Source organism: Mauremys mutica, chromosome 4 (assembly GCF_020497125.1).
Source record: "Mauremys mutica isolate MM-2020 ecotype Southern chromosome 4, ASM2049712v1, whole genome shotgun sequence".
Classification (NCBI taxonomy): domain Eukaryota; kingdom Metazoa; phylum Chordata; order Testudines; family Geoemydidae; genus Mauremys; species Mauremys mutica.
The window spans coordinates 29,376,329-29,940,542 of record NC_059075.1 but is presented as its reverse complement, the minus strand read 5'-3'; the positions used below and the strand labels follow the sequence as shown (position 1 = coordinate 29,940,542).

Here is a 564,214-nt window from a genome sequence, read left to right as displayed (position 1 = left end):
AACAATATTTTTTTTTTACAAATCTATAATCAGACATGATTTCAGAAACTCCCCCATACATAATCACTTAGGAGATTCATCACCCAGCAACCGCATCAGGTAATGATGATAAAAACAATAACCCCCAAATCAAACCCACTGTAATTTGTTCTTACATTAGATTGTGTTCCTCCATTTATTAATCCTTCATTCATTACTCAAGACTGAGTAATGAAAAAACGATTAAGGAAATTTGTCAGATACGCCTACTCCGGTGATTATGTTCATTCCATTTGAACATAGACTAAACGTGATAAGTCCTGGCTGGCTGGCACCATCTCAATGGTGATATTACAGCTACAACTAACTCCTGGAGACAGCCTATTGGGATGAAAGGAGATCAGCTAAGGGGTGTTTAAATACATAACATGATTTTGCAAGTGTGGGGTTTTTTTTTTTCCCTCTGTAAAATTTGTAAAGCTGTGTAATGAGCCAGCCACCCCCACGCGCCTTCTGGTGGCCAGAGGTTGCTCTGCAGCACTCGTTTCCCTTTTTCAGGGCCTCTTAAGGACTCCATACGCAAGGTTTTCTATAGTTCAGCAACACCCCACCTTAGGGTTGGACTTTATTTGGAAATGATTTTGTTGTTGTAATAAAGTACTGAAATCCATATCAAGTCCATGCTCTGTCTTCCCTCCAGGGGTCTCCCTAAACCTCTCTGCCTGGAGCTCATTTGCTCTCTCTAGTCTTTTTCAATTCCCTCCACCGCCAATGCCTCCGGGTTCCCTGCTGGAGTCTGCTTGCGCCCAGCAGCCATTCCCTGACTTGCCAGGTCTCTGCTGAAGTCTTTCTCCAGTTTCCCTTTGGTTGTCTCTTCCCTGAGCATCACCCCCACTCTGCAGCTTCTTCCTGCTCTTTATAGTGGAATCAGTTGGTCCCTGCTTAGGGGTGCTTCCTCAATAACCAGGGTCAGCTGGCCCCAGGCCTCTAACTCTGAGTGGGTAAGATTCTCTGTTACAAACTGCAAAACTTCAACATCTATTTCAAGAACCCCATTTGTCTGTTCCTTGTGTATTAAGTCTGAGGAACAGATCCTCAGCAGGTGGAAATTGTCATAGGTTCATTGAAGATGATGGATTACACCAGCCAAGGACCCTGCCCACCCCCATTCTCTGCTCTCCTTTTATTCCTATGATTTGTGCTGGGGCATCTGTATATCCTTTTATTCTATGTTGTTTACAAAGAACACCACAGCAGTATTTATATCCTTATACTCTAGCATACTTTTTAACCCCTTACGTTATTCAGCAAAACTCAAATTCTTATGCCAGAAACGTTACATACTGTGTGCCCGATCTAACATTCATTGAAGTGGATAGAAAGACTTCAATTATCTGCAGTGGTCATCTGATCAGGCTCCTAGACCCTAACCCTGCATTAGAATCCACTGTCACTAGGGTGACTGGCTAGGGACAGTCCCATATTTAAGCCTTCCTGCAGGGTGTCCTGACTTTTTCTTAAAAACAGGCAAATTGTCCTGTATTTTCTGTCTCCCTCCCATCAGTACTGGCAGGTCCTGCTGCTGGCCAGATCCCTGCTCGCCAGCCGTCCAACCAGCAGTGGTGAGTGAGGGAGTCCAGTGGCCGATCATGGGGGGACAGGAGGCAGCTGGGTTATGTCGGTGGCCAGCAGCAGCCTGGAGGTGTTAGCTGCCTTTCAATGCTGTGGGCAGGAAGGGACAAGCCGCTTCCAGTGACAGGCGATGGGGGAGTAAGAGATGAGCTCTGCAAAGACACAGGCCAGGTCATCCCTTCCCCTCCTTCTCCTTGCCTGTGGTTGAAAGCAGCTCCCATCCCTTCCCTCCCACACAGTGCCAAAAGGCTGCTGCTGACCACATTCTGGTGTGAACCCTGGCAGAAATCTGGGGAGGGAGAGTATGTGACTCTGCGTGCCCCCTGCCCATGTGTTGCCTCGGGAAGATGCGGTGCCAGGTACGGGGAGAGGCAGGTCTATCCCAGGGGCCCAGCCAGGCATAGAGTGTGGAGAACGCCGGGTGGGCAGGGAGGGTGGGGTTGGTCAGTCACCCCACCAGTCCCGTGTGAGAGAGTTGTATGGGAATGTCTCACCTCTCCCTGTATGTGGGGGTGGGAGTAGGGGTGTGTCATCTCTCCCTGTGTGAACCCTAAAGCCTTAAAGATAAGAAGGTAAATAAGAATCCAACTACACAGTATATCTTTTTAATGTGGGCTCAGTCAGCTTAATGTTAATTTGAATGTTTGTACTGCATAGTTCTGATTGATTGCTGTTGAACTCCCTTAATATGAGTAATTTTACCAGGTGTCTCGTATTCAGCATAGGGAAATATGGTCACCCTATCTATCAATGACCCATGCATAGTCTCTTTGACTTCAGTGTGATTCCACATGGGAACAGGGATCCGTGGTAGTGGATCCCAATGCAGACTCAGGGCCATATGCTTTAATCTTCCCCTACAATATACAGACATAGTTGCATGTATCTGGTCAAAATAGCAGCTGGTCTTTTTGTTGCTGAACTGACTTTTTCCAGTGATACACAACGATATCCCTCCTTTCATCTTCAGTTGCTATCTTTATCTTCCTAATAATTCTTCCTTTCAGATACATCTCTCCTGCTGGTGAGAAGGGCGGCAGCAGCCAGCATAAGAGGACAGTCCAGGGAGGCTCAGACTTGATTTAAAAATAAAAAGTTGCAAATTAATCTTATCATTCTGTGCAAAAGCCTAGAAGCACGTAGGCAGTGCAGTGGGTGGGAAATGTTCTAGAGACAAGGGATTATTCATTGTGCAGAATTAAGACTACCAAGTGTGCTTGGTATTAGGAAACAAAATGCTCGATTTCCTCTTCTAATATGTCATTTTTTGTCCTGTTAAGTTTATATTATATTCTACATAAACCTATTTACAGTCACTTTTAAAGCAACTTTGGAGTCTATATTAAACAATATGGAAATTTTTGGAAAGCAACTGTCCATTCCAAAGCTGGTTGCCTATGCAAATGAAAAATTAAGGGTCACTGTCAAAGTTTTATAGACTTCCTAGTTGTGCTTCTTTTGTTTCCCTACAGCATTGTGCCAGTGCCCGGGAAAGCTAGGTTCCTAAATCCACATTTGGGCACCTAAATAAGTGGCCTGTTGAGCAATCGCAACTTCTGTGGGATGTGAAGAGGAGTTGTAAGTGCTCAGCACCTCTGAAAATCAGGCCACTTAGGTGAAAAAATATGGATTTAGGAGCCTAATTTCAGGCACCAAAAGTTTGAAAATTGGGGCCTACATAGAGATGATGTGCGACAAAAGCTTGCCGCCTCCGCTTGTGGGCATGGAGGGCTCTGACTGCAGAGGGGCTAATGTGGGAGGGGAGTTATGAGGATCTAAGTCTCCAAGCCTTGCAGGGCAGAGCGTGAGTTTGGGGCTAGAGACAGGCTGGTGAATTCATGACTAAATGGATTCACCAGTCATTACCCTGCAGAGTGTGTGAGCAGCAGTAACAGTGAAGTCCTCTTCCACCCTGAGGTCTGTAACCTAGAGAGGGAAGGATCCCTTCCTCCGAGTCTGAATTGTGCTTAAAGCATAGCCCAGTTATTTGGGCTGTGTGCTGAAAACTGAATTTAGGCCTATGTGAATATGGGCTTTGTGTGAATATTGTTTTTTCTACCTGATATGGCATCCTGTGCTAGTCATGGGCCCTAGTGTTCTAACAATGTCCCCTCCCTTGCAGCCTTGCTTTGCTAACATCTTGATTTGCAGTATATCACTGTAATACATGAGGCCAGCTATATGTGCATTGAGACGCTGAGTACAAAGGAAGTGGTTTCTTTGAATAACTCTTCAAATATCAACTAATCAGTGGGAAAAATCCAGATTTACAAAATAATTAGTATATTCATTGCTTATCTGAGTGGCTGCAGCAGCTGTTGCTTTACTATAGGTATCAAGTTTGTTTGCTTCCCGTGTTCCCTCCTAAAGGATCAGCTGCTACCAGGTCTGAAATGTGCCTTAAACAAGTCAGATAAAAGGCTTGAGAGACAAAAATCCAAGGGTAATTTTTTAAAAAAGGCTCTGCAAATACAGAGAATAAACTGGCATTTGAAATGCTTTATCTGTCTGTAAATTACCACTAGTGCAACATGACTCAATGTCCTTGTATCTCTGGCTAAAGAGCACTTTTTGTGGTCTGTTCATGTATATCAAGTTAAAAATGTGACAAAAAATGTTGGTGGAGAGATAGTATAAAGATATCTGAGGGTATTTTTAACAATAGCAGCAGAAAGGAGGAATTAAAGAAAAAAACAGACACATGTTTTTTTTTAATCAGTAGTCAAAATCTGTTGCAATTGTTAATTGCAGTCATTACATCTCTCTCAAAGAAACATGACATCCTGGGGCAAAAAAATTTATTGACCATATGAAAATGTGTCAACTTCTGTAAATATCACTTGAATTCAAATGCTTAGGGCGCAGAGAATAAGTGGTACTGGAGTAAGCAGTTGAGCTGTTTGTGGTCATAGCTGCTTTCTACAATCAGTCTTTCAGCCTTCAGATGGAGATGGGGAATGACGTCCCAAAGAAAAGACCCAAGACACAGATGGAAGTTTGGGAAGGATGGCTAAGGCTGCACAGGTGTGACTTCAGGGTTCGGTACAATACACGAAAGGAAAGTAGACGTACTCTTTCGGGGTTACATTTTCAAAAGTTTGCACAGGGTCACTTTTGGAAAGCGATATAAGATCTGTGGGTGAAAAGGGCTGTGGAAGTACCAGCTATTGTTATTAACAGGGGAGAAGATTGGCTTGAACAGTGCAATGAATTAGTATTGCAATGAAGGAAAACCTTATAAGGCTGGGGTCACGCAAATGATAGCTGATAACGTCATTAGAGCTGGTCGGGGGAAAAAAATTCTTGGAAAAAAATCAAGTTTTTGTTTTAAAAAACATTTTTTAAATTGGTTTTTGAATTGTTTTGACAAAAACAAATATTTTTGTTGAAAATGAACATTTAAATGAAGAAAATTATTTTTGACCAACCCCCATTTTTTTTACACAAATTTTGACCAGCTCTAATCATGGACATATTTATAAGTCAGTTGATTGTTGGACAAAAATGTGGGGGGGGGGAGTTTGTCATGTTTGTAATTGTTAACAGACTCTGCTGCTCAAGTGGTTCAAATTCTGAATGAGCAACTCTCGTGTGTGAGTAGGGGAGCTTTTAATTAGAAGTCTGATAATAGAAAAGGCAGGATCTTTTATGTTGTGATTTAAGTTTCTTTAATCAAGGAAAAGGAAGTACAAACAGTTGTTTTGTGTATGAATCTCAAACATTATCACCTACAATTTCATTTCGATCTTAAAATTAAATTCTTATTCAACAGAAGGTAAAATGCTACTTGGTGGCTTAAAATCAAATTGGTCTTGTAAACTCTTTGTTTACAGCCAAGTTCATTCACAACAAAGTGGTGCATGGCATTAATAGCATTCTGGATTCCATTATGTCCCCTAAATGGGTTCAGCTGACCCCCCCAACTGACAGATTTTCTGATGGATTTTGATTTGAGTTTTGCAGCCAGGGATCTAATAAGACTTCCACCTTGCTCTTGCCACCCAAACAGGCATTTAATACAGGTCTCCAACGGCACACAGGGACTGAAAAAAAGCCTCAAAATGGAGAGAGGTGGGAAGGAAAATTGAGCTAATTCGGGGTCTGTTATGCCAAGGTTAAATCCAGAGTAACTCTAGTGAAATTAACAATTTCTGCTGCTTTATGTATATAGCTGATACCAGCATGTGACCTATTATTCAATATCCCATCAAGAAAAAGAAAATATCAGCTTAAAATTAGATTTCTGTGCAACTTGGATAACTCTGTACCATATAGATTACTATTTATGTGCCACTTCAAAGGGATAATTAAATCCTAAAGTGCCCTATTTAGAAAATGAAGAAGCTTGTTGTGAGCATTTGTGTTCCTGTCTTCTGTGGTTACAGAGTATAATGATTCCCAATTAGTGTATAATTTGTAATTAGAAAACATAGTCTGCTGGAAGAGAGACAGGAAATGCCAGCTTTTCTGGCAAAACTAACAGGTGTCTTGGGATATCCCCCCAGGGAGTATGCCATCATTATTGTATCATACCCTGGCAAGCAGTGTGGAATTGCACCAGATAGCCTCTGTGATTTACCATTGCTGCTGGGAATCAGCAGGCTTTCCTCCTCACTGAAACAGGAGATGAAACAAACAGCAGGAATTCGTATTTCCCCAGTTGATCACACAGTGATGTTTAAAGATAAATTACACACTAAACAAAAAAGCCAAGACACACCCCAAATTGCCTATTTGTATCTATCAGTAAGTGAAAGATACATAGGGGAAGATTTTTCCAAAATGGACACAGGATGTTAAACTCTTCAATCCATATATAGATATTCAAATAAGAGGTCTGATTTTCAAAACTCTTGACCTGCAACTCCTATTGACTATTGACAAGGTAGTTGGCACTTTTAAAAATCAGGCCATTGATGTAGCTATTTAAATATGACCTTCTGCGACCTGTGTTCCAGTCTGTCGCAAGGCATGGATCAATCTCAGGATTATGACCTGCTCCAGCAGTTGGCATTTTGGGAACAGCAGGAGAAGGCAGAGCTTGAAATGCAGTGGAGGATGTGAAAGAAATTGCAATCACATGCAGTATTTTTAGGGGACTATTCTGCATTAAGGTTATGCATGGTTTATGCAGCACTGTGAGCCAGGGATTGTATGCCACTCCAGGAGGAGAGGGTTGCTTTAGCACAGAGGTGGGCAAACTATGGCCCGCGGGCCGGACCCTCCTGCCTGACCCCTGAGCTCCTGCCCCGGGAGGTTAGCCCCCAGCCCCTTCCCTGCTGTTCCCTCCTACCCCACACCCTCAGTTCGCTGTGCCGGCCGCGCAATGCTCTGGACAGCGGGGCTGCAATGTCTTGCCGGGCAGCGCAGTTGCAGAGCCGGGGCCAGACCTGATGCTCTGTGCTGCGCAGTGGTGTGGCTGGCTCCAGCCAGGCGGCATGGCTGCCTGTCCTGGTGTTCTGGGTGGCGCGGCTGCAGCGCTGCCAGCCACAGGTGCTCCAGGCAGCGCGGTAAGAGGGCAGGGAGCAGGGGAGGTTGGATAGAGAGCAGGGGAGTTTGGGGAGGTGCTCAGGGGGTGGGGGTGTGGGTAGGGGTTGGGGTGGTCAGAGGGTGGGGAACAGGGGGTTGAATGGGGGAAGTCAGGAAGGAGAGGGGGGGTTGGATGGGGTGGCGGGGGGCAGTCAGGGGCAGAGGTTCCAGGGGTGGTCAGGGGACAGGGAGGAAGGGGTGATTGGATGGGGCAAGGGTCCCAGGGGGCAGTCAAGAAGGAGAGGGGGGTTGGATGGGGCGGTGGAGGGTCTGGGGGCTGTCAGAGGACAGGGAATGTGAGGTTCAAATAGGGGGGCAGGGCTGGGCCATGCCTGGCTGTTTGGGAAGGCACAGCCTCCCCTAACCAGCCCTCCATACAATTTTGGAAACCGGATGCGGCCCTCAGGCCAAAAAGTTTGTCCGCCCCTTCTTTAGCATCTTCAAGAACTAAGAATGGTGTGTGTGTGTGTGTGGGGGGGTGATTAAGGTAAATCACTCAAGTTGTTAACACCTCCAGAGAGGTACCACAAAGGGCTTCTGGCATAAAAAGGCTGGATTTAAACTGACGAGGGTTCTTCTTTCTGATCCAGCAAATAGACTGGACCTTCTGTTCAAAGGGGGCACCAACCGTGTGGAAGGATTGGAAAAGACTGCGGCCTACAAAGGCCCCATAATACAAATAGGTGACCTCTGCTAAGCTTTTAGCATGCTTCTAGGGATTTGTGTTGGTTTTATATGTTTTCTCTGTAATGCTTTTATCTTAAGAATACATGTCCTTGTTTAGCGAGTGCTCTGTGACAGCTTGTAACTGCTGGCAATATACTGTTCATAGCCCTCAGAGGGAGAAAGCAAAGTGCGGGCACTGGCTTTTAGGCAGACTGGCTTGCTAGGGATATCTCAGTATAAGGCAGGGAGCTGTGCAGCCTTAAAACCGCAGTCAGGAGCAGGAGAGACACAGGTCTCTATGCAAAAGAGGTAATGTCTGGGAGCCAGAATCCTTAAGAGGATGCCCTCACGGGACATGGGGGGAATACAGTGCAGTTACTCTGAAGCTGTGACAATGGGCATTTCAGCTTTGGCTTATCACTCTGAAGAGGCAGTGGCGTGCTTTGAGGAGATGTAGCAGGCTGCCTGCAGACATGGTGGAATGGAGACAGCTGATGCATGTTAATAGCTGTGGAATCCCCTTAAGCTGATCAGTGGTTCTGAAACAGGACCACACGCACAGAGTGGGACTACATGGTCATGCACATTTGGGATGGCAGCAGTGGCTCCAGAACATCCACATGAAGGACACCTTCATGAAGCTGTGTGAGGAGCTTGCCTGTCCCTTCAGCACCAGGACATGCAAATGAGGGTGGCCATACCAGCCCACAAGCATGTAGCTATAGTCATCTGGGAGCTAGCTACCCCAGACTGCTACGGATCAGTAGCTAACCAGTCTGGTGTTGGCAAATTAACTGTTGGTGCTGCAGTGGTGGAGTTTATGAAGCACTTACTGCTCTAGTTTACCCCACAGGTGGTGAAGATTGCTTATGTCACCAGAATAATTGCTGCTTTTGAGAGAATGAGATTCCCAAACTTCAATGGTGTCATTGATGGAACACACTGTCCCTTGCCTGCCCTCCACAAGGTGCATGTGAATATGTCAAATAGGATACTCCTCATTCATTATGCAGGCCTTGGTCAACCATGGAGGAAGGCTCATGAATACCAGTGTGGGATGCACCAACAGGGTACCTAATGTCAAGATATGCTGGAGATCTGTCATTTGCATATTTGGACAGTGAGTGACTTTAATGGCTCCCAATATAGATATCAACGGGGTGTCTGTACTCTCTGATATTTTAGAGGACCCCCAGTGTACCCTATACTGCCCTGTCTCAGAAATCTCAGATGTTTAATTACACCTAGAGCAGTTGGAAGGTGATGGTAGAATGTGCATTTGGTGGACTGAAGGTGAGAGGGTATTACCTACAAACTCGTTTGGATGCCATGTACATAATGCCGTTCATGTTCCTGGGGCATGCTCAGCACTGCCCACCATATATGAGAACAGGGTGGAGAATTTTCACCAAGAGTGGGTCAAATACAGTGCCAGTTTACAGACCCAGTATTAGCAACTGGAAAGCACACTTCTGGTGACTGGGGCCAGGTCTGGGACAGTGAGGGAAGAATGGGCTGCCTTGCGTGCCCACATCTGTTTGTATTACAAGGGGAAGTGCCTGTGAAAATGCGCTAATGTGGTATTATCGGATTCAGCTGTGCTATGCCTATCAATTATACATATCAATTTATCTATTGTTAATCTCACTTTATTAAAAGCTTTGGTTTGAACTTCCTATTGCTTTATTGTTTCCCAAACACACAGACATTGATTGTGCAGCCAAATATTTTATTAAAAACAACACAAGCAGCCCAGCTGCCACTGCATTATGCAAAGTGCAATGTGCAGTCAAAATCTATATTGAGCTGTAAATGGAGCAGACAATAAAGCTCATTGGCGCAATGTCATAGAAAAATGAATTGCACATTGCCAATGTACCTCTTATCCTTCCCCCGTGGATGTGCTGGCATTGATTGAACAGGGTACATCTGCCCATACACGCTTCCACCACCCCTGTGCAGCAGTTGGGTCATTCCACAGCCAGAATTCTCCAATGGCTGCAAAATGTGGTACCAGGGAGAGGAGTCCATGGGAGATTGATGTACCAGGGAAGCCTGCGCAGGGGCAGGCACTGTTGTTTGTATCTGCTGCCTGTTGGCCATCATGCTAAGTAGCTGCTCAAACAGTTCCCTCTGCTGTTGACAGTCCTGCTCCATCATACTCTCTCACCACTTCCTGCTCCCTCTCCTATGCTGACCTGTAGGCAACGTCTCCATGCATGTCCTGGGGCAGGTCATCCCTGACCCTTCCTTCTTTCCCCCTGCTCATTCAAGGTTCTTGCCCAAGGGGTCTGGGAATGTGCCTTACTTCAGCTGAGGTGGAAGGCTCTGCAAAAGCAAAGAAAGCTCTTTTTGTGGGGTGGGGGGGTAAAAGCAAACGGGATGGAAGAGAAGTTCCACCCTTTCAATGTGGTGTATCACATCAAGGCCATGAGTCAATACATCTGTCTCCTTGGTGTGCCTTTATTCCAGCTCCCTTCATTTTCCTTCTCAGAAGCAGCTGAATTCCAAGTCCTCAGCCCACCAAGACAATGGCAAATATTTTCATATTTATTTTATTTTCAAAAAATTCAAGCAATGTTTTTTGTCCTTGGGGGAGGACGGCACAGACCATGGACGATTTTACCAGTGATGGTCCTGACACTTTCAGGCAGTAGTGGCACAGGAAGATGTAAATTTGCTGGTGATTCCAGAATGGAAGAGGGCACGACTTTTCCTGGTCTCTGATGGCCCTCTATCTATGCCAAGGAGATATTTTTTCCCGTGGTGGCTGATCAGAAAATTAATGACTGGAGATGTCTAGTATAGGGTGGGGAGGGGGGTGTGGAAAGTTTGCCCTGCCCAGGAGTCTCACAGACCACCTTGAGTTTCTCGTCTATGAAAAGTTCCCAAACATCACTAAAATTCAGATGAATGTGAAGAGGATGCTGAATTGGGATGCAGACCCTTGCTTGCAATAGATTTGCCTTTGAAGCCCCCCACCCCTTTGCGATTCCACCCACAGCAAACAGGCAGTGGACCAGCAGAACCGAGAAACTTTTGAAGTGCTCTGGTCTTTATACAGCCTCCAAGTTGTACAGTAGGAATTAAAATCTGAGGATGGGAACCTCACTATGGTATATAACAAAAATACCTAGCTCTTATATAGAACTTTTTGTCCGTAAATCTGATGAAAGTAATAGTTGCATGTTTACATTTTCCCCCTGCTCGGAATCCATCTGTGATCTCACGTGTCTGGGGAGGGAAAGAAGGGGGAGTAGGGAAATGGCATTGCTTTTGCTCTCAACTGAAACAAAACCCACCTCACTGCATAAAACATATCCCCTAACAATAATTAGATTGGTCATAAACCAGCAAACCCATCCCACCGATTTTGTAATGTCCCCCTTAACAATAACAGATGGCACTGGCATCTTACCAGCCTGGTGTGACACTGCTTCCTCCAATCCCAGTTCCCTGGGCTCCTCCCAAACATGCCCTGGGACTGTCCCCCAAAGGACTCTGTTCATGCTCTTCCTTTTCCTCTGCCCCTGGCGTCTGTTCAGACTTCTCCAGCCCTTTTTCCCCTGGTCAAGTAATAATTCGTTTCACTCTCCAAAGCATGTGCAGCCCAGCAGTGGGTTCTGCGCTTGGGGCAGTGCTGAGAACCTGGCCAAACTCATCAGAGTAGGGGCAGGTTGATAGTGATCTACCAGGCTTGCCGTTGCAGTCTGGGATCTTCAGGGTGTTTTTTATTCTCTCCGTGTGCTGAACTGACATCTGCCTAGTTGCTTCTTTGCATGCTGTGAAGAAATGAAGCAGGCCATGTGGAATGTGGAATTTAAAAGCTGACCAGGTGTATATAAACTTGTAGGTGATTTCCGATGCAGAGGAAGGGAGTAGGCGGAAGGGCAGGAAAATAGGGCTTCAAAGGAATTGTGGGAAGGCATTGGAGGACTATCAGAACCGATTCAGTAGCCTGGTTTTACAGCTTGTGTCCACACTGTGAAGAGGGTTAGGTTAGAGCTTGACTTAAAATGAAAGCCAGGCTCTAACCTATACCCCCAGCTGGGTAAGCAAGCCTGACTTCAAAGCACATATAAACTCAGGTAAAAGGTTTGTGTACGTGTACTCAGTTGGAGGGAGCAGGGGCTTTGGCTCATATCCAGGTAAGAGCCCAGGTAAACTCTGCTCTGAAGACATACCCGAAGATGGATGTGAATTTTCATTCACTGGCAACAGAGTGTGAGCTTAATTATTTTATTTTATTGCTGCAGCTGATGAACAATGAAATAGAATTGTGGGTTTATTAAAGGAGCATAGTTTATGAAGTCGTGTTTCCTTAAATGATCACATTATTTATTTGAATTGAGTAATGCCTAGAAACCCCAGTCATGGATTGTACTAAGCATTATACACAGATAAAATTTAAAGACAGTCCCTGCCCCAGGGATCTTACAACTGAAGTATGTTGGTGCCATTTTCCCTGAGTAAGTATTTAAGAGTTTACTTTTTATACCTTTTGACAAACAATTATTGGAACTTAGCAAAGGCCAGATGAAGCAGTTTTTTACAACACATTGAACAAATTTATATAGCCAATTATTTACTGTACCTGGTACCTAATTAATCATCTTTTATTTCTATTACTTCTGCCCAAACCTCAAAAAAGATAACACTGGTACTTTGAAGGTCACTACAAGTTTAACACACCTTCACTTCTTTCTCATGATCTCATTTTTTTGGTCATATGCTTTGGGCCTATTGCTCATGCTACTGCCAACTCCGTTTAAAACCATAGTTTACCCAGGGCTAATGTGGGCTTATATTCCTACACTGATTCTATCCAACAGAGCCATCTTGTTTTAACTTAAAAGACTACATAGTAATTTGTCTTTAACCTAAACACTTGTAGCATAAGGGCACAATTCCAATTTTTATCATGTGGTGTCATTCTAGATGAGCCAAGAAATATAGCAATCTTGTGTATTTGGTGTTTCACTGATAATTATTCTAGATCAGTAGCAGTGCAAAATATTAGTTTATATTTCTAAATAATTTTGTTCTGAAATCATTCAGACAAGGCCATGAGAAAATATAAATGTAAACATCTACAAGTAGTGTAATCTACCTCTCTATGTTGGACCTGATTGGCTAATGCACTGTATGCCAAATGCCTCCACAATACAGGTTGTGCTCTGATTTCATGATGTGTGGAGCTGCATGTGTAAATTCCCAGTCCTCAAGCTGAGGATATACTTTTGAATATACCTTACTCTGCATACTACTTCCTTGTCCTTTGTGAGGGTTGCCCTTAGTAGAAGCCAGATCTTGTAGGTGTTGGGTTCTGAACAATTCTGGAAAGCTGGTCATCTATTTAAGTGCCTAAATGGGAGATGATATTGCTTGCTGAGCTCTTTTGAACATCGGACCCTCGTATTTTAAATCCAAGTTTAGCTCTTCTCCATCACACAAACCTTTGTTTTGAAAGTCTACTTCATAAATACAACATCGTGAAATAGAGGTTATAGCAACTCTTGTTTATATGCAGGCAACAAATGGCATGTCATTTAAAAATAACCCCAGTATTGTTTAGTTTGGTTTCCGGGTCTGAGCCTAGGGACTGTGAGGTTAAGGAGTATATGCCCCTGGGTCTCTCCTGTCTGAGCTCGTGTCACGTCTGTGTAATGCTTGATATGTTGGCTTGCCACAGGCAGTATAGTTGTCATTGAATGGGGGTGGACTTAATCATAGGTCTTATCTGGAACTAACTATGATGAGTCCTTCACAAAACAAATGAGACTCACGGTTTCATTCACACCAGTGTTTTTTGCTTTGCAACAGAAAGTGCTCTCAGTACACAGCTCTGAAACTTTCCCTATAGGAACAAAGGATCACCTGAGATGTGGCAGAGGGATCATACAAAGACTATAACAGGGTTAAAAAAGAACTAGATAAGTTCATGAAGGATAGGTCCATTAATCAGGGGCGGCTCTAGGTTTTTGGCCGCCCCAAGCAGTCATGCCCGGGAGGCGCCCCCGAGCCGCGGGAGCAGCGGACCTCCCGCGGGCATGACTGCAGAGGGTCCACTGGTCGCGCGGCTCGGCTGGACCTCCCGCAGCTGCGGGCGGTTCGCAGGTCCGGCGGCTCCGGTTGAGCTGCCGCAGGCATTCCTGCGGGAGGTCCAGCCGAGCCGCGGGACCAGCGAACCGTCCGCAGTCATGCCTGCGGGAGGTCCACTGGAGCCGCCGGCCGAGCGTCCCCTCCGCAGTCATGCCTGCGGCAGGTCCGCTGCTCCCGGGGCTCCGGTGGACCTCCCGCAGGCATGACTGCGGCAGGTCCGCCGGCCCAGCCTGCCGCCCCCCCGGGAAAGGGCCGCCCCAGGCAGGTGCTTGCCCCGCTGGGCTCTGGAGCCGGCCCTGCCATTAATGGTTACTAGCCAGGACGGGTGGATGGTGTCCCTAGCCTCTGTTTGCCCAAAGCTGGGAGTGGATGACAGGGAATGGATCACTTGACGATTACCTGTTCTGTTCATTCCCTCTGGGGCACCTGGCATTGGCCACTGTGGGAAGACAGGATACTGGACTAGATGGACCATTGGTCTGACCGTGTATGGCCGTTCTTGTGTTCTTATGTAGGACAGCTGATCTAGCTGAGAGGCTCTGGACTGGACTCAGGAGACCTGGGTTCACTTCCTGCTTGTCACAGACTCACTGTGTGACCTTGAATAAATCACACACTCTCCCCTGTGCCTCAGATCTAACTTTTGCAGATGAGGAAAATACTTCCCTGCTCTGCAGGGTGTTATGAGTATAAAATCTATTCATGACTCTCAGGTGGTGCTCAGATACTACAGCCCGGGCAGCGGGACTCGAGCAGGCCCCCTCCTGGGGTAGTGTAGTAATTTTTGTTGTCAGATGTGGGTCACAATGCAATGAAGTTTGAGAACCCCTGATCTAGCTTCAAGAACTGACAGAAAACGAGACAGAAATGTATATTAGGAAATGGGCAACTTGTAATCAGTCCTTTGGAGTATTTTGCTGGTTTAATCTCTCCAGCTAGTTAAGACCACAGTCAGGCCATGGCTTTTAACAATAGGGTGTTGTCCTAAATTAACGGTAGGTAAATGCTGTTTTCCTGTCTAGCATAAGGTAAATGCACGTTTTATCTAGCTAATTTATCTGGGAGATAAAGTTAACTTGCTTACTGTGTTCTTCTTTCCCTTGCTCCCTGTCAATAGGGCCATGTGGCATGAGCCTTTATTAAAATGGCCTATTTGCTAGCAATCAAGCTAGGAATATTAGAAGGAAGTGGATGATCATTTCAAACTAGTGCCTTTATAGTGCTGCTAACAAGCAGGGAGCTGGCACGCTGCCCTCTTACTGGCTGCCTCACTATGTAAACTTTCTTTCATTTAAAAAATAAAGCTCTTAAATAAGCAATGAGGAAGGGGGCGGGGGCTAGAGAATTCTATAGAATCCAAGGTGCTGATGTGTTTTCTTTCTGTGTAAGAGCAAACACCTCTAGGCCCCTCTGTCCTTCATGCTAAACCCTTTTATTAATATGTCAGGAAACATGACTCAATCTGTGCCTTTGTCAAGGCACAGACAGGAAATTTAGGTGCTTGCGTTACCAACTGCCACTGTTTGTTAATTTTATTTTCCCTTTGATCTCAATAGCTCTTTGCCGTGGCACAGTGTGTTTCTTTGAATATAGTGACTAAGAAAAGAAAACAGTCAAACCTGCCTTGCCCTTAATGCTTATTTCATACAGAGATGATTTCTGGATGAACAAAATAATGGTAACTTGATGGTACTGAATGCTGAGGAAAATGAGATAATGGAACCTCTTACCTGTAGATCACAGATTCAAATCCTGCCCAGATCAGTACTAGTGATCAAATGTCATTATCTAATGATGTCTGTTTCAATCCTGTTTGATGATCTCAGGCCTGTTCCCAATGGAGTTGTCACATTGGAGTGGCTCACGACTGTGAGTGCCTACCTCAGGCAGACTGTCAGAAAACCGGGAAGACACCCCAAGCTTGTGGTGGGCTCTATAATTAGATTTCACCAAGCCAGTGACAAATGTTAAGTCCCAGATCACTGTACTAGTCTTACCATGGAGCCACAGGAAGTCCCCTTAGACTCTCCAGTCTATCTTGCCACCCAGACAAACTGGACTTTGTGATAAAAAGACTGAAACCAAAAATCACACCACATCAGGTTGCTCCCAGTCCCAAGTGACCAGACACTTACCCCAGATCAACTGGCCTCTGGATCTCACACCAAAGACAACGCTGGTAGCCAATTCTATAGTAAACTAACTAAAGGTTTATTAGCTAAGAAAGGGAAGTGAGAGATATTGAGAGGTTAAAGCAGGTAAAATATATGTACAGGTGAGTCAAAGTCTATAATTCCAAATGGTAGCAGTGGTGTAATACACTGCCAGTTTCCCAAAAGTCTCTCCGGGCTATTTAGAATAACTCTGGGGAGCTCTGGCTTATCATTCAGTTATTCTGCCCTGTTAGCATCCAAACAGTCCAGAGATGAAGGATCTTTCCTTGAATCCATTCGTATAGATTCTTCTCCCAGAAAACAAGCTGACAGTGTCACTACCCACGTGGGCTTTTCCTTTGAGGACAGAGCGTGAGGAATGCATTTAGAGTCTTTGACCTCTGATCATCACAATGACCACTTGCTTTAAAATTAGCACTTCTCTGTTTGAGTTCTTAATTTGCATTCCACAAGGCTTCTTTCTGTTTGGTAGGTTATTGAGTTACAGGGGTATTTACAATATAAATGTTTGCTATTACATTTTAACAGGATACAGGTAAGTGAAAACAATGTAAGGAACATCCCATTAACTTTCATGAAGTTTAAACACCAAAGTCTCTCTTATCCATTTAACAGTTACTTTGATCTATACTACTACACAAGTAAATTGACCTGAGGCTTCAGCATGAGTTGGCACCTGCTCTGCCAGTGTCACAGGAGTACCGTCTACATTACAGAATCTTCCCAATGTCCACCATAGTTGCCCTCAGTCTTAGAAGAGGAGCTGAGATATAAATAAACATGGTGGCTGAATACTCTTGTGCCCCAAAGGCGGGTTTAAGTCCACTGGAAGGAAAGGATGGGGAAACTTGCACTGACACATAGCCTGTGCTGTCCCTTTTCTGTAGGAAAATAACAGATGTAAGGCACAAGTACAGTATTGTCAGTCTGGTCACTTAGAAAAGTACTAACCGTGCTTTTTTCAAACAACAGTCTCACTGAAACATTGTGCTCTTCTATCTTTATTTTCTAAAGTGAGTTTTGTAAAGACCTGGACTCAAATTGGATAATGGACCAAATCTGAAGACAGAATACAAACACCCTTCAACTGGGGAAAGTCCGTATTGCCAATGACGAGCAAAAATCATGAGATTGGCTCAAATATCATGAGATCTAAATATGTATTTTGGGTTCTTTTTCTCCTGATTTCTGGGCCTTTAGGATACACTTACCTCACATTTTCAAACTTTTCTGTACAACTATGAGGTCTAGAAACTTTTTTTAATGAAAGCTGGGGGTCTCTCATAATTGCATAGTGCCGGGACCTGAAACTTTAAGACAAACGCCAAGACTTACAATAAAATCATCAGAATTGGCAATGCCAGAAAGTTCAAAATCATATCCGGGGTTTGAAAGCTCCCCCCACCCATGGCCCCTCCAAGCCTCATCCCAATTTGAGGAATGTTGAACTCCAGGGTTTTGTTTGCACCCTTATTATTAAGATGTGAGGTCAGATTCCTGGCTCTGGCTCAAGCTGCTTTGTGCTACTGAGGCAGCACAGAAAAGCTGCCATAAAGGATCAGCTAAGGATTGCCCCAGAGTGAATATTTGGGTGGCATAGAGCTGATGGAGGGAGCTCAGAGGGGAGGGGAGACAACTGGAGAGGAGAAAATACCAGAGGAGCAGTGAAGCACGTGGCAATCTGCCGTATCCTTAGCTGGCACAGTGGTCCCTATGGGACTGCTGCAGCCAATGTAATTTTGAGCAGCAGTTGTTCTGGTCCCTGCCCAGCCCAAGAGTGAGGGAGTAGAAAGTTAGATAGGCTAAATCTACACAACAAGCTGTGTGATTCCTAGCTTGCCTAGATATACTCTCACTGAGCTAGCTCACTAAAAATCGTGCATAGCCACAGTAGCAAAGGCCACAGCAAGGGCTGACATGGGCTAACCACCTCGAGTACAAACCCACTTGGACCTGTGGATGTATGTTTGGGTAGCTCACCTGTGTCACCGCTGCCCATGCTACTTCAGCCACTCTGCTATTTCTAGCACACTAGCTCCATGAGACCTAGCGCGAGTACCTCTACATGAGCTGGGAATCACCACCCCAGCTCCAAGTATATCTGTCGCCTTACAGCCCTCTTCCCCCTCTCGCTCTCCTCAGCTGGCCTGAATGTAAATATGAAGGTCAGATTCACAGCTGAGGTTTTGGTATGAACTCATACCCAGGTTCTAACATGCTTTTAGCTCAGAGTGGAAGGAGCCCAGCTCAGTTTTAACTGTTCAAAAATGACACAAACTAATTTTAATATCAGATGGGGGTGGGGAAATGATAATATTGCACCGAGCTGGCAGCATTTCAGGGGTGAGTGAAGTGAGCCTGATCCAATACCGGCCATAATTAAGGCTGGTCACTAGTCTTGCTGCCATGGCTTCCACAATTTTTCTAAAAAGTCACAGATGCTCAGTGCTCCTCTGCAGAACTCCTTCAGATTTCAGTTTTGTTTTAAAAGCGAGTGTCTAGTTGTTTTGGTTGCGAAGACATTCTCAAATGTGAACTGAATGTAAATGACACAAATGCTGACTTCCTACATTTTACCAACAAATAGATCTACAAAACCATATATTTCATTAGGTATTAGATAACATGCTTTAGTTAAACAAGTCAGAATATCATTGCCGTTAGAATCTGGTTCTTATTTTGTGCATTGTGGATTTTTTCTATTTGAACAAATGTCACGTTTAATATATTTTTACATTTAAAAAATTAACATAGTTGAGGTGGTGGTGAGCAAAAGTGATTCATTTACATTTTTGACATGACAAAGCAATGATTTTTCCCATTTTTAGCCATGACAAGCAACCAGCCTCTGCTCTAATGTACAGCACCTTGACACGTGAAAGAAGGCATTGTGTTAATCAATTGTACATAGCACAGTGGGCAAGAGAGGCGAGTGTATTATTATTTATTTGTATTAGGATAGACCGTAGATGCCCCAATCAGATCAGAGCCCTATTGTGCTAGGCGCTGAATACACATATAAGGTGGTATTTGCCTCAAACAGTTTACAATCTAAGTATAAAATGAGAGACAACAGGTAGATGTAACAAACAGGGAGCTCAAGGTAACAGTGCGACAATTATGATTAGTGTGATAAGCAGCAGTCAGGGCACACCAACTGCCTAACCATGTAGCATGTAGTAATCCAGTCTGCCTGCCCCAAGGTGTAACATAGGAAGAGTATCTTTTTGGATCCATTGCAGCACTTTAATCCCATTTGATGTCTAAAATTAGAAACCCTAGGGATTAAAGGAGAGGTTAATCAAGGGCTACTTTGCAGAGCTAAGACTCCTTCCTAGTTCTACTTAAGCATTATCCACTGTAGGTCTTGGAAAGAAGGTGTCTGTCTTCCATGGACCAGGGCCTAATTTTTAGTGGGCAGGTTCTATGCCCTCTGAAAGTCAGGCCCTTGCAAGTTTGGTCTGAGGCACCCAACTCCTTGGTTACTTTTTCAAGCCTTGGCTTTAGGCTGCAAATGTCAGTTTTGTTTAAAGAAAAATGTGACCAACTGTCATATGAATAGAAACGATTTCTTAAGTGTCAATGACTTAAAATTTTCAACATTCCCCTGCCGTGCTGGAAACCCAGACACAGCCAAATACTGCTCTTGCAGTAGAATCAGAAGGTGCAAAACTACAGCTGACTATAAATGAAAAAGAGAAGCCACTCAGGCTTCTTCCTACAAATTAAAACCTGCGGCTGGTCTGTGCCAGCCAACTGGGGCTGGAGCCTGAGCCCTGGGACCCTCCGACTCCACAGGGTCCTAGAGCTCAGGCTCCAGCTGAGCCTGGAAGTCTACACAGCAATGAAATAGCTCCACAGCCCGAGCCCTGCGAGCCTGAGTCGGCGAGCATGGGCCAGCCGCAGGTGTCTAGTTGCTGTGTAGCCACACCGGTTTCACTGTGCAAGCGGTGACGTGAAACAGCTAAACACAGAATGAAAACTTACTGTGCGGCGAGGCTTTTTTTCTTTCAACCCCCTCCCACCCCACCCCACCCCCCAAAGTATTTCAATGTAATAATCCAGGTGGTTGTAACACAGCTAAGGAAAATGATCACGTTTGATGGGTTTTTTAGCCTGATAATAAACATCTATATAGTGTTACATCCTTTCAGTTAGGATAGTAACCAGATCAGCAGTATTTAGGAAAAGAATAAGACTGAACAACAGCTTTTGGAGAGAAAGTGTGCCGCAGACTACCTGCATAGCCTTGGACAAGGCATTTCAGCTCTCTGTGCTCCCATGTGTAAAGTGGAGGTAATTATACTTCCTTTCTCTCTCCCTTTGCCTATTTCAATGGTAAGTGCTTTGGCCTAGGGATTTTCTTTTTACTGTATAGCTGCACAGCAGCTAGCCCAGCAGGCCCTGATCTCAGTGGAAGCCTCAAAGTACTGTTATAATACAAGCATTAAATTTCTGGTCATTTCCTCACCAAAGGTTTCACCTTTTATGTTTCAGATCATATCATCTGCTTGGCAAATTGATTAGTTTAGGTGTTGCACAGCCTGGGCTTTGACAGGAGAAAAGAGACAGAGACGTGCACATGATTGTCTATGGTTTTAATGGTACTAACTCGATATATAACTTCCCGACCTCCCCTCTCCTTTTGTATTTCAGTACAAGAAATCTCTTTTTCAAATAACCAATTACCTTGAAATCATAAAAAACTAACACAGACCTCAGGCTCTGTCTCATGTTCGTCTGACAGGTAAAAGTGGTATGGCTGGCATTCCAGACCTCTGCTTTCCTGAGGATGTCAGTCTTAATATCCTTCTGAAAGATTGGCAGGTAGGTCTGATCGGTGATTGCAACTCTAGAACTCATTTGAAACGAGACTGAAAAGAGCTTCATTTAATGCAAGCAAGTGGTTTGTACTGAATAGGAGAGAGGCTGCCACTGCTGTGGAAACCTGAGTATGGCTGGATAATTCTGGCTTTAGTATTTCATATTTTCATTTAAATACATGTAGCAGGAATGACTTAACTGGTTGGTTACAACTCAGCCTCTTTGGAAAGCTGATTTTTACTAGGTGATTAATTGGAATCACAAGGAAAGAAGGGGGCCAGTTTATGAGGAGGATGCTTACATTGAATTTTCATTAATACAGAGTCACAGCAATAGCTGTGAGTCCATATGAATGGGGTGCAGATTTAAAAAGTAAAAATGCTGTGATGCCCTATAACCCCCTAGCCATGCTTTACCCCCCCCCAATATTCCCCCTACATCCAGTGTTGGCTCAAATGCCCCCACCCCAGCTTTTTTTTTTAAAAATCAGCATGTATCCAAACAAAGGAAAAGCAATGAAGGTTGGACCCAGGCCCCCAGTCACTCAGTCGATCAGTTATGGAGGCAAGCATTACAGTCAGTCTCAGGATTTAGGGCCCAACTCTGTGAGGTCTGGACCATCGTCAACCCCCATTGGATTGGGCCCTTATATGGAAGTATTTGATTCTCCTGATTCAGCAGGAGAATGCCCAGTTGATGCAGAAAGGAGGGATAGAAGAGCAGCTGGGTCAAAAGGAAAAGCAATTGGAACTAGTCAAACCAAACTGTGAAGGGAATGATAATGATTGTTAGCAGATGGTGTCATCGTGAACCAAGATGTGGTGATTCCAGCTCTGAATGTTTGTGTATTATGTATCTCCAGCTTTGTGTGGAGAGGGAATTGTCTTACACCTGGCATTCTAGATCTGTGAAAACAAGAAAAATGATCCCAAAGGTGAGGCATGGTTTCCTTAGCCTGCTTGCGCTTTCTGGTCCATGTCATTAAATTGTAGTCCCATTTATTTACAGCCACAGAAGTGGCACCAATCTCTCACAACTGGACACTATTTTACTGGTCCAAACAACCCAGCAAATGGCTTGGCAGTGTTGGGATTAGTGTGATGTTCTTAATGTTTAACTTGTAATATTCCAGCCAGGGAGTACTAAGTTCCTAAATGCCCCTTTGTTTCCTGCTCCCCAGAATGGCAGGGATGCTAGGGAGCAGTGCAGTGCAGATAGGCAGAGTCAACACACACTGCTTTTCACACACCTCCCACTGGCTGGACGGAATAGCTGCAGAATGTGTAGCAGAGAGGGATGAGAATTTGTGAGCATTTTAAAGAAGATTTTAAAGCCAACTGGCTGGGGTTGGTGGGCTGAAAACATTGCCACTCAGTCTGTTCCCTCCTTTTGGCCTTGACTAGAGTGGAAAAATGTAGAAGCCTGTTTCAGCTCTGGTCCAGATGTTCCAGCTGGAGCACCGACTGTGCAGGTGTTTTGACCACGATGATATTGGACCTAACAGCCTGACAAAGGAGAGGGGCAGTCAGTGTCAAACAATCCTCCTCAGGTGTAAATGACATGATGAAAAGGCCTGCACTAGGGCTTACCCCATTGGTAACAATAGTGGAGCCACACCAGCGCTGACTCAGTTTCCAGTTGTAGAAAAGGCCAAAGAGAGGTTACAAATAGCTCAGACTGGACCCTCCCGAACACAGCCCATTTGGCTTTAAATGTGTCCTTTCTTTCCTCAAAGCCAGAAAGGGCAGAGCAATATTTCTGGACTTAAGAGCAGAGTTCTCTTCCCACCTCTGCTGGTCCCTGGCTGGGTGACCTTGTGAAAGTCACTTATCCATTTTGTGCCTCTAGGTTTTTTTATCTGTCAGATACAGAAGAGATGGGGCAGGCGCAGTATCAGGGAGCCAAAGAGCACGGAGTAAAATGTTGGAGTTGCCGTGAGTTGTGTGGGAGCTGTGTGAAATTAGGCTGGGAGCTGTGTGAAAGTAACTACATTGCTCTTTGCCAGGCTGCTGGCTCTGGCTCTGGCTCTGAGAAAGAATACAGCAATGAAGCAGGTTGGCAGGCTTCCAGAATGCTGTGAGTATCACTTATTACAGCTGTAGCAAGCTGTTAACTGAGGATGCAGCACCTGTGCCTATGCGAGAGAACCAAACCATCCCCACCCGAGCCACTGGTATTGCATGCAGCTGAGCACAAACAGTTAATCGCATCCACTCTGACAAAGCTGAGTCGTGTTCTGTGCTCTTGCAGGTTTGCTCTGCATTTGCTCTCCTGGATGTATAAAGGACTTCAGTGACAATGCCCTCTGAGTACTTACCCTACATTTCCTGGCCCAGCTCCCAGAAGCTGGGGTTCTGAGAGACATTACAAGGCCACTGGTGCACTGTGGGATAGAGGAGGGGGAGGTAAGTACTACCAACCAGGCTCCAGATCCATGGCTTATCAAAACACATCCATCTTTCAGCTGATGGGGACACATTTTTGAGCTTCTGAAGTGAGAGGCAAAGTAAAGTATTGAAGCGAGGAAGACAATTCTTCAGCATAAGCATGAGCTCCTTAGCAGCTTACTGCTAAATACCTTCGCCAGCCATGGAAGGAAGGTCAATGACCCTAATGTGGCTTTAAAGGGACTCAAATGGCACACAGATCTTGTCTGAAAGATTGAGTCCTCGCTCCCCCCAATAAAACCATGCTGTGATTTAAGTTCACCATGCCTCATTCCTGCTCTCGTGGCTCACACCAGGCATCTCACCAAAGTCAACACGGCGACTTACGCGAAGAAGGTGAGTGGGATTCGGTCCTAAATGTGTGTCACTCTGCACTGACCAGAGTTCAGCATCGTCAGTGAAATGATCACAGCAGCGCCTATGCCAGAGGTCATTAGATGGTCAGAGATCTGGATTTAAACCATTATAATCACAACAGAGCCCGTTACAATGTTACTTCAACGTGTTTTGTTTTAAATTGTGGGATTGCAATAGACACTTTATGCCTTAGCTGATAGGGCTGGAGTGAGAGGGCTGATACTGTCAATGAATTGCCACCTGCGAGGCATCATGGTCTAGAGGACCGAACATAAGATTGGGAGCTAAAATACCTGACCTCTGCACCTGACTCTGTCTTTGACTTCCTATGTCCTTGGGCAAAGCACATAGGGCAAACGCAGTTATTGATATTGGGTGCTGTACTTGAGAAATCCATACCCTGACTTTTGTTAAGCACCTGCAGCTCCCTGTGACTTCATCTGGAGTTGTGGGGATTTGCCTCTTCTTAAAATCAGGCTCAACAGGTCCCCAAGGTAAGCACCCAAAAATGGATCCATCCAGAATCAGCATCAGCTTCTGAAAATGTAGGTCTTAGTCTCTTGGGGTATGTCTACACTACCCGCTGGATCGGCGGGCAGCGATCAATCCAGCGGGAATTGATTTATCGTGATAAATCGACCCTCAAGCGCTCTCCCATTGACTCCTGTACTCCAGCTCGGCGAGAGATGCAGGCAGAGTCAATGGGGAAGCAGCAGCAGTTGACTCACCACAGTGAAGACACCACGGTAAGTCAATCTAAGTACATTGACTTCAGCTATGTTATTCACATAGCTGAAGTTGCGTAACTTAGATTGACTCCCCCCTCCTCCAGTGTAGACAAGGCCTCTGTGCCACAGTTTCCCCATCTGTAAAATGATGGTGATGCTTGCTTGCCTACCAGCCATGTTGTGATTTGTTTAATTTTGTCGTCCTTTTGACTCAAGTGATTTGTGATCTTGTGCATTTCCTTGTTTCCATTGGGGGAAAAGTGGACGATCTGAGGCAGGTATTTCTTTGATGCCATCCTGTTTGTTTATAAAGAATGTACCAAAAGTCCTGTTTCCCTGCACACAGTAGGAGACAGTTTCTTTGCCCACAGTTCCATGCCCCTTTCCAGCCAGCCCTTAGTCCAAAAGCTCTCTCAGCTTTATTCAGGATTATGCTCCAATTGTTTCTCTGGTGCTTTCTTGCTGCCTCCTGTGTGTGCTTCTGTGGTGCTTTCTGCTCCTCTCTCACACACACGCTATCCAACAATACCCAGCCCTACATTTGCATACCTCCCCCAGTGAAATCCCTCTGCCCACAGAGCTCAGATTCATGTACGGGATCTGAGGTTTGAGCAGGGGCTCCTATTGCTTCAAGTATCTGTTACATAAAGGAGCTTAATTGCTTACTATATTTACCCCGGGTGAAAGGTGGCAGTGAAAGCCACCAGTTTCAAAGAGGTTTTCACCCAACCCCAGCATAACAATATTAAGGACAACTTGAAAACCTAAAGTACTAAATGTTATTTGTTCCATCCTCCACCTTTTACAGTCTCCCTTACCTGCTGCTACAGGAACCCATCACAGAAAATAATCTCAGCTAACAAGAAATAGGCAAAACAAAAATTATGTGGTCTGCTCTTTGCTGAAAACTAGATCACGAGGAGAATTTCCTTCCTGTTGTTTGTTATTGTCTCCCTGCTCATCCCTCTTTCCTGACCATATCAGCAACACATGCAAGAGCATGTGGCGCTAGCACCCTACAAATAGCAGTGTGGACTTTGCAGCCTGGACAGCGGCATGGGTTACCCACCTGAGTACAGACCCAGGGACTCGGATGGGCTTGTGCCTGGGCAGCTAATAGAGGCGGCTGCTGCTCAGATAACATCCTTACTGCTATTTTTAGCACTCTAGCTCTGCTTGAGCTAGCATGTTTGTCTACCCAGGCGGGAAGGCACGCTCCCAGCTGCCACGTAGACATACCCCTAGTCTCTTGTTTCTGTGAAGGTATTTATTTATGGCTATAGAAATAAAATGTTACGGACTACTTGAAAGTTAGATCAAAGTTGTGGCTTCTTTCCCCTGAAAGAATTTGTTCAAATCGATTATTGTATCAAGTTTATCAGGAGTGACTTTCCAGATCTCAGCGTTGGTTCTAAAGGAAGAAAACAATGGGAAAAAATTGCAGGGATGTTTGCCATTTTTAAAAGCGAAAAAAAAAGGATGCTGAATGCTTTAATTCAAAAGAACCATGTGAAGCTAGAATTGTGCAAGAGTGATGGTGTCTCCCACTCCCCTGCCATGGGACCTCCACCCTCAGTCCCAAAGAAATATTTGTTTTTAGTTCCCATACTGTGCCTGTAAGTGGGCTTTGGAGGAAACCCTTCACTGAAATAAATGGTGGGGGTGGGGAGTACTTTTGTTCCTTTAACCAATTACATCAGCATCTTCATGGGGAAATTACTACAACTCCTCATACCTATTGGCCAATATGCAATGTCCCTGATTTGCTTTGTTTAATGTAGTTTCCTTTCTTCAGGGCTTCTGGATCCCCATGCAATCTCTTTGGGTTGAATAGTGTGTGCGCTCCGCACTCTACCTCTCCCTAAAACAATAAGTTTAAGGTGTTAAAAAAAAGAGAGAGTTTAGAATCTGCAGGATCAGTAATGACATTTTCCAAGTAAATTTTAGGCCCAGTCTTGAAGCAAACTACTCTCTTGAGAAAGGGCTTTAGAATACCTCAATTCTTCAGCTCTTCAAAGGGCTTTGTATAGTGCAGGCTGGCCTAGTGTGAATTCCCCATAATCCTCTGCCCGTGCATTTGAATGCTGACCTAGATGGCTTTTCTAGCTGCATCATACAGATATTGACTTCTGCAAAGGTCAATATTAAAAATGACTTAATGGGACAAGATATCAAGATATTGACAGAAAACAAAAGTCATTGTCCTTGTTAACATGTGCACCTCATTACCCAAGTCAATTGATGGAATGCTCTGTAAATTTCATTGTGAAACAATGCTGTAATTAAGTTCCCTGGGCTTTTTGGAGGAAGGAGGCAATAAAGGAATTGCATTGTTGAAAGGAACTAGAGTCTTGCTTTGTGTGGAAAGGCATGGACATTTTATTTATTTGGAAAGCTAAAATATTACTTTTCCAAACATTTCATTGATTGTTTGAAATAAGTTACATACACAGGGACAGATCCTCAGCTGGTGTGAAGGGGCATTGACTTCAATGGAGCAGCACCAATTAATTCTAGCTGAGGATTTGGTGCATTTTTTTAATGCCTTGTTGGTTTCTCTGGTTTCATAAACAGCTCACACTCACCTCAGTTATATTTTGTGATTTGTATCAAGTAGCACCCAGAGAGCCCAACTGAGAGAGGGGCACCATTGTATTAGGTGCTGTACATACATGTACTAAGAGCCAGTCGTGGCAGAGAGCTTGTAGTCTAAGTAGACAGAGTGGGAGAAAGTAGTAGTATTATAAATCTTGTTAGTCCAGACCATACACACTCAACACTGCTCTAAAGCAGGGGCCACTTTTGAAAGAGTGGAAGCTGACTAAAATTTAATCTACATTTGACACTCTGGAATTTGCCCTAAGAAGTTATCTCACCTAGAGACTCTTAAATGGGTTATTCGCTGTTCCGTTGGCAAGTCTTAATTTCCTCTGCCACCTGGCTAATACAAGCACATCTCTGTTTGTCCTGCACCATTGTACCCACTGGCATTTTTGCAATATCTTGGACTCAGGGTGGGACATTCAAAAGCCCCATTGCCTTCAAGGGGCTCGGAGTTAGGCCAATATGGAATGTGTTTAAAAAGCCCACCCTGTATTTATTTAACCAATAGCAGAGCTCCTCAGTTATCACACATCAGGCAATGTTTAGCTGGCGGGGCTGGAGCTGGAGGCTGGCGATGAGAGCCTTTGTGTCAGCTGTTTGTAGCAAGGCCCAGTTAGCAACAGACCAGAAACCATTTCACTCTGATGTGTGCTCGGTGGTTTATTTGGAGTGAGTTTCTGCTCTGTCCTTTTTCTATTGGCGGTGTGTCCAATTAGAGCTGAGTAGGAGCTGTTTCCCCATCCTGTGAACATTTTTGAGATTTCAAATATTTTCCATTCTACCTTGGGACAAAACCAAGACATTTAAAAAAAAGTGAAAAACAAGGGACTTTCCCACCCCACCAATAGCTGAGCTGTTGGGGCATTCACCTGAGATGTGGAAGACTCAGATTCAAATCCCTGCTCAACTGAACCTGGGTTTCCCACATCTCAGGTGAGTGCCCCAACCACTGGGCTATTGTTTATGCAAAAGGTCTTGGCTCTGGTTTGGACTGGAAATTCCATTCTGGACCGAATGCTTAAAGACGAAAGTCTCATTGAAACTGATCTGTTCCCACAGAAAGTTTTGGCTTCAATGAATCAGAAATTTTTCTTCAAAAAATTCCCAAACTTCATATCCAATATACACCATCCTACTGCTTGCACCCCTGTGCTGTTTTCTTTCACATTTCTGATATAGAAAGCTATATATTTACATTTAATAAAAAACATTGCTTGAGCCTAGTAATAGGGTAAATGCCGAATTACATATTACAATAATTAACACAACTTTGCACTCTGTCTGAACCAGTAGAAATGATGGCTATTGTGTGATAGATAAGGCAGTGTGCTGAACAGGTATATTTACGGTGCTCCTCTAACCATGCATGCTAGGTAGACGCTGTCGTTCGTTTCTCTCTACACAAATGCAGTTATATCAGTCTTCTCACCCCATCAGTGGCAGTGAGGCTGGGGCTAGGGCAGGATTTTATTCTGTGATGATAGATTGCCTTATAACAGCAGTCATAGAACTATCTTGAACTTGCTCAGCATAAGGATAGCTTTGTGTCTTACAGAGCAGCTGCAGATTTAGGCAAGAAGGGAAAAAATTGATTTCATTTCCCTACAGATTTGAGGTGTTCAGCATAAAAAAAAGAAATTAAGAGCTTCCCATAAAGAGTGAAGTGGTGCCTTGGCAGGAATTTTTCAGAGCTCCTAGCACTGCCCTGCAACAGATAATCCCCTGACACTATTACAAGTAATGCCATTATGGCTGTCAGCTTTAATTAAACACACTCCCATTTACTGTGTTATTGCTCAAGGGCCAGCACTAATTCATCATGCAGTTGAGTTTCATCAAAAGGGTTCTCTAGATTTCTAAAAACAGTTTTTAATGAGTTGGTCACAGGAAGGTTAGATCCATATTTTAATTTTTGTAATGGAAGAAGACCTGCTTCAATAAGGGAGTGTATACAGCTTTTACTGGCATAACTAGGCAAGAAAAACCACACCTCTTACTGACATAGTTATGTCGGTAACTTTAAGTATAGTCGGGCCCTCAGTTATTTTTGACAATGGGATTAAGGCTCCTAAATCACTTAGATGCTTTTGAAACTTTTACCCAACTATTGAGGGGGAAGCAAGGTCCAGTGGTCTGAGCGCAAGACTGTGAGCTAAGAACTAATGAGTTCTGTAAAATATTTTGCACTTCTACAGCACCTTCCATCTGAGCATCTCAGTGCCATATCTGTCACCAAGAGAAATCTCCTGTAATATCTTTGAGCAATCTTATTGAATTAAGGTTAACCAAGTTTGGAGTTTATTGTATTATAAATGCAAACTATATTTATTATTGTGGGATTATATGGAGTGGCAGATTAGCCACTGGGCCAATGGTGCCCGTCCCTAGGGGCCCCAGCCAATTCGGGGTCCTAGAAAAATGGACACTCCCACACCCCAACCCGCTCTGCCTGGCGCTCCAGCCATGGAGCGGGGTCAGAGTGCGGCCCAGGGGCTTTTCCCACTCCGCCTGCCTGCCTGGCACTCCTGCCTGGGAGTGGGGCAAGCCCCCACACTCCAACCCCGCTTCGCAGCAGGAGTGTTGGGCATGGGGGGTGGGGCAAACCCCCATGCCCCAGGCCCATTTCCCTGACAGGAGCTCTGGGGATGGGGGACAGGGGAGACTGCAGGCAGAAGGGGTGGGGAAGGGCCCCCACTTACTCTGGCCCAGGGCCCCACACAACCCTAATCCATCTCTGATTATATGTAATGTCTCTATGGGGAGACATGGCCAATGTAAATCCTGGGAAGTGTTATGATCTTCAAAGACTATTTTAAACATTGTGATGGATAAGAAGGAACTTTTGGGATAAGCAATGTTAAGTGGGCTTGCGAGGAAATACCTGAGAAAGGTGGTGGGAGGGAGAGATGCAAATTCCCACCTCCATACCCAGCCTTTTGAAGCTACTCCCTGAGGAGAGAAATATTGTCTGACTGATTATCTATTCACAGTCTCTGTGCTTACAAGTTCATAACAGAAAACCCCTTTGGTGAGATCTGAAGGACTGATCATCTGCCAGAGCCCTTGCTGGAGCTGGAGGGGTGATCGCTAGTGACCTCATTAGCATGCATGTAGGCTCTTATATTGATGTAATATGTTTTCTCTGTAATGCCTTTCTAAGCAAGTACATTTATTCTTGAGGTAGAGAGCTGTGTGCAACTTCTAAATGTGGGCGATTACGGTGTTTATAGTCCTAAGGAAAAAGCAAAATGTAGGCACTGGCGTCTGGTTTGCTGGAGGAACTCACAATGGAGCAGGGAACTGTGCAGCCTGGAAAACCCTCGTCAGGAGGGAGAGCAATGTGGGTAACTGCCCAAGAGAGGTGAGAAGCCGGGAGCCTAGAGTGGGTGCTGTTGCTAGATCACAAGGGGGAAATACCAGTGCAGTTGACCTTAACGGTGACATTCTTTATAGGTGTTAGTGAATTAAGCCCTAGTACTTCTTTGAGGTATGTCAACTGTATTATCCCTGTTTTCTAGTTGGGAAAACTTATTATAAGAAGTCTACGGCAGAACCAGGAAGAGAATCCAGATCTCCTCATTCCCAGTCCTGTGTTTTAACCTAGACAATATTTCCTTCAATTCCAACATTGACTTTTGGGCAAATCACTTAGACCCAGAATCTGCAACCCTCACTCATGTTCAGAAACATCTTCCTAGACAAGTGGTCCCACTGAAATCAATGGGGACTACATATGGTTTAAGGTAATCCTTCATTGGGCTTGATTCTCCTCCCTCTTAGTCCAGTTTTACATTGATATAATTCAGGGTTGGTCGTAAGCTTATTCTTACCATTAAACAACTGTATGCCAAGGCCAGCAGTGCAGTTCTCATCAATGGCACAATAGGAGAGTGGTTTCTCACCACTGTTGGAGTCCGGCAAGGCTGCCTTCTTTCGCCCACATTGTACAACATCTACTTGGAGTGCATAATGACTGATGCCCTAGAACAGGGGTCCCCAACCCCCGGTCCGCGGCCCGGTACCGGTCCGCGGCCTCTTACAAACCGGGCCGCGAACCGACCCAGTGGACCTCCTGCAGGCGTGCCTGCGGGAGGTCTACCCGAGCCGCGGGACGAGCGCTCCCTCCGCAGTCATGCCTGCGGGAGGTCCGCTGCTCCCGGGGCTCCGGTGAACCTCCCGCAGGCATGACTGTGGACGGTTCGCTGGTCGCGCGGCTCAGCTGGACCGCCCGCAGGCACGCCTGCGGGAGGTCCACCGGCTCCGGTTGAGCTGCCCAGGCATGCCTGCGGGCGGTTCAGCTGAGCCGCGTGACCAGCAAACCGTCCGCAGTCATGCCTGCGGCAGCTCAACCGGAGCCGGTGGACCTCCCGCAGGCCATGCCTGCGGGAGGTCTACCCGAGCCGTGGGACGAGCGCTCCCTCCGCAGGCATGACCGGTCCCTGGTCCTGAAAAGGTTGGGGACCCCTGCCCTAGAAGATCACATGTGCACAGTCAGCACTGGAGGGCGAACAATCTCAAATCTTCGGTTCACTGATGACACTGATGGCCGGGAAGGCAGTGAGGATGATCTTGCCAACCTTATGAAACGATTGGCTGAAACCTCCACAAAATACAGCATGGAAATCAGTGCAGAGAAAACCCAGCTGATGACAAACAAACATGACAGGATCAGCTCACATATCATTGTCAGTGGACAAGAGCTGGCAACAATGAAACAGTTCAAATATTTGGGGGCAATCATCACTGAAGAAGGATCAAAGGCAGAAATTCTGGCAAGAACTGTGCAAACAAGAGCAGCAGTGGCAAAGCCAAAGCCAATTTGGAGGAATAAGAACATCTCCCTGGAATCCAAACTGAAACTGCTGCACGCATTGGTCATCTCCATTTTTCTGTATGCGTGCGAGACATAGACCCTTATGGCAGAACTTGAATGGAAAATACAGGTAGTAGAGCTGAGATACTTCCATAAAATCCTGAGCATCTCCGATTTTGACCACGTCACTAATGAAGAGGTCTGCAACATCATCACCCAATGCACTGGGTCATATGAAGATCTCCTGATGACCGTGAAGAAGCGCAAGCTGAAGTGGTACGGCCATGTAACCACATCATCTGCCCTATCCAAGATCATCCTCCAAGGGACAGTACAGGGGAAGAGAAGAAGAGGTAGACGGAAGAATAGATGGATTGACAACATAAAAGAGTGGACAGGAATGGACTTCGCGGAGACTCAAGCACTGACAGCGGTTGACACAATCATCAGGGGTGGAGACAATTGGGTTGATTGCTCATCAGTGATGGTGCCCCAACAACCAGTGCGATTCTGGGAGTGATGATGATGATGGTGAATTCATGGTAAGTCAATGGAATAAAATTGGCATAGTAGACTGGAGAACTGGGCCTAATATAAGGAAGGGAAGCAGAAACTGGTCCTTAAGCCCTGTCTGTTTCCCTGTCTGTGAGGTGAAGACAATGACATTTTCTACTACCCAACAAGAGGAAGGTGCAAATTAACTAATTCACATTTGTAAAATGAGTTGAAGATGCAAAGCCCTGTATACGGATGAAGAATTATTATTGTATTGTATTACTGTGTTGAGATGCTGGGATCTGTTCCATCAGCAAAAGTCCTCAGGAGACACAAGGCTATTTCAACTTGAAAGAAATTAGATAAGAAAATGTCAGGGAAATAAATCTAAGATATGACCTACATCTCTTTTGCATGCATATTGTATTGTGAGAGCCCATTTCATGTTGCCTGAGGAATACAGCCTCTAACTCTGCAGGGAATAGCACACACGGATAATCTTCAAAAATATGGAGTGATTTGTTTTTTAGTACTGCCTTGGCAGTCATGACATTGAGGCTTGAGTGAAGTATCCAGGCAACAAGCCAGCCTTTGTGATCAGGAGTATGGTACCTGACTAAACAAATATTTCACACAAAGATCTAATGCAGGCTGGTGCCAGGGAAAATGCACATTTTAAAATTTAAATAGGATACGCTTTTAAAATGCATTATTCCTTATCAATCCTGATGTATCAGCCAAAGCACCGCACATGATTCATGGGAGGCTATAGCCTGATATAGTTATAAAACATCTGCTTAAGAGCAAAGGGTGAACGTGATCAATGTAACTGTTGCACTGGGTCAAAAGAGGGCTTCATGCAACTGAAATATCCCTTACACACTCCTTATGTGAAATGAATCCTGCATAAAAGTGCATAGGACATTGGAGAATAACAACCTAGGAGCTGGTATTGGTAGCGAAGGGTGCTCAGAACTCAGAATCAAGCCTGTTTAAGCCACTTCTGTGGGAGCTCCATTTTTAAGCAAATGGAAATAGTGTACAATTTTGAGTTTTTGCCCTCAGAGAGGTGCACAAATGAGCAGAATTTGTCTCATACTGCATAGAGATTACATTTCCACTGAGATCTACTATAGATGACTTCCCTCCAATAGAATTCCATGTGAGTGAACTGGAGACATACACTTAGAAGGGATAGTGTTGTATAGTCAAATCCTACTTGAGTCAACCACAGATTTAATGGAATACATCCACCAGTGCTAACTTCCATATACTGGAATCCCATCTGATCCAATAAGATACAAAAGTTCACTGTTTAGCTAGTTGTTTAAAATTGCAGCAGGTCTTTCTCTTTCTCTCACCCCCATTTTGCCTCAGAAGAAACTATGCAATAATAATTCACTATATCTGGTATACTGAAAGGAGAGAATTTACTCCAAGCCACGGAGGTAAATTTATCTATAGGGACGTATATAGCAGTTGGCAGGGGTGGCTCTAGACACCAGCAAAGCAAGCAGGTGCTTGGTTAGCCCATTTGCAGGGGCGGCACCCAGCAGGGATCCAGCCTGGGAGCTGAGAACCAACAGGGGCCCTGGGAGCGGTAGTTCCTTGGTTAGCTCCCTGCTTATAGAGCCAGCCCTGGTGCAGGGAAAGAACTACATTTCCCAGCATTCCCTTGGCTGCTATCAACAGGAAAGGGAGGGGGAGGGAGTATGGTAGCTGAAACCTCAGGCTGCAGCTTGCTGTGAATGGAGAGCTCACTGCTAGAGCGGGGTGGCACTGTGAATGGGGAACAAGTGTGCCCAAGGAGTAGAAGGCTTTGGCCCAGAGGTCCCCTTCAGAAGACATCCCCAGACTGGATTAGGGATACTGGTGTGACCTCACTTTGCAGCCCCCAAAGAAAGAATTGGGTGGACTAAATGGACAGTGCCCCTCTCTTTCTGAAGCCTAGCAAGGGAGGTATGTGGATCCCACTAGAATTTAAAATGAAAAGTAAGGGAGGGGAGGCTCTACTGGAGCTGGGCAGCTTTAGGGTAGGTCTATACTTACCGCGCGGGTCAACGCGGAGAGTTCGACTTCTCGGAGTTCAAACTATCGCGTCTAATCAAGACGCGATAGTTCGAACTCCCCACGCACTCCAGTCGACTCCGGAACTCCACCACCGCAAACGGCGGTGGCGGAGTCGACCTTGGAGCCACGGACTTTGTTCCCGCGGCGTCTGGACTGGTGAGTAGCCCGAACTAAGGTAGTTCGACTTCAGCTACGCTATTCGCGTAGCTGAAGTCGCGTACCTTAGTTCGACCCCGCCCCTTAGTGTAGACCAGGCCTTAGATACAGTACCAGGCACGTAGGAGGATTTCCACTTCTGAGCCATGGAAGCAGAAATTGACTTTTCCTTTCCAGATTTAGCTAATATTCAGAAAGGGAATCTAGCACCTGCCTTCCAGATTTGAATACCTCAAAATTCAGGAGTGCTCAAGCTTAATTTTGGCAGCTGTTACTTCATTTCTCCCAAATCAAATAATCCACTGTAATTTGCTGTAGAAAAAGTAGGATAAAATTGAGCAAGAAATGCTTCCCAGTGGTTTTTAGGACTGGAATTGCTATTTTCAACAGCCATTGCCTTTTTTTTTTGTTTTGTTTTATTTGTTTAAAAGGAAGACAGTGATATTGCATTGGCAAATTCCCCATAGAAACAAAGAGTGGAACCAAAGAATAATAAAGGCACCTCAACTTTTCCTCATTTATGGAGGACAGTCTTATAATATACATCCAGATATCCTCCAATCACACAAGCTGAAAATTGTTCCACTTTACTGCAGTTCTGTAACCATATGGGAACCAATTCTGTCTGTGTTCTGTGCACATCCAAAATTCCTGCTCAATGACCCGCCCTGGGAGCAAGTTACCAGTGACCAAGGGCTGGGGCGGAAGAAGGGTGTGGGGGGGAAAGAGCCCAGGGCTGGGGTGGCAGGGGGTGTGGGGAGAAAGGAGGGGCACTGGTGGAGGGGAAGGAGGAAGCCCAGGGCTGGGGCAGCAGGAGGGTGTGGGTGGGGGGAGTCCCAGAGCTGGGACGGCAGGGGTGCAGGTCGGGGCGGGGAGAGCCCAGGGCTGGGGCATCAGGGAGGGTGCGGGGGGAGCCCAGGGCTGGGGTGGGGGCAGCCAAAATATTTTTTGCTTGGGGCAGCAAAAAACCTAGAGCCGGCCCTGGCAGTTGGAAGCATTGTTTGTGTTGGAAATATTTGTCTGATCGTTTTTTTGGTGGGAGCTTCTGGTTTGCATTCAAATGCAGTAATTCTGTGAACTGATTTCTGCCTCTCGATTTCTTTTAAAAAAAAATTCCGAAACTAAAATGCAGCATTATATATTTAGCCATACAATAGTTACAGTAATTATTTCATTTGAAAAGCTTGTTGAGCAAACACACCTTTATTAAAGCTGTACCAACAGCACAAGGTTGCTGACCTCAGGTTACTTTGCTTATGAAAACCAATAAAGTCCCTATGTAACTTTGCACTCTCTCAGTTAATTTCATGGATGTTTATAAAGCAAGAAAAACATGAGATTAAATTAGATGTTCCTTTTGTTTCCTCAACGTATCTAATTTATATGCACTGACAGGGTAATGATAAGCATGTGCTCTGACAAGGTCTTGCTTAATATTTCTGCTAAAAAAACAGAGGTATTCAGCCATATTTATTGGAGGGTAATTCTACTGATTTAAATGGAGTTCCACCAGGAATGAATATGGGCCATTGGGTTTTAAATCTTAAAACATGAAAGGATTCCTTTTCAAATTATATAGAAAATGTTCCATTCAATAATATATAATATGGTGCAAATTTTCAAAAGTGGACTTGAACACTGTGCTGGCTATTTTGCATGCATAAGCTATTTTTCCATGTAAGTATTGGCAATTGTAAAAAATTTATCTCCCTATCCATCTTTCATGCACAAGTGGAGTTGGCACTCAAAATACAAGTTTTACACAAAAATACAGAAGCATCCAGTGTGGTGGTTGCAATTTCAGAGGTCAAGTGGAGGCAATTTTAGAGATACACTTCTAATATACACTGTGTGTGTGAGTTAATGAGTAATGTTCCCGAATGCTTTAAAATAGGCAACAATTTACTCAGAGGTGAGCCCAAATCAAAATGCCAGATCTGGGAGTGTGTCAATATGGGAGAGTGTCAGATACCCAAATCAGATCTGAATTTTGTGGTTATTTTCTGTCTATAGAATGGGCTGATTTAAAATCTTGGCTCCAAACATCTCTAAACGTTTGAGCTTTCAAAAAAACAGATTTATTTTTGTTTCCATCCATCTAAAATATTATATTGTAACCAAAGAAGTATGGAAAGGAAATCAATAACTTAACTGAAATAAATATCTGAGATGACACTCCAGGGAAGGCATTAAATGCCTCTGCATATCCACCTACCTCCTTATCAATTGGCTGCATTGGCTGACCCAGAAGACACCGAGCCATCTTTTCACCCATAGGTTTGGATTCTCCAGACAGGGCTGAGGAGCAATAGTGCATCAGTGTGCAGATACTCAGGCTGTCTCTGCTCACGCTGTACCAATTGTGTGGATAAAACAGTGGGCTTTCCATTGCAGGTTGTCAACCTTTCCTGAGCAGTGAAAGGGGCCGGGGGGAAAGAACACATGAAATTGATGAACTGCCCATCCACCAACAGAGAGAAAATAGGCTAGAAAAAGGATAACATTTGGGGGAGCTAATGAGCCATTCACTCTAAAACGAGCGTGCAGCTGACTGTAGATAATATGGATAAATACTCTTGATGTTTCAAATATGAGAAACCTTGGTAAACAGCATGCTGTAGTGAACCAGATGACGGTTGCACCTCCCTATTATCCCCAAAGCAGCAGTCAATATTCCCCCGAAACTCACGCCCACATTAAAACGTTCAATAAAAATAAAGTGCTGTCAGCTGTGCAGTTTCTTGGGAGTCTCAGTCCCAAGCCACAGTAACATGCAGTTTACTCTTGATGTTTTTCAGTTCTTAAAGAAAAAAGCTTAAAGAAATCTTTTAAAACTTTGACATGTAACCGTCTGAACCTCTCCCTCGCAACCCTGCAACACTGTAGTGTTTCTGTTCAGTTTGGATCCAAAAGCCTCTGTAAGATTAATGATGGTGGGCATTGAAATGAGAGTAAAAGATGTGGCTTGTGTGAGTCGGGAGAGAATCAGCAGGTGTGCTCTGCAGCAGCAGCATTGTCCCAGTAGCTCAGAGTAAGATGGATCCCTCAGAGAGCATGGGCTCAGGAGGGGAAATTACAGTCCAGTATCCATTTAAAAATTACTGATGTCAGAATCAAAACAACATTTTACCAGATGGAAACTGCTGTGGTTGCCAACGCCAGACGTTGTGGTTTTATAGTCTCTGCTCACCCAATAAACAATTCTCTTAAATTAGTCCACATTGTGTAACAACTCAGACCTGATGGAGCATTTGAATGGGCTGATGAATATTCTTTAAAAATAACTAATGCATGTAACCTCACCGCTAGGCTAAAACTGTTGTTCATCTCACTCTAAACACAGCTTCATCCTCTTCCAGAGCATTGTTTGTCCTGCAGTGTTTCTAGTGGAGCATTTAAAAATGTACCAGGGGATTCATTATGAGAAGGTACTGACTGGAGGGCAAAGAAGTGGCTGCCTCTTGTGTTTGCTTTCCTGTATGCTACAAGAATGTTATCATCCGATGATAAGCACAATCTTTTCTTCCAATAACATTTAATCATTTAACAGTGCTCAAAAGAAAGCATTCAGCTCTGGAGGACACATTCTGTTCAGGAACTAACATATGTTATTTGCCTTTTAACCAAATGTGTTTTTAGTAACCACAACATAACAAGAAGTTTCTTCCACCTTCCCTAGCCACGAATCACATTCTAAAATAAAAAGGCAAAACTATGCACAAAATTGTGCATGTAAATAACAAAAAGTATCTTGATAGCTTTTGTACTTGTTGCCCTATTTGTATGTGCAAGCTCAGTAACTGCCTGTGCAAATATTGATGCATGGGCATTTTCACCTGAAGAACTTTAGTTCTTCTTCTCACTAAATTAATCTCAAGGGGAAGTAGGTAAGAGTAGATTAACAGACCCTTGTGGTGCTGAGATGGTGTTGTGATGCTGTTTAAAGGGGAAAGTGACTGTCTACATGAATATGGTCACCACTTTTACAAAAATATGATAAATATTGTACAAAGTATGCCTTGTGATGTATCATTTAAAAAGTTATAATCTGCAGTGTATTATTATCTCATTATAATGTGTGTATTGACATTGTGTACAGAGTTATGAAATGTTGCTATGGGGTTGTAACTCTAACATGTTGTGACTCTGAGAAATGCCCATAGATCAGCTCTTCAGGAATAACAAAGGAACTGTAAACGAAAGCCTCTGCATGTCATTCCTGAAGACACCTCACACAGAAGGTGCAAGCAAGAATTCGCAATTCATCTGGCAGAGCACGTGCACCATGGAATTGCCTGACCCCATGACACAGCAAGGATATTTCCAGCAAGAAGGGTCAAGACATAAAAGGGGAGAACAAAGGCCCCTGGACACCTCTGTCCTCCCCCATCTCTGAAATGGTGAATTCTAACTGGGGAAATTTTAAACAAAAGGACTGAACTCCCCAGATCTATCTGGGCAACTCAGAGAGACTTATAGAAAACTAGCAGATTTAATGTCCCTGCTAACATTTTGGACTTACATTACAGGTGAATTAGAAGTTGTATTTTACCTGCTTTAACCTCTGAATAACTCTCATTTCTTTTTCTTAGTTAATAAATCTTTAGTCAATTTACTGAGGATATTGTCTTCATCACTGTTTTTGGTGAGATCTGTAGTACACCTTGACTTGCGGTAAGTGACTGGCTGTTTGGGGCTGGAAGAACCTAATGTATGGTGATTTTTGGTTTTAATAACCTTTGATCACAGAAGTCCAGTTTGTCTGAGTTGTAATATAGGCTGGAGTGCCTAAGGGGATGGCTCCTTGGAAAGCTAGCTAGCACAGTGATCCAGAAGCACACATTTATTGCTGGTTTGATTTAATCTAATTATAGAACATACTACCAGTTTGGGAATGTCTGTCCAGTTTTTTGACTGTTTGACCTGAAACTGTTTGACCTCTTAGTTGTGACCCATACCAGACACAATGACAGGTGCGACCCTGGAAGCCCCTCAATCCCAAATGGCAGAGGTCTCTCTTACTGTAACTCACATCAGGCCTGACACACTCATTGCCCCAACAGACTGTTGTCATAATATGTATCTCAAAGGCTTCATGTAAGCTGTCATCAGTAAACTGGTGACATATTAGTCCCAAAAATCATTGCATGATGTATGAGAGGTTGTGTAAAAAGAGTTATAGATGTGTGCTGGAAATATGTTCTTAAAATGTGTTTGGGAGGCAATAGATAAGCCCAGCCTGCCCTAGACAAAGGAATATGTATTAATCTGTCTGACCGGTTTGGTTACAGGTGGAGGAAAATGAAAGTACATTTATATATAAGGTAAACAAAGCCATCAAGCTAAACAAGCAAGGGAGACGACTGGTTACCAATCATGCCAGGGACAAAACCTGCAACCCAGGAAGCATTCTTGGCTCTTGAGGCAGACAAAGTGGACTGGGGGGCAATATAAGAAGGGCAAAACTTCAACAGAAAGCCAGAAGAAAGTGAGAGAAGCACTTGTGTGTGTGGCCATGGGAGGAAGCCAGACAAAGCTTCTTTTGGCTCAGTACATGCTTCAAAGACAGAGCTGGATTTCTGATCAAGGAAACTGTTGCTGCTGTTTGTTTCTATTGTGTTCAGAGAAGCGGGACTTTGTGTACATTATTTGCAAACAAACAGGATTGTGCCACAGAATCATCTGATGTGTATAATCCATTTCTCCTCCTAATGGAAACAGCCTAGCAAAGCCCCAAGTATTGCTCAGATCACAGGGGCACTAAACTTAGCCAGGCAGCTTGCTAAATTCAGAGACAAAGGGCCTGGACTAGTACTTGTCATCACTTGGATCTCCCCCATCCCCTGCTGCTTCATGACACTGCTGTTCCACAGCAGTGGAGCCCCAACAATAGATCTGTGGATCTAAGGTCTGTTGTACCTTGGATCCCTGCCTACCAAGACATGGATCCACAGATCAATGGACCTGTGCTTAGCCTCCAGTTATGAGGAGATGTCTGAGGAGAGTGAGTCAGTTTCCTAGGCAACATCTATGCACACCAGTCCAGGCCTGAATCTTGAATTGAAATATTGACTTCTATCAATAGGTATGTAATCATGATGAGGGGAGGGTTATGTGTCACCAGATCATAGTTAGTGTCCTAGAGTGATACCCTACCCTGACTAAATAATGATAACAAAGAGGATGGAGATACTATTCTATAGCACAGGTAGATTAGAGGGCTATCGGAAGGGTCAAAACATTTTATATATAGAAAGAAACTAAGCATCACAATTGCCTTGTGAGGGAGGTAAGAAATGTATCATCGAAATGCGGCCACCTCTTGCATAAAGCACAGCAGTTGTTTAAGAGCACATAGCACCACTGCACAACAATAAAAGGGAGGAAGGAAAGGATACCAAAGCCAAGTTGAACTTCTTGGGGAAGATCATTCAAATTGCCTCCACAACTTTCCTTGGGGGTTGTTCTGATTGCTGTAATGGGGGAATGATGTCAGTTGCAGTTCGGCACAAGAAGTCACTTGGTTGTTTCCCTGAATGCTGCCCTGATAACCCCTCAGAGGCAGGTCTAAATGAATATACTTCCTCTGAAAAGTTAGATGAACACTGCACTGTGCGTGTCCACACATAGAGGCTCATTATCTTCCTCTTTATCATCTCATCTCTTCTTTTAGGCACCCAGTGAGAATATCTCAGCTGGCTATGATGAGTCATAGGACATCAGCACATTCAAGCTGCGATTCCCACTGCTGTTGCTGAAATTTACCATGTGGGGCAAGGAAATCAATTGCAATTGATGTGAGGCCACCAAAACCTCATGAGCCTTTGCCATTTGCTGTTGAATAGTACACTAACATGATATGACCTCTCCTTAGCTGTCTGAATCATTGCAAATGTCCATCCCCAGTCAAATTTGATAGCACTGAACCCCTCACTTTTGCAGATGAGGCTGCTGGTTGCCATTTTACAAGTCAATAACAAATCAAGAGGCCATAATCCATGTCCTTTCCATCCTTGGTGTAACCCCTCTGCTGAATCCAACGGAATTACACCAAGAGAGAATTTGATATGGCTTACTCTTGCTGTATCCTGTCACATGATTCTTTTTTTTTTTTTTTGGTTTTCATACCCTGGTGCAAATTGAAAAACCCCCATTGTGTATGTAGGGAGAGATTTTCAGAGGCACAAAGGGGAGCTGGGCTTTGCCTGTGTGTATAAAAACTCTGCTAAACAAAGGGTCTGGCTCTACACTGCCTTCTGCTCAACTCAATCACTAGTTAATTTGATCCTCCACTGAATTTGACCAGAAACTCGGGTACTAAGTCATCTCTGTTAAAGATAATACATCCCCTGCCTCTCATTGGGAACAAAGCTGATAGTTTTAAACAGGTATTAGTAGATAAGTTGATCACCAGCTATAGAAAGCTGGCATTTAATTAATAAGGCAGGAAAAATTCTGAATATGAGAGAAGAAATAAGATACCAATGAAGACACTTGATAGTAAAAACATGAGTACAAGTAATGGTTGTTTTATTCAGATATTGTCAGTAACTTTAAGCCAAGCGAAGTGGAGTGAGACAAGTTTATATGGCAAGGAGTAAAAAAAAAAAACCTCTCTTCTAAACTTATCTCAAGTTTTTTAAGCTATTTATATCTATACACTTATCTGTTGCAGAAGAGTAAAATTCATACATTTTAGCATGCATGGTATGATATGAGCTTTAATGATTCCTTAAATTACTAGGGCTTTCTATTATTCGTTTTTGTGCTGTAATGGTCTATCACAGATAAAACTTTTGGGGTGAAATCTTAGCCCTATTTAAGTCAATGGCAAAACTCCCATTGACTTCCACGGGACCAGGATTTCATCCCTTATGTCTAAAACTTCGTTGAAGAGAAGCCAGCTTAAATTGCCTTTTCCTGGAAAGACATTCTATCTCAATTTTAAGATATCCGAGCTTGCTTTTAAGATGTCAGGTGGAAAATCTACCATATCCTTTTGGTAATCTCCAAGGATTAATTACCCTCTCTGTTAAAACTTTGCATCTGAGTTTCAGTTTGTATTTTCCTAGCTTCACCTTCCAGCCATTGGATCTTGTTATCCCTTTGTCTATAAGATTAATGAGCCATTTAGTATTGGCTATATGATTGACTTGACTGTGATCAAGGTGCCTCTGTGATATGCTAAATGGATCCAGAGCCTTAAGTATAAGGCAGGTTTTCCAAACCTTACATCTTCTCTGAACCTTCTACAACTTTTTACTTTTTTAAAGTGAGGCACAAAAGTGGACACTATTCCAGTAATTGTCTCACCAATGCTGTATATCAAGGTAATACCACCCATAAGAGAGGTAATATCACCTCTGTTTCTCCTGTTTGATATTCCCCTGTTAATACATCCAAGGATTGCTTTAACCCTTTTAGCCACAGCATAGCACTGGTTGCTCATGTTCTCAGTTGATTATCCACTATGACCTCTAGGTCCTTTTCAGAGGCACTGCTTTCCAGGATATTATTCCCTCTCATGTAAGTGTGACCTATGTTCTTTGTTCCTATATGTATGATCTTTCATTTAGCTGTTTTAAAATGCATGCTTGTTTGTTCCTACTTTACCAAGTGATCCAGATATCTCTGTAACAGTGACCAGCCCTTCTAGTTTATTTACCACCTCTCCAGTTTGTGTCATCCTCAATGTCAGGCTTTATCAGCAATAATTGTATATTGTAATAATTGTACTGATCTTTGCAGTAGAAACACCCACCCACCGATGATTCCCCACTATCACAATTTGAGATCTATCAGTTAGCCAGCTTTTAATCCTTTTAATGTGTACTATTTTGATTTTGCACAGTACTAGTTTTTTTTTTATCAGAATGTTGTGTGGTACTAAATCAACTTCCTTACAGAAATATACATAGTATATTGTGTCAGCACAGTTACCTTTATTAAACAAACTTATAATCTTGTCAAAGTTTTACAAGACTTATTTTACAGGAAACCATGTTGACTGTTACTAATTATATTTCCATCTTTGAGTTCCAGGTCATCCATTACCTTATTTTGCCTTGGATCAATATCAGGCTAACCAGCCCATAATTACCCAGATAATCCCATTTACCCCTTTTCTGTAATTTTACTCTTGCAATTTTATTTAAATTGTTTTCATATAATTTAAGAATGTACAAGACAAGAATTCTTAGCCTCACTAATAGAAAGAAAAATAAAATCAATCACTTGCTCAAAGAAGAATTAGGGCTTAGAAGATGTGTTATTTAAGAGACAGTGATTGTTTTGGTTTAGTAACAAATGAATGACAAGGGTTTCAGATGAAAACATATTGACCTGTTGCACTGACAGAATGAAATCATGATGGATGTAGCGGTTTTGTTTGAAAACCAGGCCTGTCAAAAGCCATCCATCCAAAAAAAAATGGAATGACTGCACTTTCTCTCCACTTTCCAGATGTTCCAGATGACTATTTTTCTTATTATGATGAGAGGTGATTTGAAAAATGACATTAAATTGTAAAAAAAAATGGCTTGAACATATGTCCAGGAAATAGAAGGAAAGCAGCAGAATATCCATGAGGAAAAGGCTTCTATTTCACTCATCCAATAACAATAGCTGTCCTGATGGATAAAGCCTTAATCCCCAAGTACACGAAATGTGCTCTTTCTTTTATACTACACATAAGTGAAGGCTCAGGTTACACAGTAAAGCTGTGCAGTTAAGGTTTAGCTAGATAGGAATTTAATCCATGTCACTGTCCCCACAGTCAGGTGTCCTCTAAATTACCAATCTCAGTGGACTAACTAATGTTTTTGGTGGAATAAATGCAACCGTTCTCTATAAATACACATGCAATTGTATTGGATCTTGGAGGAAATATGTTTTCCATCATGGCAAATGATTGTCAGTGCTTTTTCACCCTCAGTCAGTAATCACTGGGTTCCTATTGTAGGTAGGTTTTATAGTGTTGCACTCTTCAAAATAATTTCATGATAAAACCATTTCAGCCTCAAATGTGTTAATGGCATTTTAAAACAGACATGCGGTTTCTCATCTCTTATTTGGTACTGAGCTCTTGGATCCGCCCACTCTGCTCCACTTCTATTGCCCATCAGTCAAATTTATCAACAAATAGGTTTTTGCTTTCTTCCACGCTGCCCCATGTGGATGGGAGGAGCTTCCTGAAAAAAAGGCCACAAAGCCATTACTTTGTCATCCTTCAAATCTCTCTTCAAAGCTCACATCTGCCATGATACCGACAAAACACTCAACAAGGGCTAGGCAGCTGGTGTCCAGTGACCACAGCTTATTACTCATATCATTAGCTCACTGTTACCTTGTGCTTCCCACACCTGTTTGTTATATTCACCTGCTATCTCGCATCATACAGTTAGATTGTAAACCCATTGGGGCAGGGACTGGGGTATTAGTTAATATTTAGAGCCACTATTTAGAGTGGCCACCAGGGGGCTTATAGTGAGGCAGTAAGAGTCTGTGGACACAGGAAATAAAGCCATTTCCTGCACGTGAGGGGTCTTGCTAGACAAAGCCGTTTGCCACTCCATGGTCATTCTTTCATGAGCTGTTGTATTTCTTTTCTTTTCTCCATTTTACTATAGCCCTCTCTGGATCCCTTTGTGCTTGTACTGGCGTGGGCAGGATTTTTTTCTGGGCAGCCTGGAGTATTTTCTTCCCAATGTCTGTGGCTTCCTCCTTAAAGTGATTCCTCAGAAGAGTCTGTTGGTTCTTTACATAGTGACTTTGGAGGACTATGTTTTTGGATGCCTCTAGTGTGAGATTAGGATAATTTTGGACTCTTTATTCAATTTCTGACATCATTATTCTGGGGGAACCAGGGTCTGGATGTGCTATGAGAGAATCTACAGGTATCTTCAAGCTCTTAAAGGGCTCAGAGGAGAACTGGGGACCATTGTCAGAAATGACTTGCTCTGGAATCCTAAAACTGGCGAAGATGGTGTTTTATTCTCTCCATAACTGCGCTTGATTTGGTGTTGAGCCACCTGGCAACATCAGTGAATCTTGAGAAATAATCAGTTATCATAAGGTAGATTGTATTGTCCCAAAAGTTAAAAAACAACCAGTCTCAACTTCCTGCCAGGGCTGTCTGGTAGAGCAGATGATAGGAATGCTTTCAGTGGGTTGGTTCTTATGTGAACACAAATACCACAATAGGCCCTGTCTGACAATCCTAATATGACCCCACATGCTCAGAGGTCCGAAGGCCATAATGGGGCAACTCAAACTGAATTCAATAGGTAGGAAACCTACACCCAGATTTTTGTCCCTCCTAAAAGGCCTGATTCTGCAAAGTTCTGAATGATAGGTGAAAGCTACTGAGCACACTCAGTTCCCACTGACATCATTAGGCTCACACACACAAGCTGCTCAGCACCCACCCCCCCCAGGATGTGGCCCACCACCTCCAGGCCTTTTGCAGTGGTTTACTCCATTTTATAGACTGTGGCCTGATCCTAGAGAGGAGGCAGAAGGGAGAGGCAAGACCAAAAGGGAAATCTAGCTAACCAGGAAGACTATACTCCTGATTCCCCTCTCACTTACCTGGGGCATAAATCAGAAGTGACGTTACTGAAGAGAAGGGGATAGCAGGACCAGGTCCAAAATAATTAAAATAATAATTTCAAGGATTATTAAACAAGAAAGGTACTGTGCTCCTGGAGAGAAGCTCAGAGCAAGTATAACAAGATCCAGAGCTTTTCATCTACCTCTCGGCCACTAGTTCAGTATAGATGGCTCAGGTCAATGGTAACTGAAAGCTATTATCATACACTGGGTGTTTTATGGCCTTGTCAAATCCAGGTAGTGAGCTTAGTGGGTGTGTGCGGATATTATATAAAACAAGCAAGCCCTGGCTGGGATGATTTAGTTGGGGTTGGTCCTGCTTTGAGCAGGGGGTTGGACTAGGTGACCTCCTGAGGTCTCTTCCCCCCCTAATCTTCTAAGATTCTGTGATATGACTGCCACCATAGATAAGAGTCTCAATAGAGAGGCCAAGGACTATAGAAGCTTGAAGACTAAATTATCTCTTGCTCCTTGATTTTGTCTTTCCAGAAGCCAGGTCTGAGGGTCAGGCCAATAGCCCAAGCAGGGCAATGTTATGCCTGTGGGCAGAGGGGACACTTGAAAAGAGGGTGCCCCTATCAGGAAGAGAAGTCTATCCCCAAGGGGAAGAGAGCAGGGAAACCCTAAGGTCCACAACCTGGGAAGAGAACAGGAAGGGGGAATGTTTGTTTCGCCCGTGGGGAACCAGAGCATGTGAAGAGGTTGTACCCCCACAGACAGCCCAGGAGCCCAGGGAAGGGCAGCATCCCAACTGAGGATGAGAAAGGGGCCCGAGCCAGGAGAAGGGCAAGGGGCACAGAAAGGAACAGAAAGAGATGTCAGATACCCCGAGGGGGTGCACCAAAACGGTGGAGAAGGCCAAAGAGGTCGAGCAGGAGAGAAAGGAGAAACGGGAGAGAAAGAAGGGTCCCTTAAACATCCAGGTGAAGGATGTGGGGACTTATAAGGAGAGCCCATTGAAGGGAGCTGGGAACTCAGACTCTGGGAGAAGAGGTACTGGGAGAGCCAGCAAAGCAAAGGCCGGGGCTATGGGAGAGGCTGAGAGGCTGAAAGCCACCGAACGGGCCTTCCTAATAGCACAAGATGCTGAAGAGGCACAGACAGGGAAAAATAGGAATACCAGGGAGGAGAAGGACAACTTACTCCTCCTAGTGGAGAATCTAAGACAGGAGAGGGACACCCTGCGCTCACAGCTGCGGGGAAAGCAAGGGAGGCCACACACACCACCAGGCATTCAGTCTTAAGGGGGAGGGTGTGTAATGGGGCATCAGCCCCACACTAGCCCATAAAGGGTTAATAGGACCCTAGGGAGGCTGTGCAACAGGCAGCCAATTGGAGAAAACCATAGGGAGGCTGCGCTGGAGACAGCCAATCATAGGCCTGCTTGACCCTATAAGAAGAGCCACAGGGCAGAGCAGGGCAGTCAATCCCTGGATCTTGGGGAGGGAGGACTGGGACTGACTCTGACTGCCTTCCTTCCTTGCAGGCAGAAGGCAGCTAGCACCTTGGACAGAGCAGTGCTGGGTGGGATCAGGGAGCAAGAGTGCACTCCAGGCTGACTGCTAACATGCTGAGGCCCTGAGACAAGGCCAGAGAAGGTTCTGGGGCTGTGGGGAAGTGGCCCAGGGAAGTAGACTGCAGGATGGAGGGGATGCAGCACATGGCTGCCATCTACAGGGTCCCTGGGCTGGGACCCAGAGTAGTGGGCAGGCTGGGTCCCCCCCTCTGCCCCCAATCGCCATTGAGGAAGTGGCTGGACAGTGGACTGCTGGTCCCCCTGAAAGGGGGGAGAACTGCGTGTGACACAGCCAGAGGGCTGTGTCCTGAAGAGGATGCTGCCGTCCTTGGGGTGACATGGGGCCAGAAGCAGAGGTGATGGCGGATGAGACGCCGCTAGAAGAGGGTGCACTGGCTAGTAGAGCTGATCCCTGGGAGATCTAGCCGGAGGCGCTGCAGTGGTGAGTCCCACTCTGTCACATATGGTCTTTCCAGAAGAGGATAGAGGCACTCTGGAGGGGTGCTATAGAAATACTTGTACGGTCACTGCCCATTCCATACCTGTTCCGATCAGGGACTTCAGTTTCCAGAGCTCACTTCCAGTCTGGCATCTTCCGCGGGTACTAAATTCTCTTTAAAAAAGCACTTGTCAGTTTCCATTCGCATCACTGTCTGTTATTGATATTGTTGATGTTACTTTACATAGTTCACTACACTGAGCTTGAATAAGGGCAATTCTTCTGATCATACAGTGATCAACCCTTATGTGTTGTAAGGGCTTAGTTAAAAGGGAATCATAGAAGTACCATTTGTCCTTCCATAGTTACTATTGTGTGAACATTCTGGTTCATAACTCAGGTGCAATGATTAGTTGCAGACAGAATCTTGGCACCCTGGAACTGCAACCCAAGAACATATTTACCTTACAAAATTTGACAGAGAACATTAGACCTTGAGAGAGAACTGAAAATAAAAATAGAAGCCAGGACAGCACTGCTGCCTTGTTGTGGGAGCTCATAACAGAGGTTGGTTTTCAAACGTCAGACTTATCAATTGGCTTGTGAACTAGTTCCCTTGCAAACTCTGGGAACAAAGGGCCTGATCCTGAGCACCTACCACTCCCACCAAGGCCAGCCTCAGGGTGCAAACCCAGTGGCAGTCTGGGGCTGTACAAGGAAGGCAAAGTCAGGCCCTGTGATGAAGGGACATGTAATCAGTCTGGCATGGAGGAGACTAATGAGCTCTTCTGGGCCTATTCAGCCCTAATGAGGTACATCTGCAAGGCTTGTTCAGCTGGGAGCAGGAGGGGCTTAAAAAGGGAAACCTGCCTCAGAAGGGGGCAGAGAACAGAAAGAAGGCTGCTTCACTGTGACTCTGCTGACAGCAGAGTCAGGTCAGCCAAGAAGTAGGCAGCCACAGGCTGCAAGAAGCTGTACTGACTGGTGGCAAAGCAGGCACACCCCATGCCCCACTGGGCAGAAGGTAGCCCCGCTAAGGGGAACGGACTCTGAAAGACTGAGCTCATAGAGCTGAATTCCACAAGACTGCCTGAGAGCCAGGCCACCTGTGCCTTTATTTGTTTTCACCCACATTCTCCTTTTTTCCAAGGGGAGGAAAAGGGGGGAAGCCTTTCTTTTGCCTGTGTATTTGTCTCTGAGAATCCCCACATGTGCCCCCAACTTGGAGGAAGAGAGTATAAATGATGGATGGGGGTCCAGGGAGCCCCTGTCCCCTACTCACTCCCAAATGTTTGAAGCCCATTTTGGGGAATCTTGCCCCTGTCTCCACAGGTGCAGAGGGTCCCATATGTAGAAGAAGTGGTGTGAGTTGACTGTCCCAGGGCAGAGAGTGCTCCCTGCAAGATGCCCTAGGGAGCTCCCTGTGAGCTAGGTTAGACCAAGAGAAGGTTGGAAGATGGCAATCTATTGCTGTGGAGATCCATTGCTCCAGCACAAAGACTACTGTGCTCCTATTCCAGAGACAGCAGATCTCCCCATCAGCAGCACCCTTTGCATTTCACTTGGGCTGATCTCCAGACAGAGGATTTCTGCTGAAGGTGTAGGTACTTCAGCATGCACGTAAGGAGTTCCATGGGGGCAGCATAGGTGGCTGTATGCCACTGTTGTTTGGATTCCATGGATGAGGGTCCCTGGCCGAGTTAAGCACCCCTGGAGGTGACTCTAACTTACAACTACTTGGGCTCCTACAGGCAGTTGTTGCTGCCCAGAATAGCTGGATGTGAGAGTACTTCAGCCACACCCAGTGCAAGTCTAGCTGAGGAAGGATGGTTGTGTGGTTAAGGCAGTAGACCAGGAGTTAGGAAACCTAGATTCAATTCCTGACTCTACGATAGACTTGGATCCTAATCCTGATCGACGTCATGGGGCGAGTGTGATGATGGATTCATTCAGGTTTGTGTCTTGCTCAAGTACCACAGTGATGGAAGCTATAAACAAAATCCCCTAAACGTATGGGATTTGATGAGGGCACAAACAACTCTGGTGCCTCTATCTTTGACTTGTGGGCTATTGCAGTATTTTTGTAGTATAATTGTCAGTGACTAAGGCTAGTGATTGAGTGTCAGTCTAGGCCTTGGATTTCTGGGGTTTTGCTGTCACAACGTGAGGATAAAAATGAGTGTGATGTTGCATGGGGGGTTGGGAGCAAAACTGGATTAGCTACGTGGTGGGTGCTGGAACAGTCCTGAGAGAAGAGGTTCAAAGGGGCCAGGTGAGATGTGGAACAGTGGGGAGGTGAACCTTACTGTCCTCCTACAAAGAGTTGCATGTGCTCCCTCCAGTCATGTGAGGTGCCTGAGGCTTAGATAACCAAACGCCCATGAGCCCACAGAATACCAGCAGGCATGCAGGCCATCTCCCCCACCTAATGCCCCAGGGGATAACAGACCTAGATACTGCTCCGTTCCTGAACAGGAGTGCTAGTGAGGTGCTCCAGGGGTAACGGATCTAGATACTGCTCCGTTCCTGAATGGGAATGCTAGTGAGGAAGAGGCTCCCTGCATGCCCCCACCCCACCCGTGCACTTGACCAGAGGCCGCGTTTTGTCCTCAGTGCTCCCACCTTAGGGCCATTTTAATAAACCTTTGTGTTTCTGAATGGCATGTGCAAAGTGTTTGCAATGAAACCTGAACCCACCTGAAATTTGCCTGGTTTCAGGTTTAATTACAAAGGCCCTGTAACTCTCACCAGGATTGTTGAAAGGTTTGGTCTTTCAAGGGATCTTGGGCTGACTTACGGTTTTTACATCCAAACCACATGAAATTCACCATGTCACATGACTGGTTACCTAGGGAGGTGGTGGAATCTCCTTCCTTAGAAGTTTTTAAGGTCAGGCTTGACAAAGCCCTGGCTGGGATGATTTAGTTGGGTTTGGTCCTGCTTTGAGCAAGGGGTTGGACTAGATGACCTCCTGAGGTCCCTTCCAACCCTGATATTCTTTGATTCTATGATGCAAAGTCAGTTGAAATTCAGCTGCTTCAATTGTGTTTCACACAAATTTAGGGTTCAAACCCCTAACACAAAGCAAAACTATGGAGGTACAACTGCATCCAAACAAATAGTTAGTACAAGCCTCCATGAACTAGCCCCACTGAGGGTATATATACAGTGCAAGTAAAAGCTCACAGCTGGCCTGTGCTAGTTGACTGGAGCTTGGGCTAAGGGGCTGGTATAGAAGCTACTTGTGCTAAATTGTTCTTATATAGATCGATCTATATATAGGCTATTTAATGGTATTAGCATTATATGAACTCCCAAACACAGAAAAAGCATTTAACTGTGTAGCCTTACAGCAAAGTGTGTTTTGCTTCATTAAAAAAGGAGGCTGGATGGGATTTCAGTGAGGATTTGAATGTAAATGCATTAGCAGATGCTGCCTGATCCTCCCAACAGAATACATCAGTTATAATAAACTAAGACCAGATGGCTGGCTACAGTGGAGGGAAATATGATAGACATCAAAAATGCCTTTTACTCCCCTTCTATCTATCTTTGTCCTCAAATCCTAAAACTCTTACAGCCGGGTCTTTGGCTGGTGTAAATTGACAATACACTGATCTAAACCAGCTGAGGAGCTGGCACATAGATTTTTGTGGCCCTTAAATTATAAGGGGGAATATGTCTTGTAATGTAGAGCCTCATACTGAGTCAATTAATTAGATTAATTAGGCTGCACCAAAAGAAGCAAGAGTTAAAATCCAAATCAATAAAAGGTTTTCCCCAGTCAGGGCTGCTGTTTTTATGCAGGCAAAACTCATGCCCATTTCAAAGAATTCTGCTGTCTGCAACTGAACTGCAGGATTGGGGTTACCTTTCACTGAATCTTTTGTTGTAATGAAATTGTCACTTAAACAATTTACATGATCATCTTACCTCATGACCAAAAGATAGGATGTGGATTAAAATAGGGGATGTTGTAAGAACACTAATTCAGCCACATTTTTATCATAGTAGTAAATAATACTTTAGTGTTAATATAGGGCTTTCAATTCATAGACCTCAGTGCACTTTACAAAGGTGGCTAAATATCATTATCCCAATTTTAGTGATGGGGAAATGAGGCATGGTGCAGTTAAATGACTTGCAATGGTCACATGCCAAGCAAATGTGGGAGTGGAACTCCTCTTTAGACTCCATTCCGCTGGGCTGTCCCCTGGATCACACTGTCTCTCATTATGAATTGCAATGGTTTTCCATATTAAACATCAGTGAAAATAGCTTTTTAATTACAAAGTTTTCTTGCAGTGGTGGACACAAGCCCAACAGCATTGTGCTAATCTAGTGAAAGTGAAACACGTGTGACACTGGCAGATCTAGCTTCATGAGCAAAGAGCACAGGAACAATGTTAATGCTGAAAAATAAGTGAATTTCAAAATGAGATTTTAGCTTTCATCTGACTGAGCATTAGTACCAACAGGATTTAAAAAATGACTTGTTTCTCTTGAGTGTCCCTTTTAAGAAAAAAATCTTACTCCCACAAGTGGCAATACCCTATTCTGACAATAACTGAAAATGTTGGTCTTTGCGCTCCTGGGTGGGTGTGCATGTGTGTGGTCTTCCTTCTTATTGCTTCCTGCTCCCAGTTACTGTTTGTTGCTGGTTGGGGTGTGTGCAGGTACTTGGGGCCTGCAGCTACGTACCTGCCATTTGGACAGTAATTATGTATTTTTCAGACTGTTGCAGACTTAAGCGGTTCCTGGTTATTACAGGTTCCTGGCCTGCCTACATGTCTGGCTTTGATGTCCTTGTGCTTTGGGATGGCTGCTCTGGGTGCATCAGAGTGTAACATTCCCTCTCTGAAGGAGGAGAGAGGAAACTCTCTATTTTGTAATATCTATATCTCTGATAGGTCAAAATAGACCAACTACACTTAAAAAGGGGTTCAGATGCCTAGCATAAGAACTGCTAGAAAGGTGCAGTTTGGGTGCAGCAGGAAAAGAAACTAACAGGAGGGTGTTAAATAAGCAGGCAGACCTATTAGTTGCTTCTCTTGCTCCCTGTAGGCCACACTCATTTCCCATACGTATGGAAGTTATACTGCCTATCATTACATCCATTTTCTGACCACCATCGCTGCTCCAGGAACTGGAGGCAGGCAGGTTAGCTATGTACAATACAGTGAGTTTAGTGAAAGGAAACTATGAACTCTGATTCACTAGTAAACATACAATAGGAAACAATCTTGGTATGGCAGAGAGATGAGCTCGGTCGTTTGCTTTTTTGCCATCTCTACGTTTTATAATTAGGAAGACAGACTCTGTCTTGAGTGGTTTAATAGCTCAGGTGTTGCCTAGAATAATAACTGTTGTAGAGATTACAGAGGGAATCATGCTAGCTGAGTCACTTTAAGATTGCTTTACCATCTGCAGCTTCAGTACCATAACGCAGACCCAGTTCTGTAAAATGAATTGAGTACAAGGCTGAAATTAGGGCACATCCACGATCTAGTCACCAAATTACTATCGCATCTGAAATGCTTGGGAAGCTAAGTACTGGAACCAGTAAACAACAAATGTCTTTCCTGGTAAAAATTGATCTGTGGAGCATTGTGAAATGCCCCAGAGGGAAGTTATATTGACAAAGGCAATGGGAAAACTGGGATCTACAATGGAAAGAGAAAAGGCTGCAATTGGAATAAATCTTAGTAGCCAAAATAGGGAGAAGGACAATGAAATGAACCAAAATTCAATCTGTTCCCCACTTGGACGGTTGGTAACAGAGGAGGGAGGAAGGATGGCAAAGGGTTAGGGAGCTAGCTTGGGATTCAGGAGACCCTGATTTCATATGTGACTTTGAACAAGTCACTTAGGGCCAGATTTTTAAAGGGATTTAGGTGCTGACACAGGCAGGCAGGCACGAGCATTTAGACAACAGTTTCAAAAGCACCACTCAGCAGTCACCTCCCCTCCTGAGGTGCCTCAGGGCCCTAAGCTCTTAGGCTGCTTTGAAGATGCCAGCTAAGTGCTGCTGGCCCCCCCTCCACACACACCACTCACGAGCTGCTCAGAGCCCTAGCTCTAGCTGACGCCCCAGAGGCCCTGAAGCGGGATTCTCCAATGAGGCAAGGGAACACCTGTCTCGCCGTTGGGGGCCCTATCCTGTCAGCATGTGCTGAACATGCCTAAGACTTGATACCTGCACAAGACAGCCAGGGCAGAAGGGAAACTGAGGGTGAGGGTGAGCTGAGAAGTAAGGAACATGAGCAGGAGACAGAGACAGCCAACACTGTAGGAGCTGAAACCATCTATCTAAGCAACTGACCTGGCTTAGAGGCCTAAGAAGAGGGTTCACAGTTGAAGACCCCAAGTGAAGGGAGATGCCTATCTCTGGCTCATCAGTCAGATGCTCCAGGTCAGCCACTTAGCACCTAAGCCCCTCTCCTTGGCTTTTCTCTCATGGCTAATTTACGTGGCCCCCTGCTCAGCTGGCTGGCTTCTGAAAAATCCCTTTCTTAGGTGCTTGTCTATTCCCGTTCACTCTAAAGGGAGCCTCGGTGGCACAGAGTCACTTAACTTGGAAAACTCCACCAGGGCAGGCAACCTAGGGCTTAGGCATTGCTTACTCAGCCAAGCAACACCATAACAAATGTGCCCCTAAAATGGGGATTACAACACTCCCCTATCTCACAGCAGGGTTAAGACATTGCAAAGACTGGACCAGGGACCATATAAATACCTCAGACCAATAGAAAAATCAATGGCTCTGGGGAACGGTGTAGAAAATACAAGCACTTTGGGCAGAGACTTTCAAAGGCATGAAAGACAGCTAGGTAGGCAAGTCTCATTGAAAGTCTGTAGCGACTGGGTGTCTAACTACCTTTTAAGCCTTTGAAAAGCTCCTCCTTTGTTGTTTTATTAAAGAGAAACAGAATTGTTGACTGTACAAGTTGTTCTCTTACATAAGTATTAAAGAAGAGGGTGACCAACATAAAGAAGTCAGAAAGCACAGCAGAGATGAGGCAGATGAAAAGGTCACATGGGATATGCGGGGAGGGGAAGCAGAATCAAATTAAAAAGAGTAGTAGGACAAAAGGATCACAGGAGATTTTCATATTCTTGGTATCGCTCATAGCCTGAATTTGGTCAGCTAGGTGGCCAATGCCATATCTACATTTCCTTGGTTCTTATCCCAGAGGGTGACATTTCATAAGTGATATGAGTCATAAGTCCTTAAGGGTAGGATGTTTTGGGCCTCCCTCATCAGCCTTGACCCTGCTTCTGTGAAAGTCAATGGTAAAAGTAAACTACATCAGAGCTTGATGGTCTGCAAATTAAGGCCAATTGTAATGTGATTGACTTTCCTGTGTTCAAAATGCTTCATAGAACTTTCTGTACAGGCAAGATGGAGATTTTGCTTGTAGGCATGTGTCCCCTCTTGGGAAGCTCCCTGTTTTAAGCATCTATTGATTGATATAGACGTGACCATACATTATAAGCTTCTAGGGAGTATGTAGTGAACTTTTCCATCATTGTAAATTTCTTTGTAAGGATGCAAAGAAGGGATGTCCAAATGATCCTTCTGAGAGAAGTAGCAATATTATCCATGGTATGTGAACATGATATTACATAGTTTTAATGTAATTTAGATGGAATGTGAGGATGTGACTTTCTGCTTCTTGGCTCATGGCTGCTGCTCTCCTAATATGACTGAAGAAAAAGAACTCAGACCTTACAGTATGGCTACAGGAAAAGGCCTAATCCTTACATAACCACTAGGTAATAGTCTCTTCCTTTTTGGTGGTTGTCTCTCTGAGGATTTGACTTCTCCAATTGTCTTTTGTAAACAAGAGATACATAAAGATTTCCCTTTTGCATCCCAGTCTAAATAAAAGCTAACAGCCTCATTAGACAATGAGTATTGTTGCTATCAAACAACAATACACTATGCCCTGGGAGCTTTCTTTAACTGCAGCATGCACTATCTATTCTAATTAAACTGAGCTTTAGGCCCATTGCAAGGGCACTCAAGGTTGCTGTTTTTTTCTGATAATGTCTTCATAGTACACCAGGAGCTCTGTATTTAGGTTAAGTGTATTACAATATCAATTTTCTATAAGCCACTGCACTTATCCACCTGGCTTAATCAATGGTGTTGCTCTCAGAATTTTAAATAAACATTTCTTTGCTTGAGTCAAGAAATAAACCCAAGCGGATTGAAGATTTGAGGCATTCAGATTGTAAATCAATATGTAAATATCCCCAAATCCTGCCGTTTGTAATGGTGATCAGTACTAGATTTGTCAAGGATGACTGTCTGTTTTGTACATGAGACCATCTACTGACTTAAGATATCTTCTCCAACAACAATGGAAACTTGGTCACAGTTTATATTAAAAGTGCATTTATAAATAGTTTACAAAGGGTTAATATGTTATGGACTGGAGTAGTATGTGAACCACAGATATTATAAGCACATCAATATCGATCTATTTTAAGGCACCAAGTTTAAAGTATTTTTTGTGGGGTCCAGGAGGCAAAGTCGTCTATACTTGGGAGTCTGGGGGCTGAAGACTCCCAAGTAGGAGAGAGACAACTGGCATACCTCAATCATACCTGTTGCATAGGGTTGCAATGCCACTCAAATTTGGCCCAGCCACTCCTACGATTCTATGACCATGCCAGACAGAGGACTGGAAGGGACCTTAAGAGGTCATCTAGTCCAGTCCCCTGCACTCATAGCAGGACCAAGTATTATCTAGACCATCCCTGACAGGTGTTTGTCTAACCTGCTCTTAATCTCCAATGATGGAGATTCCACAACCTCCCTAGGCAATTTATTCTGGTGCTTAACCACCCCTGACATTCAGGAAGCTTTTCCTAATGTCCAATCTTAACCTCCCTTGCTGCAATTTAAGCCCATTGCTTCTTGTCCTATCCTCAGAGGTTAAGAAGAACAATTTTTCTCCCTCCTCTTTCTCCTCTCAGTCTTCTCTTTTCCAGAATAAACAAACCCAATTTTTGTCTAGACCTTTAATCATTTTTGTTGCTCTTCTCTGGGCTTTCTCCAATTTTTCCACATCTTTCCCAAAGCATGGTGCCCAGAACCGGACACAATACTCCAGTTGAGGCCTAATCAGCATGGAGTAGAGCGGAAGAATTACTTCTCATGTCTTGCTTACAACACTCCTGCTAATACATCCCAGAATGATGTTTGCTTTTTTTGCAATAGTGTTACACTGTTTACTTATATTTAGCTTGTGGTCCACTATGACCCCCAGATCCCTTTCCGCAGTACTCCTTCCTAGGTAGTCATTTCCCATTTTATATGTGTGCAACTGATTCTTCCTTCCTAAGTGGAGTACTTTACATTTGTCCTTATTGAATTTAATCCTATTTAATTCAGACCATTTCTCCAGTTTGTCCAGATCATTTTGAATTATAATCCTATCCTTCAAAGCACTTGTAACTCCTCCCAGCTTGGTATCATCCACAAACTTTAAGTGTACCCTCTGCCATTATTTAAATCATTGATGAAGATATTGAACAGAACTGATCCCTGCAGGGCCCCACTCTTTATGCCCTTCCAGCATGACACTGAACCACTGATAACTATTCTCTGGGAATGGTTTTCCAACCAGTTATGCACTCACTTTATAGTGGTTCCACCTAGGATGCATTTCCCTAGTTTGTTTATGAGAAGGTCATGCAAGACAGTATCAAAAGCTTTACTAAATTCAAGATATGCCACATCTACCATTTACCCCTCCCCCCATCCACAAGGCTTGTCACCCTGTCAAAGACAGCGATCAGGTTGGTTTGACATGATTTGTTCTTGACAAATCCATGCTGATTGTTATGTATATCCTTATTATCTTCTAGATGTTCGCAAATTGATTGCTTAATTATTTGCGCCATTATCTTTCCGGATAAGAAGTTAAGCTAACTGGTCTGTAATTCCCCAGCTTGTCTTTATTTCCCTTTTTATAAATTGGCACTATATTTGCCCTTTTCCAGTCTTCTGGAATCTCTCCAGTCTTCCATGACTTTTAAAAAATAATTGCTAATGGTTCAGATATCTCCTTAGTCAGCTTCTTGAGTATTCTAGGATGCATTTCATCAGGCCCTGGTGACTTGAAGACATCTAACTTGTCTAAGTAATTTTTAACTTGTTGTTTCACTATATTAGCCTCTGATCCTATCTCATTTTCACTGGCATTCACCATGTTAAACGTCCAATCACCACCAACCTTCTTGGTGAAAACCGAAACAAAGAAGTCTTGAAGCACTTCTGCCATTTCCACATTTTCTGTTGTTCCCCCTCCCCCTCATTGAGTAATGGGCCTAACCTGTCCTTGGTCTTCCTCTTGCTTCTAATGTATTTGTAGAATGTTTTCTTGTTATCCTTTATGTCTCTAGCTGGTTTGATCTTGTTTTGTGGCTTGGCCTTTCTAATTTTGTCCCTACATACTTGTGTTATTTGTTTGTTTATATTCATCCTTTGTAATTTGACCTAGTTTCCACTTTTTGTAGGACTTATTTTATTTTATTTTATTTTTAGATCATTGAAGATCTCCTGGTTAAGCCAGGGTGGTCTCTTGCAATACTTTCTATCTTTCGTATGCAGTGGGATAGTTTGCCCTTAATAACATCTCTTTGGAAAAACTGCCATTTGTCTTCAATATTTTCCCCCTTATGCTTGCTTCCCAGGGGATCTTACCTAAAAACTCCCTGAGTTTGCTAAAGTCTGTCTTCTTGAAATCCTTGAAATGATGCAGGGATGGGAAGGGTAAACAAGGCCAAATTTGAGTGGCGATGAGACCCTGTATGCCAGGGTACGATGCCACTCAAATTTAGGGCAGCCAGGAAGCTAACCTGGGCTCGCCATTCTGGTTGTACCTCTGGCTCAAAAACTGAGCCTGGGCCACACATCCTACATAACCCAGGGCCTAAGTTGCCCCCCATATTGTCTGAGTACCTCATAATCTCTAATGTATACGTCCTCACAACACCCCATTTTACACATTGGGAACTGAAGCACAAAGCAGCTAAGTGACTTGCCCATGGTCACATAGGAAGTCCGTGGTAAAACGAGGACTTGAACTCAGGTTTTCCCAGTCCTAGATTAGTGCCCTAACCACTAAACAAGACTTCTTCTCTATAGAGGGTATTATAGTTGGCTATTACCCATGGTTCTAAGGCGACCTGGTCAAAGAATAAAAACTTAATTCTGCAAAAGATTTCAGTATTTCAAAGTTGTTTTCATTTAGAAAGGTTTGAAACTGACCCACTTTCATTTTTCAAAATATCTGACAAACTTGTTAGCAATTTCCTCCCCAAAATTCCTTTTGGAAATGTTATTAAAAATGTCATCTGAATGGATGTTGACATTTTAAATTTGCCAGAAGCCTCATTTTTGATAAATGAAAAATATTGTTGATGTTTTTGACAAACACTTCAGTGAAAAAGGTGGCAACATTTTTCACTAAAAAGAAGTATTGCCAATGTTTGTGGCAAATTTTCCTTTTTTATCAAAAAACACATGTCTTCAAATATTTTCAATCAGCATTAGTTATTTGTAGTGCTGGGTGAATAACTACCTTTTTCCTTTTTTTTTTTTTATGGCAGCTCCTAATAATAAAAAAAATTGGTTTGCGTCAAACCAAATCTGAATTTTTTTTGGAATTTTTCAGAATCGAAAGTCTCTTTTGGGTCTGTTCTAGGCAAACAATTCAAACCTGGGTCTTCCAGTTCTTCGGTGAATTCTCTAACCATTGGGCTAAACCTTGGTGGGGGTGAAGGCAGCAGCACCATCACCTCCTCTGCCGCCTCCTCTGACTTTTTGGTGAGTGGCTGAAACGATCTGTATCAAATTTGCTAATAGTTTGGAGTGAAACTGCATTTTTTTTGTCAAACTATTAGTCAAAAAATTTTCACCCACCTCTAGTTGTATGTATCTTATGACCTCTATGACAATTGAGTGACCATTTTAAACAACATCTGTTAGTAATTTATTTCCCTTTTATTTATAAATGTTCCTTGACTAGAAAGTGTGTCCAGAAACCCCATTAACATATTTTATGTTGCACTTTCTCAAACAATGGTCTTATGACTTCCAGGGACCTTTATTGTTTAAAATGTTTGCTGACTGGAAATAGACTATTTGGCTCTATAGCAGGCGAAATGTCATTGGAACTATCTGTACAGTATGACAGAGGCAAGGCTAGCACTACACATTTCCTTTGGCTCCCTGAGAACCAGCATGTTTAGATTAACATTTTCTGAGGAAAAGTTTAATTTAAGTGGGGTTTTGTCAGTAAAGTGAATTGATAATTTGGCTCCAACGTACATATAGCTCCTTTCCTGTGCTACTGAATTATTATTGTGATGGAGCAGTAGCTCCATCATACTTAAGGGCATGTTATAGACTTCAGTTTAATAGGAGCTGTGAGCCTTTATTTTGTAAAGTTTTTATTGGAATGGCAGAAACTAAAACATAAATATAAACTCCAACACCATGAAAAATAGTGCTCAGAAACATGGATTGAGACAGAACAAGGAGAGTTCAAAGATCACCCCCTTTTGGTAGCTTTTCCCCGTCTTGTCTCACTTTTTCTTTTCATCCCTTTTGAAAGAAATCTAAATCCAACTCCAGGATCTGTCCTCTGCCCATATCAGTGCCGCTCACATGCTGATTCCTTGAATAGCGTTTTAGACATTGGTAGTGTTTGCCTATTGAACACTTCAGAACTTTGGAACCATAATGGCAAACTTGTGCAACAAGCCAAACCCACCAAACCTGACAATGTGTCTGCTGCAGTATGAACATGTTAGTCACACTGTACAACAGGTGAAATCCTGGCTCCACTGAAGTTACTCGTGTCTGGGGGTGCCAATGGGTGGGGAGTAGAAGAGACCCTGAAAATAGGTACCGTATATATTCGTTCATTAGCCTGTTTGTTTATAAGACGACCCCCACCCCAAGATGCATAGGTAAAAATAGCAAAAACTGTATGACCCTTTCATAAGCTGACCCTATATTTCAGGGGTTGGCAAACTTTGGCTCCTGGCCCATTAGGGTAAGATGCTAGCAGGCCTGGACGTTTTGTTTACCTAGAGCGTTCACACAGCTCCCATTGGCTGGGAACAGCAAACCATGACCACTGGGAGCTGAGTGGCTCTGTGCCTGCAGATGCTCCAAGTAAACAAAACATCCTGACCCACCAGCAGCTTACCCTGACAGGCCAGGAGCCAAAGTGTTCCAACCTCTGCTATATTTTAAAAGCTGGCATCACAAGAAACACTCAAAAGTTTTGCTAGAATTATTTGAATGTAATCTAATGAGAAAACCTGTTATAATTGAACAAATATGTATTCACCTTCAAAATTACAGTCCATATTTAAAATCAGTAAATGGGTATTTAAAACAAGTAACAGAACAATATGAGACTTTAAAAAGTCTTAAAATCCTTCAAAGTCTGAATCAGTCTCTGATTCACCAAGCAGTTCATTAAACTCAGCTTCAGTCACAGCTGCACCTGCATTGTCATCATAGATGTCGGCAGTGTCGTCTTCAGACTCAGATTCCTTCTCATCAGCCTCTGTTGTGTCATCATCAAATATAGCATCATCTTCTGACCCATTGAGAGCATTGCTGATACAGCATTTCCTAAATGATTTTTCTATCAATCCCGAGGGAATGGACACCCACGCGTCCTTGATCCACTGGGCAACCAGATTGATTTCAGGTTTCATAAGATTCCCGCCTTTTGTCAACTTCACCATGCCTGAGCATGTGTAACTTTATGTTCCAGCTGTTGCGGTACCAGTGCACTGTGAGTATCTGTCCCATAATTTTCATACCGGTTTCAGAAATAGGGCTTTGAATTAACTGTGGATTACTACTCCCACAATCTATCTACCTAGCTAGCTAGCTAGCTTCTTTTTTAAGTGAAGCATATTAATTAATTTTCCTTGCATAAAACAGCCTTATTTTGTAAAATTAAATGGATTGGATTGCATAAAAATCATCTTTACATTTTAAAACAAGAGAACCCTACAGATTATGCAGATGACGTTTCTGTTTAATAAGCGGCAGTGCAGCAATGTTATACAATTTGCAGTAGCTCAAAACAAAGTAAATTGGGAGTAGAGGAGACCGTGATCTCTGAAGAGGATACAGAAGCACTGAGGCATTGTGCCCGGTGGACAAACGTTGTGAGCCTACACTGCTACTGCAATGGTGCAGTGACCCCCTCCAGGGTACCCTGGTGATGAACATTGCTCTGATAAAGTGCAACTGTAATGCTGCCGACTGAACGTGGGCACTGTTACAAACATTTTTGTGTATGGACACAAGAATAGAAATCCTGGCTCCATTGAAGTCAATAGCAAAATTCCCACTGACTTCAGCGGAGCCAGGATTTCACCTGTTGTACAGTGTGTGCAACTCCTAAAGGTTCTGTCATGGCTCAGTAATGACAGCAAAAAGAAAGAGGTTCTGTGATGAGTTCAGAACCTTGTCTCCAATTGTCAGTTGCATGGATCTTAGAAGTGATCTGCCTCCTCCACATGCTGTTCTGTCAGGTACACAGAGAAATACTTCTCTTCCCCCACTGTCCTTTCAAAACACCGCTGTCTATGAGTAGTTATTCTTACTCTACAGTCCTTAAAGGAACATTAACTCATGGGAACCTGGAGAGGGTCTGGGGTTTAAAGCCATTCCCAGATGATACAAAATTACTCGAGACAGTTAAATCCAAAGCAGAGTGTGAAGAATTACAAAGGGATCTTAAAAAACTGGGTGACTGGGCAACAAAATGGCAGATGAAATTAACTGTTGATAAAGCAATGCACATTGGAAAACAATCCCAACTATACATACAAAATCATGGGATCTAAATTAGCTGTTATCACTCAACAAAGGGATCTTGGCGTCATTGTGGATAATTCTCTGAAAACATCTACTCCATGTGCAGCAGCAGTCAAAAAAGTGAACAGAACGTTAGGAATCATTAGGAAAGAGACGGATAATAAGACAGAAAATATCATAATGCCACTATTTAAATCCCTGGTACACCCACACCTTGAATACTGTGTGCAGTTCTGGTCACCCCATCTCAAAAAAAAGATATACTGGAATTTGAAAAGGTATAGAGACGGGCAACAAAAATTATGACAGGTGTGTTGTCAGTTGTTGGCTGCATGTGTGTTCTCTCTGTCTGCTGTGCCAGTGCTGTGCAGATAGCTGGCCCAGCAGAAGGTGATCAAACTGCCCAAAGACACCACAGACTCAGTTCACTTGACCAAGTTTATAGTCAACAAAGCACAGTCCTAGCTCCTCAGATCAATGTTTACAGTTACTCTAGCACATGTATGCCTGTTACAATGGACTCTGACCAGAGAGCAATAGGACCTTCCACACACACACCCTCTGCAGGCCAGAGAAAGACACCCCCTTCGCAACCTCTCTTAGAATCATAGGACTGCAAGGGACCTTGAGAGGTCATCTAGTCCATTCCTCTCCACTCAGGGCAGGACCAAGTATTACCTAGACCAGGGGTCAGCAACCTTTCAGAACTGCTGTGCCGAGTCTTCATTTATTCACTCTAATTTAAGGTTTCGCGTGCCAGTAATACATTTTAATGTTTTTAGAAGGTCTCTTTCTATAGGTCTATAATATATAACTAAACTATTGTATGTAAAGTAAATAAGGTTTTTTTAAATGTTTAAGAAGCTTCATTTAAAATTAAATTAAAATGCAGAGCCCCCCCGGCTCTACCCCTGACCTAGACCATCCCTTACAAGTGTTTGGATATTTTTAAGAGCAGGTTAGACAATGAGGGAGATTCCACAACCTCCTTAAGCAACAATCACCCTGACAGTTAAGATTTTTTTCCTAATGTCCAACCTGAACTGCCCTTGCTGCAATTTAAGCCCATTGCTTCTTGTCCTATCCTCAGAAGTCAAGGAGAACAAGTTTTCTCCCTTCTTCTTGTAACACCCTCTTATATGCTTGAAAGCTGTTATGTCTCCTCTGTCTTCTCTTCTCCAGACTAAACAAACCCAATTTTTTTCAATCTTCCCTCAGAGGTCATGTTTTCTAGACATTTAATAATTTTTGTTGCTCTTCTCTGGACTTTCTCCAATTTGTCCATATCTTTTTCTAAAATGTGGTGCCCAGAACTGTACACAATACTCCAGTTGAGACCTAATCAGCATGGAGTAGAGCGGAAGAATTACTTCTCATGTCTTGCTTACAACACTCCTACTAATACAGTTACACTGTTCATTCATATTTAGTTTGTGATCCACTATGATCCCCAGATCCCTTTCCGCAGTACTCCTTCCGAGGCAGTCCTTTCCCATTTTGTAAGTGTGCAACTGATTGTTTCTTCCTAAGTCGAGTACTTTGCAGTTGTCCTTATTGAATTTCATCCTATTTACTTCAGATCATTTCTCCAGTTTGTCCAGATCATTTGGAGGATAGGATTAAAATCCCTCCCAGCTTGACATCATCTGCAAACTTTATAAGTGTACTCTATGCCATTATCTAAATAATTGATGAAGATATTGAACAGAACCATACCCAGAACTGATCCCTGCAGGACCCCACTTGATATGCCCTTTCAGCTTGACTGTGAACCACTGATAACTACTCTCTGGGAATGGTTTTCCAACCAGGTATGCACCCACCTTATAGTAGCTCCATCTAGATTGTATTTCCCTAGTTTGTTTATGAGAAGGTCATGCGAGACCGTATCAAAAGCCTTACTAAAGTCCAGATGTACCACATCTACTGCTTCTTTGCTGCCACTGCAGGTACTCCCAACACTGCCTGTCTGAATGCAGACTTTGTTTTTGCACTCAGCAGCTCTTTCTTGGACCCTTTTACTGTCAAAGAAAACTTTTTTAATAGCATGTGAGGCTTAGGTTTACATAACTCCTCTATTTGACAAAGCAAACTTGTTGGCATCTAACTTAATATGAGGTCTAGAAAGTGTTTGACATCTGTTGTTAGGTTTACCATGGTGCAACAGGATTACCATTTTATTTGGCAAGGTATAGAATTTAATTACATGCATTTTTTCCAAAACTTTCTTCCTCTTTACAGCAATTATTACATTCTGCTGTGTTCATCCTAACTGTTGCCCTCCTTGCTCACCTGTAATTGACATGAGTTCCCATTATGTGGAAATGCTTCCTTAACACCAGCTGCTTGTAAAACTCTGGATGGGCAAAATTTATCAGGTACCAAATGACAGAGCACAAAACTGGGCACGTGAGACCACACAGGCAAGCTCAGAAATACCAGTTTTAGAGCCTGATCCAAAGTCCACTGAAATCAACAGGAGTCTGTCCATTCACTTCTGTGGGTTTGGAATCAGGCCATGAATGATTTACAAATGCAAGCTGCAATTTATATGTGAACCTTCCAGTTGCTATGCTGAGCAAAATAGGTGCAATTTTCTATTAACAACTTCTAAATATAACAATCATGTTTAATACAACTTTAAATGCCACGTAATATCTCTGTGTGTGTGTATATAATATATATACATACACACCTACACTATCCCTTTTATCCTTTGAAACTCAGAGCTTACCCTTATGTATTTACTCCACTGGGGTTGGACATGACAGAAACAAGCCCTTGTTTGGAAGGAAGCTTGTGAAAAGATTTCACTGCTGTTTTCTGTTACCTAGATACATATGCATTAAAGAGACACTGTCAGGTGACTTAAACGCCTGATTTAGGCTTTGTAAAAAACAGAACAAAACACAAGATGTTTTTGGGAAAAATCTAACAATAGAAATGTTGTCAGGCTTTTTTTGTTCAGTTTGGGTTTTTTGCATTTCAATGAAAAGTGTTATTTGTGCCTAAAAATTCCTATATAAGGTTGGCAAACCTAAGCTGAGTGAAATGCAAAAAGGAAAGAATAACTTCTAAGATCAAAATGGTGACATGTAAATTAGATTTCTAAATCTTTCAGTTTTGCAGAGTTACAATGTTGGCAGTGACAGCTAGAATGAGCATCTTGGAAGGAAACGTTTAAATTGTTCATATACCTTAGTGTTCTAAATTAACGTGCATCAACTCAGGAAAAGAATATGAGCATCATTATGGACAGCAATGAAGGCCTCTACTCAATGTGCAGTGGTGGTCAAAAAAGCAAACCAGATATTATCATATAAACCAATGGTGCAGTCTCACTCAGAATATTGTGTGTAGTATTGGTCACCCCATCTCAAATATGATACAGCAGAATTAGAGAGGGTTCAGAGAAGGACAACAAGAATGACCTATGGCCAGGGAGAGAACTCATAAAGAGAGACTGAAGGGATTGTTCACCTTAGAAAGGAGACAAATAAGTGAGGACATGATAAATGTATATGGAACATCCTAACGAAGATAGATCAGGAACGTCTGTTCTCTCTGCCTTATAACACAAGAAGAAGGAGGAGACATTCAATTAAATTAAAAGGGAGTAAATTTAAAACTGTATAAAAAATTTCCTTTTATAATGCACAATTAAACTGTGGAACTCATTGTCACTTGAAATCACTAAGGCCACAAACTTTGCAAGATTCATAAAGGGACTGGACATTACTATTGGATAACAGGTCAGTCTCTAGGTTTTATCCTGGTCTCTAATAGTTAATGTCGGCGGTGGGGCAGATTACCCCACATCTGCCTACTCCTCTGAAACATCTGGTACTGTTGGAGGCTGTATACTGGACTAGATGGACTGTGGGTCCAATCCAGTCTGGCAATTCTTATGGTCCTATGCACCATATCATTAAGTAAATTGTTCCAATGACTGATTACCCTTACTGTTAAAATGTGCATTCCCAGGTGAGCCAATGACCCAGTCTAGTCCGTACAAAAAAACTCTGCTGGCCATTGGGGGTTAGGAAAGAGAAGACAGTTCCTGGCGTTCTCCCATCCCACTCTTCCCTTCTCCCTACAGTGCAGGGGAACGAGGCAGAGCTTAGTCTTTGAGCTGCTCCAAGTGGAGCTTTTACAATACAGGCAGAACAGATCAAAGAAAAGAATCAGAATGGGAAGCTCTTGAGCATTTCACAACCGGGCAAAATATTGCTACAAAAGTGGCTGGTGTTTTTATTTTATTTTGAAAATCTGGTCCCGTTATCTGTGGGCATCAACTCAGTATAAAGAAGAGTCAGTAGAAGGGGATTGCTCACTTTAGAAAGGAGCCAATAAGAGGGAACTTAAATTACACAAGTAGGAGAGTAAATTACACAACACCTCTGAGTCTGGCCCAAAGGGTCTACTCCTGTAGACCTGGACTCAGTGTGTCCTCCCAGGCAAGCCTATGCTGTGAATTTCATTTTACAATGGATTGCTTTATACAATAACATACTAGATCTACCACAGGGATAAACATACACCACTAACTCTGTATTCCTGAGGCAACCAAAGCTCACTTCGAACTGAATGGGAGTTTTGGATGCCCAAGGAATACGGGATTCGACTCTTAATGGAAGTAGATGGAGTATAAGAGTCATCCAAGTGGAAAAACTTCAGTCAGTCCTTGTACATAAATTACACTCCAATTTGAGCTAACTGGGGAGCTACATCTCCGCAATGATCTTAGGACGTACAAAGGCTGTCGTGTGAGCTCAGGCGCTTCATGATGCTTGTGCCTGTCTAAAGCTTTCAGTTATTACACTGACATCACTAACCTTTTTTTTATGCTTGTATCATAGGAAAAGATCTGCTATGTCCAGGTGATACATCTGTGTGTAATTTTCCATTGAAAGTCTGGTAGTTTATTTAGGCTATAACTCTGCCTATTAGGTTTAAATAAACATTTCCTCATTTGAAGAAAAAAAAAACCTAATTAAAAACTCCAGAGCTTGTTTGCCATCACTAACGCCCAGCCATAAAACATGCTGGCGTCTGTAGTGTAATGAAATAAGACTTTATATACCTGTATCTTTGAAGGTGTGTAAATGTTGTGCAATATGAATGTTCTAACCTGTTTGATCATTTGCTTTAGGCCAATGTAGATCTGGAAAAATTGTTTCATGCTACTTTTAATTTTTTTTTAAATGTGACAAAAACTTTACCACCACAATCAAATAAATCATCGTTTTCCACAGGAATGATCAATTTACAGTGGATAATGCAGAAAGTTCCAGTCAGACTGATAGATAATATTCGTCTTTATGGGTTTGTCTCCTCAACCCTTACACATGTCAGGTAGCCTTTAATAACATGAGTCAATGGGACCAATATGCCTGAATTAGTGCTACTGCGCCGAGTTAGGGTTACAGAATCAGTCTTTGCATGTGTGTAAATTTTCAGATTTTAATGCAATTTGATCATTAATGGACTTTGGAAACCAATATGTTCATAATAGCAACCTCTTGCTACACCTTGACCAACTTCTGAGACCTAATGGTCTGTTCTCCCATCAATTCACCAGTCCCATTGACATTGCCCAGAAGAATGCAGGTACATCGAGGAGAGAATGGAGATAGATACCTAGAGCCGTAGCAGGATTTGGCACTACATTAGACATTTTTGACAGTTTGCAAGCAAAGACCTGAACAGTATGATTGATTAATTTCAGATTAGTGTAAATGCAGTCTAGACTAAGAAAATCAAAGCAAGTCAACAGCAGTTTGCTGCTGACCTACAAAGGAAAAGAATGAAAAAATGCCATTTAATAGTGTGCACGGATGATCGCAGCAGCAGTCTGACCTTTGATAGCCTGGTCTGTTTAGGGACACAATACATGGAAATATTCTTGGCTTGTACTAGAAAAATGGCAATGCTCATAGGAAGATGTGAGTATAGAAGTGATTAAAGCATGGGCCTGGCAGTTGAGTGATGTCTGTCCTGTAACTGACTCTGCCATGTACTTGACATGTGACCACAGCTATCTTACTTAGAGCCAGACTTTCAAAAAACAGAGAGCCAGATGTCTGTGTGCAGTCTTATGAATGAATCAGGGTGACAGTTACAACTTGTATGCACAGGTTAATTCCACATGCACTCATGGCAATTGTAAGTAAAAATACAGATGGACAGTTGTGCATGGACCTTGCACTTCTTTACATTTTTTCTGAGAACTTGGCTTTAAATCTCTCTGCCTCAGTTTTCCTACCTATAAAATCACAAGGTGGTTCTGTGGTTTAATAAAGCATTTTGCATACCCAGGTGGCAAGCACTGCTGAAGTGCAAAGCTCTATTTCCAAATTGAATGCAATGAATTTGGAATGGATAACTTGCCACATAAATATACCCATTAAGCATGGCACTGTGCCTGAGCTCCTCCAGTTACACAACCAGACCTTTTTTCATTTTGTATCTTCTGAATATAGCAACTCATCTCTCCTCATCTCACGGTTTTAGTGGGCTCATCACCATGTTTGTATATAACTAACTTGGGGTGGATTATGGAAGAGGGGACTTTTTATTATATCAGTAGCCAGGCTTTGGGGGCAGTGTTCATTGGCCTTTTCTTAGCACACTGTTGCATATTTATATCTATCTACCATCACCATGTTAGTGATCACAGTAGGTATAATGGAAAATTATTTATTATTCATATTCTGGTCATGCCCCCAAATGGATCAAGACATTATAGTCCTAGATGTGTACAACCATATAAAAGAAACAATCCCTACTCCAGTGAGCAGGCTATCCATTGGAAGCATGCCGTGAACAGGGATGGAGCAGCTAGTGGATGTCTAAAATGTCAATTTGCTAGCTACTAACAGGCCATTTCTGTCCTCCACTTAGTCTCAGACTCTTTGAGAGACTCTCAACCTCCCTCATCCCTTGAAGTCTGTTTTTCAGCCTCTCTCTGACTAGCTATCTCTTACATTCAGCTTTGATCACTTTTGTACTGCCTTTTGACATAATTCTTATCCTGATATGCTTTACTTCTGCAGTTCCTAATATAGCTGTGCCTAATGAGACAAAAATCAGATAGGCAAAGGAAAAGACTGATTTGCTGAGTTAACAATTTCATATCCATTCATCTTCAGTTAGAAATAAAAAAATCAACAGGACATAGGCAACAGGGCTGGTGAGCCCAAAGGGATCATTCATGCTATAGTGCAGTGTAACATTTAGGGCCCAGTCTTACTATTGACTTCAGTGGAAGCATTGTTAGACCCTCACAGGAGAGGGAAAAAGTCATTTTAGTGGGAATTGCAGGTGCTGCCAAACCTCACAGCGGCAGGCCCCAAGGGAGGAACTGGGTAATAAGCAACTGGGTAAGGGCTGAACTAATTTATAGCCCTAATACAGTCATATTTATATGGAAGGATGAGTGAATGTTAACAATAACATGTTTGGTCAATCTGTTTTTTACTGTATGAAGAATATATAGGAAATAACCAATTCAGTACTGTTAAATGTGCCAGATGAAGAGTGACCAGATGTCCCGATTTTATAGGGACAGTCCTGATTTTTTGGGTCTTTTTCTTATATAGGCTCCTATTACTCCCCACCGCCTGTCCTGATTTTTCACATTTGCTGTCTGGTCACCCTAAGCAGATGCATACTCCAAAATGCACCTCCCGGCCACACATCAAAAAGCTATTTGAAGGGAGGGGGAGGACAATGGTATATGAAAAGAGGCGAAAGATCATCTACTTGAGGGTACAGATTTCCTTAGACAGCAAAGCTGTCATTGGTGTTCATTTCATGGTCTCATAAACACTTAATCAATATAATGCATAAAACACTTTTAAAATGACCAATTCACCACCGTCTCTTCAGTATAATTTAATGAAAAATAGGTAAGCAAGTGGAACTCTACTTCATATATTTGGTACGAGTGGGCTTCTGTAACCCAACCCTACGTTTAGGGACATGCCCTTAAACGAGAGAGATACTGGTGGACAATGCAGAAGCCACATGAAAATGTAAGTAGGAAACCTGCTATGGAATCTGAACCCTTAGTTAAATCAGTCCCACAGTAAAGATCTGGTAATCTTAGATCTATATTACACTCTAGCACTGTGCTCCAGGGGCTAGACCAATGCAGTGGGACTGTGGAGGCCTAGGGTCTGTTCCTGTCTCAGGTTTGCTAAGTGATCTTGGGTAAGTCTCTGTGCCTCATTTTCTCCCCATCTGTCAAGTGGGGATAATGGTACTTAACTCCTAAAGTGCTTTGAGAGCTATGGATAAAAACCACTTTACAGCTGAATGCTTTCTTCAGGCGTGGTGGTGGTATTGAACATTAGCTGTACGTATTGGAAAGGAGCAAAACGATTGCTGAATGTGTCCTAAAGAAACAGTGTGTTTGCCTAGAAAAGGAAGTTTAACTGGCTAACCTGACTGATCCCATAATCTAAAGATTAGGTCAAGACTCTTAGCAGCTGCATCTTAATGTCAGCTTGTCTGTTATGAAAAGGTCTGGAGTATGTAAATAATCCTGGTAGAGACGTGGCAGATTGCAGTGCCAGGGAGGGGGCACGGGCACTAGTGCCAAAATCAATCCATAGATTCCAAGGCCAGAAGGGCCCATCCTGATCATCTGGTCTGACCTTCTGTATAACACAGGCCAGAGAATGTCTCCAAATTTTATGTAGCAGAGCTTTTAGAGAAACAGCCAGTCAATTTTAAAATTGCCTGTGATGGAGAATCCAGCATGACTTTTGGGAAATTGTTCCAATGGATAATTACCTTCACTGTTTAAAAACTTACACCTTATTTCTTGTCTGAATTTGTCCAGTTTCAACTTTCAGCCATTGGCTAATGTTACATTTTCGTCTGCTATATTGAAGAGTTCATTTTCAAATACCCATTCCTCATGTAGGTACTTATAAACTGTGATCAACCTTAACCTTCTCTTTCAACTAAATCTGTTGAGTTCCTTGAGTCTATCATTCTAAGGGCATATCTACACTTACCTCCGGAGCGATCGATCCATTTATGTCTAGTGAAGATGCGATAAGTCAACCGCCGAGTGCTCTCTCATCAACTCTGGTACTCCACCGGAGCGAGAAGCGTACGAGGAGTCGATGGGAGAGCATCAGCAGCCAACCTACCGCAGTGAAGACACCGCAGTAAGTACCTCTAAGTACATCGACTTCAGCTGAAGTTGCGTAACTTAGACCAACTTAGCTTGTGCTCCCCTCCCCTCGTGTAGACCAGGCCTAAGGCATGTTTTCTAATCCTTTATTCTTGTGGCTCTTCTCTGAACCCTCTCCAATTTATCAACATCCTTTTTGAATTGTGGATACCAGATCGGGACACTTGTACCAATGCCAAATACAGAGGTAAAATAACCTCTCTACTCCTATTCAACATTCTCCTGTTTTTACATCCCAGGATCACATTAGCCCTTTTGACCATGGCATCAAACTCAGTTTGTGTTCAGCTGAATATCCACCATAACCCCCAATCTTCTTTTTATTAGTCACCGCTTCCCAGGATAGAGTTCCCCATCCTCTAAGTGTGGCCAACTGTCTTTGTTTTTAAATGTATACATTTACATTTAGCCATATTAAGACACATATTGTTTGCTTGTGCCCAGTTTTCCAAGCAATACAGATTGCATTGTATCAGAGCTCTATCCTCTTCATTATTTACCACTCCCACAGTTTTTGTGTCAGCTGCAAACTTTATCCGTGATCATTTTGTTTTCATCTAGGTCATTGACAAAGATGTTAAATAGCAGAGGACCAAGAACCAATCTGTGCAAGACCCCACGAGAAACACACTCACTCAATGCCACACTTGCAATTACATTTTGAGACCTAGAAGTTAGCATGGTACACATTACATGGATTAAAAACTGGCTAACTTCATAGCATTCTAATTTTTTAATCAAAATGTTGTGTGGCACCATATCAAAACCTTACAGAAATCTATTGTGTCAACAATATTACTATTAATCAACCAAACTTGTAATCATCAGCTAGGCTTACTTGCTCCAATTTTGGAATCAAGTTAGCAAGGGGGATAATACTATATTTTGTTAGGCTGGGGGCTGTGCTGAGCAAAGCATAGCTAGATGGCATGTCTTCTTGCACAATCACAATCCTGACAGCCTTTGTCTGCCCAGACTGGCTGTTTGGCGCCCAAAGGCCAAGAGTGCATGCTGTGTGACGTGTCTTCCAGCACAAGAAGTGACCTGTCAGCTCCACTGGAAAGATGGCTGTAACTCTGAATCATTCCTCTGGGCCAGGGGTTCTCAAACTGGGGGTCATGACCCCTGATGTGGTTACAAAGGGGTTGCCAGCTGTCAACCCGCTGGGGCTAGCAGACCCAGGGCGTGCTTGGGGCGGCATGCCGCAGGGGGCGCTCTGCCGGTCGCCGGGAAGGTGGCAGGCGGCTCCGGTGGACCTCCCACAGGCGTGCCAGAGCACCCCCCGCGGCGTGCCACTGTGCTTGGGGCGGCGAAATGGCTAGAGCCGCCCCTGGGCAGACCTGAGCCCCTGTTAAATTAAATTACTCCCCCCATTTTTAATTTCCAAGGGAGGGTCGCACTCAGAGGCTTTCTGTGTCAAAGGGGTCACCAAGACAAAAAAGCCCCAGTCCACTAGTCCTTGAATAACCGGCTCTAGGTATTTTGCTGCCCCAAGCACTGCAGGCAGGCTGTCCTCAGCGGCTTACCTGCGGAAGGTCCCCGGTCCTGCGGATTCGGCGGCCCACCTGCGGGAGGTCCGCCGAAGCTGCAGGACCAGCGGACCCTCCGCAGGCAGACAGCAGAAGGCAACCTGCCTGCCGCCCTCGCAGCGACCGGCAGAGCACGCCCCCATGGCTTGCCGCCCCAAGCACGCGCTTGGCATGCTGGTGCCTGGAGCCGCCCCTGCTCCCTCAACCCCACTAATTGGCCCTGTTCAGTGGGTGACGTTGATCCAGCTCTTCTATGCTTGTTACCCAAAATGAAAGGTGTGACCCGCTCACTGGCTCCCTTCCTGCCTGAGCCAGCCGCGTGGGCGGCGAGGGGGGCCCGAGCTTTGCTGAACAGCAGCTGCCAGCGGAGCGTGTGCGAGCCGCAGGGCGCGGCGGGCCTGGGCGCCCCGCGAAGCAGGGGCTGGCGGTGGGCGGGCGAGGGGGAGGCGGCTTTCTCCTGACGCCATTTCCGAGGGCCGGGGTATATAAGGGAGGGGGCCGCTGCTGCAGTGCCCTGTCGGGAGCTTCAGCACAGGCGGCGGGGACGCGAGGTGCTGTGGGGAGAGGCGGCCACACACGAGCTAATCCCGCCAGCGGATCGGCCGCGCCCCGCCCCGCCCCGGCTCAGAGCCCCGCGTTCCCTGCTCGCCCTCAGCCGATCGCCAGCGCCGCAGGGGGAGGAGCGCATCATCCCGCACCCGGCCAGCCTTCACCCCGGCCTGCCGGCGCCATGGGCTGCAGAGGAGGCTTCGCTGTCCTGCTGCTGGCGGTGCACGGTAGGCGAGGGGCGGGGGGGCGCCCAGGGCTCGGGTCGGGACCTTGGCTGGCCCCGGACGCTCTTCCGCAGTGACTGTCCTTTCAGCACCAAGGACAGCGCCTCTCCGCTTGCGGCGGCTGGGGCATCGAGAGCCGCTGGGATCGCAAAGGTGTTTCTAGCCAGCGCTTCCCCACAGCCTTGCCTGGTCGCAGGCATCCAGGGCTGTCTGCTTGGCGCAGGGTGGGGGGGGGCTGAGACAAGCCTCTGCGTGGGGGGGAATGAAAGTGCCCCGAATACACCCCGCGATGCACTGAGTTACTGAGCACACTTGCAAGGTCATCTCCGCCCGCGGGCACTTTTTAAAGCCCGATCTGGCCACCAGCTCGCCCCTCCATTGCTCTGCAGAGGCAACCATCGCCCGTCTCTCTGTAGCTAGCAGCCGTATGATCGGTCTCTAGCCCCTAGCTCAGAGCTAGCGGGAGCCGGACGGGTACTGGCTACCGGGAAGGGCTTGATTTCATGAGCCTTGGCGTTGGAAGAATTCGGCACATGAGGCTGATCCTTGCAAAACGTCTGGCCAGATAAAATCTCGCCTGCAGTCCCGTCTGCTTCACTTTGGGGGCCTGTTTAAGTCAACCTCTAAGGGAGAAGCCCAAGCCCTATGGTTAGAGTCCGCCCGATTACTGCTGATTGGTGAAGCCCATAGTTAATAAGCTGGTGTCGTTTATGGTCGAAAATCAAGCCCAAGATTCCACCTTCCTGCTAACATTCTGGCCACAGCTGGAGCGCTCAGCCTGCGTTTCCCCAGCCGTGCCCCGGGTCGCTGGAAATGTGCCAGGAAAGGGAGACTAACCAGGTATCCTTTCCTTCTTTTGATTACAGTCATTTCCCTCCCGGTCACCAATCCAATGAATAAAGGGGATGCTAAGGTAAGCTCTGAGACTGTGTTGTTAAAAATTGGAGTGCTGATGTCTCTCTTGCTGGTAATTCAAGAAACCTCAGGGACCTCGGACTCTTTTATCTGGAAATAATACTTGAAATGTTAATAGGGAAGCATGAATCATTTCTTATTAGGGCAAAGATTTTCCAGCTGCATTATCTGCTCCTCTTTCTGGATTTACATTTTATGCATAATTCAAACTGTTTTTGTTTGTTTTTGTTTTTGTCAACCTCCTGATAAGTTCAGCAACAGACAAAGGAGAGTGTGAATGGTCAAGGTTACATTGTATTTGACTGATTATAAACGCATCTGGAGCCATCTTTGTTGAAAATGTAAAGACTTTATGCACGTGCACACATGCATGTGGACTCACTTTTTTTTCTGTCAATCTTTCTTAAGCTATCTTGATTTGCTTAGCAAGATCTTTCTATATGCACACCCACATGTATGTATGTGTGCATAACAGAGATACATATGTACGTATTTGCACATATATATGCATGTATACTTATACATGTGTATAATAACCTACTTATTTATCTACATACATCTACCTATCAACCTACCTAGCTGTGAGAGAGGTGCAGTCAAAAATTCTCTAACATTATTCTTTCAGGTATGTACCTTTTCAAATTAACTTCTCTCTCAAACTAGCTAATTACACTTCTCTAATATTTGCGAAAAGAGCAGAAATGCCAGTCCTCATCCCCTGCCTGTTGAACGTGTTTGTTAATCAAAATCTTCTCTCAAGGATAAGCCACCAAAGGCGCTTTCCCTTTTCCTTACGGGGGGGGGGGGAAGCTCCTGTCAATCTCCATGCTCGCTCCCTTGCACTCCACCATTCATCATCACTGTTACTTACAGTGTAAGTACTACAAGAAAACACTCCCCCTCCTTTGTCTACAGACTGGAACCCGAACAGCTGTTGCAGCTGCTTTGTTTAGAACTCCTAGCCTGCTGGCAGTGCTGTGAGCTAAGTTGATGGCTCATGAATGCAGCAAGGCATTTGCTATTGTCTCAGTCTTTTTTGCTGGTTCAAATGACTGTAATTGTAAAAGGCTACATGGGTAGGTAAGGAGCAGAAACACTTTCTGCTCTGTGCAGACTGCTTCAGTGGTTGCCATCTGAGGAAGCCTTTTAAACCCATCATTTTCCCTCTACTGTAACTGGTGATTTTCTGAGTCAGCTTTGTGATATGTCTTCCCCAAAGTTAAGTGCACCATCTGTGTGAAGAACCCCTTTTCCAATCCTTTAAGATTAAAGGACTAAATCCAGCCTTTGTATAAGTAGGTGTAACGAGGTGGAAGTAAGTGGGGTTACGCCAAATCTGAATTATTCCCCAAGAGCTCTGTTTGTTCATGATCCCAACTCCTGTAATGGGACCTGGTCCAGCTCCCAATGATTTCAGTGGGGGTCTTCTATTAACTTTAGAAGGAATTGGATCAAGCCCCTGATGAGTAATTAGGCTACCAACACACTAGTGTGAGACCTGCAAAATTATATTTTAAGTTACAGAGTAAATAGAAACTCATCAACCTGCCCATAGTGCAAGACTTTGAGGTTTCAGCCCAAAGCATCCATTGTAGGATTCTGCCTGCCATGTTGACCTGTGTTCCTAGTTCTTGATGTTGGCTGAGAGGTGGAGTAAAATTTACGCATGTGCAGGTGGGGGCAATGGAAGTTTGAGCACTGAAAGCTGTTCCTCCATAGCTAGGCATATTTTCTTAACACAAAATTACTTCCACTGAGAGTTTGACCATAACTTCTTAAAGCATTTGAAATACTCTTGGTCCTTCATCAGTTCCAGGGCCCCAGAAGGCCAGTATTTCCCACTTAAAGGCCTTTATTGTTGCTGAAAATATTTCAGCGGGTCTTATCTTTTGTTTCACTCCTTTTAAGGGCCTGAACCCTTCAATGGGATTTTCTTCTGTGTAGATACAGCAGGATGGGACCTTTTCAGCATTTAATTCCACAATCTTACTTAGAACAGATCTATGGAGAACGTAATGTCACAGTGGAGTATTAGAGCCTGAACCTGGAGACCTTACTCAGGGAAAACAATCAGCGGAATCAAAGCGAGTTTTGCCTGAGTGGGGACTACACAATTGTCATATTAATAGCTGCCAAGTTCCACCCAGACGTGGCAGCATTTCTGTGGTGAGTGAAGGGAATCTCAGGCATGTGTACAAGTATAAAATGTGTGGGTGTAAATCAGCATGTAAAGAATGTTAGGTTCCTTTGGGACATAAAATATAAGTCAGACATGGTAGAAAATGATCATATAGAACCACAAAATGTTTGTTTATAGCATTTCTTTGGGCCAGATTCTGATATTTTTACTTATATTGAGAAACACCTTACTCCACAAGTCCTATTGATTTAAATGGGACTACTCATAGAGTAAGGTGCTACTCAGCATGAGAAAGGGTATCAGAATCTGTCTCTTTGTCTTGTTTGGTGGATGCGCGGTGTGTTTTAGCACACGTAAAACTAATATTAATGGGTTGCTTGTCGTATAGGAGAGTGATACCAAAGGGAGCATAGGCGTTTTTATTTTCATTATGTTAATGCTTCTAGTCTACCAAGCAATCCTTATAAACAGTGAAAGTATTTACAAGAAGATATTTCATTTTATTATCCCTTTCTGAAATCCCTTTAATCTGCAAAATCAAATGGTTGAAAGAAATTCGCTATTTACAAATTGTGAACAGTTGAATTATTTTAGCTGATAAATGAATACATCTGATTGCTTAACAAGCAACATTGTTGGCACCTGGAAATTGCTGACTAGTGTTAATTTACTGTGCAGCCACAATGTTCTGAATCTCTTGTGAGTAGTACAGTTTAGGAGGTTAAGACTCTTAGAAGGCCAGCCTGCTGAAATTGAAAAGAAGTTCAGGCTATAAAGAGATGAGCATTCATTTAGAACATTAGGACATGAGGAGTTTGGGGTGCAGGAGGGTGCTCTGGGCTGGGATCAGGGCTGGTGAAGGGGGTTGGGGCATGGGGTGGGGGGAGTGAGAGCTCCAGCTGGGGTGCAGGATCTGGGGTGGGGCTGGGGATGAGGGGTTTGGGGTGCAGAAGGGTGCTCCAGGCTGGGATTGAGGGGTTTGGAAGGTGGGAGTGGGATTAGGGCTGGGGGAGGGGGGTGGAGCACAAGAGGGGCTCAGGGGTGCAGGCTCTGGGCAGTGCTTACCTCAAAGAGTGGCATATCCCCTCTCTGGGTCCTATGGGGAGGCGCGGCCAGGTGGCTCTATGCACTCCCCTATCGGCAGGCGCTGCCTCTGGCTGCCCCTAAATGTAGGAGCTGGAGGGGAGACATGCTGCTGCTTCTGGGAGCTGCATGGAGCAGACGCCGACTCCACTCCCTGGCTGGAGTACAGGAGCAGGGCAAGCCCCAGACCTCGCCCCCCAGCGGGACCTCGAGGGCTGGATTAAATCAGCTGGTGGGTTGGATGCAGCTCACGCGCCGTCGTTTTCCCACCCCTGATCTAGACCAATATTTCTAAAATGTGGCTGCCAAGGGCTTTTCTTGTGGCCGTAGCCTCCTGGGTGGTGGTTTTGGGGAAGCAGAGGTCCCACCCCCAGGGCTGCCAGCAGGGGTTGGGCCTGCCCCACTTTGGAGACGCAAACACTGGAGGAGCAGGCAGCCAGTGAGTACCCCCCCTTCCCAGGGGCAGTGAGATCAGACTTTAGCCCTGGGGTGGGAGGTGGCAGGCTCCAGCCACGGGGCTTTGGGGTATAGCTGCTGAGCTTCAGGCTCCATCTCCAGGCCCTGGGCTCTGTCCCAGGACTCCATCCCCTGGCCAGGTGGTGACCGGTTCCAGCCCCAGGCTCAAGTCTGCTTCCCTCCACCCTGGCCCCTGCCTCTGGCCCTGGCCATGTGGCACGGGCTCTGGCCCCAGGCTCACCACCCCTCCCGCATTACTAGGGCCCTACCAAAGTCAGTCCATTTTGGTCAATTTCACAGTCATAGGATTTTAAAAATAATAAATTTCATGATTTCAGCTATTTAAATCTGAAATTTCATGGTATTGTAATTGTAGGTGAGACAAAGTTATTGAGGAGGGGATGTGATATTGCTACCCTTACTTCTGCACTGCTGCTGGCGGTGGTGCTGCCTTCAGAGCGGGGCAGCTGGAGAGCGGTGGCTGCTGACCAGGAGCCCAGCTCTGAAGGCAGAGTAGCCGTCAGCAGCAGCAGCATGGGAGTCAGGATGGCCTAGTATGGTATTGCCACCCTGACTTCTGTGCTGCTGCCTGCAGAGCTGGGCCCTCGGTCAGCAGACACCACTCTCTGGATGCCCAGCTCTGAAGGCAGCAGCGCAGAAGGCCTAGTATGGTATTGCCACCCTGACATCTTGACTTCCGCGCTGCTGCTGGCGGCGACTCTGCCTTCAGAGCTGGGCTCCCGGCCAGCAGTCCCGCTTATGCACTGCTGCTGGCAGGGCACTGCCTTTAGAGCTGGGTGCCCAGCTAACAGCTGCAGCTCTCCAGCCACCTAGCTCTGAAGGCAGTGCAGAAATAAGGGTGGCAATACCATGACACCTTAAAATAACCTTGTAACCTCCCTGCAACATTCTTTTTGGGTCAGGACCCCCAGCTTGAGAAACACTGGTCAACCCCGTGAACTCTGTATAATATTGGGTAAAAGCACACAAGACCAGATTTCACAGGGGGAGACCAGATTTCACGGTCCGTGACACGTTTTTCTTGGCTGTGAATTTGGTCAGGCCCTACCCATTACCCCCAGCCCCCACTGGCTTCTCCAGATCCTGGCTTCAGCTGCGCAGTGGCAGGAGCCAGCCACAGGAATCCGGCTCGGGCTCTGGTATCTGGCCACAGGGCTTTGAGCTCGGGCTGCCAGTAGTGTGGTGACAGAAGCCAGCCTCGGGGTCACCCCCCCTCCCATTGCTCTGGGCCCCTGGTGCCTCCCTCAGCTCCCCATCCAGGGCTTAATTTGTCCCTGAGCTTGCTGGGGCTGAGTAAGTTTGCTGTGAAAAGTGATATTTGTATGTTTATTAATCACTTTTCACAACAGACTTAGTAGCTAGCTGTGAGGCTGTGAAAAGTGATATTAACATACAAGTATCACTTTTCACAGAAGAAGACTTACTAGTTAGCAAGTCTATATTAAAAAAAAAACCCACAAAAGAAACAACAACAAAAAAAGACAAGAACATGCAAAGCACCTTATTTGTTTTTCTATTCTGTTTAGGTCCAGTAAAGAATAGACACAACTGTACATTATTTTATTATTGAGTCTTCAAAAAAACCCTACATAAATAAATTACACTAATTTGGACATGTATATATGTATATTTCTTTGTTTTTTTCCTAAAGTTAAGTATTTTAGGAAAAATTGTCAGAATGGCCACCAGCAAGAGTTGGTGACTGCACTCTGAGGCCACCAAAAACTTTTTTGTGGGAACCCAGGGCCGGCGCTTCCATTAGGTGACCCTAGGCGGTCGCCTAGGGCGCCAGGATTCGGGGGTGGGGGGGGCGGCATTTTGTGCACTCCCCACGGGGCGCACGGGAGCTTCCGGTTCCGCTCCCATCACACCGCCAAAGAAGGACCTTCTGCCGATGTGCCGTGGAAAACAGCAGCAGGCAATTGAGCAGCTCAATGACTGCCGCTGTCCCCTGCGGCATTTCGGCAGAGGGTCCTTCGGTGGCGCAATGGGAGCGGAACCAGAAGCTCCCGTGCGCCCCATGGGGAGCACTCAAAATGCCGCCCCTCGAATTCTGCCTAGGGTGCCAGACACCTGGGAAAGAATTCTCTCTAGTAACTCAGTCTTCCCATCTAGTGCCTCTTTATGGTGTTTAGGGATATTGGCTACTAGCAGTCGCAAATGGACCACATCCCATTGTAGGCAATCTTATCATGCCATCCCCTCCATTAATTTATCAAGCTCAGTCTTGACGCCAGTTAGGGTTTTTTGCCCCACACTGTGGCCAAGGAAGGCTGTTCCAGAACTTCACTCCTCTGATGGTTAGAAACCTTCACTTAATTTCAAGCCTACACTTACTGATGGCCATTTTATATCCATTTATTCTCATGTTAACATTAGCCTTGATTTGGTTAGGTTAAACAAGTCAAGCCCCTTGTGTCTCCCTCATAAGTTAGGTTTTTCCATTCCTCTGATCATCCTAGTAGCCCTTCTCTGCACCAGTTCCAGTTTGAATTAATCTTTCTTAAACATGGGAAACAGAACTGTACACAGTATTCCAGCTGAGGTCTTACCAGTGTCGTGTATAATGGCAATAACACTTCCCTATTTCTACTGAAAATACCTTGCCTGATGTATCCCTGGACTGCATTAGCCTTTTTCACTGCCGCATCACATTGGCGGCTCATAGTCATCCTGTGATCAACCAGTACACTCAGGTCATTCTCCATTTCTGTCGCTTCCGACTGATGTGTCACCAGCTTATAGCAAAAGGTCTTATTGTTAGTCCCTAGGTGCATGACCTTGCACTTTGCACTATTACATTTCATTCCATTTCTATAATTTCTCTAATTCCAGTTTTCAAGGTCCTCCAGATCTTCTTGAATGATATTCCACTTCTCCTCTGTCCTCGCAGTACCTCCCAACTTTGTGTCATCCACACTTTTTATTAGCACACTCTCACTTTTTGTGCCAAGGTCATTAATGAAAATCTTAAATAAGATTGGTACCAAGACCGATCCCTGAGGAACTCCACTAGTAACCTCTCTCCAGCCTGCTAATTCATCTTTCAATATGGCCTGTTGTAATCTCCCCTTTAACTAGTTCCTTACCTTTCAATTCTCTCATTCCCCACCTCTCCAGTTTAACTAATAATTTCCCATGTGGAACTGTATCAGATGCCTTACTGAAATCCAGGTAGATGAGATCTACTGCAGTTCCTTTAACTGATTTTTTAGACAACTTCTCAAAGAGAGCAGGTTGGTCTGGCACAATCTGCCTTTTGTAAAACCATGTTGGATTTTATCCCAATGTACCCCTATGTCCTTAACTACTTTCTCTTTCAAATTTTGTTCCAAGATCTGGCATACAATTGAGATCAAGTTAATGGGCCTGTAATTTTCCAGATCACCTTTTTTTCCCTTTCTTAAGAATAGGTACTATACTAGCTATTTTCCAGTCATAGGGTATGAACCCCAAGTTTACAGGTTCATTAAAAATCCTTGCTATTGGGTTTGCAATTTCATGTGCCACTCCTTTAATATTCTTGGATGGAGATTGTCATCCAATCTATATCTGGGAAATTAAAGGAATAGGAAATTTTCACAAGTAAAGACTACAGGTCTGCACACTAGTGTAAACACTGCTGGAGTCAAACCAATGCTATCATCCCTCACTTTCCCAATCACTTAATTCAAACACAAACACACTGCTGTGTACTCAGATGTTGGGTTTTCCATGTGCAATGGACTCACAGGCACATGACACATTTGTTGCACTTGTTTTGAAATCTTTGGCCTTGTGTCACCTCTCATCAATATTAATCAGCTGTAACTCCAGAGACACCAGTGGAGTTACTCTTATGTGAGATGAGAATCAAGCCCATTGTCTCATTTCTGTTCAACAAATCAGTGAGACAAATGGTGCAAAATTCTCTTCTCATTTACACTGATGTAAATGGGAACATAGAAACACAGGAATGGCCAGACAGGATCGAACCAAATCATCTATTAGCAGTAGTATTACAGTAGCAGCTAAGAGTCTTAGTCCAGTATCCTGTCTCTGACAGTGCCCAACACCAGATGCTTCATATGAAAGTGTAAGAACGCCACAGTAGGCAATTGAGGGACAAGCTGCTCCCCACACAGGTCTCATCCTGGACTCTAATAGTTAGTAATTGGCTTAGGTCCTGGAGTACAAGTTTTAATAGTCCTTCCTAAAGTTATTAATTATAACTTTGGATATTCTTGATATTCATATAAATGTCCAATCCCTTTTTAGAATATTGCTAAATTATTGGCCTCAAAGACTTCCTGTGGCTATGAGTTCCTCAGGTTATTCACATGTTGTGTTCAAAAGAATCTACTTTTATTTATTTAATTTCACACCTTTTAATTCCATTGATAGCCCCCTTGTATTCTGAGCCAGGGAGAACAGAAACTCCCACTCTACCTATTGTGGAACTAATGTATGTATATATGTATGTGGAATGTAAATATTTGTAGGATTTGCCCTATGATCTTTTTCATTTAGCTTGGGTAAGAAATAAAGCCAAGATGAGAGAGACTTTAATCTGTATGTTTGTATCTTTCTAGGTGATGAAGTGCATTGTAGAAGTCATTTCTGATACTCTGTCAAAGCCAAGCCCGCTGCCAATCAGCCAGGAATGCCTAGAAACTCTCAGAGGAGGTATAGACAGACACTTTTCCATGGTCTCATGAAATACTGAGTATTTGTTAGTTATGAAAAAATCTATTTACCAATTCAGAGACTTTAACCTTTGGCAATGAAGCTCTTGTGCTGCAGTCATAGCATTGATTGTCCCAAAGCTGAAGTCCGGGGTCACTTGCATGAAATAAAAAACCTAAGTCATAATTTTTTAATTGAATTGATTTTTGATGGGTCTGCAATTAAGAGCAAATTCAGTAAATAAACTGACTGGCTAAAGGAGCATGTGAATAGAATGTTTGCGTTGCTGTACCTATAATAAGAATCTTCTGTTGCAGATGAAAGGATCATTTCAATCCTTCGTCATCAAAATTTACTGAAGGAGCTTCAAGAACTTGCGGTTCAAGGTACAGTTCTGCTACAATTAAAGTGGCAGGAAGGTGTTAAGTTATTCGAGTCCCTGGCAATTTTTTAAATTCAATGTACATTATTTGAGTCGTATAAATGTTCTGCAGATAACTTTATAAAACTTTTCTATCAGGGTTTCCAACAAATAAGACCATAAACTCAGAAGGTCATTTTCTGCCCTCGGTTACACCTGTGTACATCCAGATGGACTCCACTGAAGCCAATTAAGTTACTTCAGGTTTACATCAGTGTAACTGACCGTATAACTTACCCAAGAGAGCCTACTCTTTTATGGATAGCAGATACCTAAGGAAAACACTATGGCTTAATTAAACTAAACAATCTTTAAAGTTAGAAATACGATTGAACTTTGCCCAAATCAATGTCTGCTGATTATGAAGTATAAGATCCAGAGCCAAAGCTCATAGAAGTCAGTGCGAGTCTTTTCCACTGTTAAATGCTGTATTTCAGTCATAGTTTAGACTGGAGGACTTCAGAGCATTAAATATTAATTCTTACCCCTCTTAATAGCAGGTAGGGAGAAATGAGGCTCTGCTGCAGAGAGCCCAAAGCACTTGGGTAATCTGCCGGTGTACAAGTGTTGAAATCCATCAGCCCCAACCTGGGGCCATGCTGGAGGCTTGTAATGCTGTTCCCTCTGTGGAGCTTCATGTCTTCTGCACCGGTTGCTTGGAATGTTGGGGGCCAGTGGATTCTGTGACCTCTCCCCCAAACCACCTGCATCATTGTCCTCTGGAACCAGGCTCAACCACAGAGAGCCAGAGCATCTGGGTAATTTGTGTTCTGCTCCTGGTTCCGTCTGTGTGACCTTGGACACACACACTCTGAGTAATGCAAAGCAGGCACAGCTGTCACTCTGCCTCTGTCCTCCCATGCAGCCACAAAGCAGAATTTAAGTCATGCACATAGGGCTGACCAGTTCTCCCTTCTCAGCACATTACCTGTGTGGATGAAAAGATGCTACCTGCTTCTACTAGTAGATACAAGTGTTGTACCACATTTGGGTCTGAGCTCAAGTCAACATAGCAGGAACAGAAGCAACATCTAATTCTTGTATTCTTTCATTCATTCACTGTCAGGGATATTGAATGTTGAGGCTCTGGAATTTCATTGCCAGTGTTTCCCACAGCCCTGGTAAGAAGTAGCCATGTGGCCTGCTTTGGATGACCAGGAATAACATGGATTAATCTCAGAAGAGAAACCAGGAAGTCAACAGACAGGGCGAGAATAAATGAAAAGGAGAGTGGAAGGGCAAGAGATTAGGAAAAGTATCTGGTGCATTAAAGAGCCTCAGTTACATTCAAACACAAACCACCCCCAAGGGGGCCTCAAAGCAGCTTAAAAGCAAAGTGAAAACTGTGCAGAGGGGGCAAAAGCAGCATTGACCTGCCCATCCTGCCTACCACGGAGGTCTCAGCCAGAGCTCACCAAAGAGAGGTGGGATGTGGGTGAGCCAGGAGCATGACCAATGGGTCCCTACAAAATGCTGATCCACTGGCCCAGATCCCTACTTGTGAAGAGGAGTAATGGGCTACCTCTACTGATTGCCCAGTAGCAGCAGCAGCAATAGTCCAGCTGCACGGACACCCTGACCAGAGGGGCTAGGTGACTCAGTCCCACTGGCCCTCATTTACCCTACACAGAGCTTTTAGCCCATGGGGTGCCATTCCCCATGGTTTGACCAAACCCCTATTAACAGCTCCACAGAGTGCATGAGCATTTGTACAGGGTGAACCGCTGTTATGCTCTCAACTAGAGCTACCCCTGCACAGTGACACTGAGCACGCGTTCTCCACTGGGGTCTTTCCTTTCACTCACAAAATTAGGCCATGTTTAAAATAATGCAAGTTAAGCTAGCTAAAGGCACGTCCTTTCTTCCCCTCCCCCACACCTTGTAATTATTCCATCACATGCCTCCTTCCTCCCCGCCCCCAACTACTGGGCTCAGCTCAAAATGTAGCTCATAGCTCGCTAGTGGAAAATGGTTCTTGCAGAATAGGGAAACAACAGGAGGAAGTGGAAGGGAAGCAGTGGCCCTGGAAAGCTCGCTCCTCCCTCCCTCCCTCTTCCACACATCTGGCTGGGGCTGAGGTAAATTGGTCTGGAAGAGGCCACACCTTAAATTATATTTTGCCTGTTCATAGATGTGGGGAAGGATTGAGGTGGCCTGTTTCCCTCTACACAGATTTGGAGGCAGGGGTTAATTTGGGATCGGAGAGGCTATGCCTGGAGAAAAAGGTGGTTGTTCTGATGAACCGCACTATAGAAGAGCTGGGTGTTATGATTTGTGACTCAGGCACTGGCTGGGCCTCAAGAATTCTGGGATCAGTTCCTGGGTTTGCCTCAGCCTTCCTGACTGCTCTTCCTCCAGTGGGCAAGTCACATCATGTCTCTGAGTCTCACATCCCCATCTGATGAGAATAAGACTTCTTTCTCCCTCCCTTTGTCCGCCTTGTCTATATGGCTTGGAATTTCTTTGGGGTAAGGACTAAGTGTTTGTATGGCTCCTTGCACAAGGGGACTGGGCTCTTGGTAAGGCTGGGACTTCTGGGCACTATGTAATACAAAGGATAGGTCATAATAAATGCCTGTCCCCGCTGCTCTTCTTCAGTGGCATGAGTTGTAAAACACCCTGTGTGAAGGAATCCCTATTTATCTTCTCACGGGGGGTGGGGGTGGGAAATCGGGCATACAGGGCCTCTGGTGGCAGCTGATACATCAAAGGGGAGAGGAGCATGCATGGGAGAGGGGCAAGTGTGTAGCACAGTGGGGCCAGCAAGCACTGAAAAGGGAACAGGTGCGCATATGCTGGGTGCTTTTGTATGATGGTAGAAGTGGGTAATTCACAGAAGGAGAAGGGCGAGGCTTCTGTGGGACCATTCAGATGCTTAAAATAAGCACCCGCCTAAGTACTTTGCTAGAAAGAGACCTCACTGCAATTCAACAGCTACTTTTCTGTCCTCTTTCACCCCTAAGTCTCCTTCAGCATTACTGTTTTCCAAGTGTCTCTTCCCATTAAATGCCTGTTTGCTTAGGGGCTATCTGACTCCAGCTGCGCTGGCTTGCACATGATGTACTTTGCTGAAGCATGGTTAATGCAGTTGGTTCACGTAGCGCCTAATTAAGCTGGAATGAGAAAAATGCATTCTTATTGTCAGAGTTTAGTATTAAAAATGTACTGAAACAGTTTTCCTGACACAATTCTTTAAAATATAGTGGGGAATGTTGCTTTCTGACCCCCCTCCCTATTTGACACAGGGGCTAATGAAAGAACCTGGCAGCAGAAGAAAAACGGTGGCTTTGAAGATGAACTTTCAGAAGTCCTTGAAAGCCAGAATGACAAGAACATGCAAAGAGGTTAGTGTCAGCCTAACCCCCAGGAAATCCACCTAGAAAGAACATCCCTGTTTACTGTACTACCAGCCTTGATGCACACAACCTGCTTCACATTTTAGCCCTGTTTTTGTTGCTGAAATAGACTAGCGACCTTGGGTTTGCTTTGGAATAGTTAATGGCTTAAACATTTCATTTTGCAGCCATAATTACTGGAAAAATTCTAAATCATAACAGATACTGATTTGCCATCCTGCTGCCATTTTCAGTATTAAAATGAGTAACAGGTGAGTCCTACGATGAAAGATGTGACAAATTCCCATCCTCTTTAATAGTCCATCTTCTTAGCTTTATGTGTTGGACTAGGTTTTCATGCGACACCAATCACCATTGTATCTGAGCACCTACAGCATTAATGGCCAGCTCATGTATCGCTTGAAGTCAATGGGAGTTTTGGATGCACAACAAATGTAGGGTCCTAAAACAGACCAAATTCAGCTGTGATTATTTTCCCCCAGGCCAATCCTGTTGGTTAACTGGAGTTGCCCCAGTGGAAGTAAAAGGAGACTTTAGGCCATTCTCTCTGGCTCAGCCTTCTCTTTTTTCCATATCAGAAGAAGGTAGTGCCTGTGTGGGATTAGTTTGCTGCAAATATAGTTCAATACAGAATGGATTCCGAAGTAAAATCATGTCACTATCTAACTTAGTGAGTATGATTTCTGGAAGAACTACTTGTTTTAAGCAAAATAAACCATCATAGGATAAGAGGGAAGGTTCTCTCATGGATTGGTAACTGGTTAAAAGGTAGGAAACAAAGGGTAGGAATAAATGGTCCGTTCTCAGAATGGAGAGAGGTAAGTAGTGGTGTCCCCCAGGGATCTGTCCTGGGCCCAGTCCTATTTAACATATTCATAAATGATCTGGAAAAGGGGTAAACAGTGAGGTGGCAAAATTTGCAGATACAAAACCACTCAAGATAGTTAAGTCCCAGGCAGACTGCAAAGAGCTACAAAAGGATCTCACAAAACTGGGTGACTGCGTAACAAAATGGCAGATGAAATTCAATGTTGATAAATGCAAAGTAATGCACACTGGAAAACTTAATCCTAGCTATACGTACACAATGATGGGGTCTAAATTAGCTGTTACTAATCAAGAAAGAACTTGGAGTCATTGTGGATAGTTCTCTGAACTCATCCACTCAATGTGCAGTGGCAGTCAAAAATGTTGGGAATCATCAAGAAAGGGATAGATCATAAGACAAATATCATATTGCCTCTCTATAAATCCATGGTATGCCCACACCTTGAATATTGCGTGCAACTGTAGTTGCCCCATCTCAAAAAAGATGTATTGGAATTGGAAAAGGTTCAGAAAAGGGCAACAAAAATGATTGGGGCATAGAACAGCTTCCATATGAGGAGAGATTAATAAAACTGGGACTTTTCAGCTTAGAAAAGAGGCGACTAAGGGGGGATATGATAGAGGTCTATAAAATCATGAGTGGTGTAGAGAAAGTGAATAAGGAAGTGTTATTTACTCCTCCTCATAATACAAGAACAAAGGGCCACCAAATGAAATTAATAGGTAGCAGGTTTAAAACAAACACAAGAAAGTATTTTTTTCACGCAACCTCATGCAAGCATTTTTTCATGCCAACCTCTGGAACTCCTTGTCAGAGTGTGTTGTGAAGGCCAATACTATAACCGGGTTCAAAAGGGAGCTAGATAGATTCGTGGAGGATAGGTCCATCAATGGCTATTAGCCAGGCTGGGCAGGAATGGTGTCCCTAGCCTCTGTTTGCCAGAAGCTGGGATTGGGTGACAGGGCATGGATCACTTGATAACCTGTCTGTTCATTCCCTCTGGGGCACCTGGCATTGGCCACTGTCAGAGGACAGGATACTGGGCTTGATGGACCTTTGGTCTGACCCGGTATGGCTGTTCTTATGTACTTACCATGCTTTGTTATTCCATACTGTGCAGTGTTCTGAGCTGTTGCATTCAGCAGTGGAGCACCCATGGCCATCTCAGTTGATTAAGTTGTGAGAGTCTAATATATTCAAACAAAACTGAGGGGACAGGAAGCTCCCCGTCATCAAGGCTTGCTCCTGCTTCCACTGAGTTCAGTGGGAGCAGGATCCAGCCATCAGCCTTTCATTTAAACCAAATTGAAAAAATTAAACTGCTGGCATGTGCACTCTTCCAGCCCCCAGGGGAGTATCGGTCTGAAGATTCTTGGCCCTGACACTCTCACCCGCTGGGATAGTAGCCAGTCATTTCAATGCCACTTTTCTGCCAGGAATATAAGCTATAATCCAGAAGCTTGAATACATTAATGACATTTACTCATCTTAAGCTTTTTTTAGCACTGCTTTATTCCATTTTCTCTCTTTATGCCCATTTACTTTTACCTCTTTTCTAGTTTTCTCGCCTCTTCCCTTTCTTTTGCTCTTAAAATGACTGACTTTTTTGTATTCGAGTACTGCCTACGCCCCTCTGAGATCAGGCCCCATTGTGAACAATAATAAATAAATAAATAAAACCCTTTGGCCAACAGTAGCTGCCCGTGACTGTCTGAGCAGCCTTGGCCTAGTCATACTAATCCCATCTGTATCAAGTGGGAATAACACTTCCCTTTCTCTTAGGGTTGTTGTGAGTAGGAATTAGCCAGTCTTTGCACAGGACTTTGAGCATGTACAGTGCTATCTAAATGTAAAGCATAATTATTATTCTAAGAGATTTTCTATTTAATCTCAAAGGCAGTGGTAGTTTATCATCGGAGACAAGGTAGTAATATAGACTCTGCTTCAGCAAAGCACTTATGCACATACTTAACTTTAAGGCCTAGTCTACACTTGGGGGACGGGGGGGATCAATCTAAGATACGCAACTTCAGCTACAAGAATACGTCTACTTCAGCTACGCTATCTTGGATTGACTTACCTCCAGTCCTCACGGCGCGGGATCGATGGCTGCGGCTCCCCCATCAACTCCACTTCCGCCTCTTGCCCTGGTGGAGTTCCAGAGTTGACAGGAGCATGTTCGGGGGTCAATTTATCGTGTCTAGATGAGACACAATAAATCGATCCTTGATAGATCGATCGCTACCCACCGATCCGGGTACCCTAAGTCTACTATAGTGAATAGTGGGTCGGCTTAAGCACATGTTTATCTTTAATTTCACCCATGATTCAGTATAGTAGACATCAATGGGCCTACTCACATGGTTAAAGTTCAACATATATTTAAATGCAGTGTTAACAGGATGGACTTACTCATGTGCTTAAAGTGAAACATAGGTTTAATTAAGTGATTTTTTTTCCCGGAGTTGAGCCATAGATCAGTAAGAAGCCTCCTCATTTGTGAAATAGACTTCTAAAGAGAGGTTCTGGTTTTGCCATGTTGCCACTACAGATAACTCAAGGGAAATTGCTGCGGAGGAGCCCACAGCCTCATTTGCTGAGCTAGCAGCAGAGAGAAGCCAGCAGAACAGTGATAGGGAGGAGTCCAAGGAGGATGAGAAAAACAGCCTGGAAGAGAGGGAGCTAAGACTGCATGAAGCTGGCCCTGAAGACGACAAGGAGAATGCAGAGGAATCTGACAGCAGCGAGGTCAGTGAGGCTGAAGAATCGCCAAGAGAAGATGCTTTAGACAACCACATCAATGACGACCTCCGAGAGGATGAGCTGGCCGAGCACAAGCTCCAAGAGGCTGAAGAGGAGCAGCCTGAAGAGACCAACAGAAGCCAGGAGCTTCAGGGAGAGAAGAAGCATATTTCCAAACAGGGCCAGGAAGAGAGCCAAGAAGCAGGAGAGGAGACCCTACAAGAGCATACTGAGGAAGAGGATGCTGGGAGAAGCACCCTGGAAGATGAGCAGCCTACAGAAGCAGACAGGATACTTGGCTCAGCTGAGGATGAGACAGAGGAGACTCCAAGCGGTATGTATCCCATATGTATCCCATCTTATTCATTTTGTGCTGTTTGACATAAGGAGAGCTCTGGGCCAGTTTCACAAAGGTATTTAGAGGCCTAAAAGTGCAGCCAGGTGCTTAGTGGGATTTCCAAGTGCACCTAAGCATGTTAGAAGCATAACTCCAACCAGCAGTTATACACAAATCCCCCTAGGCCCATCTGCATCTTTAGACACCAAAATACTGTTGTAAATCTGCCCATCAGTTACTTCACTCTGAGCCTTATGATGGGTCTGGTCAGTTTTCAAAGAGCTTTTACATCATTTATTGAAGCCTCTCAGGCTTTTTAAAAGCTTCTTGACTACTAGCTCCAGTGTCTTTGTCATCAGTGTTGCAGTGCATATGTGTCTTCTCCTCCTGCACGTCTAGCTGTATTTTCATGTGACCTGTGTTGTATACAAGGGGTCAGACTTAACATTCATAATGGTCCCTTCTGGCCTTAAAATCCATGAATCTGTTGCTTCAGCATGTCTGTCAGTTCACATAGAGCAATTCAGTAAGAAATAAGGCTTGGTGCAAAGACTGGGTCTAACTAATCTAAACACCATTTCATTGTCATTCTGTTCAATAGATGCTTCAGATAACAAAGATGCTTTGGGCTTTGGCCAAGGTTTGAAGAACTCGGAAGAGGAAGAGAAATCCCATGGACTAAAAGGAGGAAGGCATCGGTCAGAGGATGAAGCAATGCAGGCACAGGACACCTTCCACCCTAGGGATGTCAAAAGCAAGGAAGTGGAGGAGGAGCCCTCCAGAGAGTGGGAAGACTCCAAGAGATGGAACAAAATGGATGAGCTGGCCAAGCAGCTGACATCCAAGAAGCGCATGGAGGAAAACGACAGCAGCGAAGAACCAGATAGGTCCATGAAAATGTCCTTCAGGTCCCACAAGTATGACTTCCATAACCCAGAAGAGGATATGAGAAGGTCATGGAAACATCACGCTAAGGAGGACAGCAGCGACGCAGGGTTTCCGCTTGCTGCCATGCCTGAAGAAAAGAAGGATGAAGAAGGAAGCGCTAACAGAAGAACAGAGGTTGGTGTGACACCTGTGCATGCACTTTATAAAAAAAAAAAAATCCAGTCATTTGCAGGGTATCAAAAGTGCACTGAGAGGTTTAGGAAGGTGCCATATTTTTTTAAATATCTGACACCGTTACTTTATTATGCCCAGTGTTAGGCAGGTAGGTGTGTTTTGTTAGTCTGTGATCCTCTCTCAGTTCAGGGTTGGTTTTTATTTGATTGCTCTGGAGTTTATAAGACTCTGGAACTAATTTACACATTGTCCTTCAGACCCTCTGAAATCCAGGCAGACTAGTCACTCTGCGCACCAGGTTTGCACACAGAACCAAGAGCAATGCCTTTGTACTCCCAGGAAACTGCAGGGAGCCTAATCTGCTCCTGTTTTTGAACCAGTCTTAGAAACAACCAAACCCCCTTCACACTAGCCTGGCTCATAGGCCTGAGACCAGCAGTAGAATTTCTCTTTTTGCACGCTGGCTGTCTCAGAATGGGGCATCTTAGTTTGGAAATCACCCCACTGACTACGTGGGGCTGGGGGTAGGACTAGACCTCTCTTGTGAGAGGCAACAAGCCACCAGTACCAACCTTCACCAAGCCACCAGTAAATGAGGGAAGAGAAGCCATTGAGTTCAGTTCAACAAGGGAGGGGCTACACCCCCTGTGCCCTGCTCAGTTACAGCAAACATTATAGGTGTAGTTTAACCTCAATACATGGGAAGAGGAGCAGGGAGCTTAATACTAATACTCACAGAGACAGGTCAGACTTTAGGATTTACTGACTGACAGACCACCTCACAGCCCAGACCCTGTCCCCCTGCCCAGGGGGGGACTAACAGCCCACCCCCCCTGATCACCGTACTCCAGAGGGTGCCACCTGCATCCCAGCTGGGGGAGGGATCAACAGTCCTCCCTGCACTCCTAAGGGATACCCTATACCCCTGCCCCGGAGAGGGACTGACAGACCCCTGGAACCTACCCCCACCTCCAAGGAGGCACTGACAGATCATACCACATGCCCAGCGCTAACCGCTACAGATCTCCCCCCCCTCCTCCCAAGTGGGACACCCCCCCTGCACCTCACCATAGGGAACCTGCCAGATCCTACACCCCTGTGAACCCTCCCCTTGATCTTCCACACTGAGCCCCCCGCCCCACACACACACACTCTGCGACTTGGGGGAGGGAGTGACACCCCCCCGGCACACCTCCTGGGGACCTCCCCTCCCCCACAACTCCCATAGGTAACCCTTAAGGCATCCAAGTCCCCTGCACTGGGAAGAGCCCAATGGCCACACACATGCCTGCCCAACCCCTCCCCGAGGACACCGTCGCTGTACTTCTCCCCCCCACACACACACACTCTTGCCATAGGGGACCCTCTCCTGAAACCACATGTGCCCAATCCTGGCACACTCTACTTTGGCGGCCTGCCCCTTTCCTGGTGACCAGTGTAAGTGCCCCCAAACTCAGATTTCCTCCACCTGCTCCCCGCAACCTGGGGGGATGCTCCCTACCAGGCACCAGGAAGGTGTGCAGAGCTGGTGGTGAGGATGAGGAGCTGGTACAGAGCTGGGGGTGGGAAGAGCCTTGCAGGAGCCCCTCCGTGGTATTTCTTATTGCAGGTCATTTTTACCATAGGTCAGTGGGTCTCAAACTGTGGGTCAGGACCCCATTTTAATGGGGTCACCAGGTGTGGCATTAGACTTGCTAGGGCAGAAACTGAAGCCTGAGCCCCAGGGCCAAAGCCATAGTACAGGGCTTCAGTCCTGGGTGGAGGAGGCTTAGTTTACAGAACCACCCCCACCTGGGGCTGAAGCCCTTGACCTTTGGTCCTCCTGCCCAAGGTGGTGGGGCTTAGGCTTTGGCAGGCTCAGGCTTCGGTTCCCCTCTGCTGGGGTCATGTAGTAATTTTTTATCATCGGAAGGGGGTTGTGGTGCAATGAAGTTTGAGAACTGAGGCCATAGGTTAAGCTGTAGGGGGGAGGGATAGCTCAATAGTTTGAGCATTAGTCTACTAAACCCAGAGTTATGAGTTCAATCCTTGAGGGGGCCACTTAGGCAAAAATCAGTACTTGGTCCTGCTAGTGAAGGCAGGGGGCTGGACTCTATGACCTGTCAAGGTCCCTTCCCATTCTAGGAGATAGGTATATCTTATTATAGCAGTGGTGACCAGAGTGCAGTGAATTAGGTTTCATAACATCTTTGTCCTGGGGCCAACGCCTGGAGAAGTAGGACCTACCCACCAGCTACCCGGAGGAACAGCCAAGGAAAAGCTATACATGTTGGCTTGGGCAGGATGCAGTACTTGTTCTTTTGTGTGAAGTGGATTTGAATTCAATAATCATAATGGAAGTTACCCCTACTGTCCCCTAGGGAGCCACTGCTGTTCACATAATGCTGAAAACAAGAGCTAGGGTAAGCTTGACTTTTTAATGGCAGAGGTTTGACATGCTCTTTACCTGCTGCAGCAGGAATGCAGCCCCAACCAAAGCCGGAGCATCAGCCATTTTCATGACCATGTATAAATATGTCACTGACACACACTCTCACTCTCTCTCTAGCAAGGACAAGACCTTTCTACTTAGCAGAGACCTTTCTTTACCTGAGTTGGTGCAGAGTTGTGGTTTGGTGTTGCTTAATGCTTAGTTCACTTTTTGCAGATGATCAGTGTCTGTGCTTATGCAGCCACAGTCAGTGACACATGTACCAAATTAGCCTGCTGATTTGAGTCCCTGTTGTTGAAATACATTTACATTTTTGTAGTAAAAAATAGGATTTCAGGACAGACTGGAATTTGGACCAGCACCATACAGTTATGGAGGCTTAATCTGTATCTTTAAATTACTAACAAAAATATGCTCAGGTAAAGTAGCAGCTGTGAATACACAAGAGCAACTTTAGAAAAATCATCAATTTTAGAGCACATTTTCAAAAGAGTTGCTCATGTTGTACACTGAGTTCTTCCCTATGATCTCTCAACTTCTTGTACACAGGTCCTAAATGCACAACTAGGCATGGCAACTGCTCTGCTTCTACAAACACAGGTAATTAGGCAGATACATTTTGCAGGTATTTAGGCACTTTGATTTCAATGGAAGTTAGGTGCCTTTGTGAATCCCAGCCTCTGTTTCTCAGGTTCCGTCTCTCAAAGTAGGGGCACTACTTACCTGGCTCACAAAGGTGTTGTGAAGACTGATTAATGTATAGTACATACTTTGAAAATATAAAACATCACAAAAGTATCCAGAATGATTAAACCCAGATTATTCTACACATGCGTCTAGATTGGGGTTACGCTTCAGAATGAGAGAAATGTGCTGGCATGTACAGCACATGAATATTAACAATATCCAGTTTGTTTATAGCTTCTCTGAACAACCCAGCTCTATTTTAAAGAAATTAACCCCCCCCAAACAACAGCTTCTGATCTCCTCTCTGCTCAGCTGGATGCCTCAGAACTCCTACATCAATGTATTGTAAATACCTTCCTTTTCTTAAATCTCAAGAGCAGTGAGGCACTCCCACAGCACCGATGTAGGTGCGAAGAGCATGACACACCTGATTCTTAATTGAAATACTTTATTTTCAGAAAAAAAGGGAATAGGTGGGATGATTTGCACTTGCCTGAAACCACAGCCAAAAATAGTTTATGCAAAATTCAGCTAAAGGGCTTGTGGAGGTGTCCAATGGGTAGATGTCCACACCACCAAAAAATCCCCCGAATACATACTGATATTTATATTACAGTAGCACTTAGAGCAGTGGTCCCCAAACTTTTTACCTTGTGCCCCCCCCAGTGACCCCGGAGCCAGGGCCAGGAGCTCTGGGAAGGGGGGAGATGCGGACATGGGTAAGGGGGCCGTGGTTGGAGCCATAGCTGGGGACAGGGGCGGGAGCACTGAAATAGGTTATCTATGGAGGTGGTGGAATCTCCATCCTTAGAGGTTTTTAAGGCCCAGCTTGACAAAGCCCTAGCTGGGATGATTTAGTTGGTGTTGGTCCTGCTTTGAGCAGGGGGTTGGACTAGATGACCTCCTGAGGTCTCTTCCAACCCTAATATTCTATGATTCCATGAGTGGTGCCGGAGGCCGGCAGCCACGGCTGGAAGCAGAGCCTCAGGAGAGGAGGCAGCAACTGGGGCCCTGGGTGCGGGGCCCTAGGAATGGAACAGGGTGGTGCTCCCTCCCTGCCCAACACGGGGTCTAGGCTAGGCCCCTGCCGCACGCCTCCAAAGGGGCATGCCCCACAGATTGGGGACCTCTGACCAAGAGTTTCTGGCCAAAAGTCAGGCCTTAACATGCTATGTCAGGCCCCACATTGTAGGAGACTGTCTCTGCCCTGGCAAGCTCATAGTCTAAATAGAGGCACAAAGGGGTGATAATGACTTGACCAAGATCACACAGTAGGCCACTGGCTGAACTGGGAACAGAACCCTTATCTCTTGACTTCCAATGTGTTATCCACTAGATAACACTGTCTCTGCCCCTGCTTCGCCTGTCGGGCCCAGATAAATACCATAAACTCTTTGATTGGTCAACGCAAAGAAAGGGACTTAGGGATGACGTTATGCTGTGTAATTATCTCTCATTTTTACTTCTGATGTTTTAGGATCAGGAGTTGGAAAGCCTGGCAGCAATAGAAGCCGAACTGGAGAAAGTCGCCCACAAGCTCCATGAATTGAGGCGGGGCTGAAGTTCCCCCTACGCATAAAACATGAGCAAAAGCCAGAAATTAACTCATCCTTTTACACTGCATCTTAAGTTACTGATTCAAAAAGTAAAAAAAAAAATAAAGACGGAGCAGAAGCATTTCATCCAGGAAGCCAAAATTGCTAGGAAATGACAGGCTTGCCCTCTTTGCAGTAATATTACACTCATCGTCGGCTTCTTCCTTGATTTTGTGCTCCCTTAGCCACTATGGTTCTCTCTTGTACCCTTTGGATAATTGTATCCCGAGCAGTGTGACTTACTCATGTACTTTGTTTGTTTGGGTTTTTCTTTTTCTCTTTTTTAAAGACAGCTTTCTAGAATGTTTTACTTCTACCGTTAGATTCACTGGATAAAATTGCAATAACTTCTCTTTTGATTAAAAGCTGAGAACTCTGACTGTAATATATTCTATATAAAAATTTATCTAAGGAAAAATAAAACTGTGATGGGTTCCTTTCTTTGCCTTTCGAGCTCCAGCCTCAATCCTCAGCACTGAACACAGCAAGAGTTTCTCTTTATATGGTGCCAAGTAGAGGAAGTGTTGAAGTCTCCACTAGTACCATGAAAAGAGTTCAGTGTAACCTCCAGGTTTTGCATAGGCTTCCATTAGCATGAAACAACAGAACACATCAAGACGGCCACAGGGCATAGAGTAATTCAGCTCCACCACTCACAAGCTGCACAGAGGTCAGGAAGTATGGTGATAGGCAACAGTACAAACCCCGAAGATAAATGGAAAAAGGCCATTCACGCTAAGAAAAGCACAGGGCCCAATCCAATTGATAGACTTCAGTAGGTGATACAGAGCAAGGCCCAGGATCTATAGACCTACAACACGAAGTTAAGCAACGTGAATATAGTTTAGACATTTAAGGAATTGGTCAGCCTGGGGATTAAAAGGAAGTCATCTGGGGAGCATGTGACACTCCTGTAAGTGAATTTTTAAACCCTAGTAAATATGAGAATGTGAGTTTTGTATTTGCAGAGAATTAAACTATTGAAAGTCTTCCAGCAACAGTAAAAGGCCCAGCCTTAAGGAATCTAATTCTGGTTTCAGTCACTCTGATCCCCAGGAAGCTGGACAACTTTAATTATAACTAAGAGCAGAATTTAGGCCAAGAAGATCACAGAATTCTCTCACATTCTGTGGGCCAAATTCTAGCCTCAAGACAAACATGTACAACTTCAAACATTTCAGAGAGCATCCAAGGAGTGTAACTGAGGACCTATTTTGTCCTCTAAGGGTCCCACTACACAACAATACACCCATGCAGGGTCAAACAAAGCTAATGACAGGGTGGTACATCATGCCAGCACTTATACCCTAGCCACATCAGATTCTATAAAATAAACTTTTACCTTACAGCCACAAAGGCAACCTCTCAAACATGACTTGAGGAAGCAGTGTCTTACTGAGTCTACAATACGGCAGTCAAACTACAGCTCTAAAAGGGTTGAACTGTCCCATTCATCTCAATGGGTGTTAACTCTGAAACTTAATGACATTAAAAGGCCACAGCTACCACTGTATCATAAATGCCTAGACAGATATGGCACCAGGGTTACATAGTTAATTGATGTCAAGTATCAGAGGGGTAGCCGTGTTAGTCTGGATCTGTAAAAAGGAAAAAGGAGTCCTGTGGCACCTTATAGACTAACAGATGTATTGGAGCATGAGCTTTCGTGGGTGAATATCCACTTCATCAGACACCTGACGAAGTGAGTATTCACTCATGAAAGCTTATGTCTGTTAGTCTGTAAGGTGCCACAGGACTCCTTGTTGCTTTTTATAGTTAATTGATTAACATCGTTTTAGCAGATGCATCAAGGTAATCTGGGATTGTGGAGAGAGTTTAGGAAAAGTTCTCTCTTTTTTTTTTTTAAAGACACCCCCACGCCATCTGACCCCAACCCCATATTACAATAACCGGAAGAGCTGGCTAAAACAACGTTCCAATCTGTGGCAGACACCTCTTTGGCTGTGTGTCACACCCAGATAGAGTCTTGCATGTGCCTTAGACTGGTTAGGGAACACTGTCATGGAGCTTTTACTCAAATCAAGGTACAGTTTTCTTGTAGTCAGATACCCTCATTCAGTTGTTCCTAGTATAGAGAAAGCTAATTTTCCCACTGCCCCAATTGCAGTGCAATAATTTTTTTTAAAAAGATACATCTGGTACAACCAGTAGGTTTTGGTTTTTTGTGATATACCATCTGTGACTCTTTAACAATAAAATCCCTTAGCCTATTAATTTTATTTTTTGTATATGGATTTTTACCCCACGATCTGGATTGCATTGCAGTTAACCTCGCTGGTTAAATTCCATGCTTTGTTTGGGTAAAACGAGCCTCATTGTTATTAATTATGTGGTACCAGTGCCTAGTGTCTCTATCCAAGACCAAGGCCCCACTGCATTAGGTCCTATACATGCACATCATGGGAAAGCCTGAAGAACTTACATTATAGACAGGCAAAGCAGACAAAGGAGAGAGAGGAAAGAGCAACACAGGGAGGGTAAGTGACTCGCTTAAGGTCATACACAGGTCAGTGGCTGACCTGGAAATAGACCCCAAGACTCCTGACCCCTAGTCCAGTGTTCTGTTAGCTCACAGGGCCATATCCGTTATGAAAATGATTTTAGAGAAGAAATCAGTGGGGTTCCATAGAAATTATTCTAAAATGCTACTGACTATTAGAGGGTTATAGCTTTCATGTAGGATTTTTGTTTTAAACCATCCTATGAAGTTCTTAGCAGAGACTGTAAATTCTTTGGGGCAAGGACTATGTGGACAGTGCCTTCAACAATGCAGGTGCTATTAGAATATAACTATAATAACAATTTCTATAGAATGGCTCAAAAAAACCACAGAAAGGTGGCTATTTTCTATTAAATTCTACAGGACCTTTCCATAATGGTAGCTCAGCAGAGATCATTAGTTTATTGGGGTATCAATGGAAGGAAGAACAAATGTTGTTTTAAGGGAACCCTACAAGATACAGAGGCTTGGGAGAATTTGATTTTCATTTTAAAAATAATTTCGATAGATGTCAATGTGTACTTTTAAGCATTTGTTCAATTTTTATCAATTTCAATTTTCACAATTGTGGGAAATTATGGGAGGAGCCAGACATTAATAATTAACACCAGTAGTTGTTGAGGCTCAAAAATTAAAAGTTTTATAACCATTAAAACACAAAATTGTCAATATCACATTTCAAAATATACAAAATAAAGATCCTTAAACCAAACCCTAAATTCTCAAGCAGCATTTTTCCTACTTTGCCTATCAGTACATTTTGATCATCATCAATGGAAATTTTTTTGAGGGGGTCAGTTTGTGTATGAACAGTGAATTTGACATTTAAAGATAAAAATCAAATCCTTCCAAGCCTAAAGGTACATATCTTTTTTAACCAAGTAAAAAGCAATAAAAGGTATTTAGAATTCAGAGAACTTCCCCCATCCGAATAAAACTATTTTAAGCTATACTAGAAAACAAAAAAAGTTATTATTTGCTGACTGTTGCCACAGACGAGTTAAGAATACCCAGTGTTAAGGAGAAGAAGAAATGGAGGTAAACTCAGACACCAGTATGGGGCTGTTGGTAAACGCTCAGTTGTACTGGACAGTATCCCATTAATTCACCAATTAAGGAGCCCATGCTTATAGAATAAAGTACACAAGGAAATAAGACACGCATTTTATTTCAGGCAGGGCCTGTTCATGCTTGTAACAAGACTGTGTTTAAACAATGTTTGCTACTTAGCAATGTTGTAACATCCCTGCCAGCATGGACAGGGATTTTTTTCTGCTGGCCAAATTGTGCTATTCATTACTTAATACCCAGCAGAATTTAACAACAGGCTTCTCAGACCACAAATTTCATCTCTATTACAATCAAGGGAAAACCACACTAAAGCACTACCAATCACCAACCATAAACAAAGTTGTAGCTAACATGGCTCCGACTGTATTGAGGGCCAAACCTCAGTGAAGTTTGATGCATATCCTACTTTCCCACCAGTCTTACTGGGGGGGGAGTGGGGAACCTCCCTCATTAGCAATGACAATACAAGTAGGCCTGCAATTATCAATCAAAATAACTGGAAGTTTGGAAAGGAAAGAGGACAATATTAGATGTGGAATCCAAAATCCTGCAGGTGAGTTTCCCATAACCACCTTACCCCCTTCCCACTCATTAACAGAATGCAAAATAAGAGATGTTGTAAGGCATTTATTTCATTATGTGTTGGAAAGGGACAGTTGTGTCTCCAAAACAGTTACAGAAATAACAATACAATATGTACTGCATATTATTCTACTGTTAAAATCAAAATAGTGTCCATCACAGGTGCTTGGCAAATGAGGAAAAGGGGTAAGTTGCCACTGAAATAAATGGTACCAGAGAGAACAAAGCACCATCTTCATTGTCATCATCACATGTATTCAGTCATGCAGTATAAGTAAAAACCAAAGAGTAAATACTTTTGGCTTTTACAGTAAGCCATGGATTTTTCTCTTTTATATATTTTATATACAAATTAAGTACAAAACTGGTTTTATTTTTCATGTCATTTGTGAACAGGACTGAAGCAAATCACAAAAACATACTTGTTAACACTATAAAGCGGGTTCATGTGTGGACATTACTGTACTTGTGAAACTCCGCACCAAAAAAAAAAAAAAATGGTCCCAAAAACTGGTGGCTTTGGACTGGAGACACTGAATTTTAAACATGCCTAAGAGCACAACAAAGGGGGTATACAACTCCGTTCACACATGAAGGGATATTTCTTTAAAGCTGTAGGATTTTACGAGATTATTTGCAAAGAGAATGACTGCATTTCAGTGGGACGTGTGGTTCTCACAGGGATATGCAGGAGGAGCCATGTAAAATACCAAATAAATGATCCAAAGAAATAAATAATTACAAAAAATACATCTAATACATTTTCTTTTTTTAACAGCACTGACTTTTTACAAGAGATAAACAACTCTCTCATTCTTTTGGGCTGCTAATATCTCAAACATAGGAGTCACTATTTTATACTTACATAGATGCGCCCTTTTATCATTTTAATATATGTTTAGATATATATGCCTTTTCACATACAATATTGTTAAATTAATTTATATCTGAAAACTACTGTAGAAGGAATGGAAGATAAAGAAAATACAATATGGATTTCCTTAAAAGGATTAACAGGAAGACCTGATTTCTATGAGCTCTATCATTAGCAATTATGGCTGATTCTGGAGTTTTCCAGGGCACCAATGAAACAGCCCATCAGGAGCTCCAAGCCAGCAAAGGGATTTGGATTCTTGTTATTCACCATCCCTCCCTGTGCAAATGATAAATTGGCTCAAGCCACAGTTCCAAGTACACATGACACCGTCAGACTATCTCTGTCTCTCTCTCTCTCTCTCTCACACGCGCACACACACACACACACAATCTTCTTATAGTGACGTCATTGTCTTCCCACTACAGAAAAGCTTCACAGCAAGCAGAGGTTCAGTATAAATCGAACAGCAACCAAAACATTGCTATGTGCTGGAATATTCCATAACGTTCACTCTACTTTACTATAGATTTCACTGCACCATTTAGAACCAGATTCACTTAAATATATTTTAAAACTCTAACCACATGAGAGCTTGTTGAATCTAGTAGAGATATAAACAGACACATGCAGTCATGAGTTTAGCTTTCGGTGGCCTAGATCCATAGAGTGAGTGGGGAAACGAAGGTGCAAAAGGATCTATTCTGGTAAGTACATCCTTATGATCCTGGTATTAAAGCAGCAGGTACAAATAAAATCAACAAGCTGATCTGGAAGAGAGAGAAAGTGTGAGTGTGTGTAAAAGGAGATTATATTAAAGGAAACATTTTAATCTACACAATGTTTTCGTCAATTTCTAATTTTTAAAAAGTATTGCAATACTGTGCATAATTTACATGTAAAGGCTATAAAACAATACAGCAGTTACTAAAAAGGGAGGGAAAAAAGAAAAGAAAATTAGCAAAGGTAATGCAAGTAAATTGCTGCAAGTGGGCACAGGGTAACTGTGACAAACTACGTACTAGAGTTCATTCATTTAAAAAAAAAAACAAAAACAAAAAAAAAACCCCAACACCAAGATTTTCTGCACAACTGTGCAGGCTCAGAGCTGCTAGCTAGTTTGAAAAATAAACAAACAGATCCACTTGACACTACTACCACTCACACAATTTGTGAAGCAAATGTTTGCCTGAAAACTGAGAAATCTGGAAAGGATCAAAGATTATTTTTTCCAGAGACATCTAAAGTTTTTGGCCAGTTTTACTCTCTTGCCTTTTGGCTGTATCCTGATACTGATTTCTGTGCAAAACGCCAATTGCATGTTTCATGATACAGTCCTAAATTATCTGAAGAATTTTGGGGTTCACCTTGGGAGATCCTTAGCCCCTGCAACTCACTGAAGTCTCAGGGCTTATCTACACTGGCACTTTACAGCGCTGCAACTTTCTCGCTCAGGGGTATGAAAACACACACACACACACACCCCGGAGCGCAGCAAGTTTCAGCGCTGTGAAGCGCCAGTGTAGACGGAGGCCAGCGCTGGGAGATGTGCTCCCAGTGCTGGTAGCTACACCTCTTGTGGAGGTGGTTTTCACGTTGCCAGTGTAGACTAGCCCTTAGGGTCAGGCTCTTAATGTGTATTCACCTACCTAAAAGAAAATGAAACAAACGGAAAAAAACCTTATCAGTGGTTTTGTTTCTGCAACCTGCTGCAGATTACACCAAAATCTAACAGATCTCCTACATACAAGTGCACATGCATTTAGAACTGGGATCTTTGAACCACTTTGCCATTCAGGTTTTTAAAAAGCCTAGATTTACAAATCAACAGTCTATAAGCTACAAGAGGCATCCTATAAGCCAGCCAGCCCAGTCAGTCAGGGCTGGTCTACACTAAGGGGAAAAATCGATATAAGATACGCAACTTCAGCTACGTGAATAACGTAGCTGAAGTCGAAGTATCTTATATCGATAACTTACCCGTCCTCACGGCGCGAGATCGATGTCCGGGGCTCTCCATGTCGACGCCGCCACCGCCGTTCGCGGCGGTGGAGTTCCGGAATCGATAGAAGCGCGTTCGGGGATCGATATATCGCGTCTAGATGAGACGCGATATATCGATCCCTGAAAAATCGATCGCTACCCGCCGATACGGCGGGTAGTGTAGACGTAGCCTCAGCATCTAAAGCACATAGGTTTTGTATCCCCAGACATGTGGATAAAACAAAAGGAAAAATGCCATAGTCCAAGTGTATGTTCTATTTCACTACCCATAACCACTGATCATCATCACAGTTAGGTTGCATTTTAAAACTGCACTTTGAATAAAGCAGTATGTAACTTCTGAATGATTTACCATTACAAATCAAAGCATAATTTGGCAAAGCAAGCCGGTCGGGTGGATAGATGGATAAATGGTAACGGTTTTCCATTACAGGCTACTCTAATACCATGCAAGTATTCGCTACATAAAGGCAAATCTTGGATCTTTCAATTGTGAAACTATAATTGGATTCAATAGGATCAAGACTTTGACCTTCACAGTCAATTCTGCTCCATTTAAACAAGAGTAAATGTGGAGAAAGGCCAACGAAGTTAATAGTGTCACTGCAGATTTACAACAGTGAACAGGACAGAATTTGGCCCACTTTGGGTAACGGTTGACCATTCTAATTACCGTGGAAATCATATCAATCCATACAATGATAAGTATGTAAACATCTGAAACCACAGCAGAATCTCACTAATTCACACCCCCTATAATTCACATACACAAAACAGTGGTCTCTCCCTAATTCTCAGGAAAGTTTTAATAGCAAGGACACTATAGTGAGGTCTAATATTACTAAAACTTCATTACTTTAATAAAATACACTATAGAATATTAACTAGTTTACTATGAAGCATCATCGTAACTAAAGCTAGTCTACACTTGCCAAATAAGGCACCGATTCAGCAAAGCACTTAAGCACTTGTTTAAAGTTATGCGTGTGTTTAAGTGTTTTCCAGAATAGGGATGGACTTAAATACATGCTTAAAGTTGAGCACATGCTTGAATGTCTTTACAGTGAAGTAACCTTGGATGGTTTGTTTTGTTCCTTTTGTTGCTGCATTTGTTCGTGTACTTGATACATGAACACAAATTTCAATAGTTCATCATTGGTCTCCCAGCTGTTCATGTGAATTAAAAATTCTACTGTGTGAGTCAATCTGAAGAAACATATCACGATTGTAGCTACTTGAAATTGTAGCTACATGCAGCTATCTGGAAATCCCATTGTAATGCTATGCCATTAAAGAATAGTTGCATGATATTTGTGCCTAGTAAATTAAAGCGATACCAATAAACTAGATAAATAAAAATAAATTATAGAATTTTGGAAAGACCCTGTCAGGGATCATGCTAGTGAACTAAGCTTATTTTCTAATTATTGCCAAGGTCTGGATTATACTTAAATAGGTAAAGTATCTTGTAAGGCTTCAGAGAACTACAAAATAAACTTTTTAACAATCATTTGTAAACAAGTGTAAAATGCACAATTGTATTTCAGTAGTTTATTTTGGAGAAATAAAGCAGTGCAAAATAGGCCAACCAAAATTCAGAAGGTAGCCAGGGAAAATAAATTCTTATTCAATGTTATAACTAGGAAACAGCATACAGACATTTTTAACTGGATCCAACACACTGATTCACGTAAACACAGTTAGTTTGAAAGGTCTCGTGTTACTAAACCATATTAAGCATCGCCTCTTTTCCTCCCACCACCACCCATTAAATTTTTTCCATTTTAATAAAGGAAGCAAATGGCAAATCTATAAACATTCCACCCACCAGTTACACAAGAGTACCATACAAAAATACACACTGGTGGGTTCCTTCCTGAGGGCATCTTTGTTTTACTTGAAACAAAAAGAGATCTCAAAAAAAAAATCTTTAGATGTCTATTTTATTTCAGTCTTGGCTCTAGGAAAGGTTTGGTCAATCATGAACATTGTTTTAAGTCCATAACTACGGTTGTCCTCCTCACTCCCACCCCTGCCTCCTGGGACCTACAACATGCAATAAGTGATGGGATTCAGCAATTATTCAGCAGCCTCAATGCATACTAGGGTTAGGACAGGTGCCCAATTCAGAATGGATTTGCACACAAATCCAGGAACTTTGCTGTATTCGTGTTTCATACAAATCTGACTCCGAAATCCCAAAGACAAATGACATTCCTTATGGAACAGTCTTGTAGAATTTAACAGAAATGGATAGCCCCTCCCCCAATAAAACCCTATAGAAAGGTTAAGAGTGATTTTTACAGGACCCTATAGAACTTCTCCATGAGGGATGGCCACCATCATATGGCAGTGAGCATTTTTCAAATGGTTTGGCTCACTCCTCCCTCCCGTCTTCCTGCTCTGGCTACCTCCACTATCCTAAGGTTGTGTTACATCCCCTACCCGCTCCTTCCCTCCACACTGGCTATCAGCTACTAGAATAGCTGACACTACGGTGTTATGGTGATGCATGCTCTATAAATGCTGAACAGAGAAAAACATGGAATTGTCACATCCCAGAGCTTAACTAAGGTGAAGCTTTCGTAATAGCATCTCTGTGAACATATTTTAGGGATTTCTTAAAGATGGAAAGGCCATGAGCCCCACAAAAATAATGTGTATGCTTGAAACCTGCTTTTACAGCACTGACTGATTCAGTTACTTCCGATTTAGTGTTCACGATTGACAAAAGCTGCAGGAAATTTAAAAGGACAGAAGATGCTGCCATGTTGCAGGAAAAGAACATACATTTTAGTTTTGCTACGGTATCTCTACTTTAATGTATGATCAGACTGTGCTATAGTTCACAAACGAGTACACCCACTACTCTTGTAATTTACCCGCCTAGCCTCCTCTGGCAGTCCCAGATAGTAACAGTCTCTATATCAGAAAAACTGTCACAAATCACTAACTTACACAAAACCCTGCTCACTCCAATTTTGCTCCTGTTCAATCACTGTTGAGAGCAATGATTTATGCATAGCCATGTATTAATGGAGAATAGTGGCTACAAATGTGAATTACACATGTATTTACAGGATGTGCAAGGCTGGTGTACTACTCTGTGAAAGTAAAAGTGGATCCGTTTGCTAGCCCTCTAGCAAAGCGTTCCTACACTTTGCCTGAGTGAAATGGAAGGACAATTATTTTCTCGGCTAAAGAATAAGCTTTAGGGTCTTATGGGCAGCCAAAAGTACAAAGAGCAGTGTTTTATCTACCAAGACACCCAACTCCCACTAGTAGTATGCACCCTTTGCTTTTAAAACTCAAGCCTTGCTGGATCAGAAAAGATTCTTTACTGCCATGGTAGCATTCTTGTGGCGAAATACAATTTGAAGCTTCCTTTATCTTAAACAACTCGGTTCAAGGAAGAGAACCCCAGAGTTGGAACTGCAGTCTCCACCTCAGTTTTGAACAGGAGGGCAGCTGCAATATGTTTTGATCCATCAAATAAGGTGCAGCCCTACTGCCCTCAGCAAGTTGCCAATGAAGCTCTGGCCATACCTGTTCTGCTGATATTGAAGCTTTTTTAAATGTTCTTTTCAAGGGTCCAGCTGGAAAGAGGGAATGGGAAGTACTCTGGAAAGGTGAAAATCTCTAGCACTGTCAAGCACGCCACGTCAACTATAATTCTTTCTGGTTCCATGAGGTCTGATTTTAAAATGCTGGTCACTGGTGATTACAAATAAAATCTAAAACAAAACGCAAAAGCAACCCTCCCACATTAAGGTCTAGTGTTAAAAACACAAGCATGTGCAAGCTCACTACAGATTTGCAACTGGAATCTGATGAAATGTATCCAGATAATTTCATCAACAAATCGTGTTAAATCAATAGAAATTTGTTACAGCCTGCTCTGATTCTAGGACCGTGATTTGACTCCCCACGGCTTTTCCTCAGTCCACGGTGTTGTCTGGCTATTGAGAGGAAGCTTTTGTTGCCAACGTGGCAACGCAGTGCTGCTGAAAGCTGGGGGACACTGCAGAGTTGCAGCCTAGTCTCTGGTGCTGCAGCTTTACTGAGCTGTTGGTCTCACTTTCCACAATCCAGGAGGAGTCTTTTCCCACCACGCTTCGGCAGCCTGTACTAGCACAGCACGTCCGCTCCCCTACTATGCCGCCGGTCTGCTCAGCCAGGAGTTTGCTGAGGTTTAGCTGGGTCACCTCTGGGGTCTGGCCCTGCAGGACAGCAGCTATGTGGTTCAGGAGGTCTGTGAAGAACTCTGCAACACCCTCATAACCTGAGAGAGAGAGAAAAGCAATGCCATCAGTTCCATCTTTCCATTTCACCGGCCTTGTGTACAAGTCTCCCTTCTCTGACCCCTTTCCCCCCATCACACACACCATAAAAAGTGGCCTTTATTTTTCTGGGCACCATTTGGTGCACACAACTAATTGCATAAGACAGACACCTGACTGCACCCTCGAATAAGCTAGTTAAACATCTACATGCTAAGTAACTGCAGAAGCCAAACTCCACCTCCCACACCCCGCAAATAGATATTGGGTTCATGCTCTTAAAAAATGGCTCCCCTCATTACTTTATTTCTAGTTATGTTGCTGCTAAGGAAAAATTATTCAGCAACCAGAGAAAATCTGGTCTGGTTGATCGTAAAGCCTCATGAGGGACTAAAACAACAAGGTGTTTGTAAAAGTTGTAGCAAAGAAACTGCACTAAGTTCCCCTTACTTCGCTGTAGAAATTAAATTAACTTTTGTTTAAATATTTTGATGAGGTGACTTGTGTTCTCTCTCAATTCAAGCTCTGGTTTCCACTTCTCCCAAGTTGTTTGTTTTTATAGCTTATCATCTGTCTTCAATTCCACTTTTACCCCTAAATTACAGACTATTTGGGACAACCTTAACTAACTCGTCACCCGATTTCCAAATCTTCTTCTGACAACTCCTTCTAAAGTACAATTGCCCTGAGAGGCTGATCCAAGGCACCCTCCAGAAATTCCTCACGCGAACCCCAACTGCGGATATTTCACAGAGCAATTGGCCTGGCCTTACAAACTACAGAAAATGCACTTTCTGAACTTTCCATTCATGCTTGTCTAACCTAATCTAATGAGGCATTTATATCATGCACCCCTCTGCGATACTGTGTGCCAATGTTAGGGCAACGCTAAAGCCAAATCAACAGGGCAATATTATTTAGAAACAAATCGTTCATTTCAATCCTGAAACCTGGCAAGCAATTACTCAAACCAATATTGGTCTAATGGTTGAGGGTGAGAGGAGGCAAAATACTGAAATTTAAGAATTGTCTGTGCATGGGAATGATTCCTTTGTTCTGAAAGATGCCAAAAGATTTACATTACCCAGTTTAACAGAAACACCATTATGGTTTTCTGAGTAAATAAAATGGGCCAAAACCCTGGGGGATTACTTTGATTATAAACTCTTTGGGAAAGGGTCTGTTCTTTTTGTTCTGTGTTTGTACAGCACCTAGCACAATCAGGTCCTGGTTCATGACTGTTTCTTTATATTATATAAAAGAAGAAAAAGAAAAATAGCACTGAACACTTAATATCTTGAATGTCAGCTGCAGGTGGTCAGAACCTTTATTTCAATTGAAGGGTCTTGGGAGCAGGGTTTATGTATGTTTGTACAATGCCTAGCACAGAGTCAGTAGGTGGTACTGTAACATTATTATTATAATAAGATCAAGGATTTGGACTAATTATGTGAGAAGTATATCTATCAAATACATGACACATTTTAAAAAGGCTATATTACATATTTTAATGATCACTAGGCTACTGTGTAAATAACTAATATTTTATAAAATTTCATTTGAAACTCATTCCCAGGCCACTGTGAAATCAGAGCAAAGAGAACATGAACGAAGTAAATATATATTTAAAAAATCTATAATCATGTGGGCACAAGGTAGAGCAGGACAAGGAGGGAAAACTCCAATATTTATATTTTTAATCTCCTTCCCCTTTAAAAAACACCCTATCAGAATAAAAATACTACTACGGACTGAAAAATGTATGCTAAAATCAGAATCTAAAGAGCGGTATTTTGGTGATTTTAAGGTGTATTTATAAACAATGGGTGAATCAATTAACTGTTACTTATATAGTGCCTTTTTTAAATTTTAGTGACAGCTACAGGTATACATTTTTGTATGCTCCTTTGATAATGCAACTAGTGTGCTGTTCATGGTCGAAGATGGTAGCTTTTAAAATTCAGTTTTCTTAGCAACTTGGAGACCATTAAAAAAAAAATTCAACCCACTTAAAAATGACAAAGTGCCAGGCCACCAACACTAACCATCACTATCTATTCATCAGCCAGGGTCTAGCTAAGACTTAGAATCACAGGAGTCATGGAATCCCAATCTCTCTCACAAAGAGTTGGCCTTCTAAGATTTCTTGCTTATGTAAACCCTTCCCCCAGGATTAGCCTTTAAATCTACTCTGTGTGCTTCAAACGCCCTGGGAATAAGCCATCTCCATAGTAACAGCTTTAATGTGCAGAGAACAGATCCACAGTTCCTTGGGGTGTTTTGGACATGCTCAGTGAGAACAAAATCAGACCTATTAGGATTGCACAAGGGAAACTCACAATGAAGTTGCTCTTAATGCTTTATGGCCATAGGACAGAGACAGTGATTAACTCCTGGTACCAGCATATGAGAACCCTGCACATGGTCACAGTCAGGTTGTTGGATGCTGTTCACTGACACTGCTGCTGCAGCTATTTTGACAAGACAACTAGGGGAAAAGATTGCACATTTACATTCAGGAGATCAAGTGGAAGGATGATTTCATTAAGTTTGAAGAAATTTTAAGCAGCTGGGATGGGGTTTGCATTGCATCAAGGCATAGTGGCAGGACATACTTTTCATAAACCTCTAAGTGGGTGCCACTCCCTTGAAATCCATTCCAATCAGTGTAGTTGCATCTGCTTACATGAAGTCTGAATTTGGCCCTGTGTGGGAATGGAATGAAAATACTGGGTGTAAGTGGATAATATCAGTGTCACCTCATTGAACTGAGTATAAAAGGAAGTCCACGCAGAACTAGAGATGGGGCTGAACCAGGAATTCAAGTCCCCGGTCCTGAACCTTGGGGGCATTCAGATTCAGATCTAGATTTGGAGACCGAGGCTCGTCTCCGCACAGCTCTGGGAAATGATTAATATTCCCAAGCTAATACTGCAAATGCTGTGGGCCTGCTTTTTAAAAGGGCACCTTCACTCATGCAAATTCAGTTGAATACCCATTTTTTGTGTGCGGTCACCTAAGCACACAGGAGAGGATAGTCACTGCCTTGTACACACACACACAAAACATACGTATCCAGATAGAACTGACACACTCAACCCCTGCCTAATGCACATGGAATCTATACCTTGCATGTGCAGGTGGTAATGCACAAGAAGAGTATACAGACAATTCCACAGAGGCAAACAGAAGCCAGGTTAAGGCAACATGGAAAATCAAGCCTTATGAAACCTTTTACACCTTACCAGCTGCCCAGATCAGGAGCCCATAAAAACCACATGCTACCTGACTATTGGCTAGTATTAAAGATCTCCATGTGTAACCACAGCCAAGTCCAATCCAACCAGTTTTCTGCAGCACAGGACAGACAGTAGGCAACATTCATCTTTTAAATATGTTGAGAGAGGGACTGTTACTAAGTGAAGCAGGTGACAAATGAGGTCCCTCTACGGATACATCTTCTCCCAGCTGGTTATGTTGAGGAACCGACAGATTTAAATGAACTTTGAATCTGGTTGCAGCAGCAGCAGGAACCAGGTCTGGGGATGGACTGACACAGGCTTTGGCCTGGCCTATCACATCCTGCCATCTGTGATTATATTGAGGAGGGTTTGCGCCCTTCTTAAAAGAACCCCACACACCTCCATTGAGTATAACAAACAGATGGCCAGGTTTGGAAGCCACTACACTTGCATGGATCTTGCCTAGCCAAACTTGCATCCCCCACCAGCAAGTCAGGTAGATGGGACAGAAACTGTATCATAGAATCATAGGACTGGAAGGGACCGTGAGAGGTCATCTAGCAGGGTGGATAAAATTAAATTAAAAAATTGGATTTTTTTGATAAAATGCTTTTTGAGGAAAAAACCTATCCAAAGATAGTTTTAATTAACATACATTATGGCTCAAATATGTCTCATCATGGAATATATTCATGTAATGTTTAAGAAAAGTTTTGTAAATTAGTTCCAATGGTTTAGGGACCCAATCTTATGGGGTTCCAGGGGCTTCTGTATAGATTATTTAGGTTCATCTTTCTATCTACCCAATGGGACTCAGAGCTCAGTCTAGAAGATACTATCAGATATGGCCTAATTTTGGCAATTAATTGATCTTTGACTATTAGCAGTAAATACGCCCAATGGCCTATGATGGGACACTAGACAGGGTGGGATCTGAGTTACTACAGAGAATTATTTCCTGGGTGTCTGGCTGGTGAGTCTTGCCTACATGCTCAGGGTTTAGCTGATCACCATATTTGGGGTCGGGAAGGAATTTTCTTCCAGGGAAGATTGACAGAGGCCCTGGGGGTTTTTCACCTTCCTCTGCAGCAGGGGGCACGGGTCACTTGCTGGAGGATTCTCTGCACCTTGAAGTCTTTAAATCACAAGTTGAGAACTTCAATAACTCAGACATAGGTCAGGGGTTTGTTACAGGAGTAAGTGGGTGAGATTCTGTGGTCTGCATTGTGCAGGAGCTCAGACTAGAAGATCATAATGGTCCCTTCTGACCTTAAAGTCTATGAGTCTATATGCTTAGTTCTGCAGTTCTCAAACTGTGGATTTGTGTCTCCAGAGATAACATGCATGTTAACAGCAAAAATGTTTTAAAATAAATAATATATAGGTGAGAATCAACAGACCTCACCCTATTGTCCCTCTGCAAATTTGTGTACACAGAGTCAATCCCTTACCTCTCTCTAAAAGTGAAAAGTTTCAAAAAGTTCAACGAATAGAAGATTGTTGGGGGTGGAATAGATCTGGACAAGGAGAAGTCGTCTGGAGATAAATGTGAGAAGGGAGGGACAGGCAGTAGAAACAAAAGTGAAACTATTCGAGCAGCAAATTCCAGAAGTCTTGAGGTCTTTCTGAGTGTAGCCTTCATTGATTTGAGACCTACCATCCCATTCTCTCGCTAGAAGGGAAAACCTATAATGGCAGCAGGCCGTAAAAGAGACCCAGTTTGGGAATAAGAATCATTCAAGAAATATATGTTTGCTGCTGATGTTCTAAAGAAAGTCAAACCAGTGAACTGGTGGAAGTCACTTAAGCACTTGGATTCAGAGACTGTTGAAGTGATTAATCTCACTTAACAGCAGTAGCTTCTTCTGCTGGAGTAGAAAGAATATTTTCTTCCTTTAGACTAATTCATTCCAAATTGAGAAATCATTTGGGACCTGAAAAAGCAGGAAAGCTTGTTTTTCTTTTCCAGATTATGAACAAACAGGAAAATGAAGGTGAAGATGACTGAGTTAGCTGCAGAAGCCAATATTTTAAGTTTCTCATGTTGACCTGGCTGACATAGTTGATTTAATTTCTGTTTTTTAAAAAAAAACAAATGTTTCATTTAACTATTTTAATTAAAAACAATTTTAACAAAAACAAACCTGATTTTAAAAAACTTGAATGTTTAACTAAATTCAAAAAAACATATGCTTGTTTTGTTAAAATATTATACGTTTGCCGCTGAAGAAAAAAAAATCCAGAATACATAACATTGTTGTTTTAGTTAAATAAAACAAATTTAAATGTCTGTCTGGTGATGTTCTCCTTCTAATACAACATGGCAAGAAAATCCTCCAAATATTAATGATTAACCTGTTGAATTGGAGATAGTTCACCTCCCAATGACTTCATAAATATCTGCTTCAATTACCTTTGGTAAATGGAATAACCAAACAATCATTCATCTTCTGATATAGCTGTAAAACTAATCTGAAAAGTTTTCAGAATAAATTAATTACTTTAAAATGTATAGTGTGTACCTTCTACGAATGAAATCTACATCTATCTCTGAGTTACGAAGAATATGTATCAAGGTTAAACCAACCAACAAGAATGTACTTTTATGTAGAAACCCATCATTAAATTGAGTTTTCCTGACTAGTCATTTAAATCAAATCCACCCTGTCATCTAGTCCAGTCCCCTGCACTCATGGACTAAGTATTATCTAGACCATCACCTGATAAGGTGTTTGTCTAACCTGCCCTTAAAAATCTCCAATGATGGAGATTCTACAACCTCTCTAGGCAATTTATTCCAGTGCTTAACCACTGGTGGCATGAGGGGCTGATCTCCATGAAACAGCTGAAGATTGGTGTCCAGCTTGACACTGTGAGATCCATCAGCTTCCTTCAATAATATTGACCAGGGGGTGTTGCTGACTCACTTGCAGACTGCAGTGCGGAGGAGTAAAACAGTTCTGAATGGCTCAATTCCTTCCTCAATGAGCACTCCCAGAAGGTAGAGCTGGGCAGTTGCTCTTCAACCCCAGGGGCATTGTCCAGTGGAAGTTCCATAGGGCTCCATAGGGCTCAAAGTGTATAAAAGGCTAATGGCTGGGCTGTGGGGCTCTCTATATTCTGAAGAGGCCATGCTACAAGACTCCAGCTCACCTGAACAGCCAGTGCAGTCAAATGCCTGTTTCAGTGGCTAGGTGAGAGCGGGGCATGGATGAGAGCTAGCTGGCTAAATCAGGATAAGACTGGAGCGACATTGGTAGATTGGGGAAAGCAAATGGCAGGTGAGGATAATATCTGCCCTACCATGTGTGTCTGCCATTTGTGACTTAGGCTCACAATCTGGGGGTACTGTTGGATCCCCAGTTTGGTTAAATGATCCTAGTGCAGCAGTGCCCAGGAGGCTTTCCCCCTCCCACCCCAGCTACATCTGACCAGGAGACTGTGCCAGTTTGTTACCATTATCTATGCCTTTGGCATTCCCAGGTTTGGATGACTGCAGCGCATTCTATATGGGACTGCAACTTAAATCCACCTGGAAACTAAAGCTGCTGCTGAATGTGGCAGCCCAATTGTTTTTAAGAGAGATGAGCACACTACACCAGTGCTCCAGGATCTACACTGGCTGCCTGTAGGTTAAAGGCTGGAGTATTTTATCTTTCTTTCTTTCTTTTTTTTTTAAAACATAAGGCCCTAAATGGGTTGGATCCTGCCTACCTACAAGACTGTCTCTCTCTCCTTGTAATACTGCCACCACTCTAGTGCAGTCAGCAGAGCTGCTTGAGAGCTGTACTGAAAGGGATCCAACAGAAAGGGCTGCTAGAAAGATGTCCTCTCTACGTGGTCTTAAACTTGGGCCTTCTTGGCTTGAAGTAATACCTTCAGGGCACTCTGCAAGGCCCATCTCTCTCTACCCAACCATTTGGGGAGGAAGCAGCAAGCTAAGGGTTGACGTCTGTGGGGAAAGAGTATTGTTTGAATTTGTTTTTATCGTGGTTGGCCATTTTCTTTAGCTCAGGGAAGTTTTTGAATTTACCACATTTTTGACAAAGACCCCTAGAGATCAGGACAGGTGTACAATTTCTTACAAATCTAAAATAAATACATGTTCTAATACCAATGGTCAACTGCACCTCCATACTGTCTGTAATGCTTGATAACAAATTTAAGATAATGAAACGAAAAAAAAAACGAGATAAAAAGTTACACAGCTTCTCTGCTCTTTCAAAAGGGCAAGAAATTTACTCGCATTTTTGTCCAAAACACCTATTTACAGAGAATAGACTATTGATCCAAACCACCTTCAAAGCACAAGCTATCATGCAGCTCAAAATGCATGACACAAAGTGAATTTCTAATGCATAGCTCAAGATGCAACCTCATCCTGGAAGCACAACAAAGGAGAAATGGTGGGGTGCAGAGTGATTCCACGTGCTCCATGGATGTTTCTGCCCCAGTGAGGAAGCACTCCCCTCTTTAAACAGTTAGCTTGCATCTAGCCAGGATGCTCAGCATTTTGGGAGGGGAGAGAGATTGAAGTTTAGTTACTTAAAAGCACCACTGAAAATCCTAAAAAGAACAGGAGTACTTGTGGCACCTTAGAGACTAACAAATTTATTTCAGCATGTGCATCCGAAGAAGTGAGCTGTAGCTCACGAAAGCTCATGCTGAAATAAATTTGTTAGTCTCTAAGGTGCCACAAGTACTCCTGTTCTTTTTGCGGATACAGACTAACACGGCTGCTACTCTGAAACCTGAAAATCCTAAGTGATTCTTCGCACTCCGCCTTTTGCAAATCTTTTGTCATTTGTTTACAGATCACACAAACACCAGGAGGGGTGGCAAACACAGAGAAGGGAAAAACTAAGTTGTAAAATGTCCTGGGGAATAGCAGATAACGCGGGGAAAGTAGGTGTTTTTAAAGGAAGTCCTGTATCTATGGAGAGGAAAGACAACACAGATTCAATGGGAGGGGATCAAATCCAATAGTGATATTTATCACGTTAAAGTGAGTTTATTTTCATCTAGACGCCTTAGTTCTACCTACTTCTCAGGGAGGTGAGGAAACAGGACTGAAAGATTAGGAAGGAGATGGTTTATGACAGGAACTCTATCTTAAAAATTGCTCTACAACACAAAAAATGTGAGACCCACTGTAGTGGAACTACACCATGATAACAGTCTTGCATGTGTCACTTGAAACCAACACCACTATTTGCTAACGGGATAAATATGTCAAATGAAAAGCAAACACAAGGAAATAGCTCCTGAACCTTGGACAATACATTCATTAGCCTGACTCCAGAAATGTAATGCTGATTCAGACGTTCCAAAGATTGAAATGCCTTTTTTTGTTTCTGGGCTGAATCCTGCACTAATAGGACAAGGGGGAAAATATCAAATTAAACCTGATTATTTTTATTGTTATATTTCAGGGTTCAGCTCTAGCAACTTGCCAGGATACTGAACTAGATGGAATGCTGGTCGATCCGCTCTGGCAATTTCGGTGCTCCTAGGATTCCAGCATCTTTCCCGAATCAATTACTCTCAGTTGTGACTCCTAATTCCCCACAAAAAAGGTATCTTTTAAATGTATTGCATAGGGACAGATTTTAAATGAGAATGTAGCTGACTGAGGGTTGGAAGTTTCCTAACAAGCAATGCCTTAGGAGCAGGGAGCCCAAAAGAGAGCCATCTTGGGAACCTGCTTAAAATGGAACACATTGTTGAAGGAAAAAGACCAGGTAGAGACCATTGAATTGTGGAGGTAAATGCGTGGTTATGCAGGTGGTGTCGGAGAGAAGGCTTTGGATTCTTCAACCATGGGACGTTGTTCCAGGAAGAAGGATTGCTAGGAAGAAATGGAATCCACCTAACGAAGAGAGGGAAGAGCATCTTCGCAGGCAGGCTTGCTAACCTAGTGAGGAGGGCTTTAAACTGTCTCTCTCTCCTTGTAATACTGCCACCACTCTAGTGCAGTCAGCAGAGCTGCTTGAGAGCTGTACTGAAAGGGATCCAACAGAAAGGGCTGCTAGAAAGATGTCCTCTCTACGTGGTCTTAAACTTGGGCCTTCTTGGCTTGAAGTAATACCTTCAGGGCACTAGGTTCGCTGGGGGAACCTAGGTTCGCTGGGGGATGGTGACCTAAGCCTGAAGGTAAGTGGGGAAGTGGGATACTGGGATGAAACACAATGAAGAAGGTGCAACTGGGGAGGCCTCCTGATTCATACTGAGAAAGCAGGGCAATCGGCTAGTTATCTTAGGTGCCTGTACTCGAACGCAAGAAGCCTGGGAAACAAGCAGGAAGAATGGCACAATCAAGGACCTATGAGGTGATTGGAACAACAGAGACTTGGTGGGGTAACTCATATGACTGGAGCACTGTCATGGTATAAACTGTTCAGGAAGGACAGACAGGGGAGAAAAGGTGGGGGAGTTGCACTGTATGCAAGGGCGGTATGATTGCTCAGAGCTCCAATATGAAACTGGAGAAAAGCCTGTTGAGAGTCTTTGAGTTAAGTTTAGAGGCGAGAGCAACAAGGGTGATGTCATGCTGGGCGTCTGCTATAGACCACCAGACCAGGAGGATGAGGTAGACAAGGCTTTCTTCAGACAACTAACAGAAGTTTTCAGATCACAGGCCCTGGTTCTCATGGGGGACTTCAATCACCCTGACCTCTGCTGGGAGATCAATACAGGAGTGCACAGACAATCCAGGAAGTTTTTGGAGAGTGTTGGAGACACCTTCCCATTGCAAGTGCTGCAGAAACCAGCTAGGGGCTGTGCTCCTCTTGACCTGCTGCTCACAAACAGGGAAGAATTGGTAGGGGAAATAGAAGTGGGTGGCAACCTGGGCAGCAGTGACCATGAGATGGTTGAGTTCAGGATCCTGACAAAAGGAAGAAAGGAGAGCAGCAGAATATGGACCCTGGACTTCACAAAATCAGATTTTGACTCCCTCAGGGAACTGATGGGATCCCCTGGGAGGCTAATATGAGAGGAAAAGGAGTCCAGGAGAGCTGGCTGTATTTTAAAGAAGCCTTATTGAGGGCGCAGGAACAAACCATCCCGATGTGCAGAAAGAAATCTTCGGTGAGCTTAAACACAAAAAGGAAGCTTACAAGAAGTGGAAACTTGGACAGATGATTAGGGAGGAGTATAATAATATTGCATGAGTATACAGAGGTGTAATCAGGAAGGCCAGACAAAGCACAAGTGGAGCTGCAGTTAGCAAGGGATGTGAAGGGTAACAAGACGGGTTTCTACAGGTGTGTTAGCAACAAGAAGGTGATCAGGGAAAGTGTGGGACCCTTACTAAATCGGGGAGGCAACCTAGTGACAGATGATGTGGAAAAAGCTGAAGTACTCAATGCTTTTTTTGCCTTGGTCTTCACAGACAAGGTGAGCTCCCAGACTGCTGCACTGGGCAGCACAGTATGGGGAGGAGGTGAGTAGCCCTCAGTGGTGAAAGAACAGGTTAAGGACTATTTAGAAAAGCTGGACATGCACAAGTCCAGGGAGCTGGATGCAATGCATGCGAGGTACTGAGGGAGTTGGCTAATGTGACTGCAAAACCATTGGCCATTATCTTTGAAAACTCGATTGGGGAGGTTCTGGATGACTGGAAAAAGGCAAATATAGTGCCCATCTTTAAAAAAGGGAAGGACGACAATCCGGGGAACTACAGACCAGTCAGCCTCATTTCAGTCCCTGGAAAAATCATGGAGCAGTTCTTCAAGGAATCCATTTTGAAGCACTTGGAGGAGAGGAAGGTGATCAGGAAAAGTCAACATGGATTCACCAAGGGCAAGTCATGCCTGACCAACCTGATTGCCTTCTATGATGAGATAACTGGCTCTGTGGATATGGGGAAAGCGGTGGATGTGATATATCTCAACTTTAGCAAAGCTTTTGATACAGTCTTCCACAATATTCTTGCCAGCACGTTAAAAAAAGATGGATTGGATGAATGGACTATAAGGTGGCTAGAAAGCTGGCTAGACTGTCAGGCTCAACGGGTAGTGATCAACGGCTCAATGTCTAGTTGGCAGCCAGTATCAAGCGGAGCGCTTCAGAGGTCTGTCCTGTGGCCGGTTTTGTTCAACATCTTCATTAATGATCTGGATGATGGGATGGATCGCACCCTCAGCAAGTTTGCAGATGACACTAAGATGGGCGGAGAGATAGTTATGCTGGAGGGTAGGGATAGGGTCCAGAGTGACCTAGATAAATTGGAGGATTGGGCTAAAAGTAGTCTGATAAGGTTCAACAAGGACAAGTGCAGAGTCTTGCACTTAGGACAGAAAAATCCCATGCACTGCTACCGGCTGGGGACTGACTGGCTAAGTGGCAGTTCTGCAGAAAAGAACCTGGGGATTACAGTGGACAAGAAGCTGGATATGAATCAACGGTGTGCCTTTGTTGCCAAGAAGGCTAAAGGCAGACTGGGGTGCATTAGTAGGAGCATTGCCAGCAGATTGAGGGAAGTGATTATTCCCCTTTATTCGGCACTGATGAGGCCACATCTGGAGTATTGCGTCCAGTTTTGGGTCCCCCACTACAGAAAGGATGTGGACAAATTGGAAAGAGTCCAGAGGAGGGCTACGAAAATGATTAGGAGCTGGGGCACATGTTTTGTGAAGAGAGGCTGAGGGAACTGGGCTTATTTAGTCTGCAGAAGAGAAGAGTGGGCGGGGGGTTGATAGCAGCCTTCAGCTACTTGAAGGGGGGTTCCAAAGAGGATGGAGCTAGGTTGTTCTCAGTGGTGGCAGATGACAGAACAAGGAGCAATGGTCTCAAGTTGCAGTGGGGGGAAGTCTAGGTTGGATATTAGGAAATACTATTTCACTAGGAGGCTGGTGAAGCACTGGAATGGGTTACCTAGGGAGGTGGTGGAATCTCCATCCTTATAAGTTTTTAAGGCCTGGGTTGGTCCTGCTTTGAGCAGGGGATTGGACTAGATGACCTCCTGAGGTCTCTTCCAACCCTAATCTTCTATGATTCTATGAACAGCAATACTAATTCTCACTAAACACACACGGTCTGGTATCCACACAGTTTAGTGAAAGCTGAAAGGTCTCTCTTACCTGGGAATGCATTGATATCAATGACTGCATGCTGGCCGGTCTGATTGTTAATGATAATGTCAATCCCAAAGAGGGAAACCCCCAGAGCCTGTCTCAGTGCCTTGGAGATCTCCCGGATGACGTCGTCATTTGGCCGTTCAAACACACCTTCGATTTTATCAAGCTACAGTGAAAAAGACAAAGAGAAACAACTGAGGGGTTCTGAACTGGGCTCTCTCTTTAGTATACATGTTGATTTACAGAGCTTCCCCATTCTATATCCTGTAGGATCCAACAAGAGCCGCAAGAGCTTTTCTTGATTCTGCATCCTATATACATTAAAAGTTAGGTTCTTCTATTGTACTCAGTGGGCCTGATTCTCTATTTGTTACACTGGTGTAACTCCATGGAAATCAGTGGATAAACACACCAGCACCAAACTAAATGGAGAATTGGGCCCAGTATCTTAAATATTAGACACATTTTAAAATCAAAAGAAAACTGCAGCCTCTACTCCAGCACTGCAGATATTCTGCCTCTCATCATGTACGTTCGATAAGCCAATCTAAAATTAAACCTGCCTTACGGGACTGATTAAGGGGCTGACAAGACTGAGTTACTTAACAGACAGTGTTTAGGTGCATCACTGCTGCGCTCAGTGTTTTGGGGCATTTGTTTAATAAGGGAGGTCTGGGTTTGAAGTCTGGGTTATTTTAGAACCGTTTATTATTAAGAGTGACTCGGGGTATGGCTACACTTGCAGCTGTACAGCGCTGGGAGTTAAACCTGTCTTCATACAGCTGAGTAGGGAAAGCACTGCAGTCTGGCCACACTGACAGCTACCAGCGCACTGTCGTGGCCACATGTGCAGCATCTGCAGCGGCATTGGGAGCGGTGCATTATGGGCAGCTATCCCAGCGTTCAAGTGGCTGCAACGTGCTTTTCAAAAGAGGAGGGTGGGATGGAGTGTGACAAGGAGCGTGGGGGAGAGAGAGAGTGGATTTTTGAAGCCAAGACTCTGTCAGCAGCTGCCTTGCAAGTTCCGACCCATTCACTGAAAACAAATAGCCCTCTGTTTTTTTCCTCACAGACCAGATAAGCAGCCTCCCCAAAACGGACCCCACCCCTCCCTCCCACACGCCGCGCTGCTTCTCTCCTCAAACCCCTTCCTTCCCCTCTCTTCAAGCAAACACTAGCTGTGGGCGTTCCAAAGGGAGCTCATTCACAGCAAACAGTAGCTGTGTTTGTTTTTTTGATAAGCAGCTCCGGGAGCCCTGAGTTCACAACAAAACAAACAGGCATCACAACAAAACAAAGAGAGTTATCGTTACTTAAAAGCATTATGGGAACCGTCGGGAGGTCAGTTACAGCGTAGTAAGATTATTCCCTGTTTACACTGGCACCCCAGTGCTGCAGCAGAAGCGCTATTCTCTTTATTCCTCTCATTGAGGTGGAGTACAGGCAACGCTGTAGCCAGGGAGATACGGCGCTGTATGTGCCTTGCCAGTGTGGACGGGGAGTGAGTTACAGCGCTATAAAGCCACCACCAGCGCTGCAACTCTCAAGTGTAGCCAAGGCCTCGGGTCACTTGTGAATGTGAAATTTAATCACACTCATTTCTTAGCCAAGAAGTTGAGCAATACAAGTACCGTTTTGTGTATAGAACAGCTGTGTATATATCCAAAAACATGCATAAACATACAGTCATCACAAAATTTAGCCACTGGAAGGGATTTGTAATTAGTTCAGTGACATGAATAATATTTAGCATGTCAATTAGTGGGACATTGCAATTCGACATCTGGTCACTGTATTAAACTTTTGACTACAAACCAACTAGACCACATGAACCAGAGAAGAATCAGGAGACACACTATGGGCTCAATCCTGCAAGATTACTTTAGTGGGAGTTGAGAGTGCTCAGCACCTTGCAGGAGCCACCTTTACCTTGGCTATTAACAGGGCTAGTCATAAACACAATAAAGGTGTGCTTGGAGTGAATGTACTCGGAGGATATAAATAAAGAGGTGTGGCCTACTGGTCAGAGCTCAGGAATGCTTACGTTCTAGGTGCATATCTTCATGGTCTTGGACAACTCGCTTAACTTCTCTGCTTTGGGTTTTCAAATGGGGATACCACTCCCTTACCTCCAGGAGTGCTGTAAGGATTCATTAAGGCTTATAAAATTCTCTGGAGAGGAAAGGTACTAGAAATTACTACTCAGGACATTTCCTTTCCCCATCTGGACTGGCTTTCAGTTAAGGCAAAGCACAGCAAAGCAGCAGACAGACATGTAAGGGCAATCAAATGAACAAGGAAACAGCTTTAAATTGTGCTGGTTCTAAGTAGCAAACAGATCTCGGTTTGGTATCTGGGAGCTGACAGGGCACAATTCATGTACAAGAGTCACACTATTCATTAATAGCTTCATAAGAAAAAGAGATTCGTTTTCTATCAATGTTTAAAAAAGAGGTGGATTACTTACTGCTGTTAAGACAGAGGAGGATTCTGGCTTCGACACATTGTGGCTGTTGAAAAATATTGATTCTCTCTCTGAAATTAAAAGAAAAAGTTATAAATGAATTGATCGTTGGATTTGAATATTAAAAGGATTGGTTTATACTGTATGTAACACTAGGTGGCAGTGCAACCCCGGGGAATCTAATCCAGCTCAATGGCTGATGATGTCCTCCACTCCGTCATGGGGGGCATAGATCGGCGTTCATGTTGCACTTCCTGTCAGTATCTGGCCCAAGCTGGGGAAGCTAATGATCCAACCAGTGGACCAAATTTGGTGATGAATCCTGATCACGTGCCATCTGAGGCACATTGTGCATGTACTAAGATGACTCTGTCATGCAAAGCTTCCTCTTGCACAAAGGCACCGGCCCATGGCAGAAAACCTAGCCCAAGACCCACACAGCTTCAAGATTTCAGGACGCAGATAAGGTAAATAAAACATGGGTGTGTGTATATTATATAGAACTGGTTTCATTTCTTCAGTCAAATAAATCCCACTCATTAAAGAATGTTTTCTGTAAGTTAATGAAATAATTCCTAGGAAATTGTTAGGAATTAAAGTGACCATTCAACTGGAAACGTACAAGATTTCATTTACATGACAGATGAAAAAAGCAGATGATTTCACAGTTGGCACTAGATGCACCCAAGCAAGTGCAGGGGAGGTGTAAATTATACCGCCCTGTACCCAAGGTGGACCTCCGTGGCCAGGAGAGCAAAATTCACCCCAGTGGGGGGTAGGCAGGAAGGATCTTTAATTTGAAGACACCACAGCAGCCCTGCCGTGGAGGCTGCTCAGGGAATTGTATTACCACATTCTCCGGCCATGCACCCTCCCAGGCCAATTTATCCTCCTACAGGACCCTCCTCCAAGGGGGTGAGAGGGGTGATGGTGGGGAAAAATGTTGTGGCAGCTTTCCATTATGACAACCTGTCCTCTTGGGTTTACCAGAGGACACTGCCATGGTATACATAAACCCAGACATGAATCTTGGACAGCATCAAAGCAAACATAATGTTGAATGTGCAGGGGTATCACACACTTGCAGAATGATGTAGGATGTGTTTCTACTAGGCTGCTCCCTTCGCAGACTGGATCACAGCAGCTAATCACAGCCACAGGCTCACTGCGCTTTATTATGGGAAAGATGCAGGAATCATGGGAGGCAAAATCAGAACAATCTGTGACCTCTGGTAACATGTTAGAGAGCAGTAGCCAAGATCTGAGGCAGGTGGCCAGCCCTAGATTTTTAAGTGATCTGTGGCCTGATTTTCAGAGGTGCTCAGCAGCTGCATCTCCCACAGAGATGGGATGCTCAGTAGCTCTGAAAACCAGCCAGCGTGTACTTCGCTGTCCATAACTATGCACGTTCCTGAGAAGCATGGGCAGGTTAGAGTTGGACTTGGGCAAAGTTGGTGGGACATAAATACAAATCTGACTTAGCGGAGGCCGAATATCCCACGTTGGCTTTTTAAATAAAAGGAATGTCAAGATAAGTCCCGAGATATTGTTTCAAAAGGGACTGAACCCCTTCTAGCACTCCAGGCCAACCAGAGGAGCCAGGGAGCATGAAGAAGGGCAGGAGCAAAGAAGCAGCCCCAGAAGGAAAAGACGCCCATTTGTTAAAAATCCTCATGACACAAATGACAAACATCCCACAGGCTTTCTACTGAGGATGCTGCCAGGCCAGCTTTATTCATCCTGTTCCAGTGCTAATCACTGAAGGAGGAAGTGCTGCTCAGGAGGCAGAGCCAAGGGGCAGAAATTCAAATACCCTGTCTATGCTCCTACTTTGTAAGACTTCACATTTCTGCAACCAGCTACTGTAGACTCTTGAAACAGTCAGACCTGCTTGATCCCTTGCTCATAACATGTCCCTTGCCAGCAGCAGATTTTAGGCCAAGAAATCCAGACTTGGAATCCAGGGATTCACTGAAACCAGTCTGCAAATTTCATTTTTACATGGGATTCAAAATAACATTAAAACTTTAGACTAACAAGCTAATGGCTGCATCTAAGGCACTGTCTTTCATAAAGATGCCTTAAAATTAGTTGATACTTCAGTACATTTCCCTAATGCTAATTTCTCACACTAGCTGATAAACATATCACTATTTCACTCATACTAGTCCCACTAAAGATTTTCTGCTTCCTATAGTCCACTGAATGTAGTTTCTCAATTCCTCAGGCTTCACAACAGAAAGCTGTTCTTCTTCCAAAAAGGAAATTGCAGCAGGCTCAATGAATACCCTTCAAATGGTCTCTGTAGATCTATAACTGTACCTGTTGATAACTACAGGAGGACCATTAGCCCAGCAGCTCCACTCTGCTTATCCCCAAAATAGTTGCCAGCTAGAACCAAATGAAAATGATCAACTGTATTTCCCCTGAGAATGTCAAGAACTGGCCTTTACATGAACAAACCAAGAGGCTCCTGCATGGGAGAACTCAACTGCTCTTACTTTAAACACAAACAAAAAATGAACACGGTAAAGACAGGGACAGGAAGTTCCAAAATGATGGAATCCAGGAATTTCCCTCTATCTTGGGATTATAACTCAAGAGCAAATGACAAATGAACCTACTGAGTGTTTAGAGAGTTTCTAGTAAAGGAGGTTTCTCCACTTCCACAATGACATAAAACACAGCTTTTAACAGGTAAGATTCAAGTTAATTTCACATAAACATTTACTATAAGAACCCTATTCACATGTATTCCAGAGCAGATGAGTTATCTCCCTTCCTGTTGAAATAACACAGAGGAGGAAATACAGCATGTAAAAAAGCAGATGTTTTAATTTTAGCAGCCTATTCAAAACCATTTTTCATTCAGGATCTCTGCTGCCAAGGGCCTCTGAGCTCATGCTAGCAGTTAAGCTGGCGCACATGGGCACTTTACCTGAAATGCCTGCCGAGAAGTTCTTTAAAGATGGTCTTTTTACCACAGTGTAGGATTCCCCGACCACAAACACTTTATACAGCACAGCGTTGTGATTGATGAAGCTCTGAATCACGCAGGGGGGCTGGATGGCCTTCAGGCCTTCCTGGTTGAATATGATTGCCATCTGAAACACAAAATGCAAACAGTTCTCCACAAGGATTTGGGCTTTCATTTATTTCACATTTTTCTGTTGTCTGGCTGAAATATGTGATCTGGGAAAAATCTATCCAGGGATAATAACCAAGTGCAAATCCCTTCTCAGCAGCTAGCTTCTCTTTATTACATTTACTGCTGCAAACCAAGTGCAAATCCCTTCTCGGCAGCAAGCTTCTCTTTTATTACATTTACTGCTGCAATAAGCCTAAGTCCCTGAGGGTGTTATCAGCATGGCTTTCAATTGCACACATCATCATTTTAAATTAAGATTCTTTTTAACATGTACAATGGCATTTTATCTTTGTTAGTTATGTAACAATCCCAATTTCATTTTTAATTTAAAATCAATAAAATATCTGAGTGACAGAACCTGGAAAATACCCATCAGATTGTACAGGGAATCAGAGATATGAAGAAATAGATGTATTAGGTCATCCTGACCCTCTTTGCCAATGAAAGTTGTTCCCTACAGGGTTTTTTTTGGTTCCGTCCAGCTTTAAATCTCACAAGCAACTGGGGTTTCTGCCACTTCACTGAGAGATTCTTTCAGAGTCTAACCGCCCTCTCTGCTAGGCAATGCTCAGCCAACATTTGCCTTGGCTCAGTTTCATCCCATTACCCACAGCGTAGAGCCCCCTTAAATGAATGACACAGAGACTGGAAGAAATATGCCACAGAGAAAGTCATTTAGGGGCTCAACGATGAACAGCGGCTGGCTCAAACCTAGCCCATATAAGATGGAAGGGATGCTGATGGGTAAAAGGAAACACTTTGAAGAGCCAGCAGAATCCACATCACATGATACACAGTTCCACGCTTGGGCACCCTGATTAAGTCACTGGCCAGAAGTGTTTATTCACACTTTTAATTAGGTTGAAGACTATGCCCTCTCTTTGAGGGCAAAGACCCGGCTGCAGTGACCCATGATCTTGTCACTTTGAAGAGGGACTACTAGTTTTCCTATTGAGTTCAAATTGGTCCAGAATAATGCCCAGAGAGTTTAAGTGATTTGTCCTGGGTCACAATGGCAGAGTTCAGGACACAGCTTATGAGCCCTGACTCTGAATCCCTCTCAAAGATAGACATTTCTCTCCATAAACTCTGCCTCTTTTCTTGCTTTCTACAATTAACTGGATCTCAGCAAAGTCAGGCTAGCCGGAGGGATTTTACAAATTGCATACCATGGAACACTTTCTATCTCCTCTATGTGTACCTGTCAATTTGATTTATGTTGTACTCTTAGTTTGCAGAGCTTTTTCTGAATTCATGTTAGGTTTCTAGTTTGTTCCTGTATAATAAGATGATAAATATTTCAACAAAAAGTAATACTTTTAGTCAAATAAGCAATGGGATGACTATATATTTATGACTAAAGGTCTCTAGCTAGCTGCTTATTATTCTGTTCTCTTCTATATCTGGCAGACCATATGAGATCACAATTTTCTGCATGTATACACAATCAGGAGATTCTCTAATGTTTTCTGAGTGCAAGTTAGTGCATGTAGCCAATGCCTATTTGCAACTGATTTTTTTTACTCTCTCATTATTCTACTAGATGCTATCTATTTGGCAGCACATATCCAATATGCACATGTTAATAACCTGTGCAAGCCGGCTTCTGTAACTAGGCTGGATGGGGCCTCTAGACACAACCCCAATACTGTACACAGAGGTTAAGCATCTTGCCTAAGGCCACAGAGAGGACAACTGAACTACAGTTACTTGCTTCCAGTCCTGTGCTCAAGTCACTGGACATGCTGCTTTCACATCAGGAGCTTTCAACAAACACAACATTCCATGTTTCTCAAGCAGCCATTCTCCACATGTGGCTATTACAGGATAGACTGCCGTCTGAGCCCTAATACTACCCCTGGGGGAAGATGGCAACTTCAACAATGGTTCTGCTCCAAAGGGACTGAAGTGTCATGCAGGACCTCAGGCATCGCTGAGGACACCAACCTGTGCAGTAATAATCAGCTCCCATGAAAAGCCACAGAAGTACAACTCTATTTGAGCATCACATCTTGCAGATGTTGGGGTTCAAGCAGAAAACTTAAATAAGTCAGTACTTTTCATAAGAACTGCAAGGAGGGGCCCATCACGGTAATGAAAGTCCATGCTAACTCATTAGGCACTGAAAGCTTTGTGCATTTCAGGTGGGAGTTACAGGAGAACCAGCAGCAGGGTCACAGGATTCTGACCTCCAAAAGAACAGTACCTGGAAAATTGAGTGGCCAGCAGCTATCAGTCAATCCCTTAATTAAACTCCCAAGGGACCTATGTGCCTTCTCTTTATAAAAGAGGGTGCATGGTCCAACTGAAAAATAATGATTTCTTTAACAGTGAATATTGGTCACTCCTCATTTTACCAACGGGTACCCTGTTCCTTTAGATCTACATTTCACTCCTGGGCCCTTCATTCTTGAAGGTGCTGCAGGAACACACAGATTTTAGAAGGAGTTGGGAAACTTGGATGTGGCCATAGATAAGTTGTGAATGAAATAACGAAAGAGCGAATGAAAGAAAATATTTATTTACAGGGAGTAGGGTCTGGATTCTCACACTGGGATTTGAGGAGGAGGGAGGCAAAAAAGCTATAGGAGAATGAGCTGAAATAGGGTTTCTCGACCTCTGCTCACAAGATTCTGGAAAAGGTGGAGGTGCTTCACCTCAGGTTCCCTATATTTATGGTCAGCTAAATACACAGGAGAGTCACTTACATCAGGAATAGTCATTTCAGTTATGGCCACCTCCCTGAAAGGGCAGGGAAGGAGATGCTTCTCCCAGCCCAATCCTTTACACTCTTACTTCCCACCTCATGAAGAGAACTGGGCCTATGTGTGGTTCTGTCCCTACGTACTTCTCCCTTCTCCTTCTCCCTGCCATGAAGAGGAGTACGAGAGGGCTGCTCCTCCTCACCCATCTTTTCTCCATGCCCATCTCACTGAAGAGAGGAAACTGGGCAGCCCTTCTACCTGGAAACGGAGGATCAAAGGCTCAACATTTCAGAACCAATTCTCACCATCAGCACCACACAATGGAGCTGAGAGATAGCGGGTGAGGGAGCAGAAGACCCAATTGGCCTGATCTCCCACCAAAGGGCAGATTGAAGAAGGAAGGCCTCACAAGCGCAGCTCTTGCCTCACTCTGTTGCTAGAGACGGAACTTCTGCTCAAGGGCGATAAGCCCTGTTTAAACTGAGCCCTAGTAATCTTAGAAAAGGTATCTGAAGTAAGGACATGTAAGGGGGGAGGGGAAGTAGTTTGGGGGATAACAATCATTCTATTATTGCACAGTAGAGCTCCCAACCAACCCATAAGCAGTCAGGAGGGGATAAAGCTGACTAAAGCCCCAGAGGTCTTTTACTCACCTCATGAGAGTTGGTTCCATGGGCCACTCTGGTTTTACAAACTGTGTAAATGAAGAAAAAAAAAAAAGAGAGTGAATGAGTGAAATGGGCCACACACAAAACTCTTTGTACCACCTGTTCCCAACCCATCTAGCAGTTCACCAGGGTAAGACCTCAATGGTACCAGCTAGACTTGCTAGAGCTCGCCATCTCAGCCCTATGTGTTGTCCATTGCCATGGAGTTTGGATTGCTCCAGACCCATGTCTCTTAACTGCTATTCTGGAACTGGAGTGATACGCACTGGGTTAGAGCACACAGGACACAGGAGAAGGAGGCAGCACTAGCACCAAGGGCTCAGCACAGAAGCTGATCTTTCAGGTGGGAAGGTAGCACAAGGCACCAGTTACGAATGCCTGAAATAGTAGTGCCAGTGTTCATAACTCGCGTGATTTCTTTGTGAGTCACTTGATTTCAGCCAGGGCTCAAGTCAGCCTGGCAATCATGTGAACAGCTCCAGTCCTCTTGTGCAAACCCGCTCTGCATGGCTGCCTTCCCTGCTACCTTCTGGGGAAGAGCAGCCAGGCAGGACTGTGCATAAAGCAGGAAGAGCTCTGTCTCCCTCTCTTCACCAGCCCACTCCATTCTCACACAAGGGAGCAGAAAGTGCTCTCGGCAGTTCAGAGCAGCTCCACTCCCTTCTTCCCTCTGCCCAGCTGTGAACAGTGGGTCAGCCTGCTCTCTGCTCCCCCTCTCCATCCCTACAACACCAGGCTTGACTAGGGGAAAGGGGAGGAACCGGCTGCAGTTACCCCCCAGACCTGGAAGAGCAGGGTGAAGAACCCAGGAGCTGCAGGAGCAGCAGAGGTTAGGCTAGAAGGGCGGAATTGATGTGATAGGCAGCTGCGAGGGCAGAACTGATGTGGGAGCTGTGGGGGGGGCAGGACTGATTTGAGGGATGGGGCAGAATTAATTGGTGGCCAGGGTGGGAGCTCCTACAGAGAGGATTCTCCTTAGTACAATTGAGAGAGTGGACAACACTAAGCATCATCACACATACACACTGGGGATGGGCAGGTGGAGATAAAAATAATAATCAAAAGACAGACAACCACCACCCCCACAAAATAATCTCTCTCTAAAAAAAAATCTCATGTTCTTTTTGGCGGGGTGGGGAGGGGAAGGTCTGACTTCTGGCTGTTGAACCTTAGGGTTGGCAAAATTGCAGTCCAAGTGGCTGGGAACCACTGCTGTGCAGTTTGACCACCTCTGTGCTGCAGAACCAGACTGCTGCTAGCCAGTCTATAATGTGAATGACCTGGGGAGTCAAAATCATTCAGTTGGCTATAGGGTGTTGCTTCATTTTTCGGTGAGAAGAGGGCAGCCAGGCAATACAACAATTGTTTTACCTCAGTAACTTACTAAGGACTGCAGCTTAAGGGTTTGTCTACACTGGCACTTCATCAGCAAAACTTCTATCGTTCAGGGGTGTTAAAAGAACACACACTTCTGAACAACAACATTTGTTACCAACGAAAAGCGCCAGTGTGAACAGTGCTTTGTCGGTAGCAGCGCTCTCCTGCTGACAAAGCCGCTGCCACTCGTGGGGGGTGGAAGTTTTTTGTTGGCAGGTGAGCTCTCTCTCCGCCGACAAACAGCAGCTATGCTGCATGCCTTTTAGCGGCACGGTTGTAGTGGCACAGCTGTGTCGCTAAAAGCCTCGTAATGTAGCCATAGCCTAATACAGGAGGCTAAGACACACAGCAGACACCACTTCTGTTCATTTTACACTGACGGGATCAAATGAGGAAAGGAATAAAAAAAGTCTCAGTGTGGATGTCTGTTGCAATTGAACAATCAGCTTACTGCAGCTGCAGCCCTCAAACCTGCCTTACACAGGTTTAAAATTTTAAAATTTCCTGGCATTTAAAAGGCACATTTTCCATCTGGATTTTGGGGTAGGGGAAAAAATGATTCTCTTGAGGAAAAATAGCGAGCATGGCTGGTGGGAGCAACCTCCTGAGGAGGTTCGAGACAACAGTATAAATGTTAGAACTATGAGCATTTCCCAGGAACGTGGCTTTGTTTATTGCAGTGCAGTGTTTGAGGCAGAGAACATCTATAGGGAGCTCTTCAGAAGCTTGTGGGGAGAGAGATTATTCTACATACCAACTGTTCAGTTTAACGGTGCTAATTATAGAAAGGTTCTAGTGTCCCTGATGAAGAAACATGCAGTTCTACATTGGTTACAGTGCTCTTAAAGGACGAAAATTCAGAATATGTGATAAAAAGCCTGTTTACATACTGAATGGGAATGTTAGTCCATTCTTCTCTATGACCTGCAAGGTGTCTTCTCCACAGGCGCTTGTCAGCTCCATAAAGGGTGGTGAACAGATCCTCTCATCTGCAAGACAAAAAGAAGAGTCAAATGGAAATCTGGGGCTTTTGCCTCCCAGTTCAGGTCATTACCGGCTCTCTCCACAGTAGCTGTTTTCTTTCCTAGTTATTCCACTAAGAGATTAAAGCAAAGCACTTGTAAGATCTTTCGCCAAACATGGATTTGGGACTCTGGGATCATTAGAGTGGATAAAGGCCCCAATTTACAGACCCTCTTTGAAGGAAACAGAAATGAAAGAACAAAATGTTCACAAGTAGCCAAACAAAATCACTGCCCACTTTTGAAAATTTAGCTGCATATTACTCACCCAAGGACACAGCACAGATTAGAGCCTAAATCTTGCCTCACAATCTATTGTTTTAAGGTAAAATTCTCAAGAGTCTAAGTGATTGCATATCTTCACTCCAGGTGATAAGAACCCACGTTAGCCTAGCCAACATATGAGCAGCCACACTGCAAAGCCAGACTTTAGTATGCTGTAGGACTTCTGTGGTCATATCCCATGGTTACTAGCATTGCAGTAAGCCGAGCCTCTCTAGGATTCTTTCCTAGTGAATTGTGTGAGAACTTGTCTATCCTTCTGGGAACATGGGGGTGGGAGTTGGGGTAGTGAGGGTTCGGGGAAGGCAAGGACTAGCAGTGGCAGAATTGATTAGCCTGCATCCACACTGCAACGTGGGGGGTTACCAGCCCATGTGTAAGCAGCACGCAGGCTTTAGCCTATAGCCCCAGATGAGACAGCTAGCTTGGGTTGAAAGCAGAGCGACCATCTTTTCAAAAGGCAAAAGTGAGACACCTGCAGGAGCCTCGCTGCCTCCAAGGCCCACCCCTGTTCCTCCTCTTCCCCCCGAGCCTGGGTGGCTCTTTCTACTGCTCGGCTCCAGATTATGGCCAGGCGGCAGTGCCTCAGTGGGAGGGGATGAACAGGGTTCAGGCCTTGTGGTGTTGGGGGGGGCACTAAGGTCCACCTCAGCCCTCCTCCCACCACTGGCAAGAGGCTGGCACTGCCCCTGAGCTTTGGGCATGCACTGAGCAGTGCTGCAGGGAATCCAGGATAAAATATGTCCCAGAATCATTCAGCCTGGGATCGGGACTTGAACTCTGTATTTCAGGGCTGTTCTACCCAATTCACATCACCCTACTTGAAAGGGCCACCACACTCAGGTAAGAGGGTTGCGTGTGTGGATAGGAGCTAGGGACAATATGGAAGTAAGAGCCTGGGTTAAGTCTGCAGTGAAGATCGACCCTTTGAGTTAAAGGTTTTGTGTGTGGATAGAAGTTGACTTAGGTGCAACACGCAAGTTATAACTTGTTAACTTTGCAGTAAAGACAAGCCCGAAGTTAAGTACTGCTAATTAGGAGGGTTAAAAAACAAAAACAAACCACAGCCAAACAAAAAGTGACAATAAAGAGTAGAGTTCAACAGCAATAATGAAGGCTTCACTTGCCTCTAAATATCAGCTGAAGACCAACACAGGAGGAGGAGGAGAAAGATAATTGTTACCAGTACGTCTGTCAGAAATAATTTACATTTTTGGATCAACCAGAAATTTGGCTTGGCAGTAAGTGAAACTAACATGTAATCATTACTATTTATCTTTGTTATTGTGATAGCTCAGAGCTATGTTGAGGTCTCTGTCATAGGCCCTGTACAAACAGAATAAAAGGACATTGTCTGTCCTCAGGAATGTATAGTCTTTAAAAAGGGTGTGGTAATTCTTAGTATTTATATCGTGCTTTACATCTTTACAAACATTGACTAAATTAATCCTCCTACTCCTTTGAGGACAGGTATAACATTGCCACCAGCTTATAAATGGGAAAAATTAAGCATTAAAGCCGACAGAGACAGTGGGCATTGGAGCTGGGATTATACTTCAGGAGTTCCTGGTTTATAGTTCTCACCATTAAACCATGCTGTTATCATAAAAAGTTTTTGCCTGCAAAAATCAAGGGTCTATTTTCATGTAGCCTGAAAGGAGCAGATGTATAAGAAGATTGATGCTTTGAGGTCAATTTCTAAAAGTCAAAACAAAACTTCCCACACTTCAAAGCTTTCAGCTCATTGCTATGAAAACAGAAAATAGCATCCAAGAGTGACAGGTACTGTAATATTTACAAGCTTCTGCCAGAGCAAAGTTTCTTAACTTGGATTAATTTGAGGAATCAATTTAGTTTATGGAGATGTGGGAACAACTTTGTCTTAGGCGGTTTTCCCACCCATATGCTTGAAGCTCACAAATAACTCTTGCCTTCAGTGAGTATATTCAAAAGGACAAAGGATTCCATCTCACTTCCTTCTATTTATTTCCCATGCTAACTAACAATTGATACTGGTACACTGCAGTATTCTTGCCAGTCACATGACATGTGGGGAGGGGGCAAGAGAGAAGTCCTTATAATTTCTTTGACTTCAGTGTTTAAAAGAACTGGCTGGATCAACACAGAATGAAAGAGGAAATGAAAACTGTTGGAACTTCAGAGTAGTCCTGATGCTTCTGAGTTGCTGACTTGGATGACAGTAAACCCTTAACCCTACCCACACCACCATCAAGGGCAGGATTCTTGCCTGCTGAATTCATTGGAGCAGACCTATAACTCAGTGGGAAAGCACTTTCCCCCACAAGCTTAAGATCTCAGCCTGGCCTCAAGCACAGAAACCTGCTTCTCAGAATTAACTGCACACATTGCAGATTCTAAAAGTGCTTGTTTTCTTCCCAAAAACACAGCTGCTAGTCACCAATTACTGTCCTTTCTAGGGCTGCACAAATGCGCCGCATCTTTCTGATGAAAGCATCCTGCTTTCTCCACTAGGCCTCCGTTATCAGAGGGAAAGCAGGCTCCACACAGCTGCTCAGCATCAGAACCCATGTGAGACAGTATGCAAATTTAGTGTTTGATGGCTGATTTCGATCCAGGTTCTCATCATCTTGAAACTGAGAGACCCAGTTATGTCATATAAGCCAAACCCTGTGTAAACAAGCATCCCAAGGTGGATTTAACCCATCGTGGCAATGCATTCCAGAATCAGGCATTATTGGATGCTGCCACTGTTTCTCAGTCAAAAAATGGTTTCTGGTTGCCATAGGAAACCACCATCAAGAAGGACAACAATGGCAATAACAAGAACTGGTCTAGAGATTAGAGCAGAAGAATGAGAGTCAGGAATCCTGTGTTCTATTCCTGGCCCTGCCACGGAGTCACTCTGCGACACTGGGGCCTTATTTGCTCCTATCTGTAAACAAGGGGATAATATTTATTTGCATTACTCACAGAGATCTACTGAGGACTAAGTAATTATGTTTTTAAAGTGCTTTGAGATCTTCTAATAGAAGATGCCACCTCCCCAGTACACACACCTACCTCACCTCTTCTAGAGCAGTGTTAGAAGTAAAAAGTAGTTATGTTACATTTATTTTTGTCAGGAAAGGAGTAGATATAACTCAGTACACACAGATAACAGGAGATGGTGCCACTTTTACACAGTCACTTTTCAGATTAGAGCTTCACTTTAAAATGTGATTGCCAAAGAATGTTTTTCAATGGCAGATCTGGGGAGGATTCCATGTTCACCCTTTCCCAATGGCTAAATACAAGGGATTTTTCTGAATGCTAGCCCTGAGTACTCAGCTTGGGATTTTAAAGTCAAAGTGGGATCCTTCTGCCTCCGATCATGCATAAAGATTCAATTATCAGAACTATGGCTGGTCAGGAAATGATAAGTATTTGCTGAACGTTTTAAAAAAAAATCAAAATTTTCCATTTTTTCCCCAACAAAAACCATTTGTTCTGGTGGTTTTCAAAAGCCAAACAATTTTCAGTTTTATATTTTCATCTGCACTCTGAAAATTTTAAAAGAAATGAAAATGTTTATGGAAAAAAGGGCCATTTTTCATCAAAAGAAATATTGCAAGGAAAAATGTCAACCAGCTCTGATCAGACCATAAGGAAGAGCATTGGTCATCCAACAGAAATACTGATGGTTTTGAAGGACAGTATAATTTTTTGTCCTCTGCTACTGAACAAATGGCAGGGTCCCAGAGCTCAGGCTCCAGCCCAAGCATGGAAGTCTATACAGCAATGAAACAGCCCCGCAGCCCAAGCCTTGAAAGCCCAAGTCGGCTGGCACAGCCCAGCCCTGGGTGTCTAATTATTGTGTACACATATGTCCCGTTTCCCAGCTCCATCCATGCACATCACCGTGGTTTATGGATGACTTACAATAACTGAAGCAAGAGGGAGCAGAGCTGTTAAATAAGGAGGGAGCATTTTTAAATGTTCATTTTTCTTACTACAAAACCTAAACAATATTTACTAGCTTCAATATCTACAGAATATTGTTAAGCACTAACCACTGACTGCCGGGGAACTACAATCTAGCATTCTTTTCTCCTGGAAATCCTCAGGGCTAATTTATTTATAATAATGATCAAAGAAAAAGGTAATTAATTCAATCCCTGATAAACATAAATTGTTAACAATATCTTTCCCTAGCATTTACTAAAGCAAGGAAATCAGTGAAGAGATCTCTTTAAAAATCTAAGGAATGCCATGATGCAAGAGACTCATTAAGTTCTTAAGCCCTATTTTTACTCACTCTGAACTGGACATTACAGAAGGCTCTTTTGTTTGTTTTTAGTACAATGGCAGCCTATGGCAGAGACCTGAATTTGGAAACACAACCAGGATACCACTTGGCCAGATCAGAGACCCCAGGTGTGTATCTGTCAACTTAAAACAAACAAAGAAAAACAAACAAAGCACGAAAAAGAATACTAACGTGGATCGAACTTGAGAGGCTCACCTGCACTACATCTAAAGGGGGAGATGGATAGTCTTGCATCCAATCCAGTGCTGGAAATAGTTTTAGAATGTTTGTCGTTGCTATTTGAAACAGCACCACCATTAAATCAGAGCTGAAATGTCAATGTGCCTGCTTGTACTCTCCCCCCTTTGTTCTTATTTTTCATTTTATGTCTTGATGTGTTTTCTGCAGCATCTGCTTTCGCTCAGACTGTATTTTCTCTACCCCCTCCCCCCCTTCCTCTTTCTCTTCAAGACTCTGCTCTGACAGGGCTGCTTCCCTCCCCCGCCCCATTTTTTTTATTTTGTTCTCTCTCTCCCTCCTTCCCCTCCTTCTTTCCCTTCTCTGTCCCAGTCTCTTTTCATCCTTCCATTGCTTTACCCAAAGGGTTCTCAACCTGCGGCCCATGTGACAGCACACAGCTTCGGTCCACGTGACATCGTCAGGGCCAGGCAGGTAGTATATATATTGTGTGGATGCAACCCACAACACACAGAGAGCTGCATATGCGGCCCACAATGGTAAATAGGTTGAGAACCAATGCTTGACCCCACCTTTCCCACTTTGGATGCAGGCCAGACTCAAGGTTATGCTCACCCAAATGTAGGTGATAAGTGTGTTTGCAAAAGCGGGCGGCATATACGAACAGTCACTAAGTGACGATGTAGCACTCTATGGCACTGCTGCACCTGGAATCTGACATTCAGTTCTGGGCATCACTTTCTCAGAAAGATAGAAAAAATGGAAGTAGTTTGCGCAGAAGCCAAAAAATGATCAGGGAGCTGGAGAAACTGACCTATGAAGAAAGAGTAAAAGAATAACTTGGCCAAGCAACAAATAAGAGGAGTGGAGGGGAGATAGAGAACAGGAGGGGTATAAACACCAAGAAGGGAATTATTCTGGGTGACATGCAAGGATCCTGCTACAAGCAATTAAATGCAATTAATAAAAAAGAAAAATTTAGATTGAATATTGGTCAGGAAATTTTTTTTTTCTGGCAGTGAGATGTGGTGGAAGTCTCAACGCTTGGGACTATAAAAATTAAACTGGACAAAGCACCAGATGATATATTGTAGAGAACAGGGTTGGCAGAGAGAAGGTAACAGATGAACTAATAAGTCATTTCCCTCTCTAACTTCTATGATCCTTAAGATTTGTGAAGCAAAGTATCAACACGTAAAAAAAAAAAAATTCAGCAGAATCCAAATACTGCAGACGCAGGATGATGGCAATGTGGATACAGACACACGCTTTTCCAGAGAAGAATTCTGCTCTGAAGTTCTTACTACCCATTCTCTCCATTCGTGTGGAGCAACTTTCTGGAAGCAACATGAGTCCCGCCCATCAATCACGTCTAGAAAAGTCAAGCTAGGATGAGAACAATTAACATCCCTCAGGCCATGGCTGTAGAGCCTTCTGAAGCTTTCAGCAAAGTATCTTTTAAAAGAGAAGAATAGCTTTCTACCAGGGGGAGCCTCCACCAAACACACTGAAAGCTTCATCATGGCCATACAAGGTGCAACCAACTGGCTTTATTTATCCCAATCCAAGTACAAAAAAGGATTAGTTTCCCTTCTAAAGCCCAGGGATTTCCTATCAAGGTACTGCAAAGCCTGTGACTGGAAATAACACACTGGGACACCACCACCACCAATGCTCAGGACTCCAGCATCCAGACCCACAGTCACAACAGCCTCCCTTAAATCTTCACTGCCGAGTGATTAAAGAATAGAATAGAGAACCAGGAGACCTGTGTTCTAGTCCCAGCAACACGACTGCTTCACTGTGCGACTGGCTAAATAACTTCATTTAGCTGTGCCTCAGATTTCCCATCTGCACAATGAGGAGAATACTAACCTCACATGGGTGTTGTGAAGCTTAACTAAAAAGGGCTCCTGAAACTCTGAGCTACTTAGATCAAAGGCACTATGGAAATGCAAATTATTATTAAGGTTATTATAGCAAATGAACACACTGCCCATAGACAGTTTTAATCTGTGAATTTTAGCTGCCAAAAACTAACCCCTACAGATCCATCAGAAAGACTAAATCTGTAACACAACTCTGAGAGCCAAACTGTTTATTTACAGAATCCACCTTTCTGGAAGAGCTAGGTGCTGCTTATTTACCATCTTTTCTTCTAGCTAGTTATCTAGATGGCAACAGCTTCCCTGTGAGACTCTACGTTTGGCTGTAGAAGCTGTGAGGACTGCTTTGAAGAAATAGGGTGGGTTACTTCTGTATGATAAAATACACACAATATACAATAAAGAGAATGCTCCTGAAGTCTTGGCTTTCTTTGTAAACAATCATTACAATAAATAGGCAATTTCCATAACTCAATACCACTGGTTCAGTTTATCCACTCTCAAAGGCTCCCAAAGCAAAAGTAACAATCACAAGAGATTTGTTAGAAGGAACAACAGTTCTGAATCCTCAATCTTTACCAGAAAAAAGCCCTTCTTTAAATTGACGGAATATTTGGCCTTGTGACTTCAATAAGTTTAAACCTGGAGTTTTCCAGTAAGCTGCATTTCATTATCACTTTCACAGACTGGCACAACTGTACTCCTCTCCCCCGGGGCTATGAAGGACGTGCAGCTATTGATCTAGTCAGTGCCACGTATCATTGTCCAAATGCACCACATGGAGGAAACATGAACTTCAACAAACTCTTCCACCTCCCCTGAAGTTCACTTTCAACTGGAAAAAAAATATCTAGCAGATTTCCTTTGTTAGTAGCCAGTTTACTTTTAGGTTGAGGGTTTCTCATTTTAAACCACCAAGGGTATGTCTACACGGCAATTAAATACCTGTGGCTGGCCCATCTCAGGGGGAGTTGGGCTGTGAAATTGCGGTGTAGATGTTCAGGCTGGGTGGGATACTGGGCTCTAGAATTCTCCCCTTCCCGAGGTCTCAGAGCTTGGGCTCCCGCCCGAGCCCGAACATCTAAACTGCAATTTTACAGCCCTGTAGCCTGAGCGCCACAGCAGGTGTTTAATTACAGTGTAGACATAGGCTATATGATAGTGTCTTCCTCATTCAGAATACCTGGAATAATTATATATTTACTATAGTGACAGCCATAGTTAAATTTGAAAACCAGCTTTCATCAGAACACCCCCTTTTGCAGTTGCTCACAGCTTTCTCAAATGGAATTTTTCATGTAAATTTTTTTGAATACTAAGAAAGGGAGAAATCACTTCAACAACAGTCAAAGTAAAACTCAAAATTAAGATATCAAAATTAGTAAAACAGACAGGAGGAAGGAGAAGAAAATCTTAATATTGTGTAGAGTTTTGATACAGCAACTAATAAACATGTTACACATCTAAATGCAAGAAAAAATAGAAGCTTGGATCTCAACATGAGATGAAAGATGTTAATTGACACTATCAACTAAAAAGACAGAAGGAGAAGACGAAAAGCATCAACCATAATATGTAGTCAATATCACAAAGAAGAAAGACTGGTGACAGGTCTTGTTAATGTAGCTTTAAGGCCTTCCATAGGTCAATTTATAATTGTGTTTCTGTATAATAGGAATTTTATCTCTTAAGTTGTAAAACATGTTTTATAAGATTTCTGCTATAAAAATGGACCTGAAAATAAATAAAATTTAAAAAGTCACACCTAAGCCAAGAGGCATTTATTTATTTTTATTTTTAAAGTTTCAGAAAAATCTATTCAGCCATTTTTGAGCAGTGTTAAAAAAAATACTCCAAAAATCTCATATTTGTTCCATAAATTCCATTCAATATTTCTGTGCATGCACAACAACATCAGAACAGATTTTGTTCAAACATACCTTGGTTTGTAATAGTACTGAGGCATAAAAATCAAGTCAAGTCTTAAGATCGGTATGGTCAGCACCTTACTGCAAGGCTACATAAGAAATTCCAGATTATATTATAGATAAATTATTAATTAATACAATGAATCAAAGAGGTTATTGGCTGAATTCATTCTATGGTGCAACTCCACTGAAGGCAAGAGAGTTACACTAAGGCTGAATTTGGTGCCATAATTCAGAGACACAAGAGGGCAGAGTGATACTTAGCTTTGTGAGTAGGATTCCCCAACTTTCGAACTATTACTGCTACAATTTTGCATGGAGTATCTACACGTATCTGAAAACCCACATAAGCATGAGTCTCTACCTATAATGAATGGGCATTATTTGGATCCTCTGAATAATAGTGGGAAAGCTAAAACCCAAACCTGAAAGTAAAGACAACAGGATTATAAACTCATAATAATATATAAACCTACTATAACTATCACAGTTCAGGACTGTCAAAAATGGTTTTAGAACACGGCAAATTCAAGTTAAGCTTGGGGGCTGGAGTAGGAGACACTTAAGGGGAAACAGAGGTGGCGAGAAAGGGAAGTCAGCACTACCACCCCTTGGTACAACTTTCCCTGTCATCACTGCCTGCTGACTTCTCCAATACTGAAGATACAACTCTCTCAAAAAACTGTGGTCTGTTTACTGCCAACACATCCATAAAAATGTTTAGCCCACCCTGCAGCCCACAATGACCAAATAGCTCTTTTTTAGGGCATTTCCCACTGTTACAGAGCAGAAATACAGGTTTCTACCCTTGTACATCTTGTTGAAGGCAACTTCCCCCGCCCCCCTTCTCCTGCCTGGCTAGAATGATTAGATTCCAAGATGTCAAAAGTTTCATGCAATTCTGTTTTGGAAATTTGCTCCTGATTAAAAATGAGCATGTCTATCTCACATATAAACACTCCCGTTTAAAACAGATAAAAGTTCTGCAAACAAACTTTCTGCTTACTCACTGTGATTCAGCTTCACGAGTATTGGAATTGGACCAGTACTGCCATAGACATGTCTGGAATTAAGATATGCCATGGGGCGAACACACATTGGTCACTAGAACCTGATAGAGCAATCCCACAGAAACATAAAAAGGTGAGAGGTGCTCTGTCTCATTCAGGAGACAGATCACAGGAAATGCTGAGAGAAGCATTAGTGTCAGACATCGGGCAGACTTATTTTTCCAGTGATGAAAGGGAACAGAATGGCAACACACCACCTCACACATGTGAAAGAGAGCAGAATGATAGGGGGGTTTATAGTTTAAAAAAAAAAGTTATATTAAAGTGGAATCTTCAAAATATCTCAGTATTTTTGGGGTAAGTTTACATTTTTCTGATGATTTCCCAAATCAGCTCTGATTATTAGGCAAATCCAAGGGAGTTTGGTCACATGACCAAGCTACTGAAAACTCCATGCCATTTTTCTCAACTGTGTTTTACAAGTCTTATGGTGGCATAGGGTTGCCAGGTGTCCAGTATTCGACTGGAATGCCCGGTCAAAAAGGGACCCTGACAGCTCTGGTCAGCACAGCTGACCGGGCCATTAAAATTGGAAAAAGTCCAGCAGAGGGCAACAAAAATGATTAGGGGGCTGGAGCACATGACTTATGAGGAGAGGCTGAGAAAACCGGGATTGTTTAGTCTGCAGAAGAGATGGGGCAGGGCTAGGGTGTTCGGTTTTGTGCACTGAGAAAGTTGGCAACCCTTTGGTGGCACTGCATGTAACAGAGAATGAAGGCCCACAGTGGGGCTGTGTAATAATAACCGGAACCAGAGTAACCTGACCAGTTCTCCAGAGGAAGGTGTGTATTCAGGGGGTTTTCAGACACTGCATGGAGGAGCTGGGCCTCTTATAAAATGCTCCACCTTCAAAAAAAAAGGAGGGAGCCCGGAAACAGAAGGCGGAAACAGTTTCTGCTGAAATCGCCAGAATTTCCATAGACCAGTGAAACTGTATGAAAGTTAAGGGAATTATTCTCACGGATTGGAACATTTCCAGTTTGCCAAAAGAAAAAAGCTTAGATAAGAGCCTTTTTCCAGGAAAAACAAAAGACCTAGTTGGTGAGTTCAAAGGAGCCTCTGTCTACATGTTTATACCTTTAATGATATGGTCATTGCAATGGCATTGTAAGTACTGACATCCATGGCATGCAAGAGGGAGTTCCAGAAGGGAGGCAATGCAAAAATCTACTTCTCTGGTTGTCTTCTATATTCAGGTATGGCTGTAGGGTTGAGTGTGAATATCTGAGGCCCAATGGTTATTCTGCCTTTTCAAAGTTAATTAACTGTCTCGATAAACATGCCAGTAACTCATCCCTACTGCATTTGGCACATTTTCCCACCAGTTTTTTTTGTTTTTAAATAGTGTATCAGACACAGAACTAGAACTTAGCACTGCACTTCTGAGATAATTAAAGTCTTTCAGCCTATTGGCTTTTTACATAACCCAAGGTATGTTCTAATTATACAAATGCACTGCCTATCAGGCTTGATCACTTATGACATGTAATCTCCTATTATATTGTATAGTCTGTGATGTACTAATAAGCTGTAATAGCGATACTTAGCAATTTTATATTTCCAGCCTCATATCTTTGAAGTGCTTTGCCAACACTGGCTAATTAATACTTAAAAGATGCCAGTGAGGTAGGCAGGCTGGTAAGCATTATCGCCAAGTTACAGATAGGCAAGTAGGTATGACGAGGTTCAGTGATCAGCCTAAGAACAACAAATACTGTAGTGTGTCAGTAACAGTGGAAATGAGGCATTTCTGGCTTCCTGTTTCCTGCCCAGATCACTCAACTATGCAGCCACTCTAATAAATAAGATTATTATTATTTATATAGTGCCAAGCTTGCTATGCATAAACTCTCTGCCTGAGGAACTTACAGTCCAAATACTACATTATTAAAAAACGGGAGAATTTCCTACAGAAAACTATATGTACCTTTCTAGCAACAACAGCATGTGAATCATTTTTTAGTAGTTTTTAAATATAACACTACTTTGCTGCTGGGCCTCCATTGCAACCAATGTGCTGCTGCCTGTTAAGTTAACATTCTGTTGGAGACAATAAAATATTAGACTACCTAATAAATTCAGCAGCACAACAGCTATCTTCTGCCTCCACATGTCTGGCAAATTCAGCCGCAGTCAAGTAGATGATTATTACCTTCAGTTTGCACTCAAGTAAAGTATTTACTGTTTCCCATCACAGCCCATTTCTATACTTATTTCTTAGGTTCGTCTTCAGAGAACAGCATTTTCTATAAGAGCAGCACGGTGGAAATAAAGGCCAAGCTAGGAGATTAGAAGATCAAATCTGGCCTGTGGAGAAAAACGGGACAGGCATCCCCTTTGATGCAAGGGCTATAGCAGCATGTCGTTCCCCACTAAGAATTCCTGCCTGCCACTGAATGGAAGAGATTATTCAATACCTGCTTCATGCTGAGAGGATTCATATACGCATGCACGCAACCCCTCCCTCCAAAAAACTGTTCATAACCATTTGGTGGAGACCATCTGTACCAATAGAGAAATAATTAGTAGTTAGGGCGACAGACTATTCAATACCAGTTTGAGAGAGACAGGCCCCAGTCCTGCAATAAGCTCTGATGTCCACTGACTCCAAAAAACAGTTTAAAAACTGGCAGAATGTGCCAGACTGTTGCCTAAGGATTTTGTGCCAACTATGTTCCCACTCACCAATGAAAGCCCAGTATGAGAAGTTTTACTTTACACTAGGATAGCTCTTCCTACATATTAGGATACTAATCATCCAGATTAACCTTGAAGGATCAGGGGCTGATTCTCCTTTCTTGCTTGTTTTACATCAAGTCGTTTTGACTTCAATAGAGTTAACACCTCATTTAGACCAGTATGACTGGAGAATCAGACCTTCCGTTTCTCACATAGATTACACTGTCTAACAAGAAAAGAGGTTGGGGAGAAAGAACATTGGTGGTAATATCCATGAAAAGATAGGCTGCTGCTTCTTGCACGTAAACAGAACAGCTCACTTTCAAACGCTAAGGGAGTATCCAAAAAGAACAGATACTCTCATAAAGCTCTTTATAGCTTTAATCTAAGAGGGCTGATGGCCCTTAACTAGATCAATTTAATGAGATTTCTGCAGCTAAGGGCTGGTCTACACTGGGGAGGGGGAAGGGAAAATCGAACTAAGATACGCAACTTCACGGCGGCGAGTTGACTGCCACAGCTCCCTCGTCTACGCTGCTTACTCCTTCTGCCGAGGTGGAGTATGGGTGTCGATTTGTGAATCGATTTATCACGTCTAGACAAGATGCGATAAATCAATCCCCGATAGCTCGATTAATACCCGCTGATCCTGTGGGTAGTATAGATGTACCCTAAGTCTTGAAAGAGACTACAGAATGCACAGCCCATAGTCCCTATAAATATCACTTTCATTCTACACAGTGCATGCCCACATACTGCATATTTAAGGCAGAAGCAAGGAAGTGGCCCATGGCAGTGCTGAAGAGTGGGTTTTTTTAAACCTTTTTAAAACAGAGAAGCAGCTCAGTGGTATCTCCATCTAGTTCCTATACGGTGCCCATTATCATGCTGCCTGAGTGCCTACAACCATAGCATTTCCAAAAGGATTGTGCTCGACTGATTAGAGCACAGAAACAGCAGTCGGGACTGGTGTACCATCCTGACCCTGTCACTGACTCCCTGTGAAAACTTGACTAGTAATTTAACCTCTAGGCCTCCATTTACTCCTCTGTAAATGAATGTGCACTAAGATCTGAGAGGGTTAATACATAGTTGTACTGTACGTTTAGATCCTTGGATGAAAGACAATATTACGAAACGTTAATTATTCTTGTTGAATTACCAAGAAGGACCCAAAGCAAAATCCCACATCAGAACATCCCTGAGCTTTGCGGTATCTCAGATCCAGCCCCACATTAGTGCACTGCATGCCTATTTCTACTCTGCTATAGCCTTAGGCTTTCCCACATTTGGGGACTAGTGTTTTCATATGGGTATGTCTTTGTTATGCAATCCAGCTTCCAAGAAACACATTGTGATATTAATGCATTTCACACTGCATCACAAGGAGTGAAATATAAGAACACAATGGAAAAATAAGACCACAATGGAGAGAGAGAAATGTTCAGACATATGTTTAAAAGATGTAAATAAATAGGGATGGAGGGGGGAATTTAAGCAGAAATCTAAAAATCAAGCCAGCAACATATGCAGATGGAAATCGGACCATGGCTTTCAGGTAACCTGCATTAGCTGAAAGCAGAGATCCTCTCTTCCTACTGCCCTTAACAAGAAGAGTCATCAGTATGGCTAGTGAACTCTAACGTATGTGGGACTTCCTTTTATACTTAACAAGTCAGAACTAGCACAGGGGCTTGTGTTCTGTGATGGTGAAGTAATGGCTAGATTTACATTGTGCTTATTAGTGAACCTTCTCAGATTTCCGATTAAGACTAGAATAGATCTTTAGATGCCTAGAGAAGTGGATTACATGGGTCAAAATGGAAGCTCAGACAAGCCAAGGATTCTATTCTGCACTTATTTACAAGGCGTATTTTTTAGTGTATACAAGAAGCGATGCTATCCATCACCATTACTCAGATTACCCAGACTGTTGCAATCTGGAGAATATCTGAGTAGGAAGGAATGCAGTCCACTTAAAAAAAGGAAAAGGGCAGAAACTTGCCCAAGTCAAGCACGTAAAATGTGCTTTTTTTTTTAAATGGTGTTGAATAAAGTATGAAGTCTTGTCATCAGAAACCAAGGTGAGGATGGTCAAGTCTTGAGGTCAGAACAATGGCAGTTGGGATCAGTGGTTGGACCAGTGGCAATCAAGCTTAGCAGTCAAAGCCAAGGATCAGAGCAGGAATCAGGAGCCAAGAGCGGGGTTGGGACAAAGCAAGAGTAGGGCTGAAAGCAAAGCTGGAGCTAGTGCAGGATGAGGCCTGTGGAGTTTGTCACCATTATCAGGTAGAGGAGAATTCCAAGCCATGAGGCAACGTTGAGCAGACTGAGACACTGTTTCGCCTCTGAGGCTTAAATACCTATTCAAAGTCATCAGACCACCTTGTGGATTGCCTAGAGCCTAACACAGGAATGAATCATCCCTGGATGTGTCTTAATCAGGCTCTAGTTCAGGGATGACTCATCACCTCACAAGTAGCTACATGGGACAATTTTGTCAGCATATATTTTTCCACTATAACTACACAGGTATAACTATACCGGAAGAATGTGCTCATACTACTTTGTTTATGACGTCTTAAGCTCCTGCCTTTGTGAGTTATTGCATCCAGACACCTCTGCACTCTCTCAAAATAACAGCACAGCTTTCTGGGCAGATATCCCATGGTGTGATGTTCCATAGCTAGACTCTATGCATTCTGGGATTTCTTGCATCACATTGTGGGATGCCTACTGGAAACTAATGGAATTCTGGGATTTGAGGGGTCAAACTCCTGTGACTCCTTACCTGATATCCCAGAATTAATCTGGTTTCGGCCAGCCACTATCTACTGGGCAGGAGAGGGAGCCTTATACAGCAAGGGAAGGAGAGCGGGGGCTGGCACGCTTAGTCCAGCATCTGTCGGGATCGAGGGATTTGGTATATCACTGAGCGTAAACTTTCCAGCACAGATGCCCTTTTGATCACTCAATGGAGATGGGGGATGTATTAAAAGCTAAGGAAGGAAAGAACTAAGGTGCATGTCTAGCTTTCTAATTAGCGATATCTGGCCAACATGGCAGCTCCCAGGTGGTCCCAGGAACAAAGGTATTTAACTCCCCTGATACAGTCAGTACCGGGACAGTTTACTCTAATACAGGACATAGTATTCACTGGTTGAGGTTCCCTCTGCAACACTGTCAGGCTGGCTATCCACCTGGGTCTCAGGAGTCATTTGCAGTGCTGTCTCTGACTCCATCTTAAGCTCAAGGTTGGGTTGTCTGGAGGAATGTCTCTTCATTGGGGTATGGGGTAGGGTGGGTGCCTTCAAACTGTCCACAACACACTGGGATTCCAGAGTGGCATTTCTGGTAAAAATCCAGTCCCACTGCTTATGGTAAGTGCATGCACTGGGAGCACTGTCAACAGTCTTGGTTTTGTCTTTAGCATTTTTATAATTCTATAGGAGCATCCTGGCTTTGGCATGGCAGTGGATCCTATGCTGGGAGTACCCCTTCTCCCAAATTTGTTCCACTAGTAGCTTGTAGAGCTTTGTTTTCCAGTGACTCCTGTTAAGAAAGGAGTGGTCATGCTCCTCTCCCCCCACAGCAAGTAAGTCCAGGAACTCCAGATGGGATCACATGGGCATAGCTGCTGTAATGGACTCCAGCTATGTGAACTTACCACAAGCTGCAATGGCAAAGGGGCACACCTGTGTGCCTGCCCGAATTTAAAAGGGGAGATGACATCTGGTCAAGACAATCCTGTAGCAGTGGAGGGCACACAAGTCAGAACAGGCTGATTCGGGTCTGAAGAAATGCAGTGTGGGATAGCGGCACATGATGTGTCTGAAGCAGTAATGTTAATTTAAAACAGGAGTGTATTCACATAAGTCTTAAAGTGGTAAAACTCATCCTGGAATAGAGTTATGTAGCTTTCAAAGCAGATTAATTAAAGCGGGATAAAATGCTTGATAACTCACAAAACCCCACTACTTTTGGGTGCAGACACAACACAGTTTATTCTGAAAAAAATAAAGTTATAGTGGAGGGCAGGCAACAAATCCCCTTCCCATGCAGAGAAGCCTTAAGTCAATTTTTTCCCCAGGCAAATTTAAACTGAGCAATTATCACTTACTAAGCAGATCAGGCCTGGTTTCTGACCTTGGCAAGACTGCTCTTTTAAAAAACTGATCTTTAATGAATCCATCATATCAGGCAGCATCACACTGTTTCAACATGAGGCATGAATACGCCCTTTCTGCCTATTCAAATTCCTTCCACATGTATCTTGTGTCCACAGCAAGGAAAACCCCACATGCCCCTCCTAGTTCATTTCCCCTTATATGACTCAACGAGTTGACTAATTACAACAGCCTGACCCATGTTCATGCTGGTCTTTAGGAAGAGTCCCCTTGAAAATCCCAGGTGTAGTGTTTATTGCTCTTTCAATCAAGTGCAGGTGGGACTGATGTGGAGGAGATGGGCAGAAACAGGGAGAAGGATTGAGACCATCCAGCCTAATCTTGGCCTGTGTAAATCTAGAGTGAGAACCTTGTCCTGCCTCCCAAGCATGTGCACTGATGACAGCAGCACAGTGTGTGAAGGCAGCAACTTTCTGGGTCTGAGCCTTAGCTCCAGGGTGCTGCTTTTTGGTGGAGGTTGGGTCTTTGTGGCAGAGAAATACTCTTTCTATGCTATTACTGCATTCAGTCAGAGGACAGGAATCCCCCACATTCAGATGAAATTTGCACTGAAATATTACACCTATCCCCACCCAAAGCAGAGTATGTGGCTGTATGTCCTGGATGCTCTTAAAGAAATACATTCAGTATTTGACTTCTGAGACCATTCTGACTACTAATATATGCAACTGCACCTGTCTTTACTGTTACCTTGTCCTCCTACCTTTTCTTTGCCTGTTTAGTCACCTACTGAATATTGTCTACACCCTAAAGCTGTGAGATGTCTGGGGCAGATACTGTCTTTTGTTATTTGTTTGTACAGTTTCTAGTACCATGGGGCTCTGATCTTTGACTTGGGGTCCTTAAGTGCCACTGCAATAGAAAAAAACAATGATGTGGTCAGAACTCCCACTTCCTGGAAAGAAGATCTTTGGGGCTGGGAAGGAGAGGCACAGAAGATATACACACATAAATAAGCATCCCAAACTAAATCCCTAAGGAAGCAGTGGGCTTTTCGCCAGTTGTTTTACTACACACTTACCAATGTTAAGCCAAGGCAATTATTCCCCTGCATCATTCTTTCCATTTTAGCAAAGATTAAATCTCAAGAAATTTTGCTAATGGCATTTTATTTGTTTGAAGGGAGCAAAAAGTATTGTATTCTTCCATGTGAATGCAGGCACAGTATTTACAGACACGTTGCCACTTACTGAATCTTTCATCTGTAGTACAATAAACCAAGATTACATCACCCTTTCTTGCATAACCAGCTGCCATAGGCTCTTCCGGTGACTGGAAACTTGTTTCTTTGTATTCCTTTACATTGCATTATCTGGAGGGGCTTTTACAGTCCTTGGTGAGTAGTTCCAGACTGCTGATAGAGACACAACATGTACTGAAATTTACCAATTTATTTTCTTAATTGGAGTATCCATCAGAGGGGATTTTATAGCACGTATCAGTGTAGTATCTAAAATCAGGCAGTCAGGATTCATGAGGTACAGAACATGTTCTCCTAAAAATGAAAGTTGAGTTTTGCAAATTATTAAGCCTTTTTTAATGCACTAAAAGAGATAGCAACGCTTAAAAAAAGGCACTAATGACATATTCCTTTCCAAGTCTATGGGTCATTTCTCCATAACTATTTCCCCTAAATCTCCCTGCTACCTTAAACACAGCAATCTATTCACTGCTCCTCCAGACACTCTCATCCTAGGGGTTCTGTGACTGACTGCTCCTGGTTCTCATCCCACCTTGCTAACTGCTCCTTCAACATAACTTCCTGTTCTCCAAGGTTGTGTCTTGGTCCTCCTCTTCCCCACTGTCTCTCTACATTCACAAGCATTAATAGTACCGACACATTCAGCTCCCAGCTCTGCAGTCACCCTCCTTAGTTCTTATTCTAGAATTGGAATCAAACCACAATATTCAGATCCAGACCCAAGATTTCTCCGAAGTTCCCTGGTGACCAGATCTAGGGTTTTGATTTGGCCCATAAGACAGGTTAGGGTAGACATGTAACATTTGGATCTAGATCTTAACTACAGAGGAGGAGAGAATATTTGGACTGGAGTTTTTGCTCAGTGTAAATCTCCATTTTATTCAGCAGGAGCCAAAGAGAAATGATACAGCTGCAATTGTTTCTAATTGTATGACTTAAATCACAACTACTCCCTTTCCACTGAGGCCAAATCCCAAAATGAAGTTGACCTTCACTGACCCTGAAGTTACTGCTTAACGTTCTGCCGCTGATAGTGGCTAAAACTAACGTCTCAGGTAACGTTAAAAGAGTGGAGGGAGTCAAACTGCAAACAAGCACCAAGGCAACTGAGCTATAATATATTCGCAAACTACAATGTTAATGCAAAGAACACACAAGGCCATTTATCTGAAGCGCATCATTGCATACAGCAATTCCCTCAGAGCCCTTTAAACATAATGTGACTATTCTGCGGTGCAAGGTGGGACACAGACTATGCATTTTAACAACAGAAGGATGGAACATAGGTATTTATGAGCAAAGTCAATCCATGTGGGACTGGATGGTTCGGGAGATGGTTCGGGAGACTGGTAACGTAATAAGGAACTTTTCACCCCTAAGGGGCAGCACTTCCAATCTGTAGAAGCAGCAAAGAATCCTGTGGCACCTTATAGACTAACAGACGTTTTGCAGCAACCCACTTCTTCGGATGCAAGTCTCTTGCATCCGAAGAAGTGGGTATTCACCCACGAAAGCTCATGCTGCAAAACGTCTGTTAGTCTATAAGGTGCCACAGGATTCTTTGCTGCTTCTACAGAACCAGACTAACACGGCTACCCCTCTGATACTTCCAATCTGGTCCATGTTATTAAATGACCTAGAGGAAGACCATCAAGAAGAGGATTGAGGATCACTGGCAAGCCAGTTTGGCAAAGTTTGCCTTCCTTCTGCCTTGCACAGTATCTGATCTTGCAGAGAAGTGTTCGAGTTTCAATCAGCTTCAGCTGGCATCTTTCACCAGATCCTTCTTCAGAGAAAAAAAAAGAACATCCCCTCTTAATGAAGAATGTACAGTTCCTTTGGGAAGCACAGATAGTGGCAAAATTAATGTCTGGTCACATTCCACTATCACAACAGCACCTGCTGATTCTCAATCGCATCAACATTTGAATTGGAGACATCACTGGATACTTCTTAGAGTGGAAACTCAGTTCCTCAGCAGCATATTAGACATTCTGCACAAGCAGTTTTAGCTTATTCTATATTATCTTTAATAGTTAATTTAAGTCATTCATTAGTTAAATGTGCACAGCCACAGAGCTAAGCACAACCTCAGTTACACTGGAGTAAAGCTGGAGTTAACTCCACTACAGTCAGTAGATGTGCACATGGAAAGAGCTAAAGTTTTGGCTAATTTTCAGGAGAGAAACACTGCTAAACACAGCAAGCTAGACAGTTCTTGGCATGACCCATCATGACTTGTATAAAATATATCTTTTGATTTACTAGACAATGCTATTTCCTTTTTGCCTGATTTATTTAATGACCTTTTAAAGTCTTGTGGATTCAAGGCAGTTATTTTCCTTCTGCCTGTTCACAGACTCAGAATTTAGTAACAAAATTAGAGCCAGATAATAGACATGAACATTTTTAACATTACCAGAATGGGGAAGTTGCCTATAGTTCTGGGAAATACAGATTAACCTCAAAAAGCAATTAGTGGATTTCAAAAGATATTTAGGGTCATTTCTTTCATTGAACCGCTAGCATATTAATTTTCTTCCTTTTAGAAAAACAGAATTAGGGAATGGAAATTTTTCTTTACCCCGAGGATTGTGGTTAAACTCTTAATTGGCCAAAATACAAATACTGGGTATAGGACAACTATAGATAATCTGAAAATGGCTACTTATATAGCACTTGTACACTTGTTTTTGTCTTCAAAGAGCTTCACAGACACTAACAAATCCTCAGCACCACTGCAATATATGAAGTTATGATCCCCCTTTTACAGATGAGGCACAGGGAAAATGACTTGCACGAGGTCACCCAGAAAATTAGTGGTAGACCCAGAAACAGAACCCAGGTTTCCTGAGTCTCAGTCCAGTGCTCTACCCGTTAGGGAAAACTACTCCCAATTCAGGAGTCTGCCTCCCAGCTTAGTACTGTGACCATATCTATCTCTGGGAATCAATCACAATTTGACAACTAAGCAAGATTTTGTCCTATATCCACGCATTTAAGTCACACACTAAGTATAGGAAGGGAAACCAATACTGAAATAACAATGGCAAATGAACAGTTTTTACAGTGATGACCATTGTATGCACAGTGCCAGAATACAAATATTGTATCTATACCTTCCGTACACAATATTTGATGATAAACAATAACCACCCTGGGGTTTTCAAAAGGTTGTAAGGGCAATTCACTCATTACTGTGACTTGGGTGCTTCATTCCCTTTGGTTTCTTTGAAAATGCCACCCTAAAAGCACAGAGCTCTATGACCGCGGTTTTCAAACTTTTTGAGCTTATAATTTTTGATTGCATCATAGAATATCAGGGTGGGAAGGGAGGAGGTCATCTAGTCCAACCCCCTGCTCAAAGAAGGACCAATTCCCAACTAAATCATCCCAGCCAGGGCTTTGTCAAGCCTGACCTTAAAAACCTCTGAGGAGATTCCACCACCTCCCTAGGTAACCCATTCCAGTGCTTCACCACCCTCCTAGTGAAAAAGTTTTTCCTAATATCCAACCTAAACCTCCCCCACTACAACTTGAGACCATTACTCCTTGTTCTGTCATCCCCCAACCCAGACAAAAATAGACATATGCAAAAGTATGTTTGATGGCCTACTCATATACCTAACAGAGACCGTAACAAACCCTAAGTAAATTACCTACACCTGTCAGTTTCAAATACACAGATACTTTAATGTGAAGGATGTGCCTTTTTCTCTGCAGACAGTTTATCAATTTGTGGTGAGATTTTTGAAACTGACATTCTGAGGTTATCCTCTACTTCCAGTCTCGAATGGTACTTTGTCTTTAGCACAGCCAGAATCTGATCTCATACAAATAAAATGAACCTAATGGTAAAAGAGTTTGACAAAGCTGGATATTCTGAGCCAACTTTCAACCAAAAATCCCCCAAAGACTGGTTTTTTTTTAAATCGAATGGCCAGTGTCCTCTCACTCTGAAGTTCCAACAGCTTCTCCTGAATGTCATTTGAGAGATGAGACAAGGTCACTGCCTCAGCTACAAAAGGTTGAATAATCCAGTTATTCAAGGAAGGATGCATTTCCTTCAGGAAAATATTTATCCAGACTGGCTCAGAGAAGTCAACTGATTCTTGATTGGCTCCACAACACTCAATAGTTCAGATTCTGTTTCATCAATAGCATGCGTTAACAATGGGAATGGAACTCTTAAACCAGTTTTGATCTTTGTTTTCCAGAGAGCTCGCTTTCTCTTGAACGCTAATATCTTGTTGTGCAGGTCAAAAATAATATTTTTTACCAAACCAGAAAACAGTACCAGAAAGTATTACCAAGGTAAGCCAAAAGCACAAGCCCGTGGGAATATCACAGTGTCTCTGCAAATTCAAATCCACTAGAAAAAGTCAAACTTTGTTTCTAAGTTCATAAATGCTCTTCAATACTTTCTCCCTGGATAGTCACCTGACTTCCATGTGAAACAACAAAGCCTTGTGCTCCACTCCCATTTCTGCACAAAGCATTGTAAAGACATGTCTTTGTGGGCTGCATCTTGATAAAGTTCACAATTTTAATAGCAGAACTCTGAACATCAGTAAGCTCCTGATCCATGTTTTGAGTTTTAAGGGCTTCATGGTGCATCATATATGATATATGTGGAGCAATCAAACACTTTGGCTTTCAAGCCTGCCCTATTTCTAGACATAGAAGGGGTTCCATCCATGCAGATTCTGATGCAGGCTTCCCACTTCAACTCGTGAGAAGTTAGGAAGTCATTTAATATGTTAGTTCAGATCCAGTTCCATGCATCTTAATTGGCTTGCAGAACAAAAAAACCTTCCAATATCAATGTTTCATGAGAGTACCAAACATAAGCAATTAAACAAGCTTCTTTCGACATATCCGTTGCTTCATCCAACTGGATTGCAATAAACTAGATTGCAGCCAAGAGATCAGCTATGCCTTGATATTTTCTGACATGTCACACACTCAATGGCTGACCGTGTTGTCTGACAGCAGAATCATTTTTTACTTCTCTGCTGCACGGTCACCAAGCATTGTTCTGTGAATGTCAATTGCTGCTGGGAGAATCAGTTTTTCTCCAGTTGCGTAAGGCTTTTTATTCTTCGCCATGCGGTATACAACTTGATGTGATGCTTTTAAAGCACTTGCAGGGGTAGATACCACATTTGTCCTTGTGTTTTTCTGTTTGTTAATATCTTGTAGCTTTCGTTAAAAAAAAATCTCCATTCTTTCCTATCAGATCATCATGTTTTGTTTCTAGACGGCATCTTCATTTTGTTGGCTTCAGGCTATCATCTGATAAAGTTACTGCATATACTACACACTGAGGTCCAATTTCTCCATTAACTGCAATGTAATGAAACCAAAATCCAAATATGCATCAGCATATTTTCTTGTTTTTGCAGGTTTTTACCCTATCGAATTTAGCCATTTCAGCCTTTCATTTTGGAACACTACAATCTTTTGGCAGTAAGTACAGATCCATTTTTCACCACAATGATATGAAAAAATATCAAACTCACCAGCACAATAAGCAATACACAACAGCTTGTTGGAACAACAGGATAGGCTATACTAAACAGGAAGGCGGGAAAGGTAGTTGTTGCTATAGAAATGACATCGCCTTATAATTAAACACAGTGTAACACATTCCTGCGTAGTGAATCAGTAGCACTGTATTGGTCAAATGCTACTTAATTCATATTACAGAAATTGCAAATTCTGCAATATTAGGCTTGCACCACAATTTTGTCAGCCAGGTAGCTGACAGCAGGAACCCCAGCCGCTGACAGCTGGGGTATTGCGGGACCTGCAATTTCTGCAATATTGCAAATTAAGTAGGGCCTTAGTAATAATTAAAAAAAAAAAGTAAAAAATGCCTTGCGCATCACACCCTCCCCCCAAGAACGTTCCTCCACGTCCCCCTCCCCCTAGTTGGAAAACCTTTGCTCTGTGGTGTATTTGTTTGTTTTTTCCAACTTACTTTATAACCATATATAACTGCGCTGTTTTGACTATTATGAGTCTGTTTACTTTGCAGGATCATGTCTGTGCATCTCATTTAACAGCAACCCTGCCACCAAACGGGTGATAGTGCCCAAAATGTGTGAGATGCTGTATAAACACATCTAGAATAAAAGGATGTATATTTAGATGTTCACACGCTTCATGGATCAGTACAACATATGCTGCACAAACCCACAGGAAGATGCAATCCCAGCCCCCAAATGCCTACACTCTAATTTCCTCTATATTTACAGATGAGCTTAGATAACGTAGGACATCTGAGACCAGATCACCTTTGTCTATACAGCATTTTGGAGGCCATGGGAGCAACCCTCCCAGCCCAGGTCGATAGACTCGGGCTCACAGGACTTGCACAAACACTCTGAAAGCAGATGTAGACAGTGCTCTGAAGTTGTGGCTTGGGCTGGAGATCAACCTCTGAACCCCCTCCTCCACCAGGTTTCAGAGCCTGAGCTCCAGCCCAAGCTGCAACTCCAAAGCACTGTCTATGCTGCTATGTTTAGCACATAGGTGTAGTTTGACTGCTATATTAGGGGGGGAAAAGCAGGGGGTGGATGGGGGAGGAGGGGACAGCTCCAGCTAGGCCAATAGAGTTGCTTGTATGGGGCAAACTCCGCACCTGCCTGAGGCTTGCAGTGCTAGGCCCGCTGTGGGGTTACTGCTGCCCCAGTGTTTGTTCGGGACTCGCACACGGACCCTGAGGGCTCAGTGTCCATTCCTCTTTGGTTATGTGGGTGTGGCTTGTCATGCCAAGACAGGCTGAGTGAGTGGACCAGTGTGTGTGTGTCTACACATGTGTGCCTGTGTTTGTGTGTCCCCCTGAGGGCGTGAGAAATGCAGAGTGTGAGAGGGGCTGACCCAGCAACATGTATGTCTGAGTGTGTATACACACCCACACACACATGCTAAAGCCAGTTCCTCTGGCTCTCCCTGTCTGGAGTGGCAGGCACTCCTGAAGCAGCGGCGGGCTGCGCATTACCAAGGTCGGCGTAGTGGGGGAGCCCCAGCTGCTGAGGTGAACTTAGTGCAGGAGCTGCGGAAGCTCCGGCACCGGCTGCTGCAAGTAGCTGGACTTGATGCCAATGCTGTTCTGGTGCCTCCCAGTGCTGCTGCGGGCGCCTTCCTGCTATTTCATGGTGCAAGTGGATGCCACATGCCAGGCTCGCACTTCCCTGCCGCACTGCACAGAGACACAGAGACACGCAGCAGCGCAGGCTGCACCAGGACTGCCAAACAGCGAGCTCCCCAGGCTGCTTGGGGGTGAGGAGGAGGAAGTCAGGGATGAGAGGGGCTGCTGGCAGGGGCCCATCCTGGTGCATTAAGTTAAATACACTGACCTAGCCCCTCTGACCACAGGCGCCCCCCTGACCACAGCGCTATGGGTGGTCTCCCTGTTGGGGGGGGGACACCCCTTCTCCCCCCCCCCAAACGACACCGATGGTTTAGAGTGCTAACACAAGCCCCGCTAGCCTGAGTCTATTGATCCAGGCAGGGAGGCTTGCTTCCACGGGATCCAAAATGCTGCGTAAATGTACCCTAAGAAGAGTCACTGACATGGCCACAGGCTCATCCGGATAGCAGCAGATTAACTTTCCCCCTCCTCCCATAGGCCAGCCCTGGGAGCATCTGACTAAGGTCATGTCAGTACTAGAGAGCTTTCAGCAGCACCACTGTACTGACGCAGCAGTGCAGCTGCTCCATGCCGACGGGAGAGTCCTCTGCCTTCGACATAAGCTCTCCCACCGACACAGCACTGTCCACACTGGCACTTCTGTCAGTGTAACTTGGGGGGAGGGATAGCTCAGTGGTTTGAGCATTGGCCTGCTAAACCCAGGGTTGTGAGTTCAATCCTTGAGGGATCTGGGGCAAAAATCTGTCAGGGACGGTACTTAGTCCTGCTGTGAAGGCAGGGGACTGGACTCAAGGACCTTTCAAGGTCTCTTCCAGCTCTATGAGATATACCTATCTCCATATCATGTCACTCAGGGTGTTTTTTTTTCCACACCCGAGTGACAAAAGTGGTAGTGTAAACATAGCAGAAGAAAAAGTCAGACATTGCTATTCTAAGCAGTAAATTGGAGGGCCTGTGTCAGACCACTATTCTGGGTAGTTTCTGTTTTTTTTAAAGTCATCACCGAAAAGGACAGTGTGAAGCCACGAGAATGTTGCAGACTGGTACTATACAATGTAATGCTGCATGAAAACAGGCCAAATGTAACCCATGAGCTGGAAGATACATCACCCAACGATTGACGACAGCAGCTTTCCTCTAAAGATTCAACACAGAACAGGGGAATGCTATTCATTGGTGCCGAAATTAGCTTAGCAGTGTATGCAAGGATGGAAAAGCATCAAGAAAGGAGTTGTATGGGTTCTAAACAAGGATATATTTGACTCCTATGGGGATTCAAGGCAGGCAATACCAAAGTTTATTTCAACTCAATAAATCTGACTATTATTCACATCTATGCACTGATTGCATCAGCCAAAAGATGAGGAAACTGAAGGGCTGTACAGACAACTCAGGAACTCATTCATACTTTGCCAAAACACAACATGCTGGCAATTACAGGGGGGTTGTCATTGCTAACAGAGAGAAAGATGGTTATCAGAATGTAACAGGAGACATGCACTAGGAGAGAGAAATTAACAAGGACACCAGCTCATTGAGGTCCACTCAGAATCTGCTAATCTCTTGTAAACATTTGGTTTTAGCACTACAACAAGAGGAGGAAATGCACTGGGAGCTCCTCAGAACATCTCCACGGGAAGAGAAATTGATTGCATCATAGTGCAGAGAAAATGGAAAAATCACTGTTGAGAACTAGACAATCACAACAGGTGCCAATATCAACTTGGTCAGCAAAAACTTTTGAAGAAAGTACAAGCTTCCCCCACCCACATTTAACAATATCCACCTTATAATACTCAGGAATAGTCTGGACAACATAAAGGAGCAGTACAAAATAAGGAGGCTGTCAGAGGATTTGGTGCATTGCTAAAAGGTAAGGCAGAAAAACTTAAGTTATCTGTGAAAGGAGATGACTGTACATTCAATAGTAATGCAAAGAACATAAATGGGATACGCACCATGGTAGAAACAGAAACCACTGCTGAATAGTACAGCTTTTGAACAGTACACCAAACTGAAAGCGAGACGACACTGAACTAGGGCACCAGGAGGGAATATGCAACCATGAGCTTAGAGTGTTGACAAGCAATGGATTCTTCATTAAAACAGCTTTTTTCCTTAGACCTCCTCCACAGCAATCTAGAGATAAAGCATTCATCCATCTGCCTCAATCAAAATGGACCAACCTTTTGGGGTGCTGTGACAGTCTGTACCCCTGTATTTACCCCTTGCACACTATTGTAATATTATTTGCACAAAGTACGTCTTGTGAGGTATCATTTGAAAACTCATAATTTGCTGATCAGTATCATCCTAACAACATCCATGTGGCAACATTGTATGTAAAGTTCTAAGATTCCCACTGTTTGGTGTTACTAACACATGTTCCAAGTCTGGGGAGTAGCCAAACCAGTTCTTCAGAGACAAAGGGCAAACTGACGCCTCAGCCAGGTGTAAACAAGGTCAAATGGGCTACCATCTGCTAAGTAGCTATTCATTGGCAGGAAAAAGGACAAGGGCAAAAATCTACATCTTCGCAAAGAAAGAGTATACAGTTCTTGTGCAGGGAGACTGCCTGGCGCCCTGCTCCCATCTGGAGAAGCTTCTTAAAGGAGGGAGAGAACTATAAATAGAAAGGGGGGATGCCCCAAATGATCTCTCCCTTCTTCTCTGTCCACTGCATTTACGACATCTGAAGAACAAAGGAAACAACAATGGACTGGGGGAGGGATCCTGACTGGTAGAAGTTCAGCCAGTAAGACTGCTGAAACATGGTGAGAGATTTTGCTTTGGATTTACTTTACTGTGTTAAGTGAGGCATTAGTTGCATTTTACCTTTATTTTTCTTGTAACCAATTCTGACTTTTATGTCTCATTACTTGTGTTCATTTAAAATCTCTCTTTGTAGTTAATAAACTTGTTTTATCTAAAGCAATGTGTCTGAGAAACTCCATTTGGGATAACAGGATTTGTGCATATAATATCTATTAAGAGAATGACAAACTTTATATGAGCTCTGGGGAAAATCTGGGACTAGGAATATGCTGGTGTCACCCTGCAGAATAATTCAAGAATGACTGGCTGTAGCACTCACACAATATAACTGGCAGTGATTTACATGCGGCAGGTTGTGTGTGAGCAGACCAGGAGTGGTAGCTACAGCAGCAAAGCAGTGAGAAGGGCACCCCAAGTAAGAGGGCTGAGGTGACATAGCTGTTCATCAGTCTACATTGTATCCCAGATATGTCACAGCGCTGCCTAGGAACAGAAGTTCCATGGAATCACTAGAGAGGATGTGATGGAGTTTTGTGGGCTCTGCCTTTGAATCACATGGTCCTGTTGCATCTAACAGAGAGATCAAAGAGATGATCCTCAGAATGGAGAGCTTAACACAGATGTATCAAGACTTTGGTGGTGTTAACAAAAGAAATTTACCCTCTAGAGATAACTCTCTAATTTCCTTACTACAGTCTGTCTGGGGCTAAAAAGAGACAGACATGACATTCCACCACACTAATCAAGAGGTAAAGTATTAACCATCTGATTCCACCAAAAATAATTGGAAAAAACCCTCTTCCACACTATAAACTAGTGTTTTCCTTCCTCATCAGTCCAGATGCTACCTGCAAATATATAAAAAGGGAAAAGGATGATTATGACCCTTTCACATCTCACCCTCAGTGATTTAGATCATAAATCATCTGTGGAAATAGATCAAAATTAATATATAGTGGTGATTCCTTTATCAGCAGAAATTACTGTAGCTATGTTACTGGAAACCAGGGGGCCGAATCTCTTAGGATGCTTGGATTGAATCTAAATGCAAATGAAAGTTGAAGATGGTAACATTTGGAGAAGAAGCCTACCCCCATTGCTATAAAAGGTAGCTCTGAAGAGAATGAGCCAAAGGAACTGAGAATCTTCTGCAGGCATCTGTAGAAGGTGGACTCTAACATGGTCTCCAGCTGTGGAAACTGACAAATATCTTAAATTAAAAAAAGGGGAGGGTATTAGGCTGGTGACAAAGTTAAGCCATATTAATGACAAGTGAGGGTTGTAAGTGCATTCAGGGCAGCTGATGAGGAACTGATCACATATTCTGAATATACATACAATATATACCTAGTAGGATTTTTCTGCCAAAGGACAATTAGTTTGTTACTGAAATAAGAACATCCTGTTCCCAACACCTGTTCTTAAGCCTATAGGAATCCTTTGCAAATATCTGTGTCAGCTGGCCAATATGCGTAAGTAGTTTTCAATAAAATACCTAAAACTCTTCCTGCATAAAGCAAACTTCTCCTGTGTGTGCTTTGTACTTCTGTTTAAGACCAGGATCAGAGATTTGTTTTCTGTATGAAAAGCTACTTATTGTGTGGATGAACATTCACACAGAGCACTATGAAAAATAAAACATTTCAAACCTGTATCCACTAATTGTGCAGTTATCTTTTGTTCACCGGCAACACTGTTAGAGATCTAGGTCTGAACAAAATAACTCTCCCTTGCTAGCGCCTCTTCCTGTTTATTACACAGAACACAATGCGCCAGAATCCTTAAAACCCACCTCTAATGAGATATTTTTCCAGAAACCAACTTGAGATAACACAAGGATGGACACAGATGAGGAAATTAGAATGTACATAGATATTTTTGTTTGTTATAAGTCACAACGTTATATTTAAGACAGTGCTCATTTCACAACTCACTTGGCTGGATTAGAAAGCTACTGGGATTTTTTACTTTTAATCTTTGTATCTGTTTTCAAAAGCATCAAATTCTGCCGCAACTATCCAAACTTCCTACTTTGTGTTACATAAAGCTGTCTGGATCTCCAGGTTAAACTACAGCCAGCGAAATTTAAGAACAATGACTTATGCAAGTCTTGTGAATAAAATCCAGAAATTTTACCACAGCTTCTCACTGAATATTGCTCTTCTGGAGAGTTTGGAGTCCTTTATAAAGAAAGCTACAAATCCTCCATGATGATCATTTCATTTCCTTAATTAATTTGCAAGCAGCATCCATAAGATGTAACCTGAAGGCATCACTTTTAAAAAAAATAATGTCATGTATATTGCTTTACGATAATCATGCAAAATTGGAAAATCCTTAACTGCTTTAGATTTTAATACCTAGCTTAATACAGTTTACTTGAAAGGTAACCTTCAAAACTCCACTGCAGAAGGGGGTGAATTTAGACAAATATTCCAAAAACAAAACAAAATTTAAAAACCCAGCCCTACTATTTGGATTTCTTTGTCAGTTACTAGCTTTCCTTAAAACTGCAAAGTAACTACTAAGTTCACACTAAACGCAGGACACACATGTGCATACTTATACTTAGTATATGTCACACTGATGGGAAGTTTAGGGTTCCAACCCGCTGTTTGTAAATACTCCAACTCAAATATTTTAATCAAAATCTCTGCCTACTGTGAAAGGGAGAGGAAAGCGACTGGTCAGTAGAGCATTGTGTAATATGTGACTGCTCCCAGGAGTTAAGGTGCTCCAACCCTGCAGAGAATTATGCAGGGTCTGTAAGATCTATAGGGATTCCTGCAGTAATTAATACTTTACAAGATCAACAGGAGGGTCTTGTGATTACAACACAAGATTGGAAACAAAGTCACGGCTCTTCTTTAAGCTTCCCACGTGACATTGGACAAGCTGATTATACTCCGTGCCTCAGTTTCCTCACCTGTAAAATGAGAGTATGATCTACCTTGCAGTGAGGTTGTAAAACTAAAATGATTATCATCTGAAATGCTCCAAAATGCTGATGGAAGATGATAAAGTAGTGCAAAAAATAATTATTTCACTCGTAAAGGCAGGTCACATTTTAAGCAAAAACTAGTGGCTAGCATCCTTATACATATTTCTCATAGAAGAAAGCACAAGTTTATAACTAGCATCCGAAGAAGTGGGTATTCACCCACGAAAGCTCATGCTGCAAAACGTCTGTTAGTCTATAAGGTGCCACAGGATTCTTTGCTACTTCTACAGAACCAGACTAACACGGCTACCCCTCTGATACTTAACTAGCATCAAGTTACTGGAAATACAAAAGGCCAACAAAATGGCCAGAAACTAGTTAAAAACCATTCCTTGCAGACATCCACTTGATTTACAGAGGCCAAAAATGTATCACATTTATAGCCAAGATTAACAGCTAGTTTATATCTATCCAGATCCAATGAGTTAAATAAGACATCATTCCTTTCCTGTGATTTAGGAAAGTAATCAGACTCCATCAATGGGCTGCTCCTGAGGTATTCATTCAGAATATGGATTACTTGGAGGTTGCTGTGAATCCTTCCAAACTGGCTTTAGAAAAGAAAAATTCCTCATGTTCAAAGATGATGATGCATAGATCCTGGCCAAAGCAGAACTCCAGCAGCTCTGCCAAGCGCTGGCTCTGACTAGTGACTGTTTTATCCCGGAATTTTCAAAGTGATGTGCAGAGGTGGGGAAGGAGTGACAGTGCAGTGTGGTTCCTGCTGGGAAGCAGGCTGCTTAAAAAGAAAAAAAAATTACTTGCTTCATTTAAAATTACAATGTGCTTCCTCTGATGCTATAACTTATGTTAACGTTCTGTCACCAATCCTCATTGCAACTCCTACTCAGGAACACATTTCCAGACGTGGCCTCTAATTTGCCCTTGCCAAATTATACATGCACCTGTTAACACAGTAGATTAAATTTGCCTTCGTCTGTGTTAAGTCTCATCTGATTGGCACATACAAGTGCCTGGAGGTTCATATGAAAGTAGATCTTATGTGCATAAATTTGAAGGTCATTTGAAAACCTGGCTCCAAAGGTTCATGTTCTAACCTGCTTTAAATCAAACTTCTTTTGTTTTGTAGCTGGTGGCTCTAAAATAGTGGAGGTGGCTCAGGAGGAAAAAAAAAAAACCTGATGCACTCAAATAGCTTCTGGTATGAAGCCTGGTCTGAATCCTGGTTCTGAGTCTAAACATGCCAGGTTCTGAGTCTACACATGCCACGCAATGAGAGCTGCCTTCTTCCAAGAAGAAGAAAAAATCACAATCTGGAATGAGATTATTCTTCCAATCTTATCTAACACAATGTTAGCGAAAGGTACCAGATTGACAGTGGAACAAAACTGAAATCTTCTGTCTACAAATACTTGAATATACTTTCATTTACCAGAGACTTTTAAAAAAAAATTCATTTGCTGGATGATGGCAAGGACTTGGAAAATAGGGAATTTTCCAAACAGGAAAGCCTTGCATTACAGGGCACTGTTATTCTGCGCTAGAAGCGTTCACACTAGGGGAGAAGATTATGGGAAGCCAAATGACAGAAAACGGAACTGTCACATTATCTTGTCCAGCCATCAGCCATACTAGAGACATCAGCTAGAGATGTAATGATCTGATAAATACATCAGAAAACATACAATTTTGAAAACAAACAAACCCTGCTTTGGAAATGGACTGGCAGCTCTGTGATCATATGAGCTACCCAAGTGTTTAGCCGCTTGCTCTACTAAAAATTTCACATATTTAAAAAAATTAAAGCTTAAAAGATCACAGAATCTAGATTGAAAAAAAAACAAACAAACAAAAAACCCAGACTATATATTAGCATCCCCCCCTACTTCTCCTCCCATCCATCCCCACCCAACCCCAGAAATTTGACTTTACCAGATGTAGGATTTTACTCTCTCAAAAAACAGTTTTCCTACAGGAACAAGTTTGTTACATTATGCAAAAGTCTGAAGCCAATATGATATTACCCAGCACTCAAGCTACTTTTTGTTTTAGGAAATGCATATCTTGAACTGCATAAAAGTGTCTCCCTGGGTTATTTTTTAAAACCACAGCATACTTAGTTTAGCCAATTTACTCCTGTTGAGAGTCATGCTAAAGATAAAAGCCAAATCACAGTACTGAAAATTTAGACATCAAGTTTCCAACCGCGCTAATCTCCTCCTGATCCCCTCTTCCGAGAGACTGCTCGTTCCGATCTGATCAAACTTGAAAGCCAACATGAACTTCCAAAGATTAGCTGATGAGGTGGAAAAAGCAGCGAATTGTGGGGGGGGGGGATGTGGTGGGGGGGGAAGGAACATTTCACTGAACAAATGCGTTCCTGGTTGAACACCGTGGCTCTTCTAACTAAATAAGTTTTCAAGTGTTTGAATTACTATCTGCACTGAATTTACACAGCCTCTCTTCTGTCATTAGTCAGCAAATACCAGTGCTGTCACACAGGCCCCTCAAATTAACACTGAAAAATCAGGGAAAGATGCACGGGCCAGGGTGGAAGAGAGATCCCAAGGCAACACTAAGGTGGTCTCTCACTCTGCACACACAGAGATTTACTTGAACCGAACTGTTCAGTGGCAGGATTTCAGGATCTCAATTCTCTAGCACTAACAAGAGGCTTCAAGTTTGTCAGTCTTGATTGATCAGGAGGAGGAAAAGATTGCTTCAGTTTTCAGCTACTGTTCAGGCACGTCAGGATTTGAAATCATACTCTAACTGCTCTTCAAATTGATCCGGCTAACAAGGAGCAATAGGAAATCAGAAAACATTTTTAATCACATTTGTTTAAATGGCTTGTGGCAAAGCAACAACAAAATATCTTGAAAGATAAGTTAAAAAATACAATCTAAGGACCAACAGCCTAGAGAGATCAGGTGGTGGGACCAGACTCAAACTCTCAGTATAGCTCATGCTCGCACAGAAGTCTAGGTCTCAGATTCTAAGATAATATAAAGAGAGCTACCTTAATTGACACCAGCTGAGGGTCTAACTGTAAGTGGGGGTTTGAGAGGTGAAAGAGCTAACACCACGGGATACAGTATTCACTAAACCTAGAGAGTCACACAGGAAATCCCTCATTAACCTTTAGAGAAAGAGGTTCACTGCCATCACTCAGAGAGAGGTAACTTTAGACAACCAAATGCCATTGTTCTTTCCTGGCTCAATGGCAACTTCAGTTGTTGCCAGAAATTCAAACTCATCATAGACTGAACTTGTAACTTCTGAAACAGGTCAAAAGTGCACATGTAAGAATCCACCAAACCCTCTGATTTCCCAATGGACATTCAAAAACCTAGGAGATACTATCCAATGGGCAGGGAGCCTTGCACAAACATTTCAAGATACATTCCTAGAAGTTAGCTGAACTGTGTCCACTACCACGAAAAGCTCCCTGGCTAGATTCATAAGGTGGGTAAAGTATGTGTATTAACATTTTAAAATAAGTTATCTGTTATTGCTTTAAAAACTTAAGCAGCTTCTACAGAATTAATTCTAGGCTTTATAAACATTGTGACAGGGTCGGGCCAGATGGCTACAGGAGAGTGATCCTTTTGAGCACCGGGCTACAGGACAGTGATAGACGGCAGATATATTAGCCCCAGATTAAGCAGGTCCCTTTTCCCTGGGTAAGGTAACAGGGGCATTTCCAGAACAATCAGGAACTTGCTGGAACCAATTAAGGCAAGCAGGCTAATTAGGACACCTGGAGCCAATTAAGAAGCTACTAGAATCAATTAAGACAGGCAGGCTAATCAGGGCACCTGGTTTAAAAACTTCAGTCAGTGAGGGGTATGCTGTTGCTGGAGGACTGAGGAGTACAAACGCTATCTGGCATCAGGAGGAAGGTCCTGTGGTGAGGATAAAGAAGGTGTTGGGAGAAGGCCATGGGGAAGTAGTCCAGGGCATTGTAGCTGTCACAAGAAACACTGTAGACAGCTGTGATCCACAGGGCCCTGGGCTGGAACCTGGAGTAGAGTGTGAGCCCGGGTTCCACCCTCTCCCCGATTGGATATAAGAGGAGTTGACCTGGACTATGTGGGTCCCACCAGAGGAGAAAGTTCCTGGCCTGTCCCCTAACACACTCGGTGCGTCAGCAGAGACTGCGGAGATTGTTCTCCTTCCTTGTCCCCATGCTGGCCAGTGATGAGGTAAGCTGAGTGAACGGCAGGTTTGAGCCACAAGCAAAAGTGGCCAAACTGAGGGCTGCCGTGAATCTCTGAGGCGAGCAAATCCGCCAATAAGTGCAGGACCCACCAAGGCAGAGGAGGAACTTCGTCATAACATATATAGATCATAATTAGGTGCAGGGCAGCCCAGGTTCTCTTGCAAATGTATGTGCCAAGTGATGACTGAACAAGTAACTTCTGTTAATGTTTAACAATCTGTTTCATTATTGCTAAGATACAGTGAAAGGAGGCTCATTACCTGTGTGAGAAACATCTGAGACTTAAAAAAAAATCTTTAAGTATCTACTTTATTTTTCAGTTTTTGCTTTTTGTTTACTTTTTGCACTTCAGTAGGTTTGGACAGTGAAACCAGATGAGTCATTTTTACTTTATTCCTATCATTTCCACTTTTTTGTTCTCATAGACCAAATACTTTGGTCATGGATTCACAATACTGTAGGAGGATATTCCGATGTAAATACCCATCCCCCCACCTCCATGTGATCAATTCATTTTGTAAAAAAGTTTCATCAAAATATTTGTATTATAATTGGGTTTTATAAAACTTCACAAATGCAAAAACTTTGTCTTTAAGCTTACTTGCCAGTGTCTCTTTAATAATAATTTCTAGGATTAACATCCTGTTAACATAACTATTAATGCAAACTGGATCAGCAGCCTTGATTTGCCATGCCATTTAACTTCAGCATTTCCAGATGCTTCCGTGTCCCCATTCCTTCCCCCTCCCTTTTATGGGGGGGGATGGGGCGGGTGGGGGAAGATGATACGTACAAAAGAACCAAAAAAAACAACCTCTTCTCAACCTAACTTCCATAAGATACCAACCTAGGAAGGAGGAGAAAAAAAGATACAGGAGGGGAACGAAAGGTCACCATTCTTCAACATCATCATTCCGCATCAAAAGGCAGTGAACTCTCGGATACAGCCCACAAATGTTACTTTAAATGTAATCAACTGGACGAGAATAGCTACAGGTAAAATAGAGAATGCTTTCATTTGTTTCTCATGACACACTCCTTGTACCGTAATGACAGCTCAAGGCAGTGACTGGCTTATCTAAGCATGCATACTGCACAGTTCTTACCTGACTCGTGACTCCGATTGGGCATCAGAACCCCACAAGGATAAAGGGCTGTATTCAGATCGGCGCCCATAATCCTCCTGCCTTTAGAGAGCCGTACATTTTGTTGCTCACGCAGGACCAGTCAGCCCCCTACCGTGACTAAGGCTTTGTAAGAGTTCAAGTTAGAATACAGGCTGGCATTATAAAAAGAGACTAAGAGTTAAAAGCCCAGTTCTCACACTCCAAACTCCATTAGCACCCTTTGAATATCGCAACCAAACTATTGTGTGTGCAATTGTTCTCTCCCCTGGAAACATGTATTGTAAGTAGGGTGACCAGATGTCCCGATTTTATAGGGACAGTCCTGATTTTTGGGTCTTTTCTTATATAAGCTCCTATTACCCCTACCCGATTTTTCACACTTGCTGTCTGGTCACCCTAATTGTAGGTTTGAATGTGGCTTAGCCTCAAACCTTGGCCACATGTCCTCCTGCTGGGGATGGAACCCCACTCAATAGCAGAAGCCGGGCATCATAGTTAGCGCTATAGCATTATAGCTGCACAAGGCACTTCACAAAAATAAAAACCACACAGGTCCCTGCCACAAGGAGTTTATGATCTCCGGAACTGAACTTGCAGCTGCACGTGGAGAGAGCCACTTGTGCACAGGAAGTTGTTGGATCAGGGCCTAAAGGCTAAGGACATCCTGTAAGGTGCTGAGAGCCTACAGTTCTCGCTCAAATCAGTGGGAGTTGGGGTTGCTCATTTCCTTGGAAGAGGATGCTTGGCATCTTGCAGGACAGGGTCCTAAATTAGACTAAGGAGAGAATGGGACAAGGACTTTAGTAAAAGATTCTGAGATACACTTTTGCTATATACATATCTGGCTGATTTCAGGTTCATTTGTTTAATAAAAATGTGTGATTACATCAGCCTTTTATGTATATTGCTTCACTGATGTTTGCAAGTTATATTTAATGTTGTAGGAATGAGATCAATCCAGGATTCAGTTAAATACACTTTATGCTTGTGCAACTTCCAGAAAACACCCTACCCAGTTCTGATTTATTTTTTTAAATGTAGAATTTTAGTAAGTCCATTCTGTGGTCAAATCTTTGCTGGTCTGGGGGAGGATTTCTTTTTAAATAGTTACAATACCTAAGCTTTGGGAAGTCCCAATGACAGTAAAATACCACAGGAATTCTGCCTCATATGCCAACATGCGTTCTAAATACTTTTCCTACCCCCAATTATGCAATTCACCCTATATTGGTACAATAATCAGTACTTTTACACAACAGACCCTACTACAGGCATTCATTTCTCAGATGTCAGCCCTCAAGCACATCTACAAAAGGATTTTTTAACACCATAAACCAAAAGGTTTACAAGTTTATGCAGTGTTAACATTATGACACAAACCAATTATGACATTTAAGCTTAAACCTTTTTCACACATCCAGATTTCAGAGTATGACATCTATTCTCACCATTTCATTGTTTGTCCAGGAATTAAGTGAGACTCTCCTCAGCATTCTTCTGATTTGCCTAAATATTACAGGGATCTCATACCAGTGTGGAAGTTAGAAAGGCCACATGATCAGAGTGCAGTGAAAACAGAAAAGAGCCAGGAACTCCTGCACTCTACTCTGTGCTCTGTGTGACCCTGGGACAATCATTTAACCTCTCTGGGGCTAGTGGTTTGTATAAGCACCTGTTAAATAGGTATTACCTATGGTAAGCTTTATATAACCGTTTGAAAATGCAAAGCACTGCAAGAGCAGTTATTTTTACTGTCAGATACTGTAGGATTCAATATGAAGGGCTAAAGATGAACATGTAAAGAAATACCAGTCCTAACTCAGAATGTCCCTGTTTTCATTAGCTACATGGTTTTTTGTTGTTTTTTTTTTTAAACAATGCATTTTTGTGTATGACCATGATTAATCTGCTACCTGGATTTTTCTGCAGGTTGACTGTCTTCCCTTGACTTTACACTATTATATTTGTATTATAGTAGCACTGATAGTCTCCAACCCAGATCAGGTGCCCATTTTCTTAAGCAATGTACCTCCTGATAGCAAGAGGCAGTCTCTGCCTCAAAGAGCCCCCCATCTAAATAGACAGGCCCAACAAAGAGTTGCAGAGAAAACAGGTGCACAGAGAAGGGAAATGACATGCTCAAGCATCCACACAAAAACTATTGATGAGGCTGTGGAGAGACTCATGGTTTCCAAGTTCCAGTCCAGTAAGATTTTGCTATAGGTTTACTGCTTTCCCTTAACATTTTAAAATCCCTTTTATTCCCCTCCCTTTCCTGAATAAGACACACACACTCTACTGGAGAGAGCTCTAATCAGCCTGGCCCTATGTAGTTTTAATACTATGTGCCCTGAAGCAAGTAAGACCTGGATCAATACCCTTTAGATGTTACACTATGGGCATATGCAGTGGGAAGAAAAATCCATAAGACTAAACCAAAAAACAGAAGTACCTCAACAACAGTCTTCTGAAAAGACCAGTGATTTTCTAAGATGAAGAAAAGGCTACTTATACTTCAACCTAGGTAAGCCCTTGAATCCTCTATACAAACGCAATACACATGGATTTAGTGTTACCAGCTGAAAAAATAATCACTTTCCCATAAGGGCTCAATAAGCTTGGAAAGCTATTAAAAAATAGTGCCCTTGGACAAACTGAAATGAAAAACAAAAATTGCACAAGACCCAAAAAGGGAGGGTGAGAGAAAGCAGACCAAAAACCAACAGCACGAGACCAGACATGCTGATTTCAACGGAGCTGTTTTGCTGTGAAATTCTGAGCAGGCTTTTTAATTTACCTTGTACTACTTGTTAGGTTTTCTACATGTTAATGTCTTTATATTATTTATTTACTTATTCTACAGAGTGAAAATATCATCAAAAAAAAGTTTTAAAAACCCCAAGAATGATAAAGGTTGAGACACAGGTTATTTTAACATTCTTTGATAAAGCCCTAAAGAAAAAGAGCAAACATAATGGTTAAGGTTAAAGATCAACAAGCAAAATATCAAAAGTTTCTCTTCTAAACAAAGTTCCCGGATAAATCAGGGATGCATATGCTGAGAGAAGTTCTGTCGGTATCATTCCAGGCATACGTGTGCTAAACATGCAATTCTGATCCTGTACACACAGCATACACCTATTTGACTCTGGACTGCAGTTCCCAATAATCCTCTTTTTAAAACCAAGGCTGAGCTCAAAGAATAAGTCGACATCACATTCTGATGCCTTCAGTGCAGTGATTTAAAGGATAAGAAGAAAGTGATGAATTGCACCATACTGCAATTTACGCACTGAACCTATTGTAATTTTAAGATATTCAATTTTTAGTTTGTAAAACAGGGATTTCTACTGTAGGGAAAACGGTATAACTTTCTGGTGTCAACAAGCCCCAGACAGAGCAGCAGACTGGTTTACAGGTGACTCAAACTCTTCTTACCAAAAAGAGCCCATTGTCTGCCTCCTTGTGTGTCTGTGGATGTAAGTAACAGTTTTACAGTAATCTGAAGTTCTGATGTTTGAGTTCAGAACGAATGGGCATCACAAACACTTTTTGACAGTGGCTAAATTTCAGTGGCAGGTAAAGATCTCTTCAGTGTCAGCCTATAGCAGCAGTAGGCAACCTATGGCACGCGTGCCAAAGGCAGCATGCGAGCTGATTTTCAGTGGCACTCACACTGCCCAGGTCCTGGCCACAGGTCTGGGGGGCTCTGCATTTTAATTTAATTTTAAATGAAGCTTCTTAAACATTTTAAAATCCTTATTTACTTTACATACAACAATAGTTTAATTATATATTATAGACTTATAGAAAGATCTTCTAAAAATGTTAAAATGTGTTACTGGCATGCGAAACCTTAAATTAGAGTGAATAAATGAAGACTCGGCACACCACTTCTGAAAGGTTGCTGACCCCTGGCCTATAGTATAGCTCTTTGATCAGTGGCTCCCTTTCCTTTTTTCCCTTTGGTATCTTCCCCCTCCCCTCCATTTATGAGCAAATGTCAAAATGGTGATTCACCTTTTCCCTTCATTCCATTAGGTCAGCAGGAACTGGAAGTATGGAAATATAGCTGGGTCGGGTATAAAAATGGGAGAAGGGAACTGATCCCCCCCCCCTTTTTTCCCCCCAAAAACTGAAATTTCAGAATTGTGAAATATTTTCAATCAGCTTTAGAGATGGTTGAAAAATGGGAACCAGCTTTTAACAATGAAATTCCATTGAACGTTTTCCTGATTTTTTTTATTTAAAATTTCAAAATATTGAAAATTTGAAAAATTCTGACCAGCTCTTCAGATGAGATCCCCTGAGTTACCTAGTGATTACCCCATCCCCATGCTGGAGATGTCCATAAAGATAGGTTTGTAGAAGATTATAATTTAGAGATGCTCCCTCATAAGGGACAGTATTATGAATATAGAATTAGGAGATGTGCCCTGGAGACGCGGTTGGGAACACCACATGGCTGCGTGCAGCAGTTCACCACAGCAGCTCTCCAGTTTGTTTTATTAAAGTTTTATTCCTTTCTCATTTATCTGGTTTGTTGTTTAATGAACTCCAAGATCGTGACATGGTGTCAGAAGTGCTGCATGAGAAGGAAACTGCAGTCATTTTGAAGTTAACTCCTGTGTTTGCAACTGAAAGCGGAGACAAAGAGAGGCATGTGGAGTACCAGGCACTGAGGCTTCTGCATGTATTTGGTGAGCACAATAGTAGCTTGACTAGCTTAAGAAAGTGGGGAGGGAAGCCAAAAAGGGATGTGTTGCAACCTCCATCCAGTCTGCAATTGGTAGGCAATGTTGCAGAGAACTGGAAAAAATTCTGACAGATTTGAATTGTATTCAGCAGCCAGAGGGGCAGAGGAGAAAAATGACAAAGTGAAATCAGCGATCTTTTCGCATGTTGTTGGGGAGGAAGCATTGGATATTTATAACAACTTTAAATTTGAAGGAGGTGAAAGCATGGAGTTAAGTAAAACACTGACTACATTTGAGAATTATTACTTACCAAAAAGGAATGAAACCTTTAAGAGAGAATTTTTTTGCATGCATGCAAAACACTGATGACACCATAGGACATGTCACAGAATTAAGGAAACTCCTAGCACCTCCATCTAGGAGCAACTGGGATAGGCCACTTGTGGGGAGCTGCCTGAGGTGACCGCCCCCGGATCCACCACCCCAATACACCTCCTATGCCCCAACCCCCTGTCCCGAGCCTCCTCCCACACCCAAACTCCCTCCCAGAGCCCAGGCCTCACCACCACCACCCCGGCGCCCAACTCCTAGTCCCATGTCCTCTCCCACACCCAAACTCCCTCCCTCTTAGTTAACCAGCATTTGTCACTTACCGGCACCCCCCATTCCGCCAACATGCTGGATAAAAAAGCTTTTACTGTATATAGCTATAGTCCCTGTATTGCAGACATGGCCACAGATTTAAATGTCTTAGTGGAAGCGCCCTTCCTGAGCTGCATTCACTCCTTGCCAAAAAATTAGCTGCTTATCCTAGTATGTTCAATAACCTGATTTGCATAAAGGAAATGAAAAGACTCTCCCTTGGAGTAACAATTGTGTCAGCAAAGTACACACTGCTGAGATCTGTTGAGAGGACAGACTTCTCATACTTCTCTTAGAAAACCAACATTCAACTGAAGTTATTTCAGTACAGCAGCAATTCTGTCCTAGCATGCTCCTGCTGGCAGCCCCAAATCAGCAATTAACATTTGGCTCATCATGCTTCTCCAGCTAACATATTATACAAATTATTTATAGATTTAGTCTCAATCTGCAGTTACCTAAGCTATGCCATGGTGTGACACGCACCTGTTGCTTCAGGAAAGCAGGCTTCAACCGCCTCACCCTCCTGCAGCAGGCAACACATTCATTCAATAACTTTCCCCATCAGGAGACAGATATTTGTTTCTCTCCCTCTGAAGCATGTGCTGCTAATACACTTAGGTCGCCCACTGGTGAGCATCTGTTACAGGTCCCCAGCTGTGCCTGATTCACAGAGGATACGAGTCTGTTACAGTCCCAGCAAGAGAGCTCTAGTGCAAGCTGTAGAAACTAAGCTCTGAAGATCCCCAGTTCAATCCCCGGTATGTCAGCCAAAATAGCCCTCATCACACCTGGTACTTTCGAAGGCCTGTACGAATATTAGTTAATCCTCACAATTCCCCCTAGGAGGTAGGCAAGTTTCATCCTCATTTTACAGATAAGGAAAATGAGGCAGGACAATGAAGAGTCTTATTCCAAGCCACAAAGTCCAGGTTAGAACTCAGAAGTGCCCGGCTCCCTGCCCCATGCTCAATCCACCATACTACTTCACAGCATCAAGGCAAATCAAGCTTGACTGTCAGGGATTAAACAATACAGCTGTTCCTGCTTTACAGTCTCCGACAGTGGGGCCCGCACAACACTGGCGCCACATTTCAACCCAGGGACCATGCCATGGGCTCACAAATTCCCAGGTTGTATTTTGAAAAACATCTGAACCTTCATGCTAAATACAGACCAAACCCCATTGTGCAACAGGATCATCTCCAGTTCACTTGTAATGAGAACTGCCTCGCCTCTGTGCACTGGTGACTGTACAAAGAGGGATGCGGGGGGGGGTGTGTGGCAGTTTTCTTTAAGAGGTGTAATACTTATTTAGTGTGTCAGCTGTTAGGGGTAGGAACTCTCTCTTACCGTGTCTTTACCCAGTGCCTAACACAATGGGGCCCAGATCTCAATTGGCTCTAGATGGTATCATAATACAGAGTACTACGACTACTACTAATTTTACTGGATGAATGGAGCCAACTCTTCGTGAGTTGTAGCTTTGAGAGCTGCCTCCTTGCTGAGGGTGTGTCTGCACTGCACTCAGGGGTGTAACTGCAGTGCCAGTAGACACACCTGAGTTAGCTTTGACCCAGCTAGCTCAACCCACAATGCAGTAAAGCTGTAAGACCCTGCCCAGGACCCTGGATCATTATTCGAGTGCATAGCTGGTGCTGATGCAGCTTCACGAGTATTATTATTCAAGCTAGCTAGTCACACCTCTGATTGCAGCGTAGACATCCCGAGTGGTGCCAAGAAAGGCCTTTTGCCGCCTTCAAAACCTTGAGGAGTTAAAATATTCCAGGCCTCATCACTAGCATGGAACCCGGTTTATCACTAACGGCAGCCTAGTGTACACTGTCACCTGGTCACCGCCCACACGGATGCTGACATTTTGTCACTAGGTAGTATGGATTTCACTGATAGCTGTTGGTTGGCAGTAAGAGGACCAGCTGGAACAAATGCCCAGATTGCATCCTCAAGCTGCATATGAAAGGAGCTGGAATAGCAACATTCCCTTCTGCAGGAATGCTGCTGCCGTGTCTAAAGTTAACTGTCCTTAGTAACAGCTGAATTCTGAGCTCTACCCTCCTTGTCCCGGGAGATGCAAGAGAAGCTTGCAGCTGTCAAAGCAGAGCTTCTGAAAAAAACAACAATCCTCATTGTGGACCATTTGTGTGGGGCATGCAAAATATCCATTTTTTCATCCTCCTCACGTTAATGTAGGAGAACAGATTTTGTGGTGAGGCTAGTACATCATCATCATGATATTGCCAGGCTGTTGGAGAGGAAATTAAAGGGAGAGTTTAAAAAGTCACTCCAATGTCCAGAAGTTCCAAGTAAAGCCCTGTCTAAAACAACGAAGTAGCATAACCTGGGTCTGATCCCTCTAATAGAGCTAAAACTCAAGCTCACTCAAGCACAGGACCCTGTCCCACATTATTAATATCCGTCCAAAGGGCGACAGTCCTGGCCCTGCACAAAGCCTTGCTTTCTGGCATATATTTCATGTTTTATTCAACTCATTAGCCCCAAGTAAAGCTGTTAAAAAGAAAAAATCAAACAGGTGCATTATGGAAGAGATAAAATGGCTTACAGGTTTTCCAGCTTTGATGCTGTTATAGACTGTATTTGGCATTTCCCTTTAACTTACAGATTGCTAATAATAAAGTAGTAAAATGAAAAACAAATCCCATGACACTTTTCAAAGTATAGAGGTGTCAGTCGTGGAGTCCTGTGTATACTTCAAATCTGATACAAGTAATCATATTCTGGCTACCTAAATCTTCCTTACAGCTTTAAGCATTATTATTTTATGGGAAAAGTACTGAGAACACAGGAATTATACCAAATGAGAGCAGTGGTCCATCTAGCCCAGTATTCTGCCTTCAACAGCAGCCAGTACCAGATATGTCAGAGGAAGTGCCTCTCAATCCCTGACTCCCTTCATTTAATTAATAGCCTCTTTCAGGGACTTTTCTCAAAGTCCAAATAAAAATTGCCAACTGGTTCTCCTCTAACGACTCCTTTTTTATCTGTGGAAAAATAAAGTAGTAGTAGTAGTAGATTAGAAAAGGCTGGACACCACCAGAACAATGTCACTAAACGGTGATATTTAGAATGTGTCCTATTAGTTCTACAATTTGGGAGTTTATTTTTTTAAAATGGGGTAAAAGTTGTCATTTGTTAACGCACAATGCTTCACACAAAAAAGCTTTGCACCTTCTTTCTCTGAATCAATACACCCTGAAACATGCTCAAAGGGTACACTGGGTACTGCTACTCTTTGTTCTTTGTGCAGCATCTTGCCGCTTTCATTTAGTTAAACCACATCCTGCATGGGTTGTGTTTTGTTTCCATCACACAAATACAGTAGGCTGACCTGAGCTGTGGGAGGACAGAAGTGCAGAGAAGGGCAATCTCCACACAGCTGTGCATGTGCGAGCATCTACATGTACATACAATTTCTCTGTTTTCAAAAAAAATAAATCAGCATTTCTGTCACTGCTACAAAGGGTATCCAAGGCACTGCATTCTCCCCTACCCTGAGAGTAGGGCAACAACTGTGGTATCTCAGATAACATCAAAATATGCCATTTTATTGGTGACTTCTGTTTAGGGATATTAGAATGTCTAAATTATATCCAAAAGGATCTTGCTGGGACAAAAGAAACCAACCTGAAGGTTTTGTTCAGTCACCCAGTCATAAGCCATAGAAGCCTTGATGAGCATCTGACCCATCATCTGTGAAACTGCCCCTCACCCATCCTGTTTCAGCAGCTGCCCTATAAACTGAAGTAGTTCCGCCAATTTTGAAGAGGCCTATGCATGAGACTGATCTTGCATAGCATCCAGCCTCTCCATTTTCCTGGCAAGGTCATGAAGAAGGTGGTGGATGCCCCAGCAGCACCTGCCCTCCCAGATCCTTCATAATCAGATTTCAAACCAGGATGCAATCCTACCGGACAACCTTCTTTAGCCCTGCAGAGACAACAAGCCTATATGCGCTGCTGCTATACTCAGAGCTCTCTGTGGCCCTCAGCACTATTGAGCACACAGGGCAGAGAACACATTTATATGATACTTGGAAGTAAATGTGGCAACATTTCCCTGCAGAATGGATTAATTTAAATCACTGGTTTGAATCATGCTTTAAATCAGCAAACAGGAAATCTGGATTTAACTCACTGATTTTAATCTTGTGCTGCATTTGTACCTTTTAGTTATTTTTCTAAAGAAAGGTTGATTTTCACTGGCTGGCTAGCATTAAAAAATGTTAATTTGAAACTAAATATAGATCTTACACTACATGTGGTCTTTTCGTTAAGCAGGAGGATGCATTACAGCTATACATATTCATTTAAGCAATTATATAGTTTAACTTACGTTTATTCAGATTCTTAATTTTTACATTTTTTATTCTGTTAGAAAATGGTGAAAGATGCATTTCTTAAATGGAAATTAAAATTAAATTAAAAATGCATAAAACAGCATTTTAATTAGCTAAATAAAAACTCTCTTAACCATCCTGGATACATAAGAAAAGAAGTTTACCAAATCATGCCTTGCATTTAAGACTAACTGATTTATTAAAGGAAGTATAATCTGTAGTTAGTGAACTGAACTAATTGGTTCAAATCACCATATCCTTCAAGATTTTACAACTAGTACACTTCATCCTCTCATACCTATTTTTTTCCCATAGGTTGGAAGAGGAAAGCCAGCTTTCCTGCTTTTTCAACCCCCAACTGGTTTCTTAACTACAATGACTAGTTCACTCAAACTGAACTAGCTGAATAAACTGAAATGAAAACAAAATATTTTCTTTGCGCCTGTGGACGGGGCTGCTGCTGGCCAAAGTTGGTTTAGTACTTCAACAAACTGGTTCCCGTCTACATAGTGACTTCCACGAGGTTCAATGGTATGACTTTCTTTAAAACATGCCAGCAAACATGCACTGCTTAATATTATTTGTCAATGATTTTGATAGATTATATACATTTAGGCTTTAAAATAGGTTGTGAATTTCAAATTTATTTTAGATAGGTTTATATCTTTTAAAAACTAAATCTGTATTTAATTAAAAGTCCAATTTTTTAAAATAATTTTTATCCACCTTGCTGCCCAGGATCCACTTGCTCCTCTCAGACAGATCCCAGCAAGCTGCAATGCGCACCCCTCTTCCTCAACTAGCCCGCTATTATGCAAGGTCCTACAAGACTCAGCACTCTCCCCTCTCCTTTTATCTATTCAAGACTGCTTGAAGAATTCATAAGACATAACACTTCCCAGTGCCATCAAAATGCAAATAGCACTCAACCATATCTCCCCCCCAATGATGCAGCTTCCACTGTCACCAAGATGTTAAAATTTCCACAAGAAGCAAGCAGATGATCAAAAGGAGCTGGTGCACACTCAGTCCAGGAAAAACGGAAAGGAACTTCAGGGAACTCACAAAAACCTCTAACCTCACCTGACCACAAATCATCAAAATGGGTCAAATACTTAAGGTCATGCTGGACTCAGTCTTGCACACAGAATGCTACAACTTCAGCTAGCCAGAGACTTCACACTTTCATCTCAGACAATGACCTAGTCACCTTGATCCCTGGTATGTTTTTCCCCCTAGGCCAAATTATTGCAACTCACTTTGCAGCAATGGACTTCCCCTTAAGCAACAAACGAGATGCAGTCACACCACACCAGCACTGCACAAATTACACTGGCTCTCTACTGGTTTACAATCAAAATTCAAAGTCCTGGTCTGAATCTCAAAGGCCCTTAACAAATTAAAGCCTAGCAACGTCTGAGACTGCCTCATTACCCTGACCCGCCAAGATGGCTGCACTCCACAAGAAGGGACACAACCAGGATAAGGCACTCAATAGACCTCATCAAAAATTTCCATATTTCCAGTTTTCAATTAAACTTTTCATTGAAATTTTAACCAGATGTTTGTTTTCTTCCCCTCTCCACCCCCAATATCCCTTCCTCATGTTTCAATTAGTTCTAGCACCAGACATTTGGAGCAGACCATTCTCACTAGCTCAGGGCTGGGCAAACTTTTTGGCCTGAGGGCCACATCTGGGTGGGGAAACTGCATGCAGGGCCATGAATGTAGGGCTGAGGCAGGGGGTTGGGGTGCAGGAGGGAGTGCGGGGTGCAGGAAGGGGCTATTAGCAAGGGGTTGGGGTGCAGGAGGGATGCCGCGGGGGCTCAGGGCAGGGGGTTGGGGTGCAAGAGGGATGCAGGGGGTGGCAGAGGGCTCAGGGCAGGGGTACATCCTAAATATTCGGGTTCTCAATCCATTGTTGAAAGCTCTTTTGTTAGAAATCATAGTCAAGAGATGTGGAAGAGGAAAGAGGTAAGTAATGTCACAGATTCCACGTTTATACCCTCAGCCCATGTGCATGGAAAGTTACCCCAACATGGAGTCAGGGATCACATGTTCTACGAGCCCTGCTGAGTCACTGGGCCTTCTGAGACATCCTCAAGAGGGGCTCACTGAAGAGTCGATTCTCCTTAACGGGCCATCAACACAAAGCTGAGTAGCCTTGATGCAAATCTGTCTTGTGGGTGTCACCCAGGAACACAACGAACTTGAGATACAAACTCATAGCAAATATTCATAACTTTAGATACAATGATGATCAATTGGATTTAAACAGGATAACATTGTTCAACAGATTACAAATTTTCCAATGAGAAGGCATATTTTGCATAAGATTTATCACAACTGTTCAACACTAGTGATATCTTAGTGTACACATGGTCATCACTCTCTCTATATAGCATCACAGCTACCAGTTACATTTTCATCATCTTATTCATGTTTTCAGTTTTATCCAAATGGATACAAACCCTTTGAAATGATACGTATAGATGTAAAATGAATGTTTCCAACACTACTATATGATGGATGAAGAGCCTCAACTTGGTTTCTTTGTAGATGCTGCCAAGTGAAGGAGCTTGACAGTGGGGAAAGATTTCTACACATTTGGCGAGCAAGGCATACAGATTAAATAGAAAACCTCAGTGTATCCAAAAGCAACATCCAAACCTTACAGTTTATTCTCAGAGCTCCGCCACCATCAATACTGCGGGGAGACAGGAGCAGGATTGGCTGATGGTTCACCGATTACTAGTCTGAGAACTTTAGGAACCAAAAGTGTAGAACCTTTCCCATGTTTAGCCGCCTGACCTTTACTGTATTTGGACTGTTACTCTACTGCCAGCTTCAGCAGCACCAGTGCCACCATGTAGGTGCTGGTAGGGCAAAACAGCTACCTAGCTGAACCCTACTCTTGTCTGAAAGCTACTTGTGGATCTGTACGGAACAGCACCTGTGATGTTAGAAGCCTGCTCCTTTGCATGCCAGTACCCAGAATGCTCTTCAGTTCATGGCTGGCAGCTGAAACCAAAGGAAGCTTTGGGAGGAATATGCTAATTTTTTCTCTAAGAGTTCTGAGACTGAGACCTTCTTCACACAGGAAATAAAATTTTTTATAACCATAAATAAAATAGCTCATGCGTTAGTGTAATGGAGGAGACTTGAGTTCAAGACTGACCTTGGGATCTCTGCACCTCCTGCCCCTCAGTAATTTGGAGCATTCTACCCATGACACACTCTGGCAAAATGAAGTGAAAGGAGAAAGGTGAAGTCCATATCACTATTGTGGCACCTCCCTCCTTATCCTCACTATCTGCTAGAGCAGCATTTCTCAAACTGGGGTCTATGAGGGCACTCAAGGGGGTCCGCAGGCCCTGCTGATAAACTCCTCCCCCTCAACTCCTTCCCCTCCTTCCCAGTGCCTCCTGCACGCCGCGGAACAGCTGTTCCCTTTCACATGGGAGGGAGGGAGGAGTGGGGACGGGGCGTGCTCAGAGTAGGGGCCAGAAAGAGGCAGGGAAGAGGAGCGGAAAGGATGGAATGGGGGTGGGAAGAGGTGGGGTGGGGCCTTGGGGGAAGGGGTGGAGTGGGGGCAGGGTCGGGGGTTGAGCAGGGGATTTGCGGGGGGGTCCGGAAAAAATTAAAATTAAAATGGGGTTCCTCAGGTTGCTAAAGTTTGAGAGCTGATGTGCTAGAGAGTCTCATTACTGCTAGAAAGAGACTGCCAGCTCACAGGTGCAGAGCTAGGGCAAAGCTGACAGCTGCTGGGAATATATAATAGACAAGACTAAAAGACAATGGTAAGTAACAGCCATTTTGGACCAGCTCATGGGGTAAGAGACACTTTGTCACATGTGTTTGGCAGAAACAGTGGGTGCACTTGGTGGCTTAGATTTTAATGTTCTAACACCTAGTGTCCAAAAGCACAAAAGAAAAATAGGACATGTAATAGAATGGACAAAATTTTTAATGGTAGGTGCATCTAAATCCATATTGTGAGGAAATGCAGCCCTGTATTCACATCCTACACACTACTGTAATAATCTTTGTACAAAATACGCCTTGTGAGGCATCATCTGAAAAAACTAATAATGTGCTGGTCAATAATATCATGGTGAAATGTATTACAACAATATATGTAAAGTTAAGACCATAAGCTGAAATCATGACAATTGTGACAGGTTTCAGAGTGGTAGCCATGTTAGTCTGTATCAGCAAAAAGAACAAGGAGTACTTGTGGCACCTTAGAGACTAACTAATTTATTTGGGCATAAGCTTTCCTGGGCTAAAACCCACTTCATCAGATGAGTTTGGGAAGTGGGTAAACCTGTTTCTCAAAGACAAAGGACAAATTCACGCCCCTAGCCAGGTGTTATCAAAGCTGATGGACTATCATCTATCAAGTGGCCAGTCTTTGTCATGGAAGGGAGAGAAGGGAAGAGAAAAACAGATCTGCATCATAGCAAACAGAGCTAAAAAGCAGATAGCATAACACCTCTTCCCTACTAGACTCCAAGTCTCCTTGCTTTCAGCTGGAAATAACTTTATCTAGGGGTCACTCTCAGGAAAGTGCATTTCAAAGGGTGACTGAACTAGAAAAGTGAGGGGCAAAACCACCCCAAGTTCTCTCTCCCTAACCATCTCTCTTTTCCACCTAAGATGGCAAAAGAAAAATAGCCTGTGGATTTTGGGAGCAGATTCCGACATGAAACATGGTTAGCAATGACACTGGGGACCTGTGGAAAAAATTTCACTTTGAACCAAGTCTAGTTTGTTAAATTTAGTACTAGGAAGCATTGCATATTTATTTTTCTTGTAACCATTTCTGACTTTAATGCCTCATTACTTGTACACACTTGCATCTCTTTGTAGTTAAAAAAACAACCCTTGTTTTATTCTTCAATCAAAACTAATTCAGTGTTGTGAACTGCATGGGTAACTCCATTTAAAGTGTTAAATTGTTGCATATTGACTCCTTAGAGGGGCCATGGGTGTAATATATCTGGACTGACCAGCATGCACGTTTTGGGGGGGGGAAAGCCAGGACTGAGAGTGTGTTGGGGTTACCCTGGATATGATAACCAAGGCTAACGGAAGCAAGAGTGACTGGAGTGTGCTTACAGGCTGCAGCTATACACAGACACTTGAGGTGTGACCTGCATGCGGTTTGTGAGTGACCCAGGTGCAAGCTACAACAGCAAAGCACTGTGAGGCACTCCAAGGCTGCAGGGCAAGTGTGACTTAGCCCCTCACTGATCTAGATTGCACGCCAAAATGGCACACATATTTAGGGACTTAAAATAGTTGGCCTGCTTTTCAGAAGTGCTGAGCGCACACAGCTCCAGAGGTGTAGGTGCTCTGCACTAAAAAAAAATAAAAAAATAATAAAAAAAAAAAAATCAGGCCACCTATTTAGCTATCTAATTTTAGGCACCCACTTTTGAAAACACTGGACTTACTGTCCAACCTCGTCTTCCCTCCAGCAATTGGTCTATTAGCTGTATTACAGCAACCCCTAGAAACCCTAACTGAGCTCTGAGCCCCATTGTGCCAGGCAGCGTGTGTATACACACACACACACACACACACACACACACACACACAGGCTATGTCTACTCTAGGTTATACCAGTATAGCTATACCGGCAAAGCGCTGCTGGCAGGGATACAGCTATACTGGCAAGACTGCACTTTAGCCAGTACAGCTCGCTTCAGCTCCCCCAAACTACTGTGTGTACTAGTAGGGGCTTTCGCTGGCACAGCTCTGTCAGTAAAAATCACATCTCATAACACATAGCTATGCAAGCAAAAGTCTTCCAGCTTAGACACAGCCAAAATAATAAACAGAACTTACCAGCAGACAAAAACACTGAGCAGTAAAGTTATTTGTCCACTGTCCCAGAGCCAGAGCACTGTAGAGCAGCGTTTCTCAAACTCCCCTGATCAACTCAACTCCTCCCCCTCCCTCCCAGCGCCTCCTGCATGCTGGGCAACACCTGTTCAGTGGCGTGCAGGAGGCGCTGGGAGGGAGGAAGAGGAGCGAAGACGGGGCGTACTTGGGGGAGGGGGCGGAATCATGTCCAGGGCTGCCGGTCCCGCTGATCAACTCGTCCCTCTCCCTCCCAGCACCTCCTGCATGCCTCAGAACAGCTGTTCCCTGGCGTGCAAGAGGCACTGGGAGGGAGGGGGAGGAGTGGGGATGGGGCATGGTCGGGGGAGGGGTGGAGTGGGGGGCAGGCTGGGCCTTGGGAGAAGGGGTGGAGTGGGAATGGGGCCTGGGGATTAGCAGGGTCCCAAAAGATTTTAAATCAAAATGGGGGTCCTCGGGTTACTAAAGTCTGAGACCTGCTGCTGTAGAGAATCCAGGCTTCCTGAGCCCCCATCTTGTATTATATCTGCTTGATCACACTGTCCCGCTCTCTTTTGGCCATACACGAAACATATGACTCTGCAACAGGAATTTCTTTAAAGGAAGATCTGGTTTAAAAAGTTTTAGTGGGGAAAAAATAATGGTCCGCAGTACAATTTCCTAATCTTCCTAAACATGCAGAAAGCAGCACTCAAAGCAGCAGCATCTCATAACACAAAAACAACAGCACTTAAATGGTTTCAATTACATATTAGGGCGGAAATGTCACAGTTAAATGGCTTTATATTGTTTACAGTATCCTCAGGAAGTGGCTCCTGTACTTCAAAAATGTACAAAGGAGTGAGAGAAACTTAAGAACCACAGTTTTCTTCACATATGAACTCTTTCAAAGGGGCATCATCGGGACAAATTCACCCCAAATTTAATGTTTTCAAAAAACAAAATGATGAGAAAAACCTAAGGTCAATAAGAATTTTTATTTTTTTTCCTAAATCATATGGAAACCGTTTAAAAGAACAACAACATGTGTCCTGTACTATTTGCAACCCAAACATTGCCCAAGAGAAACTAAAAGTGAAACTGACTAGTACATTTCCATTGTCCACCCTAAGCAAAATAGAAAAAAGTAAAACAACATAAACAGAGAATGGCATGTTTTTGTCCTTTTTAAAATTCCTTCAGTTTTAATAACCTAAGGTATTATTGGAACACAGGTAAGGGTTTATTTTTCCAAATATGATTTTTAGCCTTTAAAAGAAGCTTCCCTGGAAAGGAAAGTTACAACATAATGAAGAATTCTGATTACTAAATCTAATCACAAGAGCAGCAAATCATTACAAATATTTGTTAACATCTTAACTTTCTTTTTTATTATGGTTAAGTCTTGAAAGTCTGACGCTGTGAAGGTCAGAGCTTCTCAATATACCTCCATGAATCCAAAAGTATTTTTCATTAGGTCAACAACTGAAAGAGCAGACACATCTTAGATCACACACAGCCCTGCTGAAAATGCATTTTTCATTAAAACACGCAGTTAGTTTTCCCAAACATTGCTATCATGTGGAGAAACTCCCGTCAAGCTCATATTTGCACCAAGTAGTAATCTCTCACTGATAAGTAAAAAACCACAGCAATGGCATTGCTGAGAGAACTGAACTGCTAAACCAACAGAACTTTTCAGCGATTTATTTCACAGTGATCTGCCGGCTACATGGAGCACATGTGGGGAATGCAAACTTTTATTTTTAAAGGACTTTGAAAAAGGTAGGAATGAGGGTTTCAAAATGAGTCAATCATTCAGTGTTTGCACTGTGAAAACAAAAAAGGAACAGGAAAGAGCTCAGCCTCTGATCTATTTCTAATAAAAAACCATCTCATAGTAATGAGAATTATTAGAAATGTTTCCTGCTTCAGAGAGAAACATTTCCTGTTGAAACTGGAATCAGATCAATCTCTATACTTCATCCAGCAGGTTAAATCATTAATTACCTGCTAGTACATCAAGTAAAATAGGAATTTTAGGGTCTCAACAAGGAAAGATGTTCCAGTGGTTAGAGTATTAGCCTGGGACTAGAGGGACTGGTTCAATTCCCTATTCTGCCACAAGCCTCCTGTGTGACCTTGGGCAATTTACTTCATCTCTTTATGGCTAAGTTCCCCCATCTAAAAAATGGAGATAACAGTATTTCTAAAACATCTGTGAGACAGGGAAGAATAAACACATTAAAGATTGTGGAGGGCAGATCTGCTATGGTAATGAAGGTCAAAAAAGTATCTTAGATAAATAGAAATCTTTTCAACCAGGACCCAGGAGTTAATTAATCAAACAGTTCAACTTAAAAATCTTTTGCTAGACACAGTCCAAGTGACTATTGATTTTGGGTGCCCAACTTGAGATACTTTAAAAAAGAGACCTGATTTTCAGCAGGTGCTGAGCATTGTCTTAAGTTGGACACCCAAAATCACATCACTTTTGAAAATTTTGACCCTATGTTGCAGAGCAAAGTGACCCAGCAACGTAAGCTACTTTTACAGAACGGTATAATACATCAAGAATGTGTTTACTGAGCCAGGCAGAGGCAGTTGCATAGCTAAAGAGGGTTTATTTGGGAATCAACAAAGCACAACATGTTCATCTTGTGTTAGACACACATCAGAGTGGTGATGGACAGAGTATGTGGTGAGAAAAATAAACCCAAAGCAAGAATTTAGCCTTTAGCCTAAATGGTGCCATTCCTCAGTTATCAACTCCCTAAATGTCTGGAGAGTTGAAATGAAATGCAAACTGAAGGGGGCAAACACTGTATTTCACTTTTAGTTACACTAAAAGGGAGCACAGCAATTCACACAAGAAAGGAATTTTTATCTATAGCTAAAACACAGGTATAATAACTACTAATGTACATAGATTCTATAGCTCATGGGCCTCCATAAAAACAACGACATTTCTACCTTCACGGATGTTCAACTCTTTACATTTCTTTTTACATCCACTTCTCAGGAGGCGATGCAGCCCAATACTGTGTACATCACACAGCTACCTCGGGATGCAACTGGACATCTCTAGCTGTGGCAATACCTAGCTGCAGCTTGATAGTAAGACAGTCTTCTTGCAATGGATTTCCACTCTGAAGAACCCAAATGCAGCTGATGCAACTGTTAAAATCTCCGTGTTATTTACAGCTGTATCACCCTTGCCTTAAACTTTCTAAACTCTAGGGCACAGCACAATAGACAACAAAAGAATATAGTGAGAATGTTGAGTCTGAACTTTTTATGAGTTTAAACTTAACCCAGACTTGATGTCTCTATCTGAAACTTTTAATCAAAGCTCTGACCTGCGAACTACTCATGACATCCCCCTCCCCTTAAGTAGCCATCTCCCCCTTTGTCTTTTCTAATTTACATTTTAACCTGTTTTATCCTGTAGAATCTTGTTTGATTATGCATGACCATTATGATCTGTTAATCACTTTGTTTACTTCTGTGTATAAATATTGATGCTCAACCCTAATAAACTTGCCACACTTACTCCGAAGGCTTTTAAGCTAAGGATAGTGTGAGCCCGTTGATCAACGAAGTGTTGTCTGGTCTCTGACAGATTTGTGAGCCCCATACCAACTCCGCACGAACTCGGGTGCTGGAGAGGTGAGTAAGGACTTGCTTTTTACCTAACAATTTGGGGGCTCGTCCGGGATATCCTTCTGGTGCGGTGCCTCTGTCCAGTGGTCAGACCACTCATATACGAATTGGCAGGCGCCACGGGAGATTTCTCCCAGCCAATTCAATATTGAGGGGTCGTGTACTGGACAGCAGGATAAACGCCAGTTGGAGGGCTCCTGTCAGACACCATGGGTCAAGGGACTAGCGTGCCTCTTGAGAGTCTGCTGGGGATTGTAAATAAGTTATGGAACGAAGGGAAACTCCCAGTACAGACAGGAATGTCTAGGAGGAAGTTGTACACACTGTGTGTAAGAAATTGGACTGGGTATACCGCGGTATTGGCCGACCCGGAGATGAGGTGGCCTTCGTATGGCTCTTTCGAACAGGCTGCCTTAAGAGGAGTAAGGAGCCAGATCGAAAAAGACCATCCGGGACAGTTATGTTACTGGTTTTGTTGGGACACAGCAGCAGAGCTGTGGAAATCTTTAAAAATTATGACAGTCAGGTATTCTCCCGAGAGTGAATCCCCTCCATGTTATTTCGATGAAGGGTGTAAACCATGGCGTGTTTTAACTCGTCAGTTGGTCCCCACTGCACCTGCCCCTATTCCTCCACAGGGGGACTCTCTCCAGAGCGCAGAGGGGAATCTGCAGGACTCCAGATTGGAATCTCTGCAGAGGGATAAGGAGGAATTGGAGGGGCACACCTCGGGAGGAGTTTTGCATGGGAGAAAGAAAGGGAAAGTAGTAAAAAGAAAGAGAAAAAGGAAGAATATAAGTTGATGGCTTTAGCTTTTCGCGGTGGTATTCGAGGCAGAAGCCGTGGCCGTGGCAGGGGATTTCAGGGTGCTCGGGGAAGAGGGTCCTGGCAACCCCAGCCACCAGGAAATTGTTTTCAGTGCGGACAGCCCGGTCACTTTAAACGTGAATGCCCCTGGGGACGCCCAGAGGGTCCGGTCGCATCTGCAGATACTTACACCAGGGACGAATACACCCCTGCACCACCAGCTCAGCCCGTTCCTCAGGCCTGGATCAACTACGGGCAACAGCAGCAGCTGCAGCAAACTCAGCCTTCTCAATGACGGTACCCCGGGGGCGAAGGCAAACAATATGATGGTCTTATTTCCTTAATGTCTTTAGCCGGCTCCTTCCTCACTTTCTCCCCTCCCAGCAAAGAGCCTCATCTAACCCTTTCAGTCCAAGGACTGCCTGTCTCTTTCCTCATTGATACTGGAGCTACTTTCTCTCTTTTAAATCATGCCCCCTCTCCCTGGCTATCCTCTGAGGTTAAAACTGCAACTGGGGTGGAGGGCAACCCACAGTCTCTGGGACTCACTTTGCCTCTAAATGTTATTTATGCTGATAAATGTTTTTCTCACCGTTTTCTTTTTTCCCCAGCTTGTCCGATCCCTTTGATGGGCCGGGATTTACTCTGTAAGCTTGAGGCTACTTTAACCTGCACTCCTGAAGGGGTAGGATTATTGATGACAGTGTTAGGAGATTCGGCCCCAACTCAGGGTAATTGGGAACCCCCCCCCTCTCTCCCCTGACCTCACTGACTTGCCTTCAACCCTCTGGGGAATTTCTGACACTGATGTTGGCCTGCTCCTTTCGGCAGAGCCAATAAGGATTCAAGTGAAGCCCTCCTTAGCCCCCCTGTCAGTCCCTCAATACCCCCTGTCGCTGGAAGCCCGGGAGGGCATCCGCCCCATTATCGAGGGATTCATTGCACAAAAGTTAGTCCGCCCTCAGTGCACTCCCTGTAACACCCCTATATTGCCTGTCAAAAAGCCTCCTAAAAAGGACGGAGACCCTATTCGTTGGCGCTTTGTACAGGATCTACGGGTTATTAATCAGTATGTGGTCCCTCTTCATGCAGTAGTTCCTGATCCAGCTACTATCATCAGCCAAATCCCCTGGGATGCTGAGTGGTTCACTGTTATTGACTTAAAATCAGCTTTTTTCAGCATTCCTGTGCACCCAGACTCTCAATATCTCTTTGGTTTCACCTGGGAGGGACAAAGTTATGTCTGGCAACGACTTCCTCAAGGCTACAGAGACAGCCCCCACGATTTTCAGCCAATGCCTCCGCCACGACTTGGAAGGCTTCACCAGTCCGCAGGGATCCACGTTAGTCCTATACGTAGATGACATCCTACTAGGTAACCGCGAAGAAGCCGCCCTCCGCATCGATGGTAAGGCACTTTTATTATACCTACACACCAGAGGCCACAAGGTAGACCCTAACAAGATTCAGTGGGTCTCACAGAAGGTCCGATATCTGGGCTTCCTGTTAACCCCAGAGGGGAGACAAATGGACCCAGTCCGCATAAAGACTATCCAAAACTGCCCTCTGCCAAACATCAAGAAACAACTTCGAGGTTTCTTAGGATTAATTGGCTTCTGTCGCCCCTGGTTGCCGTCCTGCGGGGAGTTGAGCAAACCGCTCCACCGACTCACTGCTAACCTTGCTCCTGACCCTTTGCAGTGGTCCCCAGACACGATCCAAGCCTTTCAGTTACTCAAGGACAGTGTGGCCTCCTCCATGTCTCTCCGCCCCCCCAATTACAACAAAACCTTTCACCTTTTTGTCCACGAGAGGGGCGGAATTGCTAGTGGCGTCCTTACCCAACTGAGCGGGCCCCACCATTTCCCGCTTGCTTTTTACTCCCAGCAGATCGACCCTGTCGCTCAGGGAACCCCATCCTGCACCCGGACTCTGGCAGCAGCTGCCCTGCTGATCACAAAGGCAAAGAGCCTGACCCTGGGTCATTTTACCACGGTTTGGACCTCTCATGCCTTGTCAGCCCTTCTGCGTAGGGGCACAACCCAGGTCTTTTCGGCCCATCATCAGCAACAGCTAGAGGCCGAACTCTTAGAAGACACTAACCTAATTTTTGAAAGGTGTGGGCCCCTTAATCCAGCTACCTTGCTTCCTGACCTGCCAGTCCTCCAGGATCAGCACGACTGTGTGGAAGTAGTTTATAGCATCTTACAGATAAGGAACAACCTGTTTGACGTGCCACTGGACAACCCTGATTGCATCCTCTTCTCGGACGGAAGCTCCTTCTATGTTGATGGCAAGCGTTTCACCGGTTATGCAGTCACCTCTGAATGGGACATTCAAGAGGCCGCCTCACTGCCAGGCAACTGGGGAGCCCAGGCCGCCGAACTCTATGCCCTGGCCCGAGCTTGCCAGTTGGCCGCTGGTAAGACCGTTACCATTTTTACTGATAGCAAGTATGCTTTTACCCTGTACCGGTACCTGCTGCTGAACTACAGTCGTGGGAGAGCCTCGGAGCCACTCTGGTCAAAGGGACCTGGCTTATGCCGGATGGCCGAGCCTGCCTCCCTCGCTCCACATACCCCGTGGCAGTTCGCTGGCACCATGATAAGGGGGGTCACTACGGCACGCACGCCCTTGTGGACACCATCGCTCGCTTTTGGTATGCTCCAGGCATTCAACCCTACTGCCTGTCAATAGTGAAAGCATGCAGCACATGTCAGCGTAATGGACCTGCTCCGCCTCTTAACAAAATTAAGGGTGGAAGACCTCCGCCTGCTGCTCCATTTCAACATCTTCAAATTGACTTTGCAGATATGCCAAAGGCTTTTGGGAAAAAGCACCTCCTTGTTTTGGTTTGCCCTCTGACTTCATGGGTCGAAGCTTTTCCTACTGCTAATTGTACTGCTGCCACAGTGGCGAAGATCCTCCTTAGAGACATTGTACCCCGTTTTGGCATCCCTCTCATACTTGACTCAGATCGCGGACCCCACTTTACTGGTAATGTCCTTGGCCGTTTAGAACAAGGACTGGGCATTTCACACTCCTTTCATACACCCTACCACCCCCAGTCTAGCGGGAAAGTTGAGCGTATTAATAGGGAGCTTAAGCTTACATTGGCTAAATACTGTCAGGAAACAGGGTTAAAGTGGCCTCAGGTACTTCCCTTGGTCCTGTTTCACCTTCGTACTCGCCCAACCCGTGTATTGGGATTATCCCCCTTTGAACTGCTCTATGGACACCCCCCTTTCAAAGGCGGGGCGCTACCACGTGCTGATGTTTCACTATTGGGAGGGGATCATATGACCGTGTGCCAGTTTCTCTCCCTACAGGCTCGCCTCCATACCCTTTGGAAAGCCTCGCAGTTTTCCCAGACCGTGCCACTAGAAGAACAGATCCACCCGTTCCAACCAGGGGACTTCGTCTGGGCCAAAAAGTTCGTTTGTGGCGACACCCTCCAGCCGAGGTTTACTGGACCCCACCAGGTTCTTTTAACAACCCAGACTGCAGTGTTCCTGGAAGGACGCAAATCCTGGATCCACCACTCCCACGTCAAGCCAGCCGTAGTGGACCACAGTGACGGACCAGCAGCTCTTGCCACCACTGAGGACACTGCCTCTGACCAGTGGACCAGCTTACCTCTTTCAGACATCAGACTTAAATTGACTCGAAAAAAATGAGAGGACCTTTTATTCTGACAACTGTATGTTTTTTATTATGCCTTTTTAGTTTATTTTCTGCTTATGAAGATAATGCTTTTATTAGATATTCCCACGAGGTTAAAACTCGTATTTTAGGAAATAGAAGTAATTGCTGGGTATGTACTCAATTTCCAGTAAATGCAGAACAGGGACTCCCCTTCACACCCATTCCCCTGACCACTGCTAATATGACTTGGATGCCACTGGCTAGAGTAAAAGATCCAGTCCAACACAATCTTACATGGGACAAAACAGGAGTGCCAATTAATAGATATCTCAGGGTACCCAATCAGACAGGATCACTGTGTTTTGTTAAAGAAAAGGGGTCAACTTTTGTGGGAACCAGTAAATGCAACATGTATTTTAATGGCACCGCCTTTAGTAAAAATCTTGGCTTCAAGCCTTGCGCATCCCACTTATCCCATATGTGGATCCCTCACCCCGATCCAACTTTTTCATGGGTGGGCAAGCCTTCAGAGTCAGCTTTTAAGAAGCCCTGCTCAGATCACGAGGGTGTCCAACTAATTGTTAAGGGATATACGATTGCCTTCTACAACTGCTCAAGCAGTACTACACTGCACTTTGAAAACACCACTACCAAATTGTGCCTCTGCGGTTCGCACAACGACCCCTCTGCGTTACCAGGGGAACAGTGGTCCAACGGGTGGTGGGTTACCTCCTACTTTGAGAAATGGAATACCCGAAACGCAATGTATGGAACATACTGGGTGTGCGGGCCCAAAGCTTATTACTTTCTCTCCCCTGATTGGGCAGGGTCATGTTATTTAGCGTGGCTCACACCGCCTTCTCGCATCTCCCTCACCCCCCCCCATTTTCCCCACGTTCGTAACATTCGTGAAACCTTCAGAGATATTAATATCCGTGATGGTTTGTCGTGGCAGCGGTGGGCTGGTCTTATTAGCTTGAGGGGTGGTGTCATCCGTCTACAGGGACTACTAGAATCTTTAACCAATGAAACTGCGACTCTATTTGAGAATCAGGCCGGGGAAATGTCCCAGCTGCGCCAGTTAGCTTTGCAAAACCGAATGGCTTTAGACATAATGTTAGCAGCCCAAGGAGGAACTTGCGCCCTCATAAATGAAGAATGCTGTGTTTTTGTAAACGACACCTACCCTGACACTTTTCAACGTACCAAACATCTAAGGGAAATGGCTAAGAACTACTCCTCTGGCCAGCCACCTTATGATTGGTGGGGAGCCTTATGGAATTGGCTGCCTGGATTTGGGTGGGTTAAAAAACTCTTGGTGGGTATTGTTGGGGCCATAGTAATCCTTATAATACTGTGTTGCTGTATTCAGTGTGTCCCCTCCCTCATAAACTCATGTAGGTCAGTTTATTCTTTTCCTACTTCAGCCAAAGGCCTTACTCTCTTCGAGTTGGCCCAGGCTGAAATTGCCAAGCGGCCCTTGGCTCCTTAAAATGGGGTGTAGCTTTTGGTAAATAGTTATCCCAAAGCTACAAATGGAGGAATGTTGAGTCTGAACTTTTTATGAGTTTAAACTTAACCCAGACTTGATGTCTCTATCTGAAACTTTTAATCAAAGCTCTGACCTGCGAACTACTCATGACATCCCCCTCCCCTTAAGTAGCCATCTCCCCCTTTGTCTTTTCTAATTTACATTTTAACCTGTTTTATCCTGTAGAATCTTGTTTGATTATGCATGACCATTATGATCTGTTAATCACTTTGTTTACTTCTGTGTATAAATATTGATGCTCAACCCTAATAAACTTGCCACACTTACTCCGAAGGCTTTTAAGCTAAGGATAGTGTGAGCCCGTTGATCAACGAAGTGTTGTCTGGTCTCTGACAGATTTGTGAGCCCCATACCAACTCCGCACGAACTCGGGTGCTGGAGAGGTGAGTAAGGACTTGCTTTTTACCTAACAAGGGCATAACAGATTAGACAACCTGATTAAAGAGGAGGGGGGAAAAAAGTTTTTCTGATACAGACCTTTAGTGATCCACAGATTTGTGGCTCCCTGACTCAATTATTGCTAGTTATTACACCTAGGAATAAAGCTACATACATGTCCTAAAAAAGCTCCTCTTGGAACAAAATGCAGCAGCCCATCTGCTTAGCAAAGACCACCAGGACCATATCACCCGGTGCTCAGCTCTCAGCGCTGGGTCCCCACTCAATAGAGAGTGCAGTTAAAGGTTCCGGTCATGATATTCAAAGCCATCCATGAGATAAGCTGAGAAACAGTCATAGACAAAGGGAAGGGGCTCTGCCCACATGTGGCAGCTACACTCCACTGGAGAGCTCAAACTGTCAACCAGGGCCAGTCAGACATTTTTAAAAATCAACAATTTAAATGAAAATTTTCTTCAACATTTCTTGACTGAAAAGTGGATCAATGTGTTTGTGAACAATGGATCCCATTTTTCTACCAGTTCTGCTGTTCATTCCCACAAGAGATAAAAATACTACCTCTCCCCGCTTTCAGAACAAACTACAACTCACACACACACTTGAAAACTAATTCAGCTATTTCTCCAACAGACTGGAAAAGAAGAGAGTGTGTTGGAGACTGTGATTCATATTTCTATTTGTACATACTTGGGACGATTTCAGACACCATGATGATGGCCAGACAAAGTGGATACAAACTGTATGAATATAAATCCCAAATCATAAAAATACAAAAGATGGCAATAGGGTAAGTTTCTGACCTGAGAACTGGGATAGCAATAGAACGACGCAAACATTAACCAGTCAAATGTCACATTGGAACACAGTTTACAGAAGCAACTTCTCAACACCATAAACAACTGGCTCTTGGAACAGCTACTTCTACAGCACTCAGAAGGAGAGGCTACTCTTGACTTAATCCTAACACACAGGAGTTGGCTCAAGAGCTAACTGTAGGCTTTAGTCTTCCCATGACAAGCAGTTAGATTGTACAATAATTTCAATTTACCAGTGTGTATGAAAAGACAGCATTTCTGCTGCTGCTCAGAGTAATAAATATGCTCCCCATCAAACACACACCTTGTTTAACTTAGATCAAACCCCTATTCTCATGCTTTCAAAAACAAAAGCCTAGATTCTGCTATGAAGGACTGTGTCTGCAGCCTCTGCCCATTACTAACACTCACATACCTAACTCCAGGAACCAGCTGTTCCTTCTGCTACAAACCCACTGTGACGCATGGCTAGAGAGGGTTAAAAATCCTGCAAAATAAACAACACTCAAAAGACATGTGGGTAGATAATGTCTGTGTTTTTGTGTATTTACATATGTATGAGCAGGGTCCGACAGTGTAATCAACAGTCCCTGTCTATGCTGTATTCTGGTAATTCAGAGGTCAAAAGAACATCCTAGCATTCATTTAAATGAATTGTATACACAGGATATCTCTGTATTCATCTCTCTTTGAAATGTATAGCAAATAATCTGAGAATGGTGGAGGAACAAGCAAATTGCCTTATGTTAATTCTATAGCTAAGTACCAGTGATGGATCTCCTTCAGAGTCATGCTAATTACCTTTTGAACTCCAACTTGTCAAAAGACAAGAAATTGTATATAAAGATCCTTGGGTCTTGAGTCTGTCATCTCAGATCTGCTTAGGCTTCATCAGGGGGAGTTTGAGTCACAAGATTAAGGTCCCAGTTATGTTGGTATACCCTGAATATGATATTTGGACATTGGACTTATAACCTATGAAATACTTCTAAAAGAACACTTTGCAATTACAAAGCTCACCATCTCTGCTATGAATCTGTACCTAAACGAACTGAATCATGTCTGTATGTATACTGATCTTTTAACCATATTCTCGCTCTTATTTTTTAATAAATTTTAGTTTAGTTTAACAAGAATTGGCTGTAGTGTGTATTTGGGTAAGATCTGGAATATTCAATAACCTGGGAGGTAATGTGTCCGATCCTTTGGGATTGGTAGAACCTTTTCTTTTATATGATGAAATAAGATTTTCAGAAATCATCATATTTGACTTAGGTACCTGGATGGAGGCCTGAGGCTGGGTCACTTCAAGGGAACAGTGTTGTTTGGACTTGAGTAACCAGTGAGGTAATAAAGAAGCTGTTTTACGCTGGCTTGGTAAATCTAAGTACTGGAATATCCACCAGCTTTTGTGAGATTGTCTGCCCCATTCTTTCCAGTTCACCCTAATTGAGTGACCACAGCTGGCTCCCCACCTAGAACTCCAGTCACACCCACAATGCAAGGAACATGCTTTTCTGAAATGAAAAGTCACTGGCCTACCTTGCATATAGGCCTCTATTCGCCGAATAAGCTCATAAGACTTGGATCGGTCCAGCAGTGTCCGGATAGCAGGAAGGGGGTCCAGGATGATAGTCTCAGGGTGAGCATCGATATACTCCTGCAGAACAAACACGGAGCAAAGGCTACTGTTAGATTTGCTGGACAGCATAAAAAGCACCAAAGCATGGCGAAATAAACAGGAGAAGGTTAAGGACCCAATCAATCTACAACTCCTCCTCCAAATGAGGCTGGCACTTCGTAAATAGAATTGCAGGGCATGTCTAGACTTTCTCATGATTGGCACTGTAAACTGGAATCCTGCTGAATACAAATATGATGCCAGACAGTGTTTAAGACAGTGATATTCAACTGTGGACTCATCAGCCCTGCAACCTGCTCTGCAGCCACATCAGTTCAGAGCAGAGCCAGTGGCGAAGACTCACAATAGCAGCATTAGGAGAAAAAGGACACAGTGCTATTGGGGTCAACCTTGTAATTACACTGATGAGCTTAAACAGCACATGGGCATCAGTCCACTTCAGAGTGCAGATCAGAACTACATCTGCATTCTTTTACATTAATATTACTGTCCCCTACCTGTACTGACTGCCAACTGAAGAGCTAGATGATAAGGACTGAAAAAAGGTGGCAGGGCCAGGGATGTTGTTACTTCATTGAAACACAATGCAGTTTTCAAAGCAACAGCACTATGTATCCATCTTGCCACCTCCCTAAGCAAATGCTCCCCTGCCCGTTAGCTCCGAGAACACAGCAACTCCCCTAGTGAGCTTCATATTGGAGCTATTGCAAAAGACGACCTGCAGCAGCGAGTCTCAGAACCTGGGTCGACCGACGTGAGCTTGCAGGGCTTGTGCCAAAGGGCTAAAAACTGCATTGTAGAATTTGGGCTGGAGCCTGGGTTCTGAGACCCTCCCTCCTAGCCGGGTCTCCAGCCTAAGTTGGAACGCCCAGGCTCCAGCTCCAGCCTAAGTTGGAACGCCTACACTGCTATTTTTAGCCCAGCAGTGAGAGCCTGAGTCAGCTGACCTATGCTCTGAGACTCCCTGCCATGTGTTGTTTTTTTGTAGTGAAAAACTCCGAGCACCAAATTCCCATTTCTGACATCATGACCGCTGCCTCGTTACTATGAGGGAAATTTTATATATACCCCACTAGCTCTTGTCAATGTTTACTGTGATCTGAGATGCTCAAGGTATTTCTCTTTCATGCCCACATATGTACATGCATACAAGAGGCCATGTGCCTGCCCACACTGGTTCCATACAGTCAAAGTGATTAATGAGAGTGTTCAGAGTTGGACAAGTAATTCCGAGCTAAAATCTGTCTTTATTCTTTAATGAGATTTCCTAATCAGCCTCCATTAACCTCCATTCATTTCTTCACATCTATTTACGTGATGCATGGTAAATGTTTCCATTAATAACTGGCTTAATTAAGTACCTAAACAGGATATTCTTCAAAGAAAAAAAATAATACTCCAAATTATGCTCAGGAGTACCACAGGGCAGCACTGAGAGACACACTTCACTGGCTACTGAAATACAGCAAAAGGAATGGAGACATCTGATCCCAACACAGACTCTACTCCCAATTCTAAGCAGGAGAGAGTGAGTTATTTGTTCAACATCAACAAGTCTTTGCTTGCTGCTGAACGAATGCATTTAATTCACTGCTTGCTGCAGACGGATTATTCTTTAGACTTTAAGAGGAGCCAGTGCTGGGTTAGCGGCCCCGTCACATTGCTCGGATCACGCAAATGGATTTCCTTCAGAGCCCCTTGGCACATGCTATGTGACACCACACACTTCTTACATATTTAATACGTCTCCTAGAAATATCATACAAATTGCTCTGAGACGTGTGCATGGCACTGTACAATATTTTACCACCACCTGGAAAGAGAAAGGAGCTGAGCTATCTTCATAGCATATCACAAACATTCTCATTTAGTCAGCTGCCATGTGCGCTATCCTTGCAAACGCTGGCCCTGGCTACAAAACTCCTCTCTGCCTCCCCAAATGGAAGCCTGGTTCCATGCCTTTGTTTTGAGTCGATAGCATAAAACATGTAAAGGGGCATTTTTAAATTATCTCCCGACCACAGTAATCCCAGAGTCTCTATCTGAGACCCAGGTCCCTTCCTAATCTAGTGCCCTAAGCACTGGCCCATCCTCCTCTCTAAGATGCCTGTTGGGTGCCTATATGTGCCATTATGTTCACACACAAGCATACACATTGATTTGAAAAATTGTGAGAAACATTTTAAGATAACACAAACTATTTTACCTTAATTTAAAAAAACAACCCCTACAAAAAAAACTTTTCTCTCTCTGCTGAATTCCGGAGCAGCACCAACCAAGAAGGAGACACTAGGCAGTTCTCTAACTTAACGAATAATTTCCCATGTGGTACCATGTCAAATGCTTTACTGAAGTCCAGATTGACTTTTTTAGACAAGAAAACTAAATCTGTTATCTTATCAAAGATAGATATCAAGGTACGCTGGCATTATCTACCTTTAGTGAATCCATGTTGCATTTTATCCCATTTTCTGTTTCCTTCCATGTCTAATTATTCTTTCCTTCAATATTTGTTTTAAAGTCTTACATCTTTTTAAGGTCAGACTAACAGGTCTGTAGTTGTCTGGATCATTTTTTCGCTCCCCTTTCTTAAAGATAGGTATGTCATTAGCTATTCTCCAGTCACAAAATGCCACCTCCGATTTGATAGATTTATTAAAAATCCTTGCTACCAGACTTGAGGTTTCACGTGTCAGTTCTTTCAGTATTCTGGGATGGAGATTATCCAGGCACACTGTCTTGAGCACATTAAACCCTGAGTTTTGCTTCCACCTCAAATGTAGGTTTCAAATGTAGTAATTTCTATTTCTATACACTCATTTCATTAGACATCCTGCCTTTGCCCCCATGTTGTACATTATCATCCTTTTTGAAAAGTAAGGCAAACTATTCATTTAGTTTTTGGGCCATACCTACATTATCCTTAATCTCTACCCCCACCCCACATCCTCGCTGCATAGCAACCCCATTTTTTCTCTTGTTCTCTTTTGGTTTACATGGCTCAAGAACCTTTTACTATTTGCTTTAATTTCCTTTGCAAGGTCTAACTCAGCTTGACTTTTGACAATTCTCATTTTATCCCTGCACTTCCTGACCATCAAGACGTAGCTTTCTCCGCTGATCAACCCCTTTTTCCATTCCTCATAAGCTCTCTGTGTACTCCTAATTCCTTTTGGAGGTGTTTCTTCATCCAGTTAACCTGGAACCTTTCTCCCTACAAGTTTTTTCCCTTGAATACAAATTTCAGATCGTTTTTGTACCTTTGACTTAAAGAAATTCCAAAACTCCTACACATTTAAGTCCCTGAGCTCTTCAGTTCAGTAGACTAATTCCCTTCATTTCTCAGTCTTCCCATTTGAACTTTAAAACCTTAGTTACCAACCTGTTGTTGATTAATACTTAGTCCTGCCTTGAGTGCAGGGGACTGGACTAGATGACCTCTCAAAGTCCCTTCCAGTTCTATGATTCTATCCTTCCATTTAATTTAAAATAAATCAGCTTGTGCTCACTCACAATCCAAGGTTATTTTCCATAACCAGCTCCTCTATAACGTCATCACTACTTATCAACACCAAGTCTAAAACAGCATCACCTCTTGTTGATACAGTGACCTTTTGATGAAGAAATCTGTTGGCTATCACAAACAGGAATAACTGAGTCCTTCCTAGTTGCATTTGTTCTCCAATCCATATTTGGGAATTTAAAGTCTCCTATAATGACAATTCCTGCTGGTATGTATCTCTCTAATAATATTACACAGATCTCTGTCTATATCCAAATCTGACCCTGGAGGTCTATAGCAAACCCCTCACACCTACTCCCAATCGAACCTCTGGAACAATCCATTCTCGGTGATTTTGACCCAAACTGATTCTGTTTGATACATGATATCACTTCTGATTTCTTTACAGTCTTTCTTTATCATTGGATGTACAATGCTAGCCCACTACCTTTGCCTCTCTATCTTCCCAGAATAGCCCATGTGTCACTAATCATCAACCCCTTCCACATCCATTTCCCTTTCCTACTGCCCTTTTCACCATATTCTACCAGGATTCTGCTGTGTAGTCATCATTTCTGGAGCTTAATCTTGGTCCCATTGAAGTCATTGACAAAACTCCCATTGACTTCACTGTGAATAGATTCAGAATCCTCAGGGTTTGTCTACACTGCAATTAAAAACCTGTGGCTAGCCCGTGCCAGCTGACTCAGGTTCGCAGGGCTCAGGCTGGGGGGCTGTTTAATTGCACTGTAGACTTCCAGGCTCTGGGACCCTTCCACCTTGCAGGGTCCTAGAGCCCGGGCTCCAGCCCGAGCCCAAACGTCTACACCGCAATTAAACAGTCCTGCAGCCCAAGTCCAATTCAGCTGACATGGTCCAGCCGTGGGTGTCTAATTGCAGTGTACATACCTTCTGGCTGTAAGCTCCACAGTGCAGAGACCTTGTTATTTTTCTGACACCTGACAAGCTCCATGAACACTCCTGTTGCACTGTGAAATGATATTCTCTAGCCTAAGCATCAGCAACTTTGCATCTCTGATGGATAGAATATAGAGGGGCAGGAGTGAGTATGTATAAGAAAAGCAAAGACATACCAGTCATCTTCTGATACTAGCAAGAGGGAAAGTATTGTGGCAAATGCACCTCTGCATGCTGGTTTTCCCTTGATAACAACACTAGGTTCAAGGATAGTTAATTTCCTATCAAAACCAGAGGAGATAGATTTTAAAATAAAGTCAGAATGCAGGCTAGACAAAGGGGGTCTAATCAAAAAGATCCCTCTCCCCCCAACCACCCACCTGACATGCTCTACAGATCTGAGAGCCAACTGTCCAGACTGGCAGAGACGAGGCATCAGAAAGAGTCCTTGAATGGAGTAGAATTCAAAGTGAACACCAGGACTCCATGCCAGTAAGATGATATTTTAAAGCAATTTTACTGCAACAGCAAAAAGCTTGTCCCGAGTGCAACCATCCTCAGCATTTTATGTCTGCTAAAGGAGACTGCGGGGCCTTTCATAAGCCCAAAGGGAGCTACTAGAAGAGTTTCACAGGAGTTTATTAAAAATAACCAAACTGGATCATGTGTGTCATTAGAGCCATGCTGCAATGGTTTGCAATCTGGTTTGGTGTCAACAGGCTCAATCCTGAAGACAATGGGAGTTTTGTTTAAGGACTTCAGGACCAGGCCCAATAAATTTGTTTAGAAAAAATGAGTTTAGCTCCAGTAACCTTGTTATTTAAACCTAACATTTTGCCTATTGGTCAAAGAGCACCTCAAAGAAGTACAACAGAATCTCCCATCTATTTACCTTCTTTATTTGGAATATTTTTAGCTGTCCCAACCTTGGCTCTGCCCTCCTTCTCCTCCTATCAAACCTCATCTGGCTTGGCATCTTCAGAAGAATTCAACAATACCTTCCAGCAATGTTTTTTCTCTCCGCCCAGCCACAGGAGGCTCTCAGACATGTGAAGGCACAGAGCTCTGATCACAGATTGCAAGAGGGAATGGCTCGCAAGAGGGAATGGCTCATTTAACCAAGGGCTTGTCTACACACCCAATGAGACCTTGACAAACAAGGTGTGACTACCCTGCACTAGCTTGCTACAGTTTTAACTGTCTGTTTACACCTTGATGATGCACAATAACAGTTCCTTGAGGCGCTTTGAGCCAGTCTGATCAAAGTGCTCTAACAAACTGTTAGCGCACATTAGCAGGGTACACATGGACAGTTAGATCTCAGCAGGCTAACATGGTGTAGGTTCACATCCCAACTTACCCACAGTCTAAATGTACATGTAGACAAGCCTTTAGATGAGTTGACAGTCCTGAGTTTGTGTAAATAAAGTAAAGAACAAAAAAAAGACCTCTGTTACCTAACAAGAATCATCATGGCCATGATTTAAGGAAGCATCGTTAGTCACAAAAGCACTTACACATGTGTTTATGTCCTATTGAAGTAAACAGGACGCAAGCACATGCTGAAGAGCTTTTATGAATCTGGATTTACATGGTTAATATACAAACACTGGTAAGGGCAGGCACAATGACCACCACAGAAAAGTAAAAAAAAAAAGGGGGGGGGGGAGAGAGGGGTACCACAGGTGTTCCCATATATTTAGAATGGGGAAAAAAAATCTTCATAACTATTTCACCATCTGAATATATAGGAACAGCTATTTAGCGGATGCTGTCCTCTTAATGGGGATCACTGTATGTACGGACAGGGGGACAACTAAGCAGTATATTCTACCATATACTGAAGCAAGGGAGTATCCAATAAAGAGGTTGAAACTTGATGCGATGAAAGTGGTAAGTCCTTAGAGTTTGAAGGAGCAGCCCTGTCCTCATGCCATGAACTTTGGTTCCCCTGCTTATGAAAAAACGACAAATAAATCTATTCACGATTACCAGGTGAGGAGAGTGGAAGAATGCCAGGAGTGCAGGCTACTAACACACGAGCTTCACAAGAGGGAACAGAGGAGGAGATGGGAAAGGAACTAACAAAGACAGATCACGACTCCCAACAAATCAAAAGCTTGTGGAGTCCAACTGGTCTCAGCTCGTCTACATTCATCTCTACAAAATGACCTTGCACTTTCCTTCTCTGTGCTTTACCAAAAGTTTATTGCCAACTGCAGACTAGCGGCCAGGCGACAATCTGGAGGAGATTTAGGTTTCCCGACAATATTTTGAAAGGGCTCCATCCCTAGGCTGGAATTCAGCCTGATCCAGACAACGTGTATGTTTTTCTCCTTCCAATCGTTGACAAAACAAAAACAAACAAGAAGAAACAAGGACTTCTGAGCCGATCCTCCTCTGTGTACATTTCAGGCCTGGCATTTAGTTATGCTCTGCACTAAGCTTGCCGCTGGCAGGAGACCAACAAGGAAACTGGAATTCAAAGAGAGACCCACTATTTCCAGTTCTATATCAGAGGGCTCTGGATGAAATGCTTATTCTGGTTCATGTGTGTGGGTGGGAGGAGGGGGAACAGGCAGGCTAGGATTGCTTGACATCTTATCTGAAAAGGTATCGGGGGGAGGATTAGCCACTACAATTCTGTTTTAAAAGACCTGAGGTACAGTGAATTGACCCATCCATACCTGTAAATATCAGCTGTTAGATGTGAAGAGATGGCAGATGAGCCATTTACTTCATCTGGAGAACTTTTTGATTTTTACAAAATTATATACATTAACCATGGCAGCAATAATACTTAGTGTTTTACCATTTTCACGAGCTTTATTCTTCACTACAGCCTTGTGAAGTAGATCAGCATTTTACAAAAGGGGGAATGGATGTAAAGAGATGCTTAGTAACTTGTCTAAAGCCACAGAAAAAGTTAACAGCAGACTCAGGACTAAAATACAAGGAGTTCCTGGCTCCCTGCCTTATGCTCAGACTCTCTTCCTCTGATGTACTTCCTTCAGTCTTCACACTCACACACTGTGTTTTTGCTTTTTAAGGAGACACAATCAACCTTAACATCTGGATTGTTTTTTTAAACATACTGTGATTATAAGGAATATCTGAGATAACTAGAAACTCAAAGAAAAATATATTCCTCTGTGGTTTTCTAGTTCACTGTGCATTGGACAGCAACCTTGTGAGTAATCAGTTTCATTGTTTTTCCCAGAATAGCAAGTCAAGGCAAGATTTGTAAAAGATATTTTAGGTGCCTGCCTAAAGATACAGTTAAGAACCTATTGAAATTTTCAAAAATGTAGGTGCCAAATTCTCATTGGATCTGCATCTTCAGGCACTTAAATACATAGGTGCCGAGTTTCTAATTTTCCAGGGGGATGCTCCGCCCAAGTCTCTCCTGAGCACGCTGCGCCCTCACTCCCTCCCACCCCCAGTGTCTCCTGACACAGTGAAACAGCTGTTTTGCAGCGGGCAGTAGGTGCTGGGAGGGAGGGAGAGGTGCTGATTGGTGGGGTCAGCGCCTATGCTTAAATATCTTCAAAAATCTGGTGCTCGGTGTCTAATCCTGCAAACACTTATGCATGTGAGATACTCATGCACATACGTGTTTGCAAGATTGACCCCTAAGTTAATTTCACCTGAGGGTGGGTGAGTGTCTTTCACATACGACGTGAGAGAGAAAATGGGAAAAAGTGTCTGTAAAACCACAAACGTTGGTAGGTGGACTCAGAAGCAGGTGTAGTATTTTAAACTATTTTTAGCTCAACTTTTTAAAAAATTACTAGACTACAAATTGGTTGTTTCCCTCTAATTCCTCAATAACTCTTATTTTCCGGTGTTACACAAAAGCCAAGACAGAAGATCACTTTTGCCTTTCAAAGAGTTTGCTGCCTTGCAACTTTGAAGGCACAGGCTGGAGATTGGGAGTGTGCAGAAGAGTGATGGGTTGGTATGTAAAGAAGGGATACATTTCATCCTGCCCATTCATTAGCAGAGAAAGCCACTGGCATTATCACCCAAAGGAAGTCCCAAACCTGCCGTTCCACTACAAGTGAGGACTTCTGATGAAAGCAACTGCTCCAGCAGGAACAGAAGTCTGAAAAACACAAGAAAATTTTCTAGCTAGGTCCCATTGTCTAGGAATATAGGGAAACAAGGGCACCAGCTCCTCCTGGCAAAGTTTAGGTGAGAGGATTCAGAAGGAGAGACAGTAGAAACTATAAAAACCAAACCAGAAGTAAAGTTTATACACTGAAAATGCTCACTGATAACAGAAACCTGCATGTAGGGAGGGGAGGTGATTTAGCTTTTCACAAGGCTGATCTAACAGAATCTGCTAACAAAAAGCAGCTCTGGACGACAAATTAAACAAGCCTGTGGATCTTCCACCATATGCACTATTGTCTTGAATCTGTCAAACTAGAATGGAGTTCCAGTGAATAAATTTGCGCAAGTCCCTGTATAGTCAAGACAGGCATCTGGTCAGTATTCTCTTCTAATCAGAACATAATGAGGTTTCCCTAGTCACAGCCTTTTACACACGATAAAACAGACACACTGGTTTGTCAGAGTCATAAACTTTGCTTGGAACATAGAAGCAGGGGAACGTGAGGATTTTTTGCTAGCAAAAAACATTCACTGGAGCATCAGCATTTAAATTGCAGTAGCATTCAGAGAGCCTATGTATTCTCAGCCTGACCTGGTAGGGGTGCTTGGTTTCTCTCTCTTGCTCCTGGCTTCCATCAGTCAGACAGGAACCACAAACGACTGTGGACAATTCAGACAACACTCCCTCCACATTAGATCAATCTCTGCAGCAGACCTGAAATGGTCCTACTCTGTCTAGGAAAAACTCTAGGGCCTAAAATTACTCCAGATGCAGTGTCTTGCTCCTTTAACTCCTCTGATGAGGCACTATGGTAGCAGGACCAGGCATCCTGGAACTGCTCTCCCCAATAAGTAATTCAATTAGTAACCCACCAAAACGTAGGGCCTCTGAGGTCAGCTGAACAGTTTTTAGCTCTCACTCACATCTTTGCCCTAAAACTTGAATGCAACGTTAATCAGGGGTGACAACTCACTAGTGATCTCTACCCTCCCAGAATGAAGGAACTGATACAAAGCCTAGTCAATGGAAAGACTTCCGTGCCCAAGATGTTCACTTCCACTGATGTCACTGGACCCTGGATCAGGTCCCTTTTTTAGGATGGGTAGAGATCATTAGGTAGTCATCCCTCATCACTAACACACTGGAGGGCAATTTGCAGCACGGGACCCATCTGCACAGCACACCTTTACAGACTCAAACGAGGCAGGCAGAAGTCTAGCTGTGACACAGGGCCAAAAAGGGTTACACTACTAGCAGGCGTATTGACCCAGATTCAACCTTTAAAGACATATGTAGATAATGATTGTGGGTTTTTTGTGTGTTTACACATATATTGTTAGGGGTTGACAATGAAACCAAACAGTTCCTGTCTATCCATGTATTATGTTAATTCAGAGATCAAAAGAAGATGTTAACATTTAAATGAACTGTGACTGTAGCAAAATCACTGTCTTAATTTCTCTTTGAAGTATATAGCAAACTACCTGTAAATGGTGGGAGATAGGCAATTGCTTTATGTTAATCCATGTGGCTAATTACCAGTAATGATTAGGAAATAGGAGGTTACTTCAAAAACACCCAAGGAACACCTGCTGACAAGAGGCTATCATAGCATGCCAGTGATCAATATAAAGAAATCTTGGGCCTTGATCCTTTCATCTCACATCTGCTTACGCTTCATCATGGGAAGTTTAAGTAACATGCCTGAGGTGTCCAGTTCCATTCTGGATCACTCTGATATTAAATATTTGAACATTGGACTATAACCTAATGAACTAATTCTGAAAAAGACTTTTTGCAATTCTAAAGCTCACCATCTCTACTATGAACTGACCCAAGAACTCTAGTCATGTCTTTATGTATAATGATTTTTTAACCAATACTCTTTTTTTAATAAATTTTAGTTTAGTTAATAACTGTTTGTAAGCGTGCATTTGGGTAAAATCTAAAATATTTATTATCTGGGGGGTAATGTGTCTGATCCTTTTGAACTGGTAGAACTTTTATACGATAAACAAGATTTTCAATCATCTTCGGCATATTTGCCTTGGCCGTCTGGGTGGGAGCTCAACACTGGGTTGCTTTAAGGAAACTGTATTTTTGACTTCTGGGTAACCAGTAAGGTGTTGCAGAAGCTGTTTTGTTGCTGGCTTGGTAAATCTAGGTATTAAAATAACCACCAGTTTTGAGGGATTGTCTGCCCATTCTTTGCAGTTTGCCCTAATTAAAGCAATCTCAGCGTGCTCCCCCTGGGATCCCGGTCACACCATCTCTCAGGTGTAGGAGATCTGTAGGAGAACACATCTAGCAGATGTGGAAAGTCAGTTGTCGATGTCTTTTTCTTCAGCTACAAGCCCCTCAGAGGCAAGCGAATAGTCCTCACCATTTTCAGTCAGTTTAAATGGCCATGTTTTAAGAGGAGAAGTGAGAGCACACCTTAGAGGTAGTCCGAGGGAAAGGCAGAGGGGTTTCCAAGTCCATCAGCAGTGTGCACCCACTGGGCTGGAGTAGTTTAATCACTGGGACCACAGACACACCTAGTGTGGTAAACCAAAGGTTGGCCCTTTCTCTTTTCAGAGATAAGGGTGTTGATGCTATAAGCTTTTCAAGAGCCGTAACAAATTTAGACTATCCAATTTCTTCTCATAACACCATAAAGGATGCACTGTTCTCCAGTTCATTGTATCCAGTTTGTTAGAACAGCAGTAACAGTTTCTACCCTGAAAATTATATTCAAGAGCAGTGTCATAAACAATTAGTTAAGGGTTAAGGTCTCTTTTACCTGTAAAGGGTTAACAAGCAGTACCTGAGGAACACCTGACCAGAGGACCAATCAGGGACAAGATAATTTCAAATCTCTGTGGAGGGAAGTTTTTTTTTCTGTGTTCTTTGTTTTGAGTTGAGTCTCTCTTGGGAGTTAAGGGAGTCCAGACATCTTAATCAAGTCCTCCCAGGTTTCTGCAATACTTTTCATCTATTCAGTCTAGTGAGTATTAGAAAGGCGTACTAGTATTATAAGTTTATTTCTACATTTGCAATTGTGTGTTTTGCTGAAGGAATCTCTTTATTTCTATTGCTGTTACTTTGCTTTTACTGAGAAAGAAAGGGGGAGGGGGAATTCTCTCCAGGTTTATAGGTTAGACTCTGTGTATTGTTCCATCCTGGTATTACAGAGATAGTGTACTTTCTTTTTGTTCTTTTAATAAATTCTTTTCTTTCTTTGGACTTGGTTAATTCCTTCTCGTGTGGAAATTCAGGGGAAGGGGAGGGGGGAAGAGTGAGTTCCTCCTGGGTTTGATTCACGGAGTTGAATCGGTGTGTATCTCTCCGGAGTAGGCTAGGAGAGAGAGGGAGGGGGGAAGTGGGCTGCTTCCCTTTGGGTTGAGATTCAGGGAGATTGAATCTGTGTTCCCCAGGGAGAGTTTTAGGGGGAACAGGCAGTGTGTTATCCACTTTAAACGTAACTGGTGGCAGCAGGACCAGATCTAGACTAGGATTAGTTTAGAGGAGCTCATGCAGGTCCCCATCTTGGAACCCAAAAGCTCCAAGTGGGGGAGAAAACCTATGACAAGCAGGACAACTGGCTAGCTGGAAAGTATATATATCAAGCACTGCAAACACCTGACTGACTGGTCTGCTCAGGATCATCAGAGTTTCTTCCCCCATGTTACTGAACAAAAAGGGAATGAAACTAGTTCCCATTTTGAATGCAATAGCGAGGAGGTCACAAATACCACAATCACGTATGCTCAGTCACATACACTCAAATAGCTCAGCTGTGGGGTTCATCAGTGTACATATTTAAATTTGTTCATTGATTTCTTTTTAAACTGACTCTCTCTATAAACTGACTCTTAAGAGTTATTACTCCCTGGGAACATAATTCTCTGTCCATTTTCAACGGCTTGCAATAGATTTAGAGATATTTATCACTCTGCTTCCCTCCTATGCTCCCTCCCCTAAACTCTCCTCTGTCTCTGTGAGAACACGAGAGCACTTTCTCTAAACAGTCTCTCTGGCACGCTATTCAGCACTGGCAGCACTATCCTCTGCCCTGCCAAGCATTGTGTATGTATTTTAATACAGTGAGCAGCATACAAATGGTGCCATCAGCCATGGTGAGATCTTCCTACATGCAAGTGATAAGAGGGTGTGTCTAAGTCAGCAATATTTACTTATTGCTTACTTATTTCACATTCCAGAGGTTCCTGTGCCTGGTTTATAAAGGGATGGACTACCATTCAGAACTTTGCTAAGATGCATTTCCACTCTCTGTATCTCATTCACCAGAAAAAAACAAACCACCCTGACTTGGGTTTTTTTTTTATTAATAGAACCACAAGCAGGAAGCAGCACAGTCCAGTGGATACAACACTAGACAAGAAGTCAGGAAACAAGCTGATCCTGGCTCTGCTAACTTATTTGCTCACAGGCACGTCACATCACTTCTCTGTGCCTCAGTTTCTACATCTGAGAAGTGCTCTGAGTTCAATTAATCAAAAGCATTTCAGTATTACTATTGTAACTTGCCTCTATGTGCCCATTCCAGTCAGAGCTACTGCAAACTCATAGTAGAGTTATCGTCAGAGATGAGGGAAAGAACCAAGCGCATCCCCTTATAATAAACAATTCAACTTAGATTTTATATAGATTGTCTATAGATCTCAAAGTGCTTTACAAAAGAGGTCTGTATCCTTATTCCCATTTTACAGATGTGAAACGAGGCATGGGGAGGGAAGCAATTAAAGGATTAGAAAACATGCCTTATGACAGACTCAAGGAGGTCAATCTGTTTAGTTCAACAGAGAGAAGGATAAGGAGTGACCTGATCACAGTCTATAAATGTACCTACCTGGGAAACAGAAATTTGATAACAGACAGTTCTTCAATTCAACAGAAAAAAAAAGATAAGATGCAAGCTGAAGCTAGACAAATTCCAACTAAAAACAAGGTGCAAACTTTACCAGTGGGGGTAATTAACCACTGGAACACTTTACCAAGGGTTTTGGTGGAGTCTCCATCACTGATAATTTTTCTCTCAAGATCAGATGTTTTTCTAAAGGACAGGATCCAGTTCAAACTGGAATTAATTCAGGGCAGCCCTATGGCCTACATCATACAGGAGGTCAGACTAGATGATCACAGTGGCCCCTTCCAGCCCTATGATTAGGGCTAAGATTATGTCACGGAGGTTGCGGAAGTCACAGAATCTGTGACTTACAGTGACCTCCGTGACATTGGGGACTCACAGCAGCCCAGTCACCACGAGCAGCCAGGCTGCGCCGGGCTGCCACCTCAACCCTGCAGCTCCCAGCTGCCGCCACTGGCGGCAGAGGGACCCCAGAGCTGCTCAGCAGCCATGGGCAGGGGGAGCCCCCAGCAGCTCCCAGCCAACGGCGGCAGAGGGACCCTGGAGCTGCTCAGCACTGGCAGGGGGTCCCCCCACAGCTCCCTGCCACCACAGGTGGCAGGCCCCCCACCCCTCCCGAGGCTCCCAGCTCTGCAGGGTGGTAGGGGAACCCTGCCCCCAGCTCCAGCCCCACAGGGCAGCAGGGGGACCCCTCCCAGGCACTGGGTAATGGGGTCCCTGAAGCTCCCAGCCGCTGCGAGGGGGGAGGGGGCAGGGTGCTGGACCCTCCTCCCTCCCCACTTTGTCAGGGATGTTTTTAGTAAAAGTCAGGGATAGGTCATGGCTTCCGTGACTTTTTGTTTATGGCCTGTGACTAGTCCATGACTTTTACTAAAAATATCCATGACAAAATTGTAGCCTCACCTATGATCTATGAAAAGTGACTCACCCAAGGTCACCCAGCAAAGCACTGGCCAAGCCGGGAACTGAACCCAGGTATCTGGAGTCTCAGTCCAGTGCCATAATCATGAGGTCACACTGCTTTGCAAGAAGCAGAAGAGAAGCTATATCAAAAAGAGAAGCTATATTAGATATTAACTTCACTGAATGACCAAGAAACAATGGCATGGGAAGAGGAGAGCACAGCGAGTTCCTTTTATGCATTTTTTGATTTTCCACTATTATTTTTAATTTTAATACTACTAAAAATGAAGGCCTCAAAGGCAGTAACTGGAGACAAACATTTAGCAAGTTTCCACACATAGCTGGGTCAATGCTCCTCAGTCCTGGCCTGCAGAAGCCCTCCGGAAACACTTTCAGAGACGGTTAATCATTGTGAATAGAGCAAACCTGTATGGTAGTTAGGTGAAGTGCACAAATAGAGGACTAGGATAGTCCAGTGACATTATCTAGGATTTAAACTCTAGAGATGCTAGTCTAGTGCACTAATTGACTAACATCCCCTGACTCCTCACTTCTGCAGGTCTGGTTTTACACAATATGAGGATATTCAACATTCATACTGTGCTTTTCATCCAATGTATAAGGCTCCTAGCAAAGTAGCTCATTCAGCTAATCTTATACATTAAATCCCAATACAGGGAGATAGCAGTTTGTGGATTTATACTTTATCTGACCTAAGGAGGTGCTCACTGACACTCCCCTCAGTCTCCAATATCTGGTCTGGAAAACTAATACAAAATGCATTTTCTAACCACACGTAGCCTGGATGAACAAGTCTTGTTATAGGTTAATATGTCAGCTGGCAAGCAAAGGGCATTATTTACAGTTATGTTGGCATATTCCTCAGATACAGGAGTAAGTAGCAGATTTCTTTCAATAGCACTTGACACAATCCTAATTCAGACTATTATGGTAAATTACTTCAGACTTATTATTGGACTATTTTAAATTAACTTAATAAAGATCGTAATACTGTTTTGTTGTTCTATAGTGCTGCTTATAAGAAGATTTCAAAGCACTTTACAATTAATTAAACCTCAACAGCAATGGTGTAAATATTAAATCCATTTTACAGAGGGTTAAACTGAGGCATAGCGAGACAGTGACAGCAACACCACACAGCAAGACATAAGCAGATCTAGAAATAGAACCCATGAGCCCTAACATCTAGTTATGTTATCTAATCTCTGGGCTATGTTTTGTCCTGGTCCACATAAACATATTGAAGTTAGATAAAGAAAACCAAGTTGACAGGCTGTCAATTTGCTCTCTGCCCTGTCAGAAGAATGCAGTGTTGTTGGAGACAGGCAGCTCTGTGAAAATAACTAATGGAACTGAATAGCAGAGGTCGATCCAGCACAAGAGCAATTCATTATGATGCAAGTTCCACAAATAAGAACCTGATGTTAAGTTATACATTCCTCAGCCAGTGCTTCATTGGTACTTTGCATACAACTTGCAATGATCACTGACTGTGTCCTCACATCTATACATTAATAATCATGATTCAAACGGATCTTCAGTTACAGTCACTGATTTGATGGGTGGCCCATTACTTTACATTGTGCATGAGGTTAAGACCAAGTCAATAAGAGACACTGCAAACTCCAAAGAAATGCTTAGGAGCACGTATCAGGCTGAGGGGAAGCTGGGGGAGATGTAAACCAACAAACAACAAAGGTCTCTCCTGTTTGTTCAAACCTCTAGACAGATGTTTGAGATCATGTGGTCCACCAAGGAGAAGTAAAATGCTGGGTGACCAGCATCCCACACGTACAGATATCAAGTGCTGTAGAATAACCTCAGGGACCAATACCCCTTGTTCATGGGATTCATTTGAACAGTTCAGAGAGAGTTGCTCCCAGGTTTTACAAAGAGGGACTTAACTAGGCTATGAGATATTTAATACTGAGTACATTGGGGTGATCACAGGTCCTGGATAATTAATGGTTCAAACACAGCCCGGAGAAGGGGAGTCAAAGGAGAGGGAGAAAGAAATCTCCCTCACACAGATGCACAGTTCTGAGCTGACAACTTTGCTCAAGAATGTAATTTGACAATTTAGCAATTTAGGAATGAAATAAAGAGACCATATGGCATTCACATGTATAATAGGCAGCTGATTGCAGATATATAAATGGAAGGCCCCAGTAGCATACATCAGCAGAACACAGGCTCTGAATGCAACCATCACTTAGCTACTACATAGCTGAAGTCAGGCAGTTCTGCAAACAGATCTGACACTACCGAGTATATATATCCCCACTTACCATACTAAGACAGGAGCATTATACCTATTGGTTCTTAGCTGTACCATGAATAAACATTAAATTATTTAAAACAGTATGCTGAGTCCTAATTTGTTAAACTATCTACAATAACCTAGCTTGTATATACAGACGGTTGTCAGCACAGCAAAGGCTGTAGTGTAGTCTGAGCAACATGTAAATCAGTCATTAAAATATAAACCAAAAAGCCATTTAGCTCCAACACCAGGAGTCAGGTTTCCAGCCTAATGTGCTTTAACACAGTAATAGGTGATGACTGTTCAGCCCACCCACTGGAGGTCCGCAAAGTGCACTATCTTCTTTAGCAAAGTGGGCATTGGAAAGGATGGCAAACAAGGGAGTAGAGAACTCACAGAGCAGGATAACTGAGGAGCTGCGATCAAGTAATGAGATCAAGAGGTAGCAAGGAACTGGTCATGGAGCTAAAGTATGAACCCACAGTTTATATTCTGGAAATGACCAGAGATTAAATGTATTCTCAACAGATGAGTCGTATCACTTCCCCTGACACTTTCTTAACAAAACATTTATACGGTCAATGGCAGCAGGGGCTGGAGAGGGATTTTCTTTTTTTTTAATTATTCCAGTGGTAAAAAAAAGGTAATAAGATACAATAGAATGATGTTAAAAATACCACAAAGCATATAACAAATCAACTAAAGCAAGGGCTTTAACTTGAGGATGTCACTTCATCCCAACCCCAGCTCTGCAACACACAAGCCACATATACAAGATAGCACCCCATTAACTTCTCAGTCTCCACATTAAGGACAGAGTGCATATTCCTTTGCTTTGTTTATTTGATACTGGATCCTTCATCTTGGTATTTAGACGCCAGCTTTAAGAAAAGATTCCCCCATATTTATACTCATGGTGCCCTTCCTTCCAAAACCCAACAATTAGAAACTGTCTTATTTATTTAAGATCTGTTAAATACACGGAGCTCACTGAACAAAGAGAACAACCTTCTTGTGCACAAGAACACCAATTAAGAGTTCTGGTTTAGGAATAAAAAAAACTTGGATTTCCCTTATTTAACTGACTTTCATCTGGGTGGTCCCCAAAAAGAATAGTTTGTATTAGTGATACAGTCTCAGCAGCAGCAATGTGGGGACCAGGAGCTGCAAGACAGTAACTCAGTTTAATATCATGGTCAAGCGCTACTTTTCTCCACAGGAAATTAGGTATTAATCTAAACTACAGTATTTGTTATATATGTTAAAAAAAAATCAGTGAAGCAAACAAATAATGCATCGAAATCTCTCCATATTTTATATACATACATACACTCGTGCAAATGTATAAATAAAAACTGCTTAGTTTCACGTATTTTCTCTTTCCTGTGGATTCCACAGCAGCTGATGAAGATCTCTGCTAGTATCTGATGCTGGAAACCCTTTCTGATCTTCCCTTTCCCTTAGGAATTACAAAGGTACACATGCTCCATCTTTTCTAACAGCTCGAATTTTCTACAATTAATTAGTTATCTTCGGGCAATTGTCTTTTGCCTGAACTTCTGGGTCTGCAATTTGAGGTTGCCTGTGTATATGCTGAGGAGGAAGAGAAACCCAAACCCTGTATTTTGTAACTCCCTAATCTCAGCAACGGATTGCCGAGTCCATCATCAACCTGCTGAATCCCTAGCATGCTCCACCTTGAGCATAAGCTTTCGTCCAGTGATATGGCTAGGCCTCAGTTTCCCCATCTGCAGAGTGGGGATAATACTTCCCTCACACAAAAGTGTTGTGAGGATTAATTAGTTAGCTGATGTTTGAGAAAGTCAAGTGCTGTATGGGTGCCAGGGAGAGGCATTTGAAATCTCGCCCACCTCCAAATCTTCTCAGTAACTCCCACAATTTCCAAGCGCAAAAAGTAATGGACATCTCTCTTAGTCTGTGATAAATATTTGTCTTCTCCTCAACAAATCAGAACTAGAGGGGCTATCCCTGCAAATCAAACTTGTTATTTTGCGTAATAGTTTGTCCAAAGCAGGAGAAGCAGGAAGATTTTGTAACTCATTAAGCAGAGCAGAAAGAACACCCTTTCCTAGGAGTGTAAAGCTGCCAAAGCTTTGTGGTTTTTAAAACTGATATCAACAGCATACACAGCAATTTCTTGTGATGCTGTGTTGAATGTTGCCTCTCTCTTTGAAAGAGAAACATGCATCATTGCTCAAAGTCACCAGCTAGAAACAATTCCTTTTAAAGCTGTGAACTCATCAGCATTCTCATTACTGATGAGAGGAGGTCTTTGGAAAAACCTGCTCTCTGGATACTATTTTCATCACTAACGTGTCTGCATGGCTTTCCTGCATATCTGACCTATACTGTAAACTTCCCGGGGAGAAATAAATAAAAGTCTCCTCAACCGGAGACAGAACACTACAGAAAAATTCACAATGCCTCTGCTTTGCATGAATCATACATCTAGGGGGGATAGAGAAAGCAAGGGCTTCCTCAATAGGGAAAGCTTGGGGACAAGCCAAGTAAGAATTTCTATGCACCCCTCCGAAGTGGGAGAAATCTGGCACAAGAAAAAAACATTTTCAATTGTTTAGTTATGTATCTTTGGCCCAAGGCTGTCTTTGGGGATCTGGGGAAAACCCTACAGACACCTACTCCTCTTTGGAGATAGTAGCAATGTTTCTAGGATGATGAAAGGAGGACGCCAGGGGTGAACTGGGCATTGCAGTGCTTACCTCCACAATGTAAAATCTACCCAGAGCTATGGCATCCAGTGTAGCTCAATAAAGCCACCTTTCCCGGAGCTCTCAGTAGGTGAGCAGCAGTGCACAGGGAGCTGGTTTAGTCAAGTGTCCCTACTCCATGGAAAAGGATTAAACTGGCAACACTAAGAGCCGAGCCTCCTGCTCTGCTTTTTGCCTCCACCTTAAGTGCACAAGGGCTGTGAAAAATGACACTCACCTGGAACCTGTAAACCAATTCCAACGACTGGCTGTCATTTTGGTCTGCTTCAAGGATGACATCTGTCAGTTTATGTATGATCACGTCCAACGGGCCCTGATCTTCGATTGGTTTGGTAAGGTCAAGCTGGAGGAAGCCATACAAAAGAAAAACTTATTACGACAGCCATAATCAAATTCTTTATCCCCCCCACCATTCCCTTTTCAGTTCTCAGTGTCAACAGTATTTCCCTGAAGTGTGATGTGTTGCTCTGGGCATCACTCTTGGCACTGAACTCCAAATGTACTGAGGTGTTGCTTTAATCTCATCCATGAGAAATGCATGGAAAGTACCTATTCCCTGGGCAGCTGAACAGTCGAACTTTGCACAGAGGTTTCTGTAGTAACAGGTTCTATCCAATATCAAGCATCAGCACCCAAACCACTACGAGGCACCTTTCGTCCAAAGATCTCGAAGAGCTTCACCGGGCCCTTTCTGAGCTAGGGCACCAGCACATACCCTCTCCTCATTCAAATCCCTCCCCCAAACTCACTTGTGCCACCGTACATATATTTAAGAAACCAGCCAATGACATTTATTGATACGTTTAAAAGAAACATGTTCACCATGTTGTGTTTTGGTCTTTTCTGAATAACCACAAGGAGCAGCATTCAGGTTAGCCACCCGGTGATGAGCATCTTGGGTAGAATTTTCAGAAGTGTCTATGCGACTTCAGCGTCTAAGTCATTTAGGGGATTGGAAAATTTCATTCGGCATAAACATCTAGACAGTCTCGTGTTCTAACAACGATGCCAAGTTATCAATATTGACAAGTTAGTCACATGTCAAAAGATAGTGGCCTGTGCAATCTCTTTCTACCAGCGCCGTTGTATTTAAGCACATGAAACAACGTTAGCTTGTAAAACCACAAACAGAACTGATTTAAAAAAAAAAAAAGCAGGATCAAAAGATGTGTGCACAATAAACTGAAAGCGAGCCTACTCTTCAGACACGCGCATACATCATTCATGTTCTCTTCGAACACACAACTGTCATCTCTACAAGACTGGGCCAAGTCTGTTTGTAAGATGCCACGTACAGCAACGTACAACAGATTTATAAAATAAGAAAGATTTAAGGTCGTCTAGAGGGGTGGACCTTGGAAAGTCCTGAAGGATCTTCATACAACAAAGAGCACCCTAGCACCTCTCCTGTTGAGGCATCTAACGTAGGTTCTGCTGTTCCCTGGTTTGTCCACCAAGCATCTGAAACATACGAGAATGAACACGCACAAGATGGAAGACTAATAGCCAGGTGCTTGCAGAGTTTTAACTGTGGATGGGTATGAGTTCTGTTCACAGGCGTGATCCTGCACACACTTATGTGCATGCTTAACTTTCCTACCGTGAGTACTGCTGTTAATTTCAGTGGGACTAGGAACAGCAGTAAAACTAAGCACACACACACACACAACTGTTTGCAGGATCAGGGTCCAAATTATGTGAACTACTACTTAGTCCAGGATCCATGCTGAATGAGTAGCTATGCTTCTCTCTAAAAGCAGTCGGTGCTTTGAGTCTAGAACTTCAATTACTAAGGGTACGTCTTCACTACCCGCCAGATCGGCGGGTAGCAATCGAATTCTCGGAGTTCGATATATCGCGTCTCATCTAGACGCGATATATTGAACTCCGAACGCGCTCCCGTCGACTCCGGAACTCCACCACCGCGAATGGCGGTGGCGGAGTCGACGGGGGAGCCGCGGACGTCGATCCCACGCCGTGAGGACGGGTAAGTAACTCGAACTAAGGTAGTTCGACTTCAGCTACGCTATTCACGTAGCTGAAGTTGCGTACCTTAGTTCGACCCCCCGCCCCAGTGTAGACCAGGCCTAAGAAAAGGAAAGGAAAGAAAAGAAGGAAAGACAAGACAAGACAAAACCTCCAGTTCCAGATTGACACTTTCCACAGCAGCCTATCACCGCTTACATAAAAAAGGCAACATAAAAGGGTCTGTTCAATTAGGTCTGAAACCCCTAATCCCTGCAGAGGTGCAGACATCTAAACCGATCCATCTTCAGATAGTCTAGCTAGGAAGACAGTCAGCAAGAAGCATACAAGTGGGCCAGACTGGTTAGTCCTCTACATTTCTATTGTCCTTGCAGTTGGAACTGTAAGGACAAACTCAGAAAATGAAAAGAGAATCTTCCCCATCAGTAAGTACCAGCCATGACCCAATAATATAAATGAGCCTGTAAGGCTCACACATGCATTTTGAGCACAGTGTCATCAGGCAAAACACTTTCTGTATGAGAGTTATTTGTGTCGCCAAATAAAGATGGGCAGGTTTTCAGAATGGAAACAAAGCACATATTGTACACAAGTCAGACAGATGGCATTAGGACACACACCCAGCAAGGAGCAATCTGAATTTCTTCCTCTATGAACAAAGAATACCAAATTCAACATTCTAATAGTTTACTCTGTCCAGAAATTCAGTGCTTACGAGGTCGCTTTAACTGGCTCTTTAAGGATGAAGGGATAGCGAGTACATTTCAACCACACAATCAGTAGTTTCATCCAACATTATGTGGACCTGAGGATCAGACTGTTTGAAAAAGTAAATTCTCTGTCTTCTAGTGAGAGCCACGGAAGGTAAACATTTCTAAACTGTTCAGGATTTGGAAGAGTTCCACCTTCCTTTGTATATTGGCATAAAAAAGTCCTTGAAAAATGAAGCCTTTTCAAGAGGAATATCAGCTCCAGTCACAAGTCAGACAAAGGCTAGCATAAAATTTCTGATGGTCTCTGCTGAGATAAACAACGAGTTAGTGCTTGTCAGCTGGAATCTGAACCCTCCTTCTTCCTGATCCTTTCAGTATCCTTCTCCAACTGTTCCTTGCATTTGACATGACCATCCAAAGGTTTATTTTCAAGTAGAATCAATGCCATGGCAACGAAAGTGAGAGAAAATGTTTACCATCGTCAGTGTGAAAATGTTTAGGTTGCAACTGCGGCCCATTTACCTCCATTTGATATGTCCTCCATTTGATAGAGGGGATCTTATTAGAATATATCAATTTCACTTGATTTCTTCATCCAACCAGCAAAATTAGTTAAATGAACGACAGAGGAATGAGGGACATGCAGAGTGTGAGCTGCTAAGGTGTAGCAAATGCAAAATACCAAGACTATGCTTCCAAGGTGTTACAAATCCACGTGCTGAAGAAAGCAATAAGTACTAGAGATAAACCACACGCATGCCGAACTTACATAAGGAACTTTGGTCCTTCAGCATAAACCAGGCCTTAAGCTAAAGGTCTCCCTTAGCGCACAACAGTAGCTACTGGAGGGGCAGAGGGAACAGGCGAGCATAGGGAGTTAATTTCCAATAAACAAAATTTGTTTAATTTTTTTCTGCAGAACATTGGTGATTTTTCTGTATTCTGTGGATAATACAAATGTTTGGCAAAATTCCATGAATTTCTATTGGCCCTGCCTGCAACCCCACATGCTGTGTTTAAAAATAAAATCACATCTGAGTGAAAATCGGGATCTGGTCACTCAAAAGACACATCAACGGCAAATGCAAGATTTAGCAAAAGAAGAAATGCTATTTTTTCTAAATGTTTAAAAATCTACTTTTGTTTCAATTTTTTTTTAAATGCTCCTGGTACATGATACAATATACTGTGTTTCACAGTGAGGCTCAATTGGATTTGTTGCGTAATGCTCGTCTTTGGAAATAGTTTGGGTTATCATTTGAATCAAATGAAGTCTTAATACCATCCTGTTCTCTTAATGGTGGACAGACCTTGTGTACTGCTATCTTTGTGACTTTTCTGGTCATTGCTCCTCACCTCAGTCTACCCCCATTCCATTCACCCTCATCTTCCTCCTAAAATGACTCTCTGTATAAACCGATTAACACACCCATTGTTGAAACATCTCTCGCCACATCTTTAGATGCCAAAACTCCTCTAACTTGACCTGACATCTATTGGTGACAGAATCCAAAATTGTGACCTTTACCCAATGACAGTCTATCCTGAGCAGGGAAAGCCTGTGTGCTATGGGTGAATCTTTCATGCTTGGAAAGTGGGAGGAGGGAAGAGGAGTAGTGGAGACCAAGACTGTAGCTCTGTCCCCTCTGATTAAGGAGATATCAGAACGGTCCTTTGTGACAACCTCTGTGGTACTTTTGATGTTCTCCTGGATGCCAGAGAAACAGACAAACACTAAATTTGTTCTAAGACAAAGAAGGGTTTTCTCCATTTAACTTTCCACTCCATGGGAGGGGGGACTGGGACAGGCTATACCCACTAAGATTTCCAAAAGTGCAGAATCCAAACTCTCTGCTGGTAATGTAGATGTTATCTGGCACTGAGTGCTCCTTCCTCTGAACAGGAAGTACATCACCAGCTTGAGTCTACCCTTTGTTTCTCAGTTCCAAAGACTGTATACGGTATTCCCAATGCAGTTCTACTGTACTCTTATTCAATTAGGACTGCGCTGACCCAGAAACGTTTGGAATTCATTTCAGGTTTGGGAATTCAGCCTATCAAAGTCCACTGAATCCAGGCTTTCAGATTGTTAGCCGCCTTTCTCCCCTCCTGGGCAAATTTCTACTCTGCATCTTTTCTTGCCCTTTGTTTTATGATCCCTTTGATATAAATGCAGTTTAGTCTTGGTGCACAATCGTGATGTGAGTCATCAAAAACAGTAATGAGCTATGGGTTTCATTTGTACATTGCAAGTCTTCAAGGAGCTGAAAGCTGGCATGTTGGTGCGCACAGTAGAGTCCGCCAGCTCTGGAGAAAACAGCCTTTGAAAACCTTTAAACAGATTGGAGGGGGAGGGGAACAGACAGAAGTCACTCGCAAAATCCAGAATCACTCTTTCCCCTTAGCTGAAGATTCTACAGAATCCATTGTCAGAAATAAAAGAAACGGATGCAAGAGATTTACTATAGCTTATCTGCCAAGGAGACACTTAGTGATTTTATTTGCAAAGAAAACTCAGCTAGGACTGTACTTTATATATGTACGAAAAGGCTCTTTCCTGACAGCAATGTCTGGGAGTGACTCTAATTTAAGATATAGCAGCTTTGGTATAACACAGGTAATCAGAGAGACTCAGGGCTTGGCTACACTTACAAGTTGCAGCGCTGGGAGTTACAGCGCTGGTCATGCAGCTGTGGAAGGGCCAGCGCTGGAGTGTGGCCACACTGACAGCTACCAGCGCTGCAGTGTGGCCACACTTGCAGCACTTTCCAGCGCTGTATTGAGAGGTGCATTGTGGGCAGCTATCCCACAGAGCACCTCGTCCCGTTTTGGCGCCGTTTTGGCGCTGAGTATTGTGGGAAGGGGAAGGAAGTGTGTGGGTCATTCCGCTTCCTGTTTGCCAGCGCCCCGTGGTGCATCGCTTCACATCCCAGCATTCACTCTTTCCAGCAGCGTTTGGCGCCATTGTGAGTGTCTTTCTGTTACTCTCTGTGTGAATCGCGATTTCTGTGGCAAATGGAGCCCGATCTGCTGAGGACTCTGCTGATGAGTGTCACCAGCACAACACGTTTGGCAGTCCAGCTATTCCTTCAGCTCCAAAGTGACAGTGAGGATTCCGACGATGATATCAATATGGATTTGCCTGCCGCGTGTGACACTAAAGTGCTTGCGGCATTTACGGAAATGCTCAGCACCGTTGAACGCCGCTTTTGGGCTCGGGAAACAAGCACTGAGTGGTGGGATCACATCGTCATGGAAGTCTGGGATGACGAGCAGTGGCTGCAGAACTTTCGTATGAGAAAAGCCACTTTCATGGGACTGTGTGCTGAGCTCGCCCCCACTCTGCGGCGCAAGGACACAAGATTGAGAGCTGCCCTGACGGTGGAAAAGCGAGTGGCTATTGCAATCTGGAAGCTGGCAACTCCAGACAGCTACCGGTCGGTCGGGAACCAGTTTGGTGTGGGAAAGTCGACCGTGGGAATCGTTTTGATGCAAGTTTGCAAGGCAATTAATCGCATCCTGCTAAGAAAGACCGTGACTCTGGGGAGCGTGCAGGACATTGTGGATGGCTTTGCACACATGGGTTTCCCTAACTGTGGAGGGGCGATAGATGGGACGCATATTCCTATTCTGGCCCCCCCCCACCTGGCATCAGAGTACGTTAATCGGAAGGGGTATTTCTCTATGGTTCTCCAGGCGCTTGTGGATCACCGCGGGCGTTTCATTGACATTTACACAGGCTGGCCTGGAAAGGTGCATGATGCACGCATCTTTCGGAACAGTGGCCTGTTCAGGAAGATGCAGGCAGGGACTTTTTTCCCAGACAGGAAGATCACAGTAGGGGATGTCGAAATGCCCACTGTGATCCTTGGAGACCCCGCGTACCCGTTACTGCCTTGGCTCATGAAACCCTATACAGGGAAGCTTGACAGGAGCAAGGACCGGTTCAACTACAGGCTGAGCCGGTGCAGAATGACTGTGGAGTGTGCTTTTGGGCGTTTAAAAGCCCGCTGGCGTTGCTTGTATGGGAAGCTAGACTTGGGGGAAAGCAGCATCCCCGCGGTTATATGCGCTTGCTGTACCCTCCATAATATTTGTGAAGGGAAGGGTGAAACATTCAGTGAGGCATGGACCACCGAGGTTCAAGTCCTGGAGGCTGAATATGCACAGCCAGAGAGCAGGGCTAATAGAGAGGCCCAGCACAGGGCTACAAGGATTAGGGATGCCTTGAGGGAAGAATTTGAGGCTGAAAGCCAACAATAATGTTTGCTGCCTTGCATGGGAGTGAATTGCACTGCTTACACTGTTATGCTATTATCCATAATAATAATATGATTTGTAGTGCCTCTTTCTTTACTGGGCTAAGGTATCTTTCACTATCTGCTATAATAAAGACTGTTTTCAAAGCCAAGAATTGTTTTATTGAAAAGAAAAAAACTTCCTTGACAGACAGACAGACACACAACATTTCATGAACACAAGAGGGCAGGGGTGTGGGTTGGTGAACTGTACAGTCACAAGTTTGCATATGCCCTGTCTGGATTGCTGTTTAATGAATCCTGCACTTCAGGGTTCATATACTGCATGGTGATGGGGGTTGAATGCAGAGGGTAAGGGTGGTGGTAGGTATCAGGGCTGGTTGGGGAACGTACAGGTGTTGGAGGCAGCTGGTGGTGGTAAGAACCTGGATGCTGGGGAAAGGTGGTTTGAGCTGACATTGGGGCACAAGGCACAAAGGACGGGGCGGGTGGGGGAGTAGCACGGTAGTGCTCTGCTTGCATGGCAACGAGTGACTCTATAGACTCCGCTTGGCGCTCCAGGATGCTTAGCAGCCGCTCCGTGGTTTTCCTCTTGGCCACTGCATTTCTCTTGCGTGTCCTGCTTTCTTTCTCTCGCCAATCCTTCAAGTCCTTACTCTCTCGAGCAGACTGATTAAGAACAGTTTTCAGCATGTCTTCTTTGCTCTTTCGGGGATTTTTTCTCAAATTTTGAAGCCTCTGTGATGTTGAACATCTGGGCAGTCCAGTAGTCAAGGTCACTGTAGAAACAGAAATGACAACATTTAACACGGGCAGCATTGTATCCACTATCTCCAGACATGAATTGTTACACTGAGGGAGTGAGTTCTTATTTAAGCATTCTTTTACCCACACGCATAACACTACAGAAGCCACGACATGGTGAGTGAGCAGTGCTTATATGGGGAGAAGTGGGGCTTGGGTGTAAGAGGGGAGCTGGTTGCTTCGGGTAATCTGGAGTGCTAGAGGGGTTGAGTGAAATGAAGATGCAGATGCAGGGGTGATCTTATCTCCCTATCTCTTCACTAAAGAGTCTCCCAACATTTTTCACAGGACTTAATCCTGGAAGATGTTTCCCTACTGCGAGTCACTAGGGAACAGCGGGGGGCTCTTTTAGAGCAATGTGGATTCCGCCCGGGACCCTATGCGGCTTGCCTGTGTTCAGAAATGGTCCCCCCACCACTGGCAGAAGAGTGGCGCGGACGCGTCACCGTCACTGGGACAAGGGACACAGTGGCTCTGCCTATAAACCTGCGCAGGCATATTGCCCACGCTCTGGATGAAGCTTTTGCTGAGATAACTGAGGCAGATTACCGCGACGTGATAGACCACATCAACGGGCTATTCCACATCTAGAGGCTGGCATGCATGCATGCATAACCCCCCCTCCTCTCCAGAAACATTTCACCCAGAAAATAAAAGCCGCTTACCGGTAACACGCTCCTCTGCTTGTCCTTCTGCAACTGCTGGCTGCTGCGATTGGGTGCTTTCCTCCTGGCTTGAGAAGAGCTCCTGGCTGCATGCCTCCAGGGAATCTGCGGTTTCTTCCCCCATGCCAGGAGCTTCACTCGCGGTTTCCTCCCCCCCCCACGCCTCCGCCTCCGCCGCCTCCTCCTCCTGTCCCCCAGCCTGCTCAGAAGTGTCCATCGTTATCCTGGGATTGGCAGTGGGGTCACCCCCAAGTATCTCATCCATCTCCCTGTAAAAACGGCAGGTCGTGGGAGCAGCTCCGGATCGTCGATTCCCCTCTCGGGCTTTGTAATAGGCACTCCGCAGCTCTTTAATTTTCACCCTGCATTGTACTGCGTCCCGATCATGGCCCCGATCCAGCATGGCCCTTGATATCTGCTCAAAGATATCGTAATTCCTACGGCCGGAGCGCAGCTGTGCCTGAACAGATGCCTCACCCCAAACACTGATGAGGTCCTGCAATTCACCAGTGCTCCATGCTGGGGCTCGTTTGCCGCGTGGAGGCATGGTCACCTGTAACTGATTAAAACTGATTGCACTCCACACCTGGCTGCAGCAAACAGGAAGGAGATTTTTAAATTTCCCGGGGCATTTACAGGGCGGGTCACCTGAGGCAAGAGCAGTAGAGTGCAAACTGATGTGCAGAGTGGCTGAACAGGAATTCTGGGATACCTCCTTATTCCCTGGAGGACAGGTAAAGCGCTGGTGAGTGTCCACACCTGCTGGGCAGCGCTGGATCACCAGCGCTGCACTCCTTATACCCCTGCCGGGATGGGTTTTCAGCCAGCGCTGCAACCAGGGAGTTGCAGCGCTGGTTGTGCCCTGCAAGTGTGGACGGGGTGTTGTTGCAGCGCTGGAAAGCCTCCACCAGCGCTGCAACTTGTAAGTGTAGCCAAGCCCTCAAACACAGCAAGCGGATTGTCTCAGCACTTAGTGGTGTGTCACTCCACCCAGAAGGATCCCGGAGTTCAGACCTTGGTGTCTCTGGGGTCCAGTCACAAGCATAACTTAGTTCTAAAGTTTCCCATGTATTCCCCTCTCAGCTATGCACGCGTGTGACAGTGGCAGCCCACAAGCCTCCATTAACTGGGAAAACAAATATCACCCAGAAGTCACAAGGTGAGCTCCAGTTGCCACCAAGTGACATTAGTAATAAGAGTCACTGCATTGGAGGGCAAGGGTAGAGAAACTTCCTGTAGGAAATCTATGAGGAAGATATTAGCTTATGTGGTTGACCACAGACTGGTCCTTTTTAATCACCCGGGGGTTGAGGAGAGGGAGTGCACACGCGCACGCACACACATGTCTAATAATTGGGCTCACCCTTTTACATTATGGTGAGCTCAACTGTAAGGAGTGAGTGAAAATTCAGAAAGCGTCACAATCTCCTATGACAAATAGTAATGGGAAAAGATGCAAAAGGGAGACAAAGATTAAATTAATCCAAACAAAGAGTCCTACTGATATAATTCAAGGAATGTGTTCAGATCTTGCCTGGCAAACAAGAGAAGCGTGGGACTGGAAATTAATGGACCAAAATTGGTTTGTCAGAAATTAAGCCTAATTGGTGAATAAAATAATGAGGGGATGGGCTATTCCACTCATCACTTCCTCTTGGAATGCTTAGAGAGAGACTTGGGGGGTGGGGAGGGGAATTAGATGCTGGCTAAATGAAAAACAGAAAAACGAAGGAGCAAGCTTCACTCTCACGGCTGCCACCGCAACCACCTTCTGGGACTCCAGGTTCTACCATGACACTGTTGGGCGTTTGTTGCCCTGACCCTGGGAAATGTCCTGACCAGACCAGGCAAGAAAGAGGGAGACCCAGATGACATGGGCACCTTCACCAACTCTGGCTATGTCCCAAATAGCACTTGGGATGTCAGACTTCGTCTCACCCCCCCACACACACACACCATGTGTTTCTTTTCCTTCTCCACATTATTTCTTCTCTTTTCTATCCTTCTCCTTTTGCCTTCTGTCTAATAAGAGCCTGGCCTAGCCAGCCAAGGCTTTATACTTTGCAACATTGCACTAGGTCTGGGATCAGAGAGAAGCAGTTAAGAACAAATGCCATAAGCAACCCCATGCTAGTACAAGTTGCAAGCTCTGAGAGTGGCTAATAAGACCGTTTGTCATGCCCGTGTTTTTCCAGCAGCATAGCTGCAAGTAGCAGTCAACACCAAAGCCAGAAGCTGCATTTAATATCTTTGCTCTTTTCTTTCCCTTCTTGTCTGTGTTCATCTTGTTTTGCTTTCTAGATGAGACTGGGCTTGAACAACAGTTCCAGCCTATTTCCTCTAACTTCTTTTCTTTCCCCCCAACAGGATAGTTATACTATCATTAATAGAGTCAAAGACCATCAGGTAGGGTGGGGTTCTTTCTAAAAACTCTCTCCAGCTACAGAGAAAGGGAACCAGGGTGTTAAAATGAAACCAGGGGCGGCTCTATAAATTACGGCGCCCCAAGCAGGGCAGCGCGGTATGCCGCCCTTCCCCGGTCAGGGCAGAAGCGTCTGCGGCGGGTGCGCTGGTTCGCGGCTCCGGTGGAGCATCTGCAGGCATGCCTGCGGGAGCTCCGTGCGAGCCGCGGGACCAGCGCACCCGCCGCAGTCATGGCTGCGGGAGCTCAAGCGGAGCCGCAGGAAGAGGTGACCCTCTGCAGTCATGCCTGCGGCAGGTCCGCTCATCCCGGGCTCCGGTGGACCTCCCGCAGGCATGACTGCGGAAGGTCCGCCGGAGCCAAATGCCGCCCTGCCCCGACAATGCCGCCCCACGCGCCTGCTTGGCGCGCTGGGGTCTGGAGCCGGCCCTGAATGAAACCCAGACTTCATACTTAACATTTCAAATGTTTTAACTATTTTCCTTCTTTTCTCTGTATCTTTAATAAAAGGTTCAAAAGAATTTTTAATTGTGTTTGTCACGGTATTAAGCAGGCTGAGGTCTCTGTATGCCAAAACTTGTTTAAATGTGTTTAATGTTGGGCCGTGACTGGCTTATGTTAACATCTTCAACTCTTTGGACCCATTTATTCCATCAAAATTAGTACCACACACACTCCTTCATGGTCTCTTTAAAGCATTTAAAAGAGTAAGACTCATCTCATCATCCCTCTAACCCTGCCAAAAAGCTCTGTCTTCCACATGCAAAGCTAACAACTATTCAGCACTTGTTGCTGCTGCTAATAGAGGGAAAAGGGCAGGGAGTGAGAATTGGTTGAATATAAACCTCTCTTTGTGACAGGAGCCCCAGCCTGATCCCATTGCAAAGGGCAAACGCAAACCAAGCCACAGCAGACTGTAAGGAAAAGGAGTGAAGAGTTCACTAACAGGATTCTTTTTGTTCCTCTCCCCCCAACCATCTTCCACAGTGCCGAATTAACTTGTGCCATTCTCCATTAACGTTCTGCTGCAGCAGCAAGAGGTCTGAGAAAGGAAATCTGCTATGGTGTGGAGACTTCCCCTCCTCTCCACACCCTCCCGCTTCCTGACTGCCTGACTAGAGGAGTGACTATCTCCGCATTGATAAAAACACTGACACCAGCCACCAAAAGAAACTCGCCCAATGGGAATGAAATGCAGCTTGAAAGTACTACCGCTTCACTCTTCATAGAGTCAAGGAAATTCAGGACAGTGATGACCTTTTGGGACTTCAAGACTATTCTTGCACTAATGCAGGACTGATCCCTACAGTACATTTTCTACTAGTGCTTTGCCCGGTCTAGTTTTAAGTGGCACCCTTATAGCAGTTATGAAGAATAATACGCACAGCCCCATCTGTGATGCGATCCAAAAATCTCAGCAGCAGTATACCTAGTAGCAAAATCCAGTCCAAATAACTAATATATAGGACCTGGCATCTTTTTAATATTTACTGGAATTTTGAGGATGAAGTAGAGCACTGTTAGGATGATCTGCAGCAAAATACATAGTTATCATAGGGCACAGGTACTACTAATTCATACCACTAGAGGATGCCTGCTGCATGTCTGCTCCCATGTTTCTGTCTACTGAAAGCATTCCTATTGCCCCCATCACTGGGCTATCTAGACATAAAACAGACATGTCAGCTAGCTCTTTCATGATCACCATACAAACACCATCCTGGTAACAAATTATCTTGCTGAAAAAAAATGAGATTTTGCATACTTGAACTGGAAACTGTTCCTCCTCTACCCCAAAGAAACAAAACTGCCAAGCACCTCCATGTCTACAAGCATGTCAGCAGATCTACTCAAGTCAACCAGAAGACTTGAACAAGGACAACAACAGAACAAGGAGTAATAGTCTCAAATTGCAGTCTCAAGGGGAGATTTAGGTTGGATATTAGGAAAAACTTTTTCACTAAGAGGGTGGTGAAGCACTGGAATGAGTTACCTAGGGAGGTGGTGGAATCTCCTTCCTTAGAGGCTTTTAAGGTCAGGCTTGACAAAGTCCTGGCTGGGATGATTTAGTTGGGGACTGGTCCTGCTTTGAGCAGGGGGTTGGACTAGATGACCTCCTGAGGTCCCTTCCAACCCGGATAGTCTATGATTCTATGACTGCATTCCAGGCCTTCCCTAGGCAGATTCTATTCCACCACCAGCTTGCTTGGCAAGTCCCACACAACGCTTTGATGCGAGCCTCTGATCAGAGCTCTTTGTCTGTCACCAATACCAGAGATAAAACTACAGTTGTGACAGAAACCAAGCCAGCACTAATAAGAAAGCAGCTTCCCATTCTCATTCCTGTCATAAACATACAGCTAAGGGTAGCATAAAATCCCGCCTTTACCTGTAAGGGGTTAAGAAGCTCAAATAACCTGGTTGGCACCTGACTAAAAGGACCAATAAGGAAAGGAGATACTTTCAAATCTGAGGGGTAAGGGGTTGTTTGTGCTCTTTTGTGTATGTTCCCTCTTGAGACAGAGAGAGAGGGACCAAGCAGGTAATCCAACTCCTACTGAAATGATACAGCTAAAATTACAGAAATTGTAAGTAATAGCAAGGAAATGTGTTAGATTATCTTTTGTTTTAGCTTGTGAATTTTCCCTATGCTAAGATGGAGGTTTATTCCTGGTTTGTAACTTTGAAGTTGAGCCTAGAGGGGAATCCTCTGTGTTTTAAATTTTTTATTACCCTGTAAAATTACCTTCCATCCTGATTTTACAGAGTTGCTTCTTTTATTATTAAAAAAAAAAAAAGTAAAGTTCTTCTTTTAAGAACCAAGGGTTTGGTCTATGCTTACCTTGTTAACCTATTTGGTTGGTATATTATTCCCAAGCCTCCTCAAGAAAGGGGGTGAAGGAGTTTGGGGGTATATTTTTGGGGAATAGGGTTCCAAGTGGCCCCCCCGAATGTTTGTTTAAATCACTTGGTGGTGGCAGCAATACCGTCCAAGGACAAGGAATGGAATTTGTGCCTTGGGGAAGTTTTTAACCTAAGCTGGTGGAATATAAGCTTTGGGGGTCTTTCATGTGGGTCCCCACATCTGTAACCCAGAGTTCAGAGTGGGGAGGGAACCCTGACAGTCCCAATCAATAATACTTAGATATGGAATCCCATACTCAACAGATTGTTACTTGGCATTTTCTTGCATTGATACCAGTAATGGTTACTTTACAGCTCTACAGCACTATCTGTCATAGGGTCCCAAAGCACTTTACACACTTCACAACACCTCTGTGAAGCCGGTATTATCTCCAAGGAGCAGATGGGGAAAGCACTAAGGGCTAGTCTACACTGGCAATGTTAAAGCGCTGCCGCTTGTGTGGTCACGGCAGAGCGCTGGCAGAGAGCTCTACCAGAGCTCTAAAAAATCCACCCGGTGCACAGTCTACACTGGCACTTTACAGCGCTGAAACTTGCTGTTTTTTCATACTCCAAGCAAGAAAGTTGCAGCACTGCAAAGTGCCAGTGTAGACAAGCCCTTAGGGACTTGCCCAAGCTAAAGCTGGGGAAAGAACCTAGATCTCCTGACTCCCATCCCCGTGCTTCAACCCCTAAGAATAATGGGGTCCTAATCCATGACTAGAGCTCCTCAGCACTCCAGTAATATAAGTAAATAATAATGATTAACCTTCCTCCTTATAATGAACCAATCCTGTCCCCATTAATCCAACAGAACTGTGTGACCAGAGCTGCCTCGCCACAGCCTTCTCAATAATCTTCCCCCCAAACAGGGAATAACTGGTGAGACTGTTAACATCAAGAGATGGTCTCCTAAGCAATGTGATGAAGTGACACAGAGGTTATGGAGGAGGACTTTAGGCTGGGTTTGCAGAACAGCACTGAAGTTTTTGGTCTGGGTTCTTGGCAATCTTCACTTGACTCAGTTATTTAAACCCCTTCCACTGGCTCCTATTCCTCTGCATACCCAATTGAAAGTTCTGATCTTAGCATTTCAGGTCTTTCATTCCCAAATGCTGTCCTGTTTGTGTAACTTGATTTCACTATTGACACCTACACAGGGCTTGTGCTCAGCTTATTACTTGGCTGTGATGGGAGGAGGAGGGAAGGACACACACTGCTCTTATGAGCACCTCCTGTCAGTGGGGGTGCAATCTGCACTCTTTCCTTTTTCTGTTCTTGGTGCTCCATGCTGGCGGTTGCCTTCGTCAGGTGGATCTTCAGTGACTCGGCCCTTCGGCTAAGTCACACATAGTCTAAAGACAGACACATGAAGGAACCCCCTTCCGGATAACACAGTCCAACCAACAGTTGGCCCTCTCCGAGGTCTTCAGCCCAATCTCTGGGCCTGTTTAAACTCTAGTCCCTTTCTTGGGCTCCAAAACAAAACTTGCCCCCTTCTCAGGGCTTTGGCCACTTTGCCCAGGCCTGCCCACTACTCCAGGTCCCAACCCAGGGACTCTACAATTATCAGCCACATGCTTCTTTCTTTACTAGTTGCTACTGCTGCATTCTCTGACCTGCTTCACACACTGTCCCATCACCTTCTTGTGTTCTCTGTCGAAGCAGGTTATCATCCAGGCCTCCTTGCCTGGAGAGTTTCTCAGTCTCTACCCTGATTTCTCAGGGTCTTCTCTCCAGCCTCTGTACCTGGAGAGCTTATAATAGTCTCTGTCCCTTTTAGTCAGGGTTCCCTCTCCCAGGCCTCTGTGCCTGGAAAGTTTCACAGTCCTATCCAGTAGGGTTTCTCCCCAGTTTCGTTAGCTGTGGAGTCTCACAGCCTTCCAGTCCTCCTTCACCCTTCTGGTCCCAGCCAGCAACTGCCCTGTTCAAGCCCTGTAGCTCCTTTTAACAGAGCCTGCTGGGCTCTGATTGGTTGCCTCCCTGCAGCTTTTCTAGGTAGACCTGGAGGACCCACCTTCACTGCTTTTTCCTGAGGTAGAGTTGGTAGGACTGCAGGGCCTCCAATAGCGGCCTCAAAGGGCCTGATACACCCCATCACATTGCCCTTAGTGGCTTTCTAAAATGTTTGGGCCACCATTTAAAAGTTTGCCACAGTGCATCTCTGGCCATATTTTTCCTTTCAGTGAAATTCACTATCTGCTGAGAATCATGCTGCTAAATTGTTGCTCCAAGATAAATCCTAGCTAAAAACTCTTTTTTAAAATGTATATATAGCTGTTAATTTGTCTTGTTCTTTTATATACACGGCTTTGGTGACTGCAGGAAGTACTTTACTGAATCTGTCCTGTAGGGGTGTAGGAACAACTGTTCCTGTCATCACACCAAATGGAGAGTTTAGTTTGCCATTAGGACCCCTGGATGAATGCAGCAAGCTGTTTCTGGTAGGCAAGTGGATAAGTGCTTCAGGCTTGTTCACAGATTCAGAAAGGCAACTGGTGATTTTGAGCACTGTAGGCAGAATAATCCATGTCACCCAAATCCAAAAAAGCTTCTTGCTAGGGGTTTCTTCTGAGGTCACAAATGCTCTTGTGGATTAGGAACAGCAGCAGAACAAATCCTGAGATTAGTAGAGAAGAAAAGTTGAACTGAAAACATGTGACATAGGAGGATTACAGCTCTGAGGAAGCACAGCAAGTTATAGGGAAATATAAACTGCTGGAGAAAATTCTTAGTAAACATAACATGATGCTGAGACACTCATTTCACTGGCTTCCATTTCTGTCAAAAAACAGCATTTGCTTATATACAATAATTAAATCACAGCACCAGAAAGGTTGGGCAAATTAGGGATGTGGATCAGAAAAGCAATCTAAACCTTGGGTGCTGTAGTCAAAGCTTCTGCATTTGCAAATTTGGTTTAGAAAGAGCAGAAAAAAAGGTTTCCCTGGGAGATTTCTGATACTTCTTGATAGTAGCTATGTCAGAAATGCTGAAAGAAAGGGCAGTTCCGTTGCCAAGTCAGGCCAGAAATGAACTGGGAAATCCCTCAGAACAGAGAATGTTATTTGGTCCTCAATACCGTGTATTAAAATACTGCAACACACAGGAGTGAGTGCAGTCTAAGTGAGAGGTGGGAGGAGGGGACTCGACCTGTAATATCCAGGTATAATAGGGTCATGTAAGCACTCACTACAACTCACAACTAAAATCATTCAGTATTTGGAGGCCATCTGGAAGAGCACTGCTCACAATAAACAGTGACTACGCTTAAAAAAAAAATTCAAGGGAACCTGGGATATTAAGATGAAAGAGAAGAGATGGAATAACCATTCAAGAGAAGTTTTCATAAGAACACTAACCTAAACACAAAGAACAGTAGTATTTGTGGCACCTTAGAGACTAACAAATTTATTTATTTATTTATTTTGTGGGCTACGGCTTATGCTCAAATAAATTTGTTAGTCTCTAAGGTGCCACAAGTACTCCTGTTCTTTTTGCGGATATAGACTAACACGGCTGCTACTCTGAAACCTAAACACATACTGCACTGGCTTCCACATTTAGTGGTGGCATCATAAGAAACAGTTTATATTAATGTTATTTTGGGGTGGGCTGATCTCTGGCTCCATCCCCTGACCCTGAACTTTAAGGAAGTTCATTTCTGGACCAGAACTAGATAGGACTCATCTTTAGGAATCTGAGCTAAGTAGTGTTTTTCAGATACCAATGGGAGTAGATGCTTTGGAATGTGCTGCTGTACTCCTTGATGGATCCCTACTGCCTCAGCAATAATTCTCCTCTAAATGAGGGTTCCAGTTGGTGAACAGATAGTCACAGCCATGCTTTCATCATTCTAATCACCTCTCTTTTACCAGCTGACAGCAGTGTGTCTGGTTTCCACATGTGCTTCCCAGTCCACAAAAAGACACACTGATGAGACAAAGCTGTAAGCAAACCCAGAGAGCATCCAGTATGCTTTTAAACAAAGTCTGATCATCAGCTGACTGAATCTGTATTATCTTTATTACATGATAAAAATTGTAATTGGGTGAAGTGAGAGATGGCTGGAAGGAGAGAAAGTGCAAATGTATTTGGCTTTTTTTTTTTTTTAATTTCTCTCAAACTCATTAGGATCCTTTGTAAAAATAAGGAAATGCATTTCAGTTTCAGCTGATCAAAATTCCACCGTCCATCACATGGTATTACTTAGAGTTGCTCACAAGTGCTGGGTGGCTAGCAATGTTGGATTTTTTTTAAACTCAGAGAGAGTAGGAGAAGGAGGAGTGGTGCAAAGCACTGAAATACTCGGTTGGGGAGGGGAGACACACAAAAGTATCACATGGACTCTGCTAACTTCCAGGAGAAAAGATGGATAAAATTTTGTACCTACAAACCCTAACACTCTCAATTTAAAAAAATATAGAAGATGCTTAACAAGCTTGCACCCAACGACGCCTACACTCCATGTGCTGAAATCTGAATTGATACAAAGTGGAGTGCTCAATGTTCTATCTTGCTAAAATGAGTGTTCTTTATAGAAGGATGATATTAGCGCTCTATTAGAAAAAAAATTGCTCAGTCTGAAACCTTTATTTTTACCTTCAGAGGATGAATTAAAAGACATTTTTCTCTGTCTGAATGTTTATGTATTAACACCACAATTCTACCAGGGTCCTTGCCTTGTGAATGTCAATACACAACTTGTTCTACCTAGCTGATAGGTTTTTCATTTCTTAAATTAGCAGAATACTTATGACCAAGACTGGAATTTACAATGATTTCATGATTTTGTCGTGTGTGTGTGTACTGATATGCATGACAGAACAGATTACAACAAAACAATAGCCAAACCCAGAGCTTTTTAATTAGGATCTCATGGTTGTTCTCTTTGCATATGATCGTTAATATAAGATGCATCATTATATGAATCCTTCCCTCAGATAGAATTTATTTGCATGCATGTATCATAGACTTAATAGGACTTGCACATTCAGTAAAGTAGAGACACTGGGGAAGAAATCCTGGGCCTACAGAAGTCAATAGCAGAATTGCCCCTGACTTCAACAGGGCCAAGATTCCAACCTTGATCTTCACAGACTTTACAAGAATAATAGTGTGGAATTTGGCCTGTTGTAATTCTACGTATTGTGATCACTTTATGTTAAGAAAGGGGTTCACAAAAGTAACACACACACACAGAGTTAATTTAGTCTTCCCTTTCTCCCTCATTTCTTGAGGCAGCACACATGGTTATTAAGCACCAGTATAATTTATGCCACATTTTGCGGTGGAAATATACTCAAGACCGTATGTGATCAAGGAGCAATTAGAGAATTTTTTTTCTAAAGGGAAAGGCTAGAGGGGATAGGTGAAAAGATCAAAGTTGCACATTCTCGCGTTCCAAATTACATATTCTCAAGCTTGCATTCCTCCCTTCCATTAAAAATAGAGTGCCAATGGGAAAAGATCACCAGAGGCACAACCCAATATAGGTCTGAGTAATGAGGTTACTTGGAAGTCTAGGTTTAACCAAGTCTGGGACATTCCACAAAAATCTGCCTCTCCCCTCATCCACGTCCTTCGTGCTGCCATTTGGAGCGGGAAGTCGCAACAACTCCTTTGGTTATGTGCCCAGGCCATTTCTTAACTCTTGCTTTGGTGTCCCTTATGTTAGATGTCTATTTATGTCTCCTCAGGCAGATGCACCAAATTCCTTTTTTTAAAAGATTTTTTAATTTTAATTTTTTATTATTTTTTTTAAAGCTTAGTTAAAGTAGTTTCAGGTACTGTCCGAATGCCCTTTCTAACTGCTGTGTTTACAGTCACATTTTCCTACTAATCCTATTAATTTCCTCATTAATCTTTTTTCTCTCCCCTGTTGCTGTCTGAAAGGCCCACACAAACAGGAGAAACTAACTCCCTGTACAGGGGAGAAAGTGACAAAGTGCAGTCAAAGGCACCAAGTAAACAAACAGGGAAGAATAGCAAGAAATGAGGGGCTAGCGGGGGAAAGGGGTGCCTGCCCTCCCCCTTAAATTCCTTTCATGTAAAGTAGTCTTGGCAGTATCTACCACAGCAGTAGGTAAAATATTTTCAGAGAGAAACAGGATCTTTAAAGTGATGGTGCCCCTTCAACAGGCACCAGATCCAGTTCCACTTATAAATTAACCTGGTAGAGGGTAGAAAGAATAATATCAAAACAAAACTAACACAGCTAGACTGCCAAAAAGCACAGCTGGCCAGCTTCTAAGCTTTCTGACAGAGGAAGTTTGGTAAGTTACTGGTAGCCTGGGGCATGGGCACCAACTTATTATGGGCTCGTGGGGTTAAAGCCCCAGGAATATTCAAAATCAGGGGCTCTGCTCCACCAATATTTGGAGCTAGGTTTCTCCCCTGCTTGGAGCGCAGGGGAGTCAGAGGGCTCTGGGCTGCCTGCAACCACCGGGAGCCCAGAGCCCTTTAAATCACAGCCGCGGACGGGAATCAGAGGGCTCTGCGCTGCCCGCTGCGGCGGCGGTGGCTGGGATTTAAAGGGCTCAGGGCTCCCCGCGGCTGCCTGCAGCCCAGAGCCCTTTGAATCCCAGCCCCTGGCCGCTGATTGCCCCCTCCCCCAGACCCCTGCCCCAACTGCCTCCCAGGACCCCCACCCCCTATCTAAGCACCACTGGTCCTTGTCCCCCGATTACCCCCTCCCGAGACAACTGCCCCTTGGGACCCCAGCCCCTATGGCCCTATCTAAGCCTCCCTTCTCCTTGTCCCCAACTTCCCCCCAGGACCCCACCCCCTACCTGTCCCCTGATAAACCCCCTGGACTCCCATGCCTATCCAATTGCTGCCTGTCCCCTGACTGCCCCTCCGAACCTCTGCCACATCCAACCCGCCCTGCTCCTTGTCCCTTGACTGCCCCCCGGAACCCCCTACCCCTGCTCCAACCCCCAAACCGCTTACTGTGCCACTCAGACCAGCGTGTCTGGCTCCGTGCAGCTCCAGACAGTTGCTGCCATGCTCCCCCATGGAGCCCACAGCCCTCTCCCACCCCAGCACCTGCCTTCCAGATTTGAACACCTCAAAATTCAGGAGTGCTCAAGCTCGGTTTTACTTAATTTCTCCCAAATCAAATATACTGATCCACTGTAACTTGCTGTAGAAAAAGTAGGATAAAATTGAGCAAGAAATGCTTCTTAGGACTGGAATTGCTATTTTTCAACAGCCATTGCCTTTTTGTTTGTTTGAAAGGAAGACAGTGATATTGCATTGGCAAATTCCCCATAGAAAGAAAGAGTGGAACAAAAGAATAATAAAGGCACCTCAACTTTTCCTCATTTATGGAGGACAGTCTTATAATATGCATCCAGATATCCTCCAATCACACAAGCTGAAAATTGTTCCACTTTACTGCAGCTCTGTAACCATATGGGAACCAATCCTGTCTGTGTTTTGTGCACATCCAAAATTCCGGCTGAATGACCCACCCTGGGAGCGAGTTACCAGTGACCCAGGGCTGGGGCAGCAGGAGGTGTGGGGGGGAGCCCAGGGCTGGGGCAGCAGCAGGGTGGAGGGAGGGCACTGGTGGGGAGGAAAGGGGGAAGCCCAGCGCTGGGGTGGCAGGGGGTGTGGGTGGGTGGGTGGGGGGAGAGCCCAGAACTGGGGCAGCAGGAGGGTACGGGGGGAGCCCAGGGCTGGGAAGGGGGGCAGCCAAATTTTTTTTTTGCTTGGGGCAGCAAAAAACCTAGAGCCGGCCCTGCCCGGAGCTTCCCTGCCTGAACGTAAAGAGCGTGCAGTGCGCATCTCTCTCCCTTGCTGCTGCTGCTGCTGCCGCCTAAGGGCTACAGCATAACAGCAGTGCAAACTGCTGGTGCTGTAGCACCTCAGGAGGGGGAGGGGAGCGGAGGGGGCCGTGCCGTGCCCCCTCACCATAATCCCATCTAGGTTGTAATTAATTTTGACTGAGTTGACCAGGACAATATCCCTAAGACCTGCAGACTTGTGGCTGCTGCTCTGTGACTTTTAAAGCAGATGAAGCCACTTTTGATTACAGCTTAAAACAAAACGATGCGGGTGAGAGGAGGAAGTGATTGATTGGTTTCACATAGGACCTGGAGTAAAATTGCTATAAAGGATTGTCTGAAACTGGTGTACAGACAAACTAGTGTGTGGCAAAGTCTTAAAATGACTGAGAATTGAAATATTTAATTGTAATGTGCTCTTAAATTAATCAGATTGCATCGACAATTGGGAACCATTTTTATACAGTGATGGTAAAATGTATATTGAAGTAGGCAAGTGCTGCTTCTGACTTTCCACTTTTAATTGACCCTTGTAATCTTGTGGCACTGACGCGTTGTAGCTTCATTTTATATCGGCTTACGGGGCGGGAGCAGGGGGGCACCACCATTTTGGGCCCCACCAAAAATTATACAAACCTGCCGCCTATGGCCTGGGGTACATGAGGTCTACCATAATGTGGCTCTGTCTCCCTCTAGTACAGTGGTTCTCAACCTGCAGCCGGTTTGTGGCCCAATCAGCACACAACTGGACTATATACAGAAGTTTATGAGTCTCCTATTGGTTTGAAAGCTAATGGACCTGGCTCTTAAGCTCAGACAGTGGAGAATCAAGCTTTTAGATGCAGAGGTAGAAAGAGCTTATGACCAGAGTCTCTTTCACCAGGCTGTCAGACTATCAGCTAGTGTTTCTGATTCTCTCTCTCTACAGGTATGGCTACACTGCAAAAAACCACCAAAAATGTATATTCTTAACTCGGGTTAGCTAACCAGGGCTAAAATGGCAGTACAACACAGCAACTCAGCTTTTAACTCAGGTTAGAAGCTTGAGTACTACCCCAGGCTGCCCTGTAGGCTTTACCTCAAGCTGGTAGTCCAAGTTAAAAGCCAATTTGCCAAGCCTTCACTGCTATTTTAACCTGAGTTCACGAATGCAGGTTATCTTAGGCCCCAACTGGAGTATTGTCCAGTTCTGTGTGCCACATTTCAGGAAGGATGTGAACAAATTAGAGAAAGTCCAGAGAGGAACAACAAAAATGATTAAAGATCTAGAAAACATGACCTATGAAGGAAGATTGTAAAAAATGGGTTTGTTTAGTCTGGAAAAGAGAAGACTGATAACAGTTTTCAAATACATAAAAGGCTGTTACAAGGAGGAGGGAGAAAAATTGTTGTTCTTAACCTCCGAGAATAGGACAAGAAGCAATGGGCTTAAATTGCAGCAAGGGAGGTTTAGATTGGACATTACAAAAAACTTCCTAACCGTCCGGTGGTTAAACACTGGAATAAATTGCCTAGGGAGGTTGTGGAATCTCCGTCATTGGAGATTTTTAAAAGCAGGTTAGACAAACACCTGTCCAGGATGGCCTAGATCAGTGGTCACCAACCGGTCGATCGCAATCGACTGGTCAATCCTAGAGGATCTCCCAGTCGATCGCAATCTCCGGCGGTGAAGTGGCCAGCATGGCCATGGGGGCAGGGGTCTTCCTCCACACGCTGCTCCCGCCTGCAAGCACCAGCCCCAATGGGACCAATGGGAGCTGCGGCCAATGGGAGCTGTGGGGGCGGTGCTTGCAGAGAGGGGCAGCACACAGAGCCACGTGTTGCCTGCCTCCCCCCCAGGGCTGCAGGAGTACACTGGCCCCTTTCAGGAGTGGTATTGGGCTGGGGTAGGCAAGGAGCCGGCCTTAGTGGCAGCCACGCTGCACCACCAACCAGGAGCCACTGGAAAGTGCTGCCCAGCAGGAGGCCGCACCCAACCCCTCAGCCCCATCCCAGAGCCAGCACCCTGAACCCCCTTTGCATCCAAACTCCCTCCCAAAGCCTGCACCCCAACACTCTGCCCCAGCCCGGAGGCCCCTCCTGAACCCAAACTCTCTCCAAGAGTTTGCACCCCATATCCCCTCCTATACCCCAACCGCTGCCCCAGGCTCAGCCCAGAGCCCCCTCCCATACTGCGAACCCTTTGGCCCCAGCCCAGAGCCCACACCCCCTCCCGAACCCAGCTCCCTACCCCAGCCCAGTGAAAGTGAGTGAGGGTGGGGGAGAGCGAGTGACCAAGGCGGGGGATGGAGTGAGTGGGGCCTCATGGAAGGGCCGGGGTAGATCCTGCGTTGCCCTTAAATTCAAAAAGTGATCTTGGGCGTAAAAAGGTTGGAGACCACTTGTCTAGATAATACTTAGTCCTGCCATGAGTTCAGGGAACTGGACAAGATGACCTCTTGAGGTCCCCAAATTAAGGACTTTTTTTTTCGGCCATGTAGACATATCCTAAATCGGTGTGGGTCATTCATCAGAAAGGTGAGAGTTGTCGTCGTCCTCTCTCCTCCAGACTACTGTCACATTAGAAGACAAAATTGACAACAGAACATGTTGTTAACCCAAGTCTGGTCCTCTCCCGTAGAGACTAACAATCATTATCTCTGTGGCATCTTCCATTTAATTTCTTCCACTGCCTCCATCATTGTAGTATCTGAGCACCCTGGAAAAATGGGCTGTTTTCCTGGGGGGACTGGAACCACCAATCTTTTGGTTAAGAGCTGAACACACCAACCCGTTATATTTAAGAGATATGTGAAATTAGTTCTCAAACCAGTGGACATGTGCTCACATTGCAAACCTCACTGCCACCTCACTATGAGCAATTATCCCTTTAAAATCAGGATTAAGATACCTTGGTGTGTAGTGTGGAAGAAGCTTTCATTGTACCTGCCAGCACTGTATCTGCTCTGTGGAGAGAGGACTTCTGTCACGGTTGCCAACCCAATATCTAGACATTGTCACTTAAAATTTATAAAGCATAAAAAGGGAGCCTGCTTTGTAACAAACCTCTATTCAGTTCGCTAATTGGCAGCCCACACTTACTGCTAGTCTAAACAAAACATCCTGAGCCCTTTTGTGCAGGCACACTTGTAACTTTCCAGCCAAATTCCATTTTGCAATTTACAAATGCAAAGCTCTTTTCTTATTAAAAATCAGAAGAGGGAAGCAGCTTCCACTTTAATTTACTGCAGGATTCTAATGGGCTATTGCTAGGATGGAGAACTTAGAGACCTGTTACATATAACAAGGATCTTTAATGAACTGAGCTGTAGAAACAGGAACAGTGCACAACCCCAAATTCCCCACCGCCACCACACCACCACCTCACTAGCATTTCATACCTGTTCAAATCATTAGTGCAGAAAGATTGAATTGAAGACTACAGGTGACTGGGGAAAAGAGTTCCCATGAATCAGGTTAACATTGGACACAGCAAGTTTCTCCTTGACAGCAAGCCGACTGCTTCCCAGTGGGAGATGGTAAGCCAGTTTCCGAGGCTGGGTTCCTCTCAGTGGTGCTGGCAATGCAACAAAAAAAGTATGCTACACTAAGCAATCCTTTACACAAGAACCTAACTATATTTGATGCCTGGCTGTCAATTTTCTGATTCTTCTGGTACTGGAGGGAGGAGATTAATAGATTCTCAGTTCAGAAAGGACCATTGTGATCAGCTGGTCTGACCTCCTGGATGAAACAAGCTATAGACTTCCCCAAAATAATTCCTAGAGTGTAGCTTTTAGAAAAACATCCAATCTTGATTTTAAAATTGCTAACAATGGAGAATCCACCATGACCCTAGGTAAATTGTTCCAATGGTTAATTACTCACTGCAAATAATTTCCCCCTTCTTTCCAGCGTGTATTTGTCTAACTTCACCTTCCAGTCATTGGATTGTGCAGGATTGGCAGGAGATTTGGATTGTTTCTACTGCTCTTTCTCCCCTTTGCTTCCTCGTCCCTTCTAACTCTGTCCCTCATCTCTAGCTAGCCCTTTTTGCCTAAACAGGAATGCTAAATCATCATCGTCCTCTTCTCCTTCAGTCAGTTCAGTTATCAGCAGTCCCCAGTCCTCCTGACCAGTAGGTTACCCCGCTAGCTGTCTAGAGACAGGAAACAACTGAGGTGTGACACCCAGCTGGCCCCTATTAAAGATGTTAGCACAGTTCCAATTGTTTCTGTCTATGTCTTTGTTAGGAGGAAATAATCCATTTGTCTGGGCAGGAATAGGGGATGTTGAAGAACATGGATCTGTGGGTATAAAGCTTCAACCATATATTGCATTTATAGGCTTTTTCATGTCATTAGAATGAGCAGCAAATTATTTGGGTAGCAGAGGAGAAAAATCAGGAGCTGGATGCAAGAGGCAAGATTTTGTGTCTTGCAGAAATAGCAGAGATAGCGCTTCAGCTATCAGCAGGGTATGGTGCGGATACACGTTGCAATAAAAATTTATCAGCTACAAAACAGGAAGTGTTACAGGATCTACATGCATGTGCTGAATTGCTAAACTTCAAGCTAAGTACGGGGCGGTGGGGGGAGAGAGAAGGTGACTGAAAAAATAATGGAGGAGGCCTCCTCCATCTGAACTTCCTATCATGCAGTGACCTATAGTGTAACACACCAAGGGGTCAGGCAGGGCCGTCCCTAGCCATTTGGGTGCCCTACGCAGCCCCCTCCCTCCCCCCGGGGGGGCTGTGTGGAGCCCCAGGTCTCCCCCTCCCCTCCCCAGGGTCTGGGAGGCAGGAGCTGTGGGGGGCCACTTTTGGGGGCTTCCCTCGGCCTGGCCCCAGCCGTGTCACTCGGGGGAGGGGATTTGGGGGAACGGACTCACCGGCAGCGGCGGAAGCAGAGCGGCCCGGCCCCAGCCTGCTCTACTCCACCAGCTCCCAGCCATGGCGCTCCGCTTCCCGCCACTGGTGAGAGTGTGGGATAGTCCTTTCCCCAACCCGAGCAATATGGCTGGGGCTGCGTCACTCTGCTTTCCGCCCCAGTGAGTGCGGGGGGCGTCCTTTCCCTGCACTCACCGGCCGTGGAAAGCGGAGCGCCGCGGCTGGGAGCTGGCGGAGTAGAGCGGGCTGGGGCCGGGCTGCTCTGCTTCCTGCCGCTGCCGGTGAGTGGGGGGGGTCACTGGGGAAGAGGCGGAATGGGGGTGGGCCGGGGGCGGAGTGGGGGGAAAGGGTAAGAGGCAGGGCAGAGGGAGTTATCCGGGGTTCCACACCCCCCTAGGGACAGCCCTGCCCCTTGCAATGGGCGCAGCCCACAGGGAGGGCCGGCCGAGGGATAGGGCTGGTGCTTCCACACGTATGCAGCACGCAGCTGCCTAGGGCACCATGAGATTTGAGGCAATTTGGTGCCCCAAATTTCATGGTGCCCTATGCAGCTGCATATGCCTAGGGACGGCCCTGGAGTCAGCTTCTTGCTTGGTCACCCGTACTGAGAATGCTCTTCAGCGCTGACCTCCTAGGGCCTTTGTTCCACGTAACATTTGAACGGCAAAGTGCTAGGGTTATAACCGGTCTAACAGTGCAGCTCTCAAACTGATGACGTGCTCAGAGGCATCAAGATTTCAAGTTTATTAAAGGAAATGCTTATTTTCTGTCCTTCTACAACAGTAAGCATTTTCATTAGGTTTAACAGACTGGCTCGCTTTAAACTGCAGTGTCTGCATTAGGGGCTCTGTGCTTCGATCTCACGAAGACCCCAATCCAGCAAAGCGTGTAAGCATATGCTTAAACCCAATGACATCAATGAGATACAATCATGTACTTAAAGGTAAGTATGTGTATAAGTGCTTTGCTGAATCGGGATGGACTGCTGAATTGGGGCCTCAAAGCCATGCTGAGTTACTCCAGCTTACTGCATGTATTTTAAAAAATTGTTGACTGGACAGCTCACGCCTGCTGCTATACTCATGCAAAACCAAATGACTAAAGTCATACTAAAAGGATCAGTTGCCAGCAAAACTTGGCTTCTATTTGAATTCTTGGGAAATGAGGCTGGAGGTTTCTTATTCATCGGCAAAATGCAACACCTCTAATAGGATGTGAGAAAAGTATAATTTGTTCACCACTCTTCCTACCAGCATAAAACCGTAGGACAGGAACTTCCCATCAAACAAGGCAGCTATTCAACATACTGCTGAAAAGTCAGAGCACAAAATGAAACAAAAAGGATGAAAATGGAACATCCCTCGGCCAAGAATTTTAAAAATAAATAAATAAATAAATAAAATCAGTTCTCACTTTTGTACCTCTCCACACAGAGCCCCCTACATTATAATTAAGGCTACAATTTTGTCATGGAGGTCACGGAATCTGACTTCCAAAGACCTCAGTGACTTTAGCCCCGGGGGGCTGGGAACTGCAGGGTCCCACCGCATTGGCAGGGAGCTGTGAGGTATGCCCACAGCATGAGGCAGTGGGCCCCCAAGCTTCGAGCCGCCATGGACAGTGTGGGTACCCCGGCTGCTCCCTGGCTGCTGCAGCGGGGCAGGGGGACCCTGGCACCTCCCCCGCGGGGCAGCGGGACCATGGGGCTCTGAGCCCTGAGCCTGCTGCACTCTAAATTTTCAGTTTCACAAATTAAGATTTTAAAAAAAGAAAGTAGGAGGTTTCACCATTGGTTTTGGCAGTTATATATTTTAATTTGTGCAAAAAGTGCCTTTTCCTAAAGTCCTGAGTGTTTCAAGCATAAACACGCTGATTGACTATTCATTGGTACAATGCCCTTTCAGACTCTGGTATAATAGTTTCCGTAGTTAATGGTTAGGAACATGCCCAGAGGAGATTACGGATATCAAATTGATTTTCAAAAGTTTACTTGCAATCTGCTAATTGTACACATTGTTAGACCATATAATCACTTAGTCCTATCACCGTTACACAGGGCCTGGGAATGGGAGGACAGGAGGTTCTTTTTTTCCCATGCACTTGTATCTTGTCTTGCATTAGGCTCGTTATGGCAAACCCCTGTGCCTGCGTAGATTTTACCACAGGTCTGTAGCCTTGCACTGTAAGCTCTTTGGGACAGGGTTTGTGTTTGCATAACTGCATGTTTGTATAGAATTTAGTACTATGAGACTTCACTACTCATCTGCGTGCCACTGTAAGGTAAATTATGGTTATTGAGAGTAGTATGGAGAGAGGCACCATCTTCAGAATCTGTTTGCAGCTCCAGAGCAATTCAAGATGTCTGCCTTCACAGGCAAAGGGTAAAACTGATCAGGGGGAAAAAATGAGGTGGGTTGATTTTAAATGGGAGGATACGGTTTTGTTTTTAACCAGACCAAAAAAAATGCACAGGCAGTAAGCTGGACATTTGAAAAGAAAGCCAGACAGATGCCTGAGTTTTTATTAATTCAAATAAAATATAAGTTAAACTGTTGCATTTACCAATTGTAAAATCCCTCCTCCATCTTGATAATTTGGGTATTAATATAAAAAATACCATCTGAGAGAACTGCAAAAAGGGGTGGGATTCTCCTCACAATTCACCGTAAATCCTCAAAAAGTCGAAATGTTCATGCTTGGGACAGCCATTAACACTAAATAGCACATTGTGCTTCCCACGCTGTCCAAGAAACAAAACTAACTGAAAAATCATCAGAAGTTCAAAACAAATCTGTGTTACTCAAACATCGCTGGCTCCCAAATACATACATAAAAATACTGACCAAACTGAGAGACAAAGAAGAACGAGAACATCTCCAAGAAAACAATGGTTATTTGTCATCTTTGCTGTAGGCGATCAGTGGCTAACAGCTGTGAATGCCAACGAGGGGGATAAAAGAACAACCATATGAAAGATACCACAACACACAGTAGGGTATAAAAAGGCAAGGAGATGGGACCAGGCTCTTTAAGAACCCCTTTTGTAAGACAAGTCAGATCCTGCTTGACAGAGGTTCTCAAACTGTGGGGCAGGACCCCAAAGTGGGTTGTGACCTTGTTTTGATGGGGTCGCCAGTGCTGGCTTAGACTTGCTGGGGCCAAAGCCCAAGCCTGAGGGCTTCGGTCCAGAGCAACAGGGCTCAGGTTACAGGCCCCGTCTGGGGCTGAATCCCTGGGGCTTTGGCCCCCCCACCTGGGGTGGAAAGGCTTTGGCTTTACCCCACTCTCCCCGGGGTGGCAGGACTTGGGCAGGCTCAGGCTTCGGTCCCCCCGTCCTGGGGTCCTGTAGTAATTTTTGTTATCAGAAGGGGGGAGGGGTGTCACGGTGCAATGAAGTTTGAGAACCCCTGAACTAGGAAAATTAAGGGCCCAATCCTGCAAGTTCTCTATGAGCAGAACTCCCATTAAATCAGTACAATCCTGTGTGCAGAAGGCATGCAGGCTCAAATTGAATAGGCCCTGGCCCTCCAAAGAGCTCTCTGGGAGCAGATCCCAGGACAAAAGAGCACACGCGGCATTCCTGAAAGGACTGGGGACCACAGATATTAAGCACCTTACTAACACTGTGCTAGTACCATTCTAGTTAATAGCTTTTCTGATAAGCACAGAAAGCAGCTTCCTGAAGACTTTGGAAAATTAGGAGGGCTTTTTCTACCTTTCCATAGCACAGCAGAAAAAAACTGGGGAGGAAGAGACCTAAAAATCTAGATGCATGAAGATTTTCCAGAGGAAGGTATTTAAAAATAATATGCTGGTATCAAAACATTAAACCCCTCAACAACCAACACTGCAAAGTCCAAGCACTCCAAAAACTAAATGAAGTTCTCAAATTTGCTACAATGGCTCAAATCACAAGAACACTAAGAAATAAGAATAAAGCAAATGAAAGTGGAAGCGTACCTCACTTACAGGTATACCCTTGTTCTAAGATTATCAAACATACAAAGAACGACCCTGGCTCAACAGAAACCTTTCTACTATTGGGTGTGGGAACTAAACCAGGAAAACCTTCCCAAAGCACTAATGGGGGGGGGGGGGAGAAAGCAATTCTACTGTACTGTATTAAACTGTTATAAAGTAAATCGGATCTGGAGAGCACAAAAGGACAACAGAGTTTATGTACAGAATTTGGATCTCCGCTAATGAGACAGAATGAGATCTATTTCTTTCTTGCATTTGATTCTGGGCACCTGGTTGCCAGAAAAATACTGGCAAACTAGCAAAGAGCAACAAAAATGAGCAGGAGGCCAGAGAGATCCATACACAAGGGAAGCCTAGAAGAAGCAGAATCATAAGAACATATAAGAACATAAGAACGACCGTACCGGGTCAGACCAAAGGTCCATCTAGCCCAGTATCCTGTCTTCCGACAGTGGCCAATGCCAGGTGCCCCAGAGGGAGTGGACCTAACAGGCAATGATCAAGTGATCTCTCTCCTGCCATCCATCTCCATCCTCTGACAAACAGAGGCTAGGGACACCATTCAGATTTTCAAATCTGCATAGGAGATTCAGATGCCCAATTACCCAATTAATTTTAAATATCAATTGGGCATCTGAATTCCCCAGGCAGCTAGCTTTAAAACTCCATCTCAGTGTGTACCGCTACGCCAAGTGGTAACAAAAGGGCAGTGTGGAGCTGGAAGATATAACAGAATAAAATATCTGAAAGCGATAAAGCCATAGTTGGAGACAGAAATTATATAGGGTGGTATAGTACGAAAGATGTTAACTCAGAGTAATGGGATGAAATTAAAAAAGGAAATGTTCAGGCTGACGAGCAGGAAAAGCTTCCTGGCAGTAAGAAGTATTAGGCTGTGGAATAATCTCCCAAAGGAACTGGTGAAAGCCCCGTCACTTGGCACTTTTAAATTAGATTGAACAATAGAAAAGCGTACAGTAGGGAATATTCCTGCAAGGAAACAGACCAAGTGATCTAATAGGTCTTTTCCATCACAATAGATTCTTTCAAAAACTCAGCATATTTTAGGAGAGTTAAAGAAGGTCTTTAGACTTAAGTTCTCACTTTGCCACAATTTCATTTCTCACAAAATCCAGGCACTGGATGTGGGAACAAGTTCTTCTCTTCACATTATCAGTCAAGCAGAAGTGCAGTTCTTGAAATTGGGTGGTCAGAGTCCTAAGTCTGCCAAGCACTGATCTGTATCTTGCATAATGGCAACAACAGAAGGTAAAAAAGCCTCCAGTAATAAAGGAATTGATCTTGAGGAATAATTCCTATGTTTGAAAAATAATTTAAAGCCCTATTTTGTAGCTGGTGACATTTGCCATTTATTTAAATTAGTCAGACTTGTGATCCCAGTGTTCTGGAACAATTTAATCAATACATATTAATTTTGCTGCTTGCTATAAATGTTTTTCCATCCTTGTTGTAACCAAATCATGTTTCAGTAATAAATCTGTTTTGAAGTATAACAAGTTTTTAATACAGCCTTGCTGCAGCATTCACAATGCAGCAGAAAACAGTGCATTATAAATGCACTAGGTCTTTTTGTATTATTGTATTTCCAGTTCTCTCCATTAAGTAGTCAGTGACTATGAATGGGCTGGTGAATTACCAGCTTGTTAGCCATACCCAATAGCTATTTACAATGGAAAATGCCAAGGGAAAATTTATTTTACTAAGTGCTTTGTATTGTAATGTGTTCCATGGTTCCAATGGTTTCTTCGTACCCTTTACCAGTAACTAGCGTTAAACAAAACTCCAGCTCATTGAGTGCAAAAGTCCAGTAGACAAACTGTTTAAAGGGGGCAAAAAGGGACTGATTTTCATCTTCAGCAAGTTAATGGCTCTCAGAGTGTGCCCTTTGTCTTAAAACCGTCTGCAAATGTACAATGCGTGTGAGAAATACCCTATGCAAACACAACAGATTTTACTTGCTGCCTGATAAAATCTTTCAGAGGCGCCTCTGGCTCACCATTAACTAAGCAGCTAAGATTAAGGAACTTGCGCTTGCATGGCACATCCTGATTCAGTTGTTTCAGGATTCTGTAGGGCACCTCCACCTGACAACAATGCATCAAGAGAATCTGGTGCCCACATTCATGCATACACCACATATTATGAATGTGCCTGCAGCTACACAGTGCTTCTTCAAGAAGCACCAAGCACAGAATGAACCAGTCCACATAAAGTACTGGAAATACATGATAGGAAATATCTCCCAACTGGCAGGAAAATGGACAAGATGCCCTAGTAAGACTTTTCTTCTCTGTCACTGTAATTAATATGAAAATAAAGGAAGCATAGGCTCACCTAGATAATTTCAGAAGGCTGCTTATTTTAAGTTCACTTAGTCCACACCTGACTCGAGCTGCACTCCAGCCAGTTACAATGGGGCTAGCACAAGCTGATGTGCATACCTACACCAGAGCAAAAAAACCCAACCACTATGTGCAGAACATCCACAAGGATGGGAGTTTTAACATGTGAGAAACTGCAAAACCTCAGGGTGCTGGTGCTGGAAAAAAAAAAACGAACAACCCAAAACAAGTAGCAGCTGGAATGATCAAGTCCTATGGTAAGCAAACAGGTGAAGTATTTCAGAAAGGGCTTTCTAACCTGAGGCTGAATGCAGAGTTGAGATAGTGCAACCTGGTTCTTTTACTGTCTCATCAGAGGGCTCTGAGACAGCTGGCTAATTAATGAATGATGCTCAAGGGCAGGAGGGTGAGGAGATGGAAGTAGGGCTTCTCTTTCCGTTGCTCAGTGCCTGTCAGGGAGAGTGTTCTATAGAACTCATTGACAGTGCGTGGCCATTCTTCAAAAAGTGACAACGGTTCTTCCTCACACCAATTATTTTAAAGAGACTTTCCAAAAAGCCAACTGAGCATTTCACTCCCATCATTTTTCAAAGTGTTTTTCCTCCTGAGGCAGGTGGGTGGTTTCCTTTTCTTCTCTTTGTAACCATTTCTACCTGTCTTTAGCACAAGGATGAGAGACTGATGCCTAATCGTTAATGGAACAGTGCTGCTGATGTAGAAGGCCTTTAATGCTGCCAAAGAAACACCATCAGGCACCATGTGGTGCACATTGAATGGTACAGCACCCTGGGAAATCAGATATTTGGTGTGCTGTGATGTAGAGGCAAGATTAAACTAGGAAGCTATATTTACACACAGTAGGGGCTGTAGCACCTTTCGGCAGAGGTTCTCAAAATGCCTTACAAAGAGTAGTTAAAGCCTCAGAACTCCCCAGTGAGGTATTTCACCCATTTTGAAAACAGGCATAATCAAGAGACAGAAAGGTTAAGTCACTTGTCCAAAAGTTGCCCAGGTGGGAAAAGAAACCAGCTTTGTAACTCCAATTCCTCCTGCTTGAAACACAAACCACGCTGCCTTAAAACTGCTATGGCTGGAGTTATGTTCTGAGTTTTTTATTTTAGTCAGCCATTTCCCAGGAGAACAATAAAATCCATAGATAAGCCAGACACAGACCCCTACAACATTCTTGCATCATGTCACAAGTGCAGGAGAAACCAGCCACCTCCTCAATTTGTTTTCCTGTCAGCCTTTTCTTCCATTCCAGCAGGACGTAGGTCACTGCACTGGGGCATTTCCGTTCCAAACTTTGAGTTTGCAGGCTAATAAAACTAAAGCTTATAAAAAGCAACTGATTGACCTAGTCTCCTCCTGTTTAATTTGAGCCATGATAATGAGAAGTGATAAATTTGGAGTCCACAGGCAGACACCAAATGACAGGAAGGAATACAAGACATGCTGCATTTCTTTTTGGAAACCTCTGACTTTTGATTAGTTTCAAAGCAACTTCTAAAAGATGTTAAGCACATCAAGGGGTTTGCTGACTTTTCAGATGAACAGCAGGAGAGGGGACAATCAGGAGTAGCTATGCAGCCTTCAAAGGGACAAAAAAGTACCCTTCAGGTATTTAGTGTCTATGCAGGATTTCAGGGCTTAGAAGTTTTCCTTATATGAGGTGTGTATTTTTTGGCAAATCAAGACTTTTTCCTTTAAAAAAAATTGTTGATTTTTAAAAAGGTATTTAGAAAATGGCACCTCTAAAGCCATATGCTCCTAGTGAGCATCATGAGAACTAATTCGCACCCACCAGCGACCTCTGCAAAAATACTAAAAGACATTTTTTTTAATCTAATCGACATGCAAAATTGACGGTACACATTTGGAGACAAATAACCTACAGTTCACATACAAGTCTAATAGGAGCAAGCGACAAAACCTGCTCTCTGAGTTTTGTATTAGGGAGTTGTGGGGTGGGGATGTGGCCGAAAGGGAGGGGTTAAATGAAGTTCAGAAGTGACAAGTTTTTCTTTGCTCCCTTCAGTGTCCTTTTAAGATGGACACAGATGACCTTTATGTAAAGATGTCCCCGCCCCTACCCTCCGATTTTTTTTCTTCATGTTACAAACAAGACCATCAAGTTAACCCGCTATTCATGTGGGAAAACTTGGTCAAGATGTTTGGAAGACCTTGATGGTGCCCTCAAGACAGGAGATTGACAATGAAGCTGCAACTCCCCCAGACTCCAGGGACGCAGCATCTAAAGCAGGGACAGGCAAACTTTTTGGCCTGAGGGCCGCATCGGGTTTCTGAAATTGTATGGAGGGCTGGTTAGGGGAGGCTGTGCCTCCCCAAACAGCCAGGCGTGGCCCATATCCCACGCCCTATCCGACTCCCTCTGCTTCTCGCCCCCGAGGGCCCCCCCGGGACTCCTGCTCCATCCATCCCCCTGCTCTCTGTCCCCTAACCACCCCCGGACCCTCCGGCTCTAACTTACCTCAGCCGCCCCATCCAACCCCCCCTCTCCTTCCTGACTGCCCCATCCAACCACCCATTCTCCCTAACTGCCCCCCGCTGCCCTATCTAACCCCCACTCTCATTCCTGATTGCCCCCCCGGGATCCCCCTGTTCCCCGCCCTCTGACCACTCCCAAAACTCGTACCCCTGACTGCCCCCTGCCGCCCCATCCAACCCCTCCTCTCCTTCCAGACAGCCCCCCCGGGCCCCCTGTCCCCATTCAATCCCCCTGTTCCCTGCCCTCTGACCGCCCCGACCCCTATATACACCCCTGGCCCCTGACCACCCCCCGAACTGCACTGCCCTCTATCCAACCCCCCCTGCTCCCTGCCCCCTTACCGCGCCGCTTGGAGCACCTGTGGCTGGCGGCGCTACAGCCGCGCCACCCAGAGCACTGAGACAGGCTGCACCAGGAGCTCGCAGACCTGCTGCCCAGAGCATTGCACCAGCAGTGCGGCGAGCTGAGGCTGCGGGGAAGGGAGAATAGCAGGGGAGGGGCCGGGGGCTAGCCTCCTGGGGCAGGAGCTCAGGGGTCAGGCAGGAGGGTCCTGAGGGCAAGATGTGGCCCGTGGGCCGTAGTTTTCCCACCTCTGATCTAAAGCCAGCAATTCACCGAAGGGTGGTTAAACTCTACTGCAGGGGTCGGCAACCTTTCAGAAGTGCTGTGCCGGGTCTTCATTTATTCACTCTAATTTAAGGTTTCGCGTGCCAGTAATACATTTTAACGTTTTTAGACAGTCTCTTTTTATAAGTCTATAATATATAATTAAACTATTGTTGTATGTAAAGTAAATAAGGTTTTTAAAATGTTTAAGAAGCTTGATTTAAAATTAAATTAAAATGCAGAGCCCCCCGGACCGGTGGCCAGGACCTAGGCAGTGTGAGTGCCACTGAAAATCAGCTTGCGTGCCACCTTCGGCACCCGTGCCATAGGTTGCCTACCGCTGCTCTTCTGTAATGAACCAGGATGTAATACTGTTTAGTTCAGCCTGCTGAACCAATGGCATTTTTCAATAAGCCTTATTCCATGGTTTGCTCCCTTCCACACTGGCCAAACAAAACAAAACCCTCTTCTACCCCAGGTCAAACACAGGCAAGTTGAAAAGTTACTGTTAAACTCCTGTTTTGACCTGTGTAGCAGGGCCCTCAGATCCCTCCTATTAAAGCAGGAGCAGTGAGCTGTGGCTTGGGGTTTTCAGCCTCCTGTCATGTCATCATCATGATGAAATTCTCCTTGCAAAGAAGGATCATACTAGAGCCAAAGGTTCCCAACATAAAAAACAAGGGGGGTTGGGTGTGTGTGTAAGAAAACTTTAAAAGACCTTCCTTATGAAGCCTAAAGAAGTAGTTAGTGGTAGAAACAGCACACACATTTTTTGCTTTATAGGGGCAAGGTTTCCTTAGGCCACTGCATTATGCGATTCTATATTTAAGTCTGCTATGTTTGAACATTTCCCACAGAGTCAAAGTCCCTCTTTCAATACTTAAATACCTTGCTTCATGTGGAAAAAAAAAGGGGGGGGGAGCCTTTTATTCATCCCAAGAAAAGTTTGTCTCAAACTTTTTTCCACATTTTGACTAGCACTTCACTTACATTGTGCATATTCTACTGCCAGGATTAGCTTGTTAATCAATGAAGGACTAAGTTAGAGAGTGGCCACAGTAACATTAACAAGGTTTTTATCTTCTATTGACTAACAGGTTAAATCTGCCAAAATTGCTAAGCAATAAACGTAATGTAAACTGATAAATAAACTAGGATCTAGAGTCCCTTTTTCCACATCATCCCGAAGAAGCAAGTTAACATAAATAAAATAAATGGTACATTTAGTAGAGCCATCAAGATATATGCATCCCCAAACTGAGTAACAGTGTTTTCCTCACCTCAGTTGTCCTGCCTTGCTTCTTACCACCTATGGTTTGTTACTTTCATGCATCATGTTATATTTGAAAGAGTGTGAGGTCTACAGAGCAAGAAACATGTTGTGTCTTTGTTTGCTGTGAAAGGAATCAAGCTAGCAGGTCTTGGGGTTCTGTTCAGAAAACACACAGTGACAATAACACAGGCTAAGGTTGCCCTCTCCACTGGTAAAAAGTGTTCTGACAGAGAAAGAAGCAAAATAGACCAATCAAAAAAGAAAAAAAAAAAGTTTTCCCAGGCCTTGTAACACGTAAGTCCCTATGTCTGTGTACTTCCTTAAATGTACTTGAACATGAAGGGTCAAATATGCCCTGATGAAAGTGGTGCAACTGAACTGAGGTCAATGAGGCAATTTGCCACTATTAAAGAAGAATGGAACTTACTTAGATAAACAGTTTTCTGTTCCCTGAGTGACCAGAGCAGGGGCTGTGCTAGAACAATCAGGAACCTGCTAGAACCAATTAAGACAGGCAAGCTAATGAAGACACCTGGAACCAATTAAGAACATACTATAATAAATTATGGCAGGCAGACTAATCAGGACACCTGGCTTAAAAAGGACCTCCCATCAGTTAGTGGAGGGCATGCAAAGAGCAGGGAGTGAGGTGGTGTGCTGCTGGAGGACTGAAAAGTACAAGCAGCATCAGGCTTCAGGAGGAAGATCCTGCAGTGAGAATAAAGAAGGTGCTGGGGGGAGGCCATGGGGAAGTAGCCCAGGGAGTTGTAGCTGTCACGGAGCTGATACAGGAGACATTTTTGCGAACTGATATCCACAGGGCCCTAGGCTGGAATCTGGTGTAGAGGGTGGGCCCGAGTTTCCCCCATCCCCCCAACTCCTGATCGGATAGAAGAAGAGTTGATTTGGTCTGTGAGCAACACCAGAAGGGAGGGTCTAATTTGGAAAGGGATCTGGCCTGTCACCAACCCCACTAGATGGATCAGCAGAGACTGCGGGGATTGTTCTCCCTTTCCACCTTCCTGGCCAGTGATGAGGTGAGCTGAGTGAATAGCAGGTTTGAGCCTCTAGCAGAAGTGGCCAAACTGAGGGCTGCTGTGAACCTCTCAGGCGAGCAAATCCGCCAAAAAGCACAGGACCCACCAAGGCAGAGGAGGAGCTTTGTCACACAGGTTAAACAGAGATTTCATTGATTTTAAGGCCAAAAGGAACCAATATCATCATCTAGTCTGACCTCCTGCAATACACAGGCCACAGAATTTATGCCAGTACATCCTCCATTGAGACCAACCCTCTATACTTGAACTAGAGCATCTCTTTTAGAAAGACATGAAATCTTGTTTTCCAATTGATGTCAAGCAATGGTGAATCTACTTAATTCCTTGATAATCTGTTCCAACAGTCTAAAAAGTTCACTGCTACAAACACTTCCTCATTCTGATAGCAGCCGTAGGTTATAGGCCATACTGAGCACTGCAGATTGAAGAACAGTCCCACGTTCATTAACCTCTATATACCACGCAGAGCACGAGGCATCAGCCTTGACTAATTTACAACACTATTTCAGTTTGACTTCTCCATGATAACGCTCCTGTAGCAGATAGCATGTGTCAACGCTCAACCTGCCCTATATCCCTACCTATGGCTTATCTCAGAAAAACAAACCCATGATCTTGACAACAAAGTGAACTGTGAATTTCAGCATCGGTAGTGTAACGAACCATGTTACTCAAACTAAGGTTGCAAGATAACTTTTAAGCCATTTAATATGCTGCAAGCACATACATAGAAATCTCTCAAGATAATCACTCTTAAAACATATGACAGTATATAGTCTGTGGGAATGGAAGAGGAACTCGGAACAGACTTCAATTGTGACTTGTTCAAAGTCATGTAATTCTCTGTTCTCAGTTTCCCAGTCTGTACGATGGAGATAGAACCCTGACCAGGGAAACTGAAAGACTAATTCTGAGGATTAATTCATTAACACGTGTGCAGTGCTTTGAGATTTCTATTTTTTTAAAATGTGGGAGGAGCTGAGACATTACAGTGACAGAGATCATAGGAGCACCTACATAGATTTCAATAGATAGATGGAGAGAAAGCACTAAGAATGTGGAAAGTATCATTATTATTTAAATGGGTGACAACACCTCAATGGAGTCTGACATTCAAGAGTATTAAAAGCAAAATACTAAGTAAATGTTAAGCTCTTTACTGAGTAAGCCACACTGTTTTTGTTTTAAATTTCCATTTATTTTCTATAATGGGACGTGTTTCTCATTGTTTTATGGTCCATCATCCTGGCTTGCTCTGCTCGTATTCAACATCATATGCTGCAGGCTGTTGCTATGTCACCATCTGCAAGCACACAAAGTTCTTGGGCAAAGGCATAAACAACCCTGATAGATTCAATAAATAAAGATGTAATGCATCAATCTGCAGAGCATTTTAAAGAAATTAAAATTCACAATCACCACGAGCTACGGTCTGTATTTCTGTCTACTGATAATTAAGTAAACTTTACATTAGCCCTCCTTTTAAACACTCTGCTTAATGGAATGACTGCACTGAAGCTAGGGTGTACAGACACCATATCTGGGCACTAAAACAGAAAATCTTCATGGCAACGTTTCCATGAGAGAGAGGATTTTTCAGGCATGGTTATGTAGAATTTACATTGAAATTCTTTATACAAAGTAAATAGCCAACACCATATTACTTGCAAATTAGTTATACTCTAAATAGACCTAAACTACTCCCATATCAAAAGTTTCTCCGAGAACATTTAAGTTCCTGTGCACGCATGCACACACACACACACACACACACACACACACACACACACCACTAAGGTGCTGTACAACACGTTCTTCAATCAAGAGTGGGCAAATATTTCAGGAGTCATGGGGTGGGGGAGGCCAGAAGGGACCACTCTGATTACCGACAGTCCGACCTGCATAAAAAGGCTACAGAGTTTTATCTAGCAATTCCTGCATCACACCAATAACTTCTGGTTGCCCTTCAGCTGACTTTTCAAAAAGACAAGCTAGATTTAAAAACTATCAAGCTATGGAGAATCCACCCCGACACTTGGTAAGTTGTAGCAGTGGCTAATTACCCTTACTTTAAAAAAATGGTGCCTTATTGCAGGTTTGAATTTGTCCAACTTCAGCTTCCAGCCACTGAATCTTGTTGTCTTTGTCTGCCACATTAAAAACCCCTCTACTATCAGAAATCTTTTCCCTGTGTAGGTACTTGTAGACCATGATCAACTCATCCCTTTAGCTTCTCTTCGGTAAGATAAATAGATTGATCTAACCCCCTCACTTGAAGATAGGTTTTTTTTAAGCTCTTCCGGGCTCAGCAAGAGCAACCACTTGTGGAGGGATGCCTCATCCTTTGCTAATCATTGGAGAAAGAGGTCTTTCCCTTTGCACAAAGTATCAGGACGTATACAAGCTGGCAAGAAGAGGATGCTAGTGGCAAATGCTAGGAACTTGAGAAAAGCAGCTCCAAACCTCCATAATCCAGACCCTCTCCAGCCTGAATGCATCTAGCTGAACCACACTAGTGACTCAGTCAGACAACATAGCCATAAAATGGTTTATCAATAAGATGTTGCATGATTCAAAGTGGAGGAGATCACTAGACAAATAAGCTATCACAGGTTTTGTTGCTTTCTTAATCCACAACAGAAATACACCCACCCGGTTAACATCAGGCTATATCATCCACCACACACCTTCTCTAAACGAAATGGAAGACAGAGCCACTTTACACTGGAAATAATTTAAAGCCATTAAGCTGCTGTCCACAACGCCAGAGAGTCCTAAGTAAATAAAAAGAACCAGGTTGGCCTGCCTAGACCAGGAATGTGGACGTTAGAGCTCTAAGCTACTAGCTAAGGGTCCAAGTTTGGGAGGGATAGAGGGGACTGTCAAAGAATTGTATTAGTTACCTTAATTATATTAATAGTATAGTGGGGGGGGGAACTTTGCAAGAGAGGAAAGAAGGGGCAGTATAGTGGAGGGGTGCATCAGTGACTAGGGCAAGCAAGAATATCAGAAAAATACAAACTGCTACAATACAACGACTACATTTGAGTCTTGGGTTAAGAGGTTTTTCCAATCCCGCAGGAACTGAAAATGCTGAGAGGTAGCAAACTCAACCACTGGGAGAAGAAGTGAAGGGGAAGTACCCTGCAACCGCCTCTCTGACCCATGCAAGAGCAGCACAATTAGGCTTCAGAAAGGAACTCCAGTCTGAAAGACTGCAGACACTGAGGTTACACTTTCAAGCTAGAGCGTATTAAATCAGCCCGGGTGCCCTAACTCCTGAGGTGCCCACAGTGGCACGTAGAGCGCCTGGACTCAGCGACTGGAGCGCCCCTGGCAATCCACCTCCATGAGACGCATAGAGCTTGCTGCGCCCTGGCTGGAGTACCGCGGTGCCAGCGTGGATGCCCGGGTCCATTAATGTGCTCTGATCAGCCTCCAGGAAATATCCCACAATGCCTGTTCAAGCCACTCTGGTCATCATCTTGAAGTCCACTGCCCTGCCCTCAGGTGACCAACCATCAGACCTGCCCTTTAAATTATCAGGGAATTTTGAAAGTCACCTTTCTGTTTGCTCAGCTAGGCATGGAGTGCTCTCAGCACAACTTTCCAGGTGACCATGCCTCTGTGCACCAGGCGATCCCCAGTATGGAGCAATGGCCAGGAGCTGGACCTCATCAGTGTTTGGGAGGAGGAAGCTGCCAGTCCCAGCTGCGCTCCAGCCATAGGAATTATGGTACCTACCGCCAGATATCAAGGGCCAAGGGGTTATGACTGGGGCACATTGCAGTGCAGGGTTAAAGTGAAGGAGCGGTGGAATGCCTACCACAAAGCGTGGGAGGCAAACTGGCACTCCAGTGCTGCCCCCACAACCTGCTAGTTCTACAAAGAGCTGGATGAGATACTTGGGGGTGACCCCACCTCCACTCCGAAGAGCACCATGGACACTTCAGAGGCCGTGGCAGCCCAGAGTGCAACAAGGCAGGAGGAGGAAAGCGGGAGCGAGGGCGCTGAGGAGGAGCGGGGGCCAGCGCCAGAGCATGGCACGGCATCCCTAGATGCATGCAGCTAGGAGCTGTTTTCAAGCCAGGAGGAAGGTAGCCAGTCGCAGCGGATGGTACTTGGAGAAGAACAAGCAGCAGATGAGGTGCCCGGTAAGCAGCTTTTATTTTGAGAAGGGAGTTGTTGGGTGCAGGTTGTTGGGGTGAGGAGGAATCCAGAAAGAATGGTTAAGGCTGTGTGCATGCCTAGATGTGGAATAGGGCGTTGATGTACTCTCTCACATCGCGGTAAATCGGCCTCAGTGATCTCATCGAAGGTTTTATGCAGAAGCTGGGCAATCTGTTTGCACAGGTTCTTTGGCAGAGCTACTGTGCTCCTTGTCCCAGTAAGGGTAACATGTCCGCCCCACTGTGCCGTCAAGGGCAGGGGGACCATTGCTGCACACAGGCAAGCCGCATAAGGGCCAGGCTGGAAGCTGCATTGTTGCAGAAGATCCTCCCTTGCTTCCCAGGTCACCCTCAGCAGCAAGATATCTTCCAGGACGAACCCATCCTGTGGAAAATGTGGGGACAGTGTTGAGTATAGGGGGACCCCTGCAGCTGTTGGCTCTCCCCAATGCACAGGACCCCAGAGGACAGTACGGCCTTGGAACAATCAGTCCCGCCTGCCCCTGAGGTTACTCACCATTTCGGGGGTCTTGTGGGTTATGTGCGCTCACCCTGGGACAGGCGGTTTGTGCTATTGCGTGCACTGTGCTTGTCTAGAAGTTTGGCAGAATCATTGCTTTGTCTAGCATTAACAATGCTGCCTCTGTTAAATGTTGCATTTTGGCTTTACAGATGCAACCTTGAGATCCCAGCCATCCTTGTTATCAACGGCCGAAAGGCTGCAAAGACTCAGGAAGCAGCTGCGAAGAAGCAAGGAGGACCTTCTGCACCAAGTGATGCAGCAGTCCCTTACTGAAAATCAAAAAGTACAAGGTGGATTGCTGGCAACAAACCACGGAGCAGCTCCTAAGCAGTATGGTGTGCCAAGCAGACTCGATGCAGGCACTCATAGCACTGCATATAGAGCAGATCCACACCCGTCCCCCCCGCAGCCCTTGTCCCAAAACTCTTTCCCTTGCACCCCCATGTCACCGCCAACCCACTTTCCCCTGCATCCAGTGTCTTATCACCACCAGCTGCCTCCAATACTTTTAGCTTCACCGCCCAGCCCTGCAAACTATGACCTTACCCACTGCACTCAACCCTCATCACCATGCATTTTAGCCAGCTTGAAGTGCAGCACTCATTGCACGGCACTCCAGACAGGAAGGCTGAGTATAACAACAGGACATAAGCAAATCTGTGATAGTTCCATTCCCCACCCCGCCCCCTTCCCTCCTCCCACACAGCACAGATGTGTCATGCCATGTGTGTTTCTCCAGCAGTGGTGTTTCTTTTCAATAAATGAATGTTTTGGCTTTGCAAACACTCTTTATTGCACTAAGTAAAAGACAGCGTAGCCCAGGAAAACAACAGGCACTGCTAGTCAGCACATCATACGTAGCAAACACAGATGCCTCCTAGCACTGAAACCACTTCACGTCACTCCTGTACAGGGCACCAAACATTACTGGTGGCTTTCAGCATCCAACTGCTCCCTCAAGGCATCCCTAATCCTTACGGCCCTACACTGGACCTCTCTAACAGTCCTGCTCTCTGGCTGTTCAAATTCAGCCTACAGGTGTTCAACCTCAGTGGCCTATGCCTGAGTGAAGCTTTCACCCTTCCCTTCACAAATGTTATGGAGGGTACAGGACGCGGCTATAACCATATGGATGTTATCAGCCAGGTCCAGCTTCCCTTACAGATAGTGCCAGCAGCCCTTTAAATGTCCAAAAGCACAGTCTGTTGTTGAACTGCTCCTTGCTGCCATCAAGGCTCCCTGTGTATGGTTTCATGAGCCATGGCATTAAGCAGGGTCTCCAAGGATCACAATGGGCATTTTGACTTCCCCTACAATGATCTTCTGGTCCAGGAAGAAAGTCCCCACTTGCAGCTTCCTGAACAGGCCAGTGTTCCGAAAGATGCGTGCGTCATGCACCTTTCTGGACCAGCCTGCATTAATGTCCATGAAACGCCCACGGTGATCCACAATCGCCTGGAGAACCATTGAGCAATACCCCTTCTGATTTATGTACTCAGAGGCTAGGTGGTCTGGTGCCAGAATTGGCATATGCATGTCATCTATCGCCCCTCTGCAGTTAGGGAAACCCATTTGTGAAAAGCCATTCATAATGTCACGCACATTGCCCAGAATCACGGTTCTTCTGATCAGGATGCGATTAATGGCCCTGCACACTTGCATCAACACAATTCCAGCGGTAGACTTGCCCACTCTGAAATGTTTAGCAACCAATCGATAGCTGTCTGGAGTAGCCAGCTTCCAGACTGCATTCGCCACACACTTCTCCACCGGCAGGCAGGGGCGGCTCTAGGAATTGCGCCGCCCCAAGCAGGGTGGCATGCTGCGGGGGGGCGCTCTGGCAGTCGCCGGTCCCATGGCTCCGGCGGACCCTCCGCAGGCATGCCTGCGGGAGGTCCACCGGAGCCGCGGGACCAGCGGACCCTCCGCAGGCGTGCCTGTGGGAGGTCCACCGGAGCCGCCTGCTGCGGCACGCCGCCCCAAGCACTTGGTGCGCTGGGGTCTGGAGCCGGCCCTGCCGGCAGGGCAGCTCTCAATCTTATGTCCTTACACCGCAGGGTGGCGGCGAGCTCAGCACACAGCCCCATAAAAGTGGCTTTCCCCATCCAAAAGTTCTGCAGCCACTGCTCGTCATCCCAGACTTGCATGACCATGTGATCCCACCACTCAGTGCTTGTTTCCCAAGTCCAAAAGCGGCGTCCCACGGTGGTGAGCATGTCCGTGAATGCCACAAGCAATCTCGTGTCATTCATTATGCGTGTCGACATCATCATCGTCAGACTCCTCCCTGTCACTTTGTAGCTAAAGGAGTAACTCAACTGCAATTCATGAGGTGCTGGCGAGACTCATCAACATATTCCTCAGCAGTTCGGGATCCTTTCCCGCAGACCGAAAGGGAAGACACAGCATGCAGTACAAAAAACATTGAAAGATAGTGCCAAATGTGGATGGAAGCACAGGTATTGCTAGGATGCATTGCGGGGCATTGGGACAGGAACCAGGATGTCCCCATGACCTCCCCGTCTCCCTTCCCACAAGCCTCAGCGCCAGAATGGGAAGAGGTGCTCTGTGGGATAGCTGTCCATAATGCACCGCTCCGAATACCACTGCAAGTACCGCAAATGTAGCCACGCCACTGTGCTTGCAGCTTACAGTGTGAACACACGGCTGCGCTTTCCCTGCTATTGTCTCCGAGGGCTGGTATAACTCCCGGCAGTCTACATCTGCAAGTGTAGCCACAGCCTGAGTGTGATGGAAATCAGGTGGGGAGGGGAAAAATATTGCTTCTTCTAGCCATGTAGGAGAAAGAGCTGGGTAGCTCAAGCCCAGTTATTAAGGGCTTGAACAGCATGCAAACCATCATGTCAGGATTATGAAATAAGCGTCAGCAAGCACATTCTACATTCCATGCGCTCTATCTATGGTTAAAAAAAGTGACACTTTTTCCTCTTTTATGGCTCCAGTTCTTTTTTCAGCCACTTTTAGGATGTTAACATAAGGGAAAGGACATTACAAGACAAGCCCTTCTAGGTCACAAGGAAAGAACATTTATTACTAAGCTAACCCTAAGCACAAGAATAAAGTATATGCAATCAACGTAAAATAGCTATACAGTGCATGTATCCTGTACAGGAATCTTTGGATCAGTGAGTCAATGCACTATTATAACACAGGAACTCTACACTGCCAAGATTAAAGAGTTTGGGGGAAGGGTGTTTGTAAAGGTTTGGTACAAGTAAATGTATTCAGATGTATTTGGAGCCTAGGATTACAGGAAACTCTAGGCCTCAGTCAACAATTTACTATGAAAACAAAATTAGAAGGGTTTCCTTTATTTGCAAAGTTAGCCAAAATTCTTCTGTAGTTGTTTCCCTTACATTTAGGTCTCTTTCACTGTTAGCTCAGACCCAATGGCATCTTTTCCATCCACTCTTCAGTTTATTCTGTCAAAACATTGTAAATAACTTGTTTCCACTTTGGCAGGACAGACTGGCAAAAACAAAAGGAAAGCATCTGGACTAACAAATACGTCATGACTAACTTTTTTTGCCTAATAAAAAAGCACCCCCTGACAACTGATGCAAGGTGGGTATACTCACATGCACACAAATTACAAAATACATATAAAACCTCTTTGATTTAGCTACCACACTAGTCACATAACTAAGTATGTGACACAACTGATAGTTTCTTGGAGCAACATCAGCATGGCAAATGTAACCATTGTCAAAAGGAACAAGGTAAATTAACTTGGATCTTGAAATGACAGCTGAATTTTAGTCCATGATAGGTCTCTATTTAATAAAGGCAGCAAGGACCGCATATGCTGTGTGTGCACTTCCAGGATTCTGCCCCACTGAGCAGAGACTGCATGTGCTATTGTGTATCAGGAATGCGGGTCCTGAACCCAAGTCCATGGGACTCTTAGGTGCTAGTCAGTGCCAACCTGATGCCCAGGGACCTGCTAACAATTGCTAGGGCAGAAGCCAGGGCTGGCTCCAGGCACCAGTGCAGCAAGCAGGTGCCTGGGGGCAGCCCGTCCAGCTCTTTGGCGGCAGGTCCCTCAGTCCCTCTTGGAGGGAAGGACTTGCCGCCGAAGAATGAAGTGCCAGCGATTATAGCCTTTTTGGTGGGGGGGCGCGCTTTGGAGCGGCAAAAACGCTAGAACTGGCCCTGGCAGAAACTGAACCCCAACAGAGGACTCCAGTCCTGGAACGTGATTGGCTCATAGCTTCCATATAAACCTAGCACAGGAACAGGAAATTGTCTGTGCAGCTGGGATTCACTCTGCTCTGGACAGTTTAACTCAGGAGTCCCCAATGTGGTGCCTGTGGGCGCAATGGCGCCCGGATGGGCATCTAAATGCGCCCGCGTCCTGGATGGTGGTTGAGCATCCACCAAAATGGCGCCGAAATTTGGTGCCATTTCGGCGGCGACGCCTCTGGATGATGCCGCTTGCCTCCGACAAGCGACGTCATCCAGAGGCGTCCCCGTCGAAATGCCGCCGAATTTCGGCGCCATTTCAGCGGATGCTCGACTGCCGCCACAGTCCTTCGCCAGACGAAAAAGGTTGGGGACCACTGGTTTAACTCACGCCCCCTTGGCTACACTTCCTGGCATTCCAACCCAGCTTGATTCCTGTCATCTGGTTTATTTATTTATTGGTCACACTTAATATTCTGGGCACATTAATCAATGGTTTTGATTTCCTTGAGAATCCAACTGGTATTCAATAGGTTATTTGTAACCATGACTTAACCATCTAGAACATAGGGTTGCCAAGTTTGGTTGGATGTATTCCTGGAGGTTTCATCACATGACAATCTTTAATTAAATATTAATCTTGAATTCCTGAAGACTCAAGGACAATCCTGCAGAGTTGGCAACCCTACTAGAACACCATCTTCTGATATGCTTATATCTGTCTATAACACATATTATTCCTGGCTATAACAGGCTTGGAACAGTAGTCCTTTATAAACATACCCTTAATATAATGTGTGACTTTTTAAATTGCCACCCTCGGATGAGTCTACATTTGTATGCTGCATCAAGACTGGCATCAAAAAAGGCAACACCCAAGTATCAAAGGAAACAGATTTCAAAGAATCCTGGGGGCACTGAGGGGTCTCCAAAACTGCAGAGCTTTATGAAAGAGCGAAGGAGAGTTAAGAGGATGTGTATGTACAAGCTGTAGACAGTATAATATAAAACATAATGCCACATCCCAGGTCAGCGAAGGCTCTTTAGGATTTGTAGAATTGTCTGTCTTACAAAATTATAGGGCCTCCATTACCACAGAATCTGGGTGCCTCTCAACCATTACATGTTAATTTCTCTATTTTAGGGTTGAGGAACTTAGGCACAGAGAGACTAAGTGACTTGTTTAACATCACACAGGAAGTTTGCGGTTGAGCAGGGAATTGAACTTAGGTCTCCTAAATCCCAGCTAGCACTCTAACCACTGCGCCATCCTCCCTCTCTTATGTCAAAGGATTTAGGTCTTAAATCCCGTGCACCAGCAGTTCTCAACCGTCTCCACACCATGACTCCACGTTACAAAAGAAAAGTTTTAGGCACTATCCCACCCCACCCCCCATCTAGTCATAAAGTACAAGTGACTGTGACCCCCCTCTTGTTCCCCTGGACCTCTGCACTGTCCAGGTTTGAGACTCATGCTCAGGAATTCCCATGCCAGATTATTAACTGCTGTGCTATTGGACAACGATGCAAAATTATTGTAAGCAATAAATGTGTACGCCCAACTGACCACTGGATAATGATCATGAATAAAAATATTAACAAAAAGACCAAGTATTTTTCAACAATGTGCTAGACCTGATAAAAGTAAAGATATTGCAAAATAGCAACCAGAGGCAAGAAAAGTATCTAAAGTACAGGTAGAAACTGATTTTTTTCCCCATCTGTTCTGCCTACCTTTAGATCAGGGGTCTCAAACATGCGGCCCGCGGGCCGCATGCGGAGCTCTTCCCTGCGGCCCGCGGAGCTCCCCAGGGCCGCCCAGAGGGGGGGGCAAAGGGGGCAATTTGCCCCGGGCCCCGCAGGGGCCCCCAAGAGAAAAGCGGAGGCTCCCGCCTCCGCCCCTCTCCTGGAGCCTCGGCGCATAGAGCGCCGAGTCTCCGTCCGAGCGCCTGAGCCCCGCCCCGATCCGAGCCGCGTGGGGAGGGGGCGGGGCTGGGAGCTCTGGGCTGAGCGCTGCGCTCGGCGTGGAGCTCACAGCCCCGCCCCCCTCACCACGCGGCTCTGAGCGGGACGAAGCTCAGGCCTCGCCGGAGACGCGCTCGGGTAAGGGGGGGGGAGCGGGAGCCGCCGGGGCCGGGCCGGGGCCTGGGTGGGAAGCGGGACCCGCCGGGGCCGGGGCCGGGCCGTGGGGGGTGGGAAGGGAAGCGAGACCCGCCGGGCCGGGCCGGGCCGGGCAGGGCCGGGCAGAGAGACCCGCCGGGGCCGGGCCGGGCCGGGGGGGGGGGAAGGGAAGCGAGACCCGCCGGGCCGGGGTTGGGGAAGGGAAGCGAGACCCGCTGGGGCCGGGGCCGGGCCGGGGGGGGGGGGAGGGAAGCGAGACCCGCCGGGCCGGGCCGGGGGGTGGGGGAGGGAAGCGAGACCCGCCGGGGCCGGGCCGGGCCGGGCCGGGGGGGGAAGGGAAGCGAGACCCGCCGGGGCCGGGGGTGGGGAAGGGAAGCGAGACCCGCCGGGGCCGGGCCGGGCCGGGGGGTGTGGGGGAGGGAAGCAGGACCGGCCGGGGTGGGAAGCGGGACCGGCCGGGGTGGGGAAAAGAGGGACCCGCCGCCGCCGAAGCGCAGCCCGGTCTTCGGCGGTGGGGGGCCCCTTCTGTTCCGGGACCCGCCGCCTAAGTGCCCCGCCGCCAAGCCACCAAACAGCTGTTGGTGGCGCTTAGCACTTTCCAGGAGGGAGGGGGGAGGAGCGGGGAGCCGCGCGCTTAGGGGAGCAGGTGGAGAAGAGACAGGGCAGGGGCGGGGCCTCATGGAAGGGGTGGATTGGGGGTGGGGCCAGGGGCAGCAAGGGGGCGTGTCAGTGATGCGGCCCTCGGGCCAATGCACTAGTCCTCATGCGGCCCTCGGGGTCATTTGAGTTTGAGACCCCTGCTTTAGATATACAGTGAAAAGATATTTATGCCCTTGCGAAAAAAGACAGAATGCCAGAAATCCCAGACACAAACTCTCCACCTAAAATGCAGAGTTCAATTGGACGACTACTTCTCCTACTGGAAAAAGTTGCCTTTTAAAAAATACAATGCCCTATGTAGGAAGAAAAGCATTAATGTTTAGTTATTCTGATTTAGGGCTCCAGTCTGCAGCCACTTCATGTTTTCTTCAATCAGAGAGGCACACAGAATCAGATTCAGGAAAGCATCTGTATTCAAGACAGCACTTACGCATGTACTTAGGTTCCACTAAAGTTAAACAAGCGGGAGAGAATATTTTCCTACACAGGGGGTCAGTTTAACCACATGTTTTAAGCCTTTTTCTGAATCATGACCATAGGGAAGTCACAACAGAATCAAGCCCTTAAAAAAAGTAGGTGAAGTCCAGTTCATTAATTTGCAAGTCATTTTTATGACAGATAAGGAGCTGCTCAGTAATAATTTAAGACTACTGATATGTAATACTGGTATGAACGCTGTAACTGACTTGGTCAGTGAGGTAACATAACTACGGAGCTTATTAGAATTTCCAATACGAATGACTGCATTATCTAAATTAACAGGGGGCTTTTGCAAGAACAAACAGGAAAGTAACACATTGGTTCACCAGATAAGAACATCTCGGCATACACTTAAAAGACAGTGGGGTGATCAAAAGCACTAAGCAGCTTTTGAAGGACGTTCTCCCTGATGCTGGAAAAAGAACTGGTTTGTGAGTTAAAGGCAGAGATTGTCACCCAAACCCCACCAGTCATGGAAGGTCCATAATATGCTTACACCTACGAGGGTCCTCATGTAGAAAATGGACAGACACCTGATAGATTATACTTGTGTCTTCTACTTTTATTGTTTTTAAGATCTCTTTTCTCCATAATGTTTTTGTTCTAAATAAATAATATTGCTCTAAAAAGGCTGTCTGGTCATTAGGTTCCACTGTCATTGCTCCCAAAGGGATCAGAAGAGCAAGGTCTGAGCCTAAATCAGACCTGCTGAGATAATCCCGGTGATCAGACGACCTGCAGCCCAAAGCCTGGCCTGAGAGTGGGAGAACTGCATGATTCCACCCTGAGGCAGGTGACAAAGGCTTGAGAGGGGCCATGCTCAGAGGAGTCAGAGGTGCAGTTAGCCTAGTACCTGTGACAAGTTTATGTCCCCACCTTTCCGAATGCAAGAATAAGGGTTAAAATAGGGAGTTCTGGGCTGACAACTACACACACAAAGACACTGCAACAGTTGCATGTATGCTTCAGTGCAAACCACAGATTATAAAGTTTAAAAAAAAAAAAAAAGCATTTCCTGAGTTACAAGACCCCAGGCTCATTTCATTTGCTCTGTCTTGAGACCCTATCATGATTAGGGCCCTGAGAAAATCATGGATTTTTTTTCTTTTTAAATGAGGCAATGTCACAGGGAAAGTGGCAGTTTTCATGGGAGGTGCACAGAATGCAGTCAACGAAAGGTCACTGCTGCATTCCTTTGCCCAAAATCAGCCGCTGAGTCCTCTCCAGCCCCAAACTGCTGCCATTTACTCCCAGGGCTGCAGACTTTTTCCCCCCGCTCTTACTTTCTCCTGCTCAGTTCCCAACCACCAAGCTCGCCCACCAACACACAAGACTGGCACGATGCCCGCTACCACCTCCCCGTTGTTGGAAAAATTGTATCACTGAAATTGATGAAATTGTGATTTTCTCAGGTTCCTAGTCATGATGTCCCCATCCAGAAAGGCAAAACCATTTCAGACGTCTCATGCAGTCAAAGATAGCCAACAGCCATTTGTGCAAAAACTAAGCACTTAAAATTTTTTTTTAAAAAAGCATCAAATCCAATTGCCCTAGGTGCCTCTGGTACATTTCCATAGCACATTGCAGCCAAGGATCTCAAAGCATTATGCTTAGCATTACATGATTAAGGTTATGTATCTTCATTTTATAGATGGGGAAGCCAAAGCACAGAGGTTAAGTAACTTGCCCAAGGCCACAGCGAGTCAGTAGCAAAGCCAGGGCTGAAATCTTGGCTCTATTAAAGTCAAAGGGAGTTTTGCCATTGATTTTAATGAGGCCAGGATTTTATCTCAGGTTTTCTGACTGTCAGACCTGTGCCCTATCCATTAGGCCACACGGCCACTCCTCACAATCTCAAATTGATGTGCTGGGGGCTAAGCATTCAAGTCTCCATGTGTCAAAGTAGCATAAGATAAAATCTAAATGTTCCTCATTACATACAGTTACAGGTTACTGAATTTTGGCAAGATTTTTAAAAGTGCCTAAATCCTATTTTCAAAAATAATTTAGGAGCCAAAACCTCACTGAAACTCAACAGGTAAAATTTTCAAAAGCATCTAACTGTACAGTAATTCATACCCTTAAGATAAAATGCAGTAGATGTAACTGCAATTTTAAAAGGTCAATATCTCGGAATGATTTATTTTTTAAAATATACATTTAACTTAACTTGTCTTCTTAATCACTACAGTGTGAAGTACTTTATCTTTTTTCTATTTATTTTTTCCTACAAATATGTATTTATGCAGGTGTTCTGAATGGAACAGAAACAAATATGTTTGATTCTGCTTCTAACTCCAATTTGCAGGATATAATGACCAATCATGTCCAAACCTCCCTCTTTCTCTCTCTGTGAATGTACTGGAATCTGCAATTCCTGCCACCTCAGCAAATAGTGCTTTGCAGTTAGCGATATAACCAGCTGAAGGAGACTATCACATTGCCTTAATCCTAAAAAAAAAAATTAAAAAGAGCTAGCGTTTTGTTTAGGATTTTTTTTTTTTAATTCTTATTTCTTAGCGATAGAGTTGTGGATTTTTTTTTTTTAATTCCACACCGTACTTTAGTTTTAGAACACACTCCCGCACCATAACTATTTTATAAAGTAAATCAAAATGTAACCTTAAGAAGTCACCAGAATCTCCTTTAATGTTAAATTGAACACCTGTAACTTCTAATCCCACATGTCAAAACATCTGTAAATTACCTGCAAAAGTCAGACGGATTTTGAGGGCTTTGTACTAGCTTTTCCAAGAGACGCACTGAGGTCAGAATTGAATGCCATACCCAGGAGAATGTGCACTTTACTGAGATGCTGGCATGCAAATGAAAATAAACGTTATTATTCCAGCAAGCCAACTCCAACATCTCAGCCACTCTGCTTGCTTTGGAAGCTCTCCAGTCCCATCTTTCTGTATATGTTATTGGATATGTATTTTATAAGCACCCTTCCTCTTGGTTATATTTTGCCGTTCCTAACTTATTCCATTTAATACTTCATGTGAAAATAAACCTCTCAACATTTCAAGAAAACAACTGTTCCCTGGCAACAATTAGTGGAAACTGTTGTCACCAGTATTTTACTTTGATTCAAGATAAAAACCTCAGTTCTCTTTCACGGATTTCAGCAAAGCCAACTGTTTAAAGGATAGTTTTCCACTCAAAAATAAGAGATTTGAAATATCTGAATTCCCAGAGAGTTGTGGGGAAAAGGAAAAACAAAAGCAGCAACCTAGACCATTCTGACTACTACAATCAGCTGTTCCACATTAAAAAACATTTTATCTTCCAGGTCCCATGGTTACTTTATTTAAAAAAAAAAAAAAAAAATCAGAGCTTGGAATTCAGTGACTAATCCCAGTTTCGCAGCCAAGCAACTTCAATGTCTTATCAAGACAAAGCATGGTAATGTTAATTAAGCACCAAAAAAATACTTATAAATCTTCATTTTAAAAATAGAAAAATATGAATTATGTCTCCAGGAAAGGTTGGGTGAGGTAGTTAATTAAGTGAGCTTTGAAGTGCCCCAAACTTTGCAACACAAAAGCTAACCGGGCCATTTGTCAGGGGCCTAAGGGCTGCAGCTAATTAATACTGATTTGCATAACTTGAAACAAAAATAAATGTAAGCCATCCTCAGATGTCCTTGTGAGGATTCCCCTTTATAAAAATGTGCATATCTCTAATCTTAGAGAGGTTTTGCAAAGCAAGGTATTATTACCCCTACCACCTCAGGCCAGGCAGCCAAGCTGATGGGAGCAAGAGGCCACATTACTAGTTAAACTAATACAGGCAACTTAAATTGGGCGCCAGGGTGGATAAAAATCAATGCTTTTTTTTTTTAATCGTATTTTTTTGATAAAATGCTTTCTGAGGAAAAAACCTATCTAAAGATAAAAAGCAGCAAAGAGTCCTGTGGCACCTTATAGACTAGCAGACATATAGGAACATGAGCTTTCGTGGGTGAATACTCTTTCTGCTTTTACAGATCCAGACTAACACGGCTACCCCTCTGATATCTAAAGATAGTTTTAAGACAGACACATTATAGCTCAAAGCTCTCTCATTATGGAATAGGGATTATAAATTCTAATTCTATAGTATGAGACAATATATTCATGTAATGTTTAAGAAAAGTTTTGTAAATGAGTTCCAAGAGTTCATAGTTTTATAAATTCTTGGTACAAAAGTAATGTTTTACCAGTGGGTGGAAGAGGATGCTTATTTAACCTACCATTAGCATTCCTTGCCCTGCATCAGTTCATTTTCACAAATATGTTTGCTTGCTGACTGTCCAAGAATTTGGAACTCTACAACTCTGCACCTACAGCCTGAAGTCTCAGACAAAGGTCAGAAACTTGGGCTGGCCTTAACATCAAATCCAGTAGCAAAGTCTGTAACTGTCATCCAAGAGTAGCTCACCACCAATATATAGGTAGAAATTAACTAAGGAAAATGAGCTTGGGGCTTTCATTAGCACCAGTGAAAGGAAAAGGGTCACCTTATCTTCTCACAGAGAAGAGAAATAGGAAAACATATCTGCACTTCCCCAAAAACTTCCTTTCTTTTATTAGGAAGATCCATGGATCTTCCCCCACCCTGAGCAACATTTTAGGAAATGAGACAAAGATTTGGTGCTTGTTCACACAAATCACCACATGCCTGTTTAGTACACTACTGCAGACTAGCCATCCTGTTGAATCCAACAGGTTAGCAGCAAATTCCTGTTACTGATTCTTTGGGTATCCTGGTAGACTGTGTACACACATCACACTAAATATATTCAGAAATCAGTGGCAACATTTCTGATCTTGTGCAAACAGGAACATAGATGCAAGGGTCTGTGTATCTGTGTGTGTCAAGTTGTTTATTGTCAAGAAAATGAGGTGGCTTGTTCTGGGACAGCTCACAATAGGATCTGTTCCTGGAAAGCAAAGAAGTCCTGCTGCTTAACACAGGAAAACAACACTACTGCCAAATAAATCTTGTCCAGCAGATCAAATACCAAAACCATCATTCCTCATCTATTAGCACAGCTGAGGAAGCACATCATGTGGGCAATGGAGGTTTTCAGGGAGTCTGGTATGAAAAGAATACACAGATTTCTGGTTACATCTCTATGCAAAGAAAGTTTGCATTGGGCGGCGGGGGGGGGGAGGGGCATGTGCAGAATAACTTGGTTTGATTTGGTAGCAGGGAGGTTGCATCTAAAGTCCTGTCGGCAGTAAGATTTATCAGGACACCCTGAGCTATGAGGTAAATTCTTTACTAAGAGAAGGAGGAAAATACTCAACACTGCAGAGGAACTGTGATGGAGTGTACAAACCACACACTGGGCAATAAAGGATTTTGGGCCCAGTCAGCCCTGCCCCGCACACCTGCAGCAAATGCTCCATCTCGTATCGGAATTAAAAGACAGGGAAACAGCTCATTTTGGCGGTGGAGCTGGAAGTGAGCAGACCTGCAACCCACAGTTGCAGCAGCACAGAGAAGAGGGAAGCCTAAAGTCTCTGACATAGCTGTCCAAAGGGGCCCTCCCCCAGGGAAAGGAAGACCCACCTCAGAGAGGGAAGTATCCCCCTCTCCTCCGCCTGTGGACCCTGGTAACCCCCCCCCTTACTTATTTGATTCAGACTTCCCCAACATAGGAAAGCCTTGGACTAAGCTGACTGGGGACAAGAAGAAGTGGCAGGCCTTAACCTCAGTTGCCAGGCGACTGGTAGCCCAAAGGGTGGAGTGGGAGGGACTGGGCTCCCTTCCCTGCCAGTCACAGATTGCGGCCTTGACCACTAGGCCATGCTTCCCAAGCAAATCCCGAGTGAGGACCATTACAGGAAGGTAAGCCTCAGATCTCATGAAACGTCAACAGTGCAACCATGGAAGCACGTTCCTCCCTTGCTGCTGAGGGGGAATAATTGTCTTTCAACAGCTATGCTCCAGTAAAGGTTACTGGTTACCCACCTGTACTCTAGGTATAGCTGTTAGGGGCAGATCTCTCAAAGTCAAGATCCCAGGGCAGCCTCTACAATGCTGTGAGGTTTGATTCCATAAAAGTATCTTTTCACTGAGTCCTCACCAAGTTCCCGCCAAACGTTTCCAAATTTTCTCGGTGTAAAAAAGGTCTTTTCCACTTGGTTTATGTCTAGTTGGTGAACAGACGTTAAACCACACTTAATTACAGAGTCCCCCATTCAATAACTGGACTCTGCTTATGAGCCCTGCCATAATGGAGACTCACCCAATCATCATAATATAAGCACAGGAACTTAACCCAGGGAAGTAAAAAGGATCTTCCCCTCTTCGCAGCCATTAGGTGCTGTGCTGAGTTCTTCTCATATGGCTGTCTCATTACTTTAATAAACAGTGCAGCAGTTAGAAACCCAATGAAATATACCAAGGCCAACTGTCAGCAATTATTATTAATGTTATAATAATGATCATCATCATCATCATAAGATGCCGGCTAATGCTCATCTTCTCTAGCATGTAAAGCTGATAAATATTACCAGCATCTCAAAGGCATAGATCTGGCGATTCTAAACAAACAGCAAACAATGAACAATGCACTGTTCGGCTCCTGGCAGCAGCTGACAAAGGGAAGGAGGAAGAACTCGTGGCTGTAGCATGCTAGGGGAGTAAGGATAAATACAGCTGGACATTAAGGCAGATTCTTTCTTTTCTTGTAATGCTGTCAAGCAGCTGATCGTCATGAGGATATTCTCATACACCTTAAAGGGACACTCCCAAATTTAATGTTGTCAAACTAATCTTTTTTTTTTTTAATGTATTTTTTTCTGAGAGAAGAGTCTTTAAATAGCATGATCTGATTTTTAAAAAAGATTTTATTTATGTCTGTAAGGATTTTTTCTGCACCTCGGCTGACGTTTAGAAAGATCTTTCAGGCAGAAACAAGGGCAACACCAAACAACCTCAACTCACACCCCATCCCTCTTTCGCAGTGTACACGGTGTCAGCTGTGCTGCTGCTACTGGTGAACTCCCTCTTTCAGCACCTGAGCAGCACGTGAGCAAGGTCCTCACTTTAGTGCAGGGCAAGAGTGCAACTGATCAGCAACAAAAGAGTGACAATGATGCAAAGTACTAATGCACGAGATGAACTGGGAACAAAGCCTGTATTCTGATCTCTTTCGGTTATCGTGCTCTAAGGGGTTACCCTGGCACAACAAAAGCGTCAGATACTAATGTAAGAGACAAGGTGCGGGAGGTAATATCTTTTACTGTACCAACTTCTGCTTGTAAGCTCAAAAAATCATTTCTCTCACGATGTCCCTTTAACCAGTGCTTGAAATGGGTGGGATCACAGACATGGCCAAAAAAATTTTTTTAAATCAAGCTGTGCTCCTGAGAGGCGAACTTTCAGTCTTCCCTTCCCTTTATGAAGGACTTTGGAAGTTGTTTTGTCAGCTTATGTTGGACCATCACTAGAGTTAGCAAAGGACAGTATGTTAAAATTTAAAAATATCACAACTAGTTATTGTCTCAATAGAAGTTTGGTGTGTAACTCTGTCCTCATTTAAAAACAATAGTAGTAAATAGTTTCTCGAGCTAAAAACTGAACGTGATTATTATGAAATAAATATATACATGAAAGTGTGAATTGTCTGTATCAAGCACATAAAATTTATTTCAGCTCAGATGACAGAACCCCAACTGTTTTCACACCACTTTAATCACTGCTTTTACCTATGGCACAGTGGAAATATAGCCATTCAGACTTAGCAAACAGGAAGAAAAACCAGTCACCCCTCAAGACCATCAGTAGATGGGCCATTACCAAAATAAGCAATAGTTTAGTCTCCTTCCTGTTCATTGGGTTGCAAGAATATTCTCCGCATCATGGATTAACTTCTTTACAAGTTTCTTACACGCAGGCAGCTCTTCTTTCCTTTAAGCCTTATTGTATTTAAATGCAATAAACACAGATTACACCACCTAATCATAACCAGTGTTATTGACTCTTACTAGTTGATACAGAAAAGAAAAGCCTAACCATTGGCCACAAGATTGGATAGGATCCATCATATACACTTAGCAGCATCAGACTTGATTTTCCCAGAGTGAATGTCTGAATAATAAGGGAATGAAACAAAAAAAGGATTGATGGAATGGGGAAAAAAAATGAAGACCAACTGTTGGTGAAATCTGCCAGAGATTTAGTAGTTTTCTTTGTAAAGTGAGAGAAGAAGCGTTTTGCTTTTTATACAGAAAAGTTAAAATAATCTTTACTCACCTGTATGACTTCTATTCCTCTTTTCCTGGAAAAAAGAAAAGGACAAAGGGTTACTTTAGTAAATGATGAATAGTAACGGAGTTCAAATACTCAAAGAAATACATTGCTTGATATTAGAACATTAAGGAAAAACTCTACGTTACAGTACTTGAGGCAAGTCCAGGCCCCAATTCAGAAAAGCACATGCTTAAGTGCTGTCCTGAATAGGGACCAACTTCAGCACATGCTTAAGCATCATCCTGAACCGGGGCCTGGGAGGTGAGGTGGAAGATTATGTAAATTATACATTAGTGAATGGTCATAAGGGATGTTACATGGGTTTAATTTATAAGCTACCAGACAAAGGAAGCATAAGAAGTTCACGTTAAAGCAGGGAACACCCTATTTTTAGTTTTTTCCCTGCTATCCCTCTCTCCCCACCCTTTAATGTAATTCTCACACCGTGGTACTAGTGTCACCTACAGAATGGGTCAAATTCAGAGGTGACATGTAAGGGGATGTAAGTTTGTGTTAGTCAGCAGGTGCAAGTTTAAGATGCTGCATTTTATTCTTATTCGTGTCCTTGTACCACGCCCATCACCCTGGTACCTGACCACCTTGCACTGTCAGGCATCTACATAGAGATTTACATCAGTCAAGTTTCCTCTTTTCCACCCCTCATGGGCAAGAAGGGACTGTGGAACTGACCTAAGGGATTTTTAAGCTGTCTTAGAAATGTTAACAGGTTACAAGAGCTGCTGTCAATGTCGTGACCCAAAACATGGCCAGATCTGAGGCCATTCCTAATTCCTGCTGGAGTGAACTGTGAAGTCTTGGACTCATTAGGAAGCCCTCTGCCCTGCATATATAGCTCCAGCCTTAAGGTTAATAGTTGCATCGTGCCTAAAAAAAACGGGCTGGCCAGGGCAGTCAGAGTGCCAGGGGTCGAGGAAGTCCCTTAGGGGTACACCGACACGGCTAGGAGTGCAAGTTAGGCTCACCCCAAACTTGGCCCTTCATCTCTTGTGGCACTGGCAAAGCAGCACATATGTACACAGCCAGACACGCTTCCCTTATTACATCCAACAAGCTGACACCACACTAAACTACTAGTAGAAATCCATGCCCACTCCATGGGGGGAGGGATAGCTCAATAGTTTGAGCATTGGCCTGCTAAACCCAGGGTTATGAGTTCAATCCTTGAGGGGGCCACTTAGGGATCTGGGGCAAAAATCAGTACTTGATCCTGCTAGTGAAGGCAGGGGGCTGGACTTGATGACCTTTCAAGGTCCCTTCCAGTTCTAGGAGATTGGTATATCTCCTATTATTATTAGACACCTTCCCCTCTATGTGCAGACTATTTAAATGCAGAGCAATTTTCCTCTCAAACTCAGAGAGAAATTAATTTCTTGAGCCAGTTCTTCAGAAGAGGCATTAGACCAGGATTCCTTTTACTTGCCTCTGCTAACTCCCCAGGTAGAAGTGAAAGATCCTTTGGCACGAGGAAAAGGAAAAAAGAGTGAGTAACTCTGGCCAACATTCCTCTGCTCTATAAAAGAGGTTTGACAGTAGAGTCCATGGCTCTGTGTGTGGGTGAGGGGAACAGCTGCTGACTACATAAGTGGCTGCTCCCATTGTCTACCCAACCCAGAGTCTTGTTCTTCTGGAAGACAATAGTGAACGTGCCCAGGAGGAGAGACAAGCGATACAAACGGCTTCCTTCTCCTACCTCAAACTCTGGGAATCACACAGTGCTATGGGAAGCTTCCCTTATTTGTACACCTAGGACATTGAGAGCTTGCTGCTCAGCAAAGACATTAAAATAGAAATAAATGAGGTAAAATCATTGAACAGAGAAGTGGACAATCTCCAACTTCTTTTGCAGCCAGCAAGTTCCATCTATTTTAAACACAATATTATTCAGCAAGTGATAATAATGGGGCATAACTTGCGGCAGATTAACACACAGCAAATGAGGTTAGCCAAACAGCTATTTCTAGTGTGGTTATGGAGAAAATGCGATTCAGCAAAGAAAAAGTTAGTGACCAAGTTTTCAGTAGCAAGTAGCAAGAAAAAGAAAAAGGCATTTAACAGCCAGGGAGAGGTTTAATAAACAATGGCTGCAACCCAGTCAGAAGCATTCCAAGAACCACAGAATACCCAGTGCTTAAGCAAGCAAATGGGCTCAGTTTTGCCGTCATTGCCTCATAATAAGCAGAAAGACTGAGGCTGCTGCTGAAACGTTCAAAGCCTCATCCCCCAATACTCCCACAGAAGTGCTGTTCCAAAGCCTCGTTATGGACAGAAGCAAACCCAGGTGGTGGAAGAATACATTTTTCCATTCCTATATCGATATAAAACTCCAGAAACCATCACTCTGAAGCCTACTCTGTCTGCACAGTCAATGTGCAGCGATGGAAACAGCTACACACATGTCTGAGAGCTCTTTTCATTCAGAGTATAACCAGGTTCAACCCTCATGGGGATTTGTGGTCTGTTACCGTGCAATTTTTAAGTTCTCAGCTTTTTTGGGCTTTACGAACTTTACATGACTTTACGAATTCCACCTGTGCAACAGCACAGGATTTCAGCTACTAGTACACAGAATAAATCCTTTTCTGTTTTCAGGGAGTGAGAAGCTCTATCCTGGTTGCCAAACCCACTCAAGGAACATTCAGTCTGAAAGCTTTTTATAATCCCAATAAAAATGGGCTTTACAAATTGATTGGAATTTACTAGCACTGACTGTACCATAAATGCAACAATATGTCCAAAGAACAAATTACACTAGCTTCTCACCACTCCATTTAGTGCAAAAATGGTAAGTAAGAAAGTTGTGTTGTGTTGGATAAAAAGTTAAACACAAGCTCAAATGACAGAAGAGAGGGTGGAAATGGTTGTGACTTTGGTTTGCATTGCTGGGCCTTCCTCAGCCTGTCTTCAGAAGAGCTGCGTTCCTTTTGGTTGTTCGAAATGTTGTTTCACCCTTGAGAACCAAGAAGAGAAGGAACCAGAAAAGTTAAATCTTCTGAGAAGTAACTAACTTGGATTGAGTCTTTACTGAAATTGCTTTGTTAAAAGTAAGTTCTTTAAACAGAACAACAACATTCAACAGCCAGAATGACTTATTCCTGAGGGAAAAGCCCATTCAGACAGGCAACCACGTCATCAGTTCTGGAGTTAGCTACATCTCCAGTGTACTGATCACCCTACTTGGTGCTTCAAATCTAGATATACACACACACATCCTGTATCTCAGCCACGGAGTTTCCATTGGGCAAATTCCTTTGACAAGACAACTCCATATTAGGCTGTGAACTAAACTGTACTGAGACCACCACTGATACAATCAACGTGCACAAGATTCCCCCGCCACACACACACACACAAACTCCAAATAAAAAACTACAATCACTTGTAGCAGCAGTCAGTCCTGACCCAACAGACCATTGCCTTGAGAGCAAAGAATGAAAAGACCGCTATGAATTCTTTTGGCCAAATTTGTGATTGTTGGAGAGAGAGCGAGAGAGAGAGAGAGAGATGTGTTGGGCGAAGCACACGGATGTGGGTACGGCTGGATGCTGCCAAAGATGCTGCGCACTAACGCTTGCCAAAAACTATAGTAAAAGGGTTTTCCCTTGTGGGTGCTACTGTGTTCTTCCTGGTGGACAAAGGAGCCAGGATCCATCTCACTCACACACCCCTCTCCTTTGGAGAGAGTAATGCAGCCAGTCTCCTCTCCTTGCACTCAGGAACTGCAAGCATCTGCAGTCTGACTGCCTCCTTCCTAGGTCCAACAAAAGGCCTCCCTGCCCAGCTCACCTGCATGGAGCAGCTATAACTTAACTCCCGTCGGCCACCCCCCCCCCCACACACACCCACCCCATTTCTGAGAACAAAAATGTAGGCTAATTTTAAAGCTTTTCCCTCTTCCCTCAAAGTGGGAAACACAATTGGGGCTCAGGATAACTAATCTGCACATTTTCATTTCATGGATATTATGAAAATGCCAAAAAGGTTAAAACGAAACTAGATCCCAAGACACCATATTTTGTTTGAAAGCACAAAGCTCTCATATCTAGGCAGGGTGTTTATATTCCAATTTTCAGTGCAGAAGAAATGTTTATCCCACATTTAAGCCGCTGAAAGAAGTGGTTTACAATGAAAAAAACCAAGTAAAATCCTTTGCAGCAAAGCTGCGACACCACAAGCAGCCATAGCACGCCTGGAGCTATAGAAACCTATTTGGGTGCAGCACAGATTACAGATGAGGGCTCCTGGTTTATTTCCCTTTCGGCATAGGACTCTATATTAATCACTGTTCTCAGAAGGAATCAGGTGTTGCTGCATGTAAAAAAATAAATGTTATCTAGTCATGTTATTGCCACATCATTAACTCTCAATAGAAAAAAAATCAGAAGCTTGTTCTGGCTTGTTGTTTCGGTGCTTGAAATTTCTGAACCATTCTTATGCTATGAAGCAAACTGTACCACATGCAAGCATGACTGAAATCCTTAAAATGTAACTTCATTAGATTCACCCACCTCTGATTTTTTAAGCTAGCTTGATCTATGAATTCAAAAGAAGATGACACCATCAAGTTAACATAGGCCCATAACTGATGCTTTGGAAGGTTTTACAAATCCTAAAGCTCAGTAGAAATAGTTCCATTAATTTATTCTTTTTGTATATAACCCAGGTGATTTAAACATTTCCCAGCAGTATCTGAGACCTAAACACTGAAGCACCGTACTGCTGAATGACAGCCGGCAAGAGAAAATGACTGAAAACAAAAGGCTAACCTGACTTATTAACATATCGGATTAGGGTTAGTGTGGCCGCTGATCGACGGTATTGGCCTCCGGGAGCTATCCCACAGTGCACCAGTGACCGCTCTGGACCGCAATCTGAACTCGGATGCAGTGGTCAGGTAAACAGGAAAAGCCCCGCGAACTTTTGAATATTTCCTGTTTGCCCAGCGTGGAGCTCCGATCAGCACGGGTGGCGATGCAGTCCGAAATCAAATAAAAAAAAGAGCTCCCGCATGGACCATGCGGATGTGATCGCTGTAAGGGCAGGCAAATCCGTTCTATCCGTTCTATCAGCGCTCCGTTACAGAAGATGAAATTCAGAATCCTTTTTTAAAAATCTCCAGACAGACGCCATAGCAGGGACTCAGCGCACTGCAGCGTGACAAGCGTAACGGAAAGCCAAAGAATCAAATGGATGCGCATGGACTGGAGGACTGAAGCTATCCCACAGTTCCTGCAGCCTCCTAAAATTATTTGCATTCTTGGCTGAGCTCCAAATGCTTCTAGGGTCAAACACAGTGCCGGGTCAGGTAGTGTAGACGTACCCTAATACACCTCTACCTCGATATAATGCTGTCCTTGGGAGCCAAAAATTCTTACCGCGTTATAGGTGAAACCATGTTATATTGAACTTGCTTTGATCCGCTGGAGTGCGTAGCCCCGCCCCGCCCCCCCGGAGCACTGCTTTACCGCGTTATATCCAAATTCATGTTATATCGGGTGGCGTTATATCAAGGTAGCGGTATATATTACTGTCTGAGCTGAGTGACACGGAGAAAAACAAAGCATTTATAATGATCAGATTTTATTTTTTAAATTATCAGTTTTAATAGTCTAAGATTATAAATACAAGTAAGGAAGCTTGTTTTTTTTAATATAATAGGATTTTTAATCAACATTGCCTCTTTAAATGTAGTAAAGTAAAAAAAAATATATATTTTTTTTTATAAGGACTTCCATAATGGGATCCCAGAGTGCTTTATAACTATTACGGTACTAAATCAAGCCTCCTAATACTACTGCAAAACCTTCCTTCTCGACAAAGCCTTTCCAGCATGATTTCAAGACTGGAATCATCAAAAACCTATTTGTATAAGTATGGATTTCACTTGAATCCCTAAGTGTTGAAGACAGCAGATGATGGGCTCCTGGACCATATGGAAGTTACCATCATGGTCTTGATCTGGAGTGATGCTCCTCCTGTGCAGAAAGCTGAAGATTAGGAATGCTTGAATCAAAGAAACAGGGGTGCTTGTGGCATCTTAGACTAACAAATGTATTTGAGCATAACGTTTCGTGGGCTACAGCCCACTTCATCAGATGCATAGAATGGAACATATAGTAAGAAGATATATATACACATACAGAGAACATGAAAAGGTAGAAGTTGCCATACCAACTCTAAGAGGCTAATTAATCAAGATGAGCTATTAGCAGCAGGAGAAAAAAAAACTTTTGTAGTGATAATCAAGATGGCCAATTCCAGACAGTTGACAAGAAGGTGTGAGGATATTTAACATGGAGAAATAGAATAGAGTACTCCTGTTCTTTTTGCGGATACAGACTAACACGGCTGCTACTCTGAAACCTGAATCAAAGGAGTGGGTGGATGTATCTACTGAGAGTATCTTCATCTACTGATTCCGGATATAACAAAGCTTCAGCTGGCCAACAGGATCCACATATACTCACCTTCACTTGGTCATTAACATCTTGAAGACATTCTGCTTAGCCATCTGTCCTCTTGGCACAAAGGTTTCTTTGCCCAGCTTGTCTGCATCAGAATTTCACTGTCTGAGTAATCTGCATTTTTATTATTAACATCATGACCCTGCAGTATGGATCAAGTACCAGTATTTTCATGTCCTAGAATTTATTCCAACTATAGTATCTGTAATCGCCGCTAAAACTGATTGCAACCAGCAGTTACTAAGGAACCACTTGAACAGGAGAGCCAGTGCAGATGGACTGCCCCATTCCAAAATGTTTATGGGCTACTGGCCTCCTTAGGGATACACAGGGTCTTCAATGGTTCCTTTACTAAAGGCTCAATTCCGTTCGATAAGTGCCATAAACTCCCACTGAAGTTCACTGAGGTAGAGGATGCTCAGTGTCATGCATGGAAGCACTTGGCACTTGCAGGATTGAGCCCCAAGAGAGCTTTTCTTGCACCCAGCCCCAGGAACTCAAGTCTGTGCTAAATTTCCCAGTTTAGACCAAGAATACATTTGCCTTTCAGCAAGTTTTTCCTTCTGCAGCCAATATTTTCTTAATCTCATAATGGTAAAAATGCCACTCCTTGATCTGTATCTATCTGCCTTTCCCAATGCTGTGCTCTCCTTCTAAAGCATCTTGTAGCACAGGAAGAAGAATACACCTCAGTCACAGAGAGGTAGCCTGCACTGCTGGAGAAAAGGTGTGACTACACAGTCATTAACTCTGGAGGCCTCTCACTTTAGGTGGGCTGAAAAAGTGAGAGAAATGACCCTGAACTCCACACCCAGTTTACATTTCTGTTGTAATGAATCCCACTTAAAAAAAAAAATTACCTTTACCACTGAGAGGAGTTACATTTGCCACAATATTTGTGTTTTTTCTCCCCCATCCCACCCAATTTTACATAGATGGAGAACATCATGAATATGAACATGAAGTCAAACACTACAGCACTGTAAAGGATTTTAACATGATCCCCACTGTACAAGTATGAGACCTCGCAGGATCAACGAGTTCTCAACAGAACTTCAAAGCATCATACCATGTTGTATCTCAATAGACATGACAAGCGAGTATATTTTTTGGAAGACAGGCAGCAATGTGACTCCTTAATATTAATGTGAGCCCAGGCATTGACTCTCCACACACCTCGTTGCAAAGTTCACCCCAGAAGTATTCAAGCACTCATTCATCCATAAACACCACCAAATGACATGGAGCACAGTTAGAACCCTGGTAAGTTATGAACCATGGAGGACCAGAACTAAAGTGCCACTGGATAAAGTGACAGCATCCAAATTTCACTTCTTACATTGTTTTATTTAAGAAGTGAAGTGGGGGAGAAAAACCAGCAGAAATAAACCAGACACGTCAGGCAATAACTGAAAAGAAATAAGCTAGCTTCAGTCCCCAAACATTAAGATATTCACTTACAGAAATGGTTTCAAGATATATTACAGGGCTACTGATTTTAGCACTATTCCTAAACAAGCTGTATTACTAAAATAGTCAAAAACCATAAACTTGAAAGGGTTTATTTTCCTCCCTTTGTTTTTTTTTAAATTAGTCTTTTAAACATATATCAGTGCTTTTGAGTTCTGTAAGACTATCTTCTTCTGTCTAATAAGGATAAGGTTTTCCCAACACACACTGTTCTGGGATTCCAGTTCAGAATCCTTGCTCATCATTTGCATAGCAGGGACACTGAATCCTGAAGTAAGAGAAACGCAACCTAAGGAGGGCTGAAGAGGGAAGGAAGAATAATTTACACCTATCTAAAGAAAATTAATAGAAATAGGCAATTACCCATCCTACTAGTCATTTGTAGCAATATTAGTAACGGATAGCGATTCTGAGTAATTGCATGGGCCTTTGTTATTTTGGAGACTACCTCCCCATCCGCAAACCACCCTAAGGCCTGGTCTACACTATGGGGGGGGGGGTCGAACTAAGGTACGTGACTTCAGCTACACGAATAGCGTAGCTGAAGTCGAACTACCTTAGTTCAAATTTCCTACCTGTCCAGATGCCGCGGGATTGAACTCCGCGGCTCCCCCGTCGACTCCAACTCCACCACCGCTGTTCGCGGTGGTGGAGTTCCAGAGTCGACGGGAGTGCGTTCGGAGTTCGAACTATCGCATCTAGATTAGACGCGATAGTTCGAACTCCGAGAAGTCGAACTCTCCGCGTTGACCCGGCGGGTAAGTATGGACCTACCCTAAGAGCGGTCATCAGTGGATACAGCTGGTCATTACTGTCAGCAGCTGGGGGCAGCATGCACACTTAGCAAAGGGTCCCCAGCGATAGGACTTCTTAGCTTACAAGATCAGGAGTCCAAGCCTAACCCTTGGCTAAACCAAATGCATGGCCCATCTCTTTGCAAGATACTTGTAGGTACTTTAAAATGTCTAAACCAGACACAAAATCCATTGTTCTCTGTCTTTATGGGTACAGTTCTCTGTATTATACCTACAATAGGTTAGATTAGTATTATTTTTGTTAATTAACAATTACTAAGAAGTTTCTAAAATCTACACTTTACTTCAGTCTTAACAAACCCAATCAAATATGCAATTGTTTGAGTCAACGGTTACAAATTACTGAATTCCTTTTGATTTAAGTAGAAGAGATGGAACTAACATAGCATATGTCAAAAGAGATTTTCAATCCTTCCTTTTTCAATCAAGACACTATCCATATAGGTTAGGAAATAAGGAAGGTGAGTAGTTGGAAGGTGAGAAAGGCCTGCTTTGTGCATTAGGACACTCACCAATTTGTTAATTGGGGTATTGATCATTTTTCTGCACTTTAGTATGATTCGGAAAGCCAGCAGCAGCCTAGTCTCTTTTCCTTAGAGTCCCATTTCCACTAACTAAAGTGAAGACGTCAGGAACATCATCTTAGAGTCTTCTAGTGGAACAGAGTAAAAAGGCCCACTGGAAAGACCTGCAGTGAAATCCTGGCTCCACTGAAATCAGTGGCAAAATTCCCACTGAATTAATGGGGACAGGATTTCACCCTGGGTGTCTAATTCATGTCTGGAGAATATAGCTAGGACCACTCTAGAGTTAATAGCAGATAGGTTTATTCCTAGTTCAAATTATATATATATTTTTAAAGGCACTAAAGGTTAACACTAGGGTCCATTTTTGGTCAATACCCTGCAATAGGATGCATGTTACCTGCACCCAAGAGGGCCAATAAGATGAGCTCAAAACGACCCACAGCAGCAAAATATTTTTCAAACTGACCAATCACTGGAGAAAACTATCTCCAGCTCCTCCATGGCAATACCCTAATAGAGTAAGAGGCACGTGGATGTGGTGTATGACAGTGAACTGATGATGATCACCTGCTTCATTGGCACTCTTTTCATACTATATCATAAGGCTTGTTTAAAGCAATTAATGCCAATCAAGACAGCACATACAAGGCTAAAGAAGGTCACGTGAAATTAAAAGGAATATATTTAAAGGAAAGGAAAGTGAGCATGCCGCCAACACATGAGAGACATTGAGTGTTCGTTTGTAGGCACAGGAGTTTCAGAATAACAGATCTCCATGTTGCAGCTGCTAACAGAACCCACTGTTACCCCATCACATGGCTTGCCACAGTGCAGTGAAGATAACAACAAAAGTGCTGGGTTGTGGCCCAACTCTTGCTTTTACATAGTTTATTCCTGTTATCAACTGCAGTGTTGATACCATGGGAGTTCCACACTAGCAGTAGGGGGAGCAGCTAGCACACAACGCCTGTGATGATGGCACAGCTTTACCATTACAACGTTAGCAGAGTGCATTTTGATGCCCTTGGGACTAAAGCCGTCTTCAACAACATAGGGATATATCTCTCCTACCTTTAATGAACAGCTCCTGATCACCTGATGCTGGTCAGCTACTTCTGACGACCTACTGACATGAGTTCACTGATGAGCACATGGCTATTTGGCGAGCCTTCTTTCTCTCCCTCTGCCTTGCCTATAGCCAATACCGACTGCTGAATGCAGGAATTACTGAATGAAATTCTATAGCCTGTGTCAGGCAGCCAGCTAAGCTTACCTGATCTGTCCTCCTGCCTAACACACACTCTAAAAATTGGGGTCATAATGGTCTCTGCGGGCTTAAAACAAAAAACAAATCTATGAATCAACAAATGCTAGCCGTGCACAAGGCAAAAGTCATAAGGAACGGGCAGTGCTTCAAGAAAGAGGGGAAAAGACAGATAAAAAGCCAGGAGAGGCATGGAGAAGAGAGTTTTGTCCCTACACAACAGGGCTATGGCAGAAGAGGAAACCCCCGAGAACCCTTCCTCTCCAAAGACCCATGAAATGTTTTACTCACAGACTACCAGAAGACATAAGGAGATAAGCATTCATTAACTGAACGTTTAAACCAGATGAGTCTTTCTAAGGTTCCTGTTAAAATGTGACCCAACATACAATTGCTTCATTGTTCAATATGGTTTTTAATCTTTAACAAATGCACACCAAGGCTTGTGAAACCCACGTACATATTTTATTATGACCACAGCAGAAAACTGTATAAATCATTAATGTAGGGTGTGGGGAGACAAACAGCTGCTCCCCATACACTGGTTAATCAAACATTTCAGGTTACTGAGGCTTTTACAATACAAAACACGGTTGGCATAGAGACAGTATGTGTTTTCCTTTGGACACCTATAGAATTACAACTCTCAGCACATTGAGACATGCAGAGACTGTTTCTCTAGAGGTTGTGGACTTAGGCACCATCAATTAGGCTTAAGAATCAGAAGATTCTTCTCCTTCATTGGATATAAGCTCCCTGTCTAGTCAATATCAGTTCACCAGTGTTAACACAGAGGGCACACATACAGTATCAGCTATGTAGTGCAGGGTTAGGAAGACAATTTTTAATATGGAGATTTGCTTTGCTATAAGATAGGTAGTTTTTCTTTTAAGGTTCAACACAGATTAAATGTGGGTTTTTTCCCCCTTCATAGATAAGTTTTATATATGCAGGACAACATAAGCCTACTTGCTCACTAGAATAGAGAATAGAAAGAGTGCAGAAATTTGTCTAAGGCACAAGTGTCTGGGGAGCTGAGAAGGGGGAGGGTTTTATTTTTTTAGTTTCTCTCTGCAGTAAGCACCAGTTCTAACAAACCACCAGAAGGGAAGTCACAATCCAAAAAAGGGACACTAGAAGCTAATGTCAGGTCCAAAATTTAGACTGTGCCTAAAGAGAATGAAAAGGAAACTCTGGAGAACCCTTTTGTTTTATTTTCACCTTCTGTGACTTTTGACAACGTCAGGGAAGAGGGAAGTTATGCTGCTACATGACAATTTGAAAGTGAAAAAAAGATCAAAATTACTTCTAATATGGTACAAGTGCAATTTTCATCAGCCAATATGGGTGAAATGCAAAGAGTAAAATCTGGACGTTTTTTAAAGATGAGTTTTGTTGACAAGGACCTTTTCTTTAAGGTCTACAAGAAAAAACAGCTTTTAAAGCATCAATGTTTAGGCTTTTCTAACTTGATAGTATCTTTTCAACCATGCTAATTTGCACTAGAGACCAGCTATCTGGGTGCTTCCCTGCTATATCAATATCCTTACAGCCCTGTCATTCCACCCTTCAACTCCTGACTTGCTCAGAGCAAAATAAATACTCAGTATCTCATATTTTTTCAGATAACTGAAACACCTCAGACTTCACAATTCAGCAGCAACTTCTATTGGATGATATCAAAAGGGCTGTCCGGAGATGAATAAATTAAGCCTCAAGACTCCTGTTAGTTAGAAAAAATATCCTTCCCATTTTATCAGTGGAGAGAGAGAGAGACCCCCAGATGGGGAAGTGACTGTAGCAGAGCCAGGATTAGAACTCACCAACAATGAGTCCTGTGGCACCTTAAAGACTAACAGATGTATTGCAGCATAAGCTTTAGTGGGTGAATATCCACTTCGTCACTCACAAAAGCTTATGCTCCAATACATCTGTTAGTCTTTAAGGTGCCACAGGACTCATTGTTGCTTTTTACAGATCCAGACTAACACAGCTACCCCTCTGATTAGAACTCAGTTGTCCCAACTTCCAATCCATTGTTCCAACTACAAGACTCTCCTTCCTTTCTTTGGGCTTGATCCTCAATGTACTGAACATTCTTGCCTTGATCCAGCAAATCACTTAAGCATGTGTCTAACTTTAAAAGTACAGTAGTCCTAGTGACCTCTATGGGACTTACTCATGAGTAAGCATTTTGCTGGATTGGGACCAGAACATTAAGCATCTTGCAGGGTTCTGTCCTAACTGACTGACTTGATTATAGAGGAGACAACTCACCATGATAACTTCCCCACTTTGTTTCCCTAGTACACCTCTCTTTCACACAATTCCCAAAGCTCAGGACTGAAATCTGACTAAGTATTCCTCTGGACATGGAATTATACACAATTCAACACAAACCAAATGAGTCTGAATGCAAGAGGGAAGGCTTATAATTCAAGAATTAAAAAAAGGGGACACCAATTCAGACACGATGACCAAATCATGATGAAGGATCTATGCTCAGAAAGGGAAAGAGATTCCTCCATGGCGACTTAGCCCTGTTTTCCACTAGCTTCCTCAGCCCAGGAAGGTCAATTTAGCAACCACAACCATCACCTTCATTGCTGGCTGAACAGCTGAAACAACAAATAGGTCTAGTTAATTAGATGCTTTAACTGTGAAGCATAATGGGGTGAAGTCCCTAACCTGATGAGCTGAGACTCTCCCATTGGGGAAGAAAAGGACTTTCCTCAATACAATGTAAGCCTCCTCTGCACAGGACAAGTTCATTCCCTGTCCAAGCATCCATCTAAAGACTATGCTCTCTTACATCTGTCTGTTGAAATTAACCAGTTGTTCTGCTTTCCTCAACACTTGCACCTTTTTTAAAGAAAGGGTCAACATCTGCCAGATACGCCGGGAGGGAGGGGGGGAGAGAGAGAGAAATTGCACATCGCAGTACAGCCAAAAATACTGACCAAGTTTCTCAAAAGTAACTAACAATTTTGAGTGCCCAACTTGAGATCCTTTAAGGGGGCCAGATTTTCATAAGGGGCTGGGCACCTACCCTCTCAGAATCCAGCCTCTTTATAGTGTCTCAAGTTGGGCACTGAAAAATTGAGGGACCAACATGTCAGTCTTTTTTGGCAACCTTGGCCTCAGAAACTAAGTCTTAGTTCAAAGTTTGACCAGAAGTTACTTTGGACTTTGACATCATCTAGCCTTCCACATAACTTGCCCCATCTAAAAGCATGTTCTTATGGTAGTTTCCCTCATCCCCTCAATTGCTTGTTACACAGATTGGCTGCAGCTTCTCTTAATTAGATAGTAAACTCTTTGGGGAAAGGACCACCTTTTACTCTGGGTCCATAAAACATCTGGTGTCATCAGGCCTCAACATGGGCTTTTATTGTAACATGAACAACAGATCTGACTTATGAAACACTGAGTCCTCGCTGAAGTTCAGAAAAGGTTCACAGAATACCAGAACTTGCAGTTCCCCCACCACGCTGATGTCAGGGCTAATAAGACCACTTTCCCAGGGAGATGTTTTAAATGACAGCCTTAGTGGCTTGAGGGGAAAATTCTGTCAAAGTCCTCACAACACTAACTAAATCCAAAGGACGAGTTAACAGTATCCTGGAGGATCTCCTCTCCAATGCCTTTCATGAAGGCCTGTAACAGCCTGGTAAGATAGTCTAAAACCCTTCTGTGCAGGAATGAAGAGACCAAATGCCTGCTTAAGGCTCTCAAATCAGGCTTCTAAATAAATAAATGCATTCTGAAAAAGACTGTAAAGGGGATGGTCCAGAGCCTGCCTCTCCCTCCCCCTCTCAACAGTGAGGCTTTCCAACACCTTACCATTGCACATCTAATTTAGTGAGTCCTATCTACATGCCTATTCTGCCCCCAAATACAAACCACTTAAGCAACTTGTCAGGAGCCCAAGGGCTCTGCTGTACTTAGCATTTAATGGAGCCACAGTAATCAATGGAGACAACTGCAACTGTCCTCATTTTGAACACAGATGTGCGTTCCATAAAGACTACCAGTCCAGCATGGTCCTGTTAAAGATGAAGGTTGTTGCAGACTGCATAGCACAACTACCAGGCTGCATCTGGCCTGCTCTTACCCCATACTAGGTGAAGGATTTCTTCCTAAGGTTAGTCCCATAAATTGTTAGAGAATCAGAGAAATGTAGGCCTGGAAGGGACCTCGAGAGATCATCTCATCCAGCTCGCTATGGTGTAGGTACTTGGCAGGACCAAGTACCTACACCATTCCTCACAGGTGTTTGTCCAACCTGTTCCTAAAAACCTCCCATGATGGGGCTTCCACCACCACCCTCGGAAGCCCATGCCAGAGCATACCCACCCTTATTATTAGAAAGCTTTTCTTGATAACCTAAATCTCTTAAGCCCATTACTTCTTGTCCTACCTTCAGCAGACACAGAGAACAATCAATCCCCATCCTCTTTATAACAACCCCTAATATAGTTGAAAACTGTTTTCAAGTACACCCCCACACACACACATACACACTTTTCTCAAGACTGAACAAAGCCAGTTGTTTCAATGTTTCCTCATAGGTCAGGTTTTCTAAACCTTTTATCATTTTTGTTGCTCTCCTCTGGGCTCTCTCCAATTTGTCCACATCTTTCTTTCAGCTTGGTGCCCAGAACTGGACACAGTATTTCAGCTGAGGCCTCACCAGTACCAAGTAGGGCAGGACAATTATCTCCCATGTCTCACATACAACAACTCCTGTTAATACACCACAGAATAAGATTACCCTGTTTCACAGCTGTATCACATTGTTGACTCAGATTCAATTTGTGATCCACTATAACCCCTAGATTATATGGAATGGGTACATAATTCTCAAAAGTTCTGGAAATAAAGGCAGGGAAAAGAGTTAAAAAACAAAAACAAAAAAAACGTACTTTCTTAACTGAAAGCTTGACTTGTCAAGGAATCTAAAAGGTATGTCTAGTCTGCAATTAGACACCCAGAGCTGGCCTGGGCCAGCTGACTTGGGCCCGGGCCAAGGGGCTTTTTAATTGCATTGTAGATTTCGGGCTTGTGCTGCAGTCCGAGCTCTGGATACCTCCCACCACGCAGGATCCTACAGCCCAGGATCCAGCCCAAGGTCAAAATATCTACACTGCAATTAAACAGCCCCTTAACCCAAGCCCGTCCAGACCGAGTCAGCTGACATGGGCCAGCCTTTATTTCAGTGTAGACCAGTGGTTCCCAAACTTTAACAACCTGTGAACCCCTTTCACTAAAGTGTCAAGTCTCGCAAACCCCCTCCTAAAAATGAGTAGTTCCAGGGATTCTCATTTACCTGAGTATATAAATTATAAAATAAGTGATCTTGGAAATATAAAATTTGTTTTTATGGACATGCTTATTACACACTAAGTATTATTAAGTGTCCCTAGCCTCTGCTTGCCAGAAACTGGGAATGAGCGAAAGGGGATGGATCACTTGATGATTACCTGTTCTGTTCATTCCCTCAGGGGCACCTGGCACTGGCCACTGTCGGAAGACAGGATACTGGGCTAGATGGACCCTTGGTCTTACCTATTAGGGCCATTCTTATGTTCTTATTTATCATTACAGTATTTTTATTACATTATGAAAATGACAACACTCTTCCAAGATTTCACTTTTGTAGCTTGTATCACTTTGAATAAGCCTGTTATAAGACAAGGCTCCTCTGTTTCACCAAGGAGTATCAGATGTGAAATGGCATGAAGGTATTTAAGAAGCCAACTCAAAGAGTTCCTCCTACACAAGCATTCAGGTCATGAGCAGTCCAAGCAAACAACGCACGTTACAACAAAGCTTAAACTTGTTCTTCATAATAATTTTAAAAGCAACACTAGCTGCCTGCCTATTTAATTTAAAAAACAGCAAAAAAGATCCACCTCCCTTTCCATTTCTTATAAGAAGTCTTGAAGTTTAAATCTTCTCAGTGTGATAGATACACTTGCTTTGATCCTCTTAGCTCTTGGAAGTCCAGGGGCTCCAGGCTGCTGGCCCTGTGCTGCCGCGGTTCCTAGGGACAGCTGTCCACCATTAGGAAATATCCCCACCCCCACCCCCGAGAGTCCCCTGTAACATTTCATGAACCCCAGTTTGGGAACCACTGGTGTAGACATACCCTAAACAGCTAACCACCAAACCATCAAGAAAACATTTCATCCACATAGCCACTTGCGGACATAAACCCCTGAACAATTTTCTTTGGTTGTTGACAGACTATACTCAATATTGCCCAGGCACTGGTTGAGAAATTAGAAGTTGAGAAGAGCATGAGAAATTTGTGATAAACTCTGACTTTTCAGTTCTCATGTCACAGAAAAGAAACTGGGCACTTTTTAAAGGAGTTAGAAACACATTAAATTCACTCTCCTGCCCTTTCGGAAAACTGATGGTTTGATTTCCATAAAGCATGCAGGTATTTGGGGTTTGTTCTTCGACAAAGCTGGCATTAGGCAGGCAGGAAGGAGTTAAGTATATTGCCCGCACTGAAAAAAGGCGCGAAACAATTGTCTGCCATTGCTTTCACAGAGGGAGAGGTGACTGACGACATGTACCCAAAACCACCCGCGACAATGTTTTTGCCCCATCAGGCATTGGGAGCTCAACCCAGAATTCCAATGGGTGGCGGAGACCCTGATTTAGACCCCCTTGTGCATAAATGGTACTGTATATTACTATATACTGTTGGGTTTGTGCCTGTACATCATGTACTATGCAAGTTTATAGCTGATGGAAGGGAATTGCAACTCTGTATCTGTGTTGTCCTTATATCCCCTGTCACTGAACTTTTTTTTGCCTTTTCCAAAAATAAAAAACAAAATGATGAAGACCAACCCTTTGATCACATATTCCGATAAAGGCATATAATGTGTTTCTGATACAGTTTTGTGCTTTCAGAATTCTGCTGGGTGGGGCTGACTTGGCTTTCTCATCTAATGTTATCTGCTTGTTTGGCTTTTGGAGTTAATTCTGCAAGTATTTGTGTGGAAGCAAACATGAACCTATAGTATTGCACTTCCTGAGTGCTCTTCAACCATAGAGTTCAAAGTATTTTGCAAAGGTGGATAGGATCTTTATCTGCAATATAGAGGTGGCTAAACTAAGGCACAAAAAGATGTCATGACTTGCCCAGTCTTCTAGTGCTTTAACCCCTGGGCAGCACAGTATGGGGAGAAGGTGACCAGCCCTCTGTGGAGAGAGAAGTGGTTCGGGAATATTTAGAAAAACTGGACGAGCACAAGTCCACGGGGCCGGATGTGCTGCATCCGAGGGTGCTAAAGGAGTTGGCAGATGTGATTGCAGAGCCATGGGCCATTATCTTTGAAAACTCATAGCGAACGGGGGAGGTCCCGGATGACTGGAAAAAGGCTACTGTAGTGCCCATCTTTAAAAAAGGGAAGGAGGAGGATCCGGAGAACTACAGGCCAGTCAGCCTCACCTTAGTTCCTGGAAAAATCATGGAGCAGGTCCTCAAGGAATCAATTCTGAAGCACTTAGAGGAGAGGAAAGTGATCAGGAACAGTCAGCCTGGATTCACCAAGGGCAAGTCATGCCTGACTAACCTAATTGCCTTCTATGAGGAGCTAACTGGGTCTGTGGATGAGGGGAAAGCAGTGGATGTGTTATTCCTTGACTTTAGCAAAGCTTTTGATATGCTCTCCCACAGTATTCTTGCCAGCAAGTTAAAGAAGTATGGGCTGGATGAATGGACTGTAAGGTGGATAGAAAGCTGGCTAGATCGTCTGGCTCAACGGGTAGTGATCAATGGCTCCATGTCTAGTTGGCAGCCGGTATCAAGTGGAGTCCCCCAAGGGTCGGTCCTGGGGCCGGTTTTGTTCAATATCTTCATTAATGATCTGGAGGATGGCGTGGACTGCACCCTCAGCAAGTTTGCAGATGACACTAAACTTGGAGGAGTGGTAGATACGCTGGAGGGTAGGGATAGGATACAGAGGGACCCAGACAAATTAGAGGACTGGGCCAAAAGAAACCTGATGAAGTTCAACAAGGACAAGTGCAGAGTCCTGCACTTAGGACGGAAGAATCCCATGCACTGCTACAGACTAGGGACCGAATGGCTGGGTAGCAGTTCTGCAGAAAAGGACCTAGGGGTTACCGTGGACGAGAAGCTGGATATGAGTCAACAGTGTGCCCTTGTTGCCAAGAAGGCTAATGGCATTTTGGGCTGTATAAGTAGGGGCATTGCCAGCAGATCAAGGGATGTGATCATTCCCCTCTATTCGACATTGGTGAGGCCTCATCTGGAGTACTGTGTCCAGTTTTGGGCCCCACACTACAAGAAGGATGTGGAAAGAGTCCAGCAGAGGGCAACAAAAATGATTAGGAGGCTGGAGCACATGACTTATGAGGAGAGGCTGAGGGAACTGGGATTGTTTAGTCTGCAGAAGAGAAGAATGGAGGGGGGGTTGATAGCTGCTTTCAACTACCTGAAAGAGGGTTCCAAAGAGGATGGATCTAGACCGTTCTCAGTGGTACCAGATGACAAAACAAGCAGGGGGGGGGCGGGTTAGGTTGGATATTAGGAAAAACTTTTTCACTCAGAGAGTGGTGAAACACTGGAATGGGTTACCTAGGGAGGTGGTGGAATCTCCTTCCTTAGAGATTTTTAAGGTCAGGCTTGACAAAGCCCTGGCTGGGATGATTTAGTTGGGAATTGGTCCTGCTTTGAGCAGGGGGTTGGACTAGATGACCTCCTGAGGTCCCTTCCAATCCTGATATTCTATGATTCTATGACTGCGGGAACTGTGGATAGCTACCCACAGTGGAACACTCTGAAAGTCGACGCTAGCCTCGGTACTGTGGATGCACTCCGCTGACTTAATGTGCTTAGTGAGGACACACAATTGACTGTATAAAAAAATCGCTTTCCTAAAAAATCAACTGCTATAAATTCAACCTAATTTCGTAGTGTAGACATACCCTTAGAAATGAAACCCTGGTTGTAGCCTTATTTTATTGGAAAAAAGCAGCCCCAAATCAAGAGAATTTTGGGGCCCCAGTATATCATGTTCACTGGGGCCCCACCCCCTCCCATGTCACCCCCAGTATAAGCTGAGCTTTACTGGTAATGGGGTCATTAACAGATATCTAAGACAGAAGCTTTCACTAAAACATACTAAAATAAATTCAGTTGTAAAAAGTAATAAGGCATATTTAAATGGTCAGTTCCACCAGATTAGGAAAAGTGTGTGTCTAGATCTCAGAATTTCCCTTTTTCTCCTAGTAAATCGGCCTATTCCCATCAATCATAAGAGCAGGGTCCTGTGGTTTTTGCACAAGACAAGTCACGAGAACTGAGTCTTATTTGTTTTGAAAATATTCACGGTCACTTGTCCTATCTGTAGACCAGAGATTGCCACTTGCCTGAGAAAAAGGAATGAGTTCTGCTTAACTGCAAACCCAGAGTAACTCGCCCTATTTCAATAGTTACACAGGATTTACACGGTTGTAACTGAAAGCAAGAGTGGCCCCAATTTTGCTACACTTAAGACTACACAGTATACAGATTCATAACTAAACATGGAAAATGACAGGATAACAACTGGTTCTTTGGAACAGTTAGCAGTGTTATACCAATAAAAACTAGTAGGATCTTATTAAGAGGGATAAGGCAAAGATGCCACATTTATTGTAAATATAATAGTAAAACAAAAGAAAAGCAAACAATGTTGCTTTACTACTTATTTCTATTACTACTTATTCCTTATACACACACACACACACACTCACACAATCATTCATTCAGGTTCTGTATAGGTGTTATAGTTACCAGCCTAGACGTTGCTCATGCCAAGTTACTGGCCAGGTATCTTGGTCATGAGGATGGAGCCGAGTCTGTATCAGATGCACCTGATGCTCCTGGAGGCTGGCAGCAGAACCATAGACTCAAAGTCCTCAGTCTTCAGAGTCCAGTTTTATAGGAATTTATTCCTATGTCAGTCCATGAGAGTTGCTTCATTCTGCTGTTGCTAAATCAATCAGCAGGTGGCTGGCTCCATGTTATCCGATGTTTGTTTTTTTCCTTCCTTTGAGGTGTGGTGGGGTGTATTCCAGTTTGCCCTCGGGGGGGGGGGGTCATCTGGTTGATCCCACTTGACACCTTCTTCAGCCAACATTGAATTTTTCAGGCTGGTAACTCCTTAACCATTCATTCATTCATTATTTATTTAAACTAGACACTCATTCACATACATTTTCTATCTTAATTACATCTATTTCACTGTCTCTTTACCTTTTGGGGTGTTACCAATCTAGAGATCAGGCACTTAGAGTCAATTGAGGTTTAACAAGTTTTATACAAAGTATCTCTTTGAGCAGGCTTCACACAGACACAGCTGGTGGCTTGCAGGTTAGAGGCTAAATGTTGGGAATCACATTTACTTCTAACATAAACCTTCAGTTATAAAGTATCATTTAACAATAAATAATTTCTAACAATAAATCATTTTTCATATAAACCATGTATAATATAAACCTTCTTTAATATCCCTACATAATCCCCCTTTTGACACTACGATATACAGATGATCGTTAGTGTCACTTTCCATGTAACCTGTTTAAAAGAAGGTACTGTGAGGCAACATGGGTTTGTGATTCCTATCTATTGGACATCCTTTTTATCCAAAAGCACATGCTAAACATTTCAATAATACAAATAAAATTTAATACCAAGACAATTATCAAGGGATGTAGCATTACTGATAGGATACCAGTGGTGGTTGGGGACCATCCAGAGAATATATTATATCAGTGGTAGGTTGTAATTTGTTTAGTAAAAACAGTACTGACATTTCATTTACATTCATCTACTGGGGGGCTGCTAACACTCTGCTCCTTGATCTATGATCATTACAGTAGTTGTTGTCATGGTAGGGCACAGGTGATCTGTGGTAAACAAACCAAACAATTATAACCAGGTGAATATAACTAAAACCATTACAATTGACTAAACACCAGATATAACCTAAACACAAATCCAAACAATTATAGTTATAATAATTGGGAATACAATAAAACCATAACCATTACAATAATTGGGTACATTGACACATAAGATGAGGCCCAAGTTTGATGCTGCAATGGCCAAACAATAAAAGTTACTGAGGTCAGGACCTTCTTAAGCACACACAACAAATAAGATTTTGTTGGAGGACCACAGTTGTCATGCAAAGTTAAGCTGATTTGGACTTAACCTAACATTTATTTGCTAAAATGTTGAAGAATTCCCTATTTTTAACAGTTGTACTTAAGAGGTTTTTGGGGACCTGAAAGATGAGGCCCTGCAATTATGGGCCAAGGTCTTACAGGTTATGGGGGCCCAAGAAGTACCCTTTAGGACTTGGGGAAGTAGAACCAGAGTGCATAGAGAAAAGTGTGGAATTAACAATACAAGCAAATGTAACTAACAATACAAATGTATTAATAAAACCTAACAAAAAATAAACCTGATGCACTAGGGACCAAAGTTTTTTGGACACAAGTGGTGATTGATAAGTTGGATGGACATGGGGGAAGTAGAGAGAGGAAAAGACATTTGCTCTGTCTAGTGTAGTATTTTATTTCATTTTTTTTGACCCAATGCTAGCACAGGACACCACTAGAGACAGACACAGAACATGCAACAGAGAACACTGAACACAGACTTTGTCGCGACACTATAACCATGGTATTTTATAACTCTTCAGCTGGTACCAGCTCGTCTGATGTTTTGGTTTTAGATCCTGAAAGGTAGAAGCTTAGAAATAAATTAGCACAGTGCTTCCACATGGCAGACCCTGCTTAGTCTCTGCCACAGTGTGTTTGGTACTTGGGGCTGCACAAATGCTAATTAAGTGGTGCAAAAAAAAATTCATTTTAAAATTCCCAGCCACTTTGCCATGGCCTGGAGGTCTGAGGCAGAAGCAGGCACTGTTGTTACTGTTGCAATGGCATTCTGGCCCTAGGAGGAGGAATCTACCCAAATATTCCCCTTCCCACTCTCCAGAGGGGTCCCAAAAACCTGCCCCTTCTGGGGTCTCAAATGTTTTCTCTTCTGATGTTACTGCTGCTGTAAGATGTGAGAGTGCTGTTTTAACTCTGTACCCAACCTTAAGGGCACTTAACTGGGTTTGGGTACTACATACATTTTTATTTCTCTGCTTTTGCAGCAGAGGCTTGTAAATCTTGACGCAGTTTTTTGTTTTTACATTTTCCCAACAGTTGTGAACAACAAACAACCACAACAAAAAAAACCAAACTGATAAATATTAAGCACTATAACCCTTAATTCCTAAAAGAGCAGCTTACAATGGTTGTTTTACATATTTTCTTCCCATGTTTTTCGGGGGTCCCAAGACTCTTTTTCCCAATGTGCCATTACTTTCCAATTTTCTACCCCTTTTTCCAATTGGGATAATTTTTCTTTTAGAGATATTTTCTTCTCTTTACAGGCTGCTAGGCGGAGGCAGCTGTCATTACAAGCCTTCCACAGCAGCCAGATCCCTGCAGCATCTCTTTTTACTGCATTTGGGGGTTTGCATATGAGGATATATTGGGCCAATCTATCCTGTAGGTCCGAAATGGTGCAGATATCTGCAAGGGCTTGTTCAGTCCAAGGACTGTACCCATATCGTTGAAGGATTTGTTTAAAGGGTGTTATTTCTTTTACAAAAGGTGAGGTTGGAGCTCCTTCAAACTGCATTCCTCCCTCTGAGACTGTTCTGCCTTGTCTTTTCTTAAATATTTTTAATTTTGTTCAGCGAGCAGCACTGTCTGGTCCCTGGGACCCTCTTGTTGCCCCTGATTTGATTTTTTTTTTCCTCTTTTCCTGCTACCTACACGGAGGCCAGCAGGTTTTGGTTAACCAAGAATAGAACCGTGCTCTGTAGAGCCGGTTGTGTGCACACAGATTGGTTTACAATAAGTGAGGCAAAAATACCAATAATCCCCCTTTCGCTATTCTCCACCAAAATGTTATACCAATAAAAACTAGCAGGCTCTTATTAAGAGGGATAAAGCAAAGATGCCACATTTATTGTAAATATAATAGTAAAGCAAAAAGACAAAAGCAAACAACGTTGTTTTACTACTTATTTCTATCACTACTTATTCCTTATACACACACACACATATATATTCATTCACACAATCATTCATTCAGGTTCTGTATAGGTGTTATAGTTACCAGCCTAGACATTGCTCATGCCAAGTTACTGGCCAGGTATCTTGGTCATGAGGATGGAGCCGAGTCTGTATCAGATGCACCTGATGCTCCTGGAGGCTGGCAGCAGAACCATAGACTCAAAGTCCTTAGTCTTCAGAGTCCAGTTTTATAGGAATTTATTCCTATGTCAGTCCATGAGAGTTGCTTCATTCTGCTGTTGCTAAATCAGAAGGTGGCTGGCTCCATGTTATCCGATGTTTGTTTTTTTCCTTCCTTTGAGGTGTGGTGGGGTGTATTCCAGTTTGCCCTCCGGGGGTCATCTGGTTGATCCCACTTGACATCTTCTTCAGCCGACATTGAATTCTTCAGGCTGGTAACTCCTTAACCATTCATTCATTATTTAAACTAGGCACTCATTCACATACATTTTCTATCTTAATTACATCTATTTCACTGTCTCTTTACCTTTTGGGGTGTTACCAATTTAGAGATCAGGCACTGAGTCAATTGAGGTTTAACAAGTTTTATACAAAGTATCTCTGAGCAGGCTTCACACAGACACAGCAGGTGGCTTGCAGGTTAGAGGCTAAATGTTGGGAATCACATTTTCTTCTAACATAAACCTTCAGTTATAAAGTATCATTTAACAAATCATTTTTCCTATAAACCATATCTAATATAAACCTTCTTTAATATCCCTATAGCAGGAAATAATTGAAGTGAACAGAAGTTGCTAGGAATCTTCACACTTTGAACTCTAGACCAGTGGTTCTCAAAGCCAGTCCACCACTTGTTCAGGGAAAGCCCCTGGCAAGCCGGGCCGGTTTGTTTACCTGCTACGTCCAGATTTGTCCAATCACGGCTCCCACTGGCTGCGGTTCGCTGCTCCCAGCTGATGGGGGCTGCGGGAAGGGCGGCCAGCACATCTCTCGGCCCACGCTGCTTCCTGCAGCCCCCATTGGCCTGGAGCAGCGAACTGCAGCCAGTGGGAGCCGCGATTGGCCAAATCTGCGGACGCGGCAAGTAAACAAACCGGCCCGGCCCATCAGGAGCTTTCCCTGAACAAGCAGCGGACCGGCTTTGAGAACCACTGCTCTAGACTGATACAGCTCAAGCCCTCACCTGATCAACTCCATTGCTTTGTTCACTGTTATGCTGGCAAACCATGTGCCAGCTCTTGCCAAGGCTGTAGGTGTCAGTTGAGCACTGACAAATGCATAGCTGGAAACCAAACCAGCTCACGTGCATATTAATGGTGTTCAAGACAGATGTTAAGACTTACAAGAATGTGTCTGTGGAATGCTTGTAAGTTGCTGCATGCATTAATTTCACTTGTCATGTCCATATCCCATGCTATAAGGGGATATGCAAGTTCTGCTTTATAACCTGTAAAAATGCCTGCTATGAAACCTGTGAACCCAATCAGCAGGAACAGTCCACTGCCCATCAAGGAAGACTATCAAAAACTAAAAAGGCCATTATGGAACATCACGATACAATGACTTGGTTCATGGCCCTCTCATACCCATAAAGGTGCTATGTGCAAGAAAGTCCACCCATCAGCTCAAATCCTGGAAGAAAGGGAACACAAGAAAATTCTCTTTTTATTTTTAATGTATTTATTTTTGCTGTTTGGATTATCACAGGGCTGGAGCTATGAATCAAAGCAGAGATCCCCAGGGTCAATCTAGGTTAGCCCTATAAGACATTCAATGCTGACAGATTTACTATAATTCTGTCACATTTTGGAACCATAGATTGTAATTCATTTGCATATATGTTAGGGCTGTCAAACGATTAAAAAATATAATCGTGATTAACTGGGAGATTAAGTAGTCATGATTAATCGCAGTTTTAATTGCGCTGCTAAACAATTTAAATATTTTTGGATGTTTTCAACATTTTCAAATATATTGATTTCAGTTACACCACAGAATACAGAGTGTATAGTGCTCACTTAATATTTTTTATTACAAGTATTTGTGTGCGTGGGGGGGGGGGAGGAGGAAACAGTGGGAGCAGAAGCACAGTCTCTTTAAGCAGAGCACTCAGAAGCCTGAACATTTTTTCAGCCAGCAGCAGCTGCTGTCGGCAACACTCACTCACAAGCTGGTAGCAGCAGCAGCAGCAGACAGGCTCCCCCTGTTCCCTGAGGCTAGCTCAGTGGCGACTGGGTACATAGGTGCGGGGAGGAGGACACCCCAACATCAGCCTCCCGTCCTCGCTCTCTGCAACAGACAGAAGGCAGGCTTCCAGTCCGGAGCAGCTTGGCGAGGGGCGGCAGCAACAGAGGAGCAGGGCGACACGAGAAAGGGCACCCCTACCCCGGAAGCATACAGCAGCACCTCCCTGAGCATGATGCCCTGGACAATGGCCCCCTTGTTCACCCCTAAGGTTAGCCCTGTCCAGGGGGGAAGGGGGATGGTGCAGGTGGCAGGAACCAGGCTCCTCTCTCCCTCCTGGAAGATGTTTAACCAGCTCTCCAAAACTGTTCAGTCTCTTGTCCTCAGCCACTTCCTGCTCGCTGCCACAACTGGTGCCACCCTCCCCGCCTGGCCACTGCCAAATCCAGTCTCCAGAGGTGTGCGATTAACGCTCGTTAAAAAAAAGAGCACGTTCATTTGTTGTGCGCTAACCACATGCATTAACTGTGATTAATTGAAAGCACTAGTATACGTATGTGCCTGCTTTAGCCTGCAAACAACTCATTTATTTTTCCTAGTTAAATAATCCCTTAGTTTACTACAGGATTGGCTACAAGCATAGTCTTTGGTGTGAGATCTGAGGTACAAATTGACCTGATGTAAGTAACTGGTCTCTTGGGCCTGGGAGCAATCTGAATATTTTGAGATCTTTGGCATATGGCAACCAACTAGCAGCATTAAGTCCAGCTTGCCTGGGTGCCAAGAGAGACTGGAATGCTCCAGGGGACTGTTTGTGACGTCATGGTAAGACTGTTCTAGTGCTTCAGGAGTTCACACTTGTTACTGGGTTGGCAAAATCTAATTATAGAATATACAACCAGTTTGGGGTCTTCCCTGTTTTTTGACAGTCTGCCCTCAGGTTGGCACACGTGGTCAGGAACCACACCAGACAGCATGACACTCACTCCTTAGGGACACATCTTGAGTCTTCATCTTTAATTTTGGCAAGTTTTAAATGAGTGATGCTACTATTTTTTAAAAGGGACAGCATCAGGTAAATTAGGCCCAAGTTAGAATTGATAAAAATCCTTGTATCAAACTTAATACAAGTTGAAACACTATTTCATTTTGACTTAAACATAAATTTTGCTGCTGTTGTGTAATCCTAAAATGCTGCTAACAGACAAGCAGAGAGCAAAAAAGAGTGACCAGAAACAAAAGTGAAACTGATCAGTCTAGTTCCACTATTCCACACAATGCAAAGGAGTAATCCCACTGTATAAAACACCACAAAGAAAATTAGAGATTGATTATTGAAATGGAGAAAAGAAAAGATATCACCAGCGCAGGTAAAGGTATTTTTTGCATATATTATTTTTCACTTGATAGCTTCACTTTGATAGATACTGAATAAAACAAATCACTTTAAAGAAAAACTCCTCCAGGGTGATTTCACCTCCTTTGGAAGCCTACTGAAGGGATCTTGCCAAAGATAAAAGTCAGTCTGGCTTCCCACAAACTATAGCTGTATTTTTTCATGCCACTCCATTGATTGATATGTGCCCAACTTCCCCATGAAGCAACAAGACAGAGCATTGGTGGGTGGAGTTTCAGTGGCCATGAGGATGATTCATTACCATGTGAATCACACAAGATTGTGCAAAACTAAGTGATAAAATGACACTTTAGCACTACAGCCAAAACCAGAGATGATTAGTGAGTATGCCTGTGGCTTCAATGGAAGATGAAGGGTTAGGCAGAGAGCATGTCAATGGAAGAAGAGTTCCATTACCTGACAGGAAGGACATTAGTGATTGATTTTACCATGCTTCAAGGCACCTTGCAAACAAAAACAGAACCTAAAATAGCAGATCTTGCAGGATTGGTACACTAGAAACTGTTGCGTAAGCAATTAAATAAAACATTTTCCATCTTGTTTCCTCTCCCCCTCCCCGCCCAGATATAAAGGGTACTAAAAACTGACTCATTAAGGACAGGATTCAAGCTGAACAGCCTCTAAATTAGTGTCAAACTGCTTGTCTAAATGCTGCCTTTAAAGTCTGATTGAAAACATGACTCTTTCAGTTACTCTAGGTTAAGTTCTGATTTTATTCATGAGGCATCTTTGGAAACAATATCAGTAAACTGGGTTCATTTTGTCAGGTAATGGAAGTTTTCCATGACATACACTCTACCCATCTCCTCCTCCTCCTCCACTGGAGTCAGTGGGGCTCCATAACTGCACACACTGCCCATGCAGTTCAGTTTGCAGGATAGAGGTCTACACTACGGAACTACTGTAAACACCTTTCCTTAGAATAATACCTTAGAGACAAAGGGGAATATTTTCAAAGCACTTAGTTACTGAGGGGCCTAAGTCTCACTGACGTTCAATGGGGTTTAAGCTCCAGCACGATTTAACTGTTTTTGAAAATTTTACCCAGAATCAACTGGAAAAAAAAATCAGTCTCAAAAACATAACCAACACTTAAGATTCCTATTTAAAAAAAAAGTCAGAAAATGATTTCTACTTTTCCCAATGTGTTCACTTTCTGTACTGGACAGCAGCTTGTGTATCATAGTGACCCTGTACAGTCAGTTTCCTTTGTTGCTTCTGTCTTTCACACAGCAGCAGAGGATAGGGTGACCAGACATCCTGATATTAGGGGCGTTGTCTTCTATACGCAATTATAGCACCCCCACCACTACCCCTGGTAACAAAAAAAGTGTCCCAATGTTTCACACTCACTACAGGGGAGGGGGGGATTTTTTTTTTCCTTTTTAAAAAGAGCTGGGAAATGTAACTGTGAATCCACAAAATTTGGCAGGGGGTTCAGGACCCGGTGTACAACCCAAACCAACAGTTACCCCGACTTTCCTCCAGACTGACTCAATTTCAAGCTGATGTTGTCCCTTTAGCAGGGCCAATGCAACCATTTAGGCAAACTAGGCAGCCGCCTAGGGCACCTAGTGGTTGGAGTCGCCTAAAAGCCCCGCTCAGGCGAGGAGGTGGAGTGGAGATGAGCTGGGGCGGGGCGTGGGGAGGGCTATCCACAGTAATGGGGGGGCACGCACAGGGGAACCGCTCCCCGCCCCAGCTCACCTCCACTCTGCCTCCTCTGCTGAGCACACAGCCCCACTCTAAGTCTCCTCCAATCGGCGCCACAAGCCTGGGAGGGGAGGAGAATTAGAGCAGCGCCGGCGTGCTCAGCGGAGGAGGCGGAGCTGAGGTGAGCTGGGCCGGGATCCCCGCGTGGGGTTAGCTGCCGCGGGGGGGGGGGTAGCTGCTGGCGGGGGGGGGCTCCCCAGGTGGAGGGTGGTGGTGGGCTCGGTTAGCTGCCACGGGGGGCAGGGTTAGCGGGGCAGGGGCGCAAGGTGGAAGTTTTGCCTAGGGCACGAAAACTTCCTTGCACCGGCCCTGCCCTTTGGCAGTTCTGCTTAAGTGCAGAAAGATGAAGTCTGGCAACACACTTCCTTGGGCCAAAGGCCCCACAGATTTTTAGGCAACTGCCTTGATATTTATAGTAACATGAGCAAGTTCAGTTAGCCACATTCTCATTTCCCCGCCTCTCCAGAGCATCGCTTGTGGCCAACAAGTCAGCTGTACCTTTCACGGGTTTCCCTTTATGCGTATGACTGAGCTAGTGTTTTCTAGGTTCTCAACTAGCTGCCTGCACCATTTATAACACAGGAAGGTTCACAGCAGCTAATGTAAACGACTTTAGAATGACAAGTCAGAGGGTTTTTTTTTTTAAAAGCAACCAAGTTACAATGGTCTCTATCTTTCCTGAGGAGGAGGCTATGTGACAACTCAAGAGAGCTTCTGTTTAGGAGATGCACAGGGAGGAGAAACAGCATGGAAACAGCTGATTGCCTCACTTCAGACTATTTTTGTCCAGGGTTCCCCACCACCACAACCCTCACCTCCATTGTCTCATCTATCGACTGATTGCAAGTAAATGAGAAGAAAATCTTAAACATGAGAGATTTAAGTAATTTCTATGGCAGCAGTTACAAACCAATTTCACTGTGACAATTCTGATCCCATCTTCCCCTACTCACTTCTCTCATTTTCATTTCCAGCAGACAGGAAGTTTTGAGATGGCGACGCTCTTACTAAATCCTATGCAGGGATTTCAGGCCTTTTTTCAGATTTACAGCTGGCTACACAAGCCAAACAAGCAATTGTATAGGTAAGAAAGGAACACAGAACTTTAGAAACAGCTGTCAGTTGCTCAGGCACTTAGGTCTCTAAACCGGCCTGTATTGCCAAGTTAGATACATAATGACAACCTTCTATTTTCTCTTTATGGTTTTTATATTTAGTTTAAAACAACCCTTCATCACACAGGGCCTGATCACCTCTCAATTACCTTGAGCTATACATCCAGGAGTGAGTCCACTGATGTCCATGGAGTTACACCGCTGTGAATGAGAAGACCCTTAACATTTTTTAGATTTTAAAACCACTATATAAATCATGCTGGAAACTTGGAATTTTAGTTGGGCCCATGAAAAGCCAGCTCTGCTAAGCAACTGATTTTGCTCATCCCTTGAGGAGTCACTTAAGATATGTTTCACTTTGATATACATACAATACATGGCCTAACAGTGGCTAAGTACACATGGACTATACATGTCATGAGCTACATAACAGAATTAGGATTTCATACATGAAAGATTGTGCATGCTTACCTCCCACTTCATGAGCTACAGAGCCAACTTCTTAGCAAGCATTACCGATTGTGCCCATAATATTTGCAAGGTGCTCATGGCCTTCTAATACAAAAAAAGAACCCTCTGCTTGTGTACAAAGCCATCTACATGTGCAAAAGCAGGATTTTATGCTTGCAAGATTTTGCAAATCAGACCCACACAGTCATTCCTGGTCCTTGACTAAGTTAATAGTTCCACCAGCAAAATTACTTAAGTACATCACATACAGATGCCCAATATTGTTTTGCAGTCCATATACATACTTCAAATATATATTAGCTGCACACACTGATTTGCATGCATTCTTGCTTTGTCCATGAACATTTCAAGATGCCATATATTAAGCTGTGATGTCTATGTATCTCACCTTAAGGGAAGTAACTATTCAGATTTAGGGTACGTCTACACTGACAGAGTTACATCGCCAGCAGTTATAGTGCTGCTCAGAGAGCACTGAAGGGAAACCACTGTTGTATGTTCACACTGACAGCTGCCTGTGCAATAGTGTATTCACACTTGCAGTGGTATTTGGAGCGGTGCACTCTGGGCAGCTATCCCACAGAGCATCTCTTCCTCTTCTGCCGCTAAGAGTTGTGAGAAGGCAGAGGGGCATCCTGGGTCCTGTCCCAATGCCCTATGATGCATTGCTTCTCATCCCAGCAATCCCTGTGCTTCCATCCACATTTGGCACAATCTTTCAACAGTTTGCATACTGTGCACTCTGCCTCTTCGGTCTGCAGGAACGGATCCCTCACTGTTGATCAATAGGCTGCTCACTCTCACTAACACATCACGAGTGGCAGTGGAGTTATTCCTTAAACTACAAAGGCAAGAGAAGTTTTATATTGATCTTGCCATGCATAGTAGCTACAACACGAGATTGCTTGTGGCATTCACAGAGGTGCTGATCACAGTGGAACGTAGCTTTTGGGCTCAGGAAACAAGCACTGAGTGGTGGGATCTCACTGTGATGTACGTCTGGGATGACGAGCAGTGGCTGCAGAACTTTCGCATGACAAAAGCCAAATTCATGGGACTGTGTGATGAGCTCACCTCAGCCCTGCGGTGCAAGGACACGAGAATGAAAGCTGCCCTGTCGTTGGAGAAACACGTGGTGATTGCACTGTGGAAGCTGGCTACTCCAGACTGCTACCCTATCATTTGCTAACCAGGTCAGAGTGGGAAAGTCGACTGCTGGACGCATGTTGATGGAAGTGTCAGTGATGATGGAAGGGCCATTAATCACATCCTGCGCCGAAAGACTGACTTTGGGCAACATGCGTAACATTATGGATGGCTTTGCACAAATGGGCTTCCCTAGCTGCAGAGGGGCGATAGATGGCATGCATATTCCAATTCTGGCACCAGACCACCTAGCCACCGAGCACATTAATCGGAAGGGGTATTTCTCTATGGTCCTTCAGGCACCTGTGGATCACCTTGGGCGTTTCACGGACATTAACGCAGGCTCATGATGCACACATCTTTTGGAACACCGGCCTATTCAGGAAGCTGCAAGCAGGACTTTCTTCCCAGACTAGAAGATCAACATAGGGGAAGTCAAAATGCCCATTGTGATCCTGGGAGACCCTGCCTACCCCTTAATGCCATGGCTCATGAAGCCATACACGGGGAACCTTGACAGCAACAAGGAGTGGTTCAACAGGCTGAGCAAGTGCAGAATGACTTGAGTGTACTTTTGGCCTTTTAAAAGTCTGTTGGCGCTGCCTATATAGGAGGCTGGATCTGGCCAATGACAATATTCCTATGCTTATACCCGGGTGCTTCACGCTCCATAATATTTGTAAAGAGAAGCTTCACTCAGGGCTGGACCACTGAGGTTCACTGCCTGGAGGCTGAATTTGAACAGACAGATCAGGGCTAGTAGAGGGGCACAGCACATGGCCATAAGAATCATGGATGCCTTGAGGCAGCAATTTGAAGCTGAAAGCCACTAATATTTGTTGCTATGCTCGGGAGTGCAGTGCTTGAATGCTAGGAGGTGATAGTGCATCGTCTGCACCAATCACAATGAAAGTTTCAGAAAATTACCATTTGCTTTGCAAAGCTCTGTTTGCTTTCAATTAATGGAATAAAGATAACAGAGGGAAGCTGGGCTCCCAAAGTCATCTCTGTGAAGCCAAAACGCTACATTTTACAGAAGCAGTATTTCTTTGCAACATGCAGACCACTGATTCAGTGATTTAAAACACAGCCACTATTCACATACCTGTCACTAACTGGCTGACCCCAGGGCAAGCACATGTGCCACATGACCCCTAAAATGGTGAGTAACCACAAGGGCAGGAGAAATCAGTGTTCCAGGACCGTACTGTGCACTGGGCATGTGGCTCTTGGCAGGACAGCTCTAGGTATTTTGCCGTCCCAAGCACGGCAGGCAGGCTGCCTTCGGCTTGCCTGCGGGAGGTCCCCGGTCCCGCGGATTCGGCGGCATGCCTGCAAACTGCCTGCCACCCTCGTGGTGACCGGCAGAGCGCCCCCCCGTGGCTTGCCGCCCCAGGCACGTGCTTGGCGTGCTGGTGCCTGGAGCCACCCCTGGCTCTTAGGGACAGCCAGCACTGTAGGAGGGGCCTTATACTCATTTCTGTCCCCACATTTTCTACAGGCTGTGATCATTATGGAAGATCTCGCTGCTGAGGGTGAGCAGGGAATCAAGGGAGGGTCTTCTCCAAGACGGCGGCTTCCACCCTGGTCCTTATGCAGCTTGCCTGTGTGCAGCAATGGTCCCCCCCATCCCAGTAACAGCAGTGTGGCACAGGAAAGTTACCCTTAACGGGGCAAGAAACAAAGCAGCTCTGCCAAAGAACCTGCAGCAGCGGATTGCCCAGTATCTCCATGAGAGTTTTGTGGAGAGCTCTGAGGGAGATTCCCGTGAAGTGAGGGAGTCAATCAGCACCCTGTTCTGCCTCTCAGACTAGGTATGCGGTGGCACACGCATCATACAGACACAAGCCTGCTTTCTGCAACCCTCCTGCCCACAACAACTTGCTTCAGCGATTCCCAAAATTAAAGCCACTTACCAGGGGCCTCCACTCCTGTTTGCGCTGTGCCAACATCTGAAAGCTGAGACTGGCTGGCCTCCTCCAGCGTAGAGAAGAGCTCCTGGCTGCACACATCTCTGACCTCCAAGTCATCCTCTGCGTCTAGGTCTCCCTCCACCTCCTTGTCCAAGATTTCCTCCTCCTGGCTCAGTCCACTCTCAACTGGCACACAAGCCACCGAAGTATCCACAGTGGCCTTTGCAGTGGAGGTGGGGTCACCACCAAGTATCGCGTCCAGCTCTTTGTAGAACCAGCAGCTCATCGGCACAGCACCAGAGTGGTGGTTTGCCTCCCACACCTTGTGGTAGGCATTCCGCAGCTCCTTCACTTTGACCCTGTACTACAGTGTGACCCGGTCATGGCCCCTTTCTGTCATGCATCATGAAATCTGTCCACAGGTATCATAATTCCTATGGCTGGAGCGCAGATGGGACTGGACAGCCTCCTCTCCCCAAATTCTGATGAGGTCCAGCAGCTTGGCATTGCTCCAAGCAGGGGATCGCCTGGTGCATGGAGCAGGCATAGTCACCTGGAAAGATGCGCTGAGACCACTGCATGAGTCACTGGGCAAACAGAAAGGGGACTTTCAAAATTCCCAAGGAATTTAAGGGGTGGGGTTCACGGTTGGTCACTTGAGGGCAGGGCAGTAGAGTTCATACCAATGACCACAGAGGAGAGAACCAGCATTGTGGGACATCTCCCAGAGGAAAAGCACAGCGCTGTAATTGACCAGGGTGTCTACACTGGCACCACGGCACTGTACCCCAGCGTAGAAAGCTCTATGCCTCTCGTCAGTTTTTTTTACAGCGCTGCAACTGTGCACTAAGTGGCTTGGCAGTGCCTGCACCTCGGGAGTTACACCGCAGAAAGCTGCTTTACTCCACAGAAACTTGCCAGTGTAGACAAGGCCTTATTAGAAAATCTCCTCAACTCTCAGAAGCAAAAAAGCTACTTAGGCCCTGGCAAGATTGTGTGCAGTAAAGCAGCATATTAGTGGCTTTCAGTTTCAAATTGCTGCCTAAAAGCATCCGTGATCCTTATGGCCCTGCGCTGTGCCCCTCTAATAGCCCTGGTCTCTGGCTGTTCAAACTCAGCCTCCAGGTGCTGAGCCTCTGCGGTCCAGCGCTGAATGAAGCTTTCACCCTTCCCTTCACAAATATTATGGTGCATACAGCAAGCAGCTATAAGGATACGAATATCATTGGTCATGTCCAGTTCCCCATACAGGCATTGCCAGCAAGCTTTTAAATGGCCAAATGCACACTCCACAGTCATTCTGCACTTGCTTAGCCTGTTGTTGAACTACTCCTTCCTGCTGTCAAGTTGTCCCATGTATGGCTTCATCAACCACAGCACTAAGGGGTAGGAGGGGTCTCCCAGGATCACAATGGACATTTCGACTTCCCCTACAGTGATCTTCTGGTCCGGGAAGAAAGTCCCTGCTTGCAGCTTCGTGAACAGGCCAGTGTTCCAAAAGCTGCATGCATCATGCACTTTTCCGGACCAGCCTGCATTCATGTCTGTGAAACGCCCATGGTGATCCACAAGCACCTGGAGAAATACCCCTTGCAATTAATGTACTCGGTAGCCTGATGCCAGAATTGAAATGTGCTTGCCATCTATTGCCCCTCCTCAGTTAGGGAAGTCCATTTGTGCAAAGCCATCCACAATCTAACACATGTTGCCCAGAGTCACGGTCTTCCAGAGGAGGATGTGATTAATGGCCCTGCACACTTCCAGCAACACAACTCCAATGGTCGATTTTCCCACTCTGACCTCGTTAGCAAATGATAGGGAGCAGTAGCCAGCTTCCACAGTGCAATCATCATGCACTTCTCCAATGACAGGGCAGCTCTTATTATCGTGTCCTTGCACCGCAGGGCTGAGGCGAGCTCATCACACAGTCCCATGAAAGTGGCTTTTCTCATCTGAAAGTTCTGCAGCCACTGCTAGTCCCCACAGATGTGCATCACAATGTGATCCCACCACTAAGTGCTTGTTTCCCAAGCCCATAAGCGGCGTTCCATGGTGGTGAGCATGTCCGTGAATGCCACAAGCATTCTCGTGTCATATGTAGTATGCATGGCGAAATCAATGTCATGATCCTCATGCCTTTGTAGTTTAAGGAATAACTCCACTGCCACTCATGACATGTTGGTCAGTGCAAGCAGCATTCTGGTCAACAGCTCATGATCCATTCCTGGAGCCAGAAAGAGGCAGGGCAGGGTGCGCAATACAAAAACCGTTGAAAGATGGCGCCAAATGCAGATGGAAGCACAGGGAGTGCTGGGATGCGAAGCGATGCATCACGGATCATTGGGACAGGACCCTGGACACCCCGCACCCCTTCTGCCTTCCCATAAGTCTTAGCAGCAAAAGAGAAAGAGGTGCTCTGTGGGATAGCTGCCCGGAGTGCACTGCTCCAAATAGCACCGCAAGTGCGAACACGCTATTGCACAAGCAGCTGTCAGTGTGAACACACAACAGCGGTTTTCCTTCGGCAGTCCCTGAGCAGCGCTGTAACTTTGCAAGTGTAGACGTGCCCTTAGTGCAGTTATCAAGGGATAATCAAATCTTGGGAGAGGTACAATTCCAGTCTTTAAATGGCCCTAGATTGTTAATTTATAGGGACCACACCCTCAGCACATCTTAATGAGTCACACTGTCATTTCTTTTGATTATTTTTTAACGTAGTTTCCAGATAAAGCTGGAGATCCAATCACACTAATCAAACATCTCAAGTTTTTTCCCCCCCGCTAGTTCTAGAATCACACTCTACCCATTATGGTATCATTAAAACTGATTTGTTTCCCCATACTGATGTGAATGTGTATATAATGCACACAGGTCTCACAAGAGAATAATCATCTTGTCTAACCCTCGCTAAAAGCAGGGGGTTGTTAGAGCTCCAGGATGCCAATCAACCCAGCTAACTGTACACCCTACTACAATCAATCAGTAGCGTAACTTCCAGCTGAGGTGCCATGTGTTCCCACCATTCCACTTTCATTTTTAGGTCTGTCATTTAACTGAGGGCCTAACAGTATCAGAAGAGAAAGGGCCATGCTGTGATTCTGCAGGGTTTTGCAACAGAAAATGCCCTTCTATCAATCATCACCTCAAAACAAAAAACTCACTGTTAACAATGAAGGGTTATTTACACTTGCAGTACATGAAAGTTAGTGTGAACTTTTCCACGCATGAAGGCCAAAATTGGACCTAAACCCATACATAGGCACCTAAGAGTGAAACTGCCAACAGCACCTAAACAACTTCAAAGCACAAGTCCCATTGACTTCAAAAGTACGAACTCTGAGGGAGGAGTACAGCTCAGTTGAAACTATTCCACTTTTTTGACTAGTGGAAGTTCAATCTATCAGAAGATGCTGCCGGTTGCACATCTAACACACGTTGTTTGCTTGAGACTGCTATTCTCATAGTAAGAGTGCTAATGAGGCTCTAGCTTATCCTTTTCAGTATAGATTAAGTATGAATTTCCATAGTGGCGGCGGCGGGGAAATCCAACGTAAAGTCTAAAATTCTAACAATTAGAAAACTAAAGAAACATCCGCTTTTGCAATTTAAGACTACAGAATGGAAACTAAATAACTAAAACGTAAATAAAAAGTGTGATTTAAATTTTAAGTAATTTACATAAAAATCATGATATAAAATTTAAGGGTTTTAACAATTTTTAAAGTAAAAAATAGTTATTTATTCAAAATGCAAATAAGATCCTTATCTCATTAAGTCTGATATTCCACCTCCAGCAGTTGACCAGTAACAGATGCTTATGTATACATCCTCGTGCTAGATTTGCCATCTAGTTCCCTCAACTTTTATGTCGATATGGGACGCGAAATACCACAGAATTCTTGGGCCCCTGCCTTATATGCACAGTCAACACAATAAAGGCTTGGCCTGTTTCTTAATAATTAAAAGAGACTCACTTCCTTTCTTCCTTACCTTGTTCCATGCCTAGGGATGCATTATTTACTGTCTGGACTAAGCTATGACAACACATTTCTTGTCCTATATCTGAGCTGTAAGTTAATGACACTATAAGTCAAATATTACTGGCATAAGTAGCTATACCAATAGTGTCAAGCTTCAGAAGTGGCTACTATGACGAGGACAGTAATATAAGACCCTATCATCAACTTCATCTGTTCTTTATGCCTGCCATTATATAAACTCTCATGATGTTCCGCCCCCCCAGATGTCAGAGAGGAGGTGGATGAGCGTCTGTTCTTTTGAGACATTGCTTCTTGAGATGCTGAGCCTCAAGTTTGTTGTTGTACTGGGGACAGCTGTAGGATTAGCACTTCAGACCTCTCTGGAAGTAAACAACTTTTGCTGAAATCACTCTTACAAGAAAGACGTTAATGCCAAATCCTCTGATTTTTATCATCTACCTCTGCAGGCCCTTATCAAAATAATCAACCAGACAACGGCATTACAGCATAGAACTGCTTTATTTCTGGATAACAGCAATTTTTTGTTGCTGTAGCACTAAAAGCAAAATTGCTGTACATACTTGCACAGAGAGATTAACTGGACTCATCTTGAAAACAACCAAAGAGATTATACAAACAATTCTGCCTGAGGTGCAGAGGTTAGAATCATATTAAACACGGTCTTTAACCCAGTAATTCTAAGGTCTAGTACAGATCCTTTTATACATAAAAAACATGCAACAAATGACAATTACTTCCATGCACTTAAACTATAGAAACTTGGGTGCTGTCCATGGGCAAACTCAATGACCAAATTAAACCAGTTATTTTCCAAGTACTACAATCAACCAACAAAGGTTACATAGCACTTCACTGAGCTTCCAAGCTCCTCCCACCCTACCCACCCCTCTTTTGGGAAGTGCAGCTCACATTTGCCTTATAAGACCAGGCCATAAAGGTGTCTTTGAGAGATTAAAGTTATAGGACTTGATTCTTCAAGCTCTGCATGTTCTGTATGAGAAAGGTGACCTCAAAACTGGTGGATGCTTCCTGACAGGGCACACTGAACAAAATCTCCTATACATTCTCAAAAGGTTTCTCAACTAGAGTTTAACACAAGTTAGAGAAAAGAAGCCCAATCTGTCTTCCCAAGCTGGTTGTCAATAGAATAGTTATGCTCTTGGCCATCCACTTTCCTGATCTCCATTCTCCAGGATAGATGGAAATTTCTCCTACAACTAGGCTTGGAAAGATTAGATTTTTTTTTTAAATCAGTAATTTTGATAAATATCAATTTCACTGCACGCACACAAACCAATGAAAAAATATGTCCATCAATAGTAACTCAAATTTATAGGTAGGCAAAGAAAGAAAAATGCTACTTGAGAACTTATCAGAGTTTGATTTAAGGCTATTTACATTGTACATCTTGCCATGCAATGTTGACAATTTACGTTTTAACAATTATAAAGATTTATTTTTGAATCTCGATGTTTGCTGTCATTAAATAGTTTAAAATAGATAAAATGGGGGGAATGCTTAAAAATAATCGTTTTTATAATTTTGACAGATATAGTTATGTTTGGCAGAATGACTTAACACCGCCATTTTATGGGGAAAAAATTCATGCTTCCTGGGTCCAATGCAGTAGAATAGACATAGGTGCACCTTTTGTCAGCTCTCCTGTGCCACCTGGAGTTCCCTATATTTTCACAAGGTCTGAGAAGGCGTTTGTTTAGGTTCAGGTCATATCATGTATCATGCATCCTGCTGAGATCTTCAGTCATATTCCAGTTTCTTACTTCTTTGTAGGTTTCAGAGAGGCAGCCGTGTTAGTCTGTATCTGCAAAAAGAACAGGAGTACTTGTGGCACCTTAAAGACTAACAAATTTATTTTAGCACGAAAGCTCATGCTAAAATAAAATTTGTTAGTCTTTAAGGTGCCACAAGTACTCCTGTTCTTTTTACTTCTTTGTAGTTATGGCTCACAATCACTCATTTGTTAGGAACCTGTGGGCGCAGAGTGTTGTCACACACTGCTAAAAAACCCTCATTAGATCTGCTGTTCTGTTTCTCCCTTTTCTGACTCCTGAGGTTACCTCTGGAAATTTTCACTTAGGTGGGAGAGTTAAATGAGCAAGGAATCTTTTATCTAGATAACTGAAAAGGACAACCCACAGATCATGGTCCAGCTTAGAACACGGAACTCTGCCAAAAGCAGTCAATTCCCTTCCCCTTTTTCAGTCAAACTATTTGATTACTTGCTTCCATTTTCATTGTCAGACAGGGACCTGGCCAATGGTTTCTATTTACCGCATTCTAACTGGCGTAGGACGCCTAATGACTTGTTTGTGCTACTTTTTAGACACTTGAAAGAGTTGTTAACTTCCAAGTATTATTTTGTCAAAAGATCCCATTTTCCAGAAGAGAAATAAGCAATCTTGGAACCTCCTTTTATATTCTGGGCCTCATTTTGCTAGAAATAGGTTCTATAATTTGATTGTGAAACACTGTCCTTATGAGAAAACCTGCAAGGATGCTGCCTGGTCATTGATATATTGTATGCTAAGCATTAGAAAAATGAGTTGCTAAACTCTTGATACAATTTTCAGTCAGCAGATTCATTCATTCAAATCTCCTCTTTACATTTTGGGATGAATATCATTTAAAATAAAATTATTTTTATAACAGTAAATAGAAGAGTATTGAGGGCCTGTCTACATATGGAGTGAATAGCTCTTCTCCTTGAATAAGAGCATCCACACATGGAGTTATTCAAGAATAGCAATTCCACATTAAATTTATACCCTTTCTTATTCCAGAACTTTCAGAATAGACAAGCCCTGAGTATGTGAGAAAGAGAAAGTAAATGAATCATTCCTTCTGAGAAGTGGTAATTTTTTAGTTCGAAGCTAACTGAATCACCCTTATAGCATCTTTTAAATCTCAAGCTAAACTCTATTTTTTTTAGAGAGTTTTTCAGTGGCTTCTTGTTTAGCATAGAGTCACCACTCTATGGCCCTTGAGGCAAAGCTCATTGAAGTCAATAGAAAGACTCCAACGGACTTCAGTGGGTTTAAGAGCAGGCCCCATTTCTATGCAGTGTCTATTGCATTTTGCACCATTTCATTATAATACTCGGGTGATTAGTGGATGATAGCAACTGCTCTTGCTACTTCCCATGAATTAGTATGGTCTTTTCAGGGCAGAGGATCCATCATAAGAGCAATCAAAACTACAGGCAAGGAAACTAGATTTACTCATTACTAATATCCCAGAATGAATAAGAGAAGGGAACCAGCTCATCATCAGCACACAAGTTGCTTCCACAATATTTAAAGTTGAAGGTTTGTTTTGCTCATGTTTGAAAATAACAGGTGGTTTTGAACTCAACTGATTAATTAAAGGAGGTGGTAGTCTACCAAGAGGTAAGACAATGGATACATAAAGAACAAGCCCTAACTCTATGAATGTAAAAAAAAAATTAGCTAGGCTTATGTTCTATATAAAGTAAATATGTTTTTAAGACGTTACCTGTTAGACAGTTAAGTCAAGTGTGAGTGTGTGAGTAAAATATATTATACACAGAATGTAAAATATATATATTTTACATTCTCCAAGTACCAAGTGATGGTCTCGTCATACTTTCCCCTTCATAGACATCACAAATGAGGGATAGTCAAATCATAACAACTTGGATTTTAAATTGTGAACAGTAGCCTGAAAAAGATCATTTTGAATGGAGAACGGCTGACAGCTATCAAGATCAAATGTATAAATAAGTAATAATAATAATGAATATTTTGTCAATTCCATAACAGCCTCAATATCATTCACAATCAACTGAGCCCAACAGAGCTGAGAGAGAGTACTATTATCCCATTTGATAGGTGGGGGAAACTAAGGGCTTGTCTACATGAGGGTTTTAAACTGGACCAAATCAAGTTAATGTGGTTTGAAAACACTTGTTTTCACACAATGAAATCCATCACTGCACACTAATTCTGCATTTATCAGGAATTCTGGAGTCCTCTTGCAAAGTAGGCTAGGTTTGCCTCAGACTGAATTAGTTCAGTCTTTTGTTTGTGCACGCACCACTTTTTGCAGGTTTCCAACAGTTGTCAACCTGCAAAGCATGTGGGATATTACTGACCTGCAGCATTGCTGTAGCCCTGCCGTGATGGTGAAAGAAGTGCTCTGCGTAAACTCGAATGCTCGTCTCTCTCACCAACAGAAGTTGGTCCAATACAAGTTACTGTCCTGTCCGTTTACTTGTGTGCCCTCTGCCCTGGTGTCAAATTTCCAGGATGAAGAGACCAATGTTGCTTATTTGCTCCTGAATCCCAGTGTATATCATTATTCTGGCCATACAACTGTGACAGTTCTCCAGAAGCCCAACTACATGCCTCACACAGCTACCTGGAGCCATGCTGAGATCTTGGATCTCATCGCCATCTGCAGACACACGTTGGTTCAGAAAGCGCTTGTGACCAGCCACCGGAATAAGAACCTTTCTGTGGACATTGCAAAGCAGATGCTGATACCAGTGAGCTCTGTGTTCTTGGGGAACCAGGGCACAGTATCCAGCCTGTCTGACTCATGAAAGGACACCCCCGCCCCCCAGCCTCTGCTGGAACCAAAACCAATCAGAGAAAAGACTTGCAGAGAGCAGTGAAGGGTGGTGGGAGACACACCCAGATCCCTCCTGACAGGGGTGACAAGATTAAAGCAACTCCCCTAGCCTCATCTGCTTCAAAGACAGGACAGGGAGGAATGTCCATTAGCATACAGAAGGGAGAACAGAGATTCCAAGGCAAGAACCACACTGAACTCTGGGACCAGAAAATCAGGGAAGCACTGCATCATGGGGGATCCCAGCTCCAGATGTTAATGAATATGCGCACACACCCAGTTCAGCAGTTATTAGACCAATTCTAGTAATAAATCCTTGATAGATATCCAAAATACTGAAGCAACCTAATTGCATTGTGAGCTCCCTGGAAGGAACATCACCCATAGCCAAGAGTGATCAGCTCCTATTGTCTAGTCTAAAGAAAACCCTTGAGTCAGTTTACCCATAAACAAATCTAGTGTTGTCCCTTGTACAATTGTTGTTTCTCTACCAAAACCGCTACCTATGTTCAAGTGAGTGTTCTGTTGCATGGACCCAAACTCTGCATCAGTTCCACTGAGATTTCATCATCATCTCCTGACTAGCGGCTCTGCATGTCTCCAGCACTCAGGACCCTGAGCTACCACCACCTGGGAACCCCGACCAGTTCAAGCTTCATGGAGTGGGTGAGATCCCTCCTTCTCTCTCTATTTTCTTTTCTACCTCAGGTATTAACCTTTAATAATGTAACTTATGTTGGTTTAGGCTCTCCTTGTGTAGTTATCACTATTATTCAATAAATAACTTTTACGGTTAAGCTGGTTGCTTCCCTCTCTCTCTGAACTTTACTCTTTTGTATTTTTAGCTTCCCCAATTACTCTACAGCAACGCTTCTTTTACTTAAGCTAAAGATCCCTGTAGCGCCCAAAATTACTGTAGGGTTTGCTCATCAAGTGGATTACTACCAGTACAATTGTAACGTTACAGTGGGGATAGGGACATGCTGAACCTGTGGCATATAAGGGTTGCTGCTTGGCCTAGCCCACTGAGTCCAGGGCTTGAAAGTGCTGATTGACTCGGTCTGCTCAGACTTGTTCTGTTAATGTGTGTTCATCTGGTTCTGGGGCTGGAGAAAGCCAGCTCTGGGGAACCTAGGCCCTGCAGGGTAGGTCCATTGGGAGGGGACATGCAGAAGGGAAGGATAGAGCTCCATATGAAAACACAAGTGACACAAGCAGTATGTTGGTAGAATTACAGAACCCCCCCCCTCCAAAGAGTAACCCTAATAAATGAGCATACCCCAAAGTAAAGTAATGGGCAAATCTGGTAACAATGCCAATCAGTGCCAGATAAAGAGCAAGTCGCTCAGGAGAAAGTACATTGAAACACAGGATAAAAAGGAGACAATTTAGCAAGGGGCATGTGACCTGTCCATTTTTTGAGGACCTGGACAGGATTCTACACAATTATAGTACAATCTCTCCCAGGTTCTATTTACCCCACCACCGACGACCAGCTAGACCCCAGGGGATAAGCAGGAGGATGCCAGAGAGGAGCCATCCTGAGAGCCAGAATCTTTTGCAACTCAGAACTCTGATGATGGACACCTGGAAAGCCAGCCTCAGTTCTGCCCTGCTACAATGGATTCCTCCCCTGAATCAGCTGAGCCAGAGCCAGGCTGGGGCCAAAGAATCAGATCCCCTGGAGGGAACTTTTGGCATGTAGGTACCTACTTTTACAATTTATTATTATTGTGACGCTTCAAAATGGGCCAGCTGCAGTCTGTACCACTCACCCTTGTAAAAAATAACATTCATTTGTGCAAAATTCAATAGTTTTTGAGACAGTGCTTACAGGAAAAGAAATTTGGCTAGTTTTTGGAGGTCACATGAGGTGTAAGTGCACATTGCAGGCCCAGTGAAGGCACAAACAATACTACTTCCCAGTGAGGTACAGGTGCCCTGTAACACACATTGTAGTGACAGTCATTGTAGGATCCTATTTTTCCCTGCACTTTCGCCATGTCTGCGGGGGAGATAATAGCAGAACTTAAGACTGAGACGCAGCTACATGGCCATGACCCCCAGCAGAGCTTGCCAGCCCCTTCCACTCCTGCAACATTCCTGGGGGGGGAGGCGCCACTCTGGTGAATAACCTCAAGCATATGTCACTGGTCTGCCCTTTGCCTGTCTGAATATGAGCATTCTCTGCCTCAGCGTAACGTCATCAAAAGAGAAGACACCTTAGAGGGGATTACTGTCCAGCTCAGTCTCCATAACCCTTCCTTCACACCTCTGACGCCATAGTAGTGCCTCCAGTGCACAAACAAACCTAAAACATAGCTCTCCCTGCTCCCACCCCTAGCAGCACAAAAGCAGATATAATAGACTGAAATTAAAAACGCACCCAGCACCCTCCACATATGCAGATCACTTACCAGCTCTGGTGTTCCCCCAAGAGTGCAAAGAGTCTCAGGAAGGAAAGGTCACATACATACTAAAAAACCCTTTGAGATAAGAACAAGCAGCAACTGTTCCCTCCCAACCCACTATTCCCATAGCACCTGCAACAGCCAGACCAGACAGTCAAGGACAGGCCTCTACATACTGCGGACAGGCAAATGGCCGCGGCCCGCGCGAGCCGTAGCTTGTGCCGGACCCGAAAGAGAGCAGGGGGCTCACCCCTGTGGTGGGCACCATGCTGTCCCAGCAGAGACCCAGCCTGGGCGAGCCCCGCCGTGCCAGCCCCCCAGCCCACGTGCGAGTGTGCATCTGCCTGCGCCCCTGCACCCAGGGGGACCCCTGCATCCGCAGCCTCGATTCCCGCTCCCTGGAGATTATCAACTGGAGGAACAAGATGGAGACTATGCAGTACCAGTTCAACACCTTCTATGGCGATCAAGCTACTCAGCATGACATCTACACCGGCTCCGTGCAGCCTGTCCTGTGCCACCTGCTGGAGGGGCAGAACGCCAGTGTGCTGGCCTATGGGCCTACCAGTGCTGGTAAGACATACACCATGCTGGGCAGCCCAGAACAGCCAGGTGTGATCCCACGGGCGCTGTGGGATGTCCTGCAGATGACACGGGAGGCGAGCTGCTCACCCGGGGCTGAGGAGTGGGACTTCTCCGTCTCCATGTCCTACCTGGAGATCTACCAGGAGAAGGTGCTGGACCTGCCGATCCGGGAGGACCGGGACCAGAACATCCTGATTCCGGGGCTGACTGAGCAGGAGCTGAGAGGCTTTGGGGACTTCGAGCAGCACTTCCTGCCAGCCAGCCGCAACCGCACGGTAGCCTCCACTCAGCTCAACGACCACTCGAGCTGCAGCCACGCCATGCTGCTGGTGCGGGTGGCACGGAGCCAGCGGGTGCCCCCCCACCGCCGCCATGTGGCCAAGCTCTGCCTCATCGAGCTGGCTGGCTCTGAGGACAACCGGCGCACTGGCAACCGTGGCCTGTGGCTCAAGGAGAGCGGAGCCATCAATGCCTCCCTGCATCTGCTCAGCAAGGTGGTGGATGCCCTCAACCAGGGGCTGCCCCGCGTGCCGTACCGCGACAGCAAGCTCACCCGCCTGCTGCAGGACTCCCTGGAGGGCTCGGCTCACAGCGTGATCATTGCAAAATGTCGCCCCGGAGCAACACTTTTATTTTGACACACTGAGCACACTGAACTTAGCTACCAAGTCCAAGCAGGTGGTGAACCGGCCCTTCACCCAGGAGACACTGCAGGCCCCAGCTGCACACAAGAGACCTCCCGAGGACCCTGGAGCTGGCAGTGAGGGTGCCGGCCCCGGAGCCAAGAGACCTCCCGAGGAGGAGCCCCCCGAGGCTGAGCCGCTCAGCTCCCTGCTGCCCCTGGAGCAGCTGGACCCTGTCTGTTACAGCTGTGCCCCTGCTGGATTCCTTTTCCCCCCTTCCTTTCTGTTTGTGCTAAGTGGCTGCCCCCCCGGCCATTGAACTGACCAAAGTCACAGCCTGGCCCTGCTCATGGGGATGGCTTGGGCAGACTGACTGGAGCCATTGCTCTGCTCAGGGAGGGGGGCTTCTTGCTCTTTTGTCTAGCTTCTTTTGTAGCTCTTTTGTCTAGCTACACCCAGCTCGGTGTAGGGTGCTCTGCCCAGGAATGCAAGACCTAAAGTGGCCAAATAGCTGAGTGTATGAGTCATACCTGTGGCTCAAAAACTTGCCCAGGCATGTTTGTGCTCACCTGAAGCCTTCTCTCCTCCCCTGTAAAAAGGGGAACCAATCAGAGTTACTGGCGGGAAACTGCCTGAGTTTGCCTTTAAAACCAGACATTTTCTGATCAGACCTCCGGAGAGGTTCCTGCATTGCCACCTGGTCTGATCAGCTAGGGGTCTTTGGGGGCCCTCTCCCCGCTCTCGTTTGTTTTTGAGCGTACCCCCGTTTTTAAACTCCCCTCCCACGAACAACGAATTTTGCCTGAAGATCTCCTGATTATTGTTAGCGAATCGAGTCCTCTCTGCCTCCTCTGATGCTGAAACTGCTGTTCTGGGGATTGGTAAGGAAAACCTCTTGCACACTTCCCACGTTCTAACTGCTGGCTTTCTTTCCCCAGCAGGCAGACCCAAGTTAACTCCGTGGTCTGTGTTCTGTAACTGCTCTGCTTCTAGCTCCGCAGCGCCTTTGCTGCTAGAAATAAACCTGTGCCGCTGCTAAGCTGTGCCTCCCTGCACTCTATCCTGGGCAGCCTACTTGCAGTCGTCCCACCGCTGCAGCCACCACCTTAAATCCCCCCCTTGAAGCTGTATCCTGGGCACACACCACTCTGCCCTCTGAAACTACCCCTAGTATAAGGTGCACCCATTAGGTTAGGTTTAGCCTTTAGTCTAGATAAATTGTAATTTCATTTTGCATAACTGTGGTTAAGTTAGGTTTAGAAAATTGTTTCCATTGTACTGTGTAAATTAGGCTTAGAGAATTGTTGTATTGTGTTTTGTTACTTGCTAATTTGTGTAGTCTTGGTTAAGTTAGATCAGGGGTCTCAAACATGCGGCCCGCGGGCCGCATGCGGCCCGCGGAGCTCTTCCCTGCGGCCCGCGGAGCTCCCCGCTCCGCAGGGGCCCCCAAGAGAAAAGCGGAGGCTCCCGCCTCCGCCCCTCTCCTGGAGCCTCGGCGCATACAGCGCCGAGTCTCCGTCCGAGCGCCTGAGCCCCGCCCCGATCCGAGCCGCGTGGGGAGGGGGCGGGGCTGGGAGCTCTGGGCTGAGCGCTGCGCTCGGCGTGGAGCTCCCAGCCCCGCCCCCTCACCACGCGGCTCTGAGCGGGACCGCCGGAGACGCGCTCGGGTAAGGGGGGGGGGAAGCGGGACCCGCCGGGGCCGGGGCCGGGGCCGGGGGGCCGGGGGTGGGGGAGGGAAGCGGGACCCGCCGGGGCCGGGCTGGGGGGGGGGGGGGGAAGGGAAGCGCTCAGGGCTGGGGCAGAGGATTCGGGTGTGGGGGGATGAGGGCTCTGGCTGGGGCTGAGGATTAGGGTGCAGGGTCCTAGTGCCTGCCCTCCGCCAGTACTGGCAAGGCAGGCTTCCCTTACCCTGAGCCTCTCCAACCCAAACCCACAGCCCCAGCCAGAGCCCTCATTCCCCCCGCACCCTAATCCTCAGCCCCAGCCCTGAGCACCCCCACATCATGAACCCCTCAGCCCCCATAACCCAAATCCTCAGCCCCAGCCAGAGCCCTCATCCCCCCACACCCTAATCCTCTGCCCCAGCCCTGAGCGCCCCCACATCATGAACCCCTCATCCCCCCGCACCCTAATCCTCTGCCCCAGCCCTGAGCGCCCCCACATCATGAACCCCTCATCCCCCCGCACCCTAATCCTCTGCCCCAGCCCTGAGCGCCCCCACATCATGAACCCCTCATCCACAGCCCTCACCCCACAGCCCAACCCTCTTCCCTAGCCCTGAGCCCCCTCGCATCATGAACCCCTCATCCACAGCCCTCACCCCACAGCCCAACCCTCTTCCCTAGCCCTGAGCCCCCTCGCATCATGAACCCCTCATCCACAGCCCTCACCCCACAGCCCAACCCTCTTCCCTAGCCCTGAGCCCCCTCGCATTATGAACCCCTCATCCACAGCCCTCACCCCACAGCCCAACCCTCTTCCCTAGCCCTGAGCCCCCTCCTGCATCATGTACCCCTCGCCCTCAGCCCCACAGCCCTCACCCCTGCACTCCCTCCTATCCCCAAACTCCGTCCCAAAGCCTGCACCCCCACCCCCTGCCGCAGCCTGGAGCCTGCATCGAGCACAGAGCCTGCATCCAGACCCCCTCCCCCACCCAAACTCCCTCCCAGAGCCTTAGGCAGTAAATCTAAGTGCGTGTTTTGTCCTTTGAGTGAGGTGCATTACTGAGTGTATATATTTATTAAAACTGCGCGCGCTTAGGGGAGGAGGTGGAGAAGAGACAGGGCAGGGGCGGGGCCTCATGGAAAAGGTGGATTGGGGGTGGGGCCAGGGGCAGCAAGGGGGCGTGTCAGTGATGCGGCCCTCGGGCCAATGCACTAGTCCTCATGCGGCCCTCGGGGTCATTTGAGTTTGAGACCCCTGAGTTAGATCATAGATAAAGACCTTGCTGTGTTCTGTATAATTGTGTTTCCCCCATTCTCTCCGTGCGCCCCTCCCGGGCTTCCCCAGTCACTCATTGCAGCCTGTCTGCTCTCTGCGTCTCCCTAAGTTTAAATCTCCCTCCACAGTGCCTCTGCCTTTGGTCTCCGCTCCACCACGTGCTCCTCTTCCCCCATCTCTCTCTCTTTTAATCCCTTCCCCCACATGTTCACCCCGCTCCTACTGTTGCCAAACCTCAATTGTATTGCTGAAATCTAGCATAAAACCCCATTGGTTACCCTTTTTCTCTCTGACACACCTCACATTTTACATTTACACCACTGTAATGCATTTTTACCTAGAGTTGTTGGTTATTTAACACATTTTACCCTTAACTGTTAGTTGGTTATATGCTGCTGTGACACACCCTTTACACAGAAATTGTTAGCTACCTGTTCAATTAACACTGAAGTATAAATGTGTTACCAACTGTATTGTACCCCACTATACTATTTACTAAAAGAAACCCCTCCCCAATTGTCTACCTTAAACCCCATACCCCTCACTACTGAATTTTCCTGTTTTTGCATTTTCTTAATAAAGTTTATTTTGCACCCCACCAGTGCAGTAGTTGTCCCCCCAAGATCCCCTACCTGCTGATGTCGCCCTGGAGCAACACTTTTATTTTGACACGCTGAGCACACTGAACTTTGCTGTCAAGTCCAAGCAGGTGGTGAACCGGCCCTTCACCCAGGAGACGCTGCAGGCCCCAGCTGCACGCAAGAGACCTCCCGAGGACCCTGGAGCTGGCAGTGAGGGTGCCGGCCCCGGAGCCAAGAGACCTCCCGAGGAGGAGCCCCCCCGAGGCCGAGCCGCTCAGCTCCCTGCTGCCCCTGGAGCAGCTGGACCCAAGGCTGATGCAGCGGCTGCTGGAGCAGCAGCGGGGGGGCCGGGCAGAGGCTGCCGCTACTCAGCACCCCCCGGCGGGAGCGGGTGGCCGTGCTGCGCCAGCTGGAGGAGACGCGCCGTGAGCTGCAGAAGCTGAAGGAGAGGCAGAAGGAGCGGGAAGCCGTGGCGCTGCTGGACAAGGCCTGTCAGCCCAAGCCTCTGCACCACAGCGAGGCCCCCGCCGGGGCCCAGAAACAGACTGTGGTCCTCCCCCTGCAGCAAGTGCAGACCCCCGTTGGGCAGCAGGCCATGCCCAGTGGAGCCGAAGGGTCATGGCGTCACGAACAGGATCTTGGGGTAACAATTGCTGCCTCCCCTGTCCCTGGAAAGAGGCCAAGACCTCTGGGACAGATGAGGACCAAACCAACCACCTGCAGTACCACTCGCTGCAAAGTAAACAGCAGCCTGAGGCCCTAGAGTGTCTGCACGATTGGCAAAGGCCAGAGCTCCAGGGTGTACACTACCCACCTGGGGCTCACTGATGTGGGGTGCCTTTAACTTGTCACCCCACATTCAGGGCCAGCCCCACTGATTCCAGCCTCCGGCTAACCTGCACTAAGGCAGGAGAGTTTAGATTCAGATCCTACCCGCCTCTGGAGGTAGGTGGGGAGGGTCATGAAAGCCTGTGGGGGACCCCATCTAAACTCACCCCTGAACCCCGAATTTTGCAGGGGTCCCCCGCCCACCAAATACTAACGGACCTGGTGCAAAAACTAGAAGGGGTTCGGAAGCCCAAGAAACTGTGGCCTGATGTATACAAACCCCAAAAGGTGGCCACAGTTGCCTGTGAAATACTGGCCCAGGCCCTTGATAAGGTAACCGTTTTACATGGGACCCTAACGGCCTCGGCCAAGGAGGCCGTTAGCCAGCCCAGCCAGGAAGGGCCGTCACCACCTACCACTAGCTAGCCTAGTCCCAATAAAACCCCCGAACACCCACCCCCATATGTTCACCCAGAGGCCCCACTCCCCCTCGAAAAAACATTGCTATACCCCACCCTACCCTCTGCCCCACCAGATGCCCAAGCCCATACACCCCCACCCACTGTGACCTCCAGTGAGGCCCTGCCTATATCCATCAGCCGAATAAAGGTTGATAGTCAGGGTAATGCCACACAGGTCACAGAATTCCGGCCCCGCTCCAAAGCGGAGATGAAGGAGGAGTTCATCTCAGACACCGCTAGGGTAGCCAATGAGCCGCCATTACTGTGGCTAGGCTGGTTGGCCCTGGAACATGGACAGGAGCTAGTGGATAGGGAAAAGGGCATAGTACTAGCCAGGACCAGTACCTGGTCCCGGGGTCTCTCAGGGAGCCCGGTAATATCTAACACCGCATGGCCCCTGACTGCCCCAGCCCTGGCCATCCTCCATTTACAGCAATCCCTTCCAGGGATCCAAGTCCCCAAAGGAAGTGTCAAGGACCTCTCTTCCCTAAGATGTGCCATTGCAAGGGGGGGGGGTCCATCATGCTATGGTCCCCTGCCCAACACCCTCTAGGACTAACTCCGGCTCAGATTAACCAGGTTAATGCCTTCCGGCATGTTGTTGACCCCACTGAAATACCCATAAATGAAGCTGCCATTGACTTAGCCATGGATAATAGTACCACCCCTGACACGGGAACAGTTCAGTGGCTAAGGGGGTATGCTGGATGCCCCATTGGGCAGCTCTATGAGGCCCTCGAGAGGGTGAAGTGGCCTTCAGCCTAAGCCCTACCCATTAGTTCCCACCCACCACACACCAGCCCACATCCCAGCACCCAGAGCGTTCATTCGTAGAACGGAAAATTTTTGGATTCTTGTTGTATAAAGGCCTCACTAAGGAGGTTGTGCGTAAGCTCAACAGTGAGCAGCAAAAAGCCTTGGCCATAGCTCTGGTATGGGAAGAGTGACTAGCATCTTCCCAGCCAAAAAACGGATAACGGACGGGTGCTTGGCGGCGGCCAGCACCCAGCCCGGGGACCCCCGCCCCTATTATCCGCTAGTTTTTGACAAGGGTCTCGTCATCCCCTTTTTGCTGGACACGGGGGCACAGGTGTCCATTGTACCCCCTCACGTCCCCCACAGGACACACTATCTATGTGCAAGGCCTCAATAGCACAAAGCCCTGCTCAGAAGTAAAGGTACATGCACACACAAACCACACACCAAATAACATTTTGGGCACTAGTGGGGCCCACGCCCCTCCTCGGAGTCAAGGAGTTACGGCGTTTCGAGCTGGCCAAAGCCGTACTGGAGGCACTGCCTGTCACCCTATCTGGTACCAGAGCTCCCCACGAACCCGAACTGCTTAACCCCACACCCTGGAAATACAGACCCATACCCACTGCCCCAGCAGCCAACCACACATTGCCCAGCTCATTGAGACACTGCTCAATGAGAATAAAATTCGGCGGGTGTCAGCGAGCAAATATCTATCCAGTGCATGGGGAATCCCAAAACCACACAAGCCCAATGAGTACAGAATGGTTATCAATTATCGGGCCGCTAACAAACACATACGGTCAGTAGCATTCGCTGCTAAATGGGTTATCCCCACTATTGAGCACATCCTACTGGATGACACAAACCAATGGGCATGTACAATAGACCTAAAGGATATTGTGGCACCTTATAGACTAACAGACGTTTTGCAGCATGAGCTTTCGTGGGTGAATACCCACTTCTTCAGATGCAAGTGGTGGAAATTTCCTGGGGCAGGTATATATAAGCAAGCAAGAAGCAAGCTAGAGATAACGAGGTTAAATCAATCAGGGTGGATGAGGCCCTGTTCTAGCAGTTGAGGTGTGAAAACCAAGGGAGGAGAAACTGGTTCTGTAATTGGCAAGCCATTCACAGTCTTTGTTTAGTCCTGAGCTGATGGTGTCAAATTTGCAGATGAACTGGAGCTCAGCAGTTTCTCTTTGAAGTCTGGTCCTAAAGTTTTTTTGCTGTAGGATGGCCACCTTAAGATCTGCTATAGTGTGGCCAGGGAGGTTGAAGTGTTCTCCTACAGGTTTTTGTATATTGCCATTCCTAATGTCTGATTTGTGTCCATTTATCCTTTTCCTTAGAGACTGTCCAGTTTGGCCGATGTACATAGCAGAGGGGCATTGCTGGCATATGATGGCATATATTACATTGGTGGAAGTGCAGGTGAATGAACCGGTGATGTTGTGGCTGATCTGGTTTGGTCCTGTGATGGTGTTGCTGGTGTAGATATGTGGGCAGAGTTGGCATCGAGGTTTGTTGCATGGATTGGTTCCTGAGCTAGAGTTACTATGGTGCGGTGTGCAGTTGCTGGTGAGAATATGCTTCAGGTTGGCAGGTTGTCTGTGGGCGAGAACTGGTCTGCCACCCAAGGCCTGTGAAAGTGTGGGATCATTGTCCAGGATGGGTTGTAGATCCCTGATGATGCGTTGTAGGGGTTTTAGCTGGGGACTGTATGTGATGGCCAGTGGAGTCCTGTTGGTTTCTTTCTTGGGTTTGTCTTCCAGTAGGAGGCTTCTGGGTACACGTCTGGCTCTGTTGATCTGTTTCCTTATTTCCTCGTGTGGGTACTGTAGTCTTGAGAATGCTTGGTGGAGATTTTCTAGGTGTTGGTCTCTGTCTGCGGGGTTAGAGCAGATACGGTTGTACCTCAGTGCTTGGCTGTAGACAATGGATCTTGTGGTGTGTCCGGGATGGAAGCTGGAGGCATGAAGGTAGGCATAGCGGTCGGTAGGTTTTCGGTATAGGGTGGTGTTGATGTGACCATCACTTATTTGCACCGTGGTGTCTAGGAAGTGGACCTCCCGTGTAGATTGGTCCAGGCTGAGGTTGATGGAGGGGTGGAAGCTGTTGAAATCGTGGTGGAATTTTTCCAGAGTCTCCTTCCCATGGGTCCAGATGATGAAGACGTCATCGATGTAGCGTAGGTAGAGAAGGGGCGTGAGTGGACGGGAGCTGAGGAAGCGTTGTTCCAGGTCGGCCATAAAAATATTGGCATATTGTGGGGCCATACGGGTGCCCATAGCGGTGCCACTGGTCTGGAGATATATATTGTCAGCAAATTTGAAATAGTTGTGTGTGAGGATAAAGCCACAGAGCTCAGCAACCAGGTGTGCTGTGGCATCATCAGGGATACTGTTCCTGACAGCTTGTATTCCATCAGTATGCGGGATGTTTGTGTAGAGAGCCTCTACATCCATGGTGGCCAGGATGGTGTTTTCTGGAAGGTCACCAATGCATTGTAGTTTCCTCAGGAAATCAGTGGTGTCACGGAGATAGCTGGGAGTGCTGGTAGCATAGGGTCTGAGTAGAGAGTCTACATATCCAGACAGTCCTTCAGTGAGAGTTCCAATGCCCGAGATGATGGGGCGTCCAGGATTTCCGGGTTTGTGGATCTTGGGTAGTAGATAGAATAACCCTGGTCGGGGCTCTAAGGGTATGTTGATTAGTTCTGGTGTTAGTGTAGGGAGTGTCCTGAGTAGATGGTGCAGTTTCTTAGTGTATTCCTCAGTGGGATCTGAGGGAAGTAGCCTGTAAAATTTAGTATTGGAGAGTTGTCTGGCGGCCTCCTTTTGGTAGTCAGACCTGTTCATGATGACAACAGCACCTCCTTTATCAGCCTCTTTGATTATAATGTCAGGATGGTTTCTGAGGCTGTGGATGGCATTGCGTTCTGCACGACTTAGGTTGTGAGGCAAGCGATGTTGTTTTTCCACAATTTCTGCCTGTGCACGTCGGCGGAAGCATTCAATGTATAGGTCCAGACTGTCATTTCGACCCTCAGGAGGAGTCCATGTGGAGTTCTTCTTCTTGTGCTGTTGGTGGGAGGGTAACTGTGTATCCGTGCGCTGTTCCGTGTTGTCCTGAAAGAATTCTTTGAGTCGGAGACGGCGAAAGTAGGCTTCCAGATCACCGCAGAACTGTATCATGTTGGTGGGGTGGCAGGGCAGAAAGAGAGTCCCCGAGATAGGACAGACGTTTCTTCTGGGCTGAGTGTGTGGTTGGATAGATTGACGATATTGCTGGGTGGGTTAGGGGTACCACGGTTGTGGCCCCATGTGGCAGGTACGAGTTTAGACAGCTTACAGTCCTTTTTCCTTTGTAGAGAGGTGAAGTGAGTAATGTAGATCTCCTGTCTTATTTTAGTGAAGTCCGTTTGTATGGAAGTTTGGTTATTGATGAGAGTCTCCAGGTTGGAGAGCTCTTTTTTGATGTTTTCCTGTTTGCTGTATAGGATGCTGATCAGGTGGTTCCTCAGTTTCTTCGATAGAGTATGGCATAATCTCTCACTGTGGTCTGTGTAGTATGTAGATAGTAGTGGATTTTTTACCTTTAGTCCATTAGGTATGATGTCCATCCGTTTGCATTTGGAAAGGAAGATGATATCTGTCTGTATTTGTGCAAGTTTCTTCATGAGGTTGATGGATTTCCACTCCATACGGCTAAATGCAGTGCCTTGCATGGTGTCAAGTATCAGAGGGGTAGCCGTGTTAGTCTGGTTCTGTAGAAGCAGCAAAGAATCCTGTGGCACCTTATAGACTAACAGACGTTTTGCAGCATGAGCTTTCGTGGGTGAATACCCACTTCTTCAGATGCAAGTGGTGGAAATTTCCTGGGGCAGGTATATATAAGCAAGCAAGAAGCAAGCTAGAGATAACGAGGTTAAATCAATCAGGGTGGATGAGGCCCTGTTCTAGCAGTTGAGGTGTGAAAACCAAGGGAGGAGAAACTGGTTCTGTAATTGGCAAGCCATTCACAGTCTTTGTTTAGTCCTGAGCTGATGGTGTCAAATTTGCAGATGAACTGGAGCTCAGCAGTTTCTCTTTGAAGTCTGGTCCTAAAGTTTTTTTGCTGTAGGATGGCCACCTTAAGATCTGCTATAGTGTGGCCAGGGAGGTTGAAGTGTTCTCCTACAGGTTTTTGTATATTGCCATTCCTAATGTCTGATTTGTGTCCATTTATCCTTTTCCTTAGAGACTGTCCAGTTTGGCCGATGTACATAGCAGAGGGCATTGCTGGCATATGATGGCATATATTACATTGGTGGAAGTGCAGGTGAATGAACCGGTGATGTTGTGGCTGATCTGGTTTGGTCCTGTGATGGTGTTGCTGGTGTAGATATGTGGGCAGAGTTGGCATCGAGGTTTGTTGCATGGATTGGTTCCTGAGCTAGAGTTACTATGGTGCGGTGTGCAGTTGCTGGTGAGAATATGCTTCAGGTTGGCAGGTTGTCTGTGGGCGAGAACTGGTCTGCCACCCAAGGCCTGTGAAAGTGTGGGATCATTGTCCAGGATGGGTTGTAGATCCCTGATGATGCGTTGTAGGGGTTTTAGCTGGGGACTGTATGTGATGGCCAGTGGAGTCCTGTTGGTTTCTTTCTTGGGTTTGTCTTCCAGTAGGAGGCTTCTGGGTACACGTCTGGCTCTGTTGATCTGTTTCCTTATTTCCTCGTGTGGGTACTGTAGTCTTGAGAATGCTTGGTGGAGATTTTCTAGGTGTTGGTCTCTGTCTGCGGGGTTAGAGCAGATACGGTTGTACCTCAGTGCTTGGCTGTAGACAATGGATCTTGTGGTGTGTCCGGGATGGAAGCTGGAGGCATGAAGGTAGGCATAGCGGTCGGTAGGTTTTCGGTATAGGGTGGTGTTGATGTGACCATCACTTATTTGCACCGTGGTGTCTAGGAAGTGGACCTCCCGTGTAGATTGGTCCAGGCTGAGGTTGATGGAGGGGTGGAAGCTGTTGAAATCGTGGTGGAATTTTTCCAGAGTCTCCTTCCCATGGGTCCAGATGATGAAGACGTCATCGATGTAGCGTAGGTAGAGAAGGGGCGTGAGTGGACGGGAGCTGAGGAAGCGTTGTTCCAGGTCGGCCATAAAAATATTGGCATATTGTGGGGCCATACGGGTGCCCATAGCGGTGCCACTGGTCTGGAGATATATATTGTCAGCAAATTTGAAATAGTTGTGTGTGAGGATAAAGCCACAGAGCTCAGCAACCAGGTGTGCTGTGGCATCATCAGGGATACTGTTCCTGACAGCTTGTATTCCATCAGTATGCGGGATGTTTGTGTAGAGAGCCTCTACATCCATGGTGGCCAGGATGGTGTTTTCTGGAAGGTCACCAATGCATTGTAGTTTCCTCAGGAAATCAGTGGTGTCACGGAGATAGCTGGGAGTGCTGGTAGCATAGGGTCTGAGTAGAGAGTCTACATATCCAGACAGTCCTTCAGTGAGAGTTCCAATGCCCGAGATGATGGGGCGTCCAGGATTTCCGGGTTTGTGGATCTTGGGTAGTAGATAGAATAACCCTGGTCGGGGCTCTAAGGGTATGTTGATTAGTTCTGGTGTTAGTGTAGGGAGTGTCCTGAGTAGATGGTGCAGTTTCTTAGTGTATTCCTCAGTGGGATCTGAGGGAAGTAGCCTGTAAAATTTAGTATTGGAGAGTTGTCTGGCGGCCTCCTTTTGGTAGTCAGACCTGTTCATGATGACAACAGCACCTCCTTTATCAGCCTCTTTGATTATAATGTCAGGATGGTTTCTGAGGCTGTGGATGGCATTGCGTTCTGCACGACTTAGGTTGTGAGGCAAGCGATGTTGTTTTTCCACAATTTCTGCCTGTGCACGTCGGCGGAAGCATTCAATGTATAGGTCCAGACTGTCATTTCGACCCTCAGGAGGAGTCCATGTGGAGTTCTTCTTCTTGTGCTGTTGGTGGGAGGGTAACTGTGTATCCGTGCGCTGTTCCGTGTTGTCCTGAAAGAATTCTTTGAGTCGGAGACGGCGAAAGTAGGCTTCCAGATCACCGCAGAACTGTATCATGTTGGTGGGGGTGGCAGGGCAGAAAGAGAGTCCCCGAGATAGGACAGACGTTTCTTCTGGGCTGAGTGTGTGGTTGGATAGATTGACGATATTGCTGGGTGGGTTAGGGGTACCACGGTTGTGGCCCCATGTGGCAGGTACGAGTTTAGACAGCTTACAGTCCTTTTTCCTTTGTAGAGAGGTGAAGTGAGTAATGTAGATCTCCTGTCTTATTTTAGTGAAGTCCGTTTGTATGGAAGTTTGGTTATTGATGAGAGTCTCCAGGTTGGAGAGCTCTTTTTTGATGTTTTCCTGTTTGCTGTATAGGATGCTGATCAGGTGGTTCCTCAGTTTCTTCGATAGAGTATGGCATAATCTCTCACTGTGGTCTGTGTAGTATGTAGATAGTAGTGGATTTTTTACCTTTAGTCCATTAGGTATGATGTCCATCCGTTTGCATTTGGAAAGGAAGATGATATCTGTCTGTATTTGTGCAAGTTTCTTCATGAGGTTGATGGATTTCCACTCCATACGGCTAAATGCAGTGCCTTGCATGGTGTCAAGTATCAGAGGGGTAGCCGTGTTAGTCTGGTTCTGTAGAAGCAGCAAAGAATCCTGTGGCACCTTATAGACTAACAGACGTTTTGCAGCATGAGCTTTCGTGGGTGAATACCCACTTCTTCAGATGCAAGTGGTGGAAATTTCCTGGGGCAGGTATATATAAGCAAGCAAGAAGCAAGCTAGAGATAACGAGGTTAAATCAATCAGGGTGGATGAGGCCCTGTTCTAGCAGTTGAGGTGTGAAAACCAAGGGAGGAGAAACTGGTTCTGTAATTGGCAAGCCATTCACAGTCTTTGTTTAGTCCTGAGCTGATGGTGTCAAATTTGCAGATGAACTGGAGCTCAGCAGTTTCTCTTTGAAGTCTGGTCCTAAAGTTTTTTTGCTGTAGGATGGCCACCTTAAGATCTGCTATAGTGTGGCCAGGGAGGTTGAAGTGTTCTCCTACAGGTTTTTGTATATTGCCATTCCTAATGTCTGATTTGTGTCCATTTATCCTTTTCCTTAGAGACTGTCCAGTTTGGCCGATGTACATAGCAGAGGGGCATTGCTGGCATATGATGGCATATATTACATTGGTGGAAGTGCAGGTGAATGAACCGGTGATGTTGTGGCTGATCTGGTTTGGTCCTGTGATGGTGTTGCTGGTGTAGATATGTGGGCAGAGTTGGCATCGAGGTTTGTTGCATGGATTGGTTCCTGAGCTAGAGTTACTATGGTGCGGTGTGCAGTTGCTGGTGAGAATATGCTTCAGGTTGGCAGGTTGTCTGTGGGCGAGAACTGGTCTGCCACCCAAGGCCTGTGAAAGTGTGGGATCATTGTCCAGGATGGGTTGTAGATCCCTGATGATGCGTTGTAGGGGTTTTAGCTGGGGACTGTATGTGATGGCCAGTGGAGTCCTGTTGGTTTCTTTCTTGGGTTTGTCTTCCAGTAGGAGGCTTCTGGGTACACGTCTGGCTCTGTTGATCTGTTTCCTTATTTCCTCGTGTGGGTACTGTAGTCTTGAGAATGCTTGGTGGAGATTTTCTAGGTGTTGGTCTCTGTCTGCGGGGTTAGAGCAGATACGGTTGTACCTCAGTGCTTGGCTGTAGACAATGGATCTTGTGGTGTGTCCGGGATGGAAGCTGGAGGCATGAAGGTAGGCATAGCGGTCGGTAGGTTTTCGGTATAGGGTGGTGTTGATGTGACCATCACTTATTTGCACCGTGGTGTCTAGGAAGTGGACCTCCCGTGTAGATTGGTCCAGGCTGAGGTTGATGGAGGGGTGGAAGCTGTTGAAATCGTGGTGGAATTTTTCCAGAGTCTCCTTCCCATGGGTCCAGATGATGAAGACGTCATCGATGTAGCGTAGGTAGAGAAGGGGCGTGAGTGGACGGGAGCTGAGGAAGCGTTGTTCCAGGTCGGCCATAAAAATATTGGCATATTGTGGGGCCATACGGGTGCCCATAGCGGTGCCACTGGTCTGGAGATATATATTGTCAGCAAATTTGAAATAGTTGTGTGTGAGGATAAAGCCACAGAGCTCAGCAACCAGGTGTGCTGTGGCATCATCAGGGATACTGTTCCTGACAGCTTGTATTCCATCAGTATGCGGGATGTTTGTGTAGAGAGCCTCTACATCCATGGTGGCCAGGATGGTGTTTTCTGGAAGGTCACCAATGCATTGTAGTTTCCTCAGGAAATCAGTGGTGTCACGGAGATAGCTGGGAGTGCTGGTAGCATAGGGTCTGAGTAGAGAGTCTACATATCCAGACAGTCCTTCAGTGAGAGTTCCAATGCCCGAGATGATGGGGCGTCCAGGATTTCCGGGTTTGTGGATCTTGGGTAGTAGATAGAATAACCCTGGTCGGGGCTCTAAGGGTATGTTGATTAGTTCTGGTGTTAGTGTAGGGAGTGTCCTGAGTAGATGGTGCAGTTTCTTAGTGTATTCCTCAGTGGGATCTGAGGGAAGTAGCCTGTAAAATTTAGTATTGGAGAGTTGTCTGGCGGCCTCCTTTTGGTAGTCAGACCTGTTCATGATGACAACAGCACCTCCTTTATCAGCCTCTTTGATTATAATGTCAGGATGGTTTCTGAGGCTGTGGATGGCATTGCGTTCTGCACGACTTAGGTTGTGAGGCAAGCGATGTTGTTTTTCCACAATTTCTGCCTGTGCACGTCGGCGGAAGCATTCAATGTATAGGTCCAGACTGTCATTTCGACCCTCAGGAGGAGTCCATGTGGAGTTCTTCTTCTTGTGCTGTTGGTGGGAGGGTAACTGTGTATCCGTGCGCTGTTCCGTGTTGTCCTGAAAGAATTCTTTGAGTCGGAGACGGCGAAAGTAGGCTTCCAGATCACCGCAGAACTGTATCATGTTGGTGGGGGTGGCAGGGCAGAAAGAGAGTCCCCGAGATAGGACAGACGTTTCTTCTGGGCTGAGTGTGTGGTTGGATAGATTGACGATATTGCTGGGTGGGTTAGGGGTACCACGGTTGTGGCCCCATGTGGCAGGTACGAGTTTAGACAGCTTACAGTCCTTTTTCCTTTGTAGAGAGGTGAAGTGAGTAATGTAGATCTCCTGTCTTATTTTAGTGAAGTCCGTTTGTATGGAAGTTTGGTTATTGATGAGAGTCTCCAGGTTGGAGAGCTCTTTTTTGATGTTTTCCTGTTTGCTGTATAGGATGCTGATCAGGTGGTTCCTCAGTTTCTTCGATAGAGTATGGCATAATCTCTCACTGTGGTCTGTGTAGTATGTAGATAGTAGTGGATTTTTTACCTTTAGTCCATTAGGTATGATGTCCATCCGTTTGCATTTGGAAAGGAAGATGATATCTGTCTGTATTTGTGCAAGTTTCTTCATGAGGTTGATGGATTTCCACTCCATACGGCTAAATGCAGTGCCTTGCATGGTGTCAAGTATCAGAGGGGTAGCCGTGTTAGTCTGGTTCTGTAGAAGCAGCAAAGAATCCTGTGGCACCTTATAGACTAACAGACGTTTTGCAGCATGAGCTTTCGTGGGTGAATACCCACTTCTTCAGATGCAAGTGGTGGAAATTTCCTGGGGCAGGTATATATAAGCAAGCAAGAAGCAAGCTAGAGATAACGAGGTTAAATCAATCAGGGTGGATGAGGCCCTGTTCTAGCAGTTGAGGTGTGAAAACCAAGGGAGGAGAAACTGGTTCTGTAATTGGCAAGCCATTCACAGTCTTTGTTTAGTCCTGAGCTGATGGTGTCAAATTTGCAGATGAACTGGAGCTCAGCAGTTTCTCTTTGAAGTCTGGTCCTAAAGTTTTTTTGCTGTAGGATGGCCACCTTAAGATCTGCTATAGTGTGGCCAGGGAGGTTGAAGTGTTCTCCTACAGGTTTTTGTATATTGCCATTCCTAATGTCTGATTTGTGTCCATTTATCCTGCCACATGGGGCCACAACCGTGGTACCCCTAACCCACCCAGCAATATCGTCAATCTATCCAACCACACACTCAGCCCAGAAGAAACGTCTGTCCTATCTCGGGGACTCTCTTTCTGCCCTGCCACCCCCACCAACATGATACAGTTCTGCGGTGATCTGGAAGCCTACTTTCGCCGTCTCCGACTCAAAGAATTCTTTCAGGACAACACGGAACAGCGCACGGATACACAGTTACCCTCCCACCAACAGCACAAGAAGAAGAACTCCACATGGACTCCTCCTGAGGGTCGAAATGACAGTCTGGACCTATACATTGAATGCTTCCGCCGACGTGCACAGGCAGAAATTGTGGAAAAACAACATCGCTTGCCTCACAACCTAAGTCGTGCAGAACGCAATGCCATCCACAGCCTCAGAAACCATCCTGACATTATAATCAAAGAGGCTGATAAAGGAGGTGCTGTTGTCATCATGAACAGGTCTGACTACCAAAAGGAGGCCGCCAGACAACTCTCCAATACTAAATTTTACAGGCTACTTCCCTCAGATCCCACTGAGGAATACACTAAGAAACTGCACCATCTACTCAGGACACTCCCTACACTAACACCAGAACTAATCAACATACCCTTAGAGCCCCGACCAGGGTTATTCTATCTACTACCCAAGATCCACAAACCCGGAAATCCTGGACGCCCCATCATCTCGGGCATTGGAACTCTCACTGAAGGACTGTCTGGATATGTAGACTCTCTACTCAGACCCTATGCTACCAGCACTCCCAGCTATCTCCGTGACACCACTGATTTCCTGAGGAAACTACAATGCATTGGTGACCTTCCAGAAAACACCATCCTGGCCACCATGGATGTAGAGGCTCTCTACACAAACATCCCGCATACTGATGGAATACAAGCTGTCAGGAACAGTATCCCTGATGATGCCACAGCACACCTGGTTGCTGAGCTCTGTGGCTTTATCCTCACACACAACTATTTCAAATTTGCTGACAATATATATCTCCAGACCAGTGGCACCGCTATGGGCACCCGTATGGCCCCACAATATGCCAATATTTTTATGGCCGACCTGGAACAACGCTTCCTCAGCTCCCGTCCACTCACGCCCCTTCTCTACCTACGCTACATCGATGACGTCTTCATCATCTGGACCCATGGGAAGGAGACTCTGGAAAAATTCCACCACGATTTCAACAGCTTCCACCCCTCCATCAACCTCAGCCTGGACCAATCTACACGGGAGGTCCACTTCCTAGACACCACGGTGCAAATAAGTGATGGTCACATCAACACCACCCTATACCGAAAACCTACCGACCGCTATGCCTACCTTCATGCCTCCAGCTTCCATCCCGGACACACCACAAGATCCATTGTCTACAGCCAAGCACTGAGGTACAACCGTATCTGCTCTAACCCCGCAGACAGAGACCAACACCTAGAAAATCTCCACCAAGCATTCTCAAGACTACAGTACCCACACGAGGAAATAAGGAAACAGATCAACAGAGCCAGACGTGTACCCAGAAGCCTCCTACTGGAAGACAAACCCAAGAAAGAAACCAACAGGACTCCACTGGCCATCACATACAGTCCCCAGCTAAAACCCCTACAACGCATCATCAGGGATCTACAACCCATCCTGGACAATGATCCCACACTTTCACAGGCCTTGGGTGGCAGACCAGTTCTCGCCCACAGACAACCTGCCAACCTGAAGCATATTCTCACCAGCAACTGCACACCGCACCATAGTAACTCTAGCTCAGGAACCAATCCATGCAACAAACCTCGATGCCAACTCTGCCCACATATCTACACCAGCAACACCATCACAGGACCAAACCAGATCAGCCACAACATCACCGGTTCATTCACCTGCACTTCCACCAATGTAATATATGCCATCATATGCCAGCAATGCCCCTCTGCTATGTACATCGGCCAAACTGGACAGTCTCTAAGGAAAAGGATAAATGGACACAAATCAGACATTAGGAATGGCAATATACAAAAACCTGTAGGAGAACACTTCAACCTCCCTGGCCACACTATAGCAGATCTTAAGGTGGCCATCCTACAGCAAAAAAACTTTAGGACCAGACTTCAAAGAGAAACTGCTGAGCTCCAGTTCATCTGCAAATTTGACACCATCAGCTCAGGACTAAACAAAGACTGTGAATGGCTTGCCAATTACAGAACCAGTTTCTCCTCCCTTGGTTTTCACACCTCAACTGCTAGAACAGGGCCTCATCCACCCTGATTGATTTAACCTCGTTATCTCTAGCTTGCTTCTTGCTTGCTTATATATACCTGCCCCAGGAAATTTCCACCACTTGCATCTGAAGAAGTGGGTATTCACCCACGAAAGCTCATGCTGCAAAACGTCTGTTAGTCTATAAGGTGCCACAGGATTCTTTGCTGCTTCTACAGAACCAGACTAACACGGCTACCCCTCTGATACTAAAGGATATGTTCTATCAGGCAGGGGCGGCTCTAGGAATTTGGCCGCCCCAGGCAGTGATGCCTGCGGAAGGTGCACCGGAGCCGTGGGACCAGCGGACCTCCCGCAGGCATGACTGCGGAAGGTCCGCTGGAGCCGCCAGCCACCCTACCGGCAAAATGCTGCCCCAAGCGCGCACTTGGCGCGCTGGGGTCTGGAGCCGGCCCCGCTATCAGGTCCCCCTCTATGATCCCAAGGGACTGTTAAACTTCGCTTACCAGGGAGCCCAGTACCAATTGCAAGCGTGCCCCCAAGGGTACAAAAACTCACCTGCCTGTGCCAGTGAGGCCCTAACTCGCACGTTAGAAAAGGTACCATCCCTCCCCAACGTCCATGTCGTCTACTATGTGGACGACATTCATAACTGGTCCCACACCGACCGAAGTACAAAAGGTCACTGAACAGGTCCAGGCCGCTTTATCCACTGATGGGTGGAACCTCAGTCTGCCTAAAAGTGTCCTCACTGCTGCTTCTACCTTTCAGTTCCTAGGTTTTGCTGTGGAAAAGGGACGGCTATGCCACTTAACTGGTGAGTGGGTGATAGGTTCTTTCCCCCTGAGGGTAGCACCCCCCAGGCGTGAGGTGCAGCATATGTTGGGCATAGTCAATTACCACAGGCAGTTTCTTCCTGCTGCATTGCTGCCACGCCTGTCCACTCTGCAACAATATGCCAGGAACGTTAAAATCCCCTGGACACCGGAGGCCGAACATGCAGTGTCTTCCCTGGCTGGGCTCTGGGCCCACCTTGGCTTGATGGAACCCGACCAACCCCGTCGAAATTACTCTCACTGTGTTCCCAGACCATGTGGCTGCAACTGTGTCCCAAGAGAACCTTCCTGTCCACAATCTGGCCCGAAAATTGTCAGGACCTGAGTACCGCTACGGGCCTGTGGGCATTGCCATGCTTGCCGTTCAGTGTGCCCTCCCATGGGGCAAATCTGCCACAGGTACCCTAAAGGGACCTCATGTGGAGCTCATCCCATGGCTAACCTTCACCCCAGCTCCCCAGTTCCAGGGAGCCCCTGCTACTTGGGAGCGACTTGTTTACCAGGCCCAAGAGGTATTCGGACATTGGGCCCTCAAGTCCTCCTCCACCACAGTCCCTAATGAACCCGGGGCTGTTGCCCAGCTAAGTGTCTATGCCCCCTGGATTGTATCTGATGGGGGCACATCACCTTCTCCCCGAGCAGGAATGCTGTGTGCCACCTGTAACACCCTCAAGGTTAAACCCCTCAACTTTTCCAGCTCAGCTCAAAAAGCTGAAGCAGAGGGTGTCCTACTAGTCGCCTCCCACATAGCAGCAGCCCATCCAAGAACATGTGTGGTCCTGGGAGTGGACTCAAGCTACTGCGTGTCCATCCTGGTGGGAGAGGGACAGCCCACTGCTCGTGAAAACATCTGGGCGCAGGTTACTCAACTGGCAGCGCAGTCCAAGTTGCCATGGTTTGTTACTCATTGCCCTTCACACAAGTCTGACAGTAACCCTCTTCATTCCAGGCTAGATCTGCAGCTCAGAGAATATACCGTATTTTTCTGTGTATAAGACAATACTTTTTCCTAAAATTGTTAGACTAAAAATTGAGGGTCGTCTTATACACGGAAGTAAGCCGAGGAGAGAACCGCGCGGTTGCGAAACTGCCCAACCTTGTCTCTGCAAACAGGCTTCTTCCAATCACGAGCCTTATGTAACTGACGTCAGCTGATGCTGAACCAACCAATTGGAACACATCCCGTTGGAGGTGGAGAGCGTGTAGGCAGTGCGCAGATGCGAAAGGGACCGGTAATGTCAGAGCGTTCTGAGCCCATAAAGATGTCAGAAAATAAAAAAATAAATAAGTGAATGTCTTACTCTGCAAAATTCAGACTGAATGTAATCAGTTATGCAAAAGAGCATGGAAATAGAGCTGCAGAGAGACAGTTTGGACCTCCTCCCACTGAGTGTATGATCAGACAGTGGAGAAAACAGGAAGAACTCCTCCTTAAGATGCCAAAAAAGAAGGCCTTAAGAGGAAAACCAACAAAATGGCCAAATTTGGAGCAGAGGCTTAAGACTTGGATTATGGAGCAGCGCCAGAGTGGCTTATGTGTGTCAACCAAGCTTATTCAATATCAGGCAAGAATGTTTGCAAGCGAAATGAAGATTGTTGATTTTCCAGGAAAGGCAAAATGGTGCTTCAATTTCATGAGGAGAGAAGGGTTGGCCATGAGAGCACGAACAGAGTTAGCACAGACAATGCCACCAGTTTATGAGGATAAAATCCAACAGTTTCACTCCTATGTCATACAACTTCGGAAAAAATATGATTTTGAACCAAGTCAGATTGCAAACATGGATGAGGTGCCTCTCAATTTTGATGTGCCTTCCAACAGAACTGCTGATGTGAAAGGAATCAAAACAGTGGCAATCAAAACAAGTGGCCATGAAAAGACACATTATACTGCTGTGCTTTCATGCTGTGCAGATGGTACTAAACTGCCTCCTATGCTTATTTAAGAGGAAAACATATCCTAAAGAGACCATACCACCTGGCATTATTGTGCAAGTTCATGAGAAGGGATGGATGAATGAAGACATTATGGCCTTTGGTTTGCAAAGGTTTGGTCCAGAAGACCTGGAGGGCTCTTAAAGAAGCCAGCTCTACTTATCTTTGATCAGTTCCGAGCACATTTAACAGAAAAGACAAAAAGGGTTGCATCGGATTTGCGAACACAGCTAGCAGTTATTCCTGGTGGACTTACAGGTCAGCTACAGCCACTAGATGTTTCAAACAAGCCATTTAAAGCCCTGATGAGAGAAGAATGGAGTAGATGGATTCAAAAAGCAGGTGGTAACTTGACACCGACAGGAAGAGTGAAAAAACCAACCATTACTGAGGTTAGCAATTGGGTTCTAAACTCATGGTATGGCGTCAAACAAAAGGTGATTGTGAAATCCTTCAAGAAATGTGGAATCAGCAATGCCATGGACGGAACTGAGGATGATCTCATATATATATAGACAGTGACTCAGTAGACAGCAGTGATGCAATAGAAGTTGAAGAAACTGATATATTCGAAACTAATAGTGATGAAGAAGAAGCAGTGATGCAATAGAGGCTGAATAAAGTGATTTGCTCAAAGCTAAGTGTGATGCATAATATCATAGTACTGGTATGTAAATGTTGCCTAATTACTAAATAAAAATGTGTTCTGTTTTATGTTTAAAATATTGATTTCTGAATTTTGGGTTAGAAAAGTGGGGGTCGTCTTATACATGGGGCATCTTATACACGGAAAAATACGGTAAGTGTGACACATCTCAGGTTAACATCATTTCTTGCAGCAACCCCTTTGTCACCTGGCTCCACGAAGAGTGGGGGCACCTGCCTGCCCGTGCCCTACATCAGCTGTTAACTAACCGAGGAACACGAACATCAAGTGTGTTTAGGCAGCAGTGCACCCAAGCAGTTCAAGGGTGCCTAAGCTGCCAACAGGCACGAGTCACAAACAAGCCTGTCTATGCCCACGGTGCTTATAGCCCTGAGCACTTCAGCCCAGGTACAACCTGGCAGATGGACCTCATTGGCCCCCTCCCGGGGGCAAAACAGTACCCAAAGGGGCTTGTAATAGTCGACCTGGGGTCTCGTCAGTTAATGTGTTCTCCCCTCAGGCGATCTACTGCACCTGCTGTCTCTATAGCCCTTCTCCAGGTAATCGCTGCTTGCGGGGCACCTGAAGAGATCCAGACTGATGGAGGGCCACCGTTCACCAGTAAAATTATAGACCAGACGGTGTCCCAATGGGGGGTGCGTCTCCACATCCACCTGCCATACCACCCCCAAAGTAGCGGGGCTGTGGAAAGACGTATTGGAATGCTGAAGACCCAAATTCGGGCCATACTTGGCACCCCTGACTATAAGGGCTGGGACCGGGTCCTGTCTCAAGCCCTCATCTCCCTTAATGCAGCATACAGCCGATGGCCAGAGATCGCTCCCAAACCACGGGAGCCCTGGAAACCAGCCTACAGTATCTCTCAGCCGGTGTGGGTCTCTATCCCCAATGCTCAAGGGACCTGCACCCCACAACCAGCTACCATCATCACCCCTGGCTGGTTCCCCAACACCTACCACATTCAAATAGATGGACGGGTCAAGCCTGACCTGGCCCATCACAACTGGCTTAGTGCCCGGTCGTAACAGGCCCTACACGGGCAACCTCTCTTTTATGTCTTCACAGGAATCACCTGCCATGATTGCCACCCCGCCTCGAGAAAAACCCCTGGTTGCCTGGTTAAAAGCCTACGCCCTGCAGGGGGTCCTCATCGGGAACCTGTCAGATGTCCCCTCATCACATGATTGTGTCACCTGCACAAGACAGGAGGCCTCAGAGGGAGGATCCCCTTTCCTCTGGCAGTTCCTCCCTCTCACGAACCTAACCCCACAGTATCCAGCCTCAGGCTGCAACAACACAGACTGGGTCCATCGACCCCTGTTCACGTGCAACACCAGCAGTGACGACCGGAAACCCAACTCATTCGCCCCTGTTGCTGTAACAGAACCCCGGCCAGGAGCCCCCCCAGCACCACAAACAGTTTCTACCCTCTCCCCCAGGGCAAGTATGGCTCTGTGGAAACAACATTGCCCGAACTGCCCTACCCGCCTTCCCAAAAGGGGTATGTGCCATCGGGCAACTTGTCATAAAGGGAGGGGGACTCTTTCACCACCGTCGCCCCCTCTTCTCCTCACCACGCAAACGACGAGCAGCCACCGCATGGGAGCGGCTTAAGTCGGCCACCGAAATGGTCATAGAGGGCTATGTACAGTTTAACCCCTTCTCCTACAGTTTAACTTTACAGCAAATCCGTGGACTGTCGCTTGGTCTGGAGGCCCTCACCAACATCACAGCCGAAGGGCTTCGTCGAACCAGCGACGCGCTCACAATCCTGGCCAACTACGCCAAGCAGAACCATCTCCTAATCCAGACCATCCTACAAAAGGACTTGTGTTGCCTTAAAGGACCTTGATCCTTGCTTTAAGGGACAATGTTGCCTGCGCCTTCAGCCCGGGTGGAACATCTCAGCCATGGCTAACCAACTGTCCTCCTTCGCCGTTCAGATTCGTAAGGAGCGTGAGCAGTGGGATTGGTGGCAAGCCCAGTGGTCCAGATGGGGGGCTGGGATCCTGGGCCCAGTCCATCAAGCAGTGGCTTATTACTGTGGCTATTGTTCTTGTAGCCTCTCTGTTGGGGATAGCAGTGGTCAAGCAGCTGATTCACAGGGTTGTGTCTGCCCTGCCCTTGCAGGCGAGGAACCATCACCCCTAGATTACTCAGATAGTGAGGATCTGTAACCCCTCTGGCCTTGGTCTTTGCACGGGGCAACCCCCTCACATCCCGCAGGGTCGGCCAGGGGGGCATGTCTGTTACAGCTGTGCCCCTGCTGGATTCCTTTTCCCCCCTTTCTTTCTGTTTGTGCTAAGTGGCCGCCCCCCTGGCCATTGAAATGACCAAAGTCACAGCCTGGCCCTGCTCATGGGGATGGCTTGGGCAGACTGACTGGAGCCATTGCTCTGCTCAGGGAGGGGGGCTTCTTGCTCCTTTGTCTAGCTTCTTTGTTCAGACCCAGCTCCGTGTAGGGTGCTCTGCCCAGGAATGCAAGACCTAAAGTGGCCAAATAGCTGAGTGTATGAGTCATATCTGTGGCTCAAAAACTTGCCCAGGCATGTTCTGTGCTCACCTGCAGCCTTCTCTCCTCCCCTGTAACAAGGGGAACCAATCAGAGTTACTGGCGGGAAACTGCCTGAGTTTGCCTTTAAAACCAGACATTTTCTGATCAGACCCCCGGAGAGGTTCCTGCATTGCCACCTGGTCTGATCAGCTAGGGGTCTTTGGGGGGCCCTCTCCCCGCTCTCGTTTGTTTTTGAGCGTACCCCCATTTTTAAACTCCCCTCCCACGAACAACGAATTTTGCCTGAAGATCTCCTGATTATTGTTAGCGAATCGAGTCCTCTCTGCCTCCTCTGATGCTGAAACTGCTGTTCTGGGGACTGGTAAGGAAAACCTCTTGCACACTTCCCTCGTTCTAACTGCTGGCTTTCTTTCCCCAGCAGGCAGACCCAAGTTAACTCCGTGGTCTGTGTTCTGTAACTGCTCTGCTTCTAGCTCCGCAGCGCCTTTGCTGCTAGAAATAAACCTGTGCCGCTGCTAAGCTGTGCCTCCCTGCACTCTATCCTGGGCAGCCTACTTGCAGTCGTCCCACCGCTGCAGCCACCACCTTAAATCCCCCCCTTGAAGCTGTATCCTGGGCACACACCACTCTGCCCTCTGAAACTACCCCTAGTATAAGGTGCACCCATTAGGTTAGGTTTAGCCTTTAGTCTAGATAAATTGTAATTTCATTTTGCATAACTGTGATTAAGTTAGGTTTAGAAAATTGTTTCCATTGTACTGTGTAAATTAGGCTTAGAGAATTGTTGTATTGTGTTTTGTTACTTGCTAATTTGTGTAGTCTTGGTTAAGTTAGATCATAGATAAAGACCTTGCTGTGTTCTGTATAATTGTGTTTCCCCCGTTCTCCTCGTGCGCCCCTCCCGGGCTTCCCCAGTCACTCGTTGCAGCCTGTCTGTTCTTTGTGTCTCCCTGACTTGTTGCAGTCTCTTTGCTGCTTAAACTTACAGCCTGTCTGCTCTCTGCGTCTCCCTAAATTTAAATCTCTCTCCGCAGTGCCTCTGGTCTCCGCTCCACCACGTGCTCCTCTTCCTCTCTCTCTCTCTCTTTTTTAATCCCTTACCCCACATGTTCACCCCGCTCCTACTGCTGCCAAACCTCAATTGTACTGCTGAAATCTAGCATAAAACCCCATTGGTTACCCTTTTTCTCTCTGACACACCTCACATTTTACATTTACACCACTGTAACGCATTTTTACCTAGAGTTGTTGGTTATTTAACACATTTTACCCTTAACTGTTAGTTGGTTATATGCTGCTGTGACACACCCTTTACATAGAAATTGTTAGCTACTTGTTAACACTGAAGTATAAATGTATTTGGTTACCAACTGTATTGTACCCCACTATACTATTTACTAAAAGAAACCCCTCCCCAATTGTCTAAACCCCATACCCCTCACTACTGAATTTTCCCTGTTTTTGCATTTTCTTAATAAAGTTTATTTTGCACCCCACCAGTGCAGTAGTTGTCCCCCCCAAGATCCCCTACCTGCTGATGTCGCCATGGAGCAACACTTTTATTTTGACACGCTGAACTTTGCTGCCAAGTCCAAGCAGGTGGTGAACCGGCCCTTCACCCAGGAGACGCTGCAGGCCCCAGCTGCACGCAAGAGACCTCCCGAGGACCCTGGAGCTGGCAGTGAGGGTGCCGGCCCCGGAGCCAAGAGACCTCCCGAGGAGGAGCCCCCCAAGGCTGAGCCACTCAGCTCCCTGCTGCCCCTGGAGCAGCTGGACCCAAGGCTGGTGCAGCGGCTGCTGGTGCTGGAGCAGCTGGAGAAGCAGCAGGGGGGGGCCGGGCGGAGGCTGCCACTGCTCAGCACCCCCCGGCAGGAGCAGGTGGCCGTGCTGCGCCAGCTGGAGGAGACGTGCCGCGAGCTGCAGAAGCTGAAGGAGAGGCAGAAGGAGCGGGAAGCCATGGCGCTGCTGGACAAGGCCTGTCAGCCCAAGCCTCTGCACCACAGTGAGGCCCCCGTTGGGGCCCAGAAACAGACTGTGGTCCTCCCCCTGCAGCAAGTGCAGACCCCCGTTGGGCAGCAGGCCATGCCCAGTGGAGCCGAAGGGATCCTGGTCATACAAAGGAAGCAGGGGCCGAGAACCGGGCCCTGGGCTGGGAGCTGGTGTCGTGCCCCGACCTGCTGGCGCGGAGCCGGGAGAACCTGCTGGCGCGGCTCAATGAGGGCGATGCCAAGGAGCTGCAGGCCCTGTGCAGCATCGGGGACAAGAGAGCCCAGCGCATCCTGGCCTGGAGACAGCAGCACGGGCCCTTCAGCCAGGTGGAGGACCTGCAGCAGGTGGAGGGGATGACAGCCCGACACGTGGCCTCTTTCCTGAAAGCAAACCTGCTGAGCGCCCTGGGCTGCGACCCGTTCGCGCTCCCGCCCCCCGCTCAATAAAAGTCTCTGTATCTGTCAAAAAAGAAAACCTGAGATGCAGAAAAGGAGGACTTGGGACAAGATTTTGCAGAATTCATGGCAGAGTCACAGAGGGAAAACTATGCTGTACATTAAGACCCAGAGGTAGAAAGAAATACAGAAGATCCTTGCAGCTGCCAAGGATAAATCACAGTGGCCAGGGAAAGTGTCACTGTGGCCAAGAACAGTATTGTCATGGTGAAGGAGAGCATGGGAAGAGACGCAGAGGCAGAGGCAACTCAGACACTACCCTAAGCCAGAATGCCCTCCTGCTAAGCAAGCAGGCCCTGCAGGCCCATAATTTGGGACCCAGCCATGTCCTTCAGTCCCTGGACTATGCTGGCTACTGAGACAGAAGCCGCTCCTACCCTCCGCATCCCTGCAGCGGTGCTTCCAGCAGAACCCATTCACTTTGGTGTGCAGAGGTAAGATCTGAGAAGACACTTGCACCTGGGAGACCAGCTCTTTTGAGCCCTGCAACCCCCCTGAGAATTTTGAGCTGAGGCAGTCAGTCCCAGAGCCGATGCCAGTAAGAGGAGACAGAGACAAGGCATATATTCACCTGTAACTTTACACAATCCCTCCCTCCCACAACAAAACTGTTGTGTATTTAAAGTGGTCTGGCTGTTGCACTTTGAACTTTGTTTGCACTGTTGCAGGAATTAAAGTAACCAACTACACACAAACTTTTAAGAAGATTATGTTTAGAAAAAGCCATTTAACCAACCAAAGATATTATTTCTGGCTGCCTTAAAACTTTGTTATTGTTTTTTTTTTAATTGTTCTTCCATAATAAAATCATTTACAATACATCCATTCTGAGTCATCACATTTTGCACAGAAAATCCTTTAAATAAGACTGAAAACATTGACAAGGTTTTGACAAAAGCACATAGGGAACATCAAACTTCAACCACCCACATGCAATATCCTAGCGCTCGCAATGTCTGCATCTCAACACCCGCAAGACGGGCTAACACATTCAGGCATGTGACTCAAAATACAAACAGGCATCCCTGACAGCATTCCCGTGGGATGTGTGTTCTCTCCATGAGATGCCTTGCTGGCTGCCCAAGCCTCCGGACAAGTCTCTGCACCTCAGTCGCCCACCCGTCAATAACACTCTCCCCCTTGCTCTGAAATATTGTGCAAAACACAACATGCAGTTATATTGGTTGGAACCTTTTTTTCTGCTGCCTCCAACCTATTTTAGAAGCAGCACCATCTGCCTTTCAAATGGTCACATGCACTTTTGACTACCATTCTACAGCGATTCACGGATAGTTAACATGTTCCTACCTTCTGTCCAAGTGGCCAGCATATGGCTTCATTATCTAGGCTAGGGCATCAGTGGATAAGCCAGGTCTCCCAGAATAACCGGACCAACCTCCATACCATTAATGCCCACAGCTCTCCTGGGGGCAAACAGTTTTTTCTCTATTCATTTTAAAAAATCCCAGCATCGTGGACCCTCCCAGAGCCCTCTGCATTTATGTTTGTAAACCTGTCACAGTGACCCAGAAGTCCTTGCAGCACCATGAAGAAATGCACCTTTCTGTTTATAAATTCTGTATCCTGGAGCGGAGGGGGCGGAATAATAGGCACATGGATTCCAGCAATTGCCCCAGTGCAGTTTGGGCACCCCATGCATGGAAAGCCATCAACAGTCTCTTGAGCAATACCCAGCCTCATGACCCAGTTAGACAGCACCAGTTCAACAGCATAGCAGACCTGCATTAGAATAACCCCAGCAGCTGATCTCCCCACTCCAAATTGGTTGGCTACAGACTGATAACATTCTGGGTTGGTCAGCTTCCAGATTGCCACAACAACCTGTTGCTTCATGGTATGGAGCACTGCATGTTGGTCTGCTCCCACTGCAGTTCCTGGTCAGATCTGCCTAAATCTTAACAAAAACAACAACAACTAAAAGTAGCCCTCCCCACCCTGAAGGTTTCTTACCACTGCTGATTAGCATAGCTCAACAGAACAATCCACTCCCGCCAACCCACGCTGGTTTCCCAGACCCAGAAGTGGCACTGAACGCTGCGTAGGTGATCCAGAAACTGGTCCGCCTCGTCCTGCTGCCACCAGTTACAGAACACCCTTCTGTTGTTGCTGCCATAGAATATTCTCCTGCTCCTGCATCACATTTGGTGGTGCAACAGGCAAAGTCCAATGCAGAATCCATCCAGCTCTAAGTGCTGCAATACAACCTAAGCAGCCTGTGCGTATTCGCTCTCGTCGCCATAGCAGCGTGAAGAATTGTTGGATCCGTGCTGGTCAACAGCAATTTAAAAATCGGCGCATACCAGCCCAGAAAGGAAATATGGCACAGAGACAGTGGAAACAGGATTTTTTTTTTTAATTGAATCCACTGGGCTTTCCACAATTCACAGTGACAATCCCTGTCCACCCACTGCTCAGCAGTGAAGCAAAGAACCCTGGGATGGCACTGGAAAGCGCTATCCCTCCGTGCACAGCAAGTAGATGCCATGCAAATTGAAAACAGAACAGGCATTACATGTGCACACTATTGGCGTGACCCGCATGCTGCTAGTTACCTGACATGCATCAAAGAGCTTCAGATTAAATCCCCTATGGAGAGACATCCAATGGTACAAAAAGATTAACTAACTTGCCTAAGAGACAACGAAGCCTATGACAGAGCCAAGAATAGACTCTCCCCACACCTCAATTCTGACCCCCAGTCCTGTGCATCCACCACAAGCCTTTCCTCTGCCACCTATACTCATTCTGAGGTCCACTTCATTTCAGGGGAAGTAATGCTTGAAATATCTGTGAACATGGGAAGGGCATTCCAAATATTCCCAAGAGATTGAAATTGTTCACAGCACATTTATAAATGCATAGGATTTTCCTGAGACCAGATGGATGAGGTAATGTATATTACTTCACCTACCTTGACTCTCTAAGAGCCATGTTGGTTCCACGATGCAACAATGCAGGATTTTAGTCTAATTTTAAAACTGTCTGGGCATAGTGCCTAGCAAACTCTGTGGGTGAACTTTGCATTTACAGTTCAGATGAAGAGATACAGCTCCCACTCTTCTGGGCTTGCTCGAAGGAATGTCTCAGAGCTCTCCTGGGCTAGTGTAGGCGTTCACGACAGACATTTTGAGTAAACAATTTAATTTCCTGACATTCTCAGGGGCGAACGATTTTCACATGCAGATGAAATGTATAGGGGGGGAATGTCACAGGGTGGCAGGCCCCTGTGATTAAAATAAGAGCAGCTCCCCTGTGCCAGAGCAGTTGTCCAAACTGAGCCAATTAAGGAGCTCTTATTTTAATCACAGGGCTGCACTTTGGCTATAAAGAGTCGGGGGCATTTCAGTGAGGGCAGAGCTAGAAGGGTAACTGCAGAGGGAAGCTGCCGGGAGAGCGGTTCTCGTAGAGTGCTCAAGGAAGGGAGTTGGGGCAGGGTAAGAAGACCCAGATGAAAGCTTTGTTCTTCCTTTAGAAGGCGGCAGGCCAGGCCTTACATCTTCTCCCACTGGTCAGAGACCAGGAAGAGTGAGTACCTCAGGAAAACAGGGCTAGGCCTAGCTTATGGCTGGGTGGAAGATTTTTATTAGATTGGTTGCGTTTTTACAAATTTGTGGTAATTAAAAACAAAAAAACTGAACCCGAGAAGGGCTGCAATTGGATGAGAGAGACTGTGGGGGCTGGGGGTATAAAGACGACCTGAAGAAGGGCAAAACAGAGGCAGAACACTGCAGAGTGCCCCTTGCCACAAGGGGGTGCTCAGAAGGCAGCTAGCTGTGTTAGAGGGAAGAAGAAAAGGAAATGAACTCTTAACAAGCTTTTGCAACAGCAAAGGAGATCAGGCTAGCATATGGCAGCCCCTAGTCACTCTGCCTTCATAAAAGGCTCCAATAATTATCTCCTGCAGCCCTACTGCCAGCTAAAGACACCCACACAGATGCAGGGCTTCACAGTTCCAAGACATTATTCAAGACTGAACAATATGTGCTTTAGCTGAAAACACTGCACCTAGATCCCTCTCATTGCAATGTGTTAATAGCGCTATTAGGTTGCGCCACAAAAAGGCAAATGCTGCCCACAAATGGCAATTTACTTTGATTTAAAAGAAAAATAGTTTAAAAGCTCTGTTTGCGCTTCTAGGAATGACTATCCCCTGCTAAAACCCCTCACTAAAGGCAGCAGACAACACTGTGTAAGAGCAGTTGTGCATCTCTCTCTCACACACAAATCACTCAGCATAAGAAAAGGAGGCAGGAGTGCCAAGAGATAGGAAATGTGAGTACTGTACTTGATGCTGCAAAAACATTTTTGGAGATTACTATACAGAGTATTTCCATGGGCCAAACATGTATTCGGAATGTGCTTAAAAGGGGATCCTAGTAGCACAGCTCAATGACAACCTGCCACAGTAACAATATTAATTTGAAACAGGCCCAAGTTCCTGTTTTAGTGATTTATATGTTTATACAGGCAGCCTGGATTTAGTGCAACTAGCATGGAAGGGACACAGTTCTCATTTCTAATCCCAGCCATGTCCCTGTCACCAATTGTGTATGGTCATGAAAAATAACTTCCCACCACTCCGCCCTATGTCTCAGATTCTCCATTAATAAAAGATGGAGAGGAGGTGTCTGGGTGTGTACAAGAGAGACATGCATACAGAGTTCCCAGTGGAGTCAATGCAAAGTCTTCCATTGACGTCAGTGGGTGCTGGACTGGGCTCTAAATCCAAAAAGTAAGGATTAGCCTTTGTACTGTGCTTCGACAATAGGAATACTTAGCACTCTTCAAGTCCAAACTGCTTTATAAACATCTAATCAATCTGCACAACAGCACCTCCAGACAGACGGGATCCTCACTTTACATATGGAGAAACGGACAGAAAGGTAAGTGACTTGCCCAAGAGAAGTCAATTGCAGGACTGGGTTTAGAAATCAAGACTTCATCTTCTAATCCTTTGCTCAAAACCACTGGACCACACCTTCCTTTTAAGATGCACAGCATCATTATTAACAATAGAGATTATTAATTATGGTAACTGCAATAGTTTTTAAAAAACTAGATGAGTTTCACCATGAAGCTTGCTAAGAGAGAGCTTCTCACTCAAAGGAATGGTATCAATTTGTAATTTAGTCAGTTTAAAAACTTTTTAAACATAGGTAAAAGTAGTTTCAGTCTTAAAATGAATTAGAAATAGTTACACCTATCCCTGAGTTCCCCTGCCAAATGTTATGATTTCAATTACATTTCCCCATGTTTTCTTTGCCTTCCCTATTTTTTGAGAAATACCCATACTAAGAGGAGAAACCAAAACTAGAAGAGAAGCAATGTAAGTGACTATACAAAAAGCTGTGACAAAAGCACAAAGCAAACACTGAAACAAAGTTGTGTCTCTAATCTCTTGCAGTTAGAGTCATGATCATTTATTGCTACTTTAATGGCAGGTGAAAAATTGTCAACAAGGAGTGGGATTAAGTAAAGTGTCACGTTAACTGACTGTACAAAAGAGAGATCAAATCAGAACAAAAGTATACTGTGCCCGCCTCCCAAACAATGCTCATTGTGAGCAAACATGGGGTGCCAGGCTGCTGAGGAAACTGCTGCCCACAGTAGCATACAGTGGGAAGAAAACTTATGCGCAGGGACCTTGTGGTCCCCACAGCACATACTGAGGTATTATACAAGTATTTAATTTTAAAATAACCATTTAATGTCAACATGCCATAACATGTTTCATTTTCATGTGTATGTTTACATGGGTAAACATAACACCTGACAGCACATAGTTTGGCTCAAAACATTTTTTCCTGTTTTAACATGTAGATAAGAATAAAACACCAAGATGATCCTACTTATTTCTCACACGATCACTTCTAGGTCATGCCAGCATCACAGCAGCAGGACATTGCCATATGGGAGACTCAGGTTCTATCTGATGCAGGTACTTACACCACGCCCATCAACATGACACCCAAGTGCTCTTCCAGGTTAAAAAAAACATACAGGCTGACAAACTTCAATGAAGTAAGGTTTCCTCTCCAATCCAGTGCCCTTTCTCCTGAGACAGATGTATGAAGTTGTATGTTAGGAACTGTTTGGTTTTGATTAGCTATCCATACAAACCGATATCTTATGAGGGTGACTTTGAGAGAAACGAGGGCAAAGCAGGTGCCCTCATTTTTACATTTGGACTAGAAAGTGGCAAGGCTCCTACATAAATGAGTTCCGGAGTTTTGAGCTTGTCCTCAAGAAAGCCCTGTCCCCAAACACATGAGCTTCCCCATTGCTGGGGACAGTTCCACTGCCCCTAAGCAGCAGGGTAGTTGAGATCAATGTGCTATACAAATCCTGGAGCTACACTAGAGCTCCTCCAACAGAGGAATCAGACAGGAAACAAGCTAGAGAACTTTGTTTAAACAAAAAAAAAAAGGTTATTTTCACTGTGCTGACAGCTTAAACACACTTAATTGTTTTGATGTCTTGTTAAATCAGCTAGCCAGCAAGGATTTCCACTCCCTCTACCCATATTTTCGTGGAGAGAACTCCGCGCACTAACTCCCTCACAAACAGATCCTCGGAGCTCACAGCCCAGAATGTCATTCAGAACAGAAAGGACAAGAATAAGGGGAAAAACCTTGCTGAAGTATTATGTTTTCCCACCTAACAGCACCCTATTTTTTTAAACCATAATTAAAGTAGTTGCGTTTTTAAAAAAAATTTGAATACAGCGTATAAATTGGGAAAATTGTGAGAAAAATATTAATGAGTTTCTCCCTCCAGCACCATTTTCCTCAACTAGTTCTATCGCTAACCCCTGTGTAGGGCCAGCAGGCCCCAAAGAAATTTTTTGGAGGGAGAAAAAAAAAAAACATTATACACAGATGGTAGCAAGTACCAGAGCCAAAATACACTTCCCTTCTCTACCCAAGATGTCTCAGAACACGATTACCAGTAACCTGTTCTATATTGGACACTAACCCCAGAAACAAAGGTGCATCACCACACACCTTGAAAAAAGAGGGAAATGGTATGCAAGCACTGAATCTGATCATCAGTACACATGTAAGACTACATGCAGTGTCTAGATGAAACAGCAACTTTAGGCCAGTGTGCTTGTGTTTTCTCTTTCTCTCACTCTTGCAAAGTACAGTCTCAGAACATTTTTAGTCATATGTTCATTGTGCAAACTGGAGCTGATCTGAACTTGAGACAATTTTTCCCCACCAGAAAATTCAAATTTGTCAAAACCAAACGTTTTTGCAGAAATATATCTGTTTTGAAAAAACCTTTCATCAGGAAGAGAGACAAACAAAGAGGGGAAAACAGAATAACCAGTAATCCAGTGGTCAGGGCACACATCTGTGACAACCAGATTCAAGTCCTTGGTCTGAATCAGTCAGTGCGGAGAGACTTGAACCTGGGTTTCACACATCCCAGGTGAGTGCTCTAACCAACAGACTATTAGCTATTGTTCGAGAGGGGTTGAAGGAGGGATGATTTTTTTTTTTAAATAAAACATTTTGAAAGACCACAATGCCAAAACCCTGAAATTTTTCACAAAATGGAATTCTTGTCTTCCAGCCAGACTTAAACACATCGAAGTCTGTGGTTTTCTTTAGCAACCAAAGTTTATTTGAGTGACTACAGTGCAAGGACCTGGAAGCTCTCATGACTAAATACTGCACCAAACCGGCAGTGCAAACTAACAGAAAACAAAAAAGAGGCTGCTCAGTCTCAATATTAGTCAACAGGACAAACACAGATTTTGTTTGGAGTTGAAACAAGAGTTGCACTTCCTGGACTACAGAAAGGTACACGTTGCTCTTGTATTATCCTGTACTTTGCTCTGTGAAAGCCACTATTAGCTACCATGATCAACTAAACCTAGCCAAGAAACTGTATCTCAGGAGTCCTGGCTCTTTTCTGTCTTTCACTAAAATTTGTGTGCGTGTTTTACACAAGAGCCCCTACTGCTGTTCTGGGATAAGCAAAATACAATGGCTGTATAGTACAAGGATGAAGACAGACTGGCTGACTTTTCTTTTAAACAGGCCATATCTGCTGGGGGAAGGGACTTTTTCCTGAAAAACAAGTGTTTGAGAAACTGTTGGACTATTTTGCAACCCTTTTAACTAAAAAGCTAATTAACATTTTTCATGAATCAAAAAATGTTTTTAAGTGTTTATAGCCACTTTTAAAAAATATTAAAACTGGTTACATTTTGAACCCTGCAAAATGGAAGCAAATTCAGAATTCCTTGTAAAATAATATATACTTTCCCTTTAAAAAAAAAAAATAAGGATCATAGCAAGGCCAAGGACCAAGACTAAAAAGGGACAAGAACACACCTGATATCCTTCCAATCTCTCACCTCTCCATGATGCCTACAAAACACCCAAAAGCGGCTGGGCTTCTGATGTACTATTACCTTTGCTTATTCCTTAATCTCACTAGTACTTTGTGCTCTCTCACCCCATCTATTTGTTGTGGCCATGTGTTCTCTTGTCAGACACTTAGGCCCTGATCCTGCAAATGCGAGCAGGTGGACAGACTGCTGCACCAGTGCAGAGCTGCACTAACCTGAACAAGCCTCCACATGGGTGTGGTGGTCCCTTGCAGGATTGGTTTTTAAGACTTAAAGCCTTTGGAGCAGGGACTGTCTTTTTGTTATGTACGTGTACAGCGGGGCCCTGACTGAGGCATCCAGGAGCTACTGCAATACAAACAACTGGAGGAGCAAGATCCATTATGATTTACATACATCTCATATGTTATAATCTAGAAACGTTAAAGGGAAATACTACAAAGTCTCACTGAAACACATTTAAAATAGTACAGCTAGTATATTTAAGTGTCATCATTGTACTAATTGCTGGATTTGTTAATATATTGCTGAATAATATATTCCTTATATAGTGCTGAAGCCGATTATATATCATGGCCTTCCCATCTGAACACTTGTCCCTTTATGACCTTGTAATGGAACCATGCTGACAAGATAAAGAATAAACTCAACTAGAATATCGGTTCTTGTAACAGAAGAAGTCACTTACGAGTGGCACTGTGAGACACAAAGCATTTTATCACTGTGGTTGGGATGAGGTTGGCCAATTACAAACGAACACTTATGATACTGTCATTTCTGTCCAATGCTGTTCCGCGCATACACACCCCATTTGTTCAGTTAGCTATTAACTGATAATCTCAATTTGCAGATACCTTTAAGCAAGGTGAGGCAGGGAGTAAATATCACTATATACTCAAATGCAGCAGTTTCGTTACTATGCTGAACTAAAAAAGAAAACAAAGTGCCTGAACTATTTAATGAAGTATTGTTATATCACATTAAAGCACCCTAGAGAATTTTTAGCACACACTAGCAGGGTCCATGTGGGCCAAATAGAACACAACACGGTAGTGAGGATTAGAAATTACACCCTCCCTACTGCGTGTTGCTGCTCCTTGTAGATAAGCCCTAAATTATACTGTGTCCTGGACTCAACTTCTGTGTCTCAGTCATGTCTCTCTCCCCACAACCAGGCATAATATTTTTGCTGTGACATTTACTCCAACATGTGTAAAGCATTTTAAAATCCTTGAGTGAAAGGTGCTAACAATTAGCTATTGCTGCATTGGATATCATGTGTTTTTATGCATAAATACCTTTAGTTTTCAGACTAAAATGGACCCACCACACTATCGACACACAGCTAATCCCAGTGTTGCACAGCCTCAACAGCTTGCTGGCCAACCACTGCCAAAGATAACTCATTAAGTCATTCAATTCTCAATATGCTCTACCATTTTAGTGCTTGTTAAATACATAGAGCGAGTTGGGAACATTAGACACTAGTGACTTCTCAAAATCAAAGCTGAGATAGTTAATTTTCCACTCTCCCTCTCCCCAATCTCCTTCATTTCAGAGGTGTTTGTAACTGTCAGGGGAATTATGAGCCAACATGAAATCAAAAAGCTGTTGCCAAATACCACTTCCACTGAAGATAAAGGAACACAGTGTCAATATTAAAAATCTCAATGTTACAACCTCATTGGCCTCTCCATTCTAACACTTTTCTAGGAAGCGAGGTTGTGTAGTACAGTGGTTCTCAACCTTTTTCTTTCTGAGGCCCCCACAGCATGCTATTAAAAACTCCAGGGTCCAGCGCGGGGGTAGCTCAGGGTGAAGGAAGAGGGTTAGCTTGGGGCTGTGTGCCAGGAGGGCTCCCCTGCGGTCCCTGGTCCCCGAGGGCTCTGCCAGCCACAGAGCTGGGTCCCCCCCACACAAGGCAGCTCTTACTGCCAGCGTGAGCAAAGAGCGCTGGGAGCTGAGGAGCAGCTTCAACCCCCTGTACCAGCAGGAGACGAGAGAATGCTGCGGCTGCCTGCTCCATGGCACCAGCTAGAGCAGCAGCTGTCCCTCTAGCTTCCCACCTCCGCTGGCCAGGGGGCAGGGAGAGAAGGAGGTGGGGAGAGGGTTGGAACTGCCCCAGGACTGTAGTTGCAGGGGTGGGGGGGGTGCAACACCTCTGTGTCCCCCCAACTCTACACATGGGTTCAGGTGTTCTGTCCTGTGGGGAGCACCGGGGCTCAGGGCTCCAGAATTCAGCCCTGCTGCTCCCAGCTTCAACCGGGCAGGGAGCACCAGGGATTGGGGCTTCAACCCCACAGCTACTGGCTCGCAGGAGGTGCTGAGGGTCGGACTCTGGGTTTTAGCCACAGGGCCCCGTGGACCCCCTGTTGAGAACCGCTTGTGTAGTGTATATATATAGGCCTTATACTTTAGCTCACTAATTAGATTGTAACATAATAGGTTTAAATCATCATCATCATCATCTTTGTAACAATGATCTTGCTCATCAAAATCCAAAGGGTTCCATATGGAGTGAAATTGATCCAGAGAGAAACAGCTTCTGGCCTTCATTATTCTTTAGTACGGCCCACACTTATTTAAAAAAAATAAAAAAAATTCAAGATGCTATGGACATAATTAGTAAGGAACTTTCACTAAGAAATTGACATTTTAACATGGCTTTTCTAGACTGGAGAAAGAAACGCTTGTTCTTACACATTTTTAAAAAAAGACTCTTATTGCTTAGCACTCAAATGTCCAGCAGAGGTAAGGCCTCTTTAAAATATTGTTTTTTAGCCTGACAGCACTCTGTCAGAGGAATCTTCTCCCAGCTCCCCCGCTCCCCAAACCATAGATAGTCTAATAGACTGAGCAAAGGTGTGGGACCCAGAGTTCTTGGGTACAGTCCATTGCAACATACCAGCTGCAAGGGAAAGCATACAGTGTTCCACCTTCTCCTATCCTCCACCCCCTAGCCCCACCTGCCCCAAACTCTTTTGTTTGCCAGCTGGAGCGGGAGGGGTTCAGTGCCACAAGGGACTGCATGGGGAACAGGACCAGGATGAGTGTGCAGAACTGGTGTGTGTTTGGGAAATAGTGGAAGGAGGTTCCTTGTTGAACAGGAGGAACAAGAACCTGGAAGGGCTGTAATAAAAAGGGGGAGACATCCCAGTTCCCTGAGGGCTTTCAAGTTACCAATTCAGAAGTCAGCATGGATCAAGTACTATTCTTAACTATGCAGCCCTAGATCAATAAAGATCGAACCATCATTTCAACTTGTCCCTCCTGGGGTGAAATTCAGCACCTTTGTGTGAGTTGACCCTGCTTCCAAGCTCTAGATCTCTCCGCACCAATGACTCAGTTAAATGTGCAGTTACGACCAGAAAAGTGGCACCTTCTCACTTTATAGATCAGATCCCAAGGGCCTTCAAAGTCACAATTTTACTGATCTCAATAAACTGACTACCTGTTACCTCTGCAGAGCCAACATGGCTATGGGAAAGCAAGCTGGATTCTATTTTGACTCAGTTCACAGGGATCATTCATTCGGTTCCAAATGCAGAACCATTACTACCGGGGCTCCTACATGAGCCAAGAACACAGCTTGTCTTTCATCTACCAGAGGAGGAAAACACACCTTTTAACTTGCAAGATGAGGAAATTGAACCTAAAGTTACAGCAACCTCAAAAATGGAAGCCTAAAATTGTCATTTTGAGAGAGACACTCTTAAGAGAGCCACCACACACTTTAATAGGTTTTCCTCTGCTGTAAAATGGGGATACTACTACATCTCTACCTCGATATACCGCTGTCCTTGGGAGCCAAAAAATCTTACCGTGTTATAGGTGAAACCGTGTTATATCAAACTTGCTTTGATCCGCCAGTGTGTGCAGCCCCCCTCGGAGCACTGCTTTACTGCGTTATATCCGAATTCGTGTTATATCGGGTCGCATTATATCGGGGTAGAGGTGTACTTAAAGTGCTATGAATACTAGCTAAAGTTTGTATAGTACTTTGAAGCTATCAGGCACTATAAAAGTGCTAGCTATTACATCTGATCAGGTAGAGGGCAAAATACCTTCTGAATAAAACTAAGTTCCAACCACACAAATGGAACCATTATTGTGGATTACTGGTTTTATGAATGAAAAATAAAGGGGACAAGAAGAAACATGCACCAATAAAAGAGTGCTTGTTTCACATAGTGAAAGACTGGATGCATCCAAGCCAGGTGCTTATTTTTTCTACATCTGCATTTAAGATGTCTTGCTTCACTGTTTCATTGGGATATGTTCAGTGTCATCTTAAAGGAAATTGTCAAGTTTTCAGATGAACAGTATGTTATCTGGACTGTATCACAGGACGTACAGTATCAATCTTCATTCTCCCAATGTGCAGTTCAAACACTTAACTTTCCGGGGTTGTCTTGTAACTACACTCACCCTAAAATATCACCTCAGATCAAACCTCTGTTTCAGAGATTACTGCTTACATTTAAACCCTCCCCAAAGTCAAGAGTGTTGATTTCTGAATTAGTAAGGAGCTAACAAAATTGGAAGCACAGATGCAGGAATTAACATATGCACATACTAGGAACTACTTTTCAGGAACCTTCTGCAATATAAAGAGGCAAGATTTGTTATCATCCCAAATCAAACGGCTCTGTGGAAAAAAGATGTACCAGGAAAAGGACTCTTGGCTCCTTAATCTAAGGTCAATTACTGTTAGTCCACTAAACACAGGCATGTAATGAAAATATTGATTATCTGAGCCACTCCTGCAGCCCAGTGGCTGTGCTCTGTGATCCCACGGAGTAGTTAGCATCCTAGAATGAAGCAAACACACTGCAAACTTTATTTGGGGGTGGAGGAAAATGACCCCCCTCACTTCCCTGCGGCCAGTGTTCACAGTGGTTTCAAGAGGCAGTACACCTCCATCTCTCCATGGCTTAGAAGAAAGGTCACTCCTGCGGGAAGGAGCACTCCACCCCCATGCCCCCAAAAGGTCATCAGTAGTTCACTCCTACCTTCAGTATAATTTCTAACACCTGACGGCTTGCAGCTATTGGTGAGAATTGCAGACAAAGAAGCTTTACTCCCTGCTATTGTCAATTGACTTCTTGTGATATAATATTGCACACCAGTGTAGGTAACAATTGGAGCTACTGACCAGCATGCCTATGTTTAATACATAGGGTGACCAGATGTCTCCATTTTATAGGGACAGTCCCGATATGGGGCTTTTTCTTATATAGGTGCCAATTACCCCCACCCCCATCCTGATTTTTCACACTTACTATCTGGTCACCCTATTTCTACAGTCTTTAAAAGCCAACTGCCACAAGCCATGCATTTAACAAAATCCGTATTTAGTTTTTTGTGGGGAGCTGAGGTTAAAGAAAATCCCAAATTCTTCCTGGAAAAACATGAAATATACTTAATTGTTTGCTATACAAAGAATATGCTTAATTTAATATTCTCAAATCAAAATTATTCCTAAATCTCTGTATCAAATCTCATATTTGGCCTCTTGTGCTTAGTCCAGTAAACACAGGAAACACAAATAAAAGTTCAGAACAGAAATAAACAAACACACCTATCTATAGCTCTGACAGTAGTGTTTACCCCCTGTTTTATGATCCTGGTTTGCTAAGACTGGTAGCTTCTAAAATGCTACTAGGGAGGTTTAACTGCACAAAGGGCAGCTCAATTCCACAGATCACAGAAACCAGGCTGTAAGAACTGGAGAGAAAGGGTAACTGTGGCTTAAGAAAACACAATGAGCCAAGTGGACTCCCACAGATCAGCTACCTGAAGAGAAAAAAACAAAATAAGGCACCACAGGTACAGCAGAGAAGGGGGGGGGGGGGGGGAATATGTATATGTGCAATGCTCTAACTCACCACTGTTATTTCCTAGTCCCGTAAAAATATTCTTATCCTAAAGCAACAAAAACATGCTCGACGACCAGTGAAACCAGTTTCTATGGCCTTAAGTACAAGTGACATGCACTGTAGGAGGACTTACTCAAACACTCAAGATAATGAAAAGAATGTCCCCTTTGTGTGGAATCTTAATAATGAAATCTTATCCATGTGGTTTTCTATAGAAAAAAGAAGTGTTCCTCCACTGAACCAATCCAGACATTGTCTACACGAATCAAAAATCCATAGTCTGGAGACTTATTATTTGTATTACTGTAGCACCTAGAGGCTCCAAACAAGATCTAGTGCCTTCATTTTTTCACTTGTCAATCAGTGGCTGACTTGTCACAGACTTCTTAGCAGAAAAGCAGTTTGGTTTGTTCACAGAAGGGGTTGTTGCAACTGGTGTTCAGCAAGTGGAGTTTCCCTCATTTCCATTTTCTTATGTTGGTGGAAACTGGCAGAAATTGATTCTCACAATTACTATGTGAGAAGCACAACTTCTCTCACTCACTTTCCTCTTTTGTGGAAAGGGAAGAGCAGCACCAGGCACTCTAACTCTCATCATCGGAACACTGAAATGCAAAAATGTGAGTTGGCATGCAGAGTAACAACAAGATCTACCATGCCACTGAGTACACCCTCAGACAAATCCACAGCTAGTCTGCTATTATGTTCTCGCCACTTAGCCTGGTTTGGGTGGAAGTTCAGGCACTCCTAGTGCCTCACTACTGTCAATGCATGGCTCACTTTCTGATGCTAAACAGACCAGCTCTCTGCAAAAGCCCTCATCTTCCTCTGGGAAAGAGGCCTTTGTAGATGCCTGAAACTCCCCATTAATTTCAAGGGTGCAGAGCACATGGAACTCATCACAGGATCAGGCCCAAATCTATCTATAGTACTGATATGGCCCCCCATTACCACAGTATCCAAGTACATCACAATTTTTTATTGTGCATGTCCTCAGTACCCCATGAGGTACAGTGTTCTTGCTATCCCATTTTACAGATGGAGAATGGAGGCAGAAAGAGACTAAGTGACTTGCCAAAAAAATCTCACAGGAAATCTCTGGTAGAAGAGGGAATAGAAAGCAGATCTTCCCAATTCACAGCCTAGCATCTTATTCACTGAGCCATCCTTCCTCAACTAGGCCTTGTCTAAACTGGGAAAACCCATCCAGAAATATTAACTGGTTTTAAAAATGAGTTGGAGCATTAGCACAGACAAGGCAAAAAACAGATGGGTTTTGAAAACCAGTTTAGCTAAGCCACCTTTTAGCAGCTGTACTTTGAGACTCTGGACCTATTTGCACTTCAGTGCCAATAACACCCATTAACATAATCGTGCAGTAAGTGTGGAAATTATAGAGCAGTGTTACGTAATACAGTAACACACGTGTGCTATACGGGAAAATGAAACAACTTACAAGTCAGTCAGAAAGAGAAACAAAAAGGTTTGAGCAAAAGACGGGAATGGGGGGCAGAGAAACTTGGATTCCTACACAGAGGACTCAGAATGCTGGATACCAGGCACTAAGAAATAGAGTAGAATCTATGTTTGTTTAGACTAGAGTCTAACATAATAGCCCTGTTAGTTTTAGATTATGAAATCTGGTGTACACTAACCATCAGATCCTTTTGTGAGCACAGGAAAAAATGTACAGCACCAAAACGAATCATAAAGTCAGTTAGGCACGTCTAAGCCCCAGCATCAGTCATTAATAAAGCAGTTTGTTTGCATGACCAATAAGGGAAATTATATATTAAATTGGAACTTGCAATCTATTTACATACAGGAAATTTACCCAAAATCTTATTTCTGTGAATTTTAATAGAATACAAAATGATTGGAACACAAACTGATATGCCACTTTTCTGTCATTTAGTTAAACTGCTTTTCCATTTTCTCCTTCATCTTTACAGAAAGAACCTGTGGTGAAAGTTCCTTAATCATAAGTGACGTTGGCCAAACAACTTTAAGAAAATAGAAGACCCTTAATAATATGTATTTCATAGTAGATGACACCAAATTTTAAAAGCGTGTGTGTAAACGGAATGGATTTAGGAACAGCAGTTAGATAAGAGAGTTACTTTAAAATTGGAAAGTCTAATAATGAACTCTGATAGTTCTCATTTGTCAGTTAGTTGAAAACTCTTATCTGACATTTACTCTTAGTTCTCTCATAGAATCAAATTAACAACAAATTCTATTAAGCAATATAGCATGTGTCCTTGTAGCTACATGTAATAGTAGTTACAAAAATAAAAGAGTAACCTGTAGTAAAAAGTCTAACATCCCATCAATGGAGGTGAATACAGGAATTTATACTAATGCAGAAATCCCCTAAGCATCCCTGGGAAATAAAAACCTTACGAGGACTGAAAATATTTTAAACCCCCAATATTTTGTTGTATGACACCCAGAAAATTAACCAGCCACCCACTTGGAATTTATTAACAGGAGCCATCATGCTCCTCTTTTGAATCCCACCCAATTCTTAACAAAGTCTGATTTGGATTATTTTATCATGAAAACAGGAGCGCTCAAGGAGCGATGTGCAAATAGAAATGTAGGCAAGTCACAGACCATGACTATGTCTCATCCGCACTCACACACACAAAACCACAATTCAGTTTCTCAGAAGTTTGCAACATACTATAGTAAAAGCCATGGCACCAGTACCATGCATATGAAAAAGGGAAGCAGAGAGACTTCAGATCAAGATCCAGAAAACCAGGTTTGGGGTCAAGGGATACTGAATAGGTAGGGGGTGGAAGTCATGCATGCAGTCTGCCAAGAAGACTGTCAATGTACACCGCTCCTCTCTCTTCCCCAAAAGAATAGTACATGGATGCCTGGGTATCAGTTCCATTCTGCCAGGCTACTTCCAGCCCAGGGGAAACTGACACCGTGGCCAGTTTAAGATTTCTTACTCCTTGTATGCAATGTAGAGGAAATAAACATTAAAGAAAACCTTTTTACACAGGTCATAGTAAAGGTCAACTTAATGCAGCCTGGCTACCAAACTTCTTTTTTGTCCCTGCCCACAATGAAACCCCAAGTCAATAGCATGCTTTCACATCACCACCATGCCTGGCATTGCTTCCATGACAATCCTAGATCCAGGCTGTTAAAATGTATGACTCAATTTCCAAGCAGCAGTCACCCTGCTCTTAAGCAATACTATATTATAATTGCATGTTAATTTGATAACCAGAGATGTGGCTGAAGGCCCACAATGTCAAATGGACTTTGGAGAGAGGGGGGGAAAAGACAGACTGTCAAGTTCTAGTAAGAGAGGAGGTTGATTCCCCTCCCCCCGCCCCCGATTATAGCTCGCCAGGATTTGTTCCTTACCTGCAGAGCTCTGCAAAGGCCTGAAAATTCAGCTTCTTGATCTTCTTTTCACTCAGCCAATAACCAACTCTTTTCCCTTTCAGAAAGGTCTGCATCTTCCCTTACCCTCCAGCGGAGTGGGGGTGGGGGTTATTTTTAAAGGAGGAAAGAAAAGCCTTGTACACAAGATGCAGCAGCTTGGTACTCAGGTGCCTTCCTCCCCCCCAAAAAAGAAGTCTCTAGAGAGAAGTCATTCAGTCCTTGGGGTGCAAGGAACTCTGAATAGGCAAAACAGGAAAATCCAGGGGAGGGGCTTTAATATTTCATATGCACTTGGGTATCAAAGCGGAGACTTACAACAACAACAAAATCAGATGCTGTCTCGGAAGCCGCTAGCAATATTCCCCAGACAGACCCCGTGCTTGGCTGGCTCGGCCAGGGTCCAGGCTCTCTCAGCAGCAGTAACTTGCGTGCAATCCCCTTGCAGGCCCTCCCAGGAAAAGGAACGCGAAGAGGCTGGGAGCGAAGGTGCCTCTGGTGGAGGGGAAGCTTCTACCTTCTGAAATCCTCCTCCGTGAGCCAATGGAGCAGCGCGCAGAGCAGGCACAACGCCGCGGCTCTCCGAGCAGGCAGCACCCCGCAGGCAGCAGCGGAGCCCCGAGCAAGCCTCTGCCCCAGGCTGCCGAGGCGAGCCCCAGTGGCCGTCGGGCTGCACGCCCGGGGGATCCAGAGACCAGCTCGCTTCCTTCCCCCGCTGCCGCTGCTGCCGCCTCTCACGTCTCCATTTGCCCGCTATTCCGAGCCGCCTCCACTTCCTCCTGCCGCGGCTGGTTCCTCCTCCCTCCACCCCCAGAGCAGGAGGGTGGGCGAGCAAGGACACACCCTCCCGGGGGCTGCGCCAGGCTGCTGCGCCTCCTGCCCGAAGCGGAGCTTGCAAGCAGCAGCCCGGGCCGGCCGGCACCCGGCGGCCCTACCTAGTCTCTGCCGCGCGGCAGCAACCTGCCCGGACTGACCCTGGCAGGGAAAAACGGCTGCGGCTGGACCTGCAGGGGGCAGCACTGGGCTGCAGCGCCTTAAAGGCACAGCGCACCCTCCCCCCCCCCGCTTTCAGGGCTGGTCCTGCCAGGCTAGGGTTCTCCCCTGGGGCCTGGTGGAGAACGGGGTTTGAAAAGTGTGGTGTGGTTTTCCAGTGCTAAAGGAGTCTTTGTAGAAGGGGAGGATGTGAAGCCGGGGGGAGGGGAGAGAAGAGGACTAGGGGTTAGGGAGTCCCTGTTCACACACACCCCAGAAAAACCACCTTTCCATTCAGTGCAACTGCCGGCATCTATCTGAAGGGCAAAATCCTGCTCTTCTTCAGAAACACAGATCAGAGTTATTCAATCTTTAAGAGCCAGGGATACAAGCTACCCCAGCAAAGACCACTGAGCAGTAGGGCTGATTCCCCCGGCCACTCACCAATACCTGACTTTGATTGGAAATGAAAAACCTGAGATGTCCCCTTCAGCTGATCCCCTGCCTCCTCTTCTTGCCCCTGCCCTGCTCCCAAGAGTTGCCACTTGAAAGAAGAAGAAAACATGGACATCACATATTTCCTTTTAAACCAGGAAGATAATATTCCCTGTACTTAAAGTGATTTCAGACAAGACTGGAGATTAAGAGCATCGCAGTCTCCCCCCTTTTATTCTATTCAATGTTGTATTTCCAGTTAAACCCTCCCTGGATGCAGCACCATCTAAGATTTTCATAGATTACTGGGCCAAAATGGTTGTCTAGTCTGACCTCCTGTGTAACACAAGTCATAGGAGGTCTCTGATTAATTTTTGGAGTGTTTTGGGGGGCCTGAGAACAGACTGAAGTTAGACAAATATAGGAACAAGCCTCAGTAGAGGCAGGGAAAGCCCTCCTATCACATCTTCAGTTTGAATGCTGTCTTATACCAGTTTGCTCAATGCAGTAGAAGCTAAGGCCCCAATGCTGCAATGGAGCTCTGTGTGGGTTCATGCCTGCCCAGACCCCCCCCCCCACTGAAATCAATAGTGGGTGCAGGGATTGTTCAGTGTGCATGTCATTGCAAGTATGGTGTATGTAACATGAAGGGTATGTCTACAGTGCAATTAAAAACCTGCAGCTGGCTTGAGCCCCCGACTCAGGCTAAGGGTCTTCTTCATTGTGGTGTAGACATTTGAACTTGGGCTGCAGCCTGAGCTTTGGGACCCTCCCACCTCACAAGGTCCTAGAGCCCCTAGGAAGAGAAGTTGTCAATTGAGCTGGTCAGAAAAACTGCCTTTTTATTTTATTTTTTTAAACACAACAAATTATTTTTGGACTAAACAGGAATTTTTTTTGAAAAAGTTTTAAAAAACGAGTTCATTGAAAAAAAATCAAAGACCCCAAATTTTTCAGCGGTCAACAAAAACCTGAACACTGTTGAAGAAAATGTTTGACAAAAATCTTTATTTAAATTTGTTGGCAGAGAGAAAAAATAATTTGCCAACCAGTTCTAGTTGTCACTCTTTTTCTATGTTCCGCATCTTTAAATAGAGACACCTGTCATTTTGTATTTTAATCCAGATGCAGAATATTTCAGATTGAATCACAGTGAGCTCTCACAGAGCAAATACAAAGTTTCCCTCTTTATTTTGTTCCTTAATCTGAAAAAAAAAAATATCTAACCCAAAACACACATTTTTTTCCATTGAGGATGGAAAATATGACACTACAGATATTTGCGTAACAGCTTTTATAAAAATTGTTTTATTTCTTTCTGTAACAAGTTGGCAGGATCTACAACCCTTTCCTGGTGACATGCTCTGTATAACCAGAGTTAGAGGACTCTGCATATATAAAGTTGTTGAGTAAACCCTGCTGACTCATTGCAGCCATAATGAGCATGGCTTATTAACTGCACCAGGCTAGACGAAAGGTAGGTATGAACCTCTATTCAGAGGGAACAAGGAGGTAGAAATAGAAAGGTCTTAGGGAACTGAAACTGTGCCTGGCTTGGGCTGGGAGGTAAGCACAATACAACTGGGGACATTCTGCACCAAAACATTTAAAATTCTGTGCCAAAAAATTTAAAATTCTGCAAATGTATTTGTCAAAACAACACTATATAATCATGCCAGTTTCAATTGGTAATTTATTTCAAGATACCTGTCAGCAAGTATGTCTGTAATATAGACAGAGAAAATTTCCCTCAGGAGTAATGTTAAAGAAACCCCTGTGACAACCCAGTTCCTGTTTCTCTGCCCCCTCCCCCACAGAGTCCAGCTGGGGGGCCAGACACTTACACCACCTACCCCCAGAGCCCAGCCACGCCCTCCAAGCCCAGACACTCTCACCCCCTCCTCCCAGAGTTCTGCCACATCCTCCCACGGCCCAGACACTCACACCCTTTACCCCACAGAGACCAAGGATCCAGAAGGAGAAACAGCCTGATGCTGGGTCCCCAACTTGCACCACTGCCTCCTTCCTTCAGGGCATGCTGGGAACTCTCCAGTTCCCTCCCCAGCCTTGTCTTCTATTTGTAAGCTGTGCTCTGTGCTGTCTAGTGGCCCCTCATGGCAGCCAACATCTCTGCAGCCCATTTCTGGGGGGGGAGGAAATTCTGCACACCCAACATTAATTTCTGCAAAATTCTGCATTGCGCAGTGACACAGAACTCCTCCAGGAGTAGCACAGGCTGTTTTACGATCTGCTGCTGTTAATGCCAATGATAAAGTCCAATTCCAAACAAACCGTAAACAAAGGAGATGTTTGACCTTATGCAGGGTGTGGAATATCCAGAGCAGGGTGGAAATACCCTCTGCTTGCACTTTTGAAAAGTGTATATTATAATAATATTTCTACCTCAAATACTGCAAAAGGAGAATGAGAGTATATCCCTTTCACTCAGCTACAAGTCAGCAATCTGAAGTATTCTTCCACTCCCTTAATATTCTACAACTTCTATTTTTTAAGAACATCTTTCATGCAAATGATATCCCCAAGCATTTGGCAAAGTTAATTAATGGTTATAAATAGAGTTGGTCAACAATTTTTCAGCAGAACAGTTTAGTTTTGGAAAATGCAGTTTAACTGAAATCAAAACATTTTGTGGAAACCTCCATTTTGGTGAAATTGTCAACAGGAAAAAAAATCAAAACAAGACATTTCTAGTTTCTTGTTTCTCTTTGATAATGCCATGGTGTTTTGTTTCAATTCATTCATTTTCTGCTTGTATGGTATTTGTGTATTAAATTATATATTAGAATGTTTTGACATTATTGAAACAAAATGATTCAACATTACTGAAACAAAAATGTGTAAATTTTCCCAATAGAATTTTTTGGGAATTTCCTTCCCATGAGAAATTTAAGCTTTTCATTCTGATTCAGAAAACAGATGGAGAACTGATGAGGCAGAAAGGTACAAGAACTCTGTTCCAGACATCAGAGGCCTGGTTTTCAGAGGTGCTGAGCATTTGCAATCCCTATAAAAACAGAAGCAAAGGAGCTATAGAACTCTTGCACCAATGGACAAGATTGTGTGAAGGGAAAAAGAAGAGGCTAGTGCTGAACAAGCACGAGGGGATAAAGAGAAAATGGTTGCAGGCTAGGGGAGATCTCTGGAGAAGCATTTGACCTTTGCATATGTTTAAGAGTCCTAGTCAGAGTTTGCATTTAGGATTCCATGAGATTTTAAATAATACAAAGAAAATGGATTCATACTACTAACTCTTATTGCTTAACTGATTGTTGAAAGGTGTGTAGTTCAGTTTAGGAAATTAACCATATTCACTGTACTGTAATTTTTAAAAGATATTGTCAATGACGACAACAACAAAATCATACAGTGTACTCAAACTTTGTCTATATTACTCATAACATTTTAGGGTCTGATCTAGTGCTTACTATTGGAAGCAGTCACTACTTATAATAAGTACTTCATTTGGTAGTAAAGTATCTGAAGAATAATAAAAAATACAAATTCTTGTCACTATTTACACTTCACTCTTTGTTTTGCTTTCTTTTCTGTTTGGAGATTACTTCACAGGTACATGGGAGGACGATTCCTAATAATAGGAGTTAAATTGTGTGACGTAAGTCCATTCAGTGATTTAATCATGGGAATGATAAACCTGGGAAATTCCTTCCTTGTAAATTGCCTGTTCCCTGGATCTAATCATTCAATAACTTCATAGCCAAGGAATTTGTTTCCTCCTCTGTACATTGCTGCATTATCAGTTGCTAAATACATTACAACACTCTGTTTACCTTGCAGAGCCAGTTCAGGCAACACTGCCGCACCTGAGGCCAGATGGAGCCCCTAGATAATGTGTATCCAGTTCTTGATTGGGAACACATTTTAATATCAGGTTGACTTGCTCATGGCCCACTGCTGTGAGGTGTGGATTATGAGGTGCTTCATGCTGACTAAGTTTGGGACAATTACAAGCATGGCCTCTTGAGGAAATCACAACAATCTTCCCTTTCATCTTGACTTTGGCTATAATTCAGTTAGGTTTCTTTTGTGTAACTGGAACCTTCCAACCACTCTCCTTCTTACGGCCCAGGCCTAGTGGCCAGAGCAGGAGTTAGGCACCAGGAAATGGAACCAAGGGTTCAGAACCAGAACTGGGCTGAATGCCAGAGCCCAGGGGCAAACCCAAGTTCCCTGGAGTCAAAGAAGGCAGGAGCAGGGCAGGATCCAAGCTAGAACAAGGCAGGAGCAGAAGCTAACACAGCGGCAGGTGAACACTTTGAGCAACCGGCACTTGCTGCTGGTCTTAACAGGTCTGCCAATTGGGCAGTTAGGCCAACCAGGTGACTCAGTTGGTCCCCTCTGCAGTTGTTAGACTGCCTGAGGGTTAACTAACAGGTAAGCAAGCTAGCTGTGGATCCTTACTCCTGCCACTCCTCCTATCACATTCAACAAATACATGAGCACATGCCAATTCTGCACTTACTGGCTCAAATCCATGTGTGGTGAAAGTGGCTGAAATGCCATTGAAATTAACCCAGGAATAAGCAGGTGCATCGCCATTCATTTCAATAGGCATGTATTCAAATGCACCACGGCAAAGTTTGGCCTGTTGAATTAAGAATTTTTCCTCAACTATCCCTTAGCAACAGGCAAAGGCCATAACATGTTCTTTTGTAATGACTGGAAAGAAGGCGATGGCATAATCTTTGTTGCTAATAGTCTTGCTTTTTCATTATTATTTTATGTTATTTAAAAGACCTTTGATTTCATACAACTGCTAGAATCAAATAAAATGTCAATTTTTATTTATTTTCAAGTTACAAGGGGCTAGTGGAATAGGACTGGGACCAGTGAATTTGTAGCTGGCCTCTGAAAGCCACCATTCTTCCTAATTTGTGAAACTAAGAAATCTGAAGGAGACTCTCAGCCGTTGTCTAAAAACAAAGAGTAAGTTTCTGAGACCATTCCTTGAGAAGACAGCCTTGAAAATACAAATGGATGGCAATCAGTTCTTAGGGGTGGAAGCGGGTCTCTAGTTTCACTGAAAAAATCTTTGAGGGACCACAGCCTGTGTAACCCCTAGGCTTTATATTGCAGATGTTTATTTTTAAGTCCAAAGAAAGGGAGAGATGCTCTGGGGAGGAGGGGTGGATTTGCTACACCAGTCTAGCTAAAGTGGTACCACTCATGGATCTACTTATGCCTTGAGACATTGCAGTTTCCTCTCAAGCTCTGAAGAACCCAAGTGACACACGCTGCATATTGGGTCTACACAGTTTTTGTACTGATTTAATTATTTTTGGTTATGGGGTGATTTATTGATTTATTTATTTTGCTGAAATAGTTAAATTGGTAAAACTTGTAGACCATGTCCATACAGGGAAGGGTTTGGGTGTTTGTTTTTTTTCTGGTTTTTGTTTGTTTGTTTTTGGTATATCTAGTTTTTTCAACATAAACTCCCTTGCTTCCACTTACAAATGATCTTATCTGGTATCTAATCATGCTCTAATTCATCCATTTTGGAAGAGGCATAGACACTACAGAATGAGTGATATCACTATAAGGTTCATGTGCCAAAGACAAAAAACAAGACAAGACATCTGGTAATGCTGTCAGTACATGCGCTACTATGAGGAGCTGAACTGGATTTTTGCCTGAGAGGCCACCACAAAACCCCCGGATTTGTTTGCCTATTGCCCACAATGAGGCAAATATGTCTTTGAAAACCACATAGGTAACCACTGCCCTTGACAAGGAGCAACAGCCAAGATGTCTTTAGATCTTATAGCGACTCTCAGACTCATCTGGAGGTGCCTTGGGAGACACTGCCTAAGATGTAGCCAGATGTAGCCAAGAAGGGCTGTCAGCACATCCCTTGGCCTGCACCGCTTCCCACAGCCCCCATTGGCCTGGAGCAGCGAACCGCGGCCATTGGGAGCTGCGATCAGCCGAACCTGTGGATGCAACAGGTAAATAAACCGGCCCGACCGACCAGGGGCCTTACCTTGGCAGGCCGTGGGCCAAAGGATGCCAATCCCTGATATAACATCCCAACCTAACCCTGACCTGAAGCCTGTAGAGAACACAGGATACTGTGAGCCCCTTTTCATACCCCAAAGTGCAAGGGAGAGACAGTTCCCATGTCATCCCCTTCCCCCCAGGGAAGAAGAACAGGTACAAACCCACTTACAGCTTTTTGTGACCCCAGCTGCACAAAGATGGGTTTGTTCTGCACATTGGCTATTTCTGCACCATTTTAATTGTTTTAAGTTTGCACTGTGTCATCAGGAAAGTTTTTGAATTATTTACAATTGCACACTGCTGAAAAATTTCATTAGGAGACAGCTGTCCCTAATAACTCCTTATAAAATCAATTCACAAAGCATATCCTTTGCACTGTATTCATTTGAGTCCATTGAATTCATTAAACTACATTCCTTTTCCTCCCCTACACCCTGCTCTCAGAGTGTTGATCATAACACTTCCCTGGCCTGTAGGGACATTTGATACAGACACTCTGTCTGGCTGTTCATAACATTCTGAAAGGCTCTGTGCCTCCATGATAGTCTCTCTCTTACTTGCCCAGATGTTGTGGAAACACAACAAGCACCTATAACACAAGACAGAATTCTCAGAAATCTCTAGCCTTGTTATTATGAAACATCTTCACCTTCCTTTCAGTCTTCCGAATGCACACTCCATAGTTACTCTGCAACTATTCATAACAGAGTTAAGCATCTCCTTTCTCCTGTCCAAGTGTCCAGTAAAAGGCTTTGTAAGCCAGATGAGTAGAAAATAACCTCTCTCTCCCTGAACAACTGGAACCACAACACTATTAACATCTATAGTGGGAAGAAAAGTTCCATTTTCATTGCATAAAACAGCGACAAAATTCTAAAAATTCTGGCATCATGGACCTATCCAGACTAGCCCACATTAATGTTAATAGATCTAGCTTGATGATCTACCAGGCCTTGCATGACTCTGGAGAAATACCTATTCCTGTTGATGAGTTCCAATGGGGTAGTGGGAAAAGATGACAGCAATTAATAGACACGTGGGTTCCATCAAAGGCCCTGATATGATGTGGGAATTCCAAGCATTCAAAGCTATTAATAATCTCCTGCACATTGCCAAAACTTTATGACCAGAGGCAGTAGTACCCTCTCAGTAGCAGTGCACACATCCATGACAACAGCCCCAATTAGTTCATTTTACCGACACCAAGTCATTCCATGCAAGGCTGTTGAAGACAGCTGCTCCTCTAATTACTACAATGAGTGCTTATCTTATTTTCTTGTTCAAAATGTCAAACTATTTCATTGACACACAATCAGGAGATACTTTCATCTAGAAAATAAGATCAGATATTTCAGTCATTACTAAGTAGCAGCTGTTCTTAATGATTTTAAAAAAGAATAGAATATATTTTGACTATAGTGACGTATGGTAGTAGTGCAGAATATATGACATGACCTGAAAACAAAAGTTTTCAGACCAGCCTGTGACGGGTTCGGTTACAGAGACCCCCTCGGGACTGTCACCTTACATGCTGAAACTACCTCTGAGCCTCCCTGCCAGCTTGGGATTCCAGAACCCTGCCTTGTTGAGCCAGACACACAAGCCGGTTGCAACACAGACCTAGGTCTGGTCTGTGCCACCAGAGCTGCAGACTTTAACCAAAAACTGCTCAGCAGATTGCCTCTCTCCAGCACCCAGCTCCCAATGAGATCCAAACCCCAAATAAATCCATTTTACTCTGTAGAAAGCTTATACAGGGTAAACTCATAAATTGTCCGTCCTCTATAACACTGATAGAGATATGCACAGCTGTTTGCTCCCCCTCTGGGTTTACTAACAAACAGAAGTGATTTTATTAAGTGGTTTCAAGGAATAACAGACAGAACAAAGTAAGTTACCAAGCAAAATAAAATAAAACACGCAAGTCTAAACCTAATACAGAAACTGAACACAGGTAAATCTCACCCTCAGAGATGTTCCAATAAGCTTCTTTCACAGACTAGACTCCTTCCTAGTCTGGGCCCACTCCTTTATCCTGGTACAGTTCTTGTTAGTTCCAGCTCAGCTGGAACTAGAGGATTCCTCATGATTGGCAGCCACTTTTGTTCTGTTCCACCCCCTTTTATATCTTTGCCACAAGGTGGGGATCCTCTCTCTCTCTCTGGGTTCTCACCCTTCCGTCTAAATGGAAAAGCACCAGATGGATTCCAGTATCATGTGACATGTTCACATGTCCTGTGAGGCTTCATTACCCACTGGCTGGCACCTACAGTATACAGGAAGGCTTACAAGTGAAAAGAACCATTTACCACCAATTGTCCTAATTAATGGGAGTCATCAAGATTCCAAACCATCATTAATGGCTCACACTTTGCATAGTTACACTAGGATTTCAGAATACTTCATATTTCTAGATTCAGATATAAGAATGATACATTCATACAAATAGGATGACCACACTCAGTAGATTACATGCTTTGTAATGATACCTTAGAAGAGACCTTTTGCATAAAGCATATTCCAGGGCTTCGCTACACTTGAGAGTTGCAGCGCTGGTGGAGGCTTTCCAGTGCTGCAACTTAGTAACTGTCCACACCTGCAAGGCACATCCAGCACTGCAACTCCCTGGCTGCAGCGCTGGCTGTACACCTGGTCTGCTTGAGGTGTAATGAGTGCAGCGCTGGTGATGCAGCGCTGCTCGTCAGGTGTGGCCACACACCAGCGCTGTTATTGGCCTCCAGGGTATTAGGAGATATCCCAGAATGCTTTTAACTAAATTACTTTGTTTTGTTATGCTGCCTCTTTGTTTTGTTGTGAACTCAGGGCTCCAGGAGCTGCTTATCTAAAAAACAAACAGCTCCTGTTTGCTGTGATCAATCTGTGAACAATCAAATGAGATAACCCCTGTGAATGAGGCAGGCAGGGGGAAGTGTTTTCTTGACGCGAGAAACAGCGGGAGCAGGGCGGAGAAAGGGAGTCCATTGGAGCAGCTGCTTATCTGGTCTGCAGGCTGTTTGCAGTTAAGAGTAAGGGGTCAGGAAAACTTTCTGATTTTGCAAGGCAGGGAGCTGAAACACAGTGTCGGCTCAAAAAATCCACTCTCTCTCTCCCCCGCTCCCTGTCACACTACACCCCACCCCCCTCTTTTGAAAAGCACGTTGCTGCCACTTGAACGCTGGGATAGCTGCCCATAATGCATCACTCCCAACAGTGCTGCAAATGTGGCCACACACCAGCGCTTTCCCTACACAATTGTACGACCAGCGCTGTAACTCCCAGCGCTGCAACTCTCAAGTGTAGCCAAGCCCCCAGTTGCATTATATGTACACTCATAGTTACATTATATTTACACTCATAAGCATATTTCCATAAACATATGGAATGCAATGTCACACAGTTCTTAACTGTATTGAAGGTATTACACACCAAATCTTCCTTTCATGAATGTGTACAGTAATGGCAGCAGAAAGTTTGTAGAAAGCTCTATAGGAAGATTTACTAATAGGTTTTGTTTTAAAAGTTATTGAGAGGTATTTCAAATGCTGTTTAATTTTTGTTGTTGAATTCAAAATAAATGTTTACTAATGGCTTGTTCACATGGGGGGGGAGGGGGACACAGAAAAAGTTAACCTAAACTAATTGAAGATGTGAATTTAAGCAGTTTAATGCAATTTAACTAATCAGTTTTAAAAATTAATTCAGATTAACATTCCTGAGTGTCCCTATGTAGACAAGCCCTAAGAAATTGAGTGGTATTCTCTCTATGAAGGTGACTGGAAGCTGCTATTAAAACCTCCATTCAGGGAGTTTGAATGCAAGAGCCCTCGGTTTCACAATTTCTGAAAAGATAGAACTCTGGCCTGTGCTTCACCAAAAGTGTAGGCAAAGGAGATTGCAATAGCAGTTTTACATAATCTACCCTTTCGAACCCACATAGAGCTGTCCCTCGCTAAAACCGTATACAAAGGCTATGGGAGGGTGCTAGGAAGTCTGGGATATGGATGGTTGGACTCAGATCCACATAACGGTGGAGCTGAGGGATTCTGTGCAGGAGACCAGTGTTGAGCCCATGGAGGTGGTAGACCAGTGCTGGGTCAACCTCGTAGGAGACCAGTGCCAGGAGTCCGGTGTCGTAGATCGGTGAGTATCCAGTGCCAGCAATCTAGGATGTGATGTCAGTGCCATATATTGGTGTCGACTCAGTGATTAGTGATTACTTACTGGTGATTAGTGCTGGTTGTCTCTCGATGCTGGGGATCAGTGCCAGTCCACCCTTGGTGCAGAGAGGGGGAGCATCTCGCCGGTGCTGGAGATGCTCTGACTGAGCATGGTGCTGTGGCGATGGCGACTGTGCCACAGGTGGTGTCAAGCCGGGGACAGTGAGTGCTGCATCATGGCCGGTGTACCTCTAGATGGTACCAGATGTATTGGTACTGGAGGTTTGCCCCTCAGAGCTGGGGGCTGTGAAGCCGTCATTTCAATAAGGTCTCTGGCAGCTTCAAAAGTGTTCGGGACGGAGGGTGTCTCAAACTCCACCTGGCTTGTGTTGCTTAGACGCCGATTCTGTTCTGAAGTGAGCCTGTGCATCCCCTGTGGCTTTCCTAGCTGGTGAGGGCCCCTATCAGCCCTCTTATGGCACTTATGCAGCACTGGCAAGGTTAAGCAGTGCCAGGGCACTGTTCCTGGCTGCAATGCTGGGGAACGCCAGTGCCAAGGGTCTCTTATACTAGAGTCCTTCCTGGGCACCATGTCATGCACCAATGGTGGAGTGCTCTGTACTGATGCGCTTGGTGCTGGATCCTGGCAGTCTGCAGCCGGCTGTGGGCAGAGAGCGGATTCCATTAAAAGTTGTTCCAAGCTGAAATCACACTCCTTCTTGGTTCTTGGCCGAAAAGCCCTGCAGATTTTGCACCTCTGTTTGGTGCACTTCCTCCAGACACTTTAAGCAGGAGTCGTGGGGATCACTGATGAGCACACACTTATTGCAAGCACTGCAGGGCTAAAAGCCTTGGGCTCGTGGCATGCCCCGGAGCCCAAGGGGGTGCAGTTAGGGATTGGGGAGAGACCCCGCTCCCAACCTACTGTCTAAACTATCTATACTAAATTACTATAACACTAACAGAAGAACACTAAAGGAGCACTTGCTGAGCAAGTGAGCACTGTTCCAATGGACGTCACAGACGGTAAGAAAGGAACTGAAGGGGGGTTGGATCAGCAGGGTCATATATTGAGCGCCATGCAGGAGCCACTCCAGGAGGCTCCACAGCCGACCTGAAAGAAGCTGCTAAGGGAAAACTTTCTGACGACCGTGCATGTGGCATGCGCACACCTGATTGGAATCAACGTGAACAAGCACTCAAAGAAGAATCTAATTTCCTTCTTTGACATGGTTACTGGCCTAGTGGATGAGGAGAAGCAGTAGACTTAACATATATTGATATTAGTAAGGCTTTTGACACACAGTCCCACATGACAGTCTGATAAGGAAATAAGGGAGATGTGGTCCAGATGAAATTATTATAAGGTGGGTGCATGTAAGGGTCCATGTACAGGTCCCCTTGTCGGGTGAGGGGTCGCTCTTCGCCTTCGGGGCACCTGGGAACCAGGCTGCCTCACTACAGGGGGCTGAGTAGCAGTTCAGTCTTAAAGTCCACGCCCTAGAACAGGGCAGGGCAACAGGCAGTAGTCCTGGGCTCAGACCCTCAGGCAGGGGCTGAGCAAACAAACAGTACTTTGGTGCCACGCCCTGACCTAGGGCTTGGGCTTAAACACACAGCAGTTCAGGGGCTGAGCAAACACACAGCAGTTCAGGGGCTCAGGCAGGGGCTGAGCAAACACACAGCAGTTCAGTTTGTCAAAGCCCAAGCCCTAGCTCAGGGCGGGGCAGCAACACAAGTGCAGGGCTCAGACCCTCAAGCAGGGCTGAGCAGGAACTGGTAAGTCCAGGCTTCCAAGCCTGAGCATTGGGGTGAGGGGGAGACTGCCACCCGTGAGGGGGGTGGCAGGGGGGACGCAGGCCCACCCACTCCACTGCGTCCCAGCCCGGGGCCCTAGCAGCGGCGTGGATCCGCTGCCGTCAGTGGGGATCCTGGCCGCAACACACTGACATAGGCTCAGGGTCTGCTGCAGCCAGACTGGGGTCGGCTATCCCCGGGCCACTTCCAATCTCCCCCTCCACTGGTACCTGTGTTGTCGTGGCTTCGGCAGGGGGGTCCACCAGCATCGGCTCCTCAGGATACAGGTGCACGGGGGGGCTCGACTCCTCCTTGGGGTAGTGGGAGCGGGGCAGGCTCGGTGAGTCCTCCTCAGGGTTCCAGGCTCAGTTCAGCAGGAGCTCGGGCACCAGCGTCTGTCCTCTCCAGCAGCCAGGCCACAACTGAGCGTTGGGGCCAGGACTTTATACTTCCTGTCCCGCCCCTTGACTTCCGGGGGGCGGGGACAGGCGGCGGTGACTCCGCCCACTTCGGCGGCTGTTCTGGCTCAGCCCTTTCAGGTGCAGCTGGGGGCCAGGCCGCCTCACTACAGTGCACAACTGGATCCAAGACCATACTCAGAGTAGTTATCAGAGAAGTCCTGCAGAGATCAGTGCTGGGTCCAGTACTATTCAATATTTTCATTAATGACTTGGATAATGAAGTGGGGAGTATGTTCATACAACCTGTGGATGACACCAAGCTGGGAGGGGTTGCTAGCTACCTTGGAGGACAGCTTTATAACTGAAAATGATCTTGACAAATGAGAGGTTTGGTCTGAAATCAACAAAGACAAATGCAAAGTACTTAACTTAGGAAGGAAAATATCAAATGCACAACTACTAAATGAGGAATAATTGGCTAGATGGTAACATAGGTGTCGACTCCGTGGGTATTCCAGTGCTGGAGCACCCACGGGGAGCCCCGCAGATCAGCACCTCCCCTGCCCCCAGTGCCTCCCACCTGCCGCAATCAACTGTTCAGTAGTGTGCAGGAGGCGCTGGGAGGAAGGGTGAGGAGCGGGGGCAGGAAGAGGTGGGGGAGCCATGGGAAGAGGTGGGGCAGAGGTGGGCGCTTGGGGGGAGGGGTGGAGTGGGAGCGAGGCCTGGGGCAGAGCAGGGGCATGAAGAAGCGGAGCGGGGTGGGGGCTTGGAGGAAGGCATGGAGTGGGGACAGGGACTGGGGCAGAGCAGGGGTCGAGCACCCCCCTGGGATGTGAGTATGCCTATGGGTGGTACTACTGCTGAAAAGGACTTAGGAGTTATAGTGGCTCACATATTGAATAAGACTCAGCAATGTGATGTAGTTGCAAAAATGTCTCATATCATTCTGTGGCCTATTGACAGGAGTGTTATCTGTAAGACATGGGAGGTTTCTGTCCCACTCAAGTCAGCACTGGTGTGGCCTCAGCTGGAGAACTGTGTCCTGTTCTGGGCACCACATTTTAGGAAAGATGTGAACAAATTGGAGAGAGTCCAGAGGAAAGCAACAAAAATAATAAAAAGTTTAGAAAACCTGACCTATGAGGAAACTGGGCATGTTTAGTCTTGAGAAAAGAAAGTCTTAAGGGGGTACCTGATAATAGTCTTCAAATATGTTAAGAGCTGTTACAAAGAGGCCGGAAATCGATTGTTCTCCATGTCTACCGAAGGTAGGGCAAAAAAAAAAAAAAAAGGCTTACTCTGCAGAAAGGGAGATTTAGGTTACATACTTTTGGAAGATCAGACTCTGGGCTGCGTGGGCAGATTCAATAGCTGCAGGCTGCAGCTTGCAGCAGGTTCTTGTTTCTGTATTATATCATGTTTGCATAAAAAGAATGACAAGCTCTCGTTGTTTTAATGCAAAGAAAAATGCACTTTATAACTTACTAAATAAGAGTTGATTGATAAGATAATTCTGGACACAGGAGGGTCAGAACTGTACAAGGGAAAAACAAGATAAAAATAAACAAATCCTTATCCTTTTCTCATTTAGGATTAATTCTGTTCGTTATCGATCGAGACAAGAAATATGGACAATAAGCCAGCATAGGTAAAGGATGCTTACCATGTTAGAATCATGACTCAGGTGTCGGTGATAGACTAGTGATAGGCCATATGGGAGTGCCTTTCTAGGGTAGGTGTTGTTATTCTCTGTCATAATATACTCTGTGCTGAGAGAGTGAAAGACAGAGGGAAGGTGAATGAGAGAGAAATCATATAGCCATCTATTGACTGGCCAGTAGAGACAATAAAAGTCCTGTTTGCCACCAGCTGCAGGCCACCTATTTTACCTCAAGTGGCAGAGGCCTGGGTTTTTGCACTGTAAGACCTAGATGCGTAGGCCTGGCTCCCCAGGTGGGTATGTGAGAGTTTTACCATTGTGTCAATTGCTTGCAGCCGATGGTGTAACAAAACCATGTTGGTGCTGGATTAGATGATACCCTCTGATGGCTTTTTGCTGGCTTAGTGGAAATGAGTTTGGTGGTCTCAAACCAGCTGCCAGTGACAGGTGTGCACTGTGCAAAAACTATCACAATAGCTGGCAACCTTTCTTGAAAGACTGGCCCACCTTTGACTGAACATGGAAGAGCTGATTCTGACCTTACACCAGTGCAAGCCCATTGATTTCAGTAGAATAACTCTGATTTACACAGGTATGAGTGAGAGGAGAATCAGAGCCACAGACTGAACTATTCTTACTCCTAGATCAGAACAGGACTGAGGCACATTGACCGGGCTGTGTGGAGTGCTTGCACTGCTGCTGCCTAGACTGTTTATTCTGTAGAGAAATAGAAGACTTCAGTCTTGTGGGGCCATCAGACTGGCAACTCATGAACACTAAATTCACTAGATGAAAGTAAAATTAGATCAGATCTGCTCTTACAAACATATACTCTCACTGTTCCTCTCCAGCCCCAACTTAGCTCCCTGGCGTCTGACTGATCAGTTCTGGTAGCTCCCTTCTCTTTGAAGGCCAAGATATTGAGTGACACAACATTTCGCTAAATGCCAATTGCACTTATATAGCACCTCATCCGAGATCCCCACAGCACCATCCGAGCATTATTTAATTAGTTATCTAGTTAGTACATCCATTGTTTGTTTGATCAAAACTACAGTTTGTCCTGAAATATATGTAATCAATTATAGAACAGACAGCTGCTCTGGACACTGCCTATTGAATCTGCTTTGAAATTGGAAGTGTTCAGTTACCAGCCTTCTCTACTGATGTTTATTCAATCTGCCTACTCAATTCCTCCAAGCCTTTGAAGCCACCTGGTCATTGTCTGAAAATGCAGGGTCAATGCCTCTTTGAAGCGAGCATTTTCCCTATCTCCTGCAAAGATTATTTTGACTTAATATGAAATAAACCATCAGTTAATGTTTCGTGATAACCAATGAAGTATGAAGCATTATCATAACATGGTGTTCAAAAGCCTGGATAGGATTTATAAAAGACTCAGTTCTTTAAAAAGAGGCCCTGACAGAGGGTGGTAACAGAGTGTAATTCTTCCTTCAGCTGATGAAAACTAAGAGACTAATTTAGCAAACATCTATGTGAGATTCAAAAGACTATTTACAGTTTGTTGGAAAGGAGACAAATCTTCATACAGTAATTTAGACAAACCAGGAACAAAGTGTTGGTGGCTGTCCAGAGAACATGTATAATGGAATTTTCAAGGGCTTCATTGAGAAGTGGCTGCTAGCAAGAGAGGAAGACAAGATCAGAATTTCAGTGACATAGGACCAAAGGTCAAGTCTGAAGGATATTTTGGGTCAATATTTTTAAAGCACCCAAAAATGTTCTTTCCTCGTCTCAGGAAAGGGGCCTGGCTAGTACCCCCGACAACCCAGTGAAGATCTCTGCTCAGTGCACAGTGCTGTGGTCAAAAAAAGCAAAGATGTTAGGATGGGTATGGAATGGCCTGGAGAATTGCATTATATAGAACAACGGTGCAGCCCCTTCTGGAATACTGTGTGTGGTACTGCTCGTCCCATCTCAAAATGGCCAGCACAGAACAGAGGAGTTAGAGAAGGGCAATGAGAAGAATAATTAAGGGCATGAAAAAATCACATATAAAGAGAGACTGAAAAGATTGGGATTGTTTACCTTAAAAAGGGAAAGGGGACAGAACAAAAGTACATAAAATAATGAATGGACTAGAGAAGTTAGATCAAAAGCTCCTATCATGTAACATGGCAAAATCAAAACTGACAAAAGAAAATTCTTTTTCACACACCAGGATTGAACTGTGGAACTCATTGCCAGAGGATGTCACTGAGGTCAAGAATTTAAAAAAAAGATTGGACATTTATACAGATAATAAGCATATTACAATAGTTAGTGTTAATACAATTTTTGGAAGGAATAGGAAACCTCATGCTTTGGAGGTCAAACCTAATTTTTAACTAACTTAATGGAGGGTAGATTATGTGCCTGCTGCAGGTTTCTTGAACCTTCCTATGAACCATCTGGTGCTGGCCACTGCCTGAGACAGGACACTGGCCTAGAGGAAGCTAGGGCAGTTCCTATACTCTGACAAAACAAATAAATGTACCTGACTCTTTAAGACAGGGATAGGTAAAGGTAATAATTGGAGATATACCAATCTCCTAGAACTGGAAGGGACCTTGAAAGGTCATTGAGTCCAGCCCCCTGCCTTCACTAGCAGGACCAATTTTTGCCCCAGATCCCTAAGTGGCCCCCTCAAGGATTGAACTCACAACCCTGGGTTTAGCAGGCCAATGCTCAACCCACTGAGCTATCCCTCCTCCCTGATGCATTTAGATAGTACATCTAAATTGTACTATCTAAATGTGTCATGACAAATTGGAAGGGTCATAAAGATACAAAGAAGAAGAGGGGCAGGGAGACAGAAATAAGATGATGTGGTTACTCAATAGCCCATGTACATCTTGATGATTATCTTGTTTTTGTTCGTGTTGTCTTATTTTTACCACCTTCCTTCTCCCCTCACTTCATGTAGGCAAAAAGACAGTAGTCTCAAGATTTGCAGAGAGATCTGAGGACCTGATCCAATGCTTATTAAAGTCAATGGGAGTAAGAACGAAAGACAGAGCAGTTGAGGGGATGGTCAAACTTTGTGACACCAAGTGTTAAGCTCTAGGCAGTCAGACCCTGTGGTTGGAGCTAGCCAAAGAGTGGGGACTAGGTCAAGAGCTGCACTAAAATCAGGGTCTGAGGACAAGCCATGGGTCGGAACTGAGGTCAGAGTCCCGAGTAGACAAGCCAAATCAGGATCAGAGTTGGAGTCCAGATGCAGACTGAAGATTGAAGCTGGGTTGGAGTCAATCTGAGCGTCTGGAGACAGTTGGAGGACTGGAGCGGGTCTATAACAATGCTGGAGCAAGGTCAGAGTAAGGCATGGACAAGACTGAAGGGGCTAGGACAAGTCTGGAGCAGGAATAGGAACAGGAACAGATCAAGAGCAGACTGGAAGCGGCGGGATTATGCAACACTGCAAGGCAGCAGGAGAGTTCCTGGCCAGGTAGTGCTGTTGTACACACTAAATTGCAGGCACTCTAGCAAGGTCAGTAAAATACCTGTGCCTGGAGGTCATCTGACCTGGGCCCTGTCAAGGGATAAACTGCTGCAGCATGCCTGAGGGCTGAGTCACTGAAGGCTCTGTTGGAGGGGTAAGGTCACAGCAGATGAGTTAGCAGCTCTGGTCTGGCTGTGGGTTTACCTCACACCAAGGCCCTCCTTGGCAACTTGCCAGAAACCTGAGGCTGCACTTAATTTGCTTCAAATTTCCAACATTTAAAAAACATCCAACTTTAAAATAATTTAGTTAAGACTCTTTCATGTGAGGTGCTCAAAGTGCTCTACAAAGGTGAATGTTATTTTCATTTTATAGCTTAAGATATTTGTCCAAGATCACTTTAGTGACAGAACCAGGAAATACACCCGGATCCCTGACTTGTAGCCCCCTATGCTAACCAGCAGAAGCTCTGCCTCCTATAAAGGCTCTCACACCTTGTGTTTGTTTGTCATTCAGTCTTCTGTGATATTTGCATGATCAACAATAAAAATCTGCTGTTGGTCAGTGTTGTAGTTACAAGGTGAAAGCAAATTCTTGGTCCACAAAATCCTTATGTTTATTTTTATGGTCTTTCTGCTTCCCCCTTTTATGCCTGGCACCAATATATGGGCAGTCCCTGCAAAGTATTCATGATTTACCCAATGAGCAACAACAACTCATTTGCATTGACTATGCCATAGCACGTGAATAGGTTTTCAGATAACTTTTAAAATGGGTACAATTGACTCAGTGGAGTGTTAACTTGCTATAAAAGGGGACACAGAACATACCTGATTCTACTTGTTTGAGTCAATGTACTTGTTATAAAAAAGAAATAAAATGTTCTGAAAGCCATACCAAAATGGATTTCAATAGCCATATTACTCAGGTACTGCAAAAGTTAACCGTTTTATTGATGATGTAGTTTCACTCTTAGTTGAATTCAGATGAAAACAAAAATCTTCTGGTTTACTGAGAAACTAAAATACATGGCAAAGGAAAGTGAAAGGCTTTGTCTACACTACCACTTTTGTCAGTAAAACTTTTGTCAGTCAGGAGTGTGAAAAACACCCCCTGCCTGACATAAGTTTCACTGGCAAAAGTGCTGGTGTGGACAGCACTATGTTGGCGGGAGAGGTTCTCCTGCTGACATAGCTAACGCTGCTCATTTAATTATGCCAGCAGGAGAGCTCTCTCTTGCTACCAAAAAGCGGCTTCATGGGAGACCCTACAGGGGCAGAACTGTACCAGTACAGCTGTGCCGCTGTAAGGTCTGTAAGTGTAGACATAGCCAAAATGAAAATAGATGCCCTAGCACTTGCTTAGAGAAAAACATTATAAATTCAGCCAGATTCCATTCTCCCTTTAAATAATGGGCATCCAAAATTTGCCCAGCTCAGGGCAAATTGGCAACTTGCCAATGGCCTAAAGGCCATATTGGCACTTGGCAGGAGTCCAAGGGTCATACTTGAACTATCATGGGAAATTTCTTGACAGTGAGTTCTATTTGTTAGGGTAACAGTCTCCTGAGGGAACTTGTGGAAGCCCCATTGCTTGACACACTGAATACTAGACTAGACAGAATACTACTAAATGGACAACTGAGAAAAATTCTACATGAGGAGGAAGATGGATGAGATGACCTAACCAGCTGCATTCTAGCTCCAGATTGTAGGGATTCCATTTAATTTGCATCTGCCTTTTTCTTTAACATGGAGGTGAGAGCCAAGACTCCAGGTTCCAGCATAGGATGCTCTATCATGAGCTGAGTGGTTCAAGAAGAAGTATTTCATGCTAGAATTGAGGCCTACCTCACCCCATATTAAAGTTGAGGGTGTCTTGGCGTACCACGTGGAAGTCTATGGTCTACAAACAACCTATAAGTCACCCCTGCTTTATATGTTCTATAGCAGGATATGAAACTTCCAGTAGCTATTGTGTTGCATTCAGTAAATGTTTTGTAATATGCTGCTCTCTGTTGCATTTAACAATACACTTCAAAGACTTCAATCACCTAGAAACGCTCCTGTCAGGCAGTAAAACTGCTAAATTCCACAGTGACATCTGTAATTCGCTCATGGAAGGGGAGATTTTCATCTATGTGAAGGGCAGCAAGGGGCCCAATTCCCAATGGGAGTTGGAGACCTACCTCCCATCTGTGCTTTTGAAAATCTCCCCTAAGAACTAGGAGGTATTGCAAAGCTTTTCCCTAAATGTATGTTGAATGATGTTAATATTAGTGTTTATGTTTGAATTAATGTTTGTGCTGTAATGATTAGTATAAAATGAGTTAATTATGGAACAGAAATAATGGAGTCCATGATTCAAGATGGTGTCGTGCCATAATGACAACTTGACTCCATGTTGTTGCTCCTTCTTGTCAGAACTTTCACACCTTTTCAAACTAGTGGCGGCAAAAGAGCAGCGGATTTTTAGGGGACAGTTAGAACCAGCTCAGACCACTAGGTTCATGCCACTGAGCCTATAAAAAGGGCTGCGTGCCTGAGCATTCTTTCTGTCCATCAGAGTGGCAGCCAGGTATCACGTTGATTTGCACGGGTGCCAAGGATTTCCTCAGTGACTCCGGACCCACACCATTGGCCAAGAAGACATCACTCATGAACTATAACACCTACCTATATCCTGATTCCAGCAATGTCTTTATCTTCAATCCTGGTTCCAGTAGATCTTCACTGATGGTCCTGTGCTCCTTCCTCCCGTAGCCCAAGTCAGGCTGCGACGTTTGGTTTGAGGTCCAGGATTCAGATCCCACGCTCTCAAGCTACAAGATACACCACCATCAGCTGTTTTGTCTTACATGAAGTTGTCTCCTCTGACTCAATACAGTATTGGTGTAGTTTGTTTTTTCCATTTGTTTAGTTTAAATATAACCAAGGTTAAGGCTTGTACGAGTCTCCAGGCTTCACGTCCAATTGGGGGCAGCCACACTTGCATTTGTATTGGGTTGTTTATTCTAGTTATCATTCCCCTATCCCTGCTTTTGTCAATTTCCTTAATAAATCTTTAACTGTTTTCGAAGTATATACATCTGTCTCTTTTCTATCATACAGGAGACGGAGGTGGGTGGACTGACAACTGCTTCCACAGGTGATCAGATTCTGTATGCCAGCCCCAAGTTCCTGACCCTGTTGGCTAGGTTGAACGTTAACAGAGGAGCCTGAACTAGAAGTCCAGAAATTAACAATATTAAACACTGGGGAGACGAAATCCAAAGCTGGATTCAGATCTGAACCTTACTGATAGTTCATATTTTCATAACAGGCCAGAGAAAAGCCCCAGATCTGAACAACCCTAAACTTGAAGGACAGGGTTCAAATTCTGGGTCTAAAATTTTCAGTTTGAAGCCATCTGTACTGAAGAACAGCAGTCTCTCCCATTCCTCTGTGAATATTTAATAGCGGAGCACTCTAGTGAGGACTCATATCACTGATACTCCATTTCTTGTACAAAATATCAAATAGAACACATACACATTTATGATGAAGTATCATAATTAAAACCAAGTTCCACTTGTTAAATAAACAAATAAAATACATTTTATGATACATTAGCCTCGCTTATTTGTTTGTTCAGTTGCTCGCTAATTTGCAACATTTAGTCATTTGCAACGGTTCTCCCAGTCATTAGTGCAAATTACCCATGTTCTGCTGCACTCAGAGACACCATTTCCAAAGAGTCAAATAGCCATAACTACACAATTTTCTTTCACTGCTCTGTCTTTCTTTGTTACCGTGAAGCTATGTACCTATAGGGCCTTTAATCTGCATCCAGATGGAGGGCAGTGTAATTAGATTTTCATTTTATATTTATCTGGAGTTAAAGATGGATCAGAATCAAAATTGTGGAGTCTAACACCTCTGAACTTTGGGAAAGTTTTGATTTCAAATCTGTAATTGCATTTTGTTGCCCCAACTACTAGTCCTTTTGGCGTCAGCACTTTTACATTGTGACTTAGATAAGCACTTTGAGGATTTCCTATTATCATCTCATTTGTATCTAACATTGTTAGTCCCAAAGGATCACTAAGTGCTTTACAAACTTTGTAGACAAGGAGTACTTCACTCTCAGTGAAATGCACCCATCTCTGAAATGGAACATGGTAACTATGTAACAGTGTGCAGCAGCACTACACAACTGTTTAGGATATAAGGAAAGGCAAATAATATAAGCAGCTGAAATTGTGAAGAGAATTTACATAGCCAGCACATAAACTTCCCAAATTTGTGTGTGGTCAGGACGCTAGAGTTGATACCTTTATGCTTGTGAATGCTATGAGGTTTTCAATTACCACAAATGGTCAGGATTAAGGTTTTATATATTGTAAAGGGATGCCCTCCCAGGGGCTGGAAGGAGGCTAACAAGCACCTCTGGGCCTGTGCTGCGCTAGCAAGGTGCACCTAAACAGTTTGTTCCTCCTGAGGAGGGGCTTCAAAGGGGAAGCTTACCATAGGAAGTGGTGGTGACCAGGAAAAAGGCTGCTACATGCAGAGACTGTGAGTTCCAGAGGCAGGCCTGTTGAGGAGGAGATCGCTGCAGAACACATAGCTTCAGGAGCCTCCCTGAATCATAGCCAATGGGGGTAGGAGGTAAACCCCATGAAAGGGCAATAAACTGAGAGACTGAACCTTTAAAGCCCTATCCAGGGGCTGTCTGAGAGGCTGATCACTGTTCCAGCCAGACTCTCCTCTCTTGCAAGGGGAAGGGAGGAAGAAGAACCAGCCCTCTGCCAAGGAGCGATTGCCCCAGAGAACTCCCCCAAGTGCAGCCAGTGGAGGAGTAGAGGGTAAATGAAGGACAGTGAGACCTGGATGGAAGTCCCACTCCTTCCTACAAGTGGTAGAAAATGCAGGCACAGTATGCCTGATACAAGGGGTTTAAAACTGGGGGGGAAAGGCCTTAGAAAAGATAAGGCCCAGCAGCTCCATGCAAGATGGAACCGGAGCGGTGGTATAAATAGGTGGTGGAGATGCAGCAGCAGTTACAACAGCAATTCCTGCAGCAGTGGAATGCTCAGTGGCAAGTCAGGCCACCCAACAACAATTGCGGCTGAGGGAACTGATGACCCAGCAGCAGGAGTTCCAAAAGGAAATGCTATAGCAGCTAGTACCAGTCATACGCCTGCAGGAGGCACCAGGGGGCCACGCTTCCACTGAAGTGGTCCTTTCAACAGTACCAGTGAAGCTCACCATGGTGGGACTGGAGGATGACCCTGAAATCTTTTTAGTCATGTTTGAGAGGGGGGCATTGGCAGTCCAGTGGCCCCCAGAACAATGGGCTCTTATTCTAGCCCCATACCTGAGATACCCCAAGGGGGTGAGACCCCGAATGGTAGCACAATGGCTCAGAGAACATTGTTGGAAGTGTCTCCACCTGGAGGAGCGCAAAAGACCCAAGTAGTTGAGGCCGTGGTGATGGAGCATGAAGGGGACAGAGACGCTGAGCACGAAGGCCACACCACGCAGGGGAATGCCAAGGATCTCAGACGGCTGAAGTGGCACCCACAGATGGCAGTCCAGTTAACACCCCACAGATGGGCTCTCCCCAGTCTAGGAAAAAGACAGCCACCTCAGCCCATTAACATGCTGTTCTTGAGGCCAGACAGACGTTGGTCCAGGCCTCCATGGTGGAGAGTGATACCACTCCTAAGAACATGATCCACCTTCTACGTATCCATTGTGATGTTAAAACCTACCTCAGCCAGCGGTTACAACTGACAGTAGGGACCCATTCTACAGTGATAACCATAGCCTTGGCAGAAAAGTTGGCCTATCCCATGATCATAGGTTGGGACTGGATTTTTTTTGGCAAGTTGTCAATAACCAAGCCCAGGCAACAAGTGAGAATAGGGACCAAGTGGGGACCCCACTTCCTGGGAGCTTCATAAGCCTTGTGAAAATCATTGACCCCAGAGAAGGGGTGTCCTGAGCAATACAGCTGCAGATCCCCACAGGAGAGGAAGAGGGAGGCCATCAAGACTGAGAAGCCGCCTTACAAGGTGGGAATTTCATTCTAGAGCAGAGAAACAACCCTAAATTGAGCAAGGCATATGAGCAGCTGGCCACGATAGGGGGAGAAGTAGCAGAGCATCAGGGAGGTGAACAGCACCTGCACTTTGCACTGAGGAAGGAGTGCTTGTACTAAATCGAGAAGGATCAGCAAACTTGAGTGGTGAGGGCCCAGCTGCTGATACCACACCAGTACCGATGGGCCGTGTTGCAGCTGGCGCATGACATGCCCTGTTCAGGACATCTGGGGAGAGAGAAAACATTGGCTTGGATATTTGCCTAATTCTACTGGCCCAGAGTATACCCAGACGTGATAGAATACTGTTCCTCCTGCCCAGAGTTTCAGCTAGCTAGCAACAGAGGGATCCCCAAAGCACCCTTTTTCCTTCTGCCCTTGATTGAGACTCCCTTTGAAAGGACAGGGGTGAACATCATGGGACCCCCTAAAAAAATGACACCACGGAATCAGTACATATTGGTGGTTATTGACTATGCAACCAGGTACCTGGAGGCTGTTCTTCCCCTCCACTTCCCAAAAGCGACAGTGACCACTCCAGAGCTCTGGAAGCTCTTCTCACATGTAGGATTTCCCTGCAAAATGTTAACAGGCCAAGGGACTAACTTCACTCCCCAGCTGATGTGGGAATTATGCTCCCTTCTGAAGGTCAAGTCTCTGAAAACCTCAGTATACCACCCACAGACTGACAGTTTAGTAGAGCAGTTTAATAAGACCCTGAAGGGAATGTTAAAATACTTTGTCAGCGGTGAGACAGGTTACTTCTACCACTCCTGTTTGCCATATGGCAGGTCCCACAAGCCTCTATAGGATTCTCCCCATTCAAGTTGCTGTACGGCCACCAATCATGGGGCAACTTGGACTTGTTACAAGAAGGGTGGGAAGAGCAAAACGGGGAGAGGCTTAAGCGTGACCCAATATATCCTACAGTTAAGAGAGCAATTTAGAAATGTAGAGGTGTTCACCAGGGAGAATTTGAGGAAGGCATACTACCCGCAAGAACAAAATAGAGGGGCAAGATTACAGACTTCTGGGCTTGGTGACCATGTTCTTCTCTTACTGCCCTCCACAGAATATAAATTAATGACCCAATGGCAGGGTCTGTTCGAAGTGGTCAGACAGGTAGGGCCCATAAACTATGAGATTAGACTACCTGGGAGAAGGAAGGAAACCCAGGTCTACCATGTGAACCTCTTCAAAACTTGGAGAGTGTGGGAAGCCCTGATGATCTAGAATTAGGGCCCCGGGTGCCCAGTGGCAAAGCTCCAGTGACATTATCAGGGTGTGAAGGTCTCTCACCTGCACAAAAGAAGCAACTCCAACTAGTTGGGGACTTTGCAGCAGCGTTCCGCAACCACCTGGCAAGAATGCAGTTGGTCCAGCATCACCTAGAGACTACTCTGGCCGGTAGTCCAGGAGTACCCTAGACCAGGGGTCGGCAACCTTTGAGAAGTGGTGTGCCGAGTCTTCATTTATTCACTCTAATTTAAGGTTTCGTGTGCCAGTAATACATTTTAACGTTTTTAGAAAGTCTCTTTCTCTAAGTCTATAATGTATAACTAAACTATTGTTGTATGTAAAGTAAATAAGGTTTTTTAAATGTTTAAGAAGCTTCATTTAAAATTAAATTAAAATGCAGAGCCCCCTGGACCAGTGGCCAGGACCTGGGCAGTGTGAGTGCCACTGAAAATCAGCTCGTGTGCTGCCTTCGGCACGTGTGCCATATGTTGCCTACCCCTGCCCTAGACCATTGTCATGAAGGATGTGGGATACGGTCTAATAAGAAATATAAGCAATGCTGGAGATGGGGGTGATTAGGGAAGAATCCAAAAGTGAATGGAGAAGCCCCACATTTCTCGTTCCCAAACTAGATGATAAAGTTTGGTTCTGCATTGATTTCAGGAAGATTAATATGATCACAAAATTTTATGCCTACCTCCAAGGGTGGTTGAGTTACTAGAATTGCTGGGACTGGCGAAGCACCTGAGCATCATTGAGCTGACAAAAGGTTATTGGCAGATCCCTTGTCCCCTTCCTCGCAAGAGAAAACTACTTTCTCCAACCCTTTTTGGCATTTCCAATTTGAGACCATGCCTTTCGGCCTCCACAGGGCTGCTGCTACCTTCCAACAGCTAATGAATCAGATCCTCAACCTCCACCATCAATACATGGTAGCCTACATTGACGACATAGTTGTCTACAGTCCCACCTGGGAAGAACACCTGCAGCATTTAAGGGCAGTGCTAAAAACCCTACAGAGGCAGCAGTTTTACAGCCAACCTGGCAAAATGTAAGTTGGCTGTTGGTGAAGTGACCTATTTGGGGTACCACGTAGGAGGTGGCAGTGTGAAGCTGCTGGTCAACAAGGTGCATGTCCCATGCCCCAGATGAAGAGGCAAGTGAGATGTTTTCTTGGCCTGGCCAGATATTACTGGAGGTTTATTCCCAGTTTCACCTCAGTCATGGCCCCTCACACACCTCATAAAAGGCAACAACCCTAACAAGATCAATTGGGATGAGAAGTGCGAGGAAGCATTCAGGGAACTGATAACACGGCTATGCCCAGCACCCATGCTCTTTAACCCCGAGTTCTCTCGGGAATTCATACTACATACAGATGCTTCAGATGCCAGTCTTGGCGCTTTTATCTCACAGGACTTTGAAGGAGAAGACCACCCAGTCCTATACTTAAGTAGGAAGCTATTCTCTAGGGAAAAGTCATACTCTATTAATCAAAAAGAGGAGACATTAGTGATAAAATGGGCGGTAAACACCTGCAGGTATTACCTGTCTCCCTGATCACCAATCACGTGCCCCTGTGCTGGATCCAGACCATGAGGGACATGAACCCTCACATAATGAGATAATACCTTGTATAACAACCATACAGTTTCTGAGTATGGCACTGATTGGGCAAAGACCATGCTAATGCTGATTTCTTTTCTCGGGCAAAAGCCCCTCCCCACTCCGAAGAGCCTTCTTTCTTGAGGGGTGGTGTATGTGAAGGGACATGCCCTCCCATTGGCCAGGAGGAGGCTAATGAGCTCCTCTGGGCCTGTGGTGCGCTAACGAGCCACATCTGCACAACTTGTTCCTCCTGGAGAAGAAGGGGCTTAAAAGGGGAAGCTTACCAGGAAGAAGGCTTATTCAGTGCACACAGCCTCTTCTAAATGTTTGAGCAGGAGACTGGATAGTGTATCTGATCAATGAAAACACATTGCTGTCTTGGGGAGACTGTCAGTGTGTCTTTGGGGAAAACAAAAGGACTGTAACCTAATATGTATATTATTCTGAAAATATGCCAAAGCCCAACTGGCCATCATTTTCAGTCTTTTATTTGTACATCCTTCGAATCCAGTGTTCTCTCCTATATTTTTCTTCTAGGCTAATGGTGATTTGCATGTTTCCTTTGTGTTTTCTCTTCCTCTCTCTTTCTCTCTCTCTCTCTCTCTCAAAAAAAAAAAATTAAAACCAGTAGTTTTACTTGCAGTACTGACATTCGTTCCAAAGAAGAAATCTTTCTCTCCAGAGACTGAAAATGAATTGCAGAGTTAAAGTATTTATGGAAACTAAGACTTTGACCTTGGCTGAGCCATCAAGTCATGCCTTTATTCTTCAACACTTCCCTTTAGGACTTGATTGTGCCTTTTCACTGCTTTTCAAGTTCAGTCTGGAAGATTTTAAAGCAAATGTTTGTACAAGTAATTTACCACCAGCCCTCCACGTAACATGAGGACCTGTGTAACATGCAAGCTGTTATTTCCTCATCCCCATTTCACGGGAACCCTGTTCCATTCTTTTAGTAATCAGTAACATCAAGAATGTGAAACTCATTGAGTTTACAAAAGTATAATAAAATAAAATCTGAGTAGTGTGTGCTTAAGTACTAGTTTTGAGGGTTAGTTATGTGCTAGAGATGTGAGGTGTATGGAGGTATCATTCATCTCATCCAAGTCTGTAGAAACAGCAATAGTATGCATCCGAAGAAGTGGGTATTCATCCACGAAAGCTAATGCTGCGAAACCTCTGTTAGTCTATAAGGTGCCACAGGATTCTTTGCTGCTTCTACAAGTATGCAAACAGGTAATTAAAAAAACTCACGAAGCCCCATACCAATAGCAGCAAGCCAACACATTGTCCACCTTCATATCACTCCTTAAAACTCAACTCTGCCAGGATGACTACAAGAAACTCGACAAGGGTTAGGCAGTTGGCATGCTGTAAATGCTGCTTATCATGATCTTCGCACTCTTACCTTGTGTTCCCTCATTTATTTGTTGTATCCACCTATTGTCTCATTCTATGCCTAGACCAGCTTTTTGTTATCTGATTGTACAGTGTGGTGGCCCTAATCCCACACTGTGGACTCTATATGGCACCACAATTCAAAATACTAAAAACAGCTTCATCCTTACATGGGAAGTTCCAGTAAATAACCTTGCTGGAAGAGTTGCTTATTGGTCTAAGTGTCAGGTTTGGAGGATCCCTAAGGCCCTCTAATAATCAAATGTAGGAAGTATTTTGGATGTTAAGAAACCTCTGCACATTGTTTTAATGTTAGTGTCTTTTTTTATTTGCCAAATACTTTCAGGCCCTGAACCTGCAATGAGCTGCATACAGGTAGACCCCAGAGGCCACGCAGACTCCCACTGAAGTCAGTGGGGTGCTGCACAGCTGCCATCACAGGATCATGGTTTAGCTTTGTATTCCATTGCTGTCCAGAAAGCAGCAATATACAGTAACATAACAGGGTATTTTACTCCAAAGGTTTAGATGCTTTTAAATTTCATGAATACAGGGAATTTAACTGGCCCTCAAACATTAATGGTAAATCCATTTTAATGAATTGGAATGGGATCAGTTCTGGGCTCACACAGGTAAATCAGCTGTCAGGGGATCTAGTAAAAGATAGGAAAGTTATGAGATATTGACAATCCTGCCTTTTACAGATCTTTATTTTCAGAAAAATGGGAGGAGACTACTGGTGCGTCCTGGAGCCTTGTATGGTTCATCCAGTAATCACATATCCAAAGTCAAATCATTCCATCCCCTTAAAGTGATCACATCATTCCAAATCCAGTGCCCCAGAACTTTCTCAGCATTTACGTAACAATTTTACAGACTTTTGTACCATTTATTTACACCTTTCCCAGATTATGGAATAGGACCTTTGTTGGTCCCTATAAATCAGATGACCAAGAATTTACCTTAGTCCATTTATAAATACACCTCTAGCCTGATATAACGCAAATTTGGATATAAAGCAGTAAAGCAGTGCTCCAGGAGGGGGCGCGGGGGAGGGCAGGGCTGCACACTCCGGTGAATCAAAGCAAGTTTGATATAACACGGTTTCACCTATAACGCGGTAAGATTTTTTGGGTCCCGAGGACAGCGTTATATCGAGGTAGAGATGTATCTTTGGGGTCATCTTTGAGTCACAGAAGTTACAGGAGATCCTGTACGTCTCTTCCTCCTGTAACTTCTGTGACTCAAAGATGACATCAAAGGTGCCTCAAGGTATTTAGGTGCCTAACTTCCATTGAAATCAATGGGAGTTAGGTGCCTAAATATCACTGAGGGCCCAGTGGCTCACCCACATTTAAAGAAAGAGGGCGACATCCTAACCACATTGACCATTGACCTAAGTGGAGCCAGGTTTTAATTCAGTCTTTATGACACCTACATTTTGTGGTGTAGGGCACCATCTGGTGGGCTTCAGAGGAACTCTGTCAAGCAGAGTTAGAAGAAATACATAAGTGGGACTGTAGCCTGAGTACAGATTGCATAATAGGACTCAAAGTGAAATTGCTCCACATCAAAGGATTCTGATGTATGTTCATTTCTGGGTGCTCTGCTGTCACAAATCTGCCCCAGTAAGAAGTGTATATTCTCTAATATTTCAATATGGCCACGTGAATTTATAGGGAAAGATGGGCTTGATCCTTTGTGGTCAAAAGCTGCCATCTTGCTCCATTGAAATCAATGTCAAAGCTCCCCATGACTCTAATAGTGCAGGATCAGGCACTTAGGGTAAGATCTGCAAAAGTACTTAGGCACCTAAGTCCCATTTCTAGGCGCCACTGCAATCCACAAAACACCCAACCTGTAGGCAGCGGCACCGACTTTCTAATCTGCCAGAGGGTGCTCAACCCTCTGGCTCTGCCTCCAAGCCCCCACTCCACCCTGTTTCTTCACATCCCCGCTCTCCCAAGTATGCCCCACCCTCCCCCCTTCTCACAGCACCACCTGCACACGCTGGAACAGCTGATCTGTGGTGAGCGAGAGGTGCTGGGAGGGGGAGGTGCTGCTCAGTGGGGTCACGGGGGGTAGGAGGCGCTGGGAGGGAGGGGAGAGCTGGCTGCTGGTGGGTGCTCAGCACTCCCCACTTTTTCCCTCTGGGTAAGCCTATGCCTGCCGACAGCTAAAGTTGCTTGGCGCCTATGTTATTGGAGTAAACAGTTCCTTAGGTGACTATGTTTCTGCATCTGAGCATTTCTTCTCTTCTTTTTTCCATATCTATCTCTTTCTCCTTCTTTATATATGTGTGTGTTTCTCTTTCTTCCCTCTGTCCCCACCTTTCTCTAGGCCTTCCTTTTGTTTCCTTTTTCTTATCTGCATTTCTCTTTCTTTTCTTCTCATGTGAGGAGTTAGGCCAGCCGGTACAGAAGAACAGAACACTGACTCACAGTGAATCACTTTACTTACAATACCAGCTGAGAGTGAAATTGTCTAGGCTGCATGATTTGAAATCTTCATTTGCAGTAGGTGAACCAATTCACTGATGGAGTGTAGTGCTACTCTGCCATAGCTCCCAGCCCGAGTTTCTGGAAGGCACATGTTGGAAAAAAGGTAGGTTTGCTCTTGAACCTCAATTTGAGAACTAATTAACTATTTCACTATTACTAGTTTATATTTTATGCATAATGCCCCCCCTTGCTGGGCAGAAACCCTGAGCCCCAGGGTGCCCCCGCCATGGGGCAGAAGCCCCAGAGCAACCTCCCCCTTCACAGGGCAGAAACCCTGAGCCCCCACACCCCACAGAACTGAAGCCCCGACTCTTGGTGCCCTGCAGCTGAAGCCTGGAGCTGTGAATGGGGGGTGGAGGCTTCAGGAAATAATCTCTGAGAATTTAAGACCTGTAAATAACTATATTCTTATTAGGAACATAGCTAATAAGATTGGGAGAGGTCTCTTGAGTCATCATCTCCAAGACCCTACTATCACAGGCAACACTCCTTTCATAAATTCATCAAACTGAATCTTAAAACCAGTTAGAATGTTTGCCCCCACTACGCCTATTGGAAAGCTGTTCCAGAACCTCACTCTGATGGTTAGAAACTTTCTAATTTCTAGCCTAAATTAATTAATAACCAGTTTATAACCATTTGTTCCTGTGCCAACATCGTTATTTAGCTTAAATAGTGCTCCTGTCTATTTGGTTTTTACCCCCTGATGCTTTTATATAGAGCAATCATATCACCTCTCAGGCTTCATTTTGTTAGGCTAAACAAGCCAAGCTTTTTTAGTCTCCTCTAGTAAGACAGGCTCCATTCCCTTGATCATCCTAGTAACTCTTCTCTGCACCTGTTCCTGTTTGAATTCATCTTTCTTAAACATGGGCGAACACAACTGTCCACAGTATTCCAGATGAAGTTTTGGCAGTGCCTTATAAATTGTATTACAACTTCCCTGTCTCTACTGGAAATACCTCATCTGATATCATCCTAGGATGACATCTGTCTCTTTCATGGCCACATCTTAATGTTAATCACCATAATAACTAGGTAAAAAACTCAAGCCCTATCTGCACTGGCAAGTTTGTGTACAGTAAAGTAGCTTTGAGTGCTGTAACTCCTGAGGTGTACACTCTGCCAAGCCACTTAGAATATATGGAGATATACCTATGTCATAGAACTGGAAGGGACCCTGAAAGGTCATTGAGTCCAGCTCCCTGCCTTCACTAGCAGGACCAAGTATTGATTTTGCCCCAGATCCCTAAGTGGCCCCCTCAAGGATGGAACTCACAACCCTGGGTTTAGCATGCCAATGTGCAAACCACTGAGCTATCCCTTCCCCTATGCACATGCAGCACTCTACAAAAACCACCCCGACAAGAGGCGTAGCGCTTTCTGCACCAGGGCTACAGTGCTGCGGTGCCAGGTAGACACTGTGGTGATTACAGCACTGCAATTGGCCTCCAGGAGGGGTCCCACAATGCCTGTTCTCACCTCTCTGGCCATCAGTTTGAACTCTACTGCCCTGCCCTCAGGTGACCAACCGTCAGCCCCACCCCATATACTCCTTTGCAAATTTGAAAGTCCCCTTCCTGTTTGCTCAGTGATGCGTGCTGTGGTCTCAGCACATCTTTCCAGGTGGCCATGCCTGCTCCACGCACCAGGAGATCCCCCCGCTCGGAGTAAGGCCGAGCTGCTGGACCTCATCAGCATTTGGGGAGAGGAGGCAGTGCAGTCACAGCTGCACTCCAGATGTCGGAATTATGATACCTATGGACAGATTTCTGGATGCATGACAGAAAAGGGACATTACTGGGACATATTGCAATGCAGGGTCAAAGTGAAGGAGCTGCGGAATGCCTACCACAAGGCGTGCTGCGCCCACGAGTGACTGGTTCTACAAACAGCTGGACACGATACTCGGTGATGACCCCACCTCCTCTGTGAAGGTCCCTGTGCCTACTTCATTGGCTTGCGTGCCAGTCGAGAGTGGACCGAGCCAGGAGGAGGCAATCTTGGATGAAGAGGGGGAGGGGGACCCAGAGTCAGAGGATGACTCGGAGGCCAGAGATGCATGCAGTCAGGAGCTCTTTTCTACCTCAGAGCCTAGCCAGTCACAGCTGTCGGAGATTGGCGAAGCACGAACAGGAGAGGAGTCCCCTGGCAAGTGGATCTGATTTTGGGAATTGCTGAAGCGAGTTGTTGGGGGCAGGAGGGTTTCAGAAAGCAGGCTTGTCTCCCATCTCATGCCTAGTTTGAGCAGTGGAACAGGCTGTTGATACACTCCCTCGCTTCATGGGACTCTCCCTCAGAGATCTCCAGGAAACTCTCAGGGAAATACTGAGCAATGCAGCAGAGCTGCTTTGTTTCTTGCTCCATTAATGGTAACTTTCCTGCGCCACTGTGCAGTCACGGGGGGGAACCATTGCTGCACACAGGCTAGCTGCATACGGGCCAGGGTGGAAGCTGCAGGCTTGGAGAAAACCCTCCCTTGATTCCCTGCTCACCGTCAGCAGCGAGATATCTTCCATAATGATCACTTCCTGTGGGAAGCGTGGGGACAGGAATGATTATCAGGCCCACCCTACAGTGCTGGCTCTCCCCAAGTGCCCAAGAGCCACATGCCCAGTATACAGCAGGGTCCGGGAACAGTGATTTCCCCTGCCCCTGCGGCTACTCACCATTTTGGGGGTCTTGTGGCTTGTGTGTGCTTTCCTATGGGTCAGCCAGTTAGTGACAGATGTGTGAGTACTGGCTGTGTTTTAAAGCACTGAAACAGTGTTGTCTGTGTTGCAAACAATACTGCTTCTGTAAAATGTTGCATTTAAACTTCACAGAGATGACCTTGGGAGCACAGCCTCCCTCTTTGTTATTGGCAGCAGAATGGTTGCGAAGAATTAGGAAGTGTCCAAGAAGAACTAAGGAGGACTTTATGTGTGAGGTTATGATGCACTCCGCCACCAAGAAAAAGGAATTGAAGGAGTGGTGGGACAGCGAGAAGAGGGAACAAAAGGAAAATGCGGCACACCAGAAAGAAGCCATGGAGTGGCTCTTAACCGTTATGGAGTGCCAAGTGGACATACTTCAGGCGATACTAGCTCTTCAAACGGAGCAACCCCGCACCCACCCTCCTCTGTAGCCACAAAACTCTTTCCCATGTGCCCCCCCAACACACTCTTATCAACCTCCTGGCTCCGTTTTCTACCCGCAGCATTCCACTCTTCCCTCCTCACAGTCCAGCGGTGTGGAATCCCACTACCCACTGCACTCAACACCCATCCCTCTGCAGTTTGTCCCTGCTGAAGTACAGCACCCACTGCATGATACTCAAAAGGAGAAGGTTGGGTATTATCCCTGGACATACACAAATCTGTAGCCATCCCGGGACCCCTCCTCCTCTTGAGACCTTTCATTCCGCCCTCCCCCTCCCTGCTGATGATATTTTTTGTTTGACTCTCTCCTCTGGTTGTTGTCTTTCAATAAAAGAATTGTGTTTGTTTGAAAGCAATCTTTCTACTAAGTGAAAGCAAAAAGGGCACTACAAAGCAACATACAATTATGTTGAGGCCCCTTCTTGCATCATGTGCACCAATCACCTCCAATTACAAGCACTGCAATCCTGAGCATAGCAACAAATATTAGTGGTTTTCAGCTTGCAATTGCTGCCTCAAAGCATTACTGATCCTTATGGCCCCACACTGTGCCCCTCTAATGGCCCTGGTCTCTCGCTGTTCAAACAGCCTCCAGGCACTGAGCCTCTGCGGTCCAGCCCCGAGTGAACCTTTCACCCTTCCCTTCACAAATATTATGGAGCATACAGCACGCGGCTATAAGCATAGGAATATTGTCATCATCCATGTCCAGCTTCCCATACAGGCATCGCCAGTGGGCTTTTAAACAGCCAAATGCACACTCCGGTCATTCTGCACTTGCTCAGCCAGTTGTTGAACAGCTCCTTGCTGCTGTCAAGTTGCCCCGTGTATGGCTTCATAAGCCATGGCATTAAGGGGTAGGTAGGGTCTCCCAGCCACAATGGGCACTTTGACTTCCCCTACAGTGATCTTCTGGTCTGGGAAGAAAGTCCCTGCTTGCAGCTTTGTGAACAGGCCAGTGTTCCGAAAGATGCGCGCATCATGCACCTTTCTGGACCAGCCTGCGTTAATGTCTGTGAAACACCCATAGTGATCCACAAGCGCCTGGAGAACCATTGAGAAATACTCCTTGTGATTAATGTACTCAGTGGTTAGGTAGTTTGGTGCCAGAATTGGAATGTGCGTGCCATCTATCACCCCTCCGCAGTTAGGAAAGGCTATTTGTGCAAAGCCATCCACAATGTCACGCACATTGTCACGGTCTTTCAGAGCAGGATGCGATTAATGGCCCTACACATTTCCATCAACATGACTCCAACGGTCGACTTTCCGACTTTGAACTGGTTAGTGACTGATTGGTAGCAGTCTGGAGTAGCCAGCTTCCACAATGCAATCGCCACGCGCTTCTCCAGCGACAGGGCAGCTCTCATTCTCATGTCCTTGCGCTGCAGGGCTGGGGTGAACTCATCACACAGTCCCATAAAAGTGGCTTTCCTCATGCAAAAGTTCTGCAGCCACTGCTCGTCATCCCAGATGTGCATCACGATGTAATCCCACCACTCAGTGCTTGTTTCCTAAGCACAAAAGCGGCGTTCCACTGTGGTCAGCACCTCCATGAATGCCACAAGTATTCTCATGTTGTAGCTAGCATGTGTGGCGAGATCAATGTTGCACTCCTCTTGCCTTTGTAATTTAAGGAATAACTCCACTGCCACTTGTGACATGTTGGTCAGTGCGAGCAGCTTCTGGTCAACCACTCGGGATCCATTCCTGCAGTCAGAAAGAGGCAGGGCAGGGCACACAGTACACAAACCGTTGAAAGATGTCACCAAATTTGGACGGAAGCACAGAGATTGCTGGGATGCGAAGCAATGCATCATGGGGCATTGGGACAGGACCCAGGATGCCCCTTCCGCCTTCCCACAAGTCTCAGCGGCATAAGAGAAAGAGGTGCTCTGTGGGAGAGCTGCCCAGAGTACACCGCTCCAAATAGCGCCGCAAGTGTGAACATGCTATTGCACAGGAAGCTATCAGTGTGAACACACAACAGTGGTTTTCCTTTGGTGCTGAGCGGCACTGTAACTGCTGGCGCTGTAACTTTGCAAGTGTAGACATGCCCTAAGTAAGGTATGCAGAGATTTCAAATGGACTTTCCTCTTTTCATCCTATGCTTCTTCAGTTTACATTGAGCTTTGAATCTTTCTATTTCTCTCCTCCCTACTGATGGACTCAAGATTCAAATCACTGGATTAGGCCTCTCTTAGAGTTGGAGGTCCAGATACAGGAAGATCCATGAGAGAAAAAAAGATATAGAACAGTCAAAATCCCTTTGTAATACTGAATGGTCTCAAATATTTGCAAATGAACTAGCTACTACTAATACACTTGAAACCATGGTGATGAGTGCGAGAAACAAGAGTACTACCAGCCACACGTGTTCAAAATTAATGAATCAAGCCCTCAAAAGTCATGATGGTGAATTAAGAACCATGAGATTTTTTAAAATAATACTTCTGGAGAGCTTCGGGTGGATTTTTTTGTCTTTAGGCTGTGAAGCCAGGTAGGGGGTCACATTTTCAAGCCTATCTCCACAACCAAAAGGGCCAGACAGTTTTTTTAAAATGAAAGCTAAGATTCTGATGTAGTCAAATGATTCCAGGATCTAGGGCTTTTATAAAAACATCTGGTATCATAAGCTGCATGATAAATCGCAAGAGTTGGCAACAGAGATTAGATAGACAGACAGATAGATTTCAGATGTGTGGGAATAAATAACTAACTGAATTGAACCAACGATCTGCAAGTGAAAGGTTCTGTGACAGAATGGTAATTTCCTGTAACATCATGGACAAGCCTTACTGAATTGAGTTTAATGTCTTTGGAGTCCATTGTATTACAAATGCAACTGTCTATGTGCTATTGAGGGATTGTATGTATTTCCATGGGAAGGGTATATAGGAGAACAACAGGAGGTGATTAGGCAAATTCATTCAGCTTATAACAGCTCCAGAGAGCCCGGGCCACTGTGCGGAGCCCTGGAGGTGCATCTTGGGGGGCAGGGACACAAGCCAGGGGCTGCTCTCGGGCACCCCTGTCCCCCGCCCAGGGCAAGTGGATGGCCATTGGCTGTCCACAGCTGCCTGGGCAGCCTGGGTGGCTCTTACCAGCTGAGGACAGTTGTCCCCAAACTGTGGGGCACCCCACCCTAGGGGGGCATGGAGGATCCTTTGGGGGGTGCAGTGGGGGCTGTGGAGGGAGCACCACCCAGCCCTGCTCTGCCCCCAGCTCTGCTCCGGCCCCAACCCAGCCCTGCCCCCAGCCCCAGCCATGGCTCTGCTCCTGACCATGTCCCAACAGCACCTCAGGCTCCATTCCCAGCCCCTGACCGCAGCCCTGGCCCCCGCTCCTGGATGGGGGGCACAGACCAGGTAAGGGAGGCACAACTGAAAACATTTGGGGACACCTGGCCTAGGATAACCATACGTCCAGTTTTGGCCCTGGATGTCCCATTTTTGGGGGACAAAACTGGGCATTTGTTCCATTTGCTCTTGCCAACTGATCACCACACATGCCCAGTTTTGCCAAAAAAGGGGCTGGGGGGAGAGGTGAACAGCAGGGTTTAAGGGAGCAAGAGGCGAACTTGGACCAGCCCTGTGTGGGGGAGGAGGGAGCTTAGGCAAGTGAATTGGGCTGGCTCCGTGTGGAGGGAGGGTGGAAGGGAGAGGGGGCTCAGGCTAGCTCCATGTGGGAGCTGGGGGGGGGGGAGAGGGGGCACAGGCCAGCTCTACACGGGGGGCTGGGGGAGGAAAGGGAGAGGGGCACAGGCCAGCTCTACACGGGGGAGTTCAGGGGGGAAGGGAGAGGTGGCTTGGTCAAGTCTGTGCAGGGCTCAGGCAAGTGGCTTGGCCAGTTCCCTGTAAAGGACGGCAGGGGGAATATACTCATCCTACACTGGCCTAGCCAGGGGCAGGGCCTCAGGGGGAAGAGGACGAGCAAGGCTGAAGGGCAGGTGGGGCAAAGTGCTGGTGCTCCTGTGGGGCCCCCCAAATTGGCTGGGGTCCCTGGGCACAGGCCCCCTGTGGTAATCCATCACTGGGCCTGAGGCTTGCAGTTTGGGAGGGACAATGCTGCTGCCTGTCCCCAAACTATACTGTTGCCGGCTCAAAGAGCCCGAGGCGGAGCAACAGCAGGGTTCGTTGCCTGGTGTGCGTCGCACTAATTATCACACCAGGGTGGAGAAGCAAAACCAGGTTTATTTGAGCCCAAAAAGGTGCCAGGGAGAAAAGCATTCTCAAATCCTGCACACAGATACAAAACAGCTCTCTCTCTTTTTATACATGATTTTAACTAAGCATTTCCATCACTCCTCACACTCCTCCTCTCCCCCCACCTTTCATTCCCATGCAGCAAATACACTTTGCAATAGCAATCACATGAAGCAGTTAAGTCATACTTGGCAAAAACCATATTATCTCGTTAGTAACTTTTTCTTGACCGGTCATTCTGTTTCACTCCCTTCAGCCAGGTGCAAGCAGGCTGTATAATTGCCTCCTGGTACTGATAACTAGTTGCCACACATTCCATTATTTCCATCTGGCCTGTGGGGTTAATTAAAGTCTAAACATGGAAGCGGTTCGGACAAGCAGAGGCCTGATACAGGGAGCCTTCACTGGCACTGTCATTTTCCACCCCTCTGTTAACACTGGGCCATGCCTGGTGCCACCAACAATACCCATGTCAATAAGTGGGGGACATGGCCCCTCTGGCACCAGTGCCCACCCCCCACTTCTACAAAGTCTCTGGCACCCTTAATCACAGCTGAACCCCTTAAAACACACCCTGCAAATCAACTCTTTTCACAAGACCTCTGACTAGCATTTGTTGAGTTCCAACCATCTCCTGCACGTTTTCACTGGTTACCGTCTATCCACAGCTTCCCGGGACAGCGACCTCCAGAAAGGGGGAAACCCTGGCTCACAGCGATGACTGGGAGCGGGGGCCAGCTGAAGCCCTGCTGAGAGCCCGGGGGGGCACTAACAATCAGGGTAGGCTACAGCCCTGGGTCTATATGGAGCACACTGGAGCCACAAGGCCCAGCCCAAGAGCCACCTGGGGCGCGCTCTGGCAACCCCGGTGGGGCTCCAGGCCCAACCCAAGATGGCGGCGGGTAAGAGTTCTTTCCTCTGCCCCTCCCCCGCCACGTGCTTAGCCGGCGGGACACGGCTCAGTCACAGCTGCCTCTGCCCCGGAAGTAGGGCAGAGGACACCGGAAGTGGAAAGCCTCCATTCCCGGAAGCGCAGGTGTTCCGGCCGGGCGGCCAGTGGCCACAGGGAGATGGCAGCTGCCCGGCGCTGGAGGCAGCGATTGGGCTGGGCGGCGGCTCCGGCCCCCTCCCGGCGCGGGGGAGCGGGGTGATGGGATCGGGCCGCTCGCCCGCCCGCCGCCTTTCCGGTTGAGGAAGGTAGGAGAAGCCGCTTCTCAGCGGGGCGGGGCGGGGAAGGGAGCGTCGCTGCCGGGGGTCGGCCTGGGAAAGCCGGGTGGGCGAGGCAGGCACACGCTGCGGCGGGGGGGAAGGCTCATGGGGCTGCCCCAGGCACGCACCCGGGGAGGGGTGAAGCGGGTGCGTAGGAGACTAGGGGAGCGGGCAGGCGAGGACCCACGTCTAGGAGAAACGTCCAGTTTCGTGCGGGGTTCCTGGGACCGGGCCTGTTGCTGCGGATTGGAGCGGGAGCAGCCCGGCGCGGGTACGTAGCCTGGGGTAGCCTCTCTTTTAGGGGTAGACAAGGTTCTTATTTTCTTCATCGCTTTAATTTCATCGTGCTGGGTCTATGGCCCTCAAAAATGGCTAGATGGGGATCCTTGCCCCGAGGAGCCTGCAGGCTACATTGAATCTCTTGCATTTGCTCCTTACACCTGTAGAGCTTTTAAAGGCATAGCTTTTGGCTATTATAATACATGCAGCTTATTAGAACTGACTCCGTTTGTGGAGGCAGCATGATTTAGTGATCTGACTCAGGAACTCCTGAAAGCCCATCTCTGACACGTGCCTGTTATATGACCTCGGTAAGCCACTGCATCTCTCAGTTCCTCAGCAAGAGGGGAGTGCTGACAGTAAGGTTTCCTTAGCTAAGTTTCCTAAAGACTTATATAATGGAAGTACTACTGTTTTTTGTTGGCATCTTTCGCTGAAAATCCTAGAGCATCTTCCAACACAACACAAATAGGAGCAGCATGTAAAATTAGTTCTTCAGAGTAAAACTGTACGCACATAGTATCAGAGGGGTAGCCATGTTAGTCTGTATCCACAAAAACAACAAGGAGTCGGGTGGCACCTTAAAGAGTAACAGATTTATTTGGTTTCAGAGTAGCAGCCGTGTTAGTCTGTATCCACAAAAAGAACAGGAGTACTTGTGGCACCTTAGAGACTAAAATTTATTTGAGCAAAAGTTTTCGTGGGCTACAGCCCACTTCTAAGATGCCACAAGTACTCCTGTTCTTTTTGCAGATTTATTTGGGCATAAGCTATCTTGGGTAAAAAACCTATGGTTTTTTTTAAACTTGTTTTTGTACATAAACATCTCTAAACTAAAGATGGCAACAAATGCCATAGGTGTAGAACTTGCACATGAAGGGATTTGCAATAAAATGAAAATCATCAATCACAAATTTAATTTAAATCTAGATTTCATCTGAAATGTGTGTGTGAATGTAATTCTTTGAGTCTGGGCTTGTTCCATGTAACAACATATTGAAAGTAATCACAAGTTTATTTTTCCTTTACTATATTTATGTAAATGTAAAGGAAGTATAATGGCTTAATTATTGGGGAAGTTGTGTGCCCAGGAGGTCTGAAACTGGGGCATCATGCAAGTTGCTGGTGACAATCTCCAGCTGCTTGATCTCTGTGGGAGGGTACCATATTTTAGCTCTGTGGAGTGCTTTCTGACCAAAGTGTAGTTTGAAGTCTCATGGTCATTTAGAAGTGACTGGTATTTAAGATCACATGTTCTTTTTTTTTTTTTTTAGTCATCAGTAACTTGTGCTTTCTGACTGAATCTTATTTGGTGTGGAAGTGGAGGAACTGGAATAAATGTGTGGGTTTTTTAAATACTAATTCTGGAAACCTGTAATAACTGTACATAGACAATTGGGCAATTCCAAGCTGGTAACCCAAGAAATCATTTATTTTAGGGTTTCCAAGCAATGATCTCTACTGACTTTTCTAAACTAATTCAGAACTAAGGCTGATGTTCGGTCTGTAACTCCTGTTGTGTGAAGAGAGAGGGCAGAAAGCAAAATGATAGGAGTTAATTTTGTTAACTCTGAATTGCTTAGTTTTTGTATTGCAGTTTTAATTATATCTGTGAATTTATTTATTCAAGTTCCTTTGCTCCTTTTTAAAAGGAAATTACCAATAGACAACTATAAAATGTCTAATTGAAAAACTAGACTGCCACTAAGCTGTTGGGAAAACATATACTCTGGCATTTTTAATGCAGTACTTACCCAATAGTTAACACTTATTTTTAACTGTTTTGGATAATGTGGTGATTTAGAAGCATCTGACAGACACATCTAATATATTAGAATGAGGCATTCTGCTCACTTGTTTGACTTGTACTTTTAAATAATGTAAATACGTGTTACCGACTTGATAGGAATATCTGAAAAAACCCTCTTTTTGTTTGGTTATATAAATCTTCTAGCCACAATAAGTACAACTTGGCATCTTTTCCGCCCTGCCAATGTTCCTCTGGTTCAAGGCTGAGGTACAACTTGTATATCTGTCACCAAAACAGCCCCTCGGGTAGCTGTTTGGCATGGACACTGGGAGCTAGACAGCTGTTATAACTTTGTTAGCTATTCATGTTCAAATCAGTTTTCAGTATCTTATGTATTATAGTTTATTTCCAGTCTGAAAATATACATATTAGAAGTGCTTTTACTAGGCACTGAACCTTTGCAGTATTTCTAACTCTCAATAAAGAGTCAATTATATTAAATACCTTAAAACCACTACCAATTACTCATTCAGATCCATCTCACATCTCTGTAATACTGTGCTACCTTGTAACCTCTTTCTGTCCCCTCTCCAAATGTCACCAAAAAAGGGAAAACCAGCAGGTTTGGAAGTCTTAAAGTCAGGTTCAGGTAGACCAAGGGTTGGTGGGTAGAGAGTATACTCTGATGTAGAGGACCCCTCCAAGATTGTGTTACAAAGAGTTCCACCTCCTTTACATTGAGGGCATTCCAGCTCAAGCACCTCGGATTTCCCTATGGGCTTGGCTACACTTACAAATTTGCAGCGCTGCAGCAGGGTGTGAAAACACACCCTCTCCAGCGCTGCAAATTGCGGCGCTACAAAGCGCCAGTGTAGTCAAAGCCCCAGCGCTGGGAGCCGCACTCCCAGCGCTGTCCGTTATTCCCCACAGGGAGGTGGAGTACGGACAGCGCTGGGAGAGCTTTCTTCCAGCGCTGGTGCTTTGACTACACTTAGCGCTTCAAAGCGCTGCCGCGGCAGCGCTTTGAAGTGTAAGTGTAGCCAAAGCCTATGTTAAGTTCTCCTCACACCTTCTATGGGTCATCTGTTATCACTTCAAAGGTTTTTTTTCTCCTGCTGAGGATAGCTCATCTCAATTGATTGGACTCTTCCAGTTGGTATGCATACTTCCACCTTTTCATGTTCTCTGTATGTATAAATATCTCCTGTCTGTGTGTTCCATTCTATGCATCCGAAGAAGTGAGTTGTAGCCCACGAAAGCTTATGCTGAAATAAATTTGTTAGTCTCTCAGGTGCCACAAGTACTCCTGTTCTTTTTGCAGATACAGACTAACACGGCTGCTACTCTGAAACCTGCAGTAATATGGTTTGAGGATAGAGGGAGTCTCAACCTTTTAGAACTGTAAAAGTCAAGGCCAGTGCTTAAAGCTCAAAGGAAATTAGTATAGTGTGGAGAACCAGGGCTAGGTGCTTCATATAAAAAATGCAGATTAAGAGGGAGTTCAGAATACTTCAGCCATTTTATAGGTGTAGCCCCAAGTAGGGCACACTACAGTAGTCTAATCTTGAGGCGATGAAGAAATAAGTATAGCAAGTCCCCATCCAAAATGGGATTGCATTTGCCTTACCAAATGCAGATAGAAAAACGTGTCCTCTGATATGGCTGCTACCTAGAACCCCAAAATCTAATAAGGTCTTAAATTGCAAACCTAACTGTCACTAATGGCCATTTAGTTAGAATTGCTATTACAAGTCTAGCCAGTTTTCTTATCCTTGTCACAATTAATGCTGTTTCTGTCTTGTCAAGATTGAGCCTCAGCCAGCTAGCTCTTTGTCCAAGCCCCTGTCTCCAGTAGACACTGGGCTATCCATTTCACTTTACCAGCAGAATCACTATAAAGGGGTTATGTAATTGACTGCCATTAGGATGCTGTTGCAGTCATGCATGACACCTTATTAGTGTATGTAAAGAAGGGGAAAAAAACCCAAAGTCCCAAACAGGATGTACCTGTGCAGTAGTTTCTAGTAGTTATACTGTCATAACAAGTAATTTGTGACCCAAACACTGGATTATATCTGTGCTGAATGCTTGTCTTGTTTTTGTTAAAGGTGCAGAGCATGGAGAATGATGAACTTCCGCCAGAGGATGGGATGGATTGGTGTGGGGTTGTATCTGTTAGCAAGTGCTGCAGCTTTTTACTATGTCTTTGAAATCAATGAGACTTACAACAAACTAGCACTGGAGCACATTCAACAGCACCCTGAAGAGCCACAAGAAGGAACCACATGGACACACTCCTTAAAAGCACGACTGCTGTCCCTGCCTTTTTGGCTCTGGACTATTATATTTTTAATACCATATTTACAAATGTTTTTGTTCCTTTATTCCTGTACAAGAGCTGACCCCAAAACTGTGGGCTATTGCATCATTCCGATCTGCCTGGCTGTTGTTTGCAATCGGCACCAAACATTTGTGAAGGCCTCTAATCAGATCAGTAGATTACAGTTGATTGACACTTAATTCAATCTCCGGTTTCAGTAGCTGCTTCAGGAACAACACCTATGTCTGACCTAATCACAAGACTGAAGTTCTGACTGGAGGATGGAAAGAGCCTTTCCTTTCAAACGGCTAAGCAGTAGTTGCTTTCTATTTAAAAAAGAAAGCTTTTTTTAAAGCATGGACCCATCGTACTAGCCAGAATAGCAGAGTCCTGTGAGAGACTTGATGCCTTATGATGCAAAATTGCCACTATCCCTCTGAAGTATCTTGGGGAAATATGCTTCTGCAATCATACTCCACTGTGCAAAAAAGATTACATGCAAGCTTTCCCTATGAATCAATGAAAATGGACACTTTTGTGATAAATGTAAAAGATTAGAACATGCTGATAAAAGCTGCATTTAACACATTACTTTGCTTTCTCCTTTTTTAAATACTATTGCACGCTTACAATTCTGAATTATCCTTTTAAAAAGATGAGAATGAAGTATGGCTGAACAGCTTTTTAGTGAGGATAGTCCTTTTCTCTCAGTCACTGAGTTACAGGCCACGCAATACCATATTTTATTAGGCAGAAGTTGGGGAGTGGTTGAGGCCCGGAGGTGTGATGCCTTTAACATCTTTTCACTGATGCCAAAGAGAGGCTGGTAACTGGCAGTGGACCAGAAGTTCTACAAAACTCATTTTTCTTTTTCTTCTCCCTACTTTTCTTTTAATGGTAAGTGAGTTCACTTGCTGAATGGTAACTGAGTGCTTCATTGCGTGAGTGGAACTAGAACAGCTTTTGGTGAATTAACTCTGCATTGGGGAACTACTATAAAAATGGGAGAATAAGATGTGTCCAACTCTTTGCTGGAAAACCAGTGAGATGCAAACAAAAAAAAGGCTACAAGGATATCCAATCTTTCTCCCAAATACTACACAAGTGAGCTAAATAATCCCACAAATACAATGAGTACCAGATTTCTTATTTTCCAAAAAAATGTAGAAGTATTACGGGTGGTTGTCCTATATCTTAATTTCACAATCCATTTTCAGTGACCTTTTTGGCATAGCAAGTAATTCTGACAATTGGGTTACCATGCTATTAATTTAGAAGCATAGATTCTAAGGCTAGAAAGGATTGTGATCATCTAGTCTGACCTGTATAAAACAGGCCACAGAATGTCCCAAAAATAATTCTTAAAGATCTTTTAGAAAAACATCCAATCTTGATTTAAAAACAGTGATGGAGAATCCATCATGAGCCTTGATAAATTGTTCCAAAGGTTAATTACTTACTATTAAAAATGTACACCTTATTTCCACTTTGAATTTGTCTAGCTTCAGCTTCCACCCACTGGCTCATATTATAGCATTCTCTGCTAGATTGAAGAGCCCATTATTAAATATTTTTCCCCATGCAGGTACTTAGACTAATCAAATCACTTCTTAATCTTCTCTTTGGTAAGGTAAATAGATTGTGCTCTAGTCATTGCTTCCTAGGATAGAGTTCCCTATCTTCTAAGTATGGCCTACATTCTTTGTTTCTAGATGTATATATTTAGCTATTTTAAAACACTTATTCGTTGCTTGTGCCCAATTTGTCAAGCATCAGCTCTGAATCAGTAACCTGTCCTCTTAATTATTTACCACTCCCCTAATTTGTGTCATCTACAAACTTTATCAGTGATGATTGTATTTTCTTCCAGGTCAGTGATGTTAAATACCCTAGAGCAAGAACCAATGGCTGATCGATGATGATTCCCCATCAGATTGAACCATCCTGTTTTAGTATGGCTTATAGGCGTTTACTTGGTGGTCCCTTTGGTTTTAGTGGAACTCGTTAAGTTTCTATTGTTGCTACACATTGTCAAGGAGCAGCCGCTAACCAAATTCAGCAGCAGGCTCAGAGTTCCACTTGGCCCCTGAGAATGCCATTGCTTGGCTTGGCAAACACAGAAAGGCTAAATAAAGATTCTAGCCCTTGTGGAGATAACCTTCTGAATGTTAAACTAGTGCAGGGCTGAGTCTTCCAAGAGGCAGAAGCAGTAGGCCCAAGCCAAGATAGTTTATACCCCTTTTTGTGTCAGTTATGTGAATTCCACTATAATGATAATAAATGTTAACATTCTACTGTACGGCTGGAGCAGAAACATCCACCTGTTCTGAGACTGACTGGATCTTGGGGAGACTACAATCACTTCTCCCTCTAGCTCTGCTTTCAGTGTTACCGTGTTTAAACACAGCAGCTAAAACATTCCTAATCTTTCATTTGCATTTAGAGCAATTCTGTTTGTGGTTTTAAATGCGAGCATTGGTGCTAAGACCTGAACATACAATCTACCCTTTACAAGAAAGCAAGTGTAACAAAGTTCTAATGGCAAAGTATAATATCTAAAGAAGGAGTCCTGCAAAAGTGTTAAGCAGGAATGGAAGAATCAACCTTCAGAAGGCAGAGCTTTAATACTGTGATACAATTTCTTTAATTTTTTTTCAATCAGTTTAAATCTATATAAACTTATTTTCCATGTTTCTAAAACTAGAGTATCTTCCCTACTTTCTATCATTACAGAGGGACCATGCAAATACCACTGAGACAATAGTTCCGTTCATTGAAATAAGATGTTTCTAATATTGCCTTGAAAAATTCCTTTTGATTGTTTCCTAGTTAGCTTATCAGTGGAGCTTCTTCTAAGCATTGGCTGGTAGCAATCTCAATAGCCAGCTTTGTCAGGCTATGTTTCCCAATGTTTCCTAGAATGTCCCTTTGTCTACACTTCTGGGCAACATAAGCTAACAATGTCAAGCAGGGTACATGGCTCATGCCACCTCTGCCTTCAGCTAAGAAAATTCAAACTGGTTCAGTAAGTCTGAATCCTCTTCTCTTAAACTCTCTACCCTTACTGTATAGGATGTGAGCCACTGTGCCGATAGGTCTGGCTGCAATGGTGTAATTTTTTTTAAAAAGTACATCTAGAACATGAATTTAAAGTTGCCAGGTACAAAGAAGAAACTAGATCTGTGCCTCTGTGGGTAGGAGTCTTTGCAGAAGAATGGCCTACGAGGGAGGAAGTTTCAAGGAGTAACAAAAAAGGCAGTCTGATTCAATGTCAAGCAATTGAGTGGCCTTTCACAGATCAGCTCTTCTATGTAACAGGCTGAGCCTTTTTGGATGGGGACAGCATACAGTAATGATTTCAGCAGTTGATGTTCATGGAAGAAGGTAGAATCACTTTGTTTATACTAGGAGATTGAGAGCATCTGCTGTGGAAATAGCTATGCAGAGAAATGCATGAGCTGTAACATAATTGGGGCTATTTATGAAAGATTTGATACTAAGAGGGCTAGTGCAGAGACTGCTCACCAATATTTTTACCACTCTACTGTCTAGACCTGCTTTGCGTAGGATTAGAGAAGAGGGTGGTAGAAATGCAGGGAGCTAACTCACCACCATTTCTAGCACCAAGGGAACTGTGTCACTGGGAGATTTCCTTAAGAAATCAAAATGAATATCAAATTGTCTAAACAACTAATTTAATTATAGTCATCTTTAAAAAGTAGTTTAACCATCCTAAAGGCTTTTAGATATTCGCTAGTGAGATTCTCACATTCATGTAGAATCACAGCTTCTTTCCTCTATAAATTGCATAACTTTAGACTTTTTAAAAAATCTTGGCTTGTATTAGGGAATTTTATCATTGGGCTTTAAATCCTGAAAATTTTCTAAGAGGTGGAAAATAAATGAATTATTGTTAAGTTTCCAAGTTCATAATTATGGTGCAAAAGCTTCTTTTTGGTCACACTGTTCATCAGAGAACAAATCCTATGAAGAATACAATAAGATCATGGGAATAAGACTACAGTTCAACTTGCACTAGAAAATAGGAACTGCTGTAAAAGAGCACATGAGAGATCTGTGAAGTCCAATATCTTACCTTTGGTCATGGGTACAATAAAACCTCAGTTACAAACTGACCAGTCAACCTCACATCTCACTTGGACCCAGAAGAACACAGGCAGCTGCAAAGATGGGGGAAAAAATGCAAATAAAGTACTGTGTTAAACTACTAAAAAATAACGGGAAATCATTTTTCTTCTGCATAGTAAAGTTTCAAAGCTATATTAAGTCAATTTTCAGTTGTAAACTTTAGAAAGATCAATGTTTTGTTCAGAATTACAAACCTTTCAGAGTTACAGACAACCTCCACTCAAGAGATGTTTGTAACGGTGAGGTTCTACCGTAATACTTGAAGTTTCAAAAAAAAGTCTCCTTTAAAAACAAAACAAAACCCTTTCACTGCGAGGCTTTTTCCATGGCTATTTCTGGCATATGTATTGTTGTAGCTGGTTCTTGGGTCTTTTGTCCAACATTACATCCTTGTTGATCATTTCTGGTTTGACAACTTTACAAAAGTGGAGTTTGGTGTTCTCTTAGCCTTAAGAATGTATATTAACTACCAACTCTAGTCAGACCTCACCACACATGCATGGTGTAAACTAATGCATGAAAAGATTAATTGTTTTAACTAACATCACGTGTTTCATTTTAAAAAGTTTGCATCAGCTATGGTTCTACTTAAGCCCTAGAATGCAAGCTCAACTCTTGCAAGTGACTGAGTTATTGTGTAAACTAGCAACTTGAGCATCTTACAACTGCTACTATTTTTTAAGAATGCATTTCTTGAACTTTTGTGTCTTTTGAGACTAAATGCATTGTGAATGAATACCTTTTTTAAACAATAAAACCTTTAAAATTTTTCTGGTTTGGATTTTTGTTGGCTGGGGGAACAAATAGATTGTAATTCTCACTGAGAAGTTTGAAATTCTCAACAGAGCAAGTTCGTGTATGAGTTCTTATCCCCCATATGATTTTGTACTTGCCTTTCAAGAAGTGGGTTAGCGCTTAGAGGACAATAGATGCATTTAACACTAACCTAAATAAGTCTATTCTCCATTCTATGGTTCAATGTTACCTATTTTGCTGATGCTCACTTTTTAATTTTGGTCTTAAGACTGCACTATTCCTCAAATGTAGACTACTCAGCACTTCCTCTTGAGTGGATTCATGACATTACAGTGGAATACTCTTCATTATGGACCAACACTTCCCTTTTCCATTATTCGCTCCAGATAAGAAGCAAGGCCTATTAAGGCAGCAGCAGTCCTAAGGGAGTAAGCACCAGGGAGAGCAGCCATAGTGGACAGATGTGGGGCAGGGAGTTGGGAGAGTGATAAGACAGCTGTTCAGCCATGCAATTACATACAGGCTGAGGAAAAGTGACCCAGCTGAGTAAAGAGAAACGGAGGAAGCCCGCACAAGTGACAGAAAAGACTACATCAGAATTGCCCCGTGGTTCCAGAGAAGGGGCCCAGAGCAGTGGTGATGCAGGAGAGGTAATTGGCAGAAAGGCAGAGCACTAGCAGCAGACACTGAGCTGAGAGAACAAGCCCACAAAGACATCAGGAGCAGTGAGTTTGGGGCAAGGCCAGTTTTGCTTGTGCTTATGTGGCAGTCTTCTGCTCCCTTGGCTGAGCTGAACTCAAGCAGTGGCTGTCACCTACAGAGAGGACTTAGGTTCAAAGAGTAAAAAATACTTTAAAGCATTTTTTTTTGTTAAACCAACATCCCCAGAAATTAGGTGATCCAACAGGATGTCCTGTTCACAGTGAGTTCACCTCCACTGCACACTCCTTACAGCAGCACATAGAGTACATACACTACACTCACCTCTAGCACAGGTAAAAGTAGCAGTTTTGACACTAACAAACTTTAGGCAAGTAAAGACATACTATCCTGTGACCGTGTACCATCTGCAGCTCTCTACATTCAAGCAGTGCCTCCACTATGTACACAGCTATTTTTAGCAGTGTAGTATCTTGATGCTGGAACCATTCCCTACCTCATGTTCTCCATATAGGCTGTCTTCACAGACCTGAGCTCATATTACCCAGGCAGCCTCATTCATAACTTTGTTTTTATGCACTAGAGGGATGGGAAGTTTGTAGCCAGCTTTATCAGTAAATTTTCATCATTGGTTGCTGTGTTGTTTTCCAGGCAGCAGTTAACTAGCCTCTCTCTCACTACCTCCACGCACTGACTAGCAGCTAGACTCTTACTCTGGTGGCTGATTCTCTACTGTTTGGTACATGAGATAGTACAGGAAACATATCCTAATCCAATCACCCATCATTTGTGGGGAAAGCCAGGATTCAGCTACAGGCACACAGTAGCTGGGTATGGAGGAAAAAAACACCTCTAGGTACCTGGCTACAGTAAACTGGCCAATTCCACAGCCTCTTGGAAAAATGCCACATTCTATGTTCACAGAATTGTGGCATTTATTACAAACTAGGTGAGATTAACAGGGCAGTTCACACCTCTTAGGGCTATTGGTTCAGGCACTTACAACTCAGGTAAGCATCCATTTGTACTCTGTTCATCTTTTTAAGGTTATCCTTGCAATTATGAGGGCAAGAAACAATTTATTTTTAAATGAAAGCTGAGATACTGGTACCAGATTCTACAGCTACAGAATAGACCGGGCACTGGTCATACACTACATGCAGAATAAGAGCAAAGCATAGTCAGCTAACTTGCCAGATGTCACATTCATCCCTCATTACACCAGCATCATCCACCTTTCATTAGAACACCCAAAGCAGCATGTAAGCTATTACAGTCTATGTAGCCCCCACTGTTTGAATAGTCACTGTCTTGAATGCCTTATTATTCTAAAACTTTATTTAGAATCAGTTTAAATATACATATATTTTGATGTCTTGCCTAGTGCTAAACAGGTGCAGCATAACATGAGACCAGAGTTCATTGTTGCATTTGTTATCTCTTGTCCCAGGCCTTCACTGAACAAAGTCACTACCCTGCAACCATATTCTCCTTGTTAGATACCATGTAGCAGGACACTTGTATTTACATGAAGGATATCCAATGTAACTCTTGAGTAGAACCTGAACATCTTTATGTTCTGTCACTCTCGCAGCACTTACCAACCCCTCCCTTTTTAACTCAGAAACAGACTGCCAAACAAATTTATATGCAAAAAGATGAATTGTTTTTCATTTGTGTGCTAGTAAAATTTCAGGTTTACAGAGTAAATACATTGTTCTTTTGTGCATGCAATGCAAGTGTCTTTCATTACTTGCTCAATGCAATTCAAACTGAACAGGCTACAGCAGATGTCTAACACCACCATATGAAGGTAGAGTTGCAGATGCAATTGTAAACTTAATTCCTGTAAGATTAATGTTACAACCTGATTATTGCAGTTGTGTATTTTATGTATATTAGATGGTGATACAATCAACCAGGTCAGGACCCCATTGTGTTAGGCCCTGTTCCAAAAGGATTTATAATCTAAAGGCCTAGGTCATAGAATATCAGGGTTTGGAAGGGATCTCAAGAGATCATCTAGTCCAACCGCCTGCTCAAAGCAGGACCAATCCCCAGACAAATTTTTACCCCAGTTCCCTAAATGGCCCCCTCAAGGATTGAACGCACAACCCTGGGTTTAGCAGGCCAATGCTCAACCCAAAGCTGCTCTGTGCAGGCAGACCACTGGGCCTACAAAGCCCCCCTTTTTACTTGAGTAAGGAACTTCATGGGCAGAGTTCCACCTGCACAGAGCTCACTGCACAAGATTTAGCGGGTGAGTGAAAAAGCAGCCGGTGGAGGGGAGTGGGACATCAAGATGGGGTAACTATGACAGGTTGTTTTAGCACACACTGGCTGCATGCATATTTCATATGTGTAATAAGCCAATCAAGAGCAGTAGTCACAGTAAACACTATTAATTATTGTATGGCAGTATTTATAGATACTAACAGATTGAAGCTTTTCCATCATAACCAGAACGATACACCAGCAACAACCAAAAAAGCAAAAATAATAAGCAAAGAAAAACCTACTCATGCAGTGTCTCTATAACCCAAAAAGGGAAGTGAGACAGAGACATGAAGTCCATCAGGGACTTTGGTACTCCCAAATTGTTTTTTTCTGGAAGGCACTTAAAACACTGTAATGATGGGTGGCAAGGCAAAACCCTTAGACAGATACGATTTGTCACTAATGAATATGCAAGCTTTTGGTGCTGGCTACAGCGAAGTAATGAATGGTTCACAATAAGGGTCCTATAAAAGCAGTTTATTTCTTTGTCTTATTCATATCTGATGTAATGGCTAAACCACACAAAACTAATTAACAAATCAGACACATTGTCAACCGAGTGAACCGCAGAACTGACAATGCTTACTATACTTAATGCCCATATCCAAATAAAGACAAATTTTTATACAATACTTAGCACTTCCAGGGTGTTTTATAACCCAATTCATCCGTACAACATTGTTGTGAGGTAGGTTATCTTTTTTTTTTTTTTTTAAGATACCAACAGTGTCTTGTCTGTTACATAACTGACATCACTCTCCTGACAATTTCTTGTATTTATTGGTTTAACACCGTATTTTAGTGTCCATTTCAAATTTTGGCACATTTTGTATTTATTTATTATTTGAATTATGGTGGCACCCAAAGCCACATTATTCTGATTCCAAATACCTATGCGTATGTCTTTGTAATGTTAAGTGTTAAACACAAATGTATCTACCCAACATTACAAACAGACCTTTTAGGCTTCTTGTAAAGCTGATCAACATTTTTTTTAAATAACTACTTCCTTGCTAATGTATTTAAGCAGGTCTGGAATACTCCAGTTATTTTATACAGTCCCCTATAATAGCACCCTTATATAAAGTTGCTAGTTTGTTTCTTGTAGTTTAATATTTCAGCAGAGTAACTTGCTTTTTCTTTTTTTTAAATGTAACATCCTATTTTAAGAGTGGCAGGAAACATACAGGGAGCCCAGAAGCAGTACAAAATAATATTGACTTTTAAAAGATTCAAAACTACAAACTTTAGTGGCCAGATTAGTAAAGAGACATCTGCAAACAAAGGCTCCTCTTGCCACTGGCAATCCATAATTTCTTCCTCCCAAACATTTAAGAATTAATTTCTTTCCATGTAAGAGAATCTACTATATAACACCTTACTCTTTGTCAGTTTTTTTTATTAGTAATGTTAAATACCAGAAAAAAAGGCATTTTCCTTCTAAAACTTAACCAAAAGGAACACAAATGCAGTTGTCTAGTTTCCAAAAATAGTTTCTTCCAGAGGTATAACAATGCAATAGAGACACTAACATTTGCAACAGCAGAAAAGTCTTTTTAAAAAAAATTAAATAGATTTTAAAACAATAGTCAGGAGTGCTGACTTTTTGTCCGCTTTAAAGGAGGTCCATCCACACATGTTTTGACATCAGTGTTGTTTTCTTCATCTTCTTCCTCCTCCTCCTCTTCCTCCCCAACATCACCTTTTAAAATTATAATACAAATTAATACCACATATACAAAAAATACTCACAAATCCATTTCCTGAGGGAAAAAACTGGATGGATTAGAGGACAGAGAAACTCTCTTTTTCCAGGTGCTTACCTGGAGCAAAAGTTGTGGCTGAAACATGCTTTTTCCACCTCCTATGAAACCATGTCATTCAAAGTTGTTCCCTACCATTTTGTCGTGTGATTCTGCACTGACACTATGTGTAGGGTACAGACAAAAGCCCACAAGACCTGCTTTTGTTATTGGGAAAGGGCACCACAAGTCTCAATGTTATGTTTCTATCCCCTAAGGCGGAGGGATTGTGACAGCTCTGACCCTCTAGAAATGACTCCTGTGCAAAACGTTCAACACGTTTACTGGGTTTTCTATTGGAACTGAATGAGCTACATGAGTGATTCTCCACTCTTTCTAGATCAACACCATCATCACCACACCAGGTGCCTACCTATGTAGCAACCCCTGAATGTGTGGGCAGAGTACCTGAGGTCTGAGTCAAAGAAGGATGCCATGCAGTTACACACACCTGCCTCCCATCCACATCTCTACCCTCAGGGAGCCAAATGGGGGTTGCTGTGCACCCCACACACACTCGGGGCGATGGTGGAGCTACGAGGCAGGGCTCATCTGGGCAACTCCAGCAGGCTCATGGCCAATTGATCCGGATGACACACGAGCACCTGGCACCCAGTTCGCACCACACCGGGGCTTGTGCTTTGAGTCATGCAGCCCCTTCCCTCCGCGCCAATGCCCTGCCAAGCTACTGCCCAGAATGGGGAGGGCACAGGCAAACTATAGTCCCTCAGACCTTTTAATCTGCCCTTTGAGCTCAATTTCCCCCTCTCCTCTGCCCGGCACTCCAGCCGGGGAGTGGGGTCAGGGGCTTGCCCCGCTGTGCTCACCTGGAAGCAGGGTCAGGGGCTTGCCCCGCTCCAGCTGCCCGGCACGCCTGCATTCCGGGCTCGAGAACCCGCATGTTACTCCAGCTGCACAACCCAAATTCACCTCAAAAGCCACTAGCGCCTGGAACGTGCAAGCCCAGGTGCCCGCTGCTTGTTGGCTTAGGTGACTTTCCTTGCACCCAGAGGCGACTGGACTGTGGGCTGTTGGGAGCTACGCGGGAGGAGATTTCTGAGAGCAGGGGGCTGGTGAATATCAACGAGCTCAATGACTGAAAGCTGGTGTCCGACAAAGCCAGGCTAACATTCAATGTGTGTTCAGACAGGAACAAAATGGTGCGGGAAGCGCCAGGAACGGCCCCGTAATGTGATTTTCTAAAAGGATTCTCAGAATAGCGCTGATTTCGAAACAAATGTGCGTTGTCCCTGTTTGAACACCAACTGTTAGTATCACGAGCAGTCACCGCCCACCACACAACTTCCATCCCCAGATGGGTTCGCCCCCCCTGGCCCAGAGCCTCCCCGCCCCGCCCGCCCGCCCGCAGGCCCCCGCGCCTCACTCACCCCGCGGCCCCACCGCGGGCCCCGCCCCCGCGAGCCCCCCGCTCTCTTGCTCCACCAGGGGCGCGAGCAGCGCCGAGACCTGCTCCTGCAGCTGGGACAGGCCGCGCCGCAGCCCCCGGAGCTCCCCGCCGGCGCCGGCCTCGGGCTGGCAGCGCACGCGAAGCGGCCGCTTCTGCCCGTCGCGCCCGGTCAGCTGCGCCCGCAGCTCCATCCCCGCAGCCCGGCCCGAGGGGCACAGAGCGGCAGCACAGCTGCCCAATCGGAATCCGTCCTACGCGGCCTAACCCGGAAGCGCTCGGCGCCCACGAGACAGCGGCCCCTCCAAACCGAACCGCGCGCGCGCAGCAACTCTCGCGGGGCCACTACGTGTGCACTGTCTGACCACCAGCTGCCCCATCATGTGACTACCCCCCCACTCCTCCGTCACGTGGTCCCGCCCAGCCCCGCCCCACCCTTTGTGACTTGTTGCTATGTGCCCCGTCTGCCCGTGTCACGCGCTGAACCCTGGTTTTGCGGTTTCCCGCGTCACGTGGCGTGTTGGCAGTTCCGCTTCCGTTGTGGCGGCGCCCCCCAGCGTTGGGTCTCGTTTCCCGCCTTGTGCCGTGTCTGCCTCGGTCGGATCCCGCGATGGAGGCCGCGGCCGGGGGCGCTGAGCCCGCGGGCGGCTGCGCGGCGGCCCCGGAGGAGCCCGTGGTCTCCCTGGCTGACGTGCTGGCGGAGAACGAGGAGCTCGAGAAGGAGGCGCGGGCGGTGCTGGGTGGGAGCGATCACGAGCGCTGCAGCTACTCCCAGGTGAGGGGGCGGGGCCGGGCCGGGAGCCTCCTGCAGGCGGAGAAGAAACGGCGGGGACGGGCTCGGGGCCAAGGGAGGTGCACTGGGAGCGGCTCCCCCGGGCGGGACAAGTGCGAGCGGGGTTGCGATGGGGGGGGGTGGTGTGGTGAGGCTGTCGCGGGGCAGCGTTGGGGTGAGGTTTAGTCTTTGATTTTCTTCAGGAGTCCGTAGGTGGGATCCTTATGGAGCCAGAGCCCAGCAAGTGCCACTCGGGGGTGGGGGGGGGGTGCTTGGCCTCCCCCTCTGCCATGCACTCGGTGCCCCCTTTGTGGCAAGCTCAGGGGCAAAGCTGGACTGTGGAGTTGGTCCCTCTGGGGCAGAGGGAGAGGTCCAACATCCTTGTATTTTGGGAAACCCTGTCTTTGGTAGGGTGCCTTTCTGTGCTCTTTCTCTCTCCCACGCATGGTTTGCAGGCTGATCGTGGGGCCCCACAACATCCCAATTCAAGAGTTTACCCCATCAGACAAAATGTAGTTGTCGGCAACTGTTATGTGATGGGCATTGGTGGGAGACAAAGTTGGGGTCTCTGCCTGCTCTGTGGATAAATAGAGGGCTTGGTGTCCACAGTACTTTGCCTCGCTCTGAAAACGCTTAACCCATAGCTTCCTCTCCATGCATGCATTCAGGGGCGGCTCTAGGCACCAGCAAAGCAAGCACCTGCTTGGGGCAGCCCATTTGCAGGGGTGGCAGGGATCTAGCACCGGAGCTGAGAACCAACAGGGGGCTCTGGGAGCTGTAGTTCCTTGGTTAGCTCCCTGCCTATAGAGCCAGCCCTGGATCAGGGAAGAACTACATTTCCCAGCATTCCTTGGCCACTACCAACTGGAAAGGAAGGAGGGGGACCTCATGCGGCAGCGTGCTGTGAGTGCTGTGAATGGTAGGGAGACCATATTTTAACATTCAAAAAACAGGGCACTCCATGGGGAGGGAAGCCCCACCCTGCCACCAGCCACTCCCTCCGACTGCCCCCCACAGAAACCCCAACCCATCCAACTCCCCCCCGCTCCCTGTCCCCTGGTCACCCCCTCCCACGACTCCTGCCCCTAACTGCCCCCCAGGAGCCCACCCCCTATCTAAGCGCTGCTGGTCCTTGTCCCCTGATTGCCCCCTCCCGGGACCCCTGCCCCTAACTGCCCCTTGGGGCCCCACCCCTATCTAAGCCTCCCTTCTTCTTCTCCCAACTGTCCCCTCCTGAGATCCCCCCCTAGGACCCCCCCCGCCTATCCCCTGACAAATCCCTGGGACTCCCATGCCTATCCAACCACTGCCTGTCCCGACTGCCCCCCTGAACCCTCTGCCCCCTCTCCAACCTCCCAGCCCCCTTACCGTGCCACTCAGACTAGCGTATCTGGCTCTGAGCAGCGCCAGACACGCTGCTGCACACATGCTGCAGTGCTCCCCCGTGGAGCCCACAGCCCCCCCCATCCCCTTCCACACACACAGCACCTGCCTTCCAGATTTGAACACCTCAAAATTCAGGAATGCTCAAGCTCAGTTTGGGCAGCTGTTACTTCATTTCTCCCAAATCAAATATACTGATCCACTGTAACTTGCTGTAGAAAAATTTTTGTAGGATAAAATTAAGCAAGAAATGCTTCCCAGTGGTTATTAGGACTGGAATTGCTATTTTCAACAGCCTTTGTTTGTTTGTTTAAAAGGAAGACAGTGATATTGCATCGGCAAATTCCCCATAGAAAGAAAGAGTGGAACAAAAGAATAATAAAGGCACCTCAACTTTTCCTCATATTATGGAGGACAGTGTTATAATATGCATCCAGATATCCTCCAATCACACAAGCTGAAAATTGTTCCACTTTAATGCAGCTTTGTAACCATATGGGAACCAATCCTGTCTGTGTTTTGTGCAAGTCCAAAATTCCTGCTGAATAACCGGCCCAGGAGCGAGTTACCAGTGACCCTGGGCTGCGGCGGAAGGAGGGTGCAGGTGGAGGGGGAGGCAGAGAGCCCAGGGCTGGGGCGGCAGGAGGTGTGGGGGGGTACTGGTGGGGGGCAAGGGGGGACCCCAGGGCTGGGGTGGCAGGGGGGTGGGGGAAGGGCACTGGTGGGGGGGGGAAGGGGAAGCCCAGCGCTGGGGCAGCAGGGGGTGTGGGTGGGAGAGCCCAGGGTTGGGGCAGCACAGGGGTCTCGGGGGGAGCCCAGGGCTGGGATGGGGGGCAGCCAAATTTTTTTTTGCTTGGGGTGGCAAAAAACCTAGAGCCAGCCCTGCATGCATCCGATGAAGGTGGTTTTAGCCCACAAAAGCTTATGCCCAAATAAATGTGTTAGTCTCTAAGGTGCCACAAGTACTCCTTGTTCTTTCAACAAATTATCCCACTCCCTATTTATTTAAGTACAGGGCTTGGTTCATGAGACGCAAACCCTGGTGTGGCTCACAGTGCGTCTCACGTATTGCAAGAGCCTTTTCATGAAGAAAAAATTGCATTTCCAGGACTAGGAAACATATTCACATCCTCATTGCATTTATCCTAGTCTATCCCCTTTTAAAGAGCCATTCATAGGTCAGCATTTTGTACTACAAGAAGGCACTTGGCAATTTTGTGAATGCACTAACAAAATGCCTTGTTGTTTTTGCACCCAGTGCCAGATTGCCCCCCAAATACCAACCTGCTCCTAAATCAGGTGTGGGCAAAGTACGGCCTGTGGGCTGGATCCGGCCCCTTAGGGCTTTGGATAAGGCCTGTGGGCTGGATACGGCCCCTCAGGGCTTTGGATACGGCCCACGGGATTGCCACCCCTGTGGGGCCATGGGCCCCACGCCGCTCCTGGTAGTGGCCAGCACCACGTCCCTGAGGCCCCTGGGAGAGGGGGCAGACGGTTCCACATCCTGCCCTCACCTGCTGGTACTGCCCCCCGCAGTTGTCATTGGCTGGGACTGGGGAATTGCGGCCAGGGGGAGCTTTGGGGGAGGTACTCACAGGCGAGGACAGCGTGCTGAGCCCTCTTACCACCCCCCCGGGGGGGCGGCCAAGGGACATGGTGCCAGCTACATGCCGCTGCCATCCCAGAGCCGCTCCAGGTAAGCGGCGCCGGGCCTGAGCTCACACCCTGAACTGCTTCTGCACCCCAGCCTTAAGCTCCCTGCCGCACCCCTCCTACACCCCAACCCCCTGCCCAGAGTCCCCACCACACCCCGCTCCCCTCCTGCACCCCAACCCTTGCCCAGAGCCCCTGCCACAACCTGCACCCCTCCCTGCACCACTGCCCTGAGCCCCTTCCCACACTGTGCACCCCCTTCTGCATCCCAACCCCCTTCCCTGAGCCCCCTCATGCACCCCTCCTCTGCCCCAGCCCCTTGCCCTGAGCCTCTTCCTGCACATCGCACCCCTCCCACACCCTATACGGCTTCCCGCACCCCAGCCCTACATTCATGGTGCTGCATACAATTTCCCCACCCTGATGTGGCCCTCAGGCCAAAAAGTTTCCCCACCCGTGTCCTAAATCCAGTTCTTCTGACACAAACTGCATTTACTACTTCACTTCAACAGCAAATTATCTTCCTTCAATTATTTTTGCATCTCTCTGCATTTCTGTAGTCATTTATCTTGTCTTTGTAGGGTGCTGTAAAAAGACAAGCCTTGTATGCCTGCAGTACTTGCACCCCACCAGGAGAAGAACCAGCAGGAATCTGTTTAGCCTGCAGTTATGAATGTCATGGCACACACAAGTTATTTGAACTATATACAAAAAGGTAAAGCTTTTTTAGAGAGGGGAGATATCGGAGTAATTTCTGACACACTTCTTTTTCTTTGTCATATTGTGAAGAAGTGAAGCATCACACCAAAAAGTAGTCTGTGCCTTTATGCTAAGTGCCCATCTTCTTAAAGAGGTGTTAATCTGTGATGTGGAAAGCGATTGCTGATTGCAGAGGCAGAAATGGTACTGAAGAAGTACACAGTACATTTGGGTCCTTTCATTAAAGCAATTACTACATGGGTTTGGAGGGAGTGGATTTCAGAAAAAAACAACATTGATCTCAAAAAACTTATTTCCAAAGTACAGATTGTGCTCCTCTGTTAAATTATAAAGTATTTTTGCTCACATGTTTTATAAGCACTTTTATTCGTTGTAAAGAACATTCTAAATATTAAGGCCCACCACATCTATCTGAATCAAGTAAAATACGTAGTGTGCACAGTGCTAATCATTAGCATGCAGCCACCTCTGGGATAGAATGTAATGGCTGTTCAACAAAGCACAGCACTACTAACCAACCATGTAGGTTAAAGTAGAAAAATATTTGAATATATTAAGTGAAGATTATCATCAGAATGTATTGAAACTGAATCTTTGGTAGGCAGATGAATTGTCCAAAGGAGAATTTTCCCAGAGCACCCCAACTAATACCCCTGTTAATACAAACATTTCAGTGTGACCTTGACTGATCATAGGTGGGAAGGAGTTCAGTTGCATCTCTCATCCAAAAGACAGTATCTCCAGTAGCACAGGCTCTCATGACATCCAACTAACTTAGGCCCCAGTCTTGCAAACACTAAAACACGTGCTTGCCTTTATGCATGTGAGTAGTTACAGCAGCAACAATTAGATCTTCCATTGAGGTTTCCCAACCAAATACTGATGTAACTCAACACTGCTGAGCTGGGATCTGACAGGACCACAGCATGAGATGGTAAGGCTTCAGGACAGTCTAGCCAATTTTCACATATGTTTTTGTTTTTGTGCTTGTGAGAGCACTTCATGGTTCTAAATAAGGAGCACTTATAAGAATAAGACATTATTTTAAGACAGCATAAACAATCTGAACTATTATGTCTCTCTCTTTCCAGAAACTTCCGCTGTGACTGTGGAAACAGCAAATTCAAAAATTTGCAGTGCAAGCTATTTCCGGTAAGTTTAGACACTAATCTTTATATTTTCAAGATAGCATGTGGGTCATTTCTTAGGAGGTTTGAATAGGATAAGAATTGTCTTCAGATTGTACAGTCTCTCAATAATGTTCATGTTTTTTCACCAGGTTGTACATTAAAACATATATCCTATTTCCCTTCTAGGAAAAGGGAAAAGTGAATTCAGGCAATAAGTATAATCACAACTTCTATGGATTATACTGTGTTTGTAAAAGACCATATCCTGATCCTGAAGATGAGGTAAGAAATGCACAATCAGTAATAATACTATGGATAAAGTGCACAGACTTTTTTTCTACATAGAATGTTAATACATGCAAAGTAATGCACATTGGAAAACATAATCCCAACTATACATAAAAATGATGGGGTCTAAATTAGCTGTTACCACTCAAGAAAGAGATCTTGGAGTCACTATGGATACTTCTCTGAAAACATCCACTCAAAAAAGCTAACAGAATGTTGGGAATTTGAGAAAGGGATAGATGAGACAGAAAATTTCATATTGCCTCTGTATGAATCCATGGTATGCCCACATCTTGAATACTGCATGCAGATCCGGTTGCCCCATCTCAAAAAAGGTATCTTGGAATTGGAAAAGGTACAGAAAAGGTCAACAAAAATGATTGGGATATGGCGCGGCTTCCATATGAGAGGCGATTAATAAGACTGGGACTTTTCAGCTTGGAAAAGAGATGACTAAGGGGGGATATTATTGAGGTCTATAAAATCATGACTGGTGTGAAGCAAGTAAATAAGGTAGTGTTATTTACTCATAACACGAGAACTAGGGGGTCGCCAAATGAAATTAATAGGCAGAAGGTTTAAAACAAACAAAAAGAAGTATTTCATCACACAACACACAGTCAACCTGTGGAACTCTTTACCAGAGGATGTTGTGAAGGTCAAGACTATAACAGGGTTCAAAAAAGAACTAGATACATTCCTGGAGGATAGGTCCGTCAATAGCTATTAGCCAGGATGGGCAGGGATGAGTGCCCCTAGCCTGTGTTTGCCAAAAGCTGTGAATGAGTGACAGGGAATGGATCACTGGATGATTACCTGTTCTGTTCATTCCCTCTGGGGCACCTGGCATTGGCCACTGTCAGAAGACAGGATACTGGGCTAGATGGATATTTGGTCTGACCCAGTATGGCTGTTCTTATGTAGAACTATGATCCTCAAATTCTTCCATAGATGGACTCCATCTTAATAGAGAGATCTTACCTGCTGTGTTACTTTTGTTAATCATTTTATATAGTAGTCTGCATTTGGACAGTGTTTTAAGAGTACAATGTGTTTTGCCTTGAAAATAGACAAGGAACACGGGCAATAAATTAATGCTGTTTCCCTATTCAAAAACTTAAATGAAGGGCCAGCCCCCCATCAACAGATAAAATCATGTTTCGTTTTACCCCCATATCCTGATAAATTAATGCTGGGCAGTTCCCTCAATAAAGTGAGTCAGCTTGTGCGTTAGTCTTGGATTTCCAATTATTTTTTTCTTATAATGTCCCAACTCTGTATTTGTTCACCTGAAAATTCAAAATAATAATAAAATACCCCTCCAATTATTAAATAACAAAGCACAGTCTCTAAGAAGTGAATGATAAAAAACATATCCCATATCAAAGTTCCCAGCACTGGTATTGTACATTATGAAGCAGTCATATCTGAATTAAAATTCACCGCTTTACGCGACTGGCACATAACATTTCAGATTTTTTTTTTCTCTTCAAAATATTGGATTATAAGTAGTCTATCTCTTACCTCTTCAATGGATAAGGAAAGTTAGAGTGTGTTTATAATATTTTGCTAAATATGCTGTATTTTTTAATAATATGAAATATTACTACACTATAATTGTATAAGAAATAGTGAATTCTTGTCACAGAGGGCATCTTGGGAATAGGCAATACCAAAATAGCAAATGCAGGAAAACAAACATCTGGTTTCTTGTCAGACCCATATGAATGTATAAATTAATAAGACAAACACCATAATTTTGAAGTACAGTACACCATCAACTCTGCCAAGTTTTAGGGCATTTAGCACTTTATAATAATGGGCAAATGGATTATTTAAAAACAACGTTTTATAATAAACCAGATTGTCTTGTATTATGTTTGACAGAATTCTAAAGTTGAATTAGCAGGTCTAGCTCTCCTACTGCAAACCGGATGAGACTCCTAACTTCCTGCTTCTACTGCTGTGTCCATTATTTATACGCTTCCAGTTATGAGAAAGGGGTCATAAGTGCACTGCAGTGAAGATTTAATGTGTGTGTGTGTGTGAGAGAGAGAGAGACTGGTTGTCATCCCCGGGGTGAAGCCTGGAAGCCATTGGAACTGCTGTGCCCCCATACCATTCAACTGGGTTGGCCTCCCACACTGCTCTGCTGGTGATACCCAGCCAGGCCCTGTTATCACCCAACAAGACAGCAGGTAGTGCGCCACACCTGACTGTCTCACCTGAGTGCTTTACCTAAGCCACTCATGGACTGACAGTGAAGGCACCAGCCAATTTCCCAGCTCTTCAGCCTTGCACCCCTACTGGAGTATAAACCCAGAATTATACCATGTTGCACTGCACAGGGTTCTGGAGAGTGCAAGATCATTAAATTAGTCTGCTTCCCCCTCGATAGGGGGAAGATATGCAACAGCCATTGCTAACAGCCAAGATTCTGACACTTCACTTAAAAACACACTGGTTAAGATAAAACAAAAAGCAAGTTTAGTAACTACAGAAGGATAGATTTTAAGTTATTATAAGTGATAGCAAACAGATCAAAGCAGGTTACCTAGGAAATTAAACAAAATTGCAATCTGTCTCATACAAACTAGATTTGAATCAGCAATATCTCACCCTGACTGATGATACAAGCAGATTTTAGCTTCCTTACACAGGCAGGGCTTTTTTCTTTCCCACCTGGGACCCCCTTCCTCAGTTCAGTCTTTGTTCCTCTGGTGTTTCCAAGTGTTGTCTTGTAGGGGAATGATTCCTAGTCATGAGGTCACTTCCCTCTTGTATAGTTTTTCCATATGGCAGGAAACTCTTGTTCCAGGTCAGGTTCCCAACCCAGTTCATAGAAAAGTACTGGTAAGGATAAGATCTTCCATTGTCTTAGCTGATGGGCCATTAGTACTGTCTAGCTTTTTCATTGTTGTACCCGAAAGGCTAGTTGTGGGTGTTTCTAACTTCACATTTTTCAGTAACACATAAATAGCAAAACTTCTTAACTTCATGTACAATGATAGCACATATAATCCAATGAGATATTAATGTTTAGCAGATCAAGACTTTTTAGAATGATACCTCACAAGGCATACTTTATACAAAACATATCATAATTACATCACAATGGTAAATTTGGGGTGCAGAATGTCACAGAGAACATATCTGGCGATAATGGAACAATAACCTTGTTAGACAATTGGGAATCTCTAGCCAGAATATAACAAAATAGAAGTGCTTAAAAACTTTGGCTGCTGAGGCGGTAAGTATTTATAATGGCCATGCAATTTAAGTGTCTCGCTGTGGAAAGTGATTCACTTGTATATTCTTTAGAATATACGGCACTTAAAGGCCTGTGAGAAACTTTGAAGGTTGATATTATTGCTAATAATATAACCATTCTTGTAGATCCCAGATGAAATGATCCAGTGCATAGTTTGTGAAGACTGGTTCCATGGAAGGGTAAGGATATGTATTTAAGAAAATTGTCGTCTTGCCTGGAAATAGGCTAAAATTAGTGTATTCCTTAGGGAAAATCTTACTTGGAAAGGTAGGTAGGGATCTTTTGAGAACCAGGGCAAGAGTTTTCAGATTAGCTCTTTTCAGGCTGTACGAAAAACCGTAAATCTTTATTCTTTCATGCTGGCAGTCCTCATAATGAACTAGTACCCAAATTGGAGAGGACCTCTTCTTTATTCAAGGTTGCTCTTAATGTATATACTAGTCCTAATAAGTGACTATAGACATCTAAAACTTTAATGTTTTATGGAAGACTGTTCTGAATGATAGCGTTTCCCATTGGAATTGGAGAAGTTATTGAGCACACCGTTATCAACTGTGATCATGATCTGTGGTGAATGACAGCTCATTTGATGGGACATTAACTTAGAGCCATATTTATTTTGGGTAGGAGGGAACAAACTGCACAGTCAGTGCCCGATTAGGAACTTTAGGGAAGATTTTTCAAGGCAAATGGGCAAGGCACCGAATTACCATTGAAAGTAAATGGGAGTTGGGTGCCTAGGTCACATTGTTGCCTTTGAAAATCACCTGCTTTATGCAGGGTTTAGGGGTTCAGCTCATCATGTTGCTAAGGGTAGATTGGGAAATTCCAACCAGACAGAAGCAAGTAGAATGGTTGAAGTCCTGAAACAAAGACATGAAATAGGAATATTGTTGGTATAGTATACCTTGCATTAATTATAGACTTTCTGATTCAGATAAATTATAGGATTATTTTTTCCTAAATGTTTGTATAAGATATTAAGTATTTTTGATGAATATTCTAGTTTAACTATAAAAATTGGTCAGATTTGTCAAAAGAAAATGGAGGCAATTTATTTTAATCATCTTGATGTTTCTCACCAGTTTGTTTGAAGACAGTTTAGATTTTGTATCTAACTCTTTTCATATTCATCCCATTCTGAAGCTGAAGAAGGATACAATGTTTTATAAAACTTGTTCAGCCAGGAGAGAATCTCAGATTACTAAATAAGAGGGCTAATTAAAACTGCAGTGTGTGATATCTGTCCTATTAGGATAGACAAGGTTTGGAAGTATCCATAAGTATTCCTGCTCTCTTGGCTGATAGAGTCCAGACTTAAGAGAGGCTAATAATCTGGATACATTCCTTAAATTTGATTGGTCCTCTCTCATCCTCTAGCAGTATGGATGCAGGGTATGGAGGACAAAGGGGGGATAATACACTGCTAATGGGAATACTGAAAACATGAGGGAAGAGGTGGACATGATGCTTGTTTTCTGCCACTAAACATAGAGCAAAAACACTCTGCAGAATCCATTAATTTGCAACTAATATGTCTCTGTCATATGTTCCTATTTCTTCTTGACAGCACCTTGGGGCAGTTCCCCCTGAGAGTGGGGACTTCCATGAGATGGTGTGCCAGGCCTGCATGAATTGCTGTGCTTTCCTTTGGGCATATACTTCACAGTTAGCAGGTAAAATTAGGAGAGCTGTACTAATATTTCTGTTCTATAAACCTCCCAAACATAGCTGATTTAACTCACGTAAGCCTATCCAAGTGAAAGACAGATATTTGCTGACAGGGCTGAAGAAATTGTGTTACTACTTAGACAAAAACCTCAGGCAATAAAGTAGCTTATGTGGAAACTAAGTTTTGTGCTTTATAAAAAAAGGAAGGCCTAATTCTTAAGTTTTATTAAATCTTTTTTTTTTAGTTTTGAAAGTAGTTAAGTGTATTTCCTCGCCGTAGATATTTATGGCAAGTATTACATAAAGACTTGATACTTGCCCCCAGGAGTTTACATTCTAGGCTAAATCAAAACTACTGAAAAGACATTACAACACTGGGGGGAGATATTGGGAAACAGAGGTTGGGGGAGAGATGTTGTTGGAGTAACAGTGAATGAACCCTGAAGGGTGACTCTGCATCAAATGGATATGGAGAGTTCCCCTTTGCTCTTTTTGTGACATGGTCTCTCTTAGGGAAAACAACTCTCCAGTTGTCTAATCAAAATAAATACAGTAGTCCTAGTGTTCTTTGCTGCACATTCTTCCCTTCAGGATTAGAAAAAATGTAGGAGCTAGAAAGAAAGGGAATCATCTTCACTTTGGGCATGACAGGGTATGGATCACTTGATGATTACCTGTTCTGTTCATTCCCTCTGGGGCATCCAGCATTGGCCATTGTTGGAAGACAGGATACTGGGCTACATGGACCTTTGGTCTAACCCAGTAAGGCTGTTCTTACGTTAGATTGCTTTGCTCCAGAGCAGGTGGCTGGCTGAAGGTGCTTGTTTCCAAATGGTTGATTATATCAATTGCTGATTATGACCTGTTAGGTCATAAAAAGTTGGCTCCTCAGGATGTGTCTAAGGGGTTGATGTACAAGGATTTCATACATGGAATTGTCTTGTAGTATAAATACATGACCAGTGCTTTTTCTTAGAATAGGTATGGCATGGAGCATACGCTTGATTACACGTCAAAGAAGTAAACCTGTTATATACAGGGAGCCACATAGCATAGTTATATAATATGCTCTAGCACTGTGGTGCTGAGATTGCTTCACTAAATCATGAAGGAAGCTAGTGGAGGTCTATCCACCAGGATTGCTTTGAAAAGAGATGACCGAGGCTTTTCCCTGGTAAAATAACTAAAATAAGGAGCAGACTCTGTAGTACATGCTCTCAGTGAAATGTTTGATCGCTTTGGTTAATATTCACTCACTCTAGAAAGTTATGTTGACAATGTCAGCTGTCCTGGTGACAAGCGAACTGAGTGAGGGAGAAGCAGTGCTCTTAAGGAGCAGCAGTCACGTGTTTCACACTCCAGAATTTGAGAGCATCTGCCACAGAGAGTTCCAGGGCTTGAGAGTGACATGCTTATGTATGTTTGCTTAATTTTATTTGTAACTGATTCATAATTACACTTTATAGATTATATATGGAGAAATTATTATTTAAACCAGTCTGGTTTTTGAGAAGCCTCTAAAATTGGGAGACTGTTGCATCCTCCACGCAGAATATTGTTCCTTTTGTTTGTCTTTAAGACCTCTGTAAACATTCTAAAAGTGTATTTTGTAATAAATTAAACATTGTTCTTGGTTTCTTCCATCTGTTTGTCTGAAAAAAATAATTTCAAGGGTATATTGGGAATAAACGATACTAAAATAAAATTAGAGAAAGTACCTGGCTACCATCCAACTTTTACAAATACCATTGAATTTCAAATACCCAAAGGAAGACAAGCATCCTAGGGGTGTTCAGCACCCTGTGAGGTCATGGTATTCCCCCCCCCTGTTTTCGCTGTTATTTTCCAGTAAACTCTAGGCTTTCAGGATGAAAGCACAATGAGGGTTTTCTTTTCTGCTTTGGAAGTGGGAAGGCACAAAGCAGTTAAGCAGTTTAAATCAGTCTTTCAGTTAATAAAAAATAAACTCAGTGTGACTTGTTCTGTAACACTATTTTTGCGGGAGGAGGCGTGGTGGGTAGGAGGAAGCTATGATAAAAGATTAAGCAGTTGTATTATTGTTTAATGAGATCATGGGGTCCCCAGACAGCTCAAGAATATAACCTTGTTTTTTTGAAGTGTACAGTGTAGTTTGAGCACTTGTATGACATTACAGTGTCAAAAGAAATTCTGAAACTGCTTTCTTTGACTGGCAAGCTTATGGTAGTTATGGATATACATTTTCTAGTTCCTACTGTGACCAAAGTGACCTCACTTGAAGATGAAAGGATTGTGCTGAATGTCAAGGAAACGGAAGAACAGAACAGAGAAATCAAAAAGGAAAGTGGAGGAGATCACCAAGGGAAGATCAAGGAGGAAGAGCAAGTAGAGCAGTATAATGAGCCATCTACTAGTTCTGGCTCTAAGTGTCCGGAGGTAAACTGCACATTTTTCTTATTGTCTTATGTTCCCTCTCTGTTTAGTGTGGGCAAAGCTCCTCTTTTGGTTCTGTGAAGGGAAACATAGTCCATGCTCCCTATCAATCCTTCATCTACGTAATTACACAAACTGAGTAGTATTTATCCCAGCACAGCCTCCACTGCAGTAGACATGCCAGGAACTACTGATGTGAAAGGTTAATGCGTCACTTGATCAGCCAGTAGGCCAGGGCACACAGGAATACAGTATGCTCAGCAAAGATCTTCCGTTCCTCCTCTTATGTCACCCCTTTTGGTGCTTGATCAGCCTGAGATCACCTCTAAATCTGGAAGGTACCACCCACTGCAACCGTGCCATCAAGCTAGCTCAGATCTAATTTCTGAGCCCTTTATTGCTTTTGCATTGAATCTGATGTTGATTTGTAAGAAGGATAATCAATTAATTTAGAGTATGGATGCCTGTAACAGTTTTAGTGATTCTCCTGGGTATGCAGCAGTGTCCTTGTAATTCAGACTTTACTCTGAACACACATTAGGGAGCTTTTTAAAAAAAAACAGGGATCAAAGCAGGGGACAGTATTGTAGCTAAGAAATGGACAAACTGGGGAAAAACCTAAATGAAACCCCTTTGAAATAGAAGAGTGAAATATACTGACTTGTTTCATTTTAATTCAGACAGTTACAAAAAGTGATGAACCGGTCTGTAAGCTGCGAGAACTCCAGACCAAGCAGTCTCTAAAGAAGGATACCGCCACCTTTTGGCCATCTAACTGGCGGAGTAAATTGTGCACATGCAAAGACTGTTTAGTATGTATACATTTTGTTTTCTGGGCTAACATTTACATTAGCTCCTTGAAGACTCTGCTAAGAGAAGTCAATACATAATACAATTTGTAAAACTTCCTTGTTCTGACTGTAAATATCTACTGGAAAACATTCCACTAACCTAAGGAAACAAGTGTGGATCTTATCTGATGACTTTCTCATCTTCAGTATTAATAGTATATAATAGCCTGTGAACATTTTGTATTTATTTACCTACTGTCTAAAGTAAACACAGTTCTGGAAGCATTCATAAGAAGTGGCCGAGATACTTGCTGATAAAATAATGTGATAAATGTAATTTCTTTGGGAGAGATCTTAAAAGGTTGGCAAATGATCTGTAAAGTTTGTAACCTGGAAAATAATAACTTACGTTTACTCTTCAGAAAATGTATTCAGAACTGGATGTCCAATTCCTGATTGATGAATGTGACACTGTCTTGGCCTATGAGAATAAAGGTACAAGTGACCAGGAAACAGACAGAAGAGATCCTTTAATGGACACGCTTAATAGCATGAACAGAGTCCAGCAAGTAGAACTCATCTGTGGTAAATATAACTTTATTTTGAGAATTCAGCATAGCATGTTAAATATATAGCTTATCTAAGGGAGCTATTTAATAGACCTCCTACTTAAATAGCAACAGTTTCTTTAAAAAGCAGCTTATAAGAGACTGTTAAACTAACCTCCAGAAAAATTTCTGTAGGAAACCTGGAACGTTTTTGTCTTCCGCCTGTTATTAATTGTTACTATTTATATTAAGGAAGCAGATTTTGTAGAAACTTCTGCTTGTTTTCTAATTCAGCAGATCGGCAGTGATAATTCCTTCTCAAAAGTTGACGTGTTAGTATTAGCTAGCTTAGTTTTCTGAGTTCATACATTATGTATATAGCATCAACAGCGCAAATACAATTTCCCTGCCCTGCACAGCTGTCATTATAAGTAGATAATAGGTAGGGAGGGGTAACAGTGAAAAGTATGGGACTGAATGAGGAAGTCAAGCACTCACTTAATTTTAGTTTCGTTTGCTTCTTATATGCATTATGTGTGGGGCGGGGGAATTGTCAGCTTCAGGGCAGATGGAATTTCCTGACAGTGTTCTGTCCCTTATCGGTGGAGTATACCCAAACTCTGGTCCAGTGTCTAGACATGAAGATGGAGGTACTTGAAAAATGGTGCAACAGTCCCTCAGCAAGAGGCTGCACTATATCTGACATGTTTGAGCATTTCTGGGTCAACAAGCCAGAGTCCTCAGTCAGGGCTCCTACACGGAAGACTTTGTCAATTGTATTAACTCATGCTCTTGCCACTTTTCTGAAGAACACAATGTGCCAGTGTGACTGTATTGTACCTCAGAGCAGAATCTGTTCTGCTTCAGTGAACTTAAGCTAATAAACCCTTGAGGGTTTAAACAAATGTTCACATATAAAGAACAGCTAGTATTGATGTATTAACTTATTCATAGGGCTTGATTCTCAGGTTTATTTTGTCCTTAAAATACCCATTTAAGCTGGTTGGTCAAGGCACAGGGGAATTCCCTTATGTAGGAAGCATCTGTCAGTGATGTCAGGCGCAGGGATGTTGTCAGAGTATGTGTCCATGCTTGGTTGCTCCTAAAAATCAGTGTGTTAGTTTTAAAATTTCCAAGAACAGAACAAACTGCTTGATTCTTGCTCAGTTAATTCTCATTCAGAAAGGTACAGCTTCCTTTATGTAACTTGCTGTGGGGAGGTGTATTGTGAATCTGGTAAGGAAACAGTGGAATGAGCTGAAGACTTGCCAAGTGCTAGAACTGGAATCTGTATCCCATGTTCTCTGAACCATCTCTTTTAGTGTTGATAGCACTTTGCTTTCGGCACAGCCAGCTTGTCAGCCCAGGCAAGTGAGGCACAGCCTAACCAAGAATTCCTAAAAGCTGAAAGATATATTTTCCATAGTGGTTATCGAATTGATAAATATAGATTTACAGACAGTTAAGCACCTATATTAAAAAGTTAATATAATTCCACAAGAAGTGCTTGTGATTTGATTTAAATCTGTCACAACTCACTGCCAGTAGTGGAATGCAATGCCAAAAAGTTAGAAGAATGTAGTGCTGCATGAGGCTCAAATCTTGGTAAAGCTAATAGTGCCTCAAGAAGCTGCCTTGTTACCACACCAAGAAGTCAGTTTATAAAGGTGTTGCTATGGTAACCACTGAGGCCATGGCAGGACTGTAGCTGTTGAGGACAGTTCTGAACTTGGTGACATATGTTTGGAATTTGAGATTTTAAAATTTTCAGTAATGGCTGCTCTAGAAAATGACATTGTGTTTGACCTGAGAAGAGGAGGATTTTCATTAAGATCTCAAGAAGAGAGATGTTCAATCATTAAGGAAGGCAGAACAACACCAGCAGTGGAGGTCTTGAGGAAAGACGGGAAAAGAACGCAGCAATTTCAGACATCTTGGTACAAAGTTCGTAAATGGCTAACAGGCAGCGCTATGAGTAACAAATTATATTGTTGGCCCTGTTTGCTTCTTTCAACTAAAAAAAACCATGTGGGCTAATGAAGGTTACTGGGACTGGAAAAATGTGTCACACAGCACATCTATACACAGCTCATCACAAGAGCACATAAAAAATGAAGTTTCCTTAAAACACTTAGAGCAGGCAAGCACTCCTATAGATGTGTTGCTTAGTGAGCAAAAGTGCCTTGCTATCTTAGAGCACAACAAGAAAGTCAGGAACAACAGAGATTTTGAAGTGACTAATTTATATTTGAGTTGTTTTATCTTGTCAAGAACTTGCATTCCATTATTGTTGTGAGATGGAACAATCTCTCGATCAGGGTAATTGCAGGGAACTTTATTATATTTTTTGTCATGACAAGAGATGGGCAGAAAAATGCAATAAACATTCATCCATTTTTTCTGACCTGTCAAAACAAATTGATCAAATGTGTGGCTGAAGAAATAATATCCTACATTGACCATGAGATTGAAGAGTGCAGCTTTTTTGCTTGCGAAGTAGATGAAACTGACATTTCTCACTTAAGCCAGCTTCCACTTGTGTTATGCTACGTGGACAAGAAGGGGCAAACACAGGAGCGGTTCATGGGCTTTAAAAATGTCAATACAAATCAAACCACAGTTGCTTTGAAGCAGGTTCTGAATTCAGTGCTGTTAAAATACAACTACAAAAGAAAACTTGTCTCATTCATATGATGGCGCTGTAGTGATTACTGGTAAGCTGGGAGGTCTGCAAGCCCTAATGAAAAAAGAGGCTCCACAAGCTCTGTTTGTGCATGGTTTTGCCCACAAATTAGATTTAGTTCTCCAGCAAGGGGCTCAGTGTATTAAAGAAACCCGTGGCTTTTTTGCACCCTTGGAAGGCTTCTCCACATTTTTTACACGCTCGAGCAAACACAGTGAACTGCTGAATTGAATTGTGGGCCAAAGGATACCTTCCCGCTGTGCAGTTTGATGGACATCCAAACAGCAGAGTCCTACATACCATTGTCTCAGAAAGAAAGAAACTTTGCAAAGTATTTCAGGAGATTGTCAATGCCAGTGGTTGGGATGGAGAATCTCGGTGACAAGCCATAGGATACCTTACAAAACTAAACGACTTCCAGTTTTTCTTGCCATACTCCTACTGTAACATCTTCAGCATCACTGACATTCTCGGTGATGTTCTTCAGAAAAAGGCTGATGTAGATTACTGCAATTTGCAAGTTCAGTTAATCACAAAGGTTGGTGATCTGCATAAAGAAGAGTTCAAAGAAGTGTTTAATTCTGCAGCCACTACCCTCGCTGACTTACCTTCCCTCCAAAAAAGTGTAGGCTGGATTTGGAAGATGGATCCTCTGAAGATGGTCAGAAAATGTATTTACAACTATACAATGAAATCACTGATAACATCATTCTGCAGCTGGCTCTCAGGTTTATAGACATAAAGGCCCTCCACTCCATTGAGCTATCGGACTCAATGTTTTCCAGTTTTCAGGAAACAGTCCCCCACAGATGCTTTTACCTCACTCTCCAATTCTTATGGCAGTTACTTTGATTTAGATATCGTCTCAAGAATGAGTTTGGTGTCATTTTCAAAGATGAGCAGTTTCAGAATCGTTCTGTTAGCAACATGCTGCGCTTAATCAATGAAACTGGGCTCTGAAGTGCTTAAGGAAGTGTACCGCTTTTTTGCTTAGTTGCTACTTTACCAGCAACAACAGTGAGTGTGAAAAGAAGCTTTTCTTGCCTTAAACGCATCAAGACATACTTGAGCACAATGGATCAGGGTTGTCTCACTGCACTGGCCACAGTATTCATTGAAAAAGAACTGTTGTCTTCCCTGGAGAAGCAACCGACCTGGTACGATGATGTTATTGCACGCTTTGCTTCAAAAAAAGAGACTGATCATCACCATATGAATAAGGTAAGCTTATGTCACTTAATGGATGTCGGTTTCTTGCTATGACATGAAATTTTTTGAATGACTTTTTGATACTGTATTTTTATAGCAAATAGTCCACTAAATAATATGTGATTGTCAGGTTCTGATTTGCCAGTTGATTATAAAACCTTTTTTTAAAGCAGTTGTTTAAGTTGTGTTGTTTAAAGTGCTAATGTTGCCTTTTTTTTTTCTTCAGTTGATGGGATTATATTATAGTTACATAGCCTGCAGTCACTATTTGAATGCATGAAAATGCTCATAGAGAGATGAGATTAGCTGAACAATGTCAAGCTATGTTTAGGACTTTAATAATAAGCCAGCATGTAAAATAATATGAAAATGTCCCAACTGTCTTGTTATTTGGAAGTACTCTTCTTTTTCTTTCTCTGCAAACTGATTGAGTGATCTTTTCAGTGTATTTAATAATCTTATAGCCATTATTATTCAGTGGGTGGGGGTGGATACAACTATTGTGACTTGTGCTTCTCCTGTCAAAGTCACAAGCCATCATCGCTCACAGCTCTAACAGTTAGCAACTTTTGCTCAAAGTGAAGTTGAGTATGAGGACACGCAGATTTAAGAACCACCTTAGAATAAAGCCTTCCACAGCTCTTCATTAATTTATAATCCAAACTTGAAATCCATTTACTGAAGCAAGTCTAGTCAGTTACTAGTTATCAAGAGGAGATAGCAAGCAATCATTGAAGCATACAGTTGAGGGGTTTTTTCCATTTTTTTCTTCCAGAATACAACGACCTAAAGACAGAACTGACTGATTATCTCAGGCGATTTGCAGATGAAGGAACAGTAAGCTATAACTAAACAGTGTTTTCTAGAAAAAAACTCAAGTTCTTTTAAAAAACTTATTTTATGACAGGTTAAAATTTTCATAGTTTTTTTGGGGAGTGGAGTGGGGAGGGGGAAAGAGGAGAATGAAGAAATGTCACCTTCATTTTTGACTAAGAGTTGAGAAAATGCATGTGCCATAAGTAAAGGAAAGGTTTGTTGAGAGACTGCTTGGGCTCGTTGTAATTGTGCACATAATGTCTTTATCTTTAGGCTCTTCTGTAACAACCCATTATTAGTATATTAAAGTATTGATGAGTGCAGTTTAAAAATTCAACTAATTTATTTTGTTTATAATCTAATGACTTTTTTTGCATAAACATCTTTTTTGTCCTTTAAGAAATGTTACAGAGGCTAATAAAGGAGCAAGAATAGGTTACTACTACACTTGATCTATTCAATCCTACTTTATTCAAGGCATTTACATCCCATTGTCAGTCAGCACCTTGAACTTCCTTTGTGCCTTCAAAGCCATGTCTCCCCCCCTCTCCCCCGACTACCTCAGCTGAGACATTTTGGTACCATTTTTGGTTCTGTTCCTAACTTGGCTGAAATACAGGCACTGCGTATTATGCAGACTTCAACCCCCTACAGTCCTACTGCCATCTCATTTTTGTTTGTAGTGTTTCTGTAACAATGTTAGTCCCAGGATATTTGAGAGTAAAGGTGAGTGAGGTAATCTCTTTGATTGCACCTACTTCTGTTGGCGAAAGAGAAACTTTCGAGCTTACTGTGTAAACGTGAAAGCTTGTCTGTTTCACTAACAGAAGTTGTTCCAATAAAAGATCACTTCACTCATCTTATTTCACTTGGTAATTAGAGTTCCTGATAGAAAAGTAAAATGCTTGTCCAGCTCTTATGAACTAATATTTTCCTTTTCCCTTGGGGCTGCTCTTTTTGCCATTCGGGGAGGGGGAGTTCACATGCTTTTATTGTGGAATTTATGCTTTCGCACTGGGTAGGTCAGGACCATTGTTCTTAACAAGTTGGATTCCTTGATACTGCTGGTGATGTAGTGTGTTTTGTGTGTGTTACAAATACTGTCCTGAGAAACTTCTCTCATGTAGTTCTTGTCTGTTAGGTGGTCCTTTTTCCAGATATGTATTTTATTGTACTAGTTTGTTACAACTTGGGTTTCATTTTATTATCAGGTTGTTAAAAGAGAGGACATTCAGCAATTCTTTGAAGAATTTCAGTCACGCAAGAGAAGACGGACAAATAGGATGCAGTACTACTGCAGTTAGACTGAAAAGGCTTTGACTTTCATACGGACAAATGGAAAATCCATCCTTCAGTAAATAGAAGCAGCACCTTTGCTAATATTGACCTCTTTCCCTAAATTCTGCTTTCCAAGAGGCCTTCTCCAATTCTGCTCATTCACTCTGTTCCATAAAATACTTCTCTTACTTTTGTAGCTTATACATATGTCCAACTTTGTTACAGGTGCACTGCATAGCAACTTATCATGCAGATTTCAGACAGTGTCAGTATACTTAAGTTGGTGTTGTTTCAGAGGGAGTGAATTGGTCCTTGTTAAAACAACTTTTGTGTCTTTTTTAGCCTTTGACCTGTTTCACTTTAGTACCTGTAGCTATATACCATACTAAAGATAGAAGGTTGTCTGCCCCTGTATTGGGAATAAATCTACATTGTAGTGTGGCTTTGTTGGTCTGAATACTTCCATACTAACTCTTCTAGTGTAGTGGTACTATCATAAGATTACAATACAAAGGCAGAGGGTTCTTGTTCACCTGGAATGTTTAACCAGAATGATAGGCATAATTCTCTAAACGTTAAGGTATGTTTAAACCCTTAGAGGAGAATCACAGCTTAAAAGTAAGGTCATTATGTGAACTTAAATAGCATTGTACTTGCACAGACTAACTCCGTTGTTGCTGTGGAAGTGTATTTTCTGAGGAGGAGGAGATTAAGGAATCATGGACTGGTCTTCAAGCAACAGCATTATTATTTTTTAGAAAAACTTGGTTCGTGTTTCATTGGACAGTAACATCTTACATTCTAGTGAGAGGCTAAAACTGAGCCATTCTATTAATGTAAATGGAATGATACTAGGAGGTTACAATCTAAGCTTTTGGGGGTTTTAAAAACTGAAACATTTAAAAACTAGAGCAGCTTAAGATAGGTCAGAAAGGAATATGTTAATGTAACATTTTAAAACCTATTTGCTGCCATATAAACTTGTGACCTTTTTGGAACCACTGGGGTAGTTACTGGACATAAGACTCAAATCTACAGCTGAAGTCCTTAAAACAAAACTTAATACCAGAACTTACATGTTAGTTTAAAACCCACAATTGAGAGTCTTGAGAAAATTTTTACATTGGTTAATCTTATACTCCCAGTTGATATGTATAGTACTTGAAGGGCTTGTATTTTCCCCAGAGTCTGCTTTTACATCAACCATATTGCTTTTTGTTTGACTGCCTCACTTAGCAAAACCTAGTTTTGGCAGAAATAGATACTCAGTTAATTGGTTTGTTTTATGCAGATATGACAAGTTGCTTTTAAAACTGTTTCTGGGTACTGTATATGCTCTTTTTGTAGAAATTGTTACTGGAGTTAGAGACGCAGTTCTACTCCAAAAATGATTCTGTAAAATTTAAATAAAATTACTGTTCAGACAAGCTGCATGTCATGGTTGCTTTTAGAATTACTGTTGTGCAGTTTAGGCTTTGTGCATCCAGTCCGAACAGTAAATCTTTCAACCCAGGAATAAGGCTGTGGGTGTGTATATGTTTTTAGCCAAGTTCCTGTATACAGTCATGAGACTTCCACTGTACAAAGAAACTAGAGGCAAGGACAACAGCTGATTGGAAAGTAACTAGGTACCTCATCCAGTCCTACTAAAGCAGTCACTAAGCCCAGAAGGTAACAGCATCAAGTAAGTGTACTTGGTTTTTAAATAGCAACTTCAAACTTTGCCCAAAGGTAATTTCAACCAAAGCAAGCAAGTGCATCTTACTGAAACAAAAACTAGGGAAGACTCAGAACAACAGTGCCTTTAACCAACCATTTTTGGAATGGAAGTCTCTTTAAATGTTTAAGTAGCAAAATAAATCTGCAATACTCACAGAACAAATCTTAGCCCTTTCCCTTACAGATGAGATACTGGCTTCTGAGGTGCCTGACTCAGTTTAAATAAAAACTTTCCAGAGAATGGACTTTGTGAGGTCTTGCGCTAGTATTTGTTAGAACAATTGGCTGATCAACATAAGAAATGACCTTGGGAAAGCTTGGTGGGCAAAATGAAAACTTACTTCCTGGTTTAAAAAGAAAAAATGGTTGCTTATCTTTTGTAACTTTCTTTGAGATGTGTTGCTCATGTCCATTCCATTCTAGGTGTGCATACCCACATGCACATTTGTCAGAGACTTTTGCCTGAGCAGCAGGGGCGCCCCCTCGACTGCCACACTCATGCATCAGTATATTAGGTACCACCGACCCTATGCCCTTTCAGTTCCTTCTTGTCAGCAACTCTGACAGAGGGGCAGGAGGGCGGGTAATGGAATGAACATGAACAACACATCTCAAAGAACAACAGTTACAAAGGGAGGTAACTTTTTTTCTTTGAGTGCTTGCTCATGTCGATTCTATTCTAGATGACTCACAAGCAGTATCCTTGGAGTTCAAAGTTCAGTGGCTTGTAGTACTGCCCTGCTGAAGCCAACATTGTCCCGGGCCTGCTGGCTAAGTGCGTAGTGGGACGTAGGTGGCTGCCCTACAGATGTCCTGGATAGGCAGTTGGGCTAGAAAAGCTGTTGAAGAGGCCTGGTCAGGTGGGCGGTTATAATCTCCAGGGGTGGCACCTTAGCCTGATCATATCAGTAGCAAATGCAGGTGGTGATCGAAGAAGAAATTCTTTGAGTGGACACTAGGCAACTTTTCATCCTGTTGGTCACCGCAACAAACAATTGCGTCAACTTGTGGAATGGCTTGGTCCTTACACTGTAGAAGGTTAACTCCCTCCTAACATCTAGGGAATGCAGCCTACACTCCTCCTCCTCCAACTTAGCGGCTTTGGAAAAAAGACAAGAAAATGCCCTGGCTCATATGAAACAGACCACTTTGGCAGTAAAGCCAGGTGTGGACTCAACTGGACCTAGTCTTCGTAAAAGACCATATAGGGTGGTTCCGAGGTGAGCACCCTAATCTCAGAGCTCTGTCAGGTAGATGTTACTGTGACCAGGAACGCGACCTTCCAGGACAGGAAAAAAGAGCAGGAAGCCAGAAGCTCAAAGGGGAGAGTCCTGTGAGCCACTTCAGCACCAGAATCAGGTTCCAGCGAGGAACAGGGTCCTTGACATGTGGGTAGAGGCACTCGAGCAGGCTCTCAAACAGGGGTCACTGCTGCTGTAGGGAAAGCCCCTGGGGGGGCCGGCCCAGTGTGTTTACCTGCCCCGTCCGCATTTTCTGTTCTGTCTGGATGCAAACAGGTCCACTTGGGGGAGGGGATGATGGAGGCCAGGGAGACCGTGCAAAACTTCAACTTCTTGAGAGAAGTGTTGAGACGATGCAGGTCCAGGATAAGTCTGAGGCCCCCTTTTTGCTTTCAGGATTAGGAAGTAGCTGCAGTAGAACCCATTTCCCTTCATGTCCCAAGGAACCTCCTCCACTGCCCCCAGGTGCAAGAGGTTTTTGACCTGGACAAGCAGTTGCTCATGGGAATGGTCCCTGAAGAGGGATGGGGAAGGGGTGGGCCATGAATTGCAGGGAGTAGCCCGAAGAAATTAGGTCAAGCACCCAACGGTCCGAGGTTAGTCAAGACCAGGTTGATTGGAAGGGGTGGAAGTAAGGAGAGGGAGAATGGATCCAGTGAAGTGACCGGGACGTCATCCTTGAGCACACCCTCCCTGTTTCAGAGTGAGCAGATGGGCAGGAAGATGACAGGTGTCACTGCTTAGACCCCTTGTCTCTGTCCTTTCTCCTGTAGGAACCCAATCAGGGAGTTCCCCAGGACCTAGACCATGGAGGTGGAAGATGGAATGGCTTCTTGGTCTGCAGGCCCAAGGAGTGGAGGGTGACCTAGGAGTCTTTATGGCTGTGGAGCCTTGAGTCCATCAGCTTAAAGAGCCCCACCCCCTTAAATGGGAGGGCCTGAATAGTGGCCTGCCTCTCTTGGGATAAGGTGGAGGATTGCAGCCAGGAGCTGTGCCTCATGGCCACCACGGAGGCAACCAACCCGGCTGCTGATCAGTAGCATCCCAGGCCATTTGGAGGGCTCCCCTCACCACCGCTGTGCCCTTGTCCACCAAAGCAGTGAACTCCTGGGCTTGATCCCATGGAAGGGCCTCTTTGAACTTAAGGGAGTCCAACAGGTTAAAACTGTACCTGCCTCATAGGGCCTGGTGGGTTAGACACCCTGAATTGTAGGCTGGCCATCAAATCTTTCTGCCATATAAATCAAGTCTCTTGGCATCTTTGTTCTTTGGTGTGCCACTAACATGGCCCTGCTTATCCCTTTCATTCACAGCGGACACGACCAATGACGCTGCTGGAGGGTGCGTGTAGAGGTATTTGAACCCTTGCACAGGGACATACTTTTCTGCCGCCTTAGAAGTCGGCAGAATGGAAGAGGGGGTTTGCCACAGCGATTTGGCAATTGTAAAGACCCCTGCTTGGACAGGCAGTGTGGGCCGGGCCAGGATGGCGGAGGATAGAACGTTAAAGAAGTCGGACTCTTCCACGATCTCAATCTGTAGTTTCAAGTTAGCAGCCACCCTTTTAAGGAGGGCCTGGTGCTCCTTTAAGTCATCAGGGGGACTGCCCATTTGGGAGGGACCTGCCACCGCTTCGTTCGGGGACGCCAGCAACTACACTAACTGGAGGAGTATGTTCCTCTTCCCTCTCCAGGGACGGCTCCTTCAGTGCAGGGGTTTGGTGTGCTGCCCCCATGGAGGATTCAGCACCACATTCTGATTCTGGGCCAGGGCCAGTTTCTCCGAGGCGGCCAGGGAGGGCTGGTGGAAACACAAGACTGGTATTACTGGCACACCCCATGGGTTCCAATATGGATATTGAGCAGGCCCTGTCCTGGCTGCCATGTTGTCACTGCAGGTGCTGCACCAGCCTCACAAGTCGGCGGCAAATAACCCTTCTTGGCAAGGGGCTGAACTCCAGGTCCGACTCAGACCACTGCCCTTCCAGTGACTAGGACGGCGCCATTGAGGCCTGAGTCTGCCGACTGATTCGGATTGGTGACTGGTGAGGCAAGAGCAAGGAATGGTGCCTGCCCACCGAACAGTACTGAGGGGAGAGGGGGGCAGAAGGAGAAAGAGGACCCGTGCCATGACAAGGAGTGGGACTGATGTCTGGGCTGTCACAATCTCTGACAGGAAGCTCGCCGGTACCGATGGTACAGGGACCGTCGCCTTGACTCCTGTGTCCAATGTCTTGTAGGTGGAGAGTGCACCAAGGACCTGGGCCTTCTAGTCAGAGACCTAGGATACAGTGTCTGGGTCTCCACGGAGATGGAGATCTGCGCCTGCAGTCCGGTGACCAAGAGTGCTCCACTGCCCTTTAAAGCAGTCCCATAATCAGCTTGCCCTTAGATGTAGGGGTCTTAGCAAGTCTGCTGCCTGGTGCGGTGCCTGCGGTGCTAGTCGGCCTACTTGTTCCTCAGCCGCCAGGGTCGCTTCGGGCAATGAGGGCCCTGGGAGAGACAGAGGTCCCTACCGCTCCCTGGGGTCAGAGGTGGATCCCTGGTCGGGCTGGGGGATCCGACCTTCACAGTACCCCCATGAAGCCCTGGGGCTGGCACATGGCCTGACATTGGTCCTGTGTCCAAAGCCCATTTTCCTTCTGGTGCTGGGAGCCTTTTGCTGCTTCTTAAGCACCGGCGAGGGGGAATGGTGCTGCGTGGAGCCCGGTGCAGGCGGCGTGTACCTCACCGATGCCAAAGCTCAGTGTGGGGTCCCAGTGGGAGGGATTTGGTGCCGGACAAAGTGCAGCCTCCAGGAGGAGGGCCCTCAAGCGAATATCCCGCTCCTTTGGGGTTCTAGGGTGAAAGTTCTTACACATTCTACATTTGTCCTTTCTGTGGGATTCCCCCAAACACATCAAGCAGCTGCTGTGGGAGTCACTGATAGGCATCAGCCTGCTGCATGATGAGCATGGTCTGAAGCCAGGACAGCGGGGCAGGCCCTGCTCCAGGACGAAGTCCCAGCTGGGACTCAGCTACCAACTAACCCAACACTTAATGGCTGAGTACCTACAAACGCTATACAAAAAAGATAAAGTCTGTAAAGAAGTGCTAATGCTCTTGTGAGCTGCAAGACAAGGTGCTCCAACTAACCGTCAGGGGCAGTAAGAAGGAACTGAGATGGTGTAGGATTGGTGGCACTTAATATACCAATGCATGAGTGCAGCACTCAAGAGGGCGCCACAGCAGACCCTACCAATATCTCTAAGGCAAAAGTCTCTGGCAACTGTACATGTGAGAGCACACACACCTGGAATGGAATCAGCATGAGCAAGCACTTGAAGAAACAACTAAATTATGGAGGGGCAAAGGCATTAATTTTAGCAATCCTAGCAGAAGTAATGAGAAATCAGCCAGCTTAATAGATAATACTGGGCACAGGGTGAACCATGGAGACAGGACACCAATTAAGGTCCTCCTTAATCAGTAATAAAGCTACCCTGAGGTGATTTAAGCCTTCATGTAAAATTCTTACAAGTCATCCACTACTGCTTACTGTGATCACCAAACACCAGCATATAACTGCTGAGCCTGAAATCTGTTTTGGAAACAATTGTTAGTTATCACTAGCTAAACCTTTGGTCTGTTTCCTGATTTCCAGGTAGCTCAACCCTGCTGCCAGGCAACTTTTAAGATTTGTGGGGAGGCATGAGTGTAGTACTATGATGGAAGGAAGGCATGAGTGTAGTACTATGATGGAAGGAAGGCTACCTTCTATTCAAATGGCAACACACCTGGAAAGTAAAGGGGTGAAGTTTGAAAGAAGCTACAGGTCTGAGTAGCAGGAAGAATGGTGCTTTTTGAAAGCAACTGAAATGTGTGTTTTGAAGGAAGGAAAGTTGGCTCCAGGAGACGATGGGAAATTACATCAGTTGAGTTGGATCCTTTGGCATTTAACTCAATTGCTGTCATTCCTCCAGCCATGGTAGCCTGGGATGGGGGACAAGGCAAAGTAAAAAGTTCAGATAGGGCAGAGGCAACTACTGTAATCAGTGGGAGTACCCAGGAAAAGCACAGTCTAGGTTACTATCTAATCTGACAGCTTTCAGGATCGGTAACGTCTCTGCCCACATCCAACAGTTTTTAGTGCTATTGGGGAATTTTAGAGCGGTGACAGTGCTCTTAAAGAATGAAATCACCATTTCACACACAAAGTAGATTAGTCCTTCACAAAGAAACTGATTTTTATCCAAAAATTGCAGTTAGAAGTTACTGTAGTTTCCAGTTTGCTTATGAATTTCATGGGAAGAGGTATAACTTTGAAAGCAACTGTTTTTACATTGCAATTTAAACACATCAAGTAAAGCAGTTTAATTGAAGAGATCAGTGGATGCTTATACATTGCACTAGCTATTTTATCTCTGTAGTCTGAGTTTATTTGCATCTAGTGTACTTGAGTTGTTTTCCTGAAGAACCTAAAGCTGGAACACTGCCCCCCCCCCCACTCCCAGCAGAATCAGTCTGGAAGAACATGACTTGTGAAAAAAGTCATTTTAAAATTGGCACTAACTTATTTCACAATGTAGGAAGTTACCCCCCTATTCTTAAAGGGGGAAACATTGTTTTTTCATGCACCTGTGGCATCATGCAGAAAAGAAAACTAAACAGGTAAACTAGTTCAAAATCAAACTGTTCAACGTAGCCTGGCACACATATGTAAACCTAACTTAAAGCTTTGAAATAATCAAATACTGTAAGTTTGAGAAATTCGTTTCATACGTCTTACCTGATTTGGGTAACTGCAGATTGTCCATGAGATGAATGCTCTGTGTTCAGTGAACGTCGTTCTCTTCAGGATATAAATGGCTTCTGGGTCAAGGGCCCAGTCCGGCTGCCTTACTAACAATTCGTTTGCCTTCACTGGCACTAGTCGCTTAAATAAAGCAAGATCAACTCAGCCCTATATAGGGAAGTTCACTTACCCAAATAAAACCTTTTAAAAATACGTAACTGTTTAATGAGCAAAATCACTACCTTTGAATTCCCATACGCCCATCAGTGTGAATCAGCCTTAAAATTCAAGGCAATGTCTGAGAAGAATGTTCTGTTCTAAGAGGAAGCAAGTCTAATCCACAGAACTCTCTTCCTCTAAGACCCTTTGTTACAGGGCAAATTCCCCCCCCCCCTCCCATATTTTCCTTTTTTGACAGCATTGACTAAACTCAGACAGGTAGGTATGATTATAGTAATTAAGATGTACTCTATTCCTCCAGTAAGTCAGATATTTCTATCAATTAAGAGCATGCAGATGTATATGGAACACAATTGTCTTAGGTAGCTGAACTGAAAAACTTTACACAAGCACTTTCTATACAAGCCATTTATTTGAAATGCCAACTATATGTAGGATAAAGTCATGTTACATGCTTCTCAGCAACAGTAGAAAAATAGAACCAGTGAAAACCTTTTTACAACTGTAATGGTACTCAAAAGAGAAATGTATTGTTTTACAATGCATCACACAAGACTAGAATTCAAGTTTGGAGGTACCTAAATAAAATACTATTTTTTTAAAAAAACACTATGTACAATTGAAGCGTAAACAAGTTTTACAAAGTACTGGTTATGCAGGTTGTAGAAAAAACACTTGCATAGGACATGAAGTCAGTTTAAGAAATTTTTCTGAGCCTTTAGCATTGAAGGCACTTGACTACCAGTAACAGCACAAGGACAATAAACAAAATATAACATTGCAGAAGGCAAGGCCACCTTCCAGAAGTAGAGATAGAAACAGCAAAACAATTTAAAAGAAGCATCCTTTCCAGAAATTAAGTTATTCATCCATACACAGTGTTAGCAAATGAGGGGGAGGGAAGAAATCTCTATTTTGTTTTTGAGTACTGATGTTTTCAAGTAAATGAACATTAAATAAACCAAGAACAGGAAATCATCCTATGCTTTGTGAAGTAAACATCTACTGATGCCTCTTTCATCAAACAATGTTAAATGGGTAAGCCGCGTTCTCTCCGATTCAGAACTATATGGAAGGACAGGGAGAGCTTAGAATTCCCACTCTAATGTGAAAGTCTGTCATGTAAACAAGGGGCTTCTGATGCAGCCAATGAACTGAAAAGAGATGAAGTATAGCATAGGATATGGTAACACATCTTTTGTATTAAGTAGCTGAGACAACTCACTACCTCAGCATGTTACCTGTTTTTTGGGGTGAGGGGAGTGAAGATTAGTTTCAGCATAACGCTTCTATAGAGTCGGATGCATGTGTTCCTTATATTTCACACGTCCAGTTATACAAGCCTGGGGCCAAATTTAACCTTGGGATGAACAGAGGCAACTCCATTCACTGAACGGGTTGTATTAACTTAAACCAGGGCATAATTTGGCCTACTTTGCCTATACTTCTTAAAAACTAGAAGAAAAACTGTCAGCATTACAACAAACTAAGAACTCTCTTCTCAAGGAGGCTCCAGTGAGGACACAGGAAATGCAAACAAGGCAACACCCCTTTTATACATCTGCAAGAGACACTTCACTGTTACCTGGAGGTTTGACCAAAAATAAAAATCAATCTCACTAATTGATGAGATTTCTAAATTGGGGGGAAGGAGGGGGAGGAGAAGTGATGTATGTTTAATATACACAAAAAATATTAAGCACCCCTGGGATTAGAGAACAATTGCTACAATGCTGTTATCGTGCAACTTTTGGCTTCAATAATTACACTTTACCGACAATTCAGAATGTAGATTAAATCCTACAATTTAAAAAAAGAAAAACCCCGACGAAAGATGACACAGGGTTACCCTTCTCCGAAAATATTTTGAGATCAGCAGCAATTCTCTATCTTTTTCCCAGATCAATATGAGTAAGTGAAAGTGCAGATTGTCTAAGTGGCCTGATTGTCTTATGGCCTGTCTAGGACTTCTCGCTTTTTCAAGGTAGTTTTTCCTTATGTGCTGCTCGATGGTGTGAAATGCCAGCTTCTGAGACCTCGAAAGTGGCAACTGGTTTCTAAGGGCAGACCGACTTTCCATAAAAAGCTTCTCACCAACATATTCCACTGCAAAAACATTTCATGGGTGCATTCAAAACATACTCATGAAACTTCTCAGCCTTCTTTACCAGCCACCCCTCCACAAGTTCCATCAAATAACTACTCATGCTATTTCTAAGAGATTTGAGCCACAATTTACCATGCAGTGCCACATCAAACGACATCATCAATAGCTAAAACAGGTTTCCTGTAAGCAGATCTACCAAGTTGTAGGTAAAGTTATACAAATAGTAAGTCTTCTGTTGGAAGCTAGGATTTAAAGTGATCATGTTACTAACACTTGAACACAGCCTTTGATGCAAGTAGTCATTTACTTTTTGGGAGAGGATTACATTGATTTTAGTGCTCGTGAGCATGGGCAAGGGGGGGCAGTACATATGGCTAGGAATTAGTGTTAGAAAATGTTGTGACAAACTTCACAGAGCAAGGCCAACACACCTCAGTCCCTAGCCTGTGAGACACCAGTGTTAACCCATCCTAACAGTTCTGGAGGTGAGGACAACTTTCACACTGTGTTACGATTCTATGAACACAACATAGATTTAGAGATGAGGTTGGACTCACCACATGCATTTTGTACTTGTGACCCAACCCCGATTTCAAACCAAGCCTCCTAAGACGAAAAAGACTAATTATCAACTGTGATTTAGTCAACCTTCACCACCCAATATCATTAGACTAACATGAGTGTACCTTAAAGGAATCTTAACATGGTATGAAAGTGCTGCAGGAGAGATTACAATTTACTAGATCACAAACCCATGATAGAGTTTACCCAAACACCACTTTCTAGTTTAAAAATTCAGTACATAGTTGCACAATAAGGTCTTATGGCGCCTAAGCCTTGTATACATTAATGAGAGGGTGAGGAGGTTGTTTTTGATTTTGGGGGGGAAGGGATGGGCAAGAAGAGACGCCTATCTTTTGACCAGGAAAACTGACTTATACTAAAGGAAACTGAAAGATTTACATTTAAATAACATTAAGCATTTTTAAGGTTAAAACAGTCTTTAGCTCACACTGATTGAGGTCTTCAACTGCTGCAAGATCTTTCATTATAGTGACCAACCCAAACAAAGGCATTTACCAGAAGTTACTACACTGTGGTGGTATATACCAGAGTCTTCACAACATTCAGAATGGGAAATAAGTGTGTGGTAACTATTGGCAAGTGTTGACTTTTCAATGACCATCACTAAACCCCTTATACTGTGTAACCTCAGCACAATGGCAAGGGATGTACCCAAACCACCAGTGTCTCCTCTCTACCTTGTATTTATGTTAGTGGAAGAGTCAGACACCCCTGCCCCACAATTATTGTTTTACTCCAGGGGCTAGAGGGGTAATTTTAAAAAGTGCTAAGCCATCTGCAACCAATGAAGCTAACGCAGTTACTCTTCAGTTCATGAGAGGACAGCTGAAATGATAAATTCAGAGACATTAAAATGTTAAGGAACACTGAATGACATCAGGTAGACTAAAGCCCTTTGTTTTTCTCATAGGCAGGACAAAAGAAGGCAATGAGCAGTCAACTCAGCACCTCCACTAGAGAGGCAGTCCTCTCATTTGACAATGTTATAATTTAGACAATAACGTCAGATACTAAGCCTGATCTTCCTAGAGCTTTAGGTTTTGGCATGAATCCTCTGAACTCTGACCTCCACACAGCCCAATCCAAGGGTATCCTGACTAGCACAGTAATGTTACGATCAATTTGCAGTATTTCTAGGTTTTCTTCACAAATCAATCATCTGAGTCTGATAAATGCTTCTCAGTGCCCATGAAGTTCTCCAAAATCACAAATGGACCAGAAAACGTAGGCTGGGATTTTCAAAGGAGCCTAATGCAGCGACACCCAACTTCAAATGAATTTCACTGGGACCTGGAAATCTAAATCCTTTAGGTTCTTTTGAAAGCCCCAGCCATATGTTTTAGAGCAGACATGTTGAATCAGAATGAATGGAGACCAGCTGCCATGACATGTTAAACAGAATGGTATTACACTGGATTTGCAGTAGTGATAGATCAGGCAGATTTCAGACCTAAACAAACAATGTTACTAAAAAAGTATTTTGATGTGCTGTTCTTTGGAATTCATATAATTAAAAAATAAACACATTGTTACTATCTCATAAGAAAATACATTTCATAGTGTGCAACCCAATGCACATGGAGAATTGGTAGGTGAAAGGTAAAATGCAGAAGTATGAAAATACAGTCCTTTAAATGTAACAAGAAAGTTTAACATATTAATACAAAACTAATACAGGTAAAATAAATGTACAGGTGCAAAAGGCTACCAATTTGTAAAAAAAAAGTGCCAGCTATTTTTTGTAAAGGCTTAATATTTTCAAACCACAAAAATAAACCCAGAAGCAGCATTCAAAATAAACTGATAGCATGCTGTCTCTAATAAAGCAATGTATATACAAAAAAGTGAGCAAAACTGAGTTTTCTGCTGGCATTAATGAATTTGTCTGACAAAAGTCAGGCCAAAAGTTGCAAAGAATGGGGTGTTTCACAACTCTCAGGCACAGAGAAATAGTGGAGGTTGCTTTCAGAGGGCAGATTTTTTATACAGAAAGTCTGGTTTGCTTGGAGACCTCCTTCCTCTGCTTACTGCATCTTCCCTTTCCAAATCTGTATTTCTCTGTGCTTCGTGTTCCAGAGGCTCCTCATCTGTCAGTCTCCTGCTGGATCGCTCTTCTTGTATCTCAGAGCTGTACGTAGAGAGTGAAGGTCTGTTAGAGGTTAGCCCATATGTTAAGTCAGTTTCCATTTTTGTTCTTCCCCTGATGTGTACTGGGCCATTACCAGCATTTTCCTGGGCAGCCAATGCCAAGTCCAACCGCTGGGGAGGTTGTTCTAAGACATCGAGGTGTATTGGCTCATTCTTTTGTCTGTGCTGATGCCCATCTTGGGAAAGCACATATTCTCTCCTAGAATCCTCTTGCTTTTTAGGAGATAATTGGTTAGGTAGATAGGCTGACTTTAAGCCACTTGGTGATGCCTTACTGTGGCTATACAAATCTGGACCAAAATACATGCCTTGGGAAGGTGAAGGAGTATGTCTGCTAGGTGCTGGAGTGGAAGGTCTGCATGCAGCATTAGAGAAATCATAGAAATCTGGATACTCCTGTTGATTTTCTCGAGTATCTATTTTTTGTTCTATTGCATGTTTCTTTCGAGAACTGTGCATGTGCCTAGTCTGAATACATGAAATATGCTGGGGTGGTCCAGGTCCAACCTCTGTCACTGGCTGGCTTAATTCTGTGTCAACAGTGAGCTCTGGCAATCTTCTGTCCTTTAGAGACATCGTTGACACACCCATAGCAATATCTGGCATCAACTCATTTAACATGGGCTGAGTACACTGGAAAAGAAAGGAAAAGAGTTAAGTCTACTTGGATTTCGCTTTACTTCTACATTTTAATTAAATTTATCTGTAAGATCACTTTCTGTAGTAGTTGGTGATGGTTTTCCTTTCTGACCCACTTCAGTCTTCTACAGCAATCCTAGCCAGTAACTTCAACATTGTTTCAAAACTTGTTTAAGAGCATGTGCTACTCCAAATCGGTTGATTTTTATTTATTTATATATATCACACACACATACACACACACACACATATATACACACACACACCCATACCAATCAGTAGTTTACTTTTCAGTCTCCTAGAGGAGGGACTCATCTACTGTATTCCATACATTTGATCCACACTAGCCAGCTTTAAAAGCAGATTATTACCCAGAATTAGCGCTGAGAAGCAACTATTGAAAACATCCAACTCTGCACATTCCCTTGGAAAGAAGAAGTATAAAGGCAAAAGATCACGCATATCATTTCTACATCGGAATATGCAACCAAGCAAATCTCAAGAGAATGGCCCTCTTTTGCAAAGAGCAAACCATGTCCAATCTCTCTTCCCCATTCCTTTATGAAATGGTAGCTACTTTCAATTGACAAACAAGATAACTGTAGTCCTATGTTCAATATACAATACACCGCTACCTCGATATAATGCCACTCGATATAACACGAATTTGGATATAACGCGGAAAAGCAGTGCTCCAGAGGGGCGGGGCTGCGCACTCTGGTGGATCAAAGCAAGTTCAATATAACACGGTTTCACCTATAACGGGGTAAAATTTTTTGGCTCCCATGGACAGCGTTATATTGAGGTAGAGGTGTATAAAATAAAATGCATTACATGTGCAAGTTCAGACTGCCAGTGAACAGATTTTAAATATGCCTGCTTTCAGCCATCTGCAATTAGTTTTTCAAAAAATATACATTCAGTGCAACATTATGGCTGAGAATTTAAATGCATGAAAGTCAGGAAATGTATATATCTGGTTGTAACCTCTCTGCACATATTCTGTAAATACAGAATAATTACATTTATGCTTTATATATTTATTTGCACACAATATGGCTGAGTTAAAATTGCTGTGGTAGTTACAAAATTGATTCTTCTCTCCTTGTTACATGTTTGGAGGTGATCTTGCCAATTACAGACCAATAAACCTCCCAGGAAAATTATAATTTCTATTTTTATCATCTCCAGCAAACCACTAGATGAACACGACTTGACAGGGATAAACTAGTACAAGGGTTGTGAAGGAAAATTGTGCGTTTCTACTTTACTAGAATTATTTGACCACACTGGCTAAAGAATGGATAAAGGAGAAAAAGTTGACATAAAACTGAACTGTCATATAAGACTACTGAGGAAGCTACATATTCATGGATTGAGAAGTAAACATTTTTATTTAGAAGAAACTAAGACAAGTAGGGATAAACTGTCAATTTTCAGCATGGCAAAAGGTTAACAGCAGGATACTGTATCAGGGATTCTTTAGTAGGACCGGAATTGTTTAATATATTTATTAATTATCTAGAAAAAGGGAGTGAGTAGTGAGATGACAAAATTTGTAAGATGACAAAATTATTTAGTTAAGTCAAGACTAGAGATGACAGAAGAACTTCAGATGGACCTAGCAAAGATACGCGAATAGGCAGCATAAATGGCTGGTACAAGTCAATGTTAAATGCAAGTGGGAAGGAATAATTGGAAATAATCATGCATATTTCTGGCTCCTAAATTAATTATAATCACTCAGGAAAAATACCCAGGTGTACTTTTGCCTACCTCAATGAACACTTTCCCCCCCCAACCATTTCTGCACGCTGAGCAAACGTTAGTATGTCTAACAAAACAGGGATAGAAAAGACTGGATGTATTATGTCATTTTATGTATTAATGGTATGCCCTCACCTGAGATACTGTATTCAAGTCTAGTCACTCAGTCTCAAAGGATAACAGAAAAAGAAGGGTGCAGAGATAAAGTGAAAATTGAACTGACATGGACAGATTTCAACAGGAAGAGAGACTGAAAAGATTGCAACTGGAAAGAAAATGAATAAGGGGACAAGTTAAAGGTGTCTAAAATAATGAAGTATAGAAAAGATAGTCTAAATAGGAATCCCAACTTTTTAGATAATATAAAAATAAAGAGACAAGCAAAGAAATTGAAAGGCAGTACAATAAGGAAATACTTCTTACCCCAAAATATAAAAACAAATTTTGGAGCACCATTGCCACAGGCTAAAGAGGCCAAGGGCTTAAGATTTTTTTTTTAAAAAAGGATTTATATGGATAATGACAACATCTACAGTTATGTTAGAAACGATAAAAAGATAATTTAAAAGGTTCCTTATGCTTCAGCATAAGGTAATAACTAACAGTGTGTTAGGAAGAAACTTCTCCTGTGGGCAGGCTGTCTACTACAGGATTTCCTGTGCCCTTCTCTGAAATATCTAGTATTGGTCACTGTTCAGAGACCAGTAGGACAATTTCTATACTAAATTCTTAGTCATTACTTTGCATTCAAGAGGGTGGGGGGTTTCTTTAAGTCAATGTTAAATAGACTACAAAGAAGCATACATACAACTGCTTTAAATCAGTTCCTTCTTTAAAAGCAGTTTCACTCATTCCAACCTGTGGCGTTCCTGCCATGTATTTGCTTGTTAATAATCTAGTGGTTAAGCAGCATGCAAGCTTTGTGCATGACTTTCAGACACTAACTTATGTCAAAGGCATTTTTTAATACGATGAATAAGTACATTGCAAGTTTGAACTAACTTAAAAATGGGGTATTTTGTAATGGGAGCATAAGAAAGCACTTGAATATTTTTCTTAAAATATGAAAACAACTTCTACCAAGCTCAGGTAATTTAGAAAGAGCTGAACTGAGTTTTACCAACTGAAAAACAAGTCACCTTTGGTTGCAGAAGCATACAAAAGTTCAGATTTAAGTAAATATAAATTGTTTGGAAAGATCTGAGTGACTATAAGCAGGTCTTCAGAAACTGAAGTATAGTGTGTTGGGAGACATGCACACACACGGGCATGAAACAGGTTTAGGAGTCCTAAAACTGATATCAGGTAATGTCAACATTAAAACTTTTCTTTTAAAATGTGCTTTTAGCAATTACATTTCTATCCAGACAACCAACCAATCATATGATGAAGTCAGCTTCACTCAAGGAATCCAGTCTTCCTTGCAACTTAGATATGTATGCAATTTTTTCTTTACCTTTAAATATTAATCCATGAACACTTTCTATATATGCATATATCCCATTCTCTGTCACCTTCCACCGGCTTATTGATTTTAGAATTCAATTCAAAATTGCCTCCAGGCATTCAGAACTCTCCATGGATTTGCTCCATATGCCCGTCTGTCTACATTACTTCTCAAGTGAATATGTATTGAAAGAGTAACACCTATATCCACCTAGTCCCCTGCCTATTCCGCTAGTTCTGCTCCTTCTGTTTTGGCTCCCTGCACCATGATGGTTCAGGTATTTTACAGAAGGGATAGAGGGGAGAAGGTTCATTTACACTTGCCATTGAGTCACCTTTACACTTCCCTCCAAGCCACATTATTTCATTACATTTCACCTTTACTTTCCTTTTCAACAAATTACTTCGATGGGGGGGGGGGGAAGATGCACTTACTGCTTGCTTTTCAGCTGCCATTACTGCTGCTGCTGCAGCTACTGTTTGTCTCCCCAGTCCTGTAGTGTTAGTGCAATCAGGGGGTGCTGCTGCTTTGACACCGGGTACGTAGACAGGTGGGGCAACTTTAGGAGCTGTCCTGGAGTGGAACAGTGAATGGTTACATGGATAAGAAAAGGAACGTGAGGGATGTTGACTCGGCACCCTTTGTTTCCAGCCCATTTTGAACTGGCTATGAATAGGAGTAGCTGGTGGATGGTAAGGAGGTGGAGGAGGGGGCAGTGGTGGATGGAAGGCCACAAAAGAGTCAAGTTCTGTAAACATGGTTTCTGCAGTGGGAGTGCTGTTAACTCGACATCGTCCAGACTGTCTCATAGTTAAGAGTGGGCTTTCATCCCCAAACCGCTCGTCAGGAAAGAACTTGTGAGGATTCTGCAAGAGAATACAACAAAATAAGAGATTAAAAAAGTTGTGGTTTTTGGGGCAGATTTCCTATAAAACTGATCAAAGATTGGGACTTGTAATTTAGGCTTAGTACAATGACTAGTTAGTCCCACCGTTTTAAATAATACACTGAAAGACTTTAAAAAGGTGACAAAGCTGATCATAAAAGAGCAGCATGGCCATAAGGGAGACGCCTTCAGAAAAAGTCAGAGGTGAGAGCCTTGCATCAGCTTCCGTATGTTGTAGAACTGGTCAAATTACTCACTGTGATTAAGATGTCCAAATGTATTATTTGCATTCCGGCAGTATTTGGAGGCCTCAATCAAAATTGCCCCCTTTCCCTTCTCACCAATCACAGTAGGTGCAGTACGGACACACTGTAAATTCTTTGGGGGCAAGGACTGACTTACTAGCTAAATATTTAGACCTTTTCCCTCTTAAGGGCTCGTTCTTGAAACAATTTGTTATTCTTAAGTATTTGGAGTCATTTGGATGAACAATCTGCAGACTACAAGTTGTTCACAAACTGCTCACTTTCACTATTTACAGTGAGTGGTCATTTAAGTCACATGGCATAATTTCTGCTTCATATCTAGATGGAAGCTTTTCAAAACAGGAAAATAACCAACAACAAATGACAAACAGCAAATAATAAATAGTGAGCACAGACTGCTCTTACTCATGCTTGTGTCCCCCAAAATAATACAGGTATTGCAAAGGTATATCTATTTTCTAATGTTCATGCATAGCAAACAACACTGCAAATGTTACCAATAAACAAATCAGAATTAAAACAAGGGTGACGAGCACTGAAACACCGTTTTTGCGACATTTAACCAACCAGATCAAGTGGAGGAAAAGACCAAACTCTTCTTTAGTGGATGGTGGTTTTTAAGTGACAGAAATGTAAGAATTCTTATGTGCAATCAATTTAAAAATCTACTGGTGTTCCCCCGTGGGGTTCAAAACTGGTGTATTTTACAACCACTGTATTGCATTATTGCAAAGATCTCCTCACCTTCCTATCTACTTTGAGTCTGTGCGATTATCAGTCCTTACCTTTACAAAATTTTATTGGGGAAAGAGAGAAATGCCTGAACATCAAGTTTTTGCACAGTGACAATGACAAAAGCTTCTCAGATGCTGAGAATACATGTAACCAATGTCACTGGAATCAGGCACTGGACATTTTCACTTCACATTATGGCATCTTTTCCAAAAAGAAGCATTAACATTTCTTCTGTGTCTCCACCTCTTTCAACAAATGCCACTTCTGGTTGATGTTGGAAATAAGCTTAATTTATTCATTTGCTATAATAAAAATATGCGTTTTCTCACTGGTAAAAATTCTTCACTTCCAGGCCCATTTTACATGTGTAAATACCACCCTCTTTCTAACATCCAGTTTTCTACACCTCCAGCAAGCAGTTCATTACTACTGCCTGATCACCGAGTGGAAATACAAAAACAGAGTTTAAAAAAAAAAAAAAAAGCATACACCTATACAATGTTAGTTTTTGTTCCAGTCCTGGTTAAACATTCAGTTTTCAAAAGATTCGCACCAAAAATCGCCCTAGAGGAGGAAGTAAACTTACCCAGACAGACAGTTTTCCATACCTGCAAAAGCTCAGCTGCAGCATCAGAAAGTCCAAACTCTCGCAATACACGAATCTGAATCTCATAACTGACAGTGGCTCCTTCTCCACAATTAAGAGCATATGCTCTTTGAACCTGCTCAGTATGACGGAGCTCCTGGAGCCGTTTGACCATCTCTTTAACAACAAGGAGATGGGGAACTGGTGGGGGAGGGGAGAGAGAGAAAAAAAACGACAGTGAAAAGTTACAAGAGAATTTATTTCTTAAGATGTTAATGGGACTATGCAATTCAATGACGTGATTAACTTTAGTTTTTCATTCAGAATTAATGTTAGGCTGACTATGTTGCTGAAGACGACTGGCACCAAGCCAAAAGTAGTATGACTTACATATTTGTGCTTAATGCCTTAGAGCATCTTTATGGGATAAAGTGTAGAACATACTAGTGCTAAAGATGTGCACCATTTTTCTGGCTTCTCCTAAAGCGAACCACAAATATACTCTTCTTTGTAAACCCCTTACAGGATGCAGGATATTTTAAATCTCAACTGCACATTCGCTCTGGAATACTATAGGCCAACAACATGCTGATGTTCTTGCCGCAATTTATGTTTTTGGTGGAATTCTGGGATCACAAGACCATAGTACCAGTAATAATTACAGAAAATGCATTTTAAAGAAATTACATGAGTTTTAAGCCAACATAAACCTGTGAAAATTACACTGTTTTATGCAGCTGCCCTGAAATAATTAGAAATCTTTCCAAAAGGAAATCATATGTAATTTTGGGTATTTGGCTATCCTATTGCACAACTATTATGTAACATTTTGCTGCTGTCTGGTAATGGGTGATATTTCTTTGTGAATTTTCTGTCCCTAGTAACATTTGCATATCTTGAGAAAAGTTAAATCCAAGCCTCCGTAAATGTGGCGTTGGAATCGTGAACCTCACCAGCTATCCAATGGCAAAATATTACCATTTGTGATGGAAGGTGCACAAAGATTAAATGGATTAGACAGCAAGAGCAATGCATGGGGTATTTGCATTTCAGAGGTGAAATAAACACCACATCATGTAACTACAAACAAACATCAATTGCTTCTAGTTTCATAAAGATCACCACAGTGTGTGCAGTATCAGACTTGCTAATTTTTCCAAAATGTTTTCTTTTTTATTTCTGGCATATGATCTAACACAGTAAAAATGAGCAGAAAGCAGTATCTCCAAGAGTCTCAAACAAGCCTCTATACTCTGTTTCACCATGGCAAAACACTCAGACAGTAAAACACTGTATGTGTCAAGGTCATACTAGATGAAAGGAAGATTTCAGGGCAGCATGACTCAGTCTTCCATTCAAAAGGTTTGTTAACAATAACCTGGCTTGAGTTTGGAGCAATTTTTCATAAATCACACACATTTTAGTGTTGTCTGGATAGCATCCATTGTAGAAGCAGGATACAGGAACAATATAGTTTCACTCAGGAGTTCATGGGCCAAGTTCAGCTCTTGCATGATTTCTGATTCAGACAAACAGGTCCAAAGAACCCTGACAAGAGTTTGCTGACCATAACCTGAATACTGCAGGTACAGTTCAGCAGAGGTTCACAAAGCCTCAGGAACATGTCACGCTACCAGCCCAAAACGTTCAGTCTGTCCTTGTGGGGGAATGATCAGCTGAGAATCATACCTAGCTCCTGGAGCACAGACAGGAGAATGCTGCTTGGTTCTTCAGGTGGCCAGCTCTTTTCTGCTCTCTGTGCTCCAGGGATGTCTCCTGGCATGAGAGCACAGCTTGTTGTAACATATGCCTGAAATGCAAACTTATTTGGCTCAGTGATTTCCCTGCTCGTGGAACTGGCTAAACAATCCCTTGTTCTTGTTATCAGTGGAACATTAAATAAGGTGGGCCATTATCAGCACAAAATACTGCACTGGCTTGCTCTTTGTTTTGGGGTGTGAGTCAAAGCGTTGGTGACAATCTTTAAGCCTTGAATTGCCCAGAACCCAGCTACGATGGCATTTAAGATTGGTTGAGATGTTCTCATTCCACATCCTTGGAGTGGAATTTTTCAGGAGTGGCAGCAGAACATTTTCAGTCAAGGCCAACTTATTTTGGGGAAATTTTTCCTGTTGGCAGCTCACTAGTGTTTGAATTTGGCACAATGCAACATGTTATATAATTTGACATTTGGTTGATTTTTGTTTGGAGTCTTGTCTATAGGATGGCAGCGTTTCTGCCTTCTGCTGTTGGGGGCATGTGCGAATGCGATCAGTTATGGATAGCTCTGTAGAGTAGATATTTGAATCTAGTATCATACTGGTGAGATACTATGGTTATAAAAGTGCTTCTACACTAACTGAATACTAGCACCCTTTCTACTGGGGCTCCTTTCCCTCACAACTAGTTAGAATTCTACTCAAAAAAATTCCCACTCATCCCAAACTCAGAGTCCTTGGAGGAAATCTCTTAAAATAAGCAGTCCATCTACCAACCCCAGATGCGAAAACTCTGGGAAACAAGAAGAATTTAATAATCCCCATCAACAGAACACCAGAGGACAGTAAATAGTTTGCTGCAGATCAGCTAGCATTCTTACCTGGGATTTCATTGGCGACAACTGAAGGAGGACTGGACTGATTACTGCTCATTTGCTGGTGGCTAATCATATGACAGCACTGTGGCACTGCGTTGTTTACCATGTAGAGGGTGTCGGGCACGTTGGACATTCTAACCATCCGCAAACGAACGAGGTCTGTTTGTTCCACCATCATCTCATCTAGCACCGACTAAAACAATAGAAGTTAGATAATAAGAACTGCTACAAAAAATTCTACTACTTTTCCAAAGTTATATTTTCCACATAGAGTAACCATAACTCAACCAACTACTGCCCCCCGAAATATGCAGGTCAATCCTTTTAAAAAGGTACCACGAATAATGTAGGAAGCACAGGGGCTCCCAATTTATAACATTACTTGGGTTTTCTAGAGTATTTTCCACTCAAAATTCTCATAGCACTTTACAATCAACAAATTAAGTTTATGCACCCCTCAGATGAGGCTGGAAATATTTCTTCACTTTATAGATGGAAGAACATGAGTCAAGTCCCTTCTTCCCTCCTCACCCCGATTAATATTAGCAAAAAGAGTACTTTAATGGTAGCAAAAGGGATTTAATGTTGGAGTTTCTTTAGTTTGATCCCATGAACAAAAAATTAGGAATCTCTCCTCAAAAAAACACATTGTCAAAATCTCTTATACTTATGGACTCTTCTTATGATTACAGAAGTTCGATCTTCAGGTGCACAAGAGCACCGGCGGGGTGGGGGAGAGGGAGATGAGAATAGCTGTCTTTACACTGCCCTTCTGTCACCCAAACCTAGGCAATGGCTGAGGCCAAACCAGCTCCTGGCATAAGTCATGGCTGCTTTAACACGTAGCAGTGGTCCTCAAGGGGCCACTTTGTGAGCCAGGATTGCCAGATGGCATCATATTCCTGCCCCATCACAGACATGCCCTGGCCCTTTCCTAAGCCTGTCCTAGGATGCCACCTGCACCTCAGCTGCTACCTTAAGGTGAGTTATGGGGAGGTTACTGCTGGAGGTGCACAATGGGGGACTTCAGTAGAGCTGGACAAGGACAGCCATTCTGTTTTGCAGAGGATTTAGAGATTTTAAAATGTGGCTTAGTTCACATTTGGAATGAAAAACCAAAAATTTTAAAATTCTCTGAAAGGTGGAATTGCCATTCTCCGCCTAGCAGAAGCCAGGAGCCCCAGGCTCTCAGCTTTCCATCATACCGCCAGGCAGGTCTTCCCTCAGAATTTCATCAAAACCAAAGACTCATCAAAACATTTTGATTTCAGTGAATCAGGAAATTCTGACTAGAACAGTTGTCAGGTTTTCCAACAAGTTGTAGACTTGGGTCTGATGATCAGCCCCATAAGCCTTGTTAAACTGAAAGTGTTAGTATTTTAGACCAGCACATGCAAACAATACAAGATATACTGAAACTTTCTGTCTGCAGAATTCCTTGTTGATGTCATTACTAAACTGACCACATATTATCAATGGTTACCTTTGCCTCTTCTACATATGGTGAGAACAGTCGTGGCCTAACATATATCCCAGCATTTTTTTGCCGTAGCCAGGCATTTGACTTTCCACCTTCTGCTGTTGGTAGCATGTCTGAAGGAGGGGTGCTAATGAGGCCTCTCTTCATCTGTAAAAGACAGAATTTTTAAACTGAACGTATTACAATTTATATTAATATTTTAGTAACCAAACATGCTGAATAGGTACAGCCAAGCTCCCTGAGGAATTTAAGTGAAATAATTTTTTTTTTTTAAATCAAGTAGTACTCGGATCCAAAATTCACCAGCCATTCCAAATTTTGCACAAAACTTCCATTAAAAATACTATTTTATGATAATTATCAAGAACAAAAGTTCATAAATTTTGGTGCCTCTATCTCAAAAAGGTAAAATAACCCAGGACTTTTGCACTGCTTGAAATATAAAATCCCACAGGCTAGATCTGTGTGTCTGAAAGGTGGATTGTGGGGTGTGGGAGAAGAAAGACTTACAGCATCACTCAGTATTTCACTGTTCATAGGTAAAATGTGCTCAATGCGGACAACAGGTAAAAGAGAAGATAGGATCTCTCTCAGCTCCTCAATGTCAAGATCTCGCCTCTTTACACCGCGTTTGTTCACACTGTGGGCAGTACCACTCAGTAAATTGGGCTCTGTGGAAAGGAATAATAAATATATAGTCTCCACCTGAATAAACATTTTTTAATAGGAAAACAGAAGTTCTACCTTTCTGTTGCAGGAAGGAAAAGGAAATCTGCGTAGTCAGTGACAGACAGTGCCTCGCATTGTTTTTCCACAAAACGAACCAGTATGCCACCAGCACAATTCAGTCTGGTTCCTATGGATGTGAGTCACCTGCCCAAAAGCCATTTCCCCAAAATTTATTTTCTATCTGGCTAGTTACTGCTTAAGCTGACGGAAAGATGGTTTGTATAGATATTTCTCAGGCCCCTTTGCAAAACCATGCTCCTGCAGCAACAAAAAACTCTTTTCATCCCCAACAGTTGGTAGTTCCTCAAGACTCTTCTGTGGATTCTTTCCCTTCCCCCAGTGGTTTCCAAGAAAGACCAGACTATTTTCACAGATTTTTAATGGCAAAAGGGACCATCATCATAATCTAGTCAGCTATACAGCACTGGCCATATAACCCATCTAGGAATTTCTGCATCAAGCCCATTATTTCTGCTTGAGCTACAATACATATTTTACTACATACAACTGCAAATATGCTGAACAGCTCCGCAGAACGACTTCAGAAAAAACTAATGAACCATCCCTGTTACCTCATATATTCAAGAAGGGATCACCTAAAACAAGAGATCAATCACATGTTCCTACACACTGGAAGAAAAAAGTATCAGGAAACCCACACAGAGATCATGCAAGAACCCCAAAACAACTATAAAAAACCTGATGACAGCTACCCACCACAAAAAACAGAAAGTGGAACCAACTACTCGACAATGCACAGAACACCACATTCAGGAGAACCCATAAACCAGGACCCACCACTTGCACACTACACCCAACCATCAAATTATCAATGCTCCTTTAACTGGAGTTGAATTATCTGTACTCTCCAAGGGACTGAACTTCTACCCACCACAGAACTTGATACTATACTACAAGAGAACTACTAGAATTATTTTGCTGACTCTGCCTCAAACAATTCTTTCACAACAAAAGACGACACCACCCACAACTACTATCATACGCCAAACTGACAGTCATAAGAAAAAAAAATCATTTGACTGGACATCCCACAACAGATGAAACTACATACTTGATTATTACATTAATTACTTCAGTAAAATAATCAGTGAAATCCTTAACAACCATCACATCCACCACAATCTTTCCACCGCTGAGAGGACAGCTATACAACCACTGAAATCCAGCCACCAGATAGTGATCAAGCCAGCAGATAAAGGAGACACCATTGTTGTCTTCAACCATGATGATTGTGTCATGGAGGCCAACTGACAACTCTCTGACACCACCTATTATAAAGGAATCAAAGAAGATCCCACACCACTTTTCAACCAGCAATTTAGGGATATCATCAAATCCTTTCCCAAACAACTCTGAGAAATTACACACATCATCCCCCCCATCTTCCCAAGAGACACAAATAAGGGAACCCAGGCAGATCCATTATATCTGCCACAGCACTCTTACCCTAGGAATATGAAGACCCTTAGAAACCATCCTCAAACCACTCATCACAGAAAGGGCCAGTTTCCTTCAGGACACAAATGACTTTCTCCAGAAACTCCACAACATTAATAACCTCCCACGGAATACCATTCTTGCACTTCCTAAATCGGGGTGGGCAAACTTTTTGGCCCGAGGGCCACATCTAGGTATAAAAATTGTATGGAGGGCCATGAATGCTCACAAAATTGGGGTTAGGGTGTAGGAGGGGGTGAGGGCTCTGGTTGGGGGGTGCAGACTCCAGGGTGGACCCAGAAATGAGGAGTTCAGGGTGTGGCAGGTGGGGTGGAGTCCAGGGGAGAATGAGGGCTGCGGGGGGGGAGGGGTGCAGGCTCTTGGGTGGGGATGAGGAGTTTGGGGTGTAGGAAGGTGCTCCGGGCTGGGGTCTGAGGGGTTCAGAGGGCGATCAAGGTTGGGGAGGAATGAGGGCTCCATCTGGGAATGCGGGCTCTGGGGGGGGGGGCTGAGGATGGAGCGTGCTCCGGGCTGGGATCGAGGTGTTCGGGGGTTGGAGCCTGAGAGGGGGTCAGGGGTGCAGGCTCCAGGCAGTTCTTACCTCAAGCAGCTCCCAGAAGCAGCGGAATGTCCCCCCCTCCGGCTCCTATGCACAGGTGTGGCCAGGCGGCTCTCCTGCGTGCTGCCCTGTCTGCAGGCACCGCCCCTGAAGCTCCCACTGGCTGTGGTTCCCGGCCAATGAGAGCTGCAGGGACGGCGCTTGGGGCAGTATGTGGAATGGAGCCCCCTGGCTGCTCCTATACGTAGGAGCTGGAGGGGGGACATGCCACTGCTTCCGGGAGCCGCGCAGAGCAGCCCCGGACCCTGCTCTCCGGCTGGAGTGCAGCAAGCCCCAGACCCAGTTCCCCACTGGGAGCTCGAGAGCCCACCCGTGTCCTAAATACACCAATATCTCTCAGAACAACAGAACTGTTGCCTGTCTCAAATAGTAGAAGGCGATGGACAACACTGACATATCCATCCCACAGACATTATCAAACTCATCCTTTTCATCCTCACCTTTAACAATTTTACATTCAATAACAAACTTTATCCAAACCATGGGAACAGCCAGGAGTACTAGGATGGCTCTTCATGGGCCACCTTGAGGAAGAACTTCTGAACAAATGCACCATGATCAGCTCCAGACTACTATATACAAGAAACCCATGGTTCACCACGCTTACCTTCATAGATCCAGTAATCACCCCAAACACACCAAGAAATCTGTTATCCACAGCCAGGCACTCAGACACCACAACATATGCTCCAAAGAGAAAGCCCAGGACATATACCTTAACACACTTAAAACTGCCTTTACCAAACAAGGATACTCCAACAGAGAAGTAGACTGCATCATGGAACGGACCACCCAAATACCCCAAGAGAATCTGCTTCAATATCAGAAAAGAACTGCTGACTGCACACCCCTAGTTGTCACCTACCACCCCACACTGGAACGCATATGGGGTATCAAACAAGCCATTACAACCCATACTTGATGAGGACCATATCCTGAAAGAAAATCTTTCCCAAACCCTCTTTTCTGGACTTCAAACAACCATCCCAACCACATTAAACTCACCATCAGAAGCAAGTTCCCCACAGACCAGGACACATCAACTCAAAATGGCACCACACCCTACCATGACAGATGCAAAAAATCTGCAGACATATCTCCACTGGTATGATGTTCAACACCCACCACAACATACCTTTCACAACATGTGGTGTACCATATCCAGTGCACTAAATGTCCCAATAATTCTGTAGGGCAAATGAGACAAATCACTATGCTCTCAAATGAACTCAGAAAAATAAGAGACAAAACACACCATATCACCTCTAGGCGAACACTTCTCACAAAACCATCATTCCATATCTGTACAACACCTTCAGAAGATGAGCCTGGAACTTAAATCCAAAATTCTGCTAGACATCAAAAGTCATGGACTTAAAGACACTGGATTTATAGCTCATTATAACAATCTGTAAGCCACTAACCCTCTTTGTCCTATGACTAGGGCCCTACCAAATTCATGGTCCAATTTCGTATGTTTATATCTGAAATTTCACGGTGTTGTAACCGAAGGGGTTCTGACCCAAAATGGGATGGGGGGGTTTGCAAAGATGTTGGGGGAAGGGGAAGCCCCAAGATTGACACCCTCACTTCTGTGCTGCCTAGGCAGCAGCCATTCTCTGCACTTCCTGCAGTTAGAGGAGGTTCCGGGAGGTGGAGGTGGGTAGGATTTCCCCCATGCTGCTAGGAGCGCCCCAGCTGGGGCCTCCTAGTCCAGGGCAGTGACAGATTAAGGGTGGGGCCCCCAGCCAATCTGGGGGCCCCTGGAAAAATGAGTGCCCCAACTCCAGAAGAAGCCCTAGGGTGGAAGCTCCAACTAGGTCACCTGAAGCCCCAGCAGGAGCCCTGGGGGGAAGAAGCAGCCCCAAGCCTGGACTGACCTGAGCCTTGGCTGCAGCTGCGGGGCTGAAGCCTCGAGCTGGGCAGCCTTGAGCTTGGACTGCCCTGAGCCCTCGCTGGGGATGAAAGCCCCGAACCGCTCCGGTGGTGGGGAGGTGCGGAAGCCCCAAGCCCGGGTTGCCCTGGCTGGCAGGGGGTGGGGTGCAAAAGCCCTGAGCCTGGGCTGGTGTGTGTGTGCGCACACGCGTGGCTGTGCGTGAAAGTCCCAAGCCCAGCCAGTGTAGTGCAAGAAACTGCTACCTGTAGGAATTCGCTACCTGTAGCAGTTATTCATATATAAGGAATTGTTAAAAAACTGCTATCTGATGTAGCAAATTTCTACAGATAGTTTCAGTTTCTCACACTACACCAGCAGGAGTGGAAGCCCCCAGCACTGGCTGCTGGGGGAGGAAGCCCAGAGGCATGGCAGGAGCAGTAGGGGGGAGAAGCCCCAAGCCCAGCACCTAGGCTGCTGCAGCACATAAGTGAGGGTGTACCACCATCATTTCTTTGCTGCCTCTGGAGGAGGATCTAATCTCTCCATGAAGAGCAGCCATGCAGGGGAAGGACAAATCCTGTCCCCGCCCCAGTCTGGCTGGACTAACAGCTAAGAGCCCAGGGCTCCCAGCAGCAGGGGAGATCAGATTTCACAGGGAGGGCTGATTTCATGCAGTGAAATTGGTAGGGCCTACCTCTGACTGTAGAGGTGTTAACTGGCCATTTCACCTTAAATGGTCAGTCAGGAAAGTAACTGAAAAACTTTCCTCATGGACTGTATTTTCTAAATGGACAACCTACCCTAAATTCTCAATTACTGAGGGACAATCTCCACTCATTGATATATTTTGCTTTCCACAACCAAATCTCTGTACAACTTTTCATGAGTGATGTACCCGAGTATTCGGATTCTAATATCTAAACTGTATTATTAAATCTATTCACCTAAATTTGGGTTATTGCTGATTATGTACTCTATGCATCATATAACTTTTAAAAAAACAAACATTGTATTTGTGGCTAATCTAAGCACTATACCCAGATGTACAGACACTTCTCTCAACCTGTGTATTTTTATATACACATACATACACATACATATACATATACATACATATATATATATATATATATATATATTTAATAAAATTTTAAATATGTCTTAACTGGTCTCCCTTTGTATGTAGCTGTAACACTCCAAGTACCTTTCCCAGACCTGAAGAAGAGCTCTGTGTAGGTCAAAAGCTTGTCTCTTTCACCATTAGAAGTTGATACAATAAAAGATATTACCTCACCTATCCTGTCTTTCTAATATCAAGTGTGCTTGTGGCTATTTTCTAATACAATGTTTATTTGGTACTGCTGATGTTTTAGTGAAGACAAATTCCCAGAGTCGTGCTTTAGTTTAGCTTTCCTTTGCTCACTGTATAGTCAAGGTTACATATTTTCTTGAATTTAAAAACTCAGTTTGAAATATGTCGTCCATTTCTCTAGCAAGTTTATTTTTTAAAAACAAGGTTCTTACCTCTGTCTGCTATTCTTTTCATCAACTGATGTTCTCCCCATTTAACAAGATATTTAAGAATATCTTGTTCACTTGCCTATAATAAAGAAATGGAACACAATGCATGCTTAGTTTATTAACAAAGCGTTTTGGGAACCACTGAACAAACAAATATTTCTCAGGCAAAAAACTGAATTGAGTCACCTCAACAAAAACACATTCACATTAGCCTTCGTTCTAATGTACCACTGTTGCTTCAAGTACTTTGTAGTAAAACTGATATCTAAACTAAGGAAAAGACAGTAGGAAAGTCTAGCTTTAAGTTCTGCTACACAATATAAGTTTCCCAAAGCAATATAGTTTGCAAAGAACCTGGTATAATTTGTTTAATCTAGAAAGTGATCATTTATTTAAAACAAAAATAAATCCTCCTCAAACCAGCTAATTCTGTTGGTTTTTTCCATTATGATTTTACAAGTGTCTTCCCCCACTGCCTTCGCTCTTTTAGGAGTTTACAGTTTTAAAAAAATTATTTATTGTTTCTAGAGTTAAAAAAAAATCTATTTTTAATAAATTATTTCTATACATAAAAAGTTCTGGAACTCATCTATGCCACATGCGCCTCCCTTTTCTTCTCAGCAATCTAGAGTTACCACCTGGCCAGTATTTTTACCAGCTGCCAGGAAAATAATTTAATCTGCCCCATCCTCCCCCCCGCTTTTTTTTTTTTAAAACATTAGATCTAAAGATTTTCATTAGCACAATACACTCGGGGGAGGAGGGGAGAAAGATATCTAACGTTAAAAGTTTCTGTGTCCAGTAGGGCTGTCAATCGCAGTTAACTCAAGTGATTAACTCAAAACAAATAAATTCAATTACAAAAATTGTGATTAATCACAGTTTTAATCGCACTGTTAAACAATAATATAATATCAATTTAAATTCATTATAAATATTTTTGGATGTTTTTCTACATTTTCAAATATATTGATTTCAATTACAACACAATACAAAATGTATACTGCTAACTTTATATTTTTATTACAAATATTTGCACTGTAATAAAGATAATTGAAAAATGATTTTGTTTCACCTCATACAAGTACTGTAGTGCAATCTTTATCGTGAAAGTGCAACTTACAAATGTAGATTTGTTTTTGTTACATAACTGCATTCAAAAATAAAACAGTGTAAAACTTTAAAGCCTACAGGTCCACTCAGTCCTACTTCTTTAGTCAATCGCTAAGACAAACAAATTTGGTTACATTTGCAGGAGATAATGGTGCCTGATTCTTGTTCATGTCACCTGAAAGTGAGAACAGGCGCTTAGATGCACTGAAGATTCATGTGTCCCTTCATGCTTCAACCACCATTCCAGAGGATATGCATCTATGCTGATGATGGGTTCTGCTCGATAACAATTTAAAACAGAGCGGACCGATGCACGTTTGTTTTCATCATCTGAGTCAGATGCAACCAGCAGAAGGTTGATTTCTTTTTTTGGTGGTTTGGGTTCTGTAGTTTCCGCATCAGAGTGTTGCTCTTTTAAGACTTCTGAAAGCATGCTCCACAGCTCATCATTCAGATTTTGGACGGCACTTCAGATTCTTAAACCTTAGGTTGAGTGCTGTAGCTATTTTTAAAAAGCTCACATTGGTACCTTCTTTATGTTTTGTCAAATCTGCAGTGACAATGTTCGTAAATCAAACATGTGCTGGGTCATCATCCGAGACTGCTATAACATGAAATATATAACAGAATGCAGGTAAAACAGAGCAGGGGACATAAAATTCTCCCCCAAAGAGTTCAGTCACAAATTTAATTAACACATTTTTTTTTTAAACGATCATCATCAGCATGGAAACATGTTCTTCAGAATGGTGGCTGAAGCATGAAGGGGCATACAAGTGTTTAGCATATCTGGCACGTAAATACCTTGCAGCGCTGGCAACAAAAGTGCCATGTGAATGCCTGTTCTCACTTTCAGGTGACCCTGTAAATAAGAAGTAGTCAGAAGTATCTCCCATAAATGTAACCAAATTTGTTTGTCTTAGCGATTGGCTAAACAAGAAGTAGGACTGAGTGGACTTGTAGGCTCTAAAGTTGTACATAACTGCACTCAAAAACAAACAAAAAAAATTCTACATTTGCAAGTTACACTTTCATGATAGAGTACTTGTATGAGATGAATTAAAGAATACTATTTCTTTTATCATGTAATAAAAATAATATAAAGTGAGTAATGTACACTTTGTATTATGTTGTAATAGAAATCAATGTATTTGAAAATGTAGAAAAACATCCAAAATATTTAATACATTTAAATTGGTATTCTATTGTTTAACAGCACGATTAATCGCGATAATTTTTTTAATAAGTTAATTTTTTTGTGTTAATCGCATAAGTTAATTGGGATTAATCCACAGCCCTACTCACAATTGAGATTAATTTTTAAAAATTGTTTGACAGCCCTAGTGTCCAGGTAAAGATGCTGCAGTGTTCCCACTTCTGCAGTTTAAAAAAGAAAATTATGTTATCAATCTTATGTGCGTTCTCTCTCTAAATACTATAAGAGGCTGCTGAAGGGGATTGGGGGGTGTGTGAAGTTGCCTTGTGGGGTGGGGATACATTTATTTTGCATTTCAAATGTGGTAACCCTACAACAATCCTGTATATTACTTTTTAAAAATATAATTTTCTTAGTATGTCCCCAGTGACAGACATGAATGTGATCTTCAAAAACAAGATCTGTAAGCTTAAAAGGGAAAATTGCATCTTAGCTGCGAATTTTCATTCTAGAACCCTCCATGTCAGTCTTCACAGTGGGCATTCTCCATCTGCATGGCAACGAGGAACAGACCAGATCTCTGCTCAAAGCCTGAATTAGGATCACCCCACAAAAGGAACTCTCCAGAATTATAGTATTTTTCAACTTTGGAACTTAATTATATAGAAGCTCAAAAGCACTATTAAACTCAAACCATTTGAAGCATAGCCATGACATGAAATTTAGGGATTTCCTGGAGGAACACATTCTTCCCTTTCAAAGTACTTGAGAGCAATAGCAAGAAAATACCCTGGACATATACCAACCTTCCAAAGGACAGTCCTAGAATGAAAATTCACATGTAATAGAATTTTACCTCTCTCAGTTCCCTTTCTGTCAGTCTTCACAATGGGATGCAGAAAGCAGAAGGGAGAGAGGATTCAATTTACCCACACAGGATTGAAGATGAACTTGTGGGTTACTGGGGCATCCTGTTCTGTAACATCTTTTCTACAAAACGTTGCATCAGGAGGACTGAAGATGTCAACTATATAGTGTTTGAGAAAGTGCGGGTGGGAGGTCTCATCATAAAGCATGTGATCTTTTTGCCGGTTAAATGGCTGCTGTTTTCACAGTGTGTGCATGGTAGTGAGAGGAGTTTTACCCCCTGTAAGCTCTGTTCACATCTAACATGAATTTTACTTCCCTAGGATGTTTGGATTCATCCAGAAGGACAATATCACCACTTATTACAGGAGGAAGTGGGGATGGAGGCCTGGCTAGTACACGGAACCATCATGTTTGACAGAACATATAACAGGTTTTCACTGAAGCATGGCAAGCTCTAAAACCCCCTGGGAAAGAAGGTGGTGAACAGGAAAGATAGTTTTAGTGAGAAGAGGAAGGGACATAAAACCAACTTTCAGCTTCAGTTTGTATTAGGATTTGTATTACACAGATCAAGATCATGACATGAATCTTAATATTGTGAGAGGTTTGTTAAAATTGGTGATACTCGGGAATCTGTTATGCGACAATGATTAGGAATGGGTTTCTTACAGTGAAATATGCCTGCAGTCACTGACTTGTCTTTCCAAGAAGTGTTGGCCTTGAGCTCCATGGTTGGGGAATCTTGTAAAAACACTACAACGTCCTTTGCTTCAGTCAACTTGGCCCATATGTGTCTTTCTTGTAATGCCATTATTTAAACCTCAAGTGATATATACATAGACATAATTTATAAATTTCCTCTAAGATACTAGTAGAGCATTTATCACCATTTTAGAACAAGTGACCCTAGTTCCTCTCTCTCAGCTTCCCTTCTTTGAGTGACTCTCCCCAATCATATATTCACTAGATTCCAGGAGTTTGTTTTCATATTCTGAAACTCTGGGAAGATAATTCTGTAATGATAGATTTCAGTATTTCCATTTGGAATTTATAGCTCCTTGTAGAGCTAAGACCTGAGATCTTAAATGGGCTGCACGCCATTGTTTTATTTTGTACCACAAAGAATTATTGTGTGACCTTACCAAAATATTTGTCTCTCCATGGAACTGGTGCTACCGTTCCAATGAGCAGGAGATGGACTATTGCAACCTGCATCATTTGATGGTAACAAAGATCTTAATTATGTTGGTTTATTTTAATTTACTTTGGGGAAAGAATAAATGTGTCTCTGGAGCAATGAGTGAGTTCTACTCCATACAGTTCTCTGATTATCTCAAGCCTCCTTTTCTGAAGTGGTCCACTCCCAGGTAAGGGCCAATCCTGAAGCACCGCTCAGAGACCTTGTCCCATGCCTACTGGGAGCTGGTTTTACTGGGGCCTGTTCGAGTCCGTTGGTGTGGATCTTGCCTATACTCCAGCTGCGAGCTGGGTTCCTTTGGCCTGTTGTCTCCATCTGTCATTTCTGAGGTTGGGGAAGGGAGAAGAGCTGCTGTCTTTCAAACCCTCCTCAAAAAGCCAGAACACATTGTTCCCCCCCCCCTTTTTTTTTTGTAGTTTTGAGGAATACCTTGAAGTCACTGAAGAAACCAAGACATTAGTTAAACATCTTTTGAAAGCTCTGCTAAGGAGGGAGACCTGGAAACTGCTGTGTCTGCCACTTAGAGGCGTAGAATTCTGGAGAGCTCTTCCTGAGGTGCGGTTCTAAGTCCAGGCTCAGAGAAAAAGATCTGGTCTGCCCCCAGTTGCCCCGGGAACACCCAATGTAAAGACTGTCTGACATGACAGATTTGTGCTGCAGAACTGAAGCTTCTAGGACATGGCCTGGATGGTTCACTTATTTTGCCCTGCAGGTACAACCTTTCTACTAAGACAAAGGTGTTAGAGAGGCAGACCATTAGCATAACTGCTTCAACATATCTCCCAAGTCTCAGAAGCTTACTAACTAGGGCTGGTCCAAAAACACGAAAAAAAAATTTGTATTTGTTACACATCAGAATACATTTTACTTACTTACTCCGACGCACACACGCATAGGGCACTCATCTCTGATGTGGGAGACTCAGGTTCAAGTCCCTGCTCTGCCTAATTCAGACAGAGATCCGAACCTGGTTTTAAAATATCCCAGGAAAATGCCCTAACCAGTCAACTATACAGTAAGTGTCTGTCTCTCTAGTTTTGACCAGAAATTCCATCCTACACATGACAAATCTTCTAATTGAAACTAATATGTTTCTGCAAAAAAAGTCTTAGTTTTAACATATTGGCATTTTCTGATTAAAAACATTCAGTTAAAAGACATCTAACCAGCTCTGTTACTCATGGATCACTTGTGTGGTGTAGTTTAGCCATTACTCTTTGCCTATTATCTATTTCTAGGATGCCAAAAGGCCAAACTACAAGAACTAGCAGTCTGGGGCCACGAGAAAATTCTTTCTTAATCATGATTTATTGGCACTTTTATCAAGCCATAGAAGCTACTGAAGTTATTCCAGGCATCTACAGCATACCACTATGAAATTGTGAGGGGCTTTGGCTTGAATCAGCAGAATCTGTAAATGAGAAGGGAAGGAAGGACACGGAGGCTAAGTGCATTACTGGCTGAACATCATTGCCACAGAATGGCACTTACGTCATTTGGATTCTAGATTTAGCTCATACATTCAGCAAGACTGCAAACATAACTACTTTGAGAAGAAAGAGAAAACACAGACAGGTGGGAAAGTACAAAAATAAAGGTTTGTCTGAGTGACTAATCTTAGCTGTTTAAAAAAGGTGATTTGGAAAGGAAAGAGAGGTGGGCTTATGCCATCCATGATAATTTTTTCAACTTGTTGAAAGAAGTTCATAGTTCATTAGAGCCTTCCAGGCTACACAGAACCTGATAAATGGAAAACTAGTTAAATGGCCACATCACAGGAGTTGAAGAGTGAAAGGAGAGACTTTTATTAAGACTCTTCAAATCAAGTTTTTTGTTAGTTTTTGTTAACATTTAATTTAAATTACTAATGAGCATTTTGGAGAAAGGCCATATATTAAAGTTTCAACACTTCTGCCCCTTCAAGAAAGGTTTAAGAGCAAACAGTATACATCCTCATGGAAAATCGATGTAATCATTATTAATATTTCTAAGGTAAAAAATAAGCAGTATGTTTAAACACAAACCAAAACAACTCTTTCACATACATTATACATCAAAGCAGCAAAAATGAGACACTGCAATTTCCACAAAAACCTTAACAGGCAAGGCAAAAGTTTGACCTAGAACTGTTTCACTTAAAATAATTTGCAGCAGTTTCTAGACTACTCTTAGGCTTTCAAGCAACAGTTTATATAGCCATTTTAGGTTGCGTTTTAAGTCAAGAAAACATAGTACTTTCCTTAATCAGTTCCTCTACTGTGGTTTTTGTGTATATGTGAGTGAAAGAGAAAAAGCTTTATTCTGCGCACACAAATCCACAAGCATATTAATATCTATTGTTCCCATTTAGAAAGATTTAAGATTTTATTCACTCTGAATGCTTCTGCTAAATGTACACTACAGCTTCAAAACATAACTAGCTACTTTTTGAATGACAAGAAATTAAACATTTACCTGTAAATAGTCAGACTGGATAGCAGTCAGCAGGTGGTCCTTGCTCAGTTCATAAAAGACATCTGAAGTCATGACCTGGGTAAACTCCTCACAGAGGAAATGTAATGCTTGGCGGTGTACCCACTTGGAGCCGTATGGCTGAGAACTCCACTTGAGAATGGCAATTAAAGTGTCTAGTGAGATGCTCTCAGCAATAATATCCTCACAACCTACAAAAACAAAAACAGAGCAGCAACACTATGAGAGGCAGTTTAATACTTAAGGAGAACACCTAAATCTGTACCTAAGGTCTTATACAGCTCCCATCACTGCAAGAAACTAAATAAAACTAGAAGAGCCCTGTAGACAAAGATTAGAAAGGGTCAAGTTATTGAATTCTGAGTACATTTAAAAACATTTATAACTGTGTTTCAGCATTCTGATGTATGCAATCGTTCAAATTTAATCTTCTTAAAGCCAAACAACTAGAATTTTGTTCATCAGCTTGTGTGCTCTAATAGAAAGAGGAGGTTACCTGTAACTGGAGGTTCTTTGATGTGTGGTCCCTATCTGTATTCCACCAAGGCTTATGCGCGTGTACCATGTGCCCAAAGCCAAAGCTTTTTAAAAGTAGTAATGTCCGTTGGTCTGTGCATGCACCCTAGTTTCGACTCATATCAACTGAGATGATAAAGGGTGGGGCGGACCAACTGTGCCCTCAGTTCCTTCTCCACCACAAATCCACCAGATCCATAGCAGAGGATGAGGAAGGCAGGTTTGGAATACACATAGGGACCACACATCTTGAAGAATCTCCAGTTACAGGTAAGTAATCTCCTCTTCTTGAGTCACAGTCCCTATTGTATTCCACTGAGTGTGACTGACAAGCAGTACCTAGTCAGGAGGAGAGTGCGAGGAAGATGATGGAACTGTGGAACAAAGGGCAGCCACACTGAATGAGGCATCCACCGCAGAGTCTTACACCAGTGCATACGGTGAGGAAAAGGTGTGCACCAAACTCCATGTGACCGCCCTTCATATGTAAGTGAGTGGCACTTCATGGCGCACAGTTGTAGTTGATGCTTGCGTGCTCATAAAATGGGCTCATAGCCCGTGGAGCATAGGCACATCCTATACTTGACAGAGTGTGATGCACTCCAAAACCCACTTAGAGATCCTCTGGGTAGAAATGTTCTGCCTTTTAATCCTGTCCGTGATAGCAACTGATGATTTCCTGCATCAGGGGGAGGGATAGCTCAGTGGTTTGAGCATTGGCCTGCTAAACCCAGGGTTGTGCGTTCAATCCTTGAGGGGGCCACTTAGGGATCTGGGGCAAAAATTGGTTCTGCTAGTGAAGCCAGGGGGGCTGGACTCAATGACCTTTCAAGGTCCCTTCCAGTTCTACGAGATTGGTATATCTCTTATTATTATTATGCATTTGCTTAAATCAGTGGTTCTCAAACTTTTGTACTGGTGACCCCCTTCACTATCATTTCATTGATTATACCCTTTGAGTATTCTGGGGAAAGTTCTCAGATTATGTAGCTGATGTTATGTGGGAAGAAACATGCAGGCACATGGGCCTCACACTGTGACCCAAAGATAGCAAAGCAAACTTATCTCCTGTTTTGTGGCAGGAGGGAGTCAGCTACAGTCAAGGACCTCCAGCTCCCAAGAACTTCACCCGGAGCCCTATCAACCACAGTGTAACCATTTTTTTGAGGCTGCCCATGTTGGCTCCGGAGAGAGACAAGCACTATTTGAAAAATGACTGAATATTGAATGCTAACAGCAGTGTGCTCAGTGGATTGCCTCTTACTTTTCAATTAATTTCACCACATTGGTGCTACAAAGCCCAAGTCCATTGATTTTTGAGGCATAGTTGAAGGTCCATCTGTTCTTCTCAGGCCTTCCCTGAAGTAATAACCACTGGATTAACACAGTTTGTGTTTTAGAGGGTTGTGGTGGTTATAAGTGTCTTGTTGAGATTTCAAAAGCACCTAAAAAGGAGTCAGGCTCTCAACTACCATTGAAAGCCCATGGAAGTTAGGAAACTAAAGGAATTCAGCATCTTTGAAAATTTCAACCTTAGTTTTATTATTCTCCCCCACTCGCCTCACCTCCCAAAAATGTCAACAAACAAATGTAGTGGTATCTGTGCTGAGCAGATTTCTATACATTTTAAATTTTAAACTCTTCACTTGTTAAATTTTCAGACAAGCACCTTCATTCTTTCTCTGTGGCACCTTGCACTTGGGCTGAGCTCTCTATAAGCAACTACAAAGTATTATCATCATCCTTCCTCAAATCCCTCCTTAAAACTCTCCTTCTCCGTGATGCCTACAAAAATTTCAGAGTGCTAAGGCCACTAGTGTCCTATGACCAATGCTGACTAATAATGTCTCATTGTCTCCTTGTTGTTTTCCGTCTATACCAACGGTTGTCTTGTCTTGTATTTTGAATGTAAACTCTATCGGGTAGGGAGCATTTTTTGTTCTATTTGTACAGCATCTATCACAATGGGGTCCTGATCCATGAGTCAGAGTTTATGCCCAGAAGGAATCACCAGATCATCCAATCTGACCTGTATATCTCAGGTCACCTACACATGCACATTAAACTCACCAATCAAAATTAGACGAAAATATTACAGCCCACAGGAGATGAGATCATCATGTGCCACAGGCAGAGAACAGAAGGCACTAAGGTCACTAGTGCCCAAGGCCCCTGCAATGGCAGGAAATTGATTAAATGAAATATAGCCGGATGATCCCAACAAGTGACCTGCACCCTACATTACAGAGGAAGGTGAAAAAATCCCATTGTCACTGCCAATCTGACCTGGGAGAAGTTTACTTTCTGACCCTACATATGGCAATCAGTCAGACACTGAGCATACAGGCAAGAACCAGCCAACCTCAGAGAGAATGGTTGGTACCATCTTGGGACACTGACTGAGGTGGGTTGGTGCTTATCCCCAACTGGGGCGATCCCTGATTCTTCAGGGGAAGGAGATTAAAAAAAATACATTTGGGGGGTGGGGTGGGGGAGAAGGGAGGGAAATCCCTTCCTGACCCCTATAGGTTATCAGCTGAAGCATGTGATTTTAGGAACATAAGATATAAACCACAAGGGACCCCTGGGGCTGCTGAGCCCTGCACCACATCATTATAAGCAGCCTTATCATTGCACTCATAAATTTGTCCGGCTCTCTCAAAACTAATTTGTCTCCACAACTTCTATTGGGAGGCTGTTCCAGAACCTCATTCCTCTGATGGTTAGAAACTTTCTTCTAATTTCCAGCCTGAACTTGCTCATAGCTAGTTTATATCCATTTGTTCTCATGCCAGCACTATTCTTTAGCTTAAACAGCTATTCACCGCTCCAGTGTTTACCTTCCTGCCATGCTCCCCCCCAATGTATTTATAAAGAGCAATCATATCCCCTTCTCAGCCTTTGTTTTGCCAGGCTAAACAAGCAAATCTCTTCCAGTTTCTTCTCCATTTCCCTGGGCATCCTAGCAGCTCTTCTCTGCACCTCTTCCAGTTTCAATTAATCTTTCTTGAACATGGGTGACCAGAATTGTACACAATATTCCAAATGAAGTCTTATCAGTGCCTTATACAATGGCATTAATACTCGTCTCTCTCTCTCTACTGGAAATGCATCATCTGACATATCACATTTGCCTTTTTTCCAGCCACATCACCCTGGTGATTCATAGTCATCCTGTGATCGACCAACACACCCAGGACTCTCTCCTCCTCAGTTGCTTTCAAATGATGAGCTCCCAGCTTATATTAGAAATTCTTAACATGTGCATGACCTTTCACTTTGAATACTGAATTTCATCCCATCTCAATACAAAGGGTGAGTGGAACATTATTCAGGAAAACTTGGATGACCGTAATGATGCCTCCCAACTTTGTATCATCAGCAAATTTCATTAGCACATTCCAACTTTTTGTGCCGTGCTAATTTATAAAAAAATAAATAAGAGTGGTCCCAAGACCAGTCCTTGAGGAATTCTACTGGCAACCACCACCTGACCATTCACTTATCAGCATAACCTGTCACCATCTCCCTTTAGCCAGGTCTTTGCACACATCTTAAATCTTGTGCTAATCCCCATCACCTAAAATTTAGTTAAATTTCCATGCAGTTCCATGTAAAATGCTTTACTGAAGTTCAAGTATATTGGATCAACTGAATTTCCCTTATCTGGAAAAAACAGTTATCGCCTTAAAGAAGGAAATCAGGTTAGTCTGGCATGATCAACCTTTGGTAAACCCACTCTGGCATTACACCCCCTTTTCCATTTACTTCATTAATTTAATTATTCTTTCACACAATTTGTTCTAAAGCCTTCCACACTATTGAGGTCAGACTAACAGATCTAACTGCCTGGACCACTCTTTTCCCCTTTTCTTAAATATAGGTAACTATTCACTAGTCATATGGTGTCACCCCCCAAATAGATAGCAAGGATTTTTAATAAATATACATAAGAACGGTCATACTGGGTCAGACCAAAGGTCCATCTAGCCCAGTATCCTGTCTTCTAACAGTAGCCAATGCCAGGTGCCCCAGAGGGAATGAACAGGTAATCATCAAGTGATCCATTCCTTGTCACTCATTCCCAGCTTCTGGCAAACAGAGGCTAGGGACACCATCCCTGCCCATCCTGGCTAATAGCCATTGATGGACCTATCCTCCACGAATTTATCTAGTTCTTTTTTGAATCTTGTTATAGTCTTGGCCTTCACAACATCCTCTGGCAAAGAGTTCCACTGGTTGACTCTGTGTTGTAAAGATATACTTCCTTTTGTTGGTTAATCTCTCCTCATACTGAAGCTGTTCCATACCCCTAATCATTTTTGTTGCCCTTTTCTGAACCTTTTCCAATTCCAATACATCTTTTTTTGAGTTGGGGTGACCACATCTGCACACAGATCAGGTATACACATATAGGCAATATGATACTTTCTGCCTTATTATCGACCCTTTTCTTAACGATTCCCAATATTCTGTTCACTTTTTGGACTGCCACTGCACATTGAGTCGATGTTTTAAGAGAACTATCCATGACGACTCCAAGGTCTCTTTTTTACAGCTAATTTAGACCCCATCATTTTGTATATACATTTGGGATTATGTTTTCCAATGTTCATTACTCGGCATTTATCAACAGGGTATTTCACCTGCCATTTTGTTGCCCAGTCACCCAGTTTTGAGAGATCCTTTTGTAGCTCTTCACAGTCTGCCTGGGACTTAACTAGCCTGAGTAGTTTTGTATCATCTGTAAATTTTGCCACCTCACTGTTTACTCCTTTTTTCAGATCATTTATGAATATATTGAATAGGACTGGTCCCTGTACAGACCGCCGAGGGACACCACTATTTACCTCTCTCCATTCTGAAAACTGACCATTTATTCCTATCCTTCGTTTCCTAGCTTTTAACCAGTTACCAATCCATGAGAGGACCTTCCCTCTTGACCGCTTACTTTGCATAAGAGCCTTTGGTGAGGGACCTTGTCAAAGGCTTTCTGAAAATCTAAGTATACTATATCCACTGGATCCCCCTTGTCCACATGCTTGTTGACCTCCTCAAAAAATTCTAGCAGATTGGTGAGGCATGATTTCCCTTTACAAACACCATGTTGATTCTTCTCCCAAAAATTATGTTCATTAATGTGTCTGACGATTTTGTTCTTGACTATAGTTTCAACCAGTTTGCCCGGTACTGAAGTCAGGCTTACCAGCCTCTAATTGGCAGGATCACCTCTGGAGCTTTTTTTAAAAATTGGCGTCACATTAACTATCCTCCAGTCATTTGGTACAGAAGCGGATTTAAATGTTACAGACTACATTTAATAGTTCTTCAATTTCACATTTGAATTCCTTCAGAACTCTTGGGTGAATACCATCTGGTCCTGGTGACTGATTACTGTTTAGTTTATCAATTTGTCTTCTAATGACTCCTTAATCTGGGACAGTTCCTCAGTTTTGTCACCTAAATAGAATGGCTCGGGTTTGGGAATCTCCCTCACATCCTCAGCCATGAAGACCGATGGAAAGAATTAATTTAGTTTCTTCACAATGGCTTTATCGTTGACACCACCATGTTGCGCGATGGACATTTGACAAAATTACCATACTTAGTGACAGATATTTGAGGGGCTTATGTCTTTCAATTTTTTGAAAAATTACTACAGACCTCAACATTTTTACTACAGACACGATGTTGACCCTTTAGCACCTCGATTATCCAGTGGCGCCACTGGTTGTTTAGCAGGCTTCCTGCTTCTGATTTACTTAAAGAACGATTTGCTATTAATTTTTTAGTCTTTAGCTAGATGTTCTTCGAACTCTTTGACCTTCCTAATTATATTTCTACACTTCATTTGCCAGAGTTTATGCTCCTTTCTATTTTCCTCACTAGAATTTAACTTCCACTTTTTAAAAGATGCCTTTTTGCCTCTCACTGCTTCTTTTACTTTGTTATTTAGCCACGGTGCCACTTTTTTGGTTCTCTTACTATGTTTTATAATTTGGGGTATACATTTAATTTGAGCCTCTATTGTAGTGTCTTTTAAAAGTTTCCATGCAGCTGGCAGGAATTTCACTTTTGGCACTGTACCTTTTAATTTCTGTTTCACTAACCTCCTCATTTGTGTGTAGCTCCCCTTTCTGGAATTAAATGCTACAGTGTTGGGCTGCTGTGGTGTTTTCCCCGCCACAGGGATATTTATATTATGGTCTCTATTACCAAGAGTTACAGCTATATTCACCTCTTGGACCACATCCTGTGCTCTACTTAGGACTAAATCAAGAATTGTCTCTCCTCATGTGGGTTCCAGGACTAGCTGCTCCAAGAAGCAATCATTTAAGGTATCAAGAAACTTTCTTTCTGCATCCTGTCCTGAGGTGACATGTATCTAGTCAATATGGGGATAGCTGAAATCCCCCATTATTATTATTATTTTATTTTAATAGCCTCTCTAATCTCCCTGAGAATTTCACAGTCACTATCACCATCTTGGTCAGGTAGTCGGTAATATATCCCTACTGCTAAATGCTTATTAGAGCATGGAATTACTATCCATAGAGATTCTATGGTACAGTTTGGTTCATTTAGCGATTTTTACTTCATTTGATTCTACTCTTTCACATATAGTGCCACTCCCCCACCAGCACAACCTCTTCTGTCCTTCAGATATATTTTGTACCCTGGTATTATTGTGTCCCATTGATTATCCTCATTCCACCAAGTTTCTGTTATGCCTATTATATCAATATCCTCATTTAATGCAAGGCACTCTAAATTCACCCATTTTATTATTTAGACTTCTAACACTTGTATATACCAGACAATCTCATGTGCCAGCTCTTCCTGTATTCTGGGATAGAAGTTATTTCTCCCACTCACCCAATTTGAATGGATTAAGCCCTAAAGGGACCCTCAGTGCTGCGACAATATTAAAATAAGTGAAACTTCTAATAGCCAACATGCATTTAGATAGGCTTCTGCAGACTGTCTTGGTGAACCCAAAAGATAGATCTTCATTAGCCACCAGATAGCAGCCATATGCCATTGTGTAGAGCTCCAAGAGCCATCCAGCTCCTTGATGCTGACTGCCCCCCTGGAATCATAAAGGGATACACTCATTAAAGCATTTACTTTAGGACTGAATAGCCAGAGCTCATGGATATTTGGTTCCAGATTACGGTTTTCCAGAGGTTAATGGTAGGTTGATGTCAGCATCTGAAATGGCACAGCCTATTTTAAAACAACTTATAGATGGAAATATGAACCAAGAGAACTTTTCCCAGGAACACTTTGGAAGATGGTGATGTTCTTTACAGAGGAAGTCTTAGCTTCTCTTATGGAATTTGTTGTAGGCATCTCAGTGCAGGAAGGCCACATACACCTACAGGCTACAACATGGCTAAGTGCTAAGAGAAGAACAGACTCTTTCCTAAGAGGTATATCTGAGGGCTCCTATGCCTAAACAAGTTAATGTTGCCATCTTAGTCACTGGTGTCAGGGTCCCTGTGGGGTTTCAGGAAAGGGTGGTGCCTTCAGTGAGACAAGCACACTGTTTCCAATGGAGACTTACTGTGGTCGATCTCAGAGCTGTCTGCTGATTACAGTGAACAGAATTGCTGTCAGGAAGGCTAGAAGTAGATTTCTGTAAATTCAGTGCTCCTGCTCTCATAGTGTTTGATGCTTTGGCTCCCCTCACCCTCTACAACTGCATGGACCAAGCTGCAGTTTAGTATGTATGGAAGGCCTACTTGGGGCATCAGCTGCTTCTAGGAGCAAAGCAAGAACAGACTGGACCTTGCAGTGAGAGCCTGTGGAAGAGGGAATGTCAGATTCAAATATCCTCTATTCAGATTGGCTGCCCTCTATTTTACTGACACACACAGGGCCACATCCTTCATTTATAGTGGTGATATCCAAGGCACAGAGAAAAAGTATTCTCTGAAAATGAAAGCTGTTAAATAAAAGTAATGACCAATTAAAACAGAGACCTACACAGAAGTCCTCAATTGCTACTTGTATTTGTGAAAAAGTTAATTGTCTTTCCTACATGTGTAGAGCTGGGATTTTCAAAGGAACCTAATGAAGTTGGGTGCTTAATTCCCTTTAGAGCCTTCAAAACTCTCATGTTAGATCTTTGAAGACTAATATTTAAAAGAAAGGCTATTTTAAAAGGAGGGGATAAGCTGAAATCATTTGGGAAGTTTAGCTGTCAAAATACTTCACAGTGTGTTACAAAATGTCATAAACCGGATCTTGGAGCTTAATTTGTATGGTTTAGAAGCCATTTTAAGTACCATGAGATTTAATTTACATTTTAGTGAACTGCTGTTTTAAAACCTTCTCCATTTTTATTTTAAATAGGAAGTTCTAGCAGAACAACAAACTTGGCAATGAAAACCTATCAGGCACTGGGAGATGATTTATGATGGTATGTTTAGAAGGATTAACTTCTCTAAACAAAACAGTCTGACTGTTTTTTATTGGGTCGGCTTGTTTTTTGGTTAGATTTCTTGTTGCATTCATTCTGTCCCTACCAAATTGCACTGTAAGTTTCTGTGCAATCTGGTTATAAATAGTCATATTTTCTGGCAAAAAGACTATCAGATGATTCCCAAAGTGTCCTGAAGTCTGAAAACTACATGAAAAGATTTTTGGTTCAAAGGAAATAAGCAGAGCTAAACACTGACACATCACTCAAAAGGAAAGTCTCTTCTCAGAATCCTAAAGAGATTTATTTCAAAGTAAATGCTGTCCATATATTTTACACCTAACATTTATTTTTGGGAAAATATGACTACAGCTGTCCTGTGCAAGACTGGAAATCTGCATTTCAGTCAGATTCAGATCACATATTTGTCTAGTCCTGAGAAGCTGAACAACGTTACTAAAGAAAAGCAAGAGAGCTGATCAACTGTCTTAAATTTTCTATTGAGATTGACAGGTGTATAGTGACCATATGTCACTGATCGGATGCAAGGATCATTTGATGTACAGAATAAGGGAAATGGCCCTTTCTCCAAAACAGAATGTGACAGAATACAGGGCACATTAAAGAATTCCTTGGTAAGCAAGGAAGTGTTAGGCAATAAGGGAACTATCTTTCGATTATCTAAAAATTTTGGTACATCTTGAACATTAGGCTATGGAAAGAGTTCAATTTAGTCTTTCCAGGCAGCTATGTGGCTATGAATGACAGCCATCTGGCAAGGAAAAAGATTTACCTAAAGAACATTATGAGCCACAATGTTGTTCCTCCCAGTGAAATGGAGCTTTCTGCTCCCATATAAAAGTACATAAGGCAAGCCAAAAATAATTTGAAGAGCTGAGGGCACAAAAATTAACAGTAATTTTTATTTTTAAATATATCAGAAGCAGGAAGCCTGCCAAGGAGCAGGTGGGGCTAATGGGCAAACAATGTACTGAAAGATCATTCAAGGAAGACAAGGCCATTGTAGAGAAGCCAAAAGAATTCTTTGCATCAGCCTTCAATGTAGAGGAAGATCCCCACACCCGAACCTTTCTTTTTAAGTGACAAATCAGAGAAACTGTCCCAGACAGCGGTGTCAATAGAGGTGGTTTTGGAACAAACTGATTAACAGCGATATGTCACCAGCATCAGATGGTATTCATCAAAGAGTTCTGAAGGAACTCAGATATGAAACTGCAGAACTACTAACTGTTGAACGTAACTTACAGCTTAGATCAGCCTCTGTACCAGATGATTGGAAGACAGCTAATGCAATCCTAATCTTAAAAAAAATTTTTTTTTAAATAAAAAGACTCCAGAGGTGATCCTGGCAATTATAGGCCAGATAGCCTAACTTAATTACCAGGCAAACTGGTTGCAATGATAGTTCAAAAGAAAAAAAAACCCACTAGAAATAAATGTTCAATTTTCACAACGAAAAGAGATAAATAACAGGGTCCCCAAAGAATCTGTACTGGGATTAGTGCTGTTCAACATATTCGTAAGTGATCTGGAAAATAAGAGGTGGCAAAATTTGCAGATGATACAAAATTACTCAAGATAGCTGACTGTGAAGAGTTGCAAGTGGGTGACCCAGTGACAAAATGGCAGATAAAATTCAATGTTGGTAAGTGCAAAGTAATGCACACTGGAAAAAATAAACCCAACTATACATACAAAATGATGGGATCTAAATTAGCTGTTACCACTAAAGAAAGATTTTGGAGTTATCATAGAAATATCTATTCACTGTGTAGCAGCAGTAAAAAAAGCTAACAATGCTAGGAGCCATTAGGAAAGGGATAGATAACAGAAAATATCATACCATTATATAAGCCCATTGTAACCACACCTCGAATACTGTGTGCAGTTCTGGTTGTCTCATCTAAAAAAAACCCACAATATTAGAATTGGAAAAGATGCAGAGAAGGGTAACAAAAATGATCAGAGTTATGAAAGTTTCCATGTGAGGAGAGAGAGAAAAAAGGGGGTGTTCAGCATAGTAGACAGACTAAAGGGTAGGGAATGACAGAGGTCTATGATTTTAAAAATCATGAATGGTATGGAGAAAGGAAATAGGGAAGTGTTATTTACCCCTTCACATAATACAAGAATAAGGGGTCACCAGATGAAACTAATAGACAGCAGGTTTAAAAACAAACAAAAGGAAGTACTTCTTCACACAACACAGTCAACCTGGGGAACTCATTGCCAGGGGATGTTGTGAAGGACAAAACAGTAACTGGGTTTAAAAAAGAACTAAGTAAATTCACAGCGGATAGGTCCATCAATGGCTATTAGCCAAGACATGACCCCATTCTCCACGTGGCCCTATGACTTGAAATTGCCCTGTTCTGTTCATTCCCTCTGAAGCATCTGGCACTGGCCACTCTCAGAGACAGGATCCTGGGCTAGATGGACCATCAGGTTGACCCAATATGGCTTGTATGTATTTCAGTCCCCAAGATTCAGATGGGGGCAACCTTTCCAAAGATCTATTTGCCAGACTTGAGAATATTCTAACTCTGAGCTTTGGCAGCCATTATCATGATCTTTAGGAGATTCCTATGGAGCCAAATTTTGCCCTTCACATCTCCTATTATCTCATACCTCTATCAAATGATCAGTAGTATCTGCACTATTTCACAGGAGACACAAACAGGCTTCTTTTGTAGGATGTCAATTTGCTCTCTTAGGCCTTGGCTAGCCAAGGAAAACAGGTGCTTTTTCAATCAAGTTATCTTGATTGAGCTAACTTTGCTCAATTGTTATTCAGTGGGATTTTCAATGTAGACAGCCCTTTAGTTCAATTTAAACAGATTGAATTATAGCCTGGGGTCTTGCCAAAGTGATAACTCACCTTGCTATAAATCAAGCTGAATGTATTAAACTGTGTCTTCACTGATATTAAGTGGAGTTTTTACTAATTAGCTTAACTAGAACTACAGTAGAACCTCAGAGTTACGAACTGACTAGTCAACCACACACCTTATTCGGAACCAGAAATATGCAATCAGGCAGCAGCAGAGACAAAAACAACAACGCAAATACAGTACAGTACTGTGTTAAGCCTAAACTACTAAAAAATAAAGGGAAAGTTTAAAAAACAGTGACAAACTGTTTCTGTAGTTGTTTCATTTAAATTAGGATGGTTAAAAGCAGCATTTTTCTTCTTCATAGTAATTTTAAAACTGCATGAAGCCAATGTTCAGTTGTAAGCTTTTTAAAGAACAACCAAAACATTTTGTTCAGAGTTACAAACAACCCCCATACCCGAGGTGTTCATAATTCTGAGCTTCTACTGTAACAACTGAATTGGAGGAAATTAAAGAGAGGACTTCTTCCCTATTCTAGACAAGGCCTTGAATCAAAACCTCACATCTTATGTAGCACATCAGATCTAAATTTCTTGGTAGGAACCTTGGATTTATTATTTTAAAGCAGCAGTAGACCAAAGAAGGAAGAAAGAGAGAGACCTGTGAAAGGGAGGTGATGTACCAGTTCTGCTTGCTGGAGAAGGTATCCATCCAACAGAAGTCCATAGAAAGGGGTTTATGTGCACAAGGATGTACATGGAAGGCAAGGAGAAATTTTAACTGGGAATCCAGGTGTCAGTGGGTATGTCTACACAGCAACTGGACTTGGGCTCACAGGGCTTGGGCTGTGGTGCTGTTTCATTTCTTTATAGACTTGCGGGCTTGGGCTGGAGCTTGGCCTCTGGGACCTTCCCACCTCGGAGAGTCCCAGAACCCGGGTTCCCAGCTCAAGCCCGAAGTCTACAAGCAATGAACCACCCCTAAGGTCTAAGTCAGTTGGCACAGGCCAACGGCAGGTTTTTCTTTGCTGTGTAGTCATACCCAGTAAGGGTAAGAGGGACTTGGGGAAGCATTAAAATTTAGATTGGCCTGATAACCATCAACCATACTATTAAAACTTGGTTGTATGCACAAAACACATTTTTAAGTTACAACTAATGAGCTTTTAATGTAGTCTTTGTAACTTATTTTCCAAGCATCCCTCTTTGCCTTCATTAGCCCCCTTGGTCCGCTGCTTCCCCTTCCTCAATCCTCACCATGCAGGTTACCAACAGCCCCACCCCCCAATCTCCTGTGAACCTCAGGAGGTACCCATGTCTTCCTGTGCTTCTTGAAAATATTATAGGACAATGCCTGCCCACCCGGATGTACAGCACCTCATCTCCAATCTGACTTTAGGAGCTTTGCAGAGGTAGGCAAAATGTCACAGAAGCAGCAACAGCAAAATGGTGGAGTTATGCAGCACAAACAGGAAACTGCAGCCTAGGGGGGGAAGGGAGGAGGCGCGGAAGGTACACTATGCACCAATTTGCATGGCCCCATAATTGCATAGGACACAGGGGGCCTTACTCAGAGGGAATCTTTCATCACAATTTGAATAGTCCAGTGGCAGGTATGGGGCAGGCTAACTTCGGCATAGTGCATTTTCCTCCCAGGTTAACAACACTTTTCTTTAACGTAAGAGATATGGCACTGTGGTAGTATAACACAACATTTAGAAAAAAGGTTTTGGTATCCTCAACCGGTCTTAGAGTTTGTTTTTACTGCCCAAAAATGTGTTTTTTTACCTTAGGTAAACTAACATGCATATGTGGGCTATTCTGAGGTAAACACACAGCGAAGACAAGGCATTCTGGTTTTACTGAGAGATCAGCTCACCAAGTTCAACCAGATTGACCTCTATGAGCTCACTTTCTGGTAACACTGAAGTGCCTTGCTTCCACTGTGCTTTTACCTCAAGATAGCTCACACACAGTATCAGAAGGGTAGCTGTGTTAGTCTGTATCCACAAAAACGACGAGGAGTCCGTTAGTCTTTTAAAGGTGCCACCAGACTTCTCGTTTTCACACACAGTAGTTACCCTCGGAGATAAAAACAAACAAACAAAAACAAAAAAAAGCTTTTTTTTTTAAAAAAACAAAGGATAAGCCCTTAGACATACTGATTTTTTAAAATATGGGTGAGACAAACGGCATCGGTACTCATGCGCTTTCATCGAGTCCATTCTAGAGTTCAGTGACTTTGAGTCTTATCTCATCAGTGTTACCTCAAGACAGCACCCCTTATTAAGCACTCTAAGCAAGTTGCTCTTGCTTTCAAACAACCCTCAACTAGTGTAATAGTTTGTCCTCAAAGACTTCCTGGCAGAAGACCAAGAGAGTGGCAAAACACTTAGTAGTCCAGTAGGGTTTTTCCAGTGCTCTTGTTGGAAAAATACCACTGTCCCAGAATACAAATACAGCCAGTCATCCTAGGGCTTCTAATAGGTGGGAGACCAAATGTGGAATGCCTGCAATCTCATATCAGATTTAAAGCCCTAAGTGCATACGCAGGTGTTTTTGTTTTGAGGACAGACATCTACCATGGAGCAGACTGAGGCAAGCAAAGACATTTCATTTAAGAAAAGCCACATTTGAACTCCGGATTCCAGAGGAAAATAGCTGATGGATTTAAGGCCAGAGTGCCACTTCATATTCTCCTCTGGTTCAAAGGGAAATTTCAAGTTTGTTTTCTGCACCTCTGATCTACTTCAGCAATGTAGGTTTCTTTTCTGCTCTTCTAAGGATGTTTACAACTCAACTCTCTCAGGTTTTCAATCTTTAGTTTCTTCTAAACATACTTATAACCATTAAAAATTTCAGACATTCATATGTTACCATTCTTGGAAGGTTGAATATAAAATGTTTTCTTAATTGCTACAATACAAAGTATGATTCTTTACCCATTTTCAATACACATCTGGCTTTATTTTATGCACTTGATATCCTATTTGATTTTTTTCTTTCATAACAGTCTTAAATTTAGTCCATGCACTATTTCGTTTAATATTAATTGTAGCTTATCATTGTCCAAGGAAACACATTTCCTTAGGCAGGGCAAATGGCTATTAGGAACACATTAATAACGATTATGGATCATTCATATGAAGTTAAGATTTTTCAACTCAAATATTTAAATTGTAACAAAAAAGTTGTATAATTTTCCTACTCTTCACAAAAGCTTCAACAGCTGGATTTCTGGAATACTGTATCCACCAAAAGGTCACAGATATCTAACCGTCACATATTTAGAATATTAAAATGTTTCCAGGCAAAACACAAAAGATGCCCTTTTTCTCAGTATGCTGAGAAGAATCTGAATTTTTCCCATTTCAAAATCAAAAAGAACTGCAGCATGTTTGAGTAAAATCTATGACAATAACATTAAAGACAGCATTTCATTTCTTCATGCAAATGACTGAATAACTAAGAAAAACACTCACACGCACAGCTTCATAGTTCATTTAGTTTGTCACATAGCAAAACAGATACACAAAGTTGTATAGATTTAGCAAGCCTGAAGTCTGCATTTACCTCTTCAGCTCTGTTTGTAATTATCAGTTGATAATGGCCCTCAACTTGGCTTCAACATTCCTTAAGAAGCACATTCAAACGGCATGAGCTAAACTGCTGAACAGGAAATAATCATGGAACAGAAGTGAAAGAGCTGCCAAGTCAACCAAACTAAAACAGAAGGAAGAACTTTAACATGGGAACAATGTGGGGGGAGCTGTAGTGAGTGGGGGAGGGGGACGAGATGCAGTTAGCCAACACTTTAGTATTTGTGTAAAGCCATGCACTCCTGGAACATAAAGAGGCCGCTGAAAGAAAAAATAGGACAGTGCTTTCAATCCGTTTCCCTGCTGGAGTTCAATTTCTTTTTAAATACTGTAGTTATTCATTACAGACCAAATCCTCCATTCTTTTAAACTTTCCAGAATTTTGTACACCATATTCATTATTCCCGAAAAGGGTATTCTTCCTAATTTTCTCAGTGTAAAACCCATAAACTGATGTAGGAATTAAGTACAAGTAGTTCAAGGCTAAACAGATACAGATTACTTTAGAATTCAGGTGTTCTCAAACAGGGGGTCACGAGGTTATTACTTGGGGGTCGTGAGCTGTCAGCCTCCAACCCCAAACCCTGCTTCACGTCCAGCATTTATAGTAGTGTTAAATATATATATATAAAAAATGTGGTTTTAATTTATAAAGGGTGGCGGGGGTCGCACTCTGAGGCTTGCTGTGTGAAAGGGGTTACCAATACAAAAAAGTGTGAGAACCACTGTTTTAGATTGTGTATTTATATACTCACTTATATTTACTTTACTTTGTTGAATTGAGTAAACAAGTTCTTTGAGTACTTGATTATTCATGCTGCACTGATCTATAACTGACATAATATTTGTTCTAACTTTCCCACAATACATTTATGTACATTTAATGTTGCTAGTGTGGGTTTCCTGGTGCTTGGATATTTCAGTCCTGCTGAGATCAAGAGTGTTTTTGATGTTAGATGGTGTGTGCCTCCAGATCAAAGACTGAATAAGGCTTTGAAAGAAATGAAGTGTTTTATTTTTTACCCTTGTTGGGAAACTAAATCAGCATCTCAAAAATAATGATACAACATATAGCAAGAGGCCTGGAATCAAAGTTAATTTTTCAGACAATTTAAAATTGGTTTTCCACACCAACTTCAATCTCTAGATAAGGAAAAACTGCAGACAGGCAAAATCCTAGTACAATTGATATTTATATAGTATGCTGTAGTATTTTACGATCTAACACTCTATAAATCCTTACTACCCAAGCATAGCTTTTTTTCCTACCTGAGTAGTCCCATGAGCATTATTAGGTCCAGTGTTATTGATATGATTGGTCTATAGAGCAGACATGTTCTCTGACCAGTTCAGTTCATACTTCAAAAGGCCCAATCTGATTTCCATTAAAGTTAATGATTCTAAAGTTGCAAGACTCCAATTAATTTTAATGGAAGTTACATCAGGCTCCAAGTAAAGCAAAACATTTTCATTTGAACAGTAGAGTCTCCTTCAAGAGCAAATTTAATTTTTAGTTACGAAATAAAATCAATAGTTTCAATCTTAATTGAACACTCAGTTAATCTGAAAGGTACTATTTGATTCATAGTAGACGTCTGGCAGCTATCTAAAGTTTAGCAATTTGGTTTGAAGATTTAGTAAAAGCTACTAATAAAAGCTAGTAATGGAATTTCAAATGTTAACATCTCCATTAATGAAGAAGATTAACAAACTGACATGGGGCCTTCTCTTGATCTTTATCACACAATTTAGCAGCTGGCTACTCTGCATGGCGTTTGGAGTTGTGTGAAAAGTATTGCAGGTATCATCAGGTGGCCCTGTTACACAGTCTTCTACTTTTTTTATTCTATTAGCATGCAAGCAAATGGTCTGTCTTGGAAAGACATTGTATTGTTACTTTTGATTATGCAAGATAATGTGTAGAGGCAGTGGTTCTTGGAGAGTGTGTTGTATAAGCAACAGTAGAAAGTTTGCTCTCTGCCTTGGTCTCTAATGAGAGTCAGTTCTCAAGGCAGAGTAGCTGTTAGGAACTGGGCTCAGATTACCAAAGAAGGGATTGTCTGCAAGCTGTTTGATCACCTCTATTGCAAGTGTGTGTAAATAAAACAAGTTACACTTAGACTATACCCAGACTCTGTGTTACTCACTATGTCTCCACTGGGAAGCCAGCCTCTAAGGCCACAAACAGTGAGACACTGGTATCAGAAGAAATAGAAAAAAAATAGTTGGAGCTATAAAAAGTGTTTGCACTGATTTTGAAGCCAACCTTCAAAAATGTCGAGTCCGGGCTGGGGCAAAACAGATTGGAAAAGAGAATCAGCAACCTGACTAGCATGAACCAAGAGGTTTTCCAGAAACAAGGGAGGGCTTGACTACACTTGAAAGTTGCAGCGCTGGGAGTTACAGCGCTGGTCGTGCAGCTGTGCAGGGCCAGCGCTGGTGTGTGGCCACACTCACAGCTACCAGCGCTGGTGTCTGGCCACATTTGCATCATTTACAGCGCTGTTGGGAGTGCTGCATTATGGGCAGTTATCCCAGCATTCAAGTGGCAACAACGTGCTTTTCAAAAGAGGGGGGTGGAGGGTGATGTACTGTGACAGGGAGCGGGGAAGATAGAGAGTGGATTTTTGGAGCCAACACTGTGTGTTAGCTTCCCTGGATTTAAAAATCACAAAATGTTCGCGAGCCCTTAGTCTTAATTGCAAACAGCCTGCATCCAACGCTGTTTCTCTGTCAAGCAAACTGCTTGCCTCTCATTTGATCATTCACAGCCAGGTACAGATAGCTCCTGTTTGCTGTGATCAGTGTTTGTTTTTTAGATAAGCAGTTCAACGGCGCTCTGATCGGAGTTCACAACAAAACAAAGAGAGGCTGCATAACAAAACAAAGTAATTTAGTTAAAAGCATTCTGGGATATCTCCTTATTCCCTGGAGGCCAATAAAAGCGCTGGTGTGTGTCCACACTTGATGAGCAGCGCTGGATCACCAGCGCTGCAATCGCTATACCCCAACCTGGCCAGCTGTACAGCCAGCGCTGCAGCCAGGGAGTTGCAGCGCTGGATGTGCCTTGCAGGTGTGGACGGTTACTAATTGCAGCGCTGGAAAGCCTCTACCAGCGCTGCAACTTGCAAGTGTAGCCAAGCCCGGAGACTCAAAGCTTTGGTCAATTTGGAACTTGCTAACAGGGAGAAGCTGCAGAAAGGACTTAAGAAGCTGAAAAAAATCACCTGTAGAGGTAATGTCAAAGGATTCAGCTGCTTGAATGGGGCCAGAGAACTTGGGTGAGACAGGATATGTACAGCACTTTTTACCCACTCCATTCTCCAGAAGCATAGGTGAGAGTGATCAAACTGTCCCAGTTTGAAGTAAAAACTTCCTGGAAGGCTCATTTCATCTAATTTATCATACCACAAATGAATGGTTGAGAAGATGGACAGATAGGGTTTTTCTAGCAGCCAGCTTGAGTGAATCCGTTCTGATAGGGTTGCATAACTTATCCCCAGAAAAGACAGCAATCCAGACTTGGTAGAAGTTCCTGATATACAGTTTGCAGCCAGCAATCAAACAGAACTAGCAAGGGTTTGGCTAAAGACCAGGAAAAGGGCAAAAGCAGAGACCACAACTGAACTAGCAGAGGACCTGAGAAAAATATTTTATCTGGCATATCCAGATACCTGTGAAGACATCCAGGATACACTGACAATACACCAATTTCTTGATGCTCATATGGACATAAACTTGCAAATCAAAGTCAGCAAAAGGAGACCAAAGGCACTTCATGAGTGAGTGGAATTTGCTACATAGCAGGAATTCTTTTATACAGCAGCCCAGCAGAGAAGGCAACTATTAGTGAAAAAAGTGGAAGCTGACTGCTCACAAGCCCTTTAGGCAGAAATCTGTATCTAATATGCAAGATAAAAAGGATTCTAGTTCAATTAATTACATTCTGATTGGTTAGATAAATTGTTGCTTTGAGACTCAGGCTCTAAATGCAAAACAGATTCCTGTTCACTTGCTGAATGTTTTGGACAAGAAAAAAAAAAAGTAAAAAGTGGGAACCACAGTGGCAAAACGTAAGCCAAGTGATTCTAGTAAATGCTGGCAGAAGAAAGCTCAAAGAAAGGGGGGGGGGGGAGGGCAGCTACCAATTGTTCCAGCACAGTGATGTACATTTAAGTGATGTACAGAGAAATATGCTGTACCACTGCAACACTTAAGATTGGGTCAGCTTCCCCAAATGTCAAAACATGTATCTCAATTGTTATAAGTTCCAAAGAGAGAAGAAAACCAGTATCAGGCTGAGATTCCTGAGGGAAGGGACAGTTTGAATGTTGTTGGAGCTCCTCTACTCCAGGACAGGTGTGCAAAACTAAAATAAGTAACATTGAAACCTGTCATTCTAGAGTAGCAGCCATGTTAGTCTGTATCCGCAAAAAGAACAGGAGTACTTGTGGCACCTGAGAGACTAACAAATTTATTTCAGCATAAGCTTTCATGGGCTACAGCTCACTTCTTCGGATACATAATATGGAACACACAGACAGAAGATATTTATACATACAGAGAACATGAAAAGGTGGAAGTACCCATACCAACTAAGAGGCCAATCAATTGAGATGAGCCATCAGCAGCAGGAAAAAAAAAACTTTGAAGTGATCTGTGGTGCCAGTCGGCCTAACTGTTCTTTGGCTGCTGGGCCCACCTCAGGCACAGATGGCCCTGCGATAGGCCAGGACCCACTAGCGCTCCACGGAGTCGGAGGTGGGTCCCTGGCTGGGCTTGGGGGTCCAACCACACAGCTACCCACAAAAGCCTCTGTTGCAGGCACGAGGCCTAGCTCAGGTCCTTTACTCAAAGTTCCCTTTTGTGGTGCCTGCAGACCAGATGACTTAGATCGCTTCTTCAGTACTTTAGAGGGGAATGGTGCCAGGCGGAACCTGGTGCTAGCAGTGCACTGCATGCCAATGCTGGAGTAGTGGGCATGGAATCCGAATTCAAGGGTTCTGATGCCAGGCACAGAGCAGCCTCCATGAGGAGGGCCTGTAAATCGAATGTCTTGCTCTTTTTCAGTTCGGGGATGAAAATTTTTGCAGATCCAGCATGTGTCTTTTTGATGGGACTTTCCCAGGCACTTCAGACAACTGTTGTGAGGGTCACTGATGGGCATCAGCCAGCTACACTCAGAACATGCTTAAAGCCTGGGGAGTGGGGCATACACTGCTGCAGGACAAAGTCCCAACTGGGACCCTAATTACTAAACACTTAACAGCTAACCAATCACTGACTAAATAACAAAGGAGAACGTTCTGAACAGTGAAGAATCGCTAATGCTCTTGCTAAGCAAGACCAGGCACTCCAACCAACCATCAAGGTCGGTAAGAAGGAACTGAGAGGGCATAAGGCCGGTGGCACCTGTTATACTGCCGCATGACAGCGCCACTCCGGAGGGCGCCAAGCCAGCCCTACAGATACCGCTAAGGCAAAAGTCTCTAACAACTGTGCACATGGGCACGCACACACCTAGAATGGAATTGACATGAGCAAGCACTCGAAGAACCACTTGTTTTCACTATTTGCTTTCAATTCATATACCAAATGCAATCTAAAAACTGGAGTAACATTTGTTATTGCTTACAAATAAATTAATACCTACTGTTTGATTGGCCACAGCTGTAAAAAGTGACAAAATATACTTATGAACTAAAACCTGCAGTTTCATTTCCTTAAAATGTGTTTTATGTTATTTGTCAAGTTAATCCATAACGGTAATATAAAACAGCAATACAAACAATTATTGATCTGCAAATTCCACCATCAAAATTTTGAAACCCAAGGAGACCTCAAGGGAGGGTGGCACTAAAGCTCTCTCATCATGACTTGGAACATACCTCTTTAGTTTCCAATTTCATTATTTATTATTATTATTATTTTGCTTTGCTTACAAGATGGGCATATATTGCTCTGGTACCTTCTTATTATCATGGAGATTCTCATTTGGACACTGACAAAATTCTTATACAAAAAACAACAGACTAACCAACTTTCTATGTAGCTGCTAAACTGACAAGCCAGGAGAGAATACAGAAGGTTTTCCATGTACTCGGACACCTTCAGAGTAGAAGCAATGACATTTCTTAGTGCCAAACACACATTTCACATTCTTCCACTGTAGAGGGTCCAGAAAAATGTTTCATTACAGTCCATTCTACATTTCACGGTTCAGAAATATTTCTAGGAATATTACAGGAAAGAAAAGTCTGCAGTAGCATTCTGCGAGAAATATGCATCCTTCATCTTTCAATAGTTCTTATGTCAGCATCAAGGACTGTTTCACAGCCTTCAAGACTATTACCTGCAAAATGTATTCCTGACATAGTCCTCTAGGGAAGGACACAAACTACTTAAACAAGTCAACGTCCCACATTTCTGTCTTCCACAGTTCAATATCACTCTTACAGTAGCCCATATAAAACATGATCTTCCTCCAGTAATTTCATCTATTCTTTAGTACCCACACTGCAGAATAGAAAGATTCTGGCAGTGTCTGTTAAATAATCTATATTCTGCAAGTTTCCTAAACTAGCCACGTTTCTTGTTACAGTTAGAAAATATTTAAAGTGCAGATCGACTTTGAAAAGTGACTGTTTAAAAAATGGCATAACAGTGCTGTATGTCACTATATAGTCTCAATATATTCCATTACAAATCTGCCAGTTTACAAGTAAAATTATGGTTTTTTTCCCCCTACAACTGTCAACACTGAAGACAAACTGAGTTCTGAATGTCATGCTATGTTCTCTATTTTATGCATTGTCAGTAATAAAGATGCCATAGTACAAATTATGCCCTCAGCTATACCTACACAATGCCTGTCCAACGTCAGGCTGGGTAGGAAAGGGCCTCCATGAAAAGGAGAAAAAAAAAAAAAAGGTTCTCAGGAGGAGGTCTAAGCAATGGTGGCCTGAAAGGATAGAGATGATCTTTTCTCCCTCAGACAGGGAGATTAGAAGCACTGCAGTTGCTGCTCCATGCAGTGTTTCTCCAGTGGATCCAAGCTACCTATATACTTGGCCTGCCATATACTGCATCTTCTGTTCAAATTCATTGCAACATTATACAGTGTCACAGATAAGAGCCTAGAAATTGCAATACTAGATCAGACAAATGGTCCACTGGTCTAGAATCCTGCCTCTGACAGCGGCCAATACCAAATACTTCAAGGGTACAAGTCCCAGAACACATGACATGGCAGGCACATTAAATTCAAACAGGTGGTAAGGGCCAACACCTGACGTCAGAATCTGCAGGTGCTGGAGCTGTCTGCATACTCAGGAAGACAGCTCTGCACTGGTTCGTGTTTGAATCATCATCTTCAGAAGCATAAGGACCAACAACATAAAATGAAAGCCTGAATTATGCATAAATTGATTACTCCCTACCCAACACTCCATTTGCAAGGAAGTGTCCTACTTGTCAATAGTGAAAGGATTTTTTTAAACCCAGGAAAAATTATGCTGCTAATCCCACTTTTTATTCCTGTCATCCACGATGCCCAATATTTATGTTTCCATACATTTTGCTTTATTTCGTTCTTCTTCTTTGTATTCAGTGATATATTTCTCATTAATCTAACCTTGAGGCACTAGCCATCAACTTTTTTCCTTTGAATTTTTATTTGAAAACTTGTTTGAAAGTTGAAAAATTGTTTAAGTATCTTTTCAATGATTAATATATCTTTACCAATTTAAAAGCCTTCTATTGCTCTGAACTTTCCCAGTAATCCGCAGAAGTCATGTAATCTATTTTGCATAATCTATATAGCCAACCATTCAAATTTATACATCATCTTAACAACTTGCATCCCATTATGAAACTCAGAATATTTCCTTGTCTCAAGATGAGGCTTAAAAACAAAGCTCACCGATTTTCCCATCTCATGTCATTTACACCCACAAATGGATATCTGCCTTCATTCTTTTTCAAAGATGTTTAAATGCAATACATTTTCACAAGTAAGTCTATGCTAACAGTGAAACTTAAAAAAATACTTAGGCTCTTATATCATGCTTTTCACACAGAGTTTAAAGGTTTTTAAAAAGGAATAAGTGAAATTATCCCAAATTTACAGATGAGTACGTAAACAGGCACAGAAAGATGAAGTGATTTGCGCAAGATCACCCAACAGCTCAGTACCAACACAGCTCAAGTCCTCCATCCACTGAACCATGCTCCCTCCCTTGAAGTGAAAACATTAAACACGGTTTAATTAAAGACTTTCAAAAGTGACTAGTGATTTTAGGTGTCCCACTTTTTGGGTGTTCTAGTTGAGACACAGTAAAGGGCCCTGTTTTTCAGGTGTCATTTCCCAAAGATCTACTCATATTAGCACACCCTGACTCAGAAGTAGATTAGAACTTATATTAATAAGTGGCTATGTTATGAGAGACAGTGTGGCCTAGTGGCTAGAGCACTGGATGGAACGTGGGAGACATGGGTTCTATTCCTGGCTTTGCCACTGCTGGGTGATGTTCGGGCAAGCCATTCAAGTTTTTGTGCCTTGGTTTCTCCATACATAAAATGAGAACAATGATACTTTGTAATGAGCTTTGAAATCTACTGATGAATAAGAGCTAGTATCTAATGGCATAATAAAACCCAAGTGTGACTGGGTAAACGTTTTCAAAAACTAAAAGGAAGAAGCAATTTAACCTTGTATTCAATCTGAGGAGCTAAAATGAACATAATATTACATACCTTGTGCAAGCATGTTAAACTCCAAAAACAGTGCTATGTGATAAAGCTCCATAGCTTCTTCAGCCCTAGTCATGTTTAGTTTTCCTGCTACGAGAGCCTGAACTTCGCTTAGACTCCCCACTGAGGGGCTGCAGTGCAAAACTGAGAGGTCCACCACATCTGTATACATACAGTTTAAAATGACCTTAGCATATTTTTTTGGTATGATAGATTCATCCAGTATAATTCTAGTTGGAGTCCGCAGCGTTCGGTCTGTGATTTCTTCACCAGTTCGTATCCTCCTTTGCAGTAGGTGTCGAAAAAATGGCGACCGTGATGAAATAATAGCTTTGTGAGCTCTGAGCTCTTCATCTAAACAGTTTGGACTTCCACCAAATGATTCTACCATTTCAGAGTTGGATGAAAAACTAAGAACCACATCATAGTAACACATATAATCAAACAGCCCACGCATATCAACATCTAAGGAATTTGGTGTTCCAAATTCTTCACTAAGCTGCACAAGGATATCAACATTTTGGAATCTCGAATCTTCCATTCCAAACTCTCCTGTATAAAGGTAGTGTAACAAAGCTGAAAACATAGGCATGTCTATGCCAGCTGTGTTGATATCCATTATTATCTCTGCTCCATATTCTGGTGAGGAAGAAAGCAGTGTCTTAAAAAATGGACACCTTGCTGCTAATATCGCACGATGCACAGGGAAGCAAGTTTCTTGAAATATTAAGTCTACATCAGTACAATATTTGTACTCATACAAATCAGCCATGTCTTTCTGTAGTGTCCTGGCTTCTGGTCTTGCCAAACTTGCTTGTAGAGAAAGTTCCTTTAAGGCTGAAGTTCCCTCATACTCCTCTACTAATGCATTGACATCTCTAACATCCCAGCCTGAGAGGAGCTCTCGCATCTGCTTGGCATGATCAGCAGACCGGCTAGATTTCCGACGCTTAATAAATTTCTTTTTGAGGGTGGCAAGGCCAGAGCTTTTCTTTTTCTTGTCTTGAGGTTTCTCATGGCCATGGTCAAGGCTATACAGTTTTGATTCACAGCCATAACCCTGATGAGAGTAGGATGATGTTCCTGAAGATGAAAGGAAAATTTAATGGGATTAAAAACATATGAAGAAAAAAATTAATGTTGAACCACTGGTATCTTTGGTTAGATAAAGATTAGCAAATGTCATCACAAATTACATAATCTTCCCTTGTCTTTACATCGAGTTCTTTAAATAGGCACTAGTCAGATTTGCAAGTGAATCACTGCAGGTTCATTTATTCATCTCCGAGCAATAGCCTTTAGTACAATTTGTTAACCAGAGGCAAAGGAGTAATAAAATTATCCACTTTTCCAGAATAGATAATAAATGTGTATAATCTAATTCTAAAGTTCACAAATACAATATGGTTTTCCGACCCCACCCAAACCCACTACATTGTGAGAATCCATTTTAATTTAAAGTATATGTTTTGCCTGCATTTCCAAACTGTAGCTACTGAAAAAGGCATGATCAGCTTTTTGCAGATTTTTATTTAACAAATTTTTAAAACTTTTTGTTACAACCCATGTGTTGACCTCATTTTACTTATAAACCCCAATCTCTAAATACACTATTGCAGACATGGCAAAAAAAAAAACCAACAGAAGTCTTATTTTTTCCAGTTGCCATATGACAGGTAGGGAAAAGATTTCACATGAACCAAACAAACCTTACATGGGGAAATACATTCATCTACTTTAGAAAAGCAGCAGATATAATCTAGCAATTACAAAAAAAAATAAAAAATTATTATGGTAACAATGCTTATTTAGAATAGTATTTTCAAATATACTTTTTAATAAAGTATTTTACATGTGTACTATTGATATTACACAGTGTGGTTCTATCTTTTTCAGTCTGCAGAGTCACTACACCACCTTTATTCTCAACTAACTTAATCCTCTGTGCCCTATATAAACTAAAAGTTTTATCGTGGCTTTTATAACATATATACTTTATTGCACATTTTCTAAGAGAGCTTCATTATTTTAAGTAGGATTGAGTGATACACTCATGTTACAACATTACTATGAAATTAGCCTGTGAAAATACAGTGTTAGTTATATAGCTAATATTGTAGCATTTCAGATTAAGCCTCGTGAACTGTGAAAAGCACAAACTCAGCTGAAACCACTTTTTAGAACCTGGCGGACTGTGGGAACAAAGAATTGTTCTGTAAATTGTTGTGACTCACTGTCACCAATGCAGATGGCTGTGTAATTCCACTGTATACTTGTTATGCAAAAGCAGTTAAAACCTCGCCACCCATTTTACAGTATTTGCTTTACTGGTTCTGCAACACAGGACAGTTTGTGGATGAAGGAAGTGTCTCTCCCACTGTACCCAGCTTCATTTAAATTCTACCAGAACAGGGAATGCCTCAAGTTTACAGTATGAGTAACAAGTAAAATTATCTGAAGATTTAAATGAAAAGCTACGGACAGCTCAAAGGATTGCAACCCAAAAGATCCTACTTCACAATTCCAAAAAACAAACATCCTTTCTCCCCATGTTTTATTGTTCATTGATCTCTCCATTGCAACATCTTTATTTGTGTGATCTTTATATTAGACAGAAAGCTTGGAGCAGGAGTCTACTCTTATTAATTGCCATCCACACTTGTGGCACTATGTAAAATAATTATAATTCCATAAAATACACTATGTTGAAGTGCATTTTCCAAAAAGGGAACATGCAAGAATGTCAACAGACCTGCAGAAAAATTAAAAGTGCTTAAATTGCATTTGATGGTTCTGTGATCCCCAGGCTCCAAAATAATAAGAAGATTACAAAAAGCTCCTAAAAAAAAAAATGCAGACCAGGACTGCAGAACTCTCATCCCCTCTTCTTTTACTTGCACCTGAATCACCTCTGAAAATCAAAACATGGTGCAATTTAGCATGTACTAGACACCATGTACGAGATACAGGCCCTAACTGTAATTAATACTACAGTATTATGTACAATCATGTATTCTATCTATTCTGAGAGTACACTATTATTTTAATAACTGTATGTCAACCCAGATTTGAGCCAGAGGGAAAAAATGAGAAAGCCTGAAGATATAGATGGGTCACTGTTGTAATTTAGCAGCTCAGCATCTCTCTGCAAAACACTATTTTCAATTAATGTCTCCATATGCTGATTTGATTTTCTTCTTAGTCCAACAGTGGAAAAATAAAATTAAAGAATTTATTTTTCCCCTTTGAGACACTGAGTTGTTACATGCTGTGAATTTTAAAATGACAATTGCTTCATGCTCCTCAGTTTATACTCATCTTTGAGCAAACAAACATTTCAGAAAACAGATAACTGCCCAAAGAAACTACTTGGCCAAGTGACAATGAATAATAATGGGATTTATCCAGTCCTCTGCATGCCTATACTTTTTCAGAATGGAATTGTAGAACTGTATTTAAAAATAAAACCTTAAATAGGCATCTCACCACGGTAAATGGTATGAAAGCCTTATTCTGAGTTTTGAAAGCAAAGCAGCAACAAAGATGAAAATGTTATGTTTAAATCTTTAGTAGAACAAACGTATTCTCAGAGCAGCGGGGGAAAAAAGGGCGTACTTTCTATTTTATGTACTCTCTCTTTATGAACTGCAAGTGACTAGTGTTCTTGGAAGGAAGTGACTAGCAACACAGGGCAGGCACCATGAAAATACTCCAACTGCTTTACCGATTAGTTTTCTCAATCTAGCACTCAGACTATACCTATACTATGACATTGGTATCAAGTTTTAATGGGGAATAAGTAGAGACTAAGATAACATGATTTGAACCTAGATTCCCCAGAAGTAAAAAGATAGTGTGTACAAAACCACCTTATGACCTTGTTTTCATATATCCAGTTTTATTTTTAGAAAGTAAATAAATCTCATGGATAGAAAACATGTTCCATACATAGTCATGGGACTAGAAAAGTGCTAATTTCTAAGAATAAACAGTAGTTATTCGATCAACTGCTGAAAGGCTCAGTAACAGAGTCTTATTCTGTTAGAGGAAAATAGATATTGTGCTCAGTCATGGAACCAAAAGAATGAAGAAAGAAGAAACAAGACAACAAAAAGTCAAGGAGACTAGAGGAGAAAAAGAGGGTAGGGAAAGACATTAGGGGAAAGGCCCTGATAATCCTTATACATAATCATGGTATTGTAGGGTTTTAGGCTGGGATTTTCAAAGCAACCATAAGAGGACTAGGTGCTTAACTTCCATTGATTTTCACTGAGATTTGATGTCCTTTTTCCCCAAGCTTCTTTGAAAATCTCAACCTTAATTCTCACTGGATAAATTGTGGGTCGCTGTAATTTAGAGGTGACAAATGTTGGTATCTATCTTAGGGTTTTATATTGCAGCCCATCCCTGCATCTTCCACATATAATTAATAGCAATAGCCAAGTTCCTAGTTAACTCCATGGAATCTCTGGCATGTCTCCTTTTCAGGGTAAAACTGCTTGGGGTATGGTCTGGTTGACTAGGTTGACTGATTTCAGGGTCAGTTGTCTGGAGGGAGCGGGGGATTAGGGTTGCAGCATTCAGGTAGATGGAGATATCAATCTTGTGAGTGTTATTCTTGCTATGATGGAAAGACTTGCGCTTGGGATTGTAAAGGAAGATAGCTCAATTTGTTTATCACTACTACTTGTTAATCAGAAATTAAAGGGATATAAGTGGAACACTTAAATTTTTAAAGTCTTGCAGGAAGTAATGTCCCAGGCACTCAGGTGATATTTACAACAACAGTTTTCTTGGCATCCTGAAGTGAGTACACACACAAAATGAAGAGTCTACTTTGGAGATAAGCAGTATGTTATGAAGATTGCATCTACTCAGATTCTCAGTAACTTCTGGTGGATTAAAAGATGCATATTCAAAAAGGATTCAAAGAGATGATTCTCTGCTTAGGACGTATCTGCACTTTCAGTGATGATTAAATATAGGAATAATATTGCATCATAATCATTGGTTAACTATTGATTCCACATCACAAGTAAAAGCACTCAAAAAAAGGAGTTTCACATCTTATATAACTATGTGCTTACATTGCAAATTAGGATTTTAAATGTCAACAACGGGTAATCCAAGAAAATAAGTGGTAGCATAAGAGCATTTATGCTATTTACCATAACAAGAACAATCTTCAGGCTGTCAGATTTCTGAAGAAGATTTAAAAAAAAAATGCCATCAGTGAAACCAGTCGGCTTTTTAATTATTTGTATTATGGTAGTGTTTAAGGGCCCCCATTGTGAAACAAACATACACACACCTCCAAAGAGCTTTGATTTAAGAGCTCCTAAAACACACAAATTTCTGTTTAAATGATTTTAGTGCTGCTGCAAAATAAAGGCCTCTGTTTATCAGAAGAAAAATAGAGTAGGGACAGGAGAATGGAGTTTCCCAGGTTGTGCCTGAACCATGTACTGGAGTGATCACCTCTATGGGGGAGAAAGTGATTCAATCTCTTTGTAGACAGTGTCAACAACACAGGAAAGAGGAGGGGGGGGGAGAAGAGGGGGAATAAAAATAGAAACATTTTAATTTTATTAAAATATGACGCACAGAGCTTTCTGGGGGAAACAAAGTGGAAAAATGGTACATGTACTGTTTAACAGGTACCATCTGTCCCTGTAAGCAAGGACAGTTGTCATGTATGGTTAAGACTGTCCAGAGAGCCAACTGTGATGGTGGTTTTTATCACATGGACATCTGTCCATTAGGAACTGGGAACATCAACTCATTTTGCACATAGGCCAAATAGTTATTAAAAAGTACCAGATTTCATGCACTACTGAGCTTGAGTGGATTCAAACAGGTGAAGTAGAACATAAAAGGCTCTGCATCCCATTACCAGTACTGCAAGCAATCCAAGCCCACTGCACATATAATACAGTAAATGTTATAAAAATGGCAGGAGAATTGAAAGTTACCTATGAATGTCTGTTGTGCCTGCGAATTTCCCCCTACCCTTGGGGAACACGAATGAGGGTAGTTAGATGCATTAGCACCCATCTTCTTCAGTCACTCAGGCATGCCGCCTGCTGGCTCTTCAATGTATTATCCCATAATCCATTATAAACCTTCAATCCCAGATCCAGCAGACTATGTTCCTCCATTTCTAAAGAAAAAACAAAAAATAGCAATAAATGATTGTTTTATTAATTGTTCTCAATAGGTAGTCTAAAATGTATGAAATTGAAAAAGCTCATTTATGTTCCTAATCAGACATCCTCTAGTACAATTTTCAAGACAAAAATAACTTTAAAAAGTGATCACCCTATGGATGACGATCAAAGAATATTTTTCTTCCAAATTATTCATAATAATGCAGTTGCATGTTAAAATTACCAAGTAACAGGAAAGCTGTATCAATCATTAACTTTTAGCTAGCAAGTTTCTAATTATGGGCCTACCTATAAATTAAAGCAGCAAAGCTTTATAGATCAGTAAAGTTAAAATTACAAGAATTCCCTTTAATGTAGATACAGTTTAACTGTATAAAACGGATTATACCAGGTACAGCTTATTCTGGTTGGGAAAGCAGAATAAACTATCCTGCTAGAATGCACCTTTATACCATTATAAATGCATCCACACCAGGATTTAAAACCAGTATAACTATATATATAAGTAAACTCATAACTAACAGTTATACTTTTCTAGTATAGACCAGCCCTAAGACTTAGATAAATTTGTTAAAAGCAAACCAAGTCTTCACATAAAATAAATTCCTTATAGAAAATACAAGGTGTACTTTAATGTCAAAAGGTAGGTAATCATGTACAAGTAAATATTGCAATGCACTAGGTAAGCCAGGGAACTCAGCACCAAAGACATATAGCACAAGGATTCATGTTGTATGTACAGACCTTAGTCCATCCCGTGCTATGCTGCACACTGAGCTACCCACATTTTCCACCCTTGCCTGTCAACTGCCCTTCTCTCCAAATCTGGCAATTTCACATTGAGGTGCTTGATGTCATTCAGAACTGTTAGTTTCCATGTTATTCACGGTCTTCCTCTCTCTCTTCTTGCGTTTTCTGGCTTCCATTCAAGGACGGTATTTGGTAAGCATTCTTTTTCCATTCTCAGCACGTCCCAGCCACTGTCATCTTCTTTTGTAGATTACTTGTGAGAGGGTGTCTTGTCCAGTAATTTTTCTGATCTCATTCGTCTTCCTGTCTCTATATGTTATTCCCAATATTCTTCTCAGACATTTGTGATGAAATGCATCCAGCCTTTACATATCTTTCTTGGTAAATTGCCATGTCTCATGGATATATGTTGTGATGGCGATAACAATTGCTTTGTACACGTTCAGTTTTGTCTTGAGGGAGATGTTTTTTCTTTGAAATGCATTATTTGCCTTCCCAAGTCATCTTATTTCCTTGGAACTAGGACCATCTTGGCTGATGGTACTTCCAAGATATGTAAAATTGTTCACCTTCTCCAGTTTTGATTTGTGTCCCTATAGTCCCCATTAACATGACTTTACATTTCTTTGCATTGTATCGCAAACCTATCTTCTCCATTACTTTTTACTTGGTTTATACATTTGCGTAGTCCGTTGGCATCTTCATTGATAAGAGCAATGTCGTCAGCAAAGTCTAGATCAAATAGCCTTGAATTGTTCCATTTTAGGCTATATGTATCACTGTCACATTGTTCTAATCCATAGTCGATGACTAGCATAAACAAAAAAAAAAAAGAGACAGAACACACCCCTGCATGATACCTGTCTTGTTGCTGAATGGCTCTCTCAATCCATTTTCCATTTTAATGCAGAATTTTGAGTTGGTATAGAATGTCTTCATTATGGAATTCCAACAAAATTAATTAACATTTTGTTCCACAATTCTCCACATTGTTTTTCAGTTTACACCAGGGGTCTCAAACACACAGCTCATGGAGTTATTTGCTGCAGCCCTCCAAGCTCCCCCGCAACCTCCGGAGTTATTTCCTGCTGTCGCCAAGCTCCCCTCACCCACTGCCCCCCGTTCCCCCCAGTGTGCTGCATCCCCGCTCTTCTGCCTACCTCCAGGCATTTGGTGGTGCTTAGCACTTTCCATGAGGGAGTGGGGAGGAGCAGGGAGACGTGCACTCAGGGGAGGTGGCGGAGAAGAGGCAGGGCAGGGGCGGGGATTTGGGAAAGGGGTTGGAATAGGGGGAGGGAGAGGGCAGAGTTGGGGTGGGGACTTTGGGGAAGAGGTTGGAATGGGGGCGAGGAAGGAGTGGGAAGAGGCGGAGCAGTGGCCTTGTGGAAGGGGTGCAGTGGGGGCAGGGCCAGAAGTAGAGGGTGGGGACTTTTGTATCTTTATACATAAAGGTGTCAGTGATGTGGCCCTTGGGCCAATGTACTAGTCCTCATAGAATCATAGCATATCAGGGTTGGAAGGGACCTCAGGAGGTCATCTAGACCAATCCCCTGCTCAAAGCAGGGCCAATCCCCAACTAAATCATCCCAGCCAGGGCTTTGTCAAGCCTGACCTTAAAAACCTCTAAGGAAGGAGATTCCACAACCTCCCTAAGTAACCTGTTCCAGTGCTTCACCACCCTCCTAGTGAAAAAGTTTTTCCTAATATCCAACCTAAACCTCCCCCACCACAACTTGAGACCATTACTCCTTGTTATGTCATCTGGTACCACTGAGAACAGTCTAGATCCATCCTCTTTGGAACCCCCTTTCAGGTAGCTGAAAGCAGCTATCAAATCCCCCCCCAAATTCTTCTCTTCTGCAGACTAAACAATTCCAGTTCCCTCAGCCTCTCCTCATAAATCATGTGCTCCAGCCCCCTAATCATTTTGGTTGCCCTCCGCTGGACTCTTTCCAATTTTTCCACATCCTTCTTGTAGTGAGGGGCCCAAAACTGGACACAGTACCTCAGACGTCCCTCAATCTGCTGGCAATGCCCCTACTTATACAGCCCAAAATACCGTTATCTTTCTTGGCAACAAGGGCACACTGTTGACTCATATCCAGCTTCTTGTCCACCGTAACCCCTAGGTCCTTTTCTGCAGAACTGCTGCCTAGCCATTCGGTCCCTAATCTGTAGCAGTGCATAGGATTCTTCCGTCCTAAGTGCAGGACTTTGCAACTTGTCCTTGTTGAACCTCATCAGATTTCTTTTGGCCCAATCCTCCAATTTGTCTAGGTCACTCTGTATCCTATCCCTACCTTCAAGCGTATCTACCACTCCCCCCAGTTTAGTGTCATCTGCAAACTTGCTGAGAGTGCAGTCCACACCATCCTCCAGATCATTAATGAAGATATTGAACAAAACTGGCCCCAGCACCGACCCTTGAGGCACTCCGCTTGATACCGGCTGCCAATTAGATATGGAGCCATTGATCACTACCCATTAAGCCTGACGATCTAGCCAGCTTTCTATCCACCTTATAGTCCATTCATCCAGCCCATACTTCTTTAACTTGCTGGCAAGAATACTGTGGGAGACCATATCAAAAGCTTTGCTAAAGTCAAGGAATAACACATCCACTGCTTTCCCCTCATCCACAGAGCCAGTTATCTTCTCATAGAAGGCAATTAGGTTAGTCCAGGCATGACTTGCCCTTGGTGAATCCATGCTGACTCTTCCTGATCACCTTCCTCTCCTCTAAGTGCATCAGAATTGATTCCTTGAGGACCTGCTCCATGATTTTTCTAGGACTGAGGTGAGGCTGACTGGCCTGTAGTTCCCCGGATTCTCCTCCTTCCCTTTTTTAAAGATGGGCACTAAATTAGCCTTTTTCCAGTTATCCGGGACCTCCCCAGTTCGCCATGAGTTTTCAAAGATAATGGCAATGGCTCTGCAATCGCATCCACCAACTCCTTTAGCACCCTCGGATGCAGCATATCTGGCCCCATGGGCTTGTGCTCGTCCAGATTTTCTAAATAGTCCTGAACCACTTCCTTCTCCACAGAGGGCTGGTCACCTCCTCCCCATGCTGTGCTGCCCAGTGCAGTAGTCTGGGAGCTGACCTTGTTTGTGAAGACAGAGGCAAAAAAAGCATTGAGTACATTAGCTTCTTCCACATCCTCTGTCACTAGGTTGCCTCCCTTATTCAGTAAGGGGCCCACATTTTCCTTGACTTTCTTCTTGTTGCTAACATACCTGAAGAAACCCTTTTTGTTACTCTTAACATCCCTTGCTAGCTTCAACTCCAAGTATGATTTGGCCTTCCTGATTTCACTCCTGGATGCCTGAGCAATATTTTTATACTCCTCCCTGGTCATTTGTCCAATCTTCCACTTCTTGTAAGCTTCTTTTTTGTGTTTAAGATCAGCAAGGATTTCACTGTTAAGCCAAGCTGGTTGCCTGCCATATTTACTATTCTTTCTACACATTGGGATGGTTTGTTCCTGCAACCTCAATAAGGATTCTTTAAAATACAGCCAGCTCTCCTGGACTCCTTTCCCTCTCATGTTATTCTCCCAGGGGATCCTGCCCATCAGTTCCCTGAGAGAGTCAAAGTCTGCTTTTCTGAAGTCTGTATTCTGCTGCTCTTTCTTCCTTCTGACAGGATCCTGAACTTGACCATCTCATGATCACTGCCTCCCAGGTTCCCATCCACTTTTGCTTCCCCTACTAATTCTTCCTGGTTTGTAAGCAGCAGGTCAAGAAGAGCTCTGTCCCTAGTTGGTTCCTCCAGCACTTGCACCAGGAAATTGTCCATGTGGCCCTGTGGTGATTTGAGTTTGAGATCCCTGGTTTACACTATCAAATGCCTTTTGAAAGTTCACAAAATTGATGGCAAGACTGCCTTAGAATTCAATTGTGTTCTCAATAATCCATCTCAGGGTGAAAACAGTGTCTGTGCATGATCTCCCTTGTCTAAATCAGATTGTTGTTCATGTAGGTCTGGTCTACACTGGGGGGGGGGGGGGTGTTTCGATCTAAGGTACGCAACTTCAGCTACGCGAATAGCGTAGCTGAAGTTGAAGTACCTTAGTTCGAATTACTTACCCGTCCTCATGGCGCGAGATCGACGTCCGCGGCTCCACCATCGACCTCCGCCACCGCCGTTCGCGGTGGTGGAGTTCCGGAGTCGATGGGAGCGCGTTCGGAGTTCGATATATCGCGTCTAGATGAGACGCGATATATCGAACTCCGAGAAATCGATTGCTACCCGCCGATATGGCGGGTAGTGAAGACGTACCCGTAGTGTGGTATTCATCTTTTCTTTCATTCTGTTCAGGAGGACTGCTGCTAATACTTTTCCTGTGACAGATAGAAGTGTTACTCCCCTCCAATTTGAACAATTGTTTAGATCACCTTTCTTTGGTAACTTGATTATGATACCGAGGGCCCTTCTCCTCCGTCCATATTTTGTTGCACAGCGAACAGATGACTGATTCCATGTCTTCACCTCCATATTTAAGCATATCAGGATGAATGCCATCCAAACCAGTTGCCTTCTTATTTTTCAGCTTCTGCTGTGCTTTTTACACTTCTTTGATTTTTACCTCAGATCCATTTATATCTAGGTCTAGTGGTTTATCATTGCTGAATTCCAGTCTTGTAACTGGCTCTGGTCTGTTTAGCACTTCTTTGAAGTGTTCCAGCTATCTATTTTCTTGTTCCTCCTGCGTTTTTAAAATTTCTCCTTGTTTCCCTTTCACTGGGATACTTCTGAATTTTGATCCATATCCTGTTAACTGTTTCAGGATTGTGTAGACTGTTCTTTTATCGTTTCTTTCCCCTGCTTCTTTAGCTTCACTAGCCTTACTTTCTATCCAATTTCGCTTATCTTTTTGCATTGTTTCTTTACTGCTTTGTCTATGTACAGGCACAAGCTTATTTAAATCCTCCTCTTCTCAGGAAGATCTGTTTAGATTTGTTTTCAATTTGCAGTGTTAACATTTTATCACCACAGGGAACAACAGCCTGTCAGCTGAATATCAGCAGCCTAAGGTGCACATCCTCCCCCACAATGAAAACACAGATGCATTGGATGGAGGGGATTATGTACTTATGTCTAAGTTGAAAGGTGTCTACAAAATGCTTTATTATAATAGCCCAGGAACCCAATAAGATTTAGGGACCCATTGTGCTAGGCACTGTATAGAAAGCAAAAAAACAGTTCCCTGCCCTAGAGAGCTTACAGTCTCAGGGTTTAATCTACATACAAAACTTGTATCGCTTTAACTATACTGGTATAAAGGTTAAAGTAGTACAACCCCCCTCCACACACACACAATTAACTTTTGTTCTGTTGTTCAACCAGCCTTAATAAGTTGCATTAAAATGTACAAAGTTAGATAACTATTTAATTCTAACATTGGCAAACAGTACACACTTTATTCCTTTAAATCATAGAAGACATGACTGAGGGTAGTAGGGGGTGGGGGGGAGAAAGGTGGAGGACAGTACCAGCAGTCTTCTTTCTAGTTAGAAGGCTTAGGGCTTGGGCTAGTAAGTGTAAGTTTTTCAAGCTCTGTACATAAGTAACAGGGGGGAAAAAAAACTGTCTCAAACAGCACAGGGGCTCAGAAAAACCTGTCAAACAGAAGACCATGACAGTGTGAACTTTTTTTCTGCCAACTCCAAAATTTGGTTTAATTATAAGTAGATTTAGTTTCTATAAACAAGATACTCTGGTTTTCTTGCGCTCTCTATTCAGCAACTGTAGTGCCTTCCAGGATGCATAACTAAAGAGCAAAGGTTACAAGGTTCTCTTGTTTCTGTTCTTAAATATCATGATGTAAAGCTGTCACAGCTACTGACAATTATAAAGAGTCATTTAATTTCTGCTCCCTCAGCCCTATTTTTCTTTTGTGTTAGTTGTACTTGGGGATTGATCCTGAAAAGTGCTGAGTACCCTCAAGACACAGTGATTCAATGAAAGTTGAGGATGCTCAGCACCCTTGCAGAAGGCACTAGGCACCACACAGTAAGTAACAAGTCCTTAAATTGCAATTGACTGAAAACTCTTGGTGTAAGTTTCTTGGGTACCCAAAGTCCCCACTGAAGTCAATGAAATATTTGGATGAGCAAGACATGCAAGTGGCTCGTAAATTTACATGATATAATAGAATTCACAAATATTTAAAGCTGCTCAAGTGTTGCATACATTCACTAAAAAGTAGTTGCTAAAACTTCCCAAACTTGCAAGCAAATTTCAGCCAGAGACGGATTACAAAAATATTAGATGCTATATATTCTAAATACTATTAATAATCAAAGTGAATCCTTTCAACAAATCTAGAATATCTAATGTGAAAAAGTCATCCTAGAAGATGTAAGCTGTGTCAAAACAGTCACTCCACAATAAATAAAATTCCATTTATATACATGGGGTTTCAGCGTGGGAGGAATTTAGTGAAACATCTAGTAAAATATGCTTTGCATAACCTGACCAAAACCTCCCACTTGAAAGTCTGCTGTTTTATCTCCTTTTTAGCAGTCTCTTTGTTGTTCTTGAAGTTGCTTTCTGGTGTTGCATGGCCATTTTTATGGAAACTACGGGAGTTTCACCAGCTACCATGCAAATAGCACAGAGATATATGTGGAAAGGGCTGCATATTTGTAATGTTTATATTGAAAGAATTCTTTAGCCCAAGATATAGAAGTATAAAGGAAAGTATGTAATTAGAATATATTTAAATTACCTACATATAGTTAATTATATCTTATAGGTCAAAGTTATTGAATGTTCATGTCAGTATGGTCATTAACCGCATATATGAACTGTAAGTATAATGGAATACTTTTGTAAATCTTAATTGATTATTTTCAGCCTTTTAAAATTACTTTTTTGTTAAATCAGTAATATAGTAGCATACTTAGCATAAGGGCCACATCTTTACATCTGAACTTGGCTGAGCCAAGCCAGTTAGTACAGCAGTCAGCTTTCCAGGTATGAACTGAAATCATCCATCTGGCTGAAAATCTCAGCCAAACCATAGAGACGTTCAACAATGATGCCTCTGATACACTGTGGTGAAGACCAGCTGCACAGGGAGATCAATGGACACAGGAGAAAGCTATGGCAAATCATTAACACGTATTCAACATTCAATTATAAATTCAAGATTTCATCTCTCCTTACACCAGTTATCACCACACTCCTTTGACTGCTTTAGGTGTTTGATAATATATATTGCAGGGGAAACAAAAAGTCATGGATGTGGAATTTTTGTCCACAGAACTAATGTTTCTCTGTATTAAAGCTGTATTTCTGAAGTTTATATAGATTCATTTAATTATTTGCTATTAAAAAGAGAACTGGAATGACTTGCTGACCTTTGAGGATGGAAAACATCCAGAAAAAGGATAGTGGACACCATATAGAATACATGAACATACACAAGAGTTAAGTGACTGTGCCCAACTTCTTGATATCAACAAGTCTGCAATGCACTAACTAGTATTTGAAAGTAGAGATTGAGACCCATGAAAATGGCAATATTTGATTTGGTCAGAAGCCTCAACTGTGCTCTCGAACACATTTGGAAGGCAAGGGGGGGCTTACAGATTAAACAGTTACTTAAATGAAAAAGAAAGATAAAAATCTAACAAGTCCAGTCAAAGTCAGCTGCTATGCCTGAAATATAACAAGCTTCCCATTTTTTTCAAAACCAGAGAATATACAAGGGTCTAACATTGAGGGATCTGGGCTGACTGCTGAAAGTCACTGGACCTGAAACTTTCATATAACAAAAACTGTGTGTAGACTGAACTTTGGGTAACAGCCATGCTTTTGTATACAAGTCACCTATTAACACCACATTTTCATGCCATTTTCTGTTAACCGCTGGGATTTAATTAAGAGGTACAAAGTGTAAAAACATGAAGTACTGCCAACAACAGAAGATTTGATATTTTCCTCCCCCTCATATTTTGAAAACTTGTATTTCTTCTATATATTTCTTCTGGAATTGGAGTTATCGCCAGAGAATTATGAAATGTCCTACTCTTAAAACTGAACAGACTAATAAGTTACTTAACACCAACATGATGTGCTTTTTATTTCTATTATTTAAATAAGTAGTTCCCAAACTAGGGTTTGTGAACGCCTGGAGGTTCACCAAATGTTACAGGGGGTTCTCGGGAAAAAATTCCCTAATAGCGGACAGCTGTCCCTAGGGACCCTGGGCAGCACAGAGCCGGCAGCCCAGAGCCCCTGGACTTCCAAGAGCTAAGCAGATCAAAGCAAGCATATCTATCACACTGAGGAGATTTAAATTTCAAGAGTCCTTATAAGAAATGGAAGAGGAGGTGGATATTTTTTGCTGTTTTTAAAATTAAATAGGCAGCTAGTATTGTTTTTAAAATTATTATGAAGAACAAGTTTAAGCTTTGTTGTAACGTGCGTTGTTTGCCTGGACTGCTCAAGACCTGAATGCTTGTGTAGGAGGAACTCTTTGAGTTGGCTTCTTAAATACCTTCAGGCTGTTTCACATCTGATACTTCTTGATGAAACAGAGAGCCTTGTCTTATAGCAAGTGTATTCAAAGTGATACAAGCTACGAAAGTGAGATCTTGGAAGAGTGTTGCCGTTTTCATAATGTAATAAAAATACTGTAATGATAAATAATAATTAATAGTGTGTAATAAGCATGTTATAAAAACAAATTTCATATTAACAAGATCACTGCTTTTATAATTTATACTCAGGTAAAGGAGAAAATCCTGGAAATATTCATTTTTAGGAGGGGGTTAATGAGACTTGACATTTTAGTGAAAGGGGTTCATAGGTTGTTAAAGTTTGGGAACCACTGAAAATGAACACATTTTACACAGAGAGCAAAAAAGAGTTCACAGATTATAAAGCCAGAAGGGACCACTGTGATCATATAGTCTGAGCTTCTGTTTAAATAAATAGATTGAGCTCCTTGAGTCTATCATGATAAGGCATGTTGTCCAAAACTTTAATCATTTTTGTGGCTCTTCACTGAACCCTCTCTAATTGATCAATATCCTTCTTGAATTGTGGACACTAAAACTAGACATTCTAGTCCAGCAGTGATCGCACCAGTGCCAAACAAAGAGGTAATATAGCCTCTCCCTATTCCTATTCGACAGTGTTGTTTATAGCTCCAAGGATCACATTAGCCTTTTGGCCACAGTAAGAACTCATGTTCAGAGTTAGGAATCCCAGTTGCATAAATTACATACTTGTTTCTTATTGCTTTTATCTAGGCTAGGGATACTATAGTGTTTGGTTCGCCCAACAATTCCTTGGACTTAGTATCAAGTAACACATTAAGATTCCATTTTCATGCATTAACTTTAAGACAGCCAAGAAATAGCACAGCGCTGTGATTATACCATAAAAACAACTGTATGCAGTATAGTTGTAGACATGTCGGTTCAAGGACATTAGTGACAATATGAGCGAGGTAACATCTGAAAGGCAAGGTCCAACCATAAATGTCATACATTTGCAAAACATAGCATATTTTACACTAAAAAAGAACTTTACAGAAGGTGCTTCACTCAACAAAACCAACTGAAGATTTTGGAGGGGCCCAACCGACTACAGGCTGACACTACTGTTAATCTTGTAGAAATCTGGCTTGATGTAGTTAAAGCATTTGAACACAACAGTAAAAAACCTAGAGAAACTATGGAACCTTTCAATTACCTAGCCTGACCACAAATATCAAGGTCATAGGTTTAGACCAAAAGAGGAAGAAACATAGCTGATGGAAAGTAATCTTGAGTTTATCCTTCTTGTTTAGCATCAAAAACCTGAAAGTCCAAATCTATAGCTCCAAATCTGTGCTTGCAAAGGAGGCTGTTGCACAGTTCTTTGCATCAAAACGGTAAGCAAAGTCACAGTAGAAAGGACAGTTAAATTTACATTTCTGACCATTTTTAAGAAACCTGCACATTCTAACTAACTTGCGCTAAACTTCATACTAGGCATAAAAGTGTATCAGAGGTAACTAAGGAGCAAGTACAAAGAGTAGGCCTAATTAGTTCGTTGTACTAGGAAAGACTGTTCTTCTGGCTTTCTTGAAGAATTACAAGCTTTGGACAATGTGCTCCTTTATGAAGTTACGATAAAAAAGTAACCCTTTCCCTGTAAAAAAGTGGTGTTTTACAAATTGGAGAAAACAAAAAACCAAAACAAAAAACACACAGTAACCCTGGTCCTTCATTCTAAGGCCTTCACAACAAGGCTTAAATGAGAAGGAAACACCAGCAAAGCTCTCTGGTGCCATAGTGGTGAGAACCACAACCAAGCTTTCTTCATCCACAGTGTCACATGTGTAGCCTTGAAGGTGCATTACACAAAAGAAAGAACAAAAAGTATCAGAGGGGTAGCCGTGTTAGTCTGGATCTGTAAAAGCAGCAAAGAATCCTGTGGCACCTTATAGACTAACAGACGTTTTGCAGCATGAGCTTTCGTGGGTGAATACCCACTTCGTCGGATGCAAGTAGTGGAAATTTCCAGGGGCAGGTATATATATGCAAGCAAGAAGCAAGCTAGAGATAACGAGGTTAGTTCAATCAGGGAGGATGAGGCCCTGTTCTAGCAGTTGAGGTGTGAAAACCAAGGGAGGAGAAACTGGTTCTGTAGTTGGCAAGCCATTCACAGTCTTTGTTTAATCCTGAGCTGATGGAGGCAACCCATCCTGGACAATGATCCCACACTTTCACAGGCCTTGGGTGGCAGGCCAGTCCTCGCCCACAGACAACCTGCCAACCTGAAGCATATTCTCACCAGTAACTGCACACTGCACCATAGTAACTCTAGCTCAGGAACCAATCCATGCAACAAACCTCGATGCCAACTCTGCCCACATATCTACACCAGCGACACCATCACAGGACCTAACCAGATCAGCCACACCATCACCGGTTCATTCACCTGCACGTCCACCAATGTAATATACGCCATCATATGCCAGCAATGCCCCTCTGCTATGTACATCGGCCAAACTGGACAGTCTCTAAGGAAAAGGATAAATGGACACAAATCAGATATTAGGAATGGCAATATACAAAAACCTGTAGGAGAACACTTCAACCTCCCTGGCCACACAATAGCAGATCTTAAGGTGGCCATCCTGCAGCAAAAAAACTTCAGGACCAGACTTCAAAGAGAAACTGCTGAGCTTCAGTTCATCTGCAAATTTGACACCATCAGCTCAGGATTAAACAAAGACTGTGAATGGCTTGCCAACTACAAAACCAGTTTCTCCTCCCTTGGTTTTCACACCTCAACTGCTAGAACAGGGCCTCATCTTCCCTGATTGAACTAACCTCGTTATCTCTAGCTTGCTTCTTGCTTGCATATATATACCTGCCCCTGGAAATTTCCACTACTTGCATCCGACGAAGTGAGTATTCACCCACGAAAGCTCATGCTGCAAAACGTCTGTTAGTCTATAAGGTGCCACAGGATTCTTTGTTACAAAAAGTAGTCAACTGTTCAAGGCCATTCACATTAGGCAAAGTTGGAATTTGACACCCAACACCAGATCAATGCAGCTCAAAATGATAATCTGGGATGGTCTGCAAAGTGACTCAAACACACATCCTGTCCTAGCAGCAATAAAAAAAATCTTAACAGGAAATGCTAAATGCAAGGATTTTGATGCCCACACCCCAAAAGGGCAGCATTTATATAAATGGCCAGACAGAACAAAACCAACAATAAAATGCTGTGCTATACAGCAGACTAATACAATAGCAGTACAAAGTCCTATATACCGTACCAAGCTACTCCCAAGCAATTTAATATTTTAATATACTGACAAATTGAATCTCAATCTTATCACAGCACTCCTTCCAGCTCATTACACGTGCTCTAACCTTAAAAGTCAACATACCTGCATAGATCAGATTTACATGCAGACTTTAATAATTCATATTTCATTTGAGAAGTTGATGAACATGAAGCATTTTTCTGTCTAGCAAATTCAACAAAAAGCCACCCTTTTTACCTTCTAGGACTTCTGTTCAAATTACACACATGACTGCATGTCTTCTGCAGTGACTACATTTTTAGAAAGTTGCTTAATTTTATCTGACTCAAAGACAAAATGTCTTTACATCTCTGCTATGCAACAGCAGTAAAGATATCCACCCCCCCCCAAAAAAAACCCTATGCAAATATCTCTGAACAGTACCAAGTCTAACTGCACACCTTTACAAAGAACATGAAAAATGAGGAAAATCCCCCTAATTTTAGCTGATCTCTGGCATTTACAATGTCTTCTGACATAATATGCTACTGTGGTATATTTTGGAGAAATCTGAAATTTAAAAAAACATTCTGGGCAAATCAAAAGGAAGTATTCTTTTTCTGTTTTTTTAAGTACACAAAATAAAATAAGTAAATCCTCTTTTTAATACAATTAATATGCTGCAGGGGCATTAGCAAAGTAAAGATGGACAATACAATTGTCATGGAATATTTCAGGCTGTTAAAAACAAAGTTGAAAACATTTTATGTGCTTTTAAATTTCTTGTATATTTATAAAATATACTGCTGGTTTTATTGCATATCTCTCTGTGTTATATAACCACAAGTCTTGTTTACTGTATGATTTTTCCAGGAAGAATCAGTTAAAGCTTAAACCAAACTAGGCAACTGCTTGGACAGATTTTTTTTCCCTTTGAAAAAAACCTAACAGCTATATGATAAGTCTTCATTCTAGTTCAAATATCTGAGAATCCGGTTTATATTTTCCTCAGCATATAATTAGCTTCAGCCATTTTGTTTGGCAACTGCTATAATTAGTTTTCAAATATGCAGCCCAACTTTCTTAGAAACACTGCCCAAGGCAAAAGCCACTATTATCAGCACAAGCACATCATAGTCAAAGTGCCAAGAAAAAATGCCTTAAGACTCAAAAGATAATCTTTTAGTGGTAAAAAACCTACTAGAGAAGGGGTTGGGGTTCTTGTACAGTATGTTTACAGCGATAACGATTTAGTACGCATCAGTAAGTTGATTACCCAAACCTAAACAGATTTAAAAAAAATATAAATATATGGCATCTTCAACTCCAAAAAGCAGCAACTCTCTTATGCACTAAGGAAATCCATTCTTTAAAAGATGTGAAGAAGATTAAGACTTGTTAAAGCCTTTCACAATTCAAATTTGAAAGAACCCTTAAGTGTAGATGTGCACGTTTGGTTTGTTCTCAGAGCTTATACTAATGATATCATATAAAACAGAAATTAACTAACAGTTTTCTTGGAATTGGCATACAAACAAGCACATGAACAAAGGCAATTCAGAATTCTTATGTTCTGGGCCACCAAAATAGATTTGCTTTTATTTATAGGCATTTCTATGGGGTTTAACACTAATATCTAAATGTCTCACAATACCTCATAAAATAGGTAAGTATTATTCCCATTTTATAGATTGATCACAGAGGTAACAGAGGGAGTTATAAATAACTTCCTAAAGTGAGTATGCAGTAGTATTTTGGCCGTGTTGGTCTCAGGATATTAGAGAAACAAGGTATATTTTATACCTCACAATTCTCTCTCTCTAATTTTCCTAAAGTAACAGAGATGGGGTTCTCAAACTGGGGGTTGTGAGGTTATTACATGGGGGGGAGGGTCATGAGCCGTCAGCCTCCACCCCAAACCCCGCTTGGCCTCCAGCATTTATAATAATGTTAAATATAAAAAGTGTTTTGAATTTATAAGGGGGGTTTGCATTCAGAGGCTTGCTTTGTGAAAGGGGTCACCAGTACAAAAGTTTGAGAAGTAGAGGAAGGAATCAGCAGAGCCAGGAATAGAACTCAGACCTACTGATTCCCAAGTATGAAACATAAGACCATCTTTCCTGCCTCAACATATAGTTTTATAGATTGTAGCAGGTTTGCCCAATAAATGCTATTGTCATAGCTCTTATAACAAACTAGATTATGTATATTAACATGCTTATCTGAGCATCCAGAGTTCTACAACTTGCTGCCAAAGCACAAAAAGAAGGCTGCTTTCCTTTCTTTTAGCCTCCATATATTTAGGATTTTCTCAATGATAAAAGTATTTACCGTATTTTCCGGCGTATAGGGCGATGGGGCGTATAAGACGACCCCCTAATTTTACAGTTAAAATATAGGTTTTGGCCTATACTCGCCCTATAAGACGACCCCCCCTTCCGAGGGGGGGAGCCCAGAGCCTTTTAAATCCCAGCCGCGGCGGGGAGTCAGAAGGCTCCGGGCTGCCCGCTGCGGCGGGGAGCCCAGAGCCTTTTAAATCCCAGCCGCGGCTGGGAATCAGAGGGCTCTGGGCTGCCCACTGCGGCGGGGAGCTCAGAGCCTTTTAAAGCCCAGCCGCCTGCTGTTATACCCGGCGTATAAGACGACTTCCGATTTTGGGGGGTTGTTTTTTAATATAGAAAGTCGTCTTATACGCCGGAATATACGGTAGTGTTAATTATATTATCTGCCTGATTTACTTACAGAAGATAAACTTATTAATACATCTATTTTGTGTAACACAATATCAAGCACACATCAACTCGGTGAGGTTACTTACTATGCTGATAAATCTCCAAAACAAAAATATGTATTTCTGGTTCCACAACAAGGTTGGCTAACCTTACAGCATGCTAAAAAACTTGGTGTGCTGTAGCAGTACAGGACACAAGAGCTCTGAAAGAAAGTGAGATACATAATATGCACATTTGCATGGTAAATACTCAGAAAGCTCTTGTAGCATACAGCTATTTAACTGAAAAACTTTTTGTATCTTATAGTACATGGATCAGTAACTTGTTAAAAAGATAGGAATCAATGGGTGGTAATAAATGGCCAGTTTTCACAATGGAAAGTGATAAACAGTGTGGTTGCCCAAGGATCTGTATTGGAACCTGTGCTATTCAACATATTCAAAAGTTAAGTCCAAAACTGACTGCAAAGAGTGACAAAGGGATCTCACCAAACTGGGTCTCGGGCAACAAAGTGGCAGATAAAATTAAATGTTGATAAGTGTAAAGTAATACACATTGGAAAACAATCCCAATTACACACAAAATGACAGGGGTCTAAATAAGCTATTACCACTTAAGATCTTTGAGTCATTGTGGACAGTGCTTTGAAAACATTTGCTCAATATGCAAGGGGCCATCAAAAAAAGCTATATGAATGTTAGGAACCATTAGGAAAGGGACAGATACGACACAAAATATCAATGCCTCTATATAAATCCATGCTTCTCACATACACCATGATACTGCGTGCAGTTCTGGTTGCCTCATCTCCAAAAAAAAAAAAATTAGAATTGGAATTGGAAAAGGTACAGAGAAGAGCAACAAAAAGGATTACAGGTTTGGGACAGCCTCCATATGAGGGGAGATTAAAAAGACGGACTGTTCATTTTAGAAAACAGATTATTAAAGGGGGATAGGATAGAGGTCTATAAAAAAAATCATGAACTGTGTGGAGAAAATGAATAGGGAAGTATTATTTATCCCTTAATATAACACAAGAACCAGGGGGTCAACCAATGAAATTAATAGACAGCACGTTTAAAAACAAACATAAGAAAGTACTTCTTCACATAACACAGTCAACCTGCAGATCTTGTTGCCAGGGGATGTTGTGAAGGCCAAAAGTATAACTGAGTTCAAAAAAGAATTGGATAAGTTCATAGAGGATAGGACCATTGGCTATTAGCCAAGATGGTCAGGGATGCATCCCTAACTCTGGGTATCCCTAAACTTCTGACTGCCCAAAGCTGGGAATGGGCAACACTGGATGGATCACTCAATAATTACCTTGTTTAGTTCACTCCCTCTGAAGCATCTGGCACTGGTCACTGTCGGAAAACAGGACACTGAGCTAGATGGACCACTGATCTGACCCAGTATGGCCATTCTTATGTTTTTATGGTATCTAGGCATCAGGGCCTAACCTCTAAGAAAAAACTGTGTGAGCGAAGTTGTTTACTCTGTGCTTTGTTCATTTTCAAACAAGTGATCCTACCATGATCTAAAATAATAAACCAAAATAAAAAAAACACAGCCTGTGGTTAGTTATTCAAGATTTCTAGTTCAATCTCTTTCAAAGCAAAGGATTTATTTTACACACACTATCAAACAGAACTGCATGATCCAAGCACCACTTACACTATGTTTTCTTATGAAAATGCTGATCTAAATATTAAAACAAGAGCTCAGGGGTAATAATGTTTTCCATATTAATTGGAAAACAACTAGAAGTAATTTTTAATAGATTGGGGGAAGGCTTTGGGAAGATTAATATTTTTTATATAAACAAAGCCACAAGTCTGTTTACCTTTCACCTGTTTTTCATAATTTACATTTTTGACAGTTTCTTTGCAAGGTGCATTGTTCTGTGGTTTGGCTGAACGAATGCTCAGTCAAGGTGCAGTTCTTCTGTAGGTATGCTTCATCTGCATGAGCTACTGACACTTCTAACTAGCCCAAGATGTTCTCTTTATGCATTTGTTCTGTCCTTTTGTTCTGACACGAATGAAGAGAAGAGGAAGAAACATTTGCTATTTATTAATACAGTATATTAATTTCTCTCCAGACTGAGGATGATCAGAACTCTATACACCCTTATAGATAAATACATCTACAACAGAAGCATGTAATCCAACAGTAGGAATTTAAATTACAAAGGAGTGTATATAAAAGGTAATAAAGTACAACATAGCTCTTTATTGTAGAAAGAGTTCCACCAGTGTGTCTCTGCAATCTCCCATAGTTTCATAAAAGTTGCCTAGAAAACAATCACTGTTTACAGGCACCCCTCGCCCCCTTCCAACTTCCAACCCCTTCCAAGCTATCATATATTACAACATACTAGTCTCTCTCTTCAGGGCCGGCTTCCTGGGAATCGGGCGCCTTTTTAATTTTTATTTTTTTTAAACTCACCCGGCTCCCATGGGGGGGAGGGGGGTCCTTCGGCGGCATTTCGGCAGGGTGTGTGTGTGTGTGGGGGGGTCATCCCTGCTCCTGGTCTTCAGTGGCATTTCGGCAACGGGAGGTCCTTCAGTGCTGCGGAAGACCTGGAGCGGACCTCCTGCCGCCGAAGTGCTGCCGAAGCCCTGGAGTGCCGCCAGGTATTCGAATCAGGCCCCGCAGTCCATAAAGCCGGCCCTGTCTCTCTTCTGAAACATTGGGCAGACACAAGCCACATTTTCTCTCCCTCCACATAGCAGTTACATTAGCATGATTTGATTATATCCAGTCATAATAAAGTCCTGATCAAATAGGCTCTCCCAGTGATACCTGTTCATTTGGGCAAACTAACATTCTTCCATAAAATTCAGATATTTCTATATTTTTTCAAAGGTCTGAGGATCATCTTTCAGGTAACTCCATTAATAAATGAACTTAAGTGGCCACACAGCTTCACTATGCAAGCATAATTCATGCACGAGTATTAAAAAAAATACAGTTCAAATGAATTAGCTCCACATGAGGTAGAAATAAAATTGGACAAGTAATGATTTGTCTCAGCTTCCTTTAAATTCAACACAAATCATCAGGGGTGTTGCCTCCTACATCAGTGATAAGATTCTTTATCTCAAAACTAGTGGAAATTAATCTTCCATTTTACACTGGCAAAAATTTTTAAATGACTTTACTTTAGCTTCTACTCGCAATATATTCCCCTGCATTACACAAGGACTTCTGCTTCTCTGAAAGTCACTTTACACACCTTAACTTCTTACCTAGAGTCTTAAAAAGAGAGAGCCCCCTTCTTGCTAAATACAGTCGACCAGATGGATACAATTTTAGACTAGACTATATTCTGTCTATATTGCTTGATCTTTCCGAATAAAGGGATATTTTCCTTTTTGTTATAAAGATCAAGATATGCATCTGTTTACAATATATTGGATCATGTCTATAAGATGTACCTAGTTTTGCAAAACTGACTTGCCACATCACAAGAAATTAATCTCTGAAGATTTTTTTTTAAACATAATCTACTGATTTTGCATATACCATGAAGTGGTGGCACTGCTAAAGAAAAGTAGGAAGTTGCCATAACTATACAGGGAAGGGTAACAACCCTCCTGTAAACAATACTATAAAATCCCTCCTGGCCAGAGTTCACCAAAATCCTTTTACCTGTAAAGGGTTAAGAAGCTCAGGTAACTTGGCTGACACCTGACCCAAAGGACCAATAAGGGGACAGGATACTTTCAAATCTTTGGGGGGGGGGGGGAGAAGGTGTTTGTGCTCTTTGTTTGGTGGTGTTCGCTCTTGGGACTAAGAGGGACCAGACTGGAAAAAAGCTAATGTAGTGCTCATCTTTAAAAGAGGGAAGAAGGAAGATCCAGGGAACTACAGGCCAGTCAGTCTCACCTATGTCCCTGGAAAAATCATGAAACAGGTCCTCAAGGAATCAATCCTGAACCACTTAAAGGAGGGGAAAGTGATCAGGAACAGTCAGCATGGATTCACCAAGGGCAAGTCATGCCTGACTAACCTAATAGCCTTCTATGATGAGATAACCGGCTCTGTGGATGAGGGGAAAGCAGTGGATGTGCTATTTCTGGACTTTAGCAAAGATTTTGATACAGTCTCCCACAGTATTCTTGCCAGCAAGTTAAAGAAGTATGGGCTGGATGAATGGACGGTAAGGTGGATAGAAAACTGGCTAGATGGTCGGGCTCAACGGGTAGTGATCAATGGTTCCATGTCTAGTTGGCAGCCGGTATCAAGTGGAGTGCCCCAAGGGTCGGTGCTGGGGCCGGTTTTGTTCAATATCTTCATTAACGATCTGGAGGACGGTGTGGACTGCACCCTTAGCAAGTTTGCAGATGACACTAAACTGGGAGGAGTGGTTGATACGCTGGAGGGTAGGGATAGGATACAGAGGGACCTAGACAAATTAGAGGATTGGGCCAAAAGAAATATGATGAGGTTCAACAAGGACAAGTGCAGAGTCCTGCACTTAGGACGGAAGAATCCCATACACTGCTACAGACTAGGGACTGAATGGCTAGGCAGCAGTTCTGCAGAAAAGGACCTAGGGGTTACGGTGGACGAAAAGCTGAATATGAGTCAACAGTGTGCCCTTGTTGCCAAGAAGGCTAATGGCATTTTGGGTTGTATAAGTAGGGGCATTTCCAGCAGATCGAGGGATGTGATCATTCCCCTCTATTCAGCACTGGTGAGGCCTCATTTGGAGTACTGTGTCCAGTTTTGGGCCCCACACTACAAGAAGGATGTGGAAAAATCCTTCTTTTAAAAACCTGACTGATTTTTCCATTGTCCCAAGACTCAGGCGTTTGGGTCTTTGATCACTTTGTAACCAATTGGTTAGGATATTATTCTCAAGCCTCCCCAGGAAAGGGGCGAATATTTTCAGGGAGGAACTCCAAGTGGTCCTTTCTCTGGTTCTTGTTAAATCACTTGGTGGAGGCAGCGTACCAGGTTTTAACCTAAGCTGATAGAAATAAGTTTAGGGGGTCTTCATTCGGGTCCCCACGTCTGTACCCTAGAGTTCTGTCAGGGTTCTTTCCCCACTCTGAAGTGTTATCACCTTTTATAAGTTTGATGCTGCTTGATGGGTCTACTTATGTGGGACAAAAATTGGAGGACAAATGTTAAAGGCCTCCCTGTTTCAGGTCAGTATTAAGTCAGACTACGGTCACAAAACAGAGAATACGTAAACTAGAGTTTAAATGGCACTGCTACAAATGTACTGCAAAAACAAATGTATTGCCATCATTTAAGCCACAGTCAATTAGACCCCAAATATCTTAACAATATATCTGTGACTATTATTAAATTAGTTGTATTACCATAAAGCCTAGGAGCCCTAATCATGGACCAGGACCTCACTGTGCTAGGTGCCATACAAATAGAACAAAACCATGGTCCCTACCCCAAAGAGCTTACTATCTAAGTATAGGACAAGAGACAACACACAGTGTACAAGAATGAGACAATTAGTCAGCATGATATGCAGGAGTCTCATCATACAAACAGCCTAGGTAGCTATATACATTGTATTACTATCCTTTGAGAGACAGAGAGAGAAAGAAACTTAAAAATGGCAACAAACAACAACAACAAAAAGCTACACTCAAGTTGCCAGCAAACCAAGAATAGTCTTCAAAAACATGGACAAATTACATAGCAGTAACTGCTATTAGGACCCACTAAGAAAAGAGCTTCAGTTACAAACCCACCATCAGGAGTTTGTAAATCAGCATACACACACCCTCCTCGATAAAACCTGATATGCAAGATCCCAGCCGATGGGAAACTTTTTGTATTTAGCCACTTTCACATTAAAAGAATGCAAAAACACAGACATTCTGATCTCAGATACTGGTTTGTACTGAAATAACTCAAACATACAATCTGATGGCGCTATTATAATATTTTAATGTTGATTTAAGAGCCTACACATTACAATTCTTTCCCATCCTATGCAGTCCTTTTCCGTATGGACAACTAATTCTTCCCCTCCCCAGTATTTTATATTAAGTTGAAGTCAACATGGCTGTTCTCATTTAGCTACCAAAATTTATATATCATAATTTCTTACGTAAAGAGATCTTTAGTGGGTCATCAGCATCAATCATTTCAGCACATGAACATAATGAAACACAATGACCTTTGACAGCTACAATAGCTGCATACACAAGCACAAACTCTAGATAGTGTCAGAAACACACCATATTAAGAATTAAGCCAGCCCATTATCTACATCTAATTTTCAAAGTAACTGCAACCTGCTATAACTTTGTTCATAAGGTTTTTTCTATTTGAAGAAGATTGTATTGATGAGGAAAAAATAGGCTCTTCTTAGATGGGAGAATAAAAGGTATCAATTAAGCTCAGAATGAAAGATTTAGTCAGAGAACCATTTTAGCACCTAGATAGCAAAGTTGGATCTTTGTTTACATTTTCTCCTAGCAAGAAGAGGAAGTTAAGTCTTCCAGATTTCCTGCAGCAAACATTTTCTGGATTTCTGAAGTGATCGCTCATTGTCCTATTTCATGAAGACAATCAAAACAGAAATTTTACATAAAAATCCAGGGAGTTTCAAATACTCATTTCAGTTTATTAAAAGCCTAAACTGTATACCTATTTTATTGAAAAATACTATATATACACACGCAACTCATTTACTGAATTTTGCAACACCCACATACTTCAAAATGTGTGAATGTATGCATCATCAGTCTTGACATGTAACTACTAGAACCTCTGGCAAAATGAATAAGTAGACTGTCTTTATTGTGGTAAAATAGCTCCCTGTGCAGAGTGATTATCCTTCCCTAAGCCAGATATCTTACACCTTTACAACTGTCCCACACCACAAATCAAGTATTCTCTGTCTTTGGATAGGGCTGGTATATCCTAATATTGTATGTGGAGCAGGGGAGGGGAAATTTCTATTTATTTTTATTACCAGTCAACTGAGTTGTGTTTATTAGTGGAAAGACACCATTACAATCTACCCCTTAAAAATGAAACAGTCATCTGTGCCCTATTTTATACTTCATGAAATACGCTATCCTTCCCCTGGTCCCCATAATTTCTCCTTTCCCCATTTCATTTTATCCTGCATGCTCTGTGTATGTGCTGGGGAGCGGGGGGAGCAGAAGATGGCTCATCCAAGATCTCACATTTTTCTTTACACTGGTCCATTATCTGCAATGGTCATCTCTATATGGAGAGCTGAACATGCACCTCTGAAGACTCTCAACATGGCTTTTTAGTCAAACAGTTAGGAAAGAACAATACAAAGCACTCCCTCTTGAGTTCTCTTTTCTGTTCCTCCAAGTGAAGAAGGAAACACTTCGCAGTTAACATATATTGCCACTTGATCCCCAATTTAACTTCCCACTGCTGCTTCTTTCTTTCTATTTCACAAAATGGTAAAAGCTCCTTTAAACTTGGTGGAGGTGAAAAAGTGAGGGGAAAGAAATTTCTGTATTACTCACACAATAATAAATAAAATAAAATAATAATAATAGGAATAAGAGACTCAGTAACTGATATATAGTTTCAAAATTAAAGTAAAGTATCTGCAGCTACATACTTTAAATACCACATTCAGTGACCTCTTGTTCATTTCAGAGTAATTATTTAGTAGACTCTAGAAGTTAAGATGCCTCACTGCTATATTTTGAGGCATAAATCTTCTCAGATTTGTACATTACAACAATGGTATATACCTAGAGATCAACAGGTAGCTGAGAAAAGTCTTTCCAGTTTGTAAAATGTTAATAGTTGTTATATATACAAAAGAACAAATTGATAGCATTAGAAAATGTGTAGTCACTGACTGTATTAATAAAGGTCTATTCAAATACTGTTTGTTGATTTAGTTGGAGGGAGGTGGAGTTGAGACTGAACCACCTCCTACCCCAAAGTATGGTGAAGCTGCCATGGAGTATGGTATGAATAAATGTCACCTGGGCAGCCTGACAGTCCAGCAACATTTCCATTCTGAGAGACCTATCATGAGTTTCTAAAATGTATTGAACATATTGGTATGTAGGCAGCACATGCAATGTTAAATACGTTTCCCTGCTTCAGCCTATTAACCCTGCTTTAAACATTTTAACTGGAGTCTACATAAGGTAGGTCTTCACTGCAGGTTATCCAGGTCTAAGCACTGTGGTAAAACAAATCCATCTGCAGGACTTCAGAGCCACACCTGACTCATACCCACGTAGCTGCAGCCACATTGGTCCTGCAGTAGGCGAATTTAAGTGCTAGGATTTTTGTAGGCATATCCCAGGTTTCTCTTAGTGCCTCACTAACTTGAGCCATTCATTTATTTTGCAGTATGTTGTGGGAGAACTTGTCTGTCCTTCCCAAGCCTCTGTGTGGAAGTATTCACAGCCTGCCACCACAGTAGCACAAAACACTTCTGGCTCAGCACACTCCTCACTTCTTTCCTCTCCATCCGGGCCTAAGCACGGTTCCCACATCAGGTGCATGAACTGTTTCCTACTTTTGGGAGCACTGCTGTTTCAGCAGGATGCAGTTACAGGTATGGGATACGGTGGAGGGCACTTCAACAGCTGTTTGTGACCCTCCTAAGGCAGCCACAGGTATTCACGAAAAGATCATGCAAGCATGATATGGCAGAGCAGAGACAGCTGATGCATGCCACCTATCGTACGTGGACTGGCACTTCTGGTGCAGAACAACTTGTAGTGTCATTACATCATCATGCAGCTCTGGGAAGATCAGCAGTGCCTCCAAAACTTCCCCATGAGGAAGTAGACTCTCATGGAATCATATGAGGATCTTGCCCTGACCTTTCAGTGCCAGATCATGCTAATAAGGGAGGCCATACCAATCCAGAAGTGGGTTGATACTGCCACCAGAAAGCTTGCTACCCTACACTGCACAGGTCAATGCCTAACCACTTTGGTGTTGGTAAGCTAATCCAGTGCTGTAGCAATGGAGTTTTGTGGGGCAGGTACTGCTGTTTTACACCCATGGATAGCGGACACAGTTAGTGTGTCTGAAACAGCTGGCTTTGAGAGAATGGGGTTTCCAAACTGAACTGGAGCCACTGATGACATCCCTCTACCCATTGTCTGTCCAGCACAAGGAGCATATGTCAACCAGCAAGGATATTACTCAAATCATCATGAATGTCTTGGTCAACCATAAGAAGAGGTCATTCACGTTGGCCAGGAACTGCAGTTCTTCAAGATGCACATCCCTATGGCTGCTCCACTTGAGGAACTCATGTGCCTCTTAAGCCTTGAGTTTGCAATTTTTCTGCTAGCAGTACCCGTTCGGCCCATGCATGTTCAGCCTATGCCTCTTGGTGTCTGGCATAAGAACACCAACATCTGTGAGAATAAGGATGAGGGCTTCCACCAGGAGTGGACTCAAGACGCTGCTGGTTTACAAGACCAATATAGACAGTCAGAGATTGCACCCATCATCACTGAGGCTGGGTTCAGGTCAGGGGCGGCTCTAGGCATTTTGCCACCCCAAGCACGGCAGGCAGGCTGCCTTTGGTGGCTTGCCTGCGGGAGGTCCCGGTCCCGCAAATTCGGCAGCAGCTTGCGGGAGGTCCGCTGAAGCCGTGGGACCAGCGGACCCTCCGCAGGCAGGCCACCGAAGGCAACCTGCCTGCCGCCCTCGCGGTGACCGGCAGAGCGCCCCCCGCGGCTTGCTGCCCCAAGCACACGCTTGGCGTGCTGGTGCCTGGGGCTGCCCCTGGTTCAGGTGAGCAAAAGAAATTAGGGATTCTTGTGTGCCTGTGTTGCCCACATCCTTGCATCACATGGTAATATGCCTCGAGCAGCATAATGATGCATACTACTGCAGTGTGTGTGCATGCACACGTATGTGTAGATATAATGTTTATTTGCTATTGTGTTTGTGCAAAGTAGATATTTCATCATGTGCTGACTGTAAATCAACAAACAGAGATGGTAAGCTACAGGCCAGCTGCTGGAAGAGTGGTCTTCCCAGGAATCTCACCAACCATCTTGGGTCACCTACATAAAAAAACTTATATTATATATATAAAAAAACCCACCAGCCAGGCAGGAGTAGAGAAAAAAATTCAGGCAAGCAGTAAGAGAATGCTTAACCAAGATACAGAAGCTTGAGTACACCACAACTTCCTTCCCCCTCCCACAGGCCTGGACAGCATCAGGAGACCAAGTACCACAATCACGAAGGGACTTTTTCCACTTAGTACAACCACTGGGACTTAAAATATAGGCTGTCTCGAGTTAATACTAGTATTGGTATAACTGTGTAATAGTACACCAGTGTGTACAAAGTTATAAGGCAAGGAGTCTGTGGAAATATGCATTTATGCTTGCTAAACCTATAATCCCAGCTTTGATTCTCCTCCCATCCCCCAGTAATTAGTTCAAACATAGCTCGACTGAATCATTAGTTGCACGTTTAATATTCATCCCCCCACAGAGAGCTTGGAATCCATCTTAAATCACACATGTAGAGATGGAAAGGGGGATGCAGAAAGGGTGAACTGAAGCTAAGGCTACCCCATAGCTCCAGCCCCGCCACTGCTCCTGCAGCAGGGATTGACTGCTGCTACTCCAACCCCAGGGTAGCTGACCCAATTCCAGCTGCTGTTTTGGTGGTCCCAGGGTTGGCCACCAGCCATCTGTTCTGGCAGCCACTGCTCTGGCAGCCCAGGGCTAACAGCTGCTCCAGCCCTGCCCCAGAAGTAGACATGGAGGTCCCAAAAAAAACCCATGACCTCGCTGCAGAATCATAGCCTTAGTCATAACCTGGGAAATATTCCCACTTAAATTGCAATGTCCCCCCCAAATAATGAAAATGGAAGCAGACAGTTATTCAGCTGTAGCTCTAGCTCTGCTGCGGCTTCCTATGCAGTCCATTCCCCAGGCTCATCCCCAAATAATTCTCAGAATATAGATCCAAGATGTCCCCCAGACTATCAGACCACATGGTCTGTTCCAGCTCTTCTGCACCCTCTGCTGCAAGGGTCTCCTCTGGTACCATCCCTGTCCCTGGTCTAAAAACAACACAAAAAACAAAAACAGGCCAGTCTGGGTCAAAAGTCTATCACGCATGATGGTGGGCTCAGTACTTTGGGCTATGGTGAGCACCTGATTCAAACTCCTTATGTTAGGAGCAAGGAGACATTGAGTTGCCTGACTTGTTATTGGTATCCTTTGCCTTGAGATAGGCAGCCTTGGCATTTTTAATTCACTCCAGACACTGGATAGCTGGCCACTTGATCCACTCCTCTGGCAGCCTCTTGAAAAGGACAGTTTCGGGTGCATCTCAAAACTACAATATTTGCTGTACCTGCACCAGAGGGCAACCAGAATCCTGATGTGATCCTCTAGTCAGCTAGCAGCACACTGGGATGGCATCTTCTCACATTATTCAGCTAAGCTGGTCAGTGCAGAAATGGAGCAGGACATATGGAATGAGGACTTAAACACTGACCAGGTATATGTAAACCAGCAGGTTGTTTATAGTAGATCGGAGATGAATACAAAGTTAGTAGGCAGAAGGGACAGAAAATACAGACTAAGGAATTGGGGTATGGCATTGTGGACTGGCACTGAAGAACTATCAAAACCCAAGCTTTATAACCCAGACTTCAGCTGCTTCCCCTCTGCAGTGTAAGTACATTTGAGCCCACCTAACAAAACCTGTGGTTCTAACCTATACCCCTCACTGGGCAAGCAAACCTGGATTCAAAGCACATATAAACCTGGGTTTAAGGGTTGTGTGTGTGTGGATGGGGGGAGGGAGGGTAAGAGCCTAGGTTAAGCCTACAGTGAAGACATACCCTGACATCAATTTGACTTCCCACCCATTTCTGTGCTTTCTTGACACCCATCCCCACCCTCCCCCCATTGCTCCCCTTAAACATACTTCCTGGGACATTTGTTGTCACTGCAGATTAAAGATGCAAAAATCAACCCTTAAGTCTTTTTTTTTTTTTTAAATAAGAGATTGTATTTCATTTATCAAGCTGGACATGATACTGCACTGTCGTCTTTGGGTAATGACACTGGGCCAAGGATTTTGAATTCTGATCTCCTGCTTCATGACTTGCTTTAAAAATACTGCTATGCAGAACCAAACTAACTAGTACAATTAATTTAGAAAGCAGAACTTGCATAAAATTGCCTTCAGCATCTGCATCCTAAAATGAATTATAGAAAATTTGTTACTCTACCCATATTTTAGATTTAATATAAAGTTAAATATTAAGGTGTGGGAAATTCTGGTACTAGAAAAATTAATCCATCAAATCAGTTTTACTAGCGGGAGGGAAAAAAAAAAGATAACTACTTAGAAATCTAGTGAACTTTTTGGAGTTTGCTGGAAGAGGTAATTGCCCGTCACAAAACCTGATAGTTTGAGAACTCCATTTACTATGGGAGGGAGAAGCCCCTTCAAAAATAGCCAAAGTTATAGGTCAGAATAGGAACGAGAGGCTGCTAGGCAACTCTCTGACACCACATTCTACAAGCCATTACCCTCTGATCTCACTGAGGGTTACCAAAAGAAACTGCACCATCTGTTCAAGAAACTCCCTGAAGAAGCACAGGAACAAATCTACACAGACACACCCCTAGAGCCCCAACCAGAGGTATTCTATCTGTTATCCAAGATCCATAAACCTGGGAACCCTGGACGCCCCATCATCTCAGGCATTGGCACCCTGTCAGCAGGATTTTCTGGCTATGTGGACTCCCTCCTCAGGCCCTATGCTACCAGCACTCCCAGCTATCTTCGCAACATCACTGACTTCCTGAGGAAACCACAATCCACTGATGATCTTCCAGAAAACACTACCCTAGCCACTATGGGTGTAGAAGCTCTCTACACCAACATTCCACTCAAAGATGGACTACAAGCCGTCAGGAACAGTATCCCCGATAATGTCACAGCAAATCTGGTGGCTGAACTTTGTCCTCACCCACAACTATTTCAGATTTGGGGGACAATTTATACCTTCAAGTCAGCAGCACTACTAAGGGTACTCGAATGTCCCCACAGTATGTCAACATTTTTATGGCTGACTTAGAACAACGCTTCCTCAGCTCTCGTCCCCTAACGCCCCTGCTCTACTTGCGCTACATTGATGACATCTTTATCATCTGGATCGATGGGAAGGAGGCCCTTGAGGAATTCCACCAGGATTTCAACAATTTCCACCCCACCATCAACCTCAGCCTGGACCAGTCCACACATGAGATCCACTTCCTGGACACTACAGTGCAAGTAAGAAATGATCACAAACACCACCCTACATCGGAAATCTACTGACCGCTATACTTACCTACATGCCTCCAGCTTTCATCCAGACCACACCACACAATCCATTGTCTACAGCCAAGCTCTAAGATACAACCGCATTTGCTCTGATCCCTCAGACAGAGACAAACACCTCCAGGACCTCTATCAAGCATTATTAAAACTACAATACCTACCTGGTGAAGTGAAGAAACAGACTGACAGAGCCAGAAGGGTATCCAGAAGTCACCTACTACAGGACAGGCCAAACAAAGAATGTCACTAGCTGTCACCTACAGTCCCCAACTAAAACCTCTCCAGCGCATTATCAAGGATCTACAACCTATTCTGAAGGACGATCCCTCACTCTCACAGAGCTTGGAAGACAGGCCAGTCCTCGTTTACAGACAGCTCTCCAACCTGAAGCAAATACTCACCAACAACAACTCACCACACAACAAAAACACTAACCCAGGAACCAATCCCTGCAACAAACCCTGTTGCCAACTCTGTCTGCATATCTATTCAAAGAACCTAATCACATCAGCCACACTATCCGGGGCTCGTTCACCTGCACATCTACCAATGTGATATATGTCATTATGTGCCAGCAATGCCCCTCTGCCATGTACATTGGCCAAACAGGACAGTCTCCACACAAAAGAATAAATGGACACAAATCAGACATCAAGAATTGTAACATTCAAAAAACAGTAGGAAAGCACTTACATCTCCTTGGACACTCAATAACAGACTTAAAAGTGGCAATTCTTCAATAAAAAAAACTTCAAAAACAGATTTCAACGAGAAACTGCAGAACTGGAACTAATTTGCAAACTGGACACCATCAAATTAGGCCTGAATAAAGACTGGAAGTGGTTGGTCATTACAAAAGGCAATTTTCCCTCTATTGATACTCATACCTTCTTGTCAACTGTTGGGAATGGGCAACATCCACCTTGATTGAATTGGCCTCATTAGCACTGACCCGCCACTTGGTAAGGCAACTCCCATCTTTTCAAGTGCTGCAATATATATACACACACACACACACACACACACTTTACTGTATTTTTCACTCCATGTATCTGATGAAGTGGGTTTTAGCCCACAAAAGCTTATGCCCAAATATATTTGTTAGTCTCCAAGGTGTCACAAGGACTCCTCATTGTTTTTTCCAGACAGGAAGTAATAATTGGATCTGTCAGGATGTAAATTAAACATTTTAAGCTTACAATGGTTTCCCATTTACAAACAAAGCCAAATGTTTATGAAGTCAACAAGAAATGAACACACAGGAAAAAATGAGTCGAGGGAGAGGAAGATCGTTAGCCTGTCTAGGAGCAAAGACAATGAACTCAGGAGACGGGGTATTTCCAGAAAGCAGATATGACACCTGGGCATCCTGCACCTAGGAAATAAATGGACAACATATTGCATTCATGAAAGTAGGGTCTCAGCTGCAGAGCACTTTGGGTGACAAACTTCTTTAGACAGGAAGTTAGTCTGTTAACTCTAGTCTCTAGAAAGCATGTTATGATTTTGCTTTATATGTAACCATTTGTTTCCAATATCCTTACCATCTCTAGTATTTGATAGTACAGTAGCTGCAGCTTAATATCAATCCTGACATTAGCAGCTTCCGGTTACTGGCAACATATTGCTGGGAATCAATACCATCCCATTAACATCAACCTTAATGGAATTCAGATATTAGCAATGGCACACCACTTATTAGAAACATTTTTGGAAGAAAGTCACCACCGGGAGGCAGGTTTACAAGGCTGCAGCCAGGGAAGAAAGTGCTGGGACATGTCTTCTCTGGCTGCAGACCTGCAAACTTGCCTGAAGTCAATGCTCAGCCTATCCCAAGCCCGTCCTTCTGGGGCTGCAATCTGGCAAACCTGCCTGCACACAGGAACCACACAAGAAGTAAAGGGCTGTGCGCAGAGCAGTAGCAGGGAGCATGGGCACCAAGTTTATATAATTTTTGGTGGTGCTCAGAACGGGTCCATGTCCTGCCTCCCACACCTGCCTTGTAAGCCAATCTATATGCTACTCCTGTCCACACACCCCACCCTGGGTGCAGGGCTGGCAGCAGAGCCCTGGGCGGCAGCTGGGACCCCGTGTAAAACATGGGGGTGCTGCAGCACCCCCCCACAGCCCTAGTTCCTGCGCCTATGAAAATAAGGTTAAGCGTGCCCTTCAAGTTGATGCTCAGTGGACAATTGTGAACAGAGATACTATTTATGTCAAAATGTATGTAAAATATAAGCCCAAACATTGGTGGAGCCAGGCCCATGTTCCTGAATGTTGGTGTAGCATAGGCATCATGGGCCCATATAACTCGCCACCTATGGCAGGGAGAGAGGCTGCAGCACAGATGCTGGAGCTGTGCTCTCCAGGCTGTGCCCCGCTGGGGGACTGTATGCAGTGAAGGAAGTGCTGAGCCCTGACGCCTGGAGAGCACATAGAAAGATACAGTCATGCTGCTCCATGGGTCCCACGCCTCTTAGAAAGCACCAGAATCTGGGCTGCAGCCCTACCACCTTCCCCAGCTTCTGCCCTTCCCACAGGTAGGTTCATGGCTGCAGCCAGGGAAGGGACTTCTCCCAGTGCTCCCTTCCCCAGCTGCAGTCTCACAAATCTGCCTTCTGCTTATTAGCAACTGCTGAATAATAGCAATTTTTTTATGGCAACCAAGGGGATGCTAATCAGTGGAATCTACTGTAACTTATATTTATAGTGAAAACAGAATATCTCAGTGCTGTGGTGTTAAGCAAAGTGCTGCTCCTGAGCTGAATCTCACAAGCTGTTGTGTACTGTTCCTGTGGGAAAAGCCCACTCTGGCCCTCCCGGCTAGACATTGCAGAGAACGTTCTGAGGATTTGGGGGCTGGTGTGTGCCTATCATATCTATACATAGAGAGCAAAGCCTGCAAGGACCTTGAAAGCAATGCTTATGTCACCAGAGGCTGGTGGGTTCTGGGAGCTGATCCACAGCAGACACAGACAAGGCTGCTTCACCCTAAGGGCAGGTGGTGGTGAGGGGTTACACAACCCTGGGTACCCCAAGGAGTATCACAACAATAAACTGCAAAACCATTCAATATGTCAGAATTACTTGAGATGTTCTCAGAAGTGAAGATAAAAATATTTTGACAAAAATATACCTCAATTTCTGGGTGTACTCTCCTTAAATTGATAGTTAATCCAACAAAAGCAAATACTGGTCTTTTGTAAATCTCTGACTGGTAACTAACTACTGCTATTTTCTGGACTCAATGACTAGAGAAGAATTTTATCACCAGTACTGCCTAGGTTACAGAGTCATTTACTCAGTCAAATAAGAGCCTAGGTTAAGCACAGAAATGCCTACAAAAACACTTTCCCAAGACTGTAATCTACATTTTTGTAATTAGAAATTAATATTGTAGCAGTTGATGACAACCCTGGTATAATAAAAAGTCTTTCAGTATTTCCATTATAAATCCTTTTTTTCCTGGAGATGTTTAATAAATGAATAAAAAATAAAGTGATTAATAGTTGAGTCAGAGATGGGAGCTACTTTCTGATCCAAATCTGATAGTTCAGAAACAACAACAACAAAACGAACGTGATAAGCATTCAATTCTGTTTAAATTCAGACATAATAGATGGCTGAATTAACAGCGCACACACATTTTTGGAGAAATCAAACCCCCATAGCACCAACTATAACAGATTTCAGTGAGACCACAGGTGTTTGGTATGTCTGAAAGTCTGATCATAACACAATATTTCTCATGTTCTTCTACACATTGTATCAAGTATCAGAGGGGTAGCCGTGTTAGTCTGGTTCTGTAGAAGCAGCAAAGAATCCTGTGGCACCTTATAGACTAACAGACGTTTTGCATCATGAGCTTTCGTGGGTGCATGTATTCACCCACGAAAGCTCATGCTGCAAAACGTCTGTTAGTCTATAAGGTGCCACAGGATTCTTTGCTGCTGTGTATGTGATACTTGTTAGAAAATACTGAGCTACTGTCCAGTACACTACATTTACAGTTTTGAAACAAAAGTATTGCAAAGTGCACTGTCTTGCTTTATTGTTAAAAATGTCACGTCTGTTACTATACCAAATGATCCATGCCTTCATGGCTCCAAAATATGCATTTTGTCAATATTTAGTATTATTGTTTCCATCTATGCTGCAATGTTTAAAGAATGTAACAGTATAATGCACCTCAAAACTTCCTAGAGGTACCACATCAGACTGTAATGGAGGTATCTGCATGGAAAGTGGCAGTTATGATGAATTTAATTGTTTTTTTTTCCCCTTTACCAGGAGGTTCTAATAATGTTTCTGAAGAAAGCAAGCAGCCAAAAGAAATTGAAAAGCAAGCTAATTAACTCAGCTATTCCCATGTATTATAGGACTTTCTATCTGTATCAGGTTCATCCCCCATATATCAGATATCTGCAGCACAGATGCCTATAATGGGGTGAGAAAGTGTCAACCTTAAATGGATTTCCATGTTTGGTTTGTTTAAGACAAGAGCCTTCATGAAGAATGAGCTAAAGGAGAAGGGATGATTAGAGAAGTCAAATGGAGAAAGAATAGGGTTTCACAGGCCCTGGCAAATCCAGGAGTAATCAATAGCGGGACCGCCAGCCAAATCTGGACTGCCAGACACTTATGAACAGACTGCAAAAATCTTTTTATTTACTTATTATCATTATTCTTTTTGTATTATTTACTCTGGACCTTTACTATATTTTGACCAAGAAATTTGGATCTTGACAAAAAATAATTGATTACTCCTGCCGTTATCTTATAGCATTCTGTTGTTTTGAATGGTCCACTTTAGGGGAGGAAGGTAGGGAAGAAAAAGAAAAAGGTGAGTTATATGTTGGGAGCAGGAGGAAAAGAACAACACAAAAACCTTTCCTTTCATTATGATTACTTGAAAAGACAAACTACCTATCATGCAAAGACATTACAGTATCTTTTCCTCCTGCTCCCAACATATAACTCACCTTTTTCTTTTTCTTCCCTACCTTCCTCCCCTAAAGTGGACCATTATTGCTATAGTTTGTAAAAAAAAAAAAAAAAAAAAAAAATTAGTGTAGCAGCTGCTGTGGGAAGCAATATTCCCATTTCACATCTTAACACAAGATAAGCAATCCAGTCATTCAGAAAAAATACTTCATAAGAGATCAGTATATAATACATGAGCATATTCCTTAAAGGATTTAAGATACCTTGGAAGGAATGAAAACATCACAAGTTGCTTAGGTTAATATAGGTGCTCTTTTCAGAAAGAAGACTACACCTCTACCCCGATATAACGCTGTCCTCGGGAGCCAAAAAAAATCTTACCGTGTTATAGGTAAAACTGTGTTATATTGAACTTGCTTTGATCCACTGGAGTACGCAGCCCTGCCCCGCCCCCCGAAGCACTGCTTTCCCGCATTATATCCGAATTTGTGTTATATCGGGTCGCGTTATATCGAGGTAGAGGTGTACTACTTATTACCAGGTTTCAGAGCGGTAGCCATATTAGTCTGTATCAGCAGAAAGAACAAGGAGTACTTGTGGCACCTTAGAGACTAACAATTTTATTTGAGCATAAGCTTTTGTGGGCTAAAGCCCACTTCATCAGACGCATATAGTGGAAAATACAGTAGGAAGACACACACACACACTGAAAAAATGGAGGCTGCCATACCAACTCTAACCAGACCAATCGATTAAGGTGAGCTATTCTCAGCAGGAGAAAAAAAACCTTTTGTAGTGATAATCAGGATGGCCCATTTAAAACACTTGACAAGAAGGTATGAGTAACAGCAGGGGGAAAATTAGCATGGGAAAATAGTTTTTAGTTAGTGTAATGACTCATCTATTCCCAGTCTTTATTCAAGCCTTATTTAATGGTGTCCAGTTTGCAGATTATCACCAGACACAGATAAGAACAGTCCTTGCCCCCCAAGAACTAACTAGTTGGCTAAACCAATTAGCTTAACTAAATTGATAAAAGCTATTTTTAAACCAAGAGTGTGTCCATACAGGGGTCTGCATAAATTTATAGATGTTTAAAGATACCCTTAGTTACAGGGGTGCAAGTTTGTGCGTAGACAAGGCTTCACATGAATAAGTGTTTGCAGGACTGGGCCATGATACACCAAGGATAAGACCCACTTGGAAGAAAAATAAGCTAAAGTTAACACCATCTCAAATTTCCTCCACCAGTCTTTTCTATTAAGTAACACTGAGACAGAGATGGCATCTGACTCATGCTCACACAGATATGTTGTGGAAGTCTTCACAAGGAATATGAGTGAGACGGGTGTGGGCCTGACAAGTGTTTCCAAAGTATAAAGGGACTGAGGTGAGAGAGGGAGAAGGAAACAACAAAAGCATTGAGGGTGCCACCATTAGTGGAGTGAAGGAAGACAAAATAAGATCCAAGATGTAGGCCAGGATGAAGGGTATGGCTACACTTACGGTTTGCAGCGCTGGTCATCCAGCTGTGCATGGCCAGCGCTGGTGTGTGGCCACACTCACAGCTACCAGCGCTGGTGTGTGGCCACATTTGCATTATTTGCAGCGCTGTTGGGAGTGATGCATTATGGGCAGCTATCCCAGCGTTCAAGTGGCCGCAACGTGCTTTTCAAAAGAGGGGGGTGGAGTGGGGTCTAGTGTGACAGGGAGCAGGGGGAAAGAGAGAGGGGATTTTTGGAGCCAACACTGTGTGTTTAGCTTCCTGCATTGAAAAATCAGAACATGTTTCCGACCCCTTAGTCTTAACTCTTAATTGCAAACAGCCTGCAGCCAACACGACTCCCCGCTGTTTCACTCCCTCCCTGCCTGCCTCTCATTTGATTGTTTACAGCCAGGTACAGATGATCACAGCAAACAGGAGCTCTGTTTGTTTTTTAGATAAGCAAAGGAGCTCCGGAGCTCGTTCATAACAAAACAAAGAGAGGCTGCATAACAAAACAAAGAGAGTAATTTATAAAAGCATTCTGGGATACATCCTTATACCCTGGAGGCCAATCACAGCGCTGGTGTGTGGCCACACTTAATGACCAGTGCTGCAGCACCAGCGCTGGAATCCTTATTCCCCATGCTGAGTGAGGTGTACGGCCAGCGCTGCAGCCAGGGAGTTGCAGCGCTGGAAGTGCCCTGCAGGTGTGGCCACTTACTAATTGCAGCGCTGGTGGAGGCTTTCCAGCGCTGCAACTCGCCAGTGTAGCCATACCCGAAGTTGAGCCATGAAGGCAATGAGGAGAGTTTAAGATTTTATATTGCTTCCTAAAATGCACTTCCTTATTTTTCTAGCCTTTTAGAAGTATTTATCAGAATGACTAACGCATGGCAATAACTTTACTTTTAAGCTTTTTAAATTTTGCTTCTTTGCACAGTTATCAAAGCATCAAAAGACAGGTAACTGCCCTCTTGTATCACATTATATAAAGAGATCCAGGTAATTAGGTACACTCCTAAGGTAACTGACAAATATTATTTATGTCAGTACACAAGACAAGACACTCCACAAGATTAATGTTATAGACAGGTTTGTACATAGTATTTAAGCAAAATCCTGATTAAAATCCTACCATTGGATTATTAGTTACATACAAGGGATCTATAGTTGCATCTAATCTCAATATCTGACTCCAGATCATAAGATGACATTGGCTGGCACTAAATTTTCAGATCCACTAATTGAGTGACACTTCTTAAAGTATGTAATTCTTTGATCAAGTGACGGACATTTACTAGCAAGCCTCTACTTGTTGAAACTGAAGCATCACCACTAACACTAGAAGTTTAACACAGATCTGTCAATCAGTTCTGAAAGTAGCAGAATTTTATTAGGTCTTGAAAAAACAAAGCTGAAAGGCTAGGGAAAGATTTTCTATACTCAAACTAGTTAAAAGTTTAACTATGACAAATATTTCCCTTTGGATGATCATCTCAAGTTTTTGGTGTTAAGAAGTTAGGAGACAAATGTTCTCCTTTTATCATACTTAAGAGTAAGAGCTGCAAATTAGCATACTGAAATAATGCTATCTCAAATAGAATATAGTAGAAAGAGAGGGAGATCAAATATGGGCAACGAGAATGATCAGGGCACAGAAAAATTCTCACATGAGGAGGGACTGAAAAGATGTATTCTGTTTACTTTAAAGACACAAACAACAGAGAACGTGATGAGAGCTTACAAAAAACTACAAATGGTAAAAGTACATCAGGATCTTCTATTCATCTCAGTACAAGAAAAAGTGACATTCAATGAAACTGAGAGGTGGCAAATTCTAACAGTAAATTTTTTCATACAATACACAATTAGACTGTTGCACTCAGTGCCCCAAGATAGAGGCCAAGAACCTAAAAGGATTCAAAAGAGGATTAGACATTTATACAGAGAAAATTATTCAGTTATAATAGTAAATATATATTTTTAAAAAGCTCTGGAAGCTATTTGAACTCTCAAGATTCAAAGCATAAATTAATCTCTAATTTTGAGGGATTAGGAATAAAATTCCCCTGGAGGCAGGTTATCCCACAATTACCTGCTGCAGGTCTCTCTCTCTCTCTCTCTGTAGCAGCTGGTACTGGCCATTGGTCTGATCCAATATGGCTATTACGGGAATGATTTAAACCCACAAATGTAAGAAAAGGACCCTCCCCCCAAAATCTATAAATCATTCAGTTCTACTTAGTTACTGAATTACACACTTTTTAAAAATTTTTATATATACACACACATTATATATATATATATATATATAGTATCAGAGGGGTAGCCATGTTAGTCTGGTTCTGTAGAAGCAGCAAAGAATCCTGTGGCACCTTATAGACTAAGTCTGTTAGTCTATAAGGTGCCACAGGATTCTTTGCTGCCTATATATATATATATATATATATACACACACATATACACACACACACAGTCTTTCACTGTTTGGGTGGACTTCTGTACTACTCAATGATCAATTTAAACAGTTTCCAATTTAACTCAATGTCTTCATGCTGCAAGAGAGCTTTGTGCTCTAGTCATGAGAACGAAGAACTGTAAGCACAGAGGATCCTGAATCCTATTCCCAGGTGAGCTGCTGACATTATTTGACTTCCTGGTGTAAGTCTAGCTTGGGGGGGGGAGAGAGAGAAGCAGCACTGCACTAAAAATTAGAAGCTGGAGCTAAGGTGAGATTTCAGATACAAGTTACAAAATAAGTTTTCCTTAAGCCCGCTTTGCTATTTTGCTTTCTTTTCTTTTTTCAAAAGATTAAAATAAAAAGTACACAGATTGTGTACTGGCTTATCCGTGAAGTGTGATGTGGTGATCATTCCAAACAGTCATTAGCACTCAAAACCACCATTACAATCTGTATACTTTTTGGTAGGCCAGGTCTACACTATAAATGTATCTCAGTATAACTATGTCACTCAGGGGTGGGAAAAATCCATACCACTGAGCTATGCAGTTATACCAACCTAACCCCAGTGTAGACAGTGCTATGTTGATGGGAGGGCTTCCCCAATGACATAGCTACTGCCTCTCACGAAGGTGGATTAACAATGCCAACAGGAGCAGCTGTCCTATCAGCAGAGCAGCATCTTCACTAAAGCTCTGCTGCTTTTTAAGTGTGGACCTGCCTATAGTCTTATACATACATGAAAATTCAATTATTCTCTCATCCGCAAAAATTCTCTCATCCACAAAAACAGTCCTGTCAGGTCACAGTATAGGTATATTGGTAGATTAACATGAGAAATACTGTGCAACTGTGTATCAATTTCCACCAAAGAATTTAGCAGCACGTTGAGAATTAAGCCTTTCTTGTGAGTACCTGGGCTGTAAAAATGAGAAGAGCAACTAAGTGACTCACCCAGTGTCACAGAGTTGGTGTTAGAGCCAGATCTGAACACAGACTTCCTAAATTCAGGTTCATAGAATATCAGGGTTAGAAGGGACCTCAGAAGGTCATTTAGTCCAACCCCCTGCTCAAAGCAGGACCAATCCCCAGACAGATTTTTTACCCCAGTTTTTCTAAATGCCCCCTTCAAGGTTTGAACTCACAACCCTGGGTTTAGCAGGCAAATGCTTGAACCACTGAGCTATCCCTCCCCCCAATTTGTGAAATCTAACCCCAAGACTAAGCTTGCTGATTACTTTTCTGCATCTGTTCTGAAGAGAGTGTATACCAGTCTCAATAGCCATTTGGCAACCTACACAAATACATTTACATTTACACAAACATGTTAGAAGTATGAAAACGTCAGTTCTAGTTATATTTTTGTAACAGTTTTAAACAAGAGTTTGCCACAATAAATCCTTAACTAATGCGAATAACAAGTATGATGTATTTGTAAAGGTTGTCTTGTTTTATCCACTGGTATGAACCTAGAACTGTATCACATATGCAGCAGTTTTTTCTTATCTCAAATGAAGGCTAACTTTGGCCTCAAGGCTCTGACAGTCCTGCTGAAATTAATTCAAAGAAATGAACTAAAACTGCTTATTCTACAATTGCATCAGAATATGTAATATGTCTACATACAAAATTTCAAGCTGTCTCCTAAACAGGCTCAAAACCTGAGAAAACAGCCAAGCAGCACGTCTGTGCATGTATTCTAAGATGACTTATAAAAATAATTCAAGTCTTTCATATATGCATCTCTGTAAGTCATCCAGTGCCAGGTATACATGATTACAACACAACCATCTATGACTCAGCAGGGGAATCTGGACATACAAGGAAATTCATTTATATTAACAAGTACAACCATAAAAAAATTAAACCAGAGTGTAACTAAGAAAAAGTAAAAAGAACAGGAGTACGGCTGCTACTCTGAAACCTAAGAAAAAATAGTTCAAGATTTCTAAACTTAAAAACTGTGTTTCTCGTCTGATCAAACATATAAAATTGGAGGAAAATGTCAACCCACTCCAAATGCTGCTAATGCTGCGCCCTGAAGCAGATTAACATAACTCTTAGTGACTGTGTCAAAGTATAAAGAGACAAGGTGGGTGATGTAATATTTTTATTGGCCCAGCTTCTGCTAGTGAGAGAGACAAGCTTTCGAGCCACACAGAGTTCTTCTTCATTCTCTCACTCTAATAGAAATTGGCCCAATGAAAGATTACCTCACCTACCTTGTCTCTCTAATATCCTGGGACCAACATGGCTACAACAACACTGCATACATCAAACTATAAAGAATTTAGTATCAGATCGTTGGGAAGCATCAGGAATAGAAACAAACATTGATTGTAAACTTGAACAGGACTTTCTAAATGTCCTCCTTGCCCACATGAAGACCCCATGCAAGTCAACATTTGAACTGAAATACCAATTACTGCCTATCACACCAACTTTTCAAGTCATAGATACTACAGATCTGATTCACTAGGCCAGTGATCAGTATGTGTATGTACAGGAAACAATCACATAGTGCTACTACACAGAGAGTGGTGCTGAAGTACAGTAGAACAGCAGAGTTACAAACACATCAGGAATGGAGGCTTTTCGTAACTCTGAAACGTTCATAACTCTGAACAAAGCGTTATGCTTGTTCTTCCAAAGTTTACAACTGAACATCAACTTGATACAGCTTTAAACTTTACTGTGCAGAAGAAAAATACTGCTTTAAATAAAACATAGAAACAGTTTCCTTTTTAAAAAAAAAAAACTTCCTTTATTTTTAGTAGTTTACGTTTAACACAGTACTGTACTGTATGTGTTTTTTTTGGGGGGGGGGGTGAGTGGGGAGGTCTCTGCTGCTGCCTGATTGCATACTTCTGGTTCTAAATGCGGTGTGTGGTTGACTGGTCAGTTCGTAACTCTGGTGTTTGTAACTCTGAGGTTCTACTGTAGTAAGTTCTCAATTGGTTCAATGCATTTCAATGTATCAATTACAATTCTAGTTATAGGAAAATTATTCTCTGAAGGTACATACACGCCAAGCGCATTCCTTTGAATATATTACACTTTCTGATATTCTGCCAAGAGTAACCATTTCTACTTTTTAAGGTTCAGACAATGCAATCCACTGACTTTATTTACATTTGGAAAAACAAGAGAACATAACTAACAATAAAAGTACCATCTACTCAGCCTGACAGTTACGCTGGCATTGAATTTCTAATTGGGAAATAAACATTTGTACTCTGGTTTCATACACAAGAGCTTCAAAGCAGGAAAACATAAGTCAGTGAATGTAAGTAAAAGGAATTCCCCTCCCCTTATGTAATACAAGTATAATACTTGTCCACTGAGAGTGGTGTTAATGTTTGTAAAGTGCTATGAGACGTACTCTTCTATACCAGCTTTTAGTCAAATAAATCAAAGCTTAACACCTCTGTGTAAGGTAGTTAAAGTTATTACCACTAACAAACTCATATCCAAAATGGATGTAAGAGGAAACAGAAATAAAAAGTGTTATTATTTACACACCAGAAGTGATTGCATTTCAGTGTTGCTGTATGTGCAGTTTGCCAAGAACTTCAGATTTATCATATTATGCTGTATTGGTTTGGCTACTAGAAAGAAAAAGAAACAAAGCTAGAAGATGCTGTATTGCATTCCCTGGGCCAAATCCAGATATGGTTTAAATGGGTGCAAATCCTACAAAGTTGATGTCTTATTATCTTCCTACGTATCTGTTATGGTGATAGCACTTTACATTTCTAGGCATCTTTTGCCCAAGAATCTCAAATTGCCTGAAAAACACATGAAGTCTCACACCACTTCTACGGTTGAGGTGGGAGTCATCATACATTCCCTTCTGTGACAGAGGGAAAGTGAGATGCATAAGCAAACAGCATGAAAACCCCATCCCACCAGCAGTGGGAATGTACCAGAGGGACAAGCATGCACATTGTCTGCAAAGTACTCCAAGTTCGCTTAAGGCGAGCAATGAGATATCCATGAGGAAAACAGTTGGGCTGGGGGGCCCGCAACCCACCACGGGGACAGTGCGAAGTCCCGTGGAGTGGAGGGGGCCCCGCCACTCACTGGTTTAAAGAGAGACTCTGCAGACAGCCATGGAGAAGGAAAACTAAGCCAAGCCCCGTGGGCTGAAAGGGACTCCTACAACTCAGTACGAGGCAGAAGGGGAAGCTGCCTGAGGTGGGCGTAAGGGGAGCCCTGCAGCCCAGCACTGGGGTGGGAGCGCAGGGGAAACCTGGAGGGAGAGAGTGAAGGGGGCCGTAGGCCAGCAGGTGGGCAGTGGTACTGGAGGGCTATGGTCCAGCCCCCCGTGCTATGGAGAGGGCGGGTGCTTTAGCCCAGCACTGGGGCGGGTGGGCTGTAGCTCAGCTCTTGGACAAGTACAGGGAGCCCTGTGGGCGAGAGGGGCGATGGGGGCATCAGCCCAGCTCCCGGTGGAAGGGGCCGGGGCATGGCCCGTGAGCCCAGATACTCACCGCACTGCCCCCGGTGGCTCCTCACCTCCAACAGCGGCTGCTGCCCGCGGGCTCCATTCGCGGCCTGACCCGCTCAGCGGCTCCTTCTGTTTCCTCTCTCCGGCCCCGCCGCTGCCGGAGCCGCCGCCATTTTGATCCCGAGCCCTAGACTGGGGGGGGAAGCGCCAGGGAGCCTGCGCGGCGGCAGCTCTGCGGCGCCTGGGTCATGTGGTTCGCCGGGGAGGGAGCAGGAGGCTGGCGGAGCCGCGGGCTGTGGGGAGGAGCTGAGCAGGGGAGCGCCGCGGGGCGGCGACATGGAGCGAGGAGACGGGGGAGGCAGCGCCCCACAGGTCTCCCGTGGGCCACGCCCGCCCTCCGTGGGGTAGGGGCGGGGATGTGCCCGCCCTGCACCGAGAGGCGAGTCACAGCACCGGGGTCACCGGCGTGCGCGCGTCCCACCGCTCCGGGTGTTCCCCTTCCTGCTCCTGGCGTGCGCAAGGGACCAGCTCCAGCCAAGCATGTGAGCCCGAGCAGCGCACCTGAGGAGATGCTGGTTCGGTTGGCATCTGTTACTGTACAACCTTCAGTTCATTGCTTTTCCTGGTACCGCCCCTCCCACCGCCGCTGTGTGTAAATGATGCGCATTTTGGGCGCCGCACTGGGGCAGGTTACAGCAGTGTCCCTCTTGCAGCCGTTTTCTGGCCCATTTGAACACGCACATGTAACTTACACCATGGTTTAGAGACTCCCATGGGAGTGGTAGCTGCTTACAACAAGAATTAATTTAGCTCCTTTTTTGTTTAAACTTCCGGTGAGCTTGTTCACAGATCACAAGCAAAATTCTGATCACAGTCAGATTCCAATTTGATTGGAAGCAGCAAAGAATCCTGTGGCACTTTATAGACTAACAGACTATAATTTGATTGGAGTTACTGTGGATTTATGCTGGTGTATTCTAGATCAGAGCCTCTGAGCCGATCCCTACTTCTACTTGTCTAGCATTATTGTATTAGACAAGGTGGGTGAGGTAATATCTTTTATTGGACCAAATTTTATAGCAGCCAAAAGTATGCTAGCTGTGTTTCATAGGAGACAAAAGGCAGAGCAGGTCTAGATCCGTGGTTTTCAAACTTTTTTTCTAGCAATCCACTTGAAGAAAATTGTTGATGCCCATGACCCAACGGAGCTGGTGAGGTTTGCAGTGTGGGAGCATCACAAGGGGCAGAGGTTGGCAGGGGTGAGGGGTTCAGAGTGGGGCCAGGAATGAGGGGTTCAGGGTGTGGGGGTGGGCTCTGGGCTGGGGCAGGGGGTTGGGGTGCAGGAGGGGGTCATGGCTCTGGGCTGGGGATGCAGGCTTTGGGGTGGGACCAGGGATGAGGGGCTTGGGTTGCAGGAAGGGGCTCTGGGTTGGGGGAGGCTCGGTTGGGGCACGGGCTTACCTTGGGTGGCTCCCAGTCAGCGGCACAGCAAGGATGCTAAGGCAGGCTTCCTGCCTGTCCTGGCACCGTGGACCGGGCTGCGCCCTGGAAACAGCGAGCAGCAGATCCGGCTCCTATGCAGAGGCACATAAGTGGCTCCAAGCTGCTCACAGCCACCCCCCCCCCGGAACTGGCCAATGGGAGTGTGGAGCCAGTGTTTGGGGCAGGGGCAGCATGTGGAGCCCTGTGGCCCCTCCACCTAGGAGCCAGACCTGCTGCTGGCCACTTCTGTGGTGCAGCGCGGGGTCAGAATAGGTAGAGACTAGCCTGGCTTAGCTGGGCAGCACCACTGATGGGACTTTTAACGGCCTGGTCAGCAGTGCTGACCAGAGCTGCTGCGACTCAGTGCCTTACATTCCATGACCCAGTACTCGGTCACGAGCTGCAGTTGGAAAACCACTGGTCTAGATGATACAGTAATAAAAATGCCAGAGGCCCTTTTTATGCTGCAAATCCTATCATTGCTAGCTCCACTGCTACTGCAACAGTTATTTTCAAGAAAACTCTCTGTAAATAGATGCAGCCAGAAAGGATCAAATCATATTAAATCACTATGGCCAAGAGATGAGTTTTCCTTGACTCCACAGAAGCCACAAAAATGTGCCCCAAAGAGTTATTATTGCGTGCGGGGGGAGGAGAGGGGGTGAACCACTTCATCAAACCTGATTGCCTGTGGTCCACAGCAGAACCCAACACCATGTGTTGTAAGGAACAAGCATCTTTCTGTGCTGGAAAAATAACTTGCATCTGGGAAGGTTTTTCAGGGTGCTTGGAACTGGATTTCATACACATGCCAAACACCAGATCACCTCTCCTCCCCCTGCTTAACATGTTCATTGTACAAGAAGTGCTGGGCACATTGAAAAAGGCATAGCCCAACACCTGTGAATTGGACTCATCTTTGCTTGTTGGTGAAGAAGAGCTATGACCAGTTATGTCCTCTTCTGACTGAGTTTTCTAACATTCAATGTATGGAAGAAATCCTTCCTCCCACCCAGTAAACTTTCCTAGGTGCAACAGAGCTAGCTAACTTTCACCAGTTGGTCCAATAAAAAAATATTACCTCTCACACCTTGCTCGCTAATAATATATTATTTATTTGTATTTTAATATCACATCAAAGTTCCACTCAAATTTGGGGTCCCATTGTCTGTGTGTTGTGCAAACACAGAGTAAAAGATGATCTATGCTCCAGGGAGTTTACAATTGAACTAATGGGTTTGATCTTGCAAGATGCAGAAAGATTCCTGCAAGGTAATGAGCGCAGATCAGCATACATTATTTTCAATGGGAGTTGGGCTCACTCAGCACTTGCAGAAGCTTAATGCATAATAATTCCCAGAGATATTCCATTATCCACCTTACTCAGACAGTATAATTCTGATTTGCTGGAAGCAATTCTTTTTTATTCATGGCCACCTGAACTGTGACTTTATAATATTATAGATCAAACCGTTCCCATCCAGTTTACCACTGCTTTTTTCCGGATAAATTGCAGTTAAATTGTATGGTGCTCAGGGCAGTATATCACTGTAAAAAAAAAAAGTCTGTCACCCTTTAAAGTACTGTATATTGACTAGTAATTGAGCAGAAAGTAACAGTATTCTCAAGTGGGCAAAACATAAAACTAGAGATTGATGTTTATTATGCTAAGTAGGCGTCTTTAGTGGTGATATTGATGTGAGTCTCCAGGCATGCAGGCCTTGGCTATTACCAGCTCTTTATCTAAACTCTTCTCTTATTTATTTTGTGCTGCCTAGCTCCTGCTGTGGTATGATAGAGCCAGCAATGAGACCAGGCTGTGCAGCTCTCTGTTAGGACTCTGTCAACATCACTTCTTAAATTTGCTAGACAAATTGTTCCACCATATGCACATTTATACTGTCTGTGATACATCAGTACTACAGCCTTTTAGATACATAGATCACCAACAAACATAGTAGCAGTAATGAAGTATTCCTGCAGATTTGATTCCTAGCCAGTTTGATAAATTAACCATTATTACACATTTTTTTTAAAAAGTTAAAAGAACATTATTAAGGTTGCAAAGTCAAGTGCTCAAAAGTTAGGAAATTCCTCAGTTAAGATTGTGTCTGTAACTTAATTCAGTCCCCTTGTGCATATGCATTATGACACATTCTTTAATCACATGATCACATATTTTTTCCACAGGACCCCTACCTCATTGAGGGCACAGGATGGGCAGTGCTCATTTCATGACAGCTATTAAATATTTTGTCTTCTTCTCATTGTTCAACATGTGGTCCTTAGGCCTTATTTACTAACTATTCAAACTCTGTTAGAATCATAGAATATTAGGGTTGGAAGAGACCTTAGGAGATCATCTAGTCCAATCCCCTGCTCAAAGCAGGACCAACACCAACTAAATCATCCCAGCCAGGGCTTTGTCAAGCTGGGCCTTAAAAACTTCTAAGGATGGAGATTCTACCACCTCCCTAGGTAACCCATTCCAGTGGTTCACCACTCTCTGAGTGAAAAAGTTTTTCCTAATAACCAACCTAAACCTCCCCCACTGTAATTTGAGACCATTGCTTCTTGTTCTGTCATCTGCCACCACTGAGAACAGCCTAGCTCCATCCTCTTTGGAACCTCCTTTCAGGTAGTTGAAGATTGCTATCAAATCCCCCCTCACTCTTCTGCAGACTAAATAAGTCCAGTTCCCTCAGCCTCTCCTCGTAAGTCATGTGCCCCAGCCCCTTAATCATTTTCATTGCCCTCCGCTGGACTCTCTCCAATTTGTCTACATCCCTTCTGTAGTGGGGGGACCAAAACTGGACACAATACTTCAGGTGTGGCCTCACCAGTGCCGAATAGAGGGGAATAATCACTTCCCTCGATCTGCTTGCAATGCTCTTACTAACACAGCCCAATATGCCGTTGGCCTTCGTGGCAACAACGGCACACTGCTGATTCATATCCAGCTTCTCATCCACTGTAATCCCCAGGTCCTTTTCTGCAGAACTGCTGCTTAGTCAGTCAGTCCCCAGCCTGTAGCAGTGCATGGGATTCTTCCTTCCTAAGTGCAGTACTCTGCACTTGTCCTTGTTGAACCTCAGATTTCTTTTGGCCCAATCCTCCAATTTGTCTAGGTCACTCTGGACCCTATCCCTACCCTTCAGCATATCTACCTCTCCCCCATCTTAGTGTCATCTGCAAACTTGCAGAGGGTGCAATTCATCCCATCATCCAGATAATTAATAAAGATTTTGAACAAAAACGGCCCTAGGACTGACCCCTGGGGCACTCCGCTTGATACCAGCTGCTAACTAGACATCGAGCCGTTGATCAGTACCCATTGAGCCCAACAATCTAGCCAGCTTTCTATCCACCTTATAGTCCATTCATCCAATCCATACTTCTTTAACTTGCTGGCAAGAATACTGTGGGAGACCATATCAAAAGCTTTGCTAAAGTCAAGATATATCACATTCAGTGCTTTCCCCATATCCACAGAGCCAGTTATCTCATCATAGAAGACAATTAGGGGTAGGGGTAGGGGTAGGGATAGCTCAGTGGTTTGAGCATTGGCCTGCTAAACCCAGGGTTGTGAGTTCAATCCTTGAGGGGGCCACTTAGGGATCTGGGGCAAAAATTGGTCCTGCTAGTGAAGGCAGGGGGCTGGACTTGATGACCTTTCAAGGTCCCTTCCAGTTCTAGGGGATTAGTATATCTCCAATTATTACCTTAGGTTGATCAGGCATGACTTGCCCTTGGTGAATCCATGTTGACTATTCCTGATCACCTTCCTCTCCTCTAGGTGCTTCAAAATGGATTCCTTGAAGACCTGCTTCATGATTTTGCCAGGGATTGAAGTGAGGCTGACTGGTCTGTAGTTCCCCGGGTTCTCTTTCTTCCCTTTTTAAAATATGGGCACTATATTTGCCTTTTTCCAATCATCCAACACCTCCCCCAATCACGAGTTTTCAGAGATAATGGCCAATGGCTCTGCAATCACATCAGCCAACTCCCTCAGCACCCTTAGATGCATTAGATCTGGACCCATGGACATGTGCATGTCCAGCTTTTCTAAATAGTCCTTAACCTGTTCTTTCACTGCTAAGGGCTGCTCACCTCCTCCCCATACTGTGTTGCCCAGTGTAGCAGTCTGGGAGCTGACCTTGTCTGAGTATTTCAGCTTTTTCCACATCATCTGTCACTATATTGCCTCCCCCATTCAGTAAGGATCCCATACTTTTCCTGACCTTCTTCTTGTTGCTAACATACCTGCAGAAACTCTTCCTGTTACCCTTCATATCCCTTGCTAGCTGGAACACCAATCGTGTCTTGGCCTTCCTGATTACACCCCTGCATGCTTGAGCAATATTTTTATACTCCTCCCTAGTCATCTGTCCAAATTTCCACTTCTTGTAAGCTTCCTTTTTGAGTTTAAGCTCACCGAAGATTTCACTGTTAAGCCAAGCTGGTGGGGGGAGGGATAGCTCAGTGGTTTGAGCATTGGCCTGCTAAACCCAGGGTTGTGAGTTCAATCCTTGAGGAGGCCACTTAGGGATCAGGGGCAAAAATTGGTCCTGCTAGTGAAGGCAGGGGGCTGGACTAGATGACCTTTCAAGGTCCCTTCCAATTCTAGGAGATTGGTATATCTCCAATTATTACCTGCCATATTTGCTATTCTTTCTGCACATCAGGATGGTTGTTCCTGCACCCTCAATAAGGCTTATTTAAAATACAGCCAGCTCTCCTGGACTCCTTTTCCCTTCATATTAGCCTCCCAGAGGATCCTGCCCATCCATTCCCTAAGGGAGTCTAAGTCTGCTTTTCTGAAGTCCAGGGTTATGATGACAGAATTATTTATTTCCTCCTGGTCTTTTCTATGGTGCTCACAAACATTCATTAATTTATTTTCACACCACCTATGTTAGATGCTGGAGTGGTATTAACCCAGGGTGCCTAGTTTGGCATAGCTAGGCCCTGATTTTTCACAGTACTTAGCATTATACAGCACTTTATATGTTCAAAGCACTGCTCCCATTGACTTCAGTTACTGCTTGAGTGCTCACCACTTTTGCAAATCAGACCTCTGGATCTCAAATCAGGCACTCAGAAAATGAGGAACATACAATTAGTGACAGCCTGTGAAAAAATTGTTTGAAGTGACTTACCCAGTATCACACAGGAATTCTGTGACAAAAGCAGGGATAGAATCCAATTTCCCAGGCAGTATTCAACTGCCTTAACCATGAGACTGTCCTCTCTCTTCCTGTAATCCCCTGTCTCATTCATGTCACACCTTCCAGCTTCTGCAATAAATGAAGCATGAGTCCAATAGACAACAGACTCTTTCACTGCACATCCCTGATTCATCCTCATAACAGGTCTCTCCTGTGCACTGAAAGAGGCAGGGGTCCTGTGGAAAAAAATAGTATCTGATCATGTCATTAAAGAGTGTATCATAATCCACACACACAGGCCGGCCATATGAAGGTTGCCTAGGCATTTCTTAAATTTTGACTTTGTAACCTTAATAATTATTGACATCCACATAGTTCATTGGCAGGGTTGAAACCTTTAGATCCCCCACACAAACCTTTGCCACGTGAGCTAATGGAATAACTGATAGCAGCAGTAGGTTGTCATTCTCTGTGTGGAGCAGGACTAGTAAGAAATGAGAGACTGCTAGTGAGACAGCTGAGGAATGGTATGACTTATGATTCTTGGGTTCCATTCCAGGCTCTGGAGGAGAGTGTACTCTAGCAGGCAGTCTGTTTTACCCATGTCCCACAAGCTTGACCCAGCTACGCTATCTCTTCCACTCTGTTCCTTCCAGTCATAATCTTCCCACCCTGCTCCCTGTATCAGTCTCCTTGCTCATCCAGTCCCAGTTTTCCTCCTCCTGGCTCCATGTTCCATATGTCTCTCTTTTCCCTGCCACCTCCCCATCAATGTTTCCCATCCCCACTGGCTCCCAGTCCCAATCTCCTTCCTGGAGCTCCTCACTAACATTCTACCTGCCCCCCAATACTCTTTGTCCCACTCTCTTTGCCCATCCAGTCCCAGTTCTCCCCTGGCACCCTGGCTCCTCATCAGATCTATCTTCCCTCCCACTCCACCTTTTCCCCCACCCCACTGATTCCCACTCAAAGATCATATCTACACTACAAAATTGGGTCAGCCTAATTTACATTGGCATACAGCCTCCGCAGTTATTAAATCATTTGTGTATGCGCACGGTTGGCTCCTTGTGTCGGTGGTGCGCATTCTCACCAGGAGAACTTGTATTGATTGTATTGTCAGTGTGGGGCATTATGGGACAGCTCCTGAAAGCCAGTAACAGTTAACGCTGTAAGCAATGCAGTGTCTATGTTGACACTATGTTGACCTAATTACATCAATCTTGACTTTATGCTGCTTGGGGAGGTGGTATAACTAAACTGGTGTAGAGAGGCACTTATGTTGGCAGGAGCCAAATTTAAGTGAAGACACTTCCACAGCTAGGTCGATGCAAGGCAGCTTATGTCGACCTAACCACGTAGTGTAGACCATCCATTAATGGTGAGAAAAATATGTTTTATTACTTCTTTAATCTGTTTTAATAATTTATTACTTGATCTGGAGAGGTGCTGAGCACCTTCATGTCCACTTGAAGTCAATTGGAGTTGCAAGTGCTCAGCACATCTTAGGAAATATGGTAACATACTGGTTGCTTTATGCCCTGCTTTCTTTTGTTAAATGCCTCAAGATAGTATGCCAGAAGCCACACAAAGATCTTGGAGTTGTGGAACAAGCAGCTAGTGAATATAAACGACCAAAAAAGAGAGAAAAAGCAAAAATGCATTCCCTGGATAGAAATTTTTTTAATGTTTCAAGCCATAAAGTTTAAAGGCAAAATTTTCCTGGCTTTCTCTTCCTACCTTTCAATCTCCCTGCCACACTTGCTGTCCCCCAAAATCACTGCTGGCTACAGAATTAATAGGGTTCTTGTGAAATCCTGTCCAATATTGCAAACACAGTATTCCAGACAGGGTCGGACATTACACAGCAACCATATCATCTCCTTTGTTTTGTCTGCTTACAAGTTGGGGATTTGTATCCCCATAATCTCTGAATGGGAAAGCAATCCAAACTCTGGCTGTGTAAGCAGATGGAAAAAAATTATCTATATAGCTAACACTTTCACAGTATTGCCAGTCCAAACCATTCAAGAATCAGGAGTCAGGCCCCCAAAATCATGAGATTGGGTTAAAATCATGAGATTTAAAAAAAGAAAATAAATTTGGATTCTTTTTATTTGCGTTCTGGTTTTTGAGCCTTCTGGATACATTTGGGTCACATTTTCTTGTTTTCTTTGCAACCATAAGAACTAGAAACTTTTTCTTTTAATGAAAGTTGCTATTCACATATATTCATATGAGTTCAGGAGCTGGGGCTTTAAGAAGAACACCACATGTTGCAAGAGATCAAATCATGAGTGCTAACATTGCTTTCACCTCAGGATTTATGGAGCCAAAAATGGGTAAAGTGAATGGTCTTCTACATCAAAATCCTATGTTAAAACCCTAAAAGGCTGTAATATGAACCCCTTACTCACACTGGTGAGTAGTTACTCACATGAGTAGTCCGATTGTCTTCAATGGGATTACTCATGGGAACTGCTCATTAATGGGAATAAGGGGCTCATTTTCTGGTCCAAAGTCATTACAATAACAGGCTAGAATGTGCTGCATGGGCACATTGTGAGCTGAGCATTTAGAATGGATAATTACTCTGAGACATTTTTCATATTAATTCCTCTTTTAACACAAGTATCCAGAGACTAGTTAGAAAACAAGTTTCAGACACCAAGCCTAGAGGTAGTAGAGGGGTAGGAAAATATTACAATTGTTAAAGGTGAAAAGTAAGACTATAAGAAAGAAAGCATTCAGTAAAAAATAAAAGGGGGCCTTTCAAGTGTAAGGAAGAATGGCTTTTAAATAACAATTGAGAATGAAGCCTTCAGAGTGTGGCCCTGGAGAGATGTCCTTCCTGTAATACATGGCTTAACTACAATGTATAAGTACCCTCATGGGGAGAAAATACCAGGCACTAAAATGCTCTTTACTAGGATGACCAGATGTCCTGATTTTACAGGGACAGTCCTGATATTTGGGGCTTTTTTTTATATGGGCTCCTATTACCCCCCACCCACCTGTCCTGATTTTTCACACTTGCTATCTGGTCACCCTACTCTTTACTGAAGAAAGGCATAACAAGAAGCAATATCTGGAAGCTGAGGCCAGATGAATGCAAATTAAAAATAAGGCACACATTGTTAACAGTGAGGGTCCTTAACCTCTAGGCCCTAGAATCTTCCAGTTCCCTTGGCAGTTTGCCCTAGAGTCTAGGGCAAACTACCAAGGGAACTGGTAGATTCTCCATCTCTTGAGTTTTCAGATCAAGGTTAATAGCTTTTCTGGAAGATATGTTTTCCCAAACACAAGTTATGGCTTAGTCAAACACAAGTTATTGGGTTCAATACAGGGGGAAGTGGGTGAAATTTAATGGCTTGTGATATACAGGGAGGTCAGATTAGATGATCTAATAGTCCCTTCTGGCTTTAAACTCTGTGAATCTATGTATCACAATGATGTTCTTTCCCAAGAGTTAATATTTATCTTGTGTCCTTAGACTGTAGTGCGGAGTGATTGTAGGAATAGTATATGGTATCATAGAATATGAGGGTTGGAAGGGACCTCAGGAGGTCATCTAGTCCAACCCTCTGCTCAAAGCAGGACCAATCCCCAGACAGATTTTTGCCTCAGATCCCTAAATGGCCCCATCAAGAATTGAATTCATGAACATGGGTTTAGTAAACCAATGCTCAAACCACTGAGCTATCCCTCCCACCTCTGATACTTGGGTAGCACTTTTCATCATATGGCATTTCAAATAATTTTGCAAACTATGGGGCCAATCCTTCAGCCCATTCTCAGATGAATTATCTCATTATTTCAGTGAGACTGTTCACCTGCATAAGGGCTCCAAAGATCAGGTATTATGGGTAAATTCTCTAAGATTCCCTGTGGCAGAATTCACTTTCGGTGCTTAGCTCTCCCTGTATGAGTAGAACTACTGCTATCAATGGGGGATTTGTAGGTAGAGTAGAATATTGAAGTTGTGAAATGTCATGCAAATACTGAGGTGCATTTAGTCCTGTGCCTCCACAGGCCAGAGTGCAAGCCCACTGAAGCCAACGAATGGGCTTTAAACCAGGCCCTATATTCAGGGGTCACCTAATCTACCACTGGGGTGGAACATGGCAACTATTTAAGAACAGATGTAAAAATTTTATTTAAGCAAATGTTAAAAAAATTATATAATACATAGGTTGAGAGAAGAGTGTCTGTACTTCTGAGTATAGTGCTTAGTTTATCCACAAATAGAAAGCTTGTTTTTAAAAGTCATATGATACATAGAGTCAAGTATGAGAGGGGTAGCCGTGTTAGTCTGGATCTGTAAAAGCAGCAAAGAATCCTGTGGCACCTTATAGACTAACAGATGTTTTGGAGCATGAGCTTTCGTGGGTGAATACCCACTTCGTCGGATGCAAATTCGACCCACGAAAGCTCATGCTCCAAAACGTCTGTTAGTCTATAAGGTGTCACAGGATTCTTTGCTGATGATACATAGAGTACATAATCAGCAGTAACCCAAATTTATGTGAAAAGATTTAACAATACAGTTTAGATATTAGAATCCGAATACTCGGGTACATCACTCATGAAAAGTTGTACAGAGATTTAGTTGTGGAAAGCAAAATATATCAATGAGTGGAGATTGTCCCTCAGTAACTGAGAATTAGGTTGGTTGATAAGAACAGATTTAAAAAGTTTATTAAAGCTAATGTTAAAAAAATTATATAATACATAGGTTGGGAAGAGAGTGTCTGTACATCAGGGTAAAGTGCTTAGATTATTAGTACACATCAACAGTGGCAGATTAGGCCAGAAAATGAGGTTGGGTGATGCGATGGGGACTCTTTCTAACTGAAACTGCAAGGAATTTTTAAATATGATCAGTGTATTTATCCAACCTGCAATTTGATAAGAGCACCAAGACTTGAACTCCTCTTTTTGCAGGAATGCCTTAACATCTTTAATGACTAGGAGCAATCAGGATCAGTTTCAAGTCTCATGTAAAGACAATTTGTTGAACAATCAAACTATGGGCCAGATCCTTAGCTGGTGTAAATTTGCCTAGTACCATTTGCAATGGAACTATTTCAGTTTACACCAGCTAGGGATCTAGCCCATTGTTTGCTTATTCAACTGATTCCGAGGCAGAAAAATGAATAGTGCCTGGCTCTTTTAATGCTTTTCAGCCATAGATCCCAAGCCACTTTACAAAAGTGGGTAAGTATAATCTCCATTTACAGATGGGGAAACAGAGTCATAGAGAGGTTATGGCCACCATTTTCAGACTTGGGCACCTAAAGTTAGGTTACTAAGTGCCTGATCCTGCCCCACTGAAATCAATGGAAGTTTTACCATTGACTGCAATGGGTGCAGGATCAAGCCCTAATTCCACATATAGGAACCTATATAAAGGTGACATGGTTTCCAGAGGTATTGAGCACCCTGGAACTCCCATTGAGTTAGACATTTTATTATTTATTTATTTGTATTAATTATTAATACTTATTAATAATAATAATAATAACTATTATTATTATTGTAGCACCTAGAGGTTGCAGCTAGGTTGGTGTCTCATTGTGCTATGCTCTGTAGAGACATATAATAAAGGGCAAACACTAGTCCAACAAATTTACAGTCTGCTCAAACACTCTGTAAATCAGGCCACTTTTTTGAGATGCTTAAATATGGATTTAGGTGCCTAACTTTAGACACCCATTTTTGAAAATTTTGCAGCTGCCTAAGGTCACAGAACAAGTAGACCCAGAAATAGAAACCAGGGGCTCCACTAAAGCTGCACTCTGCAGCTTTAGCTCCCGCCCCCAATGCTTTACCAAGAACTCAGAGGGAAGAGGAATTGAAGTGCTCTACTGACTTACACAAGTTAAACCAGGTTTATGGATGCATTGAGCCATCAGTATGGCACAAAGCAGTCATGACATAGGGTAGGTTTGGTCTCTGATTGCACCTGGGACTTGACCACCTCTGAGATGAGTCAGGATTAGTGGAGGAAGGGTGCTACTCAATGGGTCATACTATCTACTGTTTTTATTCCACTATCTCAGCTGTCCCATCTGGTGACTATGTGGTTTGGGTTCCCTGAAATATATCAAATATTAGTCAGAAGTGTAACAGAGAATAATTGTGGTTCTTAGTTGTGAACAGATCTTTAATGATTTTTAATCCTGCTTGCTTAGTTGGGTTAAAATCTCATCTCTGACTCGCACAACAAAACCAAAACATATCATATGCACACTCATACAGACATGGGTAAATGTGATTCTGCCTTGTACCACACAACAGTTTAGCGCCCCCTGCAGCAAAAGAGGGCTTTTGGAAAGTGAGCATTGTGTCAGAGCTGTGAATTACAAAGCAAAGCATGACTTTTAAAAATGTAATCATCTCATGTTTTTAAAATAAATTAAAGATATGAGAAAAGGCCGCTAGAAAAATGAAATGACCATTATGTATAACATTTCTAAATTAACAACAGAAGGGTTTGGGTTGTTTAATATGCTTCATGCTTTTAAAATAATGCTTTACTAAAACAGGGATCAGTGCATTCATCTTTTAAAAGATTTTTTTTTCATTTTTCTTCTTTGTTTCTGGTACTGTCGATCAAACCAGTGTGATTTCCATTACAGCTAAATGACAGAATTAGACAATCCTCTTATCCTCTTCTTAATTTGCTCGAAGCAACAGTTTACCAAGCCTACTCCAGCTCCCATTGAAGTCAATGATAAGATTCACATTGACTTCAGTGGATCAGGCTCAGGCTCCTTGTTAGGTAAGTTCCATTGCTGTAAGTGGTTTTCATTGTCCAGTTTATTCACTCCAAAGCTAGAAGTAGAATGTCACAATTCAGAATGCTGTACTATTGACTGATGCACATTCATATTTTATTATCTCAAACATTTCTGCCATGGAAATTCTCTTGTGCTTGACTTTCTCCATTATCTTTTCTCTTATGAACTCCCTGCCCTGTAAGTCCAGTCAATGAATCAAAAGATTTGTTCCTAGTTTGATAATCTGGATTACTTCATTCCCTCTTGAACAGTCCTGCTCTGAGCTCTCTGAGCCTGGCATCTGTTCAGTGACATGTGTGTATATCTTAAATGTAATTTGGGACAAGTGCAAAGTACTACACTTTGGAAGGAAAAATCAAATGCACAACTACAAAATGAGGACTAACTGGCTAGGCAGTTGTACTGCAGAAAAGGATCTGGGAGTTATAGTGGATCACAAATTGAATATGGGTCAACAGTGTGATGCAGCTGTGAGAGGCTAATATTCTGGAGTGTATGAACAGGAATGTCATATGTAAAACACAAGAGGTAAATATTCTGCTCTACTTGGCACTGTGTCCAGTTCTGGGCATCACACTTGGGTTAGGAAACATGACCTGTGAGGAAAGATTAAACAAACTGGATATGTTTTGCCTTGAAAAAAAGAAGATTGGGGAGGGACCAGATGACAGTCTTCAAATATGTTAAAGACTGTTATAAGGAGGATGTTCTGCATGTCCATTGAAGGTGGGAAAAGAAGTAATGGCTTAATCTACAACAAGGGAGATTTGAGTTAGATATTAGGAAAAATTTTCTAACTATAACAATAGTTAAGCACTGGAATAGGCTTCCAAGGGAGGTTGTGGAATCCCCATCATTGGAGGTTTTTAAGAAGAGGTTAGACAACATCTGTCAGGGATGGACTAGATATATTTGTTTCTGCCTCAGTGCAGGACTTCTTGAGGTCCCTTCTAGCCCTACATTTCTGTGTTTCTATGATATTGAATTAATATATAGACAATTGGATGTGAATTCATCCTAAGCTTTTAGAAGTTGGAGACTATACTCTAAGTCATTCCAAGGACAATTCCCCCAATTTCTGCAGTACCTTGATATCCAGACATGACCCATAACAATGATCTCCATCAGGGGATGTACAGAGAGAAACTCTTTTGTTTGCAAGCACAGTGATGTTGTGCAAAATTAAAAGGATTTGAGCGTAAGGGCTGAAGCAGCAGCCCCAGTGCAAGATCTCCCTGCTGCTCCCCCCATGCAGACATCAGCACCTTATTGCTATCTTCTTTCTTTCTTCTGCTGCTTCTTCTTTGTATTCCTTCTTGGAATCTTTTGACAGTAGCATATATCTTTGTGGATGGAATTATTGTTCTCTTGTGTCAAAATGGAGCCTTTATCTTTTGCTGATTTTAATCAAGTGATGTTATTTTTGTAATATTGTGTAATTGAGTAACCAGAGCAGTTACCTGCTTGAATGACATTGGAACCCTAATGGGCCACCTTCTTGCCCTCCATTCTGTCCCCCTGTGATTCTTCCATGTTGCAAAGTAGATGGAATGTTGCCTTAACAGGGCATCTGGGAATTCTCATACAGAAAGGGTGTAAACCCAGGTGATGTAAAACCAGTATAACCAGCTCTATTTTACCTTTTCCAGGCCCCTGCTAGAGTAGGCATTCTGGGAGTGTGCCAGGGTCAGAAACAATGTGGCCTGAGTATCCTGTGCTCTGGTGATCCTGGATCATAAGACCTATTCCAGCCGGCACATGCTGGAGTAGTCCACAGAATCCCCCATCTTGTACTGGGAACTGAACTGGTACCATGCTGCCTCCAGGATTGTTGGGGTGCTAAGTTGGCAGAAAGCCCACATCTCTCTCAGGTGCATTGAGCAGAGCTCCAGCACAGCTGAAGATTCAACCCAATGTATAAATACATTGATATTTATACTTTCCTCAATATCACATGACAAAATCAAGAACAGATCCTCTGTTCACAAGCACACTACATGGAATATGTTTGTTTATGGATTAAACAAA

At 43.7% G+C, this 564,214-nt stretch overlaps 7 protein-coding genes across 12 annotated transcripts; 4 read left to right on the top strand and 3 right to left on the bottom strand.

Moving 5' to 3' along the window:
* The first annotated feature begins 74,254 nt into the window (after positions 1 to 74,254).
* Positions 74,255 to 97,683, top strand: CHGA (chromogranin A). 2 transcript variants are annotated; one of them, XM_045015140.1, is made up of 9 exons: positions 74,255 to 74,523; positions 75,387 to 75,433; positions 83,707 to 83,800; positions 84,118 to 84,186; positions 87,467 to 87,565; positions 90,958 to 91,482; positions 92,087 to 92,547; positions 95,528 to 95,578; positions 97,143 to 97,683. In XM_045015140.1, the coding sequence occupies exons 1-9, from the start codon at positions 74,478 to 74,480 to the stop codon at positions 97,224 to 97,226; spliced, it is 1,476 nt and encodes a 491-aa protein (XP_044871075.1). In that variant the 5' UTR covers positions 74,255 to 74,477; the 3' UTR covers positions 97,227 to 97,683. The 2 variants fall into 2 exon arrangements, with proteins under 2 accessions (XP_044871075.1, XP_044871076.1); XM_045015141.1 differs by lacking the exon at positions 95,528 to 95,578 and having other exon boundaries at positions 74,257 to 74,523.
* A 10,473-nt stretch (positions 97,684 to 108,156) lies between these two features.
* Positions 108,157 to 365,026, bottom strand: ITPK1 (inositol-tetrakisphosphate 1-kinase). The gene is made up of 10 exons (XM_045014140.1): positions 364,016 to 365,026; positions 274,276 to 274,300; positions 215,887 to 216,012; positions 196,226 to 196,343; positions 132,167 to 132,265; positions 129,885 to 129,925; positions 126,317 to 126,482; positions 123,382 to 123,449; positions 120,918 to 121,080; positions 108,157 to 108,594 (listed from the first exon to the last, which is right to left on the bottom strand). Exons 1-10 carry the CDS (start codon positions 364,108 to 364,110, stop codon positions 108,272 to 108,274), a joined length of 1,224 nt encoding a protein of 407 aa, XP_044870075.1. The 5' UTR covers positions 364,111 to 365,026; the 3' UTR covers positions 108,157 to 108,271.
* Positions 319,213 to 347,084, top strand: LOC123369600 (kinesin-like protein KIF22). Its single transcript, XM_045015364.1, is given in 8 exon segments — positions 319,213 to 320,136; positions 320,138 to 320,364; positions 324,012 to 324,318; positions 324,693 to 324,836; positions 342,473 to 342,567; positions 343,079 to 343,239; positions 345,445 to 345,924; positions 345,975 to 347,084. Coding segments are annotated over 8 exon segments (2,721 nt in total). The 3' UTR covers positions 346,358 to 347,084.
* Positions 365,027 to 404,076: 39,050 nt separating the features above from the next.
* Positions 404,077 to 413,585, top strand: TMEM251 (transmembrane protein 251). Of its 2 annotated transcripts, XR_006579389.1 has the most exons (3): positions 404,077 to 404,305; positions 408,455 to 409,563; positions 410,537 to 413,585. XR_006579389.1 is itself a non-coding variant. In XM_045016904.1 (2 exons), exon 2 carries the CDS (start codon positions 408,471 to 408,473, stop codon positions 408,864 to 408,866), a length of 396 nt encoding a protein of 131 aa, XP_044872839.1. In that variant the 5' UTR covers positions 404,443 to 404,588; positions 408,455 to 408,470; the 3' UTR covers positions 408,867 to 410,032. The 2 variants fall into 2 exon arrangements, 1 of the variants encoding a protein (XP_044872839.1); XM_045016904.1 differs by lacking the exons at positions 404,077 to 404,305; positions 410,537 to 413,585 and adding an exon at positions 404,443 to 404,588 and having other exon boundaries at positions 408,455 to 410,032.
* Positions 413,586 to 416,970: 3,385 nt separating this feature from the next.
* On the bottom strand, positions 416,971 to 420,085 carry GON7 (GON7 subunit of KEOPS complex). Of its 3 annotated transcripts, none has more exons than XM_045014713.1 (2): positions 419,699 to 420,085; positions 416,971 to 418,210 (listed from the first exon to the last, which is right to left on the bottom strand). In XM_045014713.1, the coding sequence occupies exons 1-2, from the start codon at positions 419,907 to 419,909 to the stop codon at positions 418,098 to 418,100; spliced, it is 324 nt and encodes a 107-aa protein (XP_044870648.1). In that variant the 5' UTR covers positions 419,910 to 420,085; the 3' UTR covers positions 416,971 to 418,097. The 3 variants fall into 3 exon arrangements, 1 of the variants encoding a protein (XP_044870648.1); XR_006578991.1 differs by lacking the exon at positions 419,699 to 420,085 and adding an exon at positions 418,332 to 419,655 and having other exon boundaries at positions 418,084 to 418,210; XR_006578992.1 differs by lacking the exon at positions 419,699 to 420,085 and adding an exon at positions 419,138 to 419,655 and having other exon boundaries at positions 418,101 to 418,210.
* A 72-nt stretch (positions 420,086 to 420,157) lies between these two features.
* On the top strand, positions 420,158 to 441,767 carry UBR7 (ubiquitin protein ligase E3 component n-recognin 7). The gene is given in 12 exon segments (XM_045014711.1): positions 420,158 to 420,490; positions 424,105 to 424,238; positions 425,335 to 425,395; positions 425,560 to 425,655; positions 429,058 to 429,111; positions 430,503 to 430,608; positions 432,831 to 433,018; positions 433,696 to 433,827; positions 434,229 to 434,391; positions 439,022 to 439,083; positions 440,274 to 440,340; positions 440,343 to 441,767. Coding segments are annotated over 12 exon segments (1,257 nt in total). The 5' UTR covers positions 420,158 to 420,325; the 3' UTR covers positions 440,372 to 441,767.
* A 6,885-nt stretch (positions 441,768 to 448,652) lies between these two features.
* BTBD7 (BTB domain containing 7) lies at positions 448,653 to 548,926 on the bottom strand. 2 transcript variants are annotated; one of them, XM_045016054.1, is made up of 11 exons: positions 548,802 to 548,926; positions 506,625 to 506,812; positions 500,656 to 501,735; positions 476,490 to 476,698; positions 469,702 to 469,777; positions 464,006 to 464,166; positions 463,499 to 463,642; positions 462,019 to 462,208; positions 459,442 to 459,620; positions 457,381 to 457,812; positions 448,653 to 453,726 (listed from the first exon to the last, which is right to left on the bottom strand). In XM_045016054.1, the coding sequence occupies exons 2-11, from the start codon at positions 506,704 to 506,706 to the stop codon at positions 452,911 to 452,913; spliced, it is 3,369 nt and encodes a 1,122-aa protein (XP_044871989.1). In that variant the 5' UTR covers positions 506,707 to 506,812; positions 548,802 to 548,926; the 3' UTR covers positions 448,653 to 452,910. The 2 variants fall into 2 exon arrangements, with proteins under 2 accessions (XP_044871989.1, XP_044871988.1); XM_045016053.1 differs by having other exon boundaries at positions 548,777 to 548,911.
* Positions 548,927 to 564,214: the final 15,288 nt, after the last annotated feature.

Bases quoted from the DNA above. Each gene is read 5' to 3' on its own strand.
- CHGA (XM_045015140.1), top strand. From the start codon at position 74,478: ATGGGCTGCAGAGGAGGCTTCGCTGTCCTGCTGCTGGCGGTGCACG. The intron at 83,801-84,117 runs GTATAGACAGAC...CTTCTGTTGCAG, and splicing joins CCTAGAAACTCTCAGAGGAG to ATGAAAGGATCATTTCAATC. The intron at 84,187-87,466 runs GTACAGTTCTGC...TATTTGACACAG, and splicing joins TCAAGAACTTGCGGTTCAAG to GGGCTAATGAAAGAACCTGG.
- ITPK1 (XM_045014140.1), bottom strand. From the start codon at position 364,110: ATGCAGACCTTTCTGAAAGGGAAAAGAGTTGGTTATTGGCTGAGTGAA. The intron at 132,266-196,225 runs GTAGGCCAGTGA...TTTGTCTTGCAG, and splicing joins AATAGAGGCCTATATGCAAG to ATGAGAGGATCTGTTCACCA. The intron at 123,450-126,316 runs GTAAAGTGCCCA...TTTTAATTTCAG, and splicing joins CTTCTCGGCAGGCATTTCAG to AGAGAGAATCAATATTTTTC.
- TMEM251 (XM_045016904.1), top strand. From the start codon at position 408,471: ATGATGAACTTCCGCCAGAGGATGGGATGGATTGGTGTGGGGTTGTAT.
- GON7 (XM_045014713.1), bottom strand. From the start codon at position 419,909: ATGGAGCTGCGGGCGCAGCTGACCGGGCGCGACGGGCAGAAGCGGCCG. The intron at 418,211-419,698 runs GTGAGTGAGGCG...TAATTTTAAAAG, and splicing joins GCCCGCGGTGGGGCCGCGGG to GTGATGTTGGGGAGGAAGAG.
- BTBD7 (XM_045016054.1), bottom strand. From the start codon at position 506,706: ATGGGTGCTAATGCATCTAACTACCCTCATTCGTGTTCCCCAAGGGTA. The intron at 459,621-462,018 runs GTAAGAATGCTA...CTCCCCCACCAG, and splicing joins TGTCGCCAATGAAATCCCAG to TTCCCCATCTCCTTGTTGTT. The intron at 457,813-459,441 runs GTATGGAAAACT...ATTCTCTTGCAG, and splicing joins CTGCAGCTGAGCTTTTGCAG to AATCCTCACAAGTTCTTTCC.